This window comes from Larimichthys crocea, chromosome XVII (genome assembly GCF_000972845.2).
Source record: "Larimichthys crocea isolate SSNF chromosome XVII, L_crocea_2.0, whole genome shotgun sequence".
NCBI lineage: Eukaryota > Metazoa > Chordata > Actinopteri > Sciaenidae > Larimichthys > Larimichthys crocea.
This window is the reverse complement of record NC_040027.1, coordinates 19,372,368-19,949,083: the sequence shown is the minus strand read 5'-3', so window position 1 is coordinate 19,949,083 and position 576,716 is coordinate 19,372,368. Positions and strand designations below refer to the sequence as shown.

Sequence of the window (576,716 nt, the reverse complement as noted above, 5' to 3'; positions counted from 1 at the left end):
AGCTCGGGACTGTGTCCAAACATAATCATGATATTAGCTAGATCCTTATTTATGTGTCCCTACCCCTTCCATTTCTCCTCTCTTCCTCCCTCCCAGTCTCTCTCTCTCTCTCTCTCTCTCTTTCTCACTCACTCTGACTCTCTCACACACACATCTCTCATCCTTCTGCTCAGCCCTATTACGTATGCATCCATCCTTCCCACTCCACACATTTCCAATCTTCCCCAGTTAGCTACAACAAACATTACATTTACATATTGATTTCGTAGTTTTAGTCAATGTAAATATGCTGTCATTACAGTAAATTTGAGCTTCTGTTAACATAAGCTCGTCCAGATCTGCGCAGATTAAGGATGTGATTGCATAATTAATGTGTGCGCTACATATTAATTCCCCCAACCCTCTCTTCCTCTCAACTCTTCCTCCTCTCCTTGGGTTCTGAGCCCTGATTAAGTGCCTGCTTCGGCCCTTAAGCCTCCCATTGATATTCAGCCTCACAGACCCAGCGTTTGCTCAAAACGCTACTTAACCTCACAGCTTATTGTAAATGAAGCTTCCAAAAGTTGATTCCCCCACCTCCTCCTCTCTACGTGAAACACACAAAGTGTCTTCGTTTGCAGCGTTCACAGCGTCTCCGTCATCGCTCTAAGCTACTGAGCGAGCTCCGGTGCCAGTCCAGAAAAGGCTGACCCTTTAGGCCCTTTCAGTCAGGTCACTTCTCTCCTCATAATGTAATCAGCACATGACGTCCAGTGTCAAACCATTGCTTGCTATCTGTCTTTTTTTGTCCCAGAGTGAATGTTGTTTATGCTTTAAGGAAAAGTTTCATAAAATAGAATAAGTACATCGATAAATAGATCCATTGTTCAGCAGCTCAGTCATTCTTATAATTCAAGGACAGATATAATGGAATTTCATGTTATTTCATGAATGCTCTTCTCCCTGAACTGTTTAATTATCTGAGTTTATGTCATGTGACAGCTGATGCATATAGAAATAGTATCATAGTTTCAGGAGCATCACATTCATCAATCATAGAATCACCTTCAGGTCTCTCACAGTAGTCTGGATTTGATATAATTTGTAATTGATACGACTATAATCACAATCCAGTCATGTTTCAGAAGATAGACGAAAGCAGTAAATTTGTAAAGCAGTAATTCAGCAGCATCTGCTGAAGAGGTAGTGTATCGTGAAGCACAATAATGGCTCTTCATCATTAGTTTTTTTTTTTGGCTTGAGCATGATAGTTGCAGTGCAGCATTCTGAAACAGAAAGCCAGAAAAATCAGCAGCTATTATTAAGTTGTTGCTGTTGGCATGTTGGTGTCAGCAACCTTACCAAACCCTGCAGATGATGTGGTCAATTTGTGCTCCCGTATGTCACAGAAAAAAAAAACTTGCTTTTTAGGGCATATTTAAGGTTTGTAGTTGGGAAAGGTGCTGAAGGCTCTCCTGGGTTCATTTCATAATAGCTGCCAGGTTTGTTAGCAATAAAACAGATTGATGGGCTCCATGCTGTTACTGTGCAGGTGGTCATAGCTGTGGTAGCTTGCTGTGCTGAGCGAAGCTCTGGCCAGGCTTGTTAAGACATAATCAGTGATGTGAGTGACTGGCCCCCCAGAGGAGGCACCCACCTCCCTGTGGGCCAGCAGGCTACCACTAGTTGACAAGTTTCAGCTTGCCCATTACTTGACTGAGTTGTTCATAGTGTTAATGTTTGTTTTCCTGTGCCCCCTTCATTATTCTGCCTCTTTTACATGTTCCTTTTCTGCATCAATTTCTATTTTTTATTTCCCTCTCTGTGTTCATCCCTATTTCTTACTCTTAACTCTCTTCATTTAGTGCTCTCCAAGAGTCGTTAAACCAGAACTTCCTGCTGGTCATCAGCCACCGTGAGGCCCAGAGGGACTACAGTCTCAACTTCCCCGGCTCCAGAACCATACAGGAGGTATGACACACACACAAAAGCTCTCGGTAACTCACCCACAGACTCTCACATACATAATATTATTGTACCCGATTCTAGTTTCACATAACGCAGCTTTCATTCCATTGGCCAAACACTGCTAGTCTATCTCAGCCATCGATTCATTATTCATCACAAATGATCACATTTCCGAGCACATAATTACTCTCACAGCTGTGGTCTGGTACAACCCCCCTCTTTCTCTCCCCACTCCCCTTCACTGCGTCTTTCTCCTTCTCACTCTCAGAAGTCTAGGAGGCGATTTTTAAATACTGAACGTTGTTTGATCTAGGCATGCAGGAGCAATAGAAAGAGACAAGAGTCCATTCATTTTCTTCATCTGAAACTAAACAGTAGATCTGGCAGCCAATGAAATATTTATAGTAACTCATACTGGACCCGACAGTACACTGCTCTGACCATCGGTTATTACCATCATAGCTGCAGATGGATAAAGCTTGAAGAAAATACAGTGTGTGTGTATTTGATCAGTCATGTAGATGAGCAAGTGTGTGTCTCTGTCCATGTGCGGCCCAATGTAAGTTCAAATAAGCACTCCCCTACACATACTGCCAAGTGCAGACGGAGACCTGAGCAGGCATCATCTGTTACTCTTAGTTGATAGCCTGCCGTCACAGGTGAGTGCTCCTCAAAGACTGATCAGGTAGTATAAGTCCCGCTCTTAATCTTACCTCACACATTAGGGTAAATCAAGTTCAACTTATTTGGAAGTGATATTGGAAATATCAGTCTTCACCCCTTTTCATTCCTCTGGCAGCTTTACAGAATTTTAAATTCCTGTTTTTCAGTCTGCGTTTTTCTTTATGGTCTCTCTTTTTTTAAGTTCTTTGCTCACTGCAGCCACTCCATCTCGGCCCTGGCTCCTCGGTGCGGGTGAAGATTACACTAATAATAATCATGCTACTAGCAGGGCTTGTAATGGTGCTAATTGAACAGATTAGTACAACCAACATCTGAACTGGAGGAGGCAGCTCACCTCCCTGGTTTTCCTCCCTCTCCTCCCTCACTCGTTTTCTCCTCCCTCCGTCATCTCTCTCTTTTCTCTCTCACCCTCTTCTCAAGCAGATGGTTTTGATGAGCACCCACTGTGAACCTTAAGTGTTTCTGCTGGGATTACAAACACTGGGGAGGGGTCCCTGTGGTGTGGGAGGGGGGAACCACGGACACAGAAAGGAGGCAAAGGACTGTTGGCTTGGTGGGGGTGCTGTAAGAGGCCATAGGGGATAGAGAAGGGACAATGTGGGCTTAAACAGGCCTCCATGTCGCGGTCTTTTCCTTACGCATGCATGTCTTTAGGCATCTTTAAGCCCCCCGCAGTGAAAATGAGGCCCAGAATTTTAACCTGCACAGATCTGGACTCTTTTGGCCCCATGTTGACCATGCTCTTTATATATTTACTCTTTAGCCAGGGAACAGGCGTCTTTCCTTTTTTTTTTTTTTAACACTGTAATGTGTTAGGAAATAATATGTCATTAAGACATATTGTACAGACTGTAGGGAGTGATTCCAAAGGTTCAGTAGCCGGTGTGAAGAGCTACAGGTGCAGGTGAAATCAGGAGAGGCTGTCAAATAGTAGTTGTGGATTTCTTTGAAATAATTTGTGCTGCTAACATTTAACATAAGGCGTTAGGTTGTGAGATTTTTGCGATTTAAAAACAACAATAAAATACAAAAACAAGTGTATTTCTGTCATCACAAGAAGAATCGAGAAGGCAACAAAGAAGTAACACCATATTCAGCCAGCATGACTCTTTTTCCCCCCCTTTCTGCTCATACTGTGTCCACTCACAGACACATATGGACTCCACCACAGAGCACCTTTCTCTCCCCACTCTCCTTTTTGTCTTAGCTGAAGACTAGCCGATGGTCCCTGCTTGTGCATATCAATAGGGATAGAGTCCTGTCTTCTTGTTTGTCTTTGCCAAAGGATCTGGCTTTGCCTTGTGGCTCTCAGGGAACTGCCCTTGCCCCTCCCTTTCTATCCCTTCATTCTCCATCTCTCTCTCCCAGTGTCCCTTCTCTACCTTCTTTCTTCTCCATCTCTAGAGCACAGGGCTGTGTAGACTCTGATTGGCATTACCAGACAAGAGTGTGGGGGTAAGTTGCTGGCTAGCTTCTGAGCTAAGCTGGAGAGCAAATGTTTGCCAGGGACGTAGAGGGTAGAATAGGGATGGCTGCTGGTTTTGGGGTGTCCGTGACCAGACCAGTTGTCCTGGGGATTTCCCTCCTCTACTGCCCCCCCCCGGGGCTGGGCCTGGGCCCCATCCCTACTCCGCAGCTGGGAGACATATAGGAACCGAACGCAGGCAAGGCTACAAGAGCTGAGAAAAGGAAGGTTGGATCGAAAAAGGAATGAAAGAAAGGCATCTGGCGCCTAGGGGAGACGAAGAAAGAGAGCGAGAGAGAGCTTGTGACTGTTTAACGGAAACCTTTCCTTCTCTTTGATTTGCTTCCAGCAATTGGCATTTACAATGATTGGATCATTAATTTTGCCGTATTGCCCAGCAGCTCAGCACCACGACCGCTTTAGCTAATATAGTGTATAACCGGCTCGAACACCCCCGCTGCATCTCAGCATGAACAGCAAACACACAAAACAGCAGCACTCTGTAAATATTATTAAGACACAGCTCTGTAAAAGACATTTCCTTTACAGTTTAATGTCTGTATGTACAAGTGAGTGTGAGCCATACAGCCTGGTGTCATATAATAACATTCCAGTAACACTCCCTTGTTGGAGGTCAAACAAGTTTTAGCTTGTAATTATAAGTAATATTTACAATGTAAAATGAATTTGTCAGAATCACGGCTTAAAGATAATTGTCTTCATTTGTTGCAGTCTAAATTATCAGTGAGATGGCTCTTGTGGCAGACAGGGGGCAGCATTAGACAGTATTGCTCCATGTGTGGTGGCGGCTGTGGACAACACATGCAATGCTTTGTAACTGAGGGCTGCAGCAAAAACTTCGACTACCTGGACAAGCTAGGGAAGCCCTGTTTTTCCGTTGCTGTATTTTTTAAAATTACTTAGTTGCTCAGGGAAGAATGGTTACTGATTCTTATAATAGCAGCATATTTTTCCCTTGGCCAGCGAAAGCCTGCGTGAATAACTGGCTGCAGATTCTGGTGGTGTGGTTTCAGGTGGGCAGGCCTGGTGTGTAGCTGTGTTTTCTTTCTGTGGTGAGATCAGGTTGTCCTTTGCCAGGTGCCTTTCACTGTCTGTCTCCACTCTCCTCCTCCTCCACCACCTCTCACCTTCATTCTCTCTGTGGTGGGCGTTAGTTTGTTGTTTCTCTGATGCTGCTTTAACCTCTGACTGCAGCCTCTTCATTACTAGTGTTTATGCCTCTCCTTTCCTCCCTTTTCCCCCCTATTCATCGGCTGGCCAGCCGGTCAGTCAAATCCCTGTAGTCCGGCTGGTCAAACATAGATATTACACTCTGTAATAACACTGGCCACCCGCTCTGACCCCAGCCTGCTATCCTGGCCATAGCTTCTCTTCATAAGGATAGGCATTGAACAGTGTGGTGTGGGATTTACGATAGAAAGACAAAGGATGGACTGTGCCACTCATTTATTATTGTTCTTTTATTTTTTTTTCTCAGTTTGTTTGTACTGCGAATTGCTTTGCTGTGCCAGTCCCAGCACAAATAAAATCTAATTTCTTTGAGAGAGTGATGACTTAGACAGAATATTTACTGTATCCTTGATAAAGGGATAAATTCAGATTTAAATATAATAATTTCTGTAAGCAGCGTGTGTGCGCCTGCTCTCAGGAACTCATACAAATATATGTACAGATGCAAATTGTAGTAATATTAGAGTATTAAGGTAAATGCGACCAGGCAAAGTCAGCTCCCGCAGTCCTCTTGGTTTAGTGTTTTGCAGCTGCTTTGCCTGACACCTCCATATCCAGCAACCCTGCATATGCCCAAAGATCCATCTCTCTTCATTGCTTCATACAAAGACAGGATTTGACCCGTGTGTGGAGAGATCTTTGCACCACAATTGACAGTTTTCTCAGCATCAGTGTCCAGCCCCGCGGGCCTGAAGGGCAGGATTCTGCTGAACAAATGCACCAGAATCCACGGCTGCCAGCGCTCAGACGCCGACGGGGCTTTGATCAGCTTCGACTGGCGCACATCAGGCTGGCGTTACGGCTTTAAACCAACAACCCACTGGACGGTGTAACACGGCGCTCGGTGGGACAGGCGCTGCTGGCTGCTAACTGTTTAAAAGCACGGAATGTTATTAAGTGATGCAGATACAGCGTCCGCGCATGAATGGGAAAAGAGAAATACTGTTCATTTCAGAGCGTGGGGCTGTTGTTTCTGGGCATTAGCTGTGGCATCTGAAGAATGCTGATAACACTGGCTGTCTTTTTTTTTTCTCTCCTCTTTCCTTTTGACTCATCTCCTCCTTCATTCTCTGCCTCCATCCTACATTTTCCTCATGCTGCTGAATAGAAGATACTTTGATGTAGCTTTTTCTTTATCACATTGTATTTACTGTTTAATTACTTGTGGAAATATGTTCCACTTCCAGAAATATAAACATTCTTGAGCTGTCTATAATTGTTGTTCTGTTTGTATTTTACCTTTTTGTAATTATATTTTTATACTTTGAATATACAATATATCTTCCTTTTATGTTTACAGGTGAAGAGGAACGTTTCAGACCTAACCAACATCCCAGTCCGACATCAACAGTGGGAGGGATGGCCTGCATCAGCAACTGATGACTCTGTAAGAAGCACAGGCACACTAAAACACATTAAGAAACTTACTATAACCAGTTCTACAGGAAACATTTCAACATCTATGTTTATTTTTCTTTGCACTTTAAATGCTACCTATAAGACAAACTTATCAATAATTAAAAGTTAAGCATAAATTAAAGCCCACGATAATTGATTTACATTATCTTAATACTTGCAAATCGCAGTGGAAACTGTTCCACACTCTGTAATCCACCCCGAAACCATCTGTCAGAAGCATGAGAGTAAGATGTTGGAGCTAATTAAGATGTCAAAGACTGTTCTCATCCTGTGTCCTCTATCTGTGGACATTAAATCTCACATCATTGAGTCCTGCTGACCTCTCCCGTCCCGGGGTCGTTCTTCCCAGCCATTCACCGTGTGCACAGTCAAGCTGATCAGAAGCAGCCCTCATACAGAACCTTGAGGAACCTCTGACCCCTTTTGTCTCACCCCTTCTTTGACGGCATATGTGTTCCCATGCTAATTGTATGGGATGGTTTATCATGCTACATCGAGGAGCTGTTGTGCACACATTCTTGTGTTAACCCTGAGCTAGTTTTCCTTTTAGATCTATGTGATTGTTGTTTGGTTTTGAGTATTGGTATTGACTTTGTTTCACTTCTTTTCCAAGTTTTATCATACGTGTCCCTATGCCAGAACTGACTCTACTGTAGCAACTAGACTACTGATGTTCTATTTAGTTTTTTTGCAGTTCATAGTAGACCGCCTATCTTCTATATACTGTGTGGATACAATCTATTCTATATGCCACCGATTGTTCATGTTTCAAAGATTCAAAGTGAATGAACAATAACTGCACCTGTTTTTATGACTCAAAGTAAAGCTTTTAAGAAGAGCAGTGAAAGCAAATACATTGCAACGTTAATGTGCCTAAAAGGGAAAAAGGACAAAAGGTTATGCATCCTTTCACTACAGAAGATTGTTGGTTTTATTTTGTTCCATTACAGCTCAGAGCAGGCAATTGTAAAGCCACTAACCACCAAACAAATCATACTCCTATGATGCAGATTTGTCATTGTTTGCATTTTCTTTGTAGACATCCAGTTATGTGATCAGTGAACGGCCTCGGATTGCAACAGAAATACAAATCTTAGCTCTAATCTGGGAGCATGTTGTTGACATGTTGCACGATGACTGACCTCAGTACTGTGCTCATCTATTATGGCACCAGATGACATACTTTTTCCAGTTTGTAACCACAAAATTTAGCTTGTGCTTTTATAACTTCATGACTTTTCACACTAATAGAGGAAGAGAGCTAACCACAGACATCTGTTAAAAGTGTGTTTAGGATGTTGGCGTGCCCAGCTGCAGCAGACTTAACTAGGAATTTGTGATTCTACTGTGTAAATAGAAAGGAATGATTATTCAACATAATTCTTAATTACTTTTATGAAGTTTGGAATACACAGTGCTTCTTTACCTGAATAATTTTGACATCAAAAAATATAAAATATATTTCATAGTTTATTAGTTTGTTTGTTTTTTTGCTAAAATATCAATCGAATATAATTTGCAGTCTGTCAGTCATTTTTTTTTTTTAATCTGTCTACATTTGTGATTTTTATTTATTTTTTAACATTTGGGGTTATTAATCTTCACAAATATGTGACATAACCAGTGCACACTAGTTTGCAGTACCAAACCCTACCAATCTCTATGTAATGTTAAGATAAGTAAGGATAAAGTAAAATAATTCCTTCTTTACTTTTATACCTTTTCATGTTTTTGTGATCAGTGAACCTCATTTCAGCTTCCTCAACATATCCTCAGCTACCTTCGGGCATATGATATGATGGCCAAGGATCATGAATAGATTGCAGCTCATTGTGGCATCATAGGCTCGGTTGGCACCTGGCTAACACACATCTACAGCGTCTGTGTTCCCTGGATGAGGAGATATTAAAAAGCACAGAGACAGAAGTGTAATAATGGCCTCTGCTCTAGCTGCAGCCCTCTTATTGAAACGTCTGAAGGTATTAACAGAGAAAGCCCAGGCTTGGCTGGCCTAGCAGGCGGGTAGGGGAGCCAGTGTTAGTGTCTAGCTCATTAGCCCAGTCTCATCTCCTGTGGTTTGGGCCAATAAACATGGCAGCCAGAGGCCCCAGATTACGTTTAGCTCTGCACACTTGGCCGCTTGCAGTGGAATCGATTACTACTTAATTCTCCTTTGCCTTTAAGTGTGTGATATAACTGTTTGCCTGCTTGCATTTACGTTTGTGTATGTGTGTGTGTGTGTGTGTGTTATGTGTGCATATTTGCATTTGTGTGTTTGCAAATGTGCCTGTTTTATTGAACAAACTGTCTAGGGCAGGGTGTCAAACCCAAATTCTGTTTTAGCTCCAGCGGAGCTGTCTGTAGCTTGAAAACATTGTATTGAAAATAGCCATTTAATTCTCGGTCAGATTGTTGCCTTACTTCTTTTTTAGGTCATATATTTCCTGATTTTTAAATTTAAAATAAATATTGTACTGTATTTATTAAAGTCAAATTCACAACATTAAACATTGATAAATTTAGTGTTAGGTTTAAATGTTTTTCTTTAGTAGAAAATGTGTCATTAAACTGCATTATTGTAACAGTATCACAACATTTTTTTAAAGACTAACTATTAGAAGTTGCCTCAAGCTTGGATGCCGTAGCAGTTTCTCAAACAGGTTAAATTCTCAGACAGGGTGTTTGCTGCAGTTGCTGTACAGTCATAAGTTCTGAAAGTATTTATTTTCCAGGCACAAGAAGCACAAATATTTTTTTATTTTGTAGTTCATATAATTGATCAACTTGTTCAGAGTATCTGCTATATCTCAACTCTCCGTTGTTCTTGTGTTCTGAGAAAGATATTTGAGTGGTGGCATTGTTTGTTTATGTATTGTTGGGGCGAAGGGAATTACCTTGTTAGAAAGAAATTCTCACCGTTCAGGGGAACTAGTAGTTATGTGTTACGTCACCTTCCCAGATACTGTCCACTCAACGTGTTTCATTGTTTATTATGCTCTGAATTATTCAAGGCCTTGTGGAGAGTTGAAATTGGATCAGGATGGATAATACTCATGTAGCAGCGAACAACAGATCAGTTTATTCAGTACACTGTATTATTGTATGTGGTGTTAGATGACGGAAGTTGAATGAAAAAGGGAAGTGGCACAAAGTGTAGTTGAAGCAGTTGCAACGTGAGGTGATGCTCATTTCTAGCAGACAGATTGTTGATCTGGAAGTACTAGTTTGTTATATTTCTCAGTGTGCCATCATTTTTCAGGAGTACATTTCGTATTTAGGTTCCAGTGTTACAGTTTTTAGTATTTGTCCGAGTAGCCAAGTAGAGGATCAAGTGTAGAAATGTGGGTTTATTTTGTGTGTTTTGTTGTAACAATATTGAGATTAAAATAATTACTCCAGTATTATTTTTCAAATACGTTGATCTAGCTCTGCCCTTCAAATTCCTCTTGACTCTTGCAGCGTTGGCAAAGCTGAGGTCTTGGCAACAATTGATTTAAGAGGTCAACAGGACATTAACTTCCTGTGCTGTTTGAAATATGCTGATTGAGCCTCTTCTCCTGCTTCCTCAGTCTCCCTCTCTTTGTCTGTTCCTTCACCTAAATAATACAGCATGGAGAGTTTCCAGACAGGCATCAGTCTCATTGGAGCTGTTTTGATTGGCAGCCTTTCCTCCACACCTGTTGGGAGTGATTGACAGCCAGTGGGACATCCTTATTACATCCCCTCATCTCTTCAACCCCCTCCACCACCAAGCCTTCTTTCCACCCAGTAATTGCTGACATTTATGCAGTGTTTCATGGTGTTTGCTAATGTATTAATGCTGCGGAGCCTCGGAGGTGCTGTGCCTTGTAGGCCAGCACCTCCCTCCATTTCCCAGCTGGCTTTAATGGAATCCTCCTCTACCTGATAGGGGCCTATGAAGCTGAGGGTTTATTTAGGGGGGAGGCTGGTGGTTTCCTTAGCAACAGGGCTCAGCAGTAAGCTCAGGGAGAGCCCCCCCCCCTCCCTTGTGAGATTGGCCGCCTTCAGGTGACATTCAGCACCAAGTTAGTCTGTCTGTTTCTATCTCTTCCAACTGTTTTTTGCATTCTCACATATTACCAAAATGGTTGTATTTACTGGAGAAGGATGTTCTTCATTAGCTTGGGCACCTTTTAGACCCCCCCCCCAAGCTCTGTATTTGTGTCCATATGTGTGTATGTACATTACACACATATGGATACTAATTAGGAGAGACATATCTTCAAGCAAGTCTCAAAGGTGTCTGAAACAAGGAAACCAACAGGTGTTTAGGGTGGGGCGCACTTTGCTTGTCCTCTTCTTTTTTGCCTTCCTTCTCTCCATCAAGTGTTATTCTTTTCTCCTATTTGGACCATTTCTCACCCATACTTGTTCTTCTCCTTTCCCTTCACGGCCTGCTCTCTCACATTTCTGTCGCTGTTCTTTCCTTCCTCCATCAAAGAGAAAGTGGTGTAAGGTGGTACTGTGGTTGCTGTCAGTGCAGCTGTCAGTAGTAATTATCTCACACTCACAGCCAGACACCTAATCCAAACACTGCCTACACTAGAAAAGAAAAAATGAAACACAGAAAGAATGAAGGGAGAGAAAGGAAGAGAAAGAAGGGTAGAGAAGGGAAGAAAGGCTTGAAGAGGGGAGGGAAAGGAGGTAGGGGGGGGTAAACGAGAGAGAAAATTCTTTCCCTGTATCGGCCCCTGAATGCTTAGAGCCTCAATGCAAGTGTTAATTAAAAGAATCCAAAAAAGAGGAGCCAGTTCCTTTGTGTGGAGATGTGGGAGAGGGTCATTTGGGGGGGTTAACCTCATCCCCCCACCCTCTGTGCCCTGCGGCACTTCAGCCTTGTTTCCACGTTTTACCACTGAGCCGAGAAGCTGCACTTGTGTACCTCAACATCAGGAGAAGCCATCGGGTCAAAGCCAGGAAGAGGATTGAGAGGCACTCAACTCATTTTTTTTTTCCCTTTTCACCTCCCCTCCTTGCATCCATGTCAGCCCAAACCCTCCAGGCTGTCTTTGACAGGGGAAGTGATCAACTTTATTTATACACTTATTAGGCCCTTAGACGAAAGCCTCTCATTGTGAGAAGTGGGGGTAAAGGGTTTATAGGGGATCCTCTCAGCAGCCGCTGTTAAGATTCTCACGTTTGATTGTCACTCGATTGAGGAATAGGCGGCATAGCCTGAGGGCCATGCCTTCACATCCTTAAGGCTCAGACCCTGTATGTCCTGTATGTCTTTGTCCGGTTCAATACCTACAACTCGCTCTCAGTTTTAATTTAACTCTCAAGCTTGGCATCCATAATGACTCAAATAGCTATAGCTTTTCTTCAAGCCACTGTTGTTGTTTTTTTCTTTCGTGTAACAAAAAGTATTGCTAACTTCCTTTTTATTTTTCCTGTTTGGGGAATGATATTTTTGTTTCATTTCTTTTTAAAGTTATCAGGAAAAATATGAATAGCAGAATAATCTAATAAGCAGGACCAGAGTACTAATTAAGTTAGAGTTAAGTTACATGAGCAAAGACGAGGCAATTCAGTTAAGTGTTCTTCGTAGGTGTTCCAGGGAAACTCAGCTGTCCTTGCTGTGACATTTACACACTTTGTAATTGTCAGGAGTACACTCGCTACTAATTGGTGATACACAAGAAATACAATCTGTTTCTTCTGTCATCTTCGTGTACTCCTCTGGTACTGTGTCAGGGCTGATGCAGCTATTAGGAAACTCAGTGAGAAACAAAAGTCATGCTTTTTGTATGTTTGTCATATTGTCATATTGTTGACTTGTCCCTTTAGCGGTGATGTCATTCTTGGTTTGTGTAGTTTCAACATTACATGGCAGTCTAGCCGCTGCTTATTTTGAGCAGTTTTCTTTGCTTAAGATAACATGAAGAAAGATATTAGTCATACTCAAACTCTCAGGGGAGTTACTGCATTTCTCATATCTTCTCCTTAGTTACTGAGCTGGTGGGAATTTAAGACACAGTGGTGAATATTATAATCCCTATATCCCCACAATGAACTTTACAGGTTGCAATAAATTACATAATATATTCTTCTCTCCTGGCGAACAGTGAGATAGAGTTCATTATCTTTAAAATAAATCTATATGTAAACAATTTAAATTATAATTTCAGATTTTGAATGCCACAAAGAACATGGTTGCCTGCAGGGCAATAATAAATCATATAAAATAATCACAATATCACAATAACAATGGATTTCCTGATACTGTTTATCTTCTTCTTTCCGTGGATTCAAAAAACAAACTCTCACTGAATGAATTTTTGTTAATCCAGTCAAACACCTGACAAATCAAGGTACTTTATCACATGATACAAAATCAAATTTCAATATTACCATAAAGTAGTGCTGCTCAGTAATTTGGCTAAAATGGTCAAACACACAAGTTTTTAAGAAGATATATCCTGTGATATAAATGTTAAGGGGCAATTTATATCCTCTCATGGCATATACTGTCATGTTGTCCAACACTGGTTGTGTCTAGTCATGCATGTAGCTCAGCCGCAACTTTCCAAAAGTATTTTGGTCTCGTGCCTGCAGCTCATTCACCTTTTTAGCATTGAAAAAGAAAATGTAGTGTGAAAAGATGGAAAATAATAAACACCAGATATTTTAGTTCTTATCAGTGCCAGGTACACCGCCGTACTCACTTGTAAGTCTATGTTGCTGACAAGGTCTAGTGGTTACACTGTTCTCTCCTGTTATAGAAGCCGAGACCAGCATGAGGAACCTATTTTAAAAAGAGACGGAGAGAGAGAAACTCCCTGTGGTCTGTGTAGCCCTTTTCAGACTCAATTGGCGTTGCATGTAATCGTGTCCTGATTCAACCATGTCCAGCTGCTCTTTGTGTGTCTTAGCACCTGACAATGGAGCAGATCACAGGACCCTCTGCAGGAGACGAGCAGCTTCTCTGCCTCTTATCACACCCTGCTTGCCTGCTCTGCCCTCAGCCTTGTTGTTTAGATGTTCACTCTCCCAGAAATGTTTCTGCATCTGGCTTTTTCCGCTTTGCTCTTAACAATTAGCACGCCAGTGAATATATTGTTGCATTATTGTGACAAGTGTCAGTACATTCAGGCTAGGGGTCATGCTTTGATTGTTTGATTGCACACCACTTTTTAAAAGCTAGGTGTCTTTAGTTTCACACTACATCCTGGCTTGCCTGTATTGTTGATGTCCCTTGGGGTTTAAGCCACAAGATACCAGCTGTAATGAGTCCCTGCTGAATGCTGACATTTTCAGTCCTGACTTTGGATTTAGAAGCTCATTAGTCAGGTGTTCTCTTAGTTCAAACCACCATCACACTAACAGCTACTGCAGGTGTACAGAAACCTCATCAAGGTGTTCTCCCCTGATTAGTGAAATGAGCAGGGCTGTGTTTGACAGTCCCCTCATGATATGGGTGCTAAATTTACAAAGGTACTATGATGTACAACTTGAGACTCAGTTGTGAGCTTTGTTTTGATTTGAGTTCAGTAGTACAGTGTGACATTTATCATCACTCACTCATTAATCACATGTTATGTTTCCTGGTTTTAGATGACGCTAGCTGTCTCTGGGATCAGCTATCCTTGCCATCACCTCAGTGTTTGTCGAAGGTCTTCACCAGCCAATTCCCAGGAGCCCACAGAAGAGGTATATACACACATTTTTTTCCTCTAAGGATGCTGTGCTGCGGATTAATTTCTCCCTGTGCGCTGATTATACATGCTAACTCATAAAACATGGTAACGAAATGCCTCTGTTAATCACTTCTGTCGAAGTAATTAACAGAGGTCTAGCAATTAATTAATAATTTATGTTTACAGTGTGCAGATGTCCATATGGTCAGCGACAGCGAGGGTGATGATTTTGAGGATGCGTCAGAGTTTGGTGTGGACGATTCAGAGATGTTTGGAATGGGCTCCTCTACCTGTCGGAAATCACCTATGAGTACGTACAGTGGAGCAGCTTAATAGCGTTTCATTTGAATTTTTCAATTGTAGGTCCAGATATTTTATTAAATGCCAGTGACACACATCCAAAGCTTTATCATAACATTACTTTTGTTACATACAGTGCCAGAGAATAGTGAGAATGAAGCTGATGCCTTACTGCACTTTACTGCCGAATTTTCTTCAAGGTGAGTTGGCAGCAGGCGGTACTTGTATTCATTCATAAGACTGAAATCAAAGATGGCTGGCATGTGGCAATGTGTTCATTTATATGTCTGTTCTTTGTATCCTTAAGGTATGGAGAGACCCACCCAATGTTCTACATTGGAACTTTGGAGGCAGCGTCTCAAGAAGCCTTCTATGGCAAAGCCAGAGATGTAAGTAATCTAACTGACTGGTTCTCTGGTCCTCTGAGGCAAGTTTTTTATTTTATTTAAATACTGTAAAGGGTAAAAAAATCCTATTTTTCTTTGTCCCTTTATATTTCAAACACTTTTAATTTTGACTATGTGTAAGATACGAGGTACTGATGTTATCAGTGTTTACTTACCCTTAACACTGATGTCATTCCTACCTAGTCCAGCCTCTGCTCTTTTTTGACTTTGCTTAAGACAACACAGAGGAGGAACACAGACTAAGCAGGATATTATTCATTCTCTATCTGTCAAGGGAGATACTGTGTTTCTCACATCTTTTCTTTCATTACTGAGCTGGTGGGAATTTAAGACACAGTGGTCAGTATTATAATCAGTACGTGCCTGGTCTTCTCATCGGGAGGATCTCTAAGTTCATTATTTTAATTTAGCAAAAGTTCCATGTAAACATATAGGCTACACAAAATGTAAAGATGGAATAGGAGCTGGAGTGCGGTACCTTGTGAGGGATTTGGTTCTTGTCAGTAGTCACCAGCCAGTCTACATGATTTTTCTCTTTCTATGGAAGATGACACCACATTCCTTCTGACATCTTAGCAGCAGTGCCAAATGCAACAAGATATACGTTATATTTGATTGAGCACTGAACTGGGGTATGTTTCTGTTTTTAGGTTTTTCGCAAAATACCTCCTTTTTTTCTCTTTGTTGGCACCCATGCTGTCCCACGAGTTGCTGTTTGTGTGTTTTTGACTGCAAGCTTTTGTTGGTCTGAATGCAACCTTATGTGGCAAAGCCAGTGATGCATATGGACCTATACATGTACAGGGAGTAGATAAACAGTATTCACACCAAGAGGAAAATAACTTAACTCTGAAATAACTTAATAATGATTATAAGCACTGCTTTAAATGCAGGACATATTAGACTGAATGTAGATGAGTGATATTTATAACTACCGAAAGGACCAATCTGAAAAATCACAACAGCATATGTCAAACACAGACAATCTGATCTAGGGAATAAAATACATTTAACCAACAGTCAAAGTTTTTCATACAATGTTTGCTGGTATTTGTGTACTCCCTGTGTCATGCTGTGTGGAGAAGGCTTTAAAGCCACATTGATATCATTTCATCAAAACCCTCATCAAATTTTCACCCCGACAGCTGAGGCTTTATTTTTAGCTGTCCACTTTTCCCCCCTTATTTTTTTGGCTTTTGTCCTTTTAAGGATGCTTGTATCAACTGACAGCTTGTGTGGATTACAGCCTTATTAGACTGTGAGGACACAGCAAGATGTTAGGGGGGTTCAGATCACCAGGCACACGGAGAGGGAGGGAAGGGTGGAATAGATGACGGTAACGGCGCAAAAAAAAAAAAAGAAAAGAAAGAGAGCATGGTCTGAAAGAAGAGGAGGATGCAAAAAGTGAAAGAGATGAGGAGGCTGAATAAGAAGAAAGAGAGGAATAAAACATATAGTAGGATAAGTTTGAAGGGTGGAAAGAGTGTGAAATAAACAGAGATTGAAAGGAAAAAAAAACCTAAAGTGAAGCTTGGCGTCTCGCCTGCTTACCAGCTGATCTCCTCTCCTAAGCCAGCGCAATATGGCCGATGTCTCCCTGGTGTTCACACACTCTGTACTGTACCACTGTGCTCTACCCAGAGCTGGGGCGAAATAGTATTCATTTTCACTGTATTTTGTTTTATTTTGGGTGAGCTTGATTTAGTCTGCCAACTGTGCCGTGGTTAGAATGGCTTTAGGGAAGCTGGGTATGTGCAAAGAATTTTGCATGAAAACAGAAGCTATTTGATCTGTTCTGTATTTGTCCTGTTTTGTCAGAGGCGTCCTAGACAACAGGCCAAAACATGCTGCTTTTGACGGTTTCATTACACAGTAGCATATGTGCACAATTACACTGTCCCTTCTCCCATCTATCCAGCCATCTTTGCTCTTTGCGTCTATTCCAGAAGGAATCTAGTTTTTGTGTCCTCACCGTAGAAAAAGCCTGCTTCATTAAGGGGATATTGAAATAGGGCAGATTTGACTGAAGGGGGACTACTCAGTGGGTTTACAAACAGAGGAATCAGTCTCACTCTCTCAAAGCCTGGGAGAGGCTAATCACTAAGCAAAACACTACATTTGATGAAGTGTTTCTGAAGGTGTGTGTTGGGGGACTGTTGAGATAGACTCAATCCATCCTTAATGAAAATGCTTTGGGCTGCAGAGCTGAGCTGAGCTGAACCCTCTTGGGGATAAGTGGTTAGTCACAGCGTACAGAGAGATAGGCCACCCATCACTAACCACGATCCTCACTAAATCCCCATCAACGCAGTGGTTAATCACTCTAACCCCACTCTCCTCCGCTCTCCACTCCTCTCTCCTGTCTGCCACACACAAAGACGCATCAAAATTCATAGCCTTGCTGGAGAGGGGAGTTCAGGGATTTATCACTGCCGAGTATCCGCTTTTAAAACTCAGCAGTAGCTGTGCAGAGTCAAGAGGAAAGAGCACTGGTGAATCAGAAATGGCATATGACATAGATGTATGTATATCTGTCAGATCTAGGGCTGTAAATCAGAAGCAACACTCAGTGATTGTTTATTGACTGCACCTAAAATCATTACTCTCATGCAAATACATGGATTAAGAGTTAAATCAATGCAGAGTGTGGGTTATTATATTATTTGTGATTTCAGTTTTGCTGCAGTGAAATTATCATAATAAACTGCGATATTGATGTTTGAAAAGTGCATATTAAATCAAGCGCCTTCTAAACCAACAGCCAGCCGCCAGGGGTGATTGATTTGGATTCACTTTTGGGGAGCTGCCATGCTGCTGTGTGCACACCCTGCAGTGGCAGTCTATGCGCAACATTTCCTGGATGTTGCAGTCGCAGTCCAGGGTAGAAGAGTAATATACAAAAGACAGCAGACGGGTATAACCAAAATCAAATGTCTGGAGCAGAAGGCGAAGAGCTACTCCCTCAAAATGGATAATCATCTGTTGTTCAGAAGTATTTGGGATTTAGGGAAAGTAATGTTTAGCAAGAACAAATGCAAAGTGTGCATGACACTTCTATCTTCAGCACAAAGCCATACAACTAACTCGATCAACCACCCGAAGAAACCGCACAAACTGCGGGATGATGAATGAGTGAAGGTCAGGGAAGAATAACGTCGCTAACATTGCCTCACTGAATCCCTGTAGTTGTCCAACATCCACTTAGACGTCCATAACAGTGATGTGGTACAACATCTGTTCAGTGAAAGTGAAAGCCGTGATCTGAAGTTAATTTCGGTTTTAGTTTTAGTACAGTTATACTGTAGCACAACAGTGCTCTGTTTATTTAAGTGTTAAAATGCAATAAAAATATTTTGTCCCTAAAGTCAGTGAATAATCATGATCTTAATATTGATCCAAATAATCAGGAAGCTCATTTTGACTGTAATAGTGTAGCCCAAATCAGATTCCTGCATAGCCTAAAGAAACCTACTTAGCCTAAACATGTAATGCAAAGCTGACAAATGATAAGTTCAATCGCACTCACTCACTTTGGAAAGAGTTCAGAATTTGAAGCTGTTTCAGTTTAAAAAGAGGTGATGTGCTTTCAGAAGAGTGTGAAGAGCTTCCTGTGTGGTTGGTCATCGATCTGAATGTGTTTTCCCACCGTGCGTTCATGGTCATTAGATCAGTCATTTGAGCTCTTCATTTTGAAGTGTTTGCTTTTCCAGACTGACTCTGCCATCTGCAGAGCAATCACTATCTGGACTTCCCTGTCCTTCCTTCCCGCAGTACTTTATTGTACATGTGTCTGTATCTCATTCACGGGTCTCCTTTTGCCCTGTTAAACAGAGTACCTTTGATTAAAAGCCTCTAACAAATATCATCCACAGAAAAGGGACCTCTGATTAAACCATAAACTGTCTAGAGTTCCCCCTGAAAAATAATGGCTGTCTGAGACTGACAGGAAAGATGAAAGACCTGGATGTATCAGTTATACAGTATGCACTGTGATATGAGACAAGATATCGTAGATAAAAATCAATATATATTTTGGCCTTTTTGAAGCTTTATTGTACAGAGACGGCTGAAGAGTGACAGGAATGTGGGGAGAGAGAGGGAGAGATGGGGAATGACATGCGGGAAAGAGCCGCAGGTCGGATTTGAACCCTGGGCCACCGCGACAAGGACTGAGCCTTTGTACACAGGGCGGATGCTCTATCAACTGAGCTAAACAACACCCCAATATATATATTTTAAAATTAGCTTTCCCTGAAATGCCAAGTGCTCCACCGCTGTGAGTGTGACTTCATATAGAGTGACAACTAATAGTTAAGGGCTTGTGACGAGAGATTATTATGGATGCATTACATTTCTATTAGTCATGAAGTAATTCTAGTTAGTAATGTTGTAATGAACATTAGTAACTATTAGTAAGAAATGTTCATGTGATGACCGCTGTATTTTCCATTCCACTATGGAAAATTTTTAGGGCACTTTAATGTATTTTGCATATTACAGTTGGAGTTTAGACAAAAATAAATATGGTGTACCAGGGAGTAAAGAGTGATTTCATACACACATAATACAGCAAGCCTGCATGAGAAATGTAATTTCTTTACTATTCTACCAGCAGTTTACAGAAAGTTATTTTTGTAAACATTATAGAAAGATACATTTATTTTTTCCTCATTATGATGATGATTATGATTTTGAGGCCTTTTTTTTAACTCGAACTAAAAGTTCTGGTTTCTCTCAATTGTTGTAGAAATAATTTCTAAAATTAACTATAAAATAACAATTTAAACTGTTAAATGTATTAATTCATCATGGATTATCCCTTAAAACATATCTAACAATATTGTAACTTTGTGCATGCTTTATCAGCAGGAAACAGTACTGATGACTGACTGACAGTAATTTGAGAAAATGCCACATCTCCTTTAAAAATGGGAACTTAATGTTGCTGTTAATGATCTTTTTTTATTAAAATATTGCATCCCATGCTGTTGCTATCAGTGTTTTAAGCTATAAATATTAATGTTTGAGACTAAATTTCTTAACTACTTTAAGCTAGAGATGCAGTGATTAACTCAATTTCACTGTTAACCGCAGTTTAAAATGTTTTTTGTAAACATAAGATCCAGATACAGAGTGTTTCTTTCATTTAAAGTCGACAAAGTAGGGGTGAGTTAGTGCATTTTTTAGCTTTTAGTACAATACCCTTGCATACCCTCAAGGGTCTAACAGCTACAAAAATGCTTGTCTGTAGATGACGATCGTACCACCCAAATCTCTAATCATTGTATCCCTGCTTTAAGCAGACTAATGAGACTAATTAAAGACTAACTGAGGCATTTATTGATCACATATATACTTACACAGAGGCCTCATTTAGGGGACACCAATGAACAATACAAAATATTCAGTTCAGCCAATGAGGTATTGTTTCACTAGAGAAATAGTGATTGTAAATGTGGATGAATTTTTTATTTTTTTTAATGAAATGTGATCTTATGAAAATTGAAGGAAAATTGATTATACAGTCAGAGTGGACTGAAATGCGACCACTGTTCTACTTTGTCTTTAGTCTCACACACACACACATACACACACAGCAAGCTTAAATTTAGGTGAACAGGTGTGTGGAAGGGGCTATGGGGTCACTATCTAGCTCAGGTTGGACCTAGTAATTTAGCTGAATTGAGGGATTTGCTCCTCCCTGCTAAGACAGGCAATACAAAAGATCTGACTTGAAAGCAGAGAGGGGAACAGAGGGGTATGGACAGTTTAACTAAGATGAAGGAGTTCAGTTTGCCAAAATGCCCACTTTGATTAGTCTTTACACTTGCTCTAATTGAGCATGCATGTGTGTGAGTGCTTCACTTGTGGTCACCACACGGTTAAGTTTGTGCATCTGCGCATGTGTGTGTCGAGACGTCAGTGTTTGAGCGTGTATCAGGTTGTTGTTTTTTTTTCCACATTGTAAAACTCTCCCTCCCCTCACACTCATTCCTCTCTCAAGACTGAATTTGCTTGTCTTCTCAGCATGAGTGTTTAATCTTTTCAGGCCGTTGAATCGGCCCAATGAATGAGTCCCCAGCTCCTTCTCTCTAGGAGCCCTGGAGATTATTCTAAAGCACTAATCGTTGAGCAAACACAGCAGTGCTCTCCCATTCCCATTCTACACAGGCCACAGTATAGCACAACTTCTTCTTTCACTTCCCCTCACGTTTTACGCCCTGTGTAGATTTTTTGTTTTTTGGCGTGCGTAGCCTAGATTACTGCTCCTGAGAAACAGACCTCTTGAATCCCCCTTCACAGCCATGGTTAAAAAATGCCCTAAGCGGAGGCAGAGAGACTTTTTCTTATTTGTTGTTTTATAGCAAGAGAAGTGACATGTAATTTAGAGAGCATTATTTCCAACATTGTCCCCTGGAACCTTTTATGTTTGTGGGTGTGTTTGTTTTTTAATTAGATTGTCAGTAGGGAGAATCTGCCAGGCTTATATGATGGTGTCAATATCCTTGGATTTGGAGCTTCGTCAATATTGTCTGGCCCTGCCGCTACTAACCTGAACAGGCTGCTGGCATTTGGTGTAAAATAAATAGAGTGATTTGTCTGTTTTGTTTTCTCCATATCTTCATCGCCTCGAAGAGAAGTTTTATTTACACCACTCTCCATTTGATTTTTGCGTGGTATTTGCTTTTTTGCCAGTTGTGGCTTGCTGTGGTCTGCAGAAGTCATGCTGGCTCTGCACCCAGTGGTCTCTCATGTTTTATAGTCATGTAATGTGGAAATGTCTCTCTAGTGATGAGACATCCACACGTGGCTGAGAGATCTGAGCACAGGTCTGAGGGCATTAGATTTTTTGGATCAACGTGTGTGTGTGTGTTATAGTCATCAAACTTGTAATCCTTTTTTTCTTCTAACCTCCAACTCTCTTTTTACTTTTTCTTTTCTGATCCTCTCCGCAGAGAAAGCTGCTGGCCATCTACCTCCACAACGATGACAGTGTCCTCAGCAATGTCTTCTGCTCCCAAATGATGTGTGCTGACTCTATTGTCTCCTACCTGAGCCAGAACTTCATTACATGGGCCTGGGACGTCACTAAAGAAGTGAACAAAGCCAGGTACTAGAGCTGAATTATTTTGAAGTGACTTGCTGATCCATAGAGCTGCAGGATTCATTAGTTCTGTCATGTTGTATTTTTTTCCCTTATATCAGTGTGTCTGAGTACCTTTACTTCTTTTCTTTTGCATAATGCATAGAAAGACTGTTTCATGCATTCAGTGGACATAACAAGAGCTTTATTAGCTGTATATTAAACATAAATAAACTGTAAGTCGCTGTAAGAGTACAGTATAACAAATTTTAACAAAGGCAAACATATAAATGATTACACATATCTCAGACTGTATTCCCACACTGATTTCGTTGTAAAGTGTTGAACTGGTCTTTAAGTCTCATAATCAAGTGAGTGAGAAAAACAGTTTTTCATAATCAGAAATTGCAATGATGGCCAAACTTATAACACCCAGCTTTGAAAACTATGAAAAATAACTTGCCCTTTAAGCACTAAATCAATTCTCTGGACCTACTATAGGCCAAAATCACACTATGTTTAGTATTGCATTTTGCCAACGGTAAAGTTAAGCTGAGCAATAACTGAACCTCTAAGCCCTGACTGCATGCTTAATCCTTATGTTTTATTTATATGTGACTTACTGTCTGGAGGAGTGGACTGTTTGCATAGTGAGTTGTATCTAATAAGGAGGATATTAAATGTATATCTAGGACAGCAGCTTGATTGTGTGTAGAGGCCTCTGCAAACTGCTAGAATACCATGTTAAGGACGCTCTTACCATCTCGTTCTGCTATCACTGTTTTTGATACTTCTGTTAGAAGAGGTTAATGTTGTTTTAATGAGTGATCTTCCTCAACCTGTTACTTTTTCATTACAGTTGAAAGACTGCAAAGACTGACTGGAATGTGAGATGTTTGTTTTGTCATCCATGTGGACCGCAAGCTTTTAGAAAACGATCTAAAATGTTAGCGTATTTGACACATAAACAGCGTTTTCTGATCTATTCGTGTTAGTTTGGACGTGTCCCTAATTGCTGCCATTCTACTTTCACTCCATCGCTCACACCCTGTATCTCTGTCTTCTCATTCTCTCTTCTACCTCATTCTCTTTTTGAAGCTCGGAGGTTGCATGCTAACAAAAGGCGTTGTGTTTGCATGGTGAGGCCCCTGATTGGGCAATTTTGACTAAGCTGTCTGAATAGAGGGTCAGTGGGAGACGAAGGACTCCCTTGGAGTCCAAACATCTCTATCTTTCCATTTAAGCCCAAAGTCCTGGTGCAGCTCCAGCAGTCTGTGTTGCTAACTGACAGGTCTGTGCGACACCTGTTTATTTCACAGCTCCTGCTACTGGAACGGATATTTAGATCAGGATAGTACATTTCGTTAAACAAAATATTAGAAATTAATTAGAAAGTTTAGTCTCCGATGTGTGATAGATGATTGGATTGCCTGCAGGTTCAAGTGTTGAGCTGTGGAGAGGTGGACGTAAAGGTGGACCTGCTGAGCGTTTGATTGGGTTTGCTCATTACCATTCTGCCAGGGGCTAGCCTCAGTTCCCTCCTACTTCCCCTCATCTTTCTGCTACATCTTTTCCTTCTCCCCTCATCTCCTTCCTGATCCTTCCAACTTTCTTTATTTCCCTTCTCTTTATCCCGCTACCTCAACTCTCTCCCTCTCCCCAGAACCTCTAGAGTTAAGCCTGCCCTCTGGTAGCAGCCATTTAAGAAAGACTCGCACCCTGACCTCACCCCTCCATTATTTCTTTTAAGGAAATTCCCTCCTTCCTTCATTCCACTCTCCTTTCTCTCCAAATGGCCTCCTTTGCTTTTTGCCCCAGCTGAGTCTTTTTATTGCACATTAAAAGGCAGGCAACATCTGGAGCTTTTCATCACACACAGCTAGTCACAGCTTTGCTGCTAACGCATGCATGCACATGTGCACACACGCTTAATCACATACACTGCTTCCCTGCATTCTCACGCTCTCTGGTTGATCCAGAGTGACTGGTGATTGGCATCAATCACACAGGCTGTTAGAAAGGTATCGTGTGTGTGTGTGTGTGTGTGTGTGTGTGTGTGTGTGTGTGTGTGTGTGTGTGTGTGTGTGTGTGTGTGTGTTTGTGTGTGTGATAAACCTGCTGATATTGGAATGTGCCTGTTGCTTTGTTCTGTATTCTCACAGGCCTCCCAGTTAAACGATTAATTATGCATAAATGCAGTTCTGCTGATTGGATGCCAGTGTAATTGTGACCCATGGGAAATGAATCAAAATATGTCACACAGGCTATACTGTCATTGCACATGACAAATATTGAAACTTTCAGTAGATAAATGTATAAATGAAATGCAAGCATTTAAAGTAAAGTGACTTTGTTTCTTATTCACACCTGTACAATGTAAAGCAGTCGAATACAATAAGCCAGCAAAGCAGTAAGTAAGCTCAACACTAACTTTTAAAATATTTTCCAGGCTGGCAACCAGACATCAGCTTTTGGTTGAAAATGAAAATATAGTCATAATACATTTTGAACAATTAAGATACTATCCGGTTATACATCATCTTAATAACAAATGTGACATAAAAGAATAATTAAACTTTATTCCAGTATTCTTTGTAGTTTTACCTGATACTAAGTGTAGTATACTATGCAATTCACATAATTAAACCTCACTGTCCTCACTGTTTCTGACCATTGCAGCAATATGTCCCTATCACTACTTTTTATGTTAAAAATATGAAGGGCAAGAACTGTTGCCAACTCCTCAAAATCATTTTCTCACTGTCGAGCCCTGAGACGTCCTAGTTAATGACCTTTTGTGTTGGTGTCTTAACGGCTAAGAGCGGAGGCAAACCAACATGCAAACCTGCTCCTTACACTTGACTTCTCCTCTTGACATCCTCCTATGTGAAAACATAACAGGTTTAGAGGGAGTACAAATGTCATTTTCAAATCAAAACATGTCCAAGTGTGTTTTGAAACAAAGTGTGTATGACACAGTGAGCTATCAGAGCATCCGGTTCCCATACATGCTCCCGTACAGGTGGCTGGCAAAACATTCCCTGCAGTGCTACTGTACTGACCTGACTCATCAGGTGCTCGGTGGAGCAAATGTCAGGTCTAACCAGTCTACTCACATCTTCACGCAACACTTCACAAATGTGATGTGACAGTCTAGGGAAACATTAACTATTTTAGTTGTCTGGGTGTGCAATGAAAAATGGAGATGGGGTGGATGACAAATTAGAAGCTGTCAGTCACATTAACCACTGGAGCAGAGGCTTAAACTCACGAAGTTCCACACAGGTGTTTCCTCTACATTTAGTAACCCCTGAAGGACTTTAAAGGCCACAGGTCTGGTACAGAGTATGCTACATTCTTTACCATGTTATGTTATGGGTGGATGAGACTGTGCTGAACTTTTCACCTTAGTTTCTGCTGTTGCCTGACTTCCTGCTGCCCTCTGTGTTGTGTCCTATAGATGTATTCACAAGTGATTCATATCCTGGTTACAGCATTGTTAGGTACAGTGGATACAAAGTAGGTTTAGCCTGTGTTTTCTGATTCAGCAGCTTTATGTTGTGATGATCATTTTTACTGTGGTGGACTGACTTCCTTAGTTTTGAGATAGAAACCAAAGCAGGTTGGCTTGTGTTTGATGGGAGATTTAAGATTGGGTTACCCTTCAAGTTAGTGTCCATTGTTCCATGGCCTTTCATTACAGGTTAGAGTTTCTCTGTGGGCTATTGTTATGGTCTGCCTGGGTTGAAGTCTGAACGGGGACAAATGTCAGGACAAAATGATCAGTAGGATTCAGGGTACCCGACTTCTTCATTGCAAGACGTGGGTCACTGAAAGTTCAACATTTCGAGAAAGTTTAATATAACTTTAATATCTCTGAAATATCTTTAAATTCCATCCTGGTTTGAGCTCAGGTGCTGTAGCTTTCTCACCTTTATCTGATGTTTCAGTCATATTTTTATTATGTACTGGCACTATTATTACGATAAGAAGTGCCACAATGAGCTCAAGTACTGAATTTCACAGTTTGGGAAGTCTGCAAGTAATTCCCTCAACTTGATTTTAACGAGTTACACCCCCTCTCAGAAAGCAGTTGGGCATCTAATGGGGCAGGTTTGCTTATTAGCAAAACAAAGATATTTATTAATATTAATTAATCATGTGTGACTGCATGTGAGGTACGTGCATTGTGCCTGTATATGCACAGGTTAGGAGAGAGAAAGTGGAAAGCACACAAAGAAAATCAAAGAAAGATCTTAACCACCACCACAATGTACAGTGACACAGCAGCACAGGAGGTGAATCTGGATTTGACTGCAATGGCACTGGTATTTTTAACTGATCTTGCTAAGTAGCCCCACAGACCAACAAAATAAACACCGGCATCTCCCAAACCACCCCCACAGCAACTGTACTTTATCTTTTAACGGATGAAGCACAGTGTATCTTTCTCGATGTTTTGGCCATAAAGACTCACAAAAACAGTAGATCTTTTCCGAACCGCTGGACAATGCACAGTAACTGTATCTGCCCCAAACTGATAAAACACAGACTGATCTCGCTGTGGCAGTCATAAATACTTAACAGTAACAGAAATTATTATACAGTCACTGTGGGTACATTGAAAGTAGAGAAGCCGTGACCGCACAGTAAATGAGCAATAACTACTTGAGTTCCTGTGCGTTTCATCCAGTAAGAAATCCAGATTCAAATTCAAACCAAACTTCACACCTTGGTGTGAGGTTGCAAAGCTCGATAGGGTTTTGGTTTGGCTTCTTTGTTCAGGCTTTCACTCTTACATGTAGGCCTTTCTTTGTTCAGCCACATGGTCCCAACACAGCATATCTTCTGTCTATCTTCTTCCTTTGACCTGCCGTCTCTCCATCCATTCCATTACTTCTCTATTTTACCAGCCAGTTATTAAAGTAGATCTTATTAAAAGGCGGGAGAAAAAGCTAATCTATATTTGCATTCAGTCTATAGCAATTCATTAATATTATGACATTTACAGGGAGCTTGGCGGGGCCCCGGCTGCCTGCTACCCTTTTCCCTCTCTGAAATGTTAATTTAAAAAGTTCTGTCTTTGTAATGGAATAAGAAATCCTCTCTTCCCCTATCAATTCTGGGTGTCTGGTGAGGAATACTAATTCATCTACGCTTCCAATTGAGATAGCATGTCACTCTGATGGAATAAGAAAATGCAGAATTGGTTTTAAAGTCCTTAATGCCATGAGTTCTGTGTATTTCTCTCTTCGGCTGCAGTTTGAAAAACTGGAGTGTACACCTCCTTTTCCATAAATTTGTGTGTGTACTACTTACATGCATGTGTATCTATGTGTCTGCTTTATTGTCTATATATCTTTTACAGGCTCTGAAATACTGCACATGTTCAATAGACCTTTTGATACTTACCTTTTGATTTTGAATGATACTAATTTAGGTTCCGTTCAGGTTGAACAGAGTCAGGGTGCTGCTATGGTGCATGTTGGTTTACTGGAAAGTCTCTGCTGTAATAAATGGGACAGAAACCTTAATTAGTATCTTACGTTGATCCTACTATTTCATGTCAAAATGGCTGCTGTGAAAGAAGTCTATTCCAAGAAAAAAAAAAGGTCAAGTGAATTGAACAGAAAAAAAGAAAATAAATGATTTCTTTGTCTTCCAGACTACTCACCATGTGTACGAGGCACTTTGGCAGCGTGGTGACACAGACTATACGGACATACAAGACAGACCAGTTCCCCCTGCTCCTTATAGTTATGGGCAAACGCACGTCCAATGAAGTTCTAAATGTTATTCAAGGTAATTACAAATTTATTGAAGGCATAATACCATAACCTTTACGGATGTATTTGTCTTGCACAAGGATGAAATTACATACTGATTGTGATTGTTTGATTGTTTATTTTTGTTTGTTTTTTTCTTCAGGCAATACGACAGTGGACGAGCTGATGATGAGGTTAATGGGAGCTATGGAGATCTTCACAGCACAACAACAAGAGGACATCAAAGATGAGGTAAGGTCTGAGTAAATTCAGGATGCAAATGTCAAACTGATGTAGAAAATGCTTTGGTATATTTAAGTGATTATCTATGACTTGTGGGAGGAGGAGCGGGGGATTTTAAAGTTTACTTTTGCAGGCATAAACTCCCACTAATATCTGGAAGTTGTGACTTTGTGACTCTGATCATCGAACATTCAATTTCCTTATAAAATCAGGTTTATTCTCCTCTGACCGGGTTCAACTGTTTTCAGGCTGAAATAGGTTTTGTTCACGTCCATGAAGACCTCTTTTAACAACTGAAACCATATGTACCTTAATTTCCTTGATGTAACCACATTAAAAGGCCCTAGTGGGACAGTTGAACTAATCTTTTACATCCTGCTTAAGATACATGGCAACATGCTGGAACAGATCAGACAGAATTGTTACACTGTGGCATACTTGTAATGACAAGCAGGGAATACTGTTTCACCTAATTTCCCTTTAGTTCTAGTTTAATGTGCTTAACAGGTCAGATTCAACCCCCATTCACTGCAGTGTATAGTTATCACTGTGCTGCTCTGTGTCTGTCAACTCAATAGAAAGTGGACAAACACCATTGAAGGATACACTCCAAACAAGAATGCGAAGGGAGCAGTGGTTGTAGGCCTTCATGTCTGGGATAGTATGACAGGGAGTCAGTCTCACTGGAATGACAGTCGTCTCACGCAAACACACACCCTGAGAGTTAACTTCCTCAGGTGGGACACAGTTTTGAGTGACAGCCACTGTGTTATTATGAATACTACAGTGCTTTGGCTATTTTGGTTTAATTGACTAATTTGACACATTACACATTAAGTTGTGATTAATGACATGAAGTGACAAGAGGTATTCAGAGTATGTGTGTGTGTTGGTTCAGACTGTGACTCTTGAAGTGTACTGTAGGTTCGAGTCTAAGGCTGGGTGTCGTTTATTATTATTATTTTATTTGTTTTACAATTTTACAAAGAGCACATAAACAAATAGATACTTTTCTCAATGCTGTATTTTGAGAAATATCTGCATGAGCTTTTAATATAATATAAAAACAATTTGTCATACAAGAACTGTCAAAGTTTAAGTCTAAAATTAGCACACAAAATTTTTTTTTAAATGAGAACCTGGCTGATCACGAAATGAATAAACAAAAATTTGAGTAACATTTTAATTCCAGCTTTCAGTACCCTGAGTACCAGGGAGGACTGGCTTGGTTCACTACCTTTCATTGTGTATTCTTCTTATTAAGTAATATTGGTAAATATTGAAACTATACTTAACTATATTTCCTTTCTTACAAACTGATTTGTTTTGTGCTAAGAAGTGATCACTTCTTTTAAATTTAGTGCAACACCTGGCTTGACATCTGTCAGAGAAATGCATTTTTGGCATAGCATGTAGTAAAGCCGTTCTGAAATGCTATTAAAGTGTGCTTACTGAGGTGTGGCCTGCAAGAAGGGAATAGTATGTTAAAAACATAACCTTCCAGTGTGATTACTATTTTATTATTATTAGTATCAATAACCAAAGGATATTAGAATATCCTGTATTTGACAGGACCTATTCCATCTCAAAGGTGTCAACCTTGACACTATAATAACCACATCTTCACTGCAGCAGCTCCCAGGCGTTGGTAAATTTCCCTCTCCTCCTAGCTCCCTTTTCTTTTTTTCTTTCCTTTTTTCACCTCACCTTCCTAAAAACAAACTCAGACACGAGCACAGACATCCACCTAACCCAGACATTCCTCTCTGACAGTGACTTTTGTATCTGTCTGGAAATGGAGCAGCTGGACAGCCACATTGTGCCTTCAACCAACCTTACCGACTCTCCAGTCATTCCTATGGTTGTCTGTGTTTTAGCTTAGTAGTTGGTAACCGGCTGACGACTCACTGTAGGTTTTGTGGTTTGCGTCACGGGCCAGTTTTAGGTCAGGTGATTTTATATGCATTTCATGTGAAGAGCAGCCAAAACTAACCAATGTTCAGTTTCGGTCAAGTGAACTAAACATATGCATATCCTTTGGTATTGGAGGAAACAGGCACACTCAGGGGAAACATGACCCGACATCTAGGAAGAATGCATGTTCCACAGTTTAATTCTGGATCTTGTTGCTGTGATCTGACAGTGTGGCTCTGTGGCACAAAAACAAATAATTAAATATAGAATTAAACTAACTCTCAGCTACTTGGTTACAAAATTAAAGGTACATTCACAAAACAAAACTGCTTTTTGTAACACTTTGCCCTATTTTGTTACGTGAGCGAACATTAAATGTGTGACAGTCTGTGTGTTGAATTTATTAACACCACTTTAACGCAGCACATGGCTAGCCAACTTGATGAGTGGCCAAGATATAGATGTGGAAAATCTGTTTCTTTCTTCCTCCAAAGATACAGCAGCAGACACAGCAGCAGATACACAGTAGATTAACTTTCCACGTCATGCTTCTCGTGCACTTTCGGTCTTTCAAAGCAGATGATGCATTTGAAAACACATCACAGCGGTGCAAAATGAGTATCAAACAAGCTACTGTGCGACTTGTTTGCGTGACTCAGGGCCAGTCTATTGAAGGAAGCCACTTTTGATGCTTTGTCCCTCTCTACCATTCTTTTACAGTTTCCTTTCAATGTTCATCTATTATGCGGAGCAAAAGCACAAATGTATCCTTTGCATTTTCTGATTGAATGCAACAATACATACTGTGCTTTTGCTTAGCCACTGCTTAGCTGAACAGTAGCCCTCTGATCGTCACAATAAGCTTACTTTGCCATATCCGGGCTGGCACACAGCATGGGCCTTCAGAAAATAGAAAACTAATGGCTGTGCACTGTTAACACAATGGACACTCGTATTTAGTCCCAGTCTTTATAAAACACTTTGTAGCCACAGCAGGTAGAAAGAGAAGGGCCGCCTGTCCCTTCCCTCTGTACAAACAGGAAGAGAGGGGCAGAGTGAATGAAAGAGAAAGGGACGGTGAAACTGAGATGAGGAAACATAAAAGAGGCTCAGGGTCTGGTAAATGACAGCCCGGTCACAATGAATTCCCCTCTGGTGCAACTCTTTTATACCTGGTGTTTGTACGTAACCACACTTGACATGCTGCATTTTCTTTTGCTTGGTTCTTTCTGGCTCCCACACTCGGCACCTCGGCTTAGATGTTTTGTCCTCGTGTGTCCTTTATGTTTTTAGTTAATGGGCCCCACTTTCTTTCTCCCTGTCTCTACCCAGGACGAGCGTGAGGCAAGAGAGACCGTGAAGAGAGAACAGGACGAAGCCTACCGCTTGTCTTTAGAGGCTGACCGTAAAAAGGTATTTTTAAAAAAAAACTGTCTACATGAATCTGTGCGCTCGGAGTTAGTTGTGATATACCAAACAGTACAGCTTCTACTATGATTTTATATATATCTGTGTTGCTATTAAAGCTGTAAGTTACAGTGCAGTTACACCTATTCTCAACTTTTATTACTATTAATCACAAAAAGCATATTAATGAAATACAATGACCCGAGGGCTGAAAAACAATTAGTCCATGACCTGATTAGTCAACTGACAGAAAGTCTTTTGTCAAGTTAAATATTACATTTGTCAGAATTTGATAATTTACTTTTGTCATTAGCTTGTATTCGATTTAGAGACTTAAGTGTCTGAAAGTTGTATTCTAATGAAATATCAGTAATAATCATTCAAAGGAAACTTAACAACTTGAAGGAAAATTAACAACAGTCTTCCGTGTTGCACATCAATTAACTGTTACTTTTCTTTCTTTTTCAGAGAGAAGCCCAAGAGAGAGAAGAGGCCGAGCAGGTTCGCCTGGAACAAATGAGAAAGGAACAGGAGGAGGAGAAGGAGGTGACACATTATACCGATTTCCTAAATTAATATTCTGACTTAATCAGTGCAAGGCTGATTTAAATGTTTTTCCATCGAATAGTGAATACACCATTGTGCTGCCGTTTTTATCTATCCGTCTTGCTCTAACTTCACAATAATGAGTCAATTAGATTGTGGTTTTTTGTGAAACCTGCCAGTCAGTGAAGCATGTGTTGTGTGGGTGAACAGGCATACAACCATTTCACAAGAGTGAAATGTCCTAATTACAGTGAGGCCCATCCCGGTAAATGTCACCTTCCATACACACAGTTATTGTTCTGTTTAACTGCTTACCACTGGTATAGCACACAGCCTCGTATTGAAGCCCGAGTGAACAAAAGACTGAGGCAATTCATGTACACCGGCTTGTGCACAAACACACACACACACAACCTAAGCAAACACACATTCACTTGACAACAATTATTGTATGTGAAAAGGGGGTACACACACACATGCAGACACACTGTCACGCATGCAGGAAAAACAATACTTGTCTGTGAGGATGGCACCAATGTTGTAATACAGTCTATAGTAATACAGTGTAGTGCTCGCTGATTGTTGTTTACTCAACAGCAGGGAGCCTGAGGGCACTGAGAGGTATTGGGTGACCCGGCTCGCTCAGGTGATTTGTCACTTAAGTTAAATAGAGAACAACAAAAGAGTCCCAGGCCGGGCCTTCTTAATTATATCACTGTAGTCCACAAACCAAACTGTGTATGCACGCTTGTGTATTTTAAACAACAATAGCCACTATGGCCTCGTGTTTCCTACTTATATCAGTTTTCTCTACTCAAGCTTGGTGGTTTCCATGGTGTCTCCTGTGCTAACATACTAGTGTTGTGCTTGTGCTACACTCGAGATATTCATACATACGAGAGCCAACAAAAGCTGCTGGATCTGGACAATGACAACTTAAGTTTCTGTTGGGAGGAAACGGGAGGAAAAGAACATTTCGACACGACATTGACATTTTGCAGTTATTCTACTAATTAAATGAGCGATTCCTTTCGGTTCTTCATTTTTGATTTTGGATGGGAAAATAATCCAAACATGTTTTTATAAATAAAAGCCAGTTTAAATACCAGTGATGTAAGAATAAAAAGCAAAAGCGTTAACAATATTCTTTAGCTGCTTTTACCATCTTGAGACATCACATTTTCTCCAAGAGATAAAATAGGAGAAATTCATACTTAACAGTGTCTTCATTTACTATTTAAGTTAACATGCGATTTTTGCAGACATTTCAAAGTTTATGGTGGCATCTGTTTCTTTTGCCTTTCCTGACTTGCTGTGTTACTTTTCAGATTTTCAGCATTTTTGCTTTAATTTGCTTTACATTAATTATTAATTCATTAATTACATTAATAAATTATCAAAATACAGTGTTGTTGAATTGAATCTTAACTCTTGAAGCTAAGAAGTTGAAGACTCGACCATGTATTGGTTTCGATTTCACAATAACGTTTGTGTTGTTTAGAGTTGAGTCAGTTATGAGGTTCCTTATGACAGAAACTGCAGACACAACAAAAACATCAGTTGCCACAAGAGAACAGCCAGTGCTAGTGGGAGTGCTCTCTCTGTGATTGTGTGCCTTTGTGCGAAGAAGAGTGAGATGAAAGTAGGAGCTGGTGAATTGAGGGGGTGGGTGTTGCGCCTGTGTAGGTTGACTTTACTATTTACCTCCTTCATGGGGTCTTAGCATACAGTTGTGTGGCTGTCAGGTGCACACCCGTCATCTGTTTGCTTTCTGTGGTTAGCCCAAGCAGAGCTGGAGAGGCAGATAAATGGACGGATAGATGCTTCTGATTATTTGTGTGGAGCAGCCTGGGCCTGAGGCTCGGCCGGACGTGTGTCCTGTGGTTTCTTTAGGGACGCTACCTCTCACTTGTGTGGGTGTTTATGCTTGTGTCTGTGGTTGACTGTCTGCATGTCCACCACCACACACACACACACAGACACACTCCTTTCTGTTATTTATGTGTGCATGTGTGTAAGTGTCCCCGGGGGCCCCTTTAACTCAGTCAGCATCAGCTCTTTTACCTGAGGGAGCTGATGGCGGAGTGGCACGCGTGCTACCCTGCCCACCCAACACCAGAAGCTGCTAATGAGCTACTGTTGTACACTCTTATGAAATATAATTGCATTATGGTGTGTAAATAAAGCCGGGGCGTGTTGTCACAGCATATGCTCCCCGGCTGGCCAAACAGGAACAACAAGCTGGGGGAGGAGGAGGAGGAGGTGAGGGGGCAGGAGCCGAAAGAAGACGAAGGCTCATGGCTTTAGAGCTGATTAGCTTTACTCTGGAAGATGACAGCCGATGGTTGTCTTTGTGTAGATAGTGTTATTAGATTAAGTATCTATAAAATAAGCTCTCAAATCCTGAAACAAGACTTTAAACAATCTGGTGGACACGGAGATATTCAACAGGCAAAATCTCAGATTTCCCAAACACACTGAGCAACAACAAGAAGGCATGAAGCAGTAGGAATATACTTGGCTATTTTTAATGTACCAAAATGCTACTTGGCAACCCTCTGAGCTACGCCATGCTTTAGGGAACAGGGTGAGACGCAGGGCAATTAATTTAATAAGATTCTCAGGACAAGAGGACCTTTCAATTAATGTCAGGCAACAGTGCTGCAATCAACTTCTTGGCTTGTCTTTTTGTTTGGATAGTGTCGTCATCTTCATAACTGCCAGTGTTACTGTCTAATCTCTGGTTTAAATTCACAATAAACAGAGAGATGGGGCTAATTTTTCATAGTTACACTTTGTTGAATCTCAGATTTTTTTCTTCTTCTTGTATTTCAGAGGACTTCGTATGAACCTCCTGGCTTCCTCTCTTGCCCTTATCCATTTAATTTTCATAATTGTGTATTTTACACCACTGTGATTTAAATGAGCAAACAAATAAACATAAATGTTTATCAGGAGGGCATTTGCCCTCTTTTTTTTAATACATTCCCCGTTAATTTTGTCATTTTAAATTAATTTAATTAATACCTACCCTTTAATTTATTACTAGTATTATTACTTGTTCTGGCTATGCTGTCAACAAACTGTAAAATATATAGAGACTTTGTAACTGTGTAATAATGACAGCTGCACTAGCACCTGTATGTAAAACTTCTCTCTTCACACAATGCTGCATCACTACTATATCTTGAAAACATGTTTGTTCTGTACATTAATCCTTCTTTTTTTTTTTTTTACATTTTCCTGATTGATTTTTATGTTTTTATACACACAGTATATATGTTAATTGTCCAGAATGTTCACAAAAATGAAAATTACCTTTAAGCAGATAACAGAAATCAGGACATGTGTCTAGTGATTCTGAAGTGTCTCCACAATCATCAACGTGCTGCACTGACCAAAATACTGGATTTTCTCCACCCCTTTTTGCAGGCAATCCGCTTGTCATTGGAGCAGGCCCTACCGCCAGAGCCCGATGAGGATTCAGGAGAACAAATCAGCAAACTGCGAATCCGCACACCGAGTGGCGAGTTTCTGGAAAGGCGTTTCCTGGGCAGCTGTAAACTCCAGGTCCTCTTCGACTTTGTGGCCTCCAAGGGATACCCCTTTGAAGAGTTCAAGCTCCTAACCACCTTCCCTCGTAGAAATGTGAGTGTCATATCTTAATCTCTCACACAGAAAGCAATTAAACCCTCATTAACCCATTCTGCTTTTTTTTTTTTACGAAAGGGCATTTAAAAGTTGAATGTTAAATTCACAAGTGGAGAGAGAAAAACTTTTGAATTATCCTCTTGTTCTCGTTTTCTTTGCTGTCTTTTCATAACAGTTCTCTGCCCGCACAAACAAGTGCTCAGTTCGTTCTTATTGCAGAAGAGTAGCAGCAGGTTATGAAGGGTTCTTGGCCACAGCTCACATCTCTGCTGGAGAGATCCACAGCTGTAATTGGCTTTTCCATCTGGGCCTGAGCTAAACCTTAGGGTGACGTGAGTGGAGAGCTGCAGGGACAATACACTAGTTAACAATCTGTTGTGGCTGATTGATGATTTAGTTTTTTTTATTTTTTATTGTTTGCATGCTGCAGCAGCACTGTCGTATCACTGCTTTTGTTTACTCGTACCTGTGATGGGCCGAGTTAAGCCAACTATTTATCCATGCACCTGTGCGCATGTATTATTCAGTGAATATTAATTAGTATCAGTCTGTTGTGAATACAGTACACGACGGCTGTGTTAAGATACAGTTGTCAGCACTAACAGTGGTATTCTCTATGGCTCTTCTGCTGACGCCCGGCAGCACTCAGTCAGCTAGTGATTAGAGGGCTTGATCGCCGCGCTCTGTGGTAGCAAGCTAATGAGCACTGTTTTAACTACCAGTTTAATTAGCCATGCTGCTGGAAACAAAAATGGGATTTCCATTAATCAAGAGCGGAGTGCATGTGAAGGGGTGGGTGAGTGGGTGGTTGTGTAGAGGTGTGTGTGTGTGTGTGTGTGTGTAGGCTTGCCCAGGCAGTGTGCCATCGTAGTCTTCAGAGACCGCTGGGGCACAAACACCTCAAACTAACACACACATTAACGCGTAGCTCACACTCTTCATTTCGTCACAATCACACACTTCAACACATGCACAAATATTTTCAAGCAAACACATGCCCCGCTCACAACTTTGTCACTTAAAGGATTCACAGTTGTCTCTTTATAATCAAGAGTAAACATGTGTTTGAGACAGAGATAAAGATGTGTCTGCATCGCAGATGAAATTCCGGCAAAAACAGGATGGGAGGATTAGAGGGGGTAGAGAAAAGCGAGAAGAGGATGGTGAGTGCAGAACTAGTGGAAAAAGAGAACAGAGAAGACAAAAGCCTAAACAAAGAAAAGATTTAATCAGAGAAACAGTCTGAAAGAGAGAAGGATAGAGAAGACAAGTGGAGAAGATATTAAAAAGAAGAAGATGGGAGATAATTCCAGAAAACAGAAAGGCAAGAGATTTGGGGAGAGAGAGGAGGGAAGCAGCTCAGTGATAGTGCCAGTATGAGGCTGTGAACACAGGCCCCTGTCTAATCCTGCAGCTCTGTGTTGTAATTAAATGAGAGGGAGCATAGAAAGCCTCCATCCCGTCCAGACGCTCTCACTGTTGCTCTGCCAGGATCAGAGGATAGAGGATAGACCACTATTGCATTTGTAATACTGCACAACTGTTGAAACCTTCTTTCCCTTTTCTAGTTTTCAGCAGCTTTGTGCAGTGTCACTCTTTCTTTTAGACGTCTCCCTCCTCGTCAGGCTCCTTTATTTCATTTCCATTCGTTTGGCTGTGACACAAATCGGTGGATCTACTCAATCCAACTTGAGAGAATTTAATGAAGTTGTGTTGAATATTTTTTTTTTTAGCTAAAACCCACAAACATTATTGACCAAGAGAAAGGACTAACAGTGTGAGTCAGTCAGTTTATTCCCTTTTTGTAAATTAACTTTGGACAGTTTGAGATAGAAAGTCAGATCAGATGTCTTCGATTCACGGTTTCTCCACCTTCCTGTAGCTTTGCCGATAAGTGTCTATTAGTCTCCAATTTTTGGGCTGCGTCTCTTCCTCAACATTTGGTATCAGTGGCTTATCTCTTCAGCACTACAGCAGGCCTTACACTGGCATCATTTGTACTAGGCTTAGCCGTGCTCAGGGAACTAACCCTTTCTCCGTTTCTATGACTGTCAGTGAGTTTGAGGAAGGAGGGGGAGACTTTTAGTGTTTCAGTTTTCGGCTCTTTCATTCAAGAATTTCCTCCTTTTTTCTTTGATACTTGTTGAGCACAAACCACTGTTGAACGGCCTGAGGTCTTCTTCCTTCAGCTCGCGGTGAACATGTTTAGACTGCCTGTATAATAATCTGCAGTCAGTTCTTCCTGCCCGGCCACTCGTAGACACCCAAACACTGTCAAACCAACGTATTAGTTTTCTCACTGTGATACTGTACTCTATTTCACCTTTTCTTAATCCTTCTTCCAGCTCTGTCAGTGAATTGGCCCAAATAATTCTTAAACAAAACCTGAGATGCAGAAGAAATAAACAATGGCACAGAAGAAGCTGTGTTTTGGACTGAAATAGGTTTTACATCTGTTATTCTGGTGTATTTTGTTTTTCTTGTCCCGCTATCTGAACGAATCGTATTCACAGGAAGAGCTACGACGGTTTATTTTAAAAGAAGTATCACTCAAAGTTGCTTCCTCGGGACTGTTCTTATAATCTCAACATAACACACACACACACACACACACACACACACAGAGCTTCATAGAGCTGAATGGCATGCTGCTTCATCTCTGAGCATGGATGTGAAATGTTAGGTCATTTACTCAGGCCAGTATGTCCTCCACCACTTAACAATGTGTTTAACTGGATGTTTGAGCTTCACTCTGCAGAATAATTCTATGCAGACGCGAGAAGTTTGTTTTCACAGTTATCTTCTGAAGGATGAAATTTTGTCTGAGCTCATCTTTAACATGCGAATGCACAAGCTGATTTTGTGACAATATTCAACTTGCTCAAATGTAATCTTGGGACTCTACACATACTGTTAAACTACTTTTTTTTTTTTTTATTAAAACATTTATTTATTCATATATTCTGGATTTTTCAAGGAGGCTAAAAAGTAAATTTTAGCTACATTTAACTAGATAAGGGAGCATTTTTTAAGGAAATTTAAGGAAAAACACAAATTATTATTCAAAGCAGGGTTTTTTAAAATTTTTTATTGAATGTCTTAAAACTCTGTGTTAACAGCTGAGTTTTATCCTAAGGCTCACAGCCCCCTCCTCACCTTCAGCCCTCTCCTTTCCCTCCCTCTGTCTTCCTTTTCCCTCCTCTTTCCTCCTCCTCCTGCCTCTTTTACCTCCCTTCTCACACAGTCCCCGTCTCTTGTAATTACATTTTTGTAGTGCTCTCTAGCCTTTCTCCATGTGCCTTTTCACTTTTTCTCCCGAATCTCTTTTCACCCTTAAGAAAAAATACCCTTTTAAAAATGTATTTCTTAAACATAAACTGGTCTGTCTTTGTTTTCTCTTCCCTGTTTTTCTGGGGGGGGGGGCTTTCCCCCTTAGTCCTACCCCCCGTCCAGTCTGTGCGGTGCATTTCTCCCTTTGAAGTACCGTATTCTGGTCTGTTCTTTTCTGTTCACGCCCCGGCGCTACGTGCTGTCAACGCTCCTGGCAGCAGATAATGATCTCCCACTGCTTTTGTAATTGGCCAAATAAACACTTGACAACACTAGTTTAAAACAGACAAGTTATTTGGTTTTAATTAACATAGTAAGGCCTGTAATGGCTTCATTAAAAATGCGTTATTTCAGCTGCACGTTTGATTATGTTGGAAGCGGACATCTTGAGGGCCTGTGTTTATTTTCCCTTTCTTTTCTTTCACGGCCGAGCATTGCTTAGTGTCGCCTCGGTATCAGTGTGTTTTATTCATTTGAATCAAGTGATTTACAATTGTGGTATTTATTTTAAACTTTGCGTTAAGTGCTAATTATGTGGTTTTAACCGTTGAAATCTGCTGTTTGATAATGCCAAATACATGGGGTTGATATTAGCTGATTTATTTTATGTCACACAATTTTTCATAGGGAAATAAAAGACAAAATATCAAAGATTGCCGAGAAGCACCATCTGTCTTTTTAATTGCTTCCAGTTTTAAAATTAGGCTTTTTAATGCTGAGCTTCCAGATCTTTAGATTTTGCCTCAGGCAGGCAGAGTTCACTTCAGTTTTTATTCTGTTAATTTGTGTATTTCTCATAAACAGCTGGAAAACCTGTTTTTCCCTCAAATGCTTAAATGAAACGAATCTTTTTGAATTAATTTCATCTTTTAAAATAGTCAGACAGTTCCCTAATTCAACTGATTTAATCTATATTGGCTGATGAAATTATATTGACTCAAGGTTAGAAATAAACTGCTAAGCAGAAAGCTAGATTTTGTCTGTCTTATGTATGTATGTATGTTTATATGCATGTATGTATGTAGGCACAGGAGGAGAGAATATAGCTTAGGCAGAGCAGAGGAAAAACAACAGCTTTGTTTGTTGACAGATGCCTCCATGCTTATGGTCTGTTAATTGGATAACAATGTAAACAATCACCGATGGCGCCCGTCTCCTGTGTCATTGTGGCATCTTGTTTCCCTGCTTTCTTTTTCAGAGTCAGATGCTGCTCTCCCCCCGTCGTCCCTCCCCGGTGCACTACAAGCATAAACTCTCATCCCGTATTCACTAAGAGCACACACACGCTTATATGTAGCCTGCAGACACACATCTACACACACACACACCTACACACACACACGCACACCTGCTCCACCCCAAAGCCTCATTTACTCCTACCTGATGCTGTGGTGTCATAACAGCCTGTCGGGTTCATTAGCATGGCAGCCATTTGCGACGCGCTGCTCCTGAGGTGGGAAAAGGAACGCAGAAGCTCTGTTGGTCGTTTTCCCCACCGTTGGGATGAAATATGTTTGCAGAAAACACACACACGCACAAACACACACACACACACGCCTTTAAAGACGCACACAGATTTTTACCTCTTTTCATGGCATCCTGCTCCCCGCCGTGCTATGAGGCAGCTGACGAGGTGAGGGGCATAAGGTTGATGTGGCAGCCCCTCCCTGCCCACACCAGGCTCCCGGGGACCCCGCTGAAAAGTCAAGAGTCTAAATGACACGTTTAAATGAGGACAAGGAGATGAAAGACATGGAGTCAAAGACATTCGCATGGTGTGACATTTCCAAACACCCATGGGAGATGGATAGGTTGTCTGACGATGATATGTCCTCCTCACGTTCCCCTAACTTACTTCTTTTCTTCTTCTCTCTCTTTTCACGGGGTCCTTGAACCGCCTCTAGTTTTACAGATGTGCAGTTAACATGTTTTTCAGGAGCTAACTCAGACTCTTACCATGCAGTTTTTAGATCATTCAAAACATAGATGAGTCAGATTTCTTTCATGCTTTGTAATTTAAAAATAAAAAGTTAGCAGTGCTCGCTTGATTCTGTTCATTTATTAGGATTTGTGCTCGATCTCTTTTTAATACTTGATTGTTACGATGCTAATAAGACTTTCGTGTATACGGAAGGTGAAGTTGTGGTTCAGTTCATGGTCAGAGTTCACATTTCATTCCTTCCAATCGTCTGTCTCGGGCCTCTCACTCTGCTTGTTGTGAGGTCGACCTTTAACCATGCGAGCACGCCCTCTGAACTTCTACAGCAGGTACAGGGAGCTGGTTAATTATCCCGCTGTGAGGTTAGAATAGGAGCCCTAATCAGAGGGGCTGACGCAGCAGTCATCAGATAAGCCCTGGACACATCTCAGTGTCACACCACCTCGCCCCTCCAGCCCAGGTGTTAGATTGGCCCGATGTAACACAACCCCTTCGGTGATTAGCTCACATAAGCTAAGAGGCTCACAGTGCTGGTGGGTGTCAGAGCGAGTCGGATTGTCCGGTTTTAAAAAACATAGGTCAGACCCCCTTCATGTCAGCTAACACGATCAACTCCGTTGTGGGTGGCACTGTGTTATTACTCTGTCCGTGGACAATAGCTGTCATGCAAAGTGTTGAACACAGATAAATGTTTCTGTCCTCTACACCAGCAGCTACGTTCCTGACCTTTGTCACGGCTAACATTAGTGGTTATTAACCATCATTGAAGTTCTCCACACACACACACACACACACACACACACACACACACACACACACACACACACACACACACACACACACACACACACACTCCTGTCCTGTAACCTTCATCAGTTTGTTCTGGAGTGGAGCCCTTTTAAGAAAACAAACCCGATGGTCCTCTTAGGGAAACAAAGCTCTAGCTGCTCAGATTACTGCCTAGATTTTTTTTTTTTTTGTAAAACATGATGTTAGAATAATACACACCAAGTACAGCCTCTCTTACAAACACACACACACACACATACATTCAAAGAACTGAGCTGTAAAGCTACACTGTCCTCCTGTCTGGATCACAGGGCATGTATGGTGAGACAGTCAGCACAATCAAAAGATTTCAGTAGCGCAAAAAGACTGAGGCTTTGTCCACACTAACGTGGATCATTTAGATATTATGGTTGAACTGTAAAATGTTGTAGTATTGTTGCTAAGACTGGTGTGTTCTGTTCACTTTGCTGAGCACTTTTGGTTAAGATCTCTTTTCGTATTTCGGAAAATGGCAGCCCAGTGTGGATGGAAGGCCAAAACCAGAGAAAAATTTAAGACATTATGTCGTGCTGAAACAGTTCGTCAATTGATGGATTAGTCCATTGGCAGAAAATCGTATGTCGATAAATTTGCCGATTGTTTGCTTTTGTTTTTTTTAATACCAAACATTTGCTGATTCCAGATTTGTTGGGTCCATTTCCTCACATGTGAGGATTTGCCACTTTTCTCCATTGTAAATTTCTTATCTTCGGACTATAAAGAAGATGATGACAGTTTCAGATCTGGGAAGTTGTGACGGTCATTTTTCATGATTTATACTTTTTTTTTTTTTTTAATACTTTTTTTTTTTACTGAAGGAATGACATTTTAATTTATAAAATATATATTTATATGTCAAATTAATTGCTGAATAATTGTTAAGCAATGTTGTTGCCGTCTCTTCTCAGATCACCCAGTTGGAACCAGGGTCAACTCTGCTGGAGGCCAAGTTGTTTCCCCAGGAGACACTCTTCTTGGAGGCTAAAGAATAGGAGCTGGCCCTCTGATAGCTGAGAGGACCGACTGACGGACTGAACTGGCTGGACACACACTAGTCACCGAGCATGGGCCCCCACCAGTCTGGGCCTACAGTACACACACACACACACACACACACACACACACACACACACGTACGTACACATACATCACACACAACCATCCTCTCAGACGTACATGAACACACTGGCATGCACATCCAGTGACACACAAGTGCAAGTAAGCTTCTCTGCCCTCGGCCTGGTCGTGGCACATGAATGCCTAGTGTACACGTGTTGCACAGAGGAGCAAAGACAGTATCACAAGCACACAGCCAAACATTCACCTCCCCCCCAAAACCTCCTCTCTCTCCCTCCTCCTTCTCTCTCTCAACTCCTCTCACACACTTCACAACTTCACGTTTCCAACTGCTGTGTCATGGTTTTCTCTCCCAACACGAACATAACACAGTACAAAAAACAGCATTGAGAGACTGAGTAGACAAATCTTTGTCACAGGAAAAAAACAAAAAAAAACAAAACAAAAACAACATGGACTTGTCCCCCTTGTTTCCACATTCAACACACCAAGGCTGCTTTTTTAGAACATGGTTTTTGTGTTTGAAATTTCAAAAAATGCTAAAAAAATGAAATAAAATAAACGGCAAGAAGAAATGTTGCCCGGCAGGAGTCTGGGCTGTCTCATCTCCACCTGTATTTACCCCCTGAACCTTCCCAAACTCCACTCTCCACCCCCTCCCTGTCCTTCCCTGACCCCACCTCCCAACCCCTGAACCCCTCCGTCCACTGTCTGCCGCGGGGATGAGACATGATGGGTCACCTGCAGCATCTGCAGTCCGCCCTTAGTCTCTCCTCCCCCTGGTTTTAACATCCACTGCTCCACAAGCCAATGGGTTGCTCAGTTTTCAGTTCTTTTTTTTCTTTTTCTCTTGATCCTTTTTAAGTTTGATGCTGCATTAGTTTTAGTTTGATATACATTATATAAAATATATGAATATGAACATCAATTTGTCTCACCCGGGAATCTGTTGAAATACATCATGACACACACACACACACCAGTTTTTAAGCATTTGATTTAGATTCTCTTAAACTTTTATAAGTCTTATAATCTAAAGGGAAGATAGGTCTTTATATCAAACTTTAAAATCAATTTAAATTTATTTAGAGATTTCAGATCTGAGGTTTCTTGGCTGGCTATGAAATTGTTCTCAAACCATTGTTGGGTTGTTTGGTTTAAACTGGTGAGACAGCAGAAACCAAACTCTGAGTCACATGAACTAAATCACAGATTTAGACTGTGACTGGCTGCCAGAGGTCATGGTGTTCCTATTGATGTTCAATGTCTTATTAATATCTGAGCTGTGAGCAACAAAACAAAGAGGTTTACACGTCGAGGAATTGTAGAACTACCGTTTGCAGACCATTTGCATATTTCTCTTTCACAAATGTTTTAATATTCTCACTCACACCTGGTAATATCAGCCACACCGGAACTAATTTCCTGCCTTCGGCAAAGAGAGATCACGCCGGCTTAGCCCTCCATCTGTAGCAGGGCAAACCAAGCAGAGTCAACGTCACAAACCCAACGGCTTCAGGGGGAAAAAAAAGGGACAGGAACTGAGTTGGAGATGTTTACTGAGGTTCAGGTTTGCAGTGGACACATGGGGGGAGACAGGGAGACGGATAGCATGCGATATCAGCTATATATTAACATAACACAGACTGGGGATGTTGTGACAGGGTGTGCATAGTAGACCTCCAAATGTTAATTTTTACACATGCTGAAGGAGTCTGAAAATGATTTCAGCTGGAACAAACAATGTATGCATGTACACGTTTTCTTCATGGTGAACACGTTAAACGTGGTCCTGACCGTGTTAGAAAGACGGCAGCAAACTGAAGTGAGTAAAAATAGTAAATAAATAAATCCAGGGATATTTTTTAACTTAAGTGGCATCATGTTTTTGTTTTTTTAGTAGAATTATGGAGACCCTGTGATCTCTCACTTTTCTAGTTGCTGTAGTGTTTGTATGGAACATTGGTTATATATTTGGAAACGGCAATTATGAGAATATTTTACTTTTAAATGAATTGGTTTTAGAAAATATTATGCTAAATTATTAAATACTTGTGATGATGCAAAATCATTTTAGTTACTTAAACAGAGAAAGCTGAAATGTAATCATTTCTACTTACTACTACTAATAATCTTTACACCGTTCACAGTTAGACTTTAGTGGCTCTACATTTGCATTTGCTAGTGCAAATAACACTTTACCTGACCTAAAAACTGCGTTTTGTCTCTTTAGGGGAACAATGTAAGGCACTATTTAATCCAAAAGTAGTTGAAATCTTCTATATGAACTGGTTTCGATGAATTTAGATTAAATAAGTGGAGGAAACCAAGTCTGTTTAAGATGTTTTAAGTTAGTCTAGTTTCAAATGGGAGTTCTGTGAGATTCAACTTAATCCTTGTGGGTGAAATAGACAATTATCTCCTGAATCCCTGTGAGTGCTGCCGTCAAATCCTCTGGTGTTTATTGTTGGAAAATAGAAGTCTGAAAATGTCTTATAAGTTAACATATCTCTGGTAATTCAAGTGTACTTAGGAAAAAAAAAACTGCGACTACTTGTTCGATACACACGGTGAGTATATCACACAAGCATACTTGAGTGTTCCTGTCAGTTAATCTGTGGTCGTCTTGTTTCTCACGCGAGGAATGAGTCGATCTAATGTGCTCAGCCAGCCACACTTCCCTGGGTTTGACCAGACAAGAGATGCTGCTTAAGGCACTGACAGAGAGAGAGTGAGAGAGAGAGAGTGACAAAGAAACACAGCAGGACTAAATCTCTTGACTTTCTCTCTCTTACAAAATATATAGATAGTAATATTTAAGCATTATTGTGAAACAAGGTATGACAAAATTGTGAAAATATAATTGTATTATTAATTTAATTGTATTTACTAGGAGATTAAGTTTTTAATTACTATTTATTGCCTACTGCCTAAAACTATGTTGATTGGCAATGGGCAATTGGAAAAAATGTGGCCTTTTAAAAGCTCAAGGAACATACTACAAATAAACAAAATGCTGATTTTTTTTATTTTAAAATAATAAAAAAAATCGTTGGCTTTGACTCAGTCCATGAAATTCATGTATTGTGGCAAATTTGCAGCCTTTTGGGACATCCACTTGGGGAGCCTTACTGTAGCCGTGGCCTTGACTCTGGCTGGCTCTGGGACTGATGGATGGAGAGGATGAAGCAGCGTTCACTGCAATGGCAGCAGGAAGACATAACAGGTAACAGAGTACAAATGATCCTTAAGTGATCTGATCACTGGTTGACAGAATATCCTGCAAACAATCGTCATTAAAGTTTTGTTGTAGTCTTGTGCCAATACTACATCTGTGTTTCTCTATTTCAATCTCCTGATGGAAACATGCAGTTTTAATTTGGTTTTTGGCCAAAAATATGGCAACATAGAGTCCCTGAAATCTACCAAAAAACTTAGTTGGGAGTCTTTTAAAATTGACCAGTGAGAGTTGGAAATGCTCTACAGGTAAATGTCTGTGGGTGACGTGTGTATTACTGAGATCTACGGTTGTATGTGTGTGTTGGCCGTACAGACACGTGCAGCTCAGGGCGAGGGCGAGGTCACAGCAGGGCAAGAGAGCTCAGTGAGCGTGAAGCCGGGTGAGTTTATGCAAGAGACAAGACAGGTGCATCTCTGCTCGTCTGTCAGAGTGTGTGTCCTCCTCGAGGGAACAGTGTAAATAGTGCAGCTCCTCTCGAGTGTGAGATTACAGTTTCTATCACGCAACTTTTTGAATTTGAATCTGCACAGGCATGTTCCTTTTGTACCGCTGCATCTGATGATGGTGATGGGCTCGGAAATGCCATTGAGACATAATGATATTTCTCTCTCATACCTGACTGAACTTGTCATTAGTTGTTTTTTTGTTTCAGCAAAAAGGTAATCAGGTTTTTAACTGTGTGAGGGAAAGAAGTATGACAGTTGTGTAACAGGGGTTTGTCAACATGTTAGTTAAGTTTGTACTTTTCCGATAAGTATTTAAAGCTTGGATTAACCAACATATTAAATATTTGTCATTTCCTTTCACACAATACAACACTACTTAAAAAATGTGACAATCCCGAGCATAAAACTAATTCAATTTTCCATTTTTTGAAGAAGCTTAAGTGCACGAAACATCCTTTAAAATCCTCCCAAAATTTACACCATAATTGGCTTTTTACTTTGACTTGCAACCAGTTTTCTTTTATAAAGAAGACCTCACTGTTTGGACTGTCTTTTTTTGGACATATTAGTCAAACCTTGGCTGGATGTCTTAATCAGTGCCTTCTAAAGCAGCGCCCCTTAAATCTGACACAGGGGGATGAGAAAGTGTCTGTGTGGTAATGAGCTTACTCTGCCGGCTTCCCCGCCACAGATTCAGTGGTGACAATATCAGGTTGCTGTCTTGATTCTCTGACGACAAAAGAGGAAAGCGGTCCATGATGTTTAACCAGCTCCGCCGGGGTCAAGAATGCAGCCCATTGGCGAGGGAACAAAATTCCTGACACAAGTGATCTCTCCTCCCTTCTTTTGAAGTGGGACCCACTGAGATCTCAGAGTACGCCTTGCTCCCCGAATCACAGGATCTCCGCTCGCATCCCAGACTGGCCTAACCTGGAGGGTCACCCCAAGTTTACTTTCTCAGAGACGGCGGCCCTGCCCAAAGAAACAGAATCTATGCAGCTTAAACTGTTGGGTGGGCACAAAAGGGGGGTCATCTCTTCCCTCTCTGTCTCTCTCTCTGTTCACAGTACTGTTTGTTAATGACACAATAGACATGGAAAGACTTTGGCTTTTATCTTGGAAGAAAAAAACAAAACACATTTTCCTTGCAGACACGTAACCAATCTGATTTTTAAAAAATCTGGCTTTGAAATAGGTCTAAGGATCCTTTTTTAAGGACTTTAACATTTATACACTTATTTTGAGAGACCAAATTAAATCCCTGGTATTCCAAGGCGCTGTCACAGCCTGTTTCATGAGGAAATGCTCCCAATAGTCCGAATAATACAGTCCTAATTTAATAAAATCAGCAAATAAAAAATAAAGAAGGAAAATGAGTTCAAGTAGGAAAAATTATAAATTGATTAAATGATACGGTCTGTTTTAATTACCTGTTACTATTAAAACATTTTCTTCTTTCTTCTAATATACCTGGGAGAATACACTGTGTGGTAGTCAGAGCTGAGCCTGTTGTCTCTGTTCTGCCTGGCTCAGGCTCCAGAGGTCAGTGCAGTTTTATATGGGGTGAATATGTTTTAATAAAATACACATGCAGCCCTTAATGAAGTGCTATAAGCTTTGATCAGCCATGCAGCAGACCTATAGAGTCTCCCTCGTGCTGTCTGCTGTCAGTGTTAAAAAAAATAAAATTAGAAAACAATTCGACTTGTGCAGCCACATTCTCCTGAATCCATCAAACATCGATTTAGCGAAGCCACTAATTTTTTCTTCTATCTTGAATGAATGTGGTTTGATTATAGTTTTGTTTTTAGTGGAAATCTAAGCAAGGTTTTGTGTAAAACAGATCAACAAATCAACAAAATAATTATAGTTTGCAATGTGGTTTAAATGGGGAAAAAATCATCTCAGATTATAGACTTGCTGTTTAGGGTGCTGCTGCTGCACTGACAGGATCATATGATTTGTGCCATTAAGTGATAATATCTTTAAAACCATCTGGCAATCAATCAGCATTGTTCATATTTGATGCTGAAGGAAATATTCCTCAAAAAAAGAAAATGTATTGATTATATTCAGTCCATGAATACATTACATTATGTTATTTGGACATTAAACCAGTACACAAGCATCCACTGCTGGCCGGAGTGGTGCTGACTGTACCAGGGGGTGCTAATGAAGAGAAACCGCATCTCAGCTGTGGCAGCAGGTCTCATTAGAGAGAGATGTTTAAATGTGTCCCCAGCAGTTTGTGAACAAAATTCAAAAGCTCCTTTTAAAAATAATTTACAAAACAAATGTCAAATTCTGTAAAATCCTAAATAAAAATGTTTATTTTTCATGTGGCGGAAAAACAATGAATGAATGACTATTATATATATATATATATATATATATATATATATATATATAATATATATTATATATATATATATATATCTATATATATACACACACAAATGTGTTTAGAAATGCTTATTATCTTTTAATTAATCATTCAACTACATGCAGAAGTAACACAAAATTACCCGCATAGCTGTGACCAGTTAGGCCACTTATTAAATATTGATGCACTAATAAAGTCTGGATCTATTAATAAATGATTAAAACAAATAGGACTTGTTCCAAACTTCTTATTGCATTAACTTCTCTTGCCTATAAACGTGTTATCAGTGCAGCCCTCGGCCTCTGTCGGCTCGTTGCTCAGTTCATTTATAGTAATGTTCCTCACACAGATCCGCTGCAGAGGCCTTATAAAAACCTGTGGTATTCGGATTATCAGCCGCATGGGATAAAGCAATAAATGGGCCAGTGGGGTCCTGAATGGGTGCAGTGGCGTGAAGGGGAGTAATTACAGCTTCATATTAATTGTGTTTTTTTTTCCTCTCTCTCCTTTCTGAGTGCACATAGACACACACACACACACACACACACACACACGCATGCATGCATACACAGTGAAGCGAAGCGGTGGTGACATCTAGGAGGGCCAAGTCTTTGTGCTGAACACTTCAAGTTTCAAAAACAAGGCCAATTGAAGCGGCGGAGCTCAAAGCCGGCACCATTGTAGGCGAACACATTGAGTTTTGATTGGGGACAATGGTGTTTCTCAAATTTCTAGCAAAAAGAAAGCCATACTCCATCTGTGATCTCAATGAGCGCCTATTCATGAGCTTCCTTCTTTTCTGCGCCATTCGTTGGTGGAGAAAAGGAGGCAGATGTGGAGGGATAGAGCAGGGGAGAGTGCATTTTAATTGGCTGCAGTGTGTAGGTCTGTCTCTGTCTTTTTTTTCCTCTCACACACACACACACACACACACACACACACACACACACTAGATTTATATGCCACTATAGGGCTTGCAGAAGGGAGAGCTAGAGAGCCCAATAATCTCGCCTTGTTGATGAACACTTGTAGCCCATTCATTAAACAAAGATAATCCCTGCCAACCTACCTCGGGGGCACAAAAACGGTATTTTTTTTCCCTGTGTGTGTGTGTGTGTGTGTGTGTGTGTGTGTGTGTGTGAGAAAGAGAGAGAGATTGCCTGAGTGCTGGCCAACAGCTTTGGCAAAGTAGAGACCCTTCACATCTTTGAAATATTCATACGCCATGGCAGGGTTATCCCCCATTTACAAATAAGTGTTATTCTAGCGGGTGAAGAGTGATGCTTGAGAGACCTCTCTCTGCCTCTTCAGCTCAAGTGTTTGCAGCTCATGGCCTCAACCAGCCAATCCTGCTGAAATTTATCCGGCATGGCTTGTTTGTCTTTGTGACTTTTTTTTTGCAAAACCTGGACTGCAGGCTGCTAACCAATCAGGAGAGGCTCTTTTTGAAAGTATTTAAGTACTTTTACTCAAGTGGAGTACTTAGTATTTCCATTTTCATGTTTTTTTTTCTACTCAACAGGTGTAGTTACTCTATAATATTATAGAACATGCTCCACCTCGACCCAGAAATATTAAAACCAACCTTTGCTGCAGTCACAATCCAGTAATATAATATACAATGCGCTCAAAGATGAATATATACATGCATAAGTACTTTTAATATTGTTATATTATTAGGTAACTGTTGTACCTCATACTGGAGGATTATCACTTTCTGTCAAATTCATTTCATGCACTAGGATTAGTATAAATGTTGATCCTCATGTGTGACAGTGTGCACATTATATGATTACAAATCACTATTTTTTTGCAAAGCTTTAATTTCTGTTACTGTTCTGGGTTATAAACAAAGTGTTTAATGTGCCTCCAGCCTCCACCGCTCCCCTGACTCTGCCCTTAAAGGAATGCATTTAGCTTGATCCATTTCCCCGGCGCAGTGGAGCTGCTGTGACGTGGCAGGTTAACAGCCTCTTGTCTTATAAGCCCGGGCCCTGCTCGGTGTGCCCGTCAAGCGTGTAAATACTTCTGTTAGAAAAAAAAAAAAAATCCGTGCGTTTCTTTTCTCCGCGGTCCCCTTGTCTAACTGCTACTCTAACCTCTGCCTCTGTGTGATAGAGCCGGCTGCTGCAGCGGGAGAGCGCGGGAGGGGATCCGGGCCCAGCCGGGCTGCAGGCGGGGCAGCGGCAGTGGGAGAGGCCGCTAGAAAGCCGCACCGGGGTGCAGGGGCAGCGGAAACATGCTGCTACATATGTTGGGTCAAGCATGGCCTTTGTTGTGATCTTAAAAGGGTATTAAAAACTCAATCGTCTGTAGCCTTCCTGAAAGAAATGAAAGCATCGCATAGTTTTTTTTGATGCATAGGCCTAATGAAGTGGTTAAAAGAATGTTGGATTTTCTAAGTGCTCACAGTCACTTTTAATTGCGCGGGGGGCCTTTTTAATTGGACCAGGGGGAATAATAGTGAACATAATCCCTATCATAATGCATATATTTTTTTTTAAAAACTTTCCGTTAGGCTCAGCCAAACTAACATGAAATCGGTGATAGTTAAGTATTAATTCTCTATGATCAAATATAGCTCCATAAACACTTGTCAAGTCCAAGTGACTGTCACTTAAATTCCACTTTTATCAGCAGTGGAAATAGCTGATATCATGTTTTCCTGCAGGAACAGTCTTTAACTGTTCTCTTTGTTTAGAGGAGCCAGACTTTAATGAGACGAGCAGGCTGTTTTTTTTTTTATTTCTGCAATCATTCATCCTGAGGTGAAAGTATATATATACACGCCTGTAATCTCTCCAAGGAGCGCCGGGGCCTTCTCTGCAGTTTGCAACTATCACTTGAGCATGCAGGACGGGCGCAATTTTCATCCGAGTGAGCTCCTCGCCCATGCGGATAATTACTTTGAATGTCAAAAAGATGTAGTTTTAATATCGTCTCTATTAGCCTGTTGGCTAGGTAATTAAGGTGCAGATGACAGCGGCGAGGGAAACAGATGGCATTTGCTTACAGTGATTCAGAAAGTAAACAATGAGCCTGGGAGGGGGAGAGAAAAAGAGAGAGAGGGAGAGAGAGAGGGAGAGAGAGAGAGCTGCACACCCAGCAGCCATTTCTTCCTCCATCAGCTTCAAGTTGTTGTTCTTCACTAAGACTGTCGTTATCATCCTCAGAGGGGACCGATTGTTTTGATTTCCCACAAAAAAGAAAAAAAAACATCTCTAACTTTTTAATCTGAATTCAAATAACCGCAGGAGTTTGTCTCCTGAGTGAACAGGTGAGGGAAGCAGGTGCTTTGCGTTGACTCGCCCTTTCTGTAGCTGCGCGCGTCGTGGACTCGTTAAATCTGCGGAAAGCCTTACAGTGTTATCGTTATAGTCAGTTATTAGGAGGCGACGGCAGGACGACACAGCTCCCAGTGATAAGACAGAAGAAATTCTGATATTATAGACAATAAATCAATTCTTTATTTACCACTGATAAAGATGGAAATTAATAAATGAAGAATAAAGAAAAAAGAAGAAGATACATTTAGGGAACTACTTCGCGCGCAGCTTACCTTTCAAATACTGAAACAGAGGAACTAGTTTATTATTTTTTCATATAGTTTTAATAAGCAGATTAATTCTAACCTGTAGACTGCAAGAGATGAATTTAATTAGACTTCCGTATATTTGTGGATAATAATAATAATAATAATAATAATATAATAATAAATGTTACGTGTGTTTATGTTTAGAGTGTGTTTGAGAATAAGATATACAGTAACTAAATATAAAAATAACATTTACAACAACAAACATTTCTATCCAACAATCTGTGTGCACATTTTCAAATCAAATTTTAAAAAACACCAAATTGAAAACGTTTTTGTTTCTAATTAAATTTTAAAGATGTGTTCAAACTGTGTGTTCCTCGTGCAGCACGCCGTGTTTGGACTGAACCGAAAAATGAGCAACAATTTTCTTTTTTCCTTCGAGATGTTTAAAGGCGAATAAACATTTTGTATAAATATAAAATATAAATATAAATATTGTTTTTCACATTGTATAAAAAAAACACAAACAACGAAATAAAGACACAGTTTGGTTTGAAATGCTCATTTAATTCACGACTCCACACAACGAAACTCATCCATCCATCTCTAGATCTGTAACCGCTTATCCTCATCAGGGTCACGGTGAGCGAAATTCAAATATTAGAAATAATAATATCATAATTTGGATCCACCCTTTTGTAAAAAAAAGAAGTTTGTGTGCTAAGTTGGATTTTTCTTTCCCCCTCTCTTAACGAGACTTAATGAAATAAATGTTGAATTAAATGAAATTGTCAAATACATTTGGTTACATGTGTAGCGAGCACGAGGCGAGCTTATAAATTGGACAGGGTTAAACTCTCCGTACTTCTCCTGCAGCCGAGCTCCAGTTCACCATAAAACATCATCGATAGCTTCACTCTCTCAAGTCAATATCTCTCTCTGCAAATACACACTGTTTTTTTTTTCTTTTTCTGACAGATCACATTTTCTCTTCTTGAATCAATAAAATAAATGATACTTACCTTCCAGGCTGGTGAGCTTACAGTCACGCATCATCTTTATGCTGGAGGGAAATATAAACTAGTGAGCAGCATAAACACGTCTGCAACTTCATGTTTAAACTGTCGGGCCACATGATACAGATGATTTCTTGAGGAATATTACAGAAAGTTATTGTAAGGGATGAAAATGTTCCTTCATGTTAGGGCTGTTGTTTCAAATCATAGTGTCCCTGTTTGTCATCCTACAGCTGCATAGATGGAATAACACAGGCTGTTGTTTTAAATCTATAAAACTCTTCTTTTTTCTTTTTTTGGGGGTGGTGGGGGATACATCGATTTTTAGCTTTCCGGGATCTCCCGGATTCTTAACACTTGATATTTAGAATAAGAACTCAGGTGGACACAGTTGAAAAAAAAAAAAAAAAAGAAAGAGGCAAGCCAATCAGATTGCTCCTTCCCCCTTTGGCCAATGACAGACGCCACATTGTTGTCAAATTTGTCTAATGGAAATGTAGGAGCAACAATAGAGAGGGGAGAGAGGGATCTGTATCCACTGACAATCTCTGGAGGAAGTTAGTGTCTCAGGCTGCGGCGAGTAACAACCTCGGCTCCTCCTGGACAGTTTAAACTTTCTATCGGGGAGGAATGGTCGCTCCTGTGCGCTCCTGCTCTGCTCGGATTTAAAGTCGACTGTATCTTCACTTCTTTTTTCTTTTTTTGGCTTCTTCTCCTTCTCCAGATTCCTGGTAGAGTTTCTATCATTTCTCTGCATGATAACCTCGTCAGTAGACAGACATCGTTGACTTCACCTGTTGCCCCAGAGATGTTGAGAACCGCTGAGCAGATGTGAGTGGGCTCCTTAGTTTAACTCAAACAAATCAGTTCAGAGCACAGTTTTCTTGTTTATAGTTTAATCAGGTCTAAATCAGTGAGGAACAAGGGCATGGATCTGAGATCGGAGCTCCCCACAGTCTCCTCCGCCTCACAAGTTCACCCAGGAGCGGCAGCAGCAGCGGTCGCGGCAGCATCCATCCCGGTGTCCATGGCCAGCAGCCTGCTTCGCGGCCCTCCGCTCCTGCTGCGCGCCGCGGACAAGTACCCACGAACCCCGAAGTGTGCCCGCTGCAGGAACCACGGCGTGGTCTCCGCGTTGAAGGGCCACAAGCGCTACTGCCGCTGGAAGGACTGTATGTGCGCCAAGTGCACTTTGATCGCCGAGAGGCAGCGAGTCATGGCGGCTCAGGTGGCGCTGAGGCGGCAGCAGGCGCAGGAGGAGAACGAAGCCCGGGAGCTGCAGCTTCTCTACGGCACGGCGGAGGGACTCGCCCTGGCAGCCGCCAACGGCATCATACCACCGCGTCCAAACTACGAGGTGTTCGGCTCCGTCAGCAACGAGAGTAACTCAGGTGGGTGGAGCAGATTTACAGCTAGAAAAGTTTTTTAAAAATCCTCCAGACTTCAGCTCTGAAATCATTTTTTAACAGCATAAGTGCTGCAGAAGAAATCCAGTTATGAATGGACTTATTAATAAACATCTATAAGTTATTCTGTCCATTTAAATTCAACTGTTAAAGGCTTTGGGTGAACTAGTACTGCGGTTACACAACAGATTGTCTGTAGGTGCTTAGAGCAGTGATTTCTGGGTGACATATTAATATCGACATGTATTTAAACTGTCCCAGTGACAGCTGTTCATTTGGTGTTAAATCAATGATCAGTGATCAGTGTTTTCTCACTTTTGTCCTCTCTTAAGTCACATGTTGGCACATTTCATCCCTCATCTTACACGTTGTGATGTTGTGACTGTGTCAACAGATTCAAGTATCCAGAAGTATGAACTCTTTCCAAAAGGCCAGCTGTCTGGATCCGCCACCCCTCAGCAGACTGTGGGGAAACCGGCGTCCACTGAGAGTGACTCGGCCCCGGGCATCTCGTCTCCAGACGGCCGGCACGGAGGATCGGGTTCAGAGAATGGAGACAGCGAGTCTTTCATCAGCTCGCCGGTTTCCAAGCCTTTAAAAGACGGAGGGGAGACCCCCGGCTCAGTCAGCTCCATTGGCTCTGATTCCGGTTCTGAGACCGACAAAGACGAACAGGAGCCCTCTCCATCCTCTGCGGCCTCCCGGCACATGAACGCCATCGACATCCTGACCCGAGTGTTCCCCAGCCACAAGCGGAGCGTCCTGGAGCTCGTCCTGCAAGGTTGCGGTAAGGACGTGGTGCAGGCCATCGAGCAGATCCTCAACAACAGCGGCGCTCAGGGCTCCAACAAGGCCGGGCCAGATGAGACGTGGACTGCCGAGAGGATGCTCCAAAACGCACAGCAGCCTCCGCCTTCCTCTGCATCCACAACCGCCCCGACGAGGCCCATATTACCTGGAGCCATGACGCTCAGTAACCGCTCTGCGTTTTCTCCTCTCCAGCCAAACGCCCCGCACTTCGGCGCCGACCCCAGCACCTATCCTCTGGGCACCCACCTGGGACTCAACCCGCTGCGGCTGGCCTACTCTGCGCACAGCCGGGGACTGGCTTTCATGACGCCCTACTCCACCACCGGGTTGATGCCCACCCTGGGCTTCAGACCCCCGATGGACTATGCCTTTAGCGACCTGATAAGGGACAGGACAATGTTGCACAAGGAGCAGGGCTATGCCACCGGCCTATATGGTCCTTTGGTCAACAACACGCCGGAAAAACAGTGAGGCTGGTGGACTGACCATAGAGACACATTCCATTGTATTTGTAGCCACAAGTGTTGAATATTCTGGCGAAAATCTGTGATGTGTTTTGGCTACAGGCTACTGTACATAATAGGATTATCCAGCGTGTAGTCAAATGGTCTGAGAGGAAAAACAAAAACAAAAAAAAAACTAAACTCACTTATGTGTAATTTTCAAAAATAATTTTATATGTTTGAGTACAAACGTTTGGATGACATCCCCCATGAATGAACCTGATTTTTCCATCAATAAAATAACGTGAAGCTGAAAAAAAGATATTTATAGACTCCAAAAATAAATCACCATCAAGCTGAGGAAGTAAAAATCAAACTCAGCTGCACATATATGTACTTTTATTACTGATTTTTATGTCAACTGTGCAGGATTTAAAATAAAGTAACGAAGAAATGAATTATCAGAGTTATGACTAAAGACCATCAGATTTTTTTGGAGTGCATATCTTTTTCAAAAATCAAACTTTAAATATGCATTTATCTCTCTCACACATTAAAATATTAAATGAGGCTAAATTAAGTTATTATAACATGTAGCTTACGGATGTTAACCCTATTCCTGATGTAAAAGTTGAACTAATGATGTGTAAATGCCATCCCCTTTTTTTTCCTATGTATTATTTCACTTATCTCACCTTTTTTTTTTTTTTTTTTTTAGTTTGTTTCCAACTGCCTGTATTATATATTGCATTTGGTAATATGAAATGCTATGCTATATTTGACTTTTCATTTATTCGTTAGTCAGCTCAAATATTTTGTGACAAAGTGCTGGATCAAGTCAGTTCCTCTTCAAATGTTACAAGCTGTGCTGTCACATTGTATGAATATACTGGAAATAAATGTTATTTTAAAGAAAGTGGGGAAAAGTTGAATCATTTTACGTCGAGAGTGATGAAAGAGTCCACGTGTGATGCGTCTTCATTTCTGAGGGCGCATCGAAAAAAACTCAAAGCGCGTCTCGACGCACAGAAAATCTCCCAAATGTTTCACATATTTCGGCATCTGACAGGTAAAAAAAACAGAAGCTTTTGAGATGGTAAATCCAGTCCACAAAGGCCTGCTGCTGCTGCTGCTGCTGCTGCCAGTGTTTGATGATAAATCATGAAGCATGCAGTGATTTCATATAATAAAAAATAAATTTGAGACTTAAGTGCACATACAGATAAATGGACAGATCGATAGATTATTTTTTTTCCCACAACAATTGCACACATGAACCCACCGACAGCAGCTGTATGTGTCTGTTCATGTTGAGGTAAATAACAAAAATTGGACTTTAAAAGAAAAATTAAGACCAGACAGACAGACAGACGGATCTATATCTTGCGTTTCTTTCTCTCTAATGTTGTGGGTCTAAATTTCGACTTTGATAAGAATTAGTAATAAAATATTTGCTTTTTTTATTGAAAGCGTTTACACTTTTATAAGAAGCCAGCGGGCCCTTTTCAGCTGATAGACACACGAAGGTCTTTTTTTTTTTGTTCGTATATCCATTTTGTTTTTTCATTGAATCCAATTATTTGATCAAGTCTAAATAATTAGATTAGATGATCTACCCTACTCATAAATTAGTATTTAATTTATTGTAAAACTAAAATAGCCCCGGGAAGCGAAAGGACAACCATGTAGAAGAAAAAAAAACAGCCATCAAGTTACAAGGTGTAAAGCTCGAGCTCATTTATATCAGCAAATCAGTCATTATGACAAAATTAAACTGGTGCAGGAATTCAAAGTTAGTCCAGATTTTTGCGTTTATTTTTATTATTATTATTAGTTTAATGTTTATTTATTTCCACATAACCAAAGCCAAAATGTGAACAGACCTGAATAATATTCAGATAATATTCAGATCTTGATCTTTTTCTTGGTTACAGCAGAGAAGAAACTAAACATCAAACTCATCCTGTATAAATCACCCTCTAATAAAATCTTAAAATAACATTATTGTGTAAGTACCGATGTCCGACTGGACGCCATCTACCGCTGGTTATTCTGGTATACAGATAACACTGTGTTGAGCCTCTGCCAAAACTTCCTCCATCCACTCAGGGTTTTCACCGCCTGCAGAGAAAAAGCAACCACTTTTAAAGAGCAGTGGCGCCACCTGCAGGTCATCTAACAGTACAAGGAAGTTTTTGCAGCAAGCCATTGTATCCCAGCTCCAATTAAATGTTAAACACTGACTGGAACAAAGCGAGCATGAAGCGTGAAGCCCAGAGCTGAAATAAAGAAACCTGCATGAGAGGTGAACCAGAGGACCTGGCTAGGAAACACAAACACAGTTTGTAAAATATATCTGCCTCACATATGTAAACACATCCATGCATGACACCTTTTCCTCAGCCTGCAGTTTTATAGTGGGACCAGTTCCAACAGTTATGAGCCTTGCAAAATTATTTATGTGAGATGTTGGAGAAAAATGTCCATCTTAAATATATAAAACACCCTTTAAAGGTCCAGTTTGTAGAATTTAGTGGCATCTAGTGAAGTTGCTCATTGCAACCACATGAATACTACTTGCCTCAACCTAACCTTCCATGTATGAAGTAAAAAAACTAACTTGCAAAAAAAAAAAGCTCTTATCTATCTCCTTAAATAGTTCCTATCTAGATCCAGTGTTTAGTTTGTCTGTTGTCTACTGTAAAAACATGTGCGGATTTTTAAGGTGACAAAAACATAATATGTCTTATTTTCAGGGAATATGCACTAATGAAATCACATTTATGAAGATTTAATTCCATTTCTGCAAACAGATCTTCCTAAATGTTACACACGGGACCTTCAAACTCGTGTTTGCCCTCATGTCTTTATAAATAATTTCAGTGTTCATGCAGAACAGTCGTCATTTTAAACAGTGCTCACAATATTGTGCTGCATGTTGTGCTCAGACAGTTGCGTGTAACACAGACAGCACCACTAGATGACAGTCTTGTCTAATAAATAAGCATCTGCCGACCTGCTATTAAAATATAATGCATGACAAACACCGGTACACCCTAGATAGGGCTCACAGTGGTACCCTATAGGTGCATGTATTAATGTGTAAAATGCAAAATTTGGAGAATTAAACACAAATTCTCAGTCTGCACCATCATCTGTACACATCTATATCGATGTAGTTTATTGTTTTATTTTTTTGTTTCAGTTAAATCCATTTGACCTTGGTCTGATAAACAGGAAACAAACATTTTATATTTGCATGTGTGTAAACCTTGAACACACACTTCAGATGCCGGCTTGGATTTAGATTTTCGTGCCACAGATCAGACATTGACCCCTGCTGGACATTTGGGTGTACTGCACCAAGTAAGTCGCCCCTCGGCTCAACCTAAACAGGGTTAGACTTGTTGCAGCTTCATTAATCAGATTCGCCAGTGTTTGTCCTTGTGCACAGTTAGTGTCTGTGGTTAAACGTATTTTTCCTGAAGGTAAACTGAATGTTTAGCCTTTCTTTGTAGGACTTTGTAATTTCATCACAGTACAGCATATTGTATTATGACAGATATTGACCCCTGAGAGTAACACTGGTCTGGTGCACTGAATGCTCAACTATGTTTTCCATGCTTCTTTCTCTGTGTTCACTAATGAATAATTAGACACTGGCAGATAAATGGCCATAGGCTCCCAGAGCGGTGCACAGAGAGAGAGAGAGAGAGAGAGAGAGAAATCCATTTAGGTTATTACTCCATACATAAAACCCATTTTCATTTTCAGAGCTGCTGTTTGGTTTACTGTCAGAATAACAAATAGATAAAGGGAAAACAAACCAACATTGAGATGAAAACAACTGTGCACATTCTGTACTGAATTTAGAGTCTTGACTCTTACAGCTCAGTACACTCACAGTAAAAGAGATAAATAAACAAAATAAATGAATACGGTCTTGTTGGACTGCAGTATGCATGCAGACATAGCAACAATGGAGTGTTCAAATAACTACAAACTGTCACTATATACAGGAGTTGAACTCGCTGACACTTACAGCTACTGTGTCATGTTAGAAGATAGCTATTTTTTGTCATTTAATTAAAACAAATATAATGACCTATATATATATAATTCATTTTATATAGCTATAATTACCCTGAGGTCTTTGGGGTCTGAGCAGTTTCCAACTTTGCGCTATAAGTGAATAGTTTTGAGAACTGTGGTGCCCCCCACTGTCAAATAAAATGTCACAAAGTGTAAAGCAGTGTGTCTGGGGGAAGAAAGGGAGATAAAAGCACAGACAAAAGGCTTGAGTGTGTGTGTGTGAGCACTCAGGTGTGGAGTATCGAACGTGGGCTCCTCGCTGTACGCGTTAATAACAAAACACCCTTGGATGATATTGATTCGGGAATCTCATTCCCATCTGTCCTTCGAAGGGTCCCTTCATCATTCTGCCCTTCACCAACCTCACTCCTCCGCATATTGGCCCTTCTTCGTCTTTCTTTCAAATCTTCCTTCCATCATAAGTGACATCCCTTTAACATCAAAGCAGCTACCGCTATGTTGTGTGATGTGTCAGAGAGGCAGCAGAGGAAGGAAAACCTGTCCACAGTTTTGAAGCGAGCAAGGATGCGATTGGCAACTGCAAAGGAATTCTAGGTAGGCAAATAAGCTCAGTCTGGCAGTAGCCTAAATCTGGCTTGCCTGGTGCAAGGAATGGCATCCCAGGATCTGCTAAACTAAGAGCCGACACAAATAGGTCGAAACAGGCCCACACTGCTGTGAACTGGATCTGATCAGTGATGTAGTGCTTGGTATACGGAGTATACGACCTTAATTTTCAGCAGTGGGCACTTCTAAATCTTCACTGAAGCATATCGTTCACTGTGTTTTACAAGCTGAATTTCTTTTTTTTCCCCCTAGGAGCTGAATGTATGTTGTGGATGGAGGAATACTTAAACTCAAATGGTGAAATGAAATGTGCAAATACTACTGGCCCATTTTGAAGTGAGCCAAATATGCAGGAGTAGTCTTACGTGTCACTGTTTATTTAACACAGAGGTGTTATCCTTTGCTGGATGGTGCACTTTAAATTAATAGCATACCACTTCTCCAGGCACCACGACAGCAGTGGATCTGACTCTTAGTCAGGAACTCTAAATTCTGGCCAAAACAGGGGTCTATACCCACAGTAGAAAAGTGGATAAAGCTGTTTCGAGGGGAATTCATTCAAGTTCCCATCGTGCACACACACAGCACAACATAGATGGCAGCTTCATTATATCTTGCCCAGAGACACAGACACCAATCAGTATTCCTATACTAAAACACTGCCTAGCCTCAGGTTGTCTGTATGTCAGCTAGTTTGTGGTAATTTGATTAAACACAAATGTATTTTTTGGCTATGCACCATTAGAGCACAACATAAACTAAAATGTTTTATAAATTCAGGACCTCTCTAGAAGATTAAATAAAAACTTCAATAATGTACTTAAGTAAATTAGCAAGCAATCAAATTACTAAAAGCCAAATGACACAAAGTGAACCTGATATAGTTGTCCCCTTTGCCTGGTTGGTTGGTTGGTTGATTAATCTACCTGATAGGATCCCAGGGAGCCAACACACAACTACCAAATCAACCCGACTTTGCTGGCTACCTGGGAGATCACTTTTAAAAGCAGAAACCAAATAGTACAAAAACGGCTGTTATACGTATAACCAAATTAGGACCTTACAAGCTTAGTTTGTCCCACGAGGGCTCTTCGTGTAGCCCACCTTGGCTCCATTATTAGCTCAGCAGACTGTAAAATGATAAAAATTAATAATATACTAATGTTAACAGGCATAAAGAGGGACCAGCAGCAGTTGCCAGTGAGTTATCTGTACCCTGCAAGTATCCAGATGGCCTGTGTGTATTTATAGTGTGTTGGTTAAATCTGCTGCTGTTGGATCCACAAACGCCACAGGCTCCCTCTTTTTGTGTGGCAATTAAACAACACACAGCTGATGCTGGATGAAAAACACATACCTACAAAATGTTTTAAAGGGCGACAAAAATAACACTCTTTCTGAAAATGTGCAATGGGGTGGTTTTCACCAAGTTTCACAGCCCCATTGGTCACGAAATCGAGTCAGCACACAAACGTAAACATCTGATTCAGAAAGAAAAGAGAAGAAAAGCCAAGATGAAGCCACCAGTTGTTTTTTTTTCCTCCAATGACAGCAGTGATAATAAAGTAGCAGGTGTGTACAGTGAAATTGGGGAGCGTGCACGTGTTGGGTGGTGCGTGCACGTGGTTGGCACAGAGCTCACAGAGATGCTTCATATGAGTTTTGAGGATAAATGGACGTCAAGCTGTGTCGACACAGCATGAGCACACTTAATCTCCTCAAGTGGAGAGTGTCAGTCAACACTGCTGGGGCAGATAAGGTGTGCTGGAATGTGAAATGATGTGTGTGTGTGTGTGTGTGCGTGCATTGGGTTGCTTATGACTTCTGTTTGTGTTGTGTGTGCGCATATGTTTCGCTATGTGTGTACAGTATGTGTAAGTGTGTGCATGATCTCCTACAGGAGCTGTAGCATGTCTGTCTTGTCAAGTATGATGAGCTCCCAACCTTTCACTGTCATAGTAACACACACACACACACACACACACACACACACACACACACAAAAACTGTCATGCAGCACATCATTGTTAAAGTCTAAAACGCTAAATTTAGAGACTTCCTCCAGGAATTGTTTGATCCTCACTCATACATACAAAGCGCACAATTTTAATGTTTTTCTTTCGTCTTATATTTGTTGTTGTCTGCCAAGTATTAGCGGAGCATTTGTGTGTGTGTGTGTGTGTGTGTGTGTGTGTGTCTCAGCAGCTTCTCGCAAAAAATTTCAGCAACATTCGACTGACTGACAGAAGTAGGTCTGTGAGGAAACAGCTCTCCCCTCTCTGGCTCTTTTTGTGGTGAGATCTCCTCCTCAACATCTTCCTCACAGTCATGGAGAGGTTTTTATACTCATCTTGCTCACTATGTCCTCATCACTTTCTTTATCTTTCTTTCTTTCTTTCTTTCTTTCTTTCTTTCTTTCTTTCTTTCTTTCTTTCTTTCTTTCTTTCTTTCTTACAGTGTTTTCAGCCTCCCTGCTCTGAGTAACAGTCATCAAATGAAGATTAAATATCGTCTTTTTCCACTGACAAGCACACACACACACACACACACTTATATGCACATACACGCACTGATAGGAACACACACAGAGACACACATGCTGAAGTACACATGCAAAAGCTCTCATACACACACATACACACATATCGAAACAGACACACACACACACACATGCCCCCCTCGGGAAACCTTACACAATTACGGTTAGAATGGGATTCATTCTCAGCCTTCAACAACTCATTAACTGCATATTGCAAATTGTACGTTTCAGCAGAAAGCATTGATGAGGAACAGCGAGAACGGGGGCTTTGGGAGAGGCCGGCATCATTTTAACGTGTGTTCAGAATTTATTAGCATATCACACATAGTATATTGTATGTATATTACATATGGAGGTGATGGGGAGGAATGGCAACGGTGCTTTTTTTTTATTAGTTTCTGTAACTGTATACTCAGACCTGCAGGTCAAATGCTGAGCTTTTTTAATCTGTGTGAAACCCAAACTGGGTAGAGTTTGTTATATTAGTCCAGATAAGCTGTTTAATACAAATACATACAGCATATAGTAAACAGATATACAGTATGGGTATGAAATACACATAGAATCTTTGTTGCCACTTTCTGGTGCTGATTTTCAGCAAACCACACCGATATATAACCAAGTGGATTAATGTAAATCATAAAAAGCTTTTCCAAAATACTAAGTCTGCTGAGTGTACTGGCCTTTTGCAATTTAAATATTTTCATTACATATTATCATTCAGTTGTCCTTGGCTTTGCACAACAAATAGATCTCTCGAGACCAGTTAGGGAAGACAAGTGCAGGACCTGAAACAGAAAAGCTAAATATACCCTCATCTTCTGATCTTCTGTATATTTCTCCCTGTGATTTTGTTTGAGAGGTATGGAGTTTCCTTATAGGTTTGTTTGGGTGGGGAGAAGTTTGTGGATTGTGAGCAGAGCAGAGACAGAAAGCCGTGCAGAGGTGCAGCTGTAGCAGGCTTCAGCTGATACGTGACCAGCTCATTAAAGTTTCATTGGCTCTTTGTTTCCCCTTTGGGTTATCCTTCACAGACCAGGTACTCTCACTCACAGGAGCTCAGTCAGTGCCTACGCATCTGTGTATGAGTGTGTGTGTGTGTGCCTGTGCAAAGGTTGAGAATATGTGTTTGCCCTCTTATGACACACCCTTCTCGGTTGAGCTGTGAAAAAGAACAGAAATGTCGTCTCTCAAGTGGTCTGCTGGCTCTTTTCTCTCTCTTGTCCTCACCCCAAACACGCACATGTTATAGTCCTTGTATTTCGCAATGTGACACACACACATACACTCACTGCACTGATGAGTCACTGAGCCTCAAATTAGCATATCCTTTAATAATGGTGTGTTTTAATTGAAGATGGGAGATGGGATAGGTTAACGGCGTTGTTAGCGCAGCTTGGCGGAGCAAGGGAGGGGGTTCATTCTCCACTAGGTGAAAGAATTAGTGTTGTACAGCTCAGAGGGGACCAAGAAGTGATAGCATACATTACTTTTTACCTGCAACACCCACTCAATGTCAGACCTGACTGAACTTTGAAGATTGCTCTGGGGATTTACATTGGTTTATAACGAAGATCAAGGTCTTAGACACAGGAAACTGCTCTTCAAGGCAAATAAAAAATAAATGGCCCCGGAATGACAATGTCAGTCGGTCAGTTCACTACTTTGGTCCAGACTTAAATATCTCAACAACTACTTGATGGATTGCCATGAAATTTTGCACACATTTTCATGATCCCCAGATGGTGTACCCTACTAATTTTTGGCTTTTCATCTAGCACCACCATGAGGTCAGCAGTTTTTAGACTTTTAGTAAAATATCTTGACAACAACTGGCCATGAAATTTGGTACAGACATCTACAGTGATGAATCTAAATCACTTTGGTGTCTTTGGTATTGGCACAACATCTTAAAGATATTCCTTGTTACAGTGTCTGTAATCTCTTAAACTGATATCTGCATATGAATACAGACTCAGTAGGTAAGGGACACGATTTTGGTCATTCTTAAGCATCCTGGTTATCATGTTTGAGTGAGCTTTGGTTACATGCAGGTAAACAGTGGAGAGCAAAAGAGGTGGGATGCAATGACCAAAATGTAATCTCAGAACCCATCTGCTATCATCTAGCATTAGCTTTAAATGTATCTGCACTTAAATGCACATATCTGTTTATAGCTTAGACATCAGCTCTCGCACAGAATCCTGGCAGCTCCTAATTGGACTGCAAACAATGACTGGGGCACAGACGAGGAAGTCTTGGCCCAGATATCCATTATCTTGGTAGCTGCTGGCTACACCCAAAGCCCAGAAACATTGGCTGATGAGTTCTAAGATTGCGTGCTCTCGGGACTCTAATGACTTTAGTGACTTTTCCTCCAGCCCTGCCAGACGTTGACATTTGTGCCTTTTAGTGAAATGTCTGAATCAGCTGTTGGATAAATTGAACAAACATGAAAAAAACAAAAAACAAATATGGTATACAAGTTAACGTACACTTTCCATGTAGTGCCATCATCAAGTCTAAATGACTTTACTATGGTTTATTATGGTCACATCAGCGTCAACTGTAATTTGTTATAAGTGCTAATTAGTAATTAGCATGCTAGCAGGCTAAACTAATGGCCCTTTCAGACACAATGTAATAATTGCACCACTGCGTTCTGAAAGCCATTATTTCCAGTGGCTTGTGCCGTGGCATGATGGCTTTTTACCGCACCGAGCAAAGCGTGTCTGAAAGGGCCTTCACGCGATGAACGTGGTGAACGTTACAGCTGCTTAACATGAGCACGTTAGCATGCTGAAGTTAATGTTTAGTTCACTGCCGTGCTACAGTACAACCTCACAGAGCTGCTGGTGTTCAGAGTGACACATATAGACTTTTAAATGGAACATAATAAAGGCACACACGTAGACACACAAACACACAGATACACAGTTGACATGGCTAGGACAGTGTTGAATGTTCCTGTGCCACCAGATAACATTCAGTCTGTTTTCAGGTCGGCCTTGACCAGATTAGGGAGTCGAGCACACATACGCACCATACAGGCATGGTCTTTGTCTCGTTAATGTATGAGAATCATGACAACATTCATCAGAGAAAACTGAAAACTTATGACTAAGTGAGTGAAAAAGTTACAAATGAGGTAACTTGCTTTATGACAAATCGGCAAAAACAAAATGTATGGCTCTGTTTTCATAATTACCACAGGGATCAAAGGAAAGATAAACAGTTGCATTCTGTGTTTAACCACGACGAGGACACTGCTGGCTTCTTTCAGAGCTTCTATCACAGGGCACTTACTTGCTTGGGTAATAGTGTGATCAAATTAGGGCGTTGGCAAGCTTGGCGCAACATTCTCAAGTGTGCTTGAGAATTCATTTATTGAGCCAAGAGTTATTTTTCCGAGGCAGGTGTTACTACCTAGGTGGATCATTATCAAAGTGTCGACATCCTCTCTGACGCATAAACGCTCAAATGGATGTCAAGTGCAGCACAGACGCTCGGGTAGGTGTTGTTTGTGCCTGTCTTCCAGGATTAGAACGAAAAAACAAACAAACAAACTTCATGCGCGCGCACACACACACACACACACACACAGCACACATATAGATACACACCAACACAGAGTGGAAGACGAAGAGGAGTGATAAATTATGTTGTTTTGGTCTGTGGATCTTTGTAAATTGAATTGAGAAAAGTGAAGATAGCGGGAGAAGTGAGAAGAAGACAGAGACAGAGGAAGAGATGAAGAGGAGAGAAAGAAGGAAACTGGGTCAGGCAGGAGAGTGTGGAGGTGGGGCAGCGGGGAGGACTGAACTGTAGAAACATCGACACCCCCTCCTCCCTCCTCCTCCCCCCTCTAGCGTCCACCCCCAGTCTCTGACCAGCAATTACACCTCTCCAAATTATGATCTATACCAGTAGAGTGGACCTGACCATGGATGGAGATAGATGGAGTTAGATTGAACTCTATCTCCTCCCTCTCCCCTCTCATTCTCTCACGCTCTCTCTCTTTCTCTCTCTCTCAGGTTTGCCGATGGAGACAGATGGCGCGGGGCCCCTGGCCTCGGCCCCTGCAGATTGATTATTGATCAGGAGGACAGAGATGGATTGTGGGGGGGGGGACACTGAAGAGTGGGGAGAGGGCTGTGGATGGGAGGCAGAGGTGGAGAAGTGGGAGGATTTCAAGAAATTTATGTTTTAAGAGAGGGACTAAAGGATGGCAGGATGGAGAGAGGAAGAAGAGTGTGGAGGAGGTGGAGGAGGGTGAGGATGTGGGCACGACAAAGGTTTTCTTTAGCTCAGCCATCACCTTGAGAGGGAGCTATTGACTAAGCTCCAAATTTATAGCCAAAATCTAAAGTGTTTTGGATTCTGTTCAGGATTTCCAAGTTATAGCTCATTCTTTGTCGATGAATGTCCCACGCTCACTTTAAATTGATGTTAATCATCGCTTTGGCTGCACATACTGCATTTCTATAAAGCAAACTTTTTATGAATGAAGAAAAATAACTTTATGTTGAGACTTTGGGGCCATGCAAGTTGAATTCAAGGGGTCACAGGATTCATTTAGCAGATAAAGAATCATCTAAATTTTCATTTCTGTTGGATAAATGGTAACTAAACAGCACCAAAGTCACACTTAAAATATGTTTTTTTTTTCATTGTCTACTTATCAGTGTGGGCTTGTTGTGTGTGAGTGTGTGCCCTTGTATTTGTGGGGTGAGTGTTTGTGAGTGTGCTGATGTGTCGGGAAGGTGAAGCTCTCCCCTTGCCAGACAGATGGCTATCAGCAAGGCTCCAGTGAGTGAGTGCTGCTTTACAGCGGAGCCAAGAGGTTAAGCTGCAATCTTCACTGTCTCTCTCTTATTTTTTCCCTCAGTCGCTGTACCTTTCATCTTCTATGTGTGTGTCTGCGTGCTCATTTATTCCCTTTGCACTCTATGGTATGTGTGAATATCAGTGTGTGTGATAAAGGAACAGAAGGAGCCTGTTGGCTGGTATGTGTAAGTGTGCTGCAGGCAGATACTGGAGGAAATAAACGACATGCAGGCAGCTGCCCAGCTCAGAGTTTACATTGGGTACCATTACTGATGGCAATTCCTGACTGTGTGTCCTCCCAAAGTCATTATTTAACCTAAAGTGATTATATTCATCTTTCATCGATTACCAAATGGCGCATAAACACCAGAGAAATCCATCACTTAATACAAACCCTAATTTCAGCTGTGCTCTTCTCTCTCATTTCTTTGTTCTTCTTCTCTCCTGATTTGAAGGTGGTTCCACTGCATCCATATGTACTCCAGCCTCCAGGCTGAGTGGGAGTAGCATCCCAGGAGGAAGCACCATTGTGGTCGTCAGGGATTGGAAGGACTGGATGGATGCAGGACGAAGTTCTGTGTGACTCAGTTTGCCCCTGGAGGCTTTATTTAGCCACTTATAGCCTGAAGGGGAATAGCTAAATTGGGACTTGTGTGTGTACATATCTATTTTTGTGTAAGAAGTTTTGATTACAACACATATGGTGTCTCCAGGAAGCATTTTGTGAGCCCAAACAGGCACAAGTTTTTGCAATATGATGTCATAACTTTTTCTTTAAAGCAACACAGTGTAGCCTTGCGCTCGCCTCAGCCGGACCTTTCCGTAGACACCCGGATCGTGTCTTTTGGACCCGGGGGACCCTAACCCTAACCCTAACCCTAACCCATTTTTCCCAACTACGCCCCCTAGCGTCCCAGAGGGTCGGGCTTCAGATATATGATAGACACCAGTGACAGCTCTCAGACGACGCCCCCCGCGCCTCTCCCGGCCCTTCCCTCGCCGAGATACGGCCCCAGAGGATGTTGGGGTTCTGATGTTTTGTCGCCCCCTAGCTCTGCGGGGGAGCTACCAGGAGAATCCGTTCCAATGACCTTGCGCTCGCCTCAGCCGGACCTTTCCGTTAACAGCCAAGCATCAAGCAAGTGCTTTTAGTCTTTGTGCATCTAACATTATGTCCATAGAATCTGCTACTGTATGCCCAACTCCAACTCCGGGAAAAACACCAGCTTCACTCCCCATCAGCACGCCCCTGCACCCATGATCTGAGAAACTCCTCTTTACAATGGTCCAAAGGCCTGTGATACAAACACTAGCACTTCCCGTTGCTTTGAACTCACAGTCCAGGCAGCCCGGTTTTCAATCTGGGCTGCGATGTTAGCTAATGGCAGCTATAGTTTGCAGCAGTTTACTTACCTGTCCATCAGGAAACTCTGCCTAGAACTGTAAGTTGAGGTGACGTGGTCGGAGGACATCAGAGGAAAAAACAGAAAACCTTTCCCCCATAAAATATGATCCACTTTCACCAAAATCAATTAAATAGTTGTTGGTATGAGTGCTGTAAAGCGTTTTGTACTGTACTCTGGTAATCATAAAATATCAATAATTATCACCTGACAGTGCAGTTCTCCAACTCAATAGAGCATTTTAGCATCTTTCAGCTTATTGTTTTGGTTTCCTTATTTTTTACTATTCATGCTCAATGCTACCATAACATTTTTTCCCCTAGAGCAGGCAGCTGTTTTCAGCAAAAACCTCTTTTGGACACCACCTGCCCAGCACCAAACAGCAGCCAGACACAGTCAGTGACTAGTTGGTGAACATAATGGAATATTTGTAGCTAAAGAGCCAGATATTTCCCTCAGGGGTTGGTGGAGAGCAAAACAGAGCTGGGAAGATGAGTGAATATTGGACTTTAATTCATTAGGTGTCCAGAAACATGACTCCAAATGAATGCTGATGTTGCTCTGTGTATGCTGGATATATGAAGAAACACCCTTTGCTAACAAGTTTCACCACATGATTTGATTCATTTCTGCTGCACCCATGGTCAAAAAAAGTATTTGAAGCAGGTTTAAAGACTAATTTGAACTGACAAGAGAAAGACAGTGCCATGTTTCCAAGATGATAACAATTATGGGTAATTGTCTCAACTTTCACTGGTGCAAAGTCATATCAACATAAATTCAACATACAAACGTTTCATGGGACCGTGTAACGTGAGTGCATTGTTGCTGAAAACTACATATCTGCATTCATATAATATTTAAGACACAATTTTTACACTTATCCACAGCCCATGAAACACAAGTTGGTAGACCAGCTCTTTACGATTTAGCTGAAGAGTGTAATACATCCTGACGTTTAGCAAGTTAGTGTTTACAGCGTTAGGCTGCTTTCAGCCACATTACACATGCACATCTCCAGGATTGGCTGCATGGCAGTGGGGTTAATGAAGTTTCTCTCTGCTACGCCACAGAGGAGAATTATCTAGTGAAGTGAGAGATGGCTGGCTCTCTTTCAGAGTGTCAACAAACAGTGGGGGAGTCCTCCATGAACGACAAGATGTAGCTGGCCATATTTAGCTGCTGCCTCACCAGTATTTGGTGAAAATCACTGTAATCAGTCTCACCACACATGCAAACGAGTGCAGAAAATGAGAAGCAACTTGTGGGCAAACACACATTGATACATAAACATCCACTGAGGCGTTTCACCAGGATGTAGATACACACCAACAAATATGCGCAAACATACTCATAAATACATACAAATAACTTAGCTGGCCGGCTTATAAAAAGTTTCCCATCCCTCAGATCACAGTTGGGGGTGCGTAGATTCTCCCCAAGTCACTGCAGTCAATGAAGGATGGAGGAAAATTGTGTAAATTAAGTGAAGAGAGGAAGAGGATGAGAAAGTGCACTGCACAACACAAGTATAAAAGAAGTGTGAAATATCCTCTGGGCCTCCTGGTGTATCAAAGAGCATGACCAGCTGTGTGTTTACCAGCTTACCACCATCAACAACACACATGCACACACACACATGCAAAGCCCTTAGATAATCGCTGAGGAAATCTGTCTGCCATCTTCCATTTAAAATAGAAAGAATTTCCATTCTTTTAAATGTATATGGAGATTAAATAATTTCCATGGCAAGAAATTCAGGAATAGACCTATGTGGAGACACACTGCAAGAGGACACTCTTCCCGGGTTGTTTATGTGTGTGTGTGTGTGTGTGTGTGTGTGTGTGTGTGTGTGTGTGTGTGTGCATGGATATGTGCATGTTATCAGAAGAGTTTGGTGTGAAAGAAATGTTTTATTCACTTTTTCCCTCCTGATGTTTCTTTTTGAGAAACTGTTTTTTTTCTGTTTACTGAGAGGCACCAAGCCTGACCTGAATGAGATGACAGAGAGAGAAAGAGAGAGAGAGAGAGAGAGAGACACGGTTAATATTTGAATCTAAGCACATCATGATAGACAACATGGAAGAACTGTGGGTGCAGGTTTGTGTGTGTATGAATCCATTAGCCAGGAGGCGTGTGTGTGTCTGTGTGTGTATAAAACTGCTGTTGTGGATCTGAAACGACACATCCTTTTTAAGTCCTTGCAGGTGGTGGAGGGTGTAGTTAATACGGATGTGTGTATGTGTGTGAGTAGGGTCAGAGGGGAGACAAATTTCTTACCCATGTTTGTTGTGTGTTGTGGCGTGATGCATTATATATGACTAACTGTTTCTCTGAAAAAGACAAATGCTTTTCTCTTTTCAGGACAACTGGGGGAGAACACAGCGTGCACGCACTGTGAGGAATACAAATAGTGATTCACAAATAAATTCTGTACAAGTGCAGAGTCCTAATGCAAAACTCAGGGCAACCATTCTGAAAAGAAACAAAACAAAAAAAAAAACCTGTTTCGCCCTGTAGTTTATCAACCATCTAGATGATCGGCTTCAGTAAAAGTATTTTTCTTTTGTAAACCAAGAACTCGATCATTTATATGTGTCAGCGGTAGACAACAAACACAGCAGGATGTATTAAGATGTATTATGTTCTAAGAGCGTATGTAAGAAGATATTTGTGAGAGTAAGCATCCCTGCTGTCAAGCTGTGATGAATATTTGACATTGAATAACACTGTTCTGTTACTTTTCTTTACAGCAATCACAAGTGTTGCTATGCATCTGCCTTAAAGGTACACTCAATGCCACAACACTTAATGCTGATACTGTGTTGCACACTGTATTATAGACTGCGTAGCCTTGTGTAGATAGCTTATACTCTTAAAATCCTAATGTACCTCAGTTTTCTCTTTCCCTGCTTTTACAGTCACCTTACCCTGAAACTTCTACTCCTCCACCCTAAAAAGCTGACAGTGATGAATGTCCTTGATAGAAGTATGCAGTGCCTCACACTGTGAGTGGTGTCAATACTGAAACACGGCATGACAAGCCTATCGTCACAGTCAGAGCATCTTTCTCTCTTTTAGCTGTATGTCTTTCTTTCTCTTTGGCTCTTGCTCTTTTTCCTCTTTCTTTCTCCTCCGTCTACATGCTGCCGCCCTCAGAGGGAGAGAGAGGGGGAAAATGGGAGGCGCAGATGCTCCTCTGAATAAGAATTTAGGAGGAGCTCAATATTGACTGTGAGCTGGATGAAAGGGAGGGAGAAGAAAGACTGTAGGAATAAAGAAAAGGGTGAACAGAATAGAAGAAAAGGGGTAAAAATAAATTGTGAATAATGTATATTGCCGGCCTCCTAATGCTTTGCTGTTTAATACCGGCCTAAATCCCTCAACTTCGCGTAAAAACTTCAACAATTTCGCAGTCGAGTAATCTTCCGATTTAATAACCTTAAGCTTCCCTAGCTCCATAAATCTGACGTTCTTACGCCTTCCCTCCACAACCTCAGCCTCCCCTCCTCATGCTCCCTCCTTCCCTCCCTCATTCCAAGCCTCTGTGCATTTTATCTCCATAATAGCACAAAGCGGCGCGAGCTGCCTCGGTGGGAGAGATAAGGGAAATTCCTGCCCGTATTTTAATAGCTTCGCTCAGCTATCTCTTCCTACCAACTCCTCAGGAGCTGCCAGCCAGCGCACTCACCTTGGACGCAGCACCCAGAGGAGAATCCTACAGAAAGGCATGACTGCTGAACGCCTGGTGTGTGTGTGTGTGTGTGTGTGTGTTGGGTGTGATTGTGTGTGTGACAAAGAGAGTGTTGGCGTGTGTGTTTAGGAATGTATGCCTGTAACTGTGTATGTGTGTGTGTGTGTGTGTGTATGCCAATAAATGCCTCTAAATGTGTGCCTATGTATACAGTATATAAGGGTGTTGTTTAGAAATGTTACTGCTGCAAGCCTCTGTGTCTAAGTTGCCTTTGATTGCTGAACCATTTCAGAGCTAATTAATAATATTTTTGACTGTCTTTATTTCTTCATTAAGTCTGTTTTCTCCCAAGTTGGATTGGGAGCTGTTCAAAATCCCAGATTATATTCCTTATATAAAAATATTATCAATGCTTAGTATTAAAAAAAAGGAATTATCAAATATCATGTTGTAAATGTTTACCTAACTACGATTGTTCATGGAACATATATTCCTGCAGTGACACCAGCTCACTATTCCTATTTATGTTGAACAAATCTGTGGCCCACAGTGTTTAGTGCAGGTAGCATTATGGCTGTTAAGGCCCCTTACACTGTGCAAATCTGGGTAGTCTCAGACAAAAGTTGATGATTATGAGAGAATCATGGTAAAGTCCTCTGTAGTGAGAACAAAACCGTGGATTTATCACTCCACATTGGCCCATTTAGAGCTTTGGAGAGTGTCAGAAATTTAGGACCAAACTCAAAAAAACTGTGACTGCGCCATGATCCATTTTTATAAACCAACCAATCAGAATATGTCATGAAATGATGCAGAATACACTGGCGAGCTAACATAATGGTACTGCTAGAAACACTAAGTACTGCTTTCCCTCCTTTCTCTGGCTTCATAATTTTCCTTTTTATGTAAAATGTTGTACGCTTATTGGGTTTTCATTTATTTTAGATAAACATAACATTTACAAAAATCGTCTCTCCCATCCGGTAACACAACACGCTTGGTAACAAGTGGTGACAAGCTCTTAGGTAACTTAACAAGCACAATATAAAACATACATTTTTTTAAATAATACTAATAATGTAAAATCTATAATATATCATAGGTGTACAATCACATTACTCTTGCTGTGATATGAATAACAAGCTGTCTTCCAGTAACAGTGGTAACAGAAATCCATGTCTGAACAGAGGCATCTACAAAGTCAGATCATTCATATAGTGTAAGAAAAGTGTCCACATCTTATACATCCTTCAGCATTACCTATTATTTTAGTTTTTCTCATGCCAAACTACAATACATCTCCATTGACTAGAAATAGGTTTTTATCTAAATTAGTTATATCTTTCCATTTTAAACCAATTAACATGTTTGGTTTCAACCAGGTGTCTACACAAGTTCTCTCCGGGTACTCCAGCTTCCTCCCACAGTCCAAAGACATGAACCTAATAAGTTAATTGGTGACTCTAAATTGCCCGTAGGTGTGAACGTGAGTGTGAATGTTAGTTTGTGTCTATGTGTCCTGTGATAAACTGGTAACTTGTCCAGACCATGACCCCCATGAGGATATGTGGTTACATATAACAATGATGATAATAATGGATGCATGGCTTCGACCAGACAGAAATGAATTAGTTTGTGTTCCCTTACATTAACTTTAAAAAAAACTGTAGGGTTTATACATATTTTAGCTTCAACGAAAACACTTTGAAGCTTCTGATGAATCATGGCATAAATTTCTTCATTAGATTTTAATGAATATGAACCAATATGATACAACTCAAAATTCATAACATGACTGACAGTAATACTGATTAAGTCTATTAGAGCTTTTGTCACGCAGTGTGAGATTGAATTAACTCGTAAAAGAGTTGTTATCGCACAGTCTATAAATGCTTCAGCAAGGCCGAATGCAAGGCCGTGGACATCGGCATAGTGGATGGTACATAATGCACTCAGCTTTTGTGCAGGAGAATAGAGTCTGCATGCTTGTATCAGACCTGCAACTGTAAAAATCTTTAACTAATATATGCCACATTATATTTTATGCTGCTGCAGTGTAACTGTCTATTTGATGAAGGCTAAAAAATAATCAATTAATCAAACAAACAAACAAAACAATAATAAATGGAGAAAACATGGTTGAATCGTCACATCAAAAATGTTCCTTGTCACTGCCCATGCCCAGTGGTGGTTTGAAGTGTAAACAGCAGCTACTGACACACCCTCTAGTGAGGGGCTTCACTGAGAATCATATGACGGGAGATGCCAGCTCTTTCTGCACATATGCTCCAACCTACCAGTATGAGTCGCTGGTGCAGTGACAAGAAAATGATCCCTCAGTGGCTTCACACCTACACTGCTAATTGTCTTTGATGGAGCACAGAGCCAAACTGCAAGCGCCAGGGAATGATAAAATTTAAGTCAAGGACACAGACGTCCGTGTTCCTTCATTTTTTTGGTCTTGTGGGCCAAGTCAGGATGAAGGTAAACAGTATTTTGTCCCAACGTGATCAGCTGGTAATGGCATTGTTACCTTCGGGGACCACTTACAGTAAAACCAGCACCTGTTTGGGAGTCAAGGAACTTAAATCAATTTAATGTCTTGTGCTGAGAAATTAATGAAATCATCAGAGACAAATTGTGTGTTACATTTTAGGCACTGTAGCTGATTATATTATCTCAAGCGCCTTACTGTAAGTGCTGAAGGAGATTCAGGACAGAGCGCAAACAGGTGACATCGAACACATGAGCGAACCTGCAACCACTAGCTCTTTGTACCAGATGATTCATTCAAGGTCTACATGATTAACTGCAAATTTGGTTTGAATGCATAAAAGAGTAGACATTTCCTATCAAATGCTCAGTGGAAGCCAGTGTTAAAGTACAAGACTGAATAATAGAGCACAGCTGAATGTTCAAAACTGTTAGTGCTTCATGTAGTGCAGGTGATATTCTATTTACCTATAGCGATTAACACTTCAAAGGGAAAATATTTAAAATTTGCTTTTCACTCTCAGGAAATCCTATTACATTGTTTTGATGTGTGTCTGCCAGAAATGAGCTCAACACACAAAAGCCCACATGTTCTAATGACTTTAAATCCATCTGAGTCAATGGCAACTGTGTGTTTAGGAATATTAGCATCTTCTGACACAACTACTCCTAACAAAAACTGCTGGATCTTTAGGTGTAAAAAAAAAACAGGCTCAGTACCATCACACCAGGAAGTGTGGGGCTGCTGCATTTTGATAGGCTGGTTGCCAGTGTGGCAGAGTGACAGAGTGTGGCGCTCACACACTGTGATGACACTGTAGCCCAGCCAGAGATGCCTTGGGATCACTGAAGCACACACACACACACACACACCACACACACACACACACACACACACACACACACAGACACACATACTTACAAGCATTTTGTGTACATAGTGTGCGTGTGTGCGTAAAAGGAGGGTGCCAGTAAAGTGTGTGTCCACATGAATTTGTATGAAGATGCATTTGTCTATGTGCTGACTAGCAAGGACCACAACGAGTAGGAAATGCTTATATAATATGGTGGTTAGAGGAAGGGGATCAACATGAGAAAAACATTGTGGATTTAGGCAGATCTGGGAGTCACCCGAGCTACAGAGCCCCCAAAAGATTCAGCAGATTTAGATTGAGCCAAAGAGGTATGAGTAGCCTGAATGTAGACAATAGATGTAGAGGCCAAAGTCAGAAATGAGTGCCAAGCATTTTGCTGAAAGAGTGTGTTCCTGTTTTTTTTTCAAGCCTTTAATTATCAGGTTGACGTGGGAATGGGAGGTGACACTGGTTGTTGGGAACTTGTTTCAAGAAAAAGGTAGTTCGAATATCATCGCTGAAAATGGTAGGACTGGTATGGGATGGAATTTGGTGGCCAAGACTGAAAATGAGACGGTGGACAGTGAGTCAGCAATGCTGTTGTGGTACCTGAGAACATGAGCTATGCAGAAAATGAATTTGTGTTGGGTAGATATTAAAGTCTGTGTAAAGGCTATTCTGAGATTTCTTTGAAAACACATTAAATATGTTGGAAAATAGTTGCTGAAAACATGTGAAAAACTTTGAATGATATATTTCTGAAATGTGAAGTTAGAGGTTAAAACAGTGTTTCACCAGTTTTCAGTCTAAGATTTGTTAAAGGTCCTAAAGGGTGGCCTCGATGACACAATGAGGCCACTCTGAACATACCCCTGCACCCCTAGCAGAGAAATATGGATTGTAGTATAACATTTTATGCATTTATGTAGTAACAATTATGATTCATACACCATTAAAGAAGGGAAGTCCCTGCATTTTGACCATAACAAGTGTCAATTGCTTGGCAAAAATTTTACACCAACATGTTAGATTGGATGAAAGATAAAAAATGGGTGTCTACATGGACTTATGACACTGTGATGTGATCTGTGTGTATAAAAGGTGATGTTTATTATGAAGGGAAATCAGTCAGTCCATGGAAGACTCAGGCTTTGTTTGTCTGTGAAGATAATAAAAGCTCATCTGCAGCCAACTTTGATAAATCCTGTGTGCTGTTTGAAGACTGATACAGTTTGACAGATTGGCGTTGAAGTTGGACTTGGTCTCTGATAAGGATCAGGACTCCTTATGTGATCTGATACGTCAAGATTAATTCATCTCGTTCACAGTGTTTCAAAGTTAGGCATGTCATCTGACATGTTTCAGTGACTTTAAAATTGCTGCTTGACTGGGCGTGTCATCGCTAGTGGGCGTGGTGAGAATACTGCTCATTTTTACTGGATTTTTACACCTTATTTCATAAACTTGTTGATAATTATAATATAATAACACTTCCTTCTTTGGTCTGACAAACTCAGAACACACATTTATTCTTACTTTACACAGACTTCAATGTGTGTCTGCGCATGACCCGCATGATGGCTGAAAAACGTTCATCCTTTGTTTTGAGAGTACTGAACTCTGAGGGCCAAGTGGAAGTGAAGCATCTACCTCTTTTATAAAAGCCAAAATGAAAGGGTCTGTGTAGAGTTGAATGTTTTCAGGTTGAGTGCTGAAGCCATTTTAGAAAAAGAAGTACCATTCCTTGAAGTTTTTGCATTCATTGTTCTGGATTACATGAAATGTTGTGGTTAGGAGGTTGGACAGGAAGGACTGGCTGTGCAGAAAGTAGCACTTGGAAATGGAGCTGAGGTAGTTAAAGTTATTGCACATCATCCTGCTTCCTTGGTAGATGATTGGCCTTTCTTGTTTGTCAATACCTTTTGGGATGAGAACATTACTGCTGGGCATATGTTGATGGGTTTGGGGTTGATGCAAGGGGAGGGTGCAGCGGGCGATAAGCGGTTAAATACTTGGGTGTCGCATGAGGAGAAGGGACGTGAGCAAAGTGGGAAAGTGATGATTCGTCTGCTCTGGCAGGGTGAATGGGGGCACTGTTGGGATCCGGTTCAATGTAAAGAGGAGGAAGCACTGTGGATTGCCGGGAACTGTGCGGCTCACTCCTTCAGGTCAATTAGGTTGTGTATTGTATATGTATGTATAAAGATGTGTATGTACAGTTTGTGCATGTATAGTTATATGTTTGTTTTGTGGTGTGTGCTTCACTGGCACACACTTCAAACGCAGCTCAAACACCACTTCCTACTTAAATGGGGCACTTTTAGTTGTTTGCCCAGAACTGGTGAGAATTGGAGAGCGATCCGGAGAAACAGAGAAGCTGGAGAAACAAACACAGATTTGGTGTCTGTTGGGAAGCCAGATTTTAAAGCGAGCAAGTCACCACTACACACGTGTGTGTGTGTGTGTTTGTCAAACAGTGTGTGTGTGTGTGTGTGTGTGAGTAAGGGTAGTTGCTGTGGGTGGGTTAAGGGTTGAAGACTGAATAGTGGAAAAGAAAGAAGTAAAAGAAAAAGATGGGGAGCTGGAGAAGGATTAAATGCTGACATTCTGCAGTTTTCAGCGCTCAAGAATACACCACCATCTCCTTCTCTCTCTCCCTCTGTCTCTCTGTGGTTTGGCAGAATGCTCTGGCAGTTTTGGGGTAGAGAGGATTTGCCTGTAAGTCACTCAGCTTTTATGTAATAGCCGTTTGCAGTGTTCCAGGGAGGCATCTGTGGAGATGCGACTGAATCGAGAAGGGAGCCGGGCTGCTCCGCCGACTGCAGCTGCTGGGGTTTGTGTCAGGAGGAAGGTTCTCGAGTAAAAAAAAGAAAGACAAAATTTCAAAAAAGAGGAAGACTGGCTGGGAGCTCATCCTGTGGCTGCAGGCCCAGTCTGTAGCTTTAATGTACACTAGATTGAGGTCTTCACATCTTTCTTGCCTCGTGTCCAGTCAGCAGTCCTGCTCTAAGCCGATGTGGTGGGATATGAATAGGTGGATATATGCCTATGCTTCTGTAACCTATTGTAGATGGGATGTAATCCATGGTCAACAGAACTTTCCACTGGAGGCCAGATGGAGTAAAGAAACAGTTGGTATGCTTTAAAGCCTAAATTGTGTGCACATTTTATATACTAATTTTCTCCCACATGCAAGTAAATACATCAACTATCAAGCTTTTGCTTTCAGTTATTTTTTATTGGTGGAAAGATACAAATATGTGCGCTTATTGGAGATGACCAGGTACTGAAACCAAAAATGTTTAGACTGTTTAGACCTATTTTCATCAGGAGTGTCCTGACCATCTTATCAATTACAAATGCCCAAATCTTTGTATATACTTTTCTAACATCTAAAAATTATTATTACTGTGCTCTTTTTTGCTGGTTAACCCTTAAAAGCAACTAAAGGGTTAAATCATTTGGTCAACATTTGTACACATCTGGATTAACACTCCTTTAACACGCTACAGTTTCGTCTGAGAATCTTCTTTTGTGTCCACATTTTATTTCACTTTCTCACCGTACACTAAAATGTTATAAAAACATAAAAACAGAACAGTAGATCTGCACTGAGGTAAAACCTAAATGTATAAAGCCAAAGTACTTTTGGATTACATGTGCTCATCATTTCATTGTTACTAAGACACGATAGTCTAAGAAATATTAAGGAAACATTTTAAATGGTGAAATAAAACTATCCCCATGAATCTTTCTTTTCAGTTTATGTCTATCTACCATCACATTTAACTCCTCTTTCAAGTCGAAAGAGGGTGAGTGTTTCCAGTTTTTGCTCTTTTGAGATCACAACATATTACATGCTAAAGTGTGTAGCAGAGTGTTTGTTGAATGTGTACAGATGTATATTATTGAGCTCATGGTTATTTGACAAAAAGGCAAATTTCCCCCAAACTTGCGTTCCTCATCTTGTTTGTCGTCAAACACTTCATACACAACTTTGGAGGAGAAATTTTCTCCCAAAGCACTCCTAAGTCTCAGCTTAAAAACTAACAGTCTCACATTGTGTTGCGCAGCTTGTTTTGTCAGAGAAACTGTGCTTCTTGTTTCTGCTGTGTTGTTGCAGTGCTGATGTTTGATGGTCCAATTACAGAAAATGGCCAAGAGAGCTGTTTATCCAATATGTTTTCAGAGTAAAGCCAGTGATTAAACAGCCACAAATAATAGTGCATAAATTCTGCAGTTTTTGGTTGTGGTTCCTGCTGATATTTGTGTCCATTCTGTCTTGACTCCAAATCAGCTCAGAGGTTGAGAAGATCACAGTATGAATGAAGCCTAAAATTTCATTCAGGAGGAGAGCCTTGGTAATCCATGTGCTGTCTTTGAGTGTAATTTACTTGACCGGCAATGTCAAGGAAACCGGAGAGTTTAAAAACATTTGTTTGAAAAGGATATGGTTTTCTTTTATTTCTCTTCTGACCCCAAAAGTGAATGTAGCCAGGCTGAACTCCAGAATCCCTCTGACTTGTGCAAATTTAATGTGAACTCAATCATGAGGGATTCTGTCTCTGGGCCCCGGCTAATTACTGGTTAATTACATCCTCAGATACAGGTCATAGTTAAAGCTTGAGCCAAATATTAACATTAGCTCATCTTTGCTGACAGAAACTGAGACTTTGGCCACTTTGCTGAACCCCATCAAAAGAGTTTGAGTTGAGCTGTGTTTGAGTTGGTGCTATATAGATAGTTTATGTGTCTGAAACTTCTCACATCGTAAAATATCCTCGAATGATTCTCATTACATTCAAAGATTCTCTCTCTGGTCTGAAACCGAGTTACAAATGACAGCATATCTTTCCATTCTGACACAAATAGCATAACTGAGCGTAACAACTATTGCAAATTGCAGTATCAATTGATTAACATCTAGATTTGGATATGTTTTTGTTTGACCCATATGGTACAAACTGATGCATTTATTTTTATTGTGTGTTGTTTCTTTGCATCATATCTCTGAAAAGGAATTTTAATGTATTTGCCCCTGACTTGTAGATTGATGATGGCTATCAGTGAACGTGTGAGTTTGAAGAGGGCTTTAAAAGAACATTAATGGAATTAATTGTTATTTAATCCCAAGAGAACAGCATCTGTTGTTGTTTTTGTATTCGAGGTAAAGGTCAAAAATATTTCCACTGTTTTGTTTCTGTGTATAAACTTGCCAGCAAACCTGCACTCTGTCATGCTTACTAGTAGTTTAATTGCAATGGATTTCAAGATTTCTGTTTGTTAAAAAACACTCACTTTTTGTGAGATGTCAAGCTCTGACAGGGTCCACGTTTGAGAGGCTCAATTTGTTATGGAGTCTAGTGTGTTCAGTTTGTTTCTGGTTCAAGCTTGCGTTCAGTTCAGTACAAAACTAGAGCTATACGAGCACAGTCTACATGGTTAATAGCTCAGTCACTGCTTATTTGTGACATTAATCACATTCTGAGTGTAGTTTTCTAATAAGCTTTCAAACACACTGAGCTGGTTACGGTGCTCTCAGTCACCAGTGAGGGGAGCTCCACCGCTAAAAGCTACAGATTTGGTCAGTGATGATGGTGATTCAGCAGAGTTAGTTCAGTTTGAGGATTATATGTTTGGAATTTGTTTGTTTGTGTGCGGAACACTGACCTGCATACTGTAAATGACAAGAATCTGGTTGTGCTTTAAATGATAAGTCAAATAAGTCACTCATAAGTTATTTCTATTTAAATACTGTATGGATACAACCCAAGGAAAAAAAACAGTGTACTCTTGGTATTCGAGGATATGTCCAGAGTTTAGAACATAACATGAAGGACGCAGTCCAGTCATCATGACAGTCACGTTAGTGTGGCCTGTGACCTGTCAGTGTAAATAAGATGGATGGCCTGAGGAGAAACTGGGAAAGAATACATATGAAAGCTTATTGTGCACATATGGTCCATTAAGCACTTTCCTGCTTGTTTTTATGGCTGGTTTAATCTTTTTTAATCTGTCAGAAAATCAATTTGTTCACGTCGCTGCCAGGTTGCTGAGCGGAGCACTCCATCACGCATCCATAGACTTTGCCTGCCTGAGCAAGGCATTGTGCTGGATGCTAGTCATCAGAAACTGCTATAGAGAGATAAATGAATGCATTGATGGATAGATAGGGTAGAAAAAGATAGAAAGGGACTGAAAAAAAACGAGCAAGCTTATGTGAAAGTGAGTGGAAAGATATATGGACAGACAAACGGCAGACAGACAGATGGTCCTATTTACAGTATCCAGAGAACCGTGAGAATCTCATAAAAAGTATAAAAAACAATATGGCAATGCAAACAAAAGTTTGTGAAGTTTTGTCGGAGATTTAAATAATGCAATAAATACTTCAAATACTTTTGTCAGTTTTACTCTGTTGGAAATGATCTATTGAAATCTAATTTGAAATTCACAAAACAAATTTGCTTTTATTTTGTTGTCCTCTGTTCCAGATGCATATTTCCATCCAGCACATGGACTATACTATACATTATAATACTAAATGATTTACAGAAATATGCATGCAATAAAGATGGATAAAATCCGTAAAGACCTTTTCAGTCATGTGAAGTTGAACAATGTAATAGTATCTCTTACAGCCAATAGCCAAAGAATCCATCTGTAAAAGACTTTAAGCTCAGTGAGATAGACAGAGAAAGAAAGAAAGAAAGAAAGAAAGAAAGAAAGAAAGAAAAAAAAGAAAGAGAGAAAGAAAGATTGAGTTTTGTTTCTAAAATCCTGATCTAAAACCCCACAGTGAATTACGTGATTATCCTGCATTCAGCAAAAACCAAATAAGTCCTGTAATTCCTCCAAAGGGCCAGGATGCTAACAGAGCTAATTTGACAGAACAAGTATAAGAGAGAAAAAGTATTTTCTGTAATAATCTGTGGATTTAGTGGGAGAAAGGGAGGATACCTGGGATAAAGCAGGGGGTTTGACTGAATCCATTACACCACTGCTATGGGATTATTAACACAGCCAGGAGTCACTGAGGCTGATAAATACCCATATGAAGACATTGCAGGGGCAGTGAAATGTGTCGTTTCCACTTTCGACAGCATGGAAAAGAAGAAAAACCATTAAAATTGCATGCAATTTATTTGTCAGCTTAGAAGGAAAAAAAAAGAAAGTCTGTATCTCGTAAAAGTATTTTTTTTTTTCAAAGCAGGAAGGCTATTTTCCTCTTGAGCTGCTCGGAAAAGGAATACGCCTTATTAGCCTCTGCGACACACCGAGCGTTATTTGGTTATGCAGTGAAGCCTAAAACAGAGTCTGCGTTTAAAGCTGCTTCGTCCCTCCATCTCACTGAGTGATTACCTCTGTCAGGCCTTCAACAGATCACGCAAGATGCACACAAACACACACATACACACTCTTTGACAAAGTTGTGCGTGTGCACATGCACACACAGAGCATAAAACACCTGTCCCCTAAAACGCCCGAGAGCTCTCATCCTGCCTCTGCCACACCTCAATGTGCAGTAATTCTGGAAAAGGGCCTCTTTAAGATTCGTGGCCATAAAAGCCAGACGCAGACTGAGCCATTAAATGGTTGCTGTGGGTGCTGGGATGCATCTGCAGCTCAGAGCAAGGAATCATTTTTAGACCATTAGTCTAACACTCAGATCTGTAGACAACAGGAAAAGAGTCGCCTATGAAAATGTGTTTTATTCTTTGTGATGCAAATGTGGTAAATGAAAGGGCGTAGGTGAGCGATACTCAACAAAAGCCATTTCCGGGATGAATGGAAAATGGGGAAAACTGAAATAACTAACACAGCATTGTTAATGAGTTTTGTTCAGAAGTAGGAAGCAGTTGGCTCACAGTTCCTCTCCAGCCTGTCTCCTCCTTGCTCTTTCCTTGAACACGGCAAAACTCAGGAGGAGGAGGAGGAAATGCAAGCCAGCACTGGTGGACGCTGATGTTCTGTTAAACCCTGTCTTAATTAAAAAACATGAAAAGACAACAAAAAAGCAGAGAACCCGAGGATATGCTAGTTTACTGTTCTCCCTGAGCCCTTTCCAAGGACTCTCACTAAATGTTTAATTTCGCTGCAGACAGTGACATTTATCAGTGGGTTTCCAGTGGGGATGCTCAAACAGCCTGCTCCCTGGACAGAGGCATCTTGGCCTGAGGGGGGACACAGACGGAAACAGAAATAGAGTGAGACAGAGAGAAAATAGACACAGCATCATGATTTTTCTGATTGAAAGAGAGAAACAAACTGACAGATCGAGGGGGTGAAAAAAGACAATATAGTTATACAAGATTTCCAATTTATCGTCTCCACATCTATTCATCGTGTTTACTGGGATTAAATGAGCAAGACGAGGCAACAGTAGCCTTTCACAGAAACATTTCTCACAAGTAGAACTGCCTCTTGAGATAAACTCATTGGTTGAGCAAACTAAAAAAAACAGTTTTTAGTCCAAGTAACTAGGCGCTGTAGCCCAGTGATTACAGTAAAGTGAGGTTCAGAGGAGGCACTTTAAGAAGGTGCTGACTTGTTGCCAGCCAAGTTTCAAGGCTGGTTTCTTTTGACTTTTACAGTCACTCCCAGTAAGTGATGTGACATATCACCGATCCGTTTGAGGTCTCACAAACATTGTTTCAAAAACTAAATAGAAACATAGACCAAAATAAAACTTCCAAGGGAGAAAATGGGACTGGGGTACTTTTACAACACTACTGTGTCTTTATCAGAGTCAAAATGGACAAAGACATAAAGCAACTGGTTGAACAGGATTTCAAATCAGTTGGATAATGGATACAAGGGTGAGAGATGCCATGGTGCATCAGAAACAAAACAACACATATATACTGTATGATAAATTTACAAAGATAAACAAGAATAAAAAATACTACAAGTGTGATAAATTAGAGGAAAAAAGGTTCAGTTCTTCATTTTTATTCCAAAAGACTCAACTGTGTACAGAGTGTCGATCCGACATGCCTCTCTGCAGAGCAGCGAGTTGATACTGAGTGAAATTTTCTTCTATTCCCCTGAACTTTAATGATGCTGCAGAGCCGTTGTTAGCCTGTGTTAACAGAACTCTGACACCAGAGACTGGAGTTTGTTTGGAGCCCTTTGGACCTTCCTGTATTAAAGCAAAACCACAGTCTTTTGTTTGCCATAACCACATGATTTGTGTGCCTAAACATAACCGTGAGACAGAATTGTTGATTGTTGATATAACTTTAATCTGAACCCTTTTTAGTAGCTGTTTGTATTGATGTTACAAAAAATCTTTATAGGTCTCCATAGTGGTAGAGCCTTCATTAGAGAAAATAAGTGGAAAGTAAATGTGTTTCTGGTGAGAGGAAACTATCATTACCTGTCAGATAGAAGAGCTTGTTCCTTTTGAAACGGAAAATGACTTGTGCTTATTGCACCCACATAGCCCCCAACTCTTCTTCTTCTCTCTCTCTCTCTCTCTCTCTCTCTCTCTCTCTCTCTCATCTCTTCCTGGAGGCATACATTTTCTCCTCTCCATTCATATGTCAGTTCCTTCCTCCACAATCCTTCCCGCTGCAGATTTATTCAGGAATACGAAATGAAATCCTCTCGCACTTTTGACTCGTATTAAATGCCTTCATTCAAAATGAGGCTTGTGAAAACGACTTCCGCTGAGGAGGTGTCAGGGCACAGAGTCTGTTAACATGCAGACTGTACACCAACTCAGCCCCTCTCCCTAGCGTATGTGATGTTACCTGACCTGTAAGACGACGGGGTAAACAAAATGAAGGGGACAGAGGAGGTTACAGATTAAAGAGGCCGATATTAATCCTCAAGGCCCCTTCAAGAGGACAAAAAGAGGCTGGCAGTGAAGCCATTGAAGCATCACCAGCTTCTCTGTGTCTCTTATGTTCCTCTATTATGGGTCACATGAACCATTGCCACCTCTACTCTCGGCATCACTGCAAACTTTGAGCAAGTTCCAAGTTTGATGAGTGTTGAGGCTTTAAAATGAAATGTCTGCAATTTTCTCTCCTCATGGGGGAATTTGCATCAGGCTGAGTGTCCTTCAGAGTAGCCATAGACCAGCGCCCTGCTTCAGAGCCAAATCATGATTAAAGGTACAGTCATCAATCGAACAGCGCCAGAGTAACAAGATTTCTTTTTCCTGTTATTTACCATCACACCTTTGCTGTTATTTATGATTATTTCTGATCAGATTAGCCATTAGATACAGTGTTTATGCCGTTTGATTGACATTGCATTAAAATCAGCCCCAGTGCATTTCTGGAACAGCTGACTGTGACTTTAAGACAAGGTGTGTTTGTGAGACTGATGAATCAGCGTTGCATTCAGCAGCCAAACAGATGTTGTTCCCCTCCTGTTAGCAGAGAAATGCCTACGGTGTCCTGCACGGGACATTTGGCACCCTGATGTCTGTCATTATTCATCGTGAGAGGGTTTACAATAACAAGGGCAGGCAGGGGGCATTTTTGGAGCGCATTATCCAAAGAAAGATGCGCACGTAATGCATGACGTTGCCATGGGGCACGCATGGCAAAATGTGGCCCCTGCTCAGCGTGACTTGGCCTGGATACCTGAACTGAAGCTCGGGGAAAAGAGAGAGAGATTGAGAGAGAGAGAGACAGAGAGAGAGAGAGAGTATCTGGTCATCAAGTGTTGGGATGCTGATGCATAAGTTTGAGGAAGGCCTGTAGGCTGTGGTTGTTGTTTTGATATAGAGACCTTTCAAAGTTCTGAGAGGCCTCAGAGAAAGATAAAGACAGATGCAAAGGAAACTCCACTGCAGAAGCTGCTGGTTGCTCAGACAGAGCCAACCACTGTCTCTGTCGTCTCCACAGCTGTACTCTGTAGCAGAAGCAGCAGGCTGTCACTGCAAAGTGCGCAGGAAAAATTGACTTGGTACTTCTTTTCAAATGATATGGAGGGTCGCCATATTAATGAGAGGAAAGCGGAGCAATGGATGAAAAGGAAAAGACAGATAGACCGAATGAAAGCATCAGCTCTTTAACAGAGGAGTCCTCCCGTGGGAATATGTAAATACTTTCACTTAAGTGCTTGAAGTGAGAGTGCTATTAGCAGGGAATAGATGCATGCTGGTAAAAACTGTGCACCTAAGCAAGGATTTTCTCCATCAACTTCACGTGTCATTTAACAACACCAAAAGCCATCTGTTATCAAAAATGGGCAGAATAAACATAATATAAAGTTCAAAATCCAGCCTCATAGCTCATGCACAAGTCATTACTGCAGAACTTAGAGTAACAAATATGGTGCTGCCACTTTTAATGCCACAACTAATATTAAAAGACACTTAAAAGCTGTGTGGTTTGGATTATTTGGTTGGTGGTTTACAGTGTTGATATGCTCAGATAATATGCATGGCATTAAGGAAACTATTCTGAATTAGTTGGACTTTGATACCATCATTTTCTTTTGCATCCTCTCTACATTCTTGCTCTCTTTTCTTTTTCCTCATCCTTCGTCCTCGTCAGGGCTGTGACAGAGCTGTGATGATTCTGCTCAGCATGGGAGGCTTCCCGGTGTTGTCCAATAAAAAACATCTGAGAAAAGAAGACATTTTTAGGTGTTTCAATAAATTTAGGTTCTATACACACAAGTCAAATTGTGTCTGTCTACATTTTAATTACTCAGCATGCCTGTTTCCAGCTGTTTATCAGTCTCATTCTGCCTCTGTTTTGTCGGCACCTCTGAAATACATCTTATGTCTATTTCTACCTCCATATATCTGCGCCTAATTGTCTGTTTTGAGCTTTCTCATAGTAGCAGTTCATCTGGTTCTGTAGGTTATCCAATGACTCCTCTGTCTACTAGCTCCTCAGAGTTTCACACCGCTCTGTTGCTGCTGTAGCTTGACCTGCTAGACGTGTTGGCAGTCCAGAAACAGCACCTTATGTGTCAGTTACGCCCCTGAGGAGAGGGGGCCTCTCCTCGTAGTGCTGTAGTCTTTCTGCTCATCTGGTTTTCACTGTGGCTCAGAGCAGCCTTGATCCTGCTCTTTTCAGCAATCTACCCTTCTACGGAGACATCTGGGACATTTCCACGCCAACTTTTGGGACTTAAGAGAGTTTTCCAGTTTTTCCAAGAGGATTAAGAGTTTTTCCAACTACTCTGCCTTGAGCAGAACCTTCATCTCAAGGCTCTTCTTCTCTCAGAGCAGTAAAAGTTTTTCCTCCTCCAAGGTCATGCCTGCACTCTATATAGTCTATACTCTAAATCATATGTATTTTACTTTGTTAGAAAATAGAGATGCATCAGTTAGAGACCTGGCTTGCACCTGTTTATGGTTGTTGGATGACAAATGGAAGCATCTGTTTATGCTGGTGTGTTAAAATGCTGCAAATGCGATAGGTCACATCTCTGTTAAAGGGTGAAATAATCACTGACTTTCAGATCTTTTTTCTTGGAAATTCACAGTTTGACCTCATAGACCTGGCATGCCTTCAGGTCCTTCTGGACCATCTCAAGAGAGTATAGTTTTAGTGAATCTTAAGAGCCAAAGGAGTCTGTTTGTACAGTCTTAACTGAAATCAACCTTACATTTGGTCATTTAGCTGACACTTTTATCCAAAGCAACTTACAAAAAGAGGGATACAATCAAAGTACAGTGCGACTAGGACATGTTAGTGCAGCACTAAATACTGTGACAGTACAAGAGGGGATAGATTTGGCATGTCCAGTTTTGATAATGCTAAACTTCCTCTAAAGACCAAAACAAGTGTAACCCTCACTTTTCTCCTTCACCATGTTTCAAGACCCAAAACTGACATTTTTTAAGTTGTCATTGCTCTTTGACCTGGAGTCCCACATCTGACATTACAAAGTTTATTAACCAACATACTATACACTACTGAGGTATAAAAGAACACACACTTCAGTTTTATGCATGTGCATGCTCTCAGCTTATCAACACTAAAATGAAACCATTTAGTACTCACTTGGGTAATAATATTTTGTCCAGACTAATAGTTGTTTCCGTCTTTGGGCTACATCTGTCCCAGTTCAACACAAACACACGTTCTCCACAGTCTACTTCATCTATAATTGAAGTCATTATTGGGACCCTGGAAGGTCAACATCATAGCTTATTAGCTTTCACTCCAACTCCAAGACTTTCTGTCCAGCTGCCTTTAATGTTATGCATGCAAAGCTAAATGTAGCATTAGTCGAGCCCTAGAGAGGAGGGTTTGACATTGATGACTTTGTTAAGGGGAACATATGTTTGAACAGATCGCCCCCTCTATAAATATAGGCTGTATTCAATCCCCATGGCCTGAAGGCTGGCGGCAATGTATGTCTGCATGACATTATACAGAAAGAGAGCAAGGGAGGTAGAAAGTGTGCGTGAGTGAGGGAGAAAGGCAAAATGAGGGGAAAGAGGGCAAACGTTCTCAGTGTTTTAACATTTTAGCTCAAGTGGAAAATTATACTTCAGGTTGCGTGGTGTATTTTGCTTTGTACTTCATTTTTCCATCCTAAACTATTCAGAATTGAGGTGATGCATAAAACGCCATAATGTACATGTCACCTTCCTACAATAATACTCCAGCCAGAATGACTTTCACTGTCTCACAGCTTTGTGTTAACTTGAGCCATTTCTAATTAAAACCCTAATCAAAGTTTAATTTAAAGGACTATTGATTATTGATTACAACAGAGATATTTGGGAGTACAGACGCATATTAGGTGTTGACCTAACCTTGGCACATTAGACATACAGACATGTTTTCAAAATGTCACTGTTGATTAATGTGCACTGTTGCCAGTAAACATTGATTACCACAAAGGATATTTTAGAGACCCGATGTACAAAAAATAAATAGTGTTTAGCAGTACAGCTGAAAGAAACAAACCTGTAGCATTCAAACTACCTCCTTCAGGCACACAAACATGCACACATACTTGACGATGATGATGGTCTTACAAAAGATTCTTCTCGACTGCACCACCAGGCAATTATAACATTTATTTTTAATCGGCACAATGCCCCCTCCATTTTTTTTCTCATGGATGGTAGTGTTGGTTTGTGAGTTTTGGGGTAAATGAAGACCATTTTGCAGTGTGAGCAGATGGTGAGCATTGAAGTGCCTGTTGACAGGTAGCCTATAGCTTGTTGTCTGTGCTGGTGTTATCACACGCACACACACATACACACACAGGCAAAAACACACACCTATGCACACACACTGCAGCAGCTTTGAGCCCTAATTGGTACCCAGAAGGGCTTGATGGAGAGAGAGTAAGAGAGATAGAGAGACTGGTATGGAAGAGGAAATGAACATCAAAAACGCAGAGCAGCTGGTCAACTACCTCTAAAGCACTGAAGGACAGAATTCACATTTAATGTAGAATATTATAGAGTGGGTAAAATGAAATGAATGATGTAAGCAAACATGTGAATTGTTCTGTGAAGTATTAGCTTGTGCCCCTGAGATATTAAGACAAAAGCAACAACAGAAGCCTTTTTGTTGACGACAGCTGTCATGGAATATGTCTGTTTGTCTGTCGAACTCCTTTTGTGAATGTTTTCTTCAAAGTTATAACTCACAAATTCATTGCTAATTTAATTCTGTGACATCCTTGGTGATAATTGGATATTTCTGTGGTGTTCATGCAATGTGTTCCTGTGAAAGTGCTTGTCAGTCAAACAGGAAGGACTACAGTGTCTTTATGTTTCTTTATTGCTGCAGAAACAAACCATACAACAATGATTGAAACAGGGATAACGTACAGTCAAGGACCTTTAATATAAAGTGTTACCAAGCTGATCTGAGAAGGGCAAATAAAGTTTCTCAACATGTGCTTGACTCATCAGTAACAACACCATGAGGTGTTAGCGGCAGGTTTGACCTCTGCTTCAGTGTTTACAGCTCAGAATGACTAGTCTGACAAGCACGAACATATCCACAGCTGACGGTCTCTGTTTTCTGCTGACTGAGCCCAACAGGTTTTTTAGCATGCTGGAAAGATCTATTTGCCCCCTGCCTGTTTGCCCTTTGTTAGACTTTACAGTTGTTTGTGTGTTTGTTTTGTGCGAGTATACTTTGTATGAGTGTATGGACAAAATGACCAGCGTGAAGGTTTGTGCAGAAATTTGTGTTTGTGTGTGTTTTTGGGGGGTGAGAGTTTCACAATCCAAGCAGTGGTCACAGGCCAAATGGCGCATGGAGAAGCTTCATCTGCGTAAGTGGCCACTGGGGGCAGTGTTAAGTGTCCTGGAGGGTCTCCAAGGTCATTACAAACACACACACACACACACATTGAAATTCAGAAATGAGCGTGTGTCCTGGAGGGACTATGGGGTCGTTACCCTACTAATGGGGCCATATGGTCACAAAACAAACACAAACTGTTCCTCCTTTCTGCCTGTAATAAGGTCATGAAGATGCTGATCTCATTCAGAAGAGAAACCGGCACAGAACGTGCCAGAAGATGTGGACTGAACTCACCAGGAGAAAGGTCAATAACCTGCAGCACCTCTTTGCATATGTCGATTTCAGCAATACTAGAGAGATGGTGGGGTGTGGTGCCTCAATACATGATCACTTGATGGTTATGATATATTTCATTCTATACAATTCATCTGGAATTTTCATATACATTACTTTAAACTAAGATTTAGCTACCTGTGGAGGTAAATCTTTGCTCTGGTGTTCACCAGGTGTAAGTATACACTGTAAATGGTAAAGGACACAATTTGCATATACTTTTTCAGCAAGGAGACTTCAGCTGTGTCCTAAATCCCTGCAACATCTTAATTCTGAGCAGGACTTAAGTATGTAGTGCGTTCACCTTGGAGAAGTAAACGAAGTAGATATACTCAAAGTCAGACTTGGCCAGCAGCAGCTCCATGCACACAAGATGGAAAACATTTAGAAGGAAACTGCAAAGAAAAGAGTGATCAGCTTCAACCTAGTCATCAGAAACAGGATTACAAAATTTCTGCATATGCTAAACCAGGGGGAAGTATTTGAGAAAGTCAGTAAAGCAACTTTTTTTTATCATGACCCTGCAGTATTTCAGAATAGGGCAGAGAAGCTTGTGGGACCAAGGTCTGACAGAAAAATAAGTTCTCTTACCAAATGATCTGTTGTCTCCTTACCAGGCTGTGGCAAGAGAATATTGTATTTACTCAGCATCAGTTACTTTGCCTGCATGTTGCTGTCAACAAAATATAATGTCAAAACATCCATAAGGACTGGCAAGACCCAGAATCTTTTTGCTTTGTCACCGCTGACATCCCACCTGATGAACTGATGGATCTGTTCACACATAAAAGGTCAAAGGAAAACTCCAAAAAGTCTGTGTAAAGACAATTTTCTTTCCAAATACATTAAATATGTTGGGAAATAGTTGCTGAAGTTTAAAACAGCTTTTTATCAGTTTTCAGTCCAGGATGTTTTGGGCGGTCCTTAAAAGGTGGCTTGATGACACACTGAGGCCACCCTGAGCATACAACTGCACCCCTAGCAGAGATTAATTCATCTCGCTTAGAGTGTTTCAAAGTTAGTCAGTTCATTTTCTGAACTCATCTCACACGTTTCAGTCGATTCAAAATTGCTGCTTGACTGCTCCCACGAGTGTGCGTGGCTTTAGTGCATTTAGCAAGTCCTGGAGTTGAAAATATTGCTCATTTTTACCTGATTTTGACACCTAATTTCATAAACTTGTCAATATTTTTAAACATTAAAACTGGCTGTGTGATTTATAACACTTTCTTCATATTTATTCTTACTTTACATGGACTTTAAGGGTAAAACCTGTGTTCCATTACTATAACTCTGTGCAGTGTGAAACAGTTTGGAGATTGCATGTTTGTTCATAGTTGTAGTGTATTCTGTTCGGCCTGTTTGCACAGCTTGTGATGCTTATTATGAACATCATTTCTGTTATGCATTCAACCCTTCTGTGGGATACTCCTTTTTTCCTAAACTGCAGCTTACACCGTCACATCATCTTCTTGTATTCTGATGCTCAGTGGTTGGTATGATTGCTCTTTGACGGTCCTGTTATGTGTGTTGAGATGCTGAGAGGAGTAATGCTGTTCAAGGTGCTGAAGCAGTGGTTGTCTGCAGTAGATAACAGAGCTAATATCTGTCATCATAGCTTTCTCTGCAGCAATTTGACATTAGCCCTAACATTTGCAATGGTGTGATTATTGTATCATTTGACAAACAATGCCTGACGCCTGTGTGTACAGTGGGAGTAGACAGTTAGCGTGGGCTTAAATCTGTGGTGTGTTAACAACTGTACTTTTCTACTACAGAGTAAATCTACTGTATGACACAAACTATTATTTTGTATATTCTATACGCAGTAAATCTGTGGCACAAAGGTATAAAGCATGGTAATTTATCACTATATACTGCAAATCTACCCACAGTAAATGCACTGATTTATTTATCTTTTAAATGTTGTACATTTTGTTTGCATGTTTGTGTGTAGGAGGGGGACATTTGTCAGTCGAACTGTACTGAGTACCATACTGTGTGAATCCAGGCCTGTGGGCATCTGTTAAAATAATTGCTAAATGTCTTGATTAAATTCGATCAAGTATTCTAAAATAACATTAAACGACCTTTGCTAATGGCTCTTGCACTGTTTTGATTTTGATTCCATATAGCGGGTAATGATGGATTGACCATTTTGCCCCATGATGACTTGAGAGAAGAAAGCGAGGAGAGACGGTGGCTGATAACAGTATGTGTGTGCTGCTCCGATGAACACTTCTAATAGTTTTGTTTATGAGAAAACAACTAAAAGACTGTGAAAGTCCTAAAAAGACAGCTGAAGTACAGGATCATTTTTTATTATTCAATCATTATGTTTTTCATTTTTGTTTTCATGTGTGCTACATGCCGTGTCACTGCTTACTCAAAGCAAAGCATGCGATACATGTGATGAAGGGGATCTCTACTTATTTTTAACATACAGCTCAGTTTATTCCATAATGAGGAGGAGTACTACTCAGCATGTGAACAGTTGTTTCCTATCGTCTCTGGCTCAGGCTTTTTCTAAAGTCTGAAAAATAAACCCCAGATTATATAAGAATTATCTGAATTTGGAGAAAACTAAAACTTGTTTACAGTATCAGGCAGGGAGGGTTTAACAAAAATATCCAACTTGTTGCATTATGGGAAATGTAGTAATCAGCACTTTTGGAGTTTGACCCATACAAGGGATCAGCTGCATTGATTTTGACCATTCTGTTTTTAATGTCTCTTGTGAGAGTGCCCTATCTTTATAGAAGTGCAATACTACTTTTAAGAGCGCCTGTGTGCCAGCTCATAAACTGTTATGTATTAAGGTTCTTCAGGGAGTCTTGGAGATGTCTATGGTAAATCTTGCATTGGTTTAGTTTTTTCCTTTTTTTGTGGGTTCACTGATTTTATTGTAGACTAAAACACAATTTGATTTACTGATTGTTTCGCTGTAAAATCTACGATTAACTTGGTTTTAACCTGTTAAATTTCACATGAGCACCATCTGCAATACAAACTCTGGTCAATATGATTATCTGTGCCACCAGTTGAAAAATGGATTGCAATTACATAGTGTCTTTGTGATCTTCTGACCAGTGAAGGTATGTCATGTCACATTCACACACCGCACACGCATCAGAAATAAATTGCCCAAGAATACTTTTTCAGATTGCAGCAGCCAGACAGCCACAGGGGTCCCATACACTATTCCTACATACATTTTTCCACTTTCTTCTCCAAATATGGCTTATTATCCTTAGATGATGTAGGACAACCAATAATTTAATACTTGTGCCTTTATGACGGCACAGACGGATCCTTCAGTTTTGTGATGGTAAATCACCTGTATGCTTCCAGAGAGAATAAAATAGTGCTTCAGTCTGCTGGGACTGTAGAGTCCTTGTAAGATGAGCATCAAAAGTAAATGACAAAATATAAGTGAACAGAATAACCATCTGAATGAATAATTCATGAGAACACATCAAACTATATTACTCAAAGAAGAAGACGATGTGAGAGATTAAAATGGGAAAGTGATACTGGTGAAAATGTTCTTCCTTTCCCTAAGGACTGAAAATATGGTGTCTCTATCATACATATTGTAGTTTTAATACGTTCAGGCTAGTTCAAAAACTTAAGCAGAGATCTGTGAGGTGTAAAGGAAGTTTTATAGTTTGTGATGCCACCATAGTACATGGTTTACATTATGTGTGACACATAAAAAACACAGTAGGAGTAAATTGGTCACTTGAAATAAGATGATATGACAAAATCAGCTTTTATACTAAATTGTATTGCTGGTTAGTTATCCATCAATACCTGTTATAGACTGAGAGAATGAGAACAGACTGCTTCTTTCTATGTCCAGTTTCTTGAGGTTTATCCAGATTATGAATCACAAAAATATGAATCGTTGCTGATTTATTTGGAGGGTAAATGAGGCATGAGTTGATGTCTGGATATGAATATGACACACCTGACCACTTGGTGGGGTTGTTAGTCCAGCAATTCTCTGGCAGGTGAAAGGGCAATATAGGTTTTTTGGATGTACCTATCACATAGCAGTTGTCCCGTTTGTACATATAGTGGTTATAGTTAGAGACTGCTAAAGTGCAAATGTGCAAACGAACGTTACCAGTGTTGGGCCACAGCCAACACTCTGACTTGCCTTGTTGAGTTGTTTTATTGCAACAAATCCCCAGATATGAAAGCCAAATGACACCAGTTCATGTATATTAGGCTTTTGCATCAAAGAAACAGCGGCGACATCCTCTCAGGAATAATTATTAAACAGTGCTCGATACCATCTGTTTCTCAAAAACAAGGTGAGAATGTCCAAAAAGGACACATGAATACATTTAATACCACAGTCATGGAGATTAGTAGTGATTAATGTGCGGTGACAGTAGATAATCATGTCAATATTTCTTTATTCATATTCAGATTTTGTACTGTTCCAGCCCAGGGACAACAAAGTGACTAATCATAATAATGTCATAGGCAGACTTTAATAGATGCATTAGGATTGATATACCCCTGGGGTGAATGGGTTATTGCTCATAAAGCAGAATCATCAGCACTTGCAATTAAATCAGATAGCATTACAGGTTCATTTAGGAGACTTCTTGATAATGCAGGCATAGAGAAAATGGTCAAATACATGGTAATTGCAACAAATTTAAGAGTTTGAGCAAGAATATGTTAAAGAGATTATCAAAGTGGTCTCTATGTGGAGCAGGAGTGGAATTGGAGCCCTGCAACTATTACGACAATTCATCCATTTTAATAAGATTGAGTCTGAGATGAGTGAGGAGACTGACCCTGTCCACGATGCTTCGCACAACAACAAAACACTATCAGACTCATTGCACTGTATACTGTATGCTGTCTACTTAAAGGATAAGGCTGGTGTTACTTTTTTTTAAATATATTGTTGACAAATTTCATTAAAACAACAAAACCAACAAAATGTTAATCCATCTCTTAATACTCTTATAATACATCTTTAAAAACAAGTCACTCCTATATATACCTTCACCTAAAGGGGGGGTTCATTTCCTAAACAAAGAAATATTAAACAAACAGGAGTAAATGGTGCATTTCTTACGGACTATTTTCAGTTGGGGATTAATACACACGCTCTAGTGAGTATTTACAGCAGCAGGACGGCGTATGTGGAATTGACTCAAAATAAACAGTGACGGTGTTCATTGTAATGAAGGAACACATCATCCATTGCAACAGCGTGGCTCACTGATGTGTGTGTTTTAATTACTATTGGACAACAATGGAGGTCTGTTGCTCGGAGGAAAAAGCTATGTAGACACAGGCCATTACTTGCATCAATTCATTGCTGTTCGACAATTAGAAAAATATAGAATGTGTTTATTTCAAAATGATTTAGTGTTTTAATCTTATGCATGTTGTCAGACACACACAATAGACTTCTAATTACCTTCACACACGTGAACACACACTAAAGGGTCACAAAGTCTGTTATCCCAAAGAGACTCTTCCCCGGGCCTGGGAAAATGGTGTGTCCCATGACGGTCAGGCTGTTGGCCCAAAGCAATAGTTAGAAAGCTAAGAGTGCGTATATCTGTGTGTGGGCAAAGAGAAAGGAGAGCTACAGACATAAATGGTTAGGTGGGATGTATCTACATGTTGTGGTTATGATATGGGGATGTATATGTTGCGATACAGTACTGCTGGAACGCGCGTGTGTGTGTGATCTCCAGCTGCTGTTTCACGGCAGATTAAAGCCTCCTGTGGTCAATTTGCTCTCCCTAATGTCAGGTCCCCTCCAAAGACTGGAATCACCCGTAGCCTAGCAACCGTGGCCGCAGCTAAGGGAAGCGCAGCCATGCATGTAAAATTCCACCTTTTTAGGTGTGTGTGTGTGTTTCTAGGTGTGTGTGCAGATGCTTATATATTCTAAAGGAGAGCGCGTATGCTTCTGTCCAGTGCTGTGTGTGTGTGTGTGTGTGTGTGTGTGTGTGTGTGTGCACCTTTTCAACCTTGTGCAATTTAGTATGTTTGAAATAAAAATGTTGCGTTTCCCCCCCTAATTGTCTTTATCTTCCTCCTTTAGCACTGAAACACGTCCATCCTATTTTCTCCTCTTTTCCTGTTTGTTTCTCCCTCATTCCTACAATGTCCACATTCAGCAGGGCTCTGTCCGTAACTGCCCGAGAGGCTGGGCTTGGTGCTTGTAGCTGTGGGCAGCAGCAAATGATCTCTGGCCTCCATGGTTTGGATCTCTGCTTTTTGGGACTGGGTTTGTACCATAGCCTGACTTATAGATTGGACTGCTGGACAGCTTGAGGCAAAACAGTGATACATACTCCCTAGATAGCACAATGAATCAGGAATGAGAGAGAACAGGGCAGTAAGGGATTCAGCGCGACAACCACAAACCAGCTGGTCACCCACTTAAATATAAAGCAGATGGGATGTCTTATTTCAAGCAGGATTTGCTCAAACACTGGAGACCTTTCTGTAAGTCTTTTGTTTATCATTAAAAAACACAGAGAAGAAAAGAAACTAAGTGAGCATATTGCAATAAAAGCAGATCAGGTTAGTGTGCTTTTATGCAAAGTACAATAATCTTATTTGGATAGCATGTTTTTTTTGTTTTGTTTTGTTTTTTTGTTTGTTTTTTGTATAAAAACATGTCTGTATTTCTCAAACTAAGAAAATGAAAATAAAATTCCTTTGGTATCTGAACTAAAACTCAGGTATCATATTGGTACAGGTATACAGGTATCAATAAATGCCCAACAATAACTGGCCCCAGTAGGGGAGAGAGGTTAAAGCAACAAACCAACAAGGCAGACACACATACACACGAAAAACCTGAGACAAGCTGAAGATTTGCATCAGCATATGGAAGAGAGAGAGAGAGAGAAGCACAGAGAGATGAAGAGAGAGAGAGAGGGAGAAGCCCGAGAAGAAAAAACAGGAAGAGACACATGAGCCAGCAGCAGCAACAGCAGCAGTAGATTACATTAGCAAGGCATGAGGCAGCGAGAAGGTCAGTGAATCAGATATCGGTTCAATATAGCAGCACAACTCGGAGGGCAGGAGCTGAGCTGGTCTGCTATCCAAGCGGATTGCTGAGGAAGCCTTGTCTTTGCGAATGTGTTTAAGGAATTTGACCATGCTGAGAGCGGACAGAAGAGCTGACTCTCGAAAATGGCAGCGCGTCCATTTCATCTGCGAGGGAGGAGGAACTTTGTTGCTGAGTGGATATGTATTAACAATACAGAAGAAGAGCTGCTGTTTTTCCTGCTGGCTTTTTACATAATACACCTGCATACTGCCTGTTTTTCTTTACATCTACAGTACGTATAGTAATGTTTGCAACATTTTGCTGATTTTGCTCTTGAAAAACTATTGAACAGCTGAATTTTGATAGATTACAACATCACAACAAGAGGATACTTACTAATACTAAATCCTGCACATTTCTGCTGCACTACAATTTGTAAAAATCAATTACTACTACTTCTATCCAAGAGCCGTGCTGTGAATGAATCTAAATTTTGAGTGGCTATTAAGTCTCTCATAGATCATATTGGCTTAGATATGGTCCCTCTAACTTTTAATGGCCCGCACTTACAGTAGATGAGTAGTTCAGCACTCTTAGCCCATTATACTGTTAGTGGACACAGTGCAATCAGGAGGGTCAAAGATTTTAGTGTGCTCCATTAGTGAAGTGGACTACTCAGTTGGATTCTAATTGACCTACTGTAAAAGGAGTGGACAAGCCATATCTCTCCCAGTGAAAAGTTATAATCACTAATCACTATATGCCATTGGGAGGGGAAACCATATTACATCTATGGTCATTTAAGATGTCTAGATCATTCATGAACATGTACATTTGATTAATTAATAATAAGAAGAGATCAGATGAAAGACGAAAGATGTTTGTTGGGATCACAGTGACACACAAAAGATATATTTAAAAAATCCAGACGGAAAATATTGTAACATGTATATAATGGATTATCTTAAAGATTATTTCCTTGCAGAAATTGAAAGGAGAAGAAAGAAAAAAATAGAATATCGGCAATATGAACGTACCAAAAATCCAACTACCAATGGAAAATGGCTTTTGGAGGATTTTACACAACAAAGTAGTACTACAAAAATGCCTTTAGAGGAAAAGGGAATCTGCAAGAACCTTGTCTTGTGTTACACTTCAACTTGCAAGTTTTGAAGTAACATTTGAAAATATCAGTCTTTTTGAAAGGTAACTTGAAAATCATTTCTCACTGTTCCACTCCTCTGAGCACCACAAACTAAAATTCTCTGGCAGCAGAAAATCTCTTAAACTTTAGCACATAAAATCAAAAAGATATCTCCAGGGTCTTTTTTTGTGGTTGTTGTTGTTATTTGGGTAAACTGACCTTCCACCAGAGTTCACTTGATCCGTTTTAGCCTGCCTCTGCAGATTATAAAGTGTCTGGACCTTTAAATCTCTTGGGATGTTGATGCTCATCAAACTATTCAGTGAGCACTCATGCCCTGCAGATTGGAGCACTGTGACCACTCCAATTGGTTTTGTATTTAGTCACATCTTTGTCCTTTAAGCAGAGCAGTGGGCCTAAACCATGCGAGGAAGATGCACCCTACCCCAATTTTCTGCTTGTTGAGAACAGAGTGAAGGATGACCATAGAAGTTTTTTCAGAAGGCCACCGTCTACGATTTTAGACCACTTGCAAAAGCACATTCAAGTTTATAAAGAGAATCTACAGCTTTTTACAGCTTTGTGTGATTTCCATGCATTTGGTCATCATTTCAATTGTTATTGAACAGTATTACATTTTATCCAAGAGTTTGATTTAAAACTGGCAAATTAGTCTTAACCAATACCAGTAGTTGTCAAAGCAGGCAGATAAGATTGGGCTCCTTTTACAGATTATGAAATCAGGTCAAGGAAAGATATTATCATATTATCTCCTCTCATATGACAAGCAGACTAAAAGATTAGAAAATAACAGTGCATCACAACATTGTTAAGATTATCATTCCACAGGCGCTACACATCACTGACTCTGCGAGGCAGCTTGGCTCACAAGACCACATGAAATCCAATCTCGCCAGGCTTCAAGCTACGCTTTTGTGTCCGAACACAGTATGGAGCAACCTCCGTGAGGAATTACTGGCAGCTATGGCATGAGCTATGTGCGCATTGTGTGTGTGTGTGTGTGAGAAGTGACTGCTCGCAAACAATGGTGGATGGAAAATGCTGCTAGCATGAGTTATATCAGAACTAGAGAGTATTTCTTCATTAAAAGAAGAGCAAAGAAGTGCTAGCTTCTCTTGATGAAGAAGACGTCCAACTGGCTTCAGTAGGAGTTTAAATTTTGTTACACGATTCATTGATCTGATTCTACATTAGAAATATTACAAATCTGTAGTTGCATATGTCTGTCTATAAGAAACATACCCCCATAAAAGCCATGAAGTGTGTGTCTGTGTGTGTGGCATCCACCTGCTTACAATCTGAAGGAGGTATGTATTCAACAAACTCCTGACTGTGGTCATGTGCAACAGGGTCACTTCTCATGCTATTAGATGATGTCTTCTGGAGGGAGACTTTTAACAATGTGTGCCAAATAATTGCAGATGCTACTGAAATTATACCCTGGCCTTATTGGCCATTTGTTCATTTCACTGCGATGCATATAGGAAATTAGACAAGCATATCTAGAGGATGTGGTGTGTTGGGGTAACCAGAACATAAGCTTGAGGTTAGCTTTGGTTATTCATGAAACATGAGCAACGTCAGCAGTTTGTACAACATAACTCTGTCTGTCAAAGCTACATTATTATGAACGTTAATCTAATTTGTTCTCCCAAATGTTCTCATGAAGGCAGGTCATGTTCTTTGGCACAAATCAGAAACAAATCTTGAACTTCCACGGACTGAACGTTAAACAAAAAAAAAAGAATGAATAAAAAGTCAAATATTCATACCGCATGGGACGTCTGGAAATATGTCACAAAGGACCAAACCTTGTAAAATCTCTTATCAGATCCACATACAGCGTAGCAAATTTTCTCAACCTTCAGGCAAGACAATTTATCTTTTTCTAAGCTGGCAGTACAGCTAATACATAGGGATCAATGCAGCATTAGCACCTTTACATTCATCACAGCTGGCATTGACTTTGGGATACATTTTGAGCCTTGGTCAAATTTCCTGAGAAACCATGGAGCCAGAGTATATTTTACCTATAATCTCCAACAAGCTATGTTTTATGTTTCATGCAGGTAAGGACTATGAAAGGACACATCGGCCACTGTACTGCAGGGATCAAATTTAAGATCTGTGAGAGTTACCTGGGTCACGCTGTCATGTCTCCCTATCCTGTATCCCATCCTGGACTACTCAGTGTCCTTTAAATAGAAACAATGACAGGAGTGAACCGCCTGCTCTCCTTGGAAAAAAAAACCCCAAGGGGAGTGGAGAGCGGACAGGCAGTTCTCCTTTAAAAGAAATATGCGCACGGTAGAGGACTGCTTATTTCTCCTCAAAGAAAATACTGCAGGGAGTTGAATTTTTGTCCACCTTTGTCTCTCATCTGTGGGGCAAAGTGAATCAATGTGGTGAACCAGGGGCCTCATTTTTTAAATGTTCTTTGATTTATACTTGAACTTAATCGTAAGTTAATGTGTGTGTTAGTGTGATTACATTTGATTCATGAATGAGGCTGAGCATAAAAAACCTTGCTCACGCAGATCCTCGATAGCTAATTTTACACACCTGTGATCTATGCCTTACAATCTGTGATTTTCCCCTTATATACAGTAACGCTAGCACAAATCAGCTATAGACATTACTTACTTCTTTCTAATTTGACACTATGTATAAAATATCACAACCTGTTTTTTAATTCAAAACACCTTGCATCTGGCAGTTTAATTCCTCACATCTTTAATTAAGTCTTAAGTTTGCTAGACATATCATTTCCACTTTTTAAAAATAACTACTTATATGTGGTTTACGTTGCAATTCGTACTTAAAATCAAAATTCAGTCACTAAGTCTTATATAGTTTTATAAATGGTGTTTTCAAGATTATTTACTCCTTTAGTGCGTTCATTTCCTGTGGATGATTAACTGATAGAACATTATCCTTTATCACTCAAAACACTTTTATCACGTTTGTATTTAAAATTCAAGAAACCTCCCATTTTCATCAACAAGTCAGCAGCTGTGGAAATATTTGTTCCTTTTTAGTTTTTGCTGTAACTTCCTGGTTACACCTGGACTGTTTGAGGATTTGAGGTTGTTTCATTTCACTTCTTTGATTAACAGGTGGCTTGTTTGAGCACCCAGGCGTCATCCGGAGTGCCTCAGGTCTGCTGATGATTCACGACTTTGCCCATTTTTAGATTAGCCAGGAGGACAGCCAACATGGCAGCGGCCAGCACCAAAGATTTTGAGTTTCAAAACAACGCTTTGAAGACCTATAGATGATGTCACGTTTATGCTGTCCATTCTTTTTACTGTCATTGGTAGGATCACACTTTCTAAACAACCTGAGGTGTCTGAGGTGAAACGGGTACATTACTCAGGATGATGGTATGAGTGAAAATGAAGTATATGAAGTGAGGAATGAAAAGATTGAGTTACAGCCTATAGAAGGTACAAGTCTGACCAGATTATAAATTACCATAATGTTTTTATGAATGACTGTTATGAGATTTGTGAGAGGCCGATATTGGGTCCTGGTCAGTTATTCAAACATACACATATTCACAAGACTGCAGATCCACAGAGCAGCTGTGGAGAAGTGCTAATGAGTTTGTGCTGAGATATTCCATGGCATGTGAAATAGAAACATACGCTTCTGAAAAAAACTGAGACAGTTTTTTTCTCTCCTGTCCAAGACAAATAACCCCATGGAAAAAGATTATTTCAGGACAGTGCCAATCATTTCCCAAGTGATGATAACAATTTAGAAAGCTTTCACAAATTATTTCAAACACACCAACACATAATTTTCCCTAATGAGATATCAGCGAGGATGTTGACAAAATAATGTACCACCCGCACAATCCTGTCTTTGAAGTGAAACGTGTACAGAAAAAGCCTTAAATATAAAATCCACATTGATTCTGCAGGCACTTGATTTTTACTTGAATGGGTAGAAAAGTGAGTTTTTTGTACCGCGTATGTTCTGTATATATTCACAAGAGGCATTCTCGACATTTGATTTCATTGAAGGTTGTAGGTGGTTTTGCTTCCTTTCCTCCAGCAGTTTTTGACAGCTGCTGCCATTTCTGGTCAACTCTATCCATATCACAAGCTGTTGTTGTTCTGTTCTGTGGCTGTGCATTTTGACTCAGTGTATATACACTGAAGTTCCTGTCAGTTCACACTTGAACTCTGAATGTTCTCGTCAAGTGAACCGTGAGGGAAAATAAAACACTTTTTGATCCCCATGGGTTATAAATTGAACAGAAACTGAAGATAAGCTTGCAACTAAAATACAGAAACAAGCTCAGAGATAGATATAGATATGGATTAAATAGATGGATAACAAGCGGGTATGTTATTATGAAGTATAAAATGTGTATTACTAATATTTAAAAAGGAAAATTGTGATTAATTACAACTTGAATTTTCGTTTTAGATTTAGTTTTCTGTGTTTTGGCCATCTATTCTATTGTTCATGATAGGATTATACTCAGAACTCAGACCTAAAATTAGGTCCAAAAGGGCAACAAACACGAGTAATCAGGCAATTGCACAAGTTCTCAACAAGCCCAAAGATTTGATCTGTAGTTTTACCACATGCCTAATAATCACTTCATGCACAGGAAAACTTAAGTGTGCACAACTAGGGCAAGTACAGTTCCAGTTTTTCTATGATGGCACTACATTCCAAGATATTTGACACGTCAATGTTATTTGTATATCCCAAAATCACAAGTTTGTCTCAGAGGCTTTACAATCTATACAGCATACAACAAAGTCTATCCTTAGACCTTCTATCCAGGAAAGGAAAAACTCCCTCAGAAACTTTAACCGGAAGCATAATGAATAGGAATGATAGCCAGAGCTACAAAAATAAAACCCAAGTTGTGAGGAACTGGTTTGATATTGTGAGAACTTATTTGCTTTCTTGCAGGGTGAAATTGCTCTCATATCTGTCCATTAAATATTAAGCTACAGCCCACAGCCTGTTAGCTTATCTTAGACGATAAAAAGGGAAATGCCTTGCTCCTTACTTTTTGGTTTTTGTATGGATTAACCAAATGAAATATAACGTGTTATTGAGTTTAGGATGTGCTGGCAGGCAGATTTTGTTACCTCTGGACAGAGTCAAACTAGCAGTGTCTCTCTGTTTCCAGTCTTTATTCTAAGTTAGGCTACCCGGCTGCTGGGTAGCTCTGTAGCTTCATCTTTGATGCACAGACATGACTTGTATCAATCTTCTCATCTAACACTCAGCAAGACAGCAAACAAGTGAATTTCCCCAAATGTCGCACAATGCTCACTTAAAAAACTGGTTCTACTGTAAAACGCTTCAGCTAACTGATCACAGTGACTCTGAACTACTAAACAAACGACTACTTGGAACTTCAATGGAAGCCAGATTTTCTCCAATGAGGGAAAGGGCCTTAACAGTTTTCAAGGCAAGCGTCTGTGTGATTGTTAGGTTTGTGCGTGTGTGAGTGTGCGTGCCTGCTGATAGGAGCATGTGGCAGACGTTGTCATTCTTCGTGTGTGAATGTGTGTTTGGCGTGCCGGACCATTGTTGGAAAGCGGAGCGAGGATCCTAGAAGCTGTTGGAAGGAGATGATTGGCTTCAGAACACGGTGGCCCCTTTGTGACAGATGGTTGGGTGCTGGGCTTGCACAAGCGAAATCACCCACTCACACATATGTGGGCTCACACAACCTTGCACATACACACACACACACACACACACACACATTCAGGAAGGAACACAAAATGTCGACACATGCACTGACATAGATGTATGCATGTGAAAGCACGTGCAAAGAGAGTTTATGGTCTCAATCTATATATCTATCAACAATAAAGGCAATCAGGAACATTGTATATTTTCAAAAGCCATCAAATACATAAGCACGTAATAATGACAGTCAAACAGATAGGAAAATAAATAGACGCAGACTGACAGTAAGACAGATGCACAGACAAACACTCAGGCAGACGGGCACGAATTGGGAAAATGGCATGAAAACAATATGTGCTCTAACCAGTGCCAGTGTTTTGGTTTTGCTCGGGGTTTGCAGCCTTGGGTTGAACACAGTAAAGCTTTGCTGTGTGTCTCTCTGAACAAACAGGAGGGGATCTGGTGCCTGCTGCTTCTGCTAGCCAATACTGCTCTCACTGTCACCGCCACCATCATCACAGCCATCAGCGTCGTAGCAATAAATAACACCACTGTGCTTGCCATAGAAGTGCACACCGTTACCAAAGCCAAAAAAAATCAAACATCCAGACAGAGCAACCACAGGCATGTCTGTTCATGAGGGGCACGGCATATATACTTATGATCTGGGAAGGTGTCATTATGAGGTAAAGTGGCTCAGTTAAAAACAAAACAATCTTGGAGATTACATCAATGCAAAAAACAAGGCACAGTCATGGTAGAGCCCACAGAGAACTTGTTTGACTTAAGTGGCAAGGGCTAAAAAATTCATAAAGAGGGTGTAAGTTATGATTTCAAACCTTTTTTTAGCACTTTTTTACTGCATATTTTGCTAATGTTATGCTTTGAGCTGTCTGAGCATTAACATGAAACTGCTTTAGTTGCCATGAGCTATTATTGCAGGGAAAACAAATGAAATGCATTGTCAGAGATTATTTGTCATTTTGCAAATGTTCATTTAAAACATTAAACCTAATCCAGATGTTGCTACATTTGTTTAAAATAATTTCCCTATTGCAAATTAGAAGTATGTAAATGTATTTTCGAGGTGACAGGGTTGCTTTACAAGATGCCTCTCGGGACAGAGTTTGAAGCCCCTCTCCAAGCTGACAAGCCCATATAACATGGATAGGGAAACTCCAAAATCCCTCCAGTATTTTTGGTAGAGAAAAGAAAGCTGGTCCACTGCCCACATTCATTCCTCTTTCTGCATCTTAAATTGACATTTGGTTGGAGACTTCTTTCCAGTACCCTGGCATAAGCCATACCTGGGAGGCTGAGCAGTGTGGGTCCTTTTCTCTCTGACCTGCAAGTCCATGGGCACTGCCCTTGACCTTCACACAGTACTGAAAATATGTATCAGCCAAGACTGACCAACAATCTTTTAAACACCTGAGGCTAAATCTCGTCTACTCCTGCTGGCTTGTTTTTACAGAGCATTTTGTTGTTTTTTCAGGAACCTTCTCCAAAGAGAAAAGAAAAGTCTTCGCCAAGACCTCCAGCTCTGCTTCCTCCACAGATTATGTGTGGTGTTTGCAATCAGAGATTCCTAAACATGGCTGACCTCCTGTTCTGTCAACCACCCAGTTACAGTGTATAGTATAACCACTTGAGGTCAGCAGTTCTGCTCCCTTACTAAGAGAAACATGCCCTGTCAAATATTATTGATAAAATATAAGCATACAGGGAAATATTAGGAATAAGGAAATGCCCTGCATCTAAAATCTTACTACAAAGAGTTTTTAACTGGTTATGAAACAGTCTTGGTTCAATATTGATGTCCACAGAAGCAAACAAGATAATCAGTAGGAAGATGAACTATTTCTGTATAGTTATTCTTAATGCCTCTGGGTTGGATTTGGTCCTGTTTCCCCTCGAAATCTATGAAACAGGGCTGTGGATGCACTACCACCTTAGTCCAGACTCAACCAGAATCAACAAAACATGGAAATTCTTTTTAAATAAATAAAAGCGCATATGTATTATTATCAAAATAAGCTTAAAGTACAAGTTTCTAATAATAAAGTGTAAATTATATGAAACTGCTCAGATTGCATCAACATGTGAGCAGAATTTTTCAGGTTTAGTTGGTTGAAGTGGACCTAATTTGAACTAGTTTATATAATGTTAGGTAACTTAGGTAGCCCTGGTTATTTAGAAGCCTCCAAAAAGTTACAGAGGTTGTGAGATGATCAATAGGAGCAGAGAGATAATGAAGTAGGTTCTGCTAAAAACACGTTTTAAAAAATCGGTAAACTATTGCAGGTAATATTTCGTACTTCAGCTTACATACAAAGTAAAAAAAAAGTTCAGAGGGAAAATTCATCTGAAATCTGACAACCAATTGTCTTTACCTTATTTGACAGGAAAGCTGAAGACAGCCAAAAAGGCACAGACAGAGAGATTGGTGATGACACAGCAAAGTACCACAGGCCAGAGTCAAACTTAGATTGCTGCAGCAAGAACTCAGCCTTTCGTACACTGAGCCACTAGGGTGCCCCATAGACACTGTTTTTACTTAATGTATTCATCTAGGAATGCACTTTAGCCAAAAAGGGTTACTAAGCAGTGGTTTGTGCCACCATAGTCTGTAAAATACCACTTTTACCCAGGTGTTCCTTGTGATTTCTTTATTTATATTCTTCTTATTTTACTTTTGCTCTAATGTTCTTCTGTCTGCTTTACAGTCAGTGAGACTACTATCAGGTGTTACTTAAGCCAATTTTCATCTCTGCTGAAAACAATATGGCTCCTCTTTGCTCAGTAGAGTAGGCAATGTGTCATCATCTAATCTTTGCAGCCACTGCCATCAGCACCATTATCACAGCCATCATCGTTACAGAAAAACAACACTGCGTTTGCCAGAACAATCAACAACTCCCCACAATACCTTTGTATTTGCACACTGCCAGCAACTGCAATCATCATTACTGATCTGGAATCTGTTGTGATTTTTTCCACAACAGTCACACAGGCATCTCAGCTGTGAAAGCTGCTTGTTGTTGTCACAGCTGAAGCTGTCGAAAGGATGCTGGGGGAGCGAAACATCACGGTCTTCACATCCACATAAGTTTTTGTCATGGCCAAAACATGAGAGCCCATCCACGGCAGCTATGGTCTGTTGTGAGCTGGTAGTGTCTAGCAGTGATGGACAGTAACAAAGTGAAATTACTTGAGTACTGTACTTACAGTTTTTGAGTATCTGTACTTTACTTGAGTATTATTTTTGGTGGATACTTTTACTTTTACTCCAATACATTTCTATTGATGCCCTCGTTACTTGCTACTTTTGAGCTTACGTCAGCTGAGGATTTTTTTTATTTTTGTTTTTTTCAAAATTCTGATAAAAAATAAACTGTTTCTGCTGATTCACATATGGTTTGTGTTAGTCATATTGCCGTACCTGTACTACATCATGCCATACAATCCATAATAGAGGAAGAAACTGGAGAAACACATGGAGAAACTCCCACCGAGCACCCATGGCCTTATCTTAAACCCATGTTTGAGATTTTTGTCACAAAAACGGATTCGTTTCAGTTCAAATGTCTGTTCTGCTTACTGCGAACAAATTATATCATGGCCTACAAAAACTTATCTTCCAACCTGAAAAGGGACATCGTAGTTACTGACGTTAGCTAGCTTCATGTTTGTTAAACATTTTAAACATAATTGTACGAGCTTGTAGTATCATAGTATTTCTTGAGATATATATTTTTAATACTTTTACTTAAGTAATTTTTTAAGCAAATACTTTAGTACTTTACTTAAGTAATATTTTGACTAAGCTACTTTTACTTGTTTTGGAGTAATATTTCACAAGGAGTATCTGTATTTTTACTCAAGTAGTAAAGTTGTGTACTCTGTCCTCTGGTGTCTAGTGACACTGAAAGAGAAGAACATGAGCAGGAGAGAGTTGAGGATGTCATTGCTACTTTCAGCGTCTGTCCTGGCATTTTGCTACATTGGGAAACCACACTGTGACTGGAGAATGCCCTCTTGATGACAAGAATCTTCCCAGATGAAGTGCCCTTGAGAAAGACATTGAATCCCCAGCAGCTCCAGGCAGCAGGAGAGCTGTAATGCAACTGTGAGTCTGTTCCCTGACTTCCCTTTGGAACGGAGGGAAAAAGGATTGTCTCAACCGGGTGTGTAAATAAAACAACAAAAACAACGGAAACTTGAAATAAAAAGTAACAACAGAATTTCCGTGGTAAAACTAAGACTGAAATAAAATTGTCACCTGCATGCAAATTATTAACTATGTGAAATGAATACTTGAGTATGTGTGCAGGGTGAAGGATAACATCCAGCAGGGAATGTTTACAGCATGTCTAATTTGTAAACGGTGTTATCGTATAGATCAGCATCTATGCATCTCATTTGTTTTTAATTCAAACCGTTCTACAGTCCTCAGATCAAACACACACTGGTTTAGTCTTAGCACATTAAAAGGGTCACTTTGTGTGAGGGAGGAGGGTTGGTGCATCAAACCAAACTGAGACAGACATAGATGTTCCCTCGAGACAACGTACATTATTTACACACCATCTGTTGGTCCAGTCATCAGCGGATGAAGTCCTGTCCTGTTTGTCTCGGCTGCATAATGTACAAAACAGCTTAGTTAATTTAACGGTTTGTGCATGCAAATGAGGAGCGTAAGGAAGGCTGGTCGTGGTTTGTTATATTGGTATTCAACTCTTAGGTTAGTATTTGAATCTTCAATCAATATACATTCTCCAACTTGATATTTTAAATTACGATATGATTACAATACATATTTATAATCTTGTCTTGTTTCATCATTTACACACAGAGCTCACTCTCACTAACAAAATCATTCTGCGCGCACACATTTTTCTTAAAGTCTGTACCTGGATGAACCTAAAATTATATCACGCTTACTTCCAAATTTGTAAAAGATGGAAACAAAAATACTGATGCAGCTGTTTGTTGCTGCTTTAGAAAGAAGCTTTTCCTTTAGCTGTCCTCTTCAGGTCTCTGTCACCTATTTACCATATCTTTAGAGGGTATGGAGTTATTTTAACTTTAGCTGACTATAGTTACCAGTTAATTCAAATATTATTAAAGAGCTTGAGGATGCAGTATCTTTAATTCAGTGCCATGAAATCACAAAGTTTCCGTAGTTAAGGCACTGTGAAATAAATTGTAAACATTCAGGTCTGACATTTACAACTGACCATATGATAATGCTAAGCCTCAAAGTCCAGTGTGTAAAGATTTGGTGGCATCAGTGAGGGTGCAGATTCCAACCTACAGAATACCCCTCACCTCACCCTCCAGTTCCAAGCGTGTAGGAGAAATTGTAGGAAACATTTATGGCTAATTGCACATTCATTTTTATCTAATTAATTATGGTGAGTGAGGAACTTCTGAAAGACAGCATTCATAAATTCCTCCTCATAATATATCAGAATATTTTAAAGTCAAAGAGGATTACTGAACACTTTTTAATAAATCCTGAACTTTTCCTAATTTTTATGACGCAGCAGGATAGACCACAGCATGGGTGCTTTCTCTGCATTGACACAGACACTCTTACTCGGCTTGAAGTTTGGTATCCCCCCTGCCGTGACTCCTCCAGGGTACTTGAGTGTCATGTCTGGGAATGAGTCACTCTTTTCAGCTACGTACAGCAGAAGCATGTGTATAGAAAAATGTATACGTGGATATCTTTTCAAAGCTTTTATCGTCACAAACAGGGCATTGATTGGAAGCTTCGAGTACCAACTCTTCTCTCAAATTGGTTTGCTTCAGTATATTCTGCATGTGGTTCCTACATTCATTGCTAAGGATCTTAATATAGCATCACATTTGTGAGTCGTGCATTACTGTGATGCCATGACGGACGTCACAACATGGCGACAGATTGTGTGTTCAAGAAAATGCTGCCCCTGAGCGAGAACAGTGTGATCCCATGGTGCTGGAAATGTTGCATTGAAATTAAGAGACTTCACAGGGGAGCAGATTGCAAGCAGAGCCCTCAGGGACTGAAACTTCCTGAATGGGTTCCAGTGCTTTATTAGGCTCTCGTGAGTGTCACTTGCTCTCCAAGGAAATACCAGCGCCGACAGTGCCATCACTGCTCATACAACTCATGTCGAAAAAACCTGTTAAACTGAGAGATACAAATCTGCCAGGTCTGAGGTAGGAGAAACCTGAGTGTGATTTTTAATTTACCACAGGGAAAATCTGACAATTCTCACATGAGAACTCACCTTCATCTAAGTTTTCTTTTGTACTCTCTTGGTCTTTGTCACTCATTTTTATGTTGTAGTGGGTGTTAGCTGAATGTTTTTCCATTCCAGCTTGTTAATTGTAGATGAAGAGTGCCAGTGCCAGTCTAGTTCTAGAAACAAGAGTTAAGAATGTTTAGAAGTAAGGAAGAGGTTAAAAGGTTTTCATTGTATGTTGCGAGAACTGATATTTCTAAGAACCTACACATGTAAAGAAAACTCCTGCCTGAAAAACATGAATGCTTCATGAAATGTCAGTCCATCAAAACTCTGTTAACTGACAGTTCAATTATAATGTCGTGGGGGGGTTGTTTAGCTCAGTCGGTAGAGCAGCTGCCCCATGTGCAAAGGCTCAGTCCTTGCTGTGGCAGCCCAGGGTTCGAATGTCTTTATTAAAATAAAGCTAAAAAAAGGCAAAAAAAAAAAAAATCTTAAAAAATTATAATGTCATGAAACAAAATTTATACATTTTCACATAGATCATTTTTTTTTCTCATGAGTCCTTAACTGACTTCCACAGCCAACGCTATAATTTTAATATGTTTGGTTATTGAAAACATAGTTATTGTTAAGGCATCAAATCCATCAACACACAACAACATTCGATCATTCGGTTTGTGTTGGATTTTCAATCACTGTTGTATATATCACGTTCTGATTTTGTTGCTGACGGATACAAGTCTTACAGTGTGGGATTCTGTGAAGAGCTTTTCGGTTAAGAACGTTTGTGGTGTTGACCTGACTGGAGATCAGATATTCCACTGAGATTCTCTATAAAAACAGGCAGAGTTGCTACAGTATGCAGAAAACCTTCATAAATCATGAATAATTTTAAAACTGAATCCATTTCACAGAATTAAGGAAAAGAGTCTACCCGTGAAAGCTATTATAGATTTTGCTGTATGTGGCCTGTTAGTTTATCATTGGTGATTATTCCCAGGATCCCACCATGACAGAGGCCTTATTTTTCAAATTAAAGATACCACGTTTCAAAGACACTGAGACTAGAGCTGAAATATGTTTTGCTGATGGCGATAATACGCTGACAAAACTGGGCTTTAAAGGCCAGAATTGTTAGGAGGTGAAAAAGAAAGGCCGCTGTAATCTTGATGTCTTAACTGTGCAGTAATCAGAAGCACAGCACTCTTTGTTGCAACACCGATTGGTTTCAAAGACTCAAATAAATGGCACGCATTATACACGGCAACATAACACATAAAACAAACTTACTAATTACACTAACAGTCCAATCAGTCTGATCAGTGTGTTAATGCCAAAACAGAAAATGAAGTGGACTGCGCACTCAACTGAGTGCAGCTCAGTTAATAAATAACATGCAGTGAAGCTGAGAGTCTTTTGATTAGGCAGTGTGAAATCTCTAAAGTGGACAAAGGGGTGAGGAGAGGTATCCCATTAATGTCAAAGTGTGTATCAAGGAGAGCTAGAGGGCAACAACAGCTCCCCCACTGCACAGATTTGACTACGGAAGATTTGTCAAAGACAAGTAGCTCCTTATGAAATAATATGCTTCCGACTGTGAAGCTCATGCTTGTCATTTGGCAGAACTGCCTTCTACATCACAGCGCGGCAGGATGCTGACATTCACACCATGGAGCGAGTGCGATCAGCTCTCACCCAGGCAGATGAAAAGTGGTTTATATAGAAACTGAGAGGCAGTATCATATGGTTGCACCTGGTGACAGACTATGGTGAGAAGTGAGCCATATTAAACCCAACAACTCACTGTTAACGAGAGCGCTTCTACTTCCTTTGGCGTTGAAACATCGTGTTTGCTTTAGATATTTTTAGACGTTTTCATGCCACATTTTATTTTATCCACGACTGAGTCACAGAGGAGTAAAAGAGAAAACACCACTTGAAAGTTGAAATCATCAGCAGTTGTTTATTGAACTAGCTATGTCTTTCAGCTCCCAAGGAGCCAGTTCAAAGGGGACGCTGACTCATGTCCTCCCCATCTACTTTGGCCTCGATGAGAGTGGAGGGTCATTAAGTTGCTAACAACGGGAGAGGAAAGGCAAGATTGTCTGGACACATCACAGCCAACAATCATCATCTCCTCCACAACTGCTGTAATGCTCTCTAGTGTGATTTTGATCACAGACGTGAAGCTGGGCACCCCATCATCGGACATTACTGAGTACATAACATTGCTATTGATAGCCAGATGTGAGCTGCAGGAGTGAGTATTTCTCTTTCCTCTGAGGCTTTGTTCTTGGCCCTTTTGCTTCAGGTGTTTTCTGGGTGGACTGATGAAGGTTGCATTGTGCAGAGGGGAGATCAGAGGTAAAAAAAAAAAAAAAGCACATGTTAAGCACAGATATTCTGACTCAGCCAGAGGAAGCATCGTGCCACTGACGCCTCGGGTACTCTGGTGAAGATACAGGGGGCAGTGTTATCTCACTGATGTAGCTACACCTGATTCGTCTCTGCTGTCCTATAGAGGCCCCTCAGAGGGCTGACTGAGATCAGCACTGCGTTTTATGTCTGCAGTGTTACTGCCTCATAGTCGTGACTGTCCCTCAGTAGCTAAAAGGTCACAGTGAACGCAGATGAAATCTGTGATTTACTGTTGCGTTTACTGCATTTTGTTATATTGTGTTAGGAGAGGTTAAGAACTAAACTACGACAGCAACTATTATCGGTGTAATATTTTTGATTACTCCGGTAAGTTTTTGGATTCATTGATTATTTTATTTTATGAAATTTCAGAAACATTCAAATTTCAATGATAAAAAATGTAAGACAGCAAATAGACACATTTAAAGGACTGGAACTATCAACTTTTTCTCACTGATTAATCTATTATTGAAATTGCAATTTTCTGTCTCATTAGTTGACTAAACGTTTAAATTTATTTACTCTCTAAATCTACAGTTCTGAATATGTATTTAACTTAAATAACATTTATACCTTGTTGAATTCCCTTATTAAGCCTAACCCACGTCAAAAGAGAGGTAGATAAAGAGAAGCCAACATTTAAGAAAAGAAGCCCAATTTTTAAACATATCAAAAAGATGTTCGTTATAATATGCCGTGCAAAGAGTGTGAAATATTTGACTGCTTCATCCATCACGACAAGAAACATCCAAGCTCTTAACACCTCATTTTATTGTCCCAACATTCAAAAGTACAAATAATTCAAACACAACAGTTTTATGAAAAAGAAAAAACAAACATTTACAGCAAGATTTTTATTTTGTTTCCAGTTTCAGAAATGACCTAAACTAGCAAGGATAACATGAAGTCATTCATCGCAGTAATTGGATTAATAATAAGAATAAGAATACTAAGAATAATAGCAATAATAATCATAATAATCATCATTGATAATTGTTAAGTAATAACATAAGCAGGAGAGAGTAGAGAGAGCCGCGGCCATGGGGCCCTGTGAACATTTTTTCGTCTTTTTTGTCTTTAAAGATTTCGTTTATAGATTTTTCAGATAGTAAACAAACACGTCTCAGGAGGAAAATGAAAACTGACAAGAAGAGCCTAGTTCCTCTGTTCACCTTCCCTCCTCCACTACTGGCTGCGTTGTTCCTACTGGCAGGCTGCCACTATAAGGCGCTACAGGGGATGGTGTGAGCCATAGGGGTTGGGCATAGAGCGAGGTGACGCAGCCCCATGTTTCAAACACCCTGACATGCACACACTTTCACACACAAACACGCACTGTCACACGCGCAGACACACACTGTCACACACGCAAACACACACACACACCAACCACACGCGCTCTCTCTCTCTGTCACACATGCGCGCGCACATGCACTCAGGGAGACACACACACATATACTTTTGTATATATGTGCACGAAACAACCAAAATGCACAATCACACACACACACATAATCACAAACACTTAACATATGTATATACTGTACATACGCACATTTGGATTCCACGCTAACAAACATATGAGGACAAACGCACAGCACGCTCACAGTTACATAAAGGAACATGCATACAAACATGCACACATGCGCGCACACACTCTCACATGTGCACACAGGGTCTAGGCGGAACACAGGCACGCATCGTAAGAGTTCAAAAGTCATACAGTGTAGGAAATTAGTTCACACATCAGAACAACATTCTACTGGGGTCGTTGCATAATTCAAGCTCCCAACGGCGGCGGGGAGCATGAAGGGGTCTGGTTGGTTGGTGGGTGGGTGGGTTGGTTGGTTTGTTGCCGTTATGACGTTAGAAAACTATGTGATTGGATGGCGCAGATGATGACTGGATAAGAAGGATGATATAAGATGACCCGGCCTGTCAGATGACTGAGGTGTGAGAGAGAAGGATGTACTTATGCGAGCATGCGTCTGAGTGTTTAAAATGCTCTCCACACACCTCCTTCATGTTTTCAAGTCTTAACAACAAACAAAAAAATCCAATTCCGTATATTTATACTTCTGGAACCATTCCCTTACCTTTCACCTTTGAAAATATATAATATATATCATATTAGAGTATATAAAATATAGAATCGGTACAATCCCTTTTCATACCTCCAGAGTACTTCTTAAGTATAGCAACAACTGCTGTAAATAACAGTTGGTGTGCAATGGTAACAATTTCTCATTTTTAAAGATTTGTTGGTATGTCATTTGAAAACATGATGAATATTTTTAAAAATAAGTTTTGACTCTTAAGTGATTTTGACCGATTTAGTCCAGTGCAATGAATGACCCTCAAACAACAATGGGCATTTGCTCCTTTTTAAAATTTATCTGCCCAAGCCTCCAAAGAGCTGAATGTTATATAAAATGTTTTACTGAAAACTGAAAACTATGCTTTCAGACCCACATTTTTGCATAAGGTTTCATCACAAAGCGGTAGTAAGTGGAGGGAGGGTGTGGACGGAGTGGCTTTTTAGAACTACACAAACTTATCACAGGTTATATTGAACCAGAACGACTGTTTATAACATTCTATTAAGACTAAACTTTATTGAAAAAGATCTAAAGATTTCATTTTAACAAGACAAGAAAAAAGCAATAGCAAATTTAACTATTAACTAGGTTATGCATAGCGAGTAACTGTTTCTAGTAATAAGGGAAGAGCGTCCCCCAACCCTCCAGACATTTTTTTCAGTTTTCTTGACTTTTGATTTTTTTATATTGTAATTTTGATATATTGGTACAAAGCACAAACGTACTAAAAGTTCTCTCAGTGCAGTGGACTACTGGAAGAGCCTCTCCACTAGTCGCTTTGTTCCCTTTTGCTCAGAAACGCCCCCTCCCTGTACCAGAATCACGCAAATACACAGACAATGAAACAAATAAATACATAAATACACAGATAAATTAAGTGATTAATTAATAAATATATAATAAATACAAATAAATAGAAAAATAAATAGTTTAAAAAATAGATAAGTAAATAAATTGCTAAACAAATACAGTTATATTCTAAGCTTTTGTTCGGTTTCTTTTGCCGCGGTAGCTAACTGAAAGTTAATCCAAATCTTTTTTTTTTTCTCCACAAGCAACATGACAACAATTGAACAGTTTCCTCACAAGTTTTTCTAAGTAACTGAACCACCACTTCATAATAAGTTGTCATATGAAAAAGACAAGCTCAAACAAAAGAACAGTGACAACTCATATAGTACAGTAGATATTGTAAAACAAATGTAGACTATATATGTATATATATATCATCTATTTGTACACAGCAAATAAAGACACAGTTGTCATAGATCCTTTTTAAGGAAACAAATATCTAGACTAACGGAACTAGCTAATCATCATTTAGTTTTGACAAACGTTTCACGCTCAGCAAGTAACCTAAAAGTCAGCAAGCCAAACAAAAAAATACAAAATAAAAATTTGTTTGTTGATTCTTACACGGCCCAAATTCGTTTATCTGGTTATTCAGCAAAGAAATAGTCTCACCAGATTTTTTGGGCCAACAATAAACAAATAACTATAAACAAAGAACAGCAGCTCAAGTCAATGCCAACATCGAAGTATTTTTTTTCTTTAAACAACACATAGAACAACAAACTTGGATATTTAAGATATGTGAATAATGTAGTATAGCACCTACTGTTGATCGCTAAAAGGAAGTTCTTTTCAAATGTAAGTTCACAAACGCAGAGCGAAGAAAATGATATAGATAATGTATAGTATGCTCTCTAAATGGATAGATGTGTATATATCTATTTACTGATATCCCATATTGACTGATGACAAAAACAGGAAAAACAAGTGGACAAAGGGTCTTCTTGCTTTGGGCTCTGGACTATAAGGATGGTTAGGCCTTAGAAAGACCCCTCTCCCTTCCCTTTTGGGTATCGCTGTTGAATAATTACGCACTAGTACACATGTGAAAAATTACCAAAATCACCTGCCTCAGTTTGCATCCCTTTTCACAAAACCTTCCATCTACAAAATCACTGCCAACTTGGAGTCCCCAAAAAACAAACAACCTTTGATCCTATAAAGTACCACGGCAGAACGACAAGACAAGGTGGTGCCCCCTCCCTCCCGCCCCGGCCCCCCCTAGTTAGCCAGTCAAAATATTTTTCTCTTTTTTCAAATCCAGATTCTTGTAAAAATTCTTCAATAATTATTATTTTAATTATCATTTATAAAAATAGATCTTCTTTCTCTTTATTTTTATCTTTTTTCTAAACGCATTTTTTTCAAGCAAAGAGATCTTCTCTTTGGCAACAGTGTTATTTTTTTTTTTTTCTTAAATTACTGAACGTGTCATCAGGAAAGCTAACCCATCCCCTCCCTCACCCCATCTCCCTGAACCCCTGTGAGGAAAGACATTATGTTTTGTTTGCGATACAAAACAAAAACAATGTTAGAAATTCTTTTTTTCTACATCAGAGTTACCGGGATTGTGGAATCCCATCTATAATCGATAAGGGGAAGTTTTTGATACACACTAAAAATGAATGAATGGTTCACCAATTTAAAAAAGAGCCCCCTCCCTTTCACCGACAGGGAGGTATATAATACTAACGACAGTGGATCCGGATTTACAAAAGAAAAACAAATCCTGAATCAAGACAGAGAAAAGGTTTCAATCTAAAAAGGACATTCTCTTCTCTGAAATAAGGGGATACAGGGATTTGCTACTGTTTACACAGAAGAGAAAAAATCATTTTTAACAACCACAACGAACAGAATATACAACAAAGAGAAGCCTGCATTATCACAGGAGCTTCCAAAAACTCATGAACATTTTCATCATTTCATTTTTGTAATACTTAGGCAACATTGGCTTATAGGTCCAAAGTTATAATATAAGCCATTTCTAGTTCAATTTGTTTGATGGTTTGTCGGTTGCTTTGTGTTCCAGTTGGAGTTTGAGTTTGCTGTGTTGGATGGCTGTAGTAGGGTGGTAGTAGTGACTGAAGGGGCTAAGGGTCGGGTGGAGGTGAAGAAGGGGGATGGGGAGGGGGTGGTTGGGGGCAATTTTGGAGCAGACAAAGTCGCGGGGTAACTGCTTCTACCTGTTAAAGTTCAGGACTTGTGTGTCTTGTTAGTCTTGAAGGAGACTTGCAAGACGCGGTCGCCCAACCTGTAGCCGTTGAGACTGGCGATGGCCATGGCTGCCTCGTCGTAATTCGTCATGGTGACGAAGCCGAAGCCTTTGCACTTGTTGGTGTTGAAGTCACGGATCACCTTGACATTGTTGACTGCGCCGAAGGGCCCAAACAGCTGCCAGAGCACGCTCTCATCCGAATCTGGGGACAGGTTGTACACAAAGATGCACCAACCGGTGCCCGTGTGCCCGGGGATGTTCATGCCGACTAGGCTGGTCATGCTGTCAATAGTGATGGGGGAAAACCTGAGAGGAGAGGCAGAGTGGGGAAAATGGAGGGAGAGCAGAAAGAAGGGAAGAGAGAGAAGAGCAAGTTTTAATTGAACAGATTAAGGCATACAGTGAAACTCAATGTCTGACATGAAATGGCCATAAACCGGTGAAAAACCTATCTCCATTTTGTTTTTTGAGAGGCAACACTTTTAAAAAGAATCCTCCTTCCAAATCTAAAAACTTGCCATAACGCTGACCTGCATAATACACCACTATCTACAGCCATATTACAAAAAAATAGCTTAAAAACATCTGTACATGTTTTTAGATCAAACCACAAAAAAATGACCTGCAAGCCAAATACACAGATTCACTAGAATTAGAATATGTATGGATATTTACTGTATGTGTGTGTGTGTTTATGTCTAAATGCATGACTAACTATGTGTATCTGCGTAGCTACTACTAGATTCTCCCTGAGAAGCTCAATTCTGAAAGGCCTCCTGTAACGGATGATGACAGTGCTGCGTGCTGGGCTATATTTGCTGAAGGAGATGCAGGCGAAGGTTTTCTCTTTGTGTCCTTAAGTGGCTCCTTTAGGAGTTAAATTGCAGGAAGTCGTTGAATTAAACCGTTGCTAGAAATCCATCAAAGATCATGCACCAGTCTGCTAAATCTGTTCTCATTCGCCTCATAATCTTCTCCTTTTTTCTTGTGATGCAAGAGATTTGAATCCTCAGTTGACTTCACTTAATTGCCTTTCCGCTCAAAGGAAAGGGAAAAGAGGAAAAAAAAAATCCCCACTTTTAAATAAAAGGTAAATGAGATAAAAAGGTTCATTTCTTATGCCACCTCTCTCCAAGAAACGACTATAGGCATTATTGGGTGTGCTTTAATTGAGATTTCCGCTTTGCTGCAGCTGTCTCAGAGGATGCTGCTTTCTTAAGGAAAGGGAGGGAGGGAAGTAAATGGAAAAATGGAAGCACTTTACAGCCCAGTGGCATTAAGGTACAAAGTGTATTCCTCCCACTCCTCCCGCAGTCTGCAGGGTGTTCTATTCTGTTCTATTCCAGAGCTCGTGGCACTGATCGATAGCGCTGCTTGCTGCTCAGGGCCCCCAACCCTCTCTCTCAAGCGACTATATATGGTCGGCAATCACTACGACCTTCCTGCATGACTTTGGTCATGCAGAGTTTGCTTCTGGCCATTGCAGTTGCTGTTGCTGTGGACGCTAAAACGAGCGCCCAGGGTGGTTAGCTCATCGACGGCCTAGGTCTCTCTGCACTGTTTAGACTTCTTTTGATTAAACGTGCTGTACTAGTATAAGATAAACAGATTATATTTCTGTATCTATCTCTATGATTAAGACAACACCCGTAAAAAGATTATAGTATTATAAATCTATATGACTGAGACACAAGGGATTTTTCATAATCACCACAGGGTTGCTGCAGCAGCAATCTGTATCATAATGGGCTCTAAATCCTTTGTCTCACATCTCTACATGGCCTCAATGTCTTGTTGAGGTGATTTAATATTTTCTTCAACGTCGAGCAGGTGAAATCTTAACGGGCCTCATCACGCCGAGGCCTTGTCTGACATGCTCGGCTGCTTTCAGGCCTTTCCTGCTGGGCAAAAAAAAAAAACTTGGGTGGTGATTTGTATGCAAAAACTGGAGTGTGTGAAAGAGGTTTGTGAGAGTGTGACGGTTTTGGAGGCTAGCTAACACTGCCACTGCGAGGATGTCGAGGTGAATGCGCCTATATGTATGTGTGCGACTGTGTGTAAATGTGCATGCGAGTGTACCCATCAGAGCGGGACCGAACACTAGCCAATGTTACAGACGAGACCAGGGGTTGCATAGCAACAGTGTAGCTGATCAGATATCTATTCTGTACTTTCTAAAGCCACCATCTTCAGCTCTCAACACCTTTCTCCTGTTTTCTTTCAAATAATAACCTCTGATCACTGAAAAGCACTTCTGACTTCACCTTAAAATTATGTTAAGACTCAGACTCAGGTGCTTATTGGGTATGGGAGGCACTACAGGAAGATTTCCCTCAAGCTAAAACTTCATCTCTGTTTGAGTTGCTAAGCTGACTTCAGATGGTGTCCCCTGTGCTTGCAACATGCAAGATGCCACCGTCAGCACATGAAACATCTATCACCACAGTGGCTGCTGCTCTGGGTTATGTAATACCTATGGTAGCGAGAAAGCAAAATGAAACATGGAGGCGAAAAGGAAGGAATTCGAGCAGAGCAGTGCCGAGCAAAGCTGGAGCTGTCTGCAGTGAAACAGCATTTCCTGTTTCCAGCAGGGATCCAGGTTCATCCAGCCTCATCCCATGTGCTCGCTAAATATGACCTAATCTCAGCTGGTCAAGTCAAGACATTAAGGCAATATAGAATTTTGTCATGGCTTCTGCTGCACAGATGTAAAATAATCGCATCAACGATTGTGGATATAGTTGATAGTGGATGTACATACAGGTTTTATTCTAATGCTGAAGTGACAAATTGAAAGTTTCTAAAGAGAAACTGTTCCCAAGCTATAGCTCTGAGTGACAAGGCAGGAGAACCTGAATCCGGTAGAAAAAAACACACCTAGAAATTAGGAGTTTTACACCAGAGAACAAAATCCATTCAGTACACAGAAACAACCCAAAACAATCCAAACAACACCAGCACTTGTCATAATCAAAACAAAGCAAATTCATCACCACTGAAAACAAAGACTGATTGTTTTCTGTTTTTTTTTTAATACCTTAACTTGTTGGTAGGGATTTAAAACCAACTCAAGCTTACGTGGGAAAAAAACAAACAAATCAAAGAACCAAAAATGCAGTTGACCTTGAACGAATTGTCAAACGCAAAGTAACTGCAAAAATACAGGGAAACATCAACTAAAAAAAGAACAGAAAAAAGGATATTGAAAAATCATTGAGTCAACATGGACATCTGGCATTGGGTGAAGTTTTTAATTACCTCTTTACGCCATAGGCCATATTAAGCAAATTGTCCAGCCTGTAAAGAGAAGGAGGGTTCTGGGGTTAATGGTGGGCAGATGGTCGACTCACTCAATGGAACTAATGTTAAGTCCCTGTAGGAACTGCATGGTCCTCCTCACTCAAGAACAAACAAACCCATCTATAGTTGGCCCATTACACTGAGGAGCCCCACCAGAAAATGCTATCATCACTTAATAAAGCTACAGTACCATCAGTATGGTCGGCACTTGCTGGGTCAGTCACTTCAGCGTAGCTCTGCACCGGCTAATGCCAGAGCAGAGGGTGTTACAAGCACATTGACATTACTGAAGGTGTGGCCATTTATTTGTTATGCAAGACTAAAGCAGTGGACTGGTCACAGTTCAGTATTACAGTCACATACAGAGGACTAATAGCGGCAGGGTGGGAGCATAGCATGGCACTCGGCTATACTAGCCATAGTGCTGCGCAATGGAAAATCATCGCCTTTTTTTAGCGTGCAGTAAATTGAACGTCACTATCCATACCGCCATATTGATGGTTTATCAGAAGATGGACATTAATAATAATAATAATAATAATAAAAAAATCTTTTCATAAACTATGCTCTATAATTTGTGTTAACTCAACTGAGAGAACACCTGAGATGACAGGAAAAATGGTCCAGAGTTCTGTCAGTGTAATGGTTTGGCATTTGAATAATGGTGAGTGAGAGAGGTGATGATGATTAGTATGTTTTCTATGAGGTGGACCAACAAAAACAACAACAACTGAAGATTAAACTAGCCATGAAATTGTGAATGTCTGTCTTTGTGGTCGGCGGGGGGGTTAACCTGTTAAGTGCTAACAGGTCAGGTGGAATGGCTGAGTGTTAGTCAGAGAGTGTCCTCTGCCTAGGGTTAGTTTTGGGAAATGTTGTGGTTTCATAATAGGTTCAGCCCCCGTGTGCTACAGCTATTGCAGTCAGCCACAGTAAACTGCAGTTTTATTGTAAGTGTGTGTGTGTGATTTAAGAGCCAGACTTCAGAAACCTGTGGGCTGTATGAAATGTTGGCCCTCTTGGATAGATGCAGTCTGCTTGGTGACTCAATGACCTTCATTCCTCACTTGGGTCTGGCCTGTCTCATGTCTTATTAACTCCTCTGGCCTAATGGACAGGGCCCACGGCTTATTGAGCAACAGCTGGCCAGCGACGCCTCGTTCCTCTTGAAAACACTACAAACTCTGTGACTTTGACTCGACTATCAGGGTTGTTTCTTTCAATCAAAAAGTATTTGCTTTCTTGCAAAAAAAAACTTCCACACAATATTTATCAAAAGCTGAGCATTAAAATCTTATTGAAAATTGTATTGTACACAAAATAACCCAGGTAACCACTCTACAATCACACCATTTTAAAGCAACACAATTATTTTCTTATTTGATATACGCACAACTTCATTATTATTTGATTGCAATTAAGAAAGCAATTAAGCTTTTAAGGCTCGCAATAAATAACTTGTATAATTATAATAATCATAATACAATTTATATTAATCATTTAAATTTACATTGCATGTTAGCGATAACACATCAGTAATCTTCTAATCAAGGACAATTTAACACCGCGACGCTAGGTAATTGTAGTACTTTATAAATCCTGTGGAACTCTGGGTACTGAGGCTCGGGACTGAAGAGCACTGTTATAACCTGTGTTTTAAAATATTATTTTAATACTCTAATGCTTTGCTCACACTGACATTTTTAAAATTAAACTGTTTAAGATGCATTCAAATATTTAAAACGTGGAAATAATATGATATTGTGATACATACTGACATTTAAATCCACACATTGACATCAGCTAAGTAAATTTACATAACCTTTTTACATTTCAAGTAAACGTTTTGACTATACTGTAGGACTACTTATGATCTAGGTTCAACATGTGTCAGTGCTGTAGCACTTTTCTCACTTAACATTATCAAAAAGTATGAAAGCAACCCTGAAGCAAAGAAAAAAAAAAGTAGAGAAAAGGATATATGGAATCATTAAAGCAGTAATTAGCCCATTATGTGGGAAGGGAACAAGAAGGCTGCTTTGTGGGTAAATGAGTCAATTGGAGAGGATGCTCAGAGGAGAGGCTCCAGGCCCAGGGAGCACGAAGACATCTGCTGGCCGCCGGGCCATTGGGCCACAACAAAACAACCTGCTGCTAACACGCTCTCTCTCTCCTTCTCACAGTACCGCTCTCTCTCTCTCACACACACATACACATGTACGAATGCACACAGATGCACACTCACCACGCAAACACTCATGCTGCTTTTCACACTGCCTCTCCAAGCTTGGTATAAACAATAGGGCTTTTGTGCTTTCTCTCAATGCATGTTAATGGAGGAATGGGCGTTTTTGTCTTTTCTTCTTTGAAACAAAAATCTTTTCAATTAAAATTGGCTCCTGCCCTGGATATAATAAGGCTAATTTGCTAATTAGTACCATTAGTTAACGACAGAGGATCGGAAAGGAGCCGGGATCTCGGGCTCGGTGTATTGTGTTTGCGTCGATTATGTTTGCTGTCTTGGAGAGGGACCATACAAGCACATTATACGTTAACTTGTGTTACAACAGGCCCATGTGATTTAGTCACACAGGATAGATGTAATTATAACTGCAGCAGGATTGTACTGTATGTAAAGTATGTAGAACAGGAAGAGGAGTATCAATTTTACAGTTTCATTTTCAGTGCTAATTTACATTTGATTTAGTTTCAGGCATAGTTTAAACATCTTTGCTTCATTATTTTTAGTTTTTAAAACATATTTGAACTTTAAACATACTAATATTATACATCTTAACTTTATTTCATTTTTAGATGCTGTATTAGGGAAAACAATGTAATTCTGCACTGTCCTTAAAAGATTTAAAAAAAAGGGAAACTACACAGTTCTAACTTCTAAAGTGTTGAGGTTTCAGTGGAGGGCTTTGGAGCAGAGAGCAAGAGCACAGGGACACAGTGAGGAAGTGTCCTGTGGTTGTGAGTTGTGATGAGAAGCGACAGCTCTCCTGCGGAGCCTGTAAATTGGCTTGGCGTATCACAGACACACAGCCACGCTACATCGCTCAGGTGTCACACCAGGGAAGCCGCTCCAGAAGAAAAATACCTTCCAAGCTCTGACTTTGATGGAGAGTAAACAGCACGACTGGCTTAGTGTTATTGAAAGAGAGAAGAAATTGTATAAGCACATATTCTGTCTCCAATTCTGAAACATTCTTGTTGGATCGGATGATGGAGCGTAATGTCATATGATTATTTTACGTTTTTTGTAGTTGAGGTGACCTCGCAGAGTAAGCTCTAACCATCTGTACTGTAGGTGTCGTTTATCTTTTAAATTAAAGAAAGATTGTTTGTTTGTGTCATTAGTGAGTGACAGGAAATGACCAGGTTGGATGCCGTATATACAGTATATTAGTCATATACTGCATATGATGTTAAGTGATAGCTTGTTGTGGAGATTACTGACCTGGGCAAAAAGATCTTTTTTAAATGACTTAAGGCAACTTCAGGTGCTCAGTTTAATAAAGTTGAAACAAGGTTAACAACCCAAATCCTTAAAATTAATGTGGTTATTGTTTGATTTAATTTGCCCATTGCTCATAATATTTAAGACATCTCTCTTAAATAACGTCAATTTCTATACAGTATTTAATAAAGTAGTAGTAGAGTAGCATGCCTTGTATTATCTTGTCAAAACTACATTTATATTAGTACTGTGTCTCAAGTCAAAATACAAAAATGTACTAAAACATTGTGGTTCATTGCATCAATATGCAGAATTTGGGCTTTGCAGCAAGAAAGACAATGAAGTGCATCTTTTGTTGCTGAACATTTATATTACCTATAGCCAAATATATGTTTTTGCCCAGGCCTCAGAGGGAATATTCTGGGAAGTGTTGGCTCGATGGCAGCATGATGAAATGAGGGGAAATACGTAGTTGTGAACGACAGAACCCCACAGTCTCTTATGAACAGTTCCTCTCTGATCTGGGTGGACCCACACAGAGCATTCACAAGGCCTGTTTTATTGACACCTGCACCAGGTGCAGAACTCACATCTGTTGTTCAAAAGGGGGACGCATTTGCTGGAATAAATGTTCACAGGAGAAAAGTTGCGTCATTGTTGATACACAGACATGGCTCTATGACTCATGCTCTCAATGTGTAGGCGTTACATCCCCTGTTCGAACAGTGTAAATTGCATTTGGTGCAAATGTTTTCCAAATCAGGCCCGTTGTTTAGAACAGACGGGTTTCATTGATTAAATGCATTAATGGTCACATAAACCAGGAATAATTGCTAGCAAGGTTGAGACTGATGACTGATGGCATTAAAGGTCTCATATCCACATATGAAATAGCAATCCCGTTCATCATTTAATGATGTCAAACACAGTGATAGTGCAGAAGTTTTTCAAATGTTAATCACACTATCAATCACACCACATTAGAAGACATGTTTCAGAATACATGAAATATAATTTATGCGTATAAACTTCTACTGTTTGTAAAGTTTGAGGATAAAAAGACTTCCTTGCCATTATTCTTAACTTGACTTGAACACATTAACCTGGAGATCCCCAACCTTTTGAGCAGATGGCCACAGTGACCCCATTCTTACTTTTTTTTTTTTTAATGTCGAGGGCACTTTGTGTTTCATTATGTTACATCATCGTGTCTCTGGAATAGAGCTGTGAAGCGAGAGGAGCTGCACACTCTGAATCCCCATTATAATCCACTGGTTAATGCCAGAATGCTATATGTTTATGTCATGCCATCAATTTTAAGTAGTTTAACTTTGTTGCTCAAAAATGATTTTTGTCACTTGACTCTCTAAACACTACAATGCCCATGAGATTCGGCTGCTATTGCTATGAAGAAGAAGCCAGAAGCCAATCAAGAGTGTAAATCAGAGCGATAGTTAATTCAAAACACTTCCTTGTTGCAGCTGTGAACAAGATGGTTGCCAAATGGTGAATTCGAAAGTTAAGTCATTTATTTGCTCAACAGCGCAATCTTGAGTTGCCACTTGCTGTTATTAAGGCACATGACAAAATTTTAAGCTCTGTGAATATTTCTGACCAAAATGCACCATGGGAGCCATAGTTAAATTCTCCCCTTACGGTTGTATAATGTGTATAAGCTGGAGAAATGTTTACTTCTGGAAAATCCTCCCACTTTGCAGCTCTATGACAAATTTTAAGCTGTAGCTACTCACTTAGGGTGGGTCAGCTCCAAGGTTGAGAATCTTTGCATTGCTATACACTTTAAAAATCACATATCCAGTACAAATGCTGTGAAAACACTACTTGAACCCTTTCCCCACCCTATACTGTCTCTTCTCCTCCATGACCATCTCCATTCCCCGCCCCAACACTCACCTGAACCTCTGAGCCTGGTGGTGAAGGGGACCTGGGTATCGGCGATTGGGGGACTGGTAGAGTTGTGACAGAAGGGCTTGACTGGTCTTCTGGCTGGGGTTGTTGGCGAACTTGACTGTGATGGGCTCTGCGGCACCTGATGGCTTCTGTCCATTCAGGCCCTTGATGGCCTCCTCAGCCTCTATCCTCTTATCAAAGCGGATGAAGCCCACACCTCGGGAGCCACCTGCGGGGCCAGCAGATCACAAACAAACACAGGCCCCTTTTACTTTACAGGGTTTAGACAAAACAGCTGTGATCAATACATTCATAGTATGTGTTTGGCAAATTTTTGTGTTTTTCCCACTATGATGATGTTAAAGAAGTAGTCTTTATATATTTTATACATTTTGAATATATTTTTGTGCACAGGAATTACAGTTAACAGTGGGTTTCACAAAAATGGCAAAACTACACACAAAAAGCAAAAAACTAAACAAATCACAGCTTGGTAAAATAATTATCAGCAGACTTCAATGAGATAAAATAAGCTTAGCTAACTCCAAATGTATGTATAAATATGACACTAAGCATTCAAAATGTTGCCCCATCTTGCCCATCCACCCCACCCACCTGTAAAAATAAACCTGGTGTGCTGCACACAAAGATTTACAGAAAGTTCGGAAAAAATATGCAAGACAGAGATGAAAAGTATAAAAGTAACACATACACACCAGCTGTAGACTGAGCATGTCGAGCTGTATTGTGGCATTGACCCTCTGTGCTTAAAGCCTAATGGTCCATTCTTCGTTCGTGCTAGCTCCAGTCACAGTCAGCCGTACACACACTCTTTATGAATTGTTCTCAGTGACATTTGAGCCATTTCCTTGGAGATATTTTTTGACTTCCACCTGAGAGGAACATTTAGATATGTGGCTTCCTGGGAGGTCCTTTATTGGTGTCTGTAAATGCTGTGTGTGTGTTTTACTGACTGTATATATATATGTATATATATATATGTGTGTGTGTGTACACGTGCACTGGTATCTATTAATGGATGCTGTGCCTTGTTTTAATGAGGCTGCCTAGATGGCCCAGAGGATGCTCGCTCAGTGACAGCAGCACTCTGCCGAAGAGACTATTTACATAATACTGTGTGTGCACAGGCATGTCTGTGTGACTGAGACTGAATAAAAGAGAGGCAGCGAGAAAGAAGGGAATTTTGTGTTTGAGCATCATTGTGTGCAGTCTCTTTCTCACACATAAAAAACCCCCTCCTTATTGTTATTCCACATTTTTGTACATGCCATCCCTCTCCCATCTCTTTTTTATACTTCCTGTTGGCTTGTCTCATGGTACTTGCTCTCTTGAATTCTTATTCCGAGAAGCACCTTGACCATCTCACTCCCCCTTTTGTTCTCTTTTTCTCTTCAGGACACAGGCAGCACAAGGTTATTTACTTTGCAGCCAAGCTGCACAAATAAAAGCCACTCTTTGATGAAAATCAAATCATTGATGGAAAATCTCTGTATGTGTCCTTATAAGTCTCATATTGGACATAAAATCAAGAGAATTTCAGGTCAAGCTTGCTATTTTGTTTTTGTTTTTAAAAAAAAATCTGGAAATTTAGATTTAAAAAATGATATAATACTTAAACATGGCTGGAAGTCAGATTTTAGAAGTACAATTTACACTACAAACACCATAGTACCTTTTTTTCACTCACTTAAAGGGACTAAGAAACTCATTTGCACATTCTCTTCAATTTTCTCGCCTCCTTCCAATGCTAGAAGCATTTTCCTAGCTGTCAACACTGCAAAAGGACCCAATTTACTCTAAGCTGTGGTGATCAGTGCCCTCAGCAGTAAACAACTTCTGGGTGCAGTAGGGACATAAATCCCATGTGAAAAATAAAATTATTTAAATCAATCTATTCCTCTTTTTATAAAAATTGGTAAATCAATTCACAGTATTAACTGACCACACACACTCTGCCATGCACAGACCTGAAATGCATTTCCCTTCTGCCTGTTAGTTGATCTCATTAACTCCTTTTCAGTGTAAATTATTGTTTTATTAAAATTTCTTACATTTCTGGCTCCCTCTCCCCTGACAGCCTTTCACAATTTCCCCTTCCTCACCTTCCTCTTGTGCCAACTCTGTACCTGTACATTTTAATTAGCTTGTCAGAAGCAGAAAAAAAGCAAAACAATTCTAATGGGATCTACGCAGTGCGAACAACAACCGTTTCTGTTTCTGCAGTTTTCTTCATTTATTACTGTGGTTGTCATGCATGTGCTGTATGTGAGGTAAACTGTGGGTCACCACTCTCTCTCTGGGGAGAGCTATAGCCAGTGACTGTGATGGGTAATGGACGTTAGTTAAGGAAGAGTACAGCATTGCTTATTCACTTCCTCCGCTGAGACAAGAGAGAGGCGAGAAGAGAGGACTGTATTTGTCCTTTTAATCCTCACACTTGTTTGGCCTTGAGCTGCTCCTGAGCTTGTTCTGGCTGAAGGGCCTCTAGACATATGTTCGGCATACTGATAAAGGCATTGCACACACACATGCATGTATGCACACACACGCACATACTCAGACGACGCCTTGAAGAGGTCCTACTGAAGAGTAGATTTGTCCATCATCATTTGCAATCATCTGTGACAGCTTTCAGAGCGTATGTGTGCTGTGTGTGTATGTCAGACAGATTGAACATATCTATGTGTGTTCTTTTGTTTGCTTAAGTGTAAACCAGCTACTCGTGTCCTTGAGTTTCTACAATAGTGAAGTAGGTCTACAGTTGAAGGTTGTATTGAGAAACACTCCATTCAGTATCACTAGAGAAGAGGATCGATCAATGCGCAGGAAATATATCCAATGGTGGTGTGAAATGTGAATTTACACAGATTTAGGTCTACAAAGTTGTGTGATGCACAACTTTGTACTTTCACTGATTTTCCTGCTGATTTGATTTGACCATCATCTGTTTCCTTTGTTTGTGGTGTTTCGCTGTGTACATGTATAGCGAAAACATTTTTCAAATATATAATATTTACTCATATTTACTTATTATTTTCCACTGTATTAGTAGGATAAACAAAGTTGAACTTGAATTGAGATTAAAAATGCGTTTGACATTTGATTTTCATAAGAGTTCCTCACATTACTGTTACTGCTTAATGCATCTTTGTGTCATGAGGTTCACCAGACAACACATTAGTATCAAATACTCCATAACTGCATTTATATTGCAAGCATTTGTTGTGGGATCACATCAAATATTGTGTTTACTCTTTTAGATTTCAAGCATTAGTTTGTTAGGATATGGTTGATATTGTTGAATTCTTTTTTCGCAAAAATAAAATATACTAGTAAGACTCTCAAACTGTCTCACTTTCCTACCTACCTACTCTCAGCCTTAAGCTGATGTGTTCCCACTGATGACAAAGAGGTTAATAGTGTTTTTTGTGCACTATTTTCAGCTGGGGATAAATGTATTTTTGGTGTACTCAAAATAAGCTACAGTGTCCACGTTCATTGTGTTTTTATCAGTTGGACAACAATGAAGGTTTATAGCACAGTGGGACAAGCTATATCAGGCTTTGGCTACATTTTCATGGGTTTGTTCAAAATAAGAAAAAATAGCCATATTCTTAAATATTATCCAGGTATTTATCGATGAGAAAACTACTTACAGATGATATTAATGGGCTAGTTTTAAATAACAAATCTGCACCATGAATCCACACTGTCACAGTGTATTAAGCTGTTCATTACCTTTGTTGTGCCACATTAACTTATTAAACCTTGAAGAGTTTATTTTTCTCCTGCCAAACATTCTAAGAAAAACTAACTTGCAATCTATGAAGCAAGCTGCCAGTCTAGGGAGTCCAACCTAATGACTGTCCTTTCAACCAGCCCCAGAAGCCTATGCTACTTATCAACGGCCAGCCAGCCATACAGACAACATTAGAGCACAATGTACTTACTAAGGTACAGCAATCTGTCTTTCTCACTCTCTCTCTCTTCCTCTCGCTCCCTTTTTCTGCTCTCCCTCTCCTCCACAGTAATCAACGGAGGCTTATGTAACTCTCTCTACCTGTGCTTATCTCTCTCTAACACACACCGACAGGCACATTGGCTGCCTTACTAATAACACGCTGCCTCATTCTGGGGAGGGGGAAACAGAGGGAGCGAGGGGAGGGGATGAGGAGTGAGTGCCGAGGGTGGGGACGGGGAAGGCAGGAATGAAAGGCAGAAAAGGAAAGAGTGGGAACGAGGAGTGAGGAAGGAAAGGACAAAAGGAGAGAAGGTGAGAGAGGAGAATGTTAGGAGGTGACAGTAAAAGGATGATGATGAAAGGAAACCGTGCTATTCTTGCTTGCTCTTGCCCAAACAAAGCTGCTCTTTCTCTAAAACCCACTATCATTTCCCCCAACACTGACTGACTGACAGAGAGAAATGACTGCTCCTCTGAGAGACCAGAAGAGCAGAGAGGGGTGAGAAACCTGACTGCTGGGTAATGAAAGACACACACTTTCTTTTTCATTTTAATGCAGCTAGTGCATTGTATCCTTGTAAGCAGGCCTATACACTCACAGAGACAGACACATACGCTGATGCCCGCATGCGTAAGCGAAATCTTAAAATGTTTTTTAGATACTCTGCCATTTCCTCTCCCATCCTTTTATCTTTTACTTGAGGAGGTATATTGTGCCAACTGTAACAAACCATTCCACTTGCCTTTCCAAAAGATTTATAATATGGCAGAGGCAGAAAGAAACACTCTTCCTGCTGTCTTCTCATTATGTCGAAAAAATGCAATGTCCTTGTTTTAAGTAACATTAGTGTGCCTGGGTACAGATGGCGTTTGAAAAAGCAGCAAGAGAAGAGACGAAGAGACTTTGAAGAGTGGAGGTGCCCTGTGCTTTAGCCTTTGTCAGAGAAGCGCTTCAACCATCTGTCTGATGTGTGTGCGCATGTATCGATGAGCATGTCTGTATGTGGTTGTGCGTGCATGCGTGTCGACTGCTGCAGAGACAGTACGCACTCCAAACATTATGGGAGAAAAAAAAAAACAAAAAAAAAAAACTAAAAGCAGAGACGAGAGATGATAGTACGAGTCAAGGGTGCAGTCATGCCACCTAGAGGGTGCACCTCTCCGCTCGTATTACCTTGACCGTTCTGTTCTCTACTACTGAACAGGCAGAGAACAGGGATTCAGTGTGATGTCAGTCTGAAGGGGAACATTCATTATTCAAGTCAAGAGAGGAGAGAATGTACCAACTCTACAGAGAAAGGGTAAATTCCTTTGAGAAAACACAGCGCAAACATGAATGGTCTGAATGCAAGAAGACACCAAAAACCAAACCGAAGAGCCATGCGTGTTTGTGAGGGCTCCATTTTCATGGCATTGGAAAGACAAGCACAAGCAGCTCTAAGTACAGTAGTCACATTTCCATGACCTTGAAATGCGTGTTGTTTTGGTACTTTTGTACTCAACACAGCAGGTATGGCACAAAGGTAGAAGGAGAGGCAAAAAGAGACGAGAGTTTCATGCAAATGAGGCAGCGCAGTGAGATGCTGGTGTTTTGCCTTTTGGTTTTTGAAAATTGGCTTCAATAGGGCAGTGAGTGTAAGAGAGCTTTCAATGTCACATAACACACATGATTTGGTGAGTTGGTCATTTTGTTGATTTCACCAGAAACGCTTGACAAAAAATGCAGAGCTACATTACAGGACTGAATAAACTGAACAATTTTGATCATATTCCAACCAACAGTCACATTTAAATCAACATGAATATGTCCAATGTCATGTGATACAGAGAACGCTAGTAAAGCAGCCATTATTGCAGATTACTGAATGCCTTTTATGACCCACTTTGGTTTTTGATAGTATGAAATCTTTCCCTTCCATTATTAATAAATCATGACAGCCATCTAAAAGCAGCACGATTAAAACAGGGGTCCAATCTGTTGCCTCTAACTTAAAAAAAACCCACACGAGGCACAGTCTTATTATGCACTTTAACGCATACTATGCATCTTGAGCAACCAACAGCAGGCTGCTGCAGAATATCTTCACAAATGTGTACACACAATACGCACACTAATCACAAACCAGTTAGTTATAACTTCCTGGGGACACTTTAGACTCTCTCCAATCTGTTTGTGTCTCTCTTGCTTTTCTCATCTGAAAATACAGAATTACAAGGGGCAACAGCTGTGTGTTTTCTGGCTTTCATTCTAAGTTATTTGGCGAACGGGTCTTTCAGTTACAACTAACATAGCTTTGGTTAGATTTTGTGAGGTTGAGTCACGAAGCAAGTAATCTTCAGACAATTTTGGCAGCAGTGCCATTATAGTTGCATGTAAACATAATCAAATTTTTATAGCCTCCAACGGAGTCAGTAAATGCTCCCAAAAGTTCTTGTGTAATCACAGTGTTTAAATAAAAATGTATAACATTATGAACACCAAACACAACATGACTGGACTGTCAATAGCTCCATAAGCATAAACTCAACTTTAAAAGACACATCATGCTTTTTGGAAGCACATTTGTAATGCAGGGTGCCTGGCACTGAACCTTTTTTGTCTTGGAAGAGCGAGAGAGAGATTTTTCTTTCTGAAAGTTCCCAAAACAGAATACAGCTTGGCAGTACATAATACCTAAAAAGCTTTCAAATATGGATGCCTCATATCAGCAAAAATTCAAGATAAAATAAGATTCATTTAATGCTATTTTGATCAGGATTTGCTTATCACACAACTTTAGCTCAATGCCAGATATCTATTCATTCAGTGTGCAAAACGATTTTGTTCTTAGTCATTTTGGTATTCATCGTCTTGAGCTGTTTGATCAACACAAGCGACTTGTTACCATGGGAATTTTTCCCATTTCTACCTTTCATGCCACATGAAGGAAACTCAGCATCAGCCTTTTCACAGCCAGTCCTTACACACACACTGAGCTGAAATTCAGTTTCACATCAGAGCCAGCATTTGTAGAAATCAATTGTATTTGCAGTCATTGATCAGGTAAGCATTGACCTCTGCTCACACAGGTCCGCGTTGGAAAACTAGGAGTAGCCAACTATTGATCCAAAGTTGTCTCTGATATAATATCGGTTTCAGATTGAGGCTAGTTTAAACTGGATGTCAGAGCATAAGATCACGGCCTGGTTGCCTTCCCTGGAGGTTAGAAGTAAAAGGAAGGAGGGGGAATCCGACCTGCACTATTTGCACTGATAAAGACACAAAATATGCTTATCCTTTCAGAAGTAATCGATAGACAGAGGAAGGGAGAGAAGAGGGCAAGGGGACAGAGGCAGAGATGGAGCGATATCCTTGTCAAATTGATGTTGTGTTCGTTCTCTAAGTCTCTGGGGCAAGTTGACAACTTTAGTAGATTTTGTTTCAGCTGCCTCGGACTGTGAATGACGGTCACAGTGATTTTTTAAGTTTTTCCTTGTCTTTATGAACAGAAGAGTGACTGCAGGGTGCATCCTGTTGATGAGGAGGTCATTTAGAGAACAGACTTCATGTTCCCAATTTAGCAGAGCACGAGCTGGGGATCATCAGCCCATCTGCCAATGGTCACTCGAGAACATCCGTCACTTCAACAACTTTATGTATCATTGCTGTCGCTATGTATTTCAGTCTGTGCATTGCTCCTCTCCACAGCCCACTCTATTTCTGTGGACAGAGTTTGGGTGTGTCTCAAGTAGAGACAGTGAATCACTGGGTGAATTGGATTTAAGGCACTGATTGGGTCTCTAATTCAATAAATATGGGAACACTGATGACGAGCAATACGACTTTAAGGCAACATGATAATGATGTCATCAAGAATGGCTGCCTCGGCGTGTTGGTGCACATTGTTAATTCAGTTTTTTGCTGTGGTACCTGGAACTCTTCACAAGAGAAGAGGTCATGAACGTCAAGTGAACAACACGAGTGGATTTGTTTCCCACTTTTCTCCTTCTATCAATGGAATTATTGGACATTCTGGTCAAAACTTCTCTCACCTGAAAACACCAGAGAAGAGGGAAATGGGCCTGTGCGCCTGTGTGACTTTGGCAAAATGGACGCACACTGTTACTGTAAGGTGCGTTCACTGACCAACAAGCTGGATGGACTTCAGCTACTGTTGGGATAAGAACAGGGACTTTTTGTCATCTTCTATTTTCTGCTTCACAGAGAGGTGGCTGTGTAGATCGATACTGGACTGTGCTCTAGAGCTGGCGGACTTCCAACTCCGTGGCACAGAACTTCCAAGCAAAACAAAAGGTGGAGGGATCTGTTTTTATACAAAGAGTGGTTAGTGTGATATTGTGACAGTGATCCAGTGGCACTGTTCTCTTAAACTGGAATTATTTTTCATAAACTATCAAGCTTTTTACTCTCCCTGTGAGTTCTTTTCATTCATTCTAGTCTGTTTACATCCCACTGCAGGCCAGCTGTGCAGGATGCATCAGCTCCCTAAACATAAAGGCACAACTTCCTATGGTAGCTGAAGAAGTTCAACCTGCCAAAAACAATGATGGTGAACTTCTACACCTCCATCATTGAGTCCATCCTCACCTCCATCATTATTTGGTACACTGGTGCCACAGCCGAGGACAAGGGCAGATTGCAGCGTATTATTCATTCTGCTGAGAAGGTGATTGACTGCAGTCTCCTGTCTTTTCAAAACCTGTACTCCTACACAAAAGATTGTGGCACTTGAGTCACCTGGACCAAAACCTCATGCCACAAGAACAGTTCTTTCTGCACTGGAGCTGGCCTTGGTATAGGGCCCTCTCTGACACTGACTTTCACCCCCACCCCAGGCTAACATTAGGTCTACCGACTCAATGCGTATTTCTGATTCTAAAGTTTTTAAAATGACATAAACAAAATGCACTGCAAAATAATTGCCTTGTGTTCTTTTTTTCAGAGACATCATGAGACAGACACCTGGACAGTGCACAACTTTTTGGACCACAAACCTGCCTGACACACACCACCAATCTATCCGTCTCCCTTTATCTCCATCTTTCTCTGCCTCTCCTTTCTTGTTCTGTACTTACATTTTTGGCAGTCACAGGAGAGTTTTAATTTGCAGCCCATTTCTCTCTTAATGGCAGCGAGTGTGTGGGTGTGTGTGTATCTCTTGTGTGCGTATGCCTGTACAGTAACTGAGAGAAGGAAAAGATGATTCAATGATGCCAGCCTACTACTCTCAGGGCCCTTCTAAAGTCTTCCATGTTTTTAATCACCAGCAACTCTAACATCTAATTGATCATTAACATTTCTCCTGCTCATCCTCATCCCTCTGGGGACACCTTGCAGTATATCTCTCTCCACATTATGATCATTTGTGTCTGTGTGTGTGTGTGCATACATGTGTGGATCTTTGTATGTTTCAGTTTTAATGCAGGTAGGTAGTAGATAGTGTTGTAGTCAGGAAAGAAATTATTGTAGTTGTGTACTGACCAGTGATACATTTTACATTTTACAGGAGAAAAACTGTGTCTGGTCATGAAACCATGTTGTCAGACATATGTATTGCCACTGGTCTGTGAACTACTACTGTAGCTATACTACTAATACTATAATATTATAGCTATGTACTAGGTATACTGTATATAACAAATACACTGCAGTATTAGCATGTTGTTAAAGTGTGTTATGGCTGGAAAGTGACATCACAATTTTGTGGCTCGTGTATTAAAGACAGAAATGTGTGAAGATTTTTTTTAACCTTTTGGTATTAGCTGTAAATCACAGCTCATGTGAAAGGAAGGTTTTGTGAAATAATTTTCTCAACTGAGCATTTCCCTTTGATCTGCGTGTTTATAGAATTCCAAACACCTCACACACGCCAGGCAAGAATGAACACATGGTAAATACATCAAAACCAGCACCAACTGTGTCGAGGTTTGTTTCATTCACGGTATATAGCCTGAGTTGGGAAGCTAAAAAACATCAGAGATGTGCACGTGACTGTTGTTAAACAGATATGTTTTCTGTCGCCTTGCTGTCTGTTGTGTGACTTTGTTCAGGAGTCCCCTGGGTCTAGGAAGCACGGTGGCATGACAGGTCCGTTAGTAAAAACAGATCAGCAGGAGATGAGCCCACTGTGTCTAAATGTGTGCTGATGAGGGTAGGAATGGACCCACAATTTTTCCTCACCTCTCCCTTCCGCTGTCCCCCTCCTTAGCTTCCTCCCTCCTCTCATTTCCTCTCCTTCCCACGTCTTTGCTCAACCACGCTTTCTGTGACTTGCTTTTCTTTCCATTTTCTCTGCCGCCTTGCCCCCCCCCCTTGTCTGCGCTCCCCTCTGTCTCCTTTTCTCCTCTCCCTTCCTGTGCTTTCCCCTCTCCTCTCACCCTCTCTCTCCTCATCTGCTCAGTGTGTACAGACAGACGTGCACTTCACCGCCAGCAGTGATTTATTCTGCTTAGGCAAATGAGTGTGGCTTACACCATGCTGCTCCCTTTCTGCTTCATCAGTACACATTGCATATAACACTGGAGCAGGTTGCAGCCTGTAGGCACACACACACAACCCCTGAAATGGATCTAAGAGACACGCTGGAGGGGTTCTGCTGCAATACAATGGGCTGATGTGATTCATTCCTGTGTTTTGGATGTAGTGGAATGTGTAATTGAGCATGTATATTACACAGCTTGTGCCTCTCATGTAATCATTGTTTTACCACGGCGCTCACAGCTGGGGCCATGGTCAGAAAAATTGTCCATTGAGGTCGCTCACTCACTGACTATGCAATGATTGGACAATAAGGCTGGGAAATTAAAATCAGTATATTGTGATATTAATTAGAATACTTTCCAGATACTGCTACAATTATATCAAGATATGACAAATGCATATACAATTAAACTATATAGATTATAGATTGAACTATTATAATAACTTAATTATATCACACCTTTAAAAAACAAAGTCATGAAGTGCTTTACAATTCAAACGTGTTGGAAAAGCAATGAGCTCCAGGACTTGGTTGCACTGGTAATTTTTCAAACTAATGCATGATAATATCACAATACTATTTCACAGAAACTATATTATAACTGTATTATAATATTGCTGTATCTCATGCGTGACAGTCACTGCAGTTTCTTACTTCAGTGTTTTTGTTTTCACTCTTCTGAAAAGGTGAAAGAAGAAAGGTATGGTCATACAGTGCTGTGTATAAATCAATGTGTAAATATGACACATGGTGCTAAAATAAACTTGAGACCTATGTACACTTCAGTTGACTATTTTACAGTTTCAATAGAGACAAGTGCACAGAAATGTCTCACTTCCAGCTGCCATGTTTGTTTGGCTGTAGAATATGTGTTGCTACTTGAGCAATGGGTATAAATTGTTCAGCACATAACATATTTACTGATACTTTCATAATGGCTGGGTTTTACTTATCCTTACTTAGATCTGTGAATCAAATCTAAGTATTTATATACAAATTTAAAAACGTAATGAATTATGAGGCACAAACTGGGCCTAACTCTATTCAAATATTCACATGACTGCACAACACATGCAAAAGACACAAGCCATCATTGTTCATAATATGTGTAAAATAATCGGTGTCCTCAGGAATCTTTATTTAGCTGAATCAGGGACAAACAGTGTATTGATGTAAACACAGAGAATGCATGTTTGTGCTTTGTGTCTGGCTCATCATGTGTATCTGTGTGAAAGAGAGAGGAGGCGCTGCCCCATGGATACCTGTGACCTGGTCGACGAGGATGCGGGAGGTGATGATGCGTCCGTACTGGGAGAAGAGCTGCTCAAGCTCCTTCTGGGTCATAGTCTTGGGCAGGCCGCTCACATACAGATTGGCGTCACGGATGGAGGCTGAGCTGGGTCGCGCATATGACACCTGTGGGAACAGACACAGAGTCTTACAGTAGGGCTTGGATAAATAAAATGGGGCTCCAGTACTTTATTACTCATTAATGTCCTAGGGGGGTTTGAATCTAAAAAAGATTAAAGTGTGAAAGGGAAAGTAATTGTATGTGTGTGTGTCTGTGTATGTTTTGAATGGGTAGGGGTGTGGGTCACTGGATCCACGGGGAGAAAATGTGACTCTATTTTCTTGGTACACCTTACCGTAGGGATTATCGTTGTCAGGAAAAGATTTAGCTGCTTAGAACACTGGAGAGATAACACTTGAGTCGTTTGCTCAGGGAGGCAGAGAAAACTTTGTTCCCTTGAGTAGAAACCACAGGTGTTTCACTTTGAAAGGACAGCTCAGGTAGCCAGGGGAACAGGATTAATAGTATTAGGACTTTCACAAAAAAAAAAGTCTTCTCTTCATTCACACTATTGATTTCAAGCATCGCTCCGAGTTAAATGTGAATGAATAAAGGTAAAAGTTAATATGTTGTGTTGCAGGCGCCTTTTTAATTAATACCTTAGCAATGAGCAAGTTACCAAATGCCTTTAAGATTTTGACCGAGTGCCATTTAGCCTTGCGAAATTTGAAGAGTGGATTTCACAGTTTTAATAAAGAGCTATAGTATGTGTAAAACCATTAACTTCTTCTTCTCCAGAGCATCTGTATGAGATTAGCTTTACAACTATTCTGTTTGGTACTGCATTTCTTCTGATTTATCTTACATACAGTCTGCTGTAAACGCACAACACGCAAACACATAAATTCATTACATGCTTGTCCTTGCAACACACTCCTGATTGGAAATCTCACAGTAGAAATAAAAAAAAAAGAAAAGAAACTTCCATATATTGACCCACACATTTTCACCCAGTTCACCCAGCACGTCTTTTACCATGCACACACACACACACACACACGCACACACGCACACACACAGCTTTCAATGCTATTTTCGAGTCATTCACATTTTCCTACCTGGAATATATTGTGTATGAATGTCACCTCTAATGGTGCAAATGGCGAGAACTGAATAACTGGTTATACTGTGCTGTGCAGCTCCGAGCAGTAGCTCTCTACCAGTGAACTTTCACTTGTCAAACGTTGTCCCCAACATCCTCGTGTGTAGACCTGATTTTGCTTCAGCGAAAGTTGCGTAAATCCCATTACTACTGCTGCTGACGGGAGCAGCTTTCCCTTGCAGTACTTTCATTACCTCTGACATGTGGAGACATAAGCCATCAAATAAGGTTAAAGTCAGGCAAATATGGTGGATATGCAGTCATATCCTTGAGCAACAGCATGGAAATCCTGCTGAACTCTAACTGTGGGAGAATGGGATTGGGAACAGCTGGCATTCCCCATGTTTCACTTTTCTTTCACACATCTTCCTCTCTGGCCTCTCTGCTCAGCTCCTCTGTCTTCCTTTTCCTCTCTGCATCTTTCTTCTTTTCGCTGCCTGGGTCTTTTCCTTCTGCTTCCTTCCTGCATGTTGCCTCACTAAACCTTTTTCTCTCTTCCAGATTTTTCCTCTTTTTGCTTCTCTTTTCTTCTCCATGTAGCTCTCCCTCATTTTCTCTCCTTGTCAGCCAACTCCAGATGTCTAATCCATCAACACCTCCTCAAGCTGTGAGCGGTATTGTGTGGTGCATGTGTGAACCAGTGTGTGTGTGTGTGTGTGTGTGAGTGCATGCACAGGAAAGTTGGAAAAGGAGTGTGAGATTATGTGCATGCATGTCACCGTGAGCTCCTCTCACCTTTGGCATGCTGCTTCCTCTCACGCCTCGGTAAGAAAGCAACATCACTGACAAAATCAGAGGTGTCATGGTGGAGGAAACTGCAGCAGCGAAACCAACTCAAACTCACTACAGAGAGACACATTGCCTGAGAGCATGCAAATCTCTGGGCCAAGAGTTTCCTCACGTGTAGTGGCAGAGAGTGGGAAGGGTGTGACATGAAAGAGTGCCAAACTTAATTTTAGAATTACTGTGCTGCCTTTTAATTTACCTTGTTACCTTTAGGGTATTTCAGTCTGTTGTGGAGAGAGAAAGCAAGGAAAGAGGGTAGTGGGAGGGAGGAAATGAAGTGTGAAAGAGCGATAGCGTCAGACAGAGATGCAGAGTTGTCTTCTGTCATAATGAAGACCGCCTTTATGTCAGGAACAACTTCAGGCAATCTCTTGTATGATGAGAGCAACAATCTGTGAACTCAGACTGCTACACTTAATAAAGACCTCAAGAATTCACACTTCATAAATGACCTTCAACTTTTTCTAGTCTTTATGCTGAAAAAGTATTTCACTTAAATCTCCATGTTGGCTGACCTGCTTCGTATTGTGGAGTGTAAGAGCCATAAAGACCCAGTCTTTATCTTTTAGCTCATCCAAACACTTGTAATCATTACAAAACGTGTGCTCTAGCTTGCTGAAATTGTAGGCCGCAATGACTGAATCATATATGTGCCTCCGTGGACAACACACAGACACTGACACCCTTCATAAACGTGTCAAACCACAGACCGCAATGCAAACAAACCAAAATGTACTGTACACGCACACACGGCATGAGAGCTGGGATGATATGCTCAACCAAGGCCAGGTCAGGCAGCGAGGAATGGAGAAATTCCCAGAGGAACTCCCCATTCACAACGACAGGCTAATCCCATCCTATTAGATTAGATTAGATTAGATGAGATCAGATTAGATCAGATGACAGAAAGTGAGAATCCAGGGATTACCACAGAGCAACAGATTACTACCCAGCTTAAAAGCAACAATGTATCAGCTGACACCCAGCACAGGGGTGAGAGTAGAGGAAATAAAAGAGGAGAAAACATGATCAGGGGAAGATTGATAGGTTATACGTTATATATGCTTGTAAGGTTTAATTTTTAGTCTTCAAAACATGTTTGGAGGAGGGAGAGCACAGTGCTGGCACTGATTTATCTGCTGTGCCTCTGTGACAACCACCAGCATGCCTGCACATTAGTCATGCCATTAAAATGCAATAACAGAGCTCTCAATTATTGTGGAAAACATGTGATGATTGACGTGTTTCTTCCCTTTCACTAAGAGATATATAAATATATATAATTTCACCTTTACATGTCGACATTTAGAAAGTAATTAGCATATCAGCCATAGTCACAAGCTTTTTAATGTGCCTCTTTGATTTTGATGGTCTTTTTATTTCTGAGACTCATGCATGTTAATCTCATCCTGCCCTCCAGCTCGTTCACTAACAGCATGACTATCTAAAAGGGCTCCGAGGGAGGGAGAAGAAAGCAGCAAACTTTAGGATGACCTCCAGTGATGTTGCAGTAATACTTTCCAAATATTTGGTCGTTCATGTCGTGTGTATTTGGACTGAACTATTCTGGTGTGTTGTAATTGGACTTGTTTAGCTGGACAATGTGTCAGTTACCTTGATCGTTTTGGTCTGAAGTCTGAGTCCATTTAACGTGTTGATGGCTTTCTCTGCGTCCTTTGGATCGATGTAGTTGACAAAGCCATAGCCCAGACTCTGTCCTGAAATGCCAGAAAGAGAGAAAGAAAAGCTTTTAAAATGTTACTGCGGTTCAGTGATTCCGTTTCTTCAATTTGCTCACTGACAACAAGGAAACATCTTAATTTATACTGATCATCCATGCTTAAGATTTGAGGGGTGACGGAGAGACCCCTCTTTGTTAGAAGAGGAGGATAAACACTTTGCAGGTTTAAAGTAATATGGTGGCATATTTAATACTTACTAATAAATTTACTTTCTACATGGAATCTTGTATCATGTCTTTTGAAAATTGTTGATAGTCTAAGAGAAAAAGGTTACATTTACACTACTCTGATTTGTTGACCAGAGTTGACCCCTGTACCTTTGGTTTCTCCTAAAACTGAAAATGACACAGAGCCCTTGCTCCCATCCATAGACACCCTTTTGGACATCATACATCGTTTCCTTGCAAAAACAACATCTATTCACTTCTCGTCACGACTGACAAGATCACAGTGACTTTTGCCCGGAGCGCCAAGAATCTTGGTGTGACTTTTGTCAACCATGTGTCATGTAATGCCTGCTTGGTTGCCACAACCCTGCAGATTTGTACTCTGGGACTTAAGGGACTATTTTCACTTAATTAAGTGATCAAATAAGAGTAGAAAAAGGTACCATTTAACAGGTAAAAAGAAAACACACACTACCTGTCATGTCATAGTAATGATCATATTGAACAGGAAATGTGTCTACACTCTGATTCTTGCACCTCTCATTATCAATTGCTTGTTATATTAGCGATCTCTGAGCTTGAGGGAATTTATTGTACCGATGCATTCATTCATTCAAGTTGCTCAAGTTCGAGGCTTCAAAGACAGAATGTCTAGAATGTCATAAATTAAACTTAAATTCTGCCTCAATGCCTTAGCAAATAAAATATCACAATAAGTACAAACAACATATTTGTTACTGTCTTTGCGGCTGTGCAAAGAGGGAGAGAAAAAAAATACCACCCCCATTTCCCTCTAAGCTCAAAGTGTCTTAGATAGCAGACTCCCTTTGAGTGTGAAGCAGGCCTGACATCTCCCAGTGTTTCCCCGACAGATCAAGCCTTTCAACAGGCGTAGGACTTTAAGAGGAAGCCTCCAGCCATCAGGGCCTTCAGTTGGCTAGTTTTCAACAAACAGCCCCTATCCACTAACACCACACACGCAAGCACAAAGAATCCCAGTCAGTTTAAGAGGAGCGGCGTGCACATATTCACGCTAATGGGAACAGACAGCGGTTAGTCAGACACAAAGTGAATCACAAAATATGGAGCATGGCTGTTTCACAAAATAAATACATTTGGGCTATGGATATCACAGCGCAGAACAGCTCGGCAGTGAGCAGTGGAGGGGCCAGGAGGGACTTGTAGTCCTAACATCAAACAGCTGACGATTTTCTCTTCTTCTCTCCTCTCTTCCCTCTTCTCCTCTGGATTAACTGTGGATTATCAGGCGCTCTCTATTGTTAATTAAAAACCTGCCATCCTAAAGAGACTACGGCTATTTATAACTAACCCTCCTCTCTTCCTGCTCCTTCTCCTCTCTGACTCTCAGCTGACATCAGGTGTTAAGTTTGTCAATTTAAATCTAACTTAAAAAACGTTTTTTTGCAGCTTCTCATTATTAAACACTGTACAGACAAAAGAGAGCACGTATAAGTAAAAACTAATTCATTGAATGAGTTAAAATGAGACATAAAAGTTGTTACAGCTTGCAAATAAAGAAAGATGGCCCGTGAAATGGCACACTATGCAGATAAATTAGGTATTTCCCCCCAAATAAATATGTTAAATGGCAAAAAATTCAAACTATACATTTAATTCACAGACACTTGAAATACCAGATGGGTGCAACAGCTGAGAGAGCCTGCTGCTTGTAATGCTCCTCTCCAGTGTTCACCATCTCTCCCACCCTTGCCTCCCACTTTCCCATCACCTTCCTCACCTCTATCCCTCATCTTCAACAAGAAATGCGAGGTTCGACAAGCGCAACTACCAGAAGGTTAGCTGAAAATGAAGTGTGCTGGCGAAGAGCACTCATGCAGGGCAATCGAGATGGGCTGGCTGGTGCTTAATGGTACCAAGACTCTTAGCACTCATGGAGTAGTCCATGCGGCCAAATAGGGCCAAACCCGGCAGCCATGGATGCTGTCGCTGTGTCACAGGGGGTGGCCTCAGTGTAGTGTGTGTGTTGGCGTGCATCCAAGTGTGGGCATGCACATGAGTCAGCAATACATTAGTCTGCAACTAATGTAATAATGTATTTGCTTTGTTTACAGGCCGGAGGAATGTGGTATTTAGCTACATTTAAATAATGTGTTTACGTAAGTTCATGTGTATGCACTTTCACTGAGGCGTATGCATGGGGAGTTTAGGCTTGTATCTACAATATCTGCCTCTCCCACTCTTCACTTCACTCTCTCTTTGGCAAGGCTGAGGGCCTCGGGGTCTGGAAGGAAGAGGGTGGGAGTGAGGCTCTCAGGCTCACATCAGTCCCCAGGTGAGTTGGGAGATGAGGGGGAGTCAGAGGGAGACTGACTGCCTGCAGCATCAGGAAAGCTCCAGGAGGGGATTCCACCACCATTTCCAGCCTGCTACAGAGTAGCAAACAGCAGGGAGCCACCGGCAATCTGCCTGACTGCCTGAAGGCTGCATGGATGGGCGGGAGACGCAACGCCAACGCACCACACAGATGTACACACATGTGCACGCACACGCAAGTAAACGTATAATCACTCAATCGCAGAGGCACATAGAAACAAACAGAAGCAGTAAAGTATGTCCTGGCAGCAGGACAAGGAGGAATGGAGTGGTTAGCAGCTAACCAGTAAATGTGTGATTGTTGGTGTGTGTGAAGCGGGCTATTGTGGTTCCTAAACCGTTTAGTGAATGTCAACAGTGGAAATATGAAGAACACTGTCTATTTCCTTTCTTTATCTTATGTATGCATATGCAATCACATAGGTGAGGGTACTATTATCAGCAGTTTTCCATCTGTAACCTACAAAATGCATGTGGTGGCAGCAGGCAGGCAGTGTGTGGTTGGCTTCAGCCTGTCACAACACCTGCCCTGTTCACCTCAATACTCCCCAGCAGGATCAGCTCTGCATGCTACCTGCATTTGGATCACACCATCACAGTGCCCTGCTCTGTTCCGGCTCAACACACCGCGGTTAAGCACAGTTTAGACGCAGTTTAAAATGGCTCAGCATCATTTAACCTAGCATGATGTCTTATTGGAATTCAAGGATAAAGCCAGCTCAGGCTGCTTCGCATTACTCGACCACCAGACAAGATGTTTGACCATAAAATAAAGATGAAAGAAAATGTGATATTGTTAAAGCAATTTGTAATTTTCTTTTTATTTCTTCAAGATTAAAAAAGTAATTTTCAATGTCACGTCATCTATTAAAGTTGCTTAATGTATGTGCAGCTCTTACCTTTGTGTCACAGGAATCACTCCTTTAAAAAGAGTTTGAAAACCACAAATAGATTTTATAGACTGAGATCTCGCCCCTGTTTTTTTGTAATCACAGAAAAACAACTTGAGAAAGCACTGCATCTGAGGCAATATGGAGAAGCTATTAAAATGCATGATAAATGGCCTCTAATGGGATTGTAACTAACAGAAAAATCAGCCTTGTGCTGATCAATTACCTTAATGGATACATTAACTTATATATTTTAATTGTCAATTAAAACCAAGAACCCAAATGATGCATTGCTCTTCATAATGGCCTTTTAATGAGGTTAGATATTCATTTGCCTTTGATTCGTCAGCTGCTTACAGTGCCAGTTGTGCATATTCTACAATGACTCGAAAATGCTTGGCAGCAATGAAAAGGGGCTTCTTAATAAAAATTATGTAAATTTAATGATAGCAGAGCTCTTGTAATAAAGAAGATCCCCAATGGGATCGATGTGAAGTACATAAATCTAACAGTCTGTGCATTTGTGCATCTGCCAACAGATGTCATTACATATTGTATAGGTTTAGGTAACACTATAGTATAACAACTGCATAGCCTCGTCATATAGTGTCACATCCGCTTTCAACAAACTAACCACATTGGGTGTGGGAGTGAGGAGGTGGGGGCTAATTTGGAATCACCCTACTCTTTTGGCAGGCCATTTATACAATCTGACATACATTGTATAGGCAGGGAGGTGGGCCTGTTTTTCACTGGTAAAATCACTGCTATTTCTAGTGAGAAGCTGTCTGGTGTGTTAGCGAGGTGTTATGACTAAGCCATTATTTGCTTCCTGAGGAGCAGCAGGTTGCCCAATGTGTGAGATGAGAAAATGAGTGTACTTCGAACGGGTATCCTGCCTGCTGGCCTCAATTTGTAATTTCACCTTTTCTTTCCCAATTCAGTATACATACATTCACACACACTGGATACGGAAAATTCGCACAACATACCTATGCAAAAATTACCTATAGGTGCAAAAATAAGCACAAATAAAAGCAAAATACATGTATGCATGCCTACACTGAATTTACAGGCATAGAGTTAAACATATTCATGTACGGTGAGGCACATAGCAAAGCAAGCAATCATATGCTGCAAGGTAGACATGGTAAGAGACTCTAGTTGCATATTGCCTGTGATTATTTTGTGCCTTTTTGTTGTATTATGTGACTAAGAGCCCTGTTCTGCAGACATGAAAGCATCTTCATCTCCTGCTATCATCAGGCAAGGCTCACAGAACGCACTATAGACTCTTTGATCTAGAGTGGTAGCTACCAAATGAAACACGCAGCAGCGAGAACCCTCCCTGTACCTCCCTGCAATTTATGGCTCCTAATTCTATTCTTGGAGTAGTGTTAAGTTCAAAGTCTAAAAAAGTTAATTTGAACTGCTGACACCGTGTTGTCACAACACATTTTATAATGTTCTACTTAGAGTCGAGGCATTCTGTAGTGGTGATACTGCCAACTCATTTTAAATTATTCACTTGTTTGTCTCCATTTCCTCTGTCTATGTTTTATATAATATAAAGAACTTTGTTTAGTTTTCAAATGGAAAAAGCTTTGAAAGAATTTAAAGCGATCTATAAAAATCCTAAAAAAGAAATCATTAAAAAAAAAAAATCTTTGTGAAGGGACCTTTGCAAAGGTTATGTATAAAATATTTCTAGTTGTTCCCACACCCTGTCAACAGTGATGTCTGCAACTGTCAATCAGAAGTCATGGGTGGACAAAATCATCAAAAGGGGTGAGGGGGAGTTGCAGCTAGCAGGGATCATCAGTGCTGCGAGCCAGTGATACTAACACACCTTGAGAGATCCAGCTCCTTCTCCCCAGAAACAAGCAAATCCGTTCGGTCAGTCTTGAATTTAGCGACATTTTAAGTTGAGGCGGAGGGGAGAAAAAAACATTTCACATTGTCAAAATAAATGTGTCACAGTCACTGCCTCCATCCTCTCCCATCTGACGTTTTGCCCCTTGCCCCAGCAGCAACTTGAGGTAGTGCTATTTTTGATAGGCCAGCGCTCCCCAACATTCAAAAAGGTGCCCTGTCACCAACTTCATGTCAAAATACACTTCACTTACCGTATACAGGGTCAACTCCAAAGTGCAGAAGGAGTTGAGTGAGTTTGCAAAAAGATAACAGAAGAAAAGCCTACAGTGCAAATACTAGCAGTACAGTTGGACCATATCATGTGGCATGTACTCAGCCTGTTTAAATAACTAAATTCATAAAGAGCCACATCCCCCGCACACATGCATCTACTGTAGATCCCTCTCCCACTCACTCATTCAACACATCTTTCCCTCCTGGGTTGCCAAGGTAGCAGCCACTGTTGCAGTCAGGAGGCTCCCACTCTCAGCTCCCAAGGCCCTGCTTCCACCAACACACATGCACAGACACACTTGCCCACGTAGAGGCTCAGGGACAAACACACACACACTCACGTAAACCACCCCCTCGTGGTGGCTTCCTGAGCCTTGGGGCCAGTGGACTGCAGCCTGCAGTGTGTGGGCTGGTTGGCTGTGCAGCTGAGAAATAGAAGGCAAGCTGACAGACAGAGAAGCCCCTTTAAGTCTTGGATAACCCTGTTACGTCAGGATTGCAGAGCTGACTCTGCTGCACCTGCTTGGACTCAGCATAGAGAGACTGGGCCCACAAGCCCTCAGCCGTCCACCCTCAGCCTTGCAGCACACATGCTGGGGACAAAGGAAACGTCTGGCTCCGTCCTGCCCAGGTACAGTGCACTCAAGAGTAGAGGGTTGGAGGGCGAGGAACCAACCCTGAGGCACAGTCGGCCTCTGGATCTGAGGCTGACACAGGGGACAACCACAAGCTCTGTGTTCCATGTAAAGCGTACTCAGTGGAATGAGAGGGGACAGGGGCAGACTGAAGTCAGGGTCACAGGACAGGTTCAGCCAAGTTCAGCCAAGCAAGCTCTCAGGACATCCAATTCTGGATCCTAAGCAGAGGGAAGAGGAGATTGAGGGGTATGCTAACAGGGGAGAGACAGGACATTCTCTGGGCCTGGGACTCTGAAACTTTAATGTGTGTCTGTCTGCTTGTGTCTGCACTTCTGAGCCTGGCAGCTCTCTTAATACCTGGCTTTGGAGATGTCAAATCCTGTTTTCATCTCTTTCTCTGTCAGATTTGTTCACGCTATCTTCAGCCTTCAGCCCATTTCAGGTTCAGATAAATACAGCCTGGATTGGAGATATGAATGCCGCACTAGATCTCCCTCCGCATGATTTCAGGAAGGATTTAAAAAGTATGTATGGCCTGTCACCAACATTGCATTTGTGTTGTTTTGGAAGGTGTAAATGGATCTCATCATACAATCAAACAGAGAGATAATAGCGAGTTTTGTTCCCATCACTCTAGTAATGATGTGAAAAACAGCTCGGCTTGCAATCTGAAGTACAAAGAGAATCAGCCTTGCTCCTGAGCGTGTTGTCAATGTATATTTCAGTAGCAACAAAGAGCTGTGGGTAAACTGAGGTATATATGGTGAATATTTGATCTGCTCCCTGTTAGACTGACAGACCTTGTGCAGGAGCTAAGCTCCACCCACCTGTCCTTGCAGATCAGAGTTAGATGCATATTTTATGTCTACAATATTTGTGGGTGCACTTAATGTTCCATAACAGAAATGAAACGACAATGAAACTAATGGAAGTGCACTGCTTGAACCACAGGCTTATGTGTGAAAAGCAAGCCACATCCAGCAAACCTGGGATGATTGTTGTACCGGTGGTATATGATTAAGGTGTACCTGTCCTTATGTAAGAATTGGATTTGAAGCAAGCTTTGGCATGGTACTGATGCTGCTGTCTGTCACAGGTGCTCTGGCTTGAACTACTTCACAGCTGACATCACAGTCCATCTATTTTTCATAGCCAACATCTGCTTGGCTTGCTACATTGTCACTATGATTTGCATCAACTCCCCAGATTGCATGTATAAAACCAACACATGGAAGGTGACTAGAGTAGTGTGCGCAAATGGCTTCAGTCAGTGTGCTTTGGGATGATGTCTTTACAGGGTTTGATGTAGAGATCAGAATTATTTCATCTGAACAAACAGGGAAAAAAAATGCTGCTCCCATTATTAAAAGCTGGGTAAAGTTTGCTGTTGAAAACTGGCAATCAGCAAATGCTGTGACCGCCTGAGGACAAAGGTAATGCAGGCAGCCAGAACAGGGCAGCAGCTGGTAAACATGGTGAACTATTTAATTAACAAGCAAGTAAAATACCATATATCTCTACTGAGTACTGAGCTTTTAGCTACCATACCTGTACTGTGTTACTGGCGCAACAAGACGGTTGACCATAGAAATATTAAATCCCCTCAACCTCTCCGCTCCAATGCAATCAATTCTTGTTCCAGCATGAAAAGCCATTTTCTTCTGCTCTGTGTCATTATGAAAACAAATGCATTAATTTTTCAAGCAGAAATGCAGCTGATGCAGAAAAATGATCCCGGAAAACGACTTACTGACAAGGATCAGTCAATTCCATTTCTCTGTGTGTGTCTGTGCCTGTGTGCATGGGCATGTGTGGATGCTATGAGTGCTGAGTCAGTGTGTTGTAAGGTCCACATTCATTTTTCCTGGCTCTCCATAAGAATATGTCTCAGTTGTGTGCTTTCAGACCAGCGATTTTCAGCTTAAAAGATGTTTTGCTGCCTTTTAAAAGAAGAAAGAATTATTGCTGTAAGTGGAAACATGTGCAGTGCACAGTGTCTCCAAGCAATGATGCCCTTGTCATAAGCATTTGTATATGTAGCATTCGTGCTCCTCTGTAGAGGACGAATATAAAAGCGACTACAGTACACACACTTAATTCAAACAACAAACTGCTTAAGATATTTTCTCTTTAAGAGTACACGGGCAGATGGGAAATTCACAGGTGGAAGCCTGAGGCTTATGTGCAGGCATGTGTGGGCTGCAGCTAGGTGCGTATGAGCTAGCCTTAAATAAAAGATTAACCTGCATGTCCCTGCCGTGTTATGAGAGCACCAGGCAGAGGCAGTCGTGCAAGTAGGCAGGCAGGAATGTAGGCAAGCAGGCAGGCGTGTGGGGAGCAAGAAAGACACCCAGAGGTGGCTTTTCTACCAGCTGAAGTCAGTCAGGGTGACAGACGGAGCTGGAGTGTCTACGCCTGCCCGCACCCGCTCGAGCTTCATGCCGCTCTGGCATCATCTGAGCTGACAATAGCAAGTCCAAAGGAAGCTGAGAGGACGCTGAGGACCTGTCTATCTCGCCTACCTTTGAGAGGCTCATGTGCTCACACCTTGTCAGCGCAAGGTGGTCAAACCGCAAACAGTGATGGGAAACATACATTTGAGATGCAAGCGAGCAAATGCTGCCATATGGTTGTGAAAGTGAGTGCATTTGTATGTGTTATAGCAATACAATAATAGTAGCAAAGCTGACACAACACTGGTTTATACGCGTGTACACCTAAAGACAGCTTGAACCAGTAAATTCATTGGCGTTGCATTTCAATCTTGTAATGCTAAAATATTGAAACTATAATCTGAGTAGATGTTTTAAAATTTTTGAGTTAGTGAATTTATTTAAATTTCTAAACTTTGTTCCATACTCCTCACACTGCATAATAGAATATGAAGACCTTAACATCGCCATCAATATGAATAATATGTAGCTACAGCACTGACTAACTATCCTCAGGAATACTTCCACACTGAAAATTCAGCATAATAAAAAATATCCATCCCCAACCTTGACTTACTATTTTTCTTACAGTGATATACAGATGTATGATGATAGATGATATAAAAGAAGTAAAAGATGTACATATCAACCTCAAAAAAATGTTTTCTACAATCTTTAACTTTGCCCCCCCCCCTCTCGCAAACCTGGCTTAGTCTGTTAATGATTTGGATGACTGTTAGAGAGAATAAAGCCTCTTGGCATTCCCTGCTAGAAGAGGGGATCTGTGCTTTGTTAGCCTAAAAGTTTGCACGAGGAAATTGCACCCATGGGAGAGCAAAAACAGGCATACACCACAGGGGGAAATGGAGGAAGGGCAGGATTTATTTATAGCTGTATGTGTTGATGCTAAGTCATCAGAGAGACCTTGTAGTGCAGAGCAGAGAAGTACCTGAAATTGTTTAGAAGTGAGCGAACAAACATTTCTACCTCTCTCACATTCCCCATTTAGGGCCTGAACAGGTTTACAGCAATTCTCTCTCTCTCTTTTTTTTAAAAACTCTCTCCAAATATCTGCTGTTAGCTTGGTTCCTCACTGCCGCTCGGTAAATCACACTTGAGGGTAAAATCGGGTGGAGAGAGAACATGGTGATGGTGATGATGATAGCATATGGTATCCCAGTGTTATTTTTGTTCACACCGTCCTCCATTATCCTGGTGTATCTGACTCTCAGGCTCCATTTTGCGGCCCATTACAGAGGAAGAGGAAGATGGTCCTAAAGAGGAATCGTAGAGCTGCAGAATATGCTTCAAAGAACGAGAGAAGAGGAGGAGGCAGGAATGGCTGGGCTAGTGGCCGTCTCTGGTTTACAGTTAAAACTGCCGTCCCTATTGGCCTTTCAGTTAATCTATTACAGGAAATCTAATTCTGTGATTATATTCGCATAAATATCCGTGTACGTGTATGTTTACTCTCCTTACTCTCCTGCCTGCTATCTGAGAATGGCTTGGTGATCTAGACAGCCTGCCTGCCTGGTGCTCTTTAATGAGATTATCAGGAGAAGAGTGTCAGTAAGTAGGATCTAAAATGAAAGCCATTATGGAACATTATCACAGAGCTGCACCACCCCAACCCCTCCGATCCATCTGCTGTATGGCCACCCACACAGCCACTACGCCCAGATTACATCCATGATTAGCACCGCGAAGTGCTGCTTAATTTAAACACCTCTGGAGAACATGTGGCACTTTGCTGCATTGCTGAGTCACAGCGCTTGAACACACACAGAGGGCAGAGATGGATTTCTTCTAGTGGAAGACAATGCTCTACAACTTCCGAATTGTCTGGAAGGTTGCTGTGGACTGTGGACTGAGGTACACATGTGCAAACTATTCATTTAATCATATTAGATGCTTTACATGTGTATCAACATTCAGCGCACAGCGTGCGGCCAGACTGTTGTATCTACACCTACCTTTTGATCTTTCAGCAGTATGCAAACAGTCATGTAAGCTGTCTGCTTCATTACATCTATCTCTCTGAGGAACTTTGTTTTATTATTCTCATCATTTTATTGTTAGTTGACTATAAATTCAAATATGAAATATGATTTACACTTACCCAAACTCTTAAAAAAATGTAGTTTGTTGAGAATTTACAACTAATTCTGAATTATTATACTTCACAGGAAGGATATTGTTGTGAACAGGACGTTCAGTCTTGGTTTAAACCACCAGAATAGAAAGCATCTAAATCTCTTCCCGCTCTAGAGGAGCTCAGTATAGTAACTCACCTTGTTCTTTTCCCTTTTCTCTTTCCCTTGGAGGGATTGCCTTTGGGGACCACCAAATCATCACGCAGTATACTACATTATACCCTAATTTATCCCTTACTTCTACTTTGCAGCTGTTTCGCATTATATTGTCATTGAAAACCTTTTGACTTCAAGTTAGGTCACTTTTAGTGAAATACGTGCTACTGTATGAGCTGGGAAATCCAACAAACTTTGCAGATTTGATATTTTTTTACAAAAACCTATTGGTTATTGGCTATTTTCTTTAAATGATATTTTGTGAAACATAAGCAGCGGTATCCCAGTACAACATAAGCAGGATCCATTTTGTACCTGTGATCTTGTCGCGAACCAGCTTGCAGGACTCTATCTCGCCGATGCTACCAAACAGGCTACGGAACTCCTCCTGGGTCATGTTCTGGGGCAGGTAGTTGACAATGAGGTTGGTCTTGCTGTCGTCATTTGTTGGGCCAGTCTGCATGGGCGAGGGGCAGCCGCGGCTGTTGGTGGTCGGCCCGTTGGCTGTGGTGCCTCCTCCGCTTGGGCCATTTGTCACTGGAGCCTCCATGTTACTGATGATCTGGAGCAGGGCAAAGAGGAGGAGGAAAGAGGGAGAGGCGAAAAGAGGAACCATATATATGTAGAGAGAGAGAGAGAGAGGGCAGAGAGGAAAAGGAGAAAGATGGCATTCATTAGCAATGGCTTCTGTACCGTATTTAGTAATATGGAACACTGAATATGTAACACGACATAGCAGAGTCTGACAAAGTGGTTATTTTCAAACCTAATTTTCTAAAAAGTCTGACTTTTGTTGCATTAAGTCAAATCAACAGTCTGGGTGAAAGGGGCTTTTAAAGGCCTATTTCCAGATACTAAAAACAAGTTTTAAACATACACTATATCACTGTTTTAGAACTATCATACAATTAATTCTTGCAGTGATTTGAATGTTACACTGGAAGACTAGAACAATGAAATGTCACAAGGTTTCTCTCAGTTTCAAATAAGGACGTTTTACCAGATTTGGATTGGTTATCGCAGGCAATCTTTCAAATTGGTGAGTGAGATAGCTTTATATCAATTTTGTGTTTACAGGACTTTACATCAATGTGATGAAATACGCTGTTTTTTAGGGATGACAGTAGTCAGTAACAGTAGGTTTATATTTTTAGTGGAAACTGGTGAAAAACAAATCCTCTCAATGTCACGATGTCTGTTTAGCATTTAGCACATTTAATCAAAACTTTACTAAATCACAAACTAAACATATAGTGAACACACTGTACACATTGCACATCTCTAAACATTGAGAACTACAACACACAGTAGACACAGAAAGGATAAACAGCTAATAAAGACAGTAAGGGGTGTCTCTAAATGATTGTCTGGTAGCTGCTGAGGTTTGTGGGAGGGGGCAGTAACAGGAGTAGCCCTTCCAACTTGCTCTCTGACTGCTGATGCTGCTGCTGTGACAGTAAGAAATTTGCGTTTTCATATCTGGTTTTGCAGAGCACGAAGTGTTCAAAAAGAAACTGTGAGCTTGGCGTAAGTGTGAGGGAAAAAAAACAGCAAAAAAGGTGAGGAGTGAGAGTCAAAAGTCGGAGGAGGAGGGAGGCAGGTTGCACTTTGCTTTTCTACCAGAGCACTCTGATACATATTTAATACAAATGCTTATTCCGAGCGTGATACGAGAACATGATTCTCCAACGAAGGCAATGTGTGAAGTGAAATTATTCATGAATTTGCATAAAAAACATTTGTTTGATCAAATTAATGGCTTTTGTTGCTTATATGTGTGAGTATGTGTTAGAGGGGGATGTCAGTGTTTTGCAAATGGAGAGAGAAGAGACAACTAAATCTAATTGCTAAATGGTAGGAAGATAAAACAGAAAAAAAAAGAAGATAAATAGACTGTTACAAAGGTATAGAGAGCATCATCTTGTCTTGACTGACTGACCAGACCAGGAGACAGTAAACTGATCTTGTGGATCCTGTGTCAAACTGTATGGGTGTAAACAATATCAAATCCTTATAAAAAGGCCTTGTCATGCCCATTTGAGCACAAACTTACGAGTTTCCATCATACTGCTGCACAAGCACTGCAATAACCCAACATGCTGAAACCCAAATTAAAGTGCAAATATTCTTTAATCTGATTCAATCAAATTTTTAAAGTCATCACTCAGATCTCTCCCTTTCCTCTGTTCAACCATTCAGCTCTCGGTCTATTTTTAACTATTCTTAAATACGCGCAGACTGGCTGCACTTGGAAGCAGGGCTTTAGCAAGGGAGGAACGGCACACAAGTCTTATTTCACTCTATTTCTGGATTATCAAAAAGACAGGACCTGTGTTCTAATAATACAGCTCAAAGCAGAATTTAAAAAAAATCCCAGTATGTCCAGAAATAGTTCTCAAAACCACTTTAGACATTTACAATGCGTGTACTTCTTGACTTTAATGAGTTTGTCTCTCTATCTCTGTGTAGTGGTAAGCAGAGATGATGATAAATGACACAGGCAAACAAATGATACTGTTAACAGTATCATAAAATGATGTTATGTATTTAGAATAGTAAGTATTATTATTTTCTGTTGAAGACTGTCGAGAAGACTGGTTCACCATCAAAAAAATGACAAAAAAAAGTCAAACCAAGTTCAGTTAATTTTAATGAGATGCTCAGAACAGCTAGAAAAGCCTGTGGTCTTTATCCAAATACTTAAAACTATACCAACAACGTAGGGAAATATCTATCTTTTCTCTGGCTTTAGGAAAACCTTTCACAAAAGGCTGTAATTCATAATATTTAGCGTTCTTCTTTTTTACTTTAAGTGTTCGTGAGCAAAATGTCAGTCTTGAATCTGTTTCCATCCTCTCATACTACACACACACACTTCTCATGCATTCTCACTCTGCAGTGAGTGGAAAAGCACAAACTCAAACACACACTCGTACACACACATACAGAGAGAGAGAGAGAGAGAGGGAGAGAGACAGAGAGAGAGAGAACAATGGCCCAAGCTCACAACGGAAAACAAACAGACAGGGAGATGTCTAAAAGCTCTCAAGATGAGAGCTGAATGCAAATTGTTCTTTTGACAGTATCCTTTCCTGCTCACTCACCACTCTACCACAACAGAGATACAGAGACAGACTGAGAAAGACAGAGGGAAAGAGAGAGAGAGGGGGTTGGGGGGAGCGGAGAAGGAGGAGAGAATAGTATCGAGCCATAACAGAGTTGATTGGAGAGGGCCTTATTAAATCTGTTTACATTCCCTGCTGGGCTCCATTCTGTCAGAGAGACTTTAAACTCCATGGGACGCTTTCTGAGGAGTTTTTACACCAAAATGGCTGCCTCTAATTAACAGGGACCTGCCGAGTCCCAGTGGCCAATTATATTCCTCTCCTCGTCCCTGCCCACCAGCAGCATTTGAGCTGCTCAGCAGTCCACTTCATGTTAGTTGTGACCACTCTGGCTGCCCCTGCTCTCCCACTGTGGAGCCTAGTGCTGCGGACAGAACCCGCTGCGTGTCCTGTCGTGTGTACAACCCACCGCCCTGTCATGCTCTCAGCCTCAAGATGCAGCTTATTCTACACACAAGTTATATTTCTACTCATGTAGGAGGCAGAGCCAGCACTGGGCTTCTAGCTGAAAGTAACACATGTAGACAGCGCACAACTGTTGGGAACAAAAACATGTGAGATGGTCTTGAATTTAGAATAAATGATTGCTAATAGAATTTATCCGTTAGTAAATGAGTTAATTAATTTGCCTTGACTCAAACAATGCTCAAGCTACAGTTGCTCTGAAGCAAAGTGCAATTCATTTCTAATGAGTAGTCGTGGGGTCAGTTCAGGAGAAAGGGGGAAAAAATTATAATGTGTATGAAAAGAATTAGAGGTCAATCAGAGAAAGGTGCAGCTTTGCATGTGTGAAAGAAGGCTTAACAGCGCAATTGATCTGTAACAGATGTAGTATAAATAGCATCAGTATGTACATATAAATTAAAACATTTTGACATTTGTAATATTTATTGGCTTTCTCAAATATTTGCAGTGGATGAACACGTCAGCAGATCAACAATTCACTCATCTCTGCACGACCCCTTGCAACCCCACAGTCCTCCCTCCCGCCCTTCGTCTATTGCCCCATCCGTCAGTCTCTGCTCCAGTTCAAACTGTCCCAGTCAGCAGCATCACCAACCACAGCGTATTTATGTAAACACAGTACAATATCAGATCATATCACTTCATGGGTGTGTAAAATGGCTGGGCCATCCATTTGGCAGCAGTAGTCTCCTTACCATCTTTGGCTGTGTCAGCAATCCCTTCTCTGCCCAGCCCTGGAGCTGTGGGAGCTCTGCCTGACGCCACTGTGTCTCTGTCGACCCCTATGGAGCGGAGCACAGGGAGGGAGGGACGCACAGCCCACCGTCAACATCATACACTCACTTTACAAGGTTAGGGTTGTTGTGGGATTTGGGGAGTGGAGGGTTTGGAGTGATGGTGGAAAAATGGCAGCTCACTAGAAAAATACAGTTACACCTTTGACAGTCATTTTGCCAGTAAAACTAAAACAAAGACAGGTGGCTCAAGATTTTGGCTAGTATGAGGGGCTCAGAGGGTTTGTCATTAGGGAAAGAAATAATTTGGGGTGATGATTAATATTTGGAAAACTGTACGATTCAAATTGTTGAAACATTGCTGAACTGTTGAAATATTGCTTCATGCCATAAATTCATTTGCTAAGATAGAAACATTGGTTAAAAAATATGATTTGTTCACTTGTTTCAATCATTTGAGTGGACTGCATGTGTGTGTTGAAGCCGGCAGATTGGTGTGGTGACTGCAATGACCTTGGCAGAGTTTATAATGAGGGTTTCCCTCTTGCTCTCTGTGGGTAAACAAGCCTGTGGTTGAAGAGACAGAAATGCCACAAATGAGCACGAAGTCTGTTCACTAGCTCTCCAGAGCAGGGGGCTTAAATGCCTGCAGCTATCTATGGATGCTACAAGCAGCCAATTTAGTAGGAGAGGAGGAAGAGAGGAGGGATGACCTCTGCCTTCATTTACTCCTTCAGAGAGATGAAGAGAGGGAGTGAGGGATCAGATGGGAAGAGGGAGAAAAGGCGAGGGCTGAATAATGGGGAAAACACTTCCAATACTTCAAAGAAAGGGAGAGACAGAGGTGGGGGAGGAGAGAGAGAGTCTGTACATGTTCTGTTGTCAATGTGTCTTGTAAACTTAGGCAGGAATGCATAATAGAGGTCTAAATGAGAGTGAACTGTCAGCTTGAAAGGCGAAAAGAAGATACAGAGGAGCAGAGAGGTCAGGGTAGAAAAGAGGACACGGAATACTGTTTCTACTAGTTGACAGGTAATGGAGAATATTGAGATATTTTGGGGATGACCCTAAAGAAATCAAGTTGAGCCACCTTTGTTTTAGTCTGGTAAGGGACGAGGCGTTACTGCAGAATAACGGTTGTGTAAAATAGAGAAACACTTTTTAATTTGTAAATCTGACAGGGAGAAATTGGTTAGAAGCTGTTTAAATTTCAAATCTACTAAATGTAAACATTTTCAAGCTTTGTTACATCTACCTCATGCAGGTGTTATAAAGCCAGTGAGGTGGATCTTTAACTACTTGAGAGACTGGAGTGGACAGTGCCAGGGATAGCTACACCCCTGGGAATAAGGTGCCCACACTAGCTACAGTTTGCCGCATACAGTATAGCTGACCAACATTTATCTCATCAAGAAGGCAGAGGACAACATACTGTACAGCCTGGTGTTTAATATAAAGTTGAAAAGCTAACCTGAAAAAAGAAAATGTTAGGCAGAGGTGAAACATCAAAAGCATTTTTTCACCCATTCTGTAAAGCCGTCATTTTAACATACTCTGTCAGTGCGGCAGGGTATGGTGTGTCGCAGCAAGCAGACTGTGTTATGTGGTGATAAAAATGTAAGAAGCAGCAAGCAGATGCATATGAGTCTCCGTTTCAACAGCCAATGTATAGTGCAAGAGAGCGTAATGTCTGCGAAAAAAAGGAATATGACATTTCTCAGAAGTGCCGTTTAAGTCCCTGCATCCCATTTTCAAAACACTGCTCAGTACTCAATATTCAATGCTCAACCATTCCATAAAGCAAACACAGGCATAACACACACACACACACACACACACACACACACACACACACACACACACACACACACACACCCACACACACACACACACACACACACACTACACACACACACAATTTTATCTTTCTTCATATTCTCGCTGTCCTTGGGTTTATCACATGAACACACATATGTGTGTCTCCTGATAAAATCTCAAATAACACTGGAATAAGGGTGCAATGCAATTACATTCACCAGCCATTGAGATGAAAAACCGCTCATGGATACATTTTCAATTATTCAGGGAATACAGTCGGAGCTCAGATGCTGGGAAAACTTATTATATAATCAATACACTCTATAACGCCATTAATATTTGATGCCACAAAAGTGCTTCCTGTCTCCTTGGGCTGTTGGCCAATGGTGTCTGGGTACTGCAGTCAAATAGGACAAGCTTTATCCGCCTACAGCAAGGAAGGGGAGTAAACATTTGTTTTCCTCTAACAGTCGAAAATACCAGTCGCACACAGCTTTCTTTTAGATTTACTGTATATGAAAGTTTCACAAGTCTTTCTTTAAGTCATACTTTGCGCAAACATAATGTCTGTTTCTTTAAAAATCCGATGACCAAGGCGTTTCTTGCTTTCTTCCTGTCCTTTTCACCTTCGTCACTCCTCTGCTACTTTTACGCCATAAAACCACCACTTTATATTGCTGGCCTGGTGCAGGATTCCCTCCCCCTTCTCTTACAGAGCTTGGACAATCAATTTACCCTGACTTGGCCAGGATAGGATGTAGAGACTGCAGAGTAGACAGTATGCTGCAGGATCTTGCCACTGATAGACACATTGCTTGGCAGCGACAAAATGGTACCAGCATGCAACCATCTGACTTGTTAGACTTTGCCTAACCATCTTGCTTCAGATATTATTTGTGATTTCCTTATTCCTTATGGTCTAATCTTCTTTTATTTTGGAATATTATTAAGCTCGTTAAAATAAGAAAATAGGATGACGTAAAATGGTAATAATAAACATCCAAATGTACTGACAGTTTGTGCTGTGTCCCCTTCTTGCTACCACAAAGTAGCCATACCTGATACTGCTAAGCTCAGACTGAAACTCTCTCTCAGTCCAACAAAGTGATACTGAACTGGAGTTCCTATCAAACTGACTGAGACACAAAGAGATTAATACGACTTTACTATCTCAGCTTCTCGGCCAGTCAAGTTCCCTGTAATGCTCTCTGTGCTATTGATTTTTATTTTTCTCTCTCCTCTTCCTTTCTGCGTGACCGTCTCTCTCCCTCTCTCACCATCTCTCCACCTCCACCAGCATCTGCCAAGCTCTGAAATGTCCTGCAGGTCAGACGGATGCTGGTCCGGATCAATCAGGGAAAGTAATCTGGGACGCCTCATACACGCAAAGCAAACACACACACACACATACACATAGACGTATCACAGATACTCACAGACACACACCCCTCCTCTGTTGCACTCTGGCCTGCCTGCCTCCAGTCTCATCGATCTGCATCTACTTTACCAAATGGATTCTTCTCTTCTTCTATCCTCCTCCACCTCTCTCTGTGTGACTCAGAATAATAAATGTTCCAGACCGCGCTCAAGACGTGTACGTTAGCAATTTTTCATTTAACTTTGGCTTGACTTTTTTCCATCCTTCTTCTTTCCCTTTTGTGATGTTTCAGTCTTTCAGTGAGATCGATGCTGCTTTCCCACACACTCCCTCACGGCCTCTGGGTAATCGGCACATACTCGTGTAAGGCCAGAAGTCGGGAGATGACAGGATATGGCCTATTGCTGAGGGGTATGTCAGACAGTATATAATGATCTCAAGATTTCTATTTCACAGACAATTATAGAATGAATCTAGGCAAAGACGTATTTTCAAATGTTAAATCTGACTTATTCTTTCACTTGTTTTTGCAGGATAGAGTCTGGCACAACAAAGGTTTGACCAGTTTGCATTTAAATGTTCATAACTGAAACGGACCATGATGTAACCCTCTATTCAGATGTACTTGGATTAATTATTTTTATCTAAAAACTTTTCTCAAAACTATTTCTATTTCATGCTGCATTGTGGGCAGTCAAAAGACAGAACAGAAATCATTCAAGGACAATCACTTAGGCCCTGCAGTGCTCCATACATAGTCACTTTCTCTCTCACACACACTACACATACACAGACGAAACACACACACACACGCACACACACACAATACAGTTTCCTTTGCTGAGACAAACTGTAGGCGGAACTGGAGCCATTTGTCCACTGGCTGAATCCCAACTCTGCACCAACGCATGCAGAAAATTGGTGAGCATCTTGACTCTGGAGATGACACTTCAATTTGTGCAGCTCCAGTGACTGGTGCTCTGCAGTTCCTCCCTTGCGGGGGCGTGAGATCAGCTGGACACCTGCCTAGCTGTTTGGCTGAAGCCTGGAGCACGGGGACTGGGCCTTGGAATTGAAGGCCTGGCCTTGCCTGTCAGCCCAAGTCCCCGTCCCTCAGCCCTAGCCCTAGCCTGGCCTCTCAGGTCCTCATCAGAGTTCCCCTAGTTTCACTCCTGTGCCAAGAACAGTCCCTTGCTCGATGCCCCTGACCCCTATTTCTCTATCCATTCCTCAGCTGCAAGTCAGTGCCTCGCCATCATCGCAGCAGCAGTCTTCCCTGCATCAGCTTCAAATCCCCATCAACAGCTTTCCAGCCTTTGTTCCAGTTCTAGCTGCTGGAGCCAGTATCTCTGCTCCCAGCTCAGTCAAATCAGCAAGATGTCTCTGCTGTGCATCACTGTCTGTCCTGCTGTAATCCCTGGGTGTGACGGATGGGAGCGATCACTGTCGAGGCCCTCAGCTAGGACATTTTGGTGGATTAAAGAGGCTAAATCATCATCTCATCCCCTACGTGGGATTCTATCCTTAATTAAATGTCATTAATGTGGCTAAAGGTTTTAGTGGAGATGATATCTATCTTACATGTGGGGCCTATTCAGCAAGCATCAATGGTAAGCACAAAAGACACATTGTGAGTAAGAGAAAAAGGGTAAAAACAAAGCAGGAGACAGAAGGAGCTCTGTCAGCCTACAGTAGGCCTACATCACGGCTGTTATTTAACATGACATTAAAGGTTGATCCTTCCCACTAGGGCCTGTCCTTTCTCTCTCTCTGTCTTCCTTTTTCATAACACAAAAATCACATTTGCCATGACTATGTTAAGATCTAACGTGGTTACTTTAACCCACTGTGACTGTTCTTGGAATAAATGTAAGTGACACTGCATGACAAAAAAGAAAAGAAAAGAAAACTGCACTACTCTGGACTGAATTTGAAGGAGTAGCTTGTGTTTTTATGCAGTGCTCATTTCCATGTTGATCTAAAGTTGCTTTTAGCTGGGCTGGGACACAGGATAGAGGACGCAGAAACAGACAGTGAGAGCAGAGAGAGCAGGCAAGCTGATCCATCTGAGTCAGCACCATGTGTCATGAGCGAGGACACCACCTCCACAAGTAGCTGGCAAGTGAATGCGGCCACGCACCTGTGCAGGCAACCAGCCATTTTAGTGAAGCTGCCTTCCTATCTTTAGAAAAATACACTAAAATACACCGGTGCATACATAAACAAACATGCGCAAACATGCAGAAATGCACACAGATTCACTCGACTCTCCTGCCCAACTATTCAGCGTTACTTGAGCCCACCTGCATGTATCGGGTCAGAAGATAAGCAATTCAGCAGTGTCATGCTCTTGCAACTAGAAAACAACAGAACATTCCTTGCTTTCTCAAGCTACATTAATAGTCATGCTTGCTATATGTATAAAAAAATTAAGAACAAGATAACTGGCTGAAGCAACTTTCCCAAAAGGGGTCTCTAAGAACACCAACAGAATAAGAAAACTATAAACTCCTCTGAATGAACTCAATTTTCTACATAATTCGCAGTAGGACTTCTAATTAAAACTGGTTTGAGGCTAGAAGTGGTGATATTGGCTTTGTTAAAACGGTATTTAAAAAGCTATAAACAGCCTGGAGGTATACGATAAGAACAAAACCTACAGCACAGCACTTACACTGAGAACAAGGGAGAAAGGGGGAGTAGAGGCAGAGCTCTTCCTAATCTAATCACTGTTTCCCCCATCAGCTGCATCTCAGACACAGCCTGCTTGTGTCTGTTTGTGTGTGTCTGTGTGTGTGTGTGTGCCTAGCTAATCTGGTTATTGATTTGGCTCTAAATCGGAGCTCATATAATCAAATAGCTGCAAGGGAAAAGGACAGCCGTCCGTCATCTGTCTTAATGAGTAAACAGTTTGATGGAGGCAATGAATAACTCAGAACTACATGTAGACGTAGAGGAGGTTCCTAGATCACTGATAGACAGGCGAGCTGAGATGTTTATGTCTATCCACTGGCAACTCACTGACAACCTTCCTCCTATGCTGTGTTACACCATGAAACGTCAAATGATTTCATTCGTATTTTGAACTCCAGCTATCCTGTACTTCTTGGTCCCTGGTACTGTAATAAGTCTGGTGTCATTTGAATATTCAGCCACATTAATCACTCGCTTGGAAACATTCCCTATTGTGATGTGCTGTCACTGCAACAGCAAACTGTTTCAGTCACCTTATAAATGCTCTAAAGTTGCTCTGCAAAAGTCATTACACAATCAATTTGAGTTGGAGAATTTATAGTGAGCCCATCTCCTGTAAAAATCTAATCTCGGTGTAACTTGATGTGAGAGTGCTGCAATTTCTACTGCAGCAGGAAGAGTGCAGAGTGAGACACAAAAGCCTGAATGTATAGCGGCACAGCTAACAGACGAGGCCTGCGGCACACCAGCTAAACCATTAAGTGTGGCGTGCATTCAAACGAGCGGATTAATCCTCCCTACTGCTGTACAGTGCAGAGTAATTGAAAATGCCCACATGAGACTATCTCTGCTCCGATACTGTGTGAATGTGGCAGGGAGGCAACATATAGGCGGCGGTGGCTGATTGCCATAGGAAATTCTGCAATGCCGTTGTTGTCTGACATGTGCCGAGAGCCACGGGATAGCACGCGTTCATCTCTCTGCCGTTACCATGTTCTCTCTCCCTTTCTTTTCTCTTTCTGATTTTTTCTTCTTCTCCTCTCTCCCTCCCATTATAAACTTGACAGGTGTGGTTCGTGCCTGCTGCTGACGTTTATTAGTCTTGATAAGCTTCGGATATCACATTTCCATCTAATTATGCTGCGTAGGAAGGACAGCATTCCTGTCGATTGAAAGGGAATCCATATTCCTGGGACAAACGTGTCCATTATCAGAATACAATCTCAAACTGCCACTTGGTTTTTTCTGGTTGGTTATCTCTGGTCTCACATCTGCTACATCAAAAAGGCAATCCTCTGACTGACAAGAGAAAATAGTCAGGTATTATTTACAGTACCTCGGCGCCAAACAACAACGCCTCTAATAATAATTTATGAGGACATGGCTTTTCCTTCTCCAGCATTATGATCTCTATGTACAGCAGACCTGATCTTTATGAGTCATCGGCCTCAACTGACTTGCAGATGGACCTTCCATATCCTGGAACTATCCTGCCGCCGTGGGATTTTCCAGTGTCTTGGTATATTGCATAGCAAGATCAGCCCTTTTTTTTTTGTCCCTGTGTTGGTGCTGCTATTGATGAGATAAGGCATGTGTGATTCTTGTGTTTGTAGACCCTAATGTGTCTATTACCGACCACAATGGTGCCATTTTGTAGCATGTTCAGTTGCCGTGTTCAATCTATAATTCATCTGGCTACAGAAATATATAAATGTTTAATACGTCAGAGGCGGTGGGGCCTGTCGAAAGCTTGACCTTGAAACGTCCTTTAAACATTACACAGCAACAGCACTGGGGCCAGTTAAGCTGCCAAAGCCAAACAACAGGCAACGAGCACACACTCCCTCTCTCTCTCTCTCTCTGTCGCTCTCTCACATACACACACACACACACACACACATGCGGCCTGTCTGCCTGCTGATGCTTTCCGCTGCTTTCTGTTCCCTTTTTTCCTGGGATGCAAAATGCAGATGAGACGAGGCAGACGCTTGTGCACAGTCTCAGGAGGAACTGCCACTCAAATCCAAACATCTGTATGAATACCAAAACACACAGGGTACAGTGGAGGATGAGAGAAAGAGAGGGAGGAAGGGAGGGAGAGAGAAAACAAGGGAGAGAGAGGGATCGAGACAGAATGAGCGGTAAAGTAGCTAAGGAAGCCAGTGGTTCTCTCTCCTTCTGTATCTTTGACTGAACAAAGAGCCATATACACATGAATACCTCTTTCCTCCCACTGTATTTTCCATCGGGATATTTATTCTGAAAAGCAGCGATGCACAACAAGGGCTCGGTCCTGTGTTTGCTAGTGGGCTGAGGCGCTAACACTCCCCAGCTGATTATGTGTCTGTCTGTAGCAGTTTGAGCTGCTGCCAAAGGAATTAGGTCTAGTATTTGTGAATGCTGCTCCCCTCACAGCAGAATGCCTTGCCATGCCTCTCAGATTTCTAGCTTTTTAAAAGGAGAGGGGAAAAAAAAATCATTTTAAATAAATGAAGGAAATCGCTGTGGAAGCCTATTAAATTTTCAACGTGACCGTTTTGTGAGTCTTCATGTGTGTTTAGGCTTCACACAAAAGGAATATTTAAAAACCAAAGCGTGCTAATTGGGACAGAGATTGTTACAGCAGCTTCTTATTCAAACAGGCTTTTGGCTCATTAACTGCTTCCATCCAGCTTTTGTTTGAAGGAAAGTGGAAAAGACATTTATAGACAATGAATTATTTTGCGATGTTTGTACAGACACCGTACCACCAAAATACTGATTGCCGTTTACCATAATGACCTCACACAAAATATACCAAAGGAGTGGCAGAACCTCTTACCCCAAGTGTAAGGGCAAAAAGAAAAATGACTGTCTTCTTCAGTCACATCTTCTCTCAAATCTTTATTTTGTAATAGCAGTTATATTTTTAACCTTGTATGTCAATTAAACTATAGATTGGGTCTATCATATTAATATTCAGGGGTATATACATATTTTTTTGCGTGAATAATTGACTTTCTTATTACTACCGTACTTTTGCGGGTGTAACTAATGTTTAATTATAGCATGAATTTAAAAAACTAGTTTAAATAGTATATTATTGTGGATAACCCTAACCCTAACCCTAACACAGACCGAAACACGAAAACTGTGTATCGAGGAAAAGACTGCATGCTCTTTTTTTTATTGGGTTCACAGGTTGAGTATCATACTGTTGTGAGTTTACACATGTTCGGGAAAAAACCCTTTAGTATCATAGACTCGTATTTCTGGCTATATAAAGAATCCCACTCTAAACCTCATTATGATCTGGGGTCAAAGTTAATTCAGTAAACATGTAATCACAGGTGACTGACTAGTGTTTGTGTGTCTCAGCTCCCAGCAAACCTTTAGTACACGCCTGGTAATTTTCCTAAAACTAGAGAGACATGTAAGGTAAGACACACACCTAAAACACATGCACACACGCCACACTGTATGCGTACCAGCACGGATATTAATTAACAACTACATAGACGACCTATACTACGAATACATGAACACCAACGTACAATGTGACTCTTTGACATTATACCATTCTGTAGTTAATTACTGTGGATGTGATGAACTGTAGCACAACCTCTGAATGTGAAAAACAACAGCACAACCACGACTACGCACACAAAACACAAAGCTTAAGGACGCTAAAGGTCTTCTATTTGCTAGTGTTTACCTTTTGTCCATCTACAAAGGCTATTTTATGAAAGTCACTGATACTACGTGCTGAGAAACAATGCAAAACCAGCAAGCCAAACCCAAAACGTACTCATTTCTAACATAAAGTCAATCAAATTAGCCGTACATCATTTTAAATAAGTCTTTGTACAGGCAAATAAGCACACTGGGCCCAGAATGCCAGCCTAAAGGAAGTAAAAAGAGCATGCTTAGATTTTATTCTGTGATGAATATCTCAGCAGAGCACTGGTCTGGGAAGCCTGCCTCAGTTTGTTCGCTATTAGTTTATTACAAGAGGTCTCAAATGGTCAAGGGATGATCTAGTTATATTTCGCAGCAACTAAATGTTATTAAATTGGAGCAACTTATAAATGAGAAGAAAACAGGAAAAGTTTCTGTGCTAATTATGGTACATTTACATTTCTAGTTTTTGATTTTCATGACTGCAGATAATCAGAAAGATAAAATAACTTGTGTACTTAAGAACAGTCCGATATTTCTTCTTGCACCATGCCAAACTATTTAGTTTATTTATAAAAATGCAGGAAAGACGATTAAGAGGTAATTGTCCCTATGTCTGTATCACTTCTCCTTCTGTCTCTCACTCTATCTATTTGCTTGGTGTTTAATCAGGCTCTTGTTAACCATGTCACTCCGCATCTGAACACATGTCAGTCGCCCCCCCCCCTGCTGTACACACACAAAACACACACAGAACATGAATGATGAAATACAAACCACTAGGGCTGCAACTGACGTTGAATTTCATTATTGATGAATCTGTCAATAATATTCTTCATTAGTTAATTAGTTCTTTGGTCCATGATGTGAGAAAATGGTGAAAAATACTGATAAGTGATTCCCAGAGCACAAGGTGACGTCCTCAAACATCTTGTTGTGTCCACAGCCCACAGATATTCAGTGTTATCAGGAGAAGAAAGAGACCAGAAAACATTTACACCTGAGGTGCTGAATCTGGATATTTTATTCTTTAACATAACTAAATTATCAAAATAATTAGAAGTTATAGTTTATCACTTATCGACTAATCGCTGCAACTCCACAAAACACAGCACAGGCTATCATGAAATGTGATTGATGTACTATTGCCCTGTGACTTTTTACTTTCGTTTTTATTTGCAACCTCATCACGCATCATTTCTTACTTGATGTTTGTGAATCACCTTCTTTGTTCCTCAGGCCTATAATGACCCCAGGACTACATATCTGAGCACCCATCCTTATCTTATGTTTCTCTGATCTTCAGTTACATTTAAATCACTAAGCACACACTCGGTCTGTGCACTGTAGCTAATAAATTCCTCACACACCCCACCCTATTAGCATTGATGTGTAACCTTGGAGCTCATGGTGTTCTGCCTGAGGGTAATAGAGCCACTGCGTGTTTGTGTGTATGTGTGAGTGAGTGAGTGTGTGCGTCAAACGATGGCCTGTCTCTAGCCCAGGTCCCCCACTGGTTCCCATCAGGAGGCTTCCTGGTGCACACTCATACCTAATATCTCCAATACTGATGAACATTCGACTTTTTCCACTCCTTCTCTCACTGTTCCTTTTGATTCTCCTGTCATGTCAATTTCTTTCATCTCACATGCATAATAATACTAGCCCTATCTGTAGATCCACTTAAAATAATATACACTCTTTCCCTGCGTCAGCGCCCGTCTTATCACATTGTAAGTCCTGTGTTCCTGCTAGGCCCCTCTGTCTATGCACATACACTAAGCTGCTAGCTGTGTCCAAGGAGACAGCATACCATATAGCGTTGCTAGCCTGGTCACCAAACAAGGGAGTCGCCTTCGTTTCAATTAGCATTTTGATTGCATCCAATAGAAAGAAGTCAGCATGCAGACAAACATTTACTAACCGGCAAATAAACAGTGTTTCCACTTTGTTCGCGCAAATATAAAAGTGAGTCCGCTTTGTGGATGGTATAGGGAACCGTTTTGAAAACAGATGCATGCACTGAGATTACAAAATAACGGTATAGTCAGAACAGTGACGCAGTATCAACAATGAAATAAAAGTCTGTCTTATACGACGGGTGAAAATGACAGGAGGGAAAAATATGGCCACCAGTTTTGTTAGTCAAGCTCTCACTCTGTCGCTTGGACGTGATGGATGAATGGATAAATGCAGGCAAAGTTAAAGTGAGTCTGAGGAAGCTGAGCAAAGCAGATGACTTGAAAAGCCTATTATACGTTCTCTCATACCAACACCTATTCACACAGCCAAACACATAATTAGAGAAAACACAGGCATACACACACTCGTGCGAGCATTGGGCTTAAAACTTGCACAGCATTACAATCAATTGTAATCCGGGCATGCGTGTAAGTCCAACACACCTACTCCATCTTTCACCAGCTCTGGCACAACACATGGACAGCACAAACTCACACTGTGTACACAGGCAGCATGACGGATAACGCGTCTACTCATGTAATTAACGAGGACTACTTTGCACACATGAATATAGAATCCATAAAGGTGCAGTATCCCCCCAACCACATTACAGTACATTAAGCATCAAAAATGTGCATTCCATTTCTGCTGCAGTACTATACGCAGGTAAATATTTCAGAATGGTGCAAAGGCAGGAAAAGGGGGGGACACCTACAGCCCTGGCTTCAACATAAAATGGGTGCTGTTCCCCGATTTAACCCTTCCCTCTCTCTGTTCCTCTCCCCATCCTTCCTTACCTCTACTCCTGCCTCCACACCTCTCCTAATAGCATGATATCTGGCTCCGTCCCTCCATCTGTCCCCCTCCGTTTCTCATCCTGCCCACAAACCTCGCCGATCTAACCCCCTGCTGTATCCTTCTTCCCTCCATGAACGAACTTCACGTTCTGCACAACAAATAGTTCAATAGTAACGCTGCAATGCCTGCGCTTAAGGAGTACAATATATACTGACTGTGGGTGACGGTTTATCTACAACTACAACCTGCTCTAGCCACTGTAGGCTGCCTAAAATGAAACGATGGTTAACAATGTACAGTGGAGTATAGTGGCAGGCTGCCTGTAGCCTTCTTCCTTACCATCTTAAACCCATTCCACTCCATTTGGGAGACGCCGGCCGTTGTCTCACGCTCTCTCTCTCCTCACACAACAGCAACGCCTCAGCAAAGAAAATCCCCTACTCTCTCTTTCTTCCTGTCTTGCTTCTCTGACACTGTCTCCTTCTTTTTCTCTCTCCCTCACACTCTGCCTCTCTTCCTGTTTCTGCCCGGAGTCTTAGCAGCGATCAGACAGCAGCATACTAGAGGCGTACGGAGTAAGCATCGCCTTCTTCCACAGATGCTGAGAGGAGAATGGTGAGCCTGGATGCGAGAGTGCCGGGCTGCAGCAAGCCTCCCTCCCACCGCCCTCCCTCCCTCCCATCGCCACCCGCCCAGTCGCCTGCTCAGCTGGAAGGTCAGAGCCCGCCCACTACCCCCTCCCAACCTCTGTTTTAGAGTCTGTGATTGGCTTCTTGGCTTGCCCGTCAGCCCTCAGCCTCACCTCCCCCTCCCTCAGTGTTAACACCTTCGCTCTCTGGCTGGCTCGGAGCCCTCTTCGGCACACGCCAGCCTCAGCCTGGTTTGGCAGAGAAAAGGCTCTCTGAATCCCAGCAAAGCAATCAATCGCTGCTGAGGTCTGTGCTTGAGTGAGCCGAGCAGAGCAGAGCGGAGCGGAGCTCTAGGAGAGTGATTGCAGCCTCAGGCACTATGGTAATAGGATGCCTGTGCAGCACTGTGTATATAAATTAGCTATTACTGGGTGCATGTTAAAATCCCCTGTACATTTACAGTACATGACTGTGTATACAGACCATCTGATTCTCTCTTATTCCCTGTCTCTCTCTATCTCTTATGTGCAAAACACACACTCTTTTACTCACACGCACAGAACAGATTACAGCTTTTGTCTTACAAAATAATAAATGGGGTCTTTTATAAACTGTAAATCAGACTTTTTTCCCCCTTAAATACTAACATCTAACTATACATCTTTTTACATAAAGAAAAAAAATTTGACATTCTGTGTTGATAAATTTGACATCTGTCAGGGTTTAAATCTAATATCAGAGCAGATGCAGGCACAAAAACGCTTGGGCATACCTGTCCATACAGGTGTAGCTGATACAGTATAGTTAACACTTTTTTTTAGTTATTTTCTGTAGTTATATTAAAAGGAATGAATGAAGGAAGGAAGGAAACAAAAGTGTTGTAGGCAAAACAAATCAGCACGACGCTACCTGTCTGCCTGCTGCGGCACGCTTTATGTTTACACTCAAAGAAAGTGAAGCTGGGTGCAAGAACGTAAGCACAATAAAAAAAAAGGAGCATGCGTTAAATAAACCTACGTCCTATGACATCTACTCACCATGACCATTCTCGTGTAAGGCTGTCGGACGGTAACGGTAGTTTTGAGCGGACAAACTGTAGCCTTAAAAAAAAAGCCGGAGAAAGTCAGGGTGGAGTAGCGGCAGCGTGCTGGAGGAGGATGAATGAACCGACGTGCTGGTTTGGTGTAAGTGAGTCTCGCGGAGACAGAAAAACTAAAACAGAGCGAGCAAGGATGAGTGTGGAAGACCTGCAAAGCCTGTACCGGTCCCAGAATTTAAAAAAACCCCACACTCGTTAAAAAAAAGGGAAATAAACTAAGACAGAACAACGCAGCGAGAAAAGACAATCCACTGAAAGAAAAAGAGTGGTAGAAAACACCGCGCTACCTTTCCACAAAAAGCCATTTATGGCACCGTCCAGTCACCTCGCGCGCCGTCTCCCATTGGCTGGGGACGTGCCGACGGGGGCGGCGCGCTCTCGGATGCGAGTGGAGGAGGCAGGCTCGTGTGGTCCACGACGTGTGGAGCAGGGAAGCATCACGCGGGGAAGCAGATGCTGAAGCACGTAATTACCCCTCACCTGATGATGTTTATGTTAATAACTCTGCGTTTTAAGTCGTGTCTGTAGTTTGTAACCGCCTTCATATACAGTACGTGCCTTCTTTTGTCATTAAGCTCGTATAGAAAAACAAAACAAACAGGTTATCTGCATTGTTGCTGCAGTGTGTTTGAGTGTTTACTCCACGCCATGTGTGGACCTCTCCTCCTCTGCTGAAAAACAACAGCAGCAAAAATGTTTTTTTTTTTTTATTCAAGCAGAAGAATTTTGTTAAGGGTGGTAACAGGACACACAACGGTCTATTGTTTGGTGGAGTAATCACAGAACCAGTCAATAAAATGCTTAATAAAATGTTATTAAATAAGGGCTTATTCCCTAATATATTATAATCGTCACCGCAGCTTAGAAATAATCAATATTTTTAAAAGGCAAATTCTCAATACCCAGCAGCAAACCTGCCTCAGGTAGATTTTGTCCAGCTGGCCCCTATCTCTGGCAGACAAGAAGAGGGAGCTCTTGCTTCCTTTAACACACAGTTGCCTGGCAGGCAGGAGTGCTTGGCTGTATATACATTTACACACACACACACGCACACACACGCGCGCGCGCACACACACACACACACACACACTCACACATGCACGCACATTCAGAATGCACATAATGAAAACGTATGTTGGCCAACACCACAGTCGCTTAGTGCACATAAGCATATTCATGTGGAAGCACACATGCATACACAAAATATACACTTAAGTGCACACTGTCTCACACATTGAAGCACCTTATGCTGTATATATATGTAGTCTCAGGTAACTAAGTTCTTACATTGGGAATATCTTTATGTTTCCAGACAAAAGATCGTCAGTTTCCCATCGTATGATCGTACTGATTCCTTTGTGTTCAACACAGCATTAAGCGGCAGTCTGCAAGTCAGCTCTTATTCACATGCTGGTTTGTTTCAATTAGCATTCAGCTGTGCGAGGCCTGGCAGAGCTAATGCAACTAGTAGAGATCCATTAAGCTCAAAGAGATTTCTCTGCTCCAGCCACCTCAAGATCTTGTCCTGATGCAGGTTCACATATTATTTACACAGTCCTTTGGCAAGTGGCTATAATATGTCACTAAAAGGTTTGACAAAATATCATAATACATAATGTGAATGACAACAGTCAACAACTGTTGACTGACTGAGTGGTCGTCAACAGAAAATGAATCTAATAATTCTGATTATTGCTTGACGTCACCTTGAGGAATTTCGATGGTCACAATTTAACTACACAAACTAAATGAGTCATCAAATAATAATAATAATCGGAAAAAGGATAGAAGAAGTGGAGGAAGTGGGGGAATGAAATTTTGTCACCTCTTAGCACTCGAGCATAGCAGCGAACTCATATCCAGGTCTCCAGCAAATCATCTACTGCAAACGTCTAGTATGAATTGTTAGGAACTGAATGATGTCCTGTCTAACTCACTAAAGGTCCTGCTGTGTACACATAATCCGCTGTAAACCCACAGACGTATGAACATATATACTTGCATCGCACAAGTATGTGTATTTTCACAGATGTAAATTGTGAATTTCAACCACACGCTCAAGTAACAACACAAGAGAGCTTCCAAATGAACACTAAAAAATGCTGTTAGGAAAGAGGAAAATCAGGATGAAGACAAAAGGTTCGAAATGATCAGGCCAGTTCTGGCAGACAAAAAAAAAAAAAGGAGCAGTGAACTAAAGCTCCCCAGTCTCTCCACTTCAACCCTGACCTCTCCACCTGTCTGGTTAGCTACAGCTAGATAGCTGGCCTAGTGGAACCATGTGTCTGACATACTAATGAGAACCTTCACCACGCCTTCAATTAAGCCTGAGCAGTACATGTGCACACACACACGGAGGGGGAGATGGGATGAACAAGCTCACTATTGTTTCAGATAGAATAGAATACGCTGACACTCGCAGTCTGGAGATTTGTACCGATCATACTGTATATAACACAATGAAACACAAAGAAATTGAATTAAAATAGAAGTGCATCTTTGTCTATTTTCCTTTATGTGCCTTCATATCTTTTTCTACCAAAGAGCAGAAAATTTGCAACTGAATAGTACAGGCAACAAACGCACAGTTTCCTGTCCATCTTTTATCCTCCTGCTCTGACCTTTGAATTTAATAAAGGCTTTGAGTTGGATCCAAGAAAAAAAAAAAAAACATTCTCCACCTCACTGCCTCTAATATTTTCCTCCCAACCATGTTTTTATTGTGACTTTTTAATCCCCCGTGGTAAAGAATGGAAAGTCAGATCAATGACAATGACTGAATCACAAATCACGTCTGTTCTTCGTTTTTTTTGTCTTTGTATGCAGTCAACTTATAACTTTGTTGTTTAAAGGGAGTAAAATATGGGGTGGAAATAGAGGGTGATCATTTTCTTATTTCATAAAGGACAGTGTTTTGAGGTTGTTTTCTCCCTCTGTAATATGATCCAAATAACCTTTTCTCTAAATGAGAATATGATTTGAAAGTGAAAATAGTCTCTCACAGTTGACTTGCTCGGCGTGTCATTTCACTAAATTGCTTTACAGGACCATGGTTTTATAAAGCAATGAAAGTGACTGCCACTACTCAGTAAATTAGCTATAATCACAATCTGCTCGTTGCAGTGTGTCTGTGTGTGGAGTTACGATATACAGACACATACCAAAGATGGAACCATGTTGCTAACATGTCCTAGTTAAGGCTACACGCCGTGCATTATAATATTGTGTATGGACAGATGGAGGGAGTGGTTGAGATACTCCATCAAGGGCATCCATGCTGAGACACTTTACAGTCTGAATTTTAGAGGTATTGCAGTGAAACTTATTACCATGAGGATTTCGACTTTCCACTCAGTTTATGTCTGTCTGTGAAAAAAATGCAATACATCACTGAATAAATATAAAAATGTCAAATAGGTAATTAAGTGTAATGCCTAAAAAAGGCTACACTTTCTTAATGGCATTCCCAGTTTGTCAGACTTTGCACAAAAAAAAGTGCATAGCGTTGATTGGATGCATTATTTGGCCTTTTAGGTGATGACTGATGCTAAATTGTTTTTGAGGAGGTAAATGATATTTCTTTTCTCTTGTAAAGTTTTGAAAGTTAAAAAGCTTTTGTGGCTTTAACCCAGAAGGACCAGCCATACTGTCAGCAATGTGAAACCCCATCTCACTGATTGGCTCTGGCTCACGTCCATAAACACAAACCCTTATGGGCAAACGGAATCCATACATTGGCAAACACTTCTGCACGCAGGCATACATACACAGACAAAAACGTGTTTTGGTTCATGAAGTGCGTCACAGACAGTGTTACTGCAGAGGGACTGCTGGACACTAGAAATGTGCTTCAGCCTGCACTTCCAGCCTGCTAATTCGGAAAGCAGAGAGCTGGCTAATTGTCATGAACTCCTCCTGCCCTCCATTTTGCCCTGCTTCTCCACCCTAAACCCCTCCTAGTAACAGGCCTTAATGGATTAACTGCAGGCTGGTGTTGTCCCTCTTAGTCGCTCTTGGACAAAGTCACAGTTATATCGCTGCCACGCCCTGAAGGATGAAAAAATGTTTGTATTTGGTTGAATCCCCTAGTTTGAACAATTGAATACATGGCACGGTACTGTACGTACACAATATACTCTGGTAGCAGCCGACACATACTGTAGTATTTTGATAACAGGTGTGAAAGAGCAGGCAGAGAATAGCGTACGCAGTATAGCAAGTTTGAATATGCAGCGCGCAGACGGTGATAATTGTGGGTGCTCTCGGTTTGGGTCTTGTTAACTGTCAGACGCAGTGTTTCAACACTTGTCTTATGTTTCACTCTGCATAATAAGACTTCTATTTAAAGGAAGAGAAGCGAAGATGCCAGCAGAGGTGTTACCTCAAAGTGCGGGAAGAAAATACCTTGATTATTAACGAGAGACAGAAAACTCGTGGTTTTTGGCAAAACTGATCCTCGCTATTGCTACAGTAGTCAGGTTCAGAGCAAATGTACGCATTGAATGCATCAAAGGGCGGAAAACACAATCTGAAGCCGAATTACCTCTCTCACACTGTATGACAGCAACACCGTACTTGACAATGAAAATGACGATGAGGACAACTTGTCAAGCCCAGTTGATTTCAATTCAAAATATCACAGCAGTCTATGCAATAAAACAGCCTAATACATTTAATAGCCCACAAGACACTCCTCAGTATGCTGCGGCTTACTTAGGCTCTTTTTGATTTGCCCTTGAAGGATAGATTTAGTTGCTCTATTGAAGTTCTGGCAGTAGTAGCATCTTGCTGTGCTACTCAGACTGATGATCGCCTTTTTCCTGGCAGGTGTCCACCCTCTGCCGGTAACAATCAACAAATGAGAGTCATAGTCTCCCTGCCCAGCGACAAACTCAGCATCACCAGACACCAGACAGCTATTAACACAATGCGGCTGTATCCGGACAACAACGGGCATTTTGCGTTCAGTTGACTTTTGTTGTTTGCTCTCAGTGTTAAGACCAGGAGCTTTTTTTTTTATTATTATTTCATAAATCAATTGAACACGCGGCTTGCATACTGATTTTTGGTCATTTCATGGTCAGAGGCGCAAACTGCACATTGCTGTTGCACGTTCAATCAAATCACCTCTTTTCTGTGTCTTCAACAGCAAGGTGCTCTGTGCCACAGAGCTGTAATAATTCAGTAATAAGAGGGGAGCAGTTGGGAGCAGTTCTGCCACAAAAACTGCTCCGAAGAGGAAGCTGATGTCCTTAAGCAGGAGGAGCAGAATCACCGCAATGACACCTTATTTAAAGCACGGAGAGCAAATGATGTTAAATTATCTTGGGAGAACAGTCAAGTTCACAGCCAGTCACTGAAATACTAAATGATTGCAGATGAGAAGAAAGGTCTGTGTACACTGAAAGAAAATCCCAATTCACCAGGGCAAAGCCAACACAGAGCCCTAGAAGGCATTTAGAGAGCAAAAACCATTGTCTACAATGATACAATCTCCCACATTTTATCTTCAAATCATCCTGACCCTGAAAATCTGTCCTTTGGATTTGTAGTAAAATCTGTCTGCATGATTCCCATAGTAATGGTTAAATATCCTAATTATCCAAAGCCTGAAATCCCAAATTTGGGCAAAAAGAGATCCAATCATTTTCTCATTATTTCAAAGCCATGGATATTCATTCATTCACACATTTTTGAGACTTTCTGCTGTTAAAATAACAAAAAGGGGTTAAAACATGCTGAGATCATGACTGAACAGTGTAGTAGCTACTGGCTCAGCTCAGTGGTTTGAGTTCAGTGTTCCTGCTGTTGATTGAATAAAAAAATAGACATTTTACTTTATGAATGATTTCTTGGAAAAACTTACAAATCCAACATGGCCCTGTGAATCTTAATATATGTGAATTGATGGAAGCGCTTAAGAAAAGTGGATCTCCTAAATGGCATATGTTTAAATACAGACTGTATTAAACACATGTATTTTGGACAAATGTAACTAATCTAGCTGAAGCTTTCCTCCTACATCCTCTTTCCTCCGTATCAGTGGGCATGATACACAGTCAGCTTAACCCCTGCCTGTGTCACTCTCCCTGGTAGAAACTCCTCAGATCAAAAATGAATTCTTCATGCTGATCCCGGAACAAGGCTGTGCTGCATTTGTCACAGCCACTTTCTTCCACTTTAACTCAAAGCTGTTTGGTATGGCTGGAGCTTTGCACACTGCAGAGATGTGACAGGGGGCTGTTTGAGAGCTCAGGCTGAGCACTCTGTCTCTATCTGTGGAATAGGGAGTGAACTGTCAGTTCAATTGCTATGTAAACTCTGCAGAAGCGTACTCCTCTTTGGTAGATTTAATTCAAAATTATGCCTCGGTGAGTGCCTTTTCTCTGTTTTGACTAATTATTGTTTTGTCCTGAGAAAGCAACAGAACACATTAAAGAAAACAAATTCAATCTACACTTTTTTTTAAAAAAAGAAGAAATTTAAGTAAATTTAGAACACATTTACTTAATCGAACTCCTTTTTAATGGAAAAGATAATGATGGGTCTCTGAGGCTGTAGCCTAACACAAATGAGAGGTTTGTGGAGGTGCCCAGAGAGGCTTAGCTATGCATTGGCTGTTGAGTCTGGCATGTGTTCTGGCACTGACAGTGTATTCTCAACAGGACTCTGGTGGATTAGTGTCCATTTGGACAACAGAGTGGTCCGCAGCTTGGGGTGACATTCAACTTCAACAGGCTAGCGGCTCATGCTCTTATCATAAAGTTTAGTCTTGCTATTAACTGTCATTGATGTATGATAAACGCAATCAAATTATTATATTTAGAATCTGGAGGCTCAAAGATGGGCACGATGACTAGGATATGAAAACCTGCTTTGTTTTCTGTTGTTCTCCTGTCTTCTAGTCTAGACTCAAATCATGCTGTATGTGTTAAATGAAGCGGTGGCCATTCTGCAGTGTGCTGGGTCAGTGGATCATGGGGTATAGAGGTGGGCTTTGGGGCTGCGGGGATGTCAGCCCTTTTTGCGTTTGATCCCGGTCGGGGTACATCCATGCTCACAGGGCGACTGCTGTGGTCCATCTGGTGGAGGCTTTAATCACAACCCACCCTCTACCCCCCCCTTACAAACACACTTACACACACACACACACACACACTACATCACATCACACAAAGCCACACAGAGCTTCCCACTCGGGATTCTTTAGACTGCTGCTCACCTTTTTATTTCCATTACTTATTTTAGTCATTTCTGCAGTCATGTATCTCCCTGCAGAAATGAGTCCTGTTTTCTTCTTTTACAGAGTCTGATTCTCAGACCTCAGGTGGAAAAATGTGAGTCGCCGAAACACCACCTGCCACCTGTAATGACGTTTTAAAAACCTCATCAAAACCCCCCCATGCTAACAGATCTCTATAAATGGCTGCACGACTGGCTTTTGATGAGGAATAACCTTTTAGAAATGAGATGCATCCAGAGTCTTTCACAGGGCTGGCCTACGGTACTGTGGACCAAAACATGTGCAAGCTGCACAAATCCAGCTCTCCAAATGTCACTTCATGCTTAACCGCCCATTCTCATGCTTGAAGAAAAGCAAGTGGGCAATGCACAACAAGAAAACTCCACCGGGTTTCAGTTTAAATGCCTACATGCTTAGAGTCATGTTTCAATTATTTTGTGTTGTTGAAACATGTAGCCGATTGAAGAGAAGAAGGAATTCTGGAAACTAGAAATAGTTTTCCACCATTAAATAACAAGATGTGTACAAAAAAAGTCATGTCATGAGTGTACAATGTATAATGTTACAATAAATTCGGCCAAGACAAGCCAAGATAAATGAAATAATACAAACAAATCACCTATGGTAGTAAATTATTTACAAAATATGTATGTACTGTAAATTAGCTTACTTTACAGTCACTAATGTACAGCTAAAGACAGACTCAACGCTGCTGTTAGAATACATTCATTATTAATGGGAGTAAAGGATTAGCAGATAATGATGATGCTGTTGTTGCAGTCCCCTGGGTTCTGTAGAGGAAACACTTACTGCAAGCCTCCCCTTGGACAAAAATAACTGTAGTATTTTCATCTTTTTACAACATCTTATCTTGATTTAACTTGATCTTCATGAACATCTGATCAATTAAAAAAAAATCCATCACGCCTCTAAAACTACTTTCTATACATGTAGTATACACAGGCCCCAACTATTACACGCCTCCCAGTGGAGCCATTGGCTAGCTACTGTAACTTGAATGGTCACTCCTCCTCGGCACTAATGCACCAGTCAGCCATACATCATTTATTCATGGTGACAGCAGATACTTTGCCTCATCCCAGGCAATTAGCGAATCAATAAAAAAGCATTGGCTTTGAAACTATCAATTCTGAGAGGACAAAAAATAGTGTTGTTCATCAACATGCCAGGATCCCAGACGCAGACAATCACTCTAGTATCTGCAGCGTTTGTCAGCTCAGCATCAACGGACGCTGAGCTGTCAACAATAAAGCACATTTCCTCACATCACTGCTCTTAAAACGAATACCAGATATTGTCTGGTCAGGAGTCCTCACCTATAAAATGGATATCTCTTCCATATCATATCTCAAACTGTGGTCTACAAAGGTCATAATATATAAATGTCGTTTTTGCAAAGAGACGATTTAATGTTCTTTCTGTCAGAAGATTTTGTCTGCATTATGCATTTGTGTGTAGATGACTGAGCTGAAGCCATCGGAGTGAGATTATCACAGACGCAGGCAGGTCAGTAAACGGCTTGCACTGGCTTGTGCTGGCTAATACCTCTTTTGTCAAAGTTTAGAAGGCTGACATATCTACAGTACAATTCGATATCACTGTCAGTTTTATAATTAATTCAGTAAATCTGCATGATCCAATACACACCTCGGGCTGCTCTTTCAAGGGAACATGATGTCAACCTAAAATGATCAGATTTGCCTTCACTGTCAAACAGTAGCTGAGGCGTTTTTCTGTTTTTCCATAGTAATCATTAATGTTTGTTTGCAAATAACAAAATATAAAGAACTCACATTTGAAAACACAATACTACTTTTCTCTCCGGCCTTGTCTGTTTCATTATTCTCTCTCTATTTATCCTTTTAAGCCGAATGAAATAGCTGCAACGGGATGTGAAAACATTGTCCAAGAGAGGCAGTGAATTTCTTTGAAATGAAATGCTTTCCCCCACCAAGCAAAAAGGGCAAACCTTTTTTGGATTAAAGAAGAGAAATGAACGGCAGGAAGTGAGATTATTTTGTTTATTCAACCTGTTGAACTGTGCAAATGTAGCCATTGACTTGAGGTAAATCCTCGGAGGAATTCACAAGACAAAAACCATTACTACATAAACTTATGTTATGTGTATAAGCATGGCTGACGTTTACATGACTGTGTTGTCTATTTTTCCATTTTCATTACCTCAAGGCCCTGTATTATTTGGCATACTGGATATTTTTTCCATATATGATTGGTAACTTTTAAGATTTTGTTTATTTTTCTAGCATTATGATATCAAACATCAAAGATCACTCGTTTTATTGGCGTGTTTACAAACATCATCGTTATCAGAAAACTTTATAATTGCTTAGATTTAGTTATAATCCAGGAATTAAAAGCTGTCAATAAGTGTGGGAATAATAACAGGTTAAAATCTTCTGCTTTGGTTTTTGATGGTGTGAGCAACGCCTTTGTTTATGTTTGGATTATGGGTAGTGCTCTTTGCCCACCTTTATAATAATTACATGTGACATGATCAGTTTGTTACCAGGCAAATTCAGCAATGCACAGATTCTACTCAGAAACTCTGGGACCTGCCACTGCCATTATACAGATAAAATTACAGGTTATTACTTCCAGGCCAAAGTACTTGAACACGGAAAGGTGACCTTTGGATAGGCGTGGGCACTCTGTGTTGCTGCAGCAGCATAATCTGTTGTTGGACTATTGTTTATGGATCACATCTCCAGCCTTTTTTATGAGTCATCTATAGAGTGGATGGATATGAAAAATAGGTAATGATCAAAAACATGGGAGTGTGTGATGAAATATACGCTAAAATGGCACCCTGCTGATGCGCTAAATTGCCCAGTTGGGTGTGCACAAAAAAAATGTAAAAACACAAAACTCTCATAGAGAGACGGAGACAGTGAGTAGAAAGAGAGCGAGAGTTCTCTTAGCTTTACAGTGTGTGTGTGTGTGTGTGTGTGTTGTGTGTGCATGAGCCTGCAGACACCTGCTCCATTCTGCAGTGATGGCTCCCAGCGGGACACAGGCTCAGCTGCTGATCTCTAGGCCCTCCCTGCAGCACTGGTGGCCAGCACACACACACACATATACATATAAGCAGATACACACACACACACACACACACACACACACACACACACACACACACACACACACACACACACACACACAGCTCTTCCAACAAATCTGAACCCTTCAGGCCCCCTCGCAGTGTTTCTCTCAGCCTCTCTGTGTTCCCCGTAACCGACACACCACATGTGCTCATATCAAGTGCAAACATGACATGATGTACACACACACACACACACGCATAAAGCTGCACAGTCTGTGTTCGTGTGATGCTGAATGTAAATTCTATGACAAGGTGTGGTCATAACCCGCCCAGTCGGACACATGCTACAGTGATGATATCGCTGACGAGCGTCATCTTTTTTTCTACTACCCAATAGCTAAACAACTTTACTGGACACGATGCTATGTCGAACCTCCACATTATGTGATGCTGTAATCGCAGTTACAAAGGAAAAGGATAATAGATATAAAGTATATTGTGTGTCTGTTTGCACTTTTGAATCCATAAAATACTTCATGTTAGAGAAATATGACACAACCACATTTGTTTTTGTCAGTCCTGCAATAATCATCCACCATTGTACCTGAGGCATATTGTATTTGTCCATGCTATATTGTGCACATATCTCCATCTCTCTGTCTCTCTGACTATGAGCGTCTTTTTTCCCCTGATGTTGTTCGACAGGGCTGTGGAGCATAAATGAACTAATTTCCTGGATATAGAGAGAACACTGCAATCAAGGAAAGGGGAAGTGCAGCAAACGCAGATGGAAGGAGCTAATCATTGTTATGAAATAGAGATGACCTCTAACTATCTCCTGGCTGCTAATGTACCGTAGCAACACACGTTTGCCAGCTTCAGTGTCATGTAGCCTTTCTCTGCTTCTTCCTGCTCTGCCTGTTTGTTGTTGTGGTGATGATGAACCTCTTCAGGCAGGTCTGAAATGCAACCCGCTTTTTTTTCTTTCTTTTTTTTTTTTTTTTAAATGTTGAAACAGAAAAGATTGGAGTTGTCAAACAAAGCCTAGTGTCACATAGAGAACGGCAGCTGCCTGCAGTGGGTAATCAGCGGAGCTTTCTACAAATTAACAGCATTCAGCTCTGAAGCACGGCGCACTGCAGGTTTTTAGATGTGGGCTTTTGAAAATTAGATCTCAGTGACTGAAATACGGAATAATTTACAATTCAGATTTTGCTCATGTTTTAAAAAAAATATATATATTCTTTTATTTGATCCACTTTGCGAAAGGTGACATGGCTGAGATTGCCTGGTCATTCTAATGCTGTAAAATCGATATTGCGGACGCTTATTTTGAACAGGGAAATATTGGTCTAAATTTCATTAATTGCGTACTGAATCCCTTCTCCGTGTGCCTGTGTTCTGATGGGCTCAGAATTTAATTCATTGAATGCTCTTTTAAACGTACTGTCCCACAGCTTCAAAGATGCTCAACTGAGAACATGCACACACACACACACACACACACACACACAGAGAGGCCAGACATGCAGCACAAACACACATCCACATGCTCCAAAACAACCTAAACCTGTTTTCAGGAAAAGTAATGCTCAACTTTGTGCGTTGGAAGACAAAACCATTTATCTATTTATTCATTTATCAAAGCAGTGGTGCATTAAATGGAAATAAACTGTAATGGCTATATTTTGAACAGTAATAATATATAACAGAGTGATTAATAGATAAACAAACTGTATGTCATTTAAAATAGAATTGCTCTTTCTCCATTTTCTATACGTTCTATATGTTTTGCTGCTGGTACTGTATAGGATTGTATCTCCGCTTCGTATCACCGTAAGTAATAAATGTGATGCTGCTTTTGAGGCTTTACAAACCAAAGCCACCAGAATCTTCCAGCACATTTATCTAATGTATGCAAATGATCTTGCTGTGCTTAATGAAGGCACCATTAATCACTATAACGACGGTCTTTTTTAACCAGGGTAATCATGCGCACGCACACATATACAACAGCACATTTTCAAAACGCATACACACACGTGTGCTTATACACACGCTCACCCACACACACACACACACACACACACACACACACACATGCATGCATAGAGGAATATGCCTCATCACTATCAACACATTGATGAGAAATGCGGGAAATTCACAAAAATAAACCATTACTAAACCATTTAACAGAAATGTAACTATGTATGATTAGGACCTCCCTAGTCAGTTAATGATAACTACATTTTGAATTAATTTTGCCCTCATACACTTTTCGTGTGTGTTAAATTTGATGTAACTACTCATCAGGTCATCTGTCTGGTTAAGTAATTCCCACATATTCTGTTATTCAATCTAATAAGATGGCGATAAGATGCATCAAAATATGTTAACACGTCAATCATATGTGCATTAGAAATTCAGCTAATTAGTTCGACTAGTTTCAACAAATAATTTATGGTCCAGCAGCTTTATGCAAACAGCAGATAACACTGTTGTGAGTCAAAATGGGCAGTAGAAAACACAGTAATTTTTTGTGCTGAATAATAACAACAAAACACTGGACAGACGTCTTTGAACTTGTGTGAGGATTCAAAGCGACTGAAAAACATTTTTGAAGACCAACTCCTAACGGACGTATTTCATCGCTTATCCTCGCCGTGCATTTGCATACAGTTGACGGAAACCCCTGGGTACAGTCAGCAGCATGACAGTGGGTTATGAAGGCTTCCGGGAGGCTCTGGGGTGTGGATCTGAGCCAGTTTGAAGGGGAGCCGAACCAATGAAGAGCCCACAGCGGATTAGACACCCACAGCTTCATGTCGCTTTAATGCGGCGAGTCAGGGATTTTCTTACAACGCTTTTGCCTAAACGCTCAGGGTTTTCTCATGCCCCCTTTTCTCTCTCATTCACTTCCCCTTGAATTAATCTTTTCTATGTAAATGGCAGAATAATGTTTGCTCCAGTGCAAAATCTACAGCATCCCTGCCTGCCTCTGTTAATGTGACTTGTCAGATGTTTATTGGAGTTGAATTAGACTGATAGTTATGATCAAATGTCATTTGAAATCTGTCATCTTACATAACTGCACAGTGCTGTCGAAAAATAATCTTTCCTTTCCTTTCCGAGGATGATATATAGAGTTCAAAATGTTAGAATTGTAGGTGTACTGCTAAGGCCTATTAATTAATTTACTATGAAAGTCAATTCATAATCAAGATGCAAATGAAAACATTAATACAAATACCGCAGATGCTGACAGAATTCACAAAATACAACAAACACGGAATATATTACCCACAGAAACACACACTCACTCACACATGCATGCGCACACACAAACACCTCAAATTCCCTTGATAACAGTCTGACTGGCAGAGGCTAAAGACAGAGTAGGCGTCCGTAATTGAACAAACATAACAATGTAAATATTTACTAATTCTATCCATTGGGGATACAGGCAGAATCCCACAATTGATTTGCTCTCTTTCTGCTCTTTTGCTCTTTAACTCACACACACACACACACACACACACACACACACACACACACAGATTCACACGTACATAGTAGCACTCTCTACTTTTTTCCTCGGTTCCTTGTCTTGCCATAATGCTTGCCTGTGTTCATTAAAGAGATGGAGATATATTGGTCTGTCTATCCTCTTACCAGGGGTGACCTGTAGCCCATCTGGGCTGGCGATGACGGGAGATCCCTGGGAAATAGCGGCGAGCGCGTCTCGGGGACGGAGCCCACGCCACTGGCTGCTAGTCCCGAGAGCTGCCCGTACCTCGCCATCATCTTGAGATGCTGCTCACAGAACACACACACTCATACACAGACACAGGAGGAGAGAGGGGAGGAGAGAGAGAGAGAGAGAGAGAGAGAGAGAAACAGAGAGGGAAAAAAAAGAGAGAGAGAGGGAAGGGGTGTGAGAGTAGGGAAGGAGAACAGATAACAGCAGGTAGGAAGGACGGTGAGAATGGGAAAGGACAGAAGAGGGAGTGGGGGTGGGAAGGGGTGGAGGGGGGTGGGTGGGGGACACATGAAGAAAGGGGACGTAGAGGGGGATTACAGAACACTTTGCTCTCGCACAAATGCATGTGTGAACGCACACGCATACAGGCATACACATTCGCACCTACAGACATACTGTACGTGCACATGAAAGCACACATACAATTTTAGCCCCAGGTGGGCAATTTCACAAGCAAGCCTATGTTGGATGGTTCTGATAGCTACCTTGGTTTTGTTACAATAGGGGGATATAAAGTCTAGGCACTAGCTCTCCATTTATTATTACAAGCCAGGTTGAGTGTGAGAAGCGTAGCAGTCCATTTTTCTCTGTACCGACTATTGTACCCAGAAAATATAATAGCTGCTGTTATCAATCATCCCCTCTGTCTTCTGGCTATGAGCATACACAAGTGTACAGACACGCACATGCACGGACATACAATAACACACATGACAGAATGGTTGGCAGCAAACACACACAGGTGAGGTGTGGAGAAAAGAATCCAAATCTCTTTACCTCATTGCTCAACAAAGCGGCGTTGAGTGTTCGGCTTATTTCGAACATGTTCAGATTCGGTGCCTTTTTTTTTTTTTTTTTGTTCGCTCTGTCCTTTTATTTTCAGATTCTCTTCAGTTTCTTTGCTCCCCCCTTTTTTCTTGTCAACGGTTAGGAAGTCAGTCCCGGGAACACAAAAAACAAAGAAAGAAAGAAAGAAAGAAAAAATGAAATCAATTGAAAAAAGAGGGGGATAAAAAAAAAAAAATCCTCTTTCAATTTCTGATTTTGGAGTTGTGATTTTTCAGCGCTCTGTTTGTTCTTGTTGATGCACCTCTGCTGGCTGTGGCTGTAGTAGTGGCGTTTGTGCCCAGGGTCTCCGCACACGTCTAAGGAGTCAATATGCTGTTTTTTTTTTTTTAAATCTCCCCAGAGTCAGCACATTAAAACAGGCAGTCAGGCAGTCGGTGGGTCGGTGGGTCGGGCTGGCGGGCTGGCTGGCTCCCTTATCTGTCCCCCGCACACTGGCTCACACAATACGCTCCGATCCTCACACTGCTCGCTAGCAGATTAGCCTGTCCCACAACATAGCACTTAGTTTAAACTCCCCTCCCTTTTGCTCTCTCTCTCTCTCCTCGCTCTCTCTCTGTATCACTCCCTCTGGCTCTCTCCTTTGCTCTCCCTCCCTTCCTCACTCCATCTTTCTCTCTGCATGACTCTCTCTCTCTCTCCCCCCCATTGCTCACGCATTGATGCAGTTACAGTTCGCCGTGCTACCACAAGGTGGGAAGACTGTTCTAGCAACAGCGACACCATCGCCGCCACATCCCTTCCTCTCCGTGCCACTCCTATCTTTTACATTTTCCTCTCTTCTCCTCTTTTTCGCGCGTGTCTATAACACACGGCGATTGATGGTGAAGGCACGTTTGCACTCATAGTAGCTCTCACTCCCTTTCCAGATCAAACACACGGATCTATTAGGGCTGGGAGGAATAATATTGTCCTGTTATCTAATTTGGCTCTCACGAAAAAAAAAAACAGATTGTGGATTCAAGTGTGGAAAATGACTATCAAAGACTTTTGGGAAGGGAATATTTCAGCACTTCCTTGGAGGTGTTATTTTTGACTGGTACAGGTAAAGTAATGGAATGTAATAAAAGCTGTAGACTATCAAGAGACCTCAGAAGAGTGGGAATGAATGGTACCTCTTAGTAAAAGGCAGCAGAGGGAAAAAAAGTGAGGGTTGGGCTGATGTGAGCATCAAGGTCAGGTGGTTGTCCTTTTCCTCAGCAGGGTGTGGCACAGAGATGACGAAGCAGCTAGTCACAGGCATGGCAGGAGATCCCGACTATGGAACAAATAAACAAGGGGAAAAAAAAAAAAAGATTAGAGAGACTTGTGCCAAGGAAATGATTCACCATATTCTTGGTTTTAGTCAATAACACCTGAGAGACTTCCAAGTATGACTCACAATATACTGTGGCTTCATCACGTGGATGCAAAAAAAAGCAAAATATTTAATAAATTGAAGTCTAAGGTTTTAGAAAAAATAACAGCATCATTTTCATGAAATATTTTTGGAGTGATTGGTATTTCCATCATCTTCACTAACTAATGTTTGTGGTGTCTTATTCGTGGGTCCAAATGATTTATTTCCAATGCTTTGAATGTGCTTTTTGCTGCCTTGGATCAGATTGGGGAGAGCGGCCAGTTAATAGCAGCCTATTGACACTGGACCATCTGTTTATGTGGACGCTGTCCAGCATAGCAGAGAGGGAGGGAGGAAGGGACAGAGAGACAGAGGAAGTGACAGATAAAGAGAGAGGAGAGGGTGACGATTAATGGATAAGAGAAGGGGTGACGGCAAGGTACAAAGCAGAGGAAGTGTTGGCAAGGCGTTAGTTTTAACGGTTTATATAAAACAAAAAAATATGTAGAGAGACTCACACTTGGATGTGGAATATCATATTGTTTACATGTTTTAAATTAGCACGTTTTCTCTTTACATTTTCATCAGTACACAGGATATGTGAAATTATCATCAACAACATCTCTGTGTTACAGCACTGTTACAGGGCCTTGGCTTCAATTCCATTTTTTTTTTCCTTCAGAAAAAGGCTGCTAGCCACATCCCTGTTCTGTAAAGCCCACGGTCTCTGGGGATAGCTGGTCCAGCAGAGCCTGGGGGGGAGCTGTCAGTTGAATCATCCAGAGTGAGGGCTGATTCCTCAGTCAGCTGCCTCTCAAGCCTTCCTCTCTGACCAAGCCTCTCTCCCCTGAGCCCCCCTGATTGCTGTCACCATAGTGATTCTCTGTGTACTGCCGGTTGGTCTCTGCAACCCCCACCAGAGCACCCCACAGCCACCCTGCCTCTCACAGCCACCCGTCGCCAACTTGCTGCCACTTGTATTTTGATTTTTGCATGACTTCCTCCTTCATTGATGATTGACTTTATGTGAGTAAGGCCTTAGCTGGCCAGAGTAAAAAGGGTTTCCCTGTTCTTGCTGGAATACAAATACAAAAACATAGATTTGCTCCATGAGTGCATACACACACGCACACACTGAGCTTCAGGTCGGAAACATAAACATGTCTTTTTTTTCTCCCTTTCTTTCAGTTATGGTACTGAGCTACACACTCTGACTTTATTCATTTGATCATTTTACAGTTTAGAAAAAGAAGTGAGAATTAAAAGTAAGGCTTTAAAATACCCTTGCTGTGCTAAAGCAACTGTCTCCCCAAGGGGTTTCTGGTATGTTCTGCATGGGATTGTGATGGTGTGGTGTGTCCTACAGTCACTAGCCACCCACGCTTAAAATAGCCATTTCTTAATGTTACTGTAGATTCTGTACTAAACGATGACAGGGATGTCTACGTGTGAAGAACATTCATATGTTCAGAAATCATTATAGGTCAAAAATGTTTTGATAAGCATGCAAAAATACACTCTCCTGAGAGATAATTAAAACTTGAGATACCACAGTGTGGACTGTTCTTCACTTTTATGTTATTCTGTTTTCCAGTGATGGATGTGTTCATTAAATCATTTCTGCACTTTGCAAACATCATGACAGGAAACATACTGCATGCATGTAGAGTGGTACTTGGACAGAGAAAAGAGGGGTTACTGTTGAAAGAGTTGCTATTTTTTCTCCTGCTTGAGACGCGTTTTGAAGGAGGACACACCGATGTAGAATATAAAAGAAAAGAATTAAAATTAAAAGAAAAGGAAAGCCAAGAAAGAAAAAAAGACTTAATGTGATTCAGTGCAAGTTAAATATTACATCTAATTGTTTGTAATTAGTACATTTAAATACTTAGAAAATTTCACATCTTTAACTTAACAATACCACATTTTAGGAAGGAAAAGTTAAAACTTACCACCTGACAGCTGTTGTGATACTATATACAGTCAACAAAAATAACAAACACACTTTTGTTTTTGCTGACCATTTTTGTGAAGTGAAGTAAAAGACTTTTTCTACGAAGACAATTCATTTTTCTCTGAAATGCTGTTCACAGATTTGTTAAAATCAATATTGGTGAGAGATAGACTGTCTAAAATGTGCAGTTTTGTCGCACAACAAAATGCCACAGATGTCACAAGTTTTGAGGGAACGTAATTGGCATGCTGACTGTAGGAATGTTCAGAGCTGTTGTCCGTTAACTGAGTGTTCATTTCACTTCCATAAACTACCAGTCATTTCCAAGAATTTCACAGTACATCCGATCAGCCTCACAATCGCAGACCATGTAACCATGCCACCCCAGGACCTCCACATCCGGCTTCTTCACCTGCAGGTTTGTCTGAGACCAGCCAATCAGACAGCTGGTGCAACAGCTGGTTTGCACAAACAAAGAATTTCTGCACAAACTGTCAGAAACAGACTCAGGTTAGTTCATCTGAATGTCCTCACCAGGGTCTTTACCGGACTGCAGTTCGTCATCATAACCAAATTAAGTGGGCTAATGCTCACATTGAATGGCGTCTGGCACTTTGGAGATTTGCTGGCAATTTGAACGCTCAGAGATACCGTGACGAGATCCTGAGGTCCATTGTCATGCCATTCATCTGCTGCAATAGCCTCATGACGCAGCATAATACACAGCCCTAGGTTGTAGAACTCTCTACACAATGGACTGGTTGCACAGCAGACTTTTTGACTTGTCATGGCAGGAAAAACACAGTTGGACTTAACAGTAATGACAGCTCAGTTCCATTAAAAATCCCAGTAAGAGTGACAGTAAAGCAGCATGCACAATAGCAGAACCTCTCCTAAGTTGAACACAGCTACCGTTAAGACACACGTGAGTGTCCTGCTGTGCGACAAGTCCATCCCTGTAAGCTGAAACAACCCAGTTCCTCACCAGACATGTGAGTACCCATTGAGCATGTTTGTGATGTTCTGAATTGGCATTTCTGCCAATATCCGGCAACTTCGCACAGCCACTGAAGGGAAGTGGTCCAAAATTCTGCAGGCCGTAATCAACAATCAACTCAAATCTATGCAAAGGAGACGTGTTACACTGCATAAGGCCAGTCCAAGGCACACCTGTACAACAGTCACATAGTTTAATCAGCATTCTGATATCCTACAACTGAGCAAAAGTGCTCACTAACATAGGTTTGAACAAATTTGTGGACAGAATTTGAGAGGAGTAAACCTTTTGTATACATAGAAGATCTTTTACCTAAATTTGTGAAAAATGGGGGCAAAAACAAAAGTTTTGCATTTATATTTAGTGTGCATTTATTTATTTGAGTGTAATGTCAGTTCTAACTGCAATAATATCATGAGTAATGGTCTTAGGTCAATTTCTTTCATAATCCAACAGCCAAGTGAGAGTTTTAGCAAACAGATCAGCTTACAAACAGTATCTCAAGTGCAACTTTGGCAGAGACAGGCCAGGATGTTGCGGTAAATTCAACTCCTCCTATGTAGTCTCTCTATTTGATAAGAGCTGAGAAACAAGGGAAACATGTGGCGTATCTAATTCATTCTTCTCATGCTCCATAATTCAATTTCAATCTCCCTCTTGAAAATGAATGATTGTACCACCATAGAGCTCTTTAATTGGCATAGTGTTAAAGGAACGACATAGCATGGAGGACAGCTATTCAATTTTCAATTTTAACGAAATATTACACAGCAGCTCTGTATTCTCTTCCTGTCATCTGAGAAATAATCAGTCCGACCTATCTACTCAGCGGCCTGTTGATGCTTGCCATCAAATACAGATCACACACAGAGAGAAAAATCATTGCCCTCTCCCTGGTCTTATTCATTTGGTCCTGTTACACACAGCTTATAACCTGAAAATTAGCAGCAGCCTCTATGCCTCTTGCTCCAGGAGTTGTGCGGCTGCTCATTTGATCTACTTAATCAGGTGCAGCCTTTTGTAATGGGAAAGGAATAGGGCCAGGCTTGATTGGCCTTGATGACATCTATGCTCCAATTGTCTAGAAAACCTCCAGCTTTAATCAATCTACAGGATAATTCAGAATCTGCTGCTATGTGCAATGATTGACTTTTTTCTCTCTAAGAATTACCATAAAAAAAAATGCAGGTATGGGTTCAATAAACTGAGCAGTGTAAAATATACTGATGTAGAGTTTACAGACCGCGTAATGGTGACCATTGTCTGCAGAATGTGAATGTCAAAAGTATACTATATTGCATAGGGATATGAAATAATATGAATAACTATTAAATCAGTAAATTTTGTAAATGTTTCAGAGCTTTATCTTTAAGACTTTAAGTTTTCCTGAGCCACACTGACAGATTGAGACTAGGATTTAGCAGCGGCCTACCTGAAATAACTGATCAGCACTTCTGAGTTGCAAGTTTTTGGCTGTTTTTAATGTTTTGTGCACTCAGAGAAGTGCATAAATCATCAATATCAAATCGATATCAGCGTCTGCTGTTATTCTGGTATTTCAGTGCACATGACCCAACAACAACGCACATGAACGTGGCTCATCTTACCTGTTTGCTCTGCATATATACTCTGATGTCCGCGTGCTGCTGCTGCTGATGGAGAGATGACGACAGCGCCTCTCTTCCCGCTTCCTCCCGCTCCGTTACCGTGGCAACGCACAGAGAGCGTCGGTGTACCAGGAAAGGAAGATGGAGGAGAGCACTGTTAGAGACGTCGACACTGGTGTGTAAAATACGAGCCTTACCTGGCTTTCCCCCCCTTCATTGTTATACAAGCGGATTCAAGCGGGCTGCGCACAGTTAGCTGACCGATACTGGGCTGCATGTTTCGGGCTCGCTGTGTGTCTTTATACCGACGCTAACGTGGAGTGTGCTAACCTTCTAGCTAGCAAGGTGCAAGGGATGTAAACAAGCCATGTCACAAGCTTGTCATGATGCTAAAGGTGTTAGCCGAGCCACAGCGAGCATTGTCCTCACCTGAGGACTTCAGGAGACCGCTGGGCTTCGTTAGCGTTAACTAGTCGGCCTTACGAGCGAGCAGTGGTGCAGGTGTTTGGGATAAGAGTGCCTGTTAGCGCCTGCTAGCTCAGGTTAGTGTGGGACAGCTCCTCCAGTGAACTGGCTAATTATCTGACAGTATCTGAAGGACTTGAGTGTTCATAAATTAAAGACATAATCCGCGAATGAATACCAACAACGACGCCGTATGAATACAGATTTGAACAATAATATCTAAGATATTTAGATTTAAGGATGAAAACCTAGACTCTTCATGTCTTTGGTTGAGGAAAACACAACACGTGTTCATCCTAGTATTCACGATAATCCAAACTCTACTCTGATATCGGAATAAAACGTCTTTAATATGAATATACTTACAGATTCACGTGATTAAAGTGCAGGTACCCTGCACCTGTACTGTGAGCGCACTTAGTGAAGGTGATTTTATTAGGTGTTTACAAAGTGCCAGAATGAAATAGAATATATGTCCACTCTTAAGTGCAAATGCTGTCTGTGCTGCAAGCAAACAAATCAATAAATCAATAAAGATTTCTTTCAACTTTCATGTGCTTTGTTATTAATTTATAATACTACATTTTGCACTGCAGATCAATTTGTTGACAAAACACACCACTATAAAATGTGATGTATCATTTCACTATTGCTTTGGAGCAACATTTAAATTTGGAATCATTTATATTTAGTTTTTATCTTTTTTGATTTTTAGCTATAATTTCATCTAGTGGTGGCGTAAGGTCCTGTATGTGCATATGTTTAACTTTAAGGTTGACAATCTAGGATTCTGTTATTCTGCATGAGAAAGTCATTTATGTATTATATCTACAGGCTATTGGCTCACGTCCTTTAAAATGAAATGAGAAAAAATGTTACGTCACACATTTTTACACAACACTTTATTCAAAGGTGTAATGAGACTCACTTCCTTTTGGACTTGTTCTTTAGGCAGTGAAGGTGGAGGAGAGGATGCCTTGGTGGGGAACGTGAACAAGCTGATGGTGAGCCCACCAGGTTACTCAGGAGCTCCACGAAGAGGGCATCTGGTTTTTGATGCTTGCTTTGAGAGTGGTGAGTAACAAACTTGAAAAACGCCACATTACGGTCAGAGTTAAAGTGATGTTTTTTTTTTAATTGTCTTTGTTTTGGTGACAAACACACACACACACAAAATAAGTGTAGATTTTATAGATCAGTCTTCGCCTTGTCAGTCACAGAATGAAATCAAAACAATAACAAATCATTTAACTGAACTGCAGACATTTCTAAGCATGTCTGAACACTTGAAAAAATAAACCTAAAAATAACAATAATGACCAAAAATGAGTTATTCATGTAGCATCAGCAGTATGATCACTTTATTACATGTTGCATGTAATTGTATGTGTATGTGCAAATATACCTAAAAACAGTCTCATGTCCCTTCCAGTGCAACTAAGACTGAAACCTTAACTGCTCCTTCAGTCAGACTGTTATTTTCACACATTACCTGTAATTTACATTTAGTTTTGCATCATCTCTGTGTTCTCATATTACAAAAACTGCACTCACGAATCCATCCCATCCTATCAGCAGCTCATACAGAAGCTCTGACACACTCCTGGATTATTTTAATGCCACCCACTCCAGCCTGAAGCTTTCGACCAAACACCTCCACTTTGTTCCAAATACCACTGCTAGAATTCTCATTACAGGTAGAACAAACAAATTTGACCGCAGTGCACAAGTCAAGCCTCATTGCTTTGGCTTCCTATTCAAACTTGTGCTGACACCAAGGTCCTTTTTTTGAATTTTAAATCTTTGCATAGATTAGCACCATCTTATTTATCCAACCTTATCAGTCTGCATGTTCCAGTCCACAATCTCTGTTCATTAGATGTGGCGTATTTATATAGTGTGAGAATACACAAGAAATAAGTTGGAAGTAGAGCTTTCTCACACTCTGCTTTGTATGTTTGACAGGCTTTTCTAGTTTCTTTAGCCCAACAGGACTGTGAACCCCTTTTGAATCTAGATGCAACTACTAATGCTACTAATAACAACTTTGCCTTTAATAGAAGAAATTCAAATGAAAGTAATATATATTGAAAGAAAAGAACAACTACAGATTACAGCTGAAGCAGGTTTACAGAATTATCTGCAAAGCCAATAAGACTATTAGACCGTTCTAGCAGAAGGCAAAAGCAGAAGTGGCCTTCAGCCTATGTGAGTTTTGGGATATAGAAACCAACTGTGAGTATCAAGACCATGACATATCTTGGTAACAGCATTATCAGGCACAGGTTCATATAAAGATTTATAGACAAGTACTAGGATCAAAATCTTTACTACTGTGTGAAGTCAGCACAGGGACTTAAGAGCAGGTGTTGCTTGAGCCGCTTTCTTTTGATTTTTGTATCATGCTGCTGCAGTATGTGCTTGTTCACACGTGTATATACTGCATGTGTCTGTACCTGGGCATGTAGATGTATAGTGCAGGATATAGTGAGAGTATTTATTTACTCATTGTCCGTATATATATATATATATATATATGGATGCACTCTATCAGTGCATTATGCAGTATACTGTATTTCACATTTAAGATTGTTCATAAAAGGCTATTTTTATTGTTTGTCCATGTATTTCCTTTCAGCTTTTCAAATAGATTTTCTTCAGTGATTAGCAACCAACTATTCAACTTTACCATCCCTAGAGCCGCACACACAGCGTAGCTAAAAAGAGAAATATTAAGTGTACTTGAAAGGGTGATGGACCTGTTACCTTCACCATCACTTTTGTTGGAGCTAGGCATACAGTAAGATGAAGTTAATATGTTCCAGTGTCATTTGTTAATGACCTTTGTTTGTCAGTTTTTCTGACAGCTGAATGGCCCGACAATGAAAATAAAGCACTTTCTCAGCACAAGGTCAGTTGGTTAGACCCACGCACAGGCACGCACTCAAGCACACAAGTAGGCAGAGTAAATCAGGGAATCAGTGAGTCTCTCTGGGACTGAATCTCTGTGTGGAGATTAGGTTCAGATGGCACTCAGATTTCATATTTCCACAGACAAGCCCATTTTTCCCCCCCTGCAGGCTGAGATGAGCTTTGACTTCACCCTGTTTACTTTCTGATGTCTGGCCTTGGTGTCGTTGTCAATATTGTTCTCCAGAGTAGATTTTGACAATCCATTTTCTCTGATACACTTGCATGCAAATATGTTTTCTTACAGTTGTCACGTCCTCTACATATTGCTAATGAATTCACAAGAGGTAAACCAATCTTGCATGGGCATTATATACAGTGACTAACAGCTTTGTACACAGTAGACAAGAGGCATGTGAAGGTGAGGTGCATATATATAGTACCGGAGTGTAAAGATCTAAACATATTACATTAGGATTGTGCTGAGATATCAGTGTGTTGATCGCCCTTTTTATAAATTTGCCTTTTTCCCCAGATGACATGGCCAGAGGAGCTCAGACATTGATTAATGGGCGCTGAGCTCCCACACTGAGATCAGCTAACATACCAGTGTCTCTGGCTCCGGATGTATCTCCTGAATGATTTATGGAATTGATATTAATCTCTTTCCAGTAAATGCATTACTAAAGTTAGAATGGGGGGGATGAATTGATGTTTGCCAGCTAATGTCAAATTAATGCCCTGTTGCCGTTTCGTTTAAGCATTACTGATTTTGTCCACCTTACTTTAAAATGAGCCTCGATGTTAGTTTAAAATAGTTCTTTCACTTTTTTAAATTACTGCAAACCTGTTCATTGAAGTTATTATTTATTAAAGTAATCTGCACGTTCAATCAACATCATCGTTCTACCATAGTATGATTAAATGCACTACTTACGTAAAACAAACAGAGTGACAGCGTTATCGTTTAAGGTAATTTTACTGAAAAATATTCTGTTTAGGATATTAAAATATGCAATATGTTTAATTGACAATAAAAGACTTACTGTAAAAGCTTACTATAAAATGAATTGTGATCTAAACCCATTTCATTTATCTTGTGCTAGCTTTCTAAAAAGCATATTCAGTGTGATTTATGAGTAGCCAATGAAACCTAAGTTAAAATCATTCACTATTGATTTCCCTTTAATATAGCCACAGGGTTAGTTTGCATAACACACAAACTTGACTTGGCTTAACATTGGTGAAACTGTTGAAATGTTGCCATTGTGTCTCTTGCTCTTGTTTATTTACATTTTCTAATGAGAAATAATTTTTACTTCTATGTTATATACAAAAATAGTCCAACATTGGTAGAATGAATGTGTTCTTATTCAGTGGAGGCGATTGCATTTGGATATATAATTTCTAAACAACATTGGTGTTAAATGTTAAGTGTTAAGCTAAATAGAGTATTTTCCATTTCCAAGTCCGTGAAGAAAATTGGATGTATTTCATATAAGAGATTTCGCACTAGGACGGATCACTCATTAAGTCTTGCTATAAGTTGATTTTAGACAAGATTGTAAACAGCATAAGATTTCGAGGTTCCACTAATCAGTAGCATGTCATATTGTTTCTACAGTACATTTAGTGCCTATATTTGCACCTAATATGACAGTGTGCATACCTCACTGAGTATTTGTAAGGCTTATAAAATGAACTCCTGTTTCTCATACATTCAGTCTGATATCTGTGATACTAGTGACAAGAAGGAAATTGGAGACTAGGATGTGAGCCACTGCCACATGTATTGAATTTTGGAGAGGCATGTATATTACTCGAAGCTATTGAAATGGTCTTTCATGACAGCGTATGTCTCTTCTCCTCCTCAAACCAGAGCGAATGCCTGAAACACAGTATTTTAAGCAGACGTTTTAATTTGATATTTATGCAGACCTATAACTCAGAAAGGTTTTGTGTGCCCTTTTTGCTTCCTTTGGTCGACAGCTATCTAAATCCCGTGCACATTTTCATAAAGCACAGGTTTTATTTAGTTGTGTTAGTACAGCACAGAATAAAATCTAATTGGTTTATTAAAATAGACACTGGTTATATAAGCTGTTTGCCAAAGGTATAAAACCTCATTTACATTTAGATGAGGCTTAATTCACTTTGTTGTCAGCCCTATGCTGATCAAGTCAGTGATGGCCTACAGATTTACATACAGTAGGTGTCTCAGCCAACAGGTTCTCTGATACTGAGGTATTCCAAAGCATTAAAAGCCCTTTCCTGTTTCTGCTTAAAGATAACATACAGTATGATGTTGACCCAGGCTATTGTATATTGTTATACTGTTCTGTACAGTATAACTTCAACATTATGACTATTTTCTTATAATTGCAAACCTTACTGATTGCTTTAGTTGACTGTGTAAAGAGCAATATGCACATTTTCATTAAACCCCCACATGCAAATAGAGTTTTACTTGGTGAGATCATCTTTTTATGCTCCTTAGGACAATGCAAAATCATGGTAGAGAATAGAAGATTTTGTTAATCTGTAAACATTAAGTCTTGGCCTATTGTTGTGTATTTTGTCAAGAGGCAGAGATTCAGGAAAGTGATAAGAGAAGCCTAATTGTTTTTAGAGTAAAATCCAAATGACATTCTTATCTTGTCTTGTCACATTTGTTTCGTCACACACTCCAACTGTTGACATTTTCAGCTAAGTCCCAAATTCTTTTGTGAGTGCATCCTCACAACATCGCTGACTATAGTACCATCTGTCTCTACAAAGGATGACACTGACAGTGCGGGCATATTGTTTTACTGCACCTTTGGTCCGTGCACCAGATGTAATTAAGCACTCATTGATTAGTTAGACTGCTGTCTGCTGACAATGACTTGCATGGTCAAAGAAATTCCCCAGGGGTGACAAGTGTTTAATGGGGTCCATTGATAAGCACAAGTCATAGACTCATCTGACTTTACAATCAATTCACTCGATACAACTTATGTGGCAGACTAGAGAACAGATATGCACATACTGTACTGTTATTTCTTAGTGGTAATGGGACCCAAATACTCAAGGCCTTTTGGAAGCTTAGGTGTTACAAGTTACTAACTGTATCCTGTCACAGATTGTTTAACCGAGAGAATATGGCTTTAAATAAGTAAATCAATAAATAACATGGAAAAACTGTGATATATTTTAGTAATATTCAGATGCAGGACTGTGATACTGTGATTGTACAGTACTTCTATTGTACAAAAATGTTTTCTGTTTGAAGATTATTCTGTTCGGAGGTTATTCAGTATTGTTAGTGTGATCGTGGACATTGCTGTAAATTAGCTGACACTCTATAAACTATTAATTTAAAGAAATGAACACTCGCTACTGGCCCAGATGATCATCAGAGATGAGTCAAAAAGTAGGGCAGTGCCTGTGTTTATGCTTCATGACTAAATTAAGGTTTCCACCTCTGACATTATAGAACTTAAGGAATCTCTCAAGCACTTCATGGATTTGCTCTGCAGATTTCAAATCACCCCTCAGTAATGATAATTGATGAAGAAATATTTTCTCTTGTCGACATAAAGTAAAAAAAAAAAAAAAGGCTGCCAGGAGATGAATAATAAGGATTAATGTTGAAGAAAATATTTCCACTGTTCGCTGATGATGAAGGTTTTATTGTTTTCCCCCGTTGTGTTTTTTTCCCTTATAATTTCCTTTTTCCTTCCTTCCAACACTGAACAGTGTATTTAATCTGTCCGGCCTTATCTTCTCCCAGAAATTGTCATGTTGCACAGTCTCTCTAAAGAATGACTGATTAGAGTCATAGCTAAAGCAACATTTGCAGAACAAAGATAGAGAGAGAGAGAGAGAGAGAGAGAGAGAGAGAGAGAGAGAGAGAGAGAGAGAGAAAACACAGAGACATGGTGGATAAGAGTAAAAGAAAGTAGAAGAAGAAGAAAAGAATAATATGAACACAGGCTGGTGGCTGGTGTTCTGAAGCTGGTGGAGGCAGAACGCAGTCAAGCTTGTCAGAAGATATTTATATACTCCAGAGTGCCCCATGAATCAAGATAGTTGAGTTTCCATTGATTAAAGAAGAGGGAAACGTTCAACAATCAAGCTAGATGCTTAGAATGAGTGGTTTGGAGAGGCCCGAGCTTGCCGCAGTATACAGCTCTCTGCCTCGCCTCCTTCTCTGACAGCCCAGAAGGAGATGAAAGCCCAAGGATGGAAATACATTTATTCAATGCCATTTATTTAACATGAAAATAATTTAGAAAATTCTGTGACACTTATCTCCCCACACATGAAGTGTTGTGCATTGTGTAGTCCTATGGCTTACTGTGATTTTTGACTTTTACTGTAGTTTTTTGTATAGCTCGCCAACCTTAGATTGCTCTAACTCTTATGGGCTTTCCAAAAGAAGATCCATTTGCCTGAGTAGGAGGGAGCACTCCTGACATCTGATGTATTGAGAGGCACTCCCAGTCTCTCTGTCTCTCTTACATGTCCTTGGCAGCGGAGAAGCTTCACTGCTCAAATCACTAAATGGCCTCTCCAGTTTCCCTTTTAGCAGTTTTCGCTCCTCTCTCTTTCTTTTAAGTCAGGAGTAGAGTATGGAGATAAATTTGTCTTGTCTAGGCACTGTTGGCAAGACCATTGCATTTGATTTATGCTATTTATTGGCCATTTGTATCCATAAGAGATTACTCTTTATTATTATTATGTTTTTTTATTTTTGTCGTGTCCTATCTCAGTTTTCTTCAGGCATATTTTGTCAGTTTTATTTCCCTTTTTGTGCCATATCATGCTTCGTGAGTTGGAATGTGTTATATTGGCTTGACCCTGAGGGAAGCTTCCCAACAGGGGTGCTGCCAAACACAAAAACTTAGATGCAGCGTCTTTAAAATTAAATTAAAATGATTTTATATATATATATATTAAAAATGATCACATGATGACTTGTATGTGAAAGAGGTTGCTTATAATACAGGATTACACTCAAGTCTGTAGTTCCTATTAGCTCTAAAGAGTGCTTAGAGAATCTTATCATTATTTAGACTCTCTCTACTCTTTTTACAGCTCCAGAAGTTCACTTTATGCCACCAAATAACAGATACATAAAGTTATGATGAGGTAGTTGGGGGAGTCAGCAGTTGGTGTAAAAAGAGTGTAATTATTGGACTTACCTACAGCTAGACATGCACACACAACTCCAGTTGAATGCTGTGTTACTCTGTATCTGCTGGATGTGTAAAAACGCAACAGTTTGGTTGGTCTTATTAACTTGAAAGGTCAGTGCTGTTTCGCAGCTCATTTTTGCTGCTTTCCAGTGGCCAAGATTTCAGTTATTGCAGGGTTAATTAATTGATAAACAACTATATCTAGTTTGTTATTTCTTCTCTATCTTGACCGAGCAGAACAAACACTCCAAAGGTAGTCAACCTGAGAATCATAATAATCATAATGACAACAACTATCTGCCTTTATCACATGGCTTTGTGGGGGCTTGACAGAGTGTTTTTCCATGCGAGGTGAGAAGTGATATCTGTAGAGTTTCATGAAATGCTGAGCAAATAAAATGAGAGCGATAATCCTGTCTGACATTCGGGCCTTTTCCATATGGTCACGTCTAATCACTGAGTGAACACATTGGCTCAGTTGCAGAGACGCCTCCTCTGCTAGGAAGTAGTACAATCAACCTCAGTGTTTTGTAAGTTAATTGTTGATGCCTCTGATATGAGTTATACATAGGAGGCCTAGCCAGCACCTCATCTCCTCAAAATGTCACCAAATGCTAGCAGCGGCAAGCTGTTTTATAAATTCTGAGTAATGAAAGGATTTGATTATCAACTGTATACACAGTGTGGCTGTGAGATTTGGAAAGGTTGAGGGGAAGAATATTCAAATACTGGATATTATAAGAAATAGCCCGTTTGTAACATCAAAATTGGCATTGTTGTTACTTCATCCGCACTGAAGGATGTGGTGTGACACAAACAGGTTTAACTTTGTTGCTGTTTTTAAATTCCAGCCTTAGGCTGTTTTGTGTTCTAAATGTACTTATTCATTGGCTCAGGGCCTGCCTCTAGCATTGTGATACAAGTGTGTCGTAAGTGAAAATTACTAGATTAGATTTCTGCATTGCAAAAGTGGTGCTCGCGCACAGGGCTCCAGTGATTCATCCAGTAATTCATTTCCAAGCAATTCCTGACGCCATAAACACAGTTTCAGAACAGACGCCTCATTTTTCATCCCAGGCAAGACTGTACGGGTTGGGAAAATGGCGAGGATTTGTAATGCTTTACCAGTTCATGTTTTTCAAGCTGCCTGTGTTTATTCTGCTGATTTATTTAGAAAACCTCTCAGTGAGATGAGCCTCATTGATGTGCCAGGGTTTGTTTGATAACACAAATTCATGTACAGAATATGCTTATACAGTGAAGGGTGAAATACTGACAGGAGCAGAATTTTGATAGAATACATTTTGGTCTGAATCCAGGCAGCTATCTTGTAGGTCTGCTGCTCAAAGTAAACAGTATTGAAATTCACTCCTTGGGGGCAAATGCTGTTATCAGGAATTTCTGTGGACATTTCAAACAGCTCTTAATAGTGAATATGTTGTTATGTGCTCAAGTTTTTAGAGAGACAGAGATTAATTCATCTCGCTCAGAGTGTTTTAAAGTTAGTCATTTTCTGAACTCATCTGACACGTTTCAGTCACTTTAAAAATTGCTACTTGACTGCTCCCACGAGTGGGAGTGGCTTTAGCGCATTCAGTGGACACGCCCCCATGGTCCTGGAGCTGAGAATTCATTTTAAATTTTTTTTTGACCCCTAATTTCATAAACTTGTCGATATTTTCAATCATTCATTCATTTCGCTGAGTGGTTAAGAACACTTTCTTCTTTGGTCGGACAAACTCAGAACACATATTTATTTTTACTTTACACTAAACATTAGCCTAATATTAATGCCCAAAACCTGCATTACATAAATCCTTAGGACATTATATTCACTTTCTTTTAGCTTTTTTTGATCTTTTTGATCTTCCATCCAATGCTGTGGAAATTTAGTCTTCTCTGCTAAATGTTTCACTGTGTTCGCCAGCTAGATGCTACCATTGTCAGTCTGTTATTTCGTGCTGGGCAGGTAGCATACAGAAGATTTATTTTAAAGCTTTTTTTTCTTCTGAAAATAGCCGTCTGTGTGTCTGGAAACACTGCTGATGAAAGCTGTTTGAGTAGGCCAGAAAACCAAAATAAATGGATGGACTTGTATTTAGAAAGCGCTTTACTGGTCTACTGACCACCCAAAGAGCTTTACAACATTTGTCACATTCACCCATTCATACACTGATGGCAGAGGCTGCCATACAAGGTGCCAAATGCTCATGAGCAGTCTGTCCTATCAGTCTGTGTGTTTTAACTTTTGTCTTGTAAGAATCTTTTGGATTGATGTGAATTAAGGTTAAGGTGTTTAATAAATTTGGATTAATTAGGTAACTTTGGCACAGTGTAGTGAAGCATTAGGCCTATACAAGAAGGATGTGCTTTCCTGCATGTACAGGAGTAAGAAGTAGACATGCGAGAAACATCAAAACATACTGTTGCAACAAAATATAGACAATAAACACAAAATAAACATTTGCTAAACAGTCATTTCTGTGATACAGCATGAAAACTGAAAATATGTTAATAACTCCATAACTCAATTTCTTTGACTGCATAACTGTTGATCACTGAGACTGTCTCCCAGTGCTTCAATTTCTTGAGGACACTGTTCACTCCTATTCTTATTATGGATTTCACCACAATGTAATGCCAAGATATTTGGATGCAAATATGTTCTTGAGTCCTTCCTTTCTAAATAAAATCATTCCTGTTATTATCTTTGCATCATGAAATTGGCATCATTTGGAACCTCCTGCTGTGATGAATAAACTTCATCCCAAAAACCTCTCTGTGCTCTTCTTCTCTGATGAATTATGTCTTAATTGAGTTACTAAATTACGTCTCTTAATCTCCCATATCCGATGGAGTAAAAAGGGATTAGCATGTCATAGGATGGATTTGTTTTTATGGTATATTCTCGAAAAAAAAAAAAAAACTGTACTTTGTCATATACATATATTTATTGCTTCGTATCTAAATTTCTCTTAATTGCCTGATGGTTTGCTGCAGTGCCTGGCAAAACTATTGCTGTAAAACTTGTTGATCTTCTGCCAAGCCTTTTGAATGGCATTCAGTACTGCCTTTTCCTGTTTTTGCATTTTTTTTTTCTTTCTGAAAAGCTGGCATTGCATTGACAGTAGCAGCACTTAGGGTAATTCCCTAGATTAAAAAGCTGTTCCACAATGAGAGATTTCCTCTGCAGTGCTCCTAACTGTTGAAAAACCCACCCTGGTATTTACAGACATCCTCTCTCCTGATATGCCCAACTCCTGGATTCAGTCTTGTAACTTCACCTGTCGGCCCGTTAAATATGCACCAATCTGATTAGCGCACACAATACTGGACTAGTCAAGCAAATAAATACAGAAAGGGACCACTGGCAAAGTAAATTGCAAAAGGGACTTAGAGATGGAAAACAAGTGTTTTACCAGTGGACTCTCCTTAGAACAAATACTGCCGTCTTCAGGTCAAGAGCCATTTACTTCTGTACTGGATTAACTCTTCTCATTTGAGAAACTGCTGTCCAATTTAGGGTGATTTGTTTGCTCTTGAAAGGCAGGATATAGGCACTGGAAAGAAAAATGGTCTTGGTTAGAAGAATACACTTGCTTTTTGTATAGTTCTCCTACGTTTTAAATGGCTGACGTTTTCTGTTCTTCCTTGATTTTTTTCCCTTGCTGACCTATCGGTTATTGGCAAGTGATTTCTTGTCTCCCTTGTTCCTCTTCTTTTCTTGCATCGGCTCCCTGTGTTCCTGAACTCATTACAGAGCAATCAGCCCCAGGCGTTGAAGTGTGCACCCAGAGGGAGCAATAACTGTAAATAAACACTACTGCAGGCTCTCCGATAACATGTTACCAAGATGATAACAGCCCTTCTTAGCAGGCCTGTTGACCTTCTCCTTGCCTTAGGCTTGCCAAGGACTCCTCAGCTCCCTATGCTTTTATCTCCAAAGTCTCCTCCACCACTGGAGCTGCAGGAAAAATTACTACTGAGCAGTGCAGGAAAGCAAGGAGGGAGTTACACCAAGAGAATATATAGAAGAAGAGAGAAAAGATGAGAGCCGGTGCTTGAAGAAGACGGCACAAAACAAGATAGAACAACAAAGAGTCGACCTGGGCAGTTGTCCCTCAGCCAGTACCGCCACTGTCTCTGTGTGTCCACAGCCTTTGTAGGGCTCAATATAATTAACTTGTGTAAAGATAGCATGAAATTGGAACAGACTTGCATTTACTCAGTGGCCACCAACACACAGGACACACCAAAAGATAAAGAGGAAGAGGGAGAAAGTGACAGACAGACGGGTAGACAGAAAGAAAGTGATAGAGGGAGGGTGAAAACTGAGAGATGGCAGTGCCCAAATTCTGATAAAAACATCATCCGACCATCCAAGCTACCGTTTTAGGCTTGAGAAACAGATGAAAGTGAAGATTGCAATTCCTCATGGTTCACTCCCCAATACTAATGCAGAGTGTCTGACAGTAGCATGTCCAGAGCTGTGGGGCTGAGGCACTGTCTGGATGAGATTGATAATACAATTAAGCCAGTCCCAGTATAAATGCATCACTATGACCCATTACTACACCAACCGCTTCAGATGGAGCATACCAGTCTAGCTCCAGGGCATTTTGGACGGAAAAAAATACAATTATAAAAGGCTCGCAAGAAAATGTGTTCTCTTTAGAATGTGCAGGCAGGCCTGTACATCATCAGATATGTGTGGGCTGCCTGCATATCTCACTGCTGTCCCCGGGCCCAGCTTTCTTCATCTATATTGAAACGAGGAGCTCGCTGGAGCATAGCTGGACTCATAACAATATGATTTTTTCCCCTTATTGTCCCCTCTTATTGTCTACTCTTATCCTGGTTTTGTTGTATATTAATTATATTATTTTCACCACAATTTCCACATAATGTTTACAAATACACAAGCACTTATTGAGTTTGTCTACACATCAGACAAGACTGTTTTAAATATTAAATTTAAATACGCATCGTTATCTTGAATAAAACTACAGATTTCTCTGGGTTTGAACACTGTTGAAAATATTTCAGATAATGTAAGTAATGAAGTAGTAAATTAGTAATAAACTCAGTTTGTGGTATTTCTTGTCTTTGTTGGCGCTGATCTTCGACAGATCAGTTACTCAGTAGTATACATCACCATCTGCTTCATGTTGAACTTAAAGTAATGGTATCCCCGTTTGGGACTGTGTCATTTACTTCCTGGCCTAACAGAGCTTGCAGCGCTGCCAAACTATCTCCATACCCCTGGCATCTTTATTCACAGAAGCTCTACTGTTATCTCTCTCGTCTAACTATGTGACTTATGATGCCAGAACAATAGCCTTTAACTCAACCTACCCTGCAGTGTCTTCATTTGGGAAATGGGCTGTTCTTTCCTAACCTTGTAAACCTGTTGTATTCGATCATGAAATCATGAGATCACGCAAGAATCCATCTTGCCAGGCTTCAATCTATGTGTTTGTGTTTAAGCACAATGTATAGAGATCAATCAGCATCTTATGATGAACTACTAGCCGCTCTGGCATAAACTATGACCATGGATTCATGCTCGTCTGTTCCCTGTTTGTGGAACATGCTACAAGTTACTATCAGATCATGGGTGTCCCTCTATCTACCTTTAAAAAAACTCCTAAACACCCAGCTCTTCAGAGAGTACCCCCTCTCCTAGCACTATCAACAACTGGACAAGCTAAATCTATCCCCCTCTAGAACTATCACTTGATTTTAAGCGAGTAATACTTCATGCTGCACTGACATGTTCTTGTTGCACTTTACCTTGATTGTTTCCATTTTTTGTAAGTTGCTTTCGATAAAAGCATCCACTAAAGGACTAAATGTTATGTAATGTAAATGTGTGAGATGTGATTGTTGGCTCAGAAAAAATGGTGGCTGCTAAGGAGGTGTGAAGGCTTTTCATGATGAGAAACATGTTTTCGCTCTTCTGACTGGCTCTGGTAAGGCTACGATCACACATAGTAAGTGTAAAGTAACCGTTGCTATTGCCACCTTGTCAGAGTTCACCAAAGTTAAACTCCACACAAAGCAGAGATGCAAAACTGCTTTGTTACTGGAAGCCCCTATGCTCACATAAATTGGAAATTGAGTGTTTGACTATGTTATATTGTTTGTTGATCCGAATTGTTGAGGTTCGCCTATGACAGATGGTGATGGGTTATCCAATCACCATTCAAACCAGTGGATGCTCAGCCACTGATATTTACCATAGAGACGTGAGAATGGTATAAAAGTTCTCATCTAACTCTCTGCAATAAGCATATTTTTCAAAATGTCAAACTATTCCTTCATATTAACTTGAAAATAAAAAATCTGAACCCATCCTTTGAACTATTTTAAAAGATATACTGCAGTTTAGTATACCTGTTAGGTAGTTAGATCGTGGAAACTTGGAGGTGACCTCTTTAATCTCGCCTGCAGATGAAGTGATAAGGCATCAGGGCAGAAGGCAGATTTAAGAAGTCAGGAGATTGATGTTGCCTCAGTGACAACTTGCCTTTAGATGAGGGGGAGAGAGAGACAGTGAGAGGGAGACAGAGGAAAAAACAGACATTTAGCTTCAGGTCTAAACCGAGACCCCCTCACTATGGCTGCCGCCGCTGCTGGCTGGAATCAATTCTATCTTTATCAGTCCCCCTCTTCTTTGTCCAGGAATCCTCCTCACACCGCAGAGCAGCCGGGGGGAAAACTGATGTGTTTTCCAATAATGAAATGGAACACAGCAAAAAATAAGTTTAAAAGGTGCCTGGCTGGTCTCCCTCAGCAGAACAGCACTCTTTTAATCTCTAGTCTGGTGTTTAAACACAGTTGTAGCCTTGCTTCTGCCAGTCAAAAGAAATTGAATGCATTATCAGGTGTGCGTGTGGATGTTTATGTGAAACCTACTGTAGGGGGGCTGGCTTGAGTTGGGGAGGTAATCTTAAAATTTTGGTATTACTTGTATATAATCCAGAAGTAATATGCAAGTATAAGCGATTATTTTGGATAATACTAAATACACTGCACATATCTAGAAATGCAAAACTAACTCTAAGAAACATTAAGTTTTACACGAAGAGTCATTCCTTATATATGAAGAATTTATGAGATTAAATCTGAGTGTGAAAATGTGTAAGATTTAAGACATGACAACCCGCGTGTCTGCTAAGTAGGAAGCACTGTAACCACACAGTCTATTTCATTTTGAAACAACTGCCTATTACCATTGTAATGGCTGGTTGTGTGAGTGAGTTCCACCTCAGGCCTGAGGCAGGCAGGCCTGCCGCTGCTGTACGATGATCCATCTGCATGGCAGAAACCATCCATCCAGTGGATAGCTACAGGCTGCAGGCCGGCCCATTGTGTGGGCTGAGCACTGTGACTGCTCCCTCTTGTACCTCCATAATGGGATTACATTAGCCAGGTTCTTCTGCTCCCTCTCCAGCTCGCTCTTTCTCTCTCGCTCTCATACACACACACATACAGACATACACACTTACAAACACACAGTCTGTGAGTCCATGTGTGAATGACTGACTGTCCACTTGGCCACCTCATGTTTGCACCCTGTTTACTTGCCTATGGCCCTGTGTAATGATGCAGGTTTCATCCCCATTTTAGACAAACATTTTTGTGATTTCTCTTTCTTGAAAAATATTTCGCCTTTTGCTTTTTTTTTTTTCATTTGTTTTCATGGGTGCATGAGAGAGTTAGAGAAAGAGAAACAGAAGGAGCGTAAAAATCAGAGAAAGACAGACACAGATAGAGAGAGACAGTGGGTTTTGTTCAGGGTTTTCCTCAAGGAGAGGCTGCCATGTGTAAAATCTTGTTCAGAACCAGCATTTTTGTTTTGTTGGGCTGCACCAGCAGGGCTAAGCTGTTCGTTGAAAACCAATTTGTTAATGTCTAAACACTGCGCTAGTTTTCCCTCAAGGACAAAGATTGATATTCAACATAACATGCCAAGACACCACTGAAGAAGAATATGGAGAGCGATGATTCTCGAGAGGAATTCTGCAAGAGATCTCAAGGACTAGAAATTGTGTCTTTTTTCGTCTTTCTCATCTTTTCCCAGTCTGTAGTTCATTAACTCTGCTTACACTAATACAGTCTGTCTGTTCGATAGAGAACCAAAAATCATTCTAGACAAATCTGGTGTACTGTGCATTGCTTTTCGACATCATACAGACTCAACATAACTTATCTCTGCTTTATCTAGTTTATCTTTAATGCTTTCAGAAAAATCACTTGGCCGTTTATGTTAGTTAAATACTAAATGATATGGGATTGATTAAAAGGGTCAGGCTACCAGCCCACCAAAGCGTTTGAATCTGGAGGTAGCCACCATAAAATTAAAACGGGGATCAATGGCGTGTCATATCCCTGCTGCTCCGCGGGCTGAACATGTAATTCAAACACTGAGGCTGCAGCCATCTCTCTTGTCAGGCCCTCAAGTATCAGGCTCAATAACCCAGCCGCCCATAGCTGCTACCCATGCTACAGTATTCACAAGCAACATATATTAATTTGCCATCTTTTGGCTCCCCTACAGAAGTTTGGCCAGTAACATCAGTAACATGATTGTATATGTTTTTTTTTGGTTTCTTTTTTAATCAATTGCAGATACACAATTAGATATTTAAAGGAACTCTGAATTCAAAAGCAATCAACTAAAAATAATAAGCAAAACATAAAAGACAAGGTTTGTGTACTAATGAAAAGTGTGAGTGTGAGGATCTTTGTCTAGTGTTGCTCAGCTCTGTTAATCTGCCTACAAATCTCTGTGTATTGAAGCGACCTCCGTGCAGTGGTGTTTATTTATTTTCTCTCACCCCAGAAAACCATTCATATCAAAGAATCGTGATAATTTATTCAAATATTAAAATGTATTGTGTCTCCCTCTAAAGACATTTAATATAATTTGTTTTTGAATGTGAATTCAGATATGTAGTTCCACCTTGCACACGCCTTGCACAGTCTCTTTGCACAACCATTAGTTGTGCACATTAGTATTCACTGTCTCAGACAGCCAGAGGGCCTCACACAGAACCTCTGGTTGTCTTTTGTCACACTTTCCTTAAAGAGTTCTGTTGTGGATTAATTCTTGTGAGGTGACAAAGACAAACACAGTATTTCAGCTTCATTTACACCCGATTCATTCTTAATTGTATGAATAATACTTAGTAGTGCTGCGTACCCAGCTAGCAGGCTTTGCACATTTTTTTCTATTTCCTTTTGTAATTACTGTGATGTTTTGTAAACTCTTTCCATCCGAAGTAATGATAGCAAATCCCCTGATTTGTGAAGGTGCACCGAAAACAAAGGAAATTGCAGAAACAGTTTTTGTTTCTGTTTTGTTTCTGACAGCATTTGTAGCAACACAACACGTCTTCCTCTGGCTTAACGGCATACAGGAGTTTCATTCATAGTGTGACTGCAAAAGAGAAAGATTGATTACCATCATTTACAATTTATTTCCGTTGACTCTGTAGGAAAGTTCTAATGATTTTTACAATGGAGATAAACAAATTTATTTATTTGTGATAATAGTTTGAAAGTGTTTACCTACTTTAAATATTTCTCTAAAAATATTTCAGGAATAAGTAGTAATGTTTTTTTGAAATATTACTTTTATATGTCAGAAAAAGTAGTTGAGTAATACTTTATGCAGCACTCAATAACGTAAGAAAAATGGTGACAGAGACCATTGTAAAACATGACTCTCAGTCTCTCTAATTACTAATGAGAGGATAAGGGAATAATCCTGGTTTTAATTAGCCTATTCAATTACAGAGCATGTGATGAGAAACAAAAATGCTTAGGTTGTTCTCTAAGCTCAGGCTAGCTAGACTTGTTTCACTTTGAAAAAAGCATGCTTTGTTGACAGCAAACAGTCCCAAACTCACTCACGCCAGAGTACATTGATCAGTAAACAGTTCCCAGTCCAACATAAAATAAAAAACAGATGATTAACATCAGTCTATATGGCCCAAGATGACTCCCCACACCTGCTCTAAGTAACATCAGCAGAGGAGGTACACAGCTCATCAATAATTGGCAGCAATCAGTATAAGATAAGAGTAAAAAGCAAATAAAATAACTGACGGGATCAGATTATTACAAAATAATGAAGGTTCCTTCAAAGACTTGGTTGTGCTTTCATCACTGAATAGCGTTAATAAGACTCTGATTGGAGGGATGACCTTTGGAGGCCATTATCAGCTTGGTCTAATAGGCTGCATTTGGCAGTGTCAGCTGTGTGAATAGCTGTGATGCTGGTTTGAGAGATGATCGATTCAATGACACATCTGTCTGGAACAGGTGCTGCAATCCTGTCCATCTCCTCTTTTTGTCAACGCTTTCTAGCTGCAGCTGGGTTTGGTTCAACCCTCTGCCTGCACTTGGCTTTATCTGCTTTCAATGGCTCAGGATTGCGTTTTCCAACCAGCCAAAAAGCTAGTCCCTGCCTGCCCACCTGCCACCTCTTACTGTAGCTAGCCAGCCACTGTGCAAAAACAAGCTAGGGCTGGATGGTAACTCAGTCATTAACTCAATCATCTCTGTCTTTGTAATCATTTCAAAGTTCTCATATCAAGATATTGTTGTCATGGCAGAATTATGATGATATGTTGCAAATGTTATCAGATATATTCATTTTGTCATTTACTGTACTGCATTTAAACATTTCTCATGTTTAAACACAGTAGAGTACTAGATTAGTAAGTGATACATGCACGTTATTGTTTGAAAATGATTGTTTCTATTATTTTGTTCACCACATTTATATCAGTGAGGTTAGGCTAAATAACAGAAACGCCTCACTGTATAATCCAATACAGTTTAACAGCACTATATCCTACAGTTAAATGAACACCTCTCTAAATCTGTTTGAACAAAAAACTGTGCATGATAACTTCATGAAGGGAGGATTTATTGCAGAACTGTTGTATTAGACTGCATTCGTTTTACCTACGTGTACTCAATAAACTGGCAACTGAGTGCATTTCAGCATAGCTCAGCCACTCCCTAATCAGTCAGAATAGCGGTCTGCAGAGAGTTTTTTTTTCTTTTCTCGGGGCACCAGTGTCCTGGAATGAAATGCCACTCACCATTAGTCCGCTGGTCGTACAATGGGTTGGTGAATGGGCATCAAATGTAAATACGGATCAGTCATCGGCTTATTCTTACCCCATAATCTCTTGCAATTTTATTCTGTCTGCTTGTGCGTTATTGTTGCATGCCTTGTAAATGTTGAAAATATCACTTTAAATATAATAATTTAAACTGAAATACTGGTCTTGTTTATGTTTCAGAACACCTTTTAGTTTTCTGCAGTCCCGTTCAAACTAATGATAGCACTTCTGTGGGTAGCTTCAGTGGAGCAGAGCAAAGTGTGTGTGTGTGTTTGTTGCAAGCTGACTAGTGGATTTGCTCTGTCCGATGGCAGAAGGAGAGGGATCTACTTTGACAGTGTGGTAGTTAGCCCATCTGTCTATAATCAGCTGTGTCTGCGTGCGCATGCTGCTGCTATGGTGCTACTTGCCAACAGGTGGTCAACAGGACCCTGATGTAGAGTTGTGAGGCACACTGAGCCTTGTGGTCTGCCTAGTTTGCCAACGAACTTAACTCTTAAACAGCTGCTGCTTTACACCGCATCTCAGTTCAGCATTTAAAATGACAGAGTTTTCTGGTCTTGTGTATAGAGTTTATTTTTGTCTGTTGTATTTGGTGAGAATAAGCTGTCTCGTGTGTGATTCTTCTGTGCAGCTGCAGCAAGAAGATTAACACGTTCTCCTCACTTTATTCTCCATCTTTGTGCTCTGACAATCATTAGATTGTGAGTCTTTCCACTACTGTACATTTGTGTCAACATATAAATCAGAAGATACAGACAAAGGCTATATTTGGAATGCTTGTCATGTAATCATGTACCACCCAGTCATCTTATAGACAGCTATGAGAGTTGCAAGTGGGGAAGTAGGTCCCATTGGATTAATTATACTTCCACTGATCATCTGGATGTTTTTGCTGTGGATAGTATATTGCGTGTCAGATATGGATGGCTGGAACAACCCTGTCTGTTGGTCTTTCTGCTTACTGCTTACTTATCAATATAGTAAAACGGGCAGATATACAGTGATAGACCAGCGAGGAAATCACTATGACAGTGAAGCATCAGTAGACACTTGACTTTGACTTATTGATTTAACACATCTGTCTTTGAAAGCCTTAATTTGAAATGCGGCTATGCTATAAAATCATTTTGGCTTTTGATTGCCTGTCTGTTTGTTTGCAAGGAATGCAGAAGACTTTATCTTTTGTGATCATGTGTTGTAGACTGCTCACTTCTACTTAATGCTAATGTAAGCTGTTTCTCTGCAGGGAACCTTGGCCGTGTTGACTACATCAGTGAGTTTGAGTTTGACCTCTTCATCAGGCCTGACACCTGCAACCCCCGCTTCAGAGTGTGGTTCAACTTCACAGTGGAGAACGTCCGTGAGACACAGGTCAGCATGCTAAGGTCTTATATACGGTTACCATTAATCATAAAGAGGGGGTTCTTCTCAGCTCTATGCCATATTTCATAACCCACACAGACTTAAATTGGTGCAATCATAATAACTAACAAGTGCAATGAATCCTCACTATACTGCTGCAGAATTGTCTTGTCAGTGCCAGGACTCAAAAGCACTTTCCTTCTACCATGGGTGTGGCTTTCCTGGTAACGGTGTGTTATGAGTAAAACTGGTGTTGTGTAATAAAAAAAAAAAGCATTCATTACTTTTTTAAAAGTGTTTATGTTGATGTTATACTCACACTTTATCAAAAATCCCCCAGATTATGGTTGTGTGGTGTCATACATCTAGTATTTCATAGAGTCAATATTTAGTCCGTTTATGGCCTATACCATGAGATGCTGCCTTCACAAAAATACATTCATGAAGATAATTATTTATAATGATCTACTCGTGGACACTTTTTAAATTATTTTTTAATTCATTTGGCCACCTTAGAAACAAATTATAATATTTAAGCCAATTTAAAGAATTTATTTTCAGTCTGTGTTCCCTCTGAACATTATTGTTCAGGAGCAGTGTGCTCAGGGTTTTTACAAGTTACTGCATTTCAACAAGGCTACGGTGAGCAGACAAGATGTTACATCGCTATGTTTAGGTTTAGGATTTCATAATGTCAGTAGTCAAGGTTCATACACATACAAACTGTGACAATACCTCTGAATGTCCTCCGACACATCTCAGTGCTTTGGGAATGTGTGCCCTTTACACCATCAAAGTTGTTTCTCCTCTAAACTGAGGCAGTCTTCTGTTTCCTTCCTTCACTTCATGTCACAGCCTCTGAGCTTGATTCTGCCACTAGCAAGCTCTGAGCTTAGTGATTGGCTGACAGAGGTGGTCACATGCCACAGAGATACACTGTGTGGGTACAGTGAGTGTGGCTTCAGGGGGTTAGATGCTGGTTCTACCATTTAACTTTGCAGAATAAGAAGAAGGTAAAAGTGACATAATTTGGCATTTAAGTTTGACTGGTACTAGTTAATTTGTGTGCATACGAGCTTGTCAAGCTTGGATATGAAGCAAACAAAAAGAGAGAGATAAAGTTTACAGAAAGGCAGGCTGAAGACAGCCAAATATAACAAAGACGGAGGAAGTAAGGTAGAAAGAGGGAGGGAGAAAGATTGACGAAAAAGTGAGAAAAAAGCAAATAAGGAGCAAAAAAAAAAAAAAAAAAAAAAAAGGAGAAAAAAAAAAAAAAAAAAAAATGAAAAGGAGAAAAAACCCTGCAAGGATGAATCCACAGCATGCTGTTGCTGTTGTCTTCCTGTAGAGTGTCCAGCCCAGCCTATCTGCGGCTATCAGGCCTATCAGCCCATCTCCCCGCAGTGCTGTAGTCAGCACTAATCACATTTTATGGCTCTGAGATGAATGGGAGGCCTCGGCTTGGAGCCGGATCGATCCCAGGGCCAGATAGACCAGCACCAGCAGCCCGCAGCCTGGGCCAACAGGATATTTGCTGTTGTGGCAAAATGACAGAGAAAAGTATGAGAGAGAGACAGAGAGAAAGTGACTATGGAGGGGAATATGACACAATAAACGGCAAGAGATTGATATAAAGATTGAATATCATATATATATATATATATATATATATATATATATATGAACACAATATGTACAATGGCGCCTGCGAGAGCATGCTTACAGATGACAAAAACAGGTGAACAACCATTTCCATTGCACACTTCCACACTCTCTCTCTATAGGCCCCCTCACAAGCTTCTTTCATAGAAATCTGTTTCTTATCTGTCCAATTTCCTTCTTCAAAGAGGCCTTGTGTGAATTTAATCTACTCCAGTAGAAGGTGTTGTGGTTAAGTGCTGCCTGTGCATTTTGCCAAGGTGTGTATACAGACATGATTAGATTGTGTCTGTACACCTGGAATCATCAGAACTCACATAAATCTTTAGTTTACATCCTAATGCTTGTAATATTGTTATGATTTGAAACAAAAAAAAAATTAAACAGTGAAATTAAACAAAGAATAATAGTATGAGTAAATAAACCAACTAAGTGTAGCTATGTGGGGAGAGGCTGTGCTATAGAGATATCAGTGAGTTCCAGGGGAGAACTGGGCTGTTGGAGTGTTTCATCCAGCTAAGCCTTGCTAACTCTCAGCCTGAGCCAGGGGAATGGGGAACAGTAAAAGCCCGTGATATTGGAAGTGAGATGGCCATTTTGAAGGAATGTAAGCTGGTGAAACAGATTTGGTCTGCCTCAATCAGCTTAGCAGCTTTGTGGAAATTGGCTTCACCGTAGCACCAGTTATGATGGATGGCTGGATGGATGGATGAATGTCTCTTTTTTGTATATCCTTTCTTTTTTTGTGTGTTTTTTTGAATCACTCACTTACCTCAAAATCCTGGTTGCGTTGGTTGCAATGACCAGGACCATGTGACATTATTTTCGGTTTTGCATCTTTTTTTAATTTTTTAATTTTATTTTAGGAAAATGTGGAAAAATGTCTGGCAGGAAATACTCTACTGGACCACAGGGAGACAAAGATCTGGTGGCTCAGTGCAACTTTGGTGTCCATTCTGGCATGAAAGTGCACCCATACACCACATTTATGTGACTCAGTTTTGATGGCATAACAACCTACTTGCATGAGTTACTTACTTTGTTATGACCTGTGAAAATTTTACATATAGATATACATAATATTATATATTAGAAACAAACAAGACTTTTTCTGGTCTATGAGTATGTATATATACTTTTTTTATTTTATGAGTCACAAATATTGGCCTCTTCAACTAACACCATCATCAGGTCAAAGCTGAATTTTGCTGTTTGACTAAATGTCTGCAAAACTAATGGAATTATTATCAGCAAACACTTGGATTGACTGTATTGCCTGAATAAGGATTGGCACTGCTGACTTGGTTGGTTCGCATTGGTAATATTTCCTTCATTGAACAGTTTAGAATATAAGGTGAAACAGGTAAAGAGGAGAAAGGAAAAGATAAAATAATAAGTCAGAATAAAAGTGTCACACCAGGGATGAAAATGAGTTGTTTGTTTACAGTGGTCATATATGGAGACATATTAAGCAATAAGTTCAAACATATTCAATGTATTATGGAGGGCGAGGACAGAAAATCTTTTCATGTCTTATTCACTTTAAATAACATTTCAAGAACTCAATAACAATAAAAAAAAGTTATGCGTCCTATGTCCAAACAGAGCGAATTTCAATTTGACATGTAAGTTCTAGCTAGCACTATTTCATTTTATCTTCTGCCTATGTTATGACCAGAAACCAGTGGATGAGTTGATATGACACCCCATTGGGTAAGTTGATATCCCATTCCATTCTGCTGTAGGGGTGTGCTTGATGTCAGGCTCCGTGAAGGGCACGGCTGTGAGCTATTATCATAGAGCCTTCAGGGAGCCATTCATAGAAGACAGGCAGTAAAACCTTGCGCCGAGCGCCTTCAACTCCTCCAACTGCTGCAGGGGTGATTTGTAAGCCTCACTTGTCCAGGGAAAGCACAGTGCAGGGCGGTTACTCTCCATAATCAGGAAAGAGGACGAACTGAAGCAGAATAGGCCATGTGTTACCTAGAATCCCAGAAGGGCCATCATCACTTTACTGTCTCAGACAATGCTCACCTATTTAAATTCATCATCAGTGATGTTATACAATTTGTCGTGGGGGATAAGTTGGATGGCACATTAAGTTAAACATTAAACAGGATGTTAAAACTATCACAGAACCATTATGGATCATGTCTTGGTGACGCTAATCAACGAGTCCCATTATTATGCAGCTACTGTTTTTCGCAGTGTGATTGGGATAGAACCGGCTCTATAAATGAGTACAATATTATATCTCAGATATCATATGCCTAATTGTGTTTAAAAGGCCTTCAAACATCCTCTACAATGTGTCATTTTCTAAATGTGTAATTTACTTATCATTTTGAAAGATACATCATTAATATTCTGAGGTCTTGTGCTAAGGCAGAGAAAAAATAATTAAGTAAAGGAGAATGAGTGAGAGACAGAGAGAAAGATGGAAAGATAGGGAGAGAGCAGTGCAAAAGCAGGGCAATGGATGTGATGCACATTGATTTTTTTTTTTCCCCCATCCAGAAGACACAGAAGCAGGAAGAGAGGGTTTAGGAGGAGGAGGAAAGGCAGCGGTGTATTTACGATAAATGACTAGTTCATGTAAGCAATACATTTCCCTCACATCCTAAATAGAGCATGTTGGCGGCAGTTCTCAGAAGTCGGCTGCAGGTTCTGGTGTGCAACATCAATGCCAGGCTTTATAATAGAGGGTCTTATCTGAGCTCACTGCTTCATCAGTTCTGGATAATGTTCTGGTGTAGAGGGCCTGTCTCATGTCTGTGTGGATCAACACACTGAACTTCACCCCTAGAAGTGTGCAGGGACACTCTTCTCTCCCATATGTCTATTCCCCCTCTATCTCATCCGTCTTTCCCTCCATACTCCTTCCGTCTCACCACCTTCATGTCTGTCTTGTGATGTCCTTCAGCAGTAACAGAGGGAGAAGAGGACAGGCAGGTCTCCAGTGAACACCATTGGATGATTGTGGGGCTAATCATTGCTGGCGTAGTGTGGCCGTGAGCATGCACTGCAGACAGCTGGTTGGTGGCAGTTTCTCAGCAGGACCACACTGGGCCTGCCTATGGGAGGGCTTGCTGAATATATAGCTCTAGGATTAGACTCCCACTCATCCATAGGCACTTTTATCAGGTCTACCCACACTGTCAACAACATACACAGGCAAGCAAGGGCTGATGCACAAAGATGCACACTGTCAGACTCTCTCTCTCTCTCTCTCTCTCTCTCTCTCTCTCACACTCACACACACACACACACACACACACACACACACACACACACACACACACACACACACACACACACACACACAAACTCACTTACATGCTTGTCAACAGGTCTGTTTGTCTCTCCTTGCCCTCTCTGTCTGAAAGACTCCACACACTGGCTGGCCATGTCATTTTTGCATTGCCTTTTCTTTTCCTTCTGCCTCTGCAGCATATGGCACAAGGTAGATAGGCATGTATCCTTTGCTTGTGGTCTTCTTCTTCTTTGGAAGTTCATTTTTTAAGCTTCCCCTCTCTACAGCCTCAAAAGGAGAGACATTGGCTTCTATGTGACTCTGCCAAAGGGATTATTTCACTTCAAACACACCACATAGGCCCAGAAAGTTTAGGATCCTAGTTTCAAACCTCAGAAAGAAGTTGAGGAAAGACTCGTGTGGTTTTGAAAGGCATACAAGACATCAGACAGCTGTGTCAGGGAGCGTAGGGTATCGTAAGTGACCTCGTTCTGTTAAGGCGAACTAAGGCATCCTTCCTTATTGTCAAGGCTGATGCTCCCCAGATCACCTCATAATGACATGGACAAAAGGATATGACAACAGTACAGAATGAATTTTCAAATCGTCTCCCTGATAGCAAAATGAGTTTTCCCTGGGTTATCTCTGCTGACGCAAGGTTCCTTATCAAAATTCATTGCCTTATTTTTTAGCTTGATTCACTTTAAAAAGAAGACACAGAGCTTCAGGGTATGTTTTGAAATAAAACATAAGACACTTTATTACACATTTGGATTCACTTTATTCAAAAACCAGAGACTCTTAGCTCACAGTTTCCAGGGACTTGTAAGGTTAAAAAATAGAATATATACATCTAAAGATTTCCCCTCTAGATCATTTTTCAGTAATCTTTTGTAAAAAAAAGAAAGAAAGAAAAACAAATCTATGGTCGATTCAGTTGAAGTTTGGCACCTCTTTTTGTTTGTGTGCGATATGTCATGCACCAGCTTGTAGTTGGTGACATGTTTGGCATGCGAACATCTGTAGATGGGTCTGTGTGTGCCCATCAGGAGAGTCATCAGCAGTCCATCCAGTCAGAGCCCAACAGTATGGCAGAGTAAGATGCTGGAAAAGTGAACCCTAGGCGCTAATTTCGCGAATCAAGGCGCAGAGTGCAAAGAGCAGTCAAGTGCGTAAGAGAGTGTTGGTAAACTTTGGTATTTTTGTGGCTGCAGGTGGATAAGTCACCTCAGGGCATGCACGGAAATAGAGATTAGAAAAAGATCTATTCTAAAAATGTGGTCCACATGTGGTGTTTTATGCTTTTATGCAACAGCTGGCGAGCAAATCCAGTCAATCTTAAAATCTGTCGCAGTGACACTCCCTTTACTATGACTCTTACTGTGACTCAACTATAGTCAGTCACCAAAGAAAAAACCCAGGCGACGTTAGAAAAATACCACTTTGTGAGTACAAAACCGCACTTTACACCATGTGCCAGAATGAAAATGGAGCTGTCTGTCCCTGCCTCTAGTCATTATTACAACACCTGCTTACTGTAGATCAGATTAATCAATGTATAAACATACCCTTAATGACCTAATAAATGAACCTCCAACTGTACATGCACACAAGCACAAACACTTGCACATAAAAACCTACAGGGAATTCATTCATTAGGATTATATTAAAAGGCCCAAATGCCTTGCTGTTTAAAATGCTGTGTGTCTTTTGATAGTTTTAACTTGGAGGCTGGTGGTGGCGTGGTGCCAGCAGGCCTTTTGCAGTCCTTGAAAAGCGAGAGAGAGAGAGAGTGAGAGAGAGAGAAAGAGAAAGAGAGAGATAAGGGTTGCGAGCCACAGCATGGAGTGAAAAGAAAAGGGCTAGGCCAGCGAATGCAGGCAGAAAAGAAGGTAAGAAGAGAGACTAAAAGAGGAGTGAGGTAAACCGTTCTCTTGAGAAAAAGGATGGACACCAACATTTCTTTTACCTGTAATACTGGCACAGCTAAACAGACCATGTTCAAGTTCACAATTTTTAGTGTTTATTCATTTAGTACAGCTGATTTTATGTTTTTTGTTTGTAATGGGCTGCAGTTGACCTAAATTTTGTTTTGTTGCGTGTGTGTATCGTTCATTTGTGACAACTCATCTCAGGCCAAAAAGTCAAAGAAAGACAACAAGAGGGAGAAAGTGGTGCACAGTGGTGAGCATGGGAAAAGGAGAAAAGTATCGCTGAGGTTTCAGGGGGAGGCATGTTATGGTGGCTTGGTAAGGGCCTTGTGGAGCTGCTGTGCATCTGCATGAAATGATGAGCCTGGTGTCAGGACATGGATCATCCTTTTACACCGAGTAATGAATACAGATTGCACACCGGATAGAGAGGCTCTGCAATCTGCTGCACCACAAATAAAACAACTGCCGTTCTAATCAAATAGTCTTTTCATGCCAGCACAGCCCTCAACTTGGTCTAAATTCAATTCCAGATTCACAGATTTGTGGGTTGGGGGTTGGAGAGATGCAGGAGGCAAGGGGAAGTTATAAATGTTGTAATTAGAGTATTGTTTAATGTGTACGTGTGTAGATGCGTGTGATGTGTGTGTGTGTGTGTATGTTGGTGTGGGGGGGTGGGTGGCTGTGGAGGGCTCCCTGGCATCATGTTGTCGTTAACCACTTGGTTATTTTAGATAGCAGTTGGAGGAATGGGTCCAATCACTGCAAACACACACACACACACACACACACACACACACCCACACAACACACACACACACACACCACACACACCACACACCACACACACACCACACACACACACACACACACCACACACACACACACAAACACACACTCAAATGCACACATTTAGCTAATTATGCCAACTAGTGGCTTGGGAGAATACGTTCTCTGTATTCTGTATTTAGGGAACAGCGAGGAGCTTTGAAGGAGAGCCGCAGTGCCTCTTTGATGCTGCTTTTGTTTTTTTGTTTGTGTGGTTTAATAATTTAATCAAGCCAAACGTCCTCCTTCTCTCTGTAACTGTCTGTTGGTGGAGGCTAATTACTCTGCAGATTGTTCTCCTGGTGCTAGAGATGTGAGTTTAGATCCAGAGGGGGGGAAGGGGGGTGCTGATGGTTGTAATTTAACAGTGTGCTGATGGGCTAAGCTGTCTGTCGACTGCTGTTTTATTGTTTTGGGAGGCTGCTGACGAGCTACTATTCTAATATGCACCATCTGATGAGGACGCCTGCAATGTTGTAGTACATTATCTATCTATCTATCTATCTATCTATCTATCTATCTATCTACAGTATCATGATATTATGCATTTGCCAAAGTTCAAGAATTACTAGCATCACAAGGTGTGTGTAAGATCGCTAAGATCAGCTTATTGCTCGCTAAGTTTTTAAAACTATGAGCAGAATATGAAACGAGGAGTATCAAAGTTTACTGAGAGAAAACAAATATGTGTGTGTGTGTGTGAGTGAGATTAGATAAGATAAGTGGTAGCAAGTATTATTGTTATACAAATACACCATGGTAGTGAGAAAGAAAAAACACCCATTAAACTGGTGGAATTCTCTCTGATTTATTGCTCTTGATAACATTGTTTCTAAATCTTCACAGAATGGTATGAGCTGCATTTTTCATAGTTTGTGTTTGATACACTTCTGGAATAAATAGAGAATCTGCTGTTCTCATTCGCTGACAGGCTGGCAGCATCACTACTGTAGCATCACAGAGCCTACAGTACCACTCAGGCTGGAGGCTCCATTTCAGCGTACTCTATGGTGACTGGCTCACCACATCAATGGAAAGATCAGAGCTTCAGCTTTCATTTAGTGTTTAAAGTGCTAAAACAACTCCTTCTGCTGCTAATAAAATTTTGATAAGATGTGATATTCACTAGATATTACAGGGTAGTTAGACCACAAAAAAGCACACCTTTAACTATGTATGATCTTTGTCACACCGAGGGCTGAGTTCCTATCTGAGCTTCTTTCTCTATGTCATACAGTATTGCTCATTCCAATTCCCTGTTGCTGTCTTTAGTCAGCAATAACAACAACTGACCGTTCTGCTATAGTCTTGAAGATTTCATCCCCCATCTAGAGCTAGGCCAAACCGTGTAACTGATTAGATTTCAATGCTGCTGGCTCTAATTAGTGTTCATGTAATCAAATCAACAGCCAGACTAGATTAGTACGTACAACTCTTCTGTGTAATGTTTCACACACTACAAGGGATAAATACATCCTCATCAGAAATGAAATGTGCATGAAGGTATAGTGGAGTATGTATGAGCAGGTGCTATCCATGTACAGTATTGGGGTACAGTATTGTAACCCTAGCCTGGAATTACAGCTGCTGAGTTAATGTAAATAGATTTTTGTAATCATTTTTTTGTCCTTCTTTCGCTACAGGCTGCAAATGTTTTGCATTGTATTTTAGGTTTTTGCCAGTTGTTTGTTGTTTTATATATTTAAATGATTGTACGTGTCGCTGGATAGAATGCAAGCCTTTGAATCTGGGGTGGAAAAAAAACAAAAATCTGCAGTTAATGAATAGACAGTTGTTTATTTTTGTACTGTAATGCTCTTTATTCATGCCTAATCCAAAAAACTAACTAGTTACAATTCCAAGTCCAGAACTCTGCAGCAAGATGACTCATGAAGACCTTATATTACTCCCACATCATCTCAGTTCTGATTTCACTTGACAACCTTCTTGTTAAATTTAGGATTCAATTTAAGGTCCTCCTCCTGACCTATAATGCTTTAAATAATCTTGTTTAAAACTCCAACTCATACTGGGAATCAGATGTCAAGACCAGACAAGACCTGTGACTTTTCTAAGTGTTTTTGTGATTGGGTTGTGTTGACCATTTCTGATCCGGGATGCGTCAAACTGCCTTTGTTATCATCATTGTGCTATGGTCTCCTGTTGTAGTGTATTGTGTTTAGTCTTTTAGTTGCAAATCTATTAGAGGTTGTGTATCTCATCGGTGTTGCTCACTGTTGTTTTTAAATGTGTGAGGCAGACAGCCAAGAAGCAGGGAGTGGTGAAGTGTTGGCTCTTGAAGGATGCTTCAGTGCTGATTTGATGTTGTGGTTTTTTGGAGGGAGACACTTTCAGACTGTGCTCACACCCCATGTGGTTAGGTCAAACCAGTTGGGCTAATTTACTCTATGCGCCGTCAGTGACACTGGGTGGGGGGGTTAGCTGCTGGTGGTATGCCGGCACAAAGAGCATGCTGTGAGGAGAGACATTTATAGCCTCTCTAGCAGCAAGTGCATACATGCTCAGTCACTAATACACTCATATAGTATGTTATAATGTGTTGGCCTTGGAGCTAGAGTACAGTATGCCTGTGTGTGTGTGTGCATCTGTGTGTGTATGTGTGATGGGTTGTGGCTCATGCAGAGCTCTATCTCCTGACAGCACCTGGGGTAGGTGGTGTCAGCACTGTGCACCACCATAAATCAAGACTGTGGTCGTGTGTATGTGTGTATGTGTGTGTGTGTGTGTGTGTGTTCTGTCCATCTTTCGTGCCTGCAGGTAGATATTCAGAAGCTGAATTTCAATAAAACAAAACAGCGATTATTCAGGCTGGTTGGCTTAAGTGTGTGTGTGTGTGTGTGTGTGTGTGTGTGTGTGTGTGTGTGTGTGTCAGAGTCCCTGGGGGAACCTACTTCCTGTTCTGTGATTCCTTGGTCACATCTGCTATGAATGCTTCATGTCTCACTGATGGTAACCCGCTATGGGTGGGCACACCAGGGCACACCAGCCCATAGACTTCTCACACACACACACACACACACACACACACACACACACACACACACACACACACACACACACACAATAGCAAAATAGTATCAGCATCCGGTTAGGTGAAAAATGTCCACGAGATGAACTCTGTTCATCATTGTTCCATTTTAAGAATTATTATTTTTCTCAGTACAAATGCATTTTATTAATTGAACTGCAATTAAGATCAAGGTTTGCTCCAACATGTCCACCAGCAGTTGTGGTGAGCCTAAATATTTCCAAGGAGAAGCAGGTGGAACAAAATCGACTTTTGTAACAAAAAATAAAGTACCTTTTTTTGTGGGTGCGAGGCTGATCTGCACTGGTTTGTAAGCAAGGTGCTACACTGTGAATGCTTGGCTCTACTCTTTCAAAGTACAATCCCTGTCAAAGATGCTCAGGCAATTTAAGCAAAGTAAAAACTTTATAGGGACTCTGTCTAAAGCACAATTCAGTTTGGGGATCACAGTGTGATAGAGACACCTTACTGCTTTGTTCAGCCTGCATGTGTGATATTTCCACTATGGCAGCAGCTCTACTAGAGAGTTTTTGAGAGTAAACAGATGTTGTTTGTCTTTCTGATGTTGAGATTTAGCGTCTCTAGGGATGCAGCGGACCTGTGCTTTCCTGTAAGCTCACAAAGGAATCAGAGATGGAAATAGCTCAAACAGACGAACACTGTTCACAACACAGGGTTTTTTTTACACTGCATTGTTCATGGACAATATGGTCTTGTGGTTGTATCTCTTATTGAAATACAATACATATGTTTGAAGGAATGGCCTCTTATCTTGAGTGGGATGGAGACATATCATTTTCACTTATCACTATATGCTCCATTTACAGTCTGTTTTCACTTTAACGTCTGTGAATTAACTATTAAATTGCATGAGTTACTTAAAAAAAAACCTTGAAATTAATTTAGGATGAACAAATAATCCATTATTCAGTTATTCATGTCAGCCATTATGTCATGATTGTTAAAATTGCTCCGGTATTAATGGATTATAATGACTAGCAAATATACTGTGTGAGGATGAAACCCACCCATACTGTGGCTCCAAAGCTAAATGTGTAAAGATAGCCTTATATGATGAATTTGATTATTCTTCTGATACCACAGGGATGCCTGTATAGATGATAGCCGGTGAGGTACATAAAAAAAGCAAGAACCGGCATGTTTCCCTCCGCTTTAATTGTCCTATTATTGTTAGCCAACACAGAACTCCGACAGCCTATCTGTGCTGTCAAACCCTGAATCCCCAAGGAAAAACTTGCCTCTGTGGCTACTGGATCTGGCAAACATGCATCAGTACATTCAAATGAAAAGCCTGAACTGTCGAGCACCAAAGGAATGAGGGAATAAAATGAAATGGGGGAAGACATAGATAAAAAAGACAGAGAGGAGTAGAAGTTTGTGTATAATGAGCAGTTGGAATGTGAGGATTGCTGAATTAATCAGACTGCTAGAGCTCATACAAAGTAGGCAGAATGCTTTTCATGTGACAAATGTGTAATTAAGAATGATTTTTATAACCCCCCTCCACATACACACACCCCTCTTGATGGACTAGAGGTGGGCGGGAGGAACAAAGAATTTTTGTGTGCTTCCCTGCATGTGTGTGTGTGCGTGTGTGTGAGAGAGAGAATGTGTACAAGTATGAGAGTGAGATGAGATAGAGGCTTTAATTACAGTCCTATTAGAATAACACCAGCCCCCATCACTCACTGATACTGACTGATAGGATGGGATGTTTTCATTTTGGCGTCTAGCCTTTTTTGTCTTTTAGATTTGACACCATATTTTTTTTCATCCAGAACATGTGGATTTTAAAGACTGTTTTTTTTCTCCCCACAGCCCACACAAGATATTTATTTTGACTCCACATTTTATCAGCAGCAGCAGAGATGGTTGATCACTAGCGTTGGATGGCCTGCCTACAAATTTAGTTTTACTCACTGTGGTCTGGCAAGGTTCAGTTGGCATTTCTTCTGATTTCGGGAATTTAGATGAGGTGTGGGCCAAAATGACTTTGCAGGCAGCTGCACCCTTAAGGCTCCCTGTTTTTCGGGGTGGCTTTTTACACCTTTTATTTTAGATGGGGACAGGCAGACATAGAGAGAGAGAGAGAGAGAGAGAGAGAGAGAGAGAGAGAGACAGACACAGAGACAGAGACAGAGACAGAGACAGAGAGAGAGAGGAAGAGACTTTAATTAACAATCTGAAGACAAACACGTGCAATTTCAATAATATGTCTCAGTTTTTCCACATTCAGTCTTCTAGTACAAGTACATTATGAAAACATTTGCAATGAATGAGCCAGCCATACTATGTTGACCACAAAAATTATTCATTGTTTTTTCAGCTAACTGTATTCTGTTCAGTCTCTGAAGCAGCATTTTACAAGAAGTAGGCCACTCTGGTTTAACTTGCTTCTAAAACCTGGCATTGCACAGTGCTCCAACAAGAGAGTTGAAAATGCCATTTATTATTGTGGTGTCTGTCTTGGCACCAACTCAAAGGAACTCCTCTGAGATAGTCAAAGTCTCATCACCACCACTAATAAATGTGGCCAGTTGAACAACATCTGTAATGCCGGTGCTCTCATTCATTGCAACTGAAAAAATGCAGCAAATTACTCCACCAAGATCTGCCACAGAGTTTCTTGTCAGGCTCATGTTGGCAAAAGCTTGTCAGGACACACAATTTCTACAGCTTTTAGCATCACTGATGCTATTTTGGTAGCAACAAGGTTACTAGCTTTCACAGCAGCGTTGCTGAGCTCGCAGCTACGACTAAAAGCAGACTGCTGTTTCACCAAACGTGCCAACAATTTATTTGTCTGTTCTAGGTGCTTTGAAAACAAAAAACACACTGACTTCCAATTTATCTTGGTGAATCAATGGCAACTACCAAAGACAGCTTCCATGGGCTACTCCTGCATGAATTGTACACTGAAAAACATTGAGGCCAAAATGCAGGACTTGTGCTTTTCCATCCATTTGAATTACATAGGTTTAATATAAATTAACATATAAACCTAATGTGAAGCAAGTAATATGATTCATGTAATAGTACTAATAAACTCAATGTGCTTCCACTATACAGTATTGTAATAGTAGCCAGGTTTATGCATTCAATATTAATAAAGCCAATTTGTTTCACCAAACCCAACAGTGAAAATCAATGCAGTCATTTTGAGTTTATTAGTACTGCACTGTTGTGTCGTGTGTGTATGAGCATGTCTTTATCCGTGTATGTTGGGCTCTGTGGGCCACGATATGAAATTCTCTGTAAAGAAAATGTTGAATCAATTCTCACAGAACTTTGATTGATTCAACCCTTTAAGTTTATTTCATCATCTTTTCATTCAACCTTTTGATATTTGTCAATAATAATGCAAATGTATATTCTCTAGTATTGGTGGTTCTCTGACAAAACAAGAAGGTTGTTATAAAAATTAGGATTATACTGGGGTGCAGATGTTTTAACTCATATAGTGTGTGTGTGTGTGTGTGTCGTGTTTTTTTTGAACATCTCGTGCACTTCCCTTATTTGGCCTGTGTTTTACTGAGGCTGGCAGGGAGAGATAATTATAAATCAATAGTACAAGGACAAGAGAGACAGGTTAGGGAAGTATCATTTGGATAAGAAACATAAGGTTCATTCTGAACAGAAAACCAAAAAAGGACGTTATGATATTAACTGTATCAGTGGGGAGGTGTCCGAGACAGCCCATTAAAAAAAAATGTATAAGAACAAACTGTCAGAGCTCCACAAGGATCCTTTTCTCTGTAATCAGTTTTGTGTGTTGCACTATTAAATGCTCCTTCTTATATGAGAATAATAAATTAAACTTAAACTTTGATATTTGATATTGATACTTTGAATCCAGTCTTCCTTATTCAAGGGTTTTAAAAAGGGTCTTAAAAAATCCCATAACAAAGGTCATTGTGGAATCAAAAGTTGATTTATTGATCATCAAAAATATATATGGTATATCTGGTTGGGATGCCACAGCTGTTTGCAGTGGTAGCAGGACTATCTCCTGTGGTTGGGGGTTTTATGCAAGGTAAGTATCCCTTTTGCAGGAATGGCCTGATCACATTTGCACAGTTACACACATTCATACCTGGAAGCTGCCCAGTAAAACCACAGTCTCTGATCACATATCTGTCGGCCACAGAGCCCCCTCCAAGATTGAGCCTGCTGGGGATTTGACCGTCAACCTCCCAGTTACAAGCTCGGTTTTCTAGACTTTTGGCCACCCCTGTGTTGTATTAGTATAATAAACTTTATGCGGTTTAAACTGGCAGGATAAAGTGGACCTTTCACTTTAAAACTGTTAATATTGTTATAGTTAACTGTAAATTAAAGTTCTTTGGCTTTCTGAAGCGCTTCCACATGAGAAAAAGACGATGAATTGATTTTCATTTATCATCATAGATAAGTTAAATTTTAAAATAGCATAGAAAAAAAGGGCAAAGATATTATTTTGCACTGACAGAGGAAGTTTGTTGTGTCCTTTGAGCCTATAGAAATGTTGGGTTACATTTTGTCTTTGTAATGAACTTCGACTTTGCTCCGGCTATACTGCAATTAGGAATTAACTAGCTTGTAACATGTATCCTGGCAAATTACATTATTACCAGGAATTTGTACAATCAAATTATTCTCTGGAAGTCTTATTTTTTTCATATCTTTTGTGGAAAAATCATGTATGCGTGTGTGTATGTGTGGGGTGGGTATGTGGGTGTGTGAGTTGCTGTTGCAGTAGAGCCCTGGCTGTCCGTCATCAACCCAACTGCATTAACCTCGGCCTCTGTGCCTGCAGGGCTCACCACTTCCATTTCTCTGCAACAAATACAGGTCCTGGCCCAGGGCATCCTGGCAGCCAGCATAGTTAATGACTTATTTACTGTTTAATGGCTGTATACCGCACCACAACAACAATTAATGAGAAAAAGCCACATTCACAAGCAGTGGGGGAGCCAGGTGGTGGAGGTTATTTTCTCCTTCTAACTTTATCTGAGCTCTGCCTTCTGCACTACCCTGATAAACTCCTGCACACCTTACCTGGAGACAGACAGGCTGACAGCTGCGGGGACAGCTACTTTTACAGACTCCAGGGGAAATAAAATACATACCTTGGATTGACCTTATTTTCAACAAAATCTTATTCTGTTTTAATCTGTTCTGTTGTTTCCTGCTCTAAAGTTAGTGATCTTGCTCACTGTTGTTGTTTGTCAAACTTGCCAATGACAAAGGTGAAGCATTTTTGTTTCTCCAAAGCACCGTCCTATCCTCATGTTTTTCACCTGGTTTGTTTCCCCTCTTTCCCACAATCCTCTGCCTTTTTTGTCATCCCCTTTTGTTCTCTCCAGCTCTCTTTAGCCTTGTGAATACCATCGCTCAAGCAGTGAGCTGTTGCAGGCACTTTGTTGCTGACCATGGTGCTGAAAGCCTCCTGCCTTCCAATTGCCAGAGTGTTCATTTCATGGTTCATATACCCTGTTCTCCATTTGTCAGAGTGCTGTTAGCCCCCACGCTTATTTCTTTAACCCCTTCCTTTACAAATAATAACAAATCAAATGCACATTTGTTTTTCCTCACAGTCACAGCACTCCTGCCACCGTCAGGCTTTCAATTAAGTCGGTGGCATGTGTTATGTGTGGGTTGAGTTGGGTGCAGAACATGTTGCGCAGAGTTTTCAGGTTGACTTTTTGTTCTGTCCTTTTGTGCTGCTGCTGTTGTTTTTTGAATCCCGACTATGTTTCACTTTTAACTTTGTTCCTTCTTGTTTGTGGAGTGTGAGCCATGAAAAAAAAGGGAAAAAAAAGACAGCGTGATACAAGGCAATGTGCCATATTTAAGCCCCCCTTCTTGTGAACATGCTTGTTCAGTCATTTCCCCATACTAAATCACCACAGTCATCATAGCATATGTAAGCTTGTGTACTGCCTCCATCTGGCCACATTAGGTTTCCAATTTCCATGAGAACCGCCTCCACATATATGGATGTTTTAAAAGAAAAAAACAGAACAGAACAACAGCTTTAATGCTAAGGAGTCTTGACTATATGCCATTAAGCACTTCATGTTCCTTTTTCATGGTGCTGTGCTCTTTTAAATGTGAAAGTAGCATGACACTATTGACTTGTGGTAGCAACAAACCCGCAGACATGAACATTTTGAAGTGAATGTCATCAATGTAGTCTGTTGTTCACACATATATGCTTGCAGATTTGCAATTTATTTTGAAAATGTAGTCTTTGTCCACCTTTATTAGGAGTTCATACATGAGGGCAGAGTATTAAAAACACCTCTCAGTGCAATGTTGTGTAACATACTGGCACTAACTATGATCTATTTGTTTTTAGATTAGCATTAATTAGCACATCGGCTCTTTGACATGACTTGCCTCACAGGCATAGAATATGGCTGTTGTATATGTACCTAAAATATTGGCTTGCTGACCTTTCATACAGAGAGCACCAGATGCAGAGTGCGTTATTCATTAAACATACAAAATAAGAAATATTAATATTCTTTTACTGAACGTGTAGTTACACCTTCACAGCTAGTTGATTCTATTTTGCTCTCTATTTCATTCCCTTCGATGTCCTTCATTTAGAGGGCCGCCTGTTTTGGTTCCAAATTGTCCTTCATGCCAAGCTGGATTTGTGAGCAGTGCTATGCCAGACGCTAAGTAAATGTGTTTTTCAATCTATCTGCTCCCCAACCATCCCACTCTCGTCCGTCTCCCTCTGCCTCTGGACTCCCTCCAGTCCCCTGTGTTTTTAGGACAATCTCTGTGTCTCCTCATCTCTTGCCTTTCCTTGCTTGCCTTCCTACCTGGCTGGCCATTGCCCCTGCCATCATTTCCCCCAGGTCTCGATAAATAACCCTGCACCTCTCTGGCCCTCAGCTCTACTGGCTGTTGTTGGAGCACATTTGTTAAAATATCACCTTCTGTAGAGGGGAAATTGATACTGCTGCATTGTGCTCTGGGCAATAGAGGTTTGTGTTGAGTGAAAATGCCACAACACAGACAGTTGTAGGAAAGTTCAGAATTTCAACCAAAAAAAAAAAACAACAACTCAGTGTTCTTTCTGTCAATGTGTTTTTTTTGTTGTTTTTTTTAAAGAGCAGCTGCCAGTAAAAGCTGTAACGAAATGTTGGGTCAGTGAGTAAATTACGCAATAGATGCAGACACAAAAATAAACAAGAAAATAATATTTGTTAAAAATCCATTAAATAAAGTGACACACTTAATTCACACAGCCCCACTGCTCCCCACCGGGAGCTGTTTTTACATAGAAATGGAGATAAAATGGTGCCTTTTAAATACACACAAAAGAGTCCCACATCACTGTAGCTGGCTAGTTGGGCTGTGAAAAAAAGGAACTTCATTAAAATATGAAAAACTGTTTAGTCTCTTTGGTTCTACTCCATTGCTCCAAAAACAGGCCAATGATCAGATAAGACATCCCCAGATGACCAGGTAAGAGGAAGAAGCAGAAAGTTCCTCTCTGAAATCTGCCATTATCCAGATGGCACCATTAGCGATTAAGCCAGAACATTTCTCCCCTCTTATAATTGACTCCATAGGCTATTAGGCAGGTTGGCACAAGGCTAGGTCCACTGGTGCACACTCCAGATGTTCTCTTTGTGTGTGTGTGTGTGTGTGTGTGTACGCAGTAAGTGGGAGGAGGGTGATAGTTTGGCTGTTGTTGTGGGTGCTTGTGGTGGGTCCAGGGCTGCCTACAGATGGACATAGGATTGGGTGGGTGCTGGGAATAAGTCACATTCAATTATATCAACATCTCTATCAGTCTGTCTGTTTTCAGTCTCTCTCTTTCCTTATGTCTCTATCTCCCTGTCTGTCTGTCTGTCTGTCTCTCTCTCTCTCTTTCTCTTGCCTTGGGGGAAGAAAGATTAAAGTGTTCTGTTTTCTGTGCAAGATCTTTGTCTCTGCTTTTTGGTTTTATCAGAAGATTAAATTATCTCTCATTCGTTGTCTGTCTCTTATTGTGTGTAAGCAAAGTGATGTTTGGCAGACATTATTAAGTCCTGCTGCTATTATTAAACTTCAAATATTGCTGAGCGACTTGATACCAATTTTATTTGTTTGCAAAACTTTTATTTGCTCAACTAACTGTAATGTACTTAGAAATACACTGAGAGTATATAAGTGGTATGCTATCATTTTACATCAAACGTGAAACATTCTTGATTAAGAATTGATTTTAGAGACCCACAAAGCAGACAATGAATCTGTTCATTTCCCATATTTATTGTAACATACCAGTGTTATTAACAGCTTCGTCATGTGTCACTTTATCACAACCCCAAAGTCTACACAGCTTTCCACCGGGCCTCAGAGAGAAGAAGGAGAGGCTGCTTTCCAGAACTAACACTCCAGCAGGCATGAAAAGGCTTTTTTAAAAGTGTTTGTATTACATTACAGAATGTACTTTCAGTAATCCCTTTATAGCTAAAAAAAGAGCTAAAAAGCCATTAATTATTCATCTCCCCATGGCTGGTGGTAAAGAGGAGAGGCGCTCTAGGGTTTCCATCAGCTATTAGTAAACAAATCAATGCTGCAGGCTGAGCTCCTTGTCAGTACAGAGCCATCTGCCCTTTACCATGACTTTCAGCTGAAAGCCAGAAATGGACCAACATGACACATGATACTGCCTCCTGAGGATAAAAGAAGGCATGCAGAAAGAAAAAATAAAGTTTGTTAAGGGGAGGGGAGAGGGAGGGCTCATCAGGTTATTGAGTTTAGAAAACTTATGCAGAGATCTTAATGCAAAACTGTCCCTCTGCGAGAGCGACACTTAATTTATTCATGACATCAATCTAATTTGTGAGAACAGTTGTAGTTACATTACTACCCCAGCTGGGTTGGTTCGACACATTATGTCTGTGTGAGCAGAGACTCCGGAATTTGTCACGACCCACCCAACAATAGGTATTTGATGTAATCAAACAGCACAGTTTGAAGCCCCTAATCCAATTTCTTTGGCAAGATACATTGTAATTTGGTATCACCGTAATTATGAACTGAATTGTGAACTGTCTGTAAGGGAATTGAATTAGTCGGCAGAAGAAGAGTAATATGATTGGGAACTGGGAGAAATCAATACAGCGCTGCTCGTCATCTCAACGTTGACCTGAATCCTGCCTGAATGTGGATCTTTGGGGGATTCAGCTAAATTCAATCTAGTGGAGCTAACACGCTCCCTGTCCCCTCCACATGGCTGACAACAGCTCTGTCTTGATTTAGACTGCCGGGCAGGAGCCCTGCTGGAAGCACAGCTCTGAGGAAAGTAGCAGCAGCTTGATCTTATCCATCTGATTGTATGAAATATGTGTAGACATTTAAGCCTGCATACAACACCTCAAACCAACCACACATACATCAGTTACGTGTCACTATTATCAAGACAGAGATAAACGTACCGTTGAATGTAGTAGTGGTTCCATGTGACATGGTTTTGAATAATAAAGCTTGCTTAAACAGCTGTCTGACGAGCACTACACACTACATCACTGCATTTGACAAACAGCGCCTCCACACACCCTCAGCTGTGTTGACAAATGGTTCAGCGGTGGAGTGTATAGAGATTTTCATCCTCATGGGTGCAGCCCATGGGTGATAGCTCCACCCTCATGGACGTAGTAAAGAAGAGACGTGGTTGATGTTACGACTGCAGCAACCGCTACTGCGGTTCACTGTTTGATGGATGAAGGTGGACCTCGTGGGGGAGTGCTGACTGAAAGCATAATTGTTGATTGGCCGATAACTCCAGCATCATAAGCCATTTATCTTGTAACTTCCTGACTTTTATTTCCTACTCTACAGGTATTTTTCTTCCGTTTTAAAAATTCTTGTATTGTTGGTTATAAGGCCTCTGTCCTTCTCTCTGTATTTTTTCGTCTTTGAAAAGCTCCACTAGCTGATATTAACCTGTTAGGGATACAGATCTAGTGAGAAGAAGGTCTGCCATTCAGCTGTCTTTGTTTAAGGGAAAATAGCTTGCGTATTGTGTTGTTGTATTGACCGCTTGACATTCCAATACGTTCTACAGCACTCTCCATGGACCCTGATAAGAACTTGATAGCTAGCTAGAGGTGCTCTCCTATTATAGGAGCAGATGGTTTCTTACCATTATTTTATCTTTACAGATAAGATTAAAAAGCCCAGCTTTCACTGCACATAGGTAATCAGAGCTGAGAGGAAAGAGCACCTTTAATGCCAAGGAGAGCCCAATGTCAAGAAAATCAATGTCTACCCCCTCCCAAAATCAAACCCTTCCCCCCCTCCTCCTCCTCCCTGCACATTTCACTTAGATAAAAGCTTTGTGTGTTGTGTGAAATCAGAGCAGGTGTCACATGAGTGCCATATGTTTCATCATTTTGTTTTATTCATGTTAATTCATGAAATTCTGCTGCACTGTCTGGACAAACACATCTGGCCTGTGTAATACTGGAATATTCTTTTAATCCAGAAGTGTCTTTTATGTGAGTGAGTCCTATTTGATTGTGCATGTTGTGTCTTCTGTGAGGGAAGCTCGTAAAGGTTATACAACCCACTGAAAGGCTATCTCATTCGCCAACAACAGAGGAGAGCATGTCCCCGGAGTCAGGTGTTGAATGGACTTAGGAAACAAATAGCTTTTCCTGTCTTGTTATTGGGGATGCACTGATAATGTGGGCTGGTTCATGCTGAAGGGTGATTACTAGGGTGTCTTTTAACAGACTTCCTCGCGATGATCAGCCGTTATAGTTACGCATAATCATTGTACTGCATCAGCATTGTGACCAGCACCTCACCCTTTAGCTACATCACCTACTGCACCCTGATTCAGTGAGCTCCGTCTGTGTTGACACCTACTTAATTCCCATGGGTTATTGCAGAACCCTACACTTAAGTGTATATGTGTGTGTGAATGCATGTGCGCGGAGGGGAAGCTGAGGGAAATCATTGCTAGCCTGGGAGAAAGGAAAAAGCTATTCAACAGGGGCGGCCACAGTGGCAAAGCCATTTCCAATAATGTCCTCTTTCTGCAACAACAATTGTGTTTAACCCCAATGGCTTCAGCTGCCCACTATTTGTCATCCCGCCTCTTTCTCTATCATCTCCCTCCATGCCTCCACATACACAGGCAGTAGCAGTGAAAGTATGGTTCATGACTGCATGGTGCATACATCGCCTGACTCATACCACTGCTCCTGTTTGAGGAAACAACACGAAAATGGTTGAACCACCTGCTCTTTGGTACAGTATAACTGCTGTGTCTATTTTACGGTGTTCAAAGCATTTGTTTTGGACTCACTGAGGTTTGGTGATCAGAAAAACATCTTGCCATCAATGCAAGAAGTCCTTTTATCCGCGTGTCCGTCCATATTGCTTTCTTTTATTTCTTTTACCACATCTTTCTTTTCCCCTGCACCCCTCGCTAATCTCACATCCACCCCCACTCTCTTCCCCATGTCCCTGTGCTGGCGAGCTGCGCGTAGAGGTGATTTATCTGTGGCACTCACGGAGGTCCCAATGCAGTGGCACACACACACATACGTACACGCAAACACGTGCACAGACATATGAAACACACACAGGTAAGACTGCAGCTGTGATATATTTTAATTACAGTTTTAGTCAGTCGTAATTAAGGTTTCATATCTAGAGGGACAGCTCAATACCCATCCCCCAACACACACACATGCATATGTGCACATACACCCATGCACACACTGACACACATACTGAAAACGCACTCCATTTTATGTCTTTGTTCTTGATTTCTGTGACGTTTGTCTCTCTGTTCTCAAAAAACTTTACGGTTTTGTTTTACTGGCAAGAAAAATTCCAAAAGTTTTAGCACAACAGTGTTGGATCTGCACATCATCACATATTTTTTTAGGGCAGAAAATTAAATGGTACTTCAAAAATGAAGCACAAGGACTGGGTATCATTTGAAATTCTTTGATATGATACCTAAGTTTTAATACAGACGCCAACACAATTTCTTTGATACCTTACTTTGCTGAGTATACTTTTGAAATTCATCAGTGTTTAATATGGCTGCAACACATAGTCGTACAAAAATGTTTCATTAATAAAATTATGATTCCAGTTTTGTAGTATCAGATAAAAAGTAAACAAGACGTTGCCAGCTTACAGTACTTGGCTCATGTTATTAAACTAAATTTGGTTGGCACTCAGTAAGTATACAATACCCAAACATATTTATTATGTTATGAGATATAGCCTCTAACTATAGCTGGGTAACAGCATTCACAATCTAGGATCACAAGCAACAGCCCCCCCTCCCCTTTTTTGTGGCGCAACAGGGGTTTTGAATAAGATATGTGGGACTAAAGGAACCGTGGTGAGAAGGAGGAGACTGCAAAAGGATGAGAAGGTGATTTGTGCAGAAACAGATAGGCTTTACACTGTAAGCTGCGTTGAAGAGCAGATTTGGAAGCTGTAAGACAGTGTTGTGTTGTCGTCGAGTGCTGACAGGGGCGGCAAGCTGAAAGTGCTCCGAGGATTGAGGAAAAAGGAATGTGTGTGTGTGTGTGTGTGTGTGTGTGTGTGTGTGTGTGTGTGTGAGCGCACGTGCAGGGTGGCGTGCGCTTTGGTGTGTGCGCATGTGTTTGAGAATGTGTATGTATGGCACAGATGGAAAGACTTCTCAGGGATTACTGTGTAACTGGAAGAGGAGAGAGGTGGTAATTGCATTTTAATTACAGTGTTGATGGTTTTGCGCTCTGCCAGATGGAAGGTTCTTTACTGATATAAGCACAAAATAAATCAGCCCTCTGGAAAATAAATCAGCCCTTAGGTGACTAGTTACCTGCCGAACTGAGTCCCTAACCTTGTCTCGAGTCACAGGTGATGATGATTAGTTTAGGCTAGTTGATATCCAACCTAGACCTCTCATATGGCCCTTTGTGCTCTTGTAATGATGGATATCTGTGGTCTTATAACTTCCAACATAATCTACAGTAGTTCACATTTCACTTTTTAATAATACACACCAGCAGACTTTCCAGGTGTTGTTTCGATTACTACAAGATGCAGAGATTCCTATCCAAAATATATTATGTCACAAGTGTTTCATATCTGCTTGTCTGTCATAAAACATTCACACATTTTTGTCTCTGCTGTCAACAGTAGCAGCTTAGTAATGCTTCTTTTGACTGATAAAGGCTTGTTTTGTGATTCCCTTGCAACTTTCTGGGGGCTCCATGTTTATACTTAATAATAGTGCCAAGACATTTTGCTTTCACTAGCACACTAGCACTGGATGAGCTCCCACAGCGGCTTTATGAGAGTGACCTTTGGAGGCTTGCTCATTGAGATCGGCGTGCCAGTCCTGAACTCAAGCTCTCACCTTCCGAGCTTAATGAACCAAATATGGCTGTGATATAATAGCAAGAGTCAGCAATTTTAGAAGTCATTCTTACTATCAGAGTCATTTGTTTTTATAATTTGGACTTTTTTTTTTTTACCATAAAGCAACACTGATACTGCATTTTCATATTATTGTATGATAGTGTAATGAGCATGTGAAAGCTTACAGTTGAACACAGTTAAAGGTGACTTACATAATAGTCACAAACCATCAAGAGGTGTTGTATGAAAAATCTAAATCTTAATTATAATGGTCAAAATATGTAAAACATCTTGACACTTAAATCAGGGAAGCACCAGGTGTGTAGTTTGAGGTCAGATGAAAGAGGAAGCGGAACATTTTGGTCAACTTTGGTTTTCCTGATCAAGGTGAGTCTTCCAGCTGTGTGCTTTGTGACAAGATGACCCTCGCAGGGCTGTGAATCTGACACGACCGACAGTCCTGTGGCTTTTTGACCCGTGGCTGTTCCTTACTCTCTCACTCTCTCTGTGCCTCTCTCCCTCACTTTTGCTTCTTTGCTCTTTACAAACTGTCTGAGGGAGATAAGGCAGGCCTGATAAGCTGACTTCCGTCAAAATGCTCCCCCATCTGTGCGGACCTGTACCTCAGAGGAGAAATTGTATTTATATATCATATGCTCACATGCCTGCTTCAGGCATGATAGCAACCTAATGGGTTTATGATGCAGGGGAAGAAAGCACCTGCTGTCTTTACCTGTCAGACTAATATTAAAAATTGCAACAAGCCCTAGAAAGTACAATTGGGGGTGGGGAGGCATTGAGGTGGCTTTACCAGCCTATGTAGCAGCACTGGTGGCCATTTTTTCTTACCTCAATTGGCTCAAAAAGGTCATTTTAATCTTAACAGCAGAGTTTTTCAATCATTAACTTACATATTAAACCTGCAGCTACTTTTAACCTTTCAATTAACTTTGCTCATAAGTACCTCCTTTGGTGGCTGTCTTGACTGTGGCTACATGTGTATGCGTATGCATGCATATGACAGGTAGCAGTAAGTTGGCATATTTAATGGTGTTGGTGTATGGGTCATTTTAATAAATTTACCAATTACAGCAGCGTTCATTTTAATCTAGACCACAGCAAGTCATTGCTGTTGTGATATTTTCTCGAGCACATTACATTTTTTCACTTCACAGAAACCATCTAGTGTAATTTGCTGAGAAATTACCTGTGTTGCTTGTAATATAGGGAGCAAGCACAATTTAAAAACACAATGACACATCAGACAAAATGTTCTCAGACCTAAATCCACTGACTGTACAAATTTCCAGGGCTTAGAAAAAGCAGTAATAAACCTTGCTGGCACAGAATTATTTTCTCTAAGTGTGCAGCGATTTATTCTTCACTGTTGTGAATTAGTTAGACCGATGTTATAGTGGCAGAATAATCTTCTGATAAATAGATAAAGAGAGGAAGATATACACCTTTGCACAACGAACATGTTTTAATATAAAAAAAAACTGCAGAAATGTGATGATTTTTCTCTGTTTATTTTCACCTCACCAGCAGCTATGATGCTTAAATAGAAATTATATTTGTTTATATGTTATTTTACAAAACCTGTGTCTTAAATCAGTCTTCCTTCTATATTACTGTCATGTGGCAGGGAGAGTGTGTATTTAGTGGGATTAGAGCTGCTGGTCTATTTGTGTGGTGTCTGCTAACACACGTAGCTCAGTCTAATCTGTTTACTATTGACTGCAAGTCCAATAATCCCTTTATGGTAGAGAGGAAACATTACATGGAATTCTGCTGCAGCAGCATGGGGAGGGACAAACCAGATGTTGAGCTTTCCTGTAGGTAAAATACTAGCTATCTTTGGAAACAGCTGGGTCAGATCTAGTTGACTATTAGAAAAGTATTCAGTGTCTAATGATGAGATTAAGGAAAACAATAATCACATAATAAGAAGTGTTTTTTTGCTGTGTCTGCGTAACGTTGTTTATACTTATCATGAGTCAATAGTCAGCATGGAACTTACATGATATTTATATGAAGGCATGATGAGGTAGAGGTATCCTGATATAGAGAATAACAGATGAGCCAGAGGTGATGATTCCCAGGATGCAAAATTCAAGTAATCTCTAATGAGTTCATTGTTTTCCTGTATTAAAAAACTTCAGATAACCTGCCTTAACCCATATGTTGTATCATAACCCAGCCTACAAGTTGTGACGAAAAATGGGAAATAGTTAACTATTCAAATAAACAAAATCAGTTGAACTTCAGATCTAGAGTGTGTTAGTCAGTGATATCGCTGGTGCTCATGTGGAGTGTAGGATGGTGTTTCGTGGAGTAAGAAATGAAACAATGGCTAAGCAAAGCAAAAGGATGCAGGCGCTGACAGGGAAGAGAGCATGTCACACTGAAAGCTGAGACTTTCATATCTTGTAAAGCGCCGGGCCTAGGTGCTCCAGATCTGGCTCCTTTTGGCACCTCAAAAGACAAGACACAGACACAATAACTATCACAGCACAGACACACACACACACAAGCAGACTTTGCAGAGGCTGTCACAGTTGGCTATTTATGTCTGTGGTGTTTCCTCATGAGGAACAGGCATTTAACTAAACAATTGGAGTGATGAGTGCTTTAAAATAGGAGGAGAAGTAGGAGTGTAATGAGAAAAAGTCGTATTTATGATGATGAACATGTTTCATATTTATTAAATGGTTACTTACTAAACTTGTTTTTATAGTGTAGTTCGTAACACACATAATGTAGTGGACGTAAGTGTGATTAGGTGTGTTGAACTTAAATATAGGGCAGTTGAACCCTCAGCATTCAGAGGATCATGGACTTTTCATCGTCAGTCAAAGACCCTCTCGACAGAATAATCCAATTTGTCTTAAAGACCACATACCATTATGAATAATGCAGTTAATATTTCTTGTGTTGGTTTAAGATGTAATTGTCAACCCATCCAATGGCGTGGACAGTTTTTATTATTATTATTTTTTTTGATTTGAAAATCATTATTAAAAAAAAGTTTCATAAAACTTTGATCAACAGAAGATGATCGTCGATGAAATATTGCGTGTGACCAAAGGGCAAACAATTAAAAGATCTAATTTCATTATCGGGTAATATGGTCTGATGGTTTGATGAGAAACTCACTTTTTAAAACCCAGTATGTGTGTTTTTCAGTGAGTATGTTGAGGTTAACTAACTACAGTTCACTGCCTGCTGTGTTCCGACGTGCTTTTGAACAGTACAGTGGGTTGGCTGCACATGAAGCTGTATGGAGCTTTGAGACAAAGCAGCCTTCGTTATGAGTAAAATGGCTCCTTGCAGACATGCAAGTATTTGATATCTTACAAAATGATGTGTTCACATACTCTTTTCCTCTTCCTCTTTTGCCGTCTTTTTGTCGCTTTCCATGCTATACACACCAACACACTATATACACACTCTTTTGTGTGTGCACACACAAAACACGCTTGCATCCCTTGTCTCTGATGTGCCAGCGGTTGTTGATAATGAGATTCCTACAGGATGGGAAACTCCAGGGAGACTGACTGACGGCCCACTTTAAACACTGCAGTCTCCCTCTCCCTTTTCTGTCCTCTGAGACACAGAGGATGAAACGAGAATGGGAAGGAGAACAAAAACATACTGTATCACACATGGACACTCACACACGGACACGTTTGAAAAAAAAGGGAAAGAAAGTAAGAAATAATGTGTGGTCTTGTGGATTTGCTGGAAAACATTGAGGTGAGTGTGTGAGTGTCGGGACTTTTAGAAAACATTGATTTGTTGAGATCTATTGAGAGAGGTTATGATATTTAGAAGTGTGGTTACAGCAGTGTAACTGATGTAATAATGTACGGGTGTGCCTGAATAGTGTCAGAGCACATTCATGTATGCATGTTTATTTGGACATTTAGATGCATGCCTCTGTTCACATGTGTATACATCTGTCTGGATGTGTCTGATTTATTGTGTCTGCAGTAGGGCCCCAGTGAGGAAGAGGATAATTACGTGCCTTTTACTATCATGTCAGGTTGTCTCCTCATGGTTATGCACAGGCTTCCTGAGGGCTCAGAGGCACTTTAACATATACAGTATATCTCTCACATACACAGGTTTGATGAAGTACCTGGTGCCACAGAGGACAAACAGAACTAATTTCCTGTCACTGCCTTCGGACCTCGTCTCTATTCTCATTTCCTCCTTTCGCTCAGAATACAATAATGCCACTTTATAGTGAATCCAGAGAGGCATTTTGTTGCTTAATGTATTTTTGCTCACAGGTTCTTTGCAGAGGTTGGCACTTATCCAACTTTCAACAAGGCAGCAAAATTTACAGATCGTTTGGACTAAATTGCCTATCTACTGTAAGTAGGAGTAGCATGTGCGTGCTCTGGACGAGGACCAAAATACATCTAAGCATCAAATTATTTATAACTCTTTCAAATCTGACTTTAGAAACAAATCACAGCTACAGTATAGCCTCTATTTTATGTTTTGTAGATTGCATTATTTCCATGTTTTCAGAAAGAAAATGACAGAAAGTCTCTTTCCAAAGGCAGTCTATTTTTAAAGTTGGTATTTCCTCTGAGATACAATTTTCTTTTGAATGAAATTACAATGGGTGTTTGAGCTCAGTACAAGCTGTGTGCCATGGTGAATTTGAAGAGCCACTATTCTTGCTAGCCAGGTCTTCTCAATAGGGACATTAGATGCCAAACATACAGTTCAACTCATTGTCTGATTCTACGTATGTACTGAAGAGTTGTCTAACTTTATTCTTGTAGGCAGACCCCAAAGCTCTCCGTCAGTTCAGACCTCACAAGACAAGTGAGTTAGGGTGAAATAAGATGATCGGCTGATTGGTGTTTTCCTCAGTTTTAAGTCATATTCCCAGCGCGAAGTGTGCAGTCTGAAGTAATAATCCTGTCTAAATGGAAAACATGGCTTGGTCATAATCCAGCTGCCTCTCTTTTCCCTGAGTGTCTTCGTTAAACAATCTACCACGGTAATGAAGTGCTAATCTGCTCAGCTCTTTACACAAAGCATCTGCATGTCTCCTAGAGGCAGAACAGGTACACAACGGAATGCTCTTTCCTTTGTTTGCTTGTTGCATTTCAAGAGAAAAGTGTGCTCGAATGCACAAGGCAGGGGTAGAAGCAGCTGTAATTTAATCACAAACCATAGAGAAGTTTGACAGCCATACAGTTTGAATTAGAAAGTAAACCGCTGTTTGACATTTGCACATAGTGTATGCTGAGTTAAAGAAAGACCTGCTCCCTTGCCCATGTCTGCTGTAGTCATATTTTAGGCCAGTGTCAGCCTGTAAACCCTGATAACATTGCCTACTTTTTAATAGAACATTCTATCTATCAACAGCTTTTCCAATCATGTTCCTGGAGCAACACATACATTTCATATTCGGCTGCTGTGCACTGTAATCTGTGGCATTAGCGGTCTAACTATATTAATCCATTTGCACTTTCCCCTGTTGATTAGAGCGTATGTGAAATGTGACGGTGGTTGGCTGGTATAGGGCAGCAGTTGCCTGAGGTGGCAGAGAGCGTGAGTTTTCATACCCAGCCACGTCCACATTCAGATCATGATTTATTACCCCCTTAGCACACACACACTCACTGACAAACACACTCACACTTGTGCGTAACCACACCTTTAGTAACAAAGATACGAGCTAAAACACACGCATACATACACACGCGCAATGTCTGGCATTTAGGGAATGTACAAAAACACCAACGGCTGGAGCCGAGTATGACACCAGTGAGTGTGCAATGCATGAATTTATATGCTCAAATGTGACATGCTGTCACATGTGGGCATTTGTGTGTATACTATCATTAATCAGAATCTGAATGTGTGTATTCATGTATGAGTGAAATTCAGTTTACGATATGAAGTGAGTTTTTTTTTCCCTCGTCGAGCAACCTAAGCTGCCATATATGGATCTGCTGTCTGAAAGTGCAGCACGGCATCCTCGAGTGCTTTATGACAGTAGAGCTCTGAAACAGATCAAAATATTTTGCTGATGAGGAAAACAAACAGAATAGAAATAAGGAAGTTATTAAATTGTGACATTCCTCAAAGAACCTTGCCTCATTTCTTACCACTTCATGTCTGAGCACAGATTGTGTGCATTATAAGTGTGTCTGCTGGCATCATTTTGAGTGTGTGTGTGTGTGTGTGTGCGTGCGTGCGTGTGTGTGTGTGTGTGTGTGTGTGCATGCGTGCGTGCGTGTGTGTGTGTGTGTGTGTGTGCGCGCACACGCGCACGTCTGTGTAAGCAGCGAGTGTTCATGAGTGTGCCAATGTCACTGTGCACACTTTAATATCCCAGCAGAAAAATAGAACATGGCTGATAAGAGAGCAGAGACAACAGCGGAAAGAGATCAGAAATCCCATACAGTGGAGAGCAGTAGTCCATTGCAAGTGTAGCAGAGGTCACAGTCAATTTCAAAAGGAGCAGGTCTTGTATATTAGAATCTGGAGAGATGGGAGACCCTCTTGCTCTCTATCATAGAGGGCCCGTGCCAGAGCAGGGCCAGATGTGATCAACATGGACCTTGTGGAAATCCCTACTGAACTGAACTGTCTTATTGAGGGGCTGCATGAACAATAGCAGCAGAACATGCAGACCAGTGTCTGGGGTTTCTTTCATTTTTTTTCTTATAATCTTACAATAACTGTCGTTATCCAAACCTTAGCATTACATCGAACAGGTGTAATAACATAAAGCACTGCTATATAGCAAATATAATATTGTATTTTTCTCAACTCGTCAAACCAGCGAAGCAGTGTATACATGGAGCTGGATCCCTGAGCGCAGAGTTATTTCAGAAGAAACTGCCCTTATCATGTTCGGTGTAATGAAATAATATATCTCTCAATGCATCGGTATGATTCTTTAATGTGTTTTTAATAGTTTTCAGATAACAGTACAGTTCTTTGGCTAAAGGACTAAGCTACGCTATATTAGTATGTTTCTACAAAGATGATATTTGTTATAGTCTGGTGATTTCTCTGTTGGTTTGGATCTTTTGAGGATATTTTTAACATAAGACAACACTGGAACTATCCTTTAACATTCTGTAATTATTATTATTCAGTCAGGTATGCCAGTTCTGACAATGTTAAAGATAATGATATCCGACATGCCCTAAATTAGAAAGTTGACAGCTGTCCGGTCTGGCTGTTTGAACTGATTTCACTGACAGGACAAGCTACTTCACAGCCTCAAATCAGAGTAATCAAACCTGGGTTACAGAATTATTTTGGGTGGTCACGATTTGGTCCTGTTCTTTTTCAGACAGTGTGAGGTGTCTATTGGATCATTTCCAAGGCTCGGATAAACATCATCATCATCTCTTCGGGTTAAACCACCATGAAAACAATTTGCAGTTACAACAATAAAAGTGTTTTACTGAAGAAAAGTCAAGGTGAGGTACAAGACAATGGGGATATCAAACCACCAAGATTAGGATTGTGTTGTCCACGCTGCTAAGTTAAAGGTTGAATACTTTGAACGGTATCAACTCAGCAAATGTTACATATTGTTTGGTCCTTCATTGCAAGTCCTTCTTATAGCCACGGCTGCTGGTAAAAAGCATCATTCAGGGCCATTAGCAAAAAAATGCACTAACGGAAAAACTTGATTTGACTCTCAGAAACACATGAATGATACTTTGTGTTTCTATGTTGGGGTATATTTATTAATCATACAACAGAAAATGTTCATTTGTATGTAATTTTCAGATGTTACCTGGGTGTCGCTTCAGTTCTATGAGTGTTCATGCTGCTTGCACCTTTTTTGAGCATGGGTTTGGCAACAGTTGGATACAAGCAGGAATTTTTTCAGGGGTTGGGGGATGGGGTGTTTTTTTTGCGGCCTGACAGATCTTCTTGTGGGCGATGCATTAGTCATGGTGCCTCATGGACTGGCTGCCAATTTGCTCTTGGCTCCAGCTCCGGCTTATCCACCTATGTGCAGTTATTTGCTTTGGTATTACTTATGAATTATTACATGTAGTTGACAGAGCTCATATTTCTTTAGGTTGTCTTTGTGAATTGGCAAGTCTTTTGGTGCACGCACTGTGATGCTCTCATGCTATCGGTTGCCACGAGACGGAAAATATAATCACTGATTTGCACATTGATTTAGCGGCATAGTCACCGTACCATATGTTGTGGCTGGTATTACTTGCTTCATGCTCACTGAAAATTCAGGTGTTTTCAGTAGGAGGCGATTTATAGCTGACTTGGTTTGTCACTTGCCTTCTTGGTGGTAACTAACATGCCTTGCTTAGCAACCCACTGGACTGATAATTGACTTGGCAGTAAGCATCGGTTTGCTAAGCCAGGCATGTGAGTTCACTAGCCTAGGAATACTTTCCAACATTCTGACACTCCTATCAGTGAGTAGATCATTTGAAGACTTTGACAGAGAGTAAAAATACATCTATCTATATCTATTGTAACTGTAACCGCTCCTCTCCTCATACTCTTTTGTTGATTAAACCACCACTTGTCTAAGTTCTACCTCCCTCTGTAACCACAGTCTTTTCCCCTTGTATGTTACCCACAGTAAACATGCTCTGGAGAGTCGCCTCTGAAGCTGAGTGGCTACTTGACACTTGCGGGAGCAGGTGTTTGACATTGTGATGACCGCAAATCTAAATCCAAAGTCACCATACCCCACAGTAGTGAGAGTGCTACCTAGTTGTCAGTCAGTAATGTGGTGCAGGCAGGCTAGCAGTCAGTGGTAATTGATGTGAGTGGAGTTGACATCCCGGGCAGAGCGCTTCAGGTTGGTCTCCGACTGGGACCGAGCAGCCCATCATTGCCAGTTATTAAGCAGCTTGCGCTCTGCTGCACTCACTCAGAGGGGAACAGCTTGTCTCTGGGTGTTTACATATGAATGTGTGTATGTGGGGGGGAGGTGGGACAGTGGGGTGGTTGGCATGTACTGTGCATGTATGTGTGTTTGTGCGTGCGTGTGCGTTGGCACAAGAGGGGCGAGCCAGAGCACTAGGCCTGAATAGTTTCTTGGAGCAAAATAATTGAACCAGCTGAGATCAGATCAGAGCACAGGGCCGTCAGCTGTGCTTAGGCTTACTCTTAAGTCAAAGCAGCATTCTTTTTACCCCGTTTAGAGCAATCAATAGTTTGTAACTGCTGCATATCTGCTTTTTATCTTCGTGATACTTGACAGACACTTGGGTCTGGTGAAGTTGTAAGGTCACAAAATGTTTACAGAACTAGGATGCTCCAGACTTCAGGCTTGATTGGCTCCGTCTACAGTTTGTGTCTCTGCTGTTCTGGCCGGCTTGTTGGCCAGTTGGCCCACTTGTTAGCTGACTTGATATTGTTGGCTTGTGTGCTATACGCTGCTCTGTTAATGTCCTGATAAAGCTATCTGTGCTCTGCAATGTGCAGAGACATCTGCCCTCTGCAGAGCCTGTGTTGCTGCTACTGCACTTTAACTGCCTTTATTTTACAACTTTTAAAACTAATGCATTCACTCAGAGGAGAAAAAGCTGTCTCTGGATGTTAACATATGTATTGGTTCGGGACCTGCTGTGATCATTATAGTTGCATCAGTATGAAACTTATTTCAGTTCAACTTTTTAAATTACTTTTACTTTCTATGATGTTTCAGTGTTCACTTTATTTTCATGTTTTCATGATTTCTTAAGCTATTAACTACTTACTGTACTGTATTGTATTTTTCTTTTAAGTTGTATTTTGGTATCTTAATGTTTAGTGTTTATTACACTGTCCGTTTTATTTCAATGAATCAACAAGGAATCAGGAGTGCTGCTGTCTCTCTCTCTCCTCTGTGTTTACTCTGAACGCCACCACACCTTTATAGAAGAAAAGTGTTTCAGTTTGTTGACTGCTTTTTCCCCACGCATGCTAGATCTGCTAGTTTTTATTTTCAGCCTCTCTCTTTGTGTCATCTCTAAGCCCGTCGATTATAGTACATCTTGAGTGTAATTAGATTTTTTCTCTGTTGGTAAAGATAAATACACCTTTCTGTAATTGTCCCATGACATTTTTCTTGCATCTTTCTTGGTGGCTTGCATCCATGATTTCAAATGTGCAAGCAGCATTAGCACAGGTTGAATTTAGTACAGTGTCTAGGATTTAGTGACATCTAGCAGTGTAGTTGCCAATTGCAACCTGCTTACCTCACCCTCCCCTTCTTCAGGAAATGCGTGCATAATGTGAAAGGCTCTATCTAGGGCCAGTGTTACTGTAGAAACATGGCAGATTCCGTGAAAGAGAACCTGCAAATAAAACATATAAAAGCTCATTCAAGGTAACGGTGAGGAAGAATAACAATTCTTATTTTCGATGATGTAGTTTATTATATATATGTATATATTATAATACATTTCTGCCATATTCTGTAAATAGATCATCCTTTAGACATAGTATAAATATAAAAAACAGTCCAGTACCATGTAACTATTCTTCTCTTTTTTTCCATCTCACACTGTCTTTCCCTGTCTGAATGCGAGGAGTTGCATCCCTTCATTGAAATACATGGAGTGTCTTTCCAAAGCAACACGTCCCAGTGTGAAAGCTGCCATAAATAGCAGGAGTTATCACAAGTGCTGCAGAAGAATTTCCCTTCATTTGTTTAAACAGTTTATTACAGTACACGTCTTAGCTTCAGTTCAAAACTGCCAAAAAGTGTCAGCTGTTAGATGTTGAGTTAACTGCAGAAAAGAGCTGCTTTTTTAAATGTCAGCTTTGGGCAGCTTTAGTATTAAGTGAATTTACTGAATATTATCTTAAGATAAAAAATTTGAACAGATTTTAACATGAGGGTAAGTCTTTAAATGAACAAAGTACACTGGAACTGTATTTAGCATGTTAGTTTTGTCTCTGCCTTATTGATTTACAGAGAAAGGGGCAGGACTGATAGATGTGCTGTGACCAGCTGCAGGAATGCAGTAAAATGTTTTTGCTTCACATTTCTAACTAAACCAATATAATCCAGTTTATATGTATTCTGTGGCCTGTATTTCTTTCAGGCCTACAATAACACGCTGAACCTCACAGAACTGTCCATGGTCCTGAAAGTTCAGCAGCTCCCTCTCCGTCATTGCTTAATAACAACTGCTTTCCCTGTGTTGCTCTCCATACCCACGACAGATCACGATCCTAACCTTATGAATATTAACACAGGCTTTACCATACTGTGGGGAAACCCGGGAAACCTTCATAAATATTGATGAGTGGTCCCTCATGAGCCTCTGAAAATCCATCACTGGTTTGGTGCCCTATATTCAAAACCCCCTCTTGTGTCAGTGGGCTACATGAACCTTGCATAACGACGGTCTATTCATGAGGTTTATGACAGCAGGTGGGAAAAGCCACCTAATGCTTCCGGACTTTGTACAGTAGATTAGGTGGTTTTTATTATTCAGGTGCTGTCCTGGCTTGACTGTGCCCTTTCAACAGTCCAAGGTGCTGAAATGCAGACCGTAACTTGTCTTCCAGGGGAATGGCGGGCACCCCCTGATGAATATTGTGATGGTCTTTCCCATTGTAAATCACAGCACACTTAGTGAATATTAATGCTGGCACCTCTATTAGCTTGAGGAAATATGCATGGCTGTTCCAGTGCTCTGGGGCACCCCAAAGAGTCAGTGAGTAATATGAACTGCTCCTAACACCTGTCCACATGGCTTTTCTATTTATGTGGTGAGATTAGAGGATCACCCTGTCAACTCAATCTATATCAAATAAGCACAGAGAATATGTCATCATTTTTATAGTGGTAGGACTAGTACGGACTAAAAATAGCACAATAGAAGAGCATGTACACATACGTACACAAACAGTGCATCTGGTGCTGAAAGATCCAGTGGCTCATCTGGGCCTGTTGGAGTGTGAAGAGCCACCTCTCTCGCAGAAAGACACACAGGCTGCTGTGGTCTGGGTCTTGGCTGTGGATCCCAGACGCTGCTCCAAATCCTGTCAGTCAGCCTCTGCTGTCCTCCATGGTTGAGAGAGGCAGGACAGCAGAGCAGATTTCTCTGTGTTTTTCTACACTGGCGAAGGCAGCGGCTGCCAACACACATCAGCACAGCCGCACCTGAAGGCAGTTGACTCCCTTTTCATTACCGAACAGCCTTTTTTTTTTTTTTTTTTTTGGGAAGGATATATTTTGTGTGTGCATGTGTTTGTACGATTGGAAAACAGGCTGTTATCACAGGTTTAAATTCAGATAGATGATCTATGGTTTTGCAAAAGTGTTTCATAAACCAGAAAGATGTTTTTACAGAAGCTTATATTCTGGCAACATAGAGAGGTGTTATCCTGTTATCAATATAAACTTGTTGTATGGCACAGGCAGAAAGTAGATATTATATTTTATATTATGATATATTATTATATTATTATGTATTCTACAGTAAATTACTACCTGTTATAGAGAAAACAGAATGATTATACAAAGGAAGTACAGACATACAGTGATATCAGTTCAGTATTGCTGAATATTATTTGACAATCTCCTTTTGGATTCAATTCAAATTTAGTTGTTACTGTAATGTTCTCATAAGATGAAAAGTAACGAATGGTGATTGTTTCTTTATTAGCCTGGATTCCAGTAGCAGGGCTATCGCTACTTTTTTTTTTTTGTACACAAAGAGGGTTTCTCTTCGTGCCTAATTATTTCCCTTCTCCACAGGAGGTATGGAGAAAACATTGAAGACTGTCAGGGATGTATCCCTTTCTATTCCTGTCTTTTGTTTTGTCACTTTTTCTCTCTGTTTGACTTTCTTGTCTCTCCATCTCTCTCCCACACTTTTCCTCTGTACTCTGTGAGTTGCCCAACACTCTAAGGAAATCAACTTTTCTGTCAGAGTTTAGATAAATATAAAAACCACAATGCGACCCCAACAAAAGGAGAGACTCCTTGTAATGGCACCTCTGTGTTTTTTTCTTTTTTTCTCGCTCTCACTCTTACTCTCTATCGCTTTTCTCCTCACTGTCCTTTCGATCCATAATTGGAAATTTCCTCTGCTTAGCCCTGAGTGAGGGACAATGCAGCATCCATGTTCTGTGGAGCATGGTCGAGAGAAATAGAGCATTGTCTCATGTAGGCGAGGCAAGCATGGTCTGGGGACTTATCTAAATTGAATATCTGTCTTGTTTTTTAGACTTATAATGAGAGTGACACCGTGAGCACGGGGGTCTTTCGCACCACTGACAGCCCTCCTTCCTTTGAAAAGTTGACAGATAACATGGAATAGGATACATGAAAGCACATGCTCTGTAGAACAGCCCCCCTCCCATCCCCACCCAATACTGTATTATTACAGAAAACAACGTTCACAACCAATTACAGGAGAAGAATTCCTGTTCAGGCTACTTCATTGAGAGTGCGGTTTTGTATAATGTGGTTGGGCAGCCCAGGTAGATATAGGTGCTTTCAAAATATTACATCTATCTTGGGTTGATGACCTTCAGTGTAAATGCTAAAATTCTGTTGGAAAATCCATGACAGAACTGCTACGGCTACTTCTCCCATATTGCTATTATTCAGCAGAGACTTTCTTTCCTCTTTACCAAAAATAAAAAAGCTATTTGAGTTTTTCCTCAGCTGTTCCCCAGTAATGACTTGTTGTTAGTCGTGGTGTTTTTTTTATTGGCCATGCATCTTTCTCATACTTACTTTCTCGTTCCCATACCTCACCAAAGACACAATGACAGTGCAGTACTAATAGCACTTTTTCTTGAGCTTGTTTGGGCTGGCTGCTTTATCCTCCAGCCGGTAAGACAGCACAGCAAAGATCGTTATTAAATTGGCTCGTTCCTTTAACCTTGGCTTCTGATAATGTCGTCTTTTAGAGGAAATTAAAGTTGATTGTGAAAGCAATTGAGATATGAGAAGAATGGCTCCGGCTAGCAGGTAGAGCTCTTACTGTATCAGCCTTTTCTTTTCTGTCACCATGATAAAACACATTGTGGTCATTTGTTTTCTTTGTCCATATCATATCACAGCATCACCCAGGATAAAGAAAGTTTCTTATGAAATATTATTCCATCTTAAAGTATGCCTCATGGGCATGCTTACTGCCCTCTCTCGTTCTCCGGGGAAAAAGGGGACGTTTGAGCCGCAATGAAAATATCGATGTAAAGAAAACATGTCAGTCCAGAACAAGAGCCTGTGTATAATGAGCAGGCAGATGGTCTTAAGGAGAATACTAAGCAATGGTGATGACAGACAGGCTGACAGGCTGGCACAGACCCTGCCACTCAGGAGACCAGGGGAGAGGCCAGGGCAGTTTCTATCACTGTCAATGCCCCTCACTCTCTCTCTCTCTTTGTGTCTGTCTTTCTCTCTCACGTTTGTCTCTTCCCCTATCACATCTTCCTCTCACAATAAACATCCTCCCCCTTGTTGTTTTGTTTCAAGATCTTAAAGGAGTATCTTCATACACGATGTAAACAGAGCCGGTGTTTGATATGTGATGTGACCTTTCACGGATTCCATCCAAATTTCATCCAGTATTAAATAAAAATGATTCTTACTTCATGGATAGCTGTAACAAATTCCACATCCAGGGCAAACACGAGCACTGCTCTTAAACTGTGAGTTTAAACATTTAGGTGGTTGTTTTCATGTATTTCCCTCCTAAGCACCACCCTGTTCATCTTCCTCCTCAACAAAATGAGAACTAGTGGAAGATAAAGGCACAAAGTGTGTTCACATGACTTCTTGCTAATGAGGTTGTTAATTAACACTAGCTGGAGTAGAGAAGGTGAGAAGTTGTGCTTGGAATAGATGTGCAAGGTCTTGCAAGTATCTCTTTTGCAGTGCTACATGTGCAAGCTTGCTGTGGACGCTATCTGTTTAAATGTGAAGAGATGAAGCTGGTATGGTTGAATGTTTACAGAACAACCGAGTCGACTTTAAAACAGAATGACTGCGTTCTGTAGCCAGACACACACACACACACACACAATCAGAGTCAAACTAAAATAAAGGCAACCCAATTCCTTGTACTGCTGCGGTTCTTATAACTCAAGGTCGTCTCTCTGGGCAGAAGAATAGGAGAACGCCAGCCCTTATATCTTTGATGGTGGACTAATACGATGGAGCAGAGTCATGCAGAGTAGAGCAGAGCTATATTTAGGACACTTTGGTTCCGGTGACCATGGCTCTTAGATCCACTACAGCCCCTCAGAGCATTCACTTTTGTTCAGCCTCTGGAGGTACAAGAGCTCACTGTTACCCTTCAGGGAGGTATTAAACTGATGGATACTGCATTTCAATGAGTCACACACTCTTAATCCCACATTTATTTGATGAAACACAGTAACAGAGCAGTAAGATTCTGTACTTTATGTTTCGGTGGCCTGATTGTGCTTACTTTGCTTTGCTGTCTGTCATTAATTATATATTTTGTGTTTACTCCAGAGCCCTGTTGAATATTTCTGCCTGTTTAACCTTTTTTATTCATTCCCTCCCCTCTTGAAGAGGTGAATTTCCTCTTGCTCGGCTGTTTTTATGTATAGAATTTTCTACGTGGGATCTGAGATCTTTTTGACGTTCGCTGATAATGTCTAGCAGACAAATATAAGTAGTTTGTTTATAAATGTGTTCAAATGTGCGTGTCCTCCTATAGGTTTGTCTTTCACTTCACTTCCTCCTGAGTTCTTGTTTCTGCTAACCAGCCCTCTGTGAAGGTCATCAGTAGAATTGGAAAGTGCACTTTGCAGAGTCAAACAGATGCAGGGTACAGATAGCACATTGTTTATCTAATCTTGTATCAGCGCTGTAACGAAGTACAAACAAAGTCCTCTCACAATCAGATGAGAGCTCAGAAGCTTTTTACACTGTCAAGGACTTGATATATCTGCCCTGGAAGTTGTTTATAGGGTTGGATTTTGGCGATTGCAGCAAATGCTCACAGTAACTTTAGACATATCTACATACAGAAGTTAAAATGCATATTCTGATATAGAGCCTCTCCTCTCCTCCTCTGCATCCGATTTCCACCCTTCTTAAGCAAATGAGAGCTTCAGAAATTGACTGCGATTTCCCCTGCTTACCGAGGCCCCTGAGTGATTGTGTACTAGGCCGGAGCTGGAGCCGAGGACCAGGCTCTCTGTGGGTTGAATAATGATGGCAGCACATTGACTGAGGTCTTAAATTAAGGGTACTTATCTTAATTGAACATCTGAAATAATGTTTTATTTACAACAAAGGGAAGGTGCTGGAGAAATGAAGCAGTCTGCTCTGCACGAGTGCTGACTGCCTTTTTGCTCTCTGCTCCGTTGGGGTTGGTTAAGCTCCAGTTGCTGCGGTATACATTTCTGATGAGCTACTCATAGCTTTGATGTGGCACTCAGGAATGTGAAGGTCATTATATCGTTATGACTGCGGTTCAAAGGTCGTGCCTCCTCATTACCCGGCATAGGTTTGACAAAATGACTCTTTCATTGCTTTCAGTTTTTATTTCTTTTTTGTATCATATCTTCAGTGCACAAATAAAATTGTTATGATTCAGTTAAAATTTTACCTTTTTAACAGGAAGAGGTCGTTTATTTTTACAATATTTTATATTATCATTCACTTGAATTTGCATGTTTAATGCAGAACAGAAATAAAGGTGTACAATTGGCTCTTAGTTAAATATTTAATCTTCTCTACCTACAATCAATACATAAATGTTTTAGATAACTTTCAAATGACCTGCATTAATAATGTGGACTGTGTGTGTCAGGTCTATAGTAATATGTCAGTGCAACACACGATTAGCACAAACCACCACGGTACGAGTTTATAGGGAGTGTCTCTGTGTGTGTGTGTGGGTGCGTGTGCGTGTGTGAGTGTGTGTCAGAAAGTACAGTAGCTCTCAGAAACTTGATTATAACGACGAGGTTTTTCCCACAGCATTAATCAGTCGTATTGTTACAGCAGTTGTAGTGATTGGCTCCCCATCAGAGTGATTATGCTAATTTCAGCCAACCAAATGTCACGTCCAGCCCCCAGCACACCTTCCCTGCACTCCCAAAGGCAACGTGGCTGCTGTGATTGAGATAGCTGATATTTGACTGAGCGCCAGCATACCTTCTTCTGATCACTTCTGTGATTACATGAAATTACTAGTTCTGAGGAAGAATGGCTGAAGATAGCGTTTAGCCAGCAGGAGTGAAGGAGAGGCAGGCTGGGAGAATTGATTGAGATTTTCAGCAATTACGCTTCATTCTTTGTGCAAAACATAGAACATATTGGATTTTGCCACTCTAGGTATGGTGGGGCATTTGAACAAGACTATTGATAACTTATGTAATGGAACAATTTTATGGTGACATTAATGGTGTGTATGAAATGATACGGGAGCCTATTTAAACTTTAACTCGGAGACCTCATGAGTTCTTTTGTTAGAGCAAAAATTGAGTGCAAGACTGCGACACGGCTGCACAGAGTACTATTAAAAAGATCCTAAGAGGTACTGTGGTAAATGTAGTGGGGGTGAACACCCACGTCTTTTAAACAAAAACACATTTTTGAAAAGAATAACTTATAGTTTGCAGGTATGTATATATAGAATATATTAAACATGGTCCTCTTTGTGTGTTTGTATGCTTGTGTATATTTGTGTATCTTTTAAGTTATGCAAATGTTCGCAGTGTATTCACTATAAATACCATTTTTGTGGAAGTGCACATTTGTGTGTTTAAATGTGTGTGTGTGTACCTGTATGTGTGTGAGTGTATGGCTCCTCTCCAGTCATGTGTGCCATCTGCTACCTCTGCAGGTGGCGCCACCCAGGGCTGATGTTGTTGATGCATCATCACACCCTGCTCCATCACCTGTCCCACGCTATTACCACACAACACACTGACTAATGAACCTATTGGATGCTTCTTCTCTTGTGAGTCCCTCCGCGTGTCTGTGCATGTGTGTATGTGTGTGTAAATGCCCAAGTCTACACTATGAGTGGGTGCGTAGACAGTATGTTTGAAGGGCTCATTTATCTTTACCTTGTCATTATTTATTGTTCATGCCAACCACAGGTCATGACTTCTACAGTGTTGCTTTATTGGTAGTGTTCTTCTCCCCATTGTCTGTCTTTGTCTACATCAAACAGGACAATTAGAAATGCTTCTAGCCAATGTTCTCTTTTATCTTTAGAACAATGTGAATGCTAATCCTCCACAGGGAGCGATCATATATAATGGATGGCTTCCCTGTCGCTACTATTTAGCCTTGAGAGCCCAAGTTCCACATCTGACTTGAAGATCAATGTTGGACTTTGTCTGTGTGCTGTCAGTCAAAACTGTGGCCTTCCAGGCCTGCCTGTGCCCTATGGAGCGACTTGCTGCTTATCTGACCACTTAGCCATTAGGAGGTTGTTAAGAAGAGAGAAGTTAAACCACCCAAGGACCCCCAGAGAGTTCCTTCTTCTTCTAAAATGTGCCCTTGCTCCCTCTTGTGTCTTCCCTCACAACCTCATCACACTATCTGTGTGTAACTACAAACTACATTTACCTCTTCCACCTCCAATTTCTCTCATATTTCTCCTCTCGTCTTGTCTCGTCTCGTCTCCTCTCCGTCTCCTCTCCGTCTCCTCAGACAAACCCTGCTCAAGGGCACATTGACAGCAGTTGTTAAAGAAGAGAACAGTGCTTGTTTTATTCCCTCTCTCAGCTTTTCCCAGCCAGTCATGGCATTTGAACCAGTAACCTTCCAGTATCACATCCAGTCGTGCATGCACATGTCATTAAAAGCAATTCTGAAAAAAAAAAAAAAACCCTCTTAGGGGCAGTTTTGGCTTCACTATGATTTAAATTCCAACCTCAGGGCCATTCAGCAGACACTCAGAGCTCCAGAGTGCTTAACACCAGGAAGTTAGTTCCAAACCACTTCTCCTAATTAACCTCAAATAAGTCCAGTGTTAATGTTGCAGAGATGCTCACTGCTTCCTGGTTGTGTAGGCAAAGGAATTTGTCTCTCTGTATGAGTGTGTATGGTGCGTGTGCAAGTGGAGAAAAAAAAAGAGGATTCTGTCAGGCTGAAATGCAATTTGGAGCTTGATACCTTCTCTCGACTTGTACCACACACTCTCCTTCTCTGTATATATACCTTTCTCTTTCTCTATTCTTCCCTTACTTGTCCTGCTATGCCAACACCACCTCCCGCCATTTACCACTCTCACTGACAAATGGTTAGATCCTCGGCTGTTTGTCTGACTCCAGGTGAATATTCCTTCAGTCTTTTGTCAGTTCAGGCTATAAAGCTGCCTCTTTAGGCTGTCTCGGCTAATGAACAAGCACATGCAAGCTGTGCACACATGTATGCCACTCTTTCTCATATACACACTCACACACACACACACACACACTCAGTAACTCAAGCGTTTCAGCTTTCATAGCTTTCTCCGTTACCACCACCTCAGCATTCCCAAAAACTTTTGTTTTATTCACCTTATGTAGAAATTAGATTACAATGTAAATATACAGTGATGTCATATATTGGTTTTTGGACAACTTATTACTCATGATGTTTCCATCTTGGTTTTGTGCAGCCAGAAATTGCCAAAAGAATTAAAACATGCAGTACATTGTTTGAAAAGGCTGAAACTTGTCTTGGTCCAAAATCTACAAAATATTTTGTACAATCTACAAAATTGAGAGTGTGGAGCTGATAGAGGACACACTATTGGTTTTCACTCACCTTCTTGTATTCCAGCTTAACAGTACACTAGAATATGTTTCAGTGAGATAAATTGGCAGTGCAGTAGCAAAATATTGATCCTTTTCTTTTAATCAGTACTGTTTAATAGGTTTTACAGGTTGATCTGAGTTTTGTGAGCCCAGTATGTTGCACTAGATGGACAAAAGCATACCTTACTTTATTGTCTATTTTACTCTAAATGGGACCATCACTTACAAATGAACATCCTGCTGTGTGGAAGAACACTTGAAACTAAACATTGAAACCCTAAACCCATTAAGAAACTATAATCAGTGGGGGAAGTAAGGCTATTTTTTTCCATAAGACTCCATACAATGGGATACTGTTGTTGCAGCCAATGGAGCTGCCCCCTGTTGGCCATTAGAAAGAATGCAGTTGAAGACATACTTCATCACTTACATATAGGGCGGGGCAATTCATTGGATTTTACTCTCAGTTATGATTTTGGCATCCAATAAAAATGAAAACAAGATGGAAATGAAATGATTAATGGCACACTCATCATTTTATTTCCATCTTGTTTTGCATTCCATTTGGCACCCCTTTCCTTTACAAAGCCAGCAAGTAATCTTGTGATTTTTGATATAATCGAGCAGCAAAACAAAAAATTAAAAAAAGTGACATAATTTACTCAGAATCAATTGGAAGAGGTTTTTATGTTTTGTCTTTTTTTTCTCCACTTTAATTAAATAACAAATAAATAATTTGGCCAACCATGTGGACAGGGAGTGAGTAACTCAGAGCTCACGTATACGTAATAAGTAAAAACAAAAACAAAACAAAAAAAATAATTATAGAAATGTAATTTGCAGTGCAAATGTTCACTTGTACTTTTTATCATTACTTTTAATATGTGTTTTCTTCCTACTTTTCTCTTTTGTAACATCTACTGCATTACGGAAAACATATTGTTCTCAATTGAGCTGCTCTCAAAACCCAATGACTCGTTTACTGTAAACGGTAGTGATTGTTTTTTTCTGGCAGCAGAAAACACAACATAAACTCAAACTCTATAAAAAACACAAAACATTGAGCCTTACATATACATGAATGAAGTTGTTTCATCAATTGCAATGGTATACCATAATGAATTACCATGAATTCACAATGGATATAAGTGCACATTTACTGTATTGTCCTGAAGTAATATACCAAGTGATATAACTACTTTGTAAAAGGCCTCCAAATCAAATATTGTGTGGTATTGGCATCACATTTAAAGAAAACCTGTAGTCTGGTGTACTGTACATCGACTTTTATTACAGTTAGTGCATTCTACTCGTGTCTCAGTCCTGAGGCAACTATTTCTTGATCTTGGCTTACAGTACTATTCTAATATCTTGAAATCAAATTATTTGTGCATTTTGAACGTGAGTGGGCTGATTGAGTGAACTCAAAACCTGAAGCGGGTCACAAACAACTACAGTAACAATAAAAATATCAAGAACAAGGTAGAGGGTACAAAGGTACAGATAAGGGACAAACAATGTTGTTTTTTTCTCCCAGTTGATTTATTTGTTTTCCATTCCATCTGTCTACCCGCTGCGCTCTCAGCCGCTTTACATAATGTTGATTTCTACGGTCCAAATAGACTGCTATGATGAATTTCTCAGGGCTTTTATTTGCCTATGATAGATAGCATACAACAGAGAGAAAAAAAACTTTTTGTTTCATTGTCTCTTCTCCTGTTTTTTTTTTTTTTCGTGTTTCTTCTTTTTTTTTTCCCAAACTGTGGCCATTTAATTCAGTAGGCTGTAACTTGTACTGTAGTCATAGAGCCTACTGTATACCACTGTGTGCTGCCTTCAGCACTTTCTATCCTGGCACATTCCTGGAAGCTTGAGTGCTGGACTACTGCCTCACATCATCACAACTTCCTACACCCCTCGTAATGTTAATTATCTTATCGAGCACAGAAATCTCCCAATGATTAATGTAAGATATGTGCTTTACTAAGGGTGGTGGGTGTGGAGCCGAGGGGGGGGTTGGAGAAGTGGGAGGAAGGATATAATTATTACTGATAAGTATCGATCCCTCATCTCTGCCCCTCTGTTTGCCCTCCTCACCCTCCCCGCCCTTCCCTGCCTATTGAGTTACAGGTCTGCAGTGCCTAAGTAATTTGTAATGGGCATTCACTGTGGCAGTGCAGAAATCCTATTTTGTGATGGCCAGCTAATGTGATCAGGAGCATTTTAAGCTGTTTTTTTTTGGTGCTCTGAAATTACATCTGTTCCTCAGAGGGCTCTCTCTCTCTTTGTCTCTCTCACTCTCTCTCTCTCAGTGATCTGATTAGACGGGCAAACTGCACCGGCTGGTTGGGCTTCCTTCCTGTATGACACCCCCACACACACACACACACACACACACACAGTATATATACATACAGACACACACACCAACCTTGATATGACCATCTTGTCCCGAATGTTCTGTGACCCATCTGCCATCTCCGCCCCTCTTTCTATCTCCCTGTCTGTCCATCTTTCAGCCCTTCTCAGTCTCAGTGAGTCATCGCGGTTGGAGAAATTAGCAGACTCAGTCAAACTGCTCATCTCAACTATCCTGCAGCAACAAGAATGGACTGCCATGCCAAGATGAAGTAAACATTAAAGCGCAGAGATTATCTTCTTTTGCAGTAGCACTCATACACTGATGTAGCGGAGTGTAAAGCTGCCTTTTTGGGGGTGCCATAAAAAGTAATGTGGTAAGCTCAAACTATGCGTCACAGTATGTAGTAATAAACTCAGAAACAAAATTGCCTTACAGTACAGAATTTGTATGACTGACATCAGTATTGAAGGGGAATTTGAGTCCTATTCTTTGAGAATTTTTGCAAAGATTTGGGGGAATGGCAGTAAATTAGTTTTTTATTTATTTTTTGTCATCTTGGGAAACTGCTGAGTCAGTTTTGGTTCAACATTATTAGTCACCTGTTTGCTGGAATATCATTCATATGATTTGCGGCCTGTTTTATCAATGGAGCTGAAATTCCCTTCTTTGTTATTTTTAAGACTAATACTTGCTGTATATCTATAACATTACCGCTGTTAATGTCTTGGTTATCTTTTCATTTGGCTAGCTTAGCTCAGTTATTTAATCACACTCTGTTGTGCAGCAGTGGACTGGACCATGCCAACATATTTCACTGTTGCACTAAGCAAATGTTATTTTTTCTGCATCATTTGAATAGTTGTGAGTGTCCACGTAATGAAAATTCATCTGCCCACATTTAATAGGGTCCCCTTTTTTCATGACCCTTCAGACTATGTGTGGAAAGTGTACGTGCCATCTGCACGTGTGAGCACACGTTCACATGTGCAGAAGTAGCAGTATAAACACATGTATTTAAGGACTTTGGGAGGAAAATATTTTGTAGATTTTGGACCAAGACAGGTTTCAGCCTTTTCAAACAATGTACTGCCTGTTTTAATTCACTTTTGGGAGAGTGACGAGAAAGATGAGGAATGACATGCATCAAAGGCCTTTGGCCAGACGAAAACTGGGAGCGTGGTGTTCATGGTTGGTTCCTAACCTCAGGGTCTAAAAGGTACCCCAGCTTACATGATTAATTGAACTTTGCTGCATGCTGGATTTACTAGAATTAGAGCATTATTTAGTCAAACATTAACATTTTGGATTTTAGAGAACAAATTTTATAATTTATGTTAAAAAACAGTGCCTGTCATTGTTAACCTTCCTATAGTTGTATATTATGTAAATATGCAGGGCAAAATGGTAGGTACTTATGATTCATTTGCATTTTCTAATAGCCTTGTGGTTTTGGAGTATGATAAATCCTTCATAAACTCTGCGGTATTTTAAAGATCAAGATCTTAATGTATGCATTGCTTCCATAGTAGTCTGCACTGCCTGGAGATGTTTATAATGGTAATGAATCAGTTCATCACTGGTTCCACAGCCAGAGGACTCCCCCTCTGGAGGTAAAAAAAAAGCAAGAAGGTTTTTACAGATGCACAGACATTAAAGTCCCAGCTTAGATAGTCAGTGAGCAGCCTGAGCAGAAGATTGTTAGAACAAACATCCACTTACAGCTCGCGCTCCCCTCTGCCTCTGTCTGAGCACAGCAGCCCAGCCCAGTGCCAGAGTACTGTCAGAAAACTGTGCTGTCGTCAGGAAACATATTTATTTCCTTTCTGCCCGCCTGCCTGCCAATCCCCACGGAGCTGTTTAGTGTGAAGGCAGAGATTTGACAGAGTGGAGGCAGAGAGAGAGAGAGAGAGAGAGAGAGAGAGAGAGAGAGAGAGACTGAGGGCTTTTGCACATTTATGTGTTAGAATCAAAGTGCTTTGTGTGAAATGGGGAGTTGGTGTGTTAGCGCGTGTTACAGAGAGTGTGTCTTTCTGTGTTCGTGTGCCTGCGTACATGTGTACGTGTGTGTTATAGTGTGGCAGCGATAGTTGGCAGCAGGTCTGTGTCTTGCTGTGTGGTGGCTCTGGGGTGCGGCTCACACGAGGGTTGGAGGGAGGGATGGGAAGAGGAGGAGGAGGAGGAGGTGGGGGGAGGGTGACAGCCGAACGCTCGCCCTTGGGCTCCCCAGACGCCTCACCGCTGAGGAGGAGGGTGTGGTATGTGTATGTGTGTGTTTGCGTGTGTGTGTGTGTGTGTGTGTGTAAGAGAGACTGAGAAAGCGGGGGCACACACATACACATCTGTGTGTCTCTAAACGCTCAGATTCTGCTGATCCAGCAGCCTCCGCTCAGCTCCCCCTCCATCCCTCCTTCCCCCCCTCTCTCCTCCGCTCCCCTGCTCTTTATGGCAGAGCACGCAGGTCACCTTCTCAGTTGCTGAATTTAATACTCAGCTGGAGAGAGGCAGGGGGAAAAAAGGAGTGGAGGACTGGCAGAAAAGTGAGCGGTTGGAATTTTCCTTCCTTTTTGAGAGTGGATTTTTGAGATCAGTTCAGAGACAGATTGTAAGGACCTGCATACAGCACAACGCATGAGCATCTGCCTGAGTGGATAACTGTCCCGCAGTACAAAGACACACACAGGGACACACGGTGCACACTGTGGCTCTGGTGGTTGATTAGCAGTCGGGTCACCTTTCTCCAGCTGTGAGTGTGGTTCATTTAGATGAGAGTGATAAAACAGGGAACACACTGTAGCTGCGGGCACACAGCCGATAGCAGCGGTGGCCACCACGCAAGGAACACATCACTGACTGCTCAAAACAACCAACTTTCTGCTAGGCAGTCATTGTCCTCTGCTGTATAAAATGTCAAGGAAAAAAATCTACCAGATCTTTTGTCATCTGAGATGATAAGACACAGTGAAACTAGACAAGCCCGACTTACCCAATACGGCAGCAGCACACTGAGTAACAAATAATAATCAGAAGTGTTGAAAAATTCACCATTAGGGCTCGAGAGAAGCATCCGTCCATTTGTCTTATGTTTGTATGTAGGCTACAACTTTAAACAGAGAAGGTACTGCACAGTTCTGTGAATAATTTTGCTTATGTAAGCCTCTTTCTTCCTACCACTGTATGTGTGAGGAGCCGATTTACGGTGTGTAATGCTGTGACTGATGTTATGGGCCAATGAGTTGTGGAGGATGGTCTCAGCAGACCTGCCTGCCTGAAGCACAGACCACAGGACACACACACAGAGAGGGTCTCCGAACATCCTTGGGAGCCTGGAATCCTGTAATGTAGCTTTTACAATAATGAAAAAAGTCCTTGAAAATGACTACATCGGGTAGCTTTTTTGTCCCTTAAACACTGCAGCTGAAATTGGGGCTCAGTGATTAAATTTCACTGTTCAGAGCAATAAAGGTGAAAGTGTCTGGTTGGTTTTGCAGTTAGACTTTGCAACTTGCTGAATACTAAGAAAAGGTGACCCCAGGCTATTTTGTGAAGAAAAGAATTAAATTAGCTATATTGTATTTTATATAATTACGAGTTTCATCATATTTCCCTTTAGTGATTTAGCACTTAACTTCAATTTATATTTGTAAATATATATATATATATTGTGATAAACTCTAAGAAAAGTAGGCTCGAAAAAGGACCGAAGTGAGTCTGGACCCGATACACAGACAGACATTTTGTCTCATGTCCCACAATTGCAGTAGACAGACAGAGCTTAGTTTTTTTTCCAGCTATGGGCTCCTTCCACATGGGGGCATGCCTTGTCCAAAGTGTGCCGTGGCTACTCACTACTATATACGTGTGTGATGACAATATAGGATTGTGTGTGTAGGTGTGTGTGCGTGTGTAGTAGTAGTAGAGTTTGTTTGTTTGTGTCTTTGGTGGGGGTGAAGCTTCTGTCTTCACCTGGCTGGCAGAATGCCTCCTGTTCAATCTCAGCTCTGTCAAACTCACTTACCTTCCACCACTAACAACAGATGTCTGGCTAGCACAACCTGCACCTTAGGTTGTTGTTTGTGCCCTCAGGAATCGCGTACACACACACACACATATATATCTACACGTACCGATGCACAGAGCTAGTTGTGTTAGCAGTCTGTCAGTCAACATCAGTAGCTAGCACCTTTATTACAGCAGGCAATAAGTCAGTGTAGGGGTGTGAACGGAGGGAGATTTTGATGGAGTCAAAGACAGTAGACAGGACAACCCTCACAAGAAAACAGAGGTGCAAAGACCTGACGTTCAGCCTTGTTTGTTTCACAGTAGTGTGTGACTGACTGTGTGTATCCTTTGTGTTCACAACTGTTCTTATATAACATAGCAACATAGTTGAATTAACAAGACTCCAAGGTCTAGAGGTTGAAGATTAAATGCTTTACTATCATTGTTTTGGTGAGTTGCTAGTATTCTTTACATGTCAAGGACACTCATACAGTACCATCTTTTTATGTTTTATGTTTATATTTTGGACACAATTTGTTATAGGACTTTGTCCCAAACTGTTTTCTTGTTTGTGGATGCTTTCCCCTTTAAAAGTCATTATATTCCCAATACAAGTTGTAATTGTTGTCCAGTCATTGTCAGTAGCTGGTTTGTCTCCTCATGTTTGTGACCCACTTTTGATGGGTCTGCTGCTTTGTTGGTGCCTGGGTCCTGCTGTGGGATATTGTGATGGTCTGCGCTCAGCACTATTAGCAACTAAGCACTGATGCGATGCCTCTGTCTCTCTACTGCTCTGCACTACCGTGTTTGTTTTCGTCTTTTGGTGAGTCTACTCTTGGTGTGTTACTGCACTGCAGCTGGCAGGACACCTTGAATGGTTCTTTGGAGAACATGGCATTTTTTCTTTTGGTCGCTGCTTCTTTGGTGTGACTCATTAGTCTGGCTGAGCCTTTGTTTAGCAGTCTCCAGGGCCTTAGTTATGTCCCAGCTACCATAACTTGAGTACTTTTTCTGTCTGCACAGTGTCTAATGTGTGCAGTTGATGTCAAATGGCATGACGGCTGCCTGGAGTATGTTGCAGTTTAGTTTGATGTTTTTTACATCTATGATTGCCTTAAATAATCTGTATCTTTATCTTTATCTGTAAGCTTACTGCTGCTCACTGTGTTGACACCATCGGGGGTTACCACATATGTTTTGCCCTCTGAACCTCCTTATTCCCCCAGTCAATATGCTATGATAATATACCCCCAAATGCCTGACTGATTTCATCCTTGTCCAGCTCCACATAGAACTTTAAACCTAAAATTGTCTATATACATTACAACATACATTTAAATGTTTTAAGCCCAAATAAGTGGTTTAGATAGTTAAGTTGAACTGGACATATTTAAATGCCTCTAAAAGCCACCAGTAATGTGTACAGAAAGTTGTCCCTGCCCAATACAGTACAGTCAAAACAATGAATGCATAACCTCCTAATGCCTGTATAATACTAACTAAACTTAATTTTGTATTTCACATAATAACTGATAACTTGTGTTTAACCCAACTATCTGTCAACATTTTACACTCACATCACTCGTTATGAACTACTATTTTATTTGGAGTTATGTCTACACTGCTATAGTCTACATCCTGCACTGTTTACTGTGAATGTGTTGAAGATCTTTCATTTGATATGGCTAGACTGGGTGGCATGCTTCTGTTAAACAGTAAAAAACAAAGTGCACATTACTGTTTTTGCCAAATAACCTCTGGCTAACATCCCTGGCAGAAGACCAAAACACAGACACACAAACACACACACACACATGCGCACTCATGCACAAACTCACTCACATCATTACAGTAGTGTGGAATAAGTACTGAAACATCAATAGCTCCCCCTGTGGCAACTTGAAAATTGCTGCTGTTGGAATCTGTCCTCTCTGCTTGGAGCTGAAGTACAGTCTGAGCAGCAGAACGCTGAACTCTTAACTGATGAAATTATACAGTAGAGAGCCTTAGAATCAGATTTACAGTAACAAAGAATATCTTTGTAGGAAGTATTTTTTTTGGACTCTGATAGAAATTACACTGTGTTGACTCATCTCGGCTCAGTGCTGATAATTACAGCGTGGTTTCTTTTACTTTGGGAGGTTGCAGTAACCGTACTGTCAGGCATTTGCTTTGTGTTTTTCCCCCAGACTGTTTGATTTATGAGCCTGGTTGGCTGATTGTCATGAGGTTCTTTTTCCACCGCTCCACTAATTAATTCTGCATTATTTTCAGACAGACAGCTCTGCCCTCAAATGCATGAAACCTATGTGTTTTATGGCTAACTCCACCAGAGGCAGAATTTATTAGTCTATCTTCCGCTTGGTTCTTGGTGTCCTCCCTTGCCCGTCCCGTCACCCCCTCCTCTCACAGCCGCTGCTCTGATTACTACTAAGTCCTTTTGTTTCACACAGAGTCTTCTCCAAATGACTTCTGTGCATGTGTGCTCGTGTCGATTTTGTGTTTATGCAATCATATAATGTGGTATATTTGAGGTATTTGTTTGAGAAGGTTATCTATGGATTAGGTGAAATTAAATGCATAAATGAATAAAATTACTGCCATGAAACTGCACAGATTTTCGGCGACACACCTTCCATGGATGGAAAATGATACAAAATGACTGTGTGTAAGAAAAGTGTGTGAAGATGAGCCATGTGAGAGTCTGTGTGTACGTGAGTGTGTCTTTTCATTTGGTATTGGATTCTGGGACAGTGCTACAGAGATGACCAAATATAGATTGCGGTCATTTCCTCTTAAACAAATCATTTCTGTGTGTTAACATGTCCATTAACCCCGGCCAGAAAAATCATTAATTTTTCTTCAGCGAACACATTAGTCATCAAGTCAACTCTTGTCGCTGTCTGTTGGCGCTGCCGCTCCGTAGATACAAGCTCTGAGACACAGAGACAGGCCTCTCCATCACTGGACAGACGGAGACGGTGGTGCTGCAGCACGCTCAGTCAAAGTGAAACAACCAACACATGAGCCCACATAAACACACACACACACACACACACACACACACACACACACACAACACATACAGGCATGGCTACCATCCGAGTGCGCACACACACACACACACACACACACACACACACACACACAAAGACATACACACAGCTTGTTCTGTCGCCAGGCTTATCAAGAGTTTTATTGTGCCTCACAATACTGGGTAATTAGGTGTCCTCTGCTCTGCCTGCCTCTCTCACTAACGGTAGAGAAATAGACCTGTCACTATTTGGGCACTCGAAGATTCAACAAATGCTAAGCAGTAATGGCTTGCTTTGTATCCCTGTAATGCATTGCATTGGCAGCAGGGACACTTAAAAAGGAGACACTGTCTTTTTTCCACATTCGCCGCCTCTTTCTCTCTTTCATTTGACTTCTACCTCCGGCGGCTGAGTGAAACTCAAGAATTGCAAATTCAGGATACTGGATGATACTAGTCAATTAGCTTTTTGTCTTCCTGGAGCTTATTTTGTGGGTGAACAACACCATAGACCTCATATTCAATGTGTATGCTGAGACTGCATATCTAAAAAAGAAAAAGAAAAAGATTAATCCTTTTAATTTGCTGCTTTTCTTTTCTCTTTTTTTACTTCTTGAATGAAAGTCAGTAGCATTACTTTTCATCGAAAAACATACAGTAGCTTGTCTCAGGTGGTGTCTACTGTAGGTCACTTTGCGAGAGAAGAGGATAGATAAAGAGGAGACGGGGAACAGTGGAGGACAGTGAAGAGCATTACAGAGGAGAAAAGATGAGAGGAGACACCAGAGGAGAAATGAGGAAAGACAAGGACATAAAATCGGAGAGAATATATGAGATGAGAATAGAGGAGAATAAAGGACAATGGAGATGGGAAAGGAGAAGAGAGAGTTTGTGGCCTGTGGTTAATCCCTGTTTTACTGATTTGGCAGTTACATGGCTGCTGAGACCAGCATACTGCCAAACCCAAGCCTCCAGTCTCTTCCCTACACCCTCAATCTTCATCTAAAACAATTATTCATTCTATTCATTCGTTGTCTTGACCTGCTTATTCCAGTTCAGGGACACAGGGGTAGTTGGACCACAGCCTATCCCAACATAAATTGGGCAGAAGGCGGGCCAGTCCTTCACATGGCCAACAAACATCTTTTCCACAAATGCTGTGCTCGTCCTGTGATTAAGCCACTGAAATAACTCTTCATGTAATATCCTCTCATTAACATTAGCAGCAGTCAAGGACGGTGCATGGACGTCAGGGGTAAAACGTATGTGAATCTATCAGCAGAGAACAGAGGATTTGCAGTTAAGTAGCTGGGCCGTGAATGGGCTGGCTATGACTTGCATCAGGGAGCTCATTCCACAGACAGCACACTGCATGATAGCGTGGGGTCATACTGAGCTGTCATGGACCAGTGATCTATTTCTCTACCTGTCAACCCCTCAGAGAGACTGAGACAAGAGAGGATAGCCTTTCCCTCACCTCTCTCTCTCTCTCTCTCTCTCTCTCTCTCTCTCTCCCCCCTCTCCTCCCTTTCTCTCTTTTATAGCTCCCCACCACTGAATGTTATGACAGGAGGCAAACTGCTGTCTTTAGCAAAGATATGCCTGCAAAAACAGCTAACTTTTAAATGCAGAGAGTGAGACATGAATTTTTTATCAGTTTATTTTGGGAAGACCAATGACAAAGACAATATGTGATAAAAAAAAAGTTGCAAGTAATGATCTCACTAAACACAAGACAATGTTCCAACAAATCTTCAGAAGGAAACAACAAAATTGAGACTGATTGAGGCTACCAGCATTTTGTTTTGTTTTTTTTATAATTCCTACACTAAACTTTGTTACTTAAATGTGAACATTAGGCATTCCTTCACAATGACAGTATAAAGAATGGACAGAGCCTGAGTGACGTCACCCGTAGATTTACAAAGCACTGTTTTGAAGCTGAAAGTATGCGCGGCTGTGTTGGATTTACTGCTTCTTCCACCTCCCGGCTAATCTAAGTATCTGCAAAGACGTGGATCATCGGTGGACCCAGGTGCTTGAATAAGCCATCTGTATTGACAGCTACCTGTCAATCAAGCAGTCATGCTGTTAATCATACATAACTTTAAGCCTTAATTTCATCTGAACGGGTGAGTTAAAACAAAACTCAGTTGTCATGGACGGAGAAATTAGTTATAGAGACCAAAACCGTTGCCTGAACCAGGCTGTAAGCATGTTTATTTCTTTGCTCGAGGAATTACAATTTTTAGCACTTGTGCCTTGGCTTCATTTCCCAGCACCGGAGGTTGCCGCTGGTTCATTTGTCTCTATCATGCAGTTACGATGCCTTACCGTAAAGTACATAATGTAATGTACTTACCCCTCTTTCTGACCTACCATGACTTTTTTTAATAGCATTAACAGCTCTGTTTTAAATATTTAGTGTCACAGTTTGTCAATATTAAATAATGAGAACTGAGTTCATGTTGGAAACTTCTCCATTGGTTCAAAATCCCATGAATGGGTGTTCAAAGGCTGCCATTGCTTGAGTGTAGTTCCGTCAAAGAGAGAGAGGCCAATTTGAATGAGCCAAGGCCTCTGCCTGCTGGATAAATAGGGCTGTTCTGTAGATAATGGCTATGAGTCACATATTATATTTATCCAACTCAATAAAGCAGGAGCAGGCAGAGAGATTACTCTGCCCTGAGTCAAGGAGATAATGATATCTGGCTGCTAGCTGGCCCAGAACAGGCTCCAGACAGACCAACAGGCAATGAGACCGACAAAAAGTGCTGCTAAAGGAGTTGTATGTGGACGCTGTTAGCATGAGACTTCTGTGGCCTTCCTAAGCCAAGGACTGCTTGTGTCAGCCCTCCGCTGTGCCATGAAAGTCACCTTCCCTCTTTCCTTGCACCCATACTTCTGCTCCTCTACTCTTCTACCTCCCTTGTCTCCCCAAACACAACATCCCACTTCACGCACTCTAGCTCCTCCACAAGGACCAGGCTGGATTTGTGGGACTGTACTGTTCCTCCATATCTGTGCATCCCACAATGTCTATACGGTCTGTGTAGGGAAAGCAGCACGTGAGCAGAGCAGCAGTCGCAGCTTCAGTCCTTTAGTCAGGGTCTATACAGTAGGCCTTCAGGCATAATTTTGTGTATAGGTCATCTGCGTTGTGGCATTGTTTAGAGTCCAAAACAATTACTGCAGTTATATGCATGAAATGGAACAAATTAGACTTCAAGTGTAAAAACACATGCTGTTATGTGGTCTGTGTAGACAGCTGTATTGATTAAAATAGAAACAGATCTGCTCTGTCAGACACATGTGACACAAACAACTGAAAAACATGTCTGAAATGCCTCCTATGCAGATGAGTCATTAGTGCGTTTTCATACACATGTATCAGTTTTTAAGTGTGACAGCTCAATATTTGGAGAAATACACTTAAATTCACTTAAATTAGTTAAATGAATCGATATGACTTGAGTATGAAGCTAAAGCTCGGCAGTGATTAGTTGAACTTAGCATAAAGTTTAACAGCACAGACTCCGTGTAATTAACAAGTCTGTTTGTGTACTGATTTTTAAAAAAACAACACATACAATGTGGTAATTAGTGAGCTTTAGTGGTGTTGATGCATATTTTTGTACTTTTGAGTGAAACAAGATAGCTGTTCGCAGTCATGTCTGTGTGTCAAGTACATAGGTATCGATTTTGTCATCCAACTCAAAGAAAGTGTACCTCTCAAAATGTTGAATCATTCTTCAAGTGACAAACTACAGACCTTAGATGGATATTCCTTCACATAAGAGGATGTTTGTCAGAGGATATTCCACATTATCAAACCCTAATTTCTGTCTTGATGCCCAGAATGATATTTTGGCTTTTCATGATTTTCATGTCATGCCACAAAAACATTTTTTTACAATAACATTCCAAACGAGGTCAGGCCAGTAATCTAATGTGGTCACTGAAATCATCAGCAGGGGGTCCAATGTGGCTCTTTTATAATCTTGCTAAAGTGGTGATCTTTAAAACAGCCCTAGCACAGACAAAACAACATCCATCCTCTGGTGTACAGCAGGCCTCAAATAGATTAAACTGTAAACAAGATCTTGTTATTTGTCTCATATTTTCCAACATGGAATAATCACCATTGCTCTAGTGATTACTTTGATATTTTTTTTCTGTGAATAAAAGCTCAAAAGAGGAAGACTAATTTGCAACAAAGCAGTGCAAATATCCTCAGAGGTACAAGCTCTGCCGCAAAGACAGCTCACTCAGCCAGAGAGAGAGACACTTGAAGCACACTTTGTTTCACTTTGTCTCCTGCACGCCTCTTCTTGGTCATAAAGCTCTCCATTTAACCAACTCCATCCCAGAGTCCATTCCAATTTCTACCTCTTTGAACGTGACAAGTGATAAGGATGGATTATTGTGAGAGGCGAGAATTCCTCAGGATAATCCTTCACAGACAAAACACTGACATCTCGGCTTGTTTTTTTTTTTCTTTCTTTCTTTCTTTTTTCTTTTACTACTCTCAAAGTGCTATGGTTTGTCGTGGCACGTGGCATGTTTAACGTTTCTAAATTTGTTTTAATCAAGGCATTATGGAGATGTGATTTGAGTATCTTTGGTTCAAAGGCAGCGGTGTCTGTGTGCTCTGTCTGAAGTCCCAGCCCCCTCCTCTGCTCTTTCTGATTGCCGTAAAAATGTCCGTGTGATTACATGAGCTCTGATTGGGATGCTGCGGCTCTGTAAAAGTGTCAGTCTACCCAGAACAATGCAACAGGACAATTTACTTTGCTTTAAACAAGTGTTATCACCGGCCATTCCCCTTACTTGTGCTCTCCCCAAGAGGAAACAATCACGTTGATAGTGTGAGTGAGTGAGAGGGAGAGAGATAGCGAGTGAGACAAACAAAATAAAGCTGTGTCCCAGTTCTATATGACACAATAATTCTAACTGTGGTTAATACATAGTGACTGAATTACAGTAAGTATTAAATCTATCAGTATACACATTCAATTTAAATTGTAGTATTTTATCAAGTTCAATTAAAATAAATTGCAATTGGTGAAGAGTTAATGTTAAAGCATGTTATTATCCATAACTACAATTGACTAAATATCTATAACATATTATCTATAATTAGCTATACCTTACATTAGTATACGTATATTGTTAAATACAGTTTGTGATTTGGTACTGTGGCTTCTGATGTCACGTCTGTGCAGAGAGAGAGGGTTTGTTTGGCGTACGTGAACAACAAAATCTTTTATATTGTATAATTGTTTATTATTATGGCCTGTGTCTGTATTCCTGTTCACAGAATTTAGCATTTTCCTCTGCTAACATTTAAATATGAACTGTGTTAAGCTCCATAACAACATTTGCGGAATGAGATTTTTACCACTGTGAGATTATTAAATAAATGCTGCTGTAGTAATGAGAAACCCTTTGCCACATGTCTCTCTCTGTTGGTGATAAACCAAGGTAAGGAGAGGGAGCAGGTTTAGTGATTTGGGCAGAGCTCAGCAAAATATGAATATTTGTCATAATTGGTTATCATAAAGCTGTATAAAACTGACAAATCATTGCAGTTGTCAGAAGAATAGATTTTTGTCAGGTTATAGTCGATACATGTAAAACTGGTGCAAGTGATTTCCTTTTCACAGGTAAAAAACAAAAAAGGTTATAAGGCTGGAAAAAAAAGTTTCTGCGTCATTTCAGAGTAGTTACACATTGAAAAATGAATTGCGGTGTAACTTTTTATGAGGACATTGTGGTTTAAATGACAGCTGCAGCTCCATAGTAAATCTCTAATCCTTAAACTTCAGATTCTAAATGTGTACTATTGTTGAGGTTCAATCAAAGGACGTCTTCACATTTCAGCCATATTGAGAAATTTGTTTGTTTTCTGTGGGAGCCTGTGGCCTGAGAAAAGTTGCCTCTGGTCTATTTCAAGAAGTTGACATGGGGTTTACTTCAACTGTAGTGTAGTCCGTTGGAGTCCTCACGAAATGTAAAAGTTGAGTAACGGGAAATGTTGAAAGTTGACCATGTGGTGCCAATTACAGGGTAAAAATGCATCTGTAGTAAAAGCCTGTCAAACAAGTAAAGCAACTCTCATCGCTATGCACATTGCACTGCCAACCCTTCACACAATTTTCATTATTATTCTTTATAATGAAAACGTGTGTACAAAAGGTATGTATGTGATGTGGTAATATAGATTAGATTGGATTTGAGAATAACCGAAAGCCCAGTAAGCTCTGTGCTCTTCTATAAATACAGAGCCATTCATTATTATTCATTCATCTTCACACTGTTTATATATATCTTTTCCCTTGCCTCTATTCAAATTGAAGTAGCTACCACAGTCATTGGCAAAACTTGCTGCTGCCTTCCAAGCACTGCAAAAGCCCACTGAGTTTGCCTCTTAGAAGACCTTCCTTCTTCTCTCTGAGGAGTTCGCAGGAGCTCTCAAAGGTCCTTTCTCTTTAATTCAATTTCAGATATGTTCCTTCCCATGAGAAGCCCTCTGAACCTCCCATCAAAATGTTTTGAGAGGAAGAAGAGGAAAAGTGTGTAAGGAATCAAAGATGCCTGAGATGTTGGCCACCACTCTGTTTCTCAGGTCTGCTGTCCTGCCCCAGGCTACCAGCTAACAGACCCTACTGTCACTGGATCAGTCACTCTCCCTTTATGCTCTTTCTGGTCTTCTCTCTTTCTCTTAGTTTGGAGCAGGTGGTTATTAGGTCTGAGCCTACTCCCACCCCTCTCTCAAAACCATTTCCCCCTCCTTCAGTGTTTGTGCTAAGTGGGGACCTTGCACCCTCCCACCAGTCAATCCGCTTCACTGAGGTCCCTCCAGGCTTCTTTTGAAGGTGCTTTCATTTAATCATTTCTTTAAAAAGATTTTTTTTTTCAGGGCAGTACGAGGTCACAGATCACATCAGAGCTGCTTTCCGACTCAGTGACCATTTAATCAAGCCGAGGTCCATTTCGCCACCGCTCTTTTCAGACCACCTTTTCTTCCTGGGGCTCAGGGGTGAAGCCCATGGCCTCGGCCCTCCGAATCGCATTCCTACCAAAGCTTTAGAGGTGGACTGGGTGACTTACACCAATTCTCAGGGATTTAGAGCTTGACTGAGTGTCCCGTATAGCCTCGTTGCCTCACCTGAAATACTTGCTTGAAATGCCTGCCCCTGACCCTATCAGATACAGTCCTACACCAAATGTTCTGTCTAATACTTCTGTCAGTATTTTGAAGTACTCCTGGTCTTATTTGATTGATATAAATTGATATCTTTGTTGGCAGAGCCCAATCAAGATTTTTCAATGGACTAATCTTAAACTCTGCCCTTAGATACTGCTGCTAGTTCAGACAACTGTCATTCAACAACTCAGCTGCGTTCATTTAGACGACTATGATTTAGTTTCTGGAATTCATGTAAAATATTATCAAAGCATTCTCCTTTGAGACTGAAGTTGACTTTTTTGACTTTGATAATGTTGCTTTTGCACTCCAGATAAAATTATACATAGCTGGGCTGATATTACTGGTCAAAAGTAGCTTTTGGCAGATATATTATCACCCTCTATGTATACAGGTGTGTTCTATAAATAACAAAATTTGCAGTACAAAATTAACAGGCATTTTGTATATTTTAAGCTGTTTAAAACCACGTCACTGATACATAGTGTGTCCTCTATACAACAAATAATAATAACTTTATTTTGGTTGTACTGATTATTCATTCAGCCCCACAAAGTGAGCTCATGAGCTCAAGATTTTAGTCTTAAAAACAGCCACAGAAAACGAGTCGAGCTGCTGGAAGAAACACCATCGAGCAAACAATTTAAATGATGACTTGACAGTCCTGGTTTTACAACTAAATAGCTTATTTTCTGTCTTGTATCATTCAGATAATGTAGAAGAAATCTGAGTTTTCCAGAACAGATGACTTTTTTTTTTTTTTTTTTTTTTTCAGATTAGAAATATGAAAGAAAAGTTAATGACAGCTCAATAAATCATGCATTTGTCAAATCAGCTGCTGGAAAGAAATACAATATCATATCCTGTTAGAATATGATTGTAGCTACATGCTTTGAACATCAATGAGAACAGACTGGAATCTTAACTTGAACGATTGAAGCATAGCGTAGAAGGTAAGATTCTCCTCTAACAGGCTTCAGGGTTTATTTTTTTAACTTCTAAGAGAAAATTAGTGACCGTTCTGTTTTTTATGTCTATTTTTTAAAAATGTGTAGCTAGTAAGAGGTTTTCCTGAAAAGGAATTGTTTTTGCAGAATATATTCATGATGTTACCTTTCTGCGATTTGAATCAGGTGTTTCTGTTAAATCACTAATTTGTGAATTCAGAAGTTAAATAATTGTTTACCCAAATTTCAAATACACACCTATCGAATTATGTGTTTAAAGCACTGTGAAATTGTTTTCTTTGCTAATAGTATTATCATTTTTACTATGTCATGGAACAAGAGTGTTCATAAATGTACGTTAAATTCAATTAACTTTGTTTGCTTCCCTAGTTTCATAATCCTCAGCGAGACACATTTGTATGCTGAATGTTGAAACGCATTCTGAGCACACAATGATGCTCCTTGGCTTGTATCATAGACAATGTTGACAAACACAAAAATACAACAGAAAGTAGGTCTTTACGTCTGTGTCATAGGCCTCTGTTTAAAATGTTCCCCAGGCAGCCTGAACTATTTCCATAATATTAACTTTGGCTTGCACAACACTAATAGGCCTGCAGAGTGTATAAGTCACCATAATGAGTGAGTGTGGAGCGTACAGTTTCCCTAATGTAACAAATACCTGTACTACATTTAATTTGCAAACTGTTAGTGATAAATTTCCACGTCCTGGAGTCATTGTGTAGTTGCAAACTGATTCTTGTATTTGTAATATTTTGTAAACCAGTCTTTATGATATATTGATCTTTGTGGTAGAGGATCACAGAATACATAAACAAACTGGCATACTTAGGAAACATAGGCATTCTGTGTGTATTCCTAGCATCAGGTTCACACTGAAGATGGTTGGAAAGTCGGGCCCACTGTGATTACTTTTGGTTTAGGATCACAAACTACTAAACACAGTTGCCAAGTTTGCACGCATGTTGGTTGTCAGAGAGTTGACAGCTATTGGTGTTTATTGGTGATAGTGTTTCAAAGTACAGCTTCAACAGCCAACGCATCAGTCAGTCTTTGTCTTTGAGGTCAGCTTGGTCTGTCAGGGCCCCAAGCTTCAAGTTTCTTATTCTCTGACAGATCAGCTGTCAAACTTGTCACTTCCTGTTACTTTCCTTAATTTCCGTCACCTGGTGTGAACTGAATGTAGCTCAACTCAACTCAACTCAACTCAGCTCAACTCAACTCAACTCAACTCAACTCAACTCAACTCAACTGTCCTTTACCATTGGCTTTGTTGTGGAATTGACCCTACTAAACTATTACGTTTAGTTTACTAACTCTTACGTTAAGTTCACATCGAACACACTTTGTGAAATTGTACTTATTCTCTTTATCTCAATTCTTGCTTTTAGGGTGCTTTTTTTATGGGGGAAAGTTCTGCCAATGTTCAAACTCAAGGAGCCAAAACTCTGTCTGTCCCTTGCGACCTCTCTCTTCTAAAATTTCCTCAGCCAGTGTACAGTTGGAGTAATCCTGAATTATAGCAATTAGTTGTAAGAAGCTTCATCTGTTTACTAGGCTATACCTAACACTGAAAGCATTTGCTGGTTTTAATGTATGCTGTGTGCTTTATTATTTGGATCTGTGTTAGTCTATCTGGCATGTGTGCTGATGGTGCTTTATTGATCTGTTTTGCTGCCAATCGATGATGGGTGTGGTGTTTTCCATGCTTATCAGACTGTAATCAGTCAACTGAAGGAAAACTATCACTTTTTGTTACGCGTGATGTTCCAAAGGTTACCCCGCACATTAAATCCACCATGCATTCAATAGATAGTGGACACCTTTTTTTGTCTTTCTCTTTCTTTTAATTCCTCTCTGTGTCCTGGAGTGATGATACATTTCCTTGTAGAAATAGCCACAGTACTGTTCCACTGAACCATTAGGAGGCTCAAACCATTGTTCATCCTGTGACTCTGAGCCATCATCCTGTTACTTCTCCTTTCCTTACCTTCTTCTTGTGCTCCTCCATGGTGTAGTGTGGCAGCAGATGCAGCAGTGTCGTCGATTTTGATCCTTTTTCATCATTTGCAGACACAGAAACAGACTGGGGGCTGTTTCCAGTCAGACAGAAAGCACAGCAGCTAAAATAAAATGCTATGCCACGTTTTAACGGTCTCTCTTCGAAGAAAGCATGTAAGTATGTGTGCCTGTGTGTGTGTATGTGTGTGCACCTGTGCATGTTGATGAGCTGGAGGTAGAGAAGATTGCTTTTTTACAGCCTCTCAATCACAAAGAGCCAACAAAAAGGTACACACAGAAGACACGGTAGACCATCTCTGGGAGTTACAGTCATTGGCTATCTGGCAGTCATGCAGCTAGTGGTTGAAAGAGGCCAGAAAAATATCCCCTGGATTAAGTCTTTTACAAAGGAGTTTAATATGGGGGCAGAAAACAGATGTGTTGTGTGGACCCAACAGCAAAACAGCATTCCTTAAGACAGACTAATTCCTTTCTGTATGATTTATGGATTTAAACTGCGTCTGTTAGGTTCATCCAAATCCAACGTCCTCTGTGTTCCCCTGTCATGATGATGGCCAAGTCAGCTTTTTGATTTGTGCTCTTCCACTCACAACAAGTTGTAAAAATGTCTCGGTATAAATAATCTCATAATGCTAACGGGAACAAGGACACGCAGTGTCATTGATGTGAAGCACCTGAAACCATACACAACCCACACAATCCAGCTGCCGATTTGCTGCACAAGCAGAACCTGCAGGTGTAGACTTGTCCATGACACCACATGCAGTCAGAGGGTGTATTCTTTATCAGTGTTTTGTGTGTGTGTGTGTGTGTGTGTGTGTGTGTGTGTGTGTGTTTGAGGTAATAATTGAAATAATTTAGTAAACTGGAAAATCATTATTTTCTACTGGATGAATATTGGAAATAGTGCAGAGAGTTAAGGTTAATAATCATTTGTTTGACTTACACTGGCCTGAAAAAGTATGTATGGTAAAATGCAGCTGGATGAAACAGCTGGTTGGCTTATCTTAGCATAAAGATCAGCTAGCCTTGCTCTGTCAAAAGGTTACAAAATCTACCAAGCACCTCTAAATCATGATAAAATCTTGATTAATTTGTATAAGTTTAAAACCTCTAATTCAACACTCTAACAGGTGCCAGACTATTTCTTTTCTGGGACCAGTAACTTCATGGAGTCTACCCTTTTCCCCTGACAACTCTTGGCAGGAGAACTGTATTTCTATTTGAGCATTTAATACACCGAAGGATAGCGTGATACAGTGATATTCATATTCATTCATTATTTTATTTCAGCCAACAGTTGGTGTTTTTAGGTGATAAATATGTCTTCATCACAGCAGAGGTAGTACTGATGATTTGATTTGTTGTAACATCAAGGGGATTTAATTTCCAGTAAGTCTTTTCCAACCAGGTCAAGTCAGGCCATCATATATATTAAAAACCTTTGGTTGCTAATCAGCAAGAAAAGCATGCAGGTTTTCCTGAACTCCAATGAACTTGACAAACTTTTCTCTACTTCCCTGCTGTGCTGCTCACTTGTAGATTGGTTTGGCCATTCTGCATAGGTCTTCTCATGTTAATTACACACACTGAAAATAAGAACCATTATGCTTTTGTTAACTTAGAATGAGCCTTATATGTATAGACATAGACTTCCATCGATTTTACCATGTTGGACAGATCAAACACTGACTCTAGATAAGACCTTTAACATTCTTCACACGTTGCGCTCCCACTGTGGTTGCTCTTACACACTTGGGAGGGCAGAGTCACTCGACAGGACTTCACTAGATACTACTAAATCCTACACACTGGTCCTTTAAGACCAGCTCACATTACATAAATCCTGAAGCTCGGTTACCAATCAAAAATGACAATCTTGTGACGTTTCGAATACACACGTTCAGGCCTAAAACCAGAAGCTGCAACCACAATGACAACAAAAAAAACACACACATTGCCTGCAGGTGGTGTTAGTGTCAAAAGCTGCTTTTGTTGCTGTCTTTTTCTGGAGATGGCGACACTGACATGTCGACATCTGCAAGTCTAGACTGATGCCACACAAATTAACAAGCACAGAACTCGTCTGATCATGACAGCTCACCCTTTTGGACAATCTGCAGCCAACATCATAGCTAAAAACAGGTTGGATCTGACAACATGTACGCTGTACTCATGTCAGTCTTCTGAAGAAAGAGAAGAAGAAAGTGGAGGAGTGTGTCGTGGAGTGCAGGAAGTGATTGATATTCTACTGGGGCATCTGCCATTCACAACATTCATACTGAATTCAGTTTCTCAGCACTATGTGTTTATCCAGCATGGCTTCGGGGTTAGTGGCCTCGTAGACCCACCTCCACATGTTTAACACTGACCCACGAGATTGCTTCCCGCTGACACAGCACAACTGTCAGCGATGAGCTTTGGTGTCCTTCAACCTCCATCCTCTCTAATGTAGCTGCTGTGAACACACACACACACACAAACACACTTACACAAAGCCTTCATCCCCTTTTGACCTCATGTTTTGTTCTCTGTTTTCCACAAGACTTCAAATTAGTCTGAATGTGTTATATCAGAGTGTGTCAGACTGAAGGCCTGTGGCAGCAGTGCCAAGAGAAGAGACCGAGAATATGGGCTGCCAGTAGCAGTAGTACTGGACTCTCATTAACCTCCCTACCTCCTCCTCTCTTCTCCAAGTCTCCTTCATCAGCTCATCCAGGCCTGAAGTGACACATGGGCCTCTAGAGTGTCAGTAGCGATAAAGATGCCGCCACTTCAACATTTTAATTGGAACTTCTGCTGTTGATGTGTGAACAGCTGTAGGACGGAGAAGGGCAGATCTATCATCCCTGCCCTCCACAGACCGCCCGAGGTCAAATGGCAGCAGTTACTGTGGCAGGAAAACCCCCAAAGCTCCTGTTTATTTATGATTTTATTGCTCCACCCCTCTTTCTCTCTGCACCGTCCTGCTCACACATCTGCATATTCACGTCTGGTTGTGAAATGACAGAAGAAGAGGGAGCAAGAGAGAGAGAGCATCTGGAAGAGTGTAGGGCTGATCTAGCCAAGTGAAATGACCAGCAAGGACGTATTTATAGACTCGACGCAGGGTTCACACCCTCACATTAGTCGATACAGATACACACACACACGCACACACAGACAAACACACACACACACACCCCGGCACACACTCACATACACTTCTGTGAATCCTCTTCTCTCCCTGCAGACACAAATCCATTATTCATTTCAAAATGACTCATTTTTCGCCCTGTGGCTCCTGGCAGTAGTGCGGCGCCTGACCAAGGGGGGTGCTTTTTCTAATTAATGCAGATTGTGCAGGAAAACAAAAATAACATATTTACTCTGACAACTGATACTACAGGAGTGCAGGCGTGAAAACATTGCAGGGGGCAAAATCTGTTTGACCTATTACAACAGTGCTCCACTCAAGACTGTTTTGAGTGGACACATCAGCTAAGATATCCTCACTCTGTAAAGCTTATGCTTTATATTTGTGTAGATGTTTTTTATTTTACAATAGAGGTAAATCCAAAGTATGCATCGTGTTCTAAAGCAAGCAAGCTTAAGATCAGACTGGCATCTGAAGCCTGTGGCTGTAATTCACCTGAAGCTGTGCACTACCTTTTCTATATCTGAGCTCAGCGGGACTATAGACCTGATAGGTACAAAGCTAACAAGGCCCATATAAGCAAAAGTTAAGCATCACACTATGTCTAAGCAAAGGCAAGAAAACAAGAATTCTCCTCAAGCTGTCCTCCTGAGATGTGATCTGATTTTAATGAGCCCAGCAAATGTCAATGAAAGCAATGCACATGTGTTTACCTCTTACACTGTATGAACTATGTAGTGTGCTGACAGATAGGACCAGAGATCATTATTGAGTCGGGATCACATACAGTACATGCATGCATGCACAGTGCTACATACAGACAGACACAGACACACACACAGGTATCATTATTATATGCAGACCAAGAGCGAGGTGGGGCCACATCTTCTAATTCAAATATTTGATAAGGTGAGACACAGTGCTGCTTTGCATGCTATTAGATGGCAATCTAAATAACATTTACATGTCATTTATGTCTATTTCCTTCTTTTGAAGAGTGGTGTCAGCACTGTGTGCATATTTAAGTTGATGCTTATTCTACTAGCCAGCATGGTTCCTTCCCTAGATTTGCAAATGAATGCAAATATCCTCCCAAGACACGTTTTGAAAGGTAGTGGTTATCAGAAATGGTTAGGAGACACAGTATTTGATAATTCATGGATATAATTCATGGATATGATGTTTTAGTTGAAATGGGTCTTTAGTCAAGGAAATATCACTGGGCGGGATGTTTTTTTTTTCTCTAACCTTGATCTCATGTCATGATATTTTTTTCAATCGGCTTGGAAGTACATGAACATGATATTTATTTATGGCACCAATGTTTTGCAGCAGACTGGTTTTATTTTTCTATGGTGTAGATAATGTTGACAACTTGTAAGCAAGTGACAAAATTGTAGTATACACATATACACATATATGTGTGGCTCATTGTGCTGTATATTCATTGCAGAAAAGAGAAAAGGCAGTTCTTCAACACAACTAATAATAATAATAATGAAACTGTTTAATTGCATTAACTTGAGGCCTCTGAACAATCATTACCAAAAATGGTTTGCGATAATAAAGCAATTACTATTTTGAGACAGCAATTAGCCCAGCACCTTTATTCCGTGCCATAATTACCACCAGCACGAGCAACCTGGATGAATGTTCATCTGTTGGAAGCCTGTGAAGGAGCTAGAAGCAATGGAGAAGATGAAGATGGGCAGGATAGGCTGTCAAAGACCGGGCGTATCACTCTGTGGACGCTATTCCCCTCTGACATATCCACAATAACCCTCAAGAGGAGCGATCGCTTCCCTCTGTCCGCACACGAATTTCAATGTTGTTTTGCACACATCTCTCCATTATGAAAGCTTTTTTTGGTAACGGAGGAGATGTTGAAATAGAGGGAGCGAGATGGAAGGAGCGAGGCAGGCATGGATGGAGGAAGGGAGGGAAGAATGAGAAAGAGAGATTGGTTTTCATGCCTGGTAGTCAGCGAGCCTCTAAATCTCCCAGGAGCGTAGTGGAAGACAGCAGAAGGTTGATAGTCATCCATCACTCGTGACAACCCCACTGCTCTGGAAGGGCCTGACAGCACAGCCCTGCCTGAGAGAGACGGGGGAAAGAGAGAGAGAGAGAGAGAGAGATTGGGGGGGAAAAAACAAGAAGAAAGATAAATAGAAAGAGATGCTGCCTGCAGAATGAGCAAATTAACTCTTCCATGTTTAAAGCAGAAGGCGAAGGGGGGAAAGAAGGTGAGAAGACAAATGTGTGGAGGGAAGAGGAAGGAGGGCAGTGGAGAAGTGCAGCAGTTGGCTGTTACTGCTGCTCTGTTCATCCCTCACTGAGTGCCTGTGGCAGCAGCAGTGCTGCTGCTGAGAGAGTGGAGGTGGACTGGCTGGAACTAGCTCTATCCTCAGATGAAGAACACATGGCTCGTAATCTGGAAAAGGGAAAACTTGTTTTCTTCAGGTCCTCTTGTTCTACTTTTTCTAGTCCTATTTTCATCAGAAATTCATCACGCTTCTCTTTTTATATAACATGTTTGTACAACCCTGTCTCCTAGAAATTACTTTCATTTACTACTAATTAGCAACAGCAAATTAACTTTGAAAGAAACACGATGCCATTTGGATTGAATTTTTTTTTATCAACATATTGCAGAAATGTACTTGCAAAAGGTCCTCTGACAATGAATTGTGTTTGTTTTGTTTGCTAAATCTGCTTTTGCAATACAATATCCACTTGCAATTATGTTTAGGCACTCGCTCGGTTAAGGTTAGGAAAACATTGTGATCTTGTTTCAATACTGAAAAATAGAGTGAAACGTCTTCCCTCCCAGTTAAATTTATTCATACCATATAGTTAATTTGAGCTGATCAACTTAGTTTTGAATCAGTACGTTTAGTATTTAATCACGTCACTTGTGAAAAACAATGTTAGTTGTCTGAAACAGATGTTGCAGTATTTAAATGTGGCAGATACATATTTTGGCAACATTTAGGTAAATAATATCAGATTGGACTCAGCAGATACCCAGGTTAGTAGAGTATTTACTCTACTAACAAGAGTATGTACTCTACTAACCACTAGTTATTATGATTTGCTACGTGACAAAATAAAAGAGTGAATAAAAGTTATTTTGTTTTGTGTCAGCTGGACATATGACATGAGTTTCATACCTATTCATCCATGGCTGTGAAGGATGGTGTGGTCAGAGTGGTAATAAAAAGGGGAACTGCATGTTGGAAGTACATAGGGTCTTATTGCCAGGGAGCTGTCCAAACACCCTGATAATTAAACTGATATACTGGAGTCCTTATATATCTGACAATTTGTTGCTTCTGACCATGATACACCCTACAAATACCGGCGCAAAAACACACATTGCTGACGAAAACACACACTGAGACAGACACTGACAAATCACTACATGATCTTATTATAGTGCCACAATGTTTCTATAGCATGTGGCTTGGTAATTAAATGAAGCCAATAAAAGACTTTCTGTAGAGGTGAACTAATGTTTATCTCTGGGCTTTCACAGCTAGTTTATTGTGTTAGCTGTAAAAAAAATCATCCTTAATACAGAAGGTTAATGTTTTTTGTCCGGTGTTTATTTGTGTGGGTATGTATCTGTGCATGTGTGTCTCTGTGTGTGACCTCCATCAGTGTCTGGAGGGTATTGGCTGTAGCTGTCACTCTGTGCGAGAGAAGCCCTAATTAAAGAAGTTCCAGTTGTACATCGCTTTACAATGGAAGGGGAGAGATTGCCTTTCAACTCACTGCCCAATACAGAAACTTCCTCCTCCGCTGGTTGAATAAAAGAGTCTGATACAAAAAGCTGTGAATGCCGAAACCAAACAAAAGCTCTTTAAAAGACTGTCACCGTGCTATCTGATATCTCCTGGAACAGCACTGCTTTGAATAAATCTTTTTCAGTGAAGGAGCGAGAAGGAAATTAAAAGCTGACATTTAAAAGGCTGCTGCTGGGACTCGTGGCCCCCAGGATCAATAGCTAGGTATCTCACAACTTCCCCCGCATATTAGCTCACTTTTCCACGGGGCATCTCAGACTAAGTACAAACAAACTACTTTAGGTTACTGTGTTGTTTTGTCAGTGTAACTTCATGTGTGAGTGATTTGGGCAAGTAGCAGAGGGGTGAAGGGTATAGTGTTTATCTGTGTGTGTGTTTATATGCCTGTAATGTGTTTAAAGGGGCCTATCATCATCTTCCTTGTGTCAGCACCTTGAGTTGTCATTGGTCATTGGGGACCTAAGCTGTCAGCAACAACATCACACTAAAGAAAAAAGGAGAAGGTAGAAGAGAGAGCAGGAATAGTAAGGTGTGTGTGTGTGTGTTTCCATGGGGTGCTTGTGTTTGTGACATTGCTGACATTTAGCTGTACTGGATGACATTGTCAGCATGTGACTTTGTGAACAGTCTGTCAGGTTATGTACAGCAGACTTAACTCAAGGTCATGCATGTGCTCCCGAAGGAGTGCCTGTACCTCTATCTCCCTGACGCACACGTGTCCCACCGTACACATATGAGACCATGACCTCCGTCCTCTCCCATAGGGGCTCAGGCTGTCCCTCAGTGTTCCCATGTCATACTGTTTTCCCCACCTATTGCTCGCTTGTGACCTTCGTCGCTGTCACCGGGCTTTACAGGAGCTTAGCCGCAGCTGAGCTGCCCTGCTTGTGCAGGCCTTCGCCGTAGTGGCCGCAGAGGAGTCACCAGAACCGTCTGAAAAGACTTCCTGATTTTTAATGAGTTCTAAAATAAACAACTAGTTACAGATGCCCCTGAGCCTTAAAAACTAAAGTTTATTACAGCCATTTGTTCTATTACTGTAGTTATGATAACACTGTACTCACCAAAGTACTTGCTTAAATCTCAGAATGTATTAAAGTAGATAATAAAATGGGTCTAAGGAGGCCCAACAGTCACACAATCATGCAAGTTACAAACAAGATGACACTGTTGGCTGATTGTCTAAATTTAAATTTAACGGTAGTGTAATGTAAGCGCTCCTGTGAGTCGTGAGTGTGCAACAGCAAGTGTAATAAGTCTGTCTGTAAGCTGTGATGGATGTTTACAGCAGACATATTTGTTATAACTTACTGTTTGCCAATGACGTGATCTATTAAAAGTAAAGTACCTAAGTTGTAATAAACCATAGATTTCCACCCAGAGCCCACGTTAGCTCAGATACCAGAAAAGTATCAACTTAGGTGACAGCTGCCTACGAGGATTGGTATCTGCCAGTGACACATTTGGTTTCAAATGTCACCTGCCAGGAAGTGATATCTGTCAGTGGAACATAGTGTCATGCTAGCTATGTAAGTTGCATAACTGCATTATGTTAATACAGTTGAACAGCTGTGACACACGCCAGTACTTACTGTTCAATTTGCACGGAAACATTGAAATATGTTCCTGCAGTCAGGAAGCCTTAAAACCGCATTCTTGAAATGCCTTTAGTATACCATTTTTTTACCATTGTTCCTTCTCCTTATTTTTCATTATAATTTACCCTTACTCTTTAAAATCAATAAATAAATGTATTCATATCCAGCTTCTCAATTCATTTTTCAGAATGATTTGTTGAATGCTGCATAATGCAGCCCACACATCGCTGCACTAGTTAAAGTTCAACATTTCCCACATCATGCTACGTAATACTACCTAATTAGTCATCACCTAACTACTATATGATTACAATATTATTCCACATGAATCTATGCATGTATCTGTGTGCTGTAAACACCCATTTTCACAGTTTGACATATGATGTACATGCGGGGAAATGCTCATTGTGAATTATATGAAAATCAGTGATTGTTTGTTTAATTTAATAATGATAATTTTGCTCTGCAATAAAGCAACAGTTGCTCTGATTCTAAAATCTGGAACGAGATTCATTGTTTGGTGTAATTCTATTTATACAAAATTTGCACAAATTAAAAAAAAAAGTTCACAAAGATGTCTCTATTAATTGTGTCTGGGTTATTCCCCAGAGTAGTGATTAGCTGTGATTGTATTGTATGTAATTGTCAGTTGTTAAAAACAAATTAAACTCTTCACATGAAATATCTTTGCACGAAAAATAACTGAAATGATTATAAAATATAGTAATTTTCTGTTAATTATTTGACTAATCATATCAGCTTTACTTGTATAAACTGTTAGGTAGATTAATTCATAACAAAACAGCACACAGCACATTCTATAAACCCTTCACTGATTGTAGTGACATAAAAAGCAACAATTATTCCCTGTGATGTACTGTAGTGGAAGTCGACTCAAGTAAAGTACAAATACCTCAAATTTATACATCAGTATGGTACTTGAATAAATGTACTTCCGTGGTACATTCCACTACTGCTGCACATGTGTGCTTGTGCTGGACTCTGGATGTGTGTGTGTGTGTATGTGTGTGCGCGCATGTGCGTTGTGCTCCTGGTGGTGTCAGGTAGTCCCCAGTACTGTGGGTAGTTGGCACACTGTGCGTCAGTGATCAGACTGATCAAAGACAACAAGAGAGGAACAGGCAGAGCTGCCAGCAGCTATCAGCCTGCCTGTCTCTGATGGCTGTGGACAGGGCTCACAGATCTGCTCTGCTCGCTTGTGTTATGCTGTGAGGAAATCACAGTGTTAGCCAAGGTGATTCAGTGAACCACAGTTTAGTGATGAGCACTGGTAACCTCACCTGATTCGCAATGTCTCAGCTACATTGTTGTTGTTGTTGTTTTATTGAGACCGCTAGGCAACATTTCTAGTGCAGTGTTGTGGGACTAATAATATTTCTGTGATGAACTGATTTTAAAGAAGAAAAACCTCATTCACTTGCCCTGGTCTGAGCCCGGGGTCAGTAACAAGAGTCCCTGAAGCAGTTACTGTATCTTGCCCCCATTAGCACAGTGGATTCTTGCAGAACAATGATAGGATGATCTGTAGGCCTCCTACAGGAACCACATGAACGCACTCTCTTTTCATATTGTAATCTGCATGTACATCTTGATATTTCTGCAGAATGTGTATACATAATTATGTAAGTAGAAAACAGTGAAACAGACCGATTGTATAGCTTCTCTTTCAGACTGAAGAAATATATGATACTTACTCTTAAATCTATCATAAAGTCAAACTCAGTTCCACTTAGTTGCAGTTTGTCTGGTCAAAAGAACAGCACTTTGGTATTCAAGGCCATCAATACTTTTAGTTAACAATCCTGCAAGTGTTTTATTTTTATGGTTTCAGAACGTAATCTTCCCAGCAGCAACACCTTTTTCATTCTGGAGACATTATTATTTTTCAGATCATTCATAATAAAGTGTGCTCAGCCATCACCATCTAAAGGACAAAGTGTTCATTCGCTCAGTAGAGGTCTTGGACTACACATTTAGAATGGTTTCTTTAATAATTTATCCAGTCTTCTTCCAGGAAGCAATGCTATCTGGCCACGCGCTGGATCGATGGAGATCAAAAGACAGTGTTTGGTCCTAAATGCAATCCTATCCTGAAGTGGCACCAGGAAGGCTATTTTAGGTGCTAAGCTGTGTGGCTGTCTGACTGGCTGGTCTGTTTAAAGTTTAACAAAGAGGTTAGGGTTAGAAATGTGTCATTTAGACACCTCAGTGATGCTAAATGCGACATCTGTGCTTACTTTAACCCTGATGTATGTGTGTACGTGTGACCTTGTGCTTAGTGTAATGTGTTACAAAAGGAAAACTACTACTTTTAAGCAAAGTTTTATTCGTCAATTTTGATTTTCTTGGCTTTGCAAGAAGTATTTCTTGAGTCATTGGTTTTGATCAACTACCTCATTAAGTCCCTGCAGATAAATTATAGTTATCTGCTGCTGTGAGAGAGTAAAAATCTTACTTATTGCACCATTAAGGTTCATTTGAGTTTTGCATGTTGTAAGATTCTGTCAGGCACACTGAGGTTCAGCTGTTGTAATATGCACAAACTGCCTTCATGCAAGTTTTTTCTTATGACAACATCTCACCTGGAGTTATCATTTCCAGAAACGTAATTGTTTTATTTAGTCGGATGCAATATATAAGGACCTCTTTTGTCATCTGTGTGCTGTAATTGTGTGCGTGTGCATGTGTGTGTTGTGACACCACAGAGACACCTGTTCCAGTCTGTAATTCAGCAGTGATGGGGACGGCGGAGGGCTTTGACACGCTCCGTCGACATGACAGCTCAGACAGCATGGATGTTAATCTCTTCTAACTGCTCCCAGCCTAATTAAATCTTCCAGGGCAGCACACATGTGCAGACACACACACACACACATACACACACATGTTCTAAATTGGTCCTGGTTGTGCGCAAGTTTCAACGATCTGGAGAATTGGCCCCACAGCAGTTTGTTTGATTTTAATTCTCTGAAATATATGTGTGCGTGTGTGTGTGTGTGTTTGTGCGAGTGTGCGTGTGTGTGTGAGAGAGAGAAGTAGAGAGAGCGAGATAGAGATGTTTTATTGGTCAAGTATACTCACAAAGAATTTAACTAGTCAGTAGTTCATACTGTACATGCAGTGCTAATCGTCATGCACTGTTCTTGTTTCACATAAAAAAAATTGCATCACTTTCTCTGGCATGTCTGTCAGAAAACAGTACTGTATAAACCTAGAGGTATGCACACAGTAGGACATGCACCACATTTTTTAATCTACTGAAAGAAAAGGACCATATATGTTCCCTACAGCTGTGTGACTTCTGGTCAAACTTTACAAATGATTCTAACTCAGAACTGTGAGGTAACTACATTTTAAGATGTGTTTTGGTGTCCTTTTATCCTCGACCAGGTTAAAAAATACATACCTAACAGGTAAAACAACATACACATACTGTAAGGGTTTAGGTAATTTTGAAGAAGCTTCTGTCAAACAAAGCCCCAAAACTCGATCTGTGCTTGCCTTTGCGATGAGAGGTGATCTTGGCAAATGGAAACACAAGCACAATTTCATGCAAAAAAAAAAAAAAGAAAACAACAAAAATGAATACCAAAAATTGCAGCGATCATGTTGATCTGTGTAAACACGACTTCAGCTGCATCACTCCAAACAAACCGTGATACAGTGGGTTAGTTCGGAGCCATTAAAATACAGAAAAGATGCAAGAGCAAAGAAAAAAAGACCTCTCGACAAAAATGGCATACACATAGAATCCATAGTACGTTTAGTTTAGTGACAGAGTAAACGTTCGGAAATGTGTGCGTGAGTTGAAACAGACTGTATAATGCTTAGATACGGAGGATGTTAAAATATGTACAAAACTGTAGTTGTCAGCTCCCAGTATACGAGACCTAACACTACTACAGTGAGCAGATACTACTCAAAAGGACACTCCACTGTTGTATCTTGGCATATTTGTCTTCCCATGCTGGTCTACTTGTTAGTGCATTAGTACCTTGCTTTTGAGCTCCTCAAAGTTCTTCTTGTTAAAGACAGACTTTGTGATCTGCTGTTTAATCATAGGACGAAAAAATTCTCTTTTAATCTTTTTAGCTTCAATGAAATCAGAGAGACACAGGGGGAGACTAAGACTTCTACATGTGCCTCCCTACCTACCAGCCCACCTGTCTGTGTCCTCTACATCTGTCCACTTTTCTGCTAGAGCCCAGTTTATTTTCCTCAGTAAGTTTCTGTTTCCTACCCACATTTATCAGTGTTGTGTAATTATCTTCTGTCTCTTTGTGTCACTCCCTGCTGTATGTCTTTATCTAGCTACAGTCCCCTTTTCTCTGCTTGACTGTCTCCCACCCTTGTATTGTGTATCATTCTGTCTGCAACTGAGCCTTCTTTTTCTTCGTCCGAGCCTGTGTCTCTGTCATCTGTCCAGTCTCGGCTCCCTCTGAGTTAAACAGGCCGAACAAATAGATTACAAACAGTGGATAGAGTGAAGCTAAGGAGGAAGACAATCTGAATTTGCTGTGGATAAAGAATGAGGAAGGAGGCTGTGCAGTCAAAGAAAGCCAGTGGAGTCAGAGTAAGGCTGTATTTGCCTGAGGGGAAAAGGCTGAAAAGTAGCTCTCGCAACAGATGTGCGGGGCAGTAAAGTGTAATTGAAATGCCAGCAGCAATGGTCTTATCTCCCTGCTACAGGAGCCTGCTGCCAGTCTCAACATCAGTTAGATGTCATTTTACCTAAGTCTGAATCAGCTTGCCACAATCCGCAATCCCCATTCCTCTGATGCTAGGCAGGGGAAAAAAAAGGAGAAATGGATGAGGGGGAGGAAAGGGAGAAAGAAAAGGAGGGTGGGGAGTCTGTAATAGGATTTCAGTAGCACCCAGTTAACTTCCACCACCTGGACTTAGTTGGTAATTTGATATGCCCCATCAATAGGATTCATTTACCTCACCGCAGTATTACCATCGCCATTCATTTGACTTTTTAGAAAATATATTTATTCATTTCTCTCTCCACACTTTCCCACTCCTCCTGATCCTAATCATGCATATTGGTGGCTGGAGGAAGGGGAGGGGCTGTTCCACAATATTCTAGCTAAGAAAGAAAGTCCTTGGGTCCAGTGGAGGTGGAAAGGCAGACACCACGGCTGTCCTCTGTGCTTCAGGCAAAGCTTAATGTTTTGGGCCAGGCAGCATCCCTCCGGGGAGAACCGTAATGTCCTACCAGATTAGAGCGTGGCACTCCTCGGAGCTGCTGCCTTTTATCGGGAACTTTGTTACTGCAACATGGGATCATCTGCGGGACATTAAAGCTGCCTTATCTTGTCACTGTCATGTTAATATGTAGAGCGATTTTGAGTGTTGGTTATATCCACGGTGGCAACTTTTACTTTTCTCTGAGCTTCTTCTGCAGTTATATTTTACAGTCACTCCCAAGTCACATGAGACGGGAAACGATTGTAAAGTCAGTTTGTAGCTTTTCAATCAAATATATTTATACTGCATAAGGCTTTATGTGTTATGCCACTTTGTCATATTCAGTCTCAAATTGTTTTCTTTTTACTTCAGTTCACATTTTGTTTTATTTTAACTACCATGGCCAAATATTACAGGTGCCCTGTGGGCGTTTTTTGTGAACAATGTTATGTTTACATTCAGTGTTACTCACTAAAAGGCATTCTTCGTATCCTTTGTATTTGATGCCTTTTCTTCCTCACAAACATTTTAAAACCTTGATTGTTTACATACATGTTTGCCAGCACACAGCATTCTCCGTCACTGGCTTTGTTAGTGCATTGTTGCATTTCTTTGCATATTACCACAACTAACTGTTTTTCAGAGTGATAGTATGAAACCAGTTCATCATGCTAATAGTCGTGAAAATGTCCACTGGATTTAAATCTTTGGTGGCTTTGATCTCCTTTTAAAATTTTTCTTTTTTTTTTTCAGAGAGTCATTTTCAATGTGGTCAACTTCTCCAAGACCAAGAGCCTATACAGAGATGGCATGTCTCCTGTAGTGAAGTCTACCAGCAGGCCAAAATGGTAAGTGTGCAATAAAAATATTAGCACCAGTTCTGCAAGCATTGTTTTATAGGTAAATGTAAATTCTGTTTAATAATGCGGTTTAATCTGTAGATATTAGTCCACGTTGTGGTCTCTAGAATTTAAATCCCTCTGCAACTTTAAAAAACTTTTATTCTCTGCCCAACAGTACACATTTCCTTTCCCTAACACACACACACACACACACACACACCCACCCTAAAGACTGATACTTTAGATTTCCAGAGTGGATGCGTCTGGGCGCATTAGCATGTGATCCATTGGTTGCCAGTATGACGGCTGTCTGATGTAATAACGCTTGACTGATGGATGCAGAGATATGTGTGTGAGTGTGTGTGTGTGCGAATGAATAGGTGTGGCAGCAGGGAATGGGTCTGGTGCAGTGGGGTTGGCCGCTGCGTCTGCCAAGCAGGCTGGTGTATCCAGTGGGGCGAGGAGGGAGAACAGGGTAGCGTGATGAAGTGTTGCCGTCCAAGAGGAGCCCTGACATCTGTCATCAGTTGATGGAGGGCATCCGCAGAAAAGCCAGGCATCTGCCACCCTGAGCTGTCTGCTTCTGCTAGCGTAGCACCCACACCGACCATACCGTAGCACCACGGTCGCAGGCTAATGGGAGGAGACAATGGGCACGACACTGTAGACAGGAAAGATGAACTGCTGTCGACGATACAGCACAGCGTAACATGATGCAGCTCAGCTCGACTGCCTCGCTCCCCCCTGTTTTGACTCTATGGTGTAGTTGCAACTTTGCACTCAGAGTTTCTCTGTTGTGCTTGTGGAGATGTGGCTTTTTTTCATGGTTCCAGCCACTACTATCTTCCATCCTGCTAACCATTTATTTACAGTGAAGGTGACAGGTGCTTGCTTTAAAATTGGTTTTATTTCTCAGGTAAGTGTTGTAACACTGTCAGTTAAGTTACTGTGTTGACAGTACTTTAAAGAAAAGGTATAATCCCCATTTCTGTACATGTGATAAGAGTCTCGTGCACTCATAATTTAACTGGCATTTTCTAGCTGGTAATTATTGTCCCAGGTCACTTCCTGAATGGTATTGACTTCCCATTTGACATAATCTTGAATGTCTTAGGTATTAATCTGAGCAGCAGCCTTGTTGGGTCATTTAGGTCCCAAAGCTTTCCTTAATACACTAATCATGCAACCCTGGTCATGTTTATGTTTCAATAAGCTCTCATAAATAGGCATTTAAGTGACAGACACAGCTGGAGGTAACGTTGCTGAGGCCCGACTCCAATTACCTCCCCAGGCTAATACTGTTTTAACCACTCCTCTCAGCACTGTGCCATCTAAGAGGCATCATGTCTCATGCACTCGCAGAGCCATTTTCAACTGTCTAGGGCTTCCAAGACCGTAGTTGACATTGTTTGTGTCCACACAAAGTGGTCAAGATGCTTTTAAGACAACCTCCTCTATTTGACTTTCCACGAACACAACAAAGCACAGACAGCTCCTAAAGTAGCAATCTTCTTTTTGACAGTTACAGATATGGAATAAATAAAAAGGCAGAGCGCGGAGAGCTTCGCCTGTCTGATCCAAACTCACACAGGACAGGATCAAGAAGGTACAGCGCGAGGGAGAGATAAAAAAATGAGAGAGAGAGGGAGGAAGAGGGGGAGTCGCAGAGAAACAGACAGAAAGAGGTTGTAGGAAGAAAAAACACAAAGTACAAGAAAGAGAGATTACTAAGACAGCTAGACAGGGAGGAGAGAACGGGAGAGAGAGTGAGCGGGAAAAGATTGCTTCCCCCACCACCCACCACCCCACGTCTGTATTTATCAAAGCAATCGTTAGTATTAGCCCAGGAGTTGAAGCCTTTATCTCCCCGTGCAGGTGCCTTATGTCCTGGGGCCCCAGCATCGTTTGGTGCTGGAGGCTGCGGGGCTTGGCTGGCCTCGGCTAAGCTGGGTGTCTCAGTGAGAGACAACTGGCAGATTACAGTCTTGCAGGACGTTCGCCGCTACAGGTGGAAGGATCTGTCCTCTATTCTTTTTCCCTTCCATCCCTCTCTCCATGACTCCTCCATCCAGGAGACATCAGAGCTGACAGATGCTTGGATTTACTTTCATGCGGTATTTGAAGCTACAGGTTACATGTTTAATAAGTAATAAATGATTGATAAACTAATTTCCTTTTGAAGCGTGTGACAGATTAGCAATCGATTTTATTCTGTGAGCTCCTTTTCTCCTGGAAAGTTAATCAAACATGAGATGAGGAGAAAAAACAGGTACATGTTATGTAATGTACAGTATGTGGAGCTTTTTATTTTTGCTTGTTTGTGTTACGAATAACATTTCTGGAATAGCAAACTAATCATTTATTATTTTATGGACTCATGGAGCTACATCTGTCAAGTTGAGAAGCTAAAACCTGTTTCATCTTGAAAATGTTAGCATCATATTCATTACTCACTGTGAATTCCAAAAATATAAAATCTCCTAAATTAAATTGGCTCTCGTGATTGGTAACTGACTTAAAGTTCAAAGTGAAAAAAAAATGCTAAAGAGTGTCTATGAGGCTGAGGACAGAACCATATTTTCTTGAACTCGTCTGTCGGAGACAACAGCCCCCTTGGTGGCACTAGGTGCCAACCAAACTCCCTGTGGCCTGCTAGATGTTAGACTGCTAGAGCAAAGAATTGCCCAGCATCCTTATTTTCCGAGATAAGCTAATTAGAAAGTCAGAGAGCGTGGTATAATGCAGCTGTTGGAGGCCGGAATGCCATGGGGTGGGGTAATGGCCAGGACGGCTGCATGAGACTGATTGCATCAACCAACAGATGCTTCATACGGAGTCCCGTGTGGAGTAGAGTAAAAGGAGAGGGCACAGTATGACAGCAGAAGATATAAAAGAACATTTTTTATTTTTTTATTTTATTATCCATTAATCTGAAGATTGTTTTTGATCAATGTTCAAAGATAGGATGAAATATCCATCACAAGTTCGCAAAGCCCAAGGTGACATCTTCAGATGGCTTGCTTTGTCCGACCAAAAGCCCAAAAATTAAATAGAGAAAACAGCAGATTATCACCTGGAAGTAGACAGTGTTTGGTGTTGTTGTTAAAGAAAATATGAAAATGTGTAATTGTTGATCATCTGACTGATTTATTGACTAATATTCTCAGTTCTCCCACGTTTGATTGAATATACATAAGTGATTTTACAGCAACATCCTCACTGATATATTTACTTTATGTGCAAGCCTTGATCTAACTAAAAGACCATTCAAACACAATTTACATGTAATTCTATTATTGTTACTCTAACTTCACACCCTAAAATACAGGTCTTTCTAGCTCATTAGATTCGTGATCTATAATATACTGGAAACGTTCTGATGTGCGGTGCCTCTTTTAATTAACTTTCCACTTCTTCGTCAGTCAGTAGGTGTGTGGATAAAAATAGCTACACCTCTAACTGAGCTAACAGATGAACAGTCAGAGTTGGAGGAAATGGGTTGCCAAACATTGCTTCTAAAGTTAGAACCAGCCAACCTTGATCAAGGGTAAATGCTTTTTCCTCTGTTTTTTTATGAGGCAACAAAAAATAAAAATAAAATAAAAAAAATCCCACAAAAACAGAAGACTGCTTTTTGAGCAGGTCAGCTCCGAGTCAGTCAGACAGACAGAAAGACAGACAGATAGTCAACAGTCAGTCAGTCAGTCAGTCAGTCAGTCAGTCAGTCAGGGCAATTTTGCTTTTTCTACTAAAATCCTTCCTGTAAGCGTGTGATGCAACAGCATAGGGGAAATCTATTTTGGAGATGTCTGCCTCTCCATCGCAGTGCGTGTTCACAGTAATTGTTCTGTCAATCAGAACAGCTCTGGCCTGCCTGCTTCCCTTGCCACTTGTTAAGCCCTAGCAGAGGGCGAAGGTAAGGGGAGGTGAGGCAGGGTGAGGGAAAGAGAAAGGCTTCCTTCACTGTCCTGTGTCTCTCTTCTTGCTCACATTTGTCTTTAGTGTTTTTTTTTCCCCCCTGAAAACTCACTTCCTGTCTGTTTGTCCTGTCACCTTTTTACTTATTTTTACAAGTTTTTTTATCTTGCTTTGTTTTGGTACTGCTTGCTTTCCTCTATCTTTTCTGTTATTCAGATGATTGTGCCCTGCTCTGCTGATATTTATGGTTGGTTATCACTAGTTTTCCCATATGTTAGCCTACAGCTCCAGTTAAATGTGTTGCTGAACTTTAAGTGGTCCCTAAATTTAAGTACAAGTCTCAGGCTCCCATTTTATTGATACAAATCTTTATGCAATTGGTGTTATATTATGCATTGATTTCATTATTAGAATATAAGAATTATATATACTGTACATATACAACATATACACATGTATTTATATGCATATACAGACAAGAAAAAAGCTCTCGCCATTTCCTTCTTCTAACTGCTGCACTACAGATCCAGGTCATCTAGGTCCATAAGCAGAGAGTGTGTGACGAGGGAGATGGCCTCTCTCTTGAGGACAGAGTGTCAGGCAGCAAACTGAAGACAGAGAGACTGTAAAGGTTGTGTGAGGACCTCTGTGACTCCTCCCTACGTTCAGCATGTCCGCACTCTCCTCTTCCCCTGCCGCTGAGCCACTTTGTCCAATTAACCATGTGGCATGCCTTTTAATAATAGACCTTTTAATTGTCGACAAATGAAGAGTGATGTAAAGTAGCTAATAGCTTGCGCTAATTATTAGGGGAATTGAACGCTTGTTAATTAAGGGCAAACAGGACAAGGACCGGCTCGGGTAATTTGAGCAATAAAAGCGAGACTAACAATTCATTTCCAAACAGACTCGCTTCATAAAAACATCATAGGACCTCCGGTTTTCAGCCCCCATCCTGGCTTTTACTACCATCCCATCATATCGCCTGACCTGTATCAAGCACACAGGCACACATGTCAGTAGTACACAAAGGAAATGTAAAGAGAAATATCCTGGCTTCCTACATAGGACAAGATGAATCACAACTATATGGTGTCTCTAGGATGTAATAACGAAGATTATTTGTTACAACAAGAGTCTCAGTGGTATCATGCAATGTCTGAGTTGCTTGTTGAGTATTAAAACACAATGTATTGAAACAAATAAATTCCCTATGTAGTAGTTGTCTTATATTGCAACCAATTCACTGTTTAGTACGAGAGTGTCACACCTAAATCCCTCTTTGCTCATCTCCCTGTGGTCATACTTGTTCGACTTGAGGCTAGAGGAAAGAAATAGATTATCTGCCATGGCTTTATACATTCACTGTCTTCCTCAAGAGAGCGGAGTAGCTTTGCTGCCTTTTCACATCCATGTTTTTCAACTTTGTGATGTTTTACTGTAACATGATTTTTATTACACATACACTGTGCCTGTGCCTGCGGCCTTTTTGTCTTTGTGGTTGCTTGTGTGTTTAATACAATACAATTTACAACATACGACCCTGCACTCAAGCCCATCTTTGGAGTGGGAACCATAGCAATCACTCGACAGACAGTCTATGGGTTTCATATAAGATTGTTAGATTAAAAAAATGTTATATACGATGTTCCCTCTCCGTCAACATTGTCTGTGCGATAAGGGAGACGGACAAAATCTTTTAATAAAAACCAAGCGCAGGAGAAAGCGAAAGGAGCCTGCGCACGCACGCACACACACACACACACACACACACACACACATACACACACATATCTAATTATCTGTCACTAGTTCAGCCCACCAAGAGGAAATGGAGTGATGTATGAATCTGAATATTTGGAGGAAGAAAAAGCGAACACCTGATGTAATGTAGCTGTGAAAGTCACTTGGTAACTCGAGCCGAAATCTGGAGTGATGTTCGTCTTCCGGGGCAATTACTCTCCCTTTCGACCTCACTCCAGTTGTCTTTAAAGACTTGAAAGAGAGGAAAGTGATCACAACGATCTGTTTTATTAGATGAAATGGCACCTTTCTCCATTTCCACTTTCCTGCTCCATCTGGGAGTCTTTATTCTTCTGGGTAGGACAAACTAGAGGGGTAGTCGGGAGAGGGAGAGAGGAAAAGAGAATGAGAGAGCAGGGGGAAGCGCCAGTCAGAACAATCAATGGCACGTGCAGCTTCCTTGTTCACAGAAACTCATTAGCATGCTGCCAAAGGAAGTGAAAGAGGATTATGTGGTAGAAATAATAGGACAAAATGTAACAAATAGATTAATAATCTTCTAGATGAGGATAAGGAGTGTGTGTGTGTGTGCTGCATTTGTCCTCAGCAGCACGTGTTTGTGCACAGTTTGCCGTGGAGAAAAGGGTAAAAAAAAAAAAGAAAGGTGAATGAGTGAGGGGTATTGCAACAGAGAGGCAACTTGCTTCTGGCTCTCCATTCAACCCACAAATGACTTACCTGGACAGTTTTATGTTTGCCTGGAGGAGAATTAAAAAGGCACTTCATTTCCACTTTTACAGGCTGGGTACGCATGTCAGCGCAGCCCTCCCTGAAAGCGCTCTAATCTAAATGCTTTTGTCAGGGGAGATTTGGTAGATTGCAGCAGGCAGAGGTACAAATTGGTTGTGTCATCTTATAATGAACTAGGTGAGGCGTTGCAGTTTTTCTGCAGCCAGCAGTCCCCTGATTACTGTACTGTAAGTCAGCGGCTGCTTTTAGTATTGTAGGCGGAAGACCTCACCTTCACCCCTCTCTGTTCGTCTCATGAACGTTGTAAAATGTTTTGTCGTTGTGAGCCCAGCCCGGTGTGATAGGATTTACATTGGATATAGAGCAGTCAAGAATGCATGCTGTGCAGAATACTGTGAGGAGGTTTTGGTGTTGATGCTTGGCTATAGGCTGTTTGAAGCTTATTGGATGTGCTCAGCACGACGGAGAGTTGACCCCCTGACTCCAACTAAAGGATTATGGATATCTCAGCGATTCCACAAAGCTGCTGTCAGGTGTTTATGGGACATATTAGGACACTCTGTAGGACTGGTTGATATCTGCATTCCGACCAAGACAGAAGTCTGTGTGTGTCATACGCTGTAATGAATTCAGATGGCTCAGCTAAGTCAACAGCGATGTGGTGCAGGTTCCAGCTCCACAGATGCTTCAGCAGAGCCAGTATCTGCAGCTGGCAGGCCCACAAAACAGTTCTCCTCTCTCTTTTGAAAATGGATCCCTCTCGTCCCGTAATTGCATTCGCCTCTTCCTCAGCGACTGTCTTGTTCTGCTCTCATTGATACAAAACTCTCTCTGTGTAGATACACGTCAGCATGAGTCAGACAGGCATACACACACACACACACACACACACACACACACACACACACAACCTCCATTAGCTCTCAACGGTCCCTTGTCTTAGCTAGCTGTCATTTGAACATCTACCCTCTATTACTTTGTCCACAGATTTAAATATATGAGCTTTCACCATGTTTTTTCTGTGTGTCAAGACACTTTTATGGATGTGTCGCTTATATGAGCTTGAATGCATCAAGGTGTCAGAGATGTGAGCGCTGAAATGCAGTGGAGTTTGGTGAGTTTGATTGTTTCAAACTCACGCCTGAGATTTAATTACTAGCATTAAAGTTACAAGAGAAAAAGATGGAGAAAAAAAAGGTAGAAAGATGACAAGTTGATTACCAAGCATGCCCAGTCAACTGTCCACATAATATGCATCAACATCTGTGATGACTCCTCCGCTCCAGGTGTCCTTGTCTTGTTTGCTGGACACACAGTAAAGGATTGCTGCTCAATGCACCAATGCATCTTTATGTATCCATTGTATACCTCCGACTACCAGAGGAGGAAGTACTTGGCTATAGAATATTCCAAGTAGCCATCAATTGACTCCTCATCACATGTAACAGGTGTTAAAGCGGGATTTGGCAGGTGGGGGAACCCTAGGATCCAGTGTAGGGGTGCATGGGGTGGGGTCGGTGGCCTACTTCAAAATAACTCAAACTGATTTGTACCGTTAGCTCCGGTGGACTTGTTTTCTTTCTGGACAGGCAATGTGATCAGCTGACCTACTTTTAAACACCCATTTTTTGACATATTTTCTGGATCCCCTTGGCCCAACCAAATCGCCCCTTCTGTTGCTACAATTAGAATGAAAAAGTGATGCATGTTGAGTGTTGAGTGACATAATTAGTATGCAAGTGCCAATCAGATTTGTTTACTTATCAATCAAAGGCGGCGAAACATTGTTCCAGATTGTGACGACCTACTTTAACCTGTATTCCACATCAAACTGGGTATAGTCCTTGAGTGGCTTGTCCCAAATAATTTAAATCATCTGAGTGAGCCACAGTTGAATTGTCAGCCTTTCAGTCTATTCGTAAAAAATGGCCATTTAAAAAAAAAAAAAAAAAAAAACTAGCATCACTGTCCACTACACAATACAGGATAAAAGCTTAAGCTGACAGCACAAAGCACAGTTCACCAGCTAAGCTATTGTTTTCCTATAGAGAGTGCACTGCCACCCAGCCAGGCGGTGTGTGTGTGTGTGTGTGTGTGTGTGTGTGTGTGTTTTGCCTGGGTGGCGCTGGGTGTGTGCACACAGTTTCCTCTGTGAATGTGTGCATCTGTTTGTACTTGCTTGTGTTTGTGTTTGTCAGCATGTTTGTTGACGACACTGTAGGACATCAGGGTGGGATTGCTCTGAATGTGAGGAAACAGCTCATCTGAATATAGATGGGTCCCATCTGGAGCCAGTTGGCTTTGGCCCTTGATAATTTTGTAAGCAGCTAAGCATCTGGGGCCCACTAATGAAACTACAGGCAGAGGGAAAGGCCCTGGGCTAGCACAGACTGCCTATAGCTGTCATGAATGGAGGGAGGGGGGTATGAATGAGGAAGAGTGGAGGAATGGATAGAAGGAGACGTGGGCCGGGAGGAAAGAGTGTGCTGAGAATATCGGAGGTCTTAAACCCCCCCTAGATGGCTCCTTTGAGAGAACAGGCAAGAAAGCCAAGTGGGCCATTAGAAAACTGAGCCAGAAAATGAAGACAGTGGTGTCTTTATTGTGGCCCATTAACTTGGATGTTCATGCGGAGATAGCTGCACTATGTGCCACTGTAATGAGCAATATAACGATGCCACAGCATAGAATGATGCACTGTTAAAAAACACTCTGGTTAAGTAGAATTATGTTAACTACTATCAGCTTTTGAGAGCAGTTCAGTCTCTAATAGCTTACCTGAATTTTGTGCCTGGCCTACAAGCGAATCTCAACAGATTCTTTCCTCGTCTGTCACCTTTCATCAGTTTCTTTCATTGTCGTCCGTGTGAAACAGGAGGAAATGAAAGAGAGAGCTTTTCAGCTTCTTTAAAAGAAAGTGAATGAAGGAAGAGGTTTAAGATGCTGTTAACACATTGTTGCATTTGTCCATAATGTGTTTCGTGGCACTAAGAATTCCCGAACTGTTATCTATATGTTTTTTCCACACCTGCTCCCACCACTTGCTTCACATCCTCTCGCCTTACCGCCAATAATGTGGATGACCCTGAGCAACTATACTATCCACAGTGGCTACCGCTTGCGGTTTGCTTAGGGAACGGAAAGCCATAGGCCCTTTTTCTTAAACTTTATTATTATAGCTCCTTTATTCCTCCCTCAGCCTGATTTCCCAGTGGAAATGAAATGAAAAAGCAATTGGTTCTCCTTTTTATTATTGTCATCTTTGTTTTCTGTCCCAGAGAGTAAGATTGCCTGATCTCAGAGAGTTGCACTTTTACCCCCCATCTGAAGTCACAAGGAAGAAAAACAATAACAGGGAAAATAACAATCAGCATCATAAAAAAATGACCTGTCAAAATGAGCGTGTCTGAAACTGGAGGGCCGCCAGCGTGCCGACACCCACCAGTTGTTTATGACGGGATGAGTCAGTCAGTGTCTAACGGTGGCCTTCACAATCTGCCAACTCCCACAGTCCAGGAAAAGATGTTTTAGGGGAGATTAGGATCACAGACCGTGGAGGGGGGGGAGAATGATGTGGAGGGAGAAGGGTTGTAGGTGAGAAAAACAAATAGAGGAGAGGGGGGCTGCAAAAAAAAAGAAAAAAAGGTGGGGATTAAGGAAGGGGTGGGGAAGGAGGAAGGAGGAGGACTCCCGTGAGGTTCCTACTAACTCCACAGAGACATGCTGACGGGGGATCAGACTCCTCATGCACAGCGCCTCAAATCATTTATTCATCGGCTTCATTAAGAGAGAATTACAAGCCTGCTTAAGGACCCCCAGGTCACTCACTGTTCCCAGTCATCACTATTCTTAATGAAAGCCTCCAGTGTGTCCTAACTGTCAGCTGTTTATGGGTGGTAATATTGTGGATTTTGAGGAACAATTACTGTCATCTAAAGGACAACTTTGCAGCATTTAACTCAGTCATATTCTGCTACTGCGTTGTGTCATTTACCATTTATCAGTGCAGCAGCTGGATGTATACAGTAGCACTGCTAATCAGATGTAATGACATAGGATGATTTATGCAGATTTTGCATCATTCTCGTAATGAATTGCCGGTGATTTTGAAACAGCAGACAGTAACCTTCATTAAGAGCCAGTGTCAGTATCTCCTGCCTATCTCATCTAACAGTTAGCAGACAGTGCAGCACAACAGTGATTGTCCTCTGGACCTTCACACGTGTAATTATAACCGAGGAAGATAATTAAGGAGGCGGAGAGGAAGACAGATCTCGTCATTTAGTGAACAATGCCGTCCAATCTCACAATGTGTATTCTACTTCCTGAATTATCAGCTGACATGTTGGCGCAATCAGCCAGAAAGCGTCTCGCTTGGTTTGAAAGCCATGAATGTCAACACACAAACCTCTAATTCAGTTACGATCCACAAGATGAAACCTGAATATGCATGGAGCTAAGGGTGGGATATTCATGCCGCTGTTGTCTCTGATAAATCTCACCTACTGGTCATCAGTCGGCCTGTCAGAGAGCATTGTGATTGAAATATTTAATTTAGCGAGATAATATAGCGTATAAAACAAGAAACTAGAGCGACTAAACATCTGCACTGGGTAAAATAAAGTGTATCTGTTCTGTAAAATAGAGTACTGTAGGTTTGACAGGAAAACTGCTGTAAATAAATAAATGAATAAAAATGAGCAATTCACCAAAATCTGTCAAACTCTAATTAAATTAGTACATTAACAAGACTAAGAGTCTACGTCCACACTAACGGCTCTGTGGCGCTCTTTGGCGCACGTCCAGGAAATCAGCGTCCGTCTCAGACAGTAAGGTAACTGTTTACTCAGGATGATTATGTGACATGATTTCGATTGAACTCAACTTGAACTCAGTGTCTTGTCTTCGGAAACTTTATGAGGGAAATAATAAAGTCAACACGACCCAGCCAGTCCTTCCTACTTCCACTTCAGTGCACACCCTCCCAGGAAAAAACGTCTGCCTTCTGCACTGGAAACCGGGTAGGTCGGTGCCGTCCACGATTGTGGAGATATGGTGGAGGAAAAAAAAATCACAGATGTTAATGTTATGATGTGTATTTCTGGTTATTGATGACAACTTAAATGATCTAAAATGCAAAGCTGATGGCTTTATCTTCCATTTTTTGATACACTAGGAATTAATTTTAAAGTGAAATATAGAAGGCATCTATCCATGTTTTATCACATTTCTGGTCATGGAGCTTTTTAGGACAAGCAGAATCTCCACTGATGTACTTCACTTGCTTGTCTCCATGGCTGTGGTATGCCGTGTTTGCATTGAATTGAATTGTTGAATAAAAATAAAAAGGAGAACATACTAGCTGCCGTATTGTTGTCAAGAAGCCAGAATTTCAATTTAGCACGTTTCCTCAATCTCCTATGACATATTCCAGTTAACCGTCCTAATCTGGGCTGTTAGTATGCTAAGCATATAACAGTTGCTAGGCTTAGGGGAATGTCATCAGCTTCACAGGTATTTGGTCATAAACCAAAGTGTTGGACAAATTAAACGATGGTGCCGGTTCACCAAAATTAATACATTTTATCCTGAAGGGAGCATAAATGCCAAAATGGCAAATTTTCAATGTTAATGTATCCAATAGTTTTTGAGATATTTCACTCAAAACCACAAATCAAATGTGGACCTCTTGGTTTGGCGACAGGGGAAGTCAGAGGATCATTAATGTTAAAACGATTAACTGTCTGATTAGCTGTCTGAATGTCTACACAAATCTTCTTACAAACCCATCGAATAGTTGTTGGAATATTTCAGTCTCATACGAGAAAGAAGTTCCAATACAGAATGACTCCTCAAGAACATATTTTCAATCATTCAGTTTATTAAAAACTAAATTCAGTCTGTTCGGTTCTTACCTTTTCTCGAGTGGAAACTTTGCCTAAACATAATTTTTCAGGAATATTCTCGAGAAGCAGTAATCTCTGGGCTTGTGTGTGCTAGAAGCACACTAGTAGGTTTGTAGTAGAAAAAAGAGATGGAGACAGAGATTGAGTCTATAGAGTCAAGGCATAGGGACCCAGTGATGCTTTCTGTTCAGCCGCCTGTAAAAATGAATGAATATATAAATAGAAATGTTTTCTGATGCATTCAGTGGGCAGGTTGTAGTTTGAATTTGTTATGGTTTCTGATGTGAGACTGGGATTTGAATATTGAAATGCACATGCACATAAGCCCGCACACACTCAGTCACTACCCTTTTGGGAAATAGCACTAAAGACCCCATCTCCACCTCTCCTTAAGGATATGTGATGTCATGTCCCCAGGTCTCCCTCTGGGCTGATAATGAGCTGATGGCTGTTGTTAAATCTGGGCTGATTTGCATTTGATCAGCACTTTGAATATATCTCAGCTGTGTGTCTTTATATGTGGACTTTTATATTTTGTCTTTGCAGATCAGTGTACAATAGTTGTACATCAGCGTACATTCACATTTCACCATGTGTGTGTGTGTGTTTTTGTTTGTATGGAGTGGCTCTTCGCTCTAGCCTGGCACTTCCCCAGCTCCCCTGGCCAGACCGGCAGCTGGCAGGCAGAGATTGCCCACTCATCAAGCCACTTTATCACTGGGCCCACGGAGTTCAAGGGGGCTGTCAAAGACCAAACTGAGGAGCCTCCTCACTCCTTTAATAGTAGCACACTCTTACTCCACTGTTGTCGAGTGGCCAAACTTGGCCAGTTAGCCCTTGAAAAGAGTGGTTGCGCGAGTGAAGTACCACAGATAGTTTGACAAAGGCTTAAATAAAGAACAAGAGCTAATGTGTTTGGCAGTAAGGCACACGGCTCTACATTTTTCAGCGCATTTGGGATTCCTTGGCTGGGCAATGTGCCCCCTTCTCGTCGGAAAAACACAGTGTTTGGAATTTTGCTGCTGACAGACGCAAACACGGCAAACTCACACTTTCTTGCCAAGAGCAGCCTTCAATCCTCCACTAAATTATTAACCAACAGAAAATACTGGCTGTCACCTTGTTTTAGTGGTTGGTGTTTTGAGATGCTCCAGCAGTCTCGTTTTGATTTATAAGATTTGGATTGCTTTTTTTTTTCCCCCTAAACTTCTATATCGAACAAGCAGTTACAGCGGGAGACAATGTCTTGCTCAAGAATGTTTGTGACACTTGTGACCCTAAGGTCTCACAGTGGGGTTACTCGGTTACTATGGACTGAGCTTTAATCGTGCGCTTCTTTGCACTTCTACACAGCAAAGCAACTCCAGAATTGTTTTCACTCTGGTCTTAGTAGTGTCCATTCCTGATCTCCTTTCTCTGTCTCACCCTCCCTAACACACTCCCTCCCTCCTTTGTCCTACTTAGCCAGCTACTGCAAAATCACTTATCTTCACCTTGCTTCCTCTGTCTCCTGCTAATACACATTAGCAGCCAGCAGCCATATGTAATAGGGCTGTGCGTGCCCCTGCTGGTATAATGGCTTCTCTGACACTTCTCCCATTAAATTTGGTCAGGCAGCACTGCACAGGAACCCTCTGCACACTCTAAAATATTGTTATATAACTACCATAAACAAGCTGGCCAGTGTCAATGACTTTGGGAATATCTGGTAGACTATTTTTGGTTTTCTCTGGTTTGTTGTACTTTTCCTTTTTTCCTAGGTTTAATTTCTTATGACGTTTTATTTTTCTCCTCTCCTCTCCTCTCCTCCCTCCCTCCCTCTCTCCTCTCCTCTCCTCTCCTCTCCTCTCCTCTCTGACTTTGCTGCCTTTGGCTATAAACCTTTTTACCAACATAATAAGGGATGCACAGCTACATTATAAATCTCATCAGATTACAATGTGACTAAGTGGACATGCCTGCTATATCTAATGGGCCTGTTTGCAATCTTCCGTATCTCCACAGTACCACATACAGTAACCAGATAGCATCGGCTGCTTCTTCCTCTGTGTGTGGTGAAACCCAGGCCAAGTCCCAGATAACGTGATCATCAGCGGCATCCTTAACTGTTACTGTGACAAACGAGAGCTCTGATCCCGCCCGATAAGCGACGTATTCATTTGTTTAATTAAAACAGCTTGTCTCATCGTGGCGAGGGGTCATTTTAGAGAATGTTAGAATTAAAGCAGGTAATTAAGTAAAGCTCCAGATAAGAAACCCCACAGAGGTAGCTGCTTCTGCCAGTAGGGAAGGCAAACTTAATCTATCCCCTCTGCAATCCCACAAGGTCGTTCACTTTATTAAAGTCTGATGCCACTACCACTGCCCACCAGTGTGATGAAATATTTTATGTACTTGTTGGGAAGGAGGGGAAAGCGTGAGGAACAAGGGAGGGTGACTAGAGCAGCCAACAACACAGGGTAAAGTCTATAATACTACTACAGAAAATTTAGGCAATTAAAGACTGCTTGTTATCTTGTCTATGAGAACAGGAGAAGAACTTGTACAGCAACAAGCACCTTGACAAAGATATTTGTTTGGCCAATGGAGTGTGGCGTTAATTATCACAAGCTGATTAAAGGCACCGAGCGGGAATGGATGTCGTTTGTCTTGCCAGCCTCAGACACTACGGCAGGCAGCCAGGGTCATTATTTTAGGGGCCTTTCTGGGCTATTTTTAGAATAGGGGCTGCTGGGTTCCCAAATGTTTCCCAGCATACAGATTTGCTTTCTTTTACACTGAGTCAGTATTATAGTGGAACATCATACGATAACAAGTCAAATTTCCTGTCACAGTGATGAGGATAGAAACATGATGCTTCTGATTTTGCCACCAGTTGTGCCGTCTCCATGCTAAGAATGTAAAAATAAATAAATAAATAAGATGAGCTAACATAGATGAGCACTTACACTCAGCCATATACGTGCATATATGTAATAAACACTATGAAAAATATTAGAATTTGTTCATAAATGTAATAAAATCATATAAAATATTGAGGTGCATGAGATGTCTTGTCTGTGGAAGAGATCTGTCCTATTTGATCTCTGCAACATAGTGTATATTGGTTTTTGCATTGCTTAGTGTGGCTACATTGGAAGCACTGCCTGTCCACACAGATTTGTGTGGTTTAGATGGAGACAGCCCACGGTGGGTGGTCAAGTAAATAGCAACCATTGCTGTAAAGTAAACACAGGGGAATAAATATTTCCTCTGGAAATATAGTGGAGTCAAAGTATAAAGTACATAAAATTGAGATACTGACAAGTAGCTTGAAGTTCAATACTCAGATGAAGTTACTTTCCACCACTGGGTGCTTGTCTAGGGGAGTTAGTCAGATCAGGAAAGAATATGTTTCGTCTCCTTATTTAACAGCTAAACAGTCACACCATCTCTGCCCTGTATTTGTTAGGTCTACAAGTCTGTAAAACATCCCTCATTCTCTCTTTCTGTCATACTTTCTGTCTTTCTTTCTTTCCCCTTCCTACTCACCCATGAACACGTAACCCCCACTACACACACACACTCACAAACACACCAATACAAACCCTCCGCACAAGCCCTCTCAAGGCCAGGAAAACATATATGCCCATTTTCCTATTTGATTGCGTGTCAGCGTGGGGAGGAAGGGGGACAGGTGTGATGCATAAAATGACCCTGCGACTCCATCACACGCACGACAGCTTTATGGTGAGGAGGTGTTTCAATCACGCTACTGCCCTGGAAGGCATCAATCAATATACACGTGCGCACACACGCACACACCAACACACCATTACATGTTAACACATTCACATCATGATGACAGAAAAAGGGCAGCAGAGCAGGTGTAGTATAAGTGCAAACTTTGCCGCAGGCACAAAATACTAAACTTTACGTCAGATATAGGATTTTATTTAAAGTTTTGACTTGGTTAATTATTGGAGGAGTTCCTGGGGCTGCAAATATTCATAAAACTACATGGAAAGTTGCATTTGCCACAGAGATACACAATAATGTTAGAAAAAGTAAAGCTAAAAATAGACTTTTTGAAAACTACCTTTTACCCTTCCCAGCTCTCGCAATCATCTCAACTGAAAATATGAACTATGCAATGTGTAACTTTTTAACATTAAGGTAACAATTATAAAATAACTAGTCTATCATTAGGCTGTCTTAAACCCTGTAATCAGTAGCCTAATTCAGTCCTTTGTCCCTGAACTGCTTTTCAGTGAACCTGTTTTTAAGTTGACAGCACATTACTGAGTATAGCTTCCAGTGAACAGAACTGTTCTCCATTGTGCAGGAGAAAGCCGGCCATGGTCCATAATTGCATGACTTGTTTTCTATCTGTAAAATCACAAGTGTTGAAAGTTGCTTGCAAACCAAATAACTGCCAGCGCTTTCCCATAGAAGTGTCTGTATACAGGGAAGGTAAGTGCTACATACACAGTGTAGCATGATGGCATCAAAAGCAGTCTAGGAGGACTAATGCTAGGTCATCCTCACTGGAAGCTGGAGGGAAAGTTAGAGTTAGTATGAATTATCATCTACCATCATATACCAGTCTGGACCAAAGCAGTAGACTCTCCAGTGCCATGCTGCTAGCATCGCTAAAAATATTTAGACAAGACTAATCCACTATTGGGAACAATATTTTCTCTGTGTGTTTTTGTTGTGGAGAAATATAAAGGTCATGTCCAACATCATGAGTTTCAGGGTTTGCCATTAATGTTGTTAACTGTATTTCTGTATTTGTTTCTTTCCTCTTCGAAAAGCAATCCATTATTAACTAGTTTAGCACAGAAAATTCAAAACAACAACAACTATCAAAGCAATGAGGAGCGAAAAACACAGTTAACAACATCACTGCGTTAGACGTGTTAGGTCAGGAACTTGACCCACTGTGGAGAAGACGGGTGGGACTATTAATAGTGTATATGTCTCAAAAGAAAAAGAGACATGTTTGAGTTTTAAACTGAAATTTGTCTTTTGCAGCACAAACTCTTTCGTTATATAAATCAATGTGGTGTACAGCATTTGAAACAGCACCGTGGTCCAGTGACTAAGGAGACCTTCAGCTGCAAAGCATCTGTTGTCGGATGTTCACTTTGCTGTATTGTCCTTGAGCAAGACCACAAATCCCTACAGCCTCGTGGGTGCTCGTCTGCAGGTGACCCTGCACTTTCTCGGTGCAAATGAAAACATTTCTTTCACCTTGGGGCATTTTTACAAAACAAAAGAAAAAGGAAAATAAATGCTCCATCATGACCATTTGTCATTATATTGTTTGAATATTGGGACTTGGCTGAATTGACCCAAACCTTGGATGCTATAAAACTTTCTTTCTTTTGTATCTTAGAGCCGTTTATTTCTGACCGGGGGAAGAGCAGAGAATGGTTGTAAAAAAAGTCAGAGTAGCCTCACTGTGTGGCTGCAGCATCTGAGGGGACACGCCTATACAGCTTCCTTTCCGCCACTGCAATGAAACAGAAGCAGTTTACGTGTGTGTGTGTGTGTGTGTGTGTGTGTGTGTGTGTGTGTGTGTGGTAAAGTGTGAGAGAGAAAGAGATGGAGACAGAGAGGAGGGGTTGGCATCATACATGGATGTGAGTGTGTGTGTTTTTGTGTGTGTTGTGAGGGGTTAAATGAAAGTCAGTGTGCACACATGGGGCATCATAAGCAGACAATGAAAAATGAGAGTGGAGAAGCTGTACAGCGAGTTTCCTTGTGGGAACAGCTACAAGCAGGCGTACGTACCTTTGGTGATAATCGTTTTGTGTGTGTGTGTGTGTGTGCGTGTGTGTGTGTGTGTGTTTCAGTGTAAGTTAAGTTTTAACTTACTGTGTCTGCGTGTGTAGGGGGATGGGGTGCTATAGTCACATTAACCCTTTCACTTCTCAGAGGCACCCATTTGATTAAAGAAGGAACCAATTTCTTGGGAATCTCATCTTCAAAGAGTATCATTTCAGCCTCTGCCCTTGCACGTTTTTTTATTATTTTTTATTAAGCCACCACCTTCAATAGGCTCTGTGCTGAAATGAGCCTTGAACTAATATTGTGGTTAAACACTAGTTGGAGTAGGAGTTTTCTGTGCATATTTCAGAGCAGCGCTGTGCTGGTATGTCCTGAGGAAAGCCCTTATAGTGACTTGAAGTTGTCAGTCACATATCATGTTTGTCTGTTTGTCTGGCTGCTTCTTGTTTGGTTTCCCTCCAAGTCTGGAGGAGCAGTTCCTGAGGTCAGTTGTTGGCTTCACTGTTTTTCTTTTATGCTAAAGGACCCATCTGGAATAAGTGTACGATAAGGATTGGCTGTTTCCTCGCCCTATGCAGAATGTGACATTCAATTCTTCTTTAACTTTTCTATCTCTTGCTTGATCTTTCTCTTAACCATCTTTTTTTACAGCTTGGCCATACCGCAATATGTTATGTTCTTCTGGATCTTTGAAAAAGAAGACAATACTGGGTTTTGCAGTTGTTTTGAAGGATTTTTTTTTTTGCTCTTTTGCCCTTGAAAGGAAATGAAAGGGAGGCAGACAACAAACTGTTTCCCCCATCTTCTCTCTTAACCTCCTCTCTTACTTCACACATACTGCATATAGTAAGGGCAGAGCTCTGCAAAGCTTTTTGTCTAATTGAAAGTAGCACATCAGTAGCACATCAACACGACAGCTGTAGTTCCACGTCAGTGTCTCCACTGGACCATATTGCTGTGTGCTCACAAGCGTTTTGACAATTCTCACAGCCCAATATACAACTGTGTACTGATGTGCACACGTTGGAAGAGAAACAGATTTAGTGGGAGCTGTTACACAGCTGCAGACAGCTGCATTGATCAAAATAAAAATAACTGAGAGAAGTAGTTGGGGGGCTCATACACCAGGCACAAAGGTCTCAGAAATCATTTAGGTTTTTACATCCTATAGGTGGGAACAGTCAATTCACTTATGAGGAATTAGTATCTGTTTCTGTGGAGGATAGAGTAGGTATGCGCGTTCATTTAATTAAATAAAAAGTTTGGTTTGCTTTTCCTAATTACAGCAGCACCTTGCTGTAAGGTGCTGCTGTAATTGTACCAGCATCATTGCCCTTTTGTGTTTTGTGTGTTAGCATATTTACACAGCTTCATTATTTGTTGTAGTCTTGTTAATTTGCACCTACAGTATGTGCTGGCTTCTAATTAGCATTTACAATCTTTGACCAAATTCACATTTTATGTCTCGGAGTGGTTAAAACCATCAGGCCACCGTGTGACGTGTCTTAACATATTCCTCAGTGCAACATCCTCCACCATATTTTACTCTGATACTATCTGCATCGTCGAGGAGCTGCAATTAGATTACTTGTTATCATGGTAAGGATGTGAAAAACAATCAGTGTTTGGAATTACAATGATCAATCTTTCAAATTACAAACTGACAAAAAAAAGGTGCAGCGTCTTTTGAAGAGAGGCCAGATCCAGTGTTAAGTGAACACAAATAGAGCTGTTCTCAGGACTATGTAGGCGTTTCTTTGACTGACACCTCCTTCATAGATTTCTGCACTCACCTCTGTAGGTTTACAAGTTTGTTGTACTTCTGACCACACCCACTGTGATATAGCATTGTACTATAGTACAGCACAAACAGGATTATTAGCCTCAGTTACTATTATACTATACTATACTATACTATACTATACTATACTATACTATACTATACTATACTATACTATAGCTGTTATGTGGAGTTTTGGTCACATCAGCAAAAACAGCTTCACAAAACTGGGAACAGATCTAATTAATCAGAACTTAGATGGGGGATGGAAAACATCTAAAAATACATTATGCTATAAATATTAGCAATAAATGTACTTTCTGTGACATATTGTTTATTGCATTATACATAATGTGTATACCTAAAATGAATGTAATTATCAACCTGCTTCATCTGTAGTAGTTGTGTCATACAGGACAGGCCTCAGTATTATTGTTGCCACTGGTCCACGCATTACTTGTACATCACAGTCTTATTCCCCCGTCCAGCAGCAGTAAGGAATAACATATAACTGTCTAGTTGGTCTGTTCTTATCTCATGTCAGTCCAAACAGCGCTCTACTGACAAGTGGTATTTGACTCAGTCAGAAACTGACACGCACGGAGAGGGAGAGAGACAGAGAGGATGTAGGAAGAGAAAGAAACAAGAGAGGCGTGAGAGGCAGAAAGCGAGACAGGGCATTCCACAGCACCAGGTTGTGAAACACTGCCAATCTTTTTTTGTCTGATAGAATAATCAGCATGCCCTCGACAGGAGAGTGAAAATTGCCATTCACGCACAAAAACATGGGAAGGAGAGTCAATTATTCGCTGGGTTTGTTTTTCTCTCTGTGCCGTCCATTTGCATACTGTTCTATGAGAAGGTGCTTTTGATGTAGTTAGACAGTTCTAGTCAGTTATGATATTATGTGAATGTGTCTTATTAGCGCGCAGTGTGTGCAGACAGGGAAAAGGTCATAATGTTTCTTTGTTCCCATAGCTCTTTTTCCTCAATTAAAGCTAATCACCGGAGCCTAACATTGATCCAGCCTCACAGCTTTTCTCATGCCTGAATTCTGATTATCTCTACATGTGTGTTTGCGTTTATATGTATGTGAGTATCATATGTGGGAAAGAGAGAGAACAAGTGCAGCAACGCGAGGACAGGACGAATCGTGTTCATACATGTGCCCATGTGACAATGTGTGTAAATGTAAATGCCACTCTGTGATCTCCTGCACATCGAGTGATTTACCTCTCTGGTGTAATGGAGCAATTTCTCTCCTTTTTTTTTTCTCTCTATTCCCCATCTCTCATTTTCCTCCTCTTTCAATCTGCAGTAAAATATTCTCCCGTTTAGCTCTGTGACAAGTCATCTGTCACTCAGAACAGCGAGGGAACATGCTCCTCTGATGGACAGGGCCCAATATATGTGTGTAGGTGTGTATGTGTGTATATGTATGCAGGTAAGTACACTGTGAATGATGATGTCATTATTTCTCATCTGCTAATTAGTAACATAATTAACCGACACCTAACCGGTGATTGCGTTGGTGCAAATACAAAGTTGCAGTAAGCACGAGATTGAGTACTTTCAGGAAGTTGAAGAAATGCTTTCATGAACAGAATATTTATTTTCCGTCAGATTGTGAGCCGTGCATATTGACAAGAAATTGACATATCTTGCACTATGCTACCCATCCATCCTCTTCCCAAGAGCAGTCGGACTCTTTCGTTCTCACTTTCGTGTCTCTATAGAGTTGTTTCTATTTGTTTATCCTTGCCAGATATTGAATTTTTTAGAATAAACTTTGGGAAGGGAAATGATTTTCTGGAGCCACATGCGGTAGAGAGAGACATTATTCTAGTCTCCTGTTCTCTTAACATTAAATGTTATGATAGAACATCGCAGAGCTCTGTGACACATTCTGTTCAGATATAATGGCTATAAGTGCTCATCATGTCTTCATTCAGCGCAAAGCGGACAAAGAGAGGTTGCCTGTTCTCTGACACACATTGACTAAAATTCACTCTTAACTGATGTTGCTGCCACGGAGGAAAATATATGTTCTCATACCTTTCGTAAAAACACTTTCTTCATAGTTTACTGTTTTGTTAATCTAATAAATGATACTTTGGCATAATAGGTCAATAAAAAGCAGCTTCTCTGCCCAGAAAGCCATTTCAAATTTGGCAAACCATATAGTGGGAACAAGACAGTATATTAGATGGTTTCAATGTAGAGTTATATTTTAAAGGACCAGTCTATAGGATTTAGTGGCATTAAGCAGTATAGTTGCTGATTGCAGCTCCCTCAGCTTGTTTAATTTATCCGCCTCAGCTATTGTAGACACATGCAGGCTCAACATGCTCCACGGAGAAGGACCCACAGTGTCTGTAGATATAAAAGGTTAATTCTAAGGTAACAAAAAAAACATAATGATTCTTATTGTCAGGTGAAACCAATATTATGCATATTACAATCCATTTCTGACATATTCTGCCAACCCTAGATCTCACACGCTCGACCTTTAAATATGAGGCTGGTGTTATTCTATATTTTTAGTATTGTCAGAAAATCCAAAAAGACCCGAGCTATAGTAATAGTATGTTAGGTGTCAGGAGTCATAAATACTTACATTTTTTAAAAATAAAAAAATAACAAAAACAGCTGGACCTTGTAGTTTATTGTGAGAGTCAAACAGGAGTAAATAGTGCATTTGGTGGCGGCTGTTTTCAGCTGCAGATACATTTGATGCTCCAGTGAGTATTTCTAGTGAGTATAAGGCATGTGGGATCGGCTCAAAATAAACTATGGTGCCAGTGTTCATTGTAATGAAGGAACATGTCACCCCGTACAGCAGTGCAGCATATTGATATGTTTTTAATAGTTTTGGGACAACAATGGAGCTCTGTGGCACAGAGGAATAAACTGTATCGGGCTTCAGGTTACTGGTTTGGGTCTTTTCATGTGATTTATTAAGAACGGTATACAATATCTCCAGCTTTGTCAGGGTGTTTGTGTTTTTACCTTTCCATATACTGTATGTTAATGGGGTGTATAAAATTTCTGTCTCTTGTCCTGCAGGCGATTGTCAATACAACTTACTATATTATGGTGTATTTTCATGCTTATTTTCTCTATTTCTATCTCTAACGTTTATCAGGTACAGGCTTTTTGAGAGCGGTAAAGCCATGAAGGGCAGGGCAGCTCCGGGTGCTGCAGCCACAGGCTCTCTTCTGTAATAGCCTGTAATTCCTTCTGTCCAGTATAATCACCACCACATTCTGGCAGCACGCACACACGTACAAACACACACATATACTGACACCTATATATACCATGAGTGAGTGAAAGAGAGTGAGAGGAGAAAGGCTTTCATCCAGGGTCATATTCACATCGAGGAGGTCGCGGTCATTCCTGCAACAGCTGTCCCTCTGTTTGCAAACCTGTGCGTCAGTGCATACTGTACATTGACCGGGGGCCTCTGCACACATTCTGAGATTGAAGTTGAAAAGAGAAGACGAAGAAGAAGAATTATTTAGGCAAAGGTCAGGAGAGTTCAGCAGTTACACTAATCCAGGTGTGTGTTTGTCTCCCGGGCTCTGAGGCAACATGTGGTCCTCATCTCCCACATAAGCCACAAAAAAGTGTGTGTGTGCGTACATGTGTGTGTGTTTGAGTGGAAGAGCTGGATGGTACAGGTGCCAGACTTTTCCCCTACAGCCCCGTGGCGGCCGGAGAAGTTAATTGGCAGCATCTGGCTGTCTGAGAGCCCAAGTGCCCCCCTCTCTTTCCACCCCACCCTGTTCCTTCTCCTCCCTCCTTCCCTCCAGCCCTCACCTCCTGTGGGTGCTGCTACCCCTGGCACACACATGGTGACACCAGTCTGGCTGCAAGCTGTGAATGTGGAGTGTGTGTGTGTGCGTGTGTGTGTGTGTGAATGTGATATACTGGGGAGTATGGAGGCAGACAGGGCAGCCAGGCCCCCAGCTGCCACTGCCGTGCCAAGGAAAATGTGGGCAGACAGGCTGGCATCTTTGTGCCAAGGCCAGCAGGGCCCTCAGGGAGGAAGGGACACAGAGGAGGGATAGATGGAGGAGGGAAGGGAGGGGGGCAGAGGGACGGATAGAGATTTTGGATGAGTACAATTCTACTGATCTTGTGACAGACACAACATGGGGTTTGCGTGCTGATCACGCTACAAGCAACATGTGGTGTGGCGACACCACTGTGGCCTCAGAATTACCTCATGTCTGTCGGGGCATCTACCGACAAATGTATTAATCATGCTGTGATTGTGATTCAATCTTCTCACTTTTTAATGAGGAAAACAACATTTGCTGTTTACAGCCTGAAACTTTGACATTTGTCATCATTTCTCACATTTTGTAGATTAAAAATTGATCACTTGATAACGCATCATCGTAGCTCCAGGAACATGAAAGGTCATCCATTCAGCTGTTGAAATACAGTAAATAGAGTACAGTGAGGCCAAAGTACATCCTCATGCATGTGGTTCAAGATCTACAGTAGTGTGCATAGCTACAGAAACATAGTATTACCTGTGCATCTTACTTGTGCATGTTTGTGCACCTTGAGCACATGGTACGAGGTTTAAGAGACACTATCACACAAAGAATAATTTGCGCAGATAGAGTACTACAGTAGTTTGTATAGAAATAGAAACAGTAGTTGTTTTATTACTTGTGATATGAGTAGTAGCAGTAGTAGTAGTAGGAGGAGGTGTAAAAAGGATTTTTTTATAGTCTGATGCAAAGGTCCCTGGCCAGAATCCAACTGGGGATGATGCAGTCGTATGATACCACAAGACTATGACATCATGTTTATGCCTCTTAAGCACATGGTAGAAGTGTTTCGGCAGAGAAAAAGGTTTAACACACAGAATAATTTGCACAAATAGAGTATTATGTGCTTAATAAGTCTATTCATAACATTCATAACCTCCCCGAGTTTTACTTATTAGCTCTCCGTCTAAGATCTCTGCTCTGTGAGCTCTAATGTTCGTACTACATTCGGGCCACCAGAACATCTGCTCCCCTGCTCATCACATGACTCTAAACTCTTCGTCCTCTTTTCCGACACGCTGCTCAGCACAACAGTTCACCTCACGTTCAAAATGCACTCATGCAACCAAAACACTTCATGCGCGTCTCAGATTCAACTGTTGTAACCGAACACTGACAATTTTTGTCGGCCAACAGTAACACTTTGTCACGAATTGAAGATGTAATCGACTCTCACTGGAGGTGAAACGCCAGGCGTCCCAACAGTTACAAAATGTTCTGCCTCACCTAGCACAAATCTTTTATAGAGGTCACCAAAGAATGAAAATAGATGCAGAGGTTTTACATTTTTATGTATGTGTATTTTTTAATTTCTTTTTAGTTACGTTCTAGCATTGGAATTAGAAAAATGCAAGTTCAGAGTTGATTTGTTCTGGCAGATGTGTCTGGCCTCCCTTCCGTTCAGACAGATCTCCAGCTGACCTGGCCTGGGCAATCACAAGCATTTATCTACAGTAATAAGAGGGCGGGTATGATACTATGACTGGACAGAGGAGCACAGCCTTACAGGCCATTTTTCTAAACAATCAAGACGGCTCCTGATGTGAAACTCTTTAAGTTGAATCTGTTGTCACGTCAGTATTAAAAGAAGTGGACAGTTAAAGTTACTGGACACTTTAAGGGTTTGTTGATAAGAAAGATGTGTCTGCTGTACTCCCAACAAGATTTGGTAAAGTAAATGTATGTAATACGCCACACTACAGGTTTTTTGTTGCTTTGATTGGTTGTAGTTTGTAACCATTTTGGACTACGCTCATTGATAACACAATTAAAAATGAACTGAGAGAGTCTGGCAATGTCAGGCTCATTATGTTCATGTACATATAAGAGTTTTGACAGTTGTGCTGTATGAAAACAAAGCAAAGTTTTAGTGGCGGTTGAGTTTGACTGAGTGAGAAAACAGTTTATGATATTTGAAAGATGTGGTGATTGAATGCATTTTGTGTGAAAGCAGCGAAAATTGATCTAGAGTTTGGTCCACCTTGGCTTTTGTTGTATGAGTATGTGAGTGAACTCAGTGTGTGAGTGTAGAGAAATGTGAACTCTAAGTCAGGTGCAGTTGTTTTGCTTATAGATTTTTTTTATTCATTTTTCTTTTTTCAGAAATATTTGCTGTAGAAGGGGGTGAAACCTTTGAACATATGTCCAACCGCCTGTGAATGAGTCGAGGAATTCTGAAGCCTCTAAGTATTTCTATTCTTTATTTGTTTCTTGTTACCTGCCCACTCGCTCTCTTTATGTTGATCTAATCTACATATTATAGTGATTTTTGCTAACTCATTTGTTAACATCTATTGCAAAAAGGTTGGATTTTGTGTCCACTGTCCATATTTCTCAGGTTGTCAGTTATTTTATACCATATTGTGTTTTTTTGCTGTTATAAAAAAAGCTTTATGAACCACAGCTACACAAATGAATATAGATGTTTTTAGATATTGTCAGAAGTTTAAAATACAATAACAATTTTGAAACTAACTTAGTTCAGTACAGAAATATGTGGTATCATAATAACATGATGGGACCCTTGTGATATGTGAAGTTATTGTTTTTTTTTATAAACCTAAGTGGGGCAAATTAACCATTATTGCAAAATCAGCAACACTGATTGTGACTCAAGGATGTATTTATAATTTATTTTGCCCGCCATTGCATTATTTAATGCCGTTGGTTATTTTCCACAACAGCAAGTCATTCTGATCAGTGTAATTGACTACAGGAGGTGAGCTCATCTCTATGTGGAATTTAATAAAAAGTGATTTCAGAATGTGTCATGTGTGTTGCGTTGCCCTCCAATGAGTAAATTTCCAGAGAGAATGATCTCATCACTCTGTGTGACCTTATTCTTCCTCAAACACACACACACACACACACACTTGGTGATGCCATGTTTGATCTTCGATCACTTGTCCTACTGTTACTAGCTTGACTCATTGTGCCAGTCAGATACAGTGAGATCAGTTGTATAGACTTATGTTATGACTGTATTTGCTAGAACAAGTCATTTAGTAGTATAATTAAAACAGTATACTACTATAGATATATAGCGAGAATATAGTGCAGTGGCTGTAGTTGCAGTGTTTGATTGAAACAAAAAGTGTAATTAAAAAAAACACATTTGAGAATTTAAGGGATTAAAATAAATGTTAGATAAAAAGAAAAAGAAAGAGTGAAAGCATGAAATGGAAAGAAAAACAAAAGAAAGAAGAGTCAGTGGGCTTGGTCAGGCCTGTGTTGTGCCATAGAGAACATCAGTAATGGACTAATGGACTGGACAAATAGAGTTACATGTACTGTATGATCACATGATCACTTCCCCACTGTGCCAAACATATGCACATCATAGACCTTGGTAGTGATGTGTGTGCGTATCTGTTGTCTTTGTCTGTGCAAGTGTCTGGTCTCTTGGAACATTATTATTATTATGACTTTGTCTGGCGCCGGTCTGTCTATTCGGTCCACACTCATAGACACACACACACACACAGATAATGTGATGGGAGTATAATGTTGCACTCTGGGAAATGCTGCATCACACAATTATAGACGGATGGTCTCTTCTCTCTCCTCTTAAACACACACACACACACACACACACTCAAGCCCACTCCTCCCACTGGCTTACACACCACCACCACCACCACCACCCACCAGGGGCTTAACGCTGACATCATCATTTTATTATTTGTGTGTGTGTGTGTGTGCATGTTTAATTCTTTCATTATCCTTGCTTGTGTGTATTTTGTCCGTACCCCCCATTATGCTAGACGAATGTGCACCTGCCCTGTTGCCCCATAGGGGACCAGTGGCGCCACAGTGGCGAGGGCACAGTGATCATCTGCTTTCTGCTAATTGCCCTGCTGCCCCACAAGACACGGGGGAGCTAGCTACTTGCAGGCGCAGTGTGCTCAATCTAGCTGAGACCCCTCTGGGATATATATGGGGTCCCTTTTTTTTTTTTACTGCCAATGGAGGAGTGATTTGGAAAAAGCTTACAGTACGGTCCAAGAAGCAGCGTATCTGAGAGATGAGAGATGGTCTATACAGTAATATATCTTGTCCATCTAACTTTGAAGTTATAGATATCATATAGCCTATAATTGTCAGATAAATGTGTGTGTGTGTGTAATTTATTCTTCTCTTACAACCAAGCTGCATAATTTGACTGGCGATTTTCCCCTCAAGAGTTACATTTCTGTTTGTGTAGTGTGCTTGTTGCAAAGACACATCTCACAGAACACAGCAGTCATTGTGCACTGTGATGTTTCAGTTGATTTAAAAAAAAGAAGAAGAAAAAAAAGTCAATCCTCTTTCTGTCTTTCGCTTTCTCTCTCTCTACTTTTCCCTTTCAACAGGTCACCTCTCACTCCAAGGTGTGGCCCTCTACTGGTCCATCCAGGCACTTTCACACTGCTCAATAGTGAATTTCTCACGTTGAAAACAACCTGTAGATTTAATTTTAAGTTAATTTTATTTGCCTGCACATTTAAGAATATAAAAATGTTCTAAATTACTGAAACATATTGTGCAGTTTTGATTAAATCACCCAGAAGAGCTTCTTAAATCAGATTCTCAACAAATATTAAGATGACAAATAAAGACTGCTTTGGGGACTTAATGATGAAAGCAAGAATGAAATTAAATAATAAACTGTATATTTTTTTCTTCATCTCCACTATCTCAGGGTACATTAGTTAGAACAGTTACTGTAAATCCTCCTGTATTTTCATGGGTGGTAACTGAATCTCCTGTAAATGTACGGGTGGAACAGATTAGGAGTTTGCGAATAGCTATGATGGCTACACAACAATATTTACATTGCAGACATTTACATAATAATTTGGTCACCCTGATGGTGGTTGCAACAATAGGGTGTGTTTCTATTTCTAGATCAGCAACGTGACAAATAACAGAAGGGTGTGGGTCAGAGGCAAAGAGTCCTGAGAGTATTAAATATCTATTTTTAAAAGAGTTTAAAAAATAAAATCACAGGCACGAGGTATAAGGTGTCTTTTCATCTAGACAGTAAATTAGACTGAGAGGTAGAGGACGATGTGGTGAGAGGGTGACATGAAAAATGTGTTTTTACACACAAGGACAGACCAACACAGAACAACAGACATACACAGATAATAACAAAAACAGCCACACACAACCACTCCCTCTGTATTAAACATATCAGCAGAACAAACTGGGTTACTCCTATAAACAGCAAACGTGTTTTATTTAGATGAGACTGAGATTTATGGCTGCTTTCAGCATTTTATGGAAATAACTTCACGTTTTATGTCCGCTGCATAATCTTAACTCAGGTGAAGCGCTCTGATTGTGATCTGATATTGACCAACTTGATACGGCCAACACCTTGAATTATATTTAAGTCTAGAAGCTGCCAAACCTGGGATTAGTTTTCTAATTAGATTAGGCCGTAAACAGCATATATATGTGAATATCAGAGCAAACACTGAAAAGTTGAGATGTAATAGCTTTTCTACAATGCCTCTGACAGTAAGTGGTTTAAAAAGGCCACCTGATGAGAGTTCACCTTCTGGGTGTTTGGTGCAGCCATCAGGTGAGAGTGTCTTATTCTGTCGTGTTTTCAGCCTCATCAGAGGGCTGTTTCTGACCTGAGCAGGCTGTTAACTGCCTGTTGTCTCCACGGGTGTGCAACTCTCAGTTCTCTTGTTATAGGAAAGTACATAATTCAAAAGTGTGATTGCTTCCTGCAAAACCTCACTACTGCCAGCTACAAGACCCTGCCAGTAGCATTAATCCCAGCATCATCAGCTGTGTGTCTTCTTGACTTTATGCTTGGACACACACACACACACACACACACACGCACTGCTGTGGAAAGTTACGATTAACCTCTAAAAACAAAGTCTTTCCTCGGCACTGTCACACTTGTGAGACGCCACATCAGAATCCATAACTAGTATCCCCTGCATCTTCACTGGTCGCGTAAGTTAGTCCCAATCGAAGGACACATTCTCGTAAAGCCTCAGTCTAATAAATATACTGTACCGCCACATACAATATACAGCAAGCACACCAAATTACAAAGCAAGCACAGGTTGCCTAGTAACAGTGTCTTCAGAAAGCTTTGTTGTAACTTGATTTGCATCCAAAAAAGATAGATGGATGCCTCGTCTAGAATATACTGTATATCCCATCATGTTTGCACACACACACACACACACACACACACACACACACACACACACACTCATGGACTCACGTCCCCACACATGAATATACATAGCCACACGTTTGACACTTCTCAGATGATTCGGAAGCTGTTTTCTGCTTGACTTGGTATGCAAAACAAGAACGTGAGGCCGTGTTTTTAAAACAATGAGCCTATCTAACATCTGGCATCATTTTAGAGTGCCAGGAAATATTGCCTGTTCAATTATTGGCATACTAACACAGGGGGAGTGAAGAAATATGTCATTCAATGTGAAATGTTTGCCAAACGGACTAACTATATGCCTTAAATGAGCTGGTGGGGTGCCGTGGAGCTTGACAGCTGTACGGGCATGTTGGAAGACGTTTAACCTTCATAACAGTTGACAGGATGAACGTTTGACAAGCTGAAAGAGACAACAGTGAGATAGAAAATAAAATGGGAGTGGATGAGTGCGTGTGTCCAGGCCTCGTGAGTTTTGTCCTATATGTTTTCGCCTTTGTCTGAGAGAGTGCTCGGAGCAGCAGTGATTGGCGTGTCCTCTACGCTTGATTGATTTGAAAATATAGACAAGATGTCGCCCGTATGAAAGCTACCAATTTATAAGCCTTCATCTCGAAACTTCAGAGAGACGTCGCTGCCATCAAAATCAGAGCGGGAGTTTGTAGCTACCAATGGTTCAGAAGTAGAAAAGCCTCGGCAAGCAAAGTGACACCTCGCTAAAGGCTGCCTGCTAGCTCTATGAAACCTTCTCCCTTTTCATTCTCCCCTTGTCTCTTTTTTTCATCCCTTTCCCTCTGACTTTGTCTCTTTACTCGTCTCTTTCTTTATTTGTCACCCTTTGTCTAGTGTTGCAGTCTCTCTATTTCTTTTTGCTCTGCGTCTTTCTCTTTTTTCTGTAAAGCTGTGATGAGACGCTCTGGCAGTTAACTTGTCCCACAGCTCGCTGTCAAAGGAATGACCTTGATGTTGCTCACATACGGTTTGAGTTTGCTGCTTCGTTTCAGTCTGTGACTCTTTGCATATTACCGAATGTGTGTGTGTGTGTGTGTGTGTGTGTGTGTGTGTGTGTTTCTGTGTCTCTGTAATCACTGAATTGTAAAACTATGTGTGAGTGCGTTATCATCCAGGGAAGGCTTCTCCATTTTTTCCCTTATCCCACGCAGTGATAATTCTGTTTGTGAACGACGGCATTGTACCACGTCAAGAGATGGGCAGGGGAGAGGCACAGGGAGGTACCATTCAGATAAAACAAATTGCCGGCTGCTGAGCAGGAGCTGCCACAGCCTAGGAGAAGAAAAAAAAATCCAAAGGGACTGTGTGCATTAGTGTGCATGTGCTGAAGATTTTCTGCATTTTTATATTTATGTGCGTGACTGTGGTACCTAAAGCAGCTACAGCCTCTTCCTTTAGGCCTTCCAGACAGATTTTTTTTTTCCATAAGAAGTCACAGAGCTATTTTCTCTTGGCCTATAGCTATAATGCTGCGATGGGACAAGCAGCAGTAATTAAAATCAATAGCCAGGACTTTTCCAGTCTCCGGCAAGGTCACACGCTGCCCAGTAGAGAGAAAGAAAAGGAGAAACAGAGAGATGTGGGATTGCATGGATGGGCAGAGCCAAACAGGGAAATATGTAAAGAGGTGAAGTGTCATCTTATTTTAATTAACCTGCACCTTGGAGGGCTAGTACCACAGTAATGCACCAGTGTGTGTGTGTGTGTGTGTAAATGCGTCTGTCACATGGAGGTTTATTTTGTCCTTGCCGGTCACTTTTATTCACAGAATGCTGTACTTCAAATCCATGCGGTCTATGCAGAGGAATGATAGATTAAGTATTTTTCATGTTTGTTTTTGTTTTTTTTGTCTTTCACGTCTTTGTCCAGCTTCACAGTCTGTAAAACAAGGCTGGTAAACTGGCTCCAGTGGGAAGGCTGGGTGTGGTATAGCTAGCCACTGGCTGCATTAGTATTCTGCTGAGATAGCCACATGCAGATACATTCCCCTTTCTCCTCCGCTGAAGGAATAATCAGCCTTGCCTTTCTCTCCCTTCTTCCCCTCTGTCTGAGACAGGCCGAGTGATTTAGCTTTTTGTTTTACTAGCTACCTGCAGGGACATCTTCAAGTATTTGAAAATGCATGCAAGTCTGGTCACTATGCATTTCTATGCAAGTCTGTCGCCTGAGCCAGATGTATTAGATGTCTGAGCAAACACATAAAACTCTCGCTCTGTGTCTCCTTCCTGTCCTCCCTTTTCAAAGGTGAGTCACGGAGAGAGAAGTTCACTCCATCAGAGTTAGCGCATTATCAGTTCCTGTTCCTATCACAGCCCAGATAGCATCTTCATCTGATCTGTTGCCAGAGACGCTAGCTCAGTGGCCAGTCGCACCATCACACAGCTGCTATGCTGCTAGCCGCCACCCCTTCCCATATATCTCCGTATCAGGCCCAGATCTGCCATCGCCCTGCTCTCTTATCTTCTCCTTATCTCCTTATTCCACCTTCTTTTCTGCTCCCAACATCCAAAACCCACCAGTCACTCGTTGTCCTCTTCTTCCTCTTCTTCTTTTTTTAAGCCTCCTCCCTCAGAGCGTCTGCAGAGCTCCTATGGCAGCGTCGTTGTTCCCCAAGCCTGGTTTTATTCACCTAACTGTCAAGGTAGAGTGAGTAAGTGACAGGACAAGACAGGAGAGATTTGGAGAAAGAAGGGAAAAAGGAAAGATGGAGAAAGAGAGGCAAATACAATCACTCGCATGCATACAGCATCCTCCTGATGTCTCTCATTGGTGAGGGCTAAATGAGGAAAGAGAGGAAGACAAAGATAGACAGGCGAAGAGTGCGAAAAAGAAAACATGTCGCGTAAGCAGGGAAGTTCTGTGGACTGCAGCAGTACTGTCCCGTGCCCCATCGATCGTCCACTAGGTGCATGGATCAGTCAGCTTTATTTCAGCCTGGGCCAAGCGGGCAACATACAACACGCAATTCAGCAAAGTACACAACCACAGTGCACAACAAAGGAAGCATAAAAGACACAACACCAAACACACAGCACGTTACAAACAATCACACAACAAGAAATATGATATACATATTTATATATATATATATGATACAGAGATTAGATGCTTACCTTTCCCTCGTTCTATGTAATTGTTTCTAAATTTCTCACCACAACCTGAGGAAACAGTTTTTATACTTCTCACTTAGAGTGCAATTCTAAATTACATAATGCAAAACACTAGGGACAGTGCAATGGTGTCATCAACGTCATAAAGTCTCTTGTGTTCACTTGAAAGTCTGTGCCTTTTAAAAATGCAAAGCTAAAAACTACTAAAAATACTCACTGGCACAAACTGTAATTCCAAATTCTCCAGTTGTTTCATAAACTGGAAGCAGACGTCAAAATGGGAGCTGTCCTGTTTTTGAGAGATGAATGTGTGAAAAGCTATGAGAAAGAGAGAAAAAAAAAGGAAAGAAAATGAATGACATACAAGTCAAGTTTGGTCAACCGTGATGCCGGAACATCACCAGTGTTTTCCCTTTCATTCTTCATTTTGTGTGAGTGATCTGGTCTGCTGTTTTATCATTCAGCGCGTGGCATTTCTGTTGCTTACTTACAGCGGCTGTGCCTTTTAGTTTTGATGGGAAACAAACATTATTTTCAGATTTGCCTGAAAGAAGTTGACTAAGATGCTGAACAACCTTGAGTTCTGAAAGAGAGTGATATTTAAGATCTGAAGTAGTTAAGTCAATTTGCCTTTAATTTATCAAGTTAGTTGACAATTTATCACTCTTTGTAATTTAATTTCATTGTTGTTCACATTCATTTTCTTTCTAAATCTATCAGTTATATTTTGTCATGTTTGTGCTTCCTGAGTTTGCCCTCAGTAATAAATAGTGGCTGTGGTGTTTATATGACAAATGATGAATAACAAAGTGTTGATTAATGATCAGAAATTGTTGTTTGTCTTAAATCAACAGAACAAAAAAATCTTTATTTTTTTTTTCGTTTTACGTGTTGGTTTGTTTTAACATTCACCTCTTATGAGTTCAGGACCTCTCAGACTTCCCAAACAGCCAGAGTACCAGGTGATTTCTCCTTTCTTCCCTCAGTCCTTGTATTCCTTTGCCAGCTGAACTCAACATCTCTGGAAGATGACAAACTGACAAGTTGATGCAACTTCTGCGTTATGATTTCTCAACTCTCTCACGACTCACTGTTTCCTTGTCTCTCTACACACTCTCTCTATCTTCACACTTTTTTTTTTCCTTCTCTTGCTCAACTGTTCTCATTGTCCTCATAACATCACCTGATGCAGTTATAACCTGTCTGGACCTCACAGCCTTAAATTAAAACACGTGTCCTGTAAATGACCTCTCTAATTTCTCTCTAATTTGTTTGTCTTTTGCTGTTGCAGGCAGAGGCTTCCAGCCAAAAATGTGTACTACTACCGCTGCCCTGACCACCGACGCAACTATGTCATGTCCTTTGCCTTCTGTTTTGACCGAGAGGATGACGTATACCAGTTTGCTTACTGCTACCCCTACACCTACTCCAGACTGCAGCACTACCTGGCCAGCCTGGAGCGCAGGAACCTGCCCTATCTGCAGAGGGAGCAACTAGGACTCAGTGTGGTGAGTTAGGAGGTGGAGCTTTGAGAGCTCCAAGAGTTTTGAAGAGAGGTGGAGAATAAAGTGTGTGTGGCAGTGGAGCAGAGAAGTCGAATGGCGGTGAAGATTAGGGATGGAAGGGTTGTAAAGGTGTAGTGTGGGTGTGCATTCAGAATAAGACTCAGATTGGTAACTTAGGTGTGCCTGCTGGTCATAACTTCAACCTCTCATGTTATTATTAAGTTTGTTGCACTCTGAGATGACGGACTGTAAGCCTCTAGGTGTGTGTGTGTGTGTGTGTGTGTGTGTGTGTGTGTGTGTTTGTGCGTGTAAATGACTCTGTGTGTAATCAGCAGAGCTCTCACCTCGGCAGTAGGAGCTAGTGTATCATACACGCTGCCTCCAGTCTTGTCTGCTCTTATCAAATAATTGTAGGAAAAAACTCATTAGAAATGCTTGAGAGATTACGACTTTTTCTTCTGTCCTCAAACATTTGTCAGAGGAAAGCTTGCTGCAAGGGGAGCACCATGAAAGTACAGGTATTTGTGAGGAGCACCTGACCATAAAATACAGAAAATTTAGAAACCATGGCATGAAACAGCTCATGGCACAGTTGAAAAAACAAGAGTAATACCTCTATGAATAAAAGTTCTGGTGACACAATAATAATGACAATATAAGATTTCAGATTCAGATTGTTTTTTTTTTTTTTTAAAGCCGATTGAGCTCAAATTCAACACTGAGAAGAAGATGGTTGTCAAAGCATTTGTGTTTTACTAAAACTAAAAAAGTGGAAATACGTACACGCAACTATTTGACAAATTATCTATCTATCTATCTATCTATCTATCTATCTATCTATCTATCTATCTATCTATCTATCTATCTATCTATCTATCTATCTATCTATCTATCTATCCAAAGGATTATGGCTTGTATCGTGAGTGATCGATCTATAGAGTTTGGTGTATCGATCCCTGGGGTTGTACGCAGGACAATAGTCATTTACTATCACCACTCACAGTCCTTTTCTCACTGCTGTTGTTAATTCCTACATCTTATACGACTGAAGTGAAATGAATAAAAAATCAGCATGGAAAACATCAACGCATAGTAAAATATAAAATGCATCCATGGTTCAAAGACCTGGAAGTTAAGGTTTAATGTCTCTCACTAATCTTCTCTCTCCATCTGTACTACGGCTGTGTTGTGTATAACACAGTGTAAATACTAAGCTTTACAATTCTGCCTGTGCGGCACACTACTTTTTGCTTTATTTTTAAGCCACATCATTTGTCCTGAGCAAGACAGAGGGGAACAGAGAGAGGACAGACTCACTCGGTTTGGCTCAAAGAGTCAGTATTAGTATTCATAGTCATAGAGAGGTTTTATGGCCGTATTTTTCTCTTTATGTTCTCTGGGCCTGGGTGGCAGACAGCCTAGCCCCAACCCTCTCATATCTCTTTCTCTGTCTGCTCCCTCTCTTGCTGTCACCGTCTCCCCCCTCTCTATCTCATGCGCAACTCCACACACACACACACACACACACACACACACACACACACACAGAGGTCAGAGGGGAAGGGATAAGAAGGGACGAGGAGAGCTTTCTGGCTGCATCAAAGTTTAAAGAAGGATTGCTGCCGTTTCAGAGATTCTTTGCAGGGACACCACAATAGCTTTAACCTTCTAATGGGTGCAGTTATCTCATAAGGATGGAAATAAGAGCCAGGGCCATTTGCACTGGCATTCTTCTATCTTGCTGACTAATTTGTTTTCTGTAATTTATTCCTCTGAACAAAATCTCTGCCATCCAGCCTGCACTGGTAGACTCAGATACTATAAAAAAGGTTGACTATTTTTACCTCCAGTCTTTCCATCTTTAAAAATGTGGTAATGTTTACTGATTAATAACTCAGGTAATTTTTATTATCTTATTCAAACCAAGATTCACTAAAGCAGAAGGGATTTGATTTAATGTGTAAATCTCGAGATTGAATTCACTTCAGCTATGTTGCATTGTAAGAAGTCTCTTAAATTGAGATAGGAAGATAGAGGAACAGAAACAGGGAGAGAGATGTAACAGTTCTGGGATGAATGAAAAGGGCAAGCCGCGAGGATCTGAATCTAATTTTCAGATCAGCCTCTCAATTCTCAAATCTTTCACTTACACTCAAACTGCCAATTAAGACTTTACAATAAGAGTGAAATTCACCTGTCCAAGCTTTTTATGTCTACATATCACAGTGGGTAGATGGTAGATTAGATGGAATATCAGGATGGGCATGCACAGCTATTAGTCCCAGGCTGAACCCTACCTAGTTTGCCCACCATTAAAGTTTGTCTAACATAAGTCCTGAGAATCTGCATGAACAATAACACCCTCCCCTTGTTCCTTTTTTACGACAATACTAAGCATTGTTGGTTCCAGCCTCAATTTTGAAATGCATATTAGCAAGGTCGTCCAATCTTGTTTTTATCATCAAAGGAGTCCTGACAAAATCTGTTCATTTCTTAGCTGAATCTATCGTACATGCTTTCATTTCCTCATGTGTAGATTACAGTATTGGCTGCCGTGACATAAATCAGAAAACAATTCAGAGACTCCACACTCAATACTAGCAAAAAACAATAAAAGAGAAAATGTTACTTCACTAACAATGCAGTTATAATACAATGCATTTACATGGTCTAGCAATTGAAAGATTTTACTTTAGACCCACACTGTAGTATATCTCTGAATTACCGTGCCTGCATGTAGTCTGAGGTCCTCAGGCAAGAACCTGTTGGCTGTTCCCATGTCAATGTGACTAAAGACGACCAAGCGTTTTCTGTTAGGGCATCTCAATTCTGCAATGACCAGCCTGACGACCTCAGATTTGCAAAGTTAGTATCCTTTTTAAAATCACTTCCTAAAGGAATAATTTGACATTTTAGGAAATATGCTTATTTGTTGCTGGCAGAGAGTTAAATTAGAAGATGCCACTCCCAAATCTGTATGTAAGGCTACCAACAGCCAGACTGTAAACAGTGGGGAAGCTAGCCTGGCTCAGTCCACTGGTTACAAAATCCACCTACCACTACCTCTAAGGCAAACTAATTAACCCCTTGTGTCTTGTTTGTTACAAAAAGAACAATATATTTTTTACAAGGGGTTATGTGCTGGACTATTTCTTGGCTGGGAGCAGTTGCAAGGCAGTGGAGACTCCAGGAAGTTACTGCTCCCAGCAAATAAGATATAGTCTGGCACATAACCCCAGTAAAATGGCAAATTGTCAACTTTTAGACAAACAAGATATACTACATGATATGTAGTTAAGCTAAGCTAACTCGTTGCTGGCTTCATATTTAACAAACTCATGAAGGCTTTTTATAACATTATTTAATTTTAATTTAGTCAATTTTTGTCATGTGTGTATTTATGTGTGTATGCAGATTGTTAAGCGCGTCAAACATATGTAAAATCTATGTTTACATGTGTGAATTGATTATTTTGGTTGTTAGCTACCCACAACTCCCAAACACACAGATCCTTAAAATGAATATATACACTTGTACATACTGTAGATGTACAAACAAAGCATCAGCCACAAAGTCAAATACCAGAAAAATCCCCAGAGGAGAGGGGTTTGAATTCCTGCTCTGCTGGGTTCATGCCCCTGCGTCTGTTCCTCTGGTCCCTGTCTGTCTGAACATTTTCTTTTGTAGACTATCCTGGCAGTATCTGAGTAAACCTCTCTCTCTTTCTCCCCCTGAGGCGTCCATGTCCACAGAGACACAGAGAAAGAGACAACATGCGTTTACCCTGCTACAATACTAACAAGCCTCCTGGAGAAGACTTCTTCCTTCTTTAAAACAATTCCCCCCACTTCTTGTATGGTCTTTATGTGTCCCCCGGCCATCTGGATATGAAAGTGCCTTATTTGCCCACCTTGCCTGTTGACAAAGCGTTTTTATTTTTTCTCACCAGTAGGCAGTGTCTGCCCGGGAGTTGCAGAGGCAGCAGTTTGAGTTTTCCTTCTCCCGGCCCTCCTGGGGAGGGTGGGGCTATGACACTATTAGTCACCTCTGACACAGCACAGCCGCTGCCTGTAGACCAGATGGAAGGAAAGTGTAAATGAAAGACCTCAGGGTGGTAGAGTGGACTGGCCACTGACCAGCCTTAAGGTTGTCTAAGAGCTAGTCTGCATGCAACCTGAATCCTTGTTTGCTATTATACTGTGATACACATCAAGTAAAACTATTGATCTCAGAATCACAGTGCAGGGATGTCACATCCACTCAGTTCTTTTTTTATTTCTGAAATCTCACAAATCAAAGCAAGATTATGATAGATGGCTTGTGTTGTGCTGAAGAGAGTCAGCGGTCACTGTCAGCTGCAGTGACTTAACATTACTTAGGCTGTTGTGATTGAATTTTAGACCTAATCCTGTCTGCTATCAGTGTTCAGGTACCATGTCTGGGTGTCTGCACAGTAGGAGTGGAGTCTCGGAGAACAGTTTTTTTTTTCTCCGTGTCTGGAGCAAGAGGAGGGGAGTGGAGTGGGCACTGCAGCTATATCTGCCTGGCTGCCTCTCTCTCCCCTTATCTCTGTGTTTGTACACTGTGTGCCAAGATCCAATCAATAGCCACTCCAGCCGTGGAGAGAGGAGAAGGTCAGCAGCCACACTGGAGGAGCCAGGCTCGACAAACTGATGGAAACACGGAAAATATAGGAAACACACCACAGGCAAAGCACATTTCTTCTCTCGTGTAAAGAGAGATTCATGTGATTTCTGTCCTTCAGGGACTTGAAACACTGTTAAACATTCCTAACTTTGTTGGGAGTCAGTTTAGGCTTGAAACTTTAATAATACGATATAATATGATAGTTTAAAGGCAGTGTTGCAAGTCCTTGGCAAGACAGGAATCACATTTATAGTCGTGGGCCTGGACAAGAAGAATGGTTGTGACATGAGCCTTTCATCATCACATTTTATATTTCATCAGTTTTGACTTTGTATCACAGCCTTGTGGAGTCATGCTAACTTAATTTAATAGATTGATATAAATATATGATAAATAATAACTGAGCTGTCTAACAGTGAATTTTCACTTTTGTGTGGAACTGATTGACACCATCCATATCTTCTCAGCGAAGGTTTTCCACATCATACATTGTCATCAAGTAATGTAACAGCATCCATTGTGACCAAGTGCCAGTTTTAATTACAGTTACTAATTAATGCCAACTTTCTGTGAAAGCGGACTCTGAAAGCCACGTTCTTGACACTGGAGCTATTCTATGAATGGCTGTGTGATTGGTTTGTAATGAAGAGAGTCCTCCAACAACTGACTGCCTCTTTCAAAGGCCAACACCTGAATAGCCAATCAGCACTTTATCATGTGGATGAGGTGATACTGCAAAGTGAAAACCACATAAGAGACGTGAACATCCACTTTGTATTTTAGTAGTGAAAGGAAAGTCCAGACCGGTTTGGTGTGTTTGCTGGTAAGACTGAAACTGATCCAATCATACAGTTTATAGGGAAGCAGAGAAATACTGCATTCTCTACTGTTTCAATCTCTTTAACTACAGTGCCACAGATGGGGCAGGCGATTAGAAATGCGCGCCATATATTCCCCCAAACATCGATAGTTTTGTAGCTTTGTTAGCATATATTTAAGACGAACACAAGCATTTCACCAGTCAAGCAAGCTGGCACCACTCAAGTAAGAAAACTACTTTCCCCAAGCTGAGAGGTAAACAGCTCAAGATAACAGTTTTTTTTAGTGACAGACTGTTCATGAATGCATTAGCTGTGGCCTAAATATCAAACAGGAAAAAAACATACTTTAAAAAGAAAAATGCAAACGAAAAAAGACAACTTAAAGAATGTAGTTATGAGTGTGAATCTGAATTTCACTCCATACTTTTTTACTTCCCCAACTAAGTTCTGATGTTTTCCTTTGTGTTTTTGTCTTCCGTTTGTTGTTGACTTTATGGCATTACCTCTTTGCCACTTTCTTCCCCCTGTTTTTGCATTTGTCATAATTTATTCTCTGCTGGCCTCAGGAAGTTTTGTATATTCCTTGGCAGCAGCTAACAGGTAGCTGAATGAAAGAGCTAGACTCTTTATCGTCTAATAATATGTTAATCACTGCCTACAGCATCTCAGCGTCAGAACTCCGAGGAAGATTCCTCAAAGATGGAAAGGTCATCATTGTATCATTGCAGGTTTCTTGGCAACAATTTTTGTTTTTATACTGCTTTGTCTTCCGCTTCATTAGTGACTGACCCTTATTCTATCAAACACTTCTTACCAACATGACAGTATCTGTTGTCTAGCACGTAACAAGTATCTGAAAGAAGAAATGAGCAGTGACTGTCCTCTGTTTCCAGACAGCTGACTAAGAAGGCTGGTCCCACAGGAGCAGAAGATAAGCAGGTTTATGATCTATGTCCTTATGTTATAGTTCTGTATGGCCTCTTATCTTTAACCAATGGTTCCCAAAGGAAACTAGATGCTTTATTACGCATCCCTACCCCTGCATCTTTCCCATCTCTCTGCGATCAAGAACGTGGTAATGAGGGAGAGGTGGTAGGTGAATGCTTTCGACATGGTTGTTGCTGCAGATATGGTGTCTGTGCAGGTGCTGTGTTTAACTTTACAGTGTTACACAGTGCAAACAACTTTGTGTGGACAAAATATGGGAGATAAATAGATGAAAGTATCACAGGCGAATCTCTTGGAATTTGATGGTGTGATGTTCACACAGCACTGACCCCTTGTTGATCCTCATTATAATGTTGGCACAAAAACGCACAGATTTTGGGTTACCCAGACAGAGATAATATTTATTTTGGAAATTGGAACTTATTCACACCTTAATGGCTTGGTGCTTTGTGTCTTTTTCTCTCTCCCTCTGCCTCTCTCATTCTCTTGTCTCTCCCATGTTTCAGTGAATAGGAATTAAGATAATGAAAAGTTCTTTGAAATGGCTAATGTCTACGAGGCTACAGTGCTGTGAACCGGAGTTTTGTGAATAGTTGGGGACCTGGTTTATGAAATTAAGGAGGAAGAAGAATGTAATATCAAACTGAGGCTGTGCAGCAGTCAGCAGTCACGTCTCTCTCTCTTTTCGCCTCTCTTCGTCTTGTTGTGTCTCCCACCTCTTTGGCTTCAGAGGCAAATCTATTCCCATCCTCGCAGCTGCATTACAGCCGTCTATCTGCCCTCCTCTGCCAATGGATATTTACTCTGCTGGCTTCCTGGGTGACGCTCAGGATGGAGCACTGAGCAGGGAGCACTCACTCTGTCTCATTTGGGTGTCAGGACTCAGTTCCCCAGGGGGACACAAAGAGGGAACAAAACAGATAGAATTCAAGGCTTTTAATAAATCAGAATACACCTTTCTGACAGTGTAATTGCTTTTCATTGCCCGGCCCAAATTTACCAGCAAGCAGGAAAAAGAAGGCAAAGAGGGGAGACAACAAGAGAAAGAAAAAGACAGAGAGAGGAGAGTAACGCAGAGCGGGCTGTACAGTAGATCATTTGTTTGGGGGAAAAGAATGAAAATTAATGAAAAGAGAGTTGCTCGCCCTCCAAAGGCAGCCAAGCTTGAAATTCACTTTGAGGGAAACTTAATTTGTTGTAAATGGGCAAAAAACATATTACTGCGCAGCGCGTAGAGGAGCTGCACGGTGTGTCCGTCTGCTGCGTCTGTCTATCGGCATGTGTTTGTGGCAGATGAGGACGCTATGCTCTGAATAGCTCAGCTGAGAGGAGGGAAACACAGGAGCCTGTTAATAACTCCAGTAACAGCATTCTCTTTCTACATGACTGCTCTCCAGCACTCCCTTCTAGCACGTCTGAATACAACTCCAGGATGTGGAGGAGAACTTGTCAAAAGTTACTTGTAAGGAATAAAGTTTGGCCTGCTCACTTCAGGTGTGTGCATATGTTTGTATGTGTGTGTAAGCAACACATGTAAAAAACAAACAAATAAATAAATAAATAAAACTTCCATGAGTGGAATCATGGAAAAAAAAATACAAAATACAAACTCAAAAAAATCAGGAGAGAAAAGCACTTTTGTTGGCTGAGGTGGAAAAGCTGGTGCATCATTGAAAGGAAAGTGCGTCGTGGAGCTATAAAAACAGACTTAATAAATCATAACATACCTGAAGCATGCAACTTAAATGTCCACTGAAGCTTCCACTAAGGTAATCTCTATAAACAGATATCAACATATCTAGAATCTAGAGGCAAGCATTCTGGTTTTCATTTGTGCTTCAAGTAGTTTTGACCAATCACGTGCATCATCAAGAGCAAAAGAGGAAGAGGCAGAACACACTGAGTGCAGAAATGCAATCTCAGATGTCATTGGCTATTGTCTGACGACGATTTATCTTTATTTTTTTGGGGGGGTAGCTAGGTTAATAATAATAAACATGGACAATGCCAGTTTTGACACTGAGGTCTCACAATTATGACCCTGCTGGGAGTCCAAGAGATCGACTTAGGAAGAATAATGGACATATACTGTGCTGAGGTCTTAGTGAGTGACTAGGGTTAGCTAACAACACATAATGCTGCGTTGTTTCACTTCAGGATGTCGTAAAGTCCAAATCACATCAGGCAGTAACAAAAGCAGAAGGGATCATCTAGTTCTGGCAACAGTAATGACACTTATCCACAAATGGAGCTGGCATGAAGGGATCAGCTCGCTTGGATTAACGATATCTTCATTATCCTCAAAGGGCAATTTGCTTTACAGCCAGCAGTTACTACCACACGACCATCAGCCAGCTGTAAACAATAAATACAATACACAGATCACCTGATACTCTAGGTCAGTCATATCTCGCATTTCATTACATAATGCCACATTACGTTATTAGAGAGATAGAGAGAGAGAGAGAGAGAGACCTAAAGTTTAAAGTCAGTAAAAATTTCAACCTTAAGTTGTGTGTGTGTGCATTTGTAGTGTGCAACACAGTCTGTGCACGTAAGAATGTGTTGCTGCAAGCTAATTTGTATGTTGCATGTATATTGGTTGGTATTTCTGCAGGGTTAGATTACTTTTGAATCATAGATACAGAGGATTGATCCAACCCAATATGTTTAATGATAAGCTTAAAGCCGAAAGCCAAGGATGACTGACAGGTCATGGTTAAACGGTATGATTGCAGACTTGCTGCAGTTTTATCCTCGCCTACAGTTATAGACCTCAGCACTCAACAATTGTGTGTGATAGGAATTCTCTATGAAGCAGATCAGACGTCACATGACATCAAATCCTTGACCTGAGCCTGTACTTTTAGCTCTCTCAGCCTCCATTTCCTCAAGAGGTTGAGAGAGTATGAACGCTTTATGCTCCCACATGCCAAGTGTGTATCATAAGTCCTCGATCTCAATGCGCAGGATTCACTGATGTCTTCTATCATGCCTAGAAGCGTTGAGATGTATACGTGGTCTAATACGGTACATTAGCTGCATCGCTTGGGTGGAGCATTTGCGCATGAGATGTTTAATTACAGTCAAGGCAGGAAATGTCAATTTACTACATATTTGCGGGAGATATTAGATCTTTCATGTGATATTTCCAACCATCTTCAGGCCTTTGTTACTCTCTCCAGTCTAATGGCCTCTCACCCATCCTTGGGCAAGGGCTCTGACTCTTCACCCTACCCCAGGCTCAGCCCTTATGATCCGGGCCAGCAGCTCGGCACGCCCGGGGGGCCTGGAGAACCGCGATAACAAACAGCTTTAGCCAAGCAACTGGCCTCCCCCACGCCTACACCGGTATTTACCTACAGCAAACACACACCTTGCTTTTTTCTGTTTTTTCACCATCCCACTCCCTAGTGCAGAAAATATATTTTCCTTTTTTCTTTTTTTTTTTTAACCTGAAGTGTGAAGGGGAAAAAAATGAAGGAAGTGACGGGTCCCATTTTTCCTCCACTTTTCTATTCTCTCTCACCTCTCGTTTTCTTGCTCTTCCACTGCTGCCCAGCCCCAGCCTGTGTGTGTGTGTGTGTGTGTTTCTCCCCCATGGTTGAACGTCAGCCTAAGTGTGAGAGAGATGGATGCCAGAGTCTCTTTCTCTCTCCTAAGGCGCCATGTCTCTCCTCTCTCCTCTGCCGGGCTCGTCTGCACCTGCATATTGTGATATAGTGCCTCTGTTCAGCCAGTCGATTGCCTTTAACAGGACTGGGGCACACTGGCCAAATTGAAAGGGATTGCGGCCTGCTTTTCATCAGAGTCACACCAGAGCAAGGTGCAGGGTCCATAGGGCACGAGGGGGCATGGAGGAGGTATAGTGGGGGGTCTCTTTTAATATTGCACTTTCTCTCTCACGAGTTCGCCCTCTTGTATTTTTTCTCTCCATCTTGTGTGTCTCATTGCTTGATGCCATCTGATGGCTGTGGAAACATTTTGCAGGAAATGAGTTATTCTGTTTCCCGTCAATCCATTTCCATGCTGGAGTTCCTATTGATAGTGAGAGAGAAAGAAAATCACCAGCAGTCTCAAAGAAAAATGTCTTCATTTTCCATTTGTTTGCCTCATACTTTTGAGGCATGTCATATACATGTGCCTCCTCTTTTCAAGTTTGCCTCGTCAATTCTTTTGTGGAAGACAGAATTTGAAAGGACACATCTCTGTAATGAAAAAAATCTCCTCTGCGTGCACTTTAATGAGTTAGCATCAGTTGCACATATACTTTCAGCTTGTTATGTCAGGGGAGTGGCAGGCTGACACGCAAATATGAGGCCATGCCAGTGAAAGAATGCCTGGGAAATTAAGCTTATTCCAATACAGTAAAGCAGATATTAGAAATAAAATTGATAATCATGTAACAAAGAATTTACTGAATCCCATTAATACCCAGCAGTCTTTTCTTTATAAATAAATTTACATTTATACAGTACAACTTCCTTTTGTTTGTTATATCGACTGTATTCTGTTATTACCTGCTGCTGTCATGGCCCAATTTTAGTTTCATCTAATATGATCATATGAAATCTGTGTCTTAGCTTCCCACATCTTTCTGCTTCAAAAGTTAACAGTGGCAGGAATCACGCTGTTGTTAGACAACTCAAAACAATTTATTATTTCTGTCTGATCATTTGAAGTCCACGTCAGCCCACTTGTCCATCATGAAGCAGAAGAAAATGAAAATCACCACGCTGTTTAGGATAATACATCAACAGTATCCAGACAGATTACTGGCGCCAGTTACACAGGCTAGTGCCTGCATGCTAAGTTTCAAAGAAAAGACTTGACTCCAGTGACTGATGGCTTCAAATAGCAGTGGATATGTGCATGACTGATGGAGACGAGACTTCTTACCTCTTCCTATCCTCCCTCCCTCCTTCTTCCTCCTCTATCCTTGGTTGCTGTGGAAACTGCCGGGTAGATTTGAGGTCCCTGTCACCTATTGTTCCCTTGAAGTTGTTAAACTTTAGTGCCCACATGACAGTCTCACAGGGACTTGTGAGTGCATGTAAAGAGAACCCATGCGTGCAAGCACACCCGTACTTGCAGGGACGCATACATGTGTACATCAAGACATACGCTCTTACACACCCACACACACTGACGGTGTCTGGAGAGGAATCTGCGATCTATTTAGTGTCTTGACCTCAATGTTCAGTGCTTTTTCTCTATTGACTTAAGGAATGGCAAAGGGAAAAGGAGGACCAGGGGTGAGTGAGGACAATAGAGAGGGCACTTGAAAAGGCAGTAACCTTTTCCTTCTTGGTGTGTGTCCAATAGAGGCTCCCTGTAGTATGCCATTGTGGAGCTGTCAAACTGCCTCCCTATGAATTCAGAGTGACGCTCGAGAGGTGCATAACGCCTTGTCTAGGGCTCCTCCAGTGTCCATCTTCATTCATGGATCAATACTAGTCTTTATTTTGGATCCCTTCTCTTTTCTCCTTCTTCTTCTCTCTCTCTCTTTCCCTCCATTCATCTTTGACAAGGCAGCCCTAAATGTCTGCTTTAACTAGCTGCTCACAGCCCTCCTCAAAACACATTTACATACACATCAATCACGCTGTCAAAGGTAAAGGCATGACGCCGTGTAAAAACCAGAATTGGATTATGGCCTTGTCTCATCCCTGACACTGACTGCTTGGCTGGCTGGCTGACTAGACTGTTGATGCACAAGTTAAACAGCCTGAAATGTTATTGGCTGCTGTTTTTCTCATAGTGCTTAGTGTTTACTGCATGCAGCGTACAGATTGCGATACCGAAAGAAATGTCTTTTTCTCTTATACAGTGTCTTTTACAAGTGTCTAACTTTGCTTGTAAAAAGTAGTTTCATCAGACTACTGTTGTTTTGCTTATAAAATTAGTAGTCTGTTTTGTATTGAGTAAAGAGTATCGATACTTTTAAAAACAACACTGAAATGACATGTTTACTGACAGTACAGTAGGAAGTAAGACACAAACTGTGGTCTTCCATATAAAACGCTCACTTTGTTGACCCAGCCATTCACCCCAAGCCTATCATTAAAAGGGGTTTGCAGCACTAATAACCCAATAAGCACCTTTGCTTTTCGGAGACAACACTCATAGTTTGCATAGATACAAGAGGAAGGACCATGTTGTCGGGTAAACATAGATTGTTTAAGGCATTTAAACAAACAACCAGTGCTGTTGTTTCTCATGTGGTCTCCATCATACCTACCAGTCATTACAATACACTTCTCAATATTGGTTAAGGGTAAAAAAATTAACCAGCATGTGGCCCACTGAAAATGTTCGTAAAAAAATGTAAAGGTTCTCTGATGTTAAGTTCAAACGGTAGAGCCTGAGGTTGAGGGTAAGGAAAATAAGTTGAGGTAGAAATGGGTTGATGGCCAGGCCTTGGAGACAGCAGCGTGTATCACCAGACCCATCATCACGGCTCATTTGAGTGTTTGATCCTCGCAAAGGCGCTCACTCACCGACACAGAGTTCATACCACCCAAGGGTGGTGTCTCCGTAGCTTCTATTGCCAAACACAGTATGGTGAAAAAGAGGAAGCTTAACCCCGGAGGTATTGCCATCTGCTGGTGTGAAGCCCCCTTATTGCTTCTTTGAAACGCTGGTAATTAACAAATACTACACAGTACTGTAAATGCTATTTTTGCACTAATGTGTGGGCAGGGTAAAAAACATCACAGGATCTCCAGCCTGTTAATTAGAGTATATTTATGGCAATTAAAGCAGCCTGAGAGAGCCCAACTGAAAGAATTCTTAATGTCTGACCCTGAGATATGTATCATTTAACGTGTGCTACTGTGAATACCAACACTATCCTCGGTTCAATTTATATTTCTAACAACTGTAGCTGGTTTCAAGTGGCCCACGGCTCTGCTGTTTTTACAACTAAGAGGGAATGTAGTTTTAAAGTCAATCAGCAAGTGGAAATGGACTTAATATGGCGTCATAGAAAGTTGGCGGTTTTACGCTGTTGTGACTGTTAAATGTTTAAATGTTTTGATTATGTTCGCTGCGTTATGCTACTGTCTCACGGCAGGGAGTTTGACCATGAATATTTCTCTATCCAATTACCAGGTGAAATTGGCTGTTTAATTTTACAGCCCCAATGAAGGCGCTCTTTCAGAATGATGGCCATTCATTTAGCCCCCTAACACCACCCCAGGCAGCCTGCTCATCTGAGAAAACTTTCCGTGTGTGTGTGTGTGTACATCTGTCTGTGCAGGTGTGTGTTTGCAAAGTGCACTGAAAAAAAAAGCACTGAAGAAATATAAATCAAGCAAGGTGATGATAACTTTGGCGTTGACACTGTGATCCATCGACTTGCCTCCGCACTGACTGTTTTCATTTTAGCCAGCAGCAGGCTGCGACTGAGAGGCTTTCTACCAAAATATAATTGTTTAGGAGTAATGAGCTGGAAAAAAGGACAGAGAAAAGGCAAAAAGCAAGAGAGAAAGCGAGAGAGGGCCTGGTGAGCAACTATTAGATTGAAAGAAACAAAATTTTACGCACTACAGTAAACATGAGTGACAAAACAAGCTGCAATTTTTAAGGCCGCATGTAATTATGTCCTCCCTGTTTAGGCTACCTGTGTCTATCTGTGCAGTCCCCCTTTACGACTTCAATTAACATATTGAGATTGTGTGGGCATACTGTATAATATCACTGATTCACATTTTACAGTGCATCCTTTTTGTTTACAGTTTTGTTTACTTCCTCTGGTATGTACAGTATTTCCTGTAAAAAGAGCATTAAAGGAGGCATGTACGGAGGAAAATCATTGCTGTACTGACCTTGATAGCTCTAAAGCCTGTTGAGCATCTGACAGCAGCTAGGTGTGGTTAGGTGTTGTCTGCGTAACCTAGATCTGCAACTAATTATTATTTTCTTTATCAAAGAATCTGCTCGTTTTATTCTCAGATAATCCATTTTATTTCTTTAAAATATTAAAAAAACAGTGAAACAACTAATGGTCCAAAACCTAAAAATATTCTGTTAACTGACACTGAAAAAACTGGAATGTTTGGAAATGCTGCTGGAAAGCGATTAAAACAAGTTGCCAGTTAATTTTCTATTGATTGACTAATCTTTGCAGCTCTAGTTTTAGCCACACCCGTCTGTGATGTTGCTGGGTCTGGAAACAACGTGTTGTCATGACTAATTGACAGCACAAGTGTGACAGTTTACTTTTTTATTGTGCTGTCCCAATATTTCCCCCAGCCAAGAGCATTCTGATAATCCATCCGAGACAAGTACTTTTCTGTAGTAGAAATTTTGTAATTATCCTGCAAACAAATTTTATTAAATAGATGTCTTTATTAGCACAAATCAGTTTCATACCACAGGATTTGTAAAGTAACTGGGTTAAGTTCACCTTTTTGTGTTTACTCCATTTATGTTTTGCTCAACAGTAGGTCTGCAGTCAAGATCTTCCTTAGATACCCAGAGGAGAAAAGGACGAGTAAGCCAGAGGAAAATCCTTATCTGACGTGGAAGGCATAGGACATTATAGGAATGTATATATGTGTGTGTGTGTGTGTGTGTGTGTGTGTGTGTGTGTGTGTGTGTGTGTGTGTACAGTAGTATGTTTTCACATTTCACATTTTTTAAAATCTAAATAGGACTGTAGCAGGATGTTTTTGTAAATTAGATGGCTCCAACATGACTTTGGGGGTGAGCAAGGGCAAGGAAGAGTTACCAGGTTGGGCAGATAACATTGATTTTGATCAAGACAGAGGAAAAAGAAATACAGAAAGAGAGAGAGAAGGGGGGAAGGGGGGACAGGAGCAGGCTGTCTGCAAGACATCAAACTTTCCACTCTTCCTCAGATCAAAATTACCACCTTAGATGGGAATGAGAATTTTAATTAGAACTCGGGGCTATCTCATCTCAGAGTGTGTATGGAGCTAAAAGACTAATTCCCACCACATACTCCCACATCCCCCACCCCTACCTTCACAGGCCACTTTGTCCGTTATTTAATAGGCTCTTTGTTATCTATCTACTTGGGTTTGCCAGGTACTTAGAGCCCCTCCATTGGAATATTAGGTATTCTGATGAGGCAGGCAGCTGTGTGCTCCACGCAGATGGTGCCTGCTGTAATCAGCACTCTCAAAAGAATGGCTCTCATATCTCCCCCAAACTTATCCTTTTTATGATTACAAAACACAGAGCCGCAAATTGTTATGAACAAGATAGATATATTTACTGGCAGCATAAAATGCAGTGGCGCCCAACAATTCAATCCCTTTCAGTTTGATTCGTATTGCTGAGTGCACTCTCTTAGATGAGGACATTTGGTAATAGGGACCATGAATAGCATTCAAATTCGCCCTCTCCAAATCGGGTATTATGTGATAGAACTGGTAGAAATAGAGACCTTGTTGAAATGCTGTACAGTGTATTCAATCTGTTTGTCAAGGTGGTCAAGGACGGAGTCATAACCTTAGAACAGGCCGGGCTTCGGTTGAAGAAATCAATTGGGTTAGAAACAAATGATGAATATCAGAACACCCACAAAAAATGCTTAACTGTGTTAGTGGAGAATCAGACACTATTGCTGGTGTCAGTGATGCAAGATTTAAAAAACAAAAACAAAAATAAAACATCTGGCTTGGATTTTCTGTTTAAACTAACTCCAGATTTCATTTACACCTTATAATCAGGATGCATATATACTGCCCTCATGCAAATGAAAACACTGTTTTAGTTGTTAATAGAAAATAATAATAAGTTATAGGTTATACCATTGCACATGTATGTACGGCAATGTGACTTGTATTTGTAACTAAGATGTGTTGTTGTTTAAACAAAGATAGTAGGTAAATTAAGGTGTAGAACGTTCTTACTACAACATATTTTAGGGATACCATGATGTATTCTCCACTTTGCGAAACCCCACTCTATTTGTATGCGTGCTTTTAAATATTTCCAGCATTATAGAGAATAGGGCAGTAAGCGTTGTCAGGTGTAGGCTGGGACCTTATCAATGAAGCGGCTCAGCCTGTAATTAGTGCTATAATCACCTCCCTAATTCAACCACTGCTCAGCGTCTCACCCAGCTCGCTGCTCCTCTCCCGGCCCTCCCTTTTCCCTGCCTCTTGTACTTTGTTTGCAAACAAACACTCCTCTCTCGTACTGCCTCCATCTCTTTCCTGATCTTACTTTTTTTGTTTTTGTTATTTGTCACTTTATTTCATTCCTTTCTCCTTCCATCTCTTTCTTTTCCCCAAACCCAACACCTCTGTCCTTCACCCATGTGGATCTCAAGGCAAATGAGCGAATTCTTCTCATTAGTAGTGCATTGGGCCAACGTGCCCGGAGGGAGACTGAGCGATCTTAGCAGTGAACAGCTCAGCAGAGCTCTGAGGGGTCAATGAGCTAGTTAAGGACTGATGTTTGATACTAGACTGTTAGGCGGGGGGTAAGGAGGTTTATAGTTTCCTTCATTTGTGCAAAGACGATTTACTACGTATGTATGGGCAAGAGGGGATGTGTGCACACACGCACAAACCCCTTAAGGGACTACATTCAATAATATTAATGACTTTATTTTTGGAGCACTTTGGCAAATAAAGTTATGAAATTCTCAACAGACAAAATAAAGTACTTAACAGTGTCATTAACACCAAAAGAGAGAGCTTTTCTGTATCCACTCAACTTCACAGAACTTCTTCAGTAGAGCACATTCCTAACAGTCCTTAGTTAGTATCTTTATACAAAAAGTAATGCCATAACTCAGAGCCCTGTGCTTCACTCTTTTTAAAGCTTTTCTGAATCATTTTTAAATTTTGCAACAATGCCTGAGGCGTTCTGTGGTGCAAAGACCAGATGGGGTATGAAATGCTTTTTTGGGGGGTATTTTTAATAGTGGCACAAAGAACACAAAGTAAAAATAACATACTGTACTCCTAAGTGCGGAAGACTAACCGCATAAGACTAACCAAAAGTAGATGTGCTAAAAACTAAAAGGGAAATACTTCTGTTAAAAAATGAATCAGGCATAGGATGTCATTGCCTTTCATGAAAGCTCTTACCAGCCTGTAGACACAGTGGCCAGGATGTTAGTGTGTCCTGAAATGTATGTAAATTCATCATATTTAGAATTCTGTATATTAAAATTGAATTTCTAGCATTGTAGTATATTCACACTTCTGCATCTCGAAGACAAATCCATCAGCTTCCTCTCAGGCTAAGCCAGACTTGACTTTCCTTCCAGCCCATTATGTACATCACATCTATGAGTGTGTTGCTTTTAAAGGGTAGAGCAGCTGATTTGTTTTTCCATTGTTAAATCCCACCCGACTGCAATAATATTCCATCCATCCATCCGTTTTCCATAACCGTGGGGGTGCTGGAGCTGATCCCAGCTGACAATGGGTGGGAGGCAGGCTGACACAAAGAGACAAACAACCAAACAACCATCTACAGTCTACATTCATATCCACATCTATGGGTAATTTGAAGTCACCAATTAACCAATTAACCTGCATCATGTCTTTGGACTGTGGGAGTGGTCAGAATACCCGGAGAGAGCACACACAGACACGGGGAGAACATACAAACATCACACATTGCTGTGCACCACCCTCCCACCCTGAAAATATTATTATGATTTTGAAATACCTTTTTTCAATTGTTTGATTAATTATATTTTTTCAGCAATTTATTCCCATCAAACACATTTCTAGATAATATGCCCCATCATAGTCTGGCCTGTGGCCTGCTGTTGGAACTACCGTAGTTACATTTGGCCAAATGTGTTCAGATCTATTTAACACATATTGTTGTATGTCAAATTTAGCAGATATTACTGTATTTTAATGAGGCTCTATTAATGGAAGAAGACAGATGCTACTCTGTGTGTGTGTCTGCTTGTTTGTGCCAGTGTGTGTGCATGCATGTTTGAATACGTACGGTTATGTTTATCTGTGTTGGAGAGAAATCAGGAGGAAGTGCAGCTGTCTATCTGTGTCTGTGTATGACTGCCAAAAAAAGCCTGGGGAGATGTATAGTGCGCGCACATACACACATATACACATCATAATGCAGCCACCGTGGGGCAACTTGGCATGTAGCCTTTCTTACACTGTTCTGTAATGCGATTTGTCCTGACTATTGATACCCCAAAACGTCCTGCTCCCCCCCTCACAACCCTCTTGTTAGCCCCCACCCACCCCACTTCACCCCCACTTCCAATTTCCACACTAACCCAATTAGCATCTCGTCAATAATGCTCAGCATTTCATTTTGCTGCTTTAATTAACAAATTCAATTTGCTAGAAACTGCTGTGAAAACAAATTAAAAGCACGGCAAATTAAAAGCCCTCAGTTCCAGTGGATATAGCTAAGGTGATTACAGATGCGTCAAACGACTGTTTTCTTGTTTGTTTTATCTCAAGAGAGTAAAAGAGACTCCTGAGAGGAGAGCAGACCTTGAGGTGCCAGGGCACTATAAGATGTGGAACTGCAAGGGAGGGAAAATTAGGCCCGACAAGATGGAGGTGTGGAGAGGTTGCTGTTGGTGCACCATTTTCCACAGGGAGGCACCAACCCCATTAACAATAAGGTTTCTTTCACAGTGGATAAACATGTTATAAGTACACACATTTACATGCATTGTTCAGAATTACCAAATCGAACACTCTTTTTTGTACAGATAATAGTTTAAGCATAAAGCACAATTCCAGATAATGTTACAATAAACTACTAATAAATAATCAATAATTGATATTATCTGAAACATTACTTAAATGTTTAATATTGTAGAAAGTGAGCTTTTCATTTTTTTTATTATAAAGCAGGTCTAGCTGTTGTTTAAATACAGTGATACATCAAAATACTCAATCCATTGAGAAATTGTGCCTTTAAACCAAGTGGCAACTTCTGTGGCTGTGAAGTGAAGCCAATGTGGAAGTGCCAACAACTGCAGTTCATCAAACGTCCACCTGAAGCTGGCTACAGGACGAGTCAATCTCCATTAGCCCCCATTGTTAAAATTTCCAACTTCACAGCAGAAATAAACACGTTTACAGCCTGGTGCAAAAAACAGCTTTGGTCACTATAGCTGATTTTGACGTTCATGACAACTGTACTCAGTGTCAATTTCTATTTAACTTCTTCTACTTCTTCTCCTTTCGGCTTTTCCCTTCAGGGGTCGCCACAGCGAATCAGTTGCCTCCATCTAACCCTGTCTTCTGCATCCTCTTCTCTCACACACCAACTACCTTCATGTCCTCTTTCACTGCATCCATGAACCTCCTCTTTGGTCTTCCTCTAGGCCTCCTGTCTGGCAGTTCAAAACTCAGCATCCTTCTACCAATATATTCACTATCTCTCCTCTGGACATGTTCGAACCATCTCAGTCTGGCCTCTCTGACTTTATCTCCAAAACCTCTAACATGTGCTGTCCCTCTGATGTACTCATTCCTGATCCTGTCCATCTTGGTCACTCCCAAAGAGAACCTCAGCATCTTCATCTAATGCTTAAAGTCATGCATACTTAGCAGGTGGGTGTCATTATAGGCGGCTTGTTTAAGCACTCATCATTCAGCCCGCCTCTGGTCCACCAGCGATCTAAATCTTTGCCTTTGCCCAGACTGTCAACGTCAACATGCTGCTCTAAAGCAACTTTTCAGAAACCTGTGGGTTCGTCATGGATAGAATGTCCATTCTTTATACTGTCTGTGCTTTAAATGAGCCATCAGGACTTTTGCACCAGATGTGACCCTTTTTCTCATTGACAGGTTGCTCTAGTGATGGAGCAGTCAGAAGTATCAACATGTAAACGAGTGATGAGGGACATTTCTATATCTATTGGCAGAGGAAATTGGGGGCATATTCATCCAGTCCCACAATGACTGAGATTTATGAAGCAGAACCAAGCATACACACACTGCTTTATAAATGTGACGAAAATAATGTGTATGCATACACACATTTAAGCTGTGAAATTGTATGCATCTGGCCTCTGGTCGTAAAAAAAGTGGACCAGCTATTCTTTCTGGATGTTGGGTTCTGTCAGTGCTGCATCATGTCATCAATTATGTAACATTCATAGACACGCTCTCAATGTGCAGCCAAGGAGTTGTTTGTTGGCGCATAAGATTGCATGTCTGCTATTTGCTGATGACTAATACCTCAACTGTTGTCTGGTTGGCTTCAGTATGATTTCCAGTGAGTATTTGGGAAGCTGATTGGGAAGCAACTGGAATGGTAATCTCCAAGTCTGTGTTTCTCTCCAAGCAACACTAGATATCCCCTCCTTGGGTTCAATGTGAGTTGCTATCCAACAGGCAGATTGATGCAATGTGTGATTAGTCATGCAGGCTGTCATAATACAAAGGGATCTGAGCCTGAAGGTGAAGTCCTGATTAACCAGTCATTTAACATTTCTTCTGTAGTCTCAAGCCTTAGATCATGACCAAAAGAGCAAGAAGCAAAAAGTAGCTGTCTTCATGTTGAGGCAGAAACAGTGAGAGACATTCAGAGGGGTGCTTTACCGTTTGAGACGGTTCAAACAACTGATCAGGTTACTGCACTAAAGCCTCCCTTGAAGGTAATCCAGGTATATCCAACTTGGTAGACCCCAGGGCAGACACAGCCTGGGAAAGCTCTGTGATCCCAGGGAGGACCTAGATGATGTGGCTGCACAGAATGTCTTTATTTAGTTTTCTCCAAACTAGATGTTTGAGGTGGTAAAAATTGATGGATGAACATGTTATTTTGATTTTATTACATGACAACCCTCATGAAGTTATAATCTTAGTTAATGTCATGAGATTTTTTATCCAACAATTTTATTTTTTGTGTTTTGTTTTTTTAATGTGCAGCTTTTATTTTGTATGTACTGTATCTTCTCCTCTATGTGCTGTCTACCTGTCTCCATTCTGTCCGCCTGCTTGCTTTTATTGTCTGAATGAAACTGATAGCTCGGTTGTTTGGCCGCCTCAGGAAACACACAGGCCTCAAGATTCCCAGCAATCAGCAGAAAGGCAATGCCACATATTAGATCTCATCCTGGCTGCTATCCCTGTCTCGCTGTATTTCGACACAGACGGGTTATACAGGAGTAGACCAGACGTGCTCCACAACAGCGCAACTCAACCTCTTGACCAGCCCAGTTTACAAAAGCACACATACACTCATACGGCTAATGGATCTGGCTATGAGCCAGGTACCTGTGATGGTCAATGCCGCTTTGTTTAGCTCTGGTGTTAAATTGATTTTTAGGTTCCAAGTCACAAGGCATTGGCAGCAAGCTGACCCTCTTCTGACAGAGAGAGCGAGAACAAGGCATAAAGGCATCCTATACACCATAACTTTCTCTCACTCATCCACTGACACACTCAGTGCTGCTTGTGAGCACAGTTTCCTCTGTGAGTTTGACCGTTCTTTGATGACATCCCGCTCCATCTTCTTTTCATTTTGTCATTTCGCATCCCGCTATGTGTCCCTGCTTATCATCCTCCCTGTTTTTCTCAGTTTCACTCTCATTCTATTCTGTGATCAGAAGTTACCAGACACCAAACAGTGCATCCATCTGGTCCACACGTCAGCATCTGGAGAGGGGGCTGGCTGCTTTGACATGGGGGAAGAAACGCACACATCTCTCACATCTCAGATTAATGTGTGTTTGTGTGTGTGTGTGTGTGTTTGTGTGTGTGTGTGTGTGGTGAGGGGGGGGGTTGTTTTTGTTTGCTGTATTTGTTTTTCAGTGCGTCTCCCTCAAACTCCTTTTCCCCTCGCTTTCTCTCTCCTCCGCTAGCAGCTAATTATTGTCCCGCTTAATTACCAGTAACACAGCGGTCCAGCCTGCTTCAGCTTTAAAGAACTATTCAGCACTCAATTCCAATACCTGATTGAACTCAGCTAAATGGAAAAGTTGTGCTGGAGAAAACGCTTTAGTCACACAACATTTTGTTTCATTTCTTTTCTAATATGTCTCTCACTGTCTGGTTACTTGAAGATAACAGACATTTGAATTTGTTTTGGGGATATCATAAAAAAAATAAAAATAGCAGGTTTTGAAATGGAAAAAGGCAGCAAGACACGAGACGAGAATTGTTCCACGCCTTGCACACATACACATTCGTCACTCTTGTTGGATCCATAAAAGCAATAAACCAATAGGAACATACACGTCTCCTGACCTTCAGCTCCAATTAGGCCCTGAGGAGAGATGGGTGAACTTTTCAACCTTACGTCTTGTCTATTGATACTCCAATAGAGTTGGCATGAAGACAGGGGGATCGGCAAGTCAATATTCAAGTTCACTGTTGTGCAGGAGCTTAAATTTCTGTTTCAGTCACCAAACTTTGAAAGTTTGTTGACGTGTCTGAAAGGAGCTCCAAGTCCCATATGGAAGAATCTCAGTTCCATTTTCCATCCTATTCTCACAGCTGATTGAAGACCGAAGACAGAAAATGATGGAAATATAAGACGATAAAACCAAGGTGGATTTTCCACTATACTACTGACGCTGTGTTTTCAAAAGATAAAACATTTTAACAGGCTTCACACGGTAATGTAATGGAAAGACTTCTCTCTTAAACTTGTTGATTAAGGACACTGTGGCTTCTATTTTTACTGTGATCCTAGACCAGTAGTGACCAATATTCAATCACACATTTCTTCCACTGACAATAATCAAAGAGACATCATTTCACGTGAATTACTTGTCTTTTCAAATATACAGTCGATATTTTAGGTGAAGAGCAATCCTAAAGCAGCTGCCACCATTTTGGTTAATTGTAAAAATTGCAAAAAACAGATATGTTGAGTATGATATTTTTTTTAATCAGTAATGTTCATCTTCAGTTGCCAGACTCAGTAACGTTGGATGGTCCTTGATCTCTGCTCAGTAGTTCTGTGGGGTTGTCCCGACTATGTGTCTGCTACTGCGAGGGCATTGATTCAGCGTTCGCTGGTAAATACCAGGTCACTACACCTGCACTCCATCAGGCAGGGGTCAATCACAGCCCAATGGGGAAATGATGATAGCACAGAGTCTTTCTGCGTGTGTGTGGGAGTGCAATTGTGCGTTGAGGTATCAAGTATGCTATCAGTGTCCTCAAAACATTGATTGGTCCCCAGTGTCAAGAAGCTGTTATTGATTCTTTGCCAGGTCACAGACGAAACTCTTGACTCAGCAGGGGCTATTAGGTTACCAACACACATGCACAGTCATGCAGAAGAACACACATGTCCTTTAACATTTAATACTATATGCAGTACTGTCTGATATCTATGATGAGTAGGAGGCATGACAGTGTACAAAGTAGATGATAAAACTAGAGCTCTACAGTATATAAACAGTTGGACATATTAAAATCCACAAAAGATGCTAAGTGACTAATGTTTCTGCAGCTTTTAAAGTTGGGTTAATTCTACACATGGTGTAACAGACTGCTTGACTGGGATCGCATCATCTCCTTTTCTGATTTTAAAAGGATACAGAAACAAATTTAGCTAATAAATGTTAAACCTTCAGTGTGATGTAGTCTCAGTGATGGAAGAAGAAGGTCACCTCAATATGACTGTGAGCAGTACAGATCATCTGGTCTTCTTATGAACTCGTGGTGTGAAGTGGTAGTGTCTGCAAACACAATCTGAGAAGAAGGTATTTCATTAGAGCACTAGGTATAATAACACCCCAAGGCACAGGTCAGCCATCAGCTCTGTTTTCATGGTACACAGACTTGATGGGTCAGGTAACAAGGCTAAACAGAGACAATATCCAGACCCCCCAGAGTTTTGATTTGTAGAGGATGAAAAGAGATGGACATGGGCATGTCCATGTGGAAGTAAAAACACTGTCACAGACAGTACCATCACACATTGGAGTCTGCTTTAGAGGTAGCTACTAATCTAAAACAGTTGGTAGTCCTCTTCTTATTCAATTTTGTTTGTACTGGATCACCACACACAGCTGACTTTCACAGACACTGATGACTCTGCAGTTCATGCCACCTTGACCAGCAGGCTTCTTTGCACTCTGTTCAGCTGCTTTCTTAGCTGAGTGTTTTCAATGGACATGTGGACTGGTGAATGCTGTGAAGAAGAAGCAGAGAAAAAATGTGTTGGATTGAATTGATTGAAGATTGAATAAATTCAGCACACTGGCCCAGTTTACGTCCACTGTAGACTACTTGTTGTTGTGTGTCTTGTATCCAAAGAGGCTTTTCATGCCTCCCTAAAGCTCACCCACATTATTCTGCTGCAGCCTTCCTCCAACTGCTACTTCTGTATTTTTCTGTAGTTCTTCATCGCCTGCAGATATGAAAGCCCCTAGCAGGATCTTCAGATGCTGGGTAACCAAGAGCTTTTGTTTTGGAAAAACACTGCACCCTCATGGTAAACACAGTTGTTTTCAACACAAAATTGTATGTACAGTAAATGGTTTTTGATCTATAAAACTAATAAGTGCCCTCTGCAGGCGTTCTGAAGACTTACCAGTCAGTTGTTGTCTCTGCACGATCTTATAGCGCCAGGACAATACTTTTACACTTTTCTACACCTTGTTCAGAGCTTCTCAAAATAAAATAAAGAGATTTGTCCTCCAGTTAATGAATTTGTAAAAATTGTACACTGTCAGTCAAACATTGATAACACCCTGACATTAGTGATGGCCACACCCAAAGATGAGTCCAATTCTCAGATTACAAAATAATGGTACATTTTGTTATCATCTAGTTAACAACATTGGCCAGCGATGTAATGTATTGCCTTCAAACTGGAAGTTTGAGTATTTGAAAAGAAAGAAGTGGGGTACTATCACCGTACAGTCTAGACCCATGGGGTCCTTATTCAAAAAAGCCAGCAACCTGACAGACTGCCTATGACAGAAAGATGTGGAAAGGCCATCTTACCTGCTCTTTTAATTGGTCTTCATGAATACTTAATGAAATCAAGATGGAATTGAATCATATTTTTTTTGCTGCTATGAGAAAAGGCAGTGGCATGTCTGCATGACCATACACATAAAGTGTGTGTGTGTGTGGTTTATTGCATGCTTGCATATTCATGTGTCAGCAGCAGCCTCATGTAATATCTGTACATGCCTGCTGTTATGCACATTATCAGATTACTGCAGTCCACGGTGTTAGAGGGAGTGCAATAAAGGCAGCAGCAGGGAGGACGGTGTGCAGGTGGCCGTGGATGTCCTCTCCCTCCGCTCAAGAGGAAGCTGCTCTCTGCTCTCAGAAGGAATAAATCTTTTATTTGGTTTGTTGTATTTTTAACCAAGGGCTCCTGGTCACGCAACAAAGCCTTGCTCTCCATCCCCTCTGCTCCCAGCTCCTCTCTCCTCCTCTCAGCAACACAACACACATTATCTTACACTGTCGTGCAAGTGGAGACAAGATCACATTTCTACTTTGCAAGCAGCCATTTTCCTACAGGAATGATCTCATAGTGATTTTTTCCTACTTCTAGTGTTTGCTCATTCTTCTGGCACGTCCCACAAATATTAAACTCTAGGCCTAATATTTGGTGTGCCATTCTTTTTCATACAGTATATCAATTAAACACATTATTGTATTGATTCTATTATATTTAATTATTAAATTGGAGTAGTATTATATTTTGCAATTTTAGAAAGACAACCTGACCACCTGTATTCCCCTGAAATTATGATTTTAGTCGGCTAGACAGCCACACCCAAACATAACCTAAAAGCTCATCCCATTAGCTCATTCTTACCTCACCTCCCCTCTGTGTTACCAAGGGACAATGACTAAGATGCAGTTAGACACACAGACTGGGATGTAACAGATGAGTCCAGGCATTGTGTGTGTGTGTGTGCGTGTGTGTGTGGGGGGGGGGGGGGGTTTAGCTGTGTGAGCATACACAGAAGTGAAAGTGGTGACTCAGATGAGATGCCAGATGAGGTAGACAGCAGAGATGAAAAGAGAGGACCAGACCGAGATGGAAGATGAGTCAGGCTGTTGACAACGATTCTCTCAATCACAACCCCATCAACCGTCGACCCTTGCCCTGACCTTGGATATATGATAGGGGGATGTTTGTGTGTGTGAGTGGGTTTATGGCACCCAGGGGACAGCAGCGGGACTGGATCCAGATGCTTGTTTCCTGTTTGTGACCTCATCAAGAGAGCAGGAGGGTAAAACCAGGATCACAGCACGCAGCAATAATTAATGGACCTAGCAAGCTGTAATGTCACTGTCGTATTCAGACAAAATGCCAGTAACCCAACATACTTAGTATAAGCAATGTTCATCCCATAAAGCAGATATAATCATTATTTTTTTACAACAGATCACATGACAACTTGTGAATGCTATTGTTGCCAATGTCCTGACTGTGTAAATAGGCAACTGTCTGAAAAAAGGTATATGTCAATGTACTAGATCATGGGCAATGTGTTTAATATAAAATAACGTATTACTACTACTAACAATAATAATAATAATTAATAAATGTGCATTGTCTGAAGATATTTCCCTGCTGATTGGCTTTGCTAGTATTCCCATCTCACATCATATTCTCTCTTAAAAAACTGAAAACTCTGCACATAGTTGGGTGGTGGCAGTGTAATTTAGCCATATTGGCTTTAAATTAATTTGAAATGAGCTACAAAATGATGGAGGATTTTAGTTACTCCCCCCTCCCCTCCCCGATTGCGCCCCTGCCTCTTCTCTCCTTCTTCTTCCTCACTCTCTCTTTGCTCTGTGATAACAATCAGCAAATATGAAAAGTAAATTCTGGAGGAAATGTTGGCAAATGGGTTTTGGGTAGATTGTGCATGAATATTTAATTTAGTCATAAAGTAGGGGTTTAGTACATTAATGGCTTTTCCACTGCTGTCACTCCATTTGACCCCCCCATCCCTCCCACCCAGATTAGGATGGTGCATAGTCTGCTATCTGCTCTGCTGATTGGTTCTGTTAATGACCGTATTTATACTGATTAGAATATTGTAGATTTCTTTAGGGGGCTGGGGTTGTCAGACTCATATTAGAAAACTATTAATTAAATAAGATATATAGAAAATAATAATAAGAGAATCTGATGAAGACCATTTATAGAGAAAGTGAGTAGTTTGTCTTATAGTCAGAATATCAATTTTACATTGGTTTGAAGTATTTGCAAAATTGCGTACTTAAAATCGAACTTTATCAGGACCTGCGCTCATAAAACATCCAAGATTAGAAGCATTGATTTGGGCTCCTTGGTTACGTAGCTTACATACCTTGAAAAATAAAACTTAATTATGTTCTCATATAACACTACAGCTATTTTAAGATGATCCAGGACTTCAGTCCCTTGGTCCGTATCACTATTGTTTACTGCGCTGCTGGCTGTAGAGCCCCAGAGTCCACACTTGCTGGTTGGCTGGACCACCGTGACAGCTGGAGTGGCCGTCACCTCTGGCTTCCAACTGCTTCCTTGTTTTCTGACCTAATAACACTTTAACTGGCAGGTCCAGTCTAGATTCACCTGTGGTAAACATCTGTGTATCTGAGCCAGACGGCCTTTTGCAAATAATGATTTAACCTTCTTGGAGTTGTATACAAGTATGGCCTACCCCATCAGGTCAGTCCAATTAGTATCCGTTAAGCTGTCAACCATAAAAAAAAAGTATTTTTGAGGCATCCAGATACCAGAAGATACCAACAATCATTTTATTTCCCTGCATAGCGGACCCCCACCAACCTGGTCGTGAGTTTACAAGAATGAAATCAATCAATCAATCATTTAGTCAGTAATAAATAAATTCTGCAGTTGGTTTAGTCTGCTGCAGTGTGTGTTGTGTCATTATAGTAGCGAGAGGGCAGTGGCCTGCCCCTCTGAGGCAACCAGGGTGTGATCCCTCAGCTCTTGGCTGTATTTGATAAAGATTAATTCAATCCTATTTTCTGCCCTGAAATGCTTTTGCTAATATAATTCTCTCTGTGTCAGATTCCCCACTCTCTCTTTATGTGTGTGTCTGCCTGTCTCTCTCTCGCTCCCTCCTAAGGAACACTAAGCACCTTATCCATGTAAAGAACTAACAAAAGCAGAAGAAAGCGAGAGTAGTAGTAGTGTGTTGTAATTCTCTACCACACATTCATTATCTGTCTATAAGTACTGGCAGGCTGAACGGCACTCACGCTTTTCATCAGAGTGTGTGCATCAGTGCGTGTTTGTGTGTGTATAGAAATGGCTTTCACAATGGTGTCACGTTTGGAGGTTCCTTGCACATATGTGTGTTTCCCTGGTTCCATACATCTACAGTCCTTCATATTCACACAATAATCTTTAAAAAGAAAACATTTCAAAAAGTAGTCAGTCTACCGGAGCTTCACTTGCAGAGAGCTAAAGAGACAGTAGAGGGTGCTGCGCAATCCAAGAGCTAATTTAATCAACCTATCTGCTTTTGCTTTTATTACTTATTATTTATTGTTATGTAGTAGTGTCGAAAACTTTATATATGTAGCATACAGTATCATTCATAAGAGGTGAAAAACAGACAGAAATCAACGCATCAAGTAGAACAATTAAAAAGGAAATCTGAAAAAATAAATTATTAGGGGACACTTAATGACAATGAATGAATAATAACAAACACAGTGACAAACTAGTTGAAAAATATGTGTATTGAAGGGATTACCTACTGCTGTGCAGACAGAGTAGGATTTGCTAAAGGAATTTCAATTTCAATCTACACACAAACATATGTGACCTAGTATTTTCTGGTTTAGTTAGGGGTTCTTGTCAAGGCATTATCCACTGTACGTCAGCAGTGAAAAGAACAAGAGGTGTAAATGTATCCCTGCTGCGGCTCACTATACGACTGACTGTAGAGTGTCACAGGTCTCCACAGGTTGTAGAAGCAGAGCATGTGTGGATGTGAGTGTGAAACTTGTGGGTGGAGGCTACGTGTTTATATATCTGGTTGTGGGTGTAAGTGCAGTGGTGGACATTTATGATCTCAGCTTGCTCTCCTGTTGCTGTGCGTCTCATGTTGTCACAGTGACCTCTACTGCTTACATCGTCACCAAACCCAGCATCTATACTTCCTCCACCACACATGCACTACATCCATCATTCTTTACAGGTGACTATGCTGTGCTGGTACCCATATTTTACTCAATGCAAAATTAGCATTAGATTAGCATCGTTTCAGTTTCAGCTATTTTACTGGAGCGTCTCCCTACTAGAAAAGCATCTGGCTTCTTTCCTGGCTCCTCAATGCTGAAATGAGCTTCGCTCAGTGACAGCACGAGCAACATTGGCCCTTTTCATTACTTGACTTCATGGAGAAGTATCACAACTACATTTTTCTCATCAGCTTGCAATAATGTCCATAAGAAATGGATTCTGTCTGTTTGCCTGACTAGCTTTTAATTAGATTTTTATTCCAAGCTCTGGTAGATATTTATTTATTTATATTTATATATATATATATATATATATTTATATATATAAAACACCTACATTATGTAGAATGTTAAATTAAGTCAACATGTATAATCACTGCACATGCATGAAAGTGCTTGCATAAATATGTATTTTAATGTAAAACAACTTTAATGTGGCATTAATGCACGGATTTCACATGTCAGATCAGTTTACGGCAGAGTGATCCAGTGATTTTCAAAAACTACTTTGAGTTCATTCTTTTTTTAAAGTTAGCCTCGCAAATGCCAGAAATTTATTGAAATGCTAAATACTAAATCGCTGGTGTACATTATATTCAACAGACAACACAGAGCGCACCCTAACATAACCTATAAAGATATTTTCCTTCCTACCTTTAACTCTATCCTGAGCACAAGATTGTAAGAAGAACGGTCAGATGTCTATGACTCTTAACGTTGCATCTGCTAAATACTAAAATAAGTGTTCCTCTCCAGGCATGCTATAAGTGATGAGAGAAGGAGTACGCTGAGAGTCTCTTTGCTTATCCCTCTCAGCAACTGGTTAGTATGGTGCTTGAATATTAATGCCGTCTGGTCCTAAAAGCTGGCTTTGACTGTGACCTAGCTATACTGTGCCTCACTGACACTCATATACACAGACCCTTCATCCTTTCCTAGGATGTGAAGATCTTCCTTCCTGAGGGACTGGTAGATGAGGAGGGCTGAGGTGTTGATTACTGCAGCGCTCAACAGTCAAGTGTGTGTGTGGTGTGTGTGTGTGTGTGTGTGTGTGTGTGTGTGTGTGTGTGTGTAGAAAGGCAGCAGGTTAAAGAGAGGGGTAGCCAGCTAGCACCTACTCTAGACTCCTTCTCAGCTGCTGGAGACGTCAAGTGTAAAATTGCACACTCTTTCAAACACGCTCCATCAAAACCCATGAGGTCACACACACGCAGAGTGTTTAGGAAACTACTTATAGTTATACAAGCTCGTAGATGCTTCACTAGGTAGAAATTGGTATTTTTGTGATTTAGCACGCCCAGTTCCAAAACGCAATACCACCATTGTAAATAAGGACAGTTGTTTTTGTGTATTTGTTATAATTACATTACCTATAATCAAAAATTGACAACGTTGCTAACAACTAAACATCAAGCAAGTGCAACACAACACATAGCAGCCAGCTAATATTACTTACTAGTCCAGCAGTAAGAAGCCCAGCTCTGAGCTCACAGTCTGGGCAGCCCGGCTAATAGATTGAGTTAACATTATCTAACAGCAACTATAGTTGACAGCAGTTTACTTTACTGTCCATCAGGAAGAATTGCAGAGTTGAGAGGCAGTGAAAGAGTTGGTGGTGGGTGACTTAGCGCTTAGGTAGGTGATTGTACTTGGAGCGAAGTTACATAGTGAATAAACAGATATACGGGGCACAGAGTGGGAATAATTGATTACATATCAATGTAGCAATTATTTAAAATCCGTTATTTTATGGTTAAAAAAAGAAGTCTATTGCTTCTTCAGAGAAGTGTAGTTCTGTTAAGAAGTGACTTGGAGGAAGAATCTCAAACTATTTTGGTAAAAATGATGACACTGCATCTCTGCATCTCTCAACATTAAAATAATTCTGCTCTCAATCAAACAATTTTATGAGGTTATAACTGTTTAAACAGTTACAGCACAGTACAACTCAACTAAGCTACTGAAAAATACTAGTGCTAATGAGCAAATTAAACCAATATGGCATACATTAGATTGATTAATAGACTTTCTGCAAGATAATTACAGATTGACGATCATTTTATGACATTTGTCTAACCTTCCTCTCTGTTTTTCTTCCAGCAACAACGGCGTCTAGACCTTTTAACCATTACCAACTCTGGTAAGTCCCTGACATCTTATGACTCCACTTTTGCCAACTTCAACACCACTCCACCACTCATATACACTGTGATGCTTCCAGAGGAAACTCAGTATCAGTGCACTGATATCCATGTTTTTAACTTGGCATGATATTGATTTGACAGAAATGTCAAGTTTGTATTTTAACCCACTTCTAGATGCTAAAAGAGTTACAAGCTGTTTTATGAATGCTGGTTTCCTACACAAACACACACACACGCACATAACTGCACATATGCGTGATAGGACAAGTGTAACACTGTGCTTGTGCAGCAAAAAACCCTGAAGCAAAAGCACTGCTCATTTGATGGCTGCTGGTCAGTTACTTGAGCAACTCTTTGTGTGCTAAGGGACACCGTCTTAGGATGAAATGTATTAAATGTCAAAAAAAAAAAAAAAGATTGCCTTGAAGCATTTATAACGGGATAATATGGAACTCGATTTTTCACTTGTAGTCACACAAGTAATTTGGGCAAACATGTGCCCCCAGGCGTATGCTCGGTACATGTGCTTACATCCCTCTATGTGTTTGTGTGTATGGTAAGAGCATATAGGACACTTTGTCCTCATTTTGAGATTGTTAAGAGATTAGTCAGCAGGTCAGATACTCTTCTTCTCCTGCCATGAGATTTGTTATTTTACACATTTACTTCCATTATTGCAGTGTCACATCACATTCAGATGCTTTCAGTTTCTTATTATACTCTTACTGTGTGCCAGCCTTTGTGCGACGCCTGATCGCAGTCTGTCTGTGTAGGCGTGTGTTTACCTGTGCTGAGAGCACGTACACATGACTGAATAACTGTGTGACTATACATGCAGGTGTTTATGTCTTTCTAAGTGTGTACCTCTTTGTTAGTGTGTGCATAAGTTGATGTAATTTAGACATTACTGTGCATGTCAATATATTTTACTTTACTATGAGATGCTTTGATATTCAAGCATTATGTTTATACAGGCACAGACTCTAGAAACACTTGTACACGTTTATGCCTTTATATATACTTTTTATAATATAATGTTTTCTTTAGAGCTACAACAGTTGGTCAGTTAATTGATTGGTTGATTAAAATTAACTATTTTGTTTGTGCAGTGTTTGCATATGGTTGCTCACTGTTTGCTAATTCAATCTTCTCATGAGGATTTACTGCTTATCCTCAAAGTAGGTTTCTGTTTGGACAGTTTAAGTACATTACTGTGGAGCCTTTCATTGTGATTGGTGCTGTTCACTACCAGACTGAACTACTACTTTTATAAGAACACTTCATAAATCTACAATAAATCTAAACAGCACCAAAATGCTCATGTGCAATACAGAACCATTTAGATTTTGGATACAGCATTGCACAGGTATTGCAAAATAATATAGAAATGCTATAAACACAGTTAAAATTGGTTATTATGCACTACTGGGATGCTGTCATACAATGCTGAATCCCTCAAACACACACACTACTGAAATGTGTCTTATTAAGCACCATGAATGGAACGTTTTCTATTAATGCTTATGAGCACACTGTGTTACTGCACTGTTCAGGGTTTCATTTTATTTTCAGTATGCATGAGAAGTAAAATATGTTTACAGTTTATGCAAAGTAGTTTGGATAATGTCCAAAATGCACCTCAAACTCGGAACATGTACCAGTCAGACGCACATATGGTGCTCCAAGTTTGACTGGATGTGGAAACATGTCACAAAGTACTTACACTGTTAGAAATCTATGCCAGTCTCTTACTGTAGAGAGGCAGCTGTTAGAACGAAGGATCCACTGAGATGGAAAGCAATGGAAATTTAAAAAACGGGGGAGGAGAAACAGATGGGGATGGCAAGGAGGATACAGAGACCCATATGTCTAAAGTATCTGGATGATCTAATATGCTTTGATTAGAATAATGCATATCTGAGGCTCATGGAGACCGGGTTAATTTAGCAGGTTTGTATTGCAGCTGTTCCTCAGGCCCTGGGCAGAGGCAAGATTCGCCCCTGGCCTTCACAGTTTGACAGAGGGCAACGAGAAAGAGAGAGAGAGAGAGAGAGAGAGAGGGAGAGAGAGAGAGAGAGAGCGAGAGAGAGAGAGGGAGAAAGGGCTTGGAAGAAGGGAGAGAGTGTGAAAAAGACTTCATAGCAACACCTTTTATGGTCAAGTGAGAAACACAAAGACAGGAGGATTGGATATCCTATCACATAAATTATATGATAACATGTATGCATGTATACTGTCACGGCTGGTGCAAGCAGGGAAACAGGAATACAGTTGATAATGCAGACTCTTGAGGCAGAGCTTGACAGTTCAATGATTTTATTGCAAAAGGCTTATAGGATGGTGAGGCAGGAAAGTGTGAAGTTCAACAAAGGCAAACAAATCCAAAGCACAGTCAGAAAATTCCCACAGTCCCAAAACATAAAGCAAGGTCCAAAATAGGCAGGTAACAGGTGTCAGGTAAATCAGATGAAGCAGAAAACAAATACAAGACATAAAGCACACGGCAACATAACGTAATAATCAGGGAGCAACAAAGGAAGAAGAAGTGGTTTAAATGTCGCTGATGAGGGAATGAGGTGCAGAGGAGGAGGTGGGCCGGGAAATCCAGGTAACTGCAGAACATATGAGGGAAGTAAGAACAGGGTGGAGCAGTCAGGTGGTGGAGAAAGGAGGGAAAGTGGAGAGCATCTGGTGGATTAGTAGAGAATACTGAAGGGTTGGAGAGGAGGGAGTGCGAGACAGATGGTGATGTGATCAACTAATTGCAACTGAACTAACCTCGGAAAGTGTTTATTTCAAGTTTACAATGACAAGTATGTATTTTGGGGGAGGGGGGGTGATTCATGATTCACTTCATTCAAACATTTAGACCTTATCACTGTTTTCACCGTCGGTTATGGGATGATCTTTTCTTTAATCTTCCATCAGTTTACACCCTTATGTGAAAACTTGCCTTTGGGAAACCTCACAACGGTTTTCCACCGCTGGTTTGGTACAGTGTTTCTCCTTGCAGATCATCTCAATCAAATTGGTTGCAGAGCTCTAGTTAATTCTCTCTATGTTCCCAGCTTAAGCCATTAAAGAAAGACTGCTGTATCCACTCCAGTTTGTTGCTGTTTGATTTACGTTGTTGTCTTGGTGACTGGTGGATTTTCAGAATAATCAGAGTTAATTTGAGCTGCAGAGCAGCTTTTCTTCAAGGACATCATTCCCTCAGTCCTGACATGTCTCCCAGTGCTCGGTTCTGATCATTATCACTGTAGCATCATGTTGCCATCACCACGGTTCATGTTTTGGTATTTGAAGATACTTTACCTGTTTTTTGTCTCATTAGTGCAAAGGTCATTTTTCCTAATGCTTTGAAATTTTGTAAACTCCAGGTGGGCTGTCAGATGTGTTTTATTGAGGTCTGACTCTTGTCTAGCCATACTCGTGAAAGGGCTGATCAGTGGACTGCTGCAGAGATGTTTGTGTTTTGCTTGGCCCTCTCATCTCTTTAGAGAAAGTCTGAATCTCTTTTATATCTGTCAGTACTTGGAATTATCTCGGTGGCTCCAAAGGATGTTGATTGCACAATACTCTCTGTAGCAGTATCTATACTTTTGGGAGGATCGAAAGACTGACAACTCCCACTACAGCTCAATAAGACTTTGCATTTTAATTAGATATAAGCAAGTAATGACAACACTCCCCTTCACTTACATATCAGCACTTTCTACATGTTTAGGTGAAATTGCTTCACTTGCTCAGGAAACATTGTTAAGTTTCTTACAAACTAACCACCAAAATCAAATGCTACGCTTTAGATTCTAAATCTAAAGAATCTAAAACACCCTTAGTCTGTGTAGGGCCTCATTATTGGCACAAAATCTAAATTTATAGCAAGAACAAACAACAACAACAACAACAAAAACCTTGAGAAGTAAAAGTATCTGAATGCTTAGGTTATTTTAATGTTGTGCTCTCTTTTTTTGTTGGTTATTCAGACTTCAGCACTCTAAAATGTCAAAACAAGCTGTTAGACTCGGGTGATAATAAAATGCCTTGTAAAAATTATACTGTTACCGTGACTATGGTGTCCAATTGAATTAATCTTAATAGTTTAAAACTTAATTTTCTTTTAAATTTCTGCGTCTTCCACTTTGATTGCGCTTAAGTCTGTCCCAGTGGGCACTGTAGAACTACCCTCCTTCAGGGTTTAGTCTACACTCATGAAGAGGCCCTGGATAGACTGAAATAGCTTTCAATTATTCTGACTGAAAGGTTTCCTCCTCTGACCAGTGTAGAGCTCAGTGTGCTGTGTGAATTATTGCAGGTCATTATTCAGGCTGTTGTTACGTGTGGCCTTGAAGGGAAGTCTATTATATTCTTAACTTGGCAGACATATTTTATCCTGCCCTGCTGCTTATTACTATTCACAGTTGGTGAGCGGACACGCACACACTCAACATGCTGAAGGTTATTATGATGGCTGTATGAAGAGCAGGTGAGGCTTTCAGATGAATGACTCTGATAGGGAAACACAGGCAGGACACCCTCTCCTTCTCCCTTCAGATTAAAGGAGTTTCCGCTCTTACGCTCCCATTCTCCTTGTCATCCCCTCACGCGCCTCCTTCTCTGCTGTGAGTGTTTCTCCCCATGCTCGTTTAGACCTCCTCTCATTATCTGCTGTTATTATTTTTGTTGGTGGTCTTATTCTATCGCATTGTGTTTTCCCCTTTTTATGTTTCTTACTCCCTTCTTCCTCTATCCTTCATTCACCTCTCTTTGTATCATCTTCATAGGATGGACAGCAGGAGGAATCAGGGTGGGAACAAACTAATAGGCTCAAGTGGCTTCATAACATGCTGTTTGTGAGTGTGTCAGAGAGAGAAAGAGATTTCATAAGGTTTCTGCCCCTGCTGCTCTGCTGGCCTCTGTGTCTAATGGCGTTCATTAGCCACTGAATGATTCACACCAACACATGTATTCACACATGTAATTGACTGTATATATACATATATATGCATTTTACATATAGATCTGTTACGCACAGTGGAGAAAAAAAACAGCAAAAAAAACAAAAAAAAAACAGCATCTCTTTACTCTCTCTTTCTCATTTCACACACACATGCCCACACACAGACCCACTCAAACCTCACTCTGCCCTCTTTAATTGGACACTTGAGCAGCGCACGGCTGCATCTGGCTCCTGTTGAACACAGCCTGACATTTCAGACTGCTGACCTTTCCAGCCCCGCCACAACTAAATAATGATTAGTCCTGGCAACTGTTCCACCACAGCAGCAGCCAGGTACGCACACATGCACACGAGCATGTGCAGATACTATACACACACACACACACACACACAGGTGCAAACACCACAAAACACAACAACAAAAACACCTGCATTGAAGGCTTTGTCTTTTCACAGTGAGAAAATGGGGTGCAGACATTGATTTGAGAGGCCATTGTCATTCTTTTAGCTTATCGATTAGATTGTCCTTTTCCATATCTGCAGTCAGCACCCAATAATGTGTTGTTCTAAATTAACTCTGCTTGCCTCTGTTTAGTTTCTCCTTTCCCCTTTATGCGCTCTCAGCATTACAGTGGAAAAAAGGTCAATCATATTCATGAGATCTGGGCAGATTTGAGAGGATGGTTATGTGTGTGTGTGTATGTATGTGTGTGTGTCTAAAGCAATGAAGCAACGTGGAGATAATAGGCAGTTCTGAGATCTCTCCTCTCACTTTCTTCTTTTTTCTCTCTATCACCTCGCTTTGTAACTCCATTTCCCTGCTGTTTCTGTCAGAACAGAAAAGAAATGTTCTTCATTAGAGCCTCTCTTTCTACAGATATTTTCCGTGTTTCCCGCTTTGCTCTCTCCAGACAATAGCATGTACATATCTCTGAGGTCAGAGGTCACTTTTTTTTCCCACAGCCAGCTCCAAATGCTGTGTCTGAATCTTTCATTGCATGAAAATTGAAGTATTTAAATGTAGCACATTAGAGGCATATACAAAAAAAAAGATCTGATGGCTGCAACCATAATGATTTTATTGTTTCCATGGAAACAATCCGGGCAGAGCATATCTTTTTGAATAAAATCAGCTCACGTTGACAAATTCAAATTTCAACGTATATTTTGAAGTCCAGTAGATTATTCAGAACATAATGCATAGAGTGCACAAACAGCTACATTATACAATCAAAAGGAGCTTGTGCACCAGTGTGCATCAAATTACAATACAAAACTGAAAACACAAATACATTTCTGGTGGTAGTTGGCACATTATGTTTCTTTATACTATACAAGAATTATTCTACTTGCACATCACAGTAACGTATATACTCTAGAAGTCAGTAAAGAAATAAATCTAATCTGATTGAAGGAAGGTGCTTGGGCCTGTGTTTGAAGTAAATGTGTTTACCACAGCCACAATCTGGGGGTCGAGCTTTATTTTCTTGAAATAGCCAATACGTTTCTGATGTATTCAATACTTCACCAGTACAGTAGACGTGAAATGAGGTTTCTTACCAGCATGGCATTTACATTTGTTCAAATTGCCAAGAGCAACAACAGTTAATAACACAAACACACCATTAAGAAAATAAGGAGCCGTGGAAATTGGTTTGGCTGTTGATAGCCACTTATTGCAGAAAGCTCAGCCATCGGCAACAAGTTTGTTGTCGGCCTACCAAACTTGGTCAACTAAAACAAGACAAGTGCTGGCCTCATGAAGTCATAAATAAAATTAAGAAGTAAACTTTGTTGGAAAAAAATATAAGATACTGAAGCAAATTACATTTTTTTTTTTTTTTTTTGCAAAACTGAAAGGAAATACATTTTTTTAAAGTTCTCATATTGGTTCATGCGCTGGGAGAATTAAGTTTAAGACTCTCTGCTTTCCCACCCAAGAAGCACCAGCATCAATAGTGACTTTTTCACATTTGCATAACGTGTCAGAAAATGGGGATTACTTCGAACTAAATTGTGGGGTCAACAGAGTTTTCTGTAATTTACACGCCTGGCCTTCTCTCAGTCAGTTAATAGCTTTTATTTCTTCAGATGAAAGTCTCTGAGCAGCCATCCAAACAATAGAGTGATATATCATGTATTTATGTCTTTGTTGTGCTTGTGCTGTTGTTTTGACTATGATGTATTTTTCTTGGTCCTCTTGCAAATTGCACTCATGGAGTTCTGTCATATTGGTGTAGTCTCACTCCCGCCTCTAAATGCTTGCTTCATGAAACACAGGGAGATTATTTAAACTCTTTGTGGTGGTACCATTACTGATTGACTTTGAAGAAAACCCATTTGTGTCAGAACATTAATCTTCCTTTCTTTATTCTTGCAGATAAATGAAATGTTAACCCCTCATGTCTACCAGTCTCTTTTTTATTCAACTGTATAGACTTTCATCAGCCAATTTTTATCTGCTAGACCAATCCCCCTTTGGGTTGAGCTGAAACATAAGAAAACCTACATTCATTCATTAAGCTTTCATTTCATCTTCATTTATTTCCATCTTTATATAACTGCACATCTTAGAGTTAAACAACAAAAATCTATCTAGCAAAATATGTGCAGTCTTGTGTGTGCACTGATCTTTTAGTACCTTTTAGTCACACTCACTGTATCTCTCTGAAATGCTTATCATCACAGACAATCATTAAACTTTCTTCTCCAATTGGTAACACTGCACCAGACCTTCTTGAATTGGTCGAAATAAAATAGCCAATGGCAGTCGAAACAATTCAGTTTCTAAGTCAAGAAGGCTTTGCTTTTTGAGTTCTTGTGCCGTCGATGAGCATTAAGCATTTCAGAGACTATGTGGTTCCATCCAGCCTGACTTGATCCAAGGAAGGTGTAAAAGTCTGAAACAACCTGTATGCAACCTTCTGCTTAAAATCCAGGCCTGTGGTACATACCTGAGCTGATAGAAATCTCTGGGTGGCTCGATCACTGCGTGGTTGAATGGCTTTCAGGCTGGCAAAGCTGCAGAGATTTGTTTTTAGTGGCGCGCAAGACCATGCACCTTGAGGGAGGAAGAGAGGGAGGGAGAGAAAACAGAGCAGAACATTATTTATAAAAAATACTATCAGACCTTTGTGTAAATGAGCAGCTGTGAAAACAACACTTCCTATTATTACCCTAATTATATCCTTTCTCTGTGAATTTGCATATTTTATCTCCCTCCTCTTCATTATAGGGGACTATGCTTCCATTTTGATGTGGTTAAAAAAACACATAAAACAAATACAGAAGGAGATGAAGGATGGGAGGGAGGGAGAGGGGCGCGCTGGCCGCCTCATATTGAGTATTTTCCAGTTGATTTTGTTGAAGGCTTCCCAGCAGCGTAGCTAAATAAGCAGCAGCATGCTAATGAATGGAGAACGGGTGTGATAATTTACCAGACTAAGAATGAAGGACTGTGAGAGATAGGAACCAGAAAGAAAAGGGGAGGGAAGGGACTAGCACAACACAATATTTGAAATATTTAGAAAATATTTGTCATCAAACAATTATTTAAAACCTGTCTCTCGCCTACATGCCTGAAGGTTTTTTTTTTTTTTTTTTGTCAAGCCTATATTGCTAATGCTTAGAGTAAATATTCTCTGTGTTGCCAATACGGTAATTTCACACACTGTTCACACAGTCAACCATGTGTTTCATGTTTTTGCATGCAGAAAAGGAGAGAGAGATAGGGAGAGAGCGCTAAACTCAGAGGACAGTAAATGACAACAGAGAAGCGTAGACTCTGTCTGTCCTCTTTCTAAAAGGGCGATGTGACGAAGGCAGTAAACAGGCTGTGAACAGGCTGTGGGCTCTGAGATTATTTCTTTGTCACCAGCAGAGCCACCAGTGTTGCTGAGCACTGCTGTGGAGCAAATCCTCCTAGAGAGGACTGATTGGATTTTTGTTCCAGAGAGCCTTTTGTGTTAGCAGCATAGGGACTAGATAATAGAGGTTGATGCCACTCTGTCTCTGTGTTATGGCTGGTGGATTGAGTTTTTGGGCTGTGTGTGTGTGTGTGTGTGTGTGTGTGTGTGTGTGTGTGTGTGTGTGTGTGTGTGTGTGTGTGTGTGTAGCCAGGGCCCTCTCTCTAAACAGCCGCTATATAACTGTTATTTAAAACCTTGTGCAATCCTCTTTGCTTTGGATCCTGTAGGATGCTAAATTTCAGAACATCTGGCAGGTCTGCTAACAGTATGCATACCTGTTACTAATAGTCAGGCTTTACAGCTAAGGTAAATTGTTAATATGACAACCCGTCACTCTGCTAAATTGTTCATATGAGAATATTCTTCGTACTTTTCCAGGAGATACTCACTGCCAGTAGTCAAGGTCATTGTCAGCCTTCTCGCAGTCTGTGCCTTAGACCTTCTGTCAGATCTACGCGTGGAGCATGTATGCCCAGTGGGTGTGTATGTAGAGAACTGTATGTATAAATAAAAATTGTAATACATTATTGATTTCCGCAGAAAAATTCTACTTTTAATTGCCCTGCTTTCACTGGCAGGTCGGGCGTTGGGTTCAGCTACAGGACGGTCTTTTCTCCAGGATACTTCAACACAGCAGCACGCTTGAACCTGAGTGCTTTAAATTCAGGAAATTCTCTTACTCATTACGCCACCCTGCTGTCCTGTGTGTGTGTGTGTGTGTGTGTGTGTGTGTGTGTGTGTGTGTGTGTGTGTGTGTGTGTGTGTGTGTGTTTGTGACTTTGCACTGACCTCTATTGGAGACCAAGGAATGATACCGATTTTCACAGGCCAGTCACAGTCAGTTAGATATAGCCAGTTAGAGCATACAAGAGGGATGATGGTCAGGAAGTGAGTTTTCAAGAACTATCAGCCCTTGACAATACTTTTTACTGCAGCTTTGCGGGTATTGATCAATCAAATCCTCTGAAGTGTCGTCACTGAATTTATAGGCAAGTAAAAATTGCACTTATTGCACCTTAACATCCTCGGCTAAGTCTCTCCTAGTGGCAGCTCAGTAAGAAAAGAGATGGACTGTTGTCATGCAGCAACTGATCACCAAAATTCGTCTTGACTGTTTCCTACACCAAAGAACTAAATGTGTCTCAACAGTGAGAGATGGATTTTTTCCTGCATCTGGATGGCAGAGTAGATACATAACAGGTGACATACGTTTTCACTGTCTGTGTTTGTCCTGGCAAAACATTGGTTGTGAGATCTTTCAGTGTGGAGTGTAGAAATGCATTTAGACAGATTACTGGCAGGTAAACATGAAATTATGCAGACAGATTGCAGACAAATTATTGTATGGGTCAGCATTATCTTATCTTAAACAGATAAAACTGTCTTTGCATTTTGTTTGCATTTTGTCAGATTTGCTCGCTAAGATGAAAAGCAGATTTGGATATGAATAAAAACATGAAATAGAAAGAGGATTCACTGGAAAAAGACTCTGTGGCATAAACACATTTTATTGTACTTTGGAGACGCATAGCTCTTTCAACAGAAATTAAAACAAGAGTAATAAAAGAGCAGCAATAATGGCAGAAAAGAATAAACTAATAAGACGGCTGCTGGGTTTTGATGTGCTTTTTCAGACGCAGCAGCTGCACCAACATTTTGTATTAAGCTCCAAATCAATCTAAACCTCCTCCAAGTGTACAGTAAGCTGCAGGAATGATGCCGTGGAGGGATTTGAGATCTGTGACCTTGCCTGTCCTTGACTAGTGTGTTTGTGTGTGTGTGTGGGTGGAGGTCTGTGTCTGGCTCGTTGGTGGTTAAGTAAAAGCAGCTAGTTGTCAAAGCACTTTGCCCCTCAACATGCCCCTGTCCCCCCGTCTGACCCAACACCACGGGTCCCCCCCATTTCCCTAGTGAGAAGCGAGCTGTTGGGTTGGCCTGGGTTTTATCTGCTATTATCTGTCAGATACTGTGCACCTGCGAGCCTGGCTGCCCCTCTGCATGACGGGTGACTGTGGTCGCTCGGCCAATCCCAGTGGCTCCCTGCTGTCAGCCACAGCAGCAATGAGAAGTTCTCTGGCTGCCTCTGTCTCTGTCTGACAGCCGCCCTGGAGGTGAGGGTAAGAGAAGCAAAGGGAAGAGAAGGAAAAGGGGGGAGAAATACCATTAAGATGAGCCGTATTCCCACAGACCAAAGCCTGCCCACTAGCCATGTGCTGCGGCTCACCTGGCTGCCAGATAAGTGGAGATTAGAGGAGAGGAGACGGTGGAAAAGGTATTAGAGGCATAAGAAAAATTGTCTCTGAAACCCAGGGACAGCCTTGATACTTTTAGGATTTCTTGTGTCGTGTCTGACATTTGATGCTGATGAATAAAGGACACAGAGACAGACAGACAGTCCACACTGATCTTACACAAATGGGGCAATCTATGTGCTTTTATATATTTCCGATTATTTGTTCCCTGTAGTCTATTGTTCGACTTTTTCTGTGGCCACTGTATGAATTACAGTTTTGTGAGTTCCCTATCTAGTTAGCTGAGGATAACAGTCTGGTGACACTGGCAAGATCAATACAGGGCCGCAGTAGGAGGTGGAGCGGCCCTAATGAACTGAATTGACTGGTGCTGAAATATGATCAGTATTTCTCTGTTGGTCATTATGTTCCTTATGAGGAAGATCAATGTCTCCTGGGTGGATCACTGAGTATACACAGCTTGATGGCAGGGCCAGCGCTGATACCATTCTAAATACTTAATGAAGGATTTATTCACAATAAGGTTTGCCTCTGTGAGTGTGTGTGTGTGTGTGCGTCTCTCTCTCTTTCAGTCAAAGGTCTGTTTTCAGGCCCTGCGGCATTAGTAACTGATGTGCTCATATGAGGCTGTGCTGTTCATTTCATGGGCTATCACTTTTTAAATTGGTGAATGCCTTCTTCATGGTTGATTAGTAATTCATGCGGAGCTAATTAAGAGGCATAATAAGAGAAAGACTGGTGAGATGCCTCCAACCAAAATAGGAAAACGGTTTTACCCCGGACTGTAAACAGTTGTGATTGATCGTAGTAGAGTCTTGCCCACAAAAGGCATTCACGCTGTTCTGAATCCGTCATCTCGGAAGCAGAACCCATCTCTTCATTTTGCTTCGTGCTCTCCTGATCTTAGAGCATCTTTCCAGAAAGTTGCTTTAATGATCCCTCCATTCCGGCTGTCTAATGCCTGGCATCGTCATTGTATTTGGTTTGTTGTCTGTATGCTGCTGCTGCTCAGGCTGGCACTCACCCTTGCCAACCATCATCATGCACACACCTGTACCAGCATCTGTCCGTCCCGCAGATTGGCACAGGTGCTGCCTTTAGATTGGCTGTGAACGTGCCGTTAAGTTAATGTACACACCTCGTAAAGATTTTTCAGCTTAATTGCAAGACACCCCTAGTTCTGCTTTTCTCTATGTTTGTCTGTCACACAGACAGCATTTACACACACACACACTTATCAGAAGCATAAAGGGTTCCTCTATTTTATCTGTTTGCCTGTGAGTCAGTGGGACCTTTTTATGATTCCCGACGCAACACTGCTATGATGACGTGTGTACCCGCAGTCTAATTCCATCATCAGCATCATTACTGCTATTATCCCGTGTCTCCCTTTAATGCAGGCTAATGGATGACCAATAAAGATAGATGAGCCTGGCAGTGTGGAGCTAATAGGCAGGACATGATGTCTGGCTTCTGTCCTGACTTGAGTCTTTACCCAATCAACTGCCCTCAGAGATAAAAACATGGCTAAAATATGATCGAGATTTATTTCCTCACCTTTTTAATGACTGTGTCAGTGTATCTTCAGATAATTACCATGCCAATAGTCAACTCAGGATGGATTTTGTGTGCTTGAGTAACTATATTTAAAAAGAGCTGATTGGATTTCTTCAATAAATATCAGATGTGCTTTTAATTCTCACAATGGTGAGAAGCCAACACACAAAAGAATAGGCGCCCAGCTTTTAACTGATATTTTGTTTTATGGAACAATATATATACATGTATACAATAAATATATAGAAATAAAGATATATGTGTATGTATGTATGGATATAGATATAGGTATATAACATAGGGAGAGAGAGAGACACTGTAATATGAGGGTCACATAGATGCTAATCATGTGCAGTCTTTACACACCCATAAGAGTCTAATTACAACCCCTTTTCCAAAAAAAGTTGGCACGCTGTGTAAAATGTAAATAGAAATAAAATGTGATGATTTGCAAAACATTGAAACCGAGCAAGAAACAGAGAAATCCATTTTGAATTTGATGGCATCAAATTACCACTCCGCTGCATCGCCTCTCCTTTTAACAACGCTCTATAAGTGTCTGCGATCTGAGCAGACCATCTGCTGTAATCTTAAAAAGTGGAATGTTTTCCCGTTCTTTGTTTTATGTTTCATAATGCACCAAACATTTCCAATAGGTGACAAGACTGCAGGCCAGCCAGTTTAGCACCCACACTCTTTTACTACAGAGTCATGCTGTTGTAATACGTGCAGAATGGGGTTTGGCATTCTGTGTTGACATACGATGGTGTTTCACAGCCCTGTTTGAGAGCCCAATCACGGCCAACCAATATTGGTTTTCGACCTTGTCCCTTCAGAGATTTCCTCTGATTCTCGTTTTCTCTTTTAACGATATAATGTACTGTAGACCACGAATCCCTAGATTATTTGCAACTTTACGGTGAGAAACGATATTCTTTAAAGTCTGTGTAAAGGCAATTCTGAGGATTTCTTTCAAAATACATTAAATATGTTGGAAAATAGTTGCTGAAAACATGTGAAAAGACTTTGAAAGATATATTACTGAAATGTGGAGTTAGAGGTTAAAACTGTTTTTCACCAGTTTTTAGTGTAAGATTTTTTGGGCGGTCCTAAAGAGTGTGACTCGATGACACACTGAGGCCACTCTGAGAATACCCCTGCACCCCTAGCAGAGAGACAGAGATTAATTCATCTCGCTCAGAGTGTTTCAAAGTTAGTCATGTCATCTGACACGTTTCAAGTTGCTTCAAAATTGCTGCTTGACTGCTCCTGCGAGTGGGCGTGGCTTCAGGACATTCAGCCGACACGCCCGCACAACCTGGAGCTGAGAATACTGCTTATTTTTAACTTGTCGATATTTTTAATCATTCGAATTTGGCTGAGTTTTTGTTAACACTTTCTTCTTTGGTCAGAAAACATTAATTAACACTGACTTTAATTGTTGCAGTCTTTCACAGAGTGGTGAATCCCTCCCCATCTTTACCTCACAACGACTCAGCCTCTCTGGGATGCTCTTTTTATACCCAAGCATGTTACTAACCTGTTACCAGCTAACCTCATTAATTGTGAGATGTTTTGTTGGTGAAGGTTATGCAGGTGTTTTCTTTTAGCATTTCACAACTTTTACAGTCTTGTTGCAATGGTCCCAGCTTTTATGAAACACACTACCGGCATCAATTAAAAAAAAGACATATAATTTTACAAAAACACAGTGTGTCAACTTTTTTTTGGAAATGGGGTTATGGGTAAAAGAAAGTTATGATCTGTGGACAATATCGTACAATACCATATTGTGCATAACTAACTCAGCCTTACAGTTCATATAGAAAATTGTATTTGCACAAAACACTGTGTTCATTCAAGCACTGTGACCTGGTTGAAGCTGAATAAAGGAGTTTAACAGTGCAGTGGAGAAACGTACCATGAGGAAAAGGGAGTATATGGGTTACGTTTTGAGACTTTTGGTGCATGAAAATAGTTCTCACAGAGGCCAAAGTGTTAAAAAAGTAACACTTTGGCCTAAGAAAGTAAAAAGTATTGAAAGAATATGAATATGGATAGGATAATAGTTAGTTCTCTAAATTGTGATGACAATAATTAAACAGAAATAACAGAAACTGTGGTGAGTCTATGAATAAACGTATCACTTCATTGAGAGCTATTCTGGGGGAAGAAATGCAGAAATGTTACAGTGATATATCCAGAGGGATTTCCTTGGAAAATATGAACACTGCCATTTTCAGAAATGTTTGGAGAACTCAACTTTATTGTGTCTTCAATTGTGTCTAGGTATACTTTCGTCTGTGCTGCAACTTAAGGAGAAAGTTAAACTTATTTACATGCCAGACTTTTAAATGGAGTGGTGCTCCCCTTAAAACACTGGCCACTTCAAACAGACAGAAAGCTCCAGAAACTGAGCAGCCTCATGTTGACAAGCCCAGCCTTGAGGACAGGCGAGCCATTGAACAGAAGCTTTTAGATTAGCAGTAATCCTCTGTTCGACTTGTTGAGGAGCTGCTCAAATCTCTTGTCTATCACTCTCGCTCCTGTTATAGTTTGTGGAGCTCTGCCAAAGTATCAGTGCATAGATGTATATGAAATGAGCGTGGCTCAGCCTGAAAAGAAGCTTGTAATTATTCATTAGAAAATGTCGAATTTAACTTGTGTAAAAACATATAAATGTTAATTCAAATTAGTGCTTCTTCACAGAAAAGTGAAGCAAACTTCAATCAATAGCACATCTGTGCGGTGTAAACACTCAGACAAACAGACAGCTCCAGTAACGGAAATAAAATGCCTGCCATTATCTTCTGAGCATTATTGTCATCGCTTTGTTTGTTTGTTTGTTTTCAGATTCTCTTGTATACATCTGACAGATTCTGAGACCGGTCACACAGCACGGTGAACAAACATGGGGAAGCTGGCATTTGAAACAAGCCTAATCATAACTAACTAAATGCCTGAAACTATGAAACGAAATATCAGAGAGGGGGGGCAAGGCTCCATATAGTTCTGCATCAGTTACTTTTCAATTACAGCAGCCGAAGCAGAACGAAATTGTTAGTGTCATTTATCGACTGTGGTGCTCTCCATTAGAGTAACAACTGAGAGAAATCCATCCTGTTGTATAACCACCTGGCTGTCTTACAATAACAAAGAGTTCATTTCTGTCAGGTGGCCTTAAGTCTTTTTCTGTGGTGATACAAGAAACAGATGAGAGGCGTACACCAGGAAACACATGAAAGCACACAGAGACCAATGAGATCTGGCCAGGCAGGTAATCATCTTGGTTTGCTTTTCTCACTGTAGTTACCTGAAATAATGGAGTGAGATAAACTGATGAGGTAATGATGCAGGATGACTTAAATGTCCTGTCTAATCGCTTAAAGTAATGTTTAAAACATTTTTGATTAGTTAGTATTAGATTTTTTTTGTTGATATAAATTAAAATATTTTTAATAAAATAAATAAAGAAAAAAATTCCTATATTTCTGACACAAAAACATCTAAATGCTTTCTGAACACACACTCACATCAAAGTTAATGTCATGTCTATTACTTATGCCTTGATGATCCACCGTGGTGATGTGGACCAGGCATGAGTAGCCGAGCGCAGACACCATCCCCAACCAGCCAACCAACTCCCCCCCTCCCCCCTCTCTCGCTCTCTCTCTATGTGTGTATATTTTTTTTAATACTTTGTGAGGGGGAAAAAAAAAAAAAAAAAAAAAAACTGTCAACCATATCCAAAGTGCAGGACCAAAGAGAAGTAAATAATGTATGCTTTTGTTAGATTCTTTGAAGACGATATGTGCTACGCGTTGCCCGTTTCAAATGTCGAAGATTTCAGCCCTCTGCACAAAACAGATTTTGATAATCAGAAGGTGTATCTGGTTCACAGAACTGAAGAGAATGGCAGCGCAGGCCAGCCGTGCGAAGCACAGATCCTTGCCCTTGCAGGTAAGTTGCCCTCTTTTTTAAAACACGTTAGCTTCTCTCTCTCTCTTTTCTTTTTTTTTTAAAAAAACGCTGATTTTGCTCCGTGTGCCCGAGTATAACGGCGACGTGCGTTCAAACTCGGCAATGTGTCAAAGCAACAACAAAAAAAAAAAAAAAAATCCTTTTGTCCGATCTGTCAAGAAGACGCGATCAGCTGGAGCCTGACACTGAGCAGCGTCCTCGGCTGTGTGCTAGCCAGATATGCTAGTTAGATATGCTGAGATAAGTTTGGTGGTTACTCACACTTGTTTTACACCCTGTGCGTATCGTGTTGCGGGAGTTATCTGCCTTGTTTCGACAGAGTAGCGCCGCTTGTTTGGTTAGATACGTGGCATGCAGTTAGCTCAGGCACCACGGTTGTTTACAACATGTCGCTAACGCCTGTTAGCTCGTTAGCATGTTAGCGCCGTCGCGTTTTTAGTTCACCGCGGTTTGTCATGACATTATGAACACATGTGACAGCCCGTGGGTTGACATGTTATTGTTTTTATGTGTGTTTTTGTAAATGTAGTCAAGACACTCAAGCCGACAGCTTTTTTTTTTTTTTCAGGTGTCAGGGTCTGCGGTTAGCTTGTTAGCTTCGGCTTATCTGTCACAGGAGGAGATGCGGCGCTGCAGTCAGTCAGTCTCAGACAACATGCAGACACGTCTCCGTCTCTGTCATGTCTGTACCGTGACCAGCGCATCACGTTAATGTGCCACAGTTATTTGCTCGACGTTAGCTTGCACGTTTAATGTTTGCTCATTTTCTGTGCTCGATCTTTAACTAGCTACATCACTAATCCTCCCCAACACACACACACACACCCCTGAATGCGAGCTGTCTGTCTGTCTGCTGCTCGGTCAGGTTCATGTTTGAAGGTCTTGCACAGCCAGGACGATTTGTATCGCAGTCTGCTGTAAATCTTACATTTTTAAGTGCTAGTCTAAGAAGTTTGATCGAGCAGTATGGAGAGACAAAACGCCCTCCTCGGCCTGAGTTTGACAAATGGATGAACGCAGTCTTGTAGGTACTTTATGTATTATGTAAAATCCATCTAACTTTTTTATTTTATTTTATTTTTAAGAAACTTTGAGATTCTTCCTGCTTTTATCTCTGCACTTTACAGATACAGTAGAAGAATTTGAAGACAGTATAATGCAAAAGAAGATGAAAATTCCCAAGATGTCCATCAAGAATTCAGGAAACTCTATTGAGAACAATTTTGGAGAGGAGAGAATGCCGCTCAGGCATAAAAAGGTAGGCTTTGCACACGTTAGACAGTATTTATGTTATTACATTTGAACTGGAAACACACTGGGTAGTGTGCCTATAATAAGTATAGTGACGCCAGTATCATGTCATGCAATCACACTAATGCCCCTTGATCAAATGATACTCGTCTTGTGTCGGTGCCATTAAGATAACATTTTATGATTCTCTAATAACTAATAATAAAATCAGCCATGTTTGCACCTGCGGGTGCAAAGTTTAAGTTCAATTATTTATTAACACTAATACTTCTAATATTCTGATAGTCATGTGCTAAGTGAGGCCTCTAAATAATGTTACACAAGTTTATTTCAACACTGTGTGTTGAAATAAAGTGTGGGCGCATGTGTTATGCTGATGCATACACAGCATCGGTCTTATGTTTAAACATATCTATTGATGCCACTATGTCACATATATTCATAAACTTGGCTGACACCCAAAATCCCCCCTCACACTATTTTTACCATATGCTGGATTAACACAAATTCAGCACTCTGGACAGCTGCCCTTTCACAGACAAATCCTCTGAGCGGCTCATCAAAGAACTCGGTGACTCCTCTCCTCCCAGTTCCTATTGAGATCCACACAGTCAAAACAAACTGTTTGCAGTCTGTCCGTCATGTCATTTTTTTTTAGATTGATGTGTGTAGTCCTATTGAGATCAAGTCAAAACAAACTGTTTGCGGTCTGCCTTTCATGTAATCTTTTGAGTGATGTGTGAGTTTTTATCAGTTCTGCTTTTTAAGTGTTGAACAGAAATGTGTCTAGTGACCAGTGCACTTTGTTACTAATGCAGCATTTGTGAAATTATGTAAAATATGTTATCAAGCCTGCCTCCAAACACATGGTTTATTTATATCGTGCTCATTTTACAATTTTAAAATTCATTTCATTAGTTCCCTAAGTTTACAGTTCTTATTTCCATCAGGCCCTGTCTCAGGACCATGGACGCCCCCTTTCCAACTCCTCCAAGAGCCTGGCAGCAGTAGTGGCTCGCCTGGAGAGAAATGCAGCCAGCTCCTGCATGGAAGGCGAAGAAGACCTGGATGAGGACAGGCTAGCCGAGGAGGGAGAGGATGCAGACGACGAAGATGAAGATATGGAGGCAGAGCATCAGCAACATCATCACCAGCAGCAACAACAGCATTTGGAGGTGGACACAGATTGTGTGTCTGGGGTAGCTGCAGCCGTGGTTCCTAGAGTCCTGTACGAGGAGCTGGTTCATAGCTATAGGCAACAGGAGGAGGAGATGAGGAGGCTGCAACAGGAGCTGGAGAGGACCCGCAGGCAGCTGGTGCAGCAGGCCAAGAAGCTGAAGGAATATGGCAGCTTGCTGACAGAAGTCAAAGAACTGAGGGACTTCAACAGAAGGCTGCAAGACGTGCTTCTCATGAGATTGGGCAGCGGTGAGGCATCAGGAGCAAGCACACAACACACAGCTGCTCGTGACAGACATTTATTAGTAATCTTTAAGCCATTGTCTACAAAAGTCTGATCAGTTTGTGTTGAATGAATATCCAAGTAGATGGTAAACTGTAATTCAGAGCCACAGCAGTACTATTCTGAGAAAGTCTTAGACAGTAACATCTATACAGCCATAAAGGAGGCAAGTGTGTGGCCACATTATGATCCTAGTGTTTATGTATGTCTACACAAAAAGCATTAATTCTACCCCCTCTGTCCTGAAAATGACTGATGAAAAGTACACTGTTAAATGCCAAACATAATGATTTTGCAGTTAAACCTGGAAAAACAAATGGAATATTAATACACTGTGAAAAATGCATTTTTAGTGTGTACGTGTGCCATTTAAATTCAGTGTCTTTCTACTGAAGTTAAGATGCACATGAAGTTATAAATAGAACAACGGTAGATGAATTTTGAGTTTGGGTGTGAAGAAGGTTGTGCGTTCACGTCTGTCAAAGAACTGATGCAACAGACAGAAACCCACCTGCTCACTCACTGTAAGTTGCTCTAAATAGAAGATGCATCAGCATTTCTAAAAGTAGAAAAATTTGTTCACTCATCTGGAGTTTGATTACTATATACTATATAACTCCACATAGTGTGTAAAGTAGATCAATTTTGCTAATGCATTGCAGTAATCTGAATTTATGCCAGGTTTACAGTATATTGTATTTCAGATACACTATCCCAACAGTCCCACAACAGCAATGCTTCCCTGCCCAGTCCAAGAAAATGTAATGACAAATCTCCTACCTTGGACAGGGCAGTATAAGCTGCAGGTGGGGAAATTAACAGATAGGTGCAATAGTTAATAGACACACTTGTAACAATGAGATTACACGTAATCCAGCAATAGGATTTTAATAGGTCAGGTAAAGCAAAGTTTATTTTAAAAAAACAAAACAAAAAAAACACTGCAGTCATGGGATTAAAAGTGTCACTGCAGTGTACAGACTCATGCTTTGCCAGATGTTGTTGTTGACCTCAGGCCCCCTGCAGATCTGGACAGAGGTCTCAGGCTACTGGCGAGAGCATCTAATGGACAGGCTAAAGATTAGAGCACCCTGAGGTGCTGTCGGTCAGGGGATGGAGTGAATTGACCGATATTAAAACTCATCAGCTACATTGGAGCTTAGTGTGGCCAGCCACCAAGCCAGCTTAGGTACTGTGCTAAAATAACCGCCTGTCTCGGGGCATAGGGAAGCCGAGGACCAAGGTGGGAAGCAAGCAGACTGGAAAACTCATGGCTAGTACTCAGTGCTGTGGGGAGCAGAGTGAAATTGGCTGATTAGAAATAACGCACAATCTGTTTTAGTATCATCCTCTATGGCTCTATTAAGTTGACCAGTTGTTGATGACCTTTGACCCTTACCTCAACTTGAAATGCTGACAGAGATTTGTAGCTTGTGTTTCCATAATGATAAATGTCTCCTTCATATCTCCAGAGCCTATGCATGACAATGGCACTCAGACAATCAAGGCTGAAGTTGTTGAACCCATTGTTGAGGCCCAGGAGACATGCAGAGAAGAAGCCAACACCAGTTCCAGCTACTCACCCTCACCCAGAACAGTATACACCTGCAACGATGGGAAGGTGAGTCTCACAGGACTAAGGGACGCTCTTTATTCAGCTAGCTTCTCCTGATTTCCTCTGGCTGGCTTAAAACTGCTGTATTTTGTCTCATCTAACCTATTCACATTCCTTTTTATCATCTATGAACCTTTCGTGTGGTCCTTGTGATGTCCCCTGTCTGTTTCCATCTCCTTCAACCTTTTGAATTTTTGACATTTATTCTTAAAGACAAAGTCATTCATCCAACTTTAAACTTTAACCCCCTCCCCCCAGCGCTGAAATTTAAAATACATCCTGGCCAAAAGATGCCACTATTCAACTACTGATTGACAAGCTTGTAATAGTCCAACAAACAAATTACTGAGATGTTTTCTGATGCTGTTAAAAGCTTGTAATGTTAAGTCAGTCAGCTGTAAAACAAGCCAATATTCTCAATAATTATCACTTAACAAAGACTTTAAAAGCTTATTTTTCCATTATAGGTCCACCTCTTCAGTTATATATTTTAGTGTAATTTACATCATCAAATGTTTCATTACAGGAAGAGACTTTCAACAATAACCCCTCTCACCTTTTAAGAGCCCTGAATCCTTCAGTTTCCTCTCCTGTATCTCAGGCTCTCTGCCTGGGGGTGACTGTGGGAAGTAGTAGTTTTTTGTTTTTTTAAGGAAATTCTGCATTTCCTCTCAACACCCATAAACCTGGGAACATGCCGTCATAGTTCATCAGTCCTTTCCCCCTCGCTGCCCTACCCTAGCAGGTAAACAAGGTTGAGAAGATTATTATTGTTCCTGCAAGCCCAGCCAGCATCATCAGTGTTTATTAGCCTGTTAGGGTTCCTTACTTCCCCCACCGCTGTAACTCAACCAGCGTCCTGTCTCTGATGACAGGGGGGGAATTGGTACTACAAGCTCTGGGGCCTGCAGCTACTTCAAGCGTGAAGAACACTTGCAAATTAGAACTCTCCTACATCAGGGACCCCATATTAATTATTTGCACGAGAGGAATTTAAAGTGACTGACAGGTTAGCCCTGGTGAGAGAGTGAGAAGAGGGGAAGAGGTTGAAAAAAGGGAGGAGACATGGAGAGAGGGTGAGAGAGATAAACGAGAGAAACTGGGAGGGAGGATGAAAACAATCTTGTCTAACTTGAGGGCAGTAAAAAGCTTGTCTGCTGGCCGGGGGCCTAAAGCACATTAGCTGCACAGGGAAAAGCCTTTTGGATGCTAGCCTACAGACTTTACAGTGATAAGAGAGGAGAGAAGGGAAAGAGTCACAAATGCCCCCTGCTGCATTAGCTCACCTAGAAGACCAGGGCAGTCGGGCTGGGCTGGCAATCGGCTTGGAGTGTTTGGTGCAGGCTTATGCAACGTTCAGTGGCAGTGTGTAAAGAGCTACAGGCTAGGTTCATAGTGGAGGTAATCCAGGCTACAAGCAGCCAGTGGCCTGAGCTTATTTATGTATCCTTGTTGGTGAAAGTGGTGCTTCTTGGGATTTGCAAAGGTCTAAGCGGAAGCTGTTTAAGATGTGTCCTGCCATGACAAGCTATGACCTGCCTCATCCATTTAGATTTAGAGGGTTTTACACCTGCATGGAGTATTGCAGATTTGGTGAGACTGGATTAGGATCCCACAGCACCTAACACAAATTTCCCAGGCGAGTGGGTGGTCAGCAGAGTCATCATGGGATAAAATGTAAACATATAAACGTTGTTTTCCAGTGGAGTCATACGCTTCCGACTATCTCCCTGTTATCTCGTTGCTTCTATTTTGTTTTCTCAGATTGCTTTTGTTTATGGTTACATAGATTTGGTTAAAACATAAACAAGATTTTTGAAATTGCCATCGGTACTCCTAATCTGTCTCTAAAGTGTGAAGCTCCAACCTCTGACGTATCTGTTGAAACAACATGAACCATCAAGGAAAAAAGATCCATGTATCTGTCCACTTTTATTTCTCAGCGTCTTAATTTCTTTTTTAAGACATTTGTCACAGCAAATGTGGCTTATGAAACAGTTGGGTAACAGTAACAGTCCTGCATGAATCGAAGTGCAGAGTAGATGAGACTGTCCCATGCAGAGCATTGTGTGCTTAAACTGAACTGATCATATCCACACTGCATGACACTTTTCACTTTCTCCGGCACTGTGCTGATGACGCATACTTTCATCTACAGCAGCCTTGCAGATGCATATTTTAAAATGTGGCATTCACGGTTCTCTGGTTTACACTTGTCTTCTCCGCAGGTGCACCTCGGTGGAGGCATCTGGGTGGAGGAGGAGAAGTGGCACCAGCTGCAGAGGACCCAGGGAGACTCCAAGTTCACAAAGAACTTGGCTGTAATGATCTGGGGTACAGAAACCCTCAAGAACCGCAGTGTCACTGGAGTAGCCACCAAAAAGAAGAAAGATGCCCTGCCCAAACCTCCACTGTCACCCAGCAAACTGAAAATTGTCAGAGGTGAGATAAAATCCATGTTTAAACCTATAGATTCAGGTCCATGAATGAGATGAAACCATATTCTGTTGGGTCTTTTGTAAGCCAAGACAATTTGGAAAACATCAGGTACAGAATTGTTTTTTTCTTTTTAATCAGTGAATTAAATCTTTAGACGCCAGACAAAGATAAGATCGACAACTTTTTTAATTTGATGTTGTCTGACTGCTGCCACTCGCTCCTTCCCCAGAGTGTCTCTACGACAGAGTGTCTCAAGAGACAGCCGACAGCGCAGAGATTACGCAGAGATTGTCCAAAGTGAACAAATACATTTGTGAAAAGATAATGGACATCAACAAGTCCATCAAGAATGAGGAGCGGCGAGAGTCCAAGCTGCTCATCAGACAGACAGTCAAGATGGAGAACTTCACCTATGATGGCATGTAGTGATCATGTTGTCACGCCAGCGCCTTCTGACCCCCCTCCCCCTTCCCCCTGTGGTGTGCAGGATATTGAGGGGACTTTCTATGGGTGGTTGGGGGATGTTTGTCACAGTTTCAGGAGCAGTTGTTTCTCTTTGACACATTGGATTGGTTATTATGTGAAACCTTAAAAAAAAATAGACCCCTTCCCATCTCCCTATAGAGCAACCACCACCTTCCTCAGTGCCCAGTCTCCTCATTGGCTGACAGACAGCTTTACCCACCAGTCAAAAGTTGAACACGTGAATTAGTTTGATGCGAGCTGGTATGAGTGTTTTTATAAGCTTTACAGTGGAATTGGTACAGAGAAATGGTTTATTGACTTGTGTGCATTTGTGTCAAAGGGAGTGGTTTGATGTGTTTGTTAAATTGATTTATTGTTCTGTGTCAGAACATAATTTTGAGTCCTTAAACTTTTAAAAAGTAAGAGGTTATTTCCCTAGATAAAGTCTGCTGATGCTAGATCGCATTAGATGTTAGTCGTGTGAACTGTTGGCTATTTTAGTGACTAACCAGTAACTGCTGAGTGTTTGCTGTTGGTACTTATTGCATAGAATGGGACATCAGGGTCTCAGATGCACAAGTCTTAATTGGTAACAGCCATATTATATTGCATTTTGCAACAGAGATTCTGTTGCTCCAAGAGATTAATTCTCCCCCTTAACTGTAGGCCAATCATAAAACATCACTTTATTAATTAAGAGAGCTTACAGAGGTTAAATGTGAAATATGACTCTGCTGTAGAGTCTGCAGAGTGCTATTTTTGTTTTGTTTTTTTATGTTGACCTTTTAGTTCTGAGCAATTGCCATCAGTGGGAGAGCACAAGGAAAGGGTTAGATGGGATATCCCTGTGTTACTCTTAATCAAACGTCACTTTCAGACAATTTGACTGTTTAATGAGTTCTAGTGGTACAGGCATGTTGATGCCTAGAAAGGCCTTAAATGGATTTGGCAATCACCAGGGGCTGGTATACCCCCGGGTTTTCTAGTAGGCTGTGATTGTACATGTATAGTAAGCTGAAGTGATGAAACTTCACCTGCACTTTGCTATAAGAATGTAAGAGGGGGTAATAGGTACTATTTTATGTGTGATTCACACCGTTAAGGTGAGCTGGGCCGGGCTACTTGCTACCCCCCCCATCCTGGATTTTAAAGATGCTGTGCTGCACAGGACAATGTGGAAGGTGAAACAAAATCAGGGCACAACTCTGCACGGTTCAGGTCATCTTCTTGTGCAAGCAGTGTTAACTGTGGGTAAAGCTGTCTGAAACACTATTGTACTGTCAAAGTTGTCTGGGCCTGCTGAACCCCATAATAACCCCCTCTTTTGTAAGCCACGCTACTGGGGAACAAAGTAAGGTTGCTCCGGTGACAATTTCCTCTGAGCTATGCCATCAGAACTTTGAAAATGTTCTCTCAATGTTCTGTTTTTTTTTTTTTGGTTTGTTTGTTTGTTTTTTTTCCTCTAGTTGTTTTGTTGTTTTGATCCAAAATGGTTTGTGTGGCTGTCTGCAGGCTGGAACTAAATGCTGCAGATTGAAATCTCAACTGTGACCTAGCTGTGGATAACTGTGAATCTGCTGCAGAGCTGCCCATCAAGCCTTTCTCCTCTTCACACTCTAGATTCTTGTTTGTTGGTTGGTTTATTTCTCTCTATCACATTTTCTTTGTCATTTCAAAAGTTCAGATCAGCCTTTTGTTAAGCTATGTTATGTTTTGGAGACATTTTAGTGTACATATAAAAAGCATCTTTTTATTTTTTATTTTTTTTTCCCACCAAACATGGATATTTCATTTTCTAGTCATGTTACATGTTATAGTTTTAAAAGTTCTGATCAAGTTTTGGGTTTCTCGAATTGATGTTGTAATTCCACATTACCTGACAATTTCTTGTGTTTCTTTTTACACTTTTGTTTGTTTGTTTTTGTTTTTTTCATATGAATTGTTGGCTTTAAGCTTGATGTTGTATCCATATGTAGATTGGTGGACTCTACAGACAAATGGAAAAATTATCTCCCTTTCTTAGCCAAAGTGATCTCTGTGGAAGAGAAGCAAGGCTTCCCTTAGCGTCAGATTTTGACAGAGCCCATTATACATCATACTACAACCAGATACTTAACTAACCTCACTTAGAATCTACCTTCTAAAGATCTGCCACAGTAAGATGAGAATTTGTATCGATAAACCGTTGTACTCTAGCAATTAAGATGCAGTAGTTAGACCGACACAAATCATTGACATTGAACGCACTTTAAACTTCGGGGCAATTTCTTCAATCTTACAGAAATATATTTCTGGTATTCGTCCTTTTTTTTTTTTTTTTTTAAATGTCTTTATAGATTAAGGCCTAACAATCATTGTGTTATCATGAAGCACCTTAGAGCATTTTGGTTTATTGTTTTTATGGCAAGAATGAGTTATGGGATATGATTTTGTTTTGTCAGTCAGATATGCCCCTGATATGCCAATGCTTCAAAACAAGCTTGATAGATTTATTACTTCTAACTCCTAGTTGGAGGTAGCGCTATTACTACTTTCTAATATTTAAATATTTGAAGGTGTTTGGAAAAACAGGTTTTCACAAGTTAAACTGTGTCGAAACTGGTTTCTATAACTCCATCATAGCCTCCTGAACAATAACTTACTTTGTAAATTTACAAGCAAAAGTCAAAGACTCTTCTTGGCTTTCAAGCCCAAAACATGTTTCACCAATTTAAAGATATTTACCTATAAAATGTGCAAGCTGACTGGAATATGTGCTTTAACTTAATGTGTGAAGATGCTGGTTGTGTATAGATATGACTTATATAGAGATAATTATGTATTTTTTACAAATGAGTGGTAAGCCAAAGTATCGAAGGCTGAGATCAAGCTAAAGAAGGGGGATGCTGCCTGAGGAATCAGCTGGGTTTGCACAAAAAAATGGCCCATGCCAAGGTAATACAGCTTCGTGAATCTTAAGCCACCAAAATGGTGACATTGGTTTTCTTTTTTCTTTTTTTTTTGTTCCTAAAAAAGATCCCTTTTCAGTGTCCTTTAGGTTTTTGTTTTTCCTGTACAAAGCAACATGTATTTGAAAATACATGTCATTTAAAAGAAAGAAGATTTCTGCTGTGCAAAGCAACCATGCTGAAACTCTGACACATCGTCTTGTATCGTGTTTGTGTTTGTTTCTTTGTTGTTTGATGCCAAAAGGGGGGTGCGGTTAAAATAATGCTTTAAGATGGAGCATTAATAGAGCTATTACATCATCTGAAAAACTTTTCAAAGGCTGATGTTTTCAAAGGCTGGTTTCCTGGAGCACCATTAAGCCTAATCCTTTAACTAAAACCATCTTTAGTGGATGAAAGCTGTATGGATGTACTGTATGTTTTTAGCCCAGATTTGGTTTAATCTGGGATGGCAAGGCCAATCTTTATCAAACGTACCAAGTCACTTGCAGAGGAGCAGTTGAGGTTTTAACTGCATATTAGTAATATACACCAATCTATAACCTGAAAGAGCCATTAATGACTCAGTAACACAACACCAGACCTTCCAGGACTCTCACTTTCACACTCAAGTAGCGATAGGGAGGAAATATAACCTCGCTGGCTTTGTGATCCTCTTCCTGTGCCACCTCTAGTTCCTTACTCTCCTGACATTTACATGGACTGGATTTAAAAATGCAAATGTATCAAGATAATGGCAAATTTTGTCCTCCTCGCATGGTGTTTTGGCTTATATTGTGAATACCTGTCAAAGCTTCAGATGTGAGGGTGGCTTTATGTTGCTTTTTGACAGTTTGATTGAGAAAAATAGATCAGTTCTGGATTCACTGAGTGGAACAAGATAACTGGCTCCATCCAGCAATTTTCACAACTAAGTGTACACAAAACACATTACTGTTGTACAATGTCAAACTTACTTAAAAAAACAAAACAAGAGGAACACATTGTTAGGCCTATATTTTTCTTAAAGTAACAGTAACTTTGTATACAATCCACAAACCGGTTCTACTTCATCTAACTTCACCGTCCTACCTCATTGTTACTCTGGTGTTTGTTTGTCAGTGACTGTAAACTATGTGTGTATATTAAAAAAAAAAAAAAAAACTATAGGAAAGGTATACCTGGTTACTCTCAACATGTACAGCATATAAAACTTGTAAAACACCTCAGTACACAATATCATTCTTAGGAGAAATCAGTTTTAATACCTGCTTAAAGATGCTGCTCATAAGGGGTGTCTGCGTGAGGGGTCGTCTCTGAATATATATCTCGCTCTTTGCTATGTTGTGCAGTTGATCAGTGGTTGTGTTCTGTCTCTGTATTGCATTCTGAGATTTTTACTGGTTGACGGTGCTACCAGCAAACAGTTCAAAAACTGATCTGTCTATCGGACCTCAAATGGTGCTGTTTTTCTATGTTTTTATCCTCATACAGCTATGTTTTATTCAGGTGTGTCAACCACCACTATCCCCTCAGCTAATCAAATTGTAAGCCAAAATATTTCGCAAAATGATAACACTGCTATTACTGTATCAACTTGTATGCTATCCATCCAAATATTGTAGATAGTGATTATATCCTCAGCTGTGAGTTTCAGAAGTACCTCAGAACTTGCTGATTTTCAATAGATGCATCTGCTTCTAGCACCTGTTGTCTACCAATATGACATTGTTGCAGTGTATTTTCAGAAATATGCATTTTTACTGGTTAGATCAGGTTTCACTATAAATACTACATGATTATCAAATCTCACTCAGATGACCGATAAATTTCAAGGATACCACTGTTCACTGGTTGCATGCCAGAAAGGAAATCTCAGTCGGACTGGGCAGTGTATGTTACGGTAGAAGAGGTCCTCAGCAAAACCATGTTCTGTAGTTTGTTTTACAGAAGCGGGATTCCATTGGTAGTTGTATTTATCATGGGAAATATCAATTTGAAGTGACTTTGGAAATTCACAAGCTAGAGCCCCATCTATTATAATATTGTGATTGCAGAGTCTTCATGGTACATTCGTGAAAAAGACTGTTTTGGGGAGCTTCAGCCTGTCTGTTTTGGAATGACTTTTTATTAGTCTCCGTGTTTATCTGTGATTCCTCTGTTGTATCTCTTTGCCCCTTACTGTTTACTGTTTAATTTAAATAAATTCAAATGTAATTTACAGTGTTAAAAATATGAATTTAGTGTAGCAATTTGTTCATGATTGACTTACTGTGAGCTTAAGTCGTGTGCACAGCAGTATTCAGTGTGTGAACTTGGCTGAATTATACAAAAAGTGCATTATATTTTCTTTGACCCTGTGCAGTGACACCAATGGAATCTTTTCTGCGCCAAAGTGTTTTAAGTATGTTGAGTTTTCTGGGAGTGGTTTGCTCTACTTGTCAGTATGTATATATTTGTTTTTGTTTTTGTTTTACTCTGACCATGTCTGTGAACATGAAATGTGCTGGGGAACTCCTCTCTACTGTGAGCAGTGTGTGTTCAAATACACAGCAGTCGGTTTCATGGAAGCACTTAAGCCATTCGTTGGACTGTTTCATAATGGTTCAATTTTAAGCTTTGCTCTGGTCCAGGGAATTGACCCAGAGTTTTGTGTGTAATTGAATTCCTATGCAGGTGTGGAGTTGTAATTACCTGGTACCACATCACTGTTGGGTGGAGGGCCAACCAGGGAAAGATAACTGGAGAGCGTTCAAATCTTTGAATGTGTCTGCGTAGCCTTGAGATTGAGTCAAAGGGGACAATGGCGACATGACAAATCCGTACAGAACTATTGCTACATTTTCATGGAGTTGAATTAAACTGAATTATACAGGGCTGCTTGGGTGTATACCTGTCAGTAATAGTTGTAACTGCATTGCAATGATCATTAGAGGAAAGACAGGGTTATTACTGTATGGAGTATTGGTATGATAATGTGAAAAGAATTTCAAGACTATTGCAGTAAATACTCCCTCTACTCCCTACTTCAGCCTCCCAGAGGCTACCCTACATTTACAAAAGATGTTATAAGTATATGCGATAGAGAGTGTACATGTCTCTGCTAAACCGGCCACACCTCTGCTATGCGAGCAACTCTTTGACGCTTAGCATCCTGTTCTGTGTTTTCTCTTGCTGCATTCAGGAACACCTGTTTAATGTATAGACAAACAGAAATAAATCCAGACTTTTATTCTATCAGCACAAACCTCTTGTTGTCTTTTCTTTCTTTTGTCTCTCTTGCCTTAAGATTCATGTCTTAAACTGAAAGCTAATATAAAAATATATAATCTAAAAAAATATATATAATGTTTTCTACACATTGCAGATGAGGGCTCTGCCTCCATCATACCATTGTGTTGTCGCTGTGTCAAAGATTTAGCGAAGTTGAACTTTGTCGAACCAATGGATAGAATCACAACTGAATCGCACAAAGGAGGCTATGTTATGCCTCTGTGTTGGCGACAGCCATGGCCCGATGCATGATGTTTTTGGAGTTTTTCTTGCAAATCTTAAAATTTGGCAGAAATGTCCTCTTCAAATCGAGGTTCAACTGATTAAAATTTGGTGGTCACCTCTTCAAATCGAGGTTCAACTGATTAAAATTTGGTGGTCAAAGGTTAAGGGCCCCTGGACCTCCCAAGTTTTTGGCCATAACTCAAGAAGTATTTATATGCCAATTATGACAAAGATTTAACAAAAATGAAGTGAAGATGAAGTGATGTTTTATATCTAAATGGTCAAAGGTCAACTTCACTGTGACACCATAATGTCCTGCAACAACAACACCATAACTCAGAAACAGAAGGGCATATTGTGCTCATATTTTTCATTTGGTCAAATACTGACGCTAAGCTTTGTGTGCCCACCTTGAAACTTTGGTGAATCTTCTGTGCTGCTGTGTTTGTGATGCATCCAGCATCTATATTTGAAGCATTGTAGTCCACCACAAGTGTGACTGATGTTGCACCATGTTAAAAAAAACTCACTTATCAGTCCCCCCTGTCTTCCCATTCACTTTCTTGCTGAGAGCTCGATGGGAAGGTAAATATGAAGTCACACCCAGCAGCAGGTAAGCTTAGCTTGAGTGAGTAGTAACTTCAATTTCGCGAACAGTAGTTTCACCTCAATCTGTACGTTTTAAAACCATCAAATCAGGGTTCAATCTGGTCAATAGCTTGAAGCGCAAGCCTACCTCAAGCCATTAAAGTGCTATTTTTTACACTGGAATACCACTTAACTAAAGTCAAAGGAGTTTTTTATTTTAAAATCGATGGCCATGTGTGCTGAATGGATTTCAGAACACCGTAGTGACCCCGCGACTAATGCAAATTTCTCGGCGCACAGTGACTGGGTAAACTTTTAATTTAAATGCAAAGATTAAAATTAGAGTTTGAGTTTGCCATATGTACTTACAATTTACTTTTAAAACATGTCACCCAGGCGTGTGACACCATGAAGACAGGCAGGAAGATGAATTCTGGTGTTCTTTCTCTGACGACTCATTCCTCTATACACAGATCAGTGAAGCTGTGAAAGCGATTAGCGTCTTTTCACACACCGACTCGAGCTTTCCTTCCTCACAGGCTCTGTTGTCAACTTTTGTCACCATAAAGATGAGTCCCTTTCTCCTCCATGTCCCCAGATGCCTTGAGTGTAGATTTGTGTTTCAACTTTGGTGTATTTTGCAGTTTATGTGCGTGCATCTGCAGTGAAGGTGAGGGATTACGAGATAACAGAAAGGCAGAGACCTACAGTTCACTGTACTGTATTCGTTCGTTCACTCCCCAGTTCCCTGCGTCTGTGCCACACAGCATGCACGATGATTGGCAGCGTTGTATGTTACATGTCCCATGTCCAAACCATATTGCAGTATCAACCCAGCTGCATGTGAACAAGATAAGACAGAAATGGGGTGTTGACATATCAGATTGCTTGTAAGATGGCTTGTTTGGAGAGGCTTGAATCTAAAATGTGCCCCATCACTGAATGCTGGATTTGGTTGAGTCCACATTGGAAACTGATAGGAAGTGGTCACTGTGAAGGCCATTTCCTTCCTCTTTCCTCATGAATAGACTGAGCTCTACTCGCTCACTCATCTTCCAATCCTCTCCCCTGTCTGGCACACTGATGCATTTCCATATATTACTGCCTCTGTAAGCAAGTGTGTCATGCGCCCAGGCTTTTCCTACAGCCCAAGGGGACTTCTCAATGTCATTATCGCTAAAGCCTGCCACATGCCTGTAATGTATTGCCGCCTGGCTTTATTGGCAGTGTGATGATTCAGTAGTGGTGATGATGGATTAGCCCTGGCTGGGTCGGACTGGGCTGGGCCGGGCTGGTCCAGACTGGGCTGAGCTCTGCAGCCTAGCTGTCTGTCGCATAAACACTGTGTCCTCCTCACACACTGCAGTATAGAGGGAGACATATCGTATTTATGTCACACACACACACACACGCACACACACTCGCAAACCTAATGAATACGGTCATTTCAGAGCTTTTACGGAGCTTCTTGGAGCGTTGTCTGATTCATCTTGTCCACCTTTCGCTTTTCATGCAGACACGGTGCACACAGCAGCGCCGCATAATAGGTGGCAGTAATGCGTTCTCTTTATGACATTGTTACTGTTTTGAATGTGAAAATATTACAGCTTTTGTCGCCTCCTGGAAGGGGAAGTTCAGAGACGGTGCACCGGGTGCATATGTTACCGCAGCATAACAAGGTTTGATGTTTCCAGGAGCATATACACACACACAGGGTTTAGAGGAAGAACACACAGTGGCATGTTTTATTACCGAATATGAAACATACTTCTTATAGCACAGGCTGAACTAAACTAAAAGCACACTTGCCACCAACTTAAAGTCTAAACTCTGCTCTTGATTGCAGTCTCTCTCGCTGTTCTACACTGTCACTGTGACCTGGCTCCAGCTCCACTGCAGGGAAATAAGTGGGCATTAGTCTTAATTTCTTACTGCTTGCAGCAGCAACTGGCCACCTTCACTGCTGCTGTTAACCTTTCGTGTCCTGAGAGATACAAGGAACACACTCCTGTTGGTTGTTTTATTAGTTCACAGGAGTGTTACATACATTATGTATCAGTCATCATTCGCGTTATTGTTGATCAGTCTGTCTTTGCTTTCGAGGAATGATTCATCTAGTTTGTCCATGGCTGACTGATAGAGTACACTCACTTTCCATTTCAGACTTTTGTTTGTCCATTTGTTCATCCTGCAGTGAAAAGCTTTTTCATTACTCTAAATAATTAGAAAGTAGCAAAAGAGTCAAACGTATACTCCTTTAATTTAATCTCATTCGTGCCATTAGTGTGATTATACTGTATGTGCAGCACTGTCCATTTAAAGCAGATCCACATAATCTACACAGCATTCATTTTTAGTTTGGACCACACACCTGTATGTAGACATGTTTTCCTTTAGTCTCAGCTTGATTAATTCCCCATTTGGTCTTCACATCTAGTAATAAACATGGTAAGTTACCAATCACAACACACTTCTTCTTCCCTTGCTCCCATGTTCTGGCTGCATGTCCCTGCATTGTCAGTTAACCGTATGTATGATAAGATGTGCTAGTAAGTCTTGACTGCAACTGTTCAATTTCTCTTCGCTGCCAGCATTATTCAGATGTCCTTATCATTTCTAAGAAGCTTATTTGGCTGCTTCCACGATAAAAACTGCTAAAGTTTGGAATCCATCAGCCCCTCCGGTAAGTGGATGCAAAACCGAGCTCACTTACCCTAAACACACACATGCTCGCATACGTACCAGTGTATGCACGCACACACACGTGCATACTTAAGCACAGAGCTTCCAAATGGCCTCTATTAATGCAGACGGCTCCCCCAATTAACAAGATTCAAAGCGATGATGAATTTTTCATTCTCTGAACATTTAAGCTAATTATGGCCCAAATGAAGCAGGTTCCAGTGAATCACCATGGCTGGGGCTGCCAATGGCAGCCAATGTCACTGTCACAGTGCCACTCTGCACCACCACCCTAATCACTACAGCTGATTAATATTCATCTCCCACTGCACTCACGTCGCCTCTCTCCTTCCTGACTCACCTCTTGTCTCCTCACACATCCTCTCTTCTTTTCTCCTCCCTCCTCTCATCTCGCTTCTCGCTCCTTTCCTCTTGTAGCTTTAACTTCTCTCCCTTCTTCGCCGTCCTCCGCAGCCCGTCTCTCCCCGCTCGGTGCTTCTCTCTCACCATAGATGTGTTGTTTAAAATGGAAATCAACTAATTGCACTAATAGCATTTTAATGATAATTTAATGTAGTAAATAAAGCTTGTTACAAGCTAAGCAATTTTGCTGGATTTCAAGGGCAATCAATCTGTGTCCGATACAATCTGCTCACCTCCTTGATAATGGGTGTGGGATGTCGGCAGTGTGTTTTCACTCATGCGGGCTAGAGACCTGGCGATATTCTTGTCAGCATCTACAGATCCACAAAAACAAGTAGAACTAATGTGAAAAACTCATCACTTCACATCTTCATCCACCACAAGTATTCAAGCCATGTCTGACACAACAGACATAGGAGTTAATGATGTAGTATGATGTATGTAAAGTGTAGGTTATACTAAATCTAAGAATATGTGTATCATGAGTTATAACTTACAACAGATTTGACTTTCTGACTGAATTTCTATCTGCACACTTACTGTTACTACCGAATTCCTGACAGCAGAAACGGCACATGTAGCTCAAGATAACTTCTACACACAGTATTCGCTGCAAAGGCCTTTTCATTTGCCTGTTGTACTATTTCAGCACAGCTTTATAGTCACATAGACATGATCCCTTTTAATCATGTGGTCTGTTTTGAAACTAACTTTATGCCCTGTGGTCATTTCTGCCATTTTTATGTTTGTTCTTGGTTTACTTTTATCATAATTCTCCTCAAGACATGAACATACCTTGTTTCAAGTCTGCTTCGCTTTGTGAGTCATCAAGAGATTAGATTTACCTTGTAATCAAGAATGAATAGTTCACTTTGCATTTGTGTTCTCCTACACGTTTTTATCAACCGGTCCCCCAGACTAAACACATTAAAAATGATGAGGAGCATGAGCTAGAAAGAGAAAAGAATAAAGTGCCGTGAGACAGAAAAACAATTTAATTTCTCTTTTTATGTTCTACCAGTGGTCATTTAGCTAGCCTCTTTATTTAAATGGTAATGTGAAACTGGCTAAATGGGCATGGCGAATCAGCCTGAGAAGAGAGAGAGACTTCAAAAAAGATGTGGTGTTTCAGGCTCTGGGAGTTTATCTGGGTCTTTCCTCCTGTCGTCTGACAGAGGGAGGCAGAGTGGGGAGCCGATTGAGCGACAAGGATAACACTTCTCTGTGTTGGAGCATAATTAATTAGGTGTGATAAATTATACCATTTCTAGCAAACCCTGGCAGCATTAGCACATGCACTCTCTAACACACACACACACGTGGCTCTATGAGCATGTCAGTTTTCCCATGAAATGAAATAACAACTTTGCAAACTCTCACTCCTGCCTCTCTGTCTGTCATGTACTAAAAATAAACAACATGAAACCACACAGATTAACTCTCACTTGCACATATCTCTCAAATCCAGCAGGTTATTCTTTTTTAAGAAAGTTGCCTCAACAACTGTGATATGCTGATGTGAGCACCAAGCAAGATGAAATACAATATTTTCGACATCTTTCAGCACTAAGGGCATCGTTGTCTAATAACAAGCAATACGTTTATGTCATTAGAAGTAGCAAGAAAACAAGGACAGCCCTGTGAACAGTAGATCTGTGTGAAACTTGTTACATTTTCAAAGATTAGTTGTTTCTTTGCATCTTTATGGCCCATAATCTGTTTAAATTACCCAGATAAAAAGACTATTCTTAAAGTATTACCATGAAAGAAATGGATTTGTTTCATTTAGCCTTTATTGATACGGTGTGAGCCAGTGGGAGCAGTTCATTCTCATTCTCATGGATGCATTCGTGTACACAAGACGATAAAAAGAAAAGGCAAAACTCCAACAGTCCACATAAAGCATACAAGACTGCCAATAAAGGACAAGGGTGAAACTGAAGGAGGGTAAAAAGAATTAAATGAAATCTGAAGCAACAATGAGATAAGCATATTTGTTTCAAGTAGAAGTAGAAGATGCGCTGAGTAATTGTCTCCAAAAGACAACAGAGTCTCGTTTTTTTTACCACTTAATGGGAAAATGATGAGTTAGCTACACCGTGTAATTTTAGAATAGCAACTTAGAGTGCTGAATCAAAGTAAAATGTGGATCAGAACAACTAAGAAATGCTTAATTAGTTTTTGTTTTAGTCCCTTATTTCCACACAAACATAACTGTGCTATAACTGTCTGGGTGTGAATAGTTGAAGTGTTGCTGCTGCTGCTGCTGCTTCTCACATAAACACAGCCTGCAGTTGATAACTATTCTTTCAAGAAAAAGTGGTAATTTAAATCCTGTCAAAGATTTACCTTATTTTCAGCACATCTTCAGCTGAATCTTTTATACTCTGTGATTCCCAATTCACCTCCTCAGTAACTGCACTTTAAAAGGACAACATCACCGTTTTCTTTATCCGTGCGATGAAAAAATATTTTTTCATTCAGTACCACATTATTTGAAGGTGTGTGCATCAGACTGATATAAAACTGTTATAAACGTGACATGAAGGAGTCTTTATGAATGTTTATGGCTCATGAAAGTCTTCTTCGCACCTCTTTAAATTAAATGTGACTCTTCTTCCTGTTCTAAATTTATTGGTGAGAATTAGTTTCATTTTTTATGTTTTTTGGATGCAGCAAAGTAGTCCTGTCCACTAGATCTACTGTGCACAGTGTTTCACTGTACTCTGTACTAAACCATTTTGATATGCAGTGCTAGAAGAAGTATTTAGATCCTTTACTCAAAGACCGTGTAAAGGCAATTTCGAGATTTCTTTCAAAATACATTCAGTATGTTGGAAACGAATTGCTGAAAATGTGTAAAAAGACTTTAAACGATACATTACTGAAATGTGGAGTTAGAGGTTAAAACTGCTTTTCACCAGTTTTCAGTACAGGATTTTGTGGGCGGTCCTAAAGGGTGGCTCGATGACACACTAAGGCCACCCTGAGCAAATCCCTGCACCCAGCAGAGAGATAGAGATTAATTAATCTTGCTGAAAGTGTTTCAAAGTTAGTCATGTCATTTTCTGAACTCATCTGACGCGTTTCAGTGGCTTCAAAACTGCTACTTCACTGCTCCCACAAGGCTTCAGCACATTCAGACACACCCCCACAGCTCAATTTGACCTGATTTTGACACCTAATTTCATAAACTTGTCGATATTTTTAATCATTAAAATCTGTGGTTAATAACACTTTCTTCTTTGATCTGACTCACAAAACACATTCATTGTTACTTTACGTGGACTTTTTGTAAAAGTAGCAATGCTGCAGTGTAAAATACTTTGTTACAGGTAAGGCTGAGTACAAAATCATCAGCATCAAATATACTCATAGTACCAAACTATAAAACCACTAATTATGCATAATGGCCCATTAGATTACTGGATAATTAGTGATGCATTCCTGTATACATAATGTTTTCGCTGGTAAAGGTAGGATAGTTTGAATTACTTTTTAAATTTCTCTGTGATGTGCCCTGTGATGAACTGGCAATTTGTCACCTCTCACCCAATTCCAGCTGGGATCAGCTCCAGCCCCCGCGACCCTGATAAGGATACAGAAAATAGATGGATGGAAATGCAGCTTAATGTGTAATAATATTTTCTAATTTATTATGTTGAACTAAGTAACTGTCAAATAAATGTAGTGGAGAAGAATAAGGACAAGTACCTCAAAATTGTGCTAAGGTACAGTACTCGTTAGATTTCTCCTTAGTTAATATTAAGCACACTGATTATACGGCATCACTGTCCTTGTTACCCAACTAATTTAAACAAAAAACATCTGTAATGTGTAATTCATAAACATTTATCTCTCTACATCACCGAGTGCTGTATGCAGTTTTGATATTTGATGGGAGTCATGGCTGAAGACCAAATTGACACTTGTCTGTCCTCCTCAATGTCAACCTGGACCACCATGGCAGCATGAGCTTTTAATGGCCTGGTGTTAATGAGAGTCTTGTTTAGAGCTGTCAGATGACCCTGGGCCATGCGGACTGACACCAGCTCCGTGTTCACAGCTCCAGAGGTCACAACACAGTCTATGTGTGTGTGTGTGTGTGAGTTTCTGTGTGTAGATGCTACAGACAGATTCATTTATTACAACTAATTACGTTTCTAACCAGTGCATTAAGACTATATCAGCACATCTGAAATCTTGTAGTTTAGTTGTGTGTCTGTGTGCTCTCTCTCACCACAGTGTGAGTCGCCCAAAGCAAGATAACATAATATAAATAAAGATGAGACAGGTTAATAAAGGAGAAAAATATAGATTAATTATGTTTAAAAAAGGAACATGAATATTTTGCAGTGTAGTTCTCTCCTCTGTATATATAAAAATGTATACAGTGTACAAACAGTATTAAATAAACACAACTTTCTACATACATCAGTAAAAACAACAAAAAACACAAATTGATGCTTTTTTTTTTTGCAGCTGTTTGTTTTGCTACACTCTATTTAGTTTTCTAATATCATAACATTAATCCTATCCACAGAAGGAAAATTAAGGTCATCCATTAGGATTCCTCAAAGAAAAATTCAAGGCAGTATCCAGCAATGAAGTGTTGCTGTTCACCATTAATCAAGTGTAATCCACATTTTCATATATAAATATAGTGAAATATTTACAATTGAAGTGTGGCTCAATTTGTGCATCGTATGTCCACTATAACCCATTTTTGTCATTGGTTTGCTTCATACGTCACTGCAGTTTCTATAATCTCCCTCTCAGTCCTGTTATGTCATCTAAACTAACTGCTGTGTAGTTTTTGTTGATCTTTTGATTTGATTGGTACAATTCATAAGAAAACTGAAATGAAGTTATTATGTAATATTGATGGGGATGTCACACAACAGTTCACTCTGTCCTTCAGGTCGGGTTCACAGCTCACAGATGAAGGAATCTGTGTGGGTGAAGTACATGACCCTGTTAAGGTTTTGCTTATTTTGAATTATTATGCAACAAATCTTTTTTTTTCTTCTGGGTCCCTAGCCAGTGTTTTCCCAACCTTTATCACGCTCACTGTTAGTCTTCCTTTACGTGTTGACAGTGAGAGTGTGATCGAGCTCACTGTGTGGAGACCAATTCACAGAGTGGGAAGCGCCTGTGTTGGAGCCAAGCTGTGAGAGTGTGTGTATGTGTGTGTGTGTGTGTGTGTGTGTGTGTGTGTGTGTGTTTAAGTAACAGAGACTCAAGCTGACAGTTTGCCAGCAGCCTTGCACCTGCACACATCTAGGTGTTGATCTCAGATGGTGAGGGGGGTGAAGAGGGGAAGGAAGTGGGGACGACAGGCAGAGGGAGATGGAGAGGAAGGGATCCGACACGAGGTGTTGGGTGTGGATGAGAAAAGACTGGTTAGGAGCGGAGGATGGGAACTCTGTGACATATAATTCCTGTTTGTATGTTTTTTTGTCTGTATGTGTGTGTGTGTGTGTGCACGCCACAAGTGGAAGGAAAATGTGCAGCTGTGTGACAGGCGGGACAGGAGAGCCAATTGGAGTGATGCATTCTTTCATAGGTAACTGCCAACACCAGAGCACAGCCAGGGCCTCATTTGTCAGACTCAAGGAAATAGCGTTACAGCGTGACGTTTCACTCTGTCTCTGGCACACACATCAACAACCCTCTGCTTCAGGATGGGAAGAAGTGTGCCACTGATGCTACTGTAACCGAGTGGTAAATTTAATCAGGCTTAGATACCAAAAAGGGGTTTGCAAAACAGGGAAAATATGTCTGTTTGTCTTCTGTTCCTTCTGTGTCTGTCTATTACCTGTACATACCTGTTTCTAATGGCGTAATGTTGCTGAGGACAGCACTGGGGTGCACTCAGAAGATAATATGTTGCTGAAAATACCATCATAAGTTTCCCTGCTCTGCATTCATTGCCTGTTGTTAACCTTTTGGCAGCAGTGGCAAGTTTGCCACTGACTGCAGAGCAGAGAAACTTAGACAAGCTCTCTGGAGGGACACTCAACAGTATGTCGGGGAACTCCATGACACTGTCAGCATAACACACTGCTGGGTAGCCTGAATTATTGAAGTCCATAACATTGATAATTTAATATAGTAGATATGTTTTGACAGGAGATGGTTTAAGTGGCTAGAAAAAAAGAAAATAAATTAGACTTTGCATTTGGTGTGACACAAGGGGGAAATAAAGTTTCTCGTCTCCGTGCAGGTGTAATGTTCTTGTTTTTTATGTTTCATCCTGTATGTAGGGATTTACTGCACTGGATGACCCAGTTGAAATCCTAGTAGCGGAAGCAAGAGTGAGAGAAAAAGAGACAGACAGATGGGAGAGGGTTAATTGAAGCTGACATGTGTCCAGTGTTTGCGCGATCCCAAATGACATGAAGTTCTCACCCATATGCTCGGGTTGCCTTGTGCACTCGCTCTCTCCAACCACCACTATCTGATGTGCAGTTTTAACACCATAAAAAAGGCAAATATACAAAAATCATTATGGATTTCTGAGTCTGTTATGTTTTCAGTGTCAGGATCTTTGACAGTAAGTGTTGCTCTCTTATTTTGCTGCCGCATGTGATCCCTACACATTGTGTTATTCTTCAGTTATTTCATTTTTTATTACTCTTTTTATTGTTTTTTTCAACATTATCATTAAATTACTAAGCCCACCCCTCCCTGCCCCCAACCAAAGGAAAAAGAGAAAAGAAAAGAAACCTATCTGCATTGCATTGTGTATGCACCGTGCCCATACATACATTTGTGTCCACGCAGTCTGTGCACATTACAAGTGAGCCAACTGCACATATGCTACAAAAGCAAACTAGACACTTGCTTTGTGTACTGTATTCCACATCCGTGGTCCCATTCTTGTTCGGCATTCACACATATTTTTCTTTCTTGTTGTTCTGCCAAACACAACAAACAAAGGAGCTCTTTTTCTTGCTGTCATGAGGTCAAACACCTTGTTTTCTAGTGTGCATGTCCGTTGATGTATGAACAAAGCTTTAGTTTTTTTACCTTGACTTAATTTTAGGATTTTTTGCTATTTTTGCTACTTATATGTTCTGAGTTTCATACATTTCTGTAACGTTTATAAGATTACTATAAAACACATCTACCATTTATTTTAAGGAGCCAACCTTAACAAAAACAATGTTCTAACAAACTCCATCTCTTCTTTCAAATCACCTCTTAAAACTCACTTGCATAGAGTTTCTTTTAATTTTTTTAATTGGTCCAAAGTAACAAAACACAAATGTGCATCAGTGTTGTGGTTAAAAAATTTTATAATTAGTAAAGAAATAATTAGTGACGTTACATAACTTCTCCCAACAACACAGTCTTATATCATACTATCTCTGTGCTATAAATATATATATATATGGAGTTTAGCATATTCATATTTTTTTGTTATTATTATGTCTGTGTTCGACCATGGAGATCACATTCGTTCTGTCTGTCTCTCTCACTGTGTCACACTGTCTGTCTGGTTGTCGGGATGTGTCCCAACAGACTGCCTTAGACTGGCAGAGTGTTGATCTGAGTGTCAGTGGGACTGGGGGTCTTCTTTCCCAGCCCTCCTCTCTTCCACCAGCTGACAGACAAGGTCAGGGACTCATGCAGCCTGTCCCTCTCAGCTCCTGACAGCCCTTCCTTTGGGAAACAAACTCCGGACAACCCTGCACTCTCTGGCACGCACCAGCACCAATTAATATTGCATCACCGTTTTCTAATCTGCTCCCTCAGGACCTGCTTCTCCGGGTATGATCAGGCCACCTCACTTTCCTCCATCTCAACCTCCGCTAGCCTCCTTCCATAACAGGGAACAGATAAAAAAATATGTATTGCACTGCACATGGCACTCGTCTTGTTGGGTGTTGTTGTGATTTGTCTCAGTTTATGTTTGTGGTTTGTTATCTTTTGAGAGGAAGAAATCTTTTGCAGGAAGACCCCTGCATAATTCATATTTTTTTTCTGCTGAAACTAAACTAAATTCTTTTAGGGTTAAGAGTGAAGAGATTTCCTGCACATGCTACTTATTGAATAAAACTGATTTGATTTGACTGTGAAGGGGCTCAGAGTAACTTTGTCAGAATTATTTCTGCCAAGTAAATTCATCTCCTGCTATTTCTGAGATGAACGATAGCTAAAACTGAACTTTAGTTTATTTTTAACCATGCTTGCATGCACGTCTCTTGGGATGGAATTGACGTTCGGTTGGTTGGTCCATTACTTTGGACCAGACTGAAATATCACAACAACTATCAGATGGAGTGCCATGAAATTTTGTTGCAAACTTTCATGGTAGGAGAATGAAACCTACTGACTGATCCGCTGAACTTTCCTTTAGTGCCACCAGGTTGAAATTTGTGATTTGTTTGAGTGAAATCTGAAAACATTGAGTGAAACAACCATCATGACAAACTTTAAAGACATCAGCATGTTAGCATTAGGATTTTTAACAGGTTAGCGTGCTGACATGCTGGTATTTAGCGGAAAGCACCACTGTGCTTTAGTAGAGCCTCACAGAGCTGCTAAAATGGCTTTGATTCTTATTTTTGTTTGCTTCATTTTTAGAATTACTTACTACTGTTAAATAATTTTCCTATTTAGGAGAAATGACAATGAAAAACATCTGGAATTTCTTGTAAGTAACCTTCTTCGATTTTAGCGTGATCCAAAAAAAAAAACTTACCAGTGCCATCTCAAACGAAATTGTTGTGTCATTTCTAGGGACACAATTTCCAAACAATAATAAATGTTTAGCCATAAATTTGATCTTAATTAAAGTCTCTGTGTCCAAAGCCACCGAGTCTGTGCTGTAAGTGAAATATAACAAGTATCCATCTCTTTCTGCCATGTGAAGCTTAGGACAGACGGATCAGAGAGCGATTATTTTATGGATTTCTTCATGATGTTGACACATTTTATCATTCTGATGTCCTGTGTTAGTTTGGGAGTTGGGAACATGACTTACCACTCTGTCCGATTGCTAGAACTGAGATGAGGAGAGCATTGCCATTTGTTTCGGCCTTGTACCTCCATTCTTCAAACTCTGAACTACTTACAGTGAGAGACATAACACCTCCTGTGACCTTAGTGAATGACTTATCCTCCTACCTTGGGGACTGAGTGATGTGCTTGTGGCTCTGAGAATAGCTCCAGTGCTGTCCGTCTCGGTTGGGGTCGAGAGCCGCCTGGGCGGTGCAGTGTATTTGTCTGAATCACAGCTCCTGGCTCGCACATTTGACTCTCCCTCTCATACATACACACACACACACACACTTACTGTCCGCTGATGTACAGTCACACATTCTACTGCTTAGTATAGCATGATGGAGGAGCACTGGGGCCATGTGTCACACCTTGACTGCTAAAGCACTCACCTGGCCTCTCCTCAACACTGATGGATTTACACTGGCCCTGCAGAGGTGGCATAACCACACATATACACACAGAGATTGTACTCTAGATCACTTGTTCTTGGACTGTTTCCTCAAGAACATCAGCTTAGAGGGTGTGAAGGAGAGGGAAAGAACACAGGAATGTTGGCCAGTAAGATATGGCTACTTCTTATATCGTCCTCCTCGTCTTTGCTTCATCACATGAGAACGATATAAAGAGTTTAATTTTCAGATGAGGAGCTGACGGTGTACGTGTGTCTGATTTTATTCAGAAAGCTGACTTCCAGGCGGCCTATCAGTGTGTGTGTGTGTGTGTGTATGTGTGTGTGTATGTGTGTGTGTGTGTGTGTGTGTTCCACAGATTGCTAATCTCTCTGAAGTCCTGTTTGTTCTCCAGGTTTGCCCCCACTACAAACATTTCCATGATCAAAGCTGCTGAAAAGGCCTGCCACTTCAAACAAAGTATACACACACTCACATATATATACAGATACACACACACACACAGCACGCATCCATTCCTACACAGCTCTATGGCCGGCACGTTGTCATGACAACCACATTAATCCTAAACCAACCGGCATGCAGTTGTTGCGTCAGGTGAGCCAATCAGGAGTGGGCAGAGAAAGAGACATACAGGAGTCATGAGCTCAATTACCATTTCAGTGCTCGTTTAAATTACAGACGTACAAGTTTATTTTCACTGTAGACACAGTATATGCCATGGATACCACAACATAGCTACTCTAAAATATGAAAGGCAGTATTCATTCACGTTATTTGTATAACTGAAAGGTGAGCATCTCCTGGTTTCATTTAAATTCACAGGCTGTGAATTATTATTTTATTTTTTTTAGATCAGAAGTCATTCAATTTCCCAGAGATAAGCAGCGACGTTATCTGACACGTGATGTCAGCTTTATCAGGAAGTCGTATTAACAGCAGGTGTTAGGCTGCATTTAAATCCTTTCGAGTTAACGTACAGAGAGATTACGGAGATAGATAACTCCTGATACTTTACCTTTTTTTAATCACAGGAACAAAACTTAAATTTAAAAGAACTGTTGATTTACCCTGCGGCTGGAGTGAAAGCTCTTTCTTATATGAAGATGCATGTATATAAATCAATATGAGTTAACTGAGGTAATATTCAGTTTGGGAAAGAAATGTGTTTTATTGTATAATGATGTTTTGATTGCTCTGTAGTGAACTGTTTACCTGTAGTTTGGATTTGTGTGGTAATAGTGGAAGCTGTTTTCATATTGTTTGTCTGTAAAGAGTCTTCTGTATCAGATTGGTAGCTGATCTGACCATTCTACATTGTCAATTGTCCTCATCACCATCATCTTCTTCTAACATACTAACATGTAGATAAAAAGACAAACTATTTGTAAAACTGAACTCTCGGTAAAGCTTAAACAATTATGATTCGAGACCTGAGCTGAAATATTTTCAGTTGAGAGCTTTCTGTCCATGTGTCTACATATATATTTATTATGTTTAAAAAAGAAAAATGGTAAGAGTCCAATACTAGTCTGGCTTTTGTTGTGATCCCCAAATCCAAACTATAACCTGTGCAACTCAATACACGTCTCCGCCTTAATAGCTTCCGAATGCATAAACCTGAAAAAATGTCCTCGCCTGTGTCCTACCAAATTTTTGAAATGAATTTGTTGGAACTTGTTTTTGCTGTTTACAGCAAACTATGAGCATCTGTATCAGAGTTGCTTTGAACATTCCCTTTTAACTGTCGTGAGATATTGTAAATTGACAACTACACGAATGACAGATGGAGAAAAAAAAAATGGTTTCAAAACTAGTTAATCAAGACCTGCAGGAATTATGGTTCCAATTTAAAATAACTGCCATCAATGATTTAGAGTCATCTTAACAACTGTCAAGACGACAGGTCCTAAATGACAGCTTTAAAAATGCTAAGAGTCAAAAAGACTCAAATCAAAATCTCAGATTTTTCCAGAGTGCCGGGGCAGGCTGCTTTAAAAAGCTTGACAGGAGAGTGTGTGTGAGACTGTGTGGCTGAAAAACGGAATGAAGAAATGCCTATTACTGGAGCTGATAGTCTACTGAAAGCTTTGGAAATCACCAAAGAGCTGAACACACCCACAGTTGAGTTCAAAGTCTGTGTAAACGATTGATGCGCCGAAATGGACTGTGCCTCCATTGCAGGACTTCTTGCTGAGCGCTTCCTCTCAGACTTCAGAGAGAAACTACTGATTCTGATAGAAAGCTGATTTTCTTTGAGATGAAAAAAATGGAATTATAGAGACCCACAGGCTATAGTTTGTCATGTTTGCTGTATTTATTTTAAATGTGATCATGATTTAAGAATATAGCGTTTATACAAATATATGTAACTATATGTACTATATATATACATACATCCATACATCCATCCATACATCCATCCATACATACATACATACATACATACATATGGCTACTATGAAGAATCTAAAATATAAAACATATTTTGCTTTGTTTTCTTTACCATATATTCCATACCATTGCATAACTTTGTAGTTTTGATATCTTCAGTTTTAATCTACAGTAGAAAATATTAAAAAGAAACTATTTCCACCTCTGTTCTAGTTTATCAATGAGCTGACAGCACCAGGTAACCTGGCTTGCTGAGTCTTCAGTACCTGTAGCTATAACAATAGACCTCCTGATTCCCCTGGACAGCTCACTGTTTAAAACAGCACTGCTGACTGCATGTCACAGTTTTTTTTTCTTTTTTCTGATGTAAGAGCTGTCCAACCAGCTCAGGAGAACAAGAGTGCAGCTCTTAAAATGGGACACACGACTGTCAGGGATAAAAATACCAGAAATTGTAATAGTTGAGACGATAAAGACTGCTGTTGGGAGCAAACAGAAACAACAGAGCCCTGTTTGCTTTTTCTTGATTTGCGTGTGTGTGAGAGAGACAAGCGACTTTAAAGGAAACATTTGGGAAAACAATCTCATTCGCTTTCTTGCCGAGACTAGATGACAAGTTCAATACCACTTTCATGCCTGTTTTGTTAAGTAGGGAGCTAATCACCTCCCTTGAGCTGGAAAGTGATAAGCTTAACATAAGGAGGAAACAGCTAGACTGTCCATGGCCAAAGTTCGAAAATGCACAAAACTAAACAGTGCAATAAAGTGGTGTAATATTTGTTCAATCCAGACGCAAACAGAAACAAAAAAATGTCAGTTTGTGGTTTTAGTTACATGGTATACATATTTAAGTGACTTCCTGAAATCGCTTCAATCAACTCTGTCACAGTGATGTCGCAGTCGTCTTGCAAAGTCGGCAAAAAAGACGCTGTAGCAGACAGAAAGACACACAGCTGCTAATGATACATCTCCTTGTGTGTTCGTGTATCTGTAAGACAAAGTAATACTTGTTCCAACACAACCATTCCAGTGTTAACGTGCTTAAATATTAACATATGAACAGCTGGCCTCCCCAGCTGATCATCTCATAGCTTTGCGGCCCTCTCTAAAAGCAGCAATAGCACTAAATACTGTTCTCTATAGAAAATGAAATGACGATTATACGCAGAAAAACAGTCTAGCTCTGCTGCCCTCTCACATGTAACACACTGGCGTAACTTGTAAAGGAACCGAAGTGTGCTTTACTTTTTACGTTTCTGCTCTTAATAAAGAAACAGCGCTTATTATCCCATTGTCTTTGTTATTTTGTTATTGTTTTCGGTGTGTCCCAGTGGCCTGTTGATTTGAGTGGAGCGCTAAGTGGTTGTTAATGGCACAAACATGACAGTGGTTTTAAAATAGCAGACCGCCCATTAGGCTAGTATTAACAAGGTAATGGCCTGTTACTAAACTGCTGAATGACATTGTCGCCGCCGCTGAGCCGAGCTGATGCCTGCAATGCACGCATGACCCAACTCACACACATACACACACCACACACACACACACACACACACACACACACCTCATACGGTTATTCCTTGCACAAATACACAAATGCAAGTGTTTTGTTTAGTATTTCATGTGTGTATAGACTGGTGAGCAGTTCTGCAGACTAAAAGTGATCTACAGTAACTTTGCTGTATAGATGTGAGGAGGAAAGAAGAAAGTAGGTAGAATCGAACAGAATAGAAAGGAAGATAATTGACTGAAAGACATAGCTGGGAGGTGTGACTGTAGTTATTAAAGCTGCGATGCACCATTGTTGTTTACCTCAGCCCAGCTGTATTGTTGTGGCTCAGAAATTATTGATAGGCAGGAAAAGTCAGAGTAATAAAGAACTACACATCAGTTCTGTCTGTATGTCCGACTGTCTGACTGCTCTGCTTGTTAGATGGGCTTTAGTTACTTCGTTACTTATCTTCTGTCTGAAAAGCAACACTGGTCCAAATGACATTTAAGGACAGACCGTGACCTCTTTGTCCATATAATGCTCCAGTGCAGATGTAACTGTTCATGTACTGTATGTCTGCTTGTGCACATCTCGCCATTTTTTCCTGTAGTATGTTGCATTCTCCAAATACACACTCATGTACAGTACACACACACACAAACACACTCCTACACTGTGGTGCGGTGATAGGGCAGCGCAGTAGGGGGTATATCCCTGGGAAATCATTTCTACCCCTCCTTTATTCCTATTTGTAACTTGTCCTTTCAAGCAAGACGGCCCTTAAAGTTCAGTGGCACATTCTTCAAAAAAGGCTATTACTGGCTGCCTCTGATTCTGTATCATGCTGAGCACAGACCAGCCATCCCTCCTTTTTATGTTCCTCTCCTCCTGTCATCATTTTCTGAAGGCAAGAGAGGAGAAGTCAGGGTTTCAGAAAGGCCTGTGACCAATGTCTTGAAACCCTAAGCAGTCTCCGCCTCTGACTTTGCGCCAGACGTCCATATTATATCGCTAAAAGGGCGAATTGCTTTTGATACTTGACAGAGCTCCCTTTTTGTCTCTCTCTCAGAGAATGTCTGTCTCGCTCTCTATGCCAACTGTCTATCACACTCGTTCCCGACACTTACAGGGCTCCATAAAACAGTGTGTGACTGTAAGAGATACAGGCTGCTTCAGAAAGACATGAAGAAAAGCTTGAAGTTGGCCCTGAAGACTAGACAAAGAATAAACCTGCACACAATAGACTGTGGTAATAAGGCTGAATTTCTCAACACTTTCTGGTCTCTAACCACATTTAGAATAATATTTGCCTAGTTGTCATATTATAACCAACGTGTCATTCTGTGTTTGAGACAAACAAAGAAATATGTTTTTTAAATAAAGATGTTAAGCAAATACATTCCTCTCATAAACCTCCAGTGAAGGTCTGACAAAGTCAGGTTGACAAACGGGTTCACTCAACCTTGGTTGTTGCAACTTTTGACTCAGTAAATGGCAGCAAAGCTCCCTTGTGTAATTAAACATTTATGTCTTAATATGGTTCACCTTCAGTAGCATATTGATAAACATACACTATCAGATTTGTTTCTATGCCTTAGGCCATTCAACATGTCGTGTTGAGCTAAGATATTACAGAACAGTTTAACACCCTCTGAAAATATTATTTTTGCTGACCTTTAACCGGTGTGTAGGACAACACTTTCCTGACCTTCTACCTCCCACAAAACACATGAAATATGTGAAAGGCACGATTTAGAGCCAGTTATTTGTCCATTCTGAGCTACTGTAGAAACATGGTGGTTCAACATGGAAGAGAACCAGCAGCCTCTGTAGATAAAAGAAAAATTATTTTATTCTAATGTAACAAAAAATAAAAACGTATTTTCAGTTGATTACACATTAATATTTATAAAACCTGCATTTTATATTATCATATATGTAAATAAAGCACCTTAAACTCTACATACCGGACCTTTAACTCCTTACTTGCTGTAGTGATGTAGAAACATACACCAGTGAGCAAAACACTTCTTCCCAGCCTGCTGTTAAGCTTCATTGTGTGCATGGCACTATGCTGCTTTAATTCAATATCAGGTCTGACTTTTTAATAGTGTGTAAAAATAGGGTAGTCATCAGTTACATCATTACTGTCATGGTGTATCCACGTGAGTACTCATTTGCGACCCTAACATAACCAGAGCTCACAGTGGTAGTGGTCTGCTCCTTGGTCAATGATGGCCAAAGGCCCACATCTGACCGCCTCTTCTCACTATTAACATAATTAGAAAGCCCTTCAGCGCAGGCTTGAATGCTGATGTGTAGGACTGATCCCCCTTTCCACCCCCCCAATCCTTCCCATGTTCCTCTCCCTCCATCAGTGTGTCCCCCTCTGTCACTCTGTCACTCCCATTGTCTGTGACCTCCACTGTCATCACAGCTGCCCTTGAGGAGCAGAAATCTCTCCATTTCACAGGGACCAGCCATAAGGGGGCTTGATTGCGGCAAATTGATCCATAATCACACAGCGCTCAGAGCTTTTTATCCTGCCGCCTCTTCATCTCCACTTTAGAGGCCCGCCGTTGGCGTATTTACACGCTGTCATCTCAAGGGTTTCCTCTGCTGGCGCCCTTCTCTCTGTTTCTTTTCTCTCTCTCTCTCTTTCTCCTTCATTTCCTTTATGACTCTCCCAATTTTCTTTTCTCTCCTTCTCCGTCCCTCCCCTTTCTGTCTGGATGTGATGCCAATCGGAGTGTCTCGACATGGCTATTGTAATCCCCTCCCTAGGCCTCCTCTCTCTCTCGCACACACACACACACACACACACACACACCTCGGACCACCACATCTCTACTTTTGATTGCCCTCTTCGGCTACACATATATCCTAGATGGTTATGTTAAGTGAATAAGTGAAGTATGGAGGCCGGAGAGGCAAGGAAGTGTATAGAGAAGCAGTTAACAGGACAATGGTATAGAAGGATGCTCCAGTGGTGAACATGACTTAACGCAACAGATACCTCAGAGTTGTCTAGTACATCCTCTTTTTAGTGTCCTGTCTGTAACGAAATATTGTCAAAGCAGATTGTACAATGTTTGCCCTGTAGGTATATTAATTCATGATAAACGGAAAAATGGTTTACGTTTGTTTTTTCTGGAATTTGGGTTTTTTTCTCAGGCAGGAGTTTACAATTGAACCAGATTGAACCAGAACAAGAGGTCATATTATACTAAATACCTTTAGTTTTTGATACTTTTTGGCAAACAAACAAGTAATATTCACTATTTCCCAATCAGATGTTAACCCAATATGTTGAGGCATGTTGGGAAATACAATTTACAGAAATCAGAATTGCATAGTCTTTCTATTTTTTTGATTTGTTGCATGATATGTGGTGAGAAGGATACAACTAAATAAACAGTAATATGATGAATATATGAAAACAAGAGCCAGATTTTGAAGGAGCTCAGTAAAGTTTCATGTGTTGTTCCTCTGATTTCCTGCATTTCTTTGTTCTCTCTTCACCTCTGTCCCGCTGCTGTCCTGTCTTTTTATCAGTCATCCTCTATCTCTGTGCATCCACCTGTCTGTGTAAATATCCTCTCCTCTGTAGCTTTCTTTCTTCATCAGCTCAGGGAAAATACCGTGGCCGCCTTTCATGACAATTAGCAATATTTAGGCAGGGACTCTCTTCTCTTTTACTGCATCCCTCTCACCCTCTCTCTCTCTCTCTCTTCCTCCTTCTCACCTCACTGAGAGTTTAGCTGTGTAGTGCGTGGTGTGTGAAGTGACAGGGGATGCTTTATGAATGCGTGAGGAGGCCTTGGCAGTGCCCCTGCCTCCCCACAATAAGATGAGCTGAATAAATCTGAGACACGCCACAGGCTCTCCAGCACCTATAGACACACACACACACACACAAATTTAACTCAGGGACCTGGTCAATTCCTGGGGAAGAAAACAGCATCATAAAACTCTTATCACTTTAGAGCCCTCCTCACTTCAGCGCATATCCTCATCCCTCTCTGTCTCTCCTTTTCTTCTTCCTTTCTTCCTCTCTCTCTCTGTTTGTCCTTGAGGTGGCAGAGGGTGGTTTTAGAGGGTGGAGCAAGGGTGGGGGGGGTGTGAAGAGGTGCAGAGCTTTGATGCTTGTTGGGGCTCACTCAGCTGGGCAGTACACGGTGCTGCATCTCATCCCAAGGCTCTGTATAAATTCAACGCCAGTGACAATTTACAGCTCGCGCCCATCCTCGATATGACGCACTGAGCAGCGCGCCAAGCGTGTCTTGTTGCCATCTCACCAAAGTGAGGCTAATTTATTACAGTGTAAAACCCACAGAGCAGAGAGAAGGGGGGTGGCAGAGATATAGAGAGGCCTTGGTTTGAGACTTGTGGTATAATGTAGTATAAAGCTGTGGCCAGTGTGACATTGTTTTTTATTGTATGACTGTGTGCTGTGAGCAGGGTGGCAGTATATACTGGAGCATATTTTCCCCACTGTGTGCCAAAGAGTTTAGATATTCCATATTTCATCTGGTTTGATATAAAACCTAAGATGCTATTTAGTGTCCAATAAGATAACTGTAGTCGTGCAGTTTAGTGCCTGTTTCAAAAGTTTTCCTCGTTCTTCCATGTCACAAAGTTTGGACACCGATGATATTAAAAAAGTAAGCAAAATCCGCCTCTATCTTCTTGAATCAGATTTACTTTTTAAGTGGGTAAATGTATTTAAATATATGCCATGATGCTTTAAGAAGGTCTTGACAGGGCTTCCTTTGCGTCTGCTAAAGAAGAGTGATGAAGACGAACTCAGTTAATTACATCATGTCACAACTTATGAGATTGAACCCAAAGTTCCCAGGACTCCTGTCTCAGAAAGAGCTGACCAGCACAATTTGGACTGACCTTCAGAATTCATTAGATTTATGTTGTTTTTTTTTCACAGCCACTTTTCTTCTCTCCAGTAATTTACATATTTATCAGAGCTGATCGTAGTTTGACATCCTTTAATTTTTTTTTTTCTTTCCCTCTCGGCGAGCTGCAAGAGAATGAGCAGTAATGTGGCGTATAGTGCAGCGCGTGACTTTGGCAGGTGAGAAATCTGCTGAGGGAGCATTTTGATTTGGAAGTGTGGGCATAAATTTTGCCTCTGCTGCTTTCATTCACTCATTGTCACACCCCACTCCCCCCCCTGCTCGGCCTCCATCCTCTTACTGTATCCCTCTATCGTTTTCTCTCATTCTCCTTCTCTTCCTAATTTTTTTACACTTTTATATTTTATTTTGTTGTGTTCTCTGAGCTGCTGTGACAGGCCCACAGAGCACTGTGATGACGTGAAGTTAAACAGGCGGTGTTAAAGATTGGGCGGCTGTGGCTCAGAGGTAGAGCGGGTCGTCCACTAATCAGGTGGTTCAATTCACTCCTCCGGTCTGCATGTTGAAGTGTCCTTTGGCTAGGGCTGGGTATCGTTTAAAAATATTTGATACCTGTACCGATACCAGTACCCTTAACACGATACCGATACCAACTGAGTACTTCATTCGATACTTTTTTTCAGCTTGATTCAATATTAATCATGTGAAAAGAAAGCAAATTGGTTGCGTAAATGTCACTGGCATCTCGTAATGATAACCAGTCAACTCCGCACGGCTTCAACCTGCTTTACCACCATACAAACTATTGGTGGACCAATCACAAGGCGCATTGAATTGAAGAACGCTTGTGGTGATTGGCTGCGAGCAAATCCATAGAAACAGTAGTTTTTTTTCTTCATCTGGGTACAAAAAGAACCAATTGCAGGTATGGTTTGACAGGCCCAGTTTCGATACTACTTGGTATCGGGTTGTTTCGGTCGATACCTGAAAAGTATCGAGTACCGATACCCAGCCCTACCTTTGGCAAGAAAATTGCTCCTTGTAAGTCGCTTTGGATAAAAGCATCAGCTAAAAGACTAAATGGTAAATGGTAAGAGGATCATCATTTGGACACATGGCCTCTCAGCAGGAGGTAGTGTTGCCACACCAGCAGGGCTGCAGTGAAGAATTAAAGACACAAAAACTGCTTAGATGTCTAACATATGTAAACAGTACATTCCAGTGCTTGTGATATTTTGCATCAAAAACAAAATTGTGCTCTTACCACTTAATTTTACAGTTTTGGTCAAAGTTTTGCAGGTCATAGAAATGAATTGGCAGTGGTTGCAGTGGTAGACATTCAGCTGAGCTCTCAGACATTCATTGTGGAAACTCTGTTGTTCTTCCCTCCTACTACAGTCTCCAGAAATTGTCTGCAAAGAAAAAAGAAGAGTTCCAGGAAAGAGCGTTAGATCATTTGTGTTAGCTTAGAAAGGTACTTTTCAGTCTGATCTCTTACCTTCTCTTTCTCTTTTACTTCTGTCTTTGGTTCCCTTGTGATACCAGTCTCCGTCTCATGGAAGCCCCCCGCCTGCTGATCTCTACTGACACCTTGAGGTCAGGAGATGCCGCTGCAACACTCTGCTCCTGAGTCTCATCCGTAACTTGACCCTAACCTTCATGTTATAAGTCACCCACACCTAAGCCCAAAATTAGATTTTCCCTCAGATATCGCCTCACACTTGGTTCCTCTAGGCTCCCTCTGGGTGTTGGGGTGCCTATGGAATAGTGGGACTTAATTTTGTGCTACATCGCTTGGCTGGGCACAGCTAGATGCAGAGGAATGCAGAGATACAGACACATAAACACAACAACTACTTGGGGAGCATTTGTGAGAGCCCTGAGGAGATACAGTCGCACACACACACACACACATAGACGGAACGATGTGGGATAAACAGTGGATCTATTGTAAGCTCCAGGAGCCTGCTGTAAGAGATTGTTTTGATGAAGCAGCAAGGGTACACTAGCACTGAGACTAAATGTAGCATGGCCACGATGGTTGAATTCCCAGACAGTCGGGACCTTGGCAGCTGCCTCTGGTTTGGCTCACAACTTTCTGGATTCTTGGTTTTACTGTAGTGAGAAAAGCTCTGTGTTTATGTCCGTCTTTTTTTTTTTACTTTCCTGATTGCAGCTTTGTACTGTACAATGTGTGTGTATGTGTGTCTATGTGTATGTCATGGCTCTGTTCTTGTACCGAGAGCCTGTGTGGTGGCCTGGGGTCGAGGCCAAAGTAGAATTTCTAAGTGATGGAATTTCACAGCCACCGAGCACCCAGCAGCCAGCCAAACCGCAAGCACTCACATTTACAACAAACGGCCCGCCCCGTTCCACGGAGACTCCTGAATGGCAAAGCCATTTGTCTCGGTGAAGGGCAGAGGAAGAGAAAAACGAAATAAAATCAGAGGCAGAGTACTTAAATGGAACAATGCTTTTTTTGTTTACGATCCCTAACCACTCAGACAGACACATATGTACACACACACATATAAACACACTCTGAGGCTGCTCCTAGGCTAAATTGGAATTAAGGAGAAGGAAAGGTGCATAGCCTGTTGCTAATTTGCATTTTCTCTGCTCAGCAGAAGCCAGTGGAAGAATCAATAAGATATTAAGTTTGTGTATAATGATGAGGCACACGATCACTTTCATCCATTAGCAACAGCAGATTAGAGGAGAAACATTGGCCAAGAAAACAGCAAAATTTTGACCTCTGTGAATTGTTATTCAGTCTGTCTATTGTACGGTATTTGAGGAATGTTCATCAAAATATCTACAATAATACAGGAGGTTACCATAACCTCTTAGAACAGAACAATAAAGTATTTTTTGATCCTACCTTCAAATACACCATCTCTGGAAATTCACAGCAGGCATCAAATAAGACATTTAAACACATTCACATCATTCTCGTGTAATTAAAAGTTTCAGATTTAGTCATTCATATCTCAGAATCCTCCAACTCTCACTTTGTTTCTATTTGTTTCAACATTTTCTCAAACATGTCGAAAGTTTCATTAGAAGTCTCTAATGCAGGGTATAATTCAACTCTCCAACTTCCCCTCCAAGGAGCAGAGGGTGTGCGTGTGGGGGTGACTGTCTAGCCATAGAGAAGTCTTCTGCCAGACCTGAAGAGTTAAATCAAAGAAGAGACCTCTATCAGGTCACACCTGTTGCTGGCTGATCTCGACCTCTGTAGATGTATAATTCACCTTACCTGTTGAATATTCTGTGCCGTGTGTAGGTTTGATGTTTGATTCATGTGTGTCTGCCTGTAAATTAACTTCCAGGTCAGTGTGTGTTTTGACCCAGCCTCTCTCACACTGGACTATCAGGTTCCTTGTATATTTAACTCTGACACCAGCTTAAGATAATGACATTTTAGTCTATAAAAGACTGAATGTTTTCAGAATTGCTGTCCACACGTGTGCTAGAACTTTGTTAACATTAAAGACACCTCCTCTTTCTCCCTTTGACACTCTGTTTTTAACTTTCTTTACACCTTTCTCCCTCATCCTGCTCACTCCCCCTCCTCAGACCATCACCAGAGTCCAGAGAAGGAGAAGAAGCTGGTCTTTCTTACAGCTCGTGTTCACCCTGGAGAGTCTCCTGCCTCCTTCATCTGTCAAGGTAAAGATTTATTGTGGGGTTGGTTCCGTGTTTTGTTGATTTGATTCAAATGCAGAACTACTGCTCCATATATTGTTTGGTAGTGCACACCAACATGTGTCATAGTTCATCATATGTAATGTTTGAAAGTGGGTTTACATTTTTATTTACATTATTGTAAGTCAGTGCATAGTCAGAGGGCCACAAAGGTGCCCAGGCGCTCTGGGGGTCCTCCCCCTGGAAAATTTTAGATACTTTATTTCCAGTATTTTGGTAACTTTTTATGCATGTCAATAACTACAAAACAGCCAATCAACTTGGGGCCGAATGGCCTTTGAAAAAGCAAACACAAAATCCTCGCGCCATAGAGAATCTGGCCATGATTTAGGAACACCTACTATTTACTATTTGCTATTGACAGACTCATGAAATTACATTTATAGGTGATACCATTAAAATGGCATTGCATAACACACAACATATGAAAATAAAGACTTCCTAAACAAAAGAAATGAAAGTTAAACATATTATACACAAACAGACGATAAACCAAAAATATAGAGCTACCTATGTTTAATTTTTCACATTTGTCCATGAGCTGTACAAAAATGTCTTGTCATTCTTTGAAACAAAAAATAATCCCTTAGCAATATTTTTTTAATTCAGTCAAATCTTTCTCAAATCATGGTGTAAAGGGCAACATACATTTTTAATATATATTGAATTTTCTATATACAGTAGTTACCTGTATACCTGAGAAAATCGAGGTACTGACACCTTTTTATCCTGCTACTGGTATTCACTGGTACATCCGTGATTTAGCATAATGCTTCGACATAGTTGGGGGATTTGCATGTCACACAAGAAAAAGAATGATCAAAACAACACAGCAGAGCCTGAGATATCCCGATTTTTAGTTCTTAGTACAGCTCCAAAAATGCTGGCTCCTACTTTTCCCATATGGCAACTCAGTAGCATCTTTTGTTAGATTTCCCCTTTAAAACTCTATGACCCAGTTTTTAATACAGATTTATAGTTATAAACAAACACACTGGCGTAATGTTCTCAGAAAGGTCCCTCCAGAGCCACAGGTGACACCGTGCAACTGTTTTCAAAGCCTGAGTATTCCCCATGCGTAGTAAACTGAACTGCAGGTATGAAACAGAACTTCAGAAGTGCTCCTTTAAAAGGGATAGGTCAGGTATTTTGAAGTGGGGTTGTATGAGGTACTTATGCATTGTCAGTGTGTTACCTACAGTAGACGGCAGTGAGTGCACTCCCAGCTTAGAGAAAGAGACATAACTTCTGGCACTGAAGTAGAGCAAAGCACTGCTGTGGAGAGGGTCAGCGAAAAAATATGTTTGCAGTCAAAATGCCTACCTAAAGTGTACACTATAGTGAGCTTATTCTCACAGCTTTACCTTGTCGTATAAATCTATCTACTACTCTCTATCTATAATCTCTTTAAATAAGACAGCATTTTCCATATCTTCTTGCTATATACAGTACAAACTCAGAGATGAATATTTTTAATTTCCCCTGTCCATTCATTCTTAAGGCATATGCTCTGCATCCGAACCTGAGATGTCTGCATGTTACAGGAATAGGCACAAGAAGCTGTGTTTCTATACAGTATACTATCTCAGGAAACACAATCTGAGGATATCATTGCATTGTCTTCACTCCTGAGCTCTGCTAACTCAAAACTAATAAAACAGCTTGAAAAACTGAGGAACCTTTGGGAAATTGTCTCCTTGTATGGTACAACAACATAAAACACAGTTTTAGCAGGATTTAATGACTCTTTGCTCCCTTCCTCCTGCTTATACAGAGGTGTGTGGGAAGGTTTGCTCCTTCTGGGTCCCACTTCCTTGTTTATAGGTAGCAGGTCTGAGGAGGGGAGACCTGGTGCGATAAAGGGATGGAGGGCACAGCCTTACCTTTAGCGGCAGTCCCTGTCCACTACTTTGACTCAGTAAGACAGGCTGAAGAAAGTCCATTAACGTTAACGAGGTGTACAGATGGTGTTTGTAAGGAAAGGACTGATGCAGAGAGGTCGTATCTATCTATCTATCTATCTATCTATCTATCTATCTATCTATCTATTCTACCTACAGTATCTATGTGTGTGTGTGTGTGTGTGTATGTGCGCGCGCGCATCATCATGAATCAGATGAGTTGGCTTCCAGCCCACAGTGTGCTGTCTGTTTTTCCAGCGCCGTCAGCTCCATTCCATTTGTATCGATTTAGGCTTGACGTCTCCTATTCCTCCCCTGATTTTGACGATGCCCCTCGCTGTCCTTCCTTCTCCTTTTGTTTCTCAAAACTCAATTAACTGCCAGCCCGCCTTTGGTTTTCTTTTCAAGTCTATTTCACCCTGAGCGTGTGTATGTGTGTCTTTCATAGGTGTGATTGACTTCCTGGTGAGCCAGCATCCTGTGGCTCAGATCCTAAGAGATCATGTGATCTTCAAGATCGTCCCCATGCTAAATCCTGATGGAGTCTACCTGGGCAACTACAGGTACACAAACACACAAAAAAGCATCTTTTAATTTTCTGTTTGAATACATAACTACGTTACATAAACTTCACACATTATATCGCTTTATATCCTGCTACGTGTGATTACACCCTGTTAACTCCACCTTTAGGGATTTTAATGAAGTCATATAGCTCACAGCAGTGCATTTGCTAGAAGATAGTATCTGGCCGTGGGGCTGTTCTCTCTGCCAGTCTCTCTGTCCACCTTCTCCTCCTCTCTGTCTTTAACACTATTGCTGCAGCTCTGTGGGCATCCTCCTCTCCTCTATTCTCTTTCCCTTCTTCATAATTGCCTTTTACTTAATAGGCTCAGCACCAGGAATACTAATGCACACTGAGTTAAGCATCAGCAGTGTGCTCCCAGTGTGTTTGCAAGTGCCATCTAGTGGTGATGCCTCATCACTGCCCACAAAAACATCTCAGTGCCTCCCCAACAGCGACAGCCTCTATAATGTTGACTGTGATTGGTGACTGCTTAAAGGCTATTTTCATTAGCGTGCTTTCACACTGAGTGGTGATGAGCAGCATATTGACAGAAGGTGAGTAGTGATAGTCCTCACCTCACCAACCACACATGCTCATTTATATAGACGCATGCACTCTCTCTCAATCTCTCTCGCACACACACACACACACTCACACACATAAAGGCACACAGATACGACACATTGCAGACACAGTGCAGAGCACGCTGAAATGGATACATGCAGAGCAAAGAATCAATGTCAGTTAACCTGGGATGAGTATTTTGTTCATGGCTGGCTGCTCTGCTCAGTTACTCAGCAGTATTAGTAACTCCTGTATCATTACCAAGGGCTTCAGTAAATGTCAAAGATACACACGACAACAAACAGGGCAGCTCAGGGTGCATCTTTATATGCAAACATCACATTATGGCAATTACAGGTTGCCCATAACGCTCAAGAGTAGCAAATTACCACTATTTGCATCTACACCTATCCATCTCCCTATTACTCAGGGCCCCACAAGGGATAAGGTCAAGATGTGTCACATCATCTCGCCTCTCTGCAGAGCATTTCCCTGAACTGATAGTGTATTATAACTCGACTGGACCAACACAATGTTCCTATAATGCAAAACTTTAAATTCAAGGTAAAGGTAACTAAAGGTACCCTGTGGATTTTTGTTATAAACAAACAACTTCCACTGTTTGTGTGCATATTTGAAGCCTAGTACTGTATATGTGTTGAATGCATTTCCATGTGTGTGAAATGTATGTGCTATACAATGCTCTCATAAATCCCCATGATGAAACACTCCCTCATTCACTGCTGTTTATATATAGACTCAGTACTGTAGGTTACTATAGAGCGGTAAATCAAGATCTCAGGCTTATGAATCATAGTCATTTTGCTCCACATTACTGGCAGGTGTAGAGTCCCCCAAAGGTGATTATTTGCATGCATAAAATGCGACACATTATATTGTTAGCATAAAGTAGTGCACATAGCATAGACACTACTTTTATAACTTCAGATACAGGGATGTTTAAATTCACGTTTGCTTGCTGTCAGTCCTCTTCTTCTTTGCCTTTGCTGGTGCATTGCTACCAACTGTCAGTGTTTAAAAGTGTGAAACTATTGGCAGGACTTGCAAAAGATAGAAACAAAACAGCAACCCACTCAGACACAAGTGCTACTCAGGGTCAAAAACTCCACATGGTACTTTTTAATCATTTGTAATATTTTTCAGTTTTCAGGTTATATTAAAACTGTGTGTGTGTGTGTGTGTGTGTGTGTGTGTGGGTGTGTGTGTGTGTATACAGGTGTTCTTTGATGGGCTTCGACCTGAATCGCCACTGGCAGGATCCCTCTCCTTGGGCCCACCCCACGCTCCATGCTGTCAAACAACTCATAGTGCAGATGAGCCAAGATCCAGTGAGTGAGCATGCACACACATATGAACACATGTCCTCCATGCTGCGCTCCATATTCCTTCACCACAGTAATGTCTGCTGGTCCCAAGTATAGTTTTCTGCCTCCCTGCTTGGTTCAGCATGTTCTTCCAATCTGTGTTCAGAGTGTGTGCACTGGGGAGCGTGGATAGGCTAGTCAGCACCTCTGGAATGTCAGCTAGGCTCTCCTGGCCATTCAAAACATATTACTGAAGCAAGTCTCTATGCTTTCAGTCTCTAACTCTACTGTAACTTTTTTCCTTCTCCAGTCTTAGTCTTCCAGTCAGAGGAATGCCACACAGGCAGGCCAGGGATTTTTCTCTTTGTTCATGATGTTAATTATAAGCAGAGCGGCAGGTTGGTGGGATTATTGAAGGTCAGTGTGTATCCTGGGAATACTCTGCCCTTTTGTACACTCCTCTAATCCTGATAAGAGAGGGAGCGGGCTGGGGCGGGATGCAGGGCAGGCCAGAGATGGGGTGAGGCGTAGGCTGGCATCAGGCAGATTAACCTTTTCCCCCAGTGCTGACACACTGATCGATAGACTCTGTCATGGCAGGGTGATCCACTCATGCCTGTCATTCACACACACACACACACACACACACACACACACACGCACACACACACCCAAACACTTACCACTCAAATGCATGAGTTTGCCCTGGCAGTTTGGGTATTTTCTCTCTCACAGATGCATACTTCTATGAAGAAAATTGTAACTATCAACACCATTATATGGAGCAGTGGTTCCCAATCTTGAGAGCCTTGGGGATGAGTCCCCTATCAACGACGATTTTTTGGTGTGGGAAAACAAAAAACAATATTTTGCTTCACTAAATGCTGTATAATTTCACCTCTTTAGGTTTCTAAATAAGTAGTAAATTCGTTTTTGTTTTGTTTTTTACATATTGCTATAATAAAAAAAACCTAATGGCCACCACAGTGACTTTGAGTTCTCTGGCTAGGTAAATGCAGTCTCCTGTCAACACAGTACTGGGCCATATGTTTCCTAAATCTACTCCTGCTGGTCAGATGCCTCCATTCCCTCTCCTTCTCTGTTGATAACCATCCCACCAGCACTCCTGTAGCCCCCCTTCTCCCTGATGATTGCCTTCAGTCTTGCAGAGTTAATTTGGAGGCTTGAGCAATCTCTCCTCTTCTGTCTCTCTCTCGCCACAGCCAGTTAATCCCATCAGACACACTACTCATGTCTGGGGCTCCCAGATGCCAGTTTCAATGCCAATTCTGCAGCCAGGAAGCCCTGTGCTGCTGCCCTCCATTCATGCTCATCTCACACAGCGGGCATAGAGTCTAATGAGGCTACCAGGGTTGGAGGGCTTCACTGGAGGACTCCATTAAAAGGAGATCAGCAGCTGCTACAGCAGAACAGTTGGGCTAAGCTAGCCATGGCCTGCTAACTCAGTGTGGTTATTTGTTTAAAACCAGGAGACTAAGGGGGAGCTGGAAAGGGAGGTCATTATCATTTTTCATGGTGTACCCTACAATTGTGCCTGTGTGGGTAGTTCAGAGGACTGTTTGGAACGTTGTAACAAAACCACACAATGGATGATAAAGCTTGACATCTCAGCAGCCATTCGGGTAACTGTTGAGACACTGCTCATAAATTACAGTAATTTTGTGCAAAAAGTCAGTAAAATATTCCTTTTTGTTAAATTAGCATAATCTTTGCATGCTGTAAAGTCTGGATCATACACAGATACATTAACCTTATAATCATAGCCTAAACTAAATGATATGTCTGATCAGGTAGACCAGTCCCCCCGAGATTCAGCGAGTCACTCACACAGGTGGCTGCGGGCAACAAGCTGGCTAATATAACTTTAATAGCAGTCCTGCTTTGTCATTTTAATGTCGTTGTTGTTGTTTCCTGTTACTTTGTAAAAGAAATGTAGGTCTGATAGTGACGCTGTAACTGGACAAATACAGTAAATGTTTATGGTGTCTGAAGGCTACAATAAATTGCAATGGACTGTTCCCGATAAGCACTGTTAAATTTACATTCTCTCAACGTTTCTTCATTCACAACATTTTACAATTACCCTTCTCTGGCACGGATCAACCCAAGAACAAACCACAACATTTAAAAAAAATACCACAGAGGTCATTGTTGTCTCAGCTTTAACTTAGTAGTTAAATGTGGTAGCAGGCATGACACTGTTTTTACGTTTCAATGCTTACAGCTGACAGTGAATTATATGATACAAAAATGTGTTTTCCTTCTCCAGAAACTAGAGAACTATAACCTGATATGAGTAAACCCCCATATTTCAGAATATATAAATCTACTGTAATTGTACTTTACTTTACTTTACTGTAATTGTAAATTTAGGATGATCATAGAGCTTGATAGAAAATCCTGATTTCAGCAGAAACAAGGAAGTCAAGTTATGTTTTTGAAAGATATACACAGACATGCATGTCTGTGTACATCTCTTGATACCATCTCACATGAACATTCATGCTCTAGAGTGAGTTGGGTTTGGACTGCCAAGTAATACAACTCTAATAACAGTTATTCAGCATGTTGTCAACTGTATTTACTGCGTTGTTCAATGTGTGCTTCTCTCTGAGTGAAACTCATTGCCCTTTCAGTTTCAGTAGTCTGTTCCCATCTTCAGTAAATCCAATGCAGATCATGACTGAGTGCTAATTCAAGGTGCAGTGCAAATTTGCTTTGGGCCTTTATGTACATAAATCTGATCCTAACTTTTTGTCAATTACTACGACTTCTTTACTTCTTTAGATATCCACAGATCTAAGCATAAGGCATCATAATTTAAAGTCACATTGCCCTCCGTTGCACAAAGGAGCCCATTTAGTTTGAAACCCCATCAACCATTCTCATGACAGACACCCTCGTCACTCCAAAGCGATTCTCCATCATTGTGAATTCAGCAGCACTCTCTTTCTGCTGGGAAAATAGCTTCCTTGTTCTGTTCAGGGCAATAACTTCCCAGACAAGTGCCATTTAAATCAAAGCTTGTAGCGAGAGCAATCTATGTTGCATTGGCGTTGATGGCTAGAAACCTTTATTTGACAAATATTTGTATATAAATTCAACACTGTTGCACTGCATGCATTTGCATTCACTTGTGTTTATGCAAACTCTGTCCCGAACAACAAATGATGTTTTAAAATCAGTAACTTAAAGTCCCATCAGCCAGCTCACTCGGAACGGTTATATTAATATATGAATACAGAGTATGTAACAGTTTGGCGCCAAGGCAACAAATTCGTCATTCCTCACAACATACAGCCTGCATAAGGAGAGACTGTTGAATGATGATAATGTTCCCCTATTCAAAGAAAATGAAATCAAAGCCTACAGGTGGATCGCAGGGTGGTAGAGGAGCATGCTGAATGTGTATTACTCTGCAGCTGAAAATAGTCCCCAACAAATGAGTAAAGAAATGTCTCATTTACTCCTTTTTGAGTAATGTTTGCCAAAAAGGTGCAGTTGTTTAAGAATTTAACTTAAAGATTTAAGTAAGAATCAGTGGGCTTGATGGTGAGTTTCACTCATGAAGTATTCAGACACAGCTTCCCGTACTGATTGTTTTTTGCCTGTCACGTGACACGTGAGGTTTGACACTGCTACCCATCCAACTGTGAATCAACACCCTCTTTGGCTCTATGAAGATTTCAGCTTCAACTCATATGTTGGCCTACATGGTTGAATCCCAAATACTCTCAACTAAGTAACTAACTAAGGTCTTGAGTGTTTCAAGCTGATTGATCTGTTGCCTGCTGTCAATTAAAATATTAAAGAATAAGGCTCCTGTCATTCAGCTGGTTTATTATCAACAATTCTAAGCTAACACTAAATGTATCCTGTGATCATTACATCACTGCTGTCCATCAATCAGATATCATGTTCATGTTCATACCTCTTTGATAACCTGAGCTGTAAACTACACTTCCTGTGTTAATTATAATGACGAAATACTTCACACAATTCAACAGTATGGCTATGCTTTAACCATTGTTGGACAACACTGCAGTTCTATATCAAGAAGCACCATCTACATTAGGCTTATTGTTAATAATAACATAAAACATCTGTTTTTACCAGCCTCGTACTTTAAACAACTAAAGAGAGCCAGATGTTTTAGGAGTAAGTAGGCCGGTTGGTGGACTGAATATTGGGCTCACATTCATCAGGTGAAATTAATGGTTTATCTGAGGAGGTAGAGCAATCGTTGGAGGGTTCCTAGGTTCAATCTCTAACTCCTCAGAGAGTGTTGAGCAGAACCACTAACCACTCCTAATGAGCAGGTTGGCACCTTGCACTGCAGTCACATATGGATAAACGATATAGCTCTGAATGATCAGTAGACTACATAAAATATATACTATGTTATATAAAATGCAGTCCATTCACCAAGAAAAGGGACACCACTGGGATGTCCATGTTGTACTGGGTCTACTGATCATGTAATAGGTCAGTTGGGCTACTATGTGAGCTTTAAGTGGCCCAAATGTTGCTTTAAATGCAACATAATATGCACATAATAAACACAAGGTGAAATATAAAATAGAGGTGTGGTCAAGTACAGCCATTGTGTGAATGACAACTGAGTATTTGCTCATAAGCTGTAAACTTCTTCTCCATCCATTTAAAAGCAACCTTGCTCAAGCTGTTTCATAAAATTCCATCATTTACCATCTGCAGCTGAACATTGGTCAGCAGGGAAAATGGCTGAAAGAGGCAGTGATGCAAGGAGCTATAATCTGTTCCCAAGCTACCCTGTTGTTTGTTTTGAAAAGAGAGAAATGGAGAGGGAGGGGAAAAAAGGAAAAGAGACCAAAGAAACAAATGGACCCATCTCCTTTCTAAAGCGTTGCTTTTCCAGCTCATTTATCAAAAGCAGAAGAAGAATTCTTTTTGATTGGCTGATTACCAGAAGCATTCATCACTGGCCGACATATCCCCAACAATTTGACACTGCCATTTTGGATAATTTGTTAAGGATGACAAAGAGGTCATTGCTGCCTTGGCTTCTTTTTGACCTTTTTAATATTAGAAAATTAATTTTCAATCTGAAACAAATGTATTAGGTCCTGTCACAGCACCTAGATGAATTTTGTACCTTGAGATCCTTCCTAATGCCCTCCTTGTGTGACTCCTACAGCCCGACACTACAGTCTCCCTCTTTCTTTGTTCAACGGTCAGATCTGCTTTATGTGTCAAACAGGGAATCTGGCTGTGTGTGTGTGTGTTTTTTTTTGTCTTTTTCACTGCCTCCCTGTCTTCTCTCTCCACTTTCTATGTGCATTGTCCTCTGGTGTCAGCCAGCCATTTCTGATCCATTTCTGAGATTTACAGCCAATTTTACCCCATCATCCCTGCACCATTTCAATCCCTCCATCATCCCTCTCTTGATTCTCCCTCAGTTCGAAGCTGAATTGTTGACTTTTCACAGTAAGATACAAATGAAGCTCTCACATTACGGCAATTTGATGCTTTTTTGACAACTTAGTTCAGGATTTTTACCTTTATCTTGTTTTTTTTTACATAATAGTTCAAATTATTTTTTTCAATACCTCCGCTCTTGCTTTTCTTTGCTGTCTTTTTCTATCACCCTCTTTTTCTTCTCCTTCTCCTGTTCTCCTGGCACGCTCTCCCGACAGATGTGGCAGCTTATGTGGCACTAACAGGCCCGAAGCAGAGGGCTGCCTGTGCCCGTTCAGGCTGATTACAAGTCACCTCTGTGTTCATAAACAGACAAATACCACCATCAATTTGAGAGCACAGTACAGACTGAGAGGGTGAGGGAGAGGGAGAGGGAGGGAGGCGAAAAGGTGATAGACAGAGACAGACTGAAAGAGAGTTTTGTGTCATTTACTCTCATCCATGGAGCAGGTCATGCCATCTGCCATGTTCTGTCATTGCTACATCATTAGAGGGTCATTGACCATGTGCCCCCGTGCCCTGAATTGGCTTCTCTAACTAATGAAATGTTGGTTAGAGTTTTACAGTGTGTATGTGATATGACAGTTTTTCTTTGCGTGGTAAAGTTGTGGTAAATTGTTTGATGCTTGCATAGTTCCACAAATTTATACTGAAGTGGCTATACCATAATAGACTAGTACCTGTAACTGTCCAATCATGGTTTAGTAACCACAACTAAGAACGGCACATTGTTAAGCATTGAATTTATCCGCTTGTTGAAGCAGTGTGTATCAAGGTATCAATATATATAAGTATATAAAGAGTTTAAATAGTTTCTTTGTTCTACGCTTTCCAAAACCCAAGAGACGAGCACAAAAGTGTAAAAATCTGATTAAATAGCGTTCTGCTGTAACATACGCTGCAAATGTTAGCATGTCTGGCACACTCGCATACTACCTATAGTAATGTTAGTAACCTATGTAGTGTTACTACAAAGAAAACAACAAACACAAAAAAAAACTTTCACAGCTTTCACAGCATCCATGGTTTTCACAGATTTCCCCATTGTGTGAGAGCAGGCTAACTTTAGTGGCTCTGACCTGCTTTATTGGATTTGAGGAAGTTTCCAGACAAACTTTATCTGAGATAGTGTTCACAAAACATATTTGTTTTCCCTCAATCCAAAAGCATTTTCACTTAAATTCACACATAAATATACCACTTGAACAAAGCATAAATGTAACCCCTGCTTGTCTAAATATGTGTGTTCAGCAGCTGAAAAGCATTATGCATCTTTCATGTGGTGAGGATTTTAGCACAAAATCATATACGTAGTCATCTGTCATCTGGATCTCCATACAGGGTTCTCCTTCAAATCATTCAGTCGTAAACAATCAAAAATTTAGCTGGAGACAGCGTGTCCAACTCGTGAAGCCAAAGTTAGCTTGGACCATGCTTGCTAAAATCATCAGTCCCAGGCTAGAAATGAGAAATCTGGTTTTGCCTATTACTGTCTGAAAACAAGGAGTTATTGTTGCAAAATTTCCTATAAAACACAGTGAAATGTCTGCCATACATGCAAGCATACATGCTGTGTGAAAAACAGAAAACTTGACAGACATAGCAACATTAACTAAGTGAGTGTGGCTTGCGGCCCATTTCAAAGTAGTTTGATCTTGCAAATGGAGAACCCCATGTCACTCCTCCCACAGGTATTATAGGAAATATTTAAATGTTGGATAATATGCATTACATGGTGAGTAAGTTCAACTTTCTCTTGAACAAGCAGCAGTTTCTCTTCCCCTGAAAAGGTATACTGCTGATGCCAAGAGCTTTATTCAGGAGCTTGTAATCCTGCTTCAATCAGCTCTTTTTCCTTTCCGTGTAAAGATAAGCCTGGCATTTACGGCCCTCACAGCACACCCCACACCCTGCTCTAATTAATATGCAGGAGATAAGTACTTGTCTGACAAAATTCATTCGTTTGACCTTCTAGGTTTTACACTAAACTGTTTGCGGCCGCTGCAAGTTCACCACAAGTTGAAAGTTCCCTGGAGTCTCTGCAGCGAGATGGGGTTTTGTTTCTCTCTTAGAGGTTTAATTTGGACAGCTCGCTCTCCCCCTCTGTTTCTCTCTCTCACTCTCAAATTGTCTTCTGACTTTCATTCAGCAGTCACTGTTTCTTAATTGCCCCTAATTGCTTAATTACAATTTCAAATGAACAATTCTGGAGGTCAGAGCGGGTTGTTAATTGAAGCATCAATCACAGTGGTGGGTGCGTCTCAGTTTGATTGACAAGGCATTAACTGAGTATTGTAGTAAGCCTAGACATGACATTGTGTGGGCTCCATGGCTGTTACTACAGTTACTGCTCTTCTTCTACTCTCCTTCACATGATGCTGTGAAGGAGCTGGGTAAGATTCAGTTTATGTCTTAACCCACAATGAAACAGGATGTAGCGCAAGGCCCATCACCTTCTGTCTTGTGGACATATTTGTCCACATACTTTGGGCCATACATTTTTGGCCACATACTGGTTTCGTGGTTTAGGCAAAGTACCTTGGTTCCAACTAAGTGAACACCTCATACTATAGCATACAGTGAACACTGTTTAGTGTGCTTCCAAATTTGTGGCCGTAGTTTGGGGACAACGTTTTCCCATTTCAACGTGGCAATGTCCCCTTTCACAAACTAGTCCATAAGATACTATTTTTACAAATAGAGCTGCAACGAGCCGTTATTATTTTCCCTATCAACTAATTTCTTCATTAATCGATTAAAGTTTTTCATAAATTACAGAGGAAAATTGGAAAATGCTCATCACAATTTCCCACAGCCTCTTAAAATGTCTTTTGAATGTCCAACAGTCCAAATCCCAAAAAGATCATCAGGGTCTGAGCAATCGCCCATGATTGCCAAAGCAACGGTAGGACCATTGGTAGGACCCCAGGGGGAGACTAAAAAAAATCAACAGATACTCACATTTTTAATTGATTATAAAAAATGTTGCAGATTATACTGATACAAATACAATACAATACAAATCAAAGCTACTTGAAGGTGTGACACCACTTTTTTAGAGACTTTTGTCAGGCTTTGTCAGTTTTCATAATTGCTTCAGATATGGCACCTGTCATTGCTTCATTAAAATGTAATGTAAACAGTTCGTTGAAGAATATCTGTAGATGTCAGCTCTATTATTTTGGAAGGTGGTGTGGAAGTACTCCGACCCCAAACCCACCAAACATTGGCCAAAATCAGTGCCCGACCTCCCAAATTCTCCTCTGGGTTAATACTACCACATTCCTGCATACTTTATACTGCATTCCTGCACCTTCCAAAATCTTGTGTAAAGCATCTCCAGAGGAGTGGACACTATTATAGGAGCTTCTTCTGATTTAATAAAGCAAAATTTAAATTAAAGAGATCCACTGATGGATTCTATGTACGCATGTAACAACCAGTTAACCTCTCTGTTATACTCAGTCTGCCACTTTTCATCAACCTTATCCAATCCATCCACTTGTATCTCTTCCTCTTTTTATTCTTCTCCCTCCTCCCAGCGAACATCTCCTCCAGAGGGGAGAGACCCAGGTGATTATTAGGCTTGTTTCCCTCGTCTAGATCCTGGCTGGTTGGTTGGAGGTCCTTCCACCCTCCTTCCTCTGCCTAATGGAGCTGGATCTACCTCTCTTACTACCTCCCCCTCCCTTAGCAGACTCCCCCATCTCCCTCTTCTCTGTTTCTCTGTGTCTACCCTCCCCCTCTTTCTTTCCAGCCCCTATGTAACTCTCTCTTTATGTCTCTCTATATATTCCTCCCTCTGTCTACACCCCATCACTACCACTGCTCCGTTGGCTGCATTTAGCTTTTTTTTCCCCCCTCTTGCTCTTTTTTTGTGTTTTGTTTTTCTGTTGTTTCTCCCTCGCTCCCTCCCACTGTCCTCTTCTATCCCCCTCTCCTCCTCCTCCTCCACCACCACCACCACCTTCTCCTGCTGCTGCTCCTCTCCTCTGGGGCTCCATCCATCAGGTTGTCGGGGGCTGCTAGCGGCTGACTCCCAGCCACCATATTTCACCGCCAGCCAGCCAAGCAGCTGACAGCACAGCCACCGCCAGGAAATTGCTTTGGCTGTGAGCGGAATTTCAAACACAGGCACACTGCGTCGCCCGGGCCGCCCAAGCACCGCTTCCTTCTCTCGCTCTCTCTCTCTCCTGTCAATCTCTCTACACCTCCCTACACACATCTCTATGTCTCTCCCTATCTCTCTCTGTCGTTCTCTCTTTTTTTCTCTCCTCAGTGTTTGTCTTTATGTACTTATTTCCTCTCTTTGCACCCTCATCTCTATATGTTTTTCTGTTTGCTCTTCCCTGCCCCTCTGTCGCTTCACACACACACACACAGTCACAAACCCATATGCATCATTTTCTCTCTTTGTCTTTTGTCCGTCTTTGTTGTTCCTGTTCTCCCTCCATCCCTTCCTCCCCCTTCACCTACCACTATCTCTCCCTCTCCCTTGCTATCCTCTCGTTCTTCTCCTCCTCTCCTCCTCTTTACGACCCACAGGGAACAAGGTGTGGTGTTGAATGTGTAATGAATGGAGAGGGAGGGAGGGAGATAAAGAGAAGGGAGAAAAAGTGGGGAGGGGAGGTAAAATCAGGTAGCTATAAGATAGAGTAAGACGGGAAGGCAGAGAGGAGAGATTCTGGTTGGTGCTACTCCTGAGTTAAGGGTCAGAAAGTGTGTGTGGGTGGATGTGAGGGAGCTTGTGTTCCTGCCCTTGTCAGAATCAGTTTAAGACCACTGACGTGAGAAGGATTGTGCCAAATGTGGTCACTTTTGCTAGTGTTCACATCGGGGCTGGTTTAGGTTAAAGAAATACACCTTTACAAGATAAATACAAGCTCATAGATCAGTCAAAATCATGTGTTACCTCTGCAGCTCCATTCAAGCACAATCAAAATAAAATATGTAGCAGCTCTGTTGTTTGGTTTTTCCTTATCGGAGTCACCTATCCCAGCTAGCATTGGGCAAGAGGCAGGGACCACTCTGGACAAGTCGCCAGATCATCACAGGGCTGGAGACTGTTTAAAAATATATTAATTATGATTTAACGTCATTGTCATACAATGGTAAAGTTGCCAGAACACGATTTACACTGATGGAGTTTGAATGAATCTCATTAATAGTGTCTATATCTATGAAATCATGGATAACAGTATTGTACACTGTTGATTGTAAGTATAGAGTGAAAAATGGTAATAAAAAATACAGTATAAGAAGATAATATGATGATAAGTATGTTTGACCAAAGATTTAAACCTTTTTTTTTTCATTTTCTAGCTCTTTCTGAAGCTCTTTCTCTACTATCCTCTACCGGTTTTTAATTATTTCTAGTTCTGAGCAGCTCCGCTATTTCTTTTCTGTATTGCACTGAGGAGTAGTAATGTCCTTTCAAAGCACTCTCTTAAAAACCCTCAATGCACGCTGACACTACATACTCGACACCTACTTTAGTATGTCATACGAAATAGTTAAAATATGCATAAGCTTCCACCCAGCCTTGATAACACAGAGCTGTCTTGGCTCTGTTGAGATTAATGGATTTCAAGCCCACTCCATCAGCGTAAGTTGCATTTTTTACTTTACATATGCATGATAACGTTAGAATGTCAAACCGCAAGCCTTTACGAGCCTTAACCCTCTGGAGTCCTACCAATAACCCCATGAACTGCTTTTGCAATCACGGCGATTGCAAGGGTTAAATACCGAAAATGGAGTGTTGGTCATCCAGCATGGTGATAGTCCTGCATCTAGGAATGTCATGGTAAGCGTTCTAGTTAAATGTTTAAGAATAAGGCAAGTCGGTGCATGCTCCCTATTTGTATCGCAAGATAAAAGTCTGTGTGTGCATGTGTGTGTGTGTGTGTGTGTACATTGTGTGATAACAGAGTTGAGCAAGAGAAACAGATCTTATCAAATCCATTTTGCACAGTGTATACTGGAGAGAAAAGATATTACATACTCAATGTGAAGTCAATATTAACCTGATGGATACGTATGGAGTATGTAATGAATCTATGACATCCGCATGAGAGAGAGTGTGTGTGTCTTAACACCATATTCATGTCTCCTCACCATCCATGTATGTACTATGGGTGTGCCCTTCAGAAGGACAGTCTGATTGAAGTTATGTGTGGGTGGTTGGCTCCTTTCAGGTAGTAAACATATTTTCAGTCTGCGGTGTCTGGAGGGTTTGTAGTAATCCTATGGGTGACAGCCTTGCCTCTGCACAGTTTCCCCAGAGCAAAGAAAGGCCTTTCCTTAATGCCAGTGGTATTGGTGTGGACTGTCGCTCGCTCTTTCAGAAAAATCTTCCTCACTAACCTGCTGTATTTTGTCTTCTGTCTGTGTGTCTCTCCGTTCTTCTGTCCCTCTTTTCCTCCATCAGAGAGTTAGTCTGGAGTTCTATATTGATGTCCATGCCCACTCCACTATGCTGAATGGCTTCATGTATGGCAATGTGTTTGAGGACGAGGAGCGTGTCCAGAGACAGGCTGTCTTCCCCAGACTGCTGTGCCAAAATGCGCCAGACTTCTCCTTTGTAAGTCACACAAACAGACTAACACACACAAACAGACCAGAGAGGCGTGTTTAGGAGCAGAATTCTACCAGTTGCAATCCCTTGGCTAGCTCAGAAAGATAATATGAGATAGCCCTATCTCAGCAACTACTGGTGAGGTGGTGTTCAGCGAGGCACTTAATTGCCACCTGCTGCACTCTTACTGGCACACAGCTAAAGACTTTGGTTGCGCCAGGCTTCCCCCCAGGTGTAAATGTGTGTATCTGCATGTATTTGAGCTGAGGTGTTGATTAAAAAAAAAAACACCTGCTTAGGTGGTTTTAGGCGAGGAAAAATATACACAGACTGCACGTCGTTTTGAATTAGCAAGGAGGAGTTGAATTATTTGTGGTGTGCGGAAGAAAGAAGCACGTTCCAGCTGTGCACAAAGATTCTCACCTTGATCACAAAAGAGAGAGGAGGTGAGGAGAGTGGTAGGAGTAGTTGCAGATCTAAAGTTTCAATATGTATATGCATTTATACTTTATGTATATGCAGAACAGAAATAGCAAACACTGTGTAGGTCATAACACATGACTCTTAAAGTAGGCCAGGATATTCTGTATGAGCAGTGCAGGTGTTCTGCTAAAGCACCTTCTTAGGTGGCTGAAAGTGGATTTATTTGGACTGTGTAGATGGAGGAAGGAAGAGGGGGAAACCAAGAAAAGAAATTAAAGTTCTGAAAATGAATGCAGATGAAAACAAAGAACATGTGGGGGAAAACATCCATTGTGACACTCCACCACCCAGCCACACATGCATAACCTAATGACACCTTTTCATACAGGTACATTATCCGCCAAACCATTTCCTCTCAGCCCTGTGTCACTTCCACTGACCTTCGTTTTCTCACTGACGGTGACATTTCATTGCAGAGCCACTTACACACATCATAAAGAGTAACATTTATTGCCCATTGACACTCAGTGCCAACCTGCATACGGGGACAAGTCAGACAGGCGGATGTTCACCCACACATGTATGGAAATGTCACTGATTGTCAGTGTCTATCCGGTATGCAGTGTTATGAAGGACAAGTAAAACGCTATTTCAGGAGAATTTATCTCTCTCCTTCTCTTACTCTCCCCCTGTATAGCCTGTGTGACAGCTGGCCCAGGGGTCATCTCCCTCACTGTGCTTTTGTCCCTCTGCCCATTCAGCACTACCTAAGCCCAATGCAGCAGCAGCACAACACAATCATGGCAAACTCCCACTGGTGGCCGCCAAGTCTGCATTTCAGCATGGCAACTCTCACTGCAGCAGAGTGGAGTGACAGTGAATGGAAACTTTCTCCACACTCTTCCCAAGACAGCGTCATACTTGTGTAGTATAGCTGACACGCTGAAACCAAAAATAGACTGCATGTTTTTTTTTCTTTTTTTTACTTGCTATAGCCATTTACAGCCAATCTTTGTAATGACATTGTATGAAGGGGGTCTGTTCAAATAAGCTACTGTACCCTTCATAATTTGTCCTGGATCCTCAGGAGGCTTACCGCTGCAAGTTACTAAAAACAAATCACTGGGTGTTAATACATTTTCACTGATGAGACATGTCAGCCGATATTGACAGTAGTTGTTTAGTTTTTTTCATTTATCAACAATGAAATATGATCAAATTAAAGTCAGAGACAAATGTTTATGATAAAATCGTATTTGTGCAGATATTAATGTATATAAAATTGCTTAATTAAATTACAAAAAGCTTAATTTAGTTTTGCAGTTAGTACGTTCTGCTAAGCTTATGGTTTATATGACTAAGTCAAGACCCTGCAGTATAAAATACAATCACTAGTAGTTACTAGTACATGCTACAAATGATCTGTGATGTATTTAACAACATTAGCATGATAGTCTAATGATCCCTGACACATATGATATATAACTTTACCTAAACATGTCTAAGAGAAGTTATTAGAAATGGCTTAACTTGATTTGAAGGGATAGTTCAGGGTTTTTGAAGTGAGGTTTTTAATAGTGTCTTACTTGCAGTAGACAGAAGTCAGCACACTCCCACTGCTGTGGACTGGCTTCCCACAGTGGCAGATCTGGCCAACATTTAATTCTTTCATAAATTTTTAAACTTTCAATAACTAATTTTTTGGCCACTTGAGAGCAGTGGAAATAAGCTGTAAGCCTGAAAATATTGATTATAGCTGCGTTAAAGCTTTTGGTTACCATAGGAACACTTGCAGGTCTGAGCAGATTTGCCCAACACAATGTGACTCTACAGTAACAGACCTATTTCCACCGTAGTGTACAACCCTCCAGTGATGTGTAAACGGGGACATGAAAACACAAAGCAATATGTTTTTGCTGAATGTGTTTTTTTTTTCCTTCTATTTTACTGTCAGCGTTTGTGTTGAGAAATAATCTGTCATTCAGGCTTTCAAGGGCTTTAGAAACTTTTTTATTTTGGAAAGTTTCAGATGGGAAACACTGGCCAGCTACTAGTACATTGTAAAAACTAAACTTACAACAATTTCCATTGAGATATTCAGGATCTATAGAGGTATTTAAGGTTATATGTCATAGTTGGGGCTAATGATCTCCATAGGGAAATTCTCCAGACTCAGGAGTCTTGCTCAAAGATGCTTTAACAGTGGATGTTTGCTGACACAAAGACTAGAGCCAAAATCCTCTCACTGAAGTGCAATCTCTCTAACCACTAGTCTAGCATAATATCTCTGATGTCAACATTTTTTTGTGTGTGTGTATGTGTGTGTGTGGCTGTCTAGTCCAACACGTCCTTCAACCGGGACGTGGTGAAGGCCGGTACCGGTAGACGTTTCCTTGGCGGTCTCCTCGATGACACGTCCTACTGCTACACTCTAGAGGTGTCCTTCTACAGCTACATGACAGCTGGCAGCACTGCTCCTGTGCCCTACACCGAGGAGACTTGTATCCTTCAACATATATGATCTATGTGACTGAAAGGAAAATATTGTACAGCGTGCAGAGAGCAGCAGTTTTGTCCTATTGTGTCTCCCATAATTTCTCCTCTACTAGTCACACACACACACACACACACACACACAGCCCTGCCGTAACAACGACCGACTGAAATCAAGCCAATTGATCTTGTAATCATTGGATTATATTTTAATATTTGTGTTCCTAGTTGTGAGTGTGTGTATGTGTGTGTGTGTGTGTGTGTGTGTGTGTGTGTGTGAGGTCATGTGTACTCACTAGAAAACCATGTTGTTCTTTTGTTGCCTCTTGTTGCGACAGATGTGCAGTGACAGAATAGGGATGTGATAGCTGCTTCTATTGATTTCATTTACAAAAGGAGAGAGGAGAAAGGGGTTTGTGTTGGCATATGTAGTGCTATGTGCACACATGTGCAGTTGAAGCTTTGATTACGATAAACAACGGAACAATGGAACAAACACGATTCCTTTCGACAGTTGTGCGCTCACACAGGGGCACACGTATACATTCGTCACGGGAACCGAAGGTCAGAGGTGCCTTAATGGAGCCAGATGGGAGGAAGTTTTCCTTCAGCTGACCTTCTCAGGGCTGAAGAGCTCCTGAGAGCCAGCCGACGGCAGTCTGATCTTTCCGATAGAGTGAGTGAGAAGAGGGAGAAAGAGAGATTTAGAGTGAGCGATAAGGACCCTACACATGAAAAGTATGTGCTCCCCTACATATATTCTGCAGGTGGAGGGGAGGGTGGAGATAAATGTAGCCCTAGTGCCCTCTAGTGCTAAAAGTTGGCACAATCTGACTCACCGTAGGTGTGGATGTCGCTTCACAAAGTTAAAAAGTTAGTAAAGTTTCGGTCAATTCTACATGTTGAGGTGATACAGTGATGGACAAACAAATGTATCCTGTGAGTAAAGAGGCTTTTGGGAGAAGCTCAGAAAAACATACCTTGCAAGGAGTCACTTAAAATAACTCATGCATATTATTATGCAATGTCTTTTTGCGTGTGTGTGTGTGTTTTGTAAACCCTATTATCACCTCAGGTCTTTGCATTGCAGTTGCCCAAATGGAAATACATGGCACCAGCGCAGACAAACAAACAGCCAGCCTTACATTGAAGAGTCTGGTTTGTTGTGGTGAACAAACAACATAACAAATTCAACTCAGTGTTTTCATCTGGGCTGGTGGCACCAGGTTCAGAGCAAGATAAGATATGGGGAGCCAGGTTTCTGCCTCTATGTGTGTGCAGGGTGGGGGGCATTTTTCCTGAAGGTCAAAGACCCAGCCCTTGTGGCAGGACTTGCTTGATCTTTTTTGTTTTCCATGAGAGTGTATGTGTGTGTGAGGGGAGGTTTAAGAAAAGGAGGGGCTCCACAGGGTGGGCATGCAGCACGGGGACCTGGTGTAGAGTGGAGATTGGGGTCAGGCAGGTTGAAGGAACCGACCATGTCGCTTTATACGCCCCAGCAGTCAGCTCGATGGAGCGTGCAAATCATCAACAGAGACCTTTAGCATATCAATGCCCCCCCCCTCTCCACCTTTCTCACCTGATGCACATACACACACACACACAAGACTGCACGCATTTTAAACTAATACATGACAAATGAATAATAACCTGAGCCCCTAACTCTTACCACCTTCCAAACATGCCATCCTTACCTTTTCATCTCTCCTGATTCTCCTCCTCCACCGCTGTGACTTGTAGCCACCAAAATTGAAATCTTAACCTTTCTCACCACCGAGACTTTTGTCACAGTTTGACGGTGCTCAGAAAAGGGTGTAATGCAGTATATGTGTGTGTGTGTATGTGTGTATTTGTTTTCTGATCTCTCCTTTACTTTTTGCTCATGTCCTCCTCTGTCCTCTAATCTGTCCTTTCCTCTCATCTCGTCACACAGAACATAACAGCTCATTATATCATTTAGTCAAGCTGAGAAACCTCTTCTCTGAAACAGCAGGGACAACCTCTATCGTGAGTCTGTCTTCTCTTTGTCCTCTAGTCATTTAACAACTGTGTGTGTTTCCATGTGTGCATGTACCCGCTCTTACATATGATCTTACATATGTACATACATCATATCTCCTGGAACTGTGATGAAACATTTCGGCCTGTTATTTTCCTCCAGGTTTTTCTACTTTCATGGTCCAGCGGTATTTTGGGATGGACCTTTTAGTTCAAATCCTGAAGTTCAAACTGGAAAGTGGACTGGATCAAGGTTGAGAGAATCTGGGACCTCGTTCAAAACTCAGCTTGACACTTTCCTTTGTGTGTGTGTTTAGTAAGTGTATTTATGTGAGCTCTGGGGGCCTTCTTACCTAGTAAGTGTGTGTGCTTTTTTATGTTGCGGAGAGACAGTGTGTTCTCTGTAACTTTGAAGAATTGTTCAAAAACTATAAAGGCCACTCAGGCTGTAAAGCTTCCTTGAAAGATTTTGCTCTTGTTTTTACTGTGCTGAGTTGAGTGGTTGTTTTTTTTCTGCTGTAGTACAGATGTTCAAACTGAAACAGTGGTCATCACGGAAATAATGTGTTGGGTTATCCAGCAGGATTGTGCGGTGTTGGCTAATTGGAAGATGAATCGATACATCATGGATTGACAGCTAGTGCAACTGGCTTTGGCTAGTCCGAAAGGTGTTTGTGCAAGTGCACTCACAGACACACACACCATTACACGCTTCGAGCTTTCATTTTCTAAATGTGCGTGATGTCGGTCTGGCAAAGCAGCAACACCCAGACTATACCTCACCATAACAGTGGGACTCCATGAATACCAGAGCTGCCAGTTGAACACAGTATGCATCAGTGATCCTGACACCCAGTGGACAGGCTGTGAGAAGTATGCAAATGATATAGCTTGGAGGCAAATATGCTTCACTACCACACATCATACACATCATATCACACAGACATGCACAAATGGATAGGTGCTCGCACATGCAAACAAGCACACACGCACAGACACACACACATTTATACTGATTTCACAAATACCGTTGCTATGCTCAGATAAACAGGTGGCCGCCCACGAGCACTCACGCACACCTCCAGTGTTTTTGTATATGGTCATGGAGAAAAGTTTGGAGAGGTCATGCTAACTAGAAAAAGCTAAATTGTGCTCACTGCTTATTTGCAGTTAAATGATTTACAGTGACAATGCTGAAAGAAGTTAAAGTGACAGTTAAGACTAAGGTGTTTCTGTTTTTCAGTAGTTTCAGGTTAAGTTCAAGTACTGAATGAATTAAAATTATTAAGTGTGATAGAGCTGGAAGTGTCAGCTGAAGTGTAAGTGCGCTTACTCCAGTTAAACAATATGATATAAAAGCAGTGGACCTGTTACTTGATGTGTAAGCCGTTTAAGGCTGTAGAAATGTAAGCTACTGTGTAACTACTGAAAGCATTTAAAATGTTTTGAAATGAAACTGAAAGGGAAAAAAGCTTACTAGTTATGACCGTTCTCATCAATGTTGTCATTGGATTGTGACGTATAAAAGGAATTCCTTCCGGATTAATGACTTTTCTAAACAACAAATTAGTAGAACTCTTAAAGAAACATAATAAGAAAAATTAGAAAAATAACATCAGTATTCTGTCTTCAGGGCAGCATAGATCATGTTGCATGCTGGAGCACCATTGTTTCTGTTTTAGTTTCCTCCTCAAGTGTCAGAGCTTGTATCCTTGGCAGTGACAGTTCTTCCCGTCAGGGATTTAAATCAGCCCCTGTCTGTCCCTTTGGGCAACAGGACGTGAGGTCTTTGAGTCTGGTGAATCACTACTGGGGACAAAAATGTCCCTTTCTGTATTGCTGTTGTTGACTAGCCTCTTAATTAGCATTGATAATTAGTTCTCCGTGTGTCAGCGTAGTGACAGGACCTGTCAGTGGCCCATATTGATGGCTTGAATGTCCCCTTGCTTGTCTCCTTGTTAACTCCCATCCAATCTAGACAGCATTTTCCATGTGTCTTGTCCATTTTACCACTGGGGGCCTTGTTGTCTGATCGTCACCTTGTCTGTCTGTCTGCCAAGACTAGGCACGAGGGACATGGCGGTGAAAGCCGCTAAATGCCGCACTGACAGTAAACAGCTGCAGTAAACAAGTAATGACGCTCTCATCCCCTTTTGTTTCGTGTGTCCTGTATCTCATCAGCTTTTAAGCTGCTGTGCCCTTGAGCCATGACAATGACCTGCTATTGATTAGACAAGACCGCTAAGTGTACTGCGACATTAAAGAATACACCTCACACACCTCGGCGACAGACAGGCTACATCCCCTGAAGTGTTGTGTGAAGCTGGAACATGCACCTCTCTGACCTCTGTGGAGCTGGATACTACACTATGACATTGCTTTGAGATTCGATTAAGTAGATGATACAGTTTTAATATTGTGAGTGGTGTTAATTCAGAAGAGGTGGCCTAGATGTGGATTAAAGCATCTAAAGTTTTTTTCTGAATATTTCTACTACCACCCACCTCTGTCATCCAAGCTGCAGCCCACCGGCTGTTTCCTGGCTCTCACACACATCACTTCCTCCTGTAGCAGCAGTCTTGTTCCAGACCCTACGGTTTCCCCCGGCAACAGGCCAGACAGCAGTCAGGGCATCCTCTGTGTCTCCGACCATTCGCCCCATGGATGAAGTTCTCCTTCAGAAGCTGACCGTCCATCACAAGACCTCCTGTAATAGACGGTGAGTCGTGACAAGCCAAGCTGAGAGGCCATCTGCGCACGGTGGGGTCCGGGAGATATTTTTGTCGCTGAGCCTGCCTGGCCAAAGAGCTCAGGACTGGCACGGAGCTTTGCTGATGAAAGAGAATGAAGGAAAACACCGAAAACTTTCCTGAGGTCAGAATGAAGATGTCAAGGATACAAGGGGAGTGTGTTTGTTTATATATACAGTATACAGAGTGTGTGTTTATGCCCTTATGAGTGTATATCAGTTCATCAGTTCTTAACATCGAGTAGCAGATTACGGCCTACATTTAGATCATATGTGTTATTATTAACCATGTACAGACATTCATGGCTCCCAGAGGATGAATGCTAATGACTCTGATAATCGCCTGACTTTTCCTCTAGCACCATTAACAGGTCAAGGTTTTCACTTATAATGTGACATATTTCAGTATCTCACAGATAAATTATTATGACATTTGATGCACACATTCACACAGAGGTCAGTTAGACTTTCCCATGATCCGTCATTTTGACAGTCAGGGTAGTAAAAATTCCATCATAATCTATTATTACCCATTATTTTAATTTAAAAATTTTAATGACAGTGGGACATATAGCCTATTCAACAGCACTTGAGTTTTTGAAAACAACTCAATCACAATACATTTTAATATACAGAATTTACAGATTATGCGTGTATGGAGCACGGAGAAAGATAGATGAACAGATGCTGACTGTGCGGTCACTTTTCATGTCAACACCACACGAAGCAGATGAATGATTTTTACCTCCTTGCTGCCACTGCCGCTTTTCCTGTAACATTAGCTGCTGCCGGCTGATAAAGTTAATCAGTATTACTTGCTTGTCCTTCATCCTTCACTGCATCAATTCCTCTTTTTTTTCATCTCATTTCTTAACCACATCACAAATAATGGGCTTTCTAAAGAAACTTCGCACACTCAGCTGCCATGAGATTTTGTGATAGCTACCAGCATCAAGCAGCAACCTCTGTGGCTGTGAAGTGATGCCCATGTGGAAGTCCTAAAAACTGCAGTTCCTCAAACGTCCACTTGTGGCTTGCTATGGTGTTAACTCTAAATGACAGATGGCCTTCAAAGTTTATTTTTTATTTTTTTAATTCACTCTGTAATATAAATTCATAACTTGGTAACTTTGGTAATCATTTAACATCTGAAGCCATCATTGACTACATACTAAAGACAAAACTGCACTTTGTGTCTGTTGCTAATTAGATAATAAACATTATACCTGCTAAACATCAGCATGTTGGCATTGTCTCTGTAAAATGGCATGCTGATGTTTCCATTAATCTCGAAGCACAGCTGTGCTGCTAGCATGGCTGCAGACTCTAAGTCTTTTTTTGAACTATTATGCATTAAAATTTGCATAAAATCAAGATTCAGAAGGACGTAACCTTAGTTTGTTCATCTGTAGTTTTATCTCGACCTAATCAGTATCATCAGCTAGCTGTAATGAGACAGACTGTGAGGCCCGTCCACACACACACACACACACATACACACACACACTCTCTCACAGCAAGTCTGGCCTGATGCAGGACTCTCAGACAAACAGCCAGATGGGGTGTAAACATAGACTCTGGAGTCGTGTGGAGAGCGTTGCCATCAGCCTGCCGAGTGAAGAATGAAGTCCTGTGCAGACTCCCGAAAAAACACAAGAACACACCCTCAAAGGCCAAGGTGACAGACTTGCTACAGAGGGGTTTGCTTGCATATTTAGAGGTCTAACTTACCAGGTATACCCTTGTTTTGTTGTGTATGTGTGTGTGTATGTGTGTGCATTGCTTGAGGTATGACAAACTACTAAGCCAAGTGCCCAGACAGACCGTTCAAACCAAGGATGGATGTTTTACAAGATAACAGCTTTTTGGACGATAGATTTTCACCTTTGTAGAAACCATGATTTATGTAGCACAGGTCTTTTTTTTTGTCATTTTGAGAAATTGGAAAATAAAAAATAAAAATGACAGAATCTCCATCTATAAAAAAAATAATAATAATAATCTTTTTCTGTGTACCAGTTGTTTCAATCACACATCTGTGACAAATAGACAGTCCAGTGGATGACAGGCTGTATCTGAGTATCAACAAGGTAATGACAGGGGAAACTGACAGATTATGTCTCTGTGTTGCTCCATCTTGTTCCAGCTGGGTGAAGAATGGAGGTAGCTAAACATCAATGCCTTGAGATAGAGAAAAACCGGTATGTTCTTGTTTTTTTTTTTAGTATGCACGCACATTCTGTATAGATGGAGGAGGATGGACTTAAACGGTGCATAGATAGATTGGCAGCTGGTATTGATGTTGTGTTTCAATTCACTCACCTCAGTGACTATGAAATTTACTTGTGTGAGTGACATTGTTCTTATTTATCTGTATTTAGTATATCCTCATTCTTGGTGATTGGAAACATTGTTGGCATTCTGTGGTTCTCTGCTTCTTCATTATCTGAACCTGATTGTCATCATTACTTGCTCTGCTAGTCTAATGATCACAGGCTTAGCAACAGCACTCGTAGATGCTCAGCTGTTTTATAAAAGCAGTGAGGTTATTGATATAGTCCCTAATGTAGTGAGGGACAATTGGGCAGGATGATGATGTGTGCGCTCACCTCTGAATTTAAATAAGGCCTCTATGTTTAAGTAATTGCTTTTGTGTGATTCATACCAGCGTCATGCATTTGGCTGACGTGAGTGAAATGCAGTTGATTTAGCCTCGCTTAATTCAGAGCGTAATGTGTTGTACCTTGAGGATTTACGCCTGCACACCTTTTTTTATTTTAACTTTATGTTAAACAAGTGGAGATTCAGTGGTTTGAATATGTCATGCAAATATACATCATTACAAATTATGGATGTCTTACATCTTCATTAATTTTTCACACTCAGTCTACTGTAGATTTAGTTTACTTTGCAGAATTTCTAGCTTTAAACAGCCAATCGATCCCCTCCCCTCCACAATGCGATGTGTGCAAAATGAATCTGTGCCTTCCCAAAGGTGCCACTTCCTCTGTGGATAAAAAACTACTGGAAAAGTTTTGAGGCTTGTGCAAAGAGAATTATCTTTAACTCCCTGTCCTCAGACATGAAACTGGGTAGGAACGTGGCTCGAACCTTCCTGGATTACTACAAACTCAACAACCTCATCAAGGACAACAGACCGACTCACATTCAAAGGTAAAGCAGTATGGGATTATGAATAAATAAATAAATGTATAATTATGTTGTTCATTCTCAAGCAAATGAATGTATTTTTGTTTAGCTATTTCCTGAATTTTATCACACCATCTCAGTCATTCATATTAATGTGTTTTTATCTCCAGTTCTGAAGTGAAGTCCCACACAGGCGGCGGTAATGGAAAGGGCAATGGTGTTGGCAGAGATGCAGCAGACAGAGAGAGGGAGAAGAGCCAGGGCGTCAGGCACTAGACAGGCGGACAGACGGACGCAGACTGAGCATGTATAAAATGCGGAGCACCGTAGCAGGAGGATCCTTCACACTTCATTGCCTTTAGAAGCTCCACATCTCCCTGGCTATAAAGACTTATTTTCACAGATTTGTCACAGTGGGATGACTGGTACTTGCAGGACTGAAATCAGAACAAGTTTCCTCCTGGGTTATCTGACTATAGACTATAAAATATGTGTGACTATAAAATGTGAACTATTGAAGAAGACGGACTGGTTATGCACCTAAACTCCATCTGAGGCCTTCATTCAGTAGCTCCTTTTTTGTTTATACAGTTATAAATAAATGCATGCTTCCCCTCTGTTGCTGACTGATGTTATGACTTTTTTGGATGGTGTTATGGATTGGTATTATAATAAGTCATTAAAGCAACATTGTGCAGAAATTGGTATTTTTGCGAAATATGGACAGTTGTACATGATTACATTACTAATGATCACAAGCTAGTGAGTAGTAGTCACAACTTTGCAAACAGCCAACACAAGACATAGCAGCCAGCTAATATTACTAACTAGTCCAACAGCAGAAGCCCAGCTCAGCGTCTGTTTTTTAGAATTTTATTTCACAAAGCTCTCGATAATGACTAAAAGTCAGTCTCAACGGCCTTATGCTTGGGTCACTCTCTACTTTTCTCTTTTTAGCCTCCTCTATCATTGTCCCCTTCAGGCCTTTCACCCCTCACTGTGTGTCCATAGAGGCGTCTGAGCTCAGTTACATTGAAAGCTTCCACAGCTCCAGTTCTGGCACGACACCGGTTCCACTCCCTGTCAGCATTCACCCACACTGGGGCCTGAAAAGCTCCTCTTCCCTGTGGTACAAACGCAACACGCAAAACAAAAACAAACTCCAAACAAACTGAGCCAACATTAGCTAACAGTAGCTACAGTTTGCAGTAGTTTACTTTACTGTCCATTGGGAAACTATAGTTAATAACCGAGAGACATTTTCTCCATAAAATATGATCAAGCTTCACCAAAATGAGTCAGTTAATGGTTGGTTGGTTGGTGGTGTGTGATTTAGTTACTTAGTTACACACTACTTGTGGGTGATCGTACACAGAGCACACCATTCACCTGATTACAAATCATATTATTATTTGAGGGTAGAAAAGTTACACAATGTTGCTTTAAACACTTAAATACATTTTCTTTTGGTACCTTATAGCAATACTAAGAACATTAATTGATAATTGCTTTTATATAAATGAGACTTACAGCATATGAAAAATATCTTGACAGCATTTACATTTATACACTGTTGCCCATAAAGTTGGATATATGAATATTTTGACTCGCTCTTCTCATGAAATGATTGTGACAATGTGATTTATTCTCGATAGATAAAGTATGTTCTCAAAACTTGAACTGTTTAATCTCTTCCAAACATATCACAGTAAAAGTGTCTGAAATCAAAATTATCCCAACTTTATGGACAACAATGTGTGGATCTTTGTGTGTTCATGTAAGTTTTTAATGATTAAATAACACAAACAGTGACTGTGTGCGCGTGTTTTGATTGGCCACTTGTTGGTCACGTGACGGCACGTCCGCTCTATGACTGTTGCTGTTTGGCAGCCATGACAACGAGTTTTGAAAGTTGGATGAATGGCTGCGCCGAGGACGAACTTCTCCACCTCTAAAGCGCCTCAAAAGTCCCTGAAATGTACCGTGTACTTGGACATTCAGACAGTAAGTGTGTGCTAATGCTGCTCAAACCGACCGTGTTACCGTAGCTTCGTTAACGTGAAGCTCGCTCACATCCTCTTTTCAAATCTTTAACGCTCCCAGCTAACAGCTGTAACCTGACATGTACGTTTAAAGTCAGGCTGCTGTTGTTGCTGAATCATCCTGAGCATTGTGAACAATGTGTAGCAGGTTGTAACTTAATAACTTACTTTACCAGTGTGTTTCAGTTTCATATGTTTATATAAACCGTTAGAGTACATCCACATAGCTAGCTCTATAAACTTATTTAACTAGTGTGTCTTTTTGTTGTTTGTTGTAGCTTCATATTTTGTTTTCTGCAGTTCACAGACACATTAGACTGACATGTTTTCTATTTTCTTTCTTCTTACTTTAATTATTAACTAACAGAGATGTCCTTAAACACTGTGAGGCGAGAAAAGGCTCGGGTGTCTGTGAAGCTCAGTTCAATTACAGCCTTTCTGATTTTTAGATGATATAATGTGCAGTATCTGTGCATAAGCTGATTTCCATTTCGTATATCATGGTAATTCGACTTAATTAGTTTTGCAGGGCTTTTTGGAAATAAATCACAAACTTTTTATCCCATTCGATGGCATTAAAACAGTCTGCACACCTGTATAGCTGAAGGAAAGGCTTTTTTGTTTTTGTCATAACATGGAAAGAAATCTTCCAATAAATGACACATATAAAAACAGCAGCATGCCTGACCTGTTTGTTATTACTCTGACTGTGTGCAGGTCACATGTCCAGGAGCGCTCCTGTCGAAAAAGAACGACGTCTACCTCAGTGTGTGCATCATGGGCCAGTACAGAAAGACTCCCTTTGTGCCACCCGTGTTTCCTTTACTCTTACACCACAAAATGGTCTTTGTAAAGGTGAGAATGATAGCTACAGGATACAGGAATAGTAGCTGCCTCGATTACTTGGCCACAAGATGTAGAAATGCTTTATGTGTGTCTGCTATTTTTCTCAATCTCAAAAAGGGATGTAAATCATACGGTATGTCTTCAAATAACATGTTGTTTCCTGCTAATATCCATTTTATTTTTGTCTACACTAATGATCAATGACCCTAGCAAATCTCCACCCTGAACATCGCTGCCCCAACTCCTTCATTTCCCTCGGGAGAGTGCCAGACTTCGATACCGTGCTGTCTGTCTCACCTTGTTATAAGTATTGATTTGCTTTGTCTGTACTCTGTCTGTTTTACCAGACTTTCACCGGCATTGTTGACCCTGCTGATGTAGCTGACCTCCTCGAAGGTAAATGGCCGTCTGGGATTTGCTTCCTCATCTTTTAGTCCTGAATCCTCTGCTATGCAAGCTTATAGGCTATTAGCTGTGATACTGATCATTAGCTCAGAGTCTATTTGTCCTTTCCTTCCTCTTAGCTGACACAACATCTTTTGAGCTGATTCAGTTGGTGCCTCCAGGTATGCCATATGTGCATGTGAAGTCCCCACTGTATCTAGTCATTACAGTACAAAAATAGGATTGTGCGTATGTTTGAGCTCCTGACTGACTGTTTGTGAATGCTTTTTTTTATAGAGGGTGAGATCCTTGCCACAATGAAGGAAAGCAGCAGAGATTTCCTGTATCCTGGTCCCAGACTGAGCACCAGAGAGGGAGCTGCAGAGAGAGAGATACTGTTGAAGAGATCCTCTTCCTTTCCTGTAGGCTGTTTCCCATCTTTCCTTTTAATTATTTCTTAATCCTCTTTCCAACACCTGCGCCTGTTATCATCAAATTTATAAGAATTATACTAAAGGATGCTCTAGAGCCAACTTAGAAGTAAAAAAAGTTGTTTGCTTACATTTATTAAGCGACTTACTCGAACTCACAGCAAAGTGTAAAAGTAACTCTCAGGGGATCACATGATTGATCACATGTATGACCAGAGAAGGAATGGTCGAACAATGAAATGGATTAAATGAATTGAATGAGAAGAGAAATTGTAGAAAGTGGAAATTACCACACTGACAAGTGTTGACAAGAAAGATGCATGGAAACTGATTGCAAACAAAATCAAAGCCAGATTTATTCTGGTTGTTTGCACCTCTAATGAATGCAAACAAGACCTCTGGAGCTCTCTTAAATTTAATAATATTTTTAAGTCATAAGAAATTTAATAAGTAACTTTTGAAGTAAAGGATTTTCTCTTTTTTACTTTTGTGTAAATCCAAAAATTAACTTCTAGCAGTTTAAATGTGATATGAGAATGATATATGTGAGACCTTAAAGGCAATTTCTAGATTTATTTCCAAATACACAAAATATGTTGGAAAATACTTGCTGAAAACACGTGAAAAGACCAGTTTCTTCTTTGAACACATAGAACACATATTTATTCTTACTTTACACAGTTTAAATGTTGTTCACATGTCACAGCAACCCCACAATGTTCTCGCCATGTGGTGCAGCTGGATTGGCACCATTATTACACATGTCATTTATAGACTGTAGAAGATTGTTGGTTTCTCTAAGTGTGTCTTCTCTTAATCTCTACGAGCACATGACAGGCAGGTACACTACCAAGATAACCAATTCAAATGTGCTGTCTTGCCTGAAAAAGTGAAGTAATTTCTTCAGGAAAGATTTTTTCTTATGGAGCTGTCGACTGCCGTTGCCATACAGATAAACGCTAAACAGAGAACGTCTTCTCTTTCTGTAATTTTTGCTTTCCCCTCCTCCTTCTCCTCCTCTTATATGATCAGTTTCTCTCCATACCTCTTCCTCTTTTCATTCCTTCATCTCTCTGTGACTGTTTTTCTACCCTCCGATTCTCCTCCGAGCCACTAACTGGCATATTGAAATGTCTTTAAACACCATTCCCCTCACCGTGGCTTTTATGTGTTTGTGTTTGAGGCCTACGTAGCAATTTAGATGTCTCTCTCCAAATGCCATATTATTTAAACATCACTGGAGCCTTTTTCTTTTCTGCAATTTGTTTTTCTCAAGCCAGGCGTAGATTGAAGATTTGTGGTTGTAAATTGGTGTTCCAAGCAGTGCTGTTATCTGTCCTTTTGTCTTCATCTCCCTGTTAAAGGTGTTGTGTTTGTTCCTATTGTCCCTGTCCCTCTAGGGAATCTCCCCCAAAGTGAAGTTTGGCACAGCATCAGTCATCGAAGAGGTTGATGGAAGAGACAGCTGGCTTACCTCTCCTGTAAGTGTTTCCTTTTTATTACAGCTCACAGGTCTGCGCATACCTACACACCCTCTCCAGTTTTTCACATTTGTGGTACCTTTTCCCGCTTTTGATTTATCTGTTTTATGCCTGCTGTTGATCTGTAAAGCACTTTGGAAGGAGCTTGTTCTCTATACATACATTTTGTTGTCTGTTTGAACAGCTTTTAAACTGCTCAAATCCATCAAAGTGCCACTTATAAGTCAAGTAATCGTGTGTTTATCAGCCTGAGTGTTTGAAATGCCTGGAATCACAGCAACATACTCAGCAGCCCTGTGGAAGTTTACTGCTGTAGTGTTGACCTAAACTACAGTGAACATCCACCCATCCATCCATCCATCCATCCATCTATCCATCCATCCATCCCAGTCTCTCAAGGGTATCTGTTCTCTCCTTGTCAATGTAATTACGAGGAGGCAGATCTGCGATGCCGATAGTAAGGCTTCTTTCACATCTCCCACTAACTGGGAGTTTACACAATTTTGATCACAGATCCAGTCAGTCCTTTTTTTTCATCATCTCTGTCCAAGATGAGGGTCATCTATGTCACTGTCACTGTGTCCTTTTTAAAAGGTAACTGTGCTCAACACCTGCATAAAATCACATTTTACTTTTTAAAGAATCTGATTCTTTTCTCTCTGTCTCTTCTTTCCGTAATTGTTTTTCCATTTCCACGAAAATCATTCTCTGGTGACAGCCTCGCACTTATGTGGATTTTCTGTTTTTTCTGACTGTTGGACAATAAATCAGTGTCATAACATCACTGTGGGCATATTTCACATTTAAAGATGAATTGAACTGGCGGATTAATTGATATTAAAGCTAATCCTTGCATGCAGTCATACTTAAATTTAACAACTTCTTCTTGGTTTTATGTGTATCGTATGTGAAATCTGTGCAAAGATAATCTCAGCAGATGGATACTGGGAGGGTACAATAATGCTCCAATTCTAGACTGGAAAAGACTGTTACTTAAAAAAACAGTGAGAATGAAAATCTTTCACAAACAATCCTGTTTGTAACATATGATCCATCACACAGCGGTTGGCATGTTGTGCCAGAAACACGACCATGCATTTCCCAGGTGCAGTAACCTAAGCTAAGCTATTTGTTTAAATGGGATGTCATTGACAGCGAAGCAGATTGTCAGAGTGTTCTCCTGGTCCCTCAGGGGGATGTCTGGATCAGAGCACCGCTGTGGCTGTCAGACAGTAGAATTTCTCCATTTTCTCCGTCCTAATGGCTCCTCAGCATAGGCATTTCCCTGACTGCCTGCCCGCCCAGCTGACAATCCATGTCCTGTTTTAATAGAGATTTAGAGTGATATCAACTTCCACAAAACCTCTCGAACAGGAGTGGTGAATATACACTCAGATTTTAGCAATGTCTTCTTCTGTCTTTTTCTTTCTGCAGATTTTCCGGTTTTCTTATCTTTTGCAATACCACCACTTTGGGCTCGACTGATATCTTAACAATTGTTGGATAGATTATCATGAAATTTTATAGATGCATTCAGGATCCCCAGAGGATGAGTCCTGTGGACCTTGGTTATCCAATGAGTTTTCCATTAGGGTCAACAGCTGGTCAGATTTTTTCATTCCAAGTATCTACTGGATGAATTGGTACAATATCTTGACATTCATGGTGCCTAGACGATGCATCTTGATGACTCTGATGATCCTCTGACTTTTCCTCTTGCACCACTTTGAGGTTGACATTTGTGGGTTGTTGTTGTTTTTTTTTATGTGAACGACTATTAGATGGATTGCCACAAAATGTGTTGCAGGCTTTCATGTCTGGATGAATTACTATCACTCTCAGGCTTTTAATATAGCACCATCTTCTTGCCAATATTTTTGTCCAATTTCCTGCAGAACAGATGACAATCCCATCAGCATCAGCTGAACTTTCTGCTTAGTACAATTAGTAAGTGTTACCAGGCTAAAATGTGAAATTAAAATGGTGATCACGGTAAGGATTATACGGCTTAGCATCAGAATGTTGGCATTGTCAATGTGAGCATGTCATGGATGTGGATAGTATGCTGACGTTTAGCTCAAAAAACTGTGCTGCAGCCTCACTCATAGACGTTTAGTCTTGTTATTTATTCACATACCCAGCCTCTACACCACACGATACAAACAAGCAGCTAATCACATCAGACAAGCCTTCACCACTCAGTTGGTGACAGGAAAACTTACTGACTCTCTTCTGTCTGTTTTCCACTGGAACAACAGACAGACAACAGAAGAGAGTCAGTCAAGAGCTGAAGGAAGTTGGAGATGTTGGTAGATGTGTAGGTGGGAAAGCATGCTTTGGTTAATTCCATTAATTTAGACCCATCTCAAATGACAAGCTGGATGAGGATTTATTCATCATTTAGTTTCTCTTAAAAATAGTTTTCATGTTGTGTGATTTCCCTTATTAGCATTTAAATTATCTTTTGTTTTACAGCCAGGTAATGCCTCTTTATCATATTAGACTGGAGATGGCCATCAAATGCAATTAACATTTTATCTTAACGTATTTATCCCCGGTTGGCATTACCCGCAGGAAGTGGGATATTGCATCTGAGAATGATGTTAGTGGCCATTAGAGTTATTGAAGTAATTCTGCAGAGGTTGTCTCCATGGCAGTGCTGACTGCGAGAGCCGTTGTTGTTGTAACACTTAAGCTGAATGATTTAGCTAATGGTTTAATGGTTTTGTCCAGGGAGAGCAAGTCTGTGCCGTGAGTGAGAGCAGCTGCCTTAATGGCTAAAATGGCTGACGCTTGTGTAAAGGAGCAACGTTGTGGTCTGCAGAGAAATCTAAACTGCTGAGGCAAATGTTATGCGTCACCTCAAAAAGGAGACCTGTGAGAGTAGCTTGACATACTAGAACAACATATCAACATTTTTCTCTCTCTCTTTCCCCTTCTCGCTCTCTCATATTCTGTCTCTGCACCCCCAGATTTGCTGCCTTTCTCCAGTGACGCCATCTCTAACCCCATCGAGACAGAGTTCAGCAAAAAAGTCTTCGCCATCCAATGAGCATTTTTCCAAAATAGATGATGCAAACTGTGTCCCTTCAAAAGGTGGGAAGAAAAAGCTAAATGTTGAGGCAAGACTTACAAACTCAACATCTAGACGCTCCCCTTCTCCATCCAAATCTGGTCACAGTCCCCAGAAAAACAAGAAGAAAAGGACACATGCTTCTTCCAGAGTTTCTGTAGACTGCAGCTACCAGCAGCCCACCGTTTCTTCAAGGACACGAGCCTTGTCCCCTTACACCCACCGCAAGATGTGCCAGCTTTCAGAAGACACCCGGCAGAGGCTCAGCCATCTCCAGCTGGGGCCTCACTACTTCAGGAAGGAGACGGAGAGCCAACCGCCCTTCTTGGTTGGTAACATTAGAGATATTCATCCAAACTGAAGGCAGTTGATAAAAAGGTGATATGATGGTTTGCTTAATGCCAATAATACACGCGTTTAGTAGACAGGGGTTATAAAATTAATGGGATCCTAAAGTGATGTAGTTCAAACCTCAGTGGGAGCTTCCCAAAATGTAACATAATCCAGTGGGCAGATTAAGTGGACGGCATAATAAGAGAGCAGTGTTAATCTTTTTACCTGAGCCATTAATGGGTTTTGACGTCATGAAAATGTTCCACTATGTGCGCGTGTAATACGGCCTTTTATCCTCACTGAGGGGTTTGAGTGTGCTTTAATAGCGCACGTCCTGGATTTAGGCTGGTACACAGTTATTTATTAACGCTTTAATTATGGCCGTATCACTGCTATGAGAGATTTGCATATAAAAGGGAGTGATTTTCTGATCACACAGCCTTGGGGAATATACAGTTGATGGACAAGAACAACACAGCCTCTAGTTCGGCGCCCCTCCCTCCCTCTGCTCCCCATTGTGTTCCCGCTTCTTCATTTACATCAAATCTAATCCTGAGGTACGAATATCAAAATCCACCAGCATGCTGTTATTAAAGAAATGATTAGGTACAGGGCTGTTTGTTTTCGTCACACACATGAATCGAATTTACTAGAATACAACAGGCGTTTTATTAAAGAGAGGAGCATGTTTTTCCCCACTCTGGTTTTCCTGGGGGAATCTTCTGTCGACAATTAACCCTAGTAATTGAGAGTCAAGCTGCAATTAACAAATAGATACCTAATGAAGTAGCTTAGCCCCATGGTGAATGCATTATCAGTGCGTGTTCCCGAGCCTCAACTCCATGTTTGTTGTTTAGAGGCAAGCACATTTCTACAGAACACACAAACTCTTTTCTTTGAAATAGGTGTTTATTCTGTGAGAACAAAAAAATCTTTGTTTTCTTTGTGATTTGTTGTTATGTTCTTGGTGAAATGATTTGGAGTTAGGATGACAGACAAGTGGAGTAACAGACAGACAGAAAGTTTTAATGGCAGCTTTGCCTTCATCCTGCACAAATTAAAGAAATGAAAAGAAATGAGTGAGTGAATGTGATTAATGTATTCTGCAGACAAAACATTTGTCTGTTTTTGTTGTGGCATTTCTTATTTGAAGTTGGCAGATTATGTGACTGATTAATGTAACAGGATACTCTTTAAAGGGGAAGAAAAATGACAAAACAACCATGCTGTGCTTGTGAAATCATTCTTCTACAGCACTGTTAAGTTAACCGCATTGTTTCATGCCAGGTCTCTGGTTGCAGTAATGTCTCCGGGTTAGGAACTCCTTCCTCCTCCGTACAGAGTGGCAGCATGCTTCGGCACTCTGTCAGCTTCAAAGCTGATCACACAGGTAGACTCTCACATGTACTGTTACACACATAAAGCAATGCTACACTTACCGCATGAATAACTGCAATCTGTCTAATATATAAAGAATTTTTGTGTTGTCTTGTGAAAATGTGTCAATGTTCTTTTCTGGTTTGATGCCTTTGTTTACATCTTTATGATAGCACGGTGAAGTCTTGAATGTATAATGGACTGTATTTATATTTGAGTCGTTTGTTTGATGATATTAGTACTGACTTTGGCTTCTGACACTTTTTGTTGTCATAGTGTAATAACACTAAGTATACACAGATAGCGTATGGCTCTGTACACATCTGCCTTTCACTTTCACCCGCTTATGTTTAAGGAATAAATCGTATTACAAGAAGATATTGTGGATGATGACCAAAAGCTGACCTTTCCGTTTTAAATTCTTACCTTGTCTTTTTTGTTGTAGATTCTTCTCTTTTGGGGAGTTACAGACCAAGAACAGCGAGAGTAAGTTCTAACATTTCAAACCACCCAAGACTGGAGTTAAGTGTTCAGGTATTGTGTCGGTTGCTTTGTGGCCGTGATGCAGTGTCACCGAATGTACGCAGACTTGCAGAGTACACAGCTGGCTGTGTTTTAGACGTTGTGTTTTCTACTATTAAGTGATTCTACTATTTTCATTCAAACTAAATACTGTTGTTCTGCCCACTTTTACTGCAGATTTCCTTCATATTTCAAATATTTTAAACATGTAATGTCCATATCTCTTTAAAGCTAAACCACACAGGACTTTTTACTCATGCAGACGAAATATATATATATATTCTCAGAGAGGAAACATCCTGCCAAGTTTAAAGTTTATTCACTTTTTTATCCTATTAACTCGAACCCTGCCACTCTGTGACCTCTTACAGGTGAGGTCAGAGTCTGCAAGGGTCCAATCGTCTCCAGAGACACAGTCCAGACTTGAAACCCAGACCAAAAGCCCAGTGAGAGGTGCTGCATTAGCTCCGTCCACCCCGACCGTGTCAAACTCCAGAAGTCTTCTGAATCATAACTACTCCCTCAGAGAAAGGTAAAAATCTAATGCAGCCCTGCTGTCGATGTTATGTTATGACAAAATGGTATGAAGCAAGGAGCCGCGGTGATTAGCACGCTTGTTTATAACTTTGTGCTTTGGTGTATCTTCAGATGTACATCAGTAAAACTGTCAGGATCGCCTCAGAGACCAGAGTTTGTTTTTTCTGGCCACAAAACCAGCTGATTTTCATTACGCGCACGTAAAAGCAGGAGAAAACATACTGCTCTTTTTTGTGGTGTTTGCCCTGAATTTATCCTGATCCATCTGTGCAAATCATTGGTGTTTGCTCAAAAGATCTTAAAAGCAGAACAAGCCCCTGTACGAGTTTTCAGTTACAGTGTACTGCAAATATATGACATCCCATGAGATGTTAGTCATATACTGCCACTGCGTTGTGTGTATGTGTGTATGTATGTGCACAAGCTCATACACATCCAATCTTTAATTTTGATCACACTCGACAGGCAGGATGAATTCCCCTCCACCTTTTAAATTACAGAAGCTGATGTCTTGTCATGTTTGTTCATTACTGAGGGAGAAGGCAGAGAGAAGGGAAAACAAAGAGGAAAATGGTATTGATTTGTGTTTCAGCTTGAGTCTGATGCATTTGACCCGATGCACGCTTTAATACATTCAGAGAGACCTTGTCATCGATCATGGCAGCTGTGAGTTAAACACACCGACGGGACCGATGCTCCGTTTTGTTTGTTTGTTTATTTCTGCTCTCCTTTTCCCTTCCGTCCTGCTCAGTCCATAAGTAAACATTACAATCAATAGACAATCTTAAACTGCAAAGTAAATTGTAGGAAATGAATGATACTTTTCTCTCAATTGAAAACACGACAGGAGCTGCAGGGTGGGAGATTAGAGCGGGCCTTTGTAGATTCCCTCCGACAGGGAGAGGGGCACGTCTTACCACCAATCTTTGATCTATAAAGAAAATGACAGATGCCAGTGGCGACGTTTGCTCCCTAAGCCCCGAAGTCTCAGTCTATTCATGTCTCTAGATGATTTTGTCCTTGATGACTTTTTGAAGCAGGTAGCAAGTTTATCTGATTACAGATGAAAAGCGTCCATTCCCACACTGCGAACAAAACCAAGACACCAGCCAGTCAGTCAGTCATCACACCTCCACTCCCAGTAAATAGACGTGGATGAGAGGCAATACTGGAATTTATTACTGTCTCTCAGTACAAGCTTCTGTTTCATGACTGCCTGTGGCTACTTACTTGCAGACACATTTATATTGTACTGATGAAGCACATTTGTGCCTCCAGTCCAAATGCACGGTTGGTTCTGTCAATTGTGAAATTGCTTTTTTGGTTGTTGTTTTTTTTTCACAGAGAAGCTTGAATGTAGAAAAAAAACAAAAACAAATGTTTAGATGGAGGAAACACTGACATTTATTTCAGAGTATTTTAAAAGTCTGTCGTTGAACACAGTGCACCTAAAGTGTGTGTCAAGTCAGTGTACTGGTAGTTTCAGCTTACATCAACTCTCACACCTAATGTTATGTTACAGCACAGACTAGTGGACAAAAGCGATACCTGTCAGAACATCTTGGAAGAAAAAAAAAAGCCAAACGTTCTCTGGTTTCAGCTCCTCCAATGTGCAGACTTGCTTGCTGTTTTATATCACCTTAATTTAATATCTTTGTTTCCTGGAGTGCTGATCACGCTTTATAATTAAAGTGAAGATGTCACCTTGGCTCTGAGGATACATGATAGATACATGATATTGTATATAGTCTAAACCTTTGTGATGTGAGCTCAGCAAAGTAATGTCAGTAACACTTTATCTGGATAATCTGCCTACAGATATTTTACAAAACATTCGTAACATTTCAAGTGTTTAACAAATTATCTGTGGATGAACACATCCTAACCAAGATATTTTTGTGCCTAACCAAACCTTAACCATGGTGTCTCTCGTCATCAGTTGTGGCAAATTCAACAAGAGGTTTTCTTCTTTACTTGAATAGTCCTGAAGAAATAAAATAATCTACTAATTCACCAGAAAAAAGAACAAAGAGGCAAGTTTGAAAAAGAGTTTAGATTGGGAATCACTGAATTAATTGATAATGAAAATATATTTAGTTGTAGGTCTAATATGATCACAATATTTTTTTCCTATCAATATAAATCTTTAGATGAGCCCAACCTGATGCAGGTATATCTGACTCAAACTCTGTTCATCTGCCGTTTTTTGGTGTTTTTTTTCCCCCCAGACTACGGACCAGTGAGCCCAGTCCATCCTACTGGGAGCAGATCCACAGCCGAGTCCAGAGGATTCTGCGGACACACAAAACCAGCTTGGACCACCAAGATCTGACCTTTGGCCTTTAACTTACTGATGTGACCAAACAACTGCGGTGACAATACAAAGACTATTCACTGTTAAACCAGTCACTTTAATAATGCATCCTTACATTTCAAAGTCAAAACCAGATGCTTAGGAATGGATACGCGCACACAGAGCACCTTCTTAACCTCAGGATTTCATCATTCAGTGAGTCGAACCATCTCACACACACATCTTCATTTATCTCCCTTTGAAGTTTATTTAAATTTCCAATCATCTCGAGCACCTGCTGAGCCGTGTTTGTTGTCGTTACTCTTAGAAAAGGCAGGAAATTTACAGGGGTTACTTTCAAAAGCATCCTCCCACCCATCAGCTGGGCTCTGTTTAAAAAAAAAAACACACACACAAAAAAACAAACAGAGACCTCGTCTAATTTCTCTAAAGCTGTGCGGAAATTGCCTCGGGTAAAAAGAAGCATCATTGTGTGTGTGTGTATGGGAAGGAGACATGGTGGCTGTAAGCTGCAGCTGTTAAGGGCTCATCTCTCGCAACACAAAAGAGAGACAAGAAGGTAGCCAAGAGCCACCGTTGAGAGCCAGTGAAGAGATTTAAGAGAGAGAAGGAACAAAAGTAATCCTGAATGAAAGAGCAGGCGACACAATGAAACGTAGCCTCAACATGAATCAAGACGGTCAAGTAGATACATAGTGTGTGTCGTGTGTATGTGCTCATCAGAGGTTACCTGCTCTTTATAATGTGTGATAGTATTTCATACATCTATAGGAGGTGAATTACATCTTTTATCAAGGCTAATCAAATGAAATGCAGCCACTCTCTTCACCTATAGATGAATTTATTTAATATGTTTTGTGTTTCAGGGGGAGGGGATATGAGATACAGTGAATGATCACATCTTTTCTGCTTTTCTTCGATGCAGTAGGATCTAATGAAAGCTAAAACTAAATCCTGTGTTTGACCATGTGGCCATCTCCAGAGGGAGATGTCCGTCAGATTGCGATGCTCACTTGAAAAGGACGTTACAGTAAAAAATGTTTGTCTCACTAAAATTCATAGTCTACCAAACAGGTGTATCCATTAACTTCTGACAGCTTATAAATGTGTTTTTCATTGAATCTTGAACAGACAGTGAAATATGTCTGGGGATTGCACGCTGCATGTTCTTCTCTTCACAGCGGGGAATAGTTTTAATAATCTTGCTCCCTGCATCTGCTTCATCTTTCTTACCAGGAACTACAGTTCATTTTAATTTAAAAAAACATATCCAAAGCTGTTACAGTCTATATACATACCTATTGTATTACAAATGAAACAGTATTAAAATGTTAATATTAGCAGTAATCAAATGAAAATGATGGAAAATTCCTTAATGGTTTATCGGCGCGCGTGTGTGTGTGTGTGCGTGCGTGCGTGTGTGTGTTTTCAGTATTTAACGACTACTTGCATACAATAAAAAACATTCACTTAACACTAGTTGTCATAAGCAACAGTAAAATGATGGTGATGTTTCATCCTGCAGGAAAAGCCACATTTTCAGACTGTGATGAGTTCATGAACTTCACAAAATGGTGCCAGTCAAAGAAATATTTTACTTTTTTTTTTGAATAACTATGATTGCTCTGCAACAAACAGTTTGGAAAGTACAGATCCATGTGATTAAAAATTATTTGTTTCTGTTGTAAATCTATGTATGTATACATTTTCTGCTAAATGTACAAAGTAATGACTTTGACTTGAATCATTTTTAATACAATAAACTTCAAGTAAAGACACATCCTCTATCCATCTTTAGAGATGATCTTGAATGAGCAGGATTCAATAAAGTCTCTATGATTTGCTGTTGAAGACGGAGTTTATATCAGCATCTATAAAAAGCCACTCAGAGTCAGTGTTCATCACATCATCTTCAGATTTACTTCTTATGGAATTTATGCTTCTTCTTGTTCTTCCTGCCGGCTCCTTGTGCCGCTTTCTCCGTCACAATGTGCTGGTACTTCTTTTTGTTGTTTCTAGTAAGAGAAGAGGGAGGATTCATTTAAAATGTTTCATATATGCATATAGATTTTTCACAAGTGCAAAACTCCATTGTACAAAGCATTACACCGTCCTTTCTCTTAAATGAACCACATCAAAAATACATGGCCAAAGCATATTTCATGTTTGTTTTGTTCCTTTTCTTAAACACAACGCTATACAAGGTTGGCTAAAGCCCCAATGGTGGTGTTGAAAAGTATTCCGTTACCCATCAGATACTGTAACATGAGAAACTTCAACTGTACTACCTCAGCCAAACTGGTTGGTATGGTTTCATACTGTATTTTGATAGCGGCTATAATAATTTAAAAAACACATGACCCTAAATCTGTCTAAATATTAGGGGTGTAACTGTTCTGAAACAGAGACTGTGATACAAACATTCACGGTCTCTGTTGTTACACCAACTGTGTTTTGTGGAAAGTTTTGGCCGTGCACCACTTGTTTATCAGCTGATGGTAAAGCTGCAGTGTCGCTGAGTGTTTTCCTGTTTAGTTATAGAGGAAATGGATGCGAGATTAGTGTCAAACTGTGTGCAAACATTGTTCAACAAGTTTGCTTCATCTCTGAAAACATGATGGAAGACAAAAACCGAGTGTAAGTGTTCAGGCATCCCATCACTGCAGATTCAGCCCAAAGTAATTACTAATGACTCAGGAGTGTTCAGCTGCTCTGATCATATGTGCAAATCTGGTAAATGTAGTTATTCTCCAGCCTGAGGCACACATCAAAGTACTTGAGCTCTGGAACAACATGCCTTCATGTGGATCTGTTGTGCAGTTCTGTAAACTAATTATTTATTAGTTATTGATGGAGAACTACTGACATTTGTGTCTGAAGAACTTCTTTTTTTTTTACCTTACTTATATACTTTTAATTACCAAGGTGTTTATGTGGACCAGATGCGTGATGCTCTTTTATCTACTCCAATAGTTTTATGCACTCAAACATCAATGTACCTGCATCAATCTAAAATGTTACATCCATCTGTGCAAATATAAAACTGCTGCTCTTGGTAAACAGTCTGTGGGAGTGGATTTTCTCTTTGTGGACCCAGAAACACGGCCTGAGTTGTGACATAATGACGCCACATCCAGTGTCATCCAATTTCCACTTACTGCCTGAACTCGGCGTCAGCCAGCAGCTCCTCCACCATGGTTCTCTTCCTCTCCTTCTTGGGAATACGGGAATGATAGAAGTCGACTGGGTTGTCCACCACTGTACCAATCTGTATCACACACACAGAAAATGCAGTACAATGTGTTGCGTATTAAATTTGATACAGAAAAATTTCAGTTACTTATTCAAACTACAAACCCTTGTTTATTGACCTTGTCTTGTTATTAAAAGGGGGCATTTGAGGAACAGGTGAGTTTACTGACCTGAAAATATTTGGGAAAGCCATCTCTGTCGTTCTTCTTGTAGAACCTCTTGGGATCCATCGAGCCTCTCATCTTCAGGACTTGGAGGTCTCCTTTCAGCTCCTGAGTGAGCTCAGGGGCTTTCATATTAAACCAAGCATCTCCTGTTGATTTCTGCCTCTCCACCTAAGGAAAAAAACATGATTTCAGTTATTTTAAAAACATTGTAGAAGCCTTCAAAGCACAAAGACGGAATAAAAACTGTTTCAACACTGTATTTATGACTAGTACATGTTTGTTTTCTGTGATCTTAAGTAGACAGTGGTACTCCACAAGCCAGCATTCGTTTGTGAAACTTACTCTGCGTTTCAACTTTAAGGCTTGTTTGGATTCGCTGTATGGAGGCACGGCGTCCTTCTTTTCAAAGTCTGGTCCAATTATACTCTTCTTCATCACCTGAGGACAACAACAAAGCAAAAACTGAAACACTGCAAAGACCCAAAATCTAACATCTCACTACTCAGACATAAAAGGCCAATGCCAAAAAGAAACAGAAATCATGAATAACACCATCTCAGGTGTTATTGGATTTACTGGTCCTTGCATAACTATAAAGTTTGTTATTCATTCTGCATCACAGATCACTTTCAAAAGAGAAAAATCAATCACTTATTTACCTCATCTCGGATCTTCTTTTCCTTTAGTTTTTGCAGCGAACTGGAGACAGGTTTTGATTTGCTGCCATCAAAATTGATGTATAAACCCCCGAGCTCCTTCATTCTGATGCCAGGGTCAATACGGCTGGACATCTCTTTCCTGAAACAAATTGGCAAAGAGAAAAATCTTCAGGAAGAGAAGTCATGTCTCATTTCTCACCTCTGCACATAGTTAGAATGATAACAGATAATGAGTGGCTGTCCTTTTTCTGTGCTCAGTTCTTAAAGTCTGGTTTCATAAATCTTCAGTTCTTTTCCAAGAAAAAGACCAAAATCCATTGTTACTAATTAGAAACACAAATGAGCCACATTGTTGCTCCGTCTGGCTGAAACGTTCCTTCATTACAATCCACATTATAAATCCCACATACGTCGCTCTGCTCTGACAGCAACAAGTGTGTTAATCTGCAGCTGAAACCCACTGCGTGCACCATTTACTGTTGCCGAGTAACATTTGCTAAAAACTACATCCTTCGGCTGTAGGACAAATCTTTTTGTCATCACCGGAGGTTGCCAAGCAACCAGAGGACACCCCAGCAAGTCACTGTGATACGACGTGTTCATTAGCAGGCTGTTTGTTTGCTGTGCGTTTGGAGAGCAGTGCTAACAGTTTCTACCTGCTTTCAGTCTTTATGCTAAGCTAAAGTGTTTAGCTGCTGCAAGAAGGCCTAAAACATCTGTGGATGTGGATGTGTGTGTTCACCATCGTATACTTACAACAGCGGATTTCTACTCGAGAGGAGGATGCTTGTATCTTCATCATCATCATCATCCTCCTCCTCATCCACAAACTCCTCGTCTTGCTCCTCCTGTTCACCTCTCTCTTCCTTTGTGGCCTTCTTCTCCGCCTCCTCTGCTGGCTTCTCCTTGTAGTAATGTTCATCGGCCTCCTGTCCAGGCCGTGTGTCAATCATAAACAGTCCATCGACTGATGGGCCTGCTGCTTCAGACTTACTGGAATGACCTCCCGTCTCCTCTTCAGAGACTTCCTCTTCCTCTTCTTCCTCTTCTTCTTCAGCATAATCATCTTCATCATCACTACTGTCCAGCAGGCTGATTGTCTTTGCCTTCTGGACGATGACATCTTTAGGTTGCTGTACAGGCCCAGAATCCACCGTGATGTTGTGCTGCTGACTGGGTGTTACCTGAATGGACTGAACTTGGACCTCGCTGGAGTCGACCACCTGCTGAGCATCAACATTTGATGCGTCAACTTCCATTTTCTCCTCCTCAGCAGGCCGAGTTTCCACATCATCGTCCTTCTTCAAACCCCCGTCTCCCTGTGATGGGTGGGCCTCCTCATCAGGTACTTCCATAGCTTCGTCCTTCTCTTCGGTCTCTGTGGTTTCAGAAGGCCTCTCACATACTGTTACTGTAACTGATTGGCAAGGCTTTAACGGCTCTGATGACGGGACTGTTTCCTGCATCATTTCCATCTCTGTAGTGTCCTCGTCCTTATGTTCGTCACACGGCTCCTCCTGCTGGAAGCTGACAGTCACTGCAGGTTTACTAACAGCTTCTTCAGCACAAACAGGGCTGGGAGATGCACAGGAGTTTTCTTCTGAAATGACAATTACTCCCTTTTCCACGCCATCTGGCTCAGCATCCTTCTCTTTTTCTTCCAATACTTGGCTCTCGTCTTCCTCCAACAGTGTGCAGTCTGCGTCCTCAGCTATCACTGTACTTTCTAACCTAGAATCATTTAACGAAGTGTCCTCCTCAGCTGGCTCCACAGGTTTTTCTACAACTATTCTAAGATCCTTGACTAAGTGTCTCGAGGCCGCCGCACCTCGACTGCTGGTTCCTGAGCCTGTGCGGCTGCTGCAGGGAGTTCCTCTGCTGCGAGTAGAGCGGGGGCTTCCCATCGGGGAATGTATGTCAGTCAGGTCAGAGTCCGAGTCCACGGCTTTAGGACCTGTGGATTTGGTCTTACCCTGTCTGCTATTCATCATACTGTAAGTGGGCCCTGACTCAAACCCATCAGAGTCACAAGATGGGGGCTCACTGACATCTACAGTAGCTGTTGCTTTCCTTCTTGTTGCCCGTCTCCTTCGGCCCATTGGGGCGGGGGAGAGAGAGCTTTCCGAGGCGTCATCAAGGTGGATCGGGATGGGACCTGTTTGCTTTCTGGATCTAGTAGCTCTGCGGCTAGGGGACTTTGAAACTTCAGCTCCTGAGACGCTGGACGCGCAGCTGTCAGCATCTGAGTCCTCAGTTTGTTGTTTGGCAGATGATCTGGTACGAGCAGTTTTCCTCTGACTTCTGGTGACTCTCTGGGATTCGGACACCACAGAGCTGCAGGAATCAGACTCCAGCACCAAATTAATCTTGACATCTTCTGCCTCAACATGCAGTGGATCAGAGCTTTTAGGAATCACCTTCTTTCTTGTGCTTCGACGGCTACTCCGCCCAGCTCTGGATGCAGATACTGCAGAGGAGCATGACTCCACCTCTGATACCTCCTGATCTACCTGACTGGAGGTGGTGGGCTGTTTCTTCCTTCCTCTAGTGCGTGTCATTGGTGGTTCGTTGTCGGACACCACCGAGCAGCAGGACTCCGCCTCTGATATGTCCGCTTCGTGGACGGAGCCCACGGGCGTGCATGGCTGCTCTGGACTGTGAAGTCTGGAAGCTCTGGTGCATCTTCTCATTGAGGGAGGTGGGGATGCCGGGTAGCCTCCCTCACTTTTTTCAAGCTGGCTGCTGGTCTCCACCAGGGCATGCTGGGTTGGGCTCTCTGCTTGTTTGACCGTGCTCCTGGTTCTTCGACCGGTAGAGGGAGTGGCCTGTGTGGCAGAGATAAGACAGTTATTAGCTGGTTCGAAAGCAAGGTCCCCCATGAAAAGACCAAAATCATCAACAGACTTCCTGTCTGTGGCTCTGAGCCGCAGCTCATCACTTCTACAGAAAACATTAACAACATGGTAACAGATATGTAGCTTCACCCTTTTGGGGTGGAAGTAGCTCAGTCCATAGGGACTTAGGAACTGGAGGGTGGCCCGGCTCAAGTCCAGCATGGACCAAAACATGGAAGGTGGACTGGTGGCTGGAGAGGTGAAAGTTCACCTCCTGGGCCCCTGAGCAAGGCACCGAACACCCCCAACTGCTCGCAGGGCGCTGCTCTGGCTGGCTGCCCATCACTCCACATTTGCATGAGCCTATGAGCCTTTGTACTTGTACTGTGTGTGTTTTATTTATGCATGTAAATAAAAAACTGAGTGAATTTCCCCGCTGAGGGGACTGACAAAGTATCTCTTCTTTTTCTTCTTCTTAAAAAGTTTAAACCCCAGGACACTGGTTGTTTTACATGGTTTGTTTTGAAACGTTACATGTAATGTTTTTCTTGGGGACTATTTTCAGCGGGGGATTAATACACACTTGGTTCCCTAGAGACTAAAGGATTGATACTGTCAGTGTTCATGATAAATGAACAGTGAATGAAAAATGTCACCTGGTGCAGAGGTGTGACTGTAATTGAGCTTTTTAGCACAAGGGATTACACACTTAGTACAATATGCTCATTGTTGTTTTGTTGTTGTCTACATGTCATTTGTTTTAGTCTAACGGGCTGTAGAAAAGTGAAGTTACTTAAATATATTTCCTTCAAAGCCAGGCTGAAGTTTGGCAACACACACACAAACAAACAAACACACACAGTTGTAGTTCTGTGGTAGTTTTGAAGTGTATTTGTCCAAACACACACAGACAGTTTACAAACTGTGAGTCCATGTGTCCACGTGAGGACCACACCAAACAGCTCACACAGACACGTGACCTGCTTCATTCACCCTCGGATTAAATGCTTACGTCACCTCTGAACATTTACGCGTTCAGACAGCGTCTCTCCTCACACATACCTAGACCACATACCTGGACCACATACCTGGACTTCAGAGGACTGATCCGGGTTTGTTTTACTGGGAGAGTACACGCGCACTCCTCTCCTGGTGGCCACCATCTTGCACGCTGACTGCCTCTCTCTTCCGGTGTTGGGTAAACTCCTCCTCCTCCTCCTTCTTCTTCTTCTTCTTCGTTCAGGCTCTCTCTGCTGCATCACTGCCCTCCACTGGTGGACTAACCACATTTATTTTTGTATTAAATGTTTTTATTTTATTTATTATGCATTATATATTTATTCTTATCCACCATTTCTTTTTATAAAATAACAGCATCCCTTCTGCAGTCACACTGTGAAAGAAATGCAAAACATTTAGCACTTTAACTATCGTTTTACTTCCTGCAAATACAGCTATACTTTATAATTCAACACCTTTCTTTTCACTCTCGCCCTCCTCCTTCTTCCTCCTGCCTTGGGAAAGTTCCTCTATCCAACTCAGAGACCCAGTGGTCGTTTTAAAAGTGAGACTGAGGCACCCAGTCCCAGAAGTGGGTGAAGAACTTCAGGCTTTTGATGAAGCACGTGGTGCAAGAGAATCTGAATTTAAATGTATGTGGATTTAATTACTTCTGATTAAAGTGAACTGACTTATCTAAACTTAAATTAAACGAAATGTCGTTGTTGCTGCACCATGACTTATGCGAGGTGTCTGCACAGAGGGTGTGATCTGAGGGAGTAGTGTAAACCTCCGTGTTTACGGCCTTTGAGTGAAGCTATTTATATGTCTGTCGACAAGGACATGGACTTCAGTGTATATCCACACTGATCCACAAATAATTAACCAGTTTTCGTCTTTCCAGTTTAACTAACTCAAAGCCTGATGAGCTCAGTGTACCTCGTTGCTGTACTAAGTTGTTCTTCAGCTTATTTCACATATAAACTTTGCTCAGCTGCAAATACAAGAGTCAGGTGTACAGGTAGACATATAGAATACAGTGGAAAAAAACATTGTGTGTGTGGGTTTTTTTTGTTTGTTTTTGTATTATCTATATCTTGATTGCATGATCAAGCACACTACCCTGAACCAATCCCATTTTTTACACCAGTTACAATAATACAAACATCTGTTTCATAATTTTAATAAAGCCAATCCATGATATACAGATATATCACAACATTAAAATATGTTTACAGTACAACAGATCATTTGTCTCCATGGGATTAACTGGATCCTGCCTGGAAAATCAGTTATGATTCTTAAATAAAAACCTTCCTCAGAGTTAACACATTGTCATCTCCTTAGCATGGAGTTTCCAGTGCGACAACAATAACAATGCATATAGAGGACATAAGCATGTAAAAAACTCTCAAAATATTGCTGTTCTCCCTAACGCCGAGTTAATCTCATGAGCACAGGGCAGGTAAGCAGTTCGATGAATCGTCAAATACAGCACATGGTTAGAAAAAATGTATGATAAAATAAAGTTTTATATACTGACACAGTTTTCTGCTTTACCAGGTAAAAATTCAATCAGCATCATAAAATAAACATCTCTTGTGTAATTGGATTAGTGTGTTGTTTTACTCTACCAAGGAATGAATGTGGTGTTATACACACAGCAGGAAAAATCTAACTGCTTGGATAAAGTCAAACTTTTTTTCACTATATTTGGAATCGTTCTGTATTAAAAACATAATTTTCTACCTTTTTCTTTTGGCTTACCTACTCGTAATCTTTTCATTCAGACTGATGTATTTAAAGTTCGATTCACACGGACACAGTGGAAGCAGGAATGAGGATAGAAGGAGCAAAATACAAGAGGCACTTCAAGTCAGAACAAGGTTATCCTTCACCTTGGATCAATGTTTAGCAACTGACATTTTCCACCATAAAAGCAGCCTCTATTGTGCTGATAAATGGCTGATCTGTTAATTTACTGGTCATGGTAAAAGCCACCATCGCTGCTGAAACTCTCACTTTCACAGCCCGTTCTCTCCAAACTGACCCTGGAGTTGATCTTTTGAGATCTTACTGAGACGGTGATAATGAATACCCGTTAAGCTGAGGAAATCATAGATGATCCAGATGCAACCTTATCTGTAAAGTTAAAACAATGACTTCAGTACTCATGGTGACTGGCAGCATCCGTTATTTAGAGCTATTACTTTGCATGTTGTGAGTGTCGTATGTGTGAATGGAAAAAGAAGGACAATAGCTTCATCTGTGTGTCTCCTTTTCTGTGCTAGGGGCTCGCCTTCATAGCACTGACAAGGTAGCCCTTAGCTTTGATGATGCCCCTGCTCTTGACAATAATGGAGTAGCGCAGGACCCACTCCAACCTCCAGTCAGTGATGTTCAGGTCCTGCGTTCCCTCCTGCACCGCCTCCTGGAATGTGGCTGCTGACATCAGTTCTGTGAATGGAAACATGAGGCCAAGAGAGGAGCCATTTAAAACTCACATAAAAATCACAGGTACGGGTGAACTGTGCAGCTTACACCGTGCAGAGAACATGAAAATGAGATTCACTGATACAGCAGTTACAGAATTACAAATATTTAAAGACAGATATATGGTTTAAACTGAATTTCACCTTTGGGATCGTTGTGTGTGAGCAGCTGGATGTCAAACTCCTTCGCGAAGGCTGTCAGGTCAGGAGGCATCACGCAGCAGGAGGCCAGGTTGACCTGGTTACTGCTGGGCCTCACCTGGTACGAGAGAGGGCACGTGGTCAGTGACTGGATTTATTTAGTTTAACATAGGAAATGGCACTCAGGGGTTCTTTAAAATGTAGTATGAGTTAACACAACATACAGTGTCTGCCCAGCTAAAAGATGATACAATTCAAACTTCCCCACTCACCTGAGCCCAGTTGTAGAGCTGTTCCAGCAAGTCTTTGTCCAGGTCAGAGGTGCCGATAGCAGCAATCTTCTGGCTCCTGACCAGAGCCTCCAGCTCCTCCCAGGCTGGCTGAAGGTGTGCCAAAGTTTGGCTGTCGCCCTCTAGAGGCCCAGGTGGTGCTATGATAACAGAGTCGAGCTGGGACACAGCCAGTGTCTGGCAGGCTGGGGATAAGAAACAAACAAGGTAGCTTAAAAAAAATTCATAGAAATTGTATGTGTTTTTTTTTTTGTTTTTTTACAGCTCATGTAAATGTTGCTGAAGAGATTTAAAACTCACCCAGCTCCACTGCTTCTCTGATCGAGGACTGAGTTGACTCGCACAGGAAGAGCTTGGCTGCAAAAACAAGGCAACTGTAAACATGTCGTCCACCACATACGGCTATGGAGCATAAATCATACTTATTACCTTTTAAATTATCTTTTAATTAATTTTTGTTTGATTGAACCAAGCATTAATTAGGGATGCTCTGATGAATATGTCAGCTATCGTTTCAGGGATTTTCTCTACAAATATATTTTTTAAATAAACTGTACAATGACAAAAATAATACAGTAAATAAAAGTTTTCCCAGCATAAAAAAAAGTATTTCCAGCTGCGTTTACAATTTCTCTTCACCTCTCACCCTGTTTGTTTGTTTACACAAAGTTTAAGTAATGAGATTACAGCTTAAAGCACACAAACCCGGACCAAGTACAAGGAAAGCTAATGAACATGTTACTCTACAGATGTTCTTCAAAAGCCAGTACTGACCCGAAACCTTCAGCTCCTCCCTCTCTTCAGGTGTGATAGCATCTGTTTCCTGGGTAATGGAGCAGTCCAGTGTATCTGGAAAGTCCTACATGACAAGGAAAAGACATTTTATTTATTTACAGAGTACCTCACTTGTTTTGTTTTCACTAAATGTGACAAAGAATGTAAATGTTTGAGTTAGAGTTAAAAATGTACAACATAAAGGGAGTCTTTTTTTTTTAATCACAGGCTGCATCACTGACAGATTTTTAAGTATTTTGCAGTTCAAGCCTCAATGAAAGAGATTCCCTGTGGAGTTTTTCTTGTAAACAAACAAAAGTTGTGTTTACATTCGGTGTTACTCACCAAAAAGTGTATCTAAGAGGTCTGACAAATGTGATGCATGTGTTTCCTTCTGCAAGGCTAATTTTTCATAAATGTTGGAAAACCTGAGCAGGCGGTCTTGTTTTTTTCCTGACTTTGCCAACCATTGCTGCATGGCGCATTTGAATGGGAAATATGTTGAGTATGTCTCTGTATGCGAGACAAACTAAACAGGAAGCCACTCATAGTAAAAATACTTAGAGCTATGACAGGTAAATAACTTCACAACATTAATGATCATTATGAGCGTGAAGGACACAGGCCAAGAGTGCTCCCACTAATATATTTGGTTACAACTGGTTTATTCACACTGTTTGTTGATTTTTTATTTGATACATTTATGAGGGCATTTTTTTTTTTAGGTAACATGACATGACATGAATATTTCACCCCGTGTAAAACTGCTGTTGCAGCCTTTATGTCAATCTGACAATCTGTCAAGCTGGAAAAGTGACTCAGACATGAGACCTGCATGTAAAACTGCATTTACATAACTGAAAGAGGGTTAGTATTACAGGACATGAACTCTGGAAAATTTCGAGCAGAGGAACTTTTTCTGCCAAAAGGGAAATACTCAGTACAACCAAAGAACACACGACTTGCATATCCTATTCTTGAAATTAAAAAATTTCCCTACAGGGGATGTTTCTAACGAGCTTAGTATTTGTATTTAACACTCTCTCTTTTCCAACTCTTTCAAACCTCCCCCATCCCTAGCAGAGTCCTGTGGGCACTGTGATAAAAGATGACACAGATTAGCTCGAGCCTAGAAAAACAATCAGAGCAAGGGTGTGTTCAGCAGGAATGGTGGCTCAATACGTGGGACCCTGCAGCCGTTAAAATCTTAATTTAAATCTCTTCAGAACACGTTAGTTAGCCCAAAACAGATCAGACAATGAGTTCTTCTTTCTAGAAATCCTGTCAGCTATTAAACAAATCTTCCAGATGAAAGTTTCTGTAACAGTCTCCTTCCCCAAATATCCCGACAGACAGACGCACATTTTGGAATGCGCCTCTGGCAGCCAGCGCTGCATGAACATTCATCATGACAGCTTCTTTTCAGTAAGCCATAAGGCATCCTTTGATGTCCATCACTAAAGTTATTCTATCGTGCAAAGCACTGGAAGCTTTCTGCCTGCCAGCGTAGAACCACGTTATTGTGAAACTCACAAGCTGCAGGTCTAACCATGAGTGACGCACATGCAAATGCTATTGTTTTAGTGTGAGTTTATTATTACGAACCAGCATAACTGGTATAGCAGAGCCTGAATTAGCTGATTTATGATATCAAATTGAGAACAGCACTACGTGAAAACACTAAACAGTCAATTGTAAATGTATCCCCACCTTGGACGGCGGTTTTGTTGTAGAAAACCAGTCGCTCAGTGTGGCTTGAATGCAGTCTTGAAGCTGAAATAGAAGAATAAGAGGAAATTAACATTTATGAATTTCTTCCCTGAAACTTCGCTGAAGCTGAACACCTTTTTATTCCCAGCAGACTCGACATCTGCACAGCTCTGATATGCCGCTCTACCAACTCTCGGCTCACGGTGTGTTAGAAACAATGAAATCAGTTGGACAAACCTTAACTATTTACAAAGTGGTAAGCACGGGGTGTGGAGGCCAGCTTGGTCAGTAGTGTAAGACGTGGATGGTCCAGATGAGGGAGAGAGACTCAGCAGAAAATGTCAAACAAGCCAAAACTTGAAGATGTTGAGCCGCTCAGAGAGAGAGAGAGACAGACTGGTAGAAACTTAAGAGGTAAAAACTTGAGAAAGGCAGCTGATTGTCGTGTCAAAGTCAAAGTCAAAGTCAACTTTATTGTCAATGCTGCTATGTGTACAGGACATACAGAGCATCGAAATTTCGTTTCTCTCTTGTCCAAAACAGTATGGACACAAGTATAGTAAAAGATGATGTAAAAAATATATAATATATATAGAATAGAAATATACAAATCTAAAAATATCTCTATCTATCTATGTCTTATTCCCTCTTATTTATGTTGTGTGGCTCGCTCGGTTTTCCATTTACATCTGTGTTTTGATGAACTGGGAACAAGACACAGCAATCAACTATCTTAAACTACATTTCCTGTATCTGTACATCAAACTGTGGCAACCTTTGCTCTTCATCACAACAATCACGTTATAAAATCAACTTTGCACACACAACACCCAAATACCAGTCACGCTTCAGAGGTAAACTGCATGTGATGTGACACAGCTTAAAACAATGACATGTGAATGACGTATATGATCTTGAAAAAAAGAAGAAACAGGTCTGACCAAATCTGTTCAGGATGTTTCAGATGTTTCAAAGTGTCAAAACGCACTCTTAAATATGAGGATGTGCTACTTCCTATAATAAACTGAATATCTTAAAGGTCTAAAATGAACTTGTAGGTTCATTTTAATGTATGGATACTGTGTTATAGGTTAATGTATGTTTAATTTGTGTTCAATTTCCCTCTGGATCAATAAAGTATCTATCTATCTCTGGGTTAAACCTGTAAAACAAGCTTTTTTATTTTAATTTAGCCTCAGGGAAACTGTGGTTGACCATTTGCTAACATATTATAGACAACATCTCTGTTACTCTAACAAACCAATCAGTCAATCATCATGTGAAAAACAGTATCCAGCTGCAGCGCTGTGTTTATGGCTGCTGGGGTTGTAGTTTTTGATCAATAAAAACAGAGTGGCAGCGGCGCACCTGCCTGCAGAGGGTGTAGAGATCACCTGTCCTGGTTTACACTTCACTGTGAGCAGTCAGTCATAAACATAAAGTCGCTTATGTCGCCTTCATTACATTAAACAACACACACACTATAGTCAAACTTTCGAGCTAGTAGTTAGCTGCTCCACTTTAGCTCAGCCCTGTAACATACACACCTGGACAGGTGACAGCTTGAAGTTAAAAAACAAACCCCCCCTGCCTGCCTGCCTGCCTGTCTTTATGGGGCTGCTCAGATAACGTTACTCACGTCTTATTATCAGTGAACACACGCTGGTTAAATATTTAGCTGTGTAGCCTAACGTTAACTTAACGGCTAAGCTAACGGCGCTAAGCTGTCACAACATAACCGACCAACGGTTAACCGCCGGTTGGAAACTAACGGCTAACGGCTCCTTTACCTCCTCGCTGGGTGAAGACGGACATTTCTTCTTCAGGCGGTTTCTGTTGACTAGATTCCCGGTGTGGAGCCGGAGGGTCTTAGCGTGGTTCAGCCACATCTTCGCCGCCTCAGTGTTCGTGTTGGTGTTTTGAGGATCCATGTGCTTTTTTTTTCCGCTAGCGAGCTATACCGAGCCGTGCTATAAACCGGTGTCTGCGCCCGACGAGCTGGCTGCTGTTCACTGCTGATCAATGAGCGGATCGCCGACAATAATGATACCACAGCCCCCCCGGCAACTGTTAAAAAATCATACAGTCAGGATGACTTGCAGTCAGTGTTGACTGACCTGCTGCGGGGCTGGGGACTGCTTAGTGGCTGCTGTGGAGCTAAGCCGGTCGGTCACGCCCACACGGAGGTGTCAGTGACTGTCCGGTAAAACCTGGTCAGGATCGCATGGAGCAACCGGAAACCTCCACAAGACACAACTGGATCCACGGAATGGACTCTGGTTTTAAACACAGGCCCAGTTCTGACCACTAGATGGTGCTGCAGTGTTTCTAATGATTTTATCAAACAGCGCTGACAGTCAACCCTATATTACACTGTAACTAAATACATTTACTCAAGTACTTTTTTCACACACTGCTTTACTAGAGTATTTACATAATCTGCTGCTTTATAGATAGATAGATAGATAGATAGATAGATAGATAGATAGATATGTTGTTGATCATCAACATCATTAAGTCTATATAGTCTAACTATATACAATTAAATTAGACTATCGAAAAATGAATTAATGAAAAATCAGAAGAAAAGAAAAGAAAAGAAAAGAAAAGAAAGAAAATAGCCTGGATGGCAGGAATTCCTTTCAGACATATTCCAAAGTTTTAAAGAAAGTCTTCCCAGAAGAGTGGAGGTAGTTATAACAGAACCGAAACCTATCAATCTGGAAAACATCCACATAGGTTTCTGTATCTTACAAATAGACCTCCACTACATTTGGTTTTCGGTAGAAACACATCAAAACTAATTACATCACTGGTCTGTATTCAGGATTGAGAAAAACATCATTAAGTCCTGAGGGAAATTCAAGCATCCAGTGGCAGCATGAGACACAGTAAACATGCATAAAAATTAGACCTATGAGATAAATCTGAGTTAAAATAAACCTATGAAAAGATTTTTACAAATAGAGAACTATATAAAAAGTAGAAAAAAATAGAACAAAAAAATAAAAATTTATAGAAAGAACTGAAAAAAAGAGATAAAAACTATATACAACAAAATTAGACTATCGAAAAATGAATTAATGAAAAATCAGAAGAAAAGAAAAGAAATTAAAGAACTTAAAGAAGATAAGATAAGATAAGACAAGGTAAGATACGAGAAACAGTTTACAATACACAAGATAGATAAGAAAGTACTAAATAAATAAAATACAAAAGATCTATTAGTGTTACGGGAATTTTAAAGAAAAACCCTTAAATAAGGAAGACCGGATTCAAAGTATCAAAGTTTAAGTTGAATTGATTCTTGTGCCAGAAGGAGCGCTTCACAGTGCAACACACAAAAGGGGTTACAGAGAAAAAGGCTCCCAGAGGAGCTCTGACAGTTAGTTCTTATACATTTTTCTAAAAATGGGCTGTCTCAACCCCTGTAAATTGTTAACAGACAATTTGCATATATCAAGAAACAATAAACTAAAAGTTATATTTGCTACATACACTTTTCACGTATATGGATATGCATGATGGATCAAGAAGTGTGCTGTGTACACACATGGTGTGTATCATTATACTAAGATGCACATGTCTTATATGTGTAATATCTGGGTGTTTACCTCAACAATAAACTGGACTGGTCAGACAACACAGACGTCCTGTACACAAAGGGTCAAAGTCTACTTGCTGAGGAGACTGAGGTCCTTGTAGGACTCTGTTGAAAACTTTCCATGACACTGTGGTGGCATCTGTATTATTCTATGTAGTCATCTGCTGGGGAGGGAGAAGCACAGAGAAAGACAGGAAAAGACTTAACAAACTGGCCAAGAGGGTCAGCTCTGGCCTGGACTCCTCTTCAGAGGAAGTTGGAAGGAGGAGGATATTAGCAAAACCGACATTCATCATGAACAACTACTCTCACCTCCTGCACGACACTGTGAAGGCTTTAAACGACTCCTTCAGTAACAGGCTGCTACTCCCACCATGTAAGAAGGAGCTCTACCACAAGTCCTTCAGTCAGACAGCTGTCAGACTCCATCTTGTCTTGTCTTGTCTTGTCTTGTCTTGTCTTGCCGTTCTGCATCTTATATTATATTTCTGCCATATTCTGTAAATAGAGCTCCCTAGTCTGATTTCAACTTTATAACAACAGTTTATCAGGAATCAAGAAGCAATCAAGGGGCTCGCACACATCCATAAATTCTTTGCAGATGTGGCATAGCACTTATCCAAATAACAAATAAGATTTTGTAGATTATCATTTAATTCAGAGATTATGTGTGATGTTTTGGGAGAGACAGGAGTTTAAGAGTACGTTTTTTTCCACCTTTCTTTATAAGTTTATCAGCAAGAGTCCCTTTCCTGTTCTATTGTGACATTTCCCCTGTAAATAAAGCCAGGTCAGCACCTTTGGGACTGAAAGCCAAGCTTTTTATGGCCCAAATCTCAGTGCATAACATTTATTATCTTCAGACTGAATGGCAGGAAATCCTTTCAGACACGTTCCAAAGTTTTATAGAAAGTCTTCCCAGAAGTAGTTATAGCAGAACCGAAACCTATTAATCTGGAAAACATCCCCATAGGTTTCTGTATCTTACAAATAGACCTGCACTACATTTGGTTTTCAGTAGAAACACATCATTGAGTCCTACGAATGCTGACATATGGGAATAATATTCGCAGTGGTGAGATATTTATGAGTGCAGGAGTAAATCAAATCTCAACTCTTTCTTCATAACAAATTTGTACACACAGGGGCAATGAGACAGCGGTCAGGAAACTAACTTCACACTCTCTGTGTTTTTAGCAAGTCTTTTGGTGAACTTTTGGTTGGTCATATTTTACAATTTGAAAAAAATAACATATAAAAAAACAACAGAGAACAGAGAACTGATTGATTTGCAACCTTTAATTGTACAAACAGACCGATGTTTCATCATGAACAAAGCTAAAATGTAAATATAAACACACTGAACAAGTGTTCTTTGAAAATTTGGCTGAACAATATTTCAAATTTAAAGGATAATAAATCCAAGGGTGGGACCCTGTGCAACAACACCAAACCAGAAACAATAGAACAAAGGTATAATTGTAAAGTTACAAAGATAAAAATATAGGAAATTAAATTTATAGAAAATATAGATGGACCATTCAAATTCAGATAAAAATAAAAGATACAAACATTTAAAGGGGGTGCATGAAGTTGCATTGGTGTTACAAAAGCTGCGGCCCTGACAGAAAATGGCATTGTTAAATGCATTCTTCTTTTAACTCACAATGCAGCAGAAAAATCATGATATAAACATCCAAAACCGCAGCCCTGAAGCAGATACCACTAACACATACCAGACTCACAACAACATTCTATAAATGGAAAGCATGAAGAAGAGGTATTAGACCAGTAAACCTTTTTATAGAGCAGGACTTTGAAATTCTTTAAGAGAATATTTTCTTTTAACATATCCGGATTGTCTTGGACATGGAGCTTGTCTTAAGTATCTTTTACATGACCTCCCATGGTTTGACTGAGGTTGTTCAAGGCTGAAGAGCCAGATGAGCCTACCATCTCCCTCTGCTGCCAGTTGAACCACTAAAACACGAATGTATTCACATGCTTTGCACCAATCACCCACATATGTTGTTGAAATGAAGCTGAAACATTCATCACACATAAAGTGTACTTCATACGATCTTGGTATATTTATTTCTTTTATTTTATCTGATCTGAAATTGAGTGTTTACATACACCAAATATGCAGGTCTGACTTTGGTTACAGCGATGTAGGACCTAGAAGTCCCCATAGACACAGACTGTATATAGATAACACTGAAAAAGCTGCAATGTGGGACACAAAATGAACCATGAAGTACCATGATTGAGTCAACATTCTTTAGGATTTGAAGCTGGACAAAATGGTTTCAAACGTGAGAGATAACCGATTCTGCACTGATCCTAGATGAAAATCACACTTAATAGACACTCAATGAAACAACTTTGGAAGAGTGTCACACATCTGGAAAGTATCTATCTATCAGATTAGGTCAACTTTTGTGTAATGAATTTGATTAAAAAAATATGAAATGTAAGAGAACTCCAGAACTAGATATTTAAAAGCTATCATTTACATTTTTTCCAATTGCTTAAACACAATTTTGCAAACTAGGCTGTTTTTTTCAAAACATTAACACAATTCACCAAACCACACACCCAAACTGCAAAACACCTCATATATCCCGCAAAATGAAGCACTGCAACCAAAATCAAACTTTTGCACCAGATGGCACACACTTCATTTGAATTCGTAGATTTTTGTCTAACCATTGTAGATTTTTGTCTGATGGGCATAAAGAAAAACACTCTCATCTTTAGTATGCTTTGCCATAATACTAACATAGTTCAAACTGTAGAGAATTCTTCAGATTGTTCACATGCACAGAAATATTTGCAGATACACACACGTGCTTTTGAAATATTTTTTTTATTTAATTTTTTTACCAAACAAGTCAGTGCAACATATGCACAGCAGATATATTTACACTGGAGTGAACTAAAATATGCTCACAAAACAGTAAACTGAAAAATACAATTACAGAAAAAATGTGCAGAAAAAAATTAAAATACATAAAGAGGAAAGCAAAAATAATTAGACAACACTGCTCTATCCTTACCTCTCATTCTTCCTCCCCCTCTCATTCTCCCCCTCCCTCTTCCAAAGATGCTCACCTATGGACTTTTATTACATAACACCATGTGCTACCGGTTTGGCCAGGTGGCACATACAGTAAGCCAATAAGCCAATAAGCTCATGTATTGTCATTTTAAATGAAATTGCAAACATGTGACATTATGTCAGATTGTTGTGTCTTATGCAGAGAACCACGTTCAGTACACTTAAAAAGTGCCGTTTCAAATTGCAAAATGTGTGTAAAGCAGAAAATGTGTTTAAAGTTTTAGAGATTTGAGATGAGGTTTTGCTCCGTGTGTGTCAATTTAAATATTTGTGCTATCCATGTCATTTCAGTGTCTTAGCAACTGTAAGTAAAGTAAGTAAAACTTTCACAGCTTTTGGCTCCAGGGGCAGGGGAAAGGTGAAATCATCTGGTCACAGTTATATTGGGGCAGGGGAAAGGTGAAATCATCTGGTCACAGTTATATTGTGTGTGTATATGTGTGTGTGTGTGTGTGTGTGTGTGTGTGTGTGTGTGTGACTCTGTGAGCCAAAAGCCTTGTGGGATGATAAGTGATCAAATTACACTGAGCAGTTGTAAAAGTGTTGACATGTCAGAGGAGGAGCGGTAAAGGTTTACATTGGGGGAGGGTAGATGTGTGCAGTATAAGAGTACAGAGCCATCACAAGCTGCACCGGACAAGGTTTTTCCTTCATTAACATCTTGTGAAATACTGAATGTAAGCAGGTACGTTTTTCTGCATGCTTATGAAAGAATGCGCTCATGTTTTTCTTGCTGATTTTGATTTTGCACATGTTGTTCTGTGTTCTAAGTATTTACTTAATATAATGTGAGAGAAATAATCCAGCTGTAATTTGTGCAAAACAAGATTTATAACTCAGAGACGACACAGCTGGAAACCAGACAAGGATTTAAACAATTTTAATCAGCGGTCAAAGGCATAACCTTTTTTCTGTCACGGTCCAGATGGAGGGGGCTGTGATAGAAAATTCAGCACCCTGCCAAAATATATTAGGCGAAGTGGGGTGGGACATTGCATTCAGTTCTCCGTGTTGCTCTGCTGTTTGATTTAATCTGTTTGATTTTGTGCAGTGAGCCACACATTAAGAAAAACAGCAGCAACAGCCATGAAGTTCCAGGCTCTGTTCGTTCTCCTGTTCCTCACCTGCATGTACCTGAGTGTTGCGCAAGGTAAGTGCAACAGAACAAATCTGACTCACAGCAGAACTATTAAATAGATTGCACACAGATTTAACATTTGCATTTTAGCTCAACAGTTGTTGTTTGAACATTTTTTATTATAAACTAAAGTCTACAAATATGGACCTAGTTTAGGTAGAACTGTGTTTTGGAGAATTTGTGGAGTTTCGGTTTAACAAAATTTGACGTAATTGTGGTGGTAGCTATGTTTCATTATCCACATTCCTTTATATTGTTTCTTCAGTGTGGGGAATTATTCTGCTTAAAACAATTAAGCACAGAGCTTCATGCAAAAGTAATCTGTCTAGGCTTGCTCTTGCAACCTCGATGTTGAAAGTTACATAATATATCAGATTTTCATAAAATAACACATATGGGATTTTTTTGGACACTCTTTATTGATAAGTCACAATCCCACATTAAGATGCTGATATATCAAGATTAAAGCTGCCATGCACGCAGCATTTTTATAAGTGATTTCTACTTTTTTGGTGATTCCTGCATTTTGTAGAGTGTAGTGCCTGACTAGCTTTTCAGCAGCGTCATTATGGGTAAACATTTTGGGTTTGAGCACAGACCCAAATAAGGTCTTCAAAAATCTGGCATCCTAATATAGCAGAGGTGACTGAACTAGTAGCATTAGAGGGAAAGAGAAGGACGGTCAGATATTTGTTGCAAGAAGTTGGGAGGAGAGTGTGCAGAAAAACAAAAGTAAAAATCAAGAAGAAATATGTCCAATAAACTATTTAGAAAAGTTTCAAAAACACAATCAGGGTATTTTATAGATACCATGTAAACCAATTACAAGTCAGGCAGTATATAAGTAAATAACATTAAGCATGTATCTTCAACCAGGATTTTAGAAATACTGAGAACATGAGTCACTCCCCACTTCAGTAAACTGTGTGTGCGTTCATGTGCGCTTGTGTGTGCAGATAGAGAATATGGGAATTTCCCAACTGCTTTTTTTTTTTATTATTTTTTTTTTAGCTGAATTAATAATGATTTCTGAAACCCATGTTGCTTCCTGGTCATATTGGTATTGCATTAATAATCTTCAACAACTTCAAGAATAAATAATGCACTTTGGCACTATTTATTTACACGTTTTCTAGTTTATAGGCATGCCAATAAAGACAGGCACACCATCCAAAAAGCCACTCCCCAATGTTAAAAATGAGCTACACTGTTTTGTCTTTGAACATTAACTAGATTGTAAAGGTTAAGTGTTTCTTAATGTCTCCCTGTGGGTCTTAACTGGGGAAGTTTATTACTATACCTCTCAGTGACTTTATCTCTCTCCTCAGGCTCGTACGGTGACTGCTGCCTCGGCTACGTAGAAAAGCTGAGACCAAGGGCAAAGAAAAACATTGAAAGTTACAGGATCCAGGAAACAGATGGTGATTGCAACATGAGAGCTGTTGTGTGAGTAACAAATACTGCATCCTTTACTTTGGCCCTTAATCAAACATTTTGATGTCCAACATTGTTGAAACTTCCCTCTATTATTAATTGGCACAAACTAATGTAGAAAAAAGCTGCTCTTTAGGAAAGTGATTGAGCTAAGAGCTGCACTTTTAAATGTGTGCACTGGTGTGTCTCTGATTACTCATAAAATCTGTGCACTTTATAAGACTAAATAATAATGTTGGTATGTGTAGGTTTGTGTTTAAGAAGAGGTCTTCACAATCAAAACTGCGGACTGCCTGCGCCAATCCAAATGAACTTTGGGTCCAGGAGCTTACTGACGCTGTGGATAGGAGAAATGCAATAATCAATTAGGTAAATAATTGCACAACATACTCTCATGTATATGAACTTTAATGTCTTACAGAGAAACTCAGTGTAAATTCTTTATCATAAAACTTTTGTCTTTGTAGACCACTAAAAGGAAAGAGACGAGATGACTGGGAGTCAAGCAGATGTTTCACCTCTCTGTCATATATCATTTTTAACCAGATGGACTTAGTTTGAGCTGATTTGGTATTTCCTGTTGTATGTACACAGTTCACTATAACACGAACATGCTATATCTACAATGTTAGAGGCAGTAGAGCGAATTTCATTTATATGAGCCATCACTATGATACTGTTCACTGCTCTGTGGATATGTAATGCCTGCTAGGAATGAGCCACTGTTTGGCAGCTTTGAAATGTATTTGCAGAGTGTATAAGTATATATGTGTGTGATGTATATGTAAAAAATAATACTGACAGATTTTCTTATTTTTTATATCAGCATTATAAGTAAACTTTGTGTTTTTTCTGTATCAAATAAAGACTACATAAAAAGACACTGGTTTGGTCAGACTTTAATTATGTCTAGATGTTTTAAATCAGTGCTGCCCTGACAATTGATGCTCCCATGGTGGATTGCAAGGAAGAAACATGTTTCTTCCACAAAAGCTTTCACTGGTTATCCATGAAACAAAGCCGACTTAGTTCTGGTCCAATAATCTCCCTTGTTTATGAGTCTACAGTCAAATTGGCATCAACTTGAGTCAATAATTGACAACTGGGAACATTCGTCAACCTCTGTTTAAAACTTGGAAGAGCTGGAGTGCTTGAGTGCTTGATGATAACATAGATGGTGAAATATTTACAAAAAATCTGCCATGTCTGTTGAGAATATTATTCAGTCATTCAGCCCAAAGAGCCCAGATTAAAGGATAAGTTCACAATTCTTCAAGTCTGCTGTATCTGTCACCTCTTAGGTGCTTATATACACTGGAACAGGTTTTACTTGCTGAAATAATAATAATAATTTCTCCTTCCTCCCTTCACAATGTGCTCCTTATGTGAGTGTTATGGGGAGAAAAAAAACCCAGTCTTTGTTTAGTGTAAAAAAAATTATTTCTTCAGCAGGCTGAGTTAGTCAAATAAATCTCCTTTTCTAGTAAAGCATTCCTTTGTTGTGCTTTCTTGCTGGGTTGCAGTGAGGGGACAGTAACTAAAAGATTTAGACTGAAATTATTGACTTTTTCTTGTAAGATATGCACTGTTCTCATGCCAAAGTATTTTCACTGTGTTTTTATCCCAAACAATCTTGACCTTAGTCTCATCTCTCCAAAAAATGCTCCTGGTAGTGTTGTGGAGTGTCCAGATGCTCTTTGACAAACTGCAGCAATATATTTCTATATACAGTATATACATAAAGGAAGCCATTACTCTATATATATATATTTAGAGTAATGGCTTCCTCCTCTATTTTGCTTATGGTGAACTCATGAACAGATTGCCTCCATTTGTAGTGGACAGTGGATCAATCACTTATTATTAATCTTCTGTGTGGTCTTTCCTTCAAGGCCTGGTTTAAATCAACTGAAGCATCTGTGAATAGTAAAAGCAAGTGTTTTTTACTATGAGTCAAAGAAACACTAAACACCAACTTCACAATTACACTGACTGGACACCAGGTCACTGACGTAAATTATCTTTTGTTGTTGTTAGCCTGGAGGCTTTCCAACTTAGACTATAAAAGTTTTAATGATGTCTTCATTCATATGGGTGAGCAAAACACAATAACTTGTGTTTTTAGTTAAATAGATTCAGTTTGCTTCATTGCTATAACTTTTAAAACAAATGCAAGTAAATCCAAATGCTTCTCTCCCTTTTTCTTGGCCCTGTTGTACAGAATAAGGACTGTGGATTTTGTCCCCCACCAGACTGTACACACATTAAAAAGAGAACACTTTAATATACATGTGAGCACCTGGATATTATTTTAAAACATGTTTGAAAAATTGTGACCCAATCCTTTAACCTATTTGGGAGAAAAGCTCCAAGTGTCTATCAAGAACAGTACACACTCACAGCACAGTATAGATGGCAACTTTAATATATTTTACCCCAAGAAAACAACCAGTAGCCCTGTACAGGAACACTACCTGGCCACAGGTTTTCTGATTATCAGTTACTTTGTACATTTGATGAAACAGCTTTGTTCTGAGAAAATGAACCATGTGAGAATAATATACATAATGATATGGTGTTCCTCAACAAGAAAAGGTTGGTGGATACAGTTTGTATCCAGCCTTATCCGGAGGTTATCTGTGTTTAGATCTTAAAAATGTTTTAGCACAAGACGTCTCTTATTTACCAGAACTGGATTGTGAAATACTTCAGACATCACAAACAAGTTCAGGGTATCATAATGGCCTTGAGGCAAAGACACACCATCTAAACCATAAAGCCCCTGGTTCCAAGCCACTTGGCCAGATTTGTTGCATGTAATCCATGTATCTTTGTGTTTCTTACATACATGACATCAATAAAAACTATTCTTGAATTTATAGTTTTTGCAGTTACTTTACAACAAAATCAACATACCACATACCACCTTACAATTTTGTGCTAACTGGAAATGACACTGACTATCAAACCACAACTTAGAAGTGTGTTAGAAAACTGTTGCTTATTCACCATCTGCAATTAGTTTTGATTTCCTCCAGCTGTAAGAAGCTCCTCCATTTCATTTGTGCATTGCACTGTGGGATAATATCAACAGCACATTCAAAAGTGTTAAGTGTCAGTATGCATGTTGACGTTTTTTGAGTGCACTTTATTTTTTCACTTTTCCGGCATGCACACACACATGCTCGGAATCAGTACTTAGGATGGATTTAAGACACAGTGGGATAGTCAGCGTATTACCCAACATAAGCCACATTGCAATGAAATGAGTTTTTGATTTAGGAATTTTAACTTTATAACTGATTTAGTTTTCTTCATAAGGAAAAGACGAAAGGTCTCCACATCATAGTACACTGTGCCCATCAGATCATTTAGAAACTCAGTTACAGTTATTTGATATGTGGGTGGCTTGTGTTGAAATCTTCTGAGCAGATGTGTCTATTTCCTTTAACGCTCAAGATTTGACATGTTCGTCACAGTTCATTTCAAATGTTTGTGTTGATCAGAGGTTATTTTGTCTAGCATGCCTAAATGTGTCATTCCTCCAGATGTGTGGCATCAGATAATCATACATGATTCATCTTTATCATAAATAGTCACTTCTGACTGCAGAATCTACTGTATGAGTGACAAGAGTTTGGCACGAAAGCATTAGTTATCTGCATTCATATGCATATGCAACTTGCAAATTGTATATATTTTATATTGTCTATTGCTGTTTGCACCCAGGGATACAGTATGAGGGACACGTTATTTCAATTCTCTGTATGTCCTGTACATATGGCAGTGTTGACAATGAAGTTTGACTTGACTTGATATGATAATCAGACTTCAGAGGAAGTTTTGGTCTGGATATTTGAAAAAGATAATCACTGGCTACTTTCCAGAGGCTAAACTGTTGTCAGATGATAAATGATATGTTAAATTGGCTTTAATTGATAGCTAAATTGGGGCAAGTTCAGATGTCTCACACAGTGGACAGTGTACAGAAGAAAAAAACAGACTGTTAAGTGCAGGCGTTGACAGAGAAAAGCTACAGTTGTCCTTGTTTTTCACACCATGAAGCATTAACAAAGCACTAATCAGTTCCCAGACTTTCACAGTTGACCCTCTTTTTGATTCAGATCATTGGTTTGAAAATAATGACCTAGTTGGAATAGATGATAAACTGTTGCCAGCCCTGAACCATCACCTCCGTCACAGTTAGTGAAAGTTTTTGTTGGATACATGATGTACATACTGTACAGTTCACTATGTGAGAGTTAATCATTGAGACATGTTCGATCTTGCTCCAGTTGTGTTCTATTGGAAGATGCTTTGGGAGTTTTAACATCTCCAGCATTGATGAATATCAATAAAAGACTAAAGTAAGTAGTTCAGGTTCTGCTGCTATCAAACTAAAATCAACACATTCATCTTGTTCTACTCCAGTTTTGGGTCAAAGCGAAGCACCATTTATCCTCTGGTGCTCTGGTTCAAGAAGTAGGGACCACAAACTACCACATACGTGGAGATACAATGAACACATGTGTTATATAATGTAATCTATTGTTAGAGACCAGCCACCCAGTTCGCTGTTGTCCTCTCATTCAGTTAAAAAGGAAATTGTCTATATAAGGCAGTGATTACTCTTTCGCAACCATCCCAACAGTGTTTTTATAAACTGAACAGATTTCCTATCCAGAGCTCTTAGCTGTTCTTTCTCTGCCAAATGCAATTACAAATATGCAGACTTGCTTTTTGGGTTAATATCGTGGGTTCTCATGATAATCCCAGAGGGTAAGGAAAGGTAAAGAGAACATAGTTTATGCAAATATGAAAGCAGAGCAGAAGAGAAAACGCTTCATTTTACTAATAACTTTCCATTTTTACTAATCAGGCAGTGACTGGTTTAAGTATTGCATCAAAGCATTATATCATGAGTTTCTCCTGTGGCATTTTTACAAGGTGATAAACCATTCCAACCAACCAAACCAATCCATTTCCAATCAGATTAAAAAGTAATACTTCCCCTATAAATACAATACAACTTTCAAGTGATGTTAAATGCACTGATTTGAATGAATGAGCTCTGTTTTGCTTTCAGGATTAAAGTATTTAGCTGAAAGCCAGCCTCTGTCTACGATGAACCAGCTTAACATGTCACGTTTACCTGACTTTCACCTCAAAGTAAATAATGGTTTAGAATATATTTTCCCGTACTTGCATCAGTTCAGTTCATGCATCATTGAAATGATTGATGTGTACAGTTTGCATACAGAGTCTGGCAGTTATAAAATGATCTTGTTTCTGTCAGAATGAACATTATTTGCTCAATCCTTTATCAGTTTAATCAGTGTGGAAATGGCAGCAGCGATTTTCACACGAGTGATATTGAGCAAGACTTCCAGGCTTCCAAAATAAACAACAAGTCAAGACTACTCCTTGGCACTCGTAATTACACTGATAATCAGCTCCTGTCCAAAAATGTGTACACATTTCAGTGTGAATCGGCTGCAGGCTACGGGTTCAACACTGTATTGCAAGTTTAACATGGTGCCAATGACGACACAGAAACTGTATTAACGTGCAAGGTGATAGTAAATGGCAATGAATGATGCCTGCCCCCCTTTCCTGGAGGAAAATTCAGGGGTTGGAGTTTTATGAGTTTTACTTCACAGACTGAAACGAAAGTGTCACAGTCTTTAAAGTCTAAGTAATTCCCGGTCTAATTCTGCCAAACAAATGCATCATGTTTCATCACTTACCGAAAGTGCTTGAAAAGACTCCAAAAAGAAATTGCTACCATCTCTGCTTTTTTTTTCAATTCTCAGGAGCTTGTGGGAGAGCAGAAAATCATCCATTTTCCCAGTAAAAATCTCTTTTTAACATGTCAAATGAGGGGAAATTGATTAAAATCATTGTTTGAAAACACTTTTATTCTGATCATTGAATTACTTACTTACTCATTGCTTTAATTATAAATACAGAGTTGCATGAAGTTCAGGCAAGTATCCATGCATTTATGAAAGTAATGCCTTAAAATATAAACGCACATGAGCACAATACAATACAATAAAGATATTAATGATATGATGATGTTAACAAAATGAGAACATAATGAGATTAAAATTGTGCAAAACTTAAAACTATCTGTGCACGCCAGACTTTTTATGATAATCGTAAAATCTAGATAATATTTACATTACATTACATTTTGAATAAATATCTAAATTAAGGCGTTTTAGGCATCAGTTATTGTGTTTAAATGCACAAAAACACATTCAAGATGGCTTTAATGGGACATGTTTTTTTTTCCATAGTCTTCTCTTGAACCAAGCATGTTCTCACTTATTGGGATTACCTGTGACCTGGGATTAGTTCAACAGATTTATGCACTGACTAAGAGGGATTTGAAGATGCTGATAGCCATAAATTGATTGATGAATGTTATACGTCAGTAAGCTTGTGGCTGGTGACGTTATCAGAACAGAAAGCCATAGCTACTTACTTAAAAACGGTGCCTTAGTCCGTAAGCTGTAATTGACTTACACTGTGTGACAAAAGAACCCTCCAACTCCGATGTGCCTGCCAATTCGATGCAGTATTGCACAACACAAAATGAAATCATTTCAACATGCCATACAAATTAAACAAGCCTGAAATGAGTGTCAGTGCACAAAAGACTACATATGTATGTAATAAATTTTGCCACAATCAAAGCCATTTCAGTTATTTCTCATTAAAGTACAACACAGACAGCTGTGGGGGTGCTTTTGACAACAGATGCTACAGACCATTCCTTTGGACTCCCATACTGATCAGGATGAAGCGCTGAATAACCCACAGCCTCCACTGACCTCCTCTTCTGGACCTGGTGTAGGAGGATTCGGTAGGTTCCTGTTATCGGACTCCTACAGTCTGAGCAGTGATTGTTTTTTAAATGGACTGTCACAATACCAAGATCTGACAGCAAATCCTTTACTTCCTGCTCCTCCACGCACAGAGTCTGGTTGGCCTGGGCAAAGTGGGCCGGGGTCAGTGGCAACAAGACATACGGATCAGGGCACTCAATCCCCTTCAGCCAAGCACTGTTTGTAATCTGCGTGAGAGAGGTGCGATCAACAGGCACAGGTTGCAGCATGCCCTTAATAATAAGCTGGCATGGATCGGGCACATAATGAGGGATGTTGTAGGCACCTTGAAGGATGCAGCGCTTCAGTCTTGCCATGTTGTCCCCAGAAAAGGGCAAAGTAGCTGTCACCATGAAGTACAAGAGAATACCTAAAGCCCAGGTGTCTGAATAGTGTCCGATGTACCCTTTCTCCTTAAACAGTTCAGGAGCAGCATAAGGTGGTGAGCCACAAAAGTTGGTGAGGAGCTCATTAATGCCGCTCTCCGTGCTGAAGCCGAAATCACCAACCTTGATGCAGTAGCTGGTTGTGTAGAAGATGTTCTCTGCCTTCAGGTCCCTGTGGATGATGTTGTTGTCATGCTGAAATATCACAAAAAATGGGGGAAAGTCTCAGAAGGGGTTCTCTTTTGACATCTATCTATCTATCTATCTAAAAAAACATATTGTAGGCTTTAAAGTACAACATATTTTTTGAGTCGAGTGGATTTCAGCCTACTCGAAAAACATATACAGTTGGAGGCCATGTTTCAGATATAATAGTACGAGTTGTTAGAGGTTCCACAAAAGAGAGATGTCCTCTATATACTTCTCAGATGGTTACAACTAAATTATCCAATATATCACAATGAAAGATTACAGAAAAGTCAAGAGTACAACAGCTTTATATTTTCTCATTTACTGCCAGATTTATCTTGTGACTCTAAAAAAGGGACCTGACTCCTAGGCTGGACACCACTGAATAACTACTAAGTAAAACTAGCTCCATCTTGGCATTAACATGTTGCGTACACATTGATGCTTCAGGATTAACAATTCAGTAACACTACCATATCAGTGAAGGGTCTTCAGTACATTTTACTTTTGAGAATTAATACTTAATACTTCTGTATGTTTACTTTATTTTCATGTTGTTGTGTGGTATTTTTACTTCATTAAAGGATCTGTGTACTTTTTTCACCACTGATAATTATCACTGTTAGTACAGAGACAACAAATGAATCTTTGTTTTCTGATTTGTAAAGTAATCTTATGATCAAATTTTTGGGGCATTCTCATGACCTAAGGGTTTAAGATGCTAACCGCATGATCACAAAATCCCCAGTTTAAAGCTGACTGAGAAACAGTTGTTCCATGTTATCTTGCTTCATTTCCTGTCCCCCTTCTGTGAGCCGCTCAAAAAAAAAAAAGGCTAATATGGCTCCACAAAATACTCAAATAACTCACATGAATTCACAGAAATTATGAATACCTCAAAGATCTATGGATACTGGGCACAGACTGATGGTATTGGTTAAGTCTGACACTGAAGCTCACCATGTGTTTAACAGCAGAGATGACTTGTGCAAAAACCAGCTTTGTTTCAAGGTCATTAAGCCTCCCTCTGGTGGTAATTCGGGAGAACAGGTCTCCACCGCTGCCATACTCCATCACCAGATGTAGCTTCCTGCTGGTCTCGAACACTTCATAAAGTCGCACTATGTTTGGGTGGCACAACTTTTCCATGGAGCTGATCTCTGAGGATATCAGTGGCTGGCTCTTTTTATCCAGACGCAGCTTGTCCATGACTTTGACAGCTACTCTCTCTGAGACAGAAAAGGAGGGCAGACTTAGATGTCAGTGATGGATTAAGAGAGGGTCTATTAAGGTGAGAGGTCGAATAAGGACACACACATACTTAAGAGATTTAAACACATGAGAAGAAGGATATATACAGTATGCAATGGCTAAAACCAAGAACCCCTAACATTCCTACCTGCTTCACAAAATTATTTTCAACCGAAAATAAATACACAGCAGGGGTCAGGGATCTGTGGTGATCAGAAAGGCTTATTCAGGGGATCAGTCTACATTTTTCACAGATCCGTATTATAATTCATGTATTATATCCCCCCAAAGTCAAACTGTGTACATAACAGGAAAGGATAAAGTGTAGCTGCCCAGACTGGATGAGTGGGAATGAGCTTCATGTTGGATAAAGAGTCATTATCTTAAGATACAAGCATTAATTAACAAGCATACCCTGGTCCAAAATAAAATATTTACTTTTCTTAAGCAATGCAGATCCTGGTCTCGTTTACTTTTAAAAAGACCCATGGGGTTCTGTGGGTTGTGCTTTTAAAATGTTGAGTAAAGACTTATCTGCTTGTTAATGAACCAATGACAATATGTGTTATAAAAAATGTATTGCTGTACGACATGATTTAGTGATAATCATGATTCCTGACCTTTTGTCAAAGCATGGATGCCCAACCTGACAGTAGAGAAATTTCCCTGCCCAATCTCTCCACGCATCTCGTAGAAGCCAACTCTTCTGCCCAGCGCGAGCTCGTTGACCATCTTCTCGTTGTGGGCCATGTCATAGACAAGCCTGTCAAACGGTGTCTGCTTCATTCTCTCAGCCTCAGTCAGCTGTGGGATGGCACAAATAGCAGCGGGGGCCAGGGGCTTCGCTGTCTTTCCCGCCTTTGGATCCCCGTCTTTGTTTTTTTTGCTCACTTTCTGCTTTGGCCATAGGCGTGTTTTGATGGCTTGAAAAGAAAAGCAAGAAAGATTTGAGCATAGTAATGAGAACACCTTCTATGCACCAATAACATTACTTTGTTGGAGGAAATCTTAGCCAGATACCTTCTTAAGTTATTTTTGGATTGGATCATTGTCTACAAGAGGTCAGTGTGCAGAAGTGTGACTGCTTTAACATTGGTAATGAGATTGACCTCCATGTTACCTAACTTTGACCTCTTTAACAACAACCCTAATCTGCAGTTAATTTGCAAATATAAATATTTACTTATATTTTTTTGTTCCAGATATACAGAATTTAAATAAACTGACATAAAATCTATTTTCACGATCCAATAGGAGTTCTCTTTTTTATTTAATTTGACAAAGACTTACACCTTTGTGCTTTTGCCACCCATAGAGGTGTAGCCTGATGCTGGATGCTGATATGCTTCTGTGTTAAATGGAATTCAACATGTTTGATTTCTTGGAATTATGGACAAAAGCAGGAAATATAAATATTTCCTGTTTTTTCTAAACTGGTAACGCAAGTCTTGATCACAGTACTCACAGTTCTAAAGTCTCAGCACATTTCTCTAAAGAAAACGTGTTATTTTTTTGCCAAACAGGATAGCATTTTGACTTTTTGATTTCATGTTAAGTGTGTTTATATCCTTTCCTTTTGTTTTCATGGGAAACCACTTATTACGGATTTAGCATTACACAAAGAGCAATTAGCCTTCGGGTCAGATGTCAGATTGTTCATACGTCAGGGCTTGAGCTCTGTGTAGGTGTCTTACCCAGCACATATGACATATAATGGCATTTAAAGAATGGGTTCATGAGTCAAATAAAGTATCCAATGGTCTATAACAATGATAGGTGACATTAAACATTTGTAAATACACAGTGTAATAACAAAGTACAGTACATCCTCCTCATCACTGTGGGTTAAATTTAGCCTGTGGTTGGCTCAGCTCTCAGTGGCCGGGATTACTCGCTGCTTTTAGATACAGTATTAGTCGAGTCAGTTTGAATTTGGCCAGGATTAGCTGCTTCTTTCAGATACTGTATTTGTGGATGTAGTCTAATAAATTGAAGGAAAATTACACTTTTTTTCTCTTTTCTTTTGTTACTGCTGTATGTTCTTGTATTATATTGTCTTGTATAGTGTACATGTTATTTGTTGTTGTACACATTTGATCAAATAAATAAATAAAGCTCCCTTGCCAGTAAAACTCAACTTAATAATAAGTTAATCATTTGAAGTAATGGTGAGTCTCCAATTAATTCTTAGTGGCTTTGCAAAGATTGTTTTTTATGCCGCCTTCCCACATGCATCAATTTAGAGCAATTTAGAGCTAAACATGGATGTAAATTCAGTAGCACCACAGCCACCAAGTTTAAACAAGCTAAAACATTAAGGCTAACAAGGCAACATTTGTGGTGAGCAATGGTTTAGTGAGCATGTATTGGCTTTATTGATTTTTAATAAACTTTTTACCAAAACCTTACAAACTGGTTAGAAGCCATTGATAGGAATGACTTTTGGGTTGCCAGGCCATGCAAAATGTCTTTGGCTTATGGTTTTATTTTGGCAGTAATGCAGTATATATTGGGAAAACCATATTTAAATGCTAATATAGGTTTTCAGCTTCTAATAAGTCACAGTCTACAATTAAATGCTACACTATAATATTAACAATTTATTAATACAGGGTTAACAATAATCCATTTTAGAAATGAATTAAAGAGCTAAAGAGGCAAAGCATGAGTCACACTGGAGGACAAACGCAAGTCGAAAGGTTTATTCATGGCTTGAAGCCAAGAATTACAGCTTATACTCTTTATGAAGTCTTATTAGAAAGTGTTCCCAACATTTTTTTTAAAGAATACTGCACTGTCTGCAAACATGCAGAGACAGAAATATTAGAGAAGTGTATAAAGCATACCTGGGAGCTGTGGGTCCTTCATGTATGTCCTCAGGCTATAACACCTGACTGTTACTGAACTGAAGGGAGCCTCAGAGGACTAAATTACTCCTGACAATCCTATTAACACAGTGCATTAGTGAAGTGCTCAATGGGTCATCTCACAACAACTGAAACAATGGAAATGCTACATACACACCTTTAAAGATGTGTGTAATGTTTAATTGACTATAGATAATAATAAATAGTAAATTAGCTGCAAATGTGTCCATGTCCAGCTATATTGACAAGATCATCTAAAAAATAGACAGGGAAACATGTTATTAAAAGGTAACATACAACAGGAAATGGAAGGTAAATTCAGGCAGCTGTTTATATACAGTAAAAAAAACATAAACATTGGAGAAGAATTAGAGATAAAAAGGCATAGGAAAAGAAACATTATTCTGGTTTTGTTTTGATTTCACTCTCACCTCTCTCCTCTGCAACATATCAAGACAGCAAGCAGCCATTTTCAGCAGAAGATCCCTAATAAACTCATTGCAACACCAAACAGCAGACAGACCAAGTTAGCAACAAGCTGGTAGCTGGTAAAGACAACAGATTGGAGCATAGGTGGAAGCTGGTTGGTGGAGACCAAAATGAAGCTAAAAATAGTGTTTACAAGTATTGGACTTACAATCTTTGTGTGACTCAAAAGGAAAGCTAATGTCTAATGTAAATAAGCAACTGTTTGCTTACTTTTTGCTATATCAACTTTACAAGGTGTTAACTAGTGATGTGTCAGTCATGAACGAGCCGTTTCAAAGAGCCGGCTCTTTTAAGAGAATGATGGGAGCTGGCTCACATCCCCAAGCCGTTTATTTTATTTATTTAATTTTTCTTTATTTGTAAAGTAATACAGAGTGCTATTGGTGCTCGATGCCTGCAGTAACTGAATGTCACGTGCATGCTGTGCATCCAACAGTCAATAACTAATCCTTTCTTCTTCTTTTTTATTATCAGTTCTATGCTTAAGTATTTATAGATTTTTATATCTGCTTTGTGTAGCAGAGCGGTTCTTCAATTAAGTTAGTGCATTCATTGGGTGGTTTCAGAGTTACAAGGTCTTTATATGCAATGAAAACAATTGGATGCAGTAATTTATTGATATTAGAAAGTGTAATTTTTTACTTTTGAATACACGGAAAGGATTGATTGAATAATTTAAATGATGACGTGCATATACAGCGTGCACATACAAATCACAAGTCAAAACAGTGCTAAATTTAGCTGGATTACTAAAGGTATAAGTGGTCAAATGAAGAGCCGGCTCTTCTGGGTGAGCTGAGCCAAACTCACTAGTGTTAACCAGGTGGAAACCTACAGTCTATGGCGGTAACATGGCAGTGATGTGCTCGTCTCTGCTGCCCCCAAGTGGCCAAATAGGGTTAAGACCGTATGTTATGTGTTTATCCATGTTTTATTAATAATCTGTATTAACATTTCTCTTTCACCGTATTGTTTCCTAATTAAATTAAAATATCACGACTATCTAGATGTAGACACATTGTAGACATCTTTATCGTCACAGGCAACTTGCTTTGATTGGCGTTTACGTCCAGCCAATAGCCAGAATCTTCTTCCCATCGCTGTCCAATCACCGACGAAGATTAGTTGGCGGGAGAGGAAAAGGCGGGAAATTGGAGTGTCTCGCTGACGTATCAGCGCGTGTTCCTCACCGAAAGACCGGAAGCACATGCTGGCGCGCTGCTGATGTTGTTTTCATCTGTGACATGTAGCTAGACTGATTTGTGTGTGTGTGTGTTTTTATAAATATAACGTTTGAGTAAACAAACACAGAGAATGGCAGCAACAGTGGCTACACCGGTCACCCCCGCGGAGCACGACCCTGACCGGTGTGGGAGTGAGGAGGAGAGCCGCGGAGCCGAGGCGGAGGAGGAGAGCAGCCAGCAGCAGACAGGCCCCGCCGCCACCGTGACCCACAGCCGGCTGTCCAAACTCCCGCTGGCCCGCATCAAGGCGCTCATGAAGACCGACCCAGACGTGTCCCTCGCCAGCCAGGAGTCTGTGTTCATCATCGCTAAAGCCACGGTAAGAAACACACACACCTGATGACTCTGCATGCTTTTATAATGTGATACTGCTAAGATCTGCAAATCAGTAACTACACATTGATCTACAGCCTGATGAAATGTGATTATTCTCAGTAATAATATGATGAAAATGTAGTCAGTAAGTTTACTATAAACTCCTCCAGCTGGGGTCCAAACCTCTCATAGCACCTCTGACCACTGAAGTGCTATATAACAAAATATACTTTCATAATTAGAGGGCAGCTCCTTATTTTAACTCAATTTTGTGCATAATAAGTGAACGTATAATCCATATTACCATTCAAAACAGCAGCAGTTTGTCATAAAGTGGGTCAGGGCCACAGAAATGAACCATAAAAAATGTTTTTCTCTGCTTGATTATTTAAATTAAGTTCGTAAAGCTTCTAAATTAGCAAGTGTAAAGGAAGTCGGACTAAATAAATACTGAAAGGTAAACCAGGTTAAGAGGCAAGTCAATTTTCTAAGGCGTAATTGACCAAAAAGAAATGATAATAAGGAATGTGTGTGGAATATTTCTGCTAAGTTTAAATGGTCTTTCTTTCTTTCTTTCTTTCTTTCTTTCTTTCTTTCAGGAGTTGTTCGTTGAGATGATTGCCAAAGATGCACTGGTGTATGCGCAGCAAGGGAAGAGGAAAACTTTGCAAAGAAAAGACTTGGGTGAGTGCTCTGAAGAAATCTGTGAATGTGGTTTGCACATCTGTGCAGAGTTTAAATGTGTTACTGTTGTTGAGCTGACGAACTCACAAAACTGTAAATGGACTGTACTCATATAGCACCTTTCTAGTCTTCAAAGCGCTTTTCACCCATTCACGCTCACACATTTATACACTGATGGCATAAGCTGCCATGCAAGGTGCCAACTGCTCATCAGTTTTTAGGAGCTAATCAGTCATGAAAGCAATTTGGGGTTCAGTATCTTGCCCAAGAACACTTCGACATGCAGACTGGAGGAGCCGGGGATCGAACCACCGATCATCTGATTATCTGATACATGGAAGACCTGCTCTATCGCCTGAGCCACAGCTGCCTCAGTTGTGTGAAAATACAAATTACTGTTAATATGACGCTGATTTCTGTTGAGGAAACTGGATTAGACATTCACTAATACTAAGTAAACGTGTGTCCTATATTTAATAAAGCAGCTGTATAGATGCTGATAGATGAACCTTTACATCGCCTTCTCTTTTCTTTTTCTTCGACAGACAATGCAATAGAAGCCATAGATGAATTTGCATTTCTTGAAGGTAAGCCTTGCCAGGACATTGAAACATCTCCAAGATCAATTTGGTGTTTGTTCATGAATAAGTTAAGATAAGATAGACTTTAATGATCCAACACTGTCAAATTCACATAATTTGCCAATACCACATTGAACAAATCTCCCAAATCTGTAAAATAAGAACACCAAAGATGTAAAATAATCATGTGTGCACGTGTATCAGAGACTTTTGACTTGCACCAGTACAGTTTGTGCTCATTTTTCTTTTTTCCTCCGTAGGCACACTAGATTAAACACTGCTTCAGGAGACGACTGAACACTGAAAAACAGCAACTATTCAAGAAACGTTTCTGTTACAGGGACACGATTTGTTGTGAAAATCTTTGTGGTACTTTTCTAAGTCAAACTGGATAAACTTAAAAAATTGGATATTTATAAATGCTTTTCTACAATGTGCCATTAAGATTTTTCATACTGAACTTAAAAGACGTCAGTGGTAATGTGTACATTTTTTTTGTAAATATTTGTGAAATACTTCTGTACAATGAAATAAATAAGTTTTAAACAACCACCATCAACCCGCTTCATTTCTTCAGAACGAAACCGTCCATGTTCATCAGTTTGTCAAACCCTGATTAATAGTACATTTGCAAGTTGACAAGAAATAGACGTGTGATTGACTATCGATATGGAAAAGTTTATAAGGCTATCAGGTTTCACATTTGGAAAATTACACAAATAATGTACTAAAGATTGTGTTGACACTCTAAATCACAATCACATTCAACCTTTTTTGCAGTTTTTACTGCTTATGCCAGTAACATTCAGGTGGGTGACAAGTTAAAGAAAAAACCTGAATAAATGGGGAAAGAAAACAAATGCAGATTCTTCAACACAAGCGCAATGCATAGTACAAATTAAAACCCAATCATGCTCTGTGTATAAAAATGCAGAGCCAGCCCGGTTGATTCAGATTTTTTATCAAGATGGCAAGAGTAAAACATCAAAGTGAGTCGGGAGAAGTGAGGGTTTATTGTTGGAGCACAGCTTCAGTCGCAAAGACTGCTGAACTGGCTGTTTGAATAGGAATGATGACTGAAGTGACATCAAAATCCATGAGAAGGACATCTGTGAACACGGTTGGAAATTGTGGCTCTTGTGGCTCTGTCTTTCTGTTGGGGAAATTTGTCTCCTTAGAGGGAAGGGTCACTGCAAATCCACACAAGCTTGCTTTATGAACTTTTATCCTATGGTGAAACATTTCTGGTGACCATGTCCCCATCCATAGGGCACGACGGGTCACTGAATATCTTTTAGTGTTATAACTACAGACACAAACTGCTTCCAAAAACAACCAAGTGTCATCTGTTTTTCGAGTTAGTCAATTGTACCTCAATAATTAAGCATACTGAAATAAATATTACTATATATTATTACAATCAGAGTGTATTTGAGGAGTGTTCGTTTTCGCACCTGTCATGTCCTCAGAACTCTGTGTGAATTAGTGATCATCATGAAGCTTTGGTAGTGCTTAGTAATTGATGATTATTTGAAGGTACTCAGACTTGAGAGAAATAGTATACAGATATTTACATTCAGCATTTCCATGCATGCACATCTGGCTTCCTATATAGCATTATTAAATATTAATAGCCACATTTATTACTTTCAAAAAACAAACACTATGAACCTTTGTTCATGGATATATTTGTCTAGCTGCCACATGTTTTCAATTTAATTTACCCATTTCAGTTTGTATTTTTAACACTGGCCTAATACTTCAGATAAATCAGTTGGCCAGACCACCAGGAATTCTCCCGGTGCTCCCAACAGCCAGACTGGGCCGGCAAATCGGGCTTTTAACCACAAGGTTCCCAAACGACTTTGTTTTTTACTCTTTGTCTTGTGGTCAGCACCTCCCAAGCACCGGCAGCATGCCCTGTCCTTTTCTATTGCCATTTCTGTTCAGTTACATGCCTCAGCCTACCCACACCCTCAGAGTAAATAATCTGATGTTTTATGGAAGTGGGAGCCAAATAAACATTATCAGATTATCAGACGGCTTGAAAAACATGTAGTGTAATCGAGCTCCCTCAAAAAAGAGAGAAAGAGACCATCAAAGACTTATTGGTAACGTAACGTCTCCTATGTGAGCTCATTCATGGGATAGTTGGGGTATTCTGAATTGGGGTTATATGAGGTACTTATGAAAAGTCAGTGTGGCACCAGTTTAGAGAAGCAGGGAAGGGCACAGAACCAGAGGTATTCGATGTTGGGACAGGGGCAGCAGAAAAATGTATTTTAGTCACAATCTGTGATACAGTGTGTGGTGCAGTTGGTTTTATGCATAGGAATACAAAAGTTGTCAAAGAAAAAACTCAGTAAGATAAAGTGGTGAAAATATTCTTAATATAGCGTACACGTAAATTGCATTGCATAGTTTTGCTTATGTGCTGGGATCCTTGTCGGCTTCTCCAAATTCAGGGTGCACTGTCCACCAATGGCTAAATACCTCGTACAACGCCACTTCAAAACATCGTAACGGCCCGTTTGACATCATCATGGGTTGATGACAGCGTAACCTCAAATCTGTCAAGATGAATTTAATCTAAAGACATTATGGATGTGCTCAATAAATTATCTTACAGAAATCAAAAGATGCCGGTGAGAAGTTTCTAAATGAGATGCAAGCAATGCTTACACACACAGTGTGGAAACAACATTCTTGTACACCGTTCATCATCCTCCTGTCTTCCGCTTCAGCTCAGGTGGATCATTTTTAATGTTTAAAGACCTCTGTCCAAGGTGCTGATCCTGGGACCTCCAGTGATGCAGACGCTGTTAAGGATACTGCCCTTTGTCTAAAGGAAGGCTTCCTGCTACTAGAAATGATAAAGGCATAATCATAATTGTATTTTCTGACTTAAACTGATTCAGTTGTAGGAAACTTGTCAGTAAATTCTCCCTATATAATTTCAGCTATATTTTATGCTTGTCTGATATGTTGCTGTATATTGTCACCTACTATACACTCCTACATACATATACATATTGTAAGATGAGATTTTTTTTATTGTGAAGACTTGTTTTTTAAATTATTTATTTATTTGGCTCAGGTTTAACTTAATAAATCAGAAGTATTTATTTTCCTTAATTCAGAACAGGAACTATTTTATTGTACACCTTGCCTATAATATAAGTGAGTGTTTACTCTGACAGAGTAGTATGAAGTGAAATCTTGACATTATGTATCACATTGTTGGTCAGTGTTTAGTTGTCCTTCTTGTGCTGTCCCTGTGCCACACAGCCCGCAACTAATTTAAAAAAGTAAAAGTCAATTTAAAGTTGACAAGTATAGTTGGCGCTAAGAGTAACCAGCATTACAATGTGGTATAATATATTAGAAATGGATGAAAATATATATGGCTGACATCAAAATATATGTATATGTATTACTATACATCTGTGATAAGCTAGTATCGGCTTTATCAATATCAGGCAGCACAAAAAACTTTAGGTTACAGATGGACAGAGATGACAGACACAAATTTATTGAAAAAATAATCAAAATATATCATTATATTATGTTTAATACTCCACTTTTCTGTCCTAGCAGTACATTTTAGACATACATACAGTACAATACAATGATGAAATGGGAAAGGATTCATATCTTGCTCAACACAGTGACTTGTATGACACTGAGAAAATCACATACAGCTTCAAGTTTGCATTAGGAATGTATCTGAATCTCTCTAGACCTGAGATGTGTGTTGTTCTTCCTGGCAGCATTTGTTAAACACATTCAAAGTGTTCAGTTTCACACTCTAGGCACAGTCAAGACCCCTTGAGTTTTTGCAGTGGGGATTTTCAAAATAAATGCCTCAGTGTGTTTAAGCTGATTTTCTGGGTTTAGTGTTTCGTGGAGTAATGAAACAGAGCTGTGAGAAGCACAGATGTTTGGTTCCAAAAGATCACCAGTCAACTCCCTGCAGAGGAATGCTTGACTGGCACAGGGGAACATGGAGAACTCTTTTCTATTAAAATATAATCACATGTTGAAGGACTGGACATGATTTTATTTCCACAGTCAATAAAGACATTCCATTAAGGAAATCTCATGTGAAAAGAAAATGTAGAGCCTCCCCCTGCCCAGAGCAGGACATGAACAATGAGTCTGGGACATGCTGGTCCTTTATAATGAGTTGAATTACTGAGAGAATACACTTTGATCTTCTGGCTTTGTTTGTATAAACTAGACTTAATCCTTGATGTTACTGTTTAGGTATTTCAAATAAGCTAGTAAAACAAACTAGAATGACATTTATAATCCAGCCACAGGTACTTACTGGAATTAAAGCAGGTTACAGAACGAGTCTCCATGTTAAAATGTCCAACTTCACAGCAGAAATAAACATGTTTACAACCTGGTACAAAAAAAAAAAAGCTAATTGCCCCCCTATCATGGAGTTCATTTCACCCGCTCTTCAGAAACCTATACTGGTGACGTCACAAATATGATGTCCGTTCTTTCTATTGTCAAGTAGTTCAGATATGCTGCCTGCAGTTCCTTGAATCCTTTAACGTTTTGGGAAATGCACTTCTTTGTTTTTTTGTGAAGAGTTACATGAACATATCAAAAACCGCTTTCATGTTTGTATGTTAAATATGACACTAAACCCAAAGCACAATTAGCTTAGTTTAACATAAAGACTGGAAACAGTTAGCCTGGCTCTGTCTAAATGTTAAACACGATTAAGAGGTTACAGCAAATGTAAAGCTATAATGAGATGCAGCAGTATTTTGGGCTAATTGCTAAAATTCTCTCTATGAAGTATGATGTTTAGCATTTACACCATCTTAGTTTAGTATGTTATCACACTAACATTAGCTGATTAGCATTTAACACACAATACAGCTGAAGCTGTCATTAGTTTTAGTTTTAGCATTACAACATTTTTTGACCAGATGATGATGCTAGATGGAAATGTAAGGGATCACCAAATTTCAATGTCTGTATGACAATCAGCCAATCTAGCAGCTGTCAAGACATTTCTCAAAAACCAAAAATATCAGTAGGTCATAGACTCAGACTCAGTCTGGACCAAAGTGATATATCTATTTGCCTATCAGCACATCAATTAATATCTATTTGGTTTCTTTATGACCGTACATAAACTACAGGGAGTTATGCTTTTAATTGGGAGCACAGATTTGCATAAGAACAGAAAAGAATGAAAGAAATGAGATGTTCATCGTTCTGAATTCAGATGTTCATTTTGTACAGCTTGTCGTCTGTTTCATAAATCTTCCTGCTTGCTTTGCCCCCCTGCATTTTATCCCTCAGAAATCCCTTTCAGGTACAGTAAGATCTCATAGGCTGCATGTCCAGCGCAGTAAATCAAGGCCTCCAACATCTCCAGGAGGCCATACTATCCTCTCATACATACTCAGGCTCTCCACCCCCTCAAACAGGAAGACATTACCCTGTCAGCTCCACTCTTCATTGCTATCGCTATTATTTTTGATTGCCCACATGTTTGTGAGTCTGTGCACCTTGCCAGGAGATATTTTAATCGCTGCAGAGATATGCAGAAAATGTATCTGGCTCACAAGCCGACCTGTAGTCATGAGGAAGGTATGTTTTTGCAGCTGACATTCCAACCTGATTTCTTGGGTCAGTTTCTTGAATAGTTAACCCCACCCCCGACACACCCCCAACACACACACACACACATGTATATACACATTTTTACCCCAGCCTCACCCCTCAGTGTACAGACTGCATATTTTCACATTCAGAGTTGGATACGTATGCCCATAAAGGACATATTGTTGCCTGACTGTCTGAATATTTCTTAGTTCTTCCAAGTGTTTCAGGAGCCAAAGGATAATTTGTTCAATGTTAAGATCTCTTAAACCACAGGAACTTCGGCAGGCCCATATTGATCTATCCTTACAAAATGCGTCTATTACGTGTCCCACATTAGTGTCTAAAGGAATATTACCTTGAATGAGAGGTGACTCGTGATTCCAGGATTGTCCTGCCAACGTACTTAACATTTGCCTAGTTTTGTTTTTTTCCAGATGTCCAAAGAATTTAGGGTAATGAAGTGTGATGTATTGTTTTAATTTGTAAGCTTAATTTATGTATTTTTATCCTTGGGAAGACTTTTATAGCAGCTTTCCCCTCATAATTTTTGCAAGATTATTGAATGTAACCACTCCAGTGGATTTAGTGGGAAGGTCATATAAAAAAAATATACTGTTATTGATATATGATGCATTCCTGTGTCATGTGTGTTTGCATCTTGGTTCTCTTTCTAGATAGCTGGCCAACATAAATAACAGGGTTTCATGTCAGACATTTCCAGCGTATCAATTTTCCAGCATATCTACGATGGAAAATGATAGCAGAAGTCTTTTCAGCTATCTGCTGTAAATATCGACTATAAATGTCAGACTTTGGTGTCAATCCAACAGGAATAACTTGAGGGAAGTTTCTCCTCCATCCAACATCAGCCTCAGTAGATCATAATCAAAAGCAGCCACAAGACATGTTGCATTTTTATTCACATTTAGTGCACATGTGATGCAATCTTATATAATCCCAAATGTTTGCTGGGAAAACTTACAGGAACAAACTTTTAATGTTTCCCTGACACACCAAACAAGAGAAATGATACTGATTTATGATATTAAAGAGTGTTTCTGGGGTGACCTGTTGACCTGCGGGTTAAGGTGCCAACCATGAACTGGTTCATGTCAGATCTCTCTACCGTGTTCCTCTAATAAAAGCACAGAAAGCAAAGTTAATTAAAGAATAAACTAATGCTACAATTAAGACCATTCTGATGTGAAAGTATCTGGACGTCTCCAAACAAGGTGATCTATGAGGTGCTGCACCTGTAACCACACACCAGAGGCGTCATGGTTCTGGAGTACACTTCTCCATCACTGCAGCAAGATAAATCACTAGAAATAAGCAAAAACAAGATTTCCAACTAGTGTTTGGTTGCTCTTTGAAGTAAAAATTACAACAAAACTAATTTTCCCCACTTACCCCTTTCATTTAAGATTACTTACAATTGCTAGTTATAGTAAAAACAGTATTGGGAGCTAATACTGTTGTTGTGTTTTATTAACCTTATACCTGATGCTTCATAACAAATGACAATTCACTTAAAACTGACATTTGATTTGATTTTGATTTGAGTAATGGGACCTTTAAAGAGATGGTAATCAGTACTCCAAGCAAAAGGCAAATATAATCAAATATATCTTGGCCACAGTAAGTGTTAATGGAGCAACACAACTGTGTTAAGTTCCCAGTTGGTGTAGACAGCAACACAATTATTAATAAGAATTACAGCTTATTTATAGTCATTAATTAGCAACGTACTGTAAACTCTTTGTCAATTTAATGTGTCAACAATGCAATGTGACAACATTTGTGTATCTGTCATGCCTAATCTGGCGTATGATTGATGATTTTATGCAGTTTTGTTAGAGGCATCATATGACTTTGGCAAATTCGCCTGTCATTTTTCTCTACCACAAGGTCGATTCAAAGGAATATCTTTCTGAAAGATACAGGCCTACATCAATTTCTCTGGTTTCTGGTTTTATAATCAGGTCCCGATGCTGTTTTCTCTTGAAGCCTCCCAATAATGGATGTAGATGCTTGACTGTCAGAGCCTCCAGCTTATTCTTGTGGTGTTCATGGAAATTAAATAACCATTTTATTATGATTTATGGGTAGACAGGGAGCGGCTGCAAGGACACATTTTTTTCCCCAAACATCTGAATTATTTTATATATTACATTTACTTGGTGACATTGGTGCATTCTCATGAGCCAAGCCATAAAAAAGAAAGAAAGAAAAGCAAGACAACAAAGGCTGGAAGAAAATAATGCCAAGGGATTGGTTTCATATTAGCTGCCAGACTTCCAAGTTTGTTCTATAAATTAGAGACACAATTATAAGGGCTAAACAAAAGAACGTGAGATCTGTCCTTATGTGTTTGAAGAAAAAACTGTGACATTTATTACTGGAGACTTGTAACGCATGCCTTAAAACAAGCATGATTTGAACTTAAAAAGCAAATATACAGCTGTGTGTCATCAGTGAAGAAAGAAAACATTGTTTTGGAAATAACCTGAACTAGTGGGAACATAAAAACTAAAAACAACAGGAGGCCAAGGACATAACCTTGTGGAACACCGCTTTCAAAATTAGCAGATGTAGAGGGAACGTTATAAATAACAATAAAGCAAACTTGATTCATACATTATAGCACTTTTTAGGAGATTAGAGAGACAGAGGTGACTATATCTAATAAAACCAAGGACATTTAAGTGTACAAGCTACAATATAAGTTATAAAATCAAGAAAAAACTAAATGGGTCTCAAAGCTTTTTAAAGATGTGCACTGAATTGGCTTCTCTAAAGCTTTAACAACAAAAACACAGTTAACAAGTAGAGTTCAGCTTTACAAGGTACAAGAATAACATACTGTATATTTAATGTCATATATCTACAGCAGACACTTTTAAACCATGATTAATTTCTTGTCATTCACGGTTGAGTTATATTAATAAATCAAGTTTATCACAGTTTTCTAGGTATGTTTGGCATTTTGTCTGAAATCCCACAGTGAACGTAACTCTGCTGCAAGACTGAACCAGATCCACAAATCAGACATGCCTGCTGTTCAGTTTAAGAGTTTCCTAGCAGGGTTAATTGAATATGATTTAGAAACATTTGTACCATTTAAATGCAAAATCAGGACTGATTGTGTAACATGAAAACCACAGGGTGATTCTTTGTTTATTTCAGCCATTAAATCTGTTTCAATCCCGAAAGGGGTAAAGAGAAGATACAGAACGAAGGAGGGATTTAAAGCCTCAAATGAGACAAATGAGGCTTGGGATCCTGAGTGAAGAGGCAGGAAAGGAGAAATGAGTGAGAGGTGAGATGAGTGTGAAAGAAAAAGAGAATGAGGGAGGGAGTTTAGCTGAGCGTGAGAATGACTGAAAATGGGTAAACAGAGGGTGGGAGGAAAAGACGGTAAGACAGAAAAAGAGAGGTGGTGGAAGTGAGTGAGTGAGAGATGGGCAGGGAGGTATAAAGAGAGGGAGGGAGTAATATAAGAGAGGCAGCCATAGAGGGAGAGGTGACAGAGTAGATTATCCTCCTCTCCTGTCCTCCACTCTGCCAGCCTCATCATGTTCATGCTGCAGATGTTGACTGTTATCTCTCTGACTGTTATTCTCCTGGCATCTGTGGAAGGTAGGACACAACCATACTTACTATGTGTATGTGTGTGTGTGTGTGTGAGAGAGAGTGTGTGTTGCATGGATTGCATGCACCCTGCAGGTGGACAGTGTAGCAAAGAGAGCGATGGCGAAGACAGAAAAGGAGAGAAGAGGGAAAGAGGGATAGCAGCAGCAGCAGGAGCAGCAGGGAGGGAGGCATGGATGTAAACAGAGGGGCAGAACGCAGGAGGACGAGCATCTGAAATCACACACAAAACACTCACACAGAAAGAAGGCAACTGTGTCAGAGCTCAGCCTGTGTGATGCTATCGTCTCATCTGCTTTTTTGAACATTTGTGAAAGCGCTGGAAGTGCGGTGATGTGCCTGAGGATGGATTCAAAATCATCTGTGACATAACAAAGCAGCACTGTCCTATTTTACAGCTCTTATTGCTCCTGCTGCTTCCATCACACTTTCATTTGTTTACACATTTGCTTTGGATGAAAAAGGCATCATGGCACACCCTCCACACAAACGCACACTCCTCCTCTCTTTCTCTCACTTTCTCTGCCTCTCATTTCACTGCCATGGTAGTATGTTTTGCAGCACAATGGGATGCCATTGTAATTCCTCTGACATTCTTGTGTGTACATGCGCGTCCATATGTGAGTGTGTGTATATGTAACTAGAGAGCATGTGCACATTCTGTAGAACAGATAACATTTCGCTGTCCGTAAGAAGCTGCCAAAAACATCAGAATATTGAGCTTGATTGTGATTCTGTGCAGTAAATATTATTGTAAAACATTTATCACATAAAACATTTATTAACACTAACGTTATTTGTGATAATGTGCAATGATACAAGCTGTTTGAAACTTTTGTGGCTGTCATGATGTTCCTTTCGTGTCTTGTTCTCAATTGAGAAAAAGATGTTCACTTTGAGATGATCAGGTAAAATAAAGGTGTGAAATAGACGGCAATAAGCCAGCATGTTTAAATAAGATTGACATCAAGTAACTTCAGTATCATTCTGCCAATTTGATTTTGTGTTTGTCTCTCCCAGGTAAAGGTGTGCAGATGCAAAGAGATGTTCAGTGCTGCATGTTGTACTCCTATGGCAAGGTGCGTACCAAAGATGTGTTGCGGTTTGAAGAGCAGACCGAGGGGCCCGACTGCAGTATACGAGCCATCGTGCAAGTATTTCAACTATCCACTCCTGGAGCTAAAGAGCACACAGCAATCTGCAGGCATGGAAAATATGCCTCTCGTTAGAGGAGGGCAGAGCCAGGGCTGAGAGGCATTGTCATCTTTCCAGGTCATGTTGTTATGGCAGGGCTCGGAGCTGTAATTGCCAGGGAAGTAAGAAAGGAAATATGTGGGAATAACAAGCCATCTGAAAATACCTTCCAAACCAGCTGAGTCCTGCCGCAGCCAGTCAGTCAGAACAGCAGGGTTTAGTTAAGTAAACCATTCTGCATTGTGATACCTATTGTTTCCAGCAGGTCAGAGAAATCTGATGTAACTGGGGAATGGGGAGCTTGCTTTTTCATGTGGTCCAGTTAACAAAAACATCGAGTACTTATGCAGTTGATACAATAGTTTCTTTTGGTCCTCTCTATTTCAGTGGTTCCCAACCTCTTTCCTTCAACTTTCCTCACTTTTGATCACAGTTTGACTTCCTCTACCAGAGAAAAAAAAACTATTTCCAGCATCTTATCATCTTTTCATTTTCGGCTCAAATTCTCAGAGGCCTACCTTTTCCACCTGACAGACATTTGTAGTTCTCTGTATTATTGCTGAATCATTGCTGCTTGTGCCAATCTTGTTCCTTCCAGGAGATTACACTGGGTTTTCTCTTTTTTCCTTCTCTGTTCAGCAGACCCTTGTACTGCCATCCTGTGTTGTGTTGTAAGTACTGTGTGTTTGTTTTTTAATAGTCTTTACACAAGGAGGGCGGTGAAATGTGCAGACCCCAGAGACCAGAAGGTGAAGAGGTTGCTGAGAAAGCTAAGGCGGAGAGAAAACCGGAAGGCCATCCGAACCACGTGGCTCCTTCCTCATGACAACCTACCTGTCATGTCAGAGGTCAGATACAAGCTACTTTACAGCTTCATGTCTGTTACAACCTCCAGCAATAAGGTACAAAATAATAAGATAGATTTAAAATCAGATCAAATGTATCCAGCCAAAAGTAGACAATGCGATCTATGAATGTTGATTCGAGGTACTGAAGGACATTTTTAAATTATTTCCATGTTACATGAGATATATATTTTTCTTCATCTTGTGATTATCAGGACAAGAAAGATAACTGGGCAATTCTCAATGTGGAGTGATGGAGCGCCGTCAAATATGGAGAAAAAAATCATAGTCATAAGTACGTTTGTTTATGCTAAAACTTGCGCAAATTCAGTGCATAGTCAATAATGTGTGAACATACATCTTTTAAATGTCTTATCCCATATTTTTGCGTTCTTCCACTTTTCTACAGGCCAAGTAAACTTTAGCAGCTCGTCATCTTTACACGGCGAAGCTTGCTGACCCTCCAGTCGTCTTGTGTCTCTCTCTATCTACACTATCTGTCTCCCTGGGACCAGACCTGGGCAGCAATACATATTTAAATGGCTTTAGATATTTAAACATGAACTGTGCTCGAAATATTCCCAAACACGTGGCTGGAACAGCCTCAACAGAGGAGTATTTACTTGTAAGATAAGTTGAATTGATTTTTTTTTTTTTTTTTAATGGCTCATACTGTTATTTGCCAGAGTCTGCCTGGAAGTATACCCCTCCACAACAATGTTACTACTCATGGCTGATGTGAAAATCAGTGGAAAAAAGTGTAATTAAACAAACGATAAACAAGCAGTGATATTAGTATTGTATATCAGCAAGATATTCTATGCTTATTTGTGACTTGTATACCTTCAGTGATGTGTAATGACTGCACACAGTTGCAGGCTTTGACCTGATATATTTGACTGTTAGACAGGTGAAATCAAAGCGGCATCAGGGAGAAGATTTCACCTGGATACAACTTCCTGTGTCACATAAAGAGCAAATGTTTCTGATATTTTATCCACTCTGTATATTGACTGTTTGTAAACTCACTTGAAAATTGAGTCGATCTTTTAAAAATGAGGCCCTCAGGCATCTACAAGAGATTTAAATATCTACACATTTGCAGTTTACATTTGTCTTTTTCACCAATAGTCTGTCACTAAACTATGCCAAAGGATTCAATTCACCACATGGCAAGGCTGTTACAACTTAGAGGGCTCAATTGTGTGTGGAAACACACAAGTATTGTATTGTAGAAGAATGCACTGTATGTTAAAACACAGTATCTCAAGTGAACTATTTTATAAATTAATCTGAAATAATAACTGGACCTGGCTCACTGTCTTTTTTTTGGTAACCGTGGGTGTGTGTTTGTGTGTCTTATTCACGACATATTATACTTTATCTGCAATGTTAGCAGTGCAGCTGCAGGAATATCAACTGTTGGTGGATTCACCACTTTGATCCAGACTGAAATTATTGGATGGATTGGTTTCTGAAGAGCCGTTGTAAAGCTCAGAGTGCGGTGGCTCTGGATGCTGCTATGTTGGCAGTCCTGCCTCTGCTGCCTCTGAGCTAATCCAAAAATGAAGAAAGAAGTGGATCATCGGTGGACCTGAGGTAGGCTGAGTGATGCCTGGTTACTCAACAAGCCACCTGTAACAGTACCCACCTGTCAATCAAAGCAGCTACACTGTTAATTCTCCATCTAATTTGAACAAATTTGAAACTCAGACTCAGTACAGTTGTCATGAATAAGGAAATTAGCTATAGAGACCAGGTTGTAAACATGTTTACTTCTGTTGTATAGTTGGACATTTTAATTTGGGGTCTTATGGTGATTGACATGTTCTGTAGCCAGCCTCAAGTGGCTGTTCAAAGAACTGCACTTGCGCGTTAGCTTCACTTCACAGTCACAGAGGTTGCCGCTTGGTATAGTGCCTATCTCTATATTATGTTATCATTTTCACTCTGTGTATTTTAGCATGCAAGCATTGGCTTTAAGCTCAAAGAACCACTGTGCCTGAGCAGCCTCCAAGAGCTGCAAGCATGGTTGTCGACTCTTGTTTAACAACATGTTAGGAAGTAAAATAGTAAAAGTAAAGTAGCAGTCAAGTTAAAATAAATACACTGATTATTATCAATGTAATTCAATATGAGAAAATGGATAAAAGCACACAAGGTAAAGTTTTGCCTTTTTAGTGATTAACTATTTTCCCATATTAAATTTGACCCATGTTCGTATGTCTCAAAGGAGAACAGCTTCTGGACAGGAGAATATCCTCCACCAGGGGTAGCCACAAACACAATAATGACAATACACAGTTCAATTCCTGAGCCTTTTATTTGTCACATTTTCCATGAGCTGTCCATCAAAATGTTGAGCTTTTTACTGAAATAACACAGAGCATCAGAACTAAAGTAAAACCTCTTAATGAGCTTAAAGTGACATAAAAGTCAGAAGAGCTTTCAATTAAACGTTAAAGGCCGATATAACTTTTCACTTTCATAATTATACACTACACTTTTCTCTAAAACTATTCACACCAAATAGCATAAAGCAACTGTACATTCAATTCCTCAAGGCGTTCACAAGCGTTCTTCACAGTACCTTTTCACAAAACAATAAGAATAAATCAATCATTAGCCTGTAATATATTATCCCCGTCAAAATATAACAAAATTAAACAACAACTTTCGTTTGACTTATAAAGCAGAAAACACAAACAGGCAGGTGTTATGGTATATTGATGTTAAGCACACTGTGACGACAACAAAAGGTCTTGAAACTACAGTTATTTATAGTTTATAAATCAGTAATGATGTAAAAACAACAACAAAAATTACAACAACCAAATCTTAAAATGGAAGATAAAACCTGCAAAAAAACTAACAAATATGTATGAGTGTCTCCTTTTGTATGTATCCTGGAGTAAAAAAAAGAGTTTAAAATTTTAACAGCAGATGTGAAATTATTGTGTAGCAGTGTATTGTACAGTCCTGTGCCACAGTTCAAAAGAAATAGCACCAAAGAAATACAGGAAATACACACAAATATAATATTAATAAGAAAGCACTGAGTGAAAAACGATCTACCAAGTCACTTAAAATATATCAACTTCAAAACAAGATTCTCTTTCACACCATCCTCCAGTGTTTAACAGTAAAGTACATTCAAAATTGTACAATTACATTGTGCAAGCAAACTTAATATTATAAACTTAAATAGATTGAAGTATTTACATTCTGCTGATATGCTTGAGTATCATGAGCGGTGCTGTCGAAGAGCCATAGCTAAGTCCTATCAGAGGTAGTCACAATGAGAATGACAAAAGTGTTTGCAAAAGAAATAATAAATATTAATTGTTAAGTCAGGCAATAAATGCTTGAATAATCATCTGGTTTAATTTTTATTTATGAATGATGGTGTTTCTCTACAATAATAGCGTATTCTAACACTGTTGCTGGTGAGGAGTCCCTGACACTTAAAAATTATACAAATCTTTGAAAACGCAATAAAGGTGAATAATTTTTTTTAATGACTTTTTTTTTGACATATCGAGCTTGTCTGACATTGAATAAAATGGCAAAATACCCCCAAATAACTGGCACTCCAGGCAAAAACATAAATTGTAGGCATAGGATGTGTAACTGTTTCTAAACAGCACGTGTCCTGGTTCGTGTCAACAGGCAGCCCCGGGCCAGGCTTTGTTATCGCCCTAAGCTGAAGCTGAGTTGACCAAGAACTATTATTTTCTAAAAACTGTCCCTGCACCATTGTAAGCCAACCTTCTAGCTAAAATGCTTTTAGTACATTAAGCCCTTAAGGGTGTAAGCTCTTCTCTTCACATCGTGGTCTCACTGTTGCAGTGATTGAGTGTATCGTTTTCCTGGCAGATCAGCTGGTAGGGCTTCTCGTTCTCCTCGATGACAGAGTTGCGCACCTCTGCATCCTGATTCTGTAGCTCTCTGCGGGAAAGGTGCTCCACGATGCCAGCCCCAAGTGAGTCGCCCAGCACGTTGGTGGTGGTACGCAAGCGATCCCTGGGGAGACAAGAAAGTTAAAGACTACGACGACTATATGAAAAGTGTCCTGAGATTCTTCTGTTATGATTTGATGCAATAAATATCAAGTTTAATTGAACTGAAAAAACATAGAGAGATGTACAGTGTATATCTGCCTCTAAACACAGGCTTTCTAATCTGTCACCCTGCATTATGCATCAATAACCTTTGTAGTGGTGGGACCTCTGGGTCCTCTGAAGCTTTACGATGACATTTAGGCTGCCAGACGCACAGAACAGTACACAGACCAATCCCCATCAAGCTGACATTTAGTGGGAACTCACAAGAACCAATCCACAGCGATGATCAGTGTAATGTCCTCTGTGGGCAGTCCCACCGATGTCAATACAATCACCATGGTTACCAGGCCAGCCTGAGGGATGCCTGCTGCTCCGATGCTGGCAGCAGTTGCCGTGATACTGCGTGGGCGGTGGGAGGGATGGAGAGGAGAGTGAAGACATTTAATAAAGGGAAACAAACAAACAGCACATGTGCACTCCTGGTGGGAGTAGTAGAGTGATGAAAGCACACAAGGAATTATAAAAGTATTTAAATTATCTTCAAGCTGGTCACACAGAGAGGGTTACACCATAAAAGACTATTTTAATATAATATGGTGACTATGCATAACCTTAAATTTACACACTGGATCACTTGCTCTGTTAAATAAAGAGCCGTGAGTGTTAATAATTGTTTTGCATTTTGATTTTAATGATTTTATCGTCTTCAGGTAATTTGTTATTTCTGCTATTGTCATGATACAACATACATGTTAGTTATGTTATGGATTTTTAGTGATTTACTGTGAAAATACTTCATTAAGTCATCCGCTTTATGTAGCTTTCAGCTGGATATTTGGAGATGACAAAAAGCATATCACTTTATTTACATTTAATACCTGCACATGCTAGTGTGCCCTGCACTCTTGTGGCCTGAAAGGTGTGCGACACCAAATACTCACAGACTCAAAATACATTTAGAGGACCAGACGTGGGCAATATAACACTAGCTAGGGGCGGCTTATGCAGCCTCAATAGTGAGCAACAGCAATGCAGAACACAGTTAATATAAACTTAATCAGCATTAAATTAATGTACAAAAAGATGACTGTCACATGTGAGTTTGTCACCTATTTTTGTACTTCAGGTGTTTCTGTATCCAGCATCTACAGTATTTGTATACACGCTGTAAACCAGAATTGGCACCACTAAAGTAGGATTACCTGATGGTGAGAATCTGGCCGAAGTTCAGGTCCATGTCATTGACTTGAGCAATAAAGATGGCTGCCACAGCCTCGTAGAGGGCGGTGCCATCCATGTTGATGGTGGCACCCACGGGGAGGACGAAACGCGTCACTCGTTTATCCACACGGTTGTTCTCCTCCAGACAGCGGAAGGTGATGGGGAGGGTAGCAGAGCTGCAGTATGAGGAGAGAGATGTAGCATAATAGATAATAATATACAGTGTTCCCTATCAATTACTATCCAATCTTATTGTACTGGTGTACAAGTCCAAATACTACGAGTCTAAACTACAGTATAATATGATATGGTCTGGTTATATTGCTATTATATGTTTCATAAAAACACCTTGGACTCAATGGACAGGACACAAATATTAAGGGACAAACATCTATCTTTGTTATGGACACTAGTATCAGAGCACGACAGTAGATGAGATTTACCTGGACGAGGTTCCCAGAGCGGTGATGAGGGCCTGCAGCAGTCCACCAATGAAACTGTAAGGATTCTTCCTGGTCACCAAGAAGTAGAGCAGCGGCAGGACAAAGAGCCCGTGGATGAGGAGACCCACAATGACCGACACAGTGTACATCCCCAGCTGGCCGCCAACTTCTGCCAGATTCTTCATCTCCACAATCTTCCCTGCAATCAGGAACAAGATGCCCACTGGAGCGTACCTAAGAGGCGAGACATTATAAGTGACTAAGGTGAGTTTCTGTAACCAACAGGCCACCAGAATAAGAGCTATACAACTGCTTTGTGGATTTCTGTGAGTCTGCAGGTTAAACTATAGTTTTTACACAACATCTTAAAAATACAATGTTTCAAGTCCTGTTAGATTTAAACTTCCGAACACATTCCCCCCCTTATATTTTTCCCTAAATACCTCTAAATGAAATATTATTTACTGTTTGTTGTGTACCAGCTAATTTAAAGTCAATGTTTTAAAAGCTGCACCTTTCAACCAAACACTTGTGTATTTAGTATCTCTCTGCTCAGCTTTACTCTTTGCATCCGAGCAATCGCCAAAGATCGCAAAAGAAACTGATAGTTCCACTGTTTTAAAAAGATAATCAGGTGACGTCAAACTTTATGAATATACAATATGTCATAATTCAGAATCAAAAAATGTTTTAACAATAAGATATTTAACCTGCATATGAAATAAAAATCAAGAGTTATGAAGTCTTTACTGACCAGATGATGATGGACACCAGCCTCATGATGGCTTCATTCAGACAGTCAAAGAAGTCCCTGAGGGCCTGACCCTGCTGCTTCATGTTGCCAATGACCAGACCAAAACACATGGAGAAAACCACCAAACCTAGAGCGTTCACTCCACCAGAGGAGCCAGACACAGGGACAGTCTCCTCTACTGTCTCCTGTTGTAGGAAATGTAGGAAGTGTAAGGGGAACATTACATGAATGCTTGACACAAAATGTAAGTGAGTTGATATCTGCCACTGCCTCCCACCTGTATGGTGTGCAGCACCCTGCTGAGGTTCATGTTGAGGTTAGACTCTGTGAGGTTGAGAGAGTCAGTGAGGTTCAGAGTCACTGTCACGTTCCTTGTGTGCACAGTCTTCTTGTACACAGTTTTATACTGCAAGAGAGAGTGTTAATCCAAAATAATTAATTATTTCGATTTTGGTTGCTGAGAGTTAATTATGAATCGATAAATTTGATGTATTCTCTTTATTATTATATGACTGACGGGAAACGACAGCCTCACCTGCTTGAAACAAGCCTCTACCAGATTGGGAGGAAACATGTTCCTGGAATAAAAAGAAAGAGAAAATAAGAAATTATCATTTTTTTGTCTCTTGAACGGTAAAGTCGAGTCGAGTTTCTAAGGCATTACCTGATGAGATCCAGGAAAGCATCAGCAGCCTGAACTGGCTCTATGTTTCCACTGTTGGCCACCGGACTGTCCCTGCTGCCTTTCCCCGGCCGGATGATTATCACGATGACAATGCCGATGAACACGGCGATCAGGGTAGTCACCATGTAGTACACCACAGCGCGCACACCCATCTTACCTGACGCTTTGCTGTCCAAGGAGGAAATACCTGAGATAGAGAAAATAGGCTCAGAATTGAAATTGTTAGCTGCAAGTTTATATTTTTTTTCCTGAGCCGAACATTTCTGTAGATGTTTAAAGTTGTAAAGTTGTAACATTTTTACACCTTTCCCATTTTACAGTCAGACCAGTAATCTAATGAAACATGCTGATAGTCTTAAGTGTGTTTGTTCTTCTGTGCTTATTTTAAGCCAACCTGTTACCAGACTGGAGACAATGAGAGGCAGCACCAGCATCTGTAGCATTCTCATTAGTAGCTCCCCAGGAAAGGCAAAGTACTTGATCTCCCTCAGGGACAGGTTGTGGGGGCGTAAAGTAAAGCCCAGGACTACACCTGAATCGACAGAAATGAACACAAAGTCAAATAAATTTAACTGAGTGCAGAGAAAACAGTGTTAAACCTCAACCAGGTTTCCCCCCTTCACTCACCCAGAGCCACAGCGGCAACAGTGAACAGAACAAACAGGTTCCTCTTGAGGAAACCTTTGACGCTCTCCCTACTGATGGAGCTCATCCTCTCCTTCATGCTGCTGGCTCTCCTCTCCATGGCCCTGTGTAGGCGCCTCCTTAAGTCTCCTCTCTCTGGCAGGGGGGGTTTGTCCGAGTCCTCGTTTAGGAAAAGACTAGCACTGTTCGGGGGCTTCTCATTCATAATCAGCTCCAGCACCTGGTCCAAGAGGCAGGTCTCGTGGGAAACTGTGCAGGGAGGGAACGACGTATGAAAAAAAAAAAGACAAAAAAAAAGGTTTAAATCATGTGCAGTTTTTGGCAGGCAGTTCCTCCGGATGACATTATTTAAAAACACATAGCATGAGTATGCCTGAAATAAAGGATGTCCACACATGGTATTTATACATGTTGGATGAGACATGGTGGGCTAATTTTATCGTGCTGAAAAAAATGATGTAAAAGCAGATATTAAATTTCTTCTTCTAAGTTCCCAGAAATCAAATGGCTCCCTTAAATTGCTTCAATCTAGAGGTAAAACCAGAGAAGACTCCCTTAAATTGCTTCAATCTAGAGGTAAAACCAGAGAAGACAAAACAATATATTAATTTGTTGCTTTTTTCTGTTTTATATCATTGTATATATTAAATATATTTTTTAGTTTATGAACCTTTAGCTCTGGAAATCTGTGATGGGTAAATGATTTATCAATTAACTGTAAAAAACAACAACAAAAAAACAATATAGAAGTCATTACTCAATCAATCAAAGAACAGAGAGACCATTACTCCTCCAATTTCTCATTTCTACTTTCTACCTAATATAATAATAATAAAATATATAATTAAAGTTTTTAAAATTACATGTACAGAAGTATCAGAAGTAAGAGCAGTTGTTCATGAGCTCATATTGTACAATACTGATGGTCGTTTGTCTGAGTTGTTAAGATTATGAATAAAATCTCATTTAAAGACACTCAACAATAAAGAAATGAATGAGCGCATATTATAACAGCAATAGTTGCCCTCTTGTTGGTCCTCTCCAACTGATAAGGTTAATGTAAACAAAGAATATGTTAAACTTTAAATGCTTGACCTTGAATATGTGGCAACCTACAAGTGTAGTACTGGCCTGCTTACAGGACTAAAGCTGTATTACCTGCCTTTTTGTACAGTAAGTAAGTAAATATCTGCTCTGTGCTTCTAAATCTATACAGTGATGATTTAGCTTTAGTAGATAAGAACTGTATCAACAAATAAAAGTTCAAAACATTGAGCTCCTGTAGTCTTACCGTGTTTCCGTCTGTTGAACAACACAAAGCAGTCTGAGTGTGGCACGTGGCTGTTGCTTATCTAACTAGGCTACAGTGTTTCCTCTAAATCACCCACTGCAAACAGACATGAAGCCCCGCACTTAAAGAACAGTCTAGTAAACAGCCAGCTCTTTCATCGCCTTGTCTCTATGTAGTGCAGTCACTCCAAAACCTTTAAATTTCCATTCTTCCCCGAGGAATAAATGCTTACCACATGATCTCCAGAGACTTTATCTATTCTGTTTGCATCATTTTTGTGCATTGATTTTTTTTCTTTTGTCCATTGTTCTGAGGTTCACATTTATCTATACATCCTACACACAGTGTAAAAGACCCATTGTTGAGCAAGTTGTGTGATGACCCAGGATAATCCAAGCCCATTATTTAGCTCTCGCTGTCAGATGCACAATAATCAGCTCTCATGTAGCACTGTTCACACTTACTGCCTAAGAGCGTGTGTGTGTGTGTGTGTGTGTGTGTGTGTGTGTAATGGAAGCGAGAGGAAACATCTGATTAAAATAACCAATGTAGCCACAATGTTTTACAACAAGGCTGAAGGACTCAAGAGTGTGCTGATGAGTCCTGTTTCACTACCGTGTGCTGAATGGATGTGAGTGGATGAAAAGGTGGATTAAAACACACATGTCTCCATTACTGCTTTCTACAGCTCTGCATTAGCACTGAAATAGACTCCCACTTGTGATAACAAAATGTAATGTCATGCTCTGTGCATCATCAGTGCAAGTCAGTGTCACGGAGCTCAGAAAAGAAAGCAATGAAGGAACAATGAAGCCTTAGTGAAGAAATTAAACTGTAAAAAAGAAAAAAAAAAGCTGCTACACATGAAGACACCACAGTGTCTATATCAGACAGTCGCGTTAAAGATATGCTATTTAAGTGATTAGAGCTTGTAGCATACAGCCAGAGTCTTCATCTGCATATTTTCTGCATCTAGGAAGTATTTCATTGTCATCTTGCAGTGTGACGGTTGGATGAAAACGACCAAATATTTCTGATCATTTTTCAGCAAAGAAAACACTTTTAGTCATAGCCTAAGGCACTGACTGCGAACCTCTGCTGAACTTTAATTGGATGTTATTACCTATCGATCTCCCCTTTCACTTCCTGTCATCTCTCTACTGTTTAAATAAAACTCTATACAATAAATAAAAATACAAACTTGTTGGTAAGTAAGTAAACGTGCTTGAGTAATCTTAATATAAAGGAAACATTATTTAGGGAATTTTATTAGAAAACAAAATTGTATACCAGCAATTGTGGTGAAGGTAGTTGTATTTCCAGCTCTGTTCAATTCAAAAGCAGACCTGTAACATTGTTTGGCCCCACATCTTGATCATATCACACCGGTGTGTTAAAGCTGCCTGAGCCAGCGGCCACTTTCTTATTTCATTCACAGTAAACAGCTGCAGTTTTAACTGTCCCTTTACTGTGCTACAGTGTTTTATTGTCACTGCGTTACATTTGAACAGCTGTGTCATCAGCAACGACGTGACTTCCAGCCTAGAGCCACCAACTCTGGCTCAAACTGCTCGGTCCTGGTTGGGCTGCAGGCAGCGCTCTTTTGTCTGACAACCCAAACATCCAAGAGGCATGAGGACAGTAATAAACATTTAAACATTAAGCTAAGTGCAATCAGGCTCTGTAATGGAAAGCATCAATAACCCTAACAGGCACTTTTAATGCAGATAACAAGAAAATATCTTTACGTTTATGTCCAAAAATAGACTGGAAATATTTAAAAAGACTTCAATGTCACCTATATTGTGGGTAGAAGGACGTACAGCTTGCAAAGCAGAGCACATTTCACACCTTAACTAAAGCCACTTCAGACTGCCATGCTAAAACAAACTAGGACACAGCAACTTTAACTCTAACTGTTACATACACGGTTTAAATACGGTATTGTATTTTTCTTTACCTGCACTGCTGCATCACAATAATGGTATTTTAAGAGCTATGTCAGATATAACAAATCAACTGATTTGCTTTATGTACAAAGCATTTTTTCACTTAAAAATAAAACAAGATGTTTTATCAGATGTTACACCTTACAAACTCAAAAGTCTTTATGTAAATCTGCAGTTAAAGACTCCTTCGCTAACACCCAGTATTCTCCACATAAATACAAAAAAAGTTGAAAGAAGCTTCTCTACAAACTTCAATGAACTGCACACTGGTTACTCACCACTCATGGTTTCAGAGTCAAAGAGTCAAACAAAGTGGAAACAGCTCTCAGTTTCTCGGCAGTAGACAGACCGTCAGGATGGAGTGTGTGTGAGAGTGTCCAGAGCTGAGTGGCACAATGATGGGACGTCTCACTGCTCTGCTCTCATAAGCAGACAGACATGAAAAGGCCTCTTATAGGGCCTGACCTTCTCACAACACACACACACACACACTCTCACACACACACACATGCTGAACAGCCAACCTTTCCAATCCATGACACGTCCATCAAAGTTAAATCCATCTATCTAATCCGACCCCTAGTCCGACAAGCGTGTAGGAGAACTTATGGTGGCCATAAAACTCATGAAAACCACATAAGGCCCTATCTAGAGCCAGTTTGTCTGTTCTACTGTATAAATATGGCAGTGCAACATGGTAGAAGATGACTCATTCTAAGATAATGAAAAATGCAACAATACATTAATAAAATAACAAAAATATTCGCTGGTAACAGCGAATATTATATTTAATTTCTGCCAATAGATCCCTTATTCATTTTGGATATTTTGATTGGAATCTGACAGTAACACAACTACTCATATCTTATTCAACAACCAATTGAATAGTTCCAAAAAGCAAGCAAGTGAACAAACCCAATAAACACACGCACAACTACAGGTGTTACAATATACATTTGATTATTGGTGATAGATGTTTTTAAAAAATGAAATATTGATATTGTGTTAATAATACAAATATATAATCTTATTGTGTAAACAATTCAACGCCTCTTGAATCATTTCCGTTTTTTTTTTGCTGTTCTCACTTTACAGTTACATTACAACATAGCAGGTGGCAGGAATGCGCTTTAGCACTGGTTGTCTGTGTTCATTTGCCAAAAAAGAGACAGCATACAAAATAAAGGTTAAAGAAAGCATTAGCTTTTTGTTAGATATAGATGTCACAATTTTTGTATGAATTCTTCGTCCTACGCTGATCTAAAAATCAAACTTGCTATACGGCAGGGCTTAATTACATTTGATTTGATTCCCTCTGGAGACAAGTGCACATAAATGTTTTCTACTTCACTCAGCTGTTCACTCAGTATCAACAAAAACAGCAACACAGAAAAACAGCTTTCAAATACAAAAATCCCAAAGCAGAATGTCACATTAACACAATTATCATTTAGTAATGGAGGAGTATGCATGGTTTACCACAAATTAACTGTTAAGTACTGTTAAGTACTTTAAGTAAAATTGAGGAAGAGCTAGTCATTGTGCTAGCTGTGTTTGCATCCAAATGTATAATTTTAACAGAATTTTCTAGCAATTTGGTAAAAGAAATGTGTCCACTGCCCACTACCATCATGCAAACATTCAGAGCTGGCTAACAAGGTAAGCAGTAGGTGGTATCAATTCTCCAACCAGAAAACCAGAAGAAGAGGGTGCAACAAAATTGACAAAATTAAGCATGAGTCAAACCTCAAGTGGTTTGTTTTTCAACATATTCAAACATTTTTAATGCCATATTTCAAATTTGTCCAAAAATACATTTAAGGAAACATAATTATTGACTTCCCATTTCTGAGAGGTCAATAGTCACATTCCCATAAACGTATTTTTAGGCACATTTTGATCTGTCAAACTTGATGCAACACTTCCCATTTCTCAGGTCTAACTTAAAAACAATCTTACGAAAATTCAAGAAAAACATCCAGAAACACAACGCTCATGATTGAACTCATGAAGTGAAAGACTTGAAGTACCATCCAATCACACCAACATTAAACACGCCTACAAGCTTCACAATTCATTGGAGCCAGGTGGGAAGAAAATCAAGATATCTCACACACTGCATTACTACATTACCATTACTACCTAACTTTATGAAAGCACAACACTGTATTGCTGGAACATCCCTTTAATTTAGCTGTTTATTGTAAGACAAAATACTGGGCCAGAAGACCCCATTGGTACTGGCTGAAATTAACCCATAAGCCCTTGTCATGTTGCTAAATTGATGATAGATAGATAGATAGATAGATAGATAGATAGATAGATAGATAGACAGACAGACATTGGTCTTAAATCAGATACCCTGTTTCAAGCAGTCATGAAGAGACAGATCCTTCCGTCTTCCCCTGGTTGTCCTTCCTGAAAACGCCACAAAAACATGGATTAAAACTTCACAACTTTCAGTCAAACCATGTCAGACTTATCTAGAAAGTGATTTTTAAGAGAATAAATGATTGATTACAAATCTTACACACCTCTCTCTCTCTTTCTCTCTGTCTGTCCAAGACGCTCCTCACACCGTCATGTGGATGCCTCTCTCTCTCTCCACCACGCAGCCGATAATGAACTAGTGTTGCCCACACACTGTATCTCCCCTCATCATCACCATCTCCTTCTTCACTGTTTTCTCCCGTTTTACTACCGAGCGGCTTGCGCTTCTTGCACTGAGCCTCCGGCTGAGAGGAGCGCCTGAGAGGTCTGCGTGGGAGGAGGAGAGGTTACGGATCCTTCAGGAGAGAAATAAATAATAAAAGATAAACCACCTGCTGCCTGTGTGAAATACTCGGGATAATACAACGGTTTCTTAATGGATTTCATGACATAATGAAATGATAAAGTGATTAATTTCCCACAAGGTGACACCAACATACATTTTGCTTATATCAGGCAGGGAGTTTGGGTCCTGAAGGAGCTTGCAGTGTAAACACATAGTACTCGTTGCTTCTACAACATGCATCCACTCACTGCTCTCCACCACTCTGGGGAACTCATGTATTTGTAACCCTTTGGCACCCAGCTGGCCAGCTCTTCACTCTCACACCCACTCATCATGTTCATGTCCACATGAGTTGCATTGATATGCATGAAGCCTACCACATGATGGGGAGAAAAAACATATTTGTGCAATTTTATCTATCACAGAGAGAATTTGAACCACAAGTGCCAAATTACAGGTGGGAACAGGGACAACACAAAAGCAGTGGTCGAATTGGAAGTAGTTTATATGAACATTAAAGATTTTCTTGTAGGTTTTCAGGAATATTTTGAGAGTTACTTAAAACACCTTCTCCCAATCATTTGAACATGTACATTAGGAAATAACAAAGCCTGACTGAACAGTCCAGATTTTAGGGTTAGGGTTAGTTGTGCACAGATCTATGTTTCCTAATTATGTTTGATCAGATTTAAACAAGAAAATCCTGACATTATGTGCATCTTCATATTCTAAAATTTCATAGCAGCTGAGAGTCAGAGTTGTTCATACGTAGTTGTAAAAGACACCACAAGGTCCATAGAAGCTGCTCCTGAGCTTTTTATCAAATCACTCTTAATCTCCCTAATCCAACAATGCACCCTCAAAATTTCTTTACATAACACATCTATTTTCCTTAACACACTGCACAGAAACCTGACAACATTTGTACAACATGACACAGTAATATACACATGTAATGTACTTTGGATTCTAAGTGACACTTCATTCATATTTAAAATCAAAATCAGTGATCAAAAATCAAAAATGAGGAGTACCACTCAGCTGTATGTATGTTTTCTGAACAGTAGCTGCAGGGTTCATAGTTTTGACTAATGATACAAGGTCCATAAAGCTGCTCCATTAAATCACAGCAGATGGATTTCCCCATGGAATTGCAGATTTTTATTTTTCTAAACACTTTAAGGACCACATTGGTTTAAAAGACAAAACTTGTCGAAGAAGATGTTGAAGATCAAAAGCTCTAGAGCAGCTACTTAACTTGATGATGAGATTGCAAGTGATACCTTTAATCCTTATATGACGTCTGTGTTTTAGCTGCACTTCCACATCACATAGAAATATTTTGGCATCGTATTTTTGATTTTTTGGGGGATTTAAAATATAGTTACACACAACATGTCTCTGTAAAGATGGAAACACCAATGATGTCAACATGTCAACATACAATAATAACACCGCACTTATCTTTATTAACAGAATAGATAACCTTTGCATGCCCATACATTTACTGCAAACAACCGTTTATTGCGCCTAACATGCAGATGAATGTGAGGATGTGGACTTCCCTCTGGTTCCAATCTGGTGTAGGACCAAAGTGATAGCAGCAGATTGCATCGCCATGGCAACACAATTATACTGCCATAACGTGGGAGGCAAGGATCATGTATGATCCATGGTTAGATAGTGTAATTATTCACTCGCCTGCAGGAAAGGAACATTTATCTCCTCTGTTATCCCTTTTTAGTTTGTGGAACTCATTCTGGTGCAACATAAGTTTTTCAGTTTGATGTGATTTTTTGTAGCTTTTTGTTTCTAAAATAATGTGTGTGTGTAAATTATCACATCAAATATATTAGAATAGATTCAGGTCAAACAAATTGAGTCCATTTGAGGAGCATGGCAACAAGATTATGAAGAGTCACCACAATTTGTGAATGCTGGGTAAATTATAGCACACAGTACCTCGTGTAATGAAGTTGGGTGGTCATTGTTCCCACTTACAGCTGTCCATTAGTTACCAAGCAACATGCAAAGTGTTCATGTCGAGGTATTGGTGAGAGCAAATTCACATTGTGTGATAGTGTGAGCACTGGCTGAGATGTTTGTGTAACCACTTTATTGTTTCATAACACGGTATAATAGTATTATGATGCCCAGGCAAGTGGAATAGAGCGTGCTTCCTTCTGTCCCTGGAACAAAAATAACATACACAGACACAGACACACACACACACACAATGATTTGCTCATCAATTATTTCTCAAAGGGGGGATATTAACTCAGCGTTGCCCTCAATCGACCCTTTTCCATGATGTGACACAGGTGTTATTTTAAGACATTACACAGCAAATTCGGCTCAGCCATGTTTGGCCCTTAACATATAAAATGTACTAAAACTAGTACATTATATATCACCCAATAAATAACTTGATCAGTACAATTACAAACTGCAAATGATGTAAGAAAATAAATGATACCTCTGGCTCATATTGTCATATATTTGAAAGAATTGTAAATGTATTTAATTTGCTTGCTCTTTGAGTTACAACTGCAAGTGATTATGAGAAAAAACAAATGGAGGAATGTGTGCTCCTAAAAGCCAAAATCCAAATGAGCTGACGCCACACATTAAAATCAAACTTTTCTCCCAAGCTTTCTTTAATAGACTTACTTTCTGTGAACAGTTTTTCTCATTTTACTGACCCCCCCCAGCCCTGAGTCCTGCAGTTCAAAGGCGAGTGATTGGATCCAGGCTCACATATTTAAGAGATGAAAGTAGAGCATGCTCTCTGTATCAAAATGCCTTGGTAAACACAGAAAGGTCAGGGAATAGATTCTTTGCTTTGAAATGTCAGCTGATTACTTTATATCGGGCAAACATGAAGCTATTTGAAGGGCCTATAAGATAAAAAAGGCTTCACAGTGTGGAGAGGAGAGGGGTAAATATAGATATATGTTGCTTCTGATCATATTGTTTTGGTGCTTTATCAATAAACAGCAGAGAGGCAGTTTCAGTCTTTTTATATCTGAGAAACATTCATATAGTAATCAGTGTACAATCAAATGCAAAACTTTTGTGTTCGGCTGAAAGTTTACATGTACAAAATCTGGAGGTTGAAAAACGATTCACATAGAAAATACTGAAAAAAGTGATTTGCCTTACATTACACTCATTTCTACATGTAGCACTGTATTGAAATCCCGTAAAGCAGTGGTCCCCAAACCCCTTTGGGTCCTATATATTTCTGTGAAAACAGGATCATGTTTGTTCTGGCTTTTATGAAGAGGTCAAAACTCAGACGAATGGATTTCCACTTGTGGCCTTTAATAATTCACTGGTCTGATAATAAAGTTGTTCACTATATACTACAAGTGTTGCTGGAGTTTTGACCTCATTCCCTTCTCCATGCAACTTGAAAGTAGGTCAAGTTAACTTTCACCTTGTTATGCCTCTAAAAATAATTGATCTAAGACAAAAAAACAACAAACTCTTGGATTAAACTGTTCATAAGTTTTGCCGACACTAAAGCTGTAATTTGTGTCACATGTAGGTATGGCTTCATTTTAAGGGCCCAGAACACAAAAAGGTTGGGAACCAGTGCTGTAAAGTATCAAAAGGTTTCATTCCAAAATATTATGTATTGAAAAACTGTTAATTGACTCAAAACAAGACTTCTGAGTCCTTCATATACATGAGACATCGTTTAGATTGTACCTTTAATATCCACTTATTGCTCTGTCAGCATAATTATGACTCCTCCTCCTACTATTATTAGCAATAAAACTGATAAAACAATTTTTTTATTTCATTTTGGAATAAAAACTTAGATTTTACACACTTGATTGTTAGAGATTAGACGTTAATATCATACAAATCAAATGGTTTTCATTGAACAGATACAAAACATATTACATATACCACTATCATAACAAAAAAAGAGCCAATAAGATCACCCAAAGATATAAGATTAGTATTGTAAGTTCATTACTTTAACATTTCAAAGCCAAAATATTGTTTATGGTTAGTACTAAATCACTCATATGTTATACAGTATGTAGTGTGTCAGAGGCAGTGTATCAGTGTTGTGCTGCAGAGGCCATAGTGGAATAGAAAATAGACACAAATCATTGAACTTAGTGGTATTTAAGGATTCATTTTAAGGCCGCTCTGCACATTCCCAGTTCTCAAACAACATTCACTCAGTTTGGACTTTTGGTCGCCGACAATGAACAACTTTAAAACATTTTACAGGTTGAGACAATCTGAATGTTTGCTGATTCCAGTGTGACACTAGTGGAGCACATTACCAACTTACTCTTGCTGAACCTGAAAGGCGTTATCCAAAAGCAGGTCCAGCTTGTGACATAACAGACATAATTAAGTGTGACTTGAAAGAAAATGTTATGGAGACACAGAAAGAAAGAATATGTTACTTTCCCACACAAGTAATAGACATAAAAAAAACAAAATATAGAAACAAGATAAATAGAACAAAGAAATGCATCAAAAAGTGAAAAACACATTAGTATGCATTAGAACACTGAGCATACAGGTATATGGATTGTTGCAGAGACTTTGTACAGTACACTGTACCATTATAAAAAATAACTTTACAAACACTGCTTTATGTACTTGGATCACTTTACAGTGCCTTGGCTTTTACTTTGGCATTTGATGCTGTATTCTTTACAGGAATGACAGCAAAACATTGTTTCGTTTGTTTTTTTATTTAAATGAGATGAAACGCTGATCGTTAATGACAAAACAGCGAGGAACTTTCTTGATGTGTCCAAACCATCAAGGCAAATATTGGTCAGCTGAAGGCAAAAACGATCAAAGATGTTATTGACCAAAATGTCCTAAACTTTGCATCAAGAAAGACTACGATTGTTCCCAAAGATCTCATGCATGGATTGAGGATATTTGGCATATATGGTGGGAATGAATCAAGAATGCTTTGCTATACTCAATTTAAAGCCCATGTAGAGAGATGTGCAAGCACCGTTTCATAAAAGGTCCAAAAACTCTTCGACTTTCAGCTCAGTATTGTATAAAAATCTAAACAAGCAAACAGTAGTTATTGTGGATATTGGCAGTTTCATACATCTTTCCTTTTAGAGCCCTCAACAGCAAAAATGTTCAGTTAAAATGGATGAAGTGAGTTTTTGAACTTTGGAACTTGATGCCAAAAGTGGATCAAATAAATCAAATATCTTTATTGTATTCTCACAGTGATTCAATTAAATGTTTCAGAGCCCTGTAGAGCTGAAAAACTTTGGATTGCTACATGTTTCAGGAGGTGCGTGTGGATATGCTACAAAGATGTATGAAAAAAGAAAAGCAGCTAACTCTGAGATGAATGTGTATGGAAAGAAAGAGCGCTCTTTCATCGTCCTGATCAGGATGAGTAAGAATGGACTTGTGCTGAAACTTAATGTCACCTAAATATTCAATTATCTGATGTTGTCTGTGTAATATTTTTGTAGTGACGTAGTTATAAAGGCCACCATCATCTGGGAGACTCAGTATATGAGAGTGTTCAGTCCTTGGCTATTGCATTAGATTGTGGTTATAGGTAGCACCACTATGTTTCAGTCCGGGAGAACTGCCCATGGATTGTTTGACAGCGTGCTCGAGTGACTTCCTGGTTACCAGTAGCCGCACCACGTCCTCTTTCTTCTTTGTTAGTCTTTTACGAGCCTGGTCGTGGGTCACCATGGTCATATCCCAGCCGTTCACCTGAGAGGAAGAGAAGAATTTTGTTTGTTTAGAGAAAAGTTGTAGTCAGTACTCAAATCTAAGTTAGCACCATGTTGATTCACAGTAGTAGCAGCACTGCTCCTGATGCACCGTTTCTGACCGTCTCTCTACTGTACACGTGGTGCCATCTTGTGGATCTAGACCAAAGCTCTTTTTCACTACACACCTGCATTATTTTGTCTCCCATCATCAAGCCTGCATCATGTGCTGGTCCTCCTGGTGTTATCCTGGTCACATAGATGCCCTTTGAACAACATAAATACACTTAAGATATAGAAAATGGCATCTCAAATCAATCAGACTGTGTGTCTGGAGACATCCTCAGTTATCAACATCATAAAAGTAGAAAATTATTTCATTTTCATTAAATTGTCTTGATTTAATTCACCTTTTTTATTCTATCTGTTAGTATTACAAACAAATTACAATGATGAAAAGATGACATCTAAAACATTTTAGATTCAAAATTCGATGAGGGAAAACTCAGCCTGAGAAGAGGAAAGGTTGACAGATTGTTTAAGCATCTAATGCTAATAAAGATTCATGCTTCTAGTAAAACAAATGGTCTTTGATATCCAGAACATAAACCAACAATAACTCCAGAACTAGGGCTGCAGCTGACCTTTATTTTAATTAATCTTCCACTTATTTTCTTGGTTGGTTGGTCTTGGAGAAAAGCAGCGAATCCTCACATTTCAGAAGCTAAAGCCAACACATTTCTGAGATGTTTGCTTTTGACTTAAATCGATTGATTTTAAAAACAGAACATTTTTGTTGACCGTCAAATTAATTAATTAACTAATCATCACACTATGCCAAAGAGATATTTAAAAGAAGCATTGTTCTTTTAAGAATAAGTGTTAGTGGTATCGATCTACTTTAATCTCCATTAACGCTCTTAAACATATCAAGAATAATTCAAGGAAAGTCTGAAAGGACAAAAGACAAATTTCCATCTCTCCACATCTCTCTCTCACACTGTGTATACACATTTAACAGGTAAGACGTGACTTTGTGTAAACCTGTCGTATTCCTTTCTATGACATCAGTGAGGTGAGAGTGGTTTGTTCCCACTTGAGGCTGCAGGTGATGTGTTCAGGCCTGCCCTTCGTTTACAGCTCACCAAAGTACTGCTCTAGTACCACTGTGCTTCAACCAGACAGCAGCAGGAACAGAAGAAAAGTCAAGGAGCCTCAAGTTTGAACCTCAAACTATCGATCACAAATTCAAAGTTAAGTTTTGAAATTGTTTACCTTTGATTTTGAATAATTGAGCACAAAATTGTCAGATACTGATAATATGAAGTCTTATAGTTTTGTCTCCATCACCTGTAACATTTACTGCAGTTCATAAAGATCTGATGGATACACACACTCACACATACACACTTAGACTTACCTTGTCAGTCTTGTCCTCAGAGAACGGGTTTTGTCCAGGGTCCTGGTCAATCCCTCCACCGATACTGAAGCCCAGGATCAGATTATCTTTCTGATGCAACTTCTTGATCTCGATTCGTTGCTTTTTAATATAAAAGATAAATAAATAAATCAGATCCATCTTCAATATCAATCACCCAGGAAATATAAAAACTCACTGTTACTACTGTTACAGACTGACAAGTCCCTGATCAGGTGGACAATGGATACTGGCGGCGTTCTCGTGTGTCTGAAATCTGAGCCGCTGGTCTTAGTGCTGCACAACAGTGTCAATGTTATCTCTCTATCTACATTAATGTTACTGGGGAATATTCATGTATGTTACTGTTCTTATTGATTAAAGAAAGCCCAGATATTACTGTATGAGAAGAACAAATGTTTCTGTTATAGTAGCCCAACATAACAACATCACTCCCAAACATACCTCAGAAATTATTTATCCAGCCCAAAAATAAGTAAAACCTCATAGATTATACATGTTTTTCAAGAAAATTAACCATGAACTTAAATGTGTGTTCATTTATTTATTTATGTAACAGATCGTGTGTGTAAATCATAATGCAGTGCAGCAGTTTTGAAAATATGCAAAAGGAGAAGGTTTGTTATCACCGATTTATCCACCACAGACGCAAATTTTAGTGCATAACAATCAGATTTCAGAGGATGGTGCTGAGTAAATGAAGTCTACACTGGAACAGAGAGTTCATTAGTGCAGCACTGCCCTTGACACTGACAAGCAGCTGCAGGCTCGTGAACCAGATGGACGGATGACTCTGACAGTAAGACTCCTCACAACACTCCCCAACACAAAGGCTGCCTGTGTGCGTGTGGTGATGAATAACCAGACGTTCACTGAGAGCTGTGGCTGATACAATGAAGTCTAAGGATGTCTGAGACTTTGATAATACTGAGTAAGAGTCTATCGATCAGTCATGACTTGAAACACATTTCTCTCTCCAAGTAAAAAGAGACAGAGATGGCCTATTCATATATAACAGGGGGGAGGATTTATATTAAAGTCTGACCTATAAATATATTTTAAAAATTAATATAAAACCCCAGGAAAGACAGGGTGAAACAAGAGGGTTGCTATCCGCCACTACACTGCTAGATGCCAATTAACCCTACACACCGGACCTTTAATCAGTTCATAAAACTGATCTGATGTGGAGCCGTGAGTATATTGATCTTTTTTTGCCTCTCAACCAAGCAGACACCTACGTGGCTGGGAAATTAAGCCAATGCAGAAGTGCTGAAAAGTGTCATTCCTTGAGCGGCCACTTGTCTTTGTCGATATTTCATTTAGCAGGGAGGCGGAAGAAGCAGTACAGCCAATATGGGGGATTGATATTAATTTGAAAGGTGGACATCACACCAGAACTAATGTTTCTGTTGTAGGTCATACCCAAAGACGTATAAAATGCAGATTAGCGATATAATATACTTAGGATTCTTTCATTAATATCAAAGAAAATTGTCATGATAGTGCAGCTGAAAAACAAATAAATCTGCAGTTGGACACTTTGGTGCAAAGATGGACTTCACGGTGTGTGTGTGGGTTTGATGGATGGAGTGGGATGATGTATTATGATGTAATATTGCTTAGCCACCATCTCTTGATATTTGCTTCTCTACCTGTTATTATTATTATTTTATTTATTTATTATCTTACTTAGATAGTGGATGCCACGTTGTAACACAGACCTCCATGTTTCTTTAACACATACCTGCTCCTCACATGTGACATCTTTGCAACTCTGGAAAAATCTCAGCTCTCCCAGTCACATCTATTTACCATTTCATAGTCTTAATCATTCAGATCTCGTAATTTCCTGCAGCATCTAAATGCACCACAAACACACACACACACATATATACTGTAATCTGAGGGTGACTGTGTAATCTGTAACTGTGTAAAAGTCGACCAGGAAGACTGAATCACAGCGACGGTGACGCCCATCTGTGAGAATAGTTAGCTATCAAGACATTCACATGCTTTTTTAATTAACAAGACACCAACAAAACGTTAATTAGATGAAGTCTGTGTCTCATTTTAACGACCTAGATCATGACGCGGAGTTATTTGGTTACATTTAACATGACTATCTGGTGTTTTTTATTCCTATTATGTGACTGCTGACGAGCTCAGTCAAGCTAAGTTAAAGTTAACATGGTTAGTGGACGGACCATGGTTACAAACAACAGTTAAATCAGAGTTTGTGTGTTTTTTGTGTGTTTTTTTTAGGTTATCGTCGGAGCAGGAGGTGAACAATGGAGACAGCCCAGGCTCTCAAACTTACCACAACAGCAGTCACCGGCTGTCCTGGGATGAAAGACATGTTGTCGCTGTTGATATTCAGGCAAAAAGAAATCCTAGCAACCTGGAAGAGACGGTTGTAAAATAAAAATTCATAGAAAAAAGGAGGTGTCGACAGCGGGACAACTTCCGAGCTCGGTCCGTGAGTAACAGCAGGCAGGCTGGAAACCAACGGCTTCCCAGGTGACGTCACCTCGTCTCCCTAAGCTTTATCAGCTGTGCGCGTTTTTTTTGTACCGCGGGGGGAGTCCGGGAGGGCGGTGTTTAACAGCTGTCCGTCGACCCCTGCTGACTCTGTGAAGACACGCGTTAACAAATCAAACTCTCTGGAGGATTGCTCGTCCTCTGTGTGTGCTGGGACGGGGCTGTTTGATTTCCTTAAAAGGAGCTGGCACATAGTGACCTCCTTTGGGATCCTGCGCAGTCTGACCCGTCTACTTAATCGAACATTCTCAGAGTTATAGACATGTAAAGTCTTGAAAGCGCCTCAGGGTGCAGTCATATGAACACCAAGAAGGATTTAAGTTAGGGCTGATTTAACACTAATAATTAGTTGTAACTTATATCCTTTGATAAATAAATCCTCACTCAGCAGTGATTAGCACTCACAGCAAGAAGGTTTCTGGTTCAAACCTCCCACAGTCCAAAGAGATGCACTTCATGGGTTAATTTGTGACTATAATTTTGGTTTGAATGGTTGTTTGTTTGTCTCCATGTGTCCTCTGATGAACTGGCAATTTGTCCAGGCCCAAGTGTCAGCCTGGATATGCTCCAGCTTCACTGTGACCCTGACGAGGATAAGTGGTTACAGACAGCGAATGGATGGAGAAAAATAAGGAGAACAGTGAAATAGGACTCCATAATTAACCTATATGTTCTTGTATTTAAGTAAAATGTGGCACTACAATGCAGTGCCAAGTGGTAGAAAGTAACTAAAACATTTATAGTATTTAAATGCAGTTTGAAATGAGACCTATTGAAGTTTTAACTTTGCCTATTTTAAACAATAAAATGATGATAGTAAAATTAAGATCCGACTTGAAATTGGATACTTTTACCTGATTACCACCAGGTGTGATGTAATTTATTGCCACTAGATGGTAGTCCAGTGTTTTTTGTGATCTCTGCTGTCTGCTGTCACTACCATACACCATATAATCCAATATACCACTAATAAACAATATACATTGTCAAAAACTTACATTTTTGAAGTCATGATTGTTTTTATATATGGTCAAAACTAGAAGAATTAACATAAGCGTGATTTAGTAATTACATTTATTGAAAACACTGCTTATAAAAAAACAACAACAACAAAGTTAGCATTGTTAAAATATATATATATATTTATTTTTTGGCACTTTATGAGAGCATTCACAGTACAAGGATATATGTGTGGGATAGAAAGGGACTACTTAATATAGCGTCCCTGATTTGTCATTAGTCAAACATATGCCTCTTGTTTCAAACTGCAGGCTGACAGTAGAGAAATATTAACTATGAAACAAAGGACCGCAGAACAGTCATAACAGCCTTGGAAACAAATACAGATTAAACATGTTCAAAGGTGATTTATTAGCTTAGTCATGCAATAAAATGTGATGCCTAGTACAGATGTATTATCTAGTTGTATATATAAATGTAAAATATTATTGAGATCACATGATCTACATACATACATCCTCATCTTACAAATCAATGGTCTGACCAAGCCATTTACAGTAAAAATGAAATGAGTTTGTTTTGGGAAATACTCGTTCCGTGTTCAGAAGCTATGTATACATGAATTTCCTTGTGAAACAAGTTTCACCAGTATGTGCATCTGCTTCTTCCAGTTTCTCACGTCACTTCTGATAACAGATTGGCATCTAATGTTACAGAACAGCATGTCTCCTTTATTCAAAGCAGCTAACATTAAACACGTCATTCCTGATTTTCATATGCTGCGTAAACCTTCCTCCTGCTACCTTTTAATGTAAAAAAAATAAAATAAATACAAATACAAATGTAACCTTTAAAAGTTTAGCCGGGGAAGAAGCTAGCAATTACTTTCAGTGAGAAGCCTGTATAGATTACATCTATTTATGTAACAATGAGTTGTCTGTATTGTTTCTGTTGAATAACAACAAACAAACAAATAAATACACATAACATAAAGTATTAATTAATTCACTGATTACAGTCAAATAAAGTCAGAAGCTTTATCATTTTTCTACTCTTAGCAACTGATGTGCAACTAATTTAACTTATCGGCAGCTGAGTTTCAAACAAAGTCATTCAAGCATCTGCAGCTTTGATTTGGAAATGGAGAAGTATCTTGCACGCTGTATATTGCAAGTGGCCAACACATTGAAGTTAAATGGTAAATATGAAGCGTCTACCAGCTTGTTAGCTTAGCTTCCATGCATACAAAATCACACAAGCACTTCAAAGCTAGAGTCACGTGTTCATGAAGACAACTGACTCTGTGGTGTGAATTGTTCACATACTTCACTCTGTGCTTCACGTGCTACTGGATGATTCTACTCGAGGGCACACCTGAGAACTCAGAGCGTACTGAACGTCTAGATTTGCCTGATGTAAACAATAAACATGTTGACATGAGGAGGTTGTTATGGATTCTTATGGTCATGACAGAAAAAGAGAGAGCGACGCCATCGTATATGATACCATATATGGCTCCTAAATCAAGCACATCATGATAACAGCAAAGATTAGCTTGTCTTCAAAACTTTCCACAATTGTGTCACTATCCCTATTTTTGATGTATCTTGAACACCTGTAGTGTTAATAAAGGTTAGCCAATAGCCATCATGCACATGCATAGTTAATAGTAAGTATATCTCAGGCCTATAGCTAACAATGTTTTGTTTGGAACCAGTAAATTCCTGGAGTCTTGAAGTAACCAGCAAACACGACATTGCTCCCTGTCTAATAGTCTGGCAATTTTAAATCACAGGTTGGATGGATTGCTTTTGAATGGATTGGATTTTGGATGGAAAATTAGTACAAAGAGTTAATTAGCCATAGTAGAGAGATAGTCCCCCCATTTCCAGTCTGTGGCCTTGTATTTATCACAAAGAAATAAAAAAAAAAGGTCTATCCCAAGATTATGCAACCATGAGAACATAACCGCAACTGTTAATGTTGAAACTAAGTTGAAACTATTCCACAATCCACTCATCAATCCATCTGTACATTATTTTATAAGGGAGCAGTTGTGTATCAGTAGCCTGGGGCATAAGGTGGAGGTGGAAAGTACTCTTTAGGTAACCCTTCATCAGTCAGTCTCACATCAGTTCTTGTGTAGGGAAATGGTGGAGCACTGACCGTCTTCTCATCTGTGATCACCTGGTACTCGTTCTCAGTGTTTCCACTCCCCTCAGTTGCCTCCACATTAATCTCTGAGTACATTGACTCCGGTGACATACTTTTCCTCTTTTGAATTTGGAATTTCTTCTTGAGGTTGAGATTGAGGCTCTTTATGTTGGTGATGACTGACGGCTTCGCTTCCAGGTTCTGTACAGGCTGGTTGTTGGCGCCGAATGGGTATGCAGTGGCTGTGGGTGCGATGGGACTCTTGGGTGCAGAGACTGTCCTGTCACAAGCCTGGATCTGCTTCAGTGGAGGAACACAGCCCCGAGCAGGGACTTCAGGAGGCTGGTTGGATGAAGGGCTGTTGGCTGTATATTTTTTTCTGGTCATTGGAATAGGCTGGAGATCATAAACATAAAATATATATCAAATATAAGTAACACTAAAGTTTTGGGGGAAATGTTTTAACAGCAAACTCAACACCCCCCTCAACTGTATTTAGATTTAGTTTTAAAGGTTGCCCTGTTAATTTTTTGTCAGACAACAATTATATACTTTGGAAGAACTAAAACATGACATCAGTTACAGTAACAGTCAAGCATTAGACAATAGATCAACATTACCATGGCTGGAGTAGGGAGAGCGCTATGTGGAAATTCGTCTTCAATATTGGGGTAAAGTCTGTTTGAAGACAGGACTACAGAGTTCCTCAGGTTACCCGGTCGATAAGGAAGGGCAGGTGGGATGTCTTCTTCTGATACTGGTTGAGTTACGCTGGGAGGCAGGAAGATGTTTGGAGGCAAACTTGTGTTCTGTTTCAGATTTCGTTGAGGAAATAGTAGCTCTGCATAGTCAGTCCTGTCATTGGAAGTCTTTTGCGAGAGAGAAAAACAGAACAATTTGAAGATTGTTCTCTTTTTGCATGCTGCACAGGTGGAAAGCAAATAGGCAAATAACATGGAGTAATGGTGACTCTAAATGCACACACTGTAACAATGTAGTCCTGATGAGGTGAAAGAATCATGAGAACAATAAATATAACTTACAAACCACGCAAACTGATAATAAATGCAATGATTGTTCGGTTAACGTTCCTGTATGCAGGTAGGATAGTAATCTTCCTCACCTGTCCGCAAGCAACAGTCAGAACCTCAGTGTAAGGCATGATGGGAGTTCGTCGATGAAAGTCTACCAGGTCCTGCAGACACCTGTGATACCTGTTTTCCCCTATTATGATGTATTGGCCATCCACCAACAGATCAATCATGAAATGCCTGCAGCGGTCTGCAGCACTAGGCGTCAAAGAAAACACATTAAGAAGAGTGAACAGGGCAGAACTGAGTGTGTGATCATAAGTGTAAAATACAGCTCCACCTATAACAGCAAACACTCACCGGTATGAGAGAGTGTAGCCAATCCTGCTCTCACTGACTCTGATGAGGAAGTAGCCAGGAGGCTTAGGCATCAGCAGTTCCTCTGCCATCCTGTGCAAATAATTAACACAGAGTACAATTACCCCAGACAAAAAAACCCTTTCACACATGCACTTTAATCTGTAAATCATGTAGGAGCAGTATTGCATGTGAACTAGAGCTGGATTCAATTTCCTGTGAAAGTCACTGTGGGAATTTGTCATTTTAATATTTAGAGAAAACAACTTAGTTTTCCACACACTTGACATATATGGACAATGTTGTCACTGTGCATGAACTCATTTAATTAGACTAAGCTAAATAGAATGGTCTGGTAAATACTGCACATTATAGTTTTGTCGGTAAAGTAAACATACAGTAGGGAGAACAGCACACCGGCTAATAATCCACAGATATAATCCATTATACAAAGTGAAGAATGTGTACACTAGGTGTGGTGGAAGCATAAATTTATCGTAAGTAATAAAGTATTACAAGGGCAAAGTCTGACATTCAAGAGGCTGCTTCACTGACGTATCTGTGAGTATTGTATATCCTAAATAGTAATGTAATTTAATGAATTTGATGAAATAAACTTGGATAAAAGATGCAGTGGTCTAGTTTTGCTTTGTCTAAAGATGGAGGAAAGGTAGGCTGACTGTGGATTTTGTGTTTTGATGTTTTATCACATCATCGCAACATATTGAGAGAAAATGTGATATCGTGTTCACGGTTATCAAGAACTTCCTGAACATATTCATTACTTCCTGAAAATTTGACATTTGATATTGACAGTTTGTTTAAGCATGTGTGTGTTTAACTGTTATGGCTGCATTTTATGACTTTTTAATGTAGTACTTTATAATGTTTTACTTTTACATTTATACAGTTTTAGTCTATTCTTTTTTTCAGAGTATAAAACACGATGGATCCTGAACATAAATGACAATATTAGAGTGATTTTATCCTTTAGCAATTCACTAAACAACACTGCATGCTGGAACACAACACTGATTTCCTTATCGTGTACGATTTTTTAAAAACATGGTTCTCCACATTCCTCCCTGTCTGACTTCATAGCTACAGATGACAGACCGTAATAGACGCTGTGAACTTACTTCCTGGAAATGATCCCATGAAACCATTCTGGGACTATACCGTCCCTGATCACAGACCGGAGCTGGGACTCTGTGAACCAGACATAAGCATCACGCTGCCCTTGTAACGACTGACTCCACTCCATTACCCGGGGAAGTAGCTCATTTAATCCTCTCTTGTGTCTGTTGAGGAACTCACTGCAGAGACAGACCTGTAAATATCATGTCATTTACAGCTCAATGAGTCCACACATAAGGAACTTGTACACAGTGTACATTCTTTGCATAGAGTACAATCAGCTTAGGCTGCAAATGTATGAGCTGTCGGTAAAAACATTTCTGTATTTGGGCTAAAGTGCCCTCAATAACTAACAGATTATTATTATTATACATTCAAATGACAGTAATTACATATGTCAACAATACTGCATATTCAGTCTGCTTCTTTCCTATGTTCATTGTTCCTCTTTCAATTACACATAATGTCAGTAAATTATTGTGAGGTCTGTTGTGCCTCAGTTTCACATAAAGAGAAATCCCATAAAACTTAAATATAGACAGTTTACATTACAAAATGCAGTCTAGACAAGATGTTCTATGTTTGTTAGCATCAGTTTTACATCTAATAATAGTGAAGAAACCTGTCCTGCTTAAATTTGGTCTATTCCACAAATGTAAAACTTATAGTTTGCCTCAGAGATTTGGTTACTCACCTTCTGGCACCTCCGTGATAAAAATGGCACAACAGAGCTGACTCACCTGACAACACCTGTGGGGGTGGAGGCAAAGCGTCCTTCCACATCACAGACATTGTATGTAGCTGTTTAACAGTCACACATTTAGAAAGTAGTCCAAAGTCCCATAAGGTGGTATTTCTTTTCAAGTTCATAACTTGTATCAGTGACCTTTGGTTCAGTTTCGTTTTTCTCCTTATTGCCTGTCTTCGGTCTTCTCTTTACATAATAAAGTATCAAATATCTATATACACAACATGAACATTTTGCGTACACAAGTTATTACCTTGTGTGCCCAGGTTAATCATCTTGTTTGCACAACAGAAATTCTTCTTCTACCTTAACGGACAACTTGAAGTTTAGTGTTTTGTTCAGAGACCAGAGGGAGCAGGGATTAAATAACCAACCCAGCAATCAATTATTATCTGAAATACATATTTCTGGTTTCATATATTATGTATGTAGTGACTATTAAAGATTTTAAAGATTTGATTTAATATTAGAGATATGCTGGACAAATGTGTACACATGAAAATGTTTCTTCTGCTGTCAGAGAGGAACCTGTTACAAACAGGAACCACTTCGACAATGGTATTATTATTATTAGTGTTAGAGAAATATTAACTATTCGGTGCAATGAATCAATGAAAACGCCTGATAATAGTGGAGACCAATACATGACCCAATCTGGGGAATGATGATTGTCTGAATGAAAAAACCCTAAATAAAAGTTCATGGTCACAAGGTTGAAAGTCTATTATGTGCAAAGCAGAAGCAATGACTGAGCTTCAGAGCACTTTTTTGTGCTGTCCTTCTCCCTTTACAAACAACGCCCACACACTAAACCACATTCTCAGTCATATGAAAACTAATTCACAGCTTTTGCTCATGCTGCAGTTCCCTTTACTCTTCTTTTGAGCACACCATGTAGACTTTCACCTAATTTGTTGATTAAACTTAGTAGAAAAGGTCTAATGTGAATGAATGAGGCTTATTCTCATATGTTAAGAAGTATAGTACGTTGATTAGTGGGTTACATTTTTTTACATTACAGTATCTGTTGCTGGTGAAAGCTGACACCACATTACACCTGAGCATCCCGTGGGAGCTTTGAGCAGAACTACTCTAGAAGGCGGAAACAGCTAACTGCAGACCCAGGAAGTCCTGGACAATGGACATATTGATTACTGCTTAGTTGGGTGTAGCCAAGTGAATCTATATATATATGAAAAAGTTTCTCTGACTTCCATCTGCTGTCAGAGAGGAACCTCGTATAGACAGGAACTAGACTGGACAATAAAGTTCATGGTCTTTGGTATTATTATTATTGTCGTTAGGGATATTGTCAGGGTCAGTTCATTAAATATTTAATGCACTGAATCAATTAAAAAGCCTGGTAATGCTGGAGAGCCTCTTCAGTTACAGTTGCTTGTTCAAGTCAGGTTTTGTCCTCCATATATTACATTTACAAATTCTACAGTTAATAAAAGTATATAATCATTTAATTCCTGTTTGTTTTTGTTAACTTAAAGTGAGCCTTTTATATCTACAGACGAGGTCGGTTCCCGTCCACAGAGTCGTATTTAACGACCATGTTTCTACAGTAGTCCAGAACGGAAAAACTAAACACTGGCTCTAGATGTATGTACGTATGTTCTCCTGTGCATTTGGAAAGGGTGAGGCGAGGTAGTTGCTCGATGCCACTAAAGTCAACACACAGGCACACTGAAAGGTTTAACCAATTCAACAGTCTTCAGTTATTTACATTTTCTGATCACAAATAAAATTCAAGGATTAAACATAAACAAAACATGTTTAAAGTAGCTTCCTGGTGTTGTTTAACACAGTTCTCCTCAGTCTATATGAATCTTGATAAATAGAAGTTGATAAACATTTCTTTAAGAATCTCATTTTTAATAAATCATCAAAAGTACACATATCTACAAAAGGTGTAGATCAATACGACTTATGAAGTACAATCATTGTAGATTTTATTTACAATTGCTGAATTATTTAATTTATTCCCCATGAAATCAGTGACAAAATGCAAATTTAGTTTTTTTTTAGGGAATGCTGGAGATATGTTAACAGAACTGGAAAAATTACAATTGGCAATAATTATAAATGACTCCAATCAAAAAGAGAAACTGAGCTCACAGACCAAATTTAAGCCAAACGCAAGTCTAAAAACCTGAATTTTTATCAAGCCATGATGAATTGTCCAACCACGTCAACAATGATTTAAATCCACAGGTTAACATCTACGCAGTTACACATTCAACTCAATGACTCTTCAGCTCCACTAGGAATTATTTGCTCTCACTGTAAATCGTTGGAGGTGATTTCAAATCAGCTTTCAGTTAATTTCCTATTCTTACATCTGAACAGCTCAGTGTAGCGAAAACACGAGAGAATTTGGAGTGACAGCAGAAAATAAATCAGCAAGGATCCTTTGCACATTTCTAATCTCAAATAAAGCTCGTCAAGTTAAATGTGCAACGCTTTTTGAGGTTTTCTACACACCCAGAATGCATAGTTCAGATGGCCATGGTACTGGGCCAAAACAAGACATGAGGATATATGTAGAAAGAGGTAGAGGGGAGGGAATAAGAGAGAGGCTAGGTGCGTGCATCTGGGGTTCCCAAAAGCATCAATGGGGATGCAAATGCATAAAAAGCTAGAAAAAGTGAAATATCAATTAATGGAAAAGCTGGAATGTTGGGAATGGGAATGAAAACTATCTCTAAATCATAGGCCTTCTGTATATTTTCATTATACTCAGTGCTCAGATGTTTTTAGGAAGCCCAGACAGGGTACATGGAAAACTTGTGCATGAATATTTCAGTTAAGACATGCGACAAACACAGTCAACAAATGTTAAGAACTTTTTTTTTTGTTTTTTTTTTACAGAAATAATAAAGGAAAAGTGCATTATCAATAAGAACATTAAAGGGCACTTTGTCATTTTGGAGCTATGTTTTTGTTTTACTCCATAAATACTGCTACAGCACAGCTCCTATCCAAGGCCCAGAAAACTGTTGTGTGCATGTTTCCCCATTAGAACTGACGACTGGAAGAAGTATGAATGCATAAAGCGAACGATTTTATCATCGTCGTGATTCCTTCTGAGCCACTGCTGTGTAACTGTGTCGCCTCCAGGTGTTAGAGTTAGGTATTGCTAGTCCACCAGTTGAAGTGCATCAATAATAACCGTCGCACATCAACTACATCTTTCTTACCCACAGAAACTGTAACACCTAAAACAATAAGGTCAACAACTACAAAAGGAATCTCTGTGCCCTTAAAACACGAACCCAGTCTTACTGCCACCATGTGAATACTTAAGATAGACATAATCTGGGCCCCATATACATATTACATTTCACATTAAAGTGTTCACAAGAGGAGTGGAATGTTTCAGCCTATGAAATCAACAGGAAGACACTTGTAGAAAAGGTGGACAGAGGAACTGTAAACCCAGATGTTGATATGGTGAGTAAAATGCGCTGGCACTACTGTTTGTGGAATCATAATGTATAATATATATATATCATGATATTTACATGTTTACCATATGTGGATATATTAAAGTCTTGACCACCCAGTCTGTACACAAATGTAGTATAATAATTTCAGCTGGGATTGGACTCTCATTGCTTCAGGGTCGCATTATTCAACAGTATATTAGCACAAAATTAAGAAGCCCGTTGATCCAGTAAAGATATTCTGGAGGTATAAATTGGGCTGCTCAAGGATTGAATGAATAAGACTTCACCAAGCGACACTGACAAGACACTGAGTAGTAAAGGTTTGATCGATTGAGGCTTTAAAAGTCAATAAAAACTTAAGGAATCAAGTTCTATCTAATGAGAAACTGTAAAAAAAAGAAAGAAAAATAAGGAAAAGAAAACAGAGTTAGCATGTAACAGAGGCCACAATAGTTAGATCCACAGGTGTCAAGGGAAGACTTGCAAACCGCAGGAAAGATAAACTTTTGTCTTTCCTACTAGAAAAGAAGCACAGGTCAATCAGAAAGAGAAGTAGGAAGACGGGTGAAGGAAGTGAGATCAGAGTGTGCTCTGTCCAGTTCTGTCCAGTGCGGGGGGACACAGTTAAGGCGATGGTGGATGCCGATTGCTCCCGTCTCCTCACAGGAGCGTGCAGCGGAAGAAACTGCTCTTCTTGGGCTGTTCTGTAATCTTTACTCCTTGACTGCTGCCCTGCGGGTTGTTGCCCTCCTAAAATACACACGGATGAGAAAGAACATTCAAATATGAGGACATGACACAGCACAGACACCGCAAATTGCGTCCAAGCAATTGAGTGTTCACTCTTCTACGTGCTTACCAGCTTCTTGTCCATCTTTGCTTTGATGTCTCTGGCGAGGGTTAAGAAGGCCTGAAGGCAAATAAAGCACATCATTAATGGTAGTCGACCGAGGACGACTGTGTGTTTATTTATTATTCATTATTATTATTATTTAGCAATAATACTATGAACTACTAAAATTATAAACTAATAATCGCTGAAAAACTTGGAACTCACGTTCTCCACGTTGATGTTCGCCTTTGCACTGGTCTCCATGAATTTGATACCGTACTCCAGCGCCAGCTGACGGGAGGAGAAAAGAGACAGAGTCAGTGTCAGCACCACAACACAGTGATATGCTAGTGTACTTTTTAAATCAAGTTCTCACTGCATGCATTATCAGATTTATCACCTTCTCTCCTCTGTCTTTGGATACTTGTCGCTTATCATTGACATCACATTTGTTCCCAAGGACCATCCTTTCCACATCTGCTGAAGCGTGCTGTGGAAGGAAGGTTGGCAAAGTGAACACACAGGAAATGAATCAGCTACAAAGTGTGCTCAGAGTTGTGCAGACTCTAAAGCTCGTTGTAGACGATCAATGCCGAGAATGGACGCCAAGATACAAACACATCAGTACAATATTTTACCTCTTCTATATTCCGTATCCAGTTCTTGATGTTGTCAAAGGACTTCTCATTGGTAATGTCATACACTAACATGATGCCCTGAGAGTTTCATAGAGGAAAAGACATAAGAAAACAAAGCAGCCAGACAACATTGAAGTCATTCCTTACTAATTATCATTAGTCTATAGAGACATACTTGGAAATTAAGTTTTTAATGTGATTTTCCGGTGCCCATTAAACATTTATTAGAGATGTACCACATGATTTTAGCAGCCACAAGTAACAGCATAACATTTAAAGAACAATGGCAACATGGATCAATTAGGTTTGTGAAAAAAAACATATGCAAACACAGGCATCCAGTTCAACTTGAACTAAAGGAGAGGCTAACTAATGTGCCTAAGTAACAACAACAATGCTGGGTGTGGTTCTGGTAAAGGTTCATGCTGCAGTGTGTACACCTGAGATGACCACCATCTCAGGTATACACTCAGGTATATTCACCTATTCAGAGAAAGTCTACACTAGTGCAGGAGTTGTAAAGCTGGCAACGCGACTTACCATGGCTCCTCTGTAGTAGGCTGTCGTGATGGTCCTGAATCTTTCCTGTCCTGCTGTATCCCTACATGGAAAACACACATTTTTCTTAAACTTTGCCTTGCAGAACTCTGCCCTCCACAAAGCAACGTCTTGTTTTCATGGTTGCATGGAAAACATTTAGGTAAATACACTTGTTAAATATTTCCTGCTGACAGAAACTTTCAAGAAGAATAAAATCAATTTTCAACTCTGTGCATTAAGCAAACAGTCTGGAAGAAAAAGAAAACAGCTGACCTGTCAAACGTTGGAAGAAACACATCAAACATCAGCTACTCTCCATCTTGTTTCCTCTTTGTGTATTGTTATACTGCAAACTAGTCACCACTACGTACAAGAGTCAGCTGGGTTTGGTTTTAAAATTGCATGAGCAGCAACTTTGAGGACGCCAAGGATGAGACTTGTAAGGTTATTTATGCAGCCACAGCTGTTGTTGGTCACGACAAACTGCTCTTTAAAACCTTCCTTCTACCGGCAGGTTTAGAGCGCTGAAAAACACCTTTCACAGCACTAGACTAAATGTTTTACCCACCTGGTTCCAATAATAGTGAAAGACTGAACATATTGTTTGCATTGAAAGCTCAATAATAAAATCTCTTTTTAAGGTTTGGTGAGAAAACAACCTATCTGAAAACAAGTTCCTCAAAATATCCCTTTACGGTGGCAGCATTTACTGAGGACAACAAAAGTTGTTGTCACCGTTGCTCAGTTATCTACACAGAGCTGACATTCATTGCATTCGTTTTAGTCCTCATCACACCATACCTCGATTGTTTCCCTTTTTTGTAAGTCGCTTCGGACACATGCGTCAGCTAAAATCACTAAATGCGATGAATTTATTCTACATTAAATACAAATGAACCCATGATGTCTAACAGTGTTGTCGAGGGAGGACGCAAAGAAGAGATGCAGATTATGAAATGGAAGAATATTCAATAAGACTTTGTGGTTGTTTATCGTATTTAATTTAAATATAGAGAAGTCATATATAGTCACAGGCCAAAAATAAATGAACCCTAATGGCTACTGCATTGCATTAGTTTCAGTTAGATCTGAGTTACCTGCGAGTCAGGAAACCGAGAGTGTCGTCATCCATCTCTGAATGTTTCATGTGACACATTAGTAAAAAGGTGTTGAAGTGAAGTCACTTTATGTATTATGACTATATCTTACCATATCTGTAGCTTGATCTTCTTTCCATCTAATTCTATTGTTCTGATCTTGAAGTCAATACCTGAAGGAAAAACAAACAAAAAGTCGCATAATTCACCTAATTTGAGCACATCTATCACACTGACTCAGCATCCCATTGATTTTAACATTAATGTTTGATTATATGAGTGGCTGACGAGCTCATTAATACTTTCTGTGTCGTTGGCTACCAAAGTGCGAAGTCCAGCCAGCTGGAAATGTGAAAGAAAAAAAATGACACTGCCAACAAGCTCAGTGACAGCTTTGTAGCCTGTTAGCTCAGCTGGTCATAGTTAGTATATATCTACTGTTACAGGTTGGGTGTGGTTACCACACTTACAGTACATGCGGACAGAGGTTTTCTTAGTATAGCAACCGGTTAAAAAAAACACTCTCGGTTCTGTAAAAGCCCCTGTAACAAGCCGGCTGGGCTGCTTCCTGACTACAAGATGAATGCTAGCCAGAAAAGTTAGCAACAGATTAGCATGACGGGATGGGCAGCTCCTTGTGCCACTTTTCGGCAAAGACAACACAGACAAATAGAGAAAAAACGACTTTTACCCACCTATAGTGGAGATAAACGTTGAGTTGAATGCGTCCTCTGAAAATCTGAATAAGACGCAGGTCTTCCCGACGCCTGAATCGCCGATTAAAAGTAGTTTAAACAAGTAATCGTAAGTCTTCGCCATGTTATTAGTTAGCTTACTACTGCGGATATCCCGCCCGGCGCGCGGACACAGACGTCACTGCGCGTGCTCTGCCTCTTGGTCGCGTCAACTGTCACTCTTCTCTGTCCTCGTGGCTCCGGAAGTCCGCTGTTCCTCGGGAGGATGTGCTCGTTTTGTCAGCTAAGGTCACCCGGACGAAGAGTTTTTATTAAAAAAAACAAAACAAAACACTTCCTTCACTTATTGTGTGAAGGTGGAAGTTCTCTTAAATAACAAGTGGAGTGTAATCTGTCGAAAGGAGATTATTTTATGAGTATGTTTGTGACGCATAGCTAATATTTAATCAATTAGAAGAGCGAAGCTCGTTTCACTTTTGTAACTTTAGAAGGAACTAAAGTATTTAGTATTATTATATTAAGAGCTTAAAGACAGTTTAAAAGTCTGTAAATTAACGTTTATTTAAATTTTTCCACATAGTTATTTGAAAAACTGCCATACATCTTATACATACTTGTTCTTGTTTACATAATTGTTTTGACTCTTCTTTTGTGCTATTTTCTAATGCAGTTATTAAAGTAACATTATTATATACCGGATATGGACCAGTTCAGCCACTGTGATACTCTGTTGTGCCTCTCATAAGGAGAAATACCTAATGTCACTTAATAAAACCTCTTCTCAACAGGGAAGAAAAGGTTAAAAGAGCGAAGCTCGTTTCACTTTCGTTACTTTAGAAGGAACTGATCAACTGATCTTAGTATTGCACCATTAAAATGATCATATATATCATATTAAGAGCTTAAAGACAGTTTAAAAGTCTGTACATGGACGTTTATTTAAATTTTTCCACATAGTTATTTGAAAAACTGCTATACATCTTATACATACTTGTTCTTGTTTACATAATTGTTTGACTCTAATGCAGTTATTAAAGTAACATTATTATATACCGAATATGGACCAGTTCAGCCACTGTGTTGTGTCTCTCATAAGGAGAAATACCTAATGTCACTTAATATAACCTCTTCTCCTCAGGGAAGAAAGGGTTAAAAGAGCGAAGTTCGTTTCACTTTTGTAACTGTAAGGGGAATTTATCGACTGACGTTATTATTTAAAAATGTCATAGATGTCATATAAACAGCTTAAAAACAGTTTAAAGGTCTGTTCATGAAAGTTTATTTCAGTTTTCAACGTCCACACCACATAGTCTATTTGAACAAGTGGTTATCTATTCATAATTGTTTGGACTCATCTTTTGTACCATTTATTTAGCTAAATTAAATAAAATATTAAAATAAAAATAATGTATTACTGATTAACTGTGATGTATAGCTAATAATGAATTAAAAGAGCGATGTTTGTTTGAGTTTCAAAACTTTAAGGGCAATTTATCGACTATATCTAACGTATCAACAATATTTCACCACTAAAATATCATAGATGTCATACTAAGACCTTAAAGACATTTTAAGTCTGTAAAATAAAACGTTTATTTCAGTTTCTCTACGTCCAGACCACATAGTCTTAGTCTTAGTTCTCGAATCATACTTGTTTTTAACTGTTCTTTTGTACTATTTATCAAAGAAATTATTAAAGTAACATTATTATGTACAGGACAATGGACCAGTTCATCCACTATGATTGTCTCTTGCACCTCCTCTAAGGAGAAAGACCCCACCTACTCGGTCTTTTCCAGTACAACAAACGTTCATCAAACCAACAACAGTACAGCTGCACAGAGAGCTGCACCTGAACCTGAACACCGCATTTTATTACATCTTACTTACATTTGAGGCTAAACCTGAGCGATTTGAGCAAAAATGTCTGTAAGTATATTATTTTTATTCAATTTTTTTTCTGGTTAGAAAATGTTTCAGACTTTAAGAACAGCTCTGGTTGATAGAAAGCTCATCTTATTATTGTTATTACTGATAAACATATATATAATGTAAAGAAACAGAAGGATGGATTTATGTTGATGCATGGGGTGTACAGCTTGGATATGCTTAAATATGTTAATAAATCTTTATTTGTATTTGTATTCAGTATCCAGGTTTGTGTTGTCAGGAGTGATGCCTGGGCTTGCCTGGACATGTCTATATTCTCTAAGTAGCAATTTATTCACCAGACTGTAGGGGGCATTAGAGTATAACAAAAACGCTTTGTTGGCCAATGAATGAGTGCAATGAAAACTAATAAAACAATCATTAATAACCATGCTCTGATCTCAGCTGCAACAGGATCTGATGCACCCCAGTTTTGCAAAAGAGAGGACAAGACACAAGAAGAAGAGGCTGGTGCAGAGTCCCAACTCCTACTTCATGGATGTTAAATGCGTAGGTAAGGATTGCGCCGTACATATAGTTTCCCTCACTAGTATTCTAATGTAATTTTTGGATTAATTATGTGCTTAAAAGTGGTATGTTCTCATTTATCCTTAAATGCTTCCCTAGGCTGCTACAAGATCACCACAGTCTTCAGCCATGCCCAGACAGTGGTACCCTGTGCAGGCTGCTCTTTAATCCTCTGCCAACCACGAGGGGGCAAATGCAGACTGACTGCAGGTCAGAGAAATGTCACAAAGCTGTCAAATTATCCTTTTTTGTTGTTTTTCTGGTGTTGACATATTGAAATGTTTGATTATTTTTTTGTCTAGGCTGTGCCTTCAGAAGAAAATATTCCTGAGGAGAGGTATGACAAAACACCTACGACAGGCAGCAGAATGGACCATGGATAAATGAGTCTGAGCCTCACACTCCATGATTTTAAGTCAGTTAGTTAGTGGAGAAATCAGCCATAAATGTATGGCATATCGATAATGGTGATTGGGATTTGATCCGCCCTGCCCTCCACAGTGGGGTTTCATAAGACAGCAGGAGAGGGCTATGCAAGATGAACTTAATGCAGACATTCCCATGTGCTCAGAATGTATTTTCTGTATATCAGATTGATAAGATGAAGCACTTAATGTTAATTAGTTTTAAGTAAAATATATATAATATAATATGTTAACTAATAATCATTAGGCACAAAAAGTCCAATAACTCATGATTTCTGTAAAACATTTATTAGGTAGACATAGAGGGGGAGGGAGGGTGTTGGTGAATGAAATATTTCAAAATGGTCTCGATCATATGTGAGGCGCTTTTTCATGGCCATGGCATGAGATGACCATCACAAACAAAAATAAAAACAATTTCAGAATTTATTGTCTGTGTTATGTGTGTTCTTTGGTCTTGAGAGTTCCCCTGGCAAAAAGAAGTGGCGTAAATGAAACAAAACCCAAAAAAAAAAAAAAAGCAATACAATTTCTCACATACCTAACATTATTCTACTATATACAATAAGTATCCATGGTTGATAAAACTTGACTGAGCTTCCAGTGGTTTGGGGTTTAGCTCACTCATGTAATATAACATATTGTAAATCTAGTTAATATTGACTACATTATGGCATATTGTTGGCAATGAGTATGTCAATGGTCAGGTCAAGCTTAGGGGAAGGTAGTACAGCTTAGATATGCACACAAGTGCTAAATACTATACATGCACAGCTCCCAGGTTCTGCACGCATTCCCACACCAAAAAGAGTATAAAGATTTTGATGCACCTAAATATTCAGTGCATCTACAACATGTAGGCCTCAGGATGATCGGGGATTGGCAGAAGAGGCATTAAGTTTTAGAGTGACTGAGCAGCATGTGCCTTGACCTGTTTATTTAAATGATATTAAAACCTTTCCATAAGATCACCTGTCCATTTGACTGTCACGCTGTTTGAACACAAGATTTAGGAGGATACTGCTAAGACAAACACACACAAGTCGAATGTCCATTAACTCATAACCTCTAAAGGTGGTACAGCACGTCAGAAAACTGTTGACTAAGTTCATATCACCACTGGGTGGCACTTCAGAGCCACACTAATGTAGACTGAGCAAAACCCAATGCCATCTGTAGCATATGTATTAAAATAATCAGACAGAGGCTTAATGTATGTGCACATAAAAAGTAAAATTGAGCCAGTTTAAGTGGTTCAGTGACCAAATCATCTGAGGTTCGTTTGGGTGTATTAATTGCCAGTTCTTGCTAAATAAGTGGTCAAAATTTCAGGGGAGAATTTCTGTAATCACAGCTCAAGATAAAAAAAAAAAAGAAGAAGCGATGTGGACAAAATTACTTCCCATCATAAAAAAAAGAAGTTGTGCCTTAGAAAAAAAAATAACATCAAGGGACAAGCATTAAGTTAATCCCCCTTCACACGGGGAATAAAGATTTTACAGCTCGAAATGTGGAATGGAGTCGAACATTGAAGGAATGTTACATGACGATCTCATCATCCTCTCCAGTTTCCTCTCTGTGTGTTTATAAGTTGTTCAGTTCCAGCAGGGTCTGGTCCAGGACTTGATGTATGCCCAGATTCTCCTCTTTGGCATGTGATAATTTCTCTGGAGAGAAGAAAAAGAAAAAAATGACACAGTGAAGCCTCAGCCGTCAGCAAACAACACTGCTCATGTCGTTCCTATATATTCTCCTTTATAGGTCTAATCAGCACCCATCGCAAAACAGCAGAGCACTTTCACTGAACTGATGTTTTGCATATAACTATTTTGGTTAAGTTGTGCATCATGCAAAAAATTCAACCACACCACTGTGCCTCTCAAGCATGAACTGCTGACTGTTATTCTCCACTGTGAAGACTGTTAGTAAAAGTACAGACTTTTCAGAGCATTGGTGTGCTAAACCATGGGACCATCCATTGTGTTAGATGATACTTTGTGTAATAATATTCATATCAGTACATACTGCGTTGACACGTGAAAACAGAATCAGAAACAATCAAAAAGCAGTTAGATTTACAACCAAAAGAGTGTTTTAAAGGGTTAAAGGGGAACTTCTGTAATTCACACCAAAACCATAATAAATCTCTCACCTTGTCTCACATAAACTCACTGATAATTAGATGCAAAATGTACATTAATAACCAATTTCACAAGAGAAAACTGTTGGTTACATAATTACAAAAATCAGAGAATGCATGGCAATGAATACGATGTAGCTGTAGTTATGCTTGTATGAATGATGAAGAACAGAAAGACAAAAAGCAGCGAAGTAGCAAAGAAGGATTTTTAATTATTTTCTGCATAGTAAGATGGGCGGAAGGCACATATGATCCACAGAGGGAAGATAGAAAGCCCCAAAATTTGAAACACAAGACAGAAAAGGGGAAGTGAGATGCAAAGAAAGAAAAAGAGCATCTACAAAGATGTCATGTCATTGAGGGCATGGTCCAGCTCCTCACTAATGGCCTTGTACTTCAGCTTCTGAGCATACAGTTCATCTGGAGGTCAGAAGTCGACAGGAAGTGCAGGCAGGTGCCAAGGACAGCAGCGACACAAACAAGCCAAAAGCAGCATAAGAATGAGAGGCAGATGGAGGCAAAGAGCGGAGGGAGGAAGGAGAAGACAAAAAAATAGGTCAGGCATTTAAAAGATGCAAAAATGCTTGGAAGAAACAATGATGCATGTCTAATTATCTTTGCAGCTCTTTAGGCTGGGTAAGCTTTGAGCATTTACGCCTGCTCTGAGTGCCTCGTAAAAGTGCACCAATAACTCTATAAACTCAGCTGGCTGTGGTTCGGCGACTATATAATGCTGACCTAAAAACATCTGAGCACATTGTGCCCTCTTTGCAGCGTGGCTGACTTGGAGTAGTTGTCCTTCAGAAATAAAGGTCTTTTATTAGCTTGTCTTAGGTAAGGAGTTTCCAAACATTTGGTTTGGGGACTCTCTCACAAAATATTTCTAGTGTTGCTGAAATAGGACGCTCCCTCTGGGGTCTATGTCACCCTGAATGCAATTGTGCATGTGAGCATTAAGATGGATTAAGATGAGAGTTTTGCCCCTGACCTACAGGAAACTCCACTAAACTGCCTGCTTGTGGTTCCTGCATCTTTTGGTTAAGATGATTGGTTGTTCATTTAAAGCCAGTCATGCTAGTTACTGACTGAATTGCTATGTTAAATAAATGTTTTGGTGTACATCTGCAACATTATGACATGTACTGATCTCATACCTTCCAGGTCATCAATGGACTTTTCCAGTTTGGCCACTGTCCTCTCTGCAAACTCTGCACGGGTTTCAGCCTGACAGAAACACAGACACAGTATGCTACAAGGTAAGAAACAAGCTATAATGCTGTGAATTCAAAATACAAGACTGGCATACTGGAGGCTGAAGAGCTTTTTTGTACTGTATTGTGAAGTAATCATAAAAATAGCATGTTTTACATTTAGGTTTTCTATAAAAGCACATATATAAAAGACAACCAGCTAAAACCATCAAATTAGTAGCAGAAATAACTCATCTTTAGCATGTAGGGGGGGTATGGGGGATGCCATGTTAGGTTTAGATTATGTGTTTACTAAGATACTGTGCCGCATTTCACCCAGAGACACCATGTGTCATAGTCCCTGGCCCAGTTGTGATGCTTCACCCAGTGTTTTTTACCACTATCACAAAAATGACATCAACAGTATATGCAGTAATGTCATCAGAGGAAGTAGAACCACTCACCTCCTTCAGTTTGTCAGTCAGAACTTTGATCTCCTCCTCGTACTTGTCTTCTTTTTCTGAGTACTGTTGACAGAGACAGAGAAATAGCATGACCTAATCTGCGGCAGAAGACAAACATGTTCACACATGCATTCACCTACAACTTAAAAGTGAACACACACACACACACACTCTCTATCATCCACTGACTTTAATTTCACAGCTCCTTTTAAGGAGCGATATGTAAGTGGGGAGATAGAGGCATGAAAGAGGCAAGGTGTTGGCCTGGGTACAAGTTGTGATGCCAACCATGTCAGGCCTGACTGAACAAAGCAAAGGCATGTGTTGCAGAAGTAGAGCGGTCACGTGGTAAGCCTGGCTGCCTGTCTGTGCCTGGGGAGGAATGAAATGTAGCAAACAGGAAGAATGTACTGCAGGTCTCTACTGGCTACTGGTTCATGTATACTGGAATACCATTTAACCTTGCATATAGAAAAAAGAGCCTCAGTGGCTTATTTGTCATGTGATACATTAGTTAATGTGCAAACACATATTTAAGAAGGTACAAGTCAAACAAGTTCAGGTCTCGCACTCCTATACCATTCAGGTTTTCCTCTAAACAACCTGGAGGATAAATAAACAGTTGCGTTGTAAGTAGGGCCTGATGACAGGCAATTATAATGGACGTAGTATGAAACAATACTTTGGTGATGTGGTATCCTTCCCTACTGACTTAAATTACTGTCCACTGAGCCATGAGAGCAGCCCAAATGACAGGATGCAGGGAAGTGGAGATGAGTGTGTGCTGGGTGCCAGACCTGGTGTTCACTATATACAGTACTGCTGTATATGTTTAAATTGTGTGTTTGTGAAAGTTAGCTTTGCCATAATATAAGCCACTGGTTAGAAAATAATGTTTTACCACTGATGCATTTTGGTAGATGCGTTCACCTTTGGCAGGAAAAAATGTTGTCAGAGCCAGCGAATGCATCTCAACTTGGTAAACAAGTGGTTTTTATTCAAAGTTTGAGGCTAGCTTTACACAAAGGCTTAACATAATGTTTATTTTGAACATTACTGGATTAAAAAAGCAGGGTTTTTATAGACTACTGCCTCTTTCCTGTGTGGAAAAACTCCCCAGGATGCCAAAAAAAGTATAGTATGTATGTATTTCTGTCGCAGCGTCCAGTCATTACCTTCTCAGACTGGGCTTCTAAGGACTTCAGGTTGTTGGTCACATTTTTCAGCTCCTCCTCCAGGTCGCTGGCTTTACTGTGGAGAGAGAACGGCATATGCTTGGTTTTAATGAAAGAGCAACGTTTGAAGTATGTATGCGCTCATGTTGTCACTGGTTTTACCATTCTGAGACCTCGGCCCTCTCTTCGGCTCTCTCCAGCTCTCCCTCTAGGATCACCAGCTTACGGGCCACCTGAGACGAAAAACATAAAAACTTTAGTGGGAAATTTGTGGGGGGCTTAAGATTAAAGAGAATAAATGTCTGAACAGTGGAGTGCCTCCCAATTTAAGGAAGTCAGTCTTGCTCGAAACTAGCTCCCGCTGTCTAAAGCCTCACCTCCTCGTATTTGCGGTCAGCCTCCTCTGCGATGTGTTTGGCCTCCTTCAGCTGCATCTCCTGAATCTCCATCTTCTCTTCATCCTTCATCGCTCTGTTCTCAATCACCTTCATCCCTCTGATTGGATGGGACACAGTAACCAATACACACACATACAAATAAGCCTTTAAATTATGCTGTGAAAGCCAGATGTTGCAAAAAATTTTCTCACTGGCGATTGCATCTTAAGTATACTGAGGTTGAATCTTGTTTAATATGATTTAAACTGACCTCTCGCTCTCATCTGCGGCCTTCTCAGCCTCCTCCAGTTTCTGCAGCGCTGTGGCCAGCCTCTCCTGGGCTCGGTCCAACTCCTCCTCCACCAGCTGGATCCTACGGTTCAGAGCTGCTACATCACCCTCCGCCTGAGAGGCAAAAAAAAGGGGGGAAAAAGGGAAATTAAGTCATTCATTCATTCAACTTTAAATCATCCAAGCTGGTCTTCCCTCCCCGCACCCCCTCTTCCCACCATAAAACAGGAAGAAGGAAGAAGGCACAAAGAAGGCAGTGAGAGGAGAGGGAAAAAAAGATGGACAGCAACCTGTAGTTGTGTGTGCACAACAATGTGATAAGAAATGCTATTAGATAGATGAGATGAGTGAAATAGATAATGTCACGCTTTTCATATATAGTTTGTTATTGTTTTATGGCTTGTAAAGCTCTTTGTGACAGAGATCAAAGTTTAGCTCCTAGGAATCAAGTGTGTTGTCTTGTCCTGTCCCCCATTTCCCTGACCACCTCCATGAAGAGGAGGTTTAAAATCAGACCTTTATGAGTCACGAGTCTCTCATAGGATTAATGAAGTTCTCAAGTTTCTCGTCTTATGAAAATGGAAAAAACAGAACATCTCAGCACATATCCTTCAGTTTCTTCTGCACTGAGTTATGTTTTATTTTTTAAAGCACCTTCACTCTGTAAAGTGATTCTATATTTTAGCAATACCGAAAGGTAATCTCCCTCTTTAGTTGCAAGACTTTTTATATAATAGGCTTGCTAGTTTGTATGTTTATATAAATTAAACATACAACTAATTTTAAGTCCTGCAGAGAATCTGTGCACCTTCTTGTGAAAGGCAGCCATTTTGGGGGAGAGGCAGCTACACAAATTAATGCCTCTAGGAGTCTTATTCTGAAAATATCTGCTTTAAAACAATCAAGTGATTATAACCATAGTGCCATGACTAGATGGAGATATTCTGCCTTATCAGCACCGTGTCAGTGTCTGTACTCTGTACACTCATTACACTCATGCAAATTCTCCTGAATCCACATAAAAAAGTCTGACTAAATACATTCACTCCCATCTCTACTATGCGTAAAATGAAATACAGTAATCTATTGTTCATGCTCCCTCGGGTTGCTCTTGTTTCACAAATCAATAGCTGACTGTAGATGATGAATAATAAGTGAAATGGAGACTTGAGGTCCTTGGAGGATCTCATATAGGAGCGGGGCCTACCTGTAAAAAACAATCTCTGACCAAACACACAAAAGTCCTTTTTAATATCTGAAGATCACAGGACTTTAGTTTTGAATGAAACGTTTACAAAAACTCAATTTCCGGTGACCGTGAATGCAGAACTGGACCAAGTAGGGTGGACAAATGGGCTTCTTCTTGTCTGCCCTTAGTAAACAAAGAGAGAGGGAAAAGAAAGCAAACAGGCAACTATACAGGCATTTCCTCTCTGTTAGCTAGGGAGTTTATCCAACCACCACCTCCTAGGGAGATGATTTCAAAGTGAAGACCAGCCAGTTTTCATACAAAAGTTACCACAAAAAGACTGTCCTCTGTAAGAATGCAAGTTTACTGTACAACCAGGCTGCTCAAATGGCACTACATAACTGCATGTTTGAACTGTTCATTCAAACCCAGACGACATAGGTTACCTCCCTGTTCCTATAACGAAGCAGCTGGGGGGTTTCTTAGACAAACAGACCTTATTCTGTGCTCAGTTGCAGGGCAGCAGTTAGTAGGTCAGTGACTCATTACCTAGTCATTCAGTCCAGAAGTCAGCCTGACAGTCAGATCAACAGTCAAAGTGTCTACAATTCAGTTTACAGGTAGGTGAGTCATTCTGCTACGCATTCGACGAGATAAAGTCATTAAGAGAAAGGTTTGGCACTGACGTGGAAAAGTGACACTGGAGAGAGAGGAAAAGAGAGCCCAGGAAGCTCAATGGAAAAGATTTATTAAGTCTGTTTGTGCTGTGAATAAATAGACCTCCATCCAGTGTGTTCTTCCATTCTGTCATAGACTCAATATTTCAGGAAATGAAAGCATGGTTTCCGCTTGTCGGCAGCTGGCACAGGCCTCTATTTTAATATTTAAGATTTTCTCCCTCTTGTGTCCATGTCATCTTACACTGCTGAGCCAGTCAGTCTTTCCACCCCTCTCTCTCTCTCTCTCTCTCTCTCTCTCTCCCTCTCTCCCTTGTTTTTTTTTTTTTGTCCTCTCCCAGGTCCTGCCCTACTGCACCCAGAGCTACCAAGGGAGGCCGTTGATATGAGACAGGAAATGTCTGTCGAACTAGCGTCGACATGTCTTAAAGCAGCCAGCACTTGACAGAGGAAAATTTAATCCAACACAGAATGGATGAAAAGCCATAAATCGGTTGAAGCATCTTGAAACCTCATCAGCAACATGCTTTTACGCAGGTCTGTCGACACTACATCTGGCTGCTGAGAATTAAACTGGAGCCTGAAATAACAGATATTGTTACTTACTTAGAGTGAAGCAATGTGTGCTGTGAAGAATACCTTCAGCACGCAAACAAACATGCTATTCATGAGCTTTAGGTCAGTTACACTGGCACATCAGATGCTGTAATGCACCTCCACACACAAACACACACTCTGCAAACATGCAAACAGTCACTTCTTCTGTCAATCTTGGCCTCTCTCACACAAACATAACCACCAGCAAGCTGCTGTGTTGTCAAGCAACAAACACATAAACACAAGTATTAGCGAATATGGTGAGAGTCTATCTATGCTTACAATCAAATGTGTGCAACCTGGTGCCTTATCTGTCAACAGATTTTCACAATCGCGGGCGAGGGTGGGGGGAATACCCTTATAGACAGAGACAGCCTTGTGTCAAGTAAAACAGCTTATGTGTGTACAGCACATACTCTCATGCCTCTAATTCACTCAGCCATGACCAGAGAGAGAAGAGAGAACAGCTTTTCGGGTAAATCCTGAAGGTACTGTTGAAATTTCCCCTCGGCATGCTTAAGAAAATCATTTAATCAATCAATTCTCAAAACTCCAACAACACAAGCTCTTTGCTCTTTCTCACACAAAAAAACAAATGTGACTGCAACGTTGAGACAAAATCCACAAGAACGGGGAAGTGAAGCACCAGATCTTTACTCTAAGAATACCTCACTTTACAAATGAGGATCTTAAAAAAAAAAAAGTGACAGGAAGTCAGCTGCCCAACATCTTTTCATTTCCTCCCTTTGATTGTTCTTTCTCTCAGACTAGTATTCTCTCTGTCTCTGGCCAAGCCTCTTCCTTTAGCACCCACTTTACATTCTTTGGCTGCCAAGGACGCGCACCGCCTTATATGGTAAAACAAACTATGGAGAATGTTTGTGGTCGAGTATCAGGAAGATTGTGGCAGCGAGCACACACACACACACTCACACACATACTGTATGTAAAAGACACTGTGAGTAGCTGCTCTGTTATCAAACCAGCTTAATATGTAACACCAGTGCTTTTCAAGAGGTGAGTAGTATTTTAAGCTGATGGCTGCTCAACAGGTTCCCTGGACCAGTTAGTGCTTTGCTAAAGGGCATTCAGCCATAGTTCAGATTCTTAAAGGATTTTTTTCAGAGACTTAGATGAGAACATAGATAGTACTCTCATGTCCGTACAGATTATGTGACATTACAGCCAGCAGCTGAGTAAGCTTAGCTTAGCACAAAGACTGGAAACGAGGGGAATCAGCTAGCCTGGCTCTGTCCAAAGTTAACAAAATCCACCTACCAGCACCCCTAAAGCACACTTAGTAACATCTTGTTTATGTAATCCATGCAATAAACAAACTGGAACAACAACACTTGGGAGTTTTTCTTTTTTACTTTTAAAGATATTTTTTCCCTTTCAAGCTTTATTTTTGATAGAGACAGTTGAAGAGTGACAGGAATGTGGGGAGAGAGAGAGATGGGGAATGAGCCACAGGTCGGATTCGAATCCTGGGCTGCCGCATCAAGGACTGAGCCTTTGTACATGGGGCGGATGCTTTAACAACTGAGCTAAACAACACCCCAACACTTGGGAGTTTTGAAGTTGGGTTATGTGCCAGTGCATTTCTTGGCCGGCTGCATTCACCTCCCAGACTTGACTGCATGGGGACACAAAGATCCTGTAAAACCACATTGGTTTCATACTTTGGTTTTACTTTTGCAAAGAGCCAGGCTAGCCTTATGCTAAGCTGTGCTAACCAATTGCTTCCTCTTACTGTTTTCTCTTCTAAAGCTCAGCAAGAAAGCAGTAAGCACATTTTCCAAAACGTCAAACTATTGCCTGGTTATTCTCAGCAACATCGGCAAGTGACACAAACTACAATTGAAATATAAGACCCTATTGTGCTTTAACATTCACCTTGCTGTCACTGGTTGACTATACAGTATATTGTCCATTGGCCTCTACTTGGTAAATGTCCTACAGCCTGCCTCGAAGATAAAGCACAGTTCTACTGAAAGAGACTTAAGAAATACCTGAATGTTGACATCAAACAGAAATGTCCACCCTGTTTATAAAGCTAAGGCAAGAAAATGATAGAACAATATATCTTTAACATGTTGATGTTAGATCGAGTTTATATATGGTAATATGTACCTGTTGCCGCCTGTATAACTGTACACACTGAGGTTGACTACTATTTGAGCACATAGGATAGTGTGTTGGGAAAAGTGTAACAATTATTTCTTATGCTCTGGGGTGCTAAATTTAGCAATCTTAACCTGAATAGTTCAGCAGTACAGTGCTGTAGCACTGCATTAGATCTGAAACAAGTATATTTTATGGGCAAAGGTAGGTTACATTTCCTTATGTTTGTATTGTTATGGCAGTGTTTTCTGACACGCATAGGAGCGGGGAGAGCTTAGTTCAGCTGGAACATGAAGGGAATGAACAGCGCTGTAAAAAGAGGCAGAATCATGGCACATCTTACAAAATTAAAGGCAGACATAGTATTCCTTCAGGAGAGCTATCTGGCTGGGTGGGCCAGGTGTAGCACTTCTGCTTCCAGTTTAAATCCTGATGGGCAGCAATCCTAATAAGCAAGAATACTCCCTTTGTTTGTTCCCAGACAAGCCAGGGTAAGTGGGGTAAGGTAGGTATGGCAAAGAAGAAGCTATACATCCCATTATGCCTATATACTTTTTCTGGGGGGAGACTTCATTTGTGTCCTAACCCAAAACTGGACAGAACCTCCAAAACATCTCAGCCACTTTCCAGATCAGCAAAGAGCAAAGAACCTTTTCAAAAGAAATACCTGAGTGTATTAAATGTATTAGAGACAAGATCAAGGACAAGTGAAAGAGGAATCTAATTACTGGTTGATTCCAGGGCAGTGGGCTAATGAGCTGCACAATGCTGCTGGGTTTCAGGGGAAGTTATTCCTGACTCTACTGCTCTGTACTTTCAATGTGAATGCATGCTTGTGAGTGTGTAATCTTTTCCCATAAAGATCTGGCATGCAAAGACAGCTGTGCACAGTATAGGCCAGTCTGTCATGAGGTATGATATGTAAAAGAAGGTCATTAAACTTCCAGACAAGCATCACAATGAGCTTGCTCCGTGCAAAATGTAATTTGTCTGCATTTTTCTACAGTGTGTATTCAGACTTTCACACACATTCGGCAGGTTTTATTCTTTCATTCAGGCTCTGCTGTATAATACTTAAGTGTTTAATCCTGGCAAGATGTTCACTCAAACCATTTGTAGGCCCTTCAGGAATCCACAAAATACTGTATATTTGGAAGCAAAATATTTAGGTTTGCAGGATTCAGACAGTTGTCTTTTGTGGTTTTGTTGGGATTTACACATCTTAAAGGCATTTTTAGAGAACAACACAGGTCTCAACAGGGAAGGTGAGTTACGTACTAACAATCCTACCAGCAGTTTACTATGGCAACTAAACTGTTTGTATGTTTCTTTCAGGTTAAACAAACTACTACTTCTTTGTCTGCGGTACTAGCACTGTCGTGCTTAATAGAGGCATAGATCCTCAAAACATCAAAATAAGTACGTCACTGAAGCTGCAGGCATCTATAAAGAAAAACTGGCTCAATGTGGATGGTTGAAAAGGTTCAAACACTGCTTTTCTGCTATAAATGCTACTATCTTTTTCCAGTCTTATAGTTTTATAATATCACAGCAAATTTGCTAGCACAGACTGTGCAAATATATTCGACTCCTTGCATGGTCTAGAACCCACAACCTTGGCCTACATAATCAGCTAAGCCACTAACATGGGAGTTTTCCCCAGAATGCCAATGCTGCTAAAACGTATCAACATGTGGCAGTTATATTTGGAAAGTTGAGCTATTCCCAGGGAGAAAGTCCAAAGAAAACAGTGAAACCAGGAAGTAATTCTTTCCACAGAATCTGCTGGAGACTGCTCGAGGCCCAGCATAAACCTTCAAACCCGCTGACCACACCAGGCAGCCAACAGATGACACCTCTGGTTCGTTTTGACTGAGGGAAGATGTGCTTAAGATAAGCATCATTTCTAAATGACTTCCTGCGAATGGTTTTTCAATATGAGTTGAAAGTGATGTAACATAAGCATGTATGTGGAAATCTACTTCAGTGTCTCAACCAAATCCAATGTAAATTTCATTATAGTGCAGACAAAAAAAATCAATAGCAGACCCCTATTGCCATATAAAAACTAGCTAACGGGTGAACAGACAGGAGCTGATGTGGATATTTAAGATGTTTGTAGGTGTTAAACTTTTCACTGAAGTTGTACACTACCAACTGGAGTCTACATTAACTTGTGTAGAAACACACACACCAATCTTCCTGTTGATCAGGGCTGGAGCTCAGGGACAGGAAGTGCTGGGAGTAGAAGCACAGGAAATTCTGGACCAGAGTCAGACGACATCCTGGGAGGGGCAGCTGAGTAGGGATGATGGTTTTTACTGGGTGGGCAGGGGGGGTGACCTGCTTCTCAACACGGATACCTCAGTGGAGTCCCACTTCCCCTTATATCTATGTTTAAATATGGATCAGTATGCCACAAACTGTATCTCTGCACGCTTTGTGGTAAAACACCAATTATCACCACGGCAACCATATGTTGTCTGTTGACAACATGACTGTGCTGAACGTGGCCATTAAAACTTCAACCTCAACAAACAGAAGAGACACTTTAGAGCTTTTAATTCAGCTTTTAATGTATTTGACTGACATTTTGTAATTACCAAAGTCACTATTTAGTCCTGCAAATATCAGACAGAATTTAATTAGCCTAAATCTTTCACAGACAGAAAAGTGGCATCACATATTTGTTCCCCTGTTTTAAAAAGCAGCCAATCTGGTTCATCTGTGTTGCGCACACAGCACACAGGATGATGAATCAAGTGCAAACAATCATTTTTAGCCTGACTCTCAACTCTGAACTTTCAACCAGCAAACAACTATGACTGTTGTGAAACAGTATGAAAAATGAACAGCTCACTGAGAATAATGGCCGTGCATAAAACACTTCTAAGCAAGTCAATTGAGCCTTTTAAGGCTATGTCATGTCTCTGTAATCTGACAGAACCTGAAAGCATTATTGAGTGGTTGAGTAACGTCTCCAGAGGCATCAAAACCACACTAGAAATAACACAAAGCAATTACTTTTATTCTTTAAGCGAGAGACGTGGCCGTGTGTTTTTTTCTGATGCCTCCACATTTTCAAACAATGATTCATTACCCTAATACACTCAGCACGGTTCCTGTTTTGATCTCCCTGTGCTCCAATGAAAGAGTTTTTGTGCCAAGGAATAACTCCAGGTTGCCCTAATTATTCACATATGAGACCACACCAACCCCACTGCACAAATTCACTGCTCTGTTTGATCAAGGCTGACATGGATGAAATGAGAAGGAAAAGTAACGTCCACTCTGTGGATAAAGGACAAATTTAACCCCCTCGTTTAGCATTTATACTGAGTACAAACACATTATGCACATGATAATGCAGTTATAAGTGGATAAAGGGTGTTTTGTTGAGCTTGTAATGAATAAGAATATAATATAACAAGGTTGTAACTCTATAAAATATGTCTTTGCATCGTTATCATTGTCTTTATATCTGTTTACAACTAAATTATGATGCATTATATACAGTCTGTTCATTTACTGGTCATAAATGATAAACAGAGGATTAATGTTAAGTGTTACTGTGAGATTCACTATCTCAAAGATACAAATTCAAATTTGTCAGGCAAGTTATGAAGATGTATGTTATCCTTAAAAAAGTTAATGTTTGACTTCAAACTCTTAATCAGTTACTGCACACATGCCCGCCCCTTTACATGGGACAGGAAGCAACACAGTAGCCTCACTTAACATCAGAAAATGAATAGGTGTGTCCTCAAAGTGAAACATGAATAAGCACCACTTGAGTTCTCACACAATTCATCCGTCCATTTATTATATCCACTTCAATGCTTTGGATTTAGTATATGCCTGCCAGCTGGACTCACTGAACAGAACAAACATTTATAGGACATTACATGAAGAAGGAGAAGACACCCACCAAACTATCACAGCACTGCACACTTCATGTTGCAGTCCAACTTGTGTAGTGCCAACTATTTTAAAACAATGATTAATAACGTCACCGATGACAGTGTAGAAGTTCATATCAGAACTATTAGCAACAAACAGAGCAACCACCCAATTGTCAAATTAAAAAGGTGGCATGTTACCTAATAGGCAGTCTGTAACAAAGGGGCAGGCCAGCTCCTTTCATCATCTCAGCTCCCATATCTTTACAGCCACACCTTCCCCTCCCACTCGCCTTCAATCTTTATACTTGTCCTGTCATTAACCAGCTCCTATGCAAAGGATATGACACCACATGCCATAAAGCAGCATGTGAAACAAGTCAAGACTGTTACCTAACTGTGCTGCTAAGCATTTTTTTTTTCCCTGTGAGGCTTCTACCTTTTTTCTGCATGAAGCTACAAAACTAGGATGTGGGCAGAGTCAAGAGACAGGCAGGTGACAGAGCTGAGCGAAAAATCAGATGAGTCATTTTCAACGTGTAGTTCGAGAAACCGCAAATTTGTGTAACTTCAACGATGACTTACTACAGCTAAGGTCGACCAACTGCTGCTGATAATATATGTTTAAATGTAAACACCTGCAAGTGCTAAAAAATGGACAGCAAACTAACAATTATTCTCATTACTGATGATTAACAGCTCGATCTACAGAACAGAAAATAACAACAAGTTCCCTGAGCGAAATTGACATCTTCAGAGCTCCACAGTCTAAACGCCAAAGATATTCAGCCTCAAACAAAACATTTTCACTTTTGTGAATCTTTGCTGCCATTTTAAAGAGCAACTATGTCGCTTACTAACTTTCTGTTGATCAAATACTCAACAACAAGTTTCATCTCTGGCAGAAAAAGGCACATTTTTCCATCTATTCCTCTGAATCCCATAATAACAGAGTAGGCATACTTTTAACCCGTTATTTTCTGATCATCATTGGAGGCAGGGTGGTGTGGTGGTGGTTAGGCATGCTGCTGGCACACATCCACCCTGCAGAAGTGTCAATGACACATTAGAAGGTGTGAAAATGGTATTTCCTTAGAGAGTCACATCATCATCCCTTCATTAAAAATCTGCTAACACCTAATTAATAAGTTACAATTACACCTAATTGATTCAGTATTATCATGTATTAAAAAGAAGTGATCAGGCCTAGTCTGATAGATCAATTAAATTTTGCACAATAGGTTCAATGCTGTCTACGTGGTCTACTTTATTCACTGTAGTTTTTACAGCGGCCTCTAAGTCAGACCACACTGAGCATGCGCACAGACCTGCAGGAATCCAAACTTTTTTCATTGAGGACCAACGCCTTGCATTGTGGCACCATCACGCCCGCGAATGAATCAATGACATGAACTAATTAGAGTTTTCTGAGCCTTAGATGTGAATATGAAGAGGTTAACATCATTTCACCGGTGTGACAGATGATAGTAGAGCGGAGCGGTGGAAAAAATGAGGTTATAAGAGAGAGAAAAGACCTAAAAAAGAGAGGATTTGATTGTCTCACTTTCTCTCGGAGCTCCCGTTCACTGTCCAGCTGTCTCTGTAGGACCTGAGCCCGATCCTCTGCGTCGTCGGCCTGCTGCTGCAAACACTGAATCTTCCTCTTCACAGCATCCAGAGAGTTCATACCTGCCATTGTTTACTATTTTGTTATTTAATTTAAGACTACACGTAGAAAAAAAAAACACAGTTAACACTATTTCTGGGTTGTGCAAAAAAAAAAAGTAGGCTAGTGCCTCCTGCTCGTTGGGTCTATTGGGAATAGTATAAGAAGAAAAAAGAAGACTTTAAAGACGGCTGATTTTAAAAATAAAGTAATCAAAGTCCGTCCGGGGCCAAAGTCTTTGGAATGTGAAGGAGTCGTTCAAGTGCAAGAAAAGTTATATAAGCAGGAAGTAAAAGTGTCCAGGTGTTCTCCAAATGTTTCTTCTGGTCTGTAGGAATGATAAGTTCATGTGCTGTATAGAAAGTTGTCCTCAGGAATGTTGCAGTTTGTTGGTCCGGACACTTTGCGTTTGAGGAGGAGGATTAGAAAAGCTGCGCGGTGAGGAGAGCGGAGAGCGCCAGACTGTGCCGGAGGAGGAGAGAGAGATGGTTGGGACGATTAGGTCAGAGAGGGCGGGGCGTATGTGTGTGCTATTGTGTGTGTGTGTGTGTGTGTGTGTGTGTGTGTGTGTGCGTGCGTGCTTGTGCGCGCGTGTATGTGTGCGTAAAAGCTGATCCCTGTGACTGATGTGATCACTGCTACGAGACTTTGAGACGAAAAAAGGGAAAGCCAGGATGAATTAGCTTCAGTTATTGTACCCACAGTTCAGATGTCACACACATAGTTTAACCACTTCAAATTTGATTTGACAGTGAAATTCCCCCATTTTACAGACTTCGTTTTAAAGTTTGAAGCTTCCATCTTGCCTGATAACATAATATATAATGTATAAACAACGTCCAACGTTTGATTGAAGCTTTATGAGTGGACCCAACATACCAGATCAGTGTCGACCCCATTGCTGACAGTATGAAGCTGATCCATTCAGTCATGGCGCACACATAAATATGATGAGTCCCATGTATTGAAGTATAGGCTACTGGTATAATGGATCAGTGCTCTGTATCAGTAAATACTCAGAATTAGGGTGTCAGACTCGGGAGAATACTCAGGAGTATCACGAGAGAAAAATCTGGATCGGTGCGTCCCTGCTTGAGTGTTACAATATGAGATAAGATAAGATGAGATAGACTTTAATGATCCCACATCGTGGAAATTCACTTGCCACAGTAGCTTGTTTACACAAGGTTGATAAGAAATTACTCACAAGTAAGAAATATATAGAAAGAAGTCATGAAGTCATGCTGGTGTTAAAGAGTCTGACAGACCTGTGCATACAGCGAGGTCTCATGGACATTTTTTTTCAAATCTTCACTTTTTTTTTCATGGGAAACACTTGGGACCGCACAGTCAAAAAGCCAATAAAATAGGAACATGACAGGAACATCACTTCCTGTTTGAGCTGTTCAAAGCTCACCGACGTGAGAAAGGGGATACGGTTTATCATCACTTTGACCATGCAGGTCACAACATAGAAAGGTTGACAGTCATTGAGAAGATAATATGATATATTGTGCAGAGCTTGCCCAATATATTAGACAAGATTAGCTTATAACATAAATATACATGGCTAGAAACAGTGTCACATTAAATTGTTTGTTGTTTAAGTGTAAAGCAACCTTCCACCACATTATTCTAGATGTGCGTATTTTTATAGAGTTTAGTACAGGCGCTGTGAGGTGTGACCTATTTGATTATATTTTGAAATAAAGTTCTCTTTCTGGACAGCATACAATGTTTTTCTGTGCAACATTTATAAGTAAGGAAGCACAAAATATTAAAACATAATAAATGATCTTGCTCACTTCCAGTTAATATAGCATTTGTACTGATCTAACCTCTCACCTCTGGGGTAATCTGCATCCAATGATGCATCCTAAGCTCTCCTATCACTGTGACTGTGTGTGTGTCTGAGTGTTTGTATGGAAGTAAGCAAACAAACATCATCCACCATCTGCCAGCTTGTATGATGTTGATTGTCTGGGTGTAAATCAGATTCATGCTGCATCTTTCATGTTTACCCTCTGAGTTTCTCATTCATACAATCAGCCTGTGAGCAAACACGCTGGTTGGACGAGCGAGTAAACCAGCAGATCTCAGCTCAGTTTGGGTCGGCTCAAGTTCGGCTTGAATTTCGCTGCCCACCGTGAAGAAGAAGAAAATCTCTCACAATCAGTCTCATCTGTTGTATGAGTCTCCGTCTGATTTGCCCCCTTTGCACCGGAAAAGCTCAAAGCATTGATTTCATTAGACACAGGAGTGTGGGGCTTTCTGTTTGCCTTAGCTGCATTCCTGACATACCAAAGCCCCCCCCCACCCGCCTGGTTTCTGCTTTCTCTGCCCGGGCCGCCCCCACAGTGCAGCGTTCCCCTATAACAGTAAATGTTACTGCTGTGAAGCGTTATCAATACCTGCATTAACACTACATGCTGTCACCCTCTTCGGCTCGCACCACCTTTAGCTTTCTCCGTAAGACTCTCTGTCTGCTTGTTTGAGCTCACAGTGAGCTGTGATGACCTAAATATCAGCACTACTAGTTCAGGTTTTTTTTTATGAATCACAAATGCTTTCCTGTTGGGGTCTTTGGCTCACTGTTCTGCTTTCCCAGCCCCCCTCCAGGTTCTCAATCTGGTCGTGTTCTCTGTGTGAATTCAGATGTGTAATGACTTGACTGCTGCCTCTAATAAGTGACATGTGGAGGGGAATTTATGGAAGTGGAGTAGAGCAGCTTTACTTGCTGGGAATGTTGTTGTCAGTGTATAGGATTTAATTGCTAATATGTGATGGTAAACATCTATTTTTAAGAAAAATGTCCTCTTTCCACGTACTACAGCACACCCAGGAGTGGAAGCTGCACCTAGTCAAGGCTCAAACCACAACTTCAACCATTACTTTTTCCAGGGGCCCACTTGACCCACTTTACATGTGAGGCTTCTCAGAACTGTTCAGAGTTTATTTAATCACTGCGTGAGGATAATCCAGCGTGTCTCAGCCTCAGACGCTACGTCTGTATGTCAGACACTTCCCTTCTCTTTGTGTGTAGTACAACACTGCATTTCCTTGGGATATCCTCCACAAAGCGCAAACAATACCACATCTCGGTGGAAGCTGAGATAGTTTATGTTTGCATGATGCTTCTTCCTGCACGGTTTGCTCAGTAATCTCAGTGCAATGACTTAGTGGATTCTTAGTTGCTGTTATTAAACTGACATGGTCAGTATTTTGGACTTAATTGACTGACCCAAATAAAAACTTTGTTTAGATTTGAGTTCCTCTCTCTCTCTGTCTTTTTCACACACACACACACACACACACACACACACACACACACACACACACACACACACACACACACACACAGGCTGTGTTTATATGCACTAAAATGCTTGAGGAACCACCACTGACAGATATAGAGTACTGTGGTTTGCAGTGTTGCCAACAATCTTGAATATGATCTTTATTCCCAGATTGCTGCTGATTAGCCGCAGGACAACTGACTATATGAATTTTCTGCTACATTATCTGAATTTGTGCATTCAAAAATATTATGACAAATTTCAAGTTTTGGACCGATGTAGAGGACACAGTCATCCTGTTCATATAGGAGACTGCATTAAAAAACTTTATATAAAAAGGAATTCAAGCAAAATTTCACATGAAGTTCAAAGGCATTGTGGAGTACTACTGTGAAAAAAAGTTGTATAAAATCTTTTGTGTCTCAAGAGTGAATTGTACAAAATATAATACATTGCCATAGGTGATGTCACTTGAAGATGACACATGTTTGAAGATGAAAAGACTTTGTGGGTGTGGAGTTTCCTCAGAAGTGAGATTACCAAACCTCTATAGTCCACTATCCATCTCTGCCTCAGGCTAGGTGTGGCCACCACTAGCAAAACACACCCAAATGTGTGACCAAGCTGTCAGAGGTGCAGTTGCATTGTGGGTTTTGTAGGCACCAGGTTTTGACAAACAAGACAAATGTATGGGATAAAAAGATGATACCTCTGCTTCTCCCTTTTAAAAACTTTCCACCCTGCGTCAGTGCTATATTATGATGTATTATACTATTGGTGGATTAATGTGTAACTAGCACTGACAGTATAAAGAATGAATGTTGGACTCAGTACAGTTGTCATGAACGATGAAATTAGCTATAGAGACCAAAACTGTATTTAATACCACGTTGTAAACATGTTTATTTCTGCTGCGAGGTTGGACATTTTAACATGGGGACCTATGGAGATTGACCTATTCTGTAGCCAACTAAATTGTGCACTGTTGGGTAGTTTAATCTATAACAATGCATCACATGCACACATACAAGCTGATATGTGTTGTATAAAGAACTAATTTACAAGGTAACTAGTAACTATAACTCTCAAGGTCAAGTATGAAATCACAGAAGAATCCCATGATATATAACAGATATATAACAGTGTAAAGCAAGCCTAACTTCCTTGTTTTTGTTATATTGTTGTCATTATAAGTAGTCATATATGAGTATAAATAGTTGGTATTGTCACACTGTACATTTACACAAATATATCAGCTCTATTATCAGTTCTCGTGAATGTATGTCTGAACATTAAGATAAAGCCTAAACTGGAATTTGGACTTAAAGCATGAAGACGGCGCTTTGTCATTATCATTATCATTGTAGTTAATGGGGATTGCAACTGTGCACCCTGTCTGTTAACCTCTTCTGCTCTGGTTTGCTGGTTTGAATAACCTCAGTGAATATATGTGTGTGTGTCTGGTGTGTGTTTGGGTGAGGGGGGGGTTACAGTTTATCCGTGTGTTCATCTTTCAGGAGTGGCTGCACAGGAATGTAACAGTGTCTGAAGTGCACCAAACCATTCACTGTGGATCAAAGTAAACCCACAGCTGGTGCTGGCTTAGAAATTGCCCAGCTGTGGAATAATGGGCTCTAGTTTTCAGTAGTGCCATGGTAACGTGAGTGTGCATCAAAGGCGGAAAAAGCAAGTAATTAACGACAAGAGCAGGAGCCTCTTGGATTCAGTAGGACAGAGTGCTGATGTATTATTGCTGTATAGAAATAGCAGTTTCATTTCACCCCCCACCCTGTGTGTGCATATGTAAAGTATAGAGTGTGAGTGTTTGACTCTTCACTCACGTCTGCAGCTTTCTTCTCGGACAGCTCCAGTTTCTCCTGAGCATCTTTCAGGCCCTCTGAGAATTTGTCCAGTTCATCCTCCGTCTGCTTCATCTTCTTCTGGAGGTCGATCAGCTCTTCCTCCAGCTACAACAGGAGAGATGGTTAGTCCAGTTCACAGCACTTTGTCTCTGCTCAGCTCAGTGTGTTTCCATCCAAATTCAAATTTTAAGATACGTTTTTTTTTTGGTATTTCTTATCATCCTGTTTGTTGGAAATCCTTCCTGAAATAACAAATCTTAGGGTTTGATTAATGCACCAAACCCCTGAAACCTTTAGCAACTTTAAAAGCACGTTGATATGATCTAATATTAATATTAGATTATATCAATGTATTATTTTAGTGTCTGCTGTGAGCCAAAATAATGATTCAGTTTGATGTCGTCATTAAAGTCAGGGTGTTTGACGAGTGAGAAAGCAGCAGTGTCTGATATGGAAGTATAATTGTTTTTATGATGTTTGGGAACATTTAAATGGTAATGGTTTACTATCAGTCTCTCATGACATGAACAGTGGTATTCAGAGCTTAATCCTCTCCCTCTCTCTATCGCTCTCTCTCTCTCATACACACACACACACACACACTCGCACACTCATGGTTAAATGTCAAATGTTCCCCCTAATCAGTGTTCCCCTCTGAGCCCATGAAGTACATCTGATAATCCCTCTGAATTCCACACTGTCATTCTCCCCTGGTGTCTAAAAATACAGCTGTTATCAGTGAGAACACACAGGCGCCTGAGACCATGGGCCTAATGTATGTGTGAGAGGATGCATGTGTGTTCAATCTCCCATTTGTGTATCTATATGTATCTATTTGCATTCTCATCATGTATGTATGAAAGTATCTGTATGTGTTTTGTGTTAGAAACGTTTTCATCACAGTCAGATGCTCAGTAACTTTTCAAACTGGTCCTGAAGGGATGTAACTGCTTTTTCCTCCCCAGTGACCAAATCCAGACCCTTGGTGGTCTCATCACCTGAAGTTGGGCAAACCACCATGGTGTTACTTAACTGTTGTTACTACATTCAGCTCCTACTGATTCAGGTGCTGTCATTTGTTTCTTCCCTATTAAATCATGACGATCCAAAGTTGATGTTTACATTTTTGGATGTCTGGATTTGTTCTTCCTTTTAGGTGGCAAATTTTAGCTGAAAGTGAAGTAATTCCACGATTATTTAACACAAAAATGAGACCATATAGTTTCAAGAGCTTGTCCTGAGTGTTTCTTGGCCTTTTAAGGAGCTCTGTCTCGCACACTGTCACAAACATTTGTTGAATTTACAGGCCAGTCTCCGGATGAAGGGAAAAAAAAATCCCTCACATATTTTCTAGCTGTGATACGGCAAAGTAAACCAGTATATCTTCTTGAGGGATGTTGTACAAATAAATGTAAAGTGTTTACAGACGGATTCCTTAAAGGTATGTCTGGTATGTATTGTTGTTGTTATTAGTTTAAGAGCTGGATAAAGAGAAAAGCCTTAAAAGAAAACCTTAAGTATGACTTTTGCTGGGATTGGATTTTTTTCTACAGCATCAATGTTCCTGAGAAATAGGTTTTGTCCTCCAATTGCAACCCATCAATTGAATAATGACACTTCCTCCAGGTAACTTTGCTGTTTTTATCACAATCCAAAACTTTTATAACTGAAACAGCATTTTGATTTGATTTTTGGACACCATTGCCATCTCTTTCATTCCCACCTGCTTGCATTTGTCCTCTGCTGCTTTCTTGTCCGTCTCTGCCTGCTCTGCCCGGTCGATGGCGTTCTCCTTGTCCAGCTTCAGCATCTGCATCTTCTTCTTGATGGCCTCCATGGTGGTTGCTTGGTTGGATTTTCCTTCTTTGAGATGTGAAAATGCAAAAGCGTGAGTCCGTGTCTCCTGTTGTGTTGAGGTGTAGGAGTTTGGGTCTCACAGTACAGCACAGCAGAGAGCTGGAGTCCAACGAAGCTGCAGAGAGACAGAGAGAGCGAGACAGAGACAGAAGGGGGGAGAAAGTAGGAAGGAGACAAAAAAAGTTGTGAACAGAGATGAAGAGTTGAGCCCTATATGGGTAGTTATTTAAACAGAGAACCTGCCTCCAGTCTCTGATCACCCCCTCCTCCTCCTTCTCCTCCCATGTTCTCACCCCTCCCTCCTTCCCTCCTTTCATCTCCATCCTCTCCCTCTTCATCCATTCCTCCCTCACTCACCACTCTGCGTCCACTCCATCCTGACTCCCTGACTATCACTCACTCAGGCACATACTCCACCCTATCAAACCACACACCCAAGGTCTGGCTCCTCCACTCTGCTCCCCTCAGCTCACTCACTCTTCAGACGTGGCTGATCTCCTTATTTGGATTGTTGTGTTTTCAGAGAGAGCCAGACATCAGACAGGAGAGAGAGAAGCACAAGTCCTGTTTCCACATTTAACCTCCTGTCAATGGATAAAGAGTACCACTGGTGTACGCCACCTCACACTCCTTTAAGGCCATTTTAAAGTGTGTATATTAAGAGAATGAGAGTAAAATGCAAAGTAAATGGGAGGGAGTGTTTGAGAGATAAAGAAAAAGAGAGAAAGTTCCCATGCTTTAATCACACTGTCATGATATTTGGCCATTAAAGCTGATGTCCTGTCCAAATCCACTGTTATTTCATGGAGACTTAAAGTAAAAAAAAAATAGTTGATGAAAACAATAGAATACAATGAAATAAGTAATATTTTTTTAAAGATTAGTTTGTATAACGCAGTTGCAGTGGTGCAACCTTCAGATTCTGTGCGTCTATCATGGTATCACCAGCCTGTTTTGGTTTTATGACTATATGATGTAATTCAGACAGCTCCTGTATTCAATATTTCCAAAGGTCATTATAAGAGGGAGCATAAAAAAATGTGTCAGAAGCTGTCTGAAATTTAAGCTCTGAGTTCTGTGCACCTGATATTTGAGTTTGGTGAGTGAGGGATGAAACCGGACTGAGAATCAGAGTTTATGTGAACAATGGAGACCAGTGTCCACGGCTGCTCATAGAGAGAGGGATATGAAGAAAGATGGAAGGGGACGCACACATATTCACCAGCCGGGTTGCACCATGTTCTTGTGAACCCATCATTAAGTTTGTGTGTTTGTTTGTATTAGGTTGCACAATTACACCTTAAAGCTCCCATGAGACGGAAAGCAGAGTGCTATTTGCTTCTGCATACTTATGTGTTCCCTGTAAAAACAGTCAGATAGGGAAGGGCCATCATAAATATTGATTATTGGTGTTTACAGGTAGTGATCTATTATCAGTGTTTAGTGAACATGGCCAGAGCCCGGGACCAAACACAATTTTCATGGCCAGTTTGGCAGGGAACACAGTACCCTACCGAGGTGGTTTTCTTGCTGGGTTTGGCTCCTGGCATCCCAGGGCTGAGTCAGTTCAGTTAGCTGCATTGCTGACTGAGCAAGTGACAGCGGTTCAATACACGGCAATCTCACTCTGCTTTGCCAGCGTCATAAGCGAGAAAGCATTTCAGTGGATGCAAAATTAGTATACGAGCGCAGGATGACTTTTTTATTGTTAACCTAGAAATAACAAACTCTAAAATACCGTAAAGAATACCTGATACCCGATATGACAAAAACACTTAAAGGTTTGTAAAGACTATTGTGCTAATCAGTTGGCAATGAGTTGTAACATTTAGTTTAGTCATGCATTAATCTAAACTAAGAGGCTAAATTCATCGTTGTGACTGTGTTTCACCAATTTAACCAAGTTAAAAATGAAGGACAAGTCAAGTCAAGTAGGTAAAGGATAGCTGGTAAAAGCAAGTGTAATGGATACCAAAATGTTACAATACACAGAAGCTTTTTCTACCAAATACTACTGATGCAACGGGTAGTTTCAGTGCCAGTATGTGAACAACACTATCCAATATGAGCTCCCATTACACCGGACCAGTTGTCTTTTATTTGTTGCTTTGCTCACTCCTGGCAACCAGTTACTCTTTTTCTCTTTGTTCCCTTTTTCATTCATAATTATGTACAGTTCATAATGTTTCAGTGTTCCTGTCCAAATTCAGCTGCAGCTTCTACCTGTTATATAATCATTGGAACTATAACTGCAGTCAGGAATGTGGTATTGGATATAAAAGGACAACATATTATATTAAACTCAGGTAATAAATCCATATTGTTGGCTTTTTTATGACAGATAAGATTGGGGGCTTTACAACTATACATCTAAAGACCACATTACATAATGTAGCACTATTAGCAGAGATCAGTTCTGAGCGGTGGTATGCGGACCTCTTGACCACTTCACCTTCCCTGGTTTAATCCATCATAAAACATCAGGGTTTGATTCAAAGCATCTGCTCTCTTTGCCTTCAAAGCACCCAGAAACAAAAACCGGGATGAAGTTAATGGCCAATATCCTAAAGAAATCTCTCAATCAGGTTTTATTAGGAGAAAATGTGTTGACAGTGTAAAGAAAAACCCTGCTGAAACTCTGCACTTCTGCAGCTTTCAGCTGCTAATGTGAGCAACAGCTGTCTGTGTGTGGTGTTGACTGACCCTCCTTCTACAGAGCGGGAGTGACAGCCAGAAGGAACAAATGAGTGAAGAGAAAATCATCATTATCCATCCAGTTCCACTTTTCTGGTGAGAGAGGTAATGTGTACAGAACAAATTAATCCGTTATCAACTGTCGCTTGGTGTCTGGCAGCATTTCAAGGTGACTGCACCTTGAACAACAATGCTAAGTGAGAAGCAAGGGCTTTGTATTGTTGTTGTTTGACTGTTGGAAGCTATTTTGGCTTTGACGTGTTTTACAATGCAAACAGGAGCAATGACTTCAAGGTGATGTAATCAACAATGGAAAAGTTTGGTGCACAATTATGGAATAATTAACCTAGACTAGTTTAACTGTTTTGTCATGTTGTCAAGCTTGGGTAACCCAATGTTTTGAAATAAAACTGAAGTCTGGCTGGAAGAATATTATTCTACAGCCATGTTGTGAGGCTGTATTTAAACACAGGAGTGATTGATCTAAATGCAAATGTTTAGCAGGTAGTCTGTCCAGGTTCACCATGTTAGTTAAGCATGTTTTTATGCATGCATAGGAACATTTTCTAGTCAGCACTAAACACAAAGAAATTAAGTTAGCAATTTTCCAGGTATTTGGCCATAAACCAAAGTCCATCCATCCATTTTCCTTCAGCCATTCTGGCGTTGGGTCAGCAGGTTTAGCAGTCTTAGATGTCCCCCTCCCCAACAATGCTTTCCAGCTGAGGGATCCTGAGACGTTCCCAGGCCAAATAGGCTATACAGTTCTGAGTCTGTTCCTGTGATCTCCTACCAGAACACCTCCAAAGGAAGGTGCACAGGAGACATCCTGATCAGATGCCTGAACCATTTCAGCAGAGTCCTTTCGATGCGAAGGAGCAGCAGCTCCACCCAGAACTCCCTCTGGATGTCTGAGTTCCTAACCCTGACCCTCCAGAGCAAACTCAATTCAGCTGCTTGTATCTGCGATCTCATTCTTTTGGTCACTATAAGCTTACGGCCATAGGTGAGGACCTAGGTGGAATGTAGATGGACTGGAAAATGGAGAGCTTTGCCTTCCAGCTTAGCTCCTCCAACTCTTCCCCACAATGGTCTGGTACAATGTCCAAAACACTCCTCAACAAGACCCTGAGATGCTTGAACTCCTTTGCTTGGGACAGCAACTCCCTCCCAACTTGAAGGGAGCATTTCACCAGTTTCACCAGAGAAACATGGCCTCTGACTTAGGGGATAAATCAAAGTGTTGGGCAATTTATTTTTATTTTTTTTAAGTTAAAGGATCAGGAAAGTCATGAGAATTTATCTTCTAAGGACAATGAATATGTGCGGCAAATTTCTTGGAAATCCACCAAATATTTATCATAATAATTTACTCAAATCCAGAGATTTCAACCTTATGGTTGGGCTAAATGAAACATCAGGGGGTCACCAAAACCACGAATGTCTGTACAGATCACATCATCACAATCCAATGAATAGTTGAGAGATTTCTGGATTAAAGAGGTGGGCTGATCCACAGACAGACCAACATTGCATCCCTAGAGACATGCTAGCTGTGTGGATAAAACTGTCTGGGTTTGACATCAGCTAACTTTCAAGAACAAAAACATTATAACATAAACATAAATGAAGCAACCAGATCATATTTTACAGCATGGATCTTAAATATAGTTTCTTAGTGATATGAAGGGGTTGTATTCCTTTGTTATTTTCCAATCGGGATCTATTAAATTGGTTTCATCTGTTGCCACGGAAAGCATTCCCCCTCTGTCCTAAATGTGAAGAGCACAGCAGTAGCAGCAGTCTTTTACTCTGATTTGTGAGTCTGTATGAATGTCAGCATGTTCCACCCAGCTCAGTGAGTATTCAAGAGTGTAATTTAGTGTTTTCAATATCCTCTCCCGATGTCCCAAGTATGCTTTCTCTTACTGCTACTCAGCCACAGAAATGCTGTGGACGGGCCCAGACTAAACATGAATGTATTTTGCAAATGCAAGCTGAGTAGCCAATGATAGTGTATGTTTTGGATTTATGACGGAGAACAAGGCACGTTGGAGAGGAAGGAGAGAGAGGCTTTTGACTAGTGTCCTGAATTCAAAGCTAAACAGAAAGCCCTCTCTTGTATGCGTGCATGTGTAAACCTCCATGGCCTCGGGTAGAAGCATACCTCATGACTCACCTAGACAGGACACCACCTGGACCTGGTGACACACACTCACATTTACACATTCACACTCAGAGACAGTGAGGTACATCTTCCTTGTAACATTTTGTCTTTTGTCTGTACATGCAGAAGCACACATTTCCTGTATGACATTGAGTTTTTTTGCTGCCTACACTGACATCATGAACCACCTGCTCAGCCAACTACTCACCCACACACACACCTCCTTCTCAGGTATTTCACAGATGTTTTGATCGTGGCTAACCAATCAGAAGTGAGCCTGCATGTCTGAACCTCACTTCACTTTGGGGCAAGTAGAGTACGTCACTGGTGGTAGTACTGATTGAAGTAAAAAGCACACATACAGTTGCATAATGTGAGAGATTGCGCACATTTAAATGTTTCACAATTCTACCATTTCGACACCATAGCACCAGAAAATGTGCATTTGTGCATGTGCAATGAACATTGTGCACAATTTAAATGTAATTAACCTCTAGTCAAGTCTGTCAGGTTTTTGATTGGTCACCTATTATTTCCACCACTTCTACGAAATACATCCACAGCTCAATAAGTCTATAATCAGTGCACAATAAGTCAGTGTGCTGACGAATTGTTGTCAGCCACCTGGAGACAGAAACCTGCAGTTCAGGTTTAGATGGTGAGAATTAAATCAGAGAGCTTTAGCAGGGATCTGATTGCTCACATGAAGAGATGAGATCAGGGAGTGTCATGTAGTTTGCTAGAAGTGTGACGAATACACTGTGATCTAAAGCAGGTCACAACAACATTGTCGAATTATTGTTCTAATAATCTTGGAACTTTGGTTTGGGACATTTGGATTTTATAAAATATACAATCTAGCTGAGTCTTGTAACCCAATAACTGAATAAACAACACACTATGACTCAACTGTCAGTGAATTTCTGATTACGCCACAACTTCATTTGTGAATAATGCAAGAAAACTCCAGACGCATTCATGGATGACACCTTAAATACCTGTTCACTTGAACAGGCAGAGACAGAGACAGGCAGAGAAACAGATGACACAGACACTGAGAAGAAAATTAGCTTGTAATTTGTATTCGCAATGTGTTGCTCACACTATACATTAATCATCAAAATACTTTTTGCTTGAAAAATATTGAAACCATTTGCTTCATTGTCTGTATTCTCTGATATTTAACCAGTATAATTCAATGAGTGTCAGGGTTTCTATATATACTATACCAACAGTAAAACAATAAAACAATCAAAACATTTTATTAGTGCTTTAAGAGCACTAATAAATTGCAATTCATTGTTGATCTTGGACACAGTAGTCGACAAACAATCTCAACTCAAGGTCCACTGATGAAGACTATTAACTAATATGATGTGGTCAAAAACCAGAAGAAGTGGACTTTGATTCTTCTCTGTAATGACAGCAGTTTGTTATTGTACCCTGTTTATTTCTCTCCACATCATTTAAATTGTCAAATTCTCAGAAATATTACTGAGTACGTGACCTTAGCCATGGCGCTATGGTCCTAAAATGAACCACAATAGAAACATACAGACATAATGATATCATACTGATATCAACACCCATGAAAAAGAAAAGGTTGGTAGTCACAAACAATAGGAAATAGATAGAGAAAGTCAGGCTGGGAGCATTGTATGGTAGTTGACATGACATCATGCTGACATGGTGGTGACACATCAGCTGCTGTAGCCTTACAGTTCAACAGACTTCAGCACTGGCCTTATAAGGTCAACATCTCTCTTTCTCATTCACTATCTGAACGACTGACAGGATAACCAACAAGCCCAGTGTTGAGAGAGAGGACGGAGGGTGCTGAGGCTTTCAGTAGCTTCAACCTCAAATGATCTGCAGTCCCGTAAAGTCGTGTTCATTATCACTGCTCCACACTCCTTCCCCATTTGTAAAGTCTCTTATTTTCCTTCAGTATTTTAACACCCTTTCCGTGTCCTTGCTTTTTTGTCTTTTTCATTACCATGTTTTCCTGTGTGACCGTGTGTTCACCTCCTGTTAAGTAAGGAGGTCAGCGTGGATCACACACACACACACACACACACTCATGCGCACACACACACATCTGGCTGTAGCTGGATTTCGCCACTTTGTTGGGAGTGTAAAAAGGAAGGCGTGTGTGTGTGTATGTGTGTGTGTCTAAGTGGGAGGGACTGGAGCAGTCAGGGTGAGAGAGGATGAGGATGGGCCTGGCCTCCAGCTCCAGAGTCAGAGAGGGGAAAGCCCTCCCACAGGAAACCAGCGCTCCACTCCACATGGCCTTTTAAGGTAAAAAACTCCCCAAAACTCTTCTCACAAGGGAATAGAGCTAAGATATAGTCACATTTAAAGCTACAGAGAGCTACAGAAAAAGCAGGGTGGAAGACTGCGAGTGTGGAAAAACTTGTGAGAAGTTAAACAGTACAAAACTCTTTTAATCAGATACAAAACTTAACTTGCCTCTCTTTGCAAATGAATAATGCATCAAGGGTGCAGCCATTTTCATGCGATGTGATTAAGTTATAACTCACATTTTCATAACATTTAACTATCAGAGGTTTCATGACTGAAGGCATACATTGGCTCTGGTCATGACTGTATCTTTGTGGCAAAGCGAGTGACCTGCTGGATAGAGATATGACACATTTACGCCGTCTGTCTGAGTCATATTAACTGGAGAGGATGTGGGAAATAGACCCCGTGCATTTCTACCACATAGGAAAAGTATCTGCAATTTAACGCAACTGTAAACAAAACATGCACCCTCAAACTAAACCATTATGGGAAATTGTTGTGTGTTGACAAGAGAATACCAAACTTGGTTTTATATTCTCTATCTGTTCGTGACAACTAAAGATGTTCACTTCTGCAGCTGTGTGAGTTGTTGATGTATTGTTATTTATTTATTTGCCTCTGCTTGTCAGAGACATGTCACCAACGCATGTCATTTTGTTTGAACGTTCACGTGTGATGCCAGGATGGTTTAATATCTCACATGTCCTGATCGGTGATGTTTTTGTGGGGATGGGCTGTGTTTTTAGGCCATGCTAGCAACGTAATGCTAGGGATGGCAATATCAGTCTGCCATAGTCCAAACTGAAATACCTAAACATTTATTTGACTTCTATGAAATCTGGTACAGACATCCATTAATCCCATAGGACAAATCCTACAGACTGATTGCCATGACGTTTGGTGCAGACTTCAGATTCTTAGACCACATTCAGATTGAAAGTAGTCATGAATGTAGTTGTACCATCGCAGGGGCCTCCAGGCATTGTCAACCAACAAAACGTTGAACCAGACCTTGCTTGTGATGTTGGAACTGCATTGGGCAATCACATACATGTAAGCAGACATCCTTGTGATCGTCAGGACCAAAGATGAAATAATTACTGCTCTGATACTTTTTCAAAGTTGTACAAACCTTTGTTAGAGTATTATAAAACAGAATTTTGGTGTCTTGGAAACCTTTAAACTCATAGATCTGTAACTCAAACTGGACCTGGATCGGCTTTCATGTCTCACCTTAAGTAACACAACCCCACCAGTCCCCTTGCGTTGTTTCTCTGGGCTGATTTTGGTCTGAATGCCTGCTTAGTCTTGTTGACCTGTATATAAATGAAGCCTTCTCTGATTAACTGATAAATGCTAGTCCCTGAATTTAGATATAAAGTATAGTATAGTGATACTGATGAAGAGCAATAAGCTTGTAAAAGCTTGTATGATATTTGAATCTCGTCTATTTATATTTGATAGATTAAAATAAAACATTCAAAATGTGTGTTGGGAAATTTTTGTGTGTGTCATGACAACATGTTAATTCAACCCCTGGTTCCCTTTTATTTCCCTTAACATTACAAAATACCGTGTATGTGTGGCTTAAATACTTCCTCATCTTGTCCTCTGTTATCTGGCCTAACA

At 40.5% G+C, this 576,716-nt stretch overlaps 18 protein-coding genes across 35 annotated transcripts in view; 9 read left to right on the top strand and 9 right to left on the bottom strand.

The window, feature by feature from the left end:
- faf1 (Fas (TNFRSF6) associated factor 1) overlaps positions 1–43,843 on the top strand; it is a 58,210-nt gene extending 14,367 nt beyond the window's left edge. Inside the window, exons 6-18 of the mRNA XM_027290138.1 lie at positions 1,845–1,950; positions 6,648–6,734; positions 14,342–14,437; positions 14,611–14,734; positions 14,861–14,924; positions 15,032–15,113; positions 22,088–22,242; positions 27,881–28,017; positions 28,144–28,232; positions 31,470–31,550; positions 32,013–32,090; positions 35,523–35,738; positions 42,747–43,843. Coding sequence (XP_027145939.1) covers positions 1,845–1,950; positions 6,648–6,734; positions 14,342–14,437; positions 14,611–14,734; positions 14,861–14,924; positions 15,032–15,113; positions 22,088–22,242; positions 27,881–28,017; positions 28,144–28,232; positions 31,470–31,550; positions 32,013–32,090; positions 35,523–35,738; positions 42,747–42,830 — 1,399 coding nt within the window. The 3' untranslated portion in view covers positions 42,831–43,843. The remainder of the gene's footprint in view (positions 1–1,844; positions 1,951–6,647; positions 6,735–14,341; positions 14,438–14,610; positions 14,735–14,860; positions 14,925–15,031; positions 15,114–22,087; positions 22,243–27,880; positions 28,018–28,143; positions 28,233–31,469; positions 31,551–32,012; positions 32,091–35,522; positions 35,739–42,746) is intronic.
- A 2,676-nt stretch (positions 43,844–46,519) lies between these two features.
- Positions 46,520–56,383, top strand: dmrta2 (DMRT-like family A2). The gene is made up of 3 exons (XM_027290139.1): positions 46,520–46,535; positions 54,264–54,930; positions 55,340–56,383. The coding sequence occupies exons 2-3, from the start codon at positions 54,468–54,470 to the stop codon at positions 56,224–56,226; spliced, it is 1,350 nt and encodes a 449-aa protein (XP_027145940.1). The 5' UTR covers positions 46,520–46,535; positions 54,264–54,467; the 3' UTR covers positions 56,227–56,383.
- Positions 56,384–117,887: 61,504 nt separating this feature from the next.
- elavl4 (ELAV like neuron-specific RNA binding protein 4) lies at positions 117,888–189,501 on the bottom strand. 9 transcript variants are annotated; one of them, XM_019262855.2, is made up of 9 exons: positions 188,180–188,847; positions 187,315–187,455; positions 159,244–159,330; positions 155,274–155,520; positions 143,892–143,995; positions 140,301–140,454; positions 128,578–128,812; positions 123,159–123,197; positions 117,888–120,206 (listed from the first exon to the last, which is right to left on the bottom strand). In XM_019262855.2, exons 1-9 carry the CDS (start codon positions 188,225–188,227, stop codon positions 119,879–119,881), a joined length of 1,383 nt encoding a protein of 460 aa, XP_019118400.1. In that variant the 5' UTR covers positions 188,228–188,847; the 3' UTR covers positions 117,888–119,878. The 9 variants fall into 9 exon arrangements, with proteins under 9 accessions (XP_019118400.1, XP_019118410.1, XP_027145800.1 ...); XM_019262865.2 differs by having other exon boundaries at positions 128,578–128,803; XM_027289999.1 differs by lacking the exons at positions 187,315–187,455; positions 188,180–188,847 and adding an exon at positions 189,364–189,501.
- A 4,679-nt stretch (positions 189,502–194,180) lies between these two features.
- On the top strand, positions 194,181–443,485 carry agbl4 (AGBL carboxypeptidase 4). The gene is made up of 13 exons (XM_019262716.2): positions 194,181–194,320; positions 195,562–195,684; positions 215,094–215,218; positions 293,146–293,240; positions 327,774–327,990; positions 359,642–359,681; positions 415,512–415,604; positions 417,990–418,104; positions 419,911–420,022; positions 431,907–432,059; positions 434,815–434,977; positions 442,797–442,890; positions 443,037–443,485. The coding sequence occupies exons 1-13, from the start codon at positions 194,287–194,289 to the stop codon at positions 443,140–443,142; spliced, it is 1,470 nt and encodes a 489-aa protein (XP_019118261.1). The 5' UTR covers positions 194,181–194,286; the 3' UTR covers positions 443,143–443,485.
- Positions 375,917–389,809, top strand: bend5 (BEN domain containing 5). Of its 3 annotated transcripts, XM_019262740.2 has the most exons (7): positions 375,919–376,200; positions 376,324–376,382; positions 377,531–377,661; positions 378,605–379,082; positions 380,589–380,737; positions 382,960–383,173; positions 383,400–389,809. In XM_019262740.2, the coding sequence occupies exons 3-7, from the start codon at positions 377,560–377,562 to the stop codon at positions 383,594–383,596; spliced, it is 1,140 nt and encodes a 379-aa protein (XP_019118285.1). In that variant the 5' UTR covers positions 375,919–376,200; positions 376,324–376,382; positions 377,531–377,559; the 3' UTR covers positions 383,597–389,809. The 3 variants fall into 3 exon arrangements, with proteins under 3 accessions (XP_019118276.1, XP_019118285.1, XP_010743572.1); XM_019262731.2 differs by having other exon boundaries at positions 375,917–376,382; XM_010745270.3 differs by lacking the exons at positions 375,919–376,200; positions 376,324–376,382 and adding an exon at positions 376,403–377,427.
- A 1,238-nt stretch (positions 443,486–444,723) lies between the features above and the next one.
- Positions 444,724–457,895, top strand: spata6 (spermatogenesis associated 6). Of its 2 annotated transcripts, XM_010745277.3 has the most exons (11): positions 444,724–444,870; positions 445,626–445,763; positions 446,102–446,150; positions 446,279–446,320; positions 446,436–446,560; positions 447,970–448,050; positions 451,023–451,451; positions 452,744–452,846; positions 453,279–453,319; positions 453,727–453,887; positions 456,121–457,895. In XM_010745277.3, exons 1-11 carry the CDS (start codon positions 444,787–444,789, stop codon positions 456,236–456,238), a joined length of 1,371 nt encoding a protein of 456 aa, XP_010743579.3. In that variant the 5' UTR covers positions 444,724–444,786; the 3' UTR covers positions 456,239–457,895. The 2 variants fall into 2 exon arrangements, with proteins under 2 accessions (XP_010743579.3, XP_027145801.1); XM_027290000.1 differs by lacking the exon at positions 451,023–451,451.
- dnttip2 (deoxynucleotidyltransferase, terminal, interacting protein 2) lies at positions 457,782–464,366 on the bottom strand. 2 transcript variants are annotated; one of them, XM_019262695.2, is made up of 7 exons: positions 464,194–464,366; positions 461,041–463,109; positions 460,285–460,423; positions 459,968–460,063; positions 459,629–459,793; positions 459,365–459,474; positions 457,782–458,221 (listed from the first exon to the last, which is right to left on the bottom strand). In XM_019262695.2, exons 2-7 carry the CDS (start codon positions 462,972–462,974, stop codon positions 458,125–458,127), a joined length of 2,541 nt encoding a protein of 846 aa, XP_019118240.1. In that variant the 5' UTR covers positions 462,975–463,109; positions 464,194–464,366; the 3' UTR covers positions 457,782–458,124. The 2 variants fall into 2 exon arrangements, with proteins under 2 accessions (XP_019118240.1, XP_010743573.2); XM_010745271.3 differs by having other exon boundaries at positions 457,805–458,221; positions 464,207–464,359.
- Positions 464,367–465,284: 918 nt separating this feature from the next.
- Positions 465,285–471,774, bottom strand: gclm (glutamate-cysteine ligase, modifier subunit). The gene is made up of 7 exons (XM_010745273.3): positions 471,315–471,774; positions 469,525–469,587; positions 467,815–467,899; positions 467,341–467,397; positions 467,023–467,225; positions 466,754–466,868; positions 465,285–466,574 (listed from the first exon to the last, which is right to left on the bottom strand). Exons 1-7 carry the CDS (start codon positions 471,453–471,455, stop codon positions 466,405–466,407), a joined length of 834 nt encoding a protein of 277 aa, XP_010743575.1. The 5' UTR covers positions 471,456–471,774; the 3' UTR covers positions 465,285–466,404.
- Positions 471,775–476,772: 4,998 nt separating this feature from the next.
- On the top strand, positions 476,773–479,704 carry ccl25b (chemokine (C-C motif) ligand 25b). 2 transcript variants are annotated; one of them, XM_010745275.3, is made up of 5 exons: positions 476,773–476,926; positions 477,301–477,399; positions 478,716–478,833; positions 479,070–479,190; positions 479,289–479,704. In XM_010745275.3, the coding sequence occupies exons 2-4, from the start codon at positions 477,336–477,338 to the stop codon at positions 479,188–479,190; spliced, it is 303 nt and encodes a 100-aa protein (XP_010743577.1). In that variant the 5' UTR covers positions 476,773–476,926; positions 477,301–477,335; the 3' UTR covers positions 479,289–479,704. The 2 variants fall into 2 exon arrangements, with proteins under 2 accessions (XP_010743577.1, XP_010743576.1); XM_010745274.3 differs by having other exon boundaries at positions 476,796–476,934.
- Positions 479,705–485,087: 5,383 nt separating this feature from the next.
- LOC104930479 (serine/threonine-protein kinase NIM1) lies at positions 485,088–490,457 on the bottom strand. The gene is made up of 4 exons (XM_019262644.2): positions 490,387–490,457; positions 488,161–488,463; positions 487,250–487,518; positions 485,088–486,295 (listed from the first exon to the last, which is right to left on the bottom strand). Exons 1-4 carry the CDS (start codon positions 490,406–490,408, stop codon positions 485,543–485,545), a joined length of 1,347 nt encoding a protein of 448 aa, XP_019118189.1. The 5' UTR covers positions 490,409–490,457; the 3' UTR covers positions 485,088–485,542.
- Positions 490,458–492,064: 1,607 nt separating this feature from the next.
- pole4 (polymerase (DNA-directed), epsilon 4, accessory subunit) lies at positions 492,065–494,272 on the top strand. Its single transcript, XM_019262621.2, has 4 exons — positions 492,065–492,459; positions 493,055–493,139; positions 493,685–493,726; positions 493,981–494,272. Exons 1-4 carry the CDS (start codon positions 492,211–492,213, stop codon positions 493,992–493,994), a joined length of 390 nt encoding a protein of 129 aa, XP_019118166.1. The 5' UTR covers positions 492,065–492,210; the 3' UTR covers positions 493,995–494,272.
- Positions 494,273–502,645: 8,373 nt separating this feature from the next.
- Positions 502,646–506,348, top strand: ccl44 (chemokine (C-C motif) ligand 44). The gene is made up of 5 exons (XM_019262557.2): positions 502,646–502,993; positions 504,026–504,155; positions 504,900–505,047; positions 505,260–505,339; positions 505,454–506,348. The coding sequence occupies exons 1-4, from the start codon at positions 502,930–502,932 to the stop codon at positions 505,296–505,298; spliced, it is 381 nt and encodes a 126-aa protein (XP_019118102.1). The 5' UTR covers positions 502,646–502,929; the 3' UTR covers positions 505,299–505,339; positions 505,454–506,348.
- A 1,000-nt stretch (positions 506,349–507,348) lies between these two features.
- slc1a6 (solute carrier family 1 member 6) lies at positions 507,349–518,865 on the bottom strand. Of its 2 annotated transcripts, XM_027289869.1 has the most exons (12): positions 518,631–518,865; positions 518,458–518,514; positions 512,839–513,105; positions 512,606–512,743; positions 512,191–512,398; positions 512,062–512,104; positions 511,804–511,932; positions 511,527–511,711; positions 510,773–511,006; positions 510,311–510,505; positions 509,373–509,507; positions 507,349–509,067 (listed from the first exon to the last, which is right to left on the bottom strand). In XM_027289869.1, the coding sequence occupies exons 3-12, from the start codon at positions 513,059–513,061 to the stop codon at positions 508,869–508,871; spliced, it is 1,689 nt and encodes a 562-aa protein (XP_027145670.1). In that variant the 5' UTR covers positions 513,062–513,105; positions 518,458–518,514; positions 518,631–518,865; the 3' UTR covers positions 507,349–508,868. The 2 variants fall into 2 exon arrangements, with proteins under 2 accessions (XP_027145670.1, XP_027145669.1); XM_027289868.1 differs by lacking the exons at positions 518,458–518,514; positions 518,631–518,865 and adding an exon at positions 516,375–516,475.
- Positions 518,866–521,875: 3,010 nt separating this feature from the next.
- Positions 521,876–528,613, bottom strand: tax1bp3 (Tax1 (human T-cell leukemia virus type I) binding protein 3). The gene is made up of 4 exons (XM_027290421.1): positions 528,369–528,613; positions 526,031–526,150; positions 524,799–524,876; positions 521,876–524,611 (listed from the first exon to the last, which is right to left on the bottom strand). Exons 1-4 carry the CDS (start codon positions 528,405–528,407, stop codon positions 524,423–524,425), a joined length of 426 nt encoding a protein of 141 aa, XP_027146222.1. The 5' UTR covers positions 528,408–528,613; the 3' UTR covers positions 521,876–524,422.
- Positions 528,614–529,713: 1,100 nt separating this feature from the next.
- Positions 529,714–534,986, bottom strand: hsh2d (hematopoietic SH2 domain containing). Its single transcript, XM_010736787.3, has 6 exons — positions 534,923–534,986; positions 534,231–534,421; positions 533,095–533,184; positions 532,827–532,992; positions 532,324–532,572; positions 529,714–532,099 (listed from the first exon to the last, which is right to left on the bottom strand). The coding sequence occupies exons 2-6, from the start codon at positions 534,353–534,355 to the stop codon at positions 531,611–531,613; spliced, it is 1,119 nt and encodes a 372-aa protein (XP_010735089.3). The 5' UTR covers positions 534,356–534,421; positions 534,923–534,986; the 3' UTR covers positions 529,714–531,610.
- Positions 534,987–539,043: 4,057 nt separating this feature from the next.
- On the bottom strand, positions 539,044–542,398 carry rab8a (RAB8A, member RAS oncogene family; the record flags this gene model as incomplete). Its single annotated transcript, NM_001303394.1, is given in 8 exon segments — positions 539,044–539,181; positions 539,291–539,341; positions 539,489–539,554; positions 539,664–539,753; positions 539,902–539,979; positions 540,442–540,502; positions 541,651–541,711; positions 542,234–542,398. Coding segments are annotated over 8 exon segments (621 nt in total). The 5' UTR covers positions 542,358–542,398.
- Positions 542,399–544,008: 1,610 nt separating this feature from the next.
- Positions 544,009–545,635, top strand: LOC104923635 (40S ribosomal protein S27-like). Its single transcript, XM_010736789.3, has 4 exons — positions 544,009–544,162; positions 544,568–544,676; positions 544,790–544,900; positions 544,993–545,635. Exons 1-4 carry the CDS (start codon positions 544,157–544,159, stop codon positions 545,019–545,021), a joined length of 255 nt encoding a protein of 84 aa, XP_010735091.1. The 5' UTR covers positions 544,009–544,156; the 3' UTR covers positions 545,022–545,635.
- Positions 545,388–568,102, bottom strand: tpm4a (tropomyosin 4a). Of its 4 annotated transcripts, none has more exons than XM_019262649.2 (9): positions 567,786–568,101; positions 566,042–566,167; positions 550,733–550,866; positions 550,462–550,579; positions 550,247–550,317; positions 550,085–550,160; positions 548,910–548,972; positions 548,410–548,479; positions 545,388–546,782 (listed from the first exon to the last, which is right to left on the bottom strand). In XM_019262649.2, exons 1-9 carry the CDS (start codon positions 567,897–567,899, stop codon positions 546,700–546,702), a joined length of 855 nt encoding a protein of 284 aa, XP_019118194.1. In that variant the 5' UTR covers positions 567,900–568,101; the 3' UTR covers positions 545,388–546,699. The 4 variants fall into 4 exon arrangements, with proteins under 4 accessions (XP_019118194.1, XP_010735093.1, XP_019118200.1 ...); XM_019262655.2 differs by lacking the exon at positions 545,388–546,782 and adding an exon at positions 547,445–547,675 and having other exon boundaries at positions 567,786–568,102; XM_010736791.3 differs by lacking the exons at positions 566,042–566,167; positions 567,786–568,101 and adding an exon at positions 560,803–561,385.
- Positions 568,103–576,716: the final 8,614 nt, after the last annotated feature.

Bases quoted from the DNA above. Each gene is read 5' to 3' on its own strand.
- dmrta2 (XM_027290139.1), top strand. From the start codon at position 54,468: ATGGATCTGAGATCGGAGCTCCCCACAGTCTCCTCCGCCTCACAAGTT. The intron at 54,931-55,339 runs GTGGGTGGAGCA...CTGTGTCAACAG, and splicing joins CAGCAACGAGAGTAACTCAG to ATTCAAGTATCCAGAAGTAT.
- LOC104930479 (XM_019262644.2), bottom strand. From the start codon at position 490,408: ATGAAGGACCCACAGCTCCCAG. The intron at 488,464-490,386 runs GTATGCTTTATA...TTTCTTTTCAAG, and splicing joins GAAGGACCCACAGCTCCCAG to CCATCAAAACACGCCTATGG. The intron at 486,296-487,249 runs GTGAGCTTCAGT...GTGATATTTCAG, and splicing joins TCTCTGCTGTTAAACACATG to CATGACAACAACATCATCCA.
- slc1a6 (XM_027289868.1), bottom strand. The intron at 512,399-512,605 runs GTTGGCTTAAAA...TCTCTATCTCAG, and splicing joins TGTCTCCAGTCTGGTAACAG to GTATTTCCTCCTTGGACAGC. The intron at 509,508-510,310 runs GTAATCCTACTT...CCGCCCACGCAG, and splicing joins GGCCAGATTCTCACCATCAG to TATCACGGCAACTGCTGCCA.
- ccl44 (XM_019262557.2), top strand. From the start codon at position 502,930: ATGTTCATGCTGCAGATGTTGACTGTTATCTCTCTGACTGTTATTCTC. The intron at 502,994-504,025 runs GTAGGACACAAC...TGTCTCTCCCAG, and splicing joins TCTCCTGGCATCTGTGGAAG to GTAAAGGTGTGCAGATGCAA. The intron at 504,156-504,899 runs GCAAGTATTTCA...GTTTTTTAATAG, and splicing joins TGCAGTATACGAGCCATCGT to TCTTTACACAAGGAGGGCGG.
- tpm4a (XM_019262655.2), bottom strand. From the start codon at position 567,899: ATGGAGGCCATCAAGAAGAAGATGCAGATGCTGAAGCTGGACAAGGAG. The intron at 550,580-550,732 runs GTCAGTTTAAAT...CCATCCAATCAG, and splicing joins GCCGCAGATGAGAGCGAGAG to AGGGATGAAGGTGATTGAGA. The intron at 548,480-548,909 runs GTGAGTGGTTCT...TGTTTCTGTCAG, and splicing joins TGACTGACAAACTGAAGGAG to GCTGAAACCCGTGCAGAGTT.
- bend5 (XM_019262731.2), top strand. From the start codon at position 376,199: ATGTATGCTTTTGTTAGATTCTTTGAAGACGATATGTGCTACGCGTTG. The intron at 377,662-378,604 runs GTAGGCTTTGCA...TATTTCCATCAG, and splicing joins TGCCGCTCAGGCATAAAAAG to GCCCTGTCTCAGGACCATGG. The intron at 383,174-383,399 runs GTGAGATAAAAT...CTCCTTCCCCAG, and splicing joins CAAACTGAAAATTGTCAGAG to AGTGTCTCTACGACAGAGTG.
- LOC104923635 (XM_010736789.3), top strand. The intron at 544,677-544,789 runs GTAAGGATTGCG...ATGCTTCCCTAG, and splicing joins CATGGATGTTAAATGCGTAG to GCTGCTACAAGATCACCACA. The intron at 544,901-544,992 runs GTCAGAGAAATG...TTTTTTGTCTAG, and splicing joins CAAATGCAGACTGACTGCAG to GCTGTGCCTTCAGAAGAAAA.
- tax1bp3 (XM_027290421.1), bottom strand. From the start codon at position 528,407: ATGTCTTTCATCCCAGGACAGCCGGTGACTGCTGTTGTG. The intron at 524,877-526,030 runs GTAAGTCTAAGT...TGTTGTTCAAAG, and splicing joins CTGAGGACAAGACTGACAAG to GGCATCTATGTGACCAGGAT. The intron at 524,612-524,798 runs GTGTGTAGTGAA...TCTTCCTCTCAG, and splicing joins TGGGAGACAAAATAATGCAG to GTGAACGGCTGGGATATGAC.
- agbl4 (XM_019262716.2), top strand. From the start codon at position 194,287: ATGGAGGAGAGCACTGTTAGAGACGTCGACACTG. The intron at 195,685-215,093 runs GTGAGTAACAAA...GTTTCTCTGCAG, and splicing joins TGATGCTTGCTTTGAGAGTG to GGAACCTTGGCCGTGTTGAC. The intron at 215,219-293,145 runs GTCAGCATGCTA...TTTTTTTTTCAG, and splicing joins AGAACGTCCGTGAGACACAG to AGAGTCATTTTCAATGTGGT.
- spata6 (XM_010745277.3), top strand. From the start codon at position 444,787: ATGGCTGCGCCGAGGACGAACTTCTCCACCTCTAAAGCGCCTCAAAAG. The intron at 445,764-446,101 runs GTGAGAATGATA...CTGTTTTACCAG, and splicing joins ACAAAATGGTCTTTGTAAAG to ACTTTCACCGGCATTGTTGA. The intron at 453,320-453,726 runs GTAAGTTCTAAC...GACCTCTTACAG, and splicing joins ACAGACCAAGAACAGCGAGA to GTGAGGTCAGAGTCTGCAAG.
- ccl25b (XM_010745275.3), top strand. From the start codon at position 477,336: ATGAAGTTCCAGGCTCTGTTCGTTCTCCTGTTCCTCACCTGCATGTAC. The intron at 477,400-478,715 runs GTAAGTGCAACA...CTCTCTCCTCAG, and splicing joins GTACCTGAGTGTTGCGCAAG to GCTCGTACGGTGACTGCTGC. The intron at 478,834-479,069 runs GTGAGTAACAAA...TGGTATGTGTAG, and splicing joins TGCAACATGAGAGCTGTTGT to GTTTGTGTTTAAGAAGAGGT.
- elavl4 (XM_019262855.2), bottom strand. From the start codon at position 188,227: ATGTTCGAAATAAGCCGAACACTCAACGCCGCTTTGTTGAGCAATGAG. The intron at 143,996-155,273 runs GTACAAAATGGA...CTGGCATTTCAG, and splicing joins GGTTCGCGACAAGATCACAG to GACAGAGTCTGGGCTATGGC. The intron at 140,455-143,891 runs GTAACTGACACA...CTGTTCCCACAG, and splicing joins TTCAGACCAAAACGATCAAG to GTGTCATATGCGCGACCCAG.
- pole4 (XM_019262621.2), top strand. From the start codon at position 492,211: ATGGCAGCAACAGTGGCTACACCGGTCACCCCCGCGGAGCACGACCCT. The intron at 492,460-493,054 runs GTAAGAAACACA...TCTTTCTTTCAG, and splicing joins TCATCATCGCTAAAGCCACG to GAGTTGTTCGTTGAGATGAT. The intron at 493,140-493,684 runs GTGAGTGCTCTG...TTTCTTCGACAG, and splicing joins TTTGCAAAGAAAAGACTTGG to ACAATGCAATAGAAGCCATA.
- gclm (XM_010745273.3), bottom strand. From the start codon at position 471,455: ATGGATCCTCAAAACACCAACACGAACACTGAGGCGGCGAAGATGTGG. The intron at 469,588-471,314 runs GTAAAGGAGCCG...CTTCTATTTCAG, and splicing joins CGTCTTCACCCAGCGAGGAG to CTTCAAGACTGCATTCAAGC. The intron at 467,900-469,524 runs GTGGGGATACAT...CTTGTCATGTAG, and splicing joins CAACAAAACCGCCGTCCAAG to GACTTTCCAGATACACTGGA.
- dnttip2 (XM_010745271.3), bottom strand. From the start codon at position 464,281: ATGGTGGCCACCAGGAGAGGAGTGCGCGTGTACTCTCCCAGTAAAACA. The intron at 460,424-461,040 runs GTAAGTATACGA...AATTTGTTTCAG, and splicing joins TCGAGTAGAAATCCGCTGTT to GAAAGAGATGTCCAGCCGTA. The intron at 458,222-459,364 runs GTAAGTGGAAAT...TTCTCTTACTAG, and splicing joins GCTGACGCCGAGTTCAGGCA to AAACAACAAAAAGAAGTACC.
- hsh2d (XM_010736787.3), bottom strand. From the start codon at position 534,355: ATGGAGTGGAGTCAGTCGTTACAAGGGCAGCGTGATGCTTATGTCTGG. The intron at 533,185-534,230 runs GTAAGTTCACAG...TTATTTGCACAG, and splicing joins CATGGGATCATTTCCAGGAA to GATGGCAGAGGAACTGCTGA. The intron at 532,573-532,826 runs GTGAGGAAGATT...CTCTCGCAAAAG, and splicing joins TGACTGTTGCTTGCGGACAG to ACTTCCAATGACAGGACTGA.